This window comes from Cheilinus undulatus, linkage group 20 (assembly GCF_018320785.1).
Source record: "Cheilinus undulatus linkage group 20, ASM1832078v1, whole genome shotgun sequence".
NCBI lineage: Eukaryota > Metazoa > Chordata > Actinopteri > Labriformes > Labridae > Cheilinus > Cheilinus undulatus.
The window spans coordinates 20,409,567-20,975,268 of record NC_054884.1 but is presented as its reverse complement, the minus strand read 5'-3'; the positions used below and the strand labels follow the sequence as shown (position 1 = coordinate 20,975,268).

At 38.5% G+C, this 565,702-nt stretch overlaps 8 protein-coding genes across 20 annotated transcripts; 5 read left to right on the top strand and 3 right to left on the bottom strand.

Moving 5' to 3' along the window:
- Window positions 1–73,158: 73,158 nt before the first annotated feature.
- On the top strand, window positions 73,159–88,212 carry cep55l (centrosomal protein 55 like). Of its 2 annotated transcripts, none has more exons than XM_041815478.1 (12): window positions 73,159–73,241; window positions 74,129–74,350; window positions 74,447–74,554; window positions 75,330–75,485; window positions 83,981–84,034; window positions 84,450–84,606; window positions 85,340–85,476; window positions 85,810–86,003; window positions 86,090–86,213; window positions 87,076–87,147; window positions 87,555–87,680; window positions 87,907–88,212. In XM_041815478.1, the coding sequence occupies exons 2-12, from the start codon at window positions 74,162–74,164 to the stop codon at window positions 88,108–88,110; spliced, it is 1,521 nt and encodes a 506-aa protein (XP_041671412.1). In that variant the 5' UTR covers window positions 73,159–73,241; window positions 74,129–74,161; the 3' UTR covers window positions 88,111–88,212. The 2 variants fall into 2 exon arrangements, with proteins under 2 accessions (XP_041671412.1, XP_041671411.1); XM_041815477.1 differs by having other exon boundaries at window positions 85,331–85,476.
- A 5,928-nt stretch (window positions 88,213–94,140) lies between these two features.
- On the bottom strand, window positions 94,141–97,060 carry rbp4 (retinol binding protein 4, plasma). 2 transcript variants are annotated; one of them, XM_041815480.1, is made up of 6 exons: window positions 96,926–97,060; window positions 96,578–96,680; window positions 96,077–96,213; window positions 95,874–95,980; window positions 94,977–95,189; window positions 94,141–94,821 (listed from the first exon to the last, which is right to left on the bottom strand). In XM_041815480.1, the coding sequence occupies exons 2-6, from the start codon at window positions 96,677–96,679 to the stop codon at window positions 94,796–94,798; spliced, it is 585 nt and encodes a 194-aa protein (XP_041671414.1). In that variant the 5' UTR covers window position 96,680; window positions 96,926–97,060; the 3' UTR covers window positions 94,141–94,795. The 2 variants fall into 2 exon arrangements, with proteins under 2 accessions (XP_041671414.1, XP_041671413.1); XM_041815479.1 differs by lacking the exon at window positions 96,926–97,060 and having other exon boundaries at window positions 96,578–96,688.
- A 6,105-nt stretch (window positions 97,061–103,165) lies between these two features.
- Window positions 103,166–116,960, top strand: pde6c (phosphodiesterase 6C, cGMP-specific, cone, alpha prime). The gene is made up of 22 exons (XM_041815476.1): window positions 103,166–103,636; window positions 104,564–104,716; window positions 105,570–105,659; window positions 105,853–105,993; window positions 106,106–106,180; window positions 106,298–106,362; window positions 106,554–106,620; window positions 108,149–108,196; window positions 108,365–108,514; window positions 108,758–108,901; window positions 109,245–109,310; window positions 109,451–109,606; window positions 112,469–112,576; window positions 112,837–112,946; window positions 113,031–113,118; window positions 113,217–113,317; window positions 113,520–113,627; window positions 113,747–113,810; window positions 115,642–115,716; window positions 115,813–115,896; window positions 116,639–116,792; window positions 116,880–116,960. The coding sequence occupies exons 1-22, from the start codon at window positions 103,166–103,168 to the stop codon at window positions 116,918–116,920; spliced, it is 2,559 nt and encodes an 852-aa protein (XP_041671410.1). The 3' UTR covers window positions 116,921–116,960.
- Window positions 116,961–123,113: 6,153 nt separating this feature from the next.
- Window positions 123,114–155,993, bottom strand: fra10ac1 (FRA10A associated CGG repeat 1). 2 transcript variants are annotated; one of them, XM_041814931.1, is made up of 14 exons: window positions 155,906–155,993; window positions 155,120–155,199; window positions 154,535–154,627; window positions 153,505–153,550; window positions 153,260–153,336; window positions 151,596–151,679; window positions 151,339–151,423; window positions 147,086–147,131; window positions 130,891–131,004; window positions 127,536–127,578; window positions 126,832–126,974; window positions 126,600–126,650; window positions 124,086–124,170; window positions 123,114–123,281 (listed from the first exon to the last, which is right to left on the bottom strand). In XM_041814931.1, the coding sequence occupies exons 1-14, from the start codon at window positions 155,921–155,923 to the stop codon at window positions 123,239–123,241; spliced, it is 1,008 nt and encodes a 335-aa protein (XP_041670865.1). In that variant the 5' UTR covers window positions 155,924–155,993; the 3' UTR covers window positions 123,114–123,238. The 2 variants fall into 2 exon arrangements, with proteins under 2 accessions (XP_041670865.1, XP_041670866.1); XM_041814932.1 differs by lacking the exon at window positions 130,891–131,004.
- A 1,266-nt stretch (window positions 155,994–157,259) lies between these two features.
- On the top strand, window positions 157,260–175,855 carry lgi1b (leucine-rich, glioma inactivated 1b). Its single transcript, XM_041815933.1, has 10 exons — window positions 157,260–157,638; window positions 157,773–157,844; window positions 161,682–161,753; window positions 162,383–162,454; window positions 167,717–167,788; window positions 168,515–168,684; window positions 168,777–168,941; window positions 170,302–170,522; window positions 171,266–171,512; window positions 174,938–175,855. The coding sequence occupies exons 1-10, from the start codon at window positions 157,454–157,456 to the stop codon at window positions 175,285–175,287; spliced, it is 1,626 nt and encodes a 541-aa protein (XP_041671867.1). The 5' UTR covers window positions 157,260–157,453; the 3' UTR covers window positions 175,288–175,855.
- A 3,143-nt stretch (window positions 175,856–178,998) lies between these two features.
- slc35g1 (solute carrier family 35 member G1) lies at window positions 178,999–191,893 on the top strand. 2 transcript variants are annotated; one of them, XM_041815485.1, is made up of 6 exons: window positions 178,999–179,559; window positions 182,140–182,320; window positions 184,110–184,244; window positions 184,570–184,766; window positions 186,783–187,214; window positions 189,660–191,893. In XM_041815485.1, the coding sequence occupies exons 1-5, from the start codon at window positions 179,250–179,252 to the stop codon at window positions 187,193–187,195; spliced, it is 1,236 nt and encodes a 411-aa protein (XP_041671419.1). In that variant the 5' UTR covers window positions 178,999–179,249; the 3' UTR covers window positions 187,196–187,214; window positions 189,660–191,893. The 2 variants fall into 2 exon arrangements, with proteins under 2 accessions (XP_041671419.1, XP_041671418.1); XM_041815484.1 differs by having other exon boundaries at window positions 179,000–179,559; window positions 186,783–191,893.
- Window positions 191,894–198,018: 6,125 nt separating this feature from the next.
- plce1 (phospholipase C, epsilon 1) lies at window positions 198,019–314,867 on the top strand. 9 transcript variants are annotated; one of them, XM_041815051.1, is made up of 46 exons: window positions 198,019–198,051; window positions 216,113–216,461; window positions 218,355–218,992; window positions 221,926–222,339; window positions 222,422–222,631; window positions 256,437–256,609; window positions 258,531–258,673; window positions 274,591–274,745; window positions 275,026–275,193; window positions 281,349–281,494; window positions 281,594–281,741; window positions 281,818–281,928; window positions 282,013–282,122; window positions 282,242–282,358; window positions 284,631–284,672; window positions 284,994–285,122; window positions 285,198–285,334; window positions 286,485–286,591; window positions 286,679–286,803; window positions 286,894–287,038; window positions 288,129–288,293; window positions 288,639–288,753; window positions 288,926–289,088; window positions 289,194–289,316; window positions 290,669–290,805; window positions 290,919–291,157; window positions 291,335–291,396; window positions 291,477–291,642; window positions 291,745–291,852; window positions 292,831–292,947; window positions 293,749–293,907; window positions 294,233–294,368; window positions 294,658–294,699; window positions 300,744–300,862; window positions 301,246–301,363; window positions 302,243–302,380; window positions 303,396–303,686; window positions 303,841–304,004; window positions 305,250–305,511; window positions 305,607–305,725; window positions 306,061–306,189; window positions 306,306–306,503; window positions 307,427–307,630; window positions 307,720–307,932; window positions 308,564–308,678; window positions 310,159–314,867. In XM_041815051.1, exons 3-46 carry the CDS (start codon window positions 218,390–218,392, stop codon window positions 310,365–310,367), a joined length of 7,194 nt encoding a protein of 2,397 aa, XP_041670985.1. In that variant the 5' UTR covers window positions 198,019–198,051; window positions 216,113–216,461; window positions 218,355–218,389; the 3' UTR covers window positions 310,368–314,867. The 9 variants fall into 9 exon arrangements, with proteins under 9 accessions (XP_041670985.1, XP_041670991.1, XP_041670988.1 ...); XM_041815057.1 differs by having other exon boundaries at window positions 198,020–198,051; window positions 308,564–308,775; window positions 310,159–310,292; XM_041815052.1 differs by lacking the exon at window positions 198,019–198,051 and adding an exon at window positions 199,096–199,213.
- A 3,109-nt stretch (window positions 314,868–317,976) lies between these two features.
- Window positions 317,977–564,715, bottom strand: LOC121528360 (protocadherin-15-like). Its single transcript, XM_041815789.1, has 39 exons — window positions 564,583–564,715; window positions 538,277–538,291; window positions 537,616–537,681; window positions 523,571–523,731; window positions 521,729–521,884; window positions 517,195–517,314; window positions 514,940–515,050; window positions 512,296–512,466; window positions 502,759–502,867; window positions 500,100–500,212; window positions 495,931–496,137; window positions 492,277–492,411; window positions 487,386–487,535; window positions 487,180–487,271; window positions 483,882–483,983; window positions 468,047–468,179; window positions 465,440–465,519; window positions 462,201–462,294; window positions 448,199–448,327; window positions 435,507–435,626; window positions 435,081–435,266; window positions 432,187–432,423; window positions 428,339–428,455; window positions 423,897–424,037; window positions 420,727–420,839; window positions 390,438–390,547; window positions 387,952–388,092; window positions 382,293–382,420; window positions 375,891–376,121; window positions 375,380–375,468; window positions 368,939–369,115; window positions 368,171–368,389; window positions 363,854–363,862; window positions 360,694–360,804; window positions 337,351–337,372; window positions 336,793–336,831; window positions 336,494–336,567; window positions 327,883–328,012; window positions 317,977–319,008 (listed from the first exon to the last, which is right to left on the bottom strand). Exons 1-39 carry the CDS (start codon window positions 564,713–564,715, stop codon window positions 318,232–318,234), a joined length of 5,448 nt encoding a protein of 1,815 aa, XP_041671723.1. The 3' UTR covers window positions 317,977–318,231.
- Window positions 564,716–565,702: the final 987 nt, after the last annotated feature.

Sequence of the window (565,702 nt, the reverse complement as noted above, 5' to 3'; positions counted from 1 at the left end):
AAGTTTGGACACCGCTAATGTAGGTAAAACATGACCAAAAAAGAAAAACAATCCAAAATGGACCAAATATTTTTTTTCTTTAGGTAAACTCTCATTACTTATTGAAATAAACATAAAAATGCAGTTTTCCCTGATATCAGTTGGTCAACATATGTCCATTTAGAGTCTCCAAGTGGATGTTTTGAAATCTACCTGAACATTTCTATCAAACAAACATTGCTAAACTGTCATTCATGGTTGGTTTCACATCAGGTTACAAGTAGGTCTTTCTCTGATAAGTAAAAACTTAAAAGGGAGGATGTGAAGGGCTCCATGCCAGTGTTCACCTTGGGCCCCAGAATTGCTAAATCCACCATTGTCTAAGAGCTGGTTCTTTTTGTGAACCATGTGAGCCAGCTCCTGTTTACAAGGCTGCCCAAAAGCAAGGAAAAGAAGATGGTTTCTAGGGCCCAGTCTTGCTGTGGGGCCATGGAGAATAATTGTTTATCCTAAATTCAAGCAATGATGAACAAATCACTGTTGTGGGCCAAAACTTCATATCTACATTTTTCATGATTTTAAATTTTCATGGCATGTAGGCATGTAGGGTGCTAAAGTAGAGATGGGGGGGGATCAGCCAAGGTCAAGCTCGATTGCATCCCTTTTATCTGGGCCTTTTCACCCATGGAAATATGCCCTGAGGCTACTGGCAGTTTTCAGGCCATTGGGACATCCTAGGCATGACCTGGGGCCTGTGGCAATCCAACTAACCACTTGGATTGCGCCCTAAGCCATGCTTGCTAGCCACATCCACCCCTTACTGCATCCTCAAGTTGTGTTCTTTGTTATTTTTTCAACAGATTATTTTCCCATGCCCCTAGTAGTATGCAAGGACAACCAGAGCATGACCAGGGTTGTGTCAATCCTCCTTCCCACCTGATGGTTTCCTCAGACAGCTTACTTGCCACATCTAGCTTTACTGCAACTTTAATTTTTGGTCAAGAAATGCCTAAAGGTTCTGCACAGTACTGTATATCATTGTGTCACACTGAGGTAGCTAATGGTCAGACTGCCTTGAATGGTTAAGATATTATGGCTATTGATGAAATCTGAGGAAGAATAGACTGAGTGATTTTGTGGCTAATAAGGGACAGCATGCTGGCGAGAGTGGACGAGTCATATCCCCCTTCCTCCAAGGCTTTTCCATGACGTTTTAAAGGCAGTTTTTAAGTTCCAGGGTAGATGCACCTCAGCTTAAACCTTTGGTTTTGTTAATCTTTAAAGCAACAAAAATTCGCACTTTACTCATGGTTGCTTCAGTAAATGTTGCCTGTTCATGACATAAACCTGTTTTCTTAAAGTTGATTGAGGCTTTTTTTACAGGTGATAACTTCTGCAGAGGTCAATTGAATCAAACTGCTGGACAGTGTAAAGCATTTCTAAAACCTGTATATAAGTTGTAATGGAAAAAAAGAAAGGAAGAAGAAAAGAACTTGCAGGACTTCAAATGATTGAGCTATTTAGGGCATTTAGCCCAAATGATAATCTGTTAAACTCTGAAAACTGATGGAAGCCAGACCAAGAAGGTGAATGTTTGCTAAAGGCAGGCAGTAGTGCTGTGGATCCAGCACGCAGGTTTATATTATAAAATCATGTCTGGGGAGGGCCCCTGCTGGGACCAGTCATTTTTTTGAGTGCTGATTACCTTTACCTATTACCCATTTTTGTGATTGTCTTAAAGACATTTAAAAAGGGCTAAATGGAGGAGAGCTGTGTGGGAGCCAGATGGCTGGTTCTTATCACTTAGCTTTGCCAAATAACCTGGATCTCTTAAAAGAGGCACAATTCCCATCACTCCTGGATGAACAGAAATAAAGCAATGCTTTTTGTTTACTAGTGGAACACTGCAGATCATGTAAACAGAATGCTCCTTAATGCAAGCCAGTGCATCAAGCCACTGAATACCAAACTGTTTTCAGTACTCAACATCCACACAAAGCACTACCAGATGCCTAAAACAGAGATAGATTCATGATAATGTACCGTCTAAATGGGGTAAGAATACCAATTATGATATTAATACATTTCTGTCTCAAAAATATATGTAGCCATTTTCAACATTCAGGTATTTTCCTAACTAGTCATCAGCCCCAACGGTTGTTATGGAAAGCATGTCATCAACAACATACCTGTCAATGCCTGTTTAGTGGCTCACAGATCATGGTGCTGGCAGTGATTTAAAATCTTTTCTGTTTGGATGGTCTGGTTCCTCCTTGGTCTGACAAGCTAATGTGAGCTGCACCTGGGTCACCAGTGTTTGCAGCATGAGACTCTCTGGCAGATAGTTAAACAGAGGCATTTTGTTTGGCCAGGTTCTAGATGAGATCAGAATTACTATTCTTGGCAGTGGACAAATTTCCCTTCCTCTGCACAGACAGCAACTATCACTATTATTGTCTCACCTTGTGGGGGCAGAAAAGACATCAGGATTTCAAAGGCATGTGTCTGGGAGTACTACTCTCCCAGGGTGCTACTGTTCTGACGTTAGCATCTCCTCCTGCTAAATTACATGTCAGAAAACCTCAATCTTATGACATAGTTAGCTAATGTCACCTAAAGTAAGGAGTAGCTTTTATTTTTAAAAGGAACAGCATTCTTGAAATTGGAAAATAACTAGATACAATACTGTTTATTGCAAATAGTAGTGTTTTTATAGTAACATGTAAGTAAAATGTATCTAGGACATTCTATTACGAGGGATGGATGTCGGCACTTACTCTCCCTCCCAACAATCTGTGCTCTACTGCCACATTGTCAGCACAATGGCTGTCAACAGTCCATACCAATTTGAAGCAGCACAGACAAACTGATTTGTAGTCATTTGTTACAGTATGATAGCAAACAACTACAGTGCAGGGCTAGCAGAGGTTTGTATGAGTCAGAGTGACATAAATTGCAGAAGTTTCATGTTAGAAATCCTTGTCTTCCCTGCAACTATGGCTGACACTGCAGGCCTGACAAGCTGCTAGTTTAACCTAAGATCAATTTGTTATAGCCACATGTAGACCTCATAATAAAAACAACGCATAATAAGCAGGCAAAAATCCTGTTTGTAGAAATATGTTAAAAAGGTTTAACACTAGGCAAAGGCAGGTAATTTCCCGAAGTCTCATGATCCAAGGGGCCACATGATATATTTTTGAAATGTCAAAATCAGGTTCGATTTTGGAGTCTGTTGGAGCCCATACAACCAGAGTTTGTCATTATTTTGTCATAAATACAAAAAAGTTCACATTAATATTATTTCCAAATATAAGTTTAAGTATGAAGCAAAGTGAAAACCAGAAAAGCAAAAACTTAGCTGCATGATGACAGTAAGTGCTATTGGATGGGGCCCTATTTGGGAGGTTTCCTACTGTCATTGCAAATTTTGAGGCAACAGTAAGAGGGTATGAGCCTCCACGTACAATCATAGGGTGTGCATCCAATATGAGGTGTATGCCTAAAATGACAGTGAGGATGATTAGATGGACCCCCTTAGGGAGGTTTCCTGCTGTCACTGCACATTTTGCACATTTTCAGGCAACAGTAAGAGGGCAGGACCCACTACATAGATTCATAGTAGTGCATCAAATATGGAATAAATAAATAAAAAATTACAGTGAGTGTTACCAGAGGGGGTCCCCTTTGGGAGGTTTCTTACTGTCATTGCAAATTTTGCACTTATTTCAGTTGAAAAGCACTTTCAACAATTAAGGTGTGTATATGGAATGTAAATAAGAGGCCAAGAGTGACTAAAATGGATCAAAATAGATTTGGATTTTCAAAAGAAGTCCTTCAGGGGGGACCTCTGGCCTCAGCAGCAGGGCCAAAGCCCCTCAAAACCCCCTAAATGTTTTCATATCAAGCAAATAGTAGTCAGGTAGACCCCTATAAACATACTGAAACAATGGGTTTGTGGATTATCGTATGCTAAGATGGCATGCAATGAATAAAATTGCATTTGCTATGATTACTTTTAGCTAAATTGAGAAGAGCCTCATATTGGTCTTGAACTGGAGTCTCCAAATTACTAAAACTGCCCCTGCCAACAAGTCATCCTGTGATTTGCTAGGTTCTTTGATGTCACTCAGCAGTGGAGAACTCTTCTGCATAGAGAAAAGCTACCAAAAATGGCCATGTTTTAGCTGTTTAATGACTATGCCAAGCATTCAAAATGCAAAAATATTGTTGCCTGAAAGTAGTGATCCATCCAGGCCAAAAAGGATAAAAATCTCACAGAGAAACAACAGTAGGCACGGATTTAAAAGCCTCCATCTTATGCCTGGTCAAGTGGTGTCACAGAATGCTCATATGGTCTGTTCCCACAAAGCTGTCTCATGTGGATCTGTACAGTTTTGCTATAGTTTAGCACATTTAACCCTGATCTTACCTGTGTTTCCTCAGCTGATGTCCGTCCAGCCTTGCTAGCTGTGGCAGGAAATCCATCTCTCCTAGGAGTTCCAGATCGTTTGGCTCCCAAATGGCTCTTTATTTGGTTACAGTTTGGCTTTTTTAATGTGGATTGTATACCAACAACAATCAGAGGAAAGAAAAGTTGCACTCCAACAAGAACTAGCCATAATGTTGACATTAAAAAGACACTTTTATAGCAAAGGCTTGTTCATGAATGGCACATCAACACCTGATCGCTCAACCCACAAGCTTTGTTCAGTTGATAGTACATCACTGTTTCAATTAAAGCAAGTTTGTGACAAAATTTGTCATTTTCTATATTGGGCTCTAAAGGGGCTCAGCTAGCTCAGTACTAGACTCCTCTAGACTCTTGTCTCCCTTCATCTGGATAGACAACTGTAGTGGCTAGGAGGCCTGCAGGACAGAGTAATTTGTGATTTTGATCGTCTCCTTACCAGGTCAATTGGTGTGGCTGTAAACTTTTTGTAAAGTGTAGGGATTGCAATTAATTTATGAAGAAACTCTCACTTCCTGCCCCCCGTTTGGCATTCACACGTCATCAGGTTGGCATGACAGCAAACAACCTATGATGTCCGTCTTGTATCCTTTCTTCTTTTTAGTTTCACTGACTCACTATCTAAGGTCACGTTTGCATAGCAGCAATGTCCACGCTGTTTTGTGTGCCTAAAAACAGAAAGTAAATGCGTCATTATCAGGCAATACAGGAATCCCCGAAAAACAGAAGCAACATAAATTCTGTAGCTCTGCTATTGCTGCTCTTTCTCTGTTGATATTTTCTTCTGATAAATTATTTGTAGTTTAATGTCACTTGGAGTTCAGTGTCCATCTACGCTAATGTTCATGCATTAGCCAATTTTTTCTGTTTGTAAGTTGTGGCTCTGCAGATGGAAACATACTTAAGCATCATTGCAAAGCCACAATGCCAACGCCTGGCCTGGCATGCATATAGCATTTTAAGCCATTTTGTGAATCCATGTGTACAACGCGAAAAGCAAAAATCTGCCCAGTTTTCAGTGGGTGGTTGTTGTGTAAATGTGGCCTGTGACTTTTTCCATATATCTCTCTGCCAGGCAGAAAAAAACATGGCCACTCATAGCACATCCAAACAGGGTTACAGTGGAAAAGTGTCTTTTGGTGTGATGCTGGTATTGTGCGGGCCTAGTTGCAAAATCTGGTCTGAGTAAAGGGGAAAAACTGGAATCGGAACAACTGCAGTCTTAATTACACAGAATTCAAATCAAACAGAGCATGTGCGCCAAGGTCAAGACAGAGTTTGCCTTTATCTCTATGGCAACAGACACCTGTGGTATGCACTCCTTCCTTTTCATTGTGGATTTAATCAGGCACCTGTTTGGCCATCCCCCAAACCTCAATCCTCCAAACAGCCGCATTAATTAAGTACAGCTCATTATTTTTGTTTCAGAAACAGGAGGGAGATCCTCAGGTGTTTGTGTGTGTGATGCTGAGGGTCCTCTGAAATTAACGAGGCCAAAGACAGCAAGGAAAGAAAGATGTGAGCATGCGCCCCTGAAATTACCTTTAAAGAGTGGTCTCTTCACACATCCCAGTATGAAGGAGGAAAACGAGCACAAGATAATTGTTGTGTCTTTAAAGAGCTCTAAGACTGTGTATGCAATAAAGAAAGGTATTTTAGGCAGAACTTGTTATTTCCCATGATGCACTTTATTCTGCATCCACAGGCTATGGGCACAAAGCAGATCAACTTTGCTGTTTGAATTACAACAATGGCCATGAAGTTTGTGGATGGAAATAAGGCGCGTCGGCATACATGCCCAGTACAATTCTTTATTTAAGCCTCATTTCTGTCAAATTCTGTTCGTCTGAGTTTCCCTCCCTCTTAGTTTCACAGAGTCTCCTGGCAAGGTAAGTTGTTCAGGACTTGCAAATGGGTATTACAAAGATTTCTTCCCTACCGTGCAGCAGAATAAAAGTATCTTTGAGTCTGTAAGAGGGTTTTTGTAAAGATTAAAATTAACTTCATTGATCCCCGAGGGGAAATTGAGCAAAGACGGCTGCAAGGAGAAGATAAAGTAGCATGAACGCAGAATAAATAAATACATACAGTGACTGGTGACGAGACAGAACACAGCACTTTCACTGAATTTCTCTCTGAATATAGGGTGGGTTTTAACTAACAGAAGAGGGCAAAATCAGTGTAAACATAGCACTGATTCTGTAAAGACAGCCACTGAATATTGAAACTTTAATATCAGGTTGATGAGTATAAAAATGATTTAGATAATAAAAATGATTATCAGGTAAAAATCTAATGTTGATTGGCACACCATCAAGTAATTATGACAATAAAAAGTAATTCCCCCCTTAACCTAACAGCTGGTTGTGCCACCCTTGGCAGCAACAAGTGCAAGCATGTGGGCTAACTGGCAAGGAGTCTTCTGCATCACTGTGGAGGGATTTTGGCCCACTCTTCTTTGCAGAATTGTTTAAATCCAACCAAATAAGATGTTTTTTCCAGCAGGAATGGCCTGTTTAAGGTCTATGACTTTGACAAGGACTTTGACAAGGCCACTCCAAAACCTTCATTTCACTTTTTTTTTGGCCATTCAGAGGTGGACTTGGTGTGTTTTAGATCATTGTCCTGCTACAGAACCCAAGTGTGCTTGATCTTAAGGTCCCAAACCGGTCAGACATTCTACTGTTGGATTGTTTTTAATCCTTGATCTATTGCCCCTCTGAGCACACCTTAGTGACAATTTTTTTTATTGATGTGTTTTTATTTTTATTTAAAAGTGCTTGTGTGACAATGTACAAGTGTCAGTCCCACAAGTCATTGTGCTGAGGTGTCTCTTCAGTTAAAGGGACAAAGCTGTTTGTTGCTGAAAAAGCTGTTTTAAATGCGCCTGTATATTACAGCTTGTGCTTCTGGCAGACAGGAGCCACACACAAAGCATTTTGGGAGCCCGATGCTGCATGATGCCCGAACATGTAGGCATTTTTAAAAATGTTTTCTGTCTCAAAATATGAAATTTATCCTTAAAAAATGAAACATTGGTACATACTGTAAAGTAGGTGCATTAATAGAGTTAAGTTGTTTTCGTCATTAAAAAGAAAAACATAGTAGGCATCGTTATAAATATCTGATGTCCAAAGCCAGGCTCTCTCGGGCTTTTTTAGTATTCAGAATTCAAGGGTTTGTCAGTAACCACAAGGGATCCAGGTCCTGAAGCAGGAAAACCTGCCCCAGACCATCACAATACCACCAAGATATTTGGCTATTGTTAATAATGTTTGGGTTTTTTTTGTGTGTGTGTTCTTTAATATAAAACGCTGTGTTAGTTTTGCACCAGACGTAACAAGATGCACACCTTCCAAAATGTTCAACTTTTGTCCCATTAGGAGTGTTCAGCAGTGGTTTAAGTCCTGGAACTCTCTCATGGATGCTATTTTTCCCAGTCTCTTTCATATTACTAAATCATGAACACTAACCTTAACTCACTCACGTCAGGCCTGCAGGGACGCAGATGGCCTAGTGGTTTAAGGCAGGGGCTCTAAACGTTGGAGTCGGGACCCCATTGAGGGTCGCGAGATACTGAGAGGGGATGCCTTAAAAAAAACTAAGAACATTTTTGAAATACACTCTTGCCATTTTACACCAATTTTGCCTAATTTAACCCATTTTTAATCACTTTTTCCCACAATTTTGCCAATTTTAACACATTTTTGTAATTCAGTCAAAACCCATTTTTTGTCCACTTTAAAACCCGTCCATTACTTTTTTCTGCCTGTTTTGGCCACATCTAAATCAAATCTTGCAACTCTCTGCCTACTTTTTGCTCTGTTGACACATTATTGCCACTATTAACCCCTTTAATCACTTTTTAAGCCACATTTCACAATTTGATTTGCCCATTTTTTACCACTTAATATGTGCCTTTTTGCCACTTTAACCCATTTTTGCCATTTTTTTTTTTTGCGACTTTTATGTATTTCTTGGCATTTCCAACCCATTTCTGCTACTGTTAAAATCTAATTTCACCACCTTTCCCACCATTCTTTTGCTATAATTAACCCATTTTAGCTGTTTTCAACATATTTAAATAGGGCTAGTTACTACACAAATAAATTAAAATTTGTTTCATTGATAAGAGTGGCCATTATTCAGGTTAAATATAAAATACCATAGCTTAACTTTTCAGTGGACCATGATTTTGCAGGCTCCTAGTTTGGCTGAGCCCCAGGAAGCTCTCCCATTTGTCCCCCCTAATGGGCGGCCTTGTCTGTGCATGACTATTCTTGAAGGTCTATGGCTGTGTTCAGCCACCTTCAGGTGCAGTGGGGGTCCCCGGTCACTGGCACCTCGATTTTGGGGGTCACGGGCTGAGAAGGTTGAGAACACCTGGTTTAAGGCATGGCCCATGTACGCGGTCGGCCCAGGTTCAAATCCGGCCTGTGGCACTTTCCTGCATGTCTCTTTCCAGCTTTCTCATCTCTGTTTCCGATTTTATCCTCTGTACTGCCTTATCAATAAAAGTATAAAAAGTCAAAAAATAATTCTTAAAACAAAACTAATAGTTCATTCCTGCAGGCCTTGGGTGTTGTTTTTTGGTTCTTTTGTGACCTCCTGTCGTGGATGTGCTCTTGTAGTAATTTTGGTTGGCTGGCCAGTCCTGGGAAGGTTCAGCACTGTTCCAAGTTTTCTCCATTTGTGGATAATGGTTCTCACAATGGCTCAATGGAGTCCCAAACCCTTAGAGATGGCTTTGTGACCATATCCAGGCTGATACACAGAAAATTTACCTGAGTAAATTTCACTCAAATTGAGTAAAATTTTACTCTGAAAAATATAACATTTGGTCCCAGTCTATTTGGAGTAAAATTCACTCTGCTTACAGAGTCATGTTTTCAGAGTTGTTTTTACCCTGTAGAGTTGTTTTTATTTAACTCTGATGTTTTTTTTTACTCCACAATGAACAAAATAAAAACATCTCTACAGCAATTTTACTCAATACACAGTGAGTCAGACCTTAGTTTACTCATTTTAGAGCTGTTTTTTCTCAATACAGTGTTTCATTTAGTCCTTTCAGAACTGTTTTTCATTCCTTATAGAAATGTTTCTACTCATTACAGAACATTTTCTGCTCCATATAGAATTGGGTAATGGTTATGTAGTGCTGTATCTTACTCTAAACAGACTGATCTTCCTCTTTGTAAAGAGCAACATTCTCCTCTTAATAGATAATTCTGCCTTTCCACCTATAAATGGCGTAACAGCAAAAGAAGTGACACTGAGAGACAGAGACATTGCAAAAAAAGAGGACAAATGGAGTTAGACAAGGCAAAAAAAACTCACTTAAAAATCACTAGATTATCGAAGGTTGAAGAGGAGTTACCTTACTAGAAGCTGCAGTACAAAGGTGTTGAAAGGTTCATCATCAGGTGAGGAGATCTTTATTGCCAAGGATTATCTGCAGCTGGGACAGCTAACGAGCTGCAGCTGTGACCGTCCATGAGTGATGGCACCTGAGTTGAAACTTAAGTGGGTTAAAAGTTTTACTCCAGCAGAATTTACTCTGCCTTTTTACTCCAACTCTTGTGGTGGCTGGTAATAAATATACTCAATAAAGAGTCAATTTTACTATTTTTGAGTAAAATGCTTTCTACTCAAGAAAAATTACTCCCCAAATCTTCCTGTGTAGATGTCACTGGCTGTGTCTGAAACCACACACTCATTCCTTACTCCCTATCCACTATATACCAAGCAGCACACAGTGAACTATATGGTGGACTCAAATGCAAAACACAAAAATGATTTCGGACACTACTCAAGCCACGAGCAATGGCGTCATCGCCGTCTCACAATTAAAACGTTTATCAACAACAGCTCATAGATTTCCATAAAAATGGCTGAGGATCGAAATTAATGGTAGAATTTCACTGAAAACAGATACTAAAAAATGATATATTTTCCCCCAAAAATAAAAATATTTAATAGATAAAAAAGCTTGTGTCTTCAGTGGCAAAATAGTGTACATTTCTGTGTGTAATGTAACTTATTTTTGCTTAAAGATGATTGTCTCATGTCTTGTAATCCTCAGAGCTACTCCGTTTTAAATCCTTAACATTTTCTTACAGATTTGGTTAAAATCTGTGTTTTTTTATTTGTGGATAATGGCTCTCACCAAGGTTCGATGGAGTCCCAGAGCCTTAGAAATGGCTGTGTGACCCTTTCCAGACTCACAAAGTCAAAGACTTTGTTTCTCATCTGTCCTTGAAATCATCTTTAAAGGGACACAAACTTTTCCACATAGGGCCAAGTAGGTTTGGATGGCATTTTTCCCTTAATAATTGAAATAATCATCTTACATGTTACAGTAATTGCATCCTTAATCAGTGATTTCTAAGAATGCTGCTCTAAATCAAAACGCTCCGACAATGATCACCTGTAATTCCCCACATGATTACAGAGCAGTTCAGCCAGACTCAGCTCATTGTTTAGCTGCCCGGCCAACACTGTCCTCATTGTTTCTGCCACAGCAGGCAGCTGTTTCCAGTGAAAAAGCTCTAAAAACGCACTGTACACTTCACGCCGAGCACTAAAAGGCAGACAGGCACAGTAAGGGACTAGCTGGTGAACACAGAAAAGCATTTAGTAACTTATGAGCCAGAGATATCCCTGAGGAGTTGAGGAGGAATGAAAACAGCTGAAATTAGAGTGAATATTGCTCTCACATTAGTCAGACAGAAAGAGATAAGAATATTGCTCAGTAGCTGCTAACTATTTAAAGCTAACAATTATAGTAATACAAATTAAAAAGGGATTTCTTGAATATGCATGCAAAATTTGTTCTCACTGCCCCCTAGTGGTTAAGAAAACTGTAGTAGTAGCAGGTTTAACTCCTCTAAATTGATTTTAAATGTGAAAACACCCTGATGACCTTCATCCTAAACTGCACTGTTTTGCAGTTAGGTTTGAAGGTTGACACTGTGATACAGCCCTGCCAGAGGAGTCTCTTCATAGCATGGCACTAATGAGAAGCTATGTGGATTTGAAAGGAAAGGGATCAGTCTTTGATCACAGCCCGCGCTAAATGCTGGAAACACCGTTTGAAGCATCGCTCCAAAGAGTCCTTCTCTGTCTGTTTGCTGACTGGATTCTTCAGCTAAAAAAACAGAGACAAGAAAACAAAAAGAGATTCACCTGAAAGTATACTGACTCACTGAACTTACTGTAATAATGACAAAAGAGGAGCAGTCTCAATGAGCTTCAGCCAAGGTTCGGTCAATAAGAAACATGGCTTTGATGTCACATCGTTTCGGCTAATTATTGGCCTTCAAAAGGGATTAGAAATGTCTGAAAGACGACATTTCTTCAAGAACATTAGAGGATTTAGGCTTTTATGTCTGTGTCATGGTAGAAATAAAGGCTTAAAGTCAGCATTGTGGGTCCAGTTTTTGAGGAGAATGCACACAAGCAAGGACAACACTGATGATTAAACAATAAGTGCTCTCATTACCTGAAATGAGCCAGGTTTATTGAAGGGAGTGGGGGGGACTCACAGACGGAGCTTAATCCTCACTTGTGTCGCTCCTTTTTTGTTTCCCAGGATTGTCACACAAGCAAACTCACACGCTCTGGTCTCCCTCACTCGGGGTGAGCGAAATGCTAATGTGCCAGAGGTGCAGAAGGGACAGTGAGGTTCCCAACCAGATGGTACGTAGATTATGAGGACAGCAGGTCGGTCTGTGTAATGCAGCGCGACCAGTGTGGATGTACGCTAACATCTCCCTGCAGCCCCTCTCAACATGAGAAGAGCAATAAGATCATATTTAACAGAATCAAGTTAAACTGAGTTCAAGCAGGATCTCATATTCATTATATCTATACACTCAGTGAAGGAAGTGATGCATATGGAAAGAAAGAGACACTTTTATGCTTTTATGAGTCTTAGAAAAATCTGAGAAAATAGCCCATGACTTACACCTTGTTTCCACATACATATGGTTATGGGAATAAGTCAACAGGAAGTCCATTCATCTCTATGGGAATTTCCATGCCTGCAAAACCCTCTGTAATATTTTCGCCAGGAACGTGTCACGAGTATGTTGAAAAAATGTAACTTTTGCAGTAGATTTCGGAGAGACTGTACGGCATTGCGATAGTTGACCAAGCTGCTAGCAAGGCAACAGGCTATGATGAGTCATATTTATCTGCTTGATATGAAATACTGTCAGATTAACCACTTTGTTATGAAATATATCAGGATTTATCAGTCAATATGAAGTGTTGAAATATCATTTTGGTATTGTCAGATGTATTTAAACATTTAAGTGAACAGTTACAAGGGATGATTTGACTAAAAAATAAATAAAAAGAGGTTAATGAACATACAAACAAACTTTGTAAAAGCTAAATAAGTTAGCTTGGCTTAGCTTGTTTGGCCAGTCATACATCTATAAATGAAATATATGCTGTTTCCTGGAAAGGTTAACTTCTTTAAATATTTGTTGTTATTCAATATAAGCCCTGTTTTATCACAGTAGTTTCCCAAATACATCTCCTAAAAATAGACAATATGTCTCCCCAGTGGCTACAGGTTTAGCTTTTAATCCATCCGTAAAAAAAAAAAAAAAAGCTCAGTTTCTTTCGTTGAACAGTCAGCTTTAAACTACATTACAGTAGGCTAAATAGCATAACACTTTGCTAGCTAATATAGCTCAAAATTTTGATTTCATTCTGTGTTAACGAGGTAAATGTACATTAATCAGGCAATTTGGCTATGTTGCCAGGAGGTTGTTGAATACCATGTTTTAGCACTTACAGTGTGGCCCAAATCGCATACTCCTGTGCTAAATGCTTAACATTTTGAGTAAATAAGTGTGGAAAGTGTCCTCAAAAAAAGAATACTTAAATGCAGTGTACAACTTTCAATCTCAAAACAATCCAAAAATTGAGTGTAGAACGAAAGACACTTCACACCCTCAATGAGCGCCATATTTGGGACGTAGCACTGTTACTAACGTCAGCATCCACTAGCTTGCTAACTTATTATTAGCAATCGCAGCAGATTTCAATCAAGAATAAAGGCATTTGAGGCAAAATAAGTCCATTTTCTTCAAGTGAAAAATGATAGCATTTAATGTAAGATACATTAATCCACTAATGAGTGAAAATAACCATCAAATTATGATTAGAATTGCATAATGTCTATTTATTTACTGTCAGAAAGGAAGAAGAAAACAGAGCCAGTTAAGCTGTTGTTACTTCCTGTTAGAAAAACAGCAGTGTACAATTTTAGAGGAACCCTTGTAAGTGTTCTGTACCTCATTTAAGGGTAGTGTGTACTAACAGTAGGATGTGATTTAAGACACACTGTTAGTTATTTTGAACGACAATTACATTGGAGACGTTGACCAGTTAATAGTCAATGTAGCCTTTGCCTAATGAACAGTTATGGTGAGCATCTTTGTAAACAAGGTTCATTTGATATTGTACCATGTACGGTAGACTTGCTAATTATTTTGGCTACCCAACATCTGTGTAAACATCACATTTTTGACATTGTATCGTGCACTGTAATTCAGCCTAACTGTATTATAGGAACTTCTTAAATGTAAAGTTGAGTAAAAAAAAAAAAAAAAAAAAAAACTTTTAGGTAATGACAGCTAAGTCCCAACAGTTTCTGTAAGCACTTGTCACCTCCACAGACATTTCTGTTAGGTAGTCAGTGTAACATTTGCCTAGCTAGCATTTATAAGTATTTATCTTGAATATCTGTGCTAGCGAGAGGGGTCTGGATGCATACCATACTTCTCTCATGACCACACTCAGACCATATATCTAAGATGCCATCTCTGACAGAATGGAAATTAATGCTAAAACTTTCAAAATAAAATCAGAGAACTTTTGTTCAGGGTTAGGGTAAGGATACCAAAAGTTAAAAGTTAAAACCTGACCAGTAAAACATTTAGGTATCTAACATGGCTAAAGTTACGGTGAAAAAGCAGCTATATGAGCTATGTAGCTATAATATCTACATAGTCACGTTAGCTTAAGCTATGTTGCTAAAGCTAACTTAGCTATGTTGGCTTGCAAAGTAATTTTGGTTACGTAGCTAGCGGAGCTATGTTAGCTTTAGCTAAAGCATACAGTATTCACAACAGTTGTTGTGAAGTTATAATTTAGCCAGTTTCTCACTAGGGCCTGTGTGCACAGCTGGGGTTTGTTTGTTTTGATTTTGTTTTTGTTTTTTTTCATTTTAATCATTTCGTTTTAATCATTTTGTTTTGTTTTTGTGCAAGTGGGGTGCACATATTTTCCATTCAAAATCAATTAAGACCAACCTTAAAAGCAGTCAGTGGTCCTGAGCTGAGGGAAAATCACTCCGACTCCTCTTTAAAAGGGTGAAGTTTCCATGTCTGCTGCTACTGTTAATGCTGGGAAAGGATCTATTTACATTGTCTTTTCTTGTTATTGTTGATATATCCTTGATAAAAAGGGTATTTTAAGCACCCAGAACTATTTAAAAACAATGATATGGATAATTCTGAAGAAGCAAAAGCAAAAAATGTCTCTCATTTATTGAGCAAGATGTGCTGATGTCCAAGAATGGTAGATTGTGCAACTCACTCAGAGGCACACACATGTGCCTTAAAAATGAGAAAAGGGAGCCACTCTTTCAGTGCATTCATTTGCTTCTTCCAGACTGTGATTTATGTAAATTCTGCTTGGATGAGAAATTTTATTTTGTTTTTCCATCCTTACCCAAGATCTTTCTTGTTTTGAACAAAAATAGGAAGTTTCACCAACTACCTGCTATGCAGTCCAATGTGGAAGGAGAGGCAGGATGAGAATGCAAAGGCCTGTTGGCTACTCTCATATTGAATATGAAAATAAAAACAATGCTTTTAGTGTTGCAAAGGCTCCTGCATAATCATATTTGTTTTCCAATACTGTGGCATCTGATCGGCCCACACTTTGCTCCCAACTAACATCAGTCAGGCAGAATAGAGGACAGCCATGAAAACTAGTCATATTTGATCTCCAGAAACTAAGTTCTGCAGACAAAGTGTAGCCATTACTTCCCTCAGTCTCATAAGACTCACTTTGCATTCAGTGTGAAATGTTTACAGTTGGAGAAGAGGTTCAGATATCCATGCCCATTCAGGATAACTTCGTTATATTTGTACTTCATATTTTGGAAAAAAAACTTGGGGAATACATTTTTATTTTTTGCTTTATGAATATCCTCCAACTAATTAGACAGGCTTCAGCTGTGCCCTGGGTTTGCTTTCCTCCTAATTAGAAGAAAAAGCAAAAAAAAAAAAAAAAAAAAAAAAGCACCCAGCAAAGTCAGAGAGCTTTTTGGGATGTCATTGGTCGAATTGTCTCCATGCAGCACCAATGAAGCATGGAAAGGTTTCACTTTTTAAAAACTTTCTCAGGTTCTTTTATTCTTTTATTCTAATGAATGTAAAGTGCACTTACTCTTCTGTTGCAGGGTGTGAAATTTTGGCAACACCAAAACATTATTTCATAACTCCATTGGCATCAGAATAGTAAAGAAGGGGATTGGGACAGTGTCTGGTCCTTCAAGTTTTTGACAGATGACCCAGTCCATTAGGGTTGGCAACTTTTCTGTGCCAAATAATAGACAAAATCGAGCATTTAGCATTAGTTCAGGCAGGTCACGGAGTCAAGCACAGCCATATCATTGAGATTAGCTGATCACATGCAAGCCTTCATCAGCTGATGGCCAGCTGATTCACTCTTAGCCTGCTATTGGCTAATTGCACTCATGTTGCCTTATTTAAACTGCTCTTGGTACGCTCTCTGCTCCTTCTGCAAGCTATTTTTTGCAACCCTCCTCCACCCCAGCTCCTCCTTTATTCTACATCAAATGGAAAGACAGAGGGATTCCAGAACAGCAATAACAGCAAATTCTCAACTGCTAATAAAGAGAAATATGTATAACTGCAAATCAGGTGTCTTTCATGACATAGAGGTCCTGACTGAAACAGTGTTTGAGGTTTAGTACCACAGCTGTGCAGGTTTTGACATAGAATACAAGGGAGAAACGTGTATATTTGTGTAGCTGCTTTAATGTGTAAAAGACCCCTAAACAGAAAAAAAGTGTCACATTCTATCTTTTTGACAACTTTTTTGGTATTTCTTCACATTAATTTAGTGACAACATTCTATTATTATGAAATTATTTTCTATGTTGGACCCCCCTGTATAGTCCCCTCAATGACCCCTCACAGCCCCTGGACTCCACTTTGAGAACCCCCTCTATCAAGCCACATTTCACACATGTTTGAAGTTTGATCTGATCAGCACTGCTACATCAGCATCTGTTGTGGTATGGTGTACATAAATGCTGCTTTATTTGCCACAGTTGTGTCATTTTCTGGTGTTGCTGATGTCACAGAAATACTGATATTGCAGGTCGCCAGTGACCAACTTATCCCATATTTAATTTGCTTCCCATACTTTTTTATACCTGCAAAATCATTCGATATCCATTTCTTTATTAACATTTATGCACAAAACAAACAAAACCACCAATAAAGGAAACTTAATTCTGTAAGATTCTGTAAGATTTGCAGCTAGGTTTGTGATTGGATGACAGGTGTCACTTGATGGCTGTGATCAGTGCATGACTGGCTACAGGCTGTGTCAAGTTATCTAATCAAGGGCCAGCGAAGTGTCATCTAGTCATAGGGCTACAGAGAAGTAACGTCAGTTAACAGGACAAATGGTATCCCAGCTTAAAATATAGCACATCCCAACTAATACAGGACAGTTGGTAATTGGCTTTGTGGCTGTGAAATATATATTTATACGTTTTTTGGGTTTTTTTTTTTAAGTGGTTATTGGTTATAAGAGAGGTGGCCAAGACCCGATGGTCACTGTGATTGAGTACCAGAGATCCTGTGTGGAGATTGGGCAAAGTTCCAGAAAGACAACCATCACTGCATCCCTCCACTGACCTGGGCTTATAGCACAGTGGCTAGACAGAAGCATCTCCTCAGTGCAAAATACATGAAAGCTTACTTGGAGTTTCCACAAAAGGACCTGGAGGACTCTCAGACTGAGAAACATGATTCTCCGGTCTGATGAAAGTAAGATTGAACTGTTTGGCCTCAATTCTAAACATTATATCTGGAGGAAACAGCTGCCAAACACCATCCCAACAGTGAAGCATGGTGGTAGCAGCATCATGCTGCAGGGGTGTTTTTCAGCAGCAGGGACTGGAAGACTGGTCAAGGGAAAGCGGAATGGAGCGAAGTACAGAGATATCCTAAGTTTTGAAAAATCTTTCATGCAGTGCTGAACATCTCAGACGAGGCTGAAGGGTCACCTTCCAATGTGACAATGACTCTAAGCACACAGCAAAGACAACACAGGAGTGGCTTGCAGACAACTCTGTGAATGTCTGTGGATTGCAAAAAGGATAGCAGAAAACCCCCCAATCCAGGTGAGAAAAGTTTGTTGCACCATATTCAAAAAGACCTGAGGCTGTAACTGCTGCCAAAGGTGCTTCAAGTAGGTACACAGTAGAGGCTCTGAGTACTTGTGTCAATGGAATATTTCAGTTTTACATTTTCAATAAATTTGCCAAGATATCTAAATTCTGTTTTCACTTAGTCATTATGGGCTACTGAGCGTAGTACCCCATAATTACCAAGGGTATAGAACAAATAGAGATCTATTTGCTGTATTTAGCTAACATTAAAATCGTTTTGCTGATCAAAGTGTTCTAAATGCTGATTAATGATGAAGAATTTCTGCACATTTATTAGAAAACAGGAAAAAGGGTTGCTGTTTGAAAGACTGAATGCCTGATTACATAATGTTATGATCCATATAGGTTCTGTCTTCCTCTTATTATGGAAACATTGTCTGGTTTTATCCCATAAATATGTCATGATTACCGGACTTCACAGTATTTAGTTAGAGCACCTCCAGCAATGATTACAGCAGGGTATGACGTGATACACTTTGAACATCTAGATTTGGGGATTTACTACCAGTCCCTTCCTTCACAGCTCCATCAGACTGGACAAAGCTTGAGGACAGTCATTTCAAGTCCCTCTGGATATGCGACATAAGGTTCACAGCCTGGTCACTCGGGGACACAGAGTAGTTCTAGGAAAAGTCCTGGTTATTCCAAACTTTCTTCATTTCATAACTATGGAGGACACTTCAGTGCAGCAGTAGCCTTCCCCTGATCTGTGCCTCGACACATTTCTGTCTCTGATCCCTGCAGGGAGTTGTTTGACCTCTTGGCTTGGTTTTGCCCTGATTTGCATTATGAGCTGGGACCTTTTTCAGACTGTCAGAGGTCCTTTTTTAAATCATGTCCTGTCATTCTAATTCCTTTTTAGTGAATGATCAAGAAAAGTTGAAGGGCACAGAGCCAAAAAGTGTCAAATGAAAAAATAGGTTGTCACTTTTACATTTTTACTTTTTAATAATTTTGCAAGGCAGCATGGTTGTGCAGTGGTTAGTGCAACTCAAAGCAAGAAGGTGTGAATCCTTGTTGGACAGGGTCTCTCTGTGTAGATATGCATGTTCTTTCTGTGCATGTATGACCTCTCTGGGTGCTCTGGCTTTCCCCACAGTCCAAAAACATGCTAGTTCAGTCAAATGGTAGGCTAACTCTAAATTGTCCACAGGCAGGACCACCCACAGAGTTGGCTAGGCCCTTGAGAGACCCAGGGAATAGGCCCTCAGTTGTGATGTATTGATTAAGTCATTTAATGTGTGTTGGATCATCAGCATTAGTGCTAATGTCCTGGCTGACAGTTACTTCATTTTGGAGCTGAAAAATGTGTCAAGCTATAATTGTATTCTGATGTTCAAACTGTTTATTCCTTCCACTTTCAAATCCCTCTCCATCACTTTTCTTGCCAATTTTCCACATTTGTTTTAATAGTGAGCCCATTTTTGCCTCTTCTAACCTTTTTCACTAATTTAGCCTGCTTTTAACCCCCCTTTAACCCATTTTAGCCACTTTTAACTGCTTTTCACCATTTAATCACCCATTTTTGCCACTTTAACCCCTATTGGCAACATTCACCCATTTTTGCCGGTTTTCAACTTCTTTTCACCATTTTTACTGCCCATTTTGTCCATTTTAACCCTTTTTTTCTGTCACTTTTAATCACTTTGCACCACTTACTCCTGTCATTTTTTGCCACCTTTAATCCATTTTGACCACTTTTTAACTGCTTTTCACCATTTTTACCACCCATTTTTTTGCCACTTTGAACACATTTTTGACACTCTTTCACCACTCATTTCTGTTTATTTTAGCTACTTTTAACCCATTTTGCCTTCATTCTGCAGTTATCTAACTGTTTGTCCTTTTAAAGTTATTCCAATTCCTTTTTTCTTGAGTGGTTAATATTCAGGTTTAAAATACAGTTATCATAGACGAACTTTAAAATGGACCATGATTTTTCTGACCTTAATGGGCCCCATTTTTTTGACTGGGCCCCTGACAGCTTTCCTGATTATCCCGCCTTATGGACGGCCTTGCCCACAAGTGTTTGTGTGAGTGTGCCTGGTTGTATGTACATTACACCTTGACCAACAGCATGGCAAACTGTCCAGGGTGTCCCCATCCCCTTGCCCAGTCACAGCAAGAATTAGCTCCAGCCCCCCTGTGGACAAGCAGCAGTTAGTAATTTCTCAGAAAATTTTTAAATCCTGTTTGCAATCTGTGTTTTCGTAAGTGTTATATTTTTGAAGACATCTTAAAACCATAGATACAAACTAACCCAATATTTTCAAGAATGGAGAGAGTAGAGGATAGAAATACCCTTCACATCTGTCTCACCAAAGGAAGGCAGGATTCTGGAGAATCACATGATCCTGATATTCTACAGCTGTTAGGATTATGTCATGAGTTCATGCTTGAAAGTAACTAGTTATATTTAGGGTTAGAACAGAAATCAGTGGTTTATCAATGGAGTTGTGCAACAGTACTTAACAAAGACTTCTATCCGGTCCTTCTCGCTGCAGTGTAGCTCAGACATTGTGGGTTGAAATCAATAAACAACTGTTTATTAATAACAAAGCGTGTAAATTGCTCAAAGTGTTTGCATGTTTAGCAGCGGTGTAGAAGAGTATACTGTTTGTATGACTAACATGTATCTTTAGGTTATCTTCTCTAGAGAAGTCTAAGATATGCACCCTATACTTATTAAGCATTTCTGGCGGTAGCAGAAGAAGACATACTTTATTGTCCATAGAGACTAGGAATACATTAGCATGCACAAACAAGATTCTGTGGACATGCACTAATAAATAGTTGTCAGAGTGTGGGGCTGAACAGGAAGGCAGCACAACAGTTGGGAGTATTTCAGCAGTGCTCAGAAAGTGAAACTAGCACTTCTCTTGCAACCAGACGTGCTTACATACGCCTGTCTGTACCAGGACTTGAACTGACAAAGCTACTACTAGCTTCCTACTGGCCTGGTTGGTTTACTGGTGTATCAAAAGTTTAATGAAATAAAGAAATAACAGCATTGTTGTTTTCCACTGTTTTTCTGAACCTGCATTGCAAAAAAACTTTGCACTCTGGGCTGTGAATTGAAGTGTACTTTGATCATTCATCAGAGCGAGAGAGGAGCTATAGGTCAATATACTGTATGCAGTTAGGTTTGACATCACACTGGATAAACGGTAGACTCAGACATGTGAACACGGAAGAGCCATTTAAATTTATTAGAAGCAGTGATTCTCAACTGCTCCAGACTGAGGACCCAACCTTCATGAAAAATTAGGGCCCCAATTGTTTTTTTAATTTTTCCAGCCAATCAGAATTATTTAATGATTAACAGAACCTTAGACCTGTTTAGAGCACTCCATGGACTTCTGGAAATATTACTTTATCAAAACACCATTGTGACCAACTTGAAACAGCTTTTGCGGCTCACTTTTGGTCCCAACCCATTAGTTTAAAAAATATTGAAAGCAGCAGTAGGAATTCAATTTGGTGGCCACCAAAGGTATGAGTGCAACTACACCGTTGGGTGGACAGTGTGCAATTTTCAGGCAGTTCAGACACAAATTTTGAGTCACATGACTCACTTGTAAGTTGACCTGACTTTCACCATGATCACGCACCATTTGATGTGCAGTGTACAGGGAGACACAGTTTATGACCACAGTCCATCCAGCTGCTGCTGTCTGGTCAGATGGATCTCTGGCATGTTTGATATTTTGGCTGTGCAACTGCACATAGAATCCCCAACTTGGGGGCATTTTTCCTTTGTGTATTGTCAAGCAGCACCTGGAATCACCATGACAAAAGCAGAAATTCCTTTCTGATTCCACCCACCAACAATAATAAAGGAAATAATGCAGCAGGTCTACCTACTGACCTTCAGCTGACATCAAATATTTATTATTTAGCTGCTGGTTGTGTTTGCTGTCAGTACTTTTTATGTGCGTGTGTGTGTAAGAGAGATGGCGAGAGAGGTTTTGTCACAATTGCCGGCTCGGCACTTTGCCGCATCAACCCTGGCCTTGTACTGCTCTGGCCTCCTGATGGCCTTCGTCCAGGCCCGTGCCAGGCCCATGCCCCATCTCTCCAGGAATCTTCCCAGCTGACTCCTCCATGACAAACCTGGGCACCCAATATGTAATAAGCTGAATCAGGCCCAGGTAAGCGTTTGAGTTGCCTGTAAAAGCACAGCTGCTGTTTCCTTCCCAGCCAGCAGACTCCCAACCATCCCTGCTCTCCTGAGTCACATCAGCATTAGACACAGGGTCTCGCCAATGATTTCCAAAAATGTGCCAAAGAGAAGTTATCACAAAGGAGTCCAGCCGGTGACTCTGGCCATCAGTCAACATTCAGGCCAAGATTCTAGTCAGAATTCTATTCAAAGACCAGATACTGGGAACACCACACTGTCTTGATCAGGTAATTCATCGCCCCATGTGCGAGTCCAAGTCGGTTGATCTCAGCCTTGCAGAGACTCTCAGTCAGCAGATTTATGGATTATGCTGCCTAGAACAGTAAACTGCTCTACAACTTCCAACCTCTAACACTTCACAGACACAGATTTGACGGCAACATCCAAGGCATCCCAAAATGCCTGGATCTTTATTTTGGCCCAGGAGATGTGCATTCCCAATGCTTCAGCCTCCTCACTCAACCCCTACAAGGACATCTACAATCTCTGCATCGTTAGCAAAGTCCAAATCAATGATCCGGACATCACCACATGACACTCTACACCTCGCTGCCCCTGGTACCCGCCCCATTATCCACTCAATACAGGTAGGTAAGAGCGTAGGGACTAGGACGCACCCCTGCTTCACTCAAACTCCAAGAACAGAGGGCAGACTGGTTTTGTTGATGTATGTTGGATGTGTCTAGTCAACATGCATCAACAAAACCTGTCTAATATTCACTTTTTTTGTTGTTTTTTACCATACGCTGTGTGAATTAGTGCCATAAAGCCATTAGCACGTCCCATGAGAAAACCAGTCTGCTTCAAAAAACTACATAAAGCTGAAACCAGGCAACAGGGGCACTGTGAGGAAATTTTCTAGACACCATATTCTATTCTAAGGGGGAAAAGATACACTTTATTGCTTTAAATCACTGAAATGATTTGTTTTCTACAGGGCTACCTCCCTGAGGCTCACAGCTGAAAAACGCTGTATGCAAAGAAGTAAAGCATGTACCTTTAAAAGAATCAAAGAGAGGTTCACAATGTTCGGCTGTGTCTGAATCATTAACTAGTGCATGCAGTACTGCTGTGAATGATCCGGAAAGAAGCTCATAATCTAATCAATTCTCATCTTATTTCTTGTTTATCTTGAGGCTAACTTTGCTAAGCTCCAAGGACTCATTTGGTTATACATAAAAATGAGATGTACTGCACTGTAGTGTTACTTTTCAGAAAAGTGAAGGGGGAAAAAGAATGAAAGAACACCAGATTCAGTGTCAATGTAACATAAAACAAACACTGCCCCTCTCCATCACCACTGTGAATGTTAACATGTAAAGGGTCAAAAACATTTGACCTGTGCAGTGAGATAACAATGGTCTCCTTCTTGTCTGGTCCATTGTGTGTTATCTAAATTTAATAGTATGCAGTTACATGTCATCTTTGACCCAACAGGCCAAAACACACAAAATAATGAGGACCAGATGCCGAGCAGGGATTACAGTCAAAGGGCTCTGTTTGGCACCCAGTAATAATTGTGCTGCAGTCTGCTGGTTGTCCAAACAGGTGAATATGGGTCAAAGGTTTCGACATCTCTAACAGTCACGTAATGACACAGCAATGTAGACAGAGGAATAGAAAGACGGACGGTTGAAAGACTGAAAGATGGTGAAATAAATAAGCCGGTGCTGCCATTACAGAGAGGATGGGTAGATAACGAGACAAATCTCTCCTGGGTGAGCAGAACTGAGTCATGATTTTCATGTTTTAGCTTCTGAACACCTTAGGCTTTTCTAACATAAGGCCTCAATGCAAAAGAGCACGGATCTTAGCTATGACATGGGATATTTCTAGACTGTTCAGTTGATAGTTTGCTTGGATTTAGAGCTTAGATCAGAACCAAAAACTACCCTTTCCATGTTCTTTCCATTAACTATATCCATGGCCCTGAGCCTGGTTTAAATTCAACACTTTTTAAAGTTGGCTGATATAATTAAAGTGTAAACTACTCTTCTGAGTTGTTTTAATGACAGAAATCTGTTCAGACTGCGCCTAAAGAGTGCAGTACAGAAGCATATATCACAAGCATGGTTGATTAATTGTTTGAGATAAACAGAGCAGAGCGGATGAGGAGCAGACATGCAGACATCAATGTGCTCTGAACGCCCAGAGCTTTCTGGAGAGCCTCATTATGTTAACAGATGGCTACAGTCTGCACTGCTCTCCCCTCACTTCATTGTTAAACGGAGTTGCATTAAAACAGATGATCAATTGAAATGTTTTCTTCTTTTTACTCCACCTGTGTGAGCATCACGAGCTCTCCTTCACTAAAGGTATGGTGGGTGTTAATGTAACACAGAGTCTGCTCGGACATGCATCATTTCTGACTACCGTTTCTGGGGTTCAGAAAGAAATGTGGGGAAAGGGGGCTGGAGTACTGTTTATTAGACTGACAGCAGAGGGGAGGAAAATGAGTGCCCACTTGAGGTCCTGGGTGATGAGGGTCCCCATGAGGTGGACACTGGGGAGTCACAGTGCGTTATGGGGGCAGGGGACATCAGTCTCCTTCCTGAAATCTACAACCATCTGTCTTTAGAGCGTTGAGTTCTAGGTTGTTCTGACTGCACCAGGTCCCCAAATGGTCTACCTCCCACCTGTAGGCAGACTCTAGATGAGTCTGATGAGGATCATGTCATCTGTGAACTGGAGGTGCAGCTACAGGGAGAAGAGTCTGAGATACGTTTCTTCAGCTTCACCTGCTGCTGCCTTTCAGACAGGAAGTCTGTGATCCACCTGCATGTGGAATCAGGCAAATTCAGCTAGTGGAGCTTGTCCTGTAGCAGAGCCTGGATTATCGTGTTGAAAGCAGAGCTGAAATCCACAAACAGGGGTCTTGGCGTAGGAACCTGCTAAGTCCAGATGCTTGAGGATGAAGTGGAGAGCTAGATTGACATGCAGGTGAACTGCAAAGGATCCAGGAGAGAGTCCGTGACAGATTTAAGGTGTGCCAGCACAAGACACTCAAGGGGCTTTATCACAGCAGAGGTTGAGGAGATGGGTCTGTAGTCATTAAGTTGAGTTGTCCTGGATTTTTTGGTGACAGAGATAATGGTGGAAGCCATGAAATAGGCCAGATGTGTCTGTAATTGTCTGTAAATACTGGGGACAATTCATCAGTAAAGTGCTTCAGGATGGAGGGAGAGGGAGAGTCTGATCTGGTTGCTTTGTGGGGGTTTTGTCCCCTGAAGACCTTGTTGACGTCCCTCTCCAGAATGGAGAGTGGTGCTGCTAAGGTTTGAGTAGAGGAGTTGATCCTTTTGTAGGCCCCTGAAGGAATGTATAGCAAAAGTCTTAAAACAGTGAGAAATGAGCCACTGTATAATTAACAACAGGTTTCTACACTGGTTTAAATTGTAGCTAAAATGCAAAACACTTTCAGAGTCCTATTATGGCAGTGTCATCATATTAAGCTTATTTCCCATTTCAAGAAAATTTTTATTTTGAAATGCCCCCTTGTGTTTTTGTGCCCCAATCCTATAAAAACCTCTGCACGGCCCTGTTCAGAGAGATGACGCATATGCTTCTGCGTGTGAGATAAAAGCTCCATCTTGTGGCATTTACAGGGTGGGGCAATAAAGGACAAGACTCCTTTGCCATCATTAGAACAACTTAAAAGGCATCTACCATAAAGAAAATAATCCACTCAACCACCCAGACTACGGAGCTGGATTTAACACATGCTTGCTATTTGAAAACACACCACGTTTTTCTGTGTGTTGAAGCAAAGAAACTGAAATCCTTCAAGACCCCCTGAAAAAGCTTCAATCACAGAAGAGTCCTCTAAAGTCTGCTGAACTGCTGACAAGCAGACACGTTCTTATAAGGATTCCCTACAACACATAAACCCTGAGGGAGAGAGGGGTTATCATTGCCAGGGCATCCACAGGTCACAGGCCCCACAATCCTCCGGGGCTCCAAAGTCACCACTGAAGACAGATCGTAGTCCTGACCTCTGAGTGTGTTTTTGTTTCGGCCATAATAAGGATGTTCCCTATGCATGCACTGTCAAGATGACCACTCTGGTATTCTGTTGCATTCAGAGAAGAATCGAAAGAGAGGGGAGGAATAGCATGTGCTCTTCTTTTATTAGATTGTTTGAGGCTTCAGTTCTGACTATTTTAGTGGGACTGCACTATGACGGTGAATAGAATAGTGTTCTAGGGTCGTTCCGTCTTTACTGAAATCTACTAGTTTTTACAGATAAAGGAGACTTGTAACAGTAATCACAATTAAGGAAACTACAGTAATGTTTTCCATTAAAATCATAAGAATGATAATTTGACAGTGAGATTAGATGAGAAAAAAGGAAAGTACTTAATAGGCCTTTTGAGTTAAGTGATGTTGAAGCTGCTCCTGTTCTGAGTGCATTCAGTTTCCCGAGAGGCCCAGCACTTTTCAAAGTGAGATTTCACAAAACAAAGTTGTTTTCTGTCATTAGGAGGACATCACTTTACTTTATGCACTGGGGATTTAGCCAAATGTTATTTACTATACAGTCATCTGCTCCAATGCAAAATCTTAACCTAAACAAGTCAATTCAAAATGATCAAAGTAAGGTTATCTTAAGATATATTAAGACAAGTTAAGATAAATGCTGCATCTCAAGACATGGAACATGCTAGCTGATCAGGAGGCTTAAACAGCTGATTGTGTCTGCGTAAATATGAATGGTACCATACACAATGAAAAACAGTTAGGTGTAACCTCAGGAAAATATTGATATCATACCCAACACTCATAAACGATCAGTCTTATATAAACTTAAGTGACCCCACGATGGATGTTAAACGCGTCTCTTACTGACAAACAGATTCCCTTCTCGTCATCATCTAAACATTGGAAACAACTCCCTGTTAAAGGAAGTACTTAAATGCATCTTTTGATTTTACGATCTTAAACACTTATCCGTTACATAAAACAAATCAAATATTAAACTCTGTAGTGATTCATTCTTTTATATTGGTTTTATTTCATGAGTGCTCAGTATTTCACTGTAAATATTCATCAGTCTGTTATCCTCTCCTTTTCTCCTCTGTTATTAAGTGTCACTGAAGTCCACTGTGCTGTAGCATCCAATCAGGAAGTGGTCCAATAAGGGGGCGTGTCTTTCAGTAAAAAAAGTTCTGGGAAGCCTGCTCTCATGTGTCTCTGTTCATTGGTCCTTATCCCTCAGCCCTCAATCCTCTGACCAGATAACTACTACTACTACTATTACTACTACTTCCAGTCCGATCGAAGACCGAGGACTGAGTAAATAAATGACATGGGATATCACAGAACAGAAACACACTCTAAAACTTTCAAAACAGAATTGGATTAAACTTCTGTTTAGGGAAATGTGAGGGTTAAGACAATGGTTAGGATACCAAAAGTTAAAACCTGACCTGATAAACCTAATAGCAAATTGTTTAATAAAGCCGATTAAACACTCTACGTGCAGGAAAAAGCTCATCCACCATGAAAGTAGTCTACCACAGAAACAAAGCTTATAGCTCCATTAGCTGCGTAATCCACAGGCCATAGATAAAATAGCTACAGAGCTAATGTAGCTACAGCTATGCTAACAAAGCAGCTACATATCTACTTTGTCTGCTTAGCAAAGTTAGCTTAAGCTATGTTGCTTAAGCTCACTTTGCTAGAGCTAACTTAGCTATAGATAACGTAGCAACGTAACTAACCTAGCTATAATAGCTAAAGCGAAGATCCCAAATAGCTATGTAGGTACATTATCTATGTAGCTAATTAGCTTTAGCTATGTTTGCTTAAGCTCATGTTGCTAAAGCTTATTTAGCTGCATTGCTTATGTAGTAGTGTTATTTACGTAGCTAGTGTAGCTATGTTAGCTTAGCTAAAGCAAATGCCGCTAAACTGAGCTACCGTTTGTGGCTACCTCTAAAGTGGGTCTACACATAATTTAATCTGACCTCTTCCTCCATTGTATTTATGAAATGTTGCTTAGTTTGTAATGTCAGCAATTAAGTTATTTCATGAATGTAACTGTCAGACTTTATGTCTAAAGATGATTTTATTATTGCTTTTTATTCTAAAGCTGGAAATACGTACCGGCAAATTACAGCACTTCCTTTCTGAAATACACAGTCTCAGATGAATAATCTGAGAGTGGCTGTCAGAAATGTAACATCTGCAGCTAGACTCCTGTAAATCAAGAGTCATTGGGAACCGAAAGATCAGCTCTTGAGCTGAGCCACTCAGAACACCATGAGCAAGGCTGGATGTCAACATAAATAAAGCCATAATTTTGTATTCTAGTTAAAAACTGCAGATCACATTGTTTGATGGGGCAGTCTTTAAAGCGTGCCGGTATATGTTACCTCTACACAACCAATCCAATCTTATGAAGGCATCCCAGACCACCTCTGTATGCAGTCTGAGCTGTTAGATATCAAACTGTTCTCAGTATGCATTGAGGTGCCTCCACACAAAGCATTATGAAATTCCTCTTGCTGTCAGAATGCCTAAATTGATATAATGTCCTGTTAGAGCTTGTGCCTATCGCCTCCTGATTGCATCATCTGCTGACCAGACTACAGTCTTCCTCAAGCCACCAGTAACAGATGTGTAACAAGACCTAAAAGGGATTTCATTTTGATAATGCAAAAGTATACAGTAGCATAACAAGCTATACCTTAATACAGCCATAATCCTTTTAAATATTCTTTCCTTTTGACAGCCATGCCAATGCAGAATCTGCAACCAAGTTTGAGACGTTTGTACTTCAGGTTTTGGGCCAACTTTGAATTTGTTAAGTAAACTGAACTAAAAAGGTCTTGATTAAAATTGAAGCTATAACCATATGGTGAGGCCTAAACTTTAATTTGAACACCGAACAAACTTGATGGTTTAATCAGCTTCTCTTGTATTATTCAATTGTTAAAATGTTTCCACAAAAAAAGCAAAAATCATATTTTTTTTGGAACAGAGTTATTTTGGGCAACATATACAGTAGATATGATAGAGGGAAGAAGCAGTGAGTGTATCAGCTAAGTTTCAGCACAGTGATGATTCCTGCAGGGGTTCCATTATTCTGGCTGCAGACCATAATCAGTTTGATATCAAATGTATCTTCAAATAGGATTTTGCCTTTGCAGCATTATAAAATGACTGCATTGACTTCAACCGTGATGACCAGGATTTCCAGCACTTCTTAGAAAAATATGGACTCAACTGAATTGGTTTTATGTGGCTGGGTGGTCGATTAGACTCATGACATTTCAAGTAGGTCAGACAAAGGTCTAGAGAGGGCTAAGAGGGCATCATGTTGTTACCACCATGTGGAACTTGAAAAGGCAAAGTGAGTGCAAGAACATGTTTCTGCAACCCCTCAGCTCAGTGGAGAGGCCTGAGCTGCAAGGCCAAGCCCAAGAGAGCTGAGAGGAAAGATCATGCAGGATGAGATTGTAAAAAGGTTTAAGAACTATTGAAGGGTCAGGATTCGTATTACTGTAGGTCAACACAGGGGGAAAGAGCTTAATAGCCACTTTTCAACTCCTTTTATGAGTTTTATGAGTGTGTGTCAACATAACAGTCCCTCTGCCTCTCTCATAACGTAGTGGTGAAAGAACTCCAAGAGATGAGCTTCACACTCGACCCCGCTGAGGTAGATGTGGCCAAAATTGTTCCCTTAAAGCAGGTTATATTTGTGGAGATGGAAGCTAGGACCACTCCAAGAGGAGATAAATATAAGTCCCCACATTCAGGGATGTTATTTTCCTTCATTCTCATCGCTTAGGTAAAGGTGTCCTTAACATCACTCAAATCAGTTAGAAAAAAAAAGATTGGCATCTAGGAGTATTTTAAGGCATATTCATTAATCCCTAGCTAACTTTAGAAAACATTAGCATTATTCTACTTTCTCGCTTAACTTAACATTAGCCTGGAATTACATATTTCTATTTCATCAAACTACATCAAATGGTGACATTACATTTAGTTACTTCCTTACTTACTTTTAACTGGCTAAGTGCTAAGATTGCTAACACATCTATTCTACATCTGCCAACAGAATCAGACAGACTACTTTGTTGTGAAGCAAGGAAGCACTGAGCAACTTCCTAGCTAGCTGAAAGCTGCAAATGCTGACCCTTGCTGCCTGACTGATTGATCGTATCAGAAAAAGGCATTAATATATTTGACGTTAGATTTTATTTCAAGCTGTCCATCAATCCATGTTCTATAAATGTTTACCAACTCAAAAGACGGATGTGATTTGTTAGCAAAAAACCAAGGTAATATTAATGTTAGCTATGAAAACAGCTTTTATCTTAATTGTATAACAAGAAATAATGTGAAAAGTTTTAGGGGCTGCAGTGGGTGTCGGTGTCATTGCCGAAACAAAGGAGTATCTTTGTTGTTTAAAGACATATTTTGGTATTTTTTAGTTACCTAAAATCATGTTTTTGGTTTGTTGTCTTACGGCAACATTCTGCAGTTAGACCAGTTTTGTTTCAGCAGGCATACTGAAGCAGAGGCTCTCAACTCTGGTCCAGAAGACACCCCACTATGCATTTTCAGATGCCCGCCTTCTTTGAGACACCTGATTCAAAGGAGCAACTTATTTTACAGCACCTACTGTTCAAAATCCAGTTGATCAAATAAATCAGGTAAAGGGCAGGGAGTAAGTGTCCTAAGGTCCAGGAGTGAGAGGAAATAAGTTTCAGTTTTCAGAGCATTGTTGATGATTGGTAACATAATTATGACTATTATTGAATTGGAGATTAGTCAGTCAAGTGACGTCTCTGATATGTTTGAGTTAGTTATGGTTGTATGCGTGTATGTGTACATGATGTTGTTTTTAGGCCGTTGTTTTGGAGGCTGTAGATGACATATTGGGACTCAGTATATTTCCCCGGCCTTTATAGACAGTACTTGGCTTCCTTGGTTCTACACCAAATACTGTTGCCAGAAGCACTGGGACTGAAACACATTCAACTAACACAACATCCAAACACACAGAACCATTTCCAGTCGAAGTGAAGTATACAAACATGCATGCAGATGCACAAAGACAGACTAGGATAGTTGGGTTATCTAGGCTTTTTCTACTTGTAAAAGAGGCAATACAGGGTTAGATAAGGTCAGAATCCTTTTTTTTTTGTTTGTTTGTTTTTTGTTTTGTTTTTTGTTTTTTTTGTTTCCATCATGTACTTTGTTTTTTTAAAGGGCAGGGTTTAACCATGAAAATCATGCAAGAAAAAAAAAAAAACAGTCAACCAAAATGAAAACAAGACAAACAAACAAAACGAAGGGGACGTACAAACCAAAACAACAACAACAGCAAGAGCAACATTTAAGGGGGTAAAAAGAGATCGGACCTCAAAATCTGATGTCATATTAGAGTTCCAGCCAAGAATTATTGACATAGTTCATTGGTACGGAGACTATATAAATTTACATCTCTATAGACATGCTTTTATCTGCATTGTGTACACATATTTACATACATATATATATAAACATTCTCACATAGGTATACATACCCACATATATACATACAGATATATACACATACCCCCCCCACACACACACACACACACATACAGTGCTTAACAAATTTATTAGACCATCTGTCATATTTGTCTCAGAGACCATCCAGCATCATGAAGTGCTTTAATGCGGACTCTTTCATTTTCAGTGAGCTCTCCACGTTTTACCATTTTGAACAGGAATGAGGAATTTCAAACTGAATTCACCTTTTTATACCCAAATTTGAGCCGGCTCACTGGGCTTCTCTGAGAAGTCAGAAATGAATCAAGCATAATGTTCAACCACTAAAACTCATTTTTCTATTTAGGAATGCAAGTAAATAACTATAATTTCACATATTATTCAAGAAATAATAATGTGCTTTACTATTTTTCCACTTTCTTTGTAAATCAGTAAATTTGAAAATTCATGGAAAACAATAATAATTATATTTTAGCATTAAAAATATCATTTGGGTTAAAGAGCTTGTACATATTGGTGTATTAACCATTGCAGAAACATAAAAAATGATTTTGGTAATTACCAGTGCTGTTAATTTAGGGCAGCTGTGGCATAAACATTACTTTGGGTGGTGGTCTAATAAATTTGTTAAGCACTGTATATATATATATATATATATATATATATATATATATATATATATATATATATATACAAATAAATATGCACATGCACATGCACAAACACACACGTGCACAGGTATACATATACACATATATCCATATCACTGTAAATCCATCCATTAATTTCCATCTGCTCGTAAAAGCATCTTCCATGTTCCTTTTTCTGTGGGTTTCTTTCTCCTTGTATTTTACAACTTGAATCATATTTTTCCACGTTATCAAGTCAGGGAGATTTGTTCTCTTCCAGTTTTTTGTAACTTGCTTCAGTGCAGTGATTCTAAGTCCTTTGAATAAGAACAGTTCATCCTTCTTGAGACCAGTTGGAGGTTTTCCTAGTATAATGTGCTCTGCTGTAATTGTTTTTTCTTCTGCTATATTTTTTTGCTTCTTTTTCTTTTGCTACTTCTGCTGTCTCTCATAGTTTTACTCCTACTTAATGCAGTTCTTCCATTTTGTTTCCCATGGAAGTATTAAAGTGTTTGACTTTCATGCCATTTTCAGCCATTACTTGTTCTTTTTCAGCTATTTTCAGTATTTTCCACTGCATTCCAGCTCTCAGCATTCCCATGCTTTTTCTGCAAAAAAACATTTATTTCCTATTTATCGTTATTCTGTCATTGTGAATCAATCAGAGATTATCTTTGAGTTGAGCTGCATGGTCTTTTTAGCCTCCATATGTCTATTTAATACCCCAAATTTGTATAATAGTCAAAAATCTTGCAATGAACTTGCACATTATTCATGAGATCAGACTGTCCACAGAAAGTTTTTCCCCCACATTATCACAAACTTTGCTTAATAACAGACAAATTGAACCAGATGAAAAGTCTCCTATAAATCAGTAATTAGAAACAGTGTTGTGTGTTTTATTTCATCTAAAGTGATGATGCAGCAGTAAACGTACCCTAGATTCACAGATTTATGTTCTGGTTGAAGCAAACTCACATGAGACCTACTAGTGTCTTTGAAGAAGTTTAGCTACTGGCTCTGACTTTGGGATAAATAAATAACACTGGAAAGAGAAACTGTTTAACATATTCCCTTTAGAATGAGTTTCTGCTTTACTGAGTCAGGCTAACATTTCTAAAGCCTGTTTAATCATTTCGGAGACAATTTACAAGTGAAACTTTCAAACAAACTAAACTGAAATATTTAAATCACAATGGTACATCCTTGAATGACATCCTATAGGGCACTGCATCAGATCCTTGAAAATAGTAAGTAGATTAGAATATGCCGTAGGATTTGATCTAAATACAAAATAACATTTTTGTGTCCTATGGCAGCGACAGAGAGCGACAAATATCACACTGACATAAGTATTCAAACAATTTACTCAGTACTTAGCAGAGGTGTCAAGAAAGGAAGTACAAATATTTCGTTACTTTACTTAAGTAGAAATTTTGGGTATCTATACTTTACTGGAGTAATTATTTTTAAGCCGACTTTTTACTTCTACTCCTTACATTTTCACGCAATTCTGTTATTTCTACTCCTTACATTTTAAAATAGCCTCGTTACTCCTATTTCTTTTCAGCTGGTTTTCATTCCGGCTTGTCATCATTCAAAAAACCACACACACAAAAAACCTATCCAGATAAATCACGCCATCCGGATAGAGTGAATTTGATTGTGGTTGGATGAGAAGTATATACATAATACTATTCCAACACCCTATTGGTTTGTACGCGATCCACCCGCGCACACAAATCACGTCACACTCCAGCAAGGAAATAGCAGACATATGTAGCCTAGTACGAAGATGTCCGTGGCAGAGACTCGAGAACTCGAGCGAAATGTCCCAACCAAGCACCAGCGAGGAGGTTGGTAGCCAGGAAGACCAATACTTATAGGTAACTAGTCATCATATCTTCTGCTCCAGGAAACACACGTTTATGCTCAGTAGTACATATATATGGTTCTTGAATGTATTTGCATTGTGCTAAAATGCGTTCATTTTCAATGGGCATAAATGCAGCTAAAACAGATGCATCCCAATTTTTTTCAACATTAACATTTTAATATAACATTATAGTCATTATGGCCTTTAAAAATGTTTTCTGGGGGAGGTAGGGTAATGCACCATAGGCCCCTGTGGCGCGGCCTAAGTTTTTGTCATCAATGGCATTTTTCCCCCCTTACATTACTTTTACTTTTATACTTTAAGTATTTTTGAAACCAGTACTTTTACACTTTTACTTGAGTAAAAAGCTTGAGTTAATACTTCAACTTCTGCAGAAGTCTTTTTAAATCCTAGTATCTGTACTTCTACCTGAGCAATGGATGTGAATACTTTTGACACCTCTGGTACTTAGCTGAAGCACCTTTGTCAGCAATTACAGCCTCGAGTTTTACTGAATGTTATGCAACAAACTTTGCACATCTGACTTGGGAGATTTTCTGCCATTCTTTTTTGCAAATCTTCTCAAGCTCAGTCAGGTTGGAGGGGGACCATCAGTGGACAGCTATTTTTATGGTTTCTCCAGAGATCTTCAATATTCCCAAAGTTGTCCCTAAACCACTCCTGTGTTTTCTTGGCTGTGTTCTTAGGCTCACTGTCACGTTGAAAGGTGAAGCTTCGTCCCAGTCTGAAGTTCTGAGTGCTGCAGAACAGGTTTTCATTGAGGTTATTGCTGTAATTTCCTCTATTTAGCTTTCCCTCAACCCTGACCAGTCTCCCAGTCCTTGCTGCTGAAAAAGCACCCCCACAGCATGATGCTGCCACAACCATGCTTCACTGTTGGAATGGTATTAGGCAGATGATGAGCAGTGCCTGGTTTCTTATGGATATAAAACTTAGAATTGAGGCCAAACAGTTTAATCTTGGTTTTATCAGACCAGAGAATTGTGTTTCTCACAGTCTGAGGGTCCTTCCGTTTTTTTGTTTGTTTGTTTGTTTTGGGTTTTTTTGCAAACTCCAAGTGGGCTTTCATGTGTTTTGCACTGATGAGAGGCTCCTGTCTGGCCACTCTGCCATAAAGCCCAGATCAGTGAAGCGATACAGTGATTGTTATCCTTCAAGAACTCTGTCCCATCTCCACATGGGATCTCTGGAGCTCAATCAGATTAGCCATTGGGTTCTTTGTCACCTCTCTTACAAAGGCCCTTGCCCAATTTGCCAATCACACAAAAACCCATTCCTTCTTCTTGCATATACACAGCAGTCGTTTATACTCTTGACAAACCAAGTTATATTCACAATTAGATGGGGAGTCATCATGGCTAAAGTACCAATTTCAAGTATTCTGCCCAACACTACCGGTGCCCTGGCATCATATTAACTGTAGGGGTTGTTGACAAACATGAAAGCAAGCAGCATGTGTCTTACTTGTCAGAGGAAACTCAATTTCTGTCCTGCAGTGACACAGATGAGAAAGGAATCAAAGCATGTGTGCTCTGCAAAATAAGTGCCGGCACTCTTTTTCATTTAGGTAGCATGGTTAATCCTGATTTAGGCAGAACCCTTAGTTATGTGAGCTAAAAGCTAACCCTGGTCTGTGATTTACAGCTTGTGAGCTCTGCTGTGCCTGATTGCATGCAGTATTTACCCAGTGCAAGCAACATCCATCACTGCACCTTTTGGTCTCTAATGTCAAACTTTTGAAATGTATAATAAAAAATGACTGGCTATCTGATTTCAAAAGATGTCAGTCTAAATTGAAATACAAGGTGATTTCTTTGCATAGTGAAAAAACAGATGAGCAAAAGTTCAAAATTGTTTAATTTACATTTTCCATTCCAGAAAGAAAAGGAATACAAAGGAAACACAAATGAATGTATGAATGTCAATATATTTGACGTTCCTGCCTTTTTACTGGTACATCCAATAAATATATATTCAAAACCATGAATCAAAGACCAAAAGATACATTACAAAAGAGAACATCCTACAAGAGAGGCTACAGGGAGTATTGGCTAAGTCCTCCCAGGCTGATAGAGAAGGAAAACAAAAAAAAAAAAAAAAAGGGAAAAAAATGAATGATAATTGTTAGTGCTTTCAGCAAGTTCATCAGTTTCAATAAGTCCACCACAGCATGGAACATTGGGGAAAATAAAAATGAAAAATAAATTAATTTATTAAGGAATAGGGAAATCTTTGTTAGAAGTAAGAGTGAAAATCTGGACTTCTACTGTATTTACCTATCCAAGTATATCCTGTACACAGCTATTCTAAAAAGCAGGAAATGCCAGAGATCTGTCTGCAGAGCAACACTTTGATTATAAACAGAATAAATTAGACTATATTCATCAGAGAGCCTATAGGTAAATGTAATTAATTTTGGGTTGACTGCACCATTTCTAATAAAGATTGGAGAAATAAATAAACAATAAGTGCATAAATAAATACAGGAACCCTTTCACTGTGGACAGAAAAATAGTAATAAATGTATGATCTACACTGACATTAAAGGGAAGGAAATGTACATTTAAACATTTGTCATTGAGTCAACATAGTTGTTCATAAGTTTGTTTTCAATCAGGACAGGTTAGTTGACAGGTGAGCTGATCAGATTTCATGTGTTATCAGTCAAAGTATAAATACAGTTAGACATTTGCTCTAAACCTAATAAAGTTTCAAAAGTTTGAAGCCGGGATCTCTGATTGATGTTATCAGTAATTTTCCAGTTCATGGCAATAATTATTTTAGCGCTCATAAACCCAACAGATACAATCTTTTTCTTAAAATTAGGCCAGCTTTTATCATCCATGTAGTTCACAATACATAACTTAGGGTCTAAAGGGATAACTCCCAATTTTTTCACACTGGGAATTTGCTATGTATGAAACGTTTTGTAATTAGGATTTTTAACTTTTAAGTTCTGGTATCCTAACCCTTAAATTAACCCTTACCCTAACCTTAACCAGACCATCTTGATTTATTTGGCAAATTTTTATATTTGGTAAAAAATGAAACCCATATTTCCTGCATGTGGTCTGATGTTTGAGAACAGAGGCCCATGCAGCAGTGACACCTGATTTATTTGGGCTGTAGTTTCTTTAACACTGTCAAATGGAGGCTGTCACTGATGGCAATGAAAAAGACAATGATAGGCATCCCAAAAGACAACACAAACTTAATATTGGTTTTGAGATAGGTCATGGTTTTGCATTTAAATCTGCCCTTTGCTTAAACCCATTTACCAGCCTTATGCCTAACAGAAGGCTCTGGCAGTATTTAAACTTTAAACTCTCTTCCTGGATTTAAAAGGTACTAAAAAAGTAAAGACAAATGAAGATCATTTAGAGGTAAAGCTCACAGCATGGCTAGCGATGCACAGTCTCTATTTAGGCTGAAGCCCCTTTTCTGTGTCAGGTGTTGAAATGCCCTTGTCACATTAAGTGGCAGATCTCCGGACACTTAACATTCCTCCCCACCCCCTCGGCAGATGCAGTGTTTTATAATGACATTGTCTGCTTCCTGCCAAGTCAGCTGGGGGGCTTATTTGAGGAAAGTCACCTGTGGAAGGACGGTAAAAAGAAGGAAATGACTTGAAGGGCAGCATGGGAACTGCTGGGCTCTAGTGTGAGTGCTACAGTGTGCCACACACACTTAGGCTGACTACACAATAGATGGCTGTTAAATGCTAACCAAGTGTAGAAACATGGGAGACCACAGACATAAGGACAGTTTGAAGTGATTTTTAAGAAATCAGGCCAAAAATCCTCTGGTGTGTAGCCAGCTATAACGGTTAAAATTTAGAACTGTGTTATGCTAACAGTGTGTTTTCCTTATGTTAGCTCAGTGTTCTTTTAATAGCCGAGCTCTCAGGAATTAATTCATTGCATGATTGAATGGTTTATGAAGACGTCTAAAGGGAAATGTAAAACTCTTTTCATCTCAGATATAAAAGGCAAAACTGTTCAGATGGGAAGATACCTAACTAGAAAATTGGCAAGCAAGACAGCGGATCAGGGCTGTATGGCGTATGAGTGTGTGGTTGCATGCATATAAAACCTACTTGACTATTCAGGTGTGCTTTGCTTGCTTAAACTCCGGTCAGCTTTATCTTCAGTACGGATGAGTCTTTTCCCCCCAGGCACTCGTTTCACCTCTTTCTGTCATTTCTTTTTCTCTTTAATTTCCCCTTGCTGGTCATTTTTCACAGAGAATTTTCTATAGGATTGGTCAATGCCTGCCAAGGTAGGGCAGAAAAACCATACAGGACAGATGACAAGATGAGAGAGAAGCTGGTGGGGAGAGTGATATATAAAGAAGAGCTGAACGTCCATCTGCATTGGAGAGAGCTGAGTTGGATTTTCTCACGTCATTGTCTCTGCTGATACCCACTGTTAAGAAGTGCACTGAGAGTGTTTTAGTGCATACATTTGTGTAAATGTGCTCAAAATACAGGCAATAAAACTGAGATTGCCTTGTGTGTATACTGAAAGAATTACACACCTCTATCACACATTGTTTTAACACAATGATGGTAATGTTGAAATAATTTACTGTTATTTTGATAGTTTACTCAATAAGTTTTACTCTGCTCTGAGCCATTGATTTATTTTCATTTTTTAAGGAGAAACACATTAAAAAGGAGTTTCATCTGAACCATGTCAATGTGTATAAACAGGACTACTTAATATGGTAGTACTTTTTTTTTCAGTGGGCCCTTACTATCTAGTAATTTATCAAAAATCTGGTGTAATTACCCAGTAATAAGTTTGCAGTTTCCCAAGTAATTATGTGGGATTAGGTGATGTTTTACCATAACCGTCATAATAATGTGGCTATTTTCTGGTACTTGGATGGTATTTTACCTGATAATTTCTTAAAATGAGATGACTATTTTCTTTATAAATTGGTTGATAATTCCCAGGTGTTTCTTTTTTACTCCACTATATTAAAGTGAGTTCTTCCTGATTAATTTTCAAGTAATTTTTAGGGTCAGGGTTTAGGATTCGGGGTTAAGGTTAGGGCTAGGATTAATGGGTTAATGTAGGGTTAACTAAAGTGAGTCCTTGCTGAATAATTTTCAACTAATTTTAAGGATTAGGGGTTAGGATTTGGGATTAGGGGCTAGGATTAAGGGGTTTATGTAGGGTTAATTAAAGTGAGTCCTTCCTGAATAATTTTCCAGTAAATTTGGAGGTTGGGGTAAAGGTTCAGGGTTAGGATTAGGGGTTAAGGGTAGGGTATGTTTAGGGGGTTAGGATGTAGGGTTAGGGATAAGTATTAGGAGGTTATGGTTAAGGGGTTAGGGTAGGGTTAATTAAAGTCTTTCCTGAATAATTTTCAGGTAATTTTTAGGGTAACAGTTAGTGGTTAGGATTTGGGTTTAGGGTTATGGGCTAGGATTAAGGGGTTATGGTACGGTTAATCAACGTGACTCATCCAAAATAAATTTCAAGTAAATTTAGAGTTAGGGTTTTTGTCACACTTTGGCACACTTCACAGAATAATATAAGGGATTTATGGGGCCTGCATGTCCCAAACCTTGGACTCTCAGATTAGTCCATTTACCATTTACTTAATATGTCCAGGAAACCATTCACACATCCAAACCAATGTGGACAGTTGTGTCCCAGACAATCAGTGTATACGGCTGTTCACCTTGCATTAACATCCATCTTGTCTTATCTGATAAGAAGTGGACAATACTGAGGTACAGGGTTTACACTTTGCCTTAACAATGCATCTCTATGGACTACTTGAGATCAGAGCTCGCTTCCCTGCTTTACATACCAATAAGCATGTTGTGGTTAAATGACTGAATGCATGCACCGAGCACTAAGGCTATCCTCTTGTTGTCAGATCAGCTAGGAGGGATGTTAATTCAAGGTGTTATGAGGGCCACAGACTTCTTTAATCTAATCATGTTTCTTCCCTTCACCACCATCTCCCACACACACACCTGTACCTCTGTTCTTTATGAGACAGCTTGCCTGCCTCAGCCCTCTTTCTGTTTGCAGTCTAACCTCGACTTCAGCATGTCTGTGAATGAATCCACAGAAGGAAATAGTTTGAAACAACCAACAATGTGTACATTTTCGAAAATTACAATCCATATACTCCTAACAACAGGCATCTTACAAAGATTTCTTAGTGCAGCTGCAACTGCGAAAAGTTAATATGCATAGCATTAGCAAAAAATCATGATGCACTGTCATTAGATTTCTGCAGTGGCACATTATATGCCTTGCCTGCCGTCTTCTTGATGTCTATTGTTTTATTTTGTGTTTATCAAGCCTTTAATCCCATTTAGACCTAAGGCTGTATAAAAGAGGCAAAAAGTATTGCTCTGGATCACCAATAAAACATGGATATTTATAGTTTTAGAGTAGCTAAATAGGTCAGCCTTGTTTAGTTAAAGTTGATGGTATGTTCCCAGTAACTCACCTGTATTAGAAAATACCATGAGTTTGTTTTTTTTATCAAGACCAAGTTAGGCAGAGACTTGACACTAAAAGCAGTTTAGAAACCAAAATGCCCACTAAACTGATGAACGACAAACATAAGGGTGTCATCTGCATAAAAATAAAATGAGGCATCTGACAGGTTATCACACTGTTGAAATAAATGGAGAACAAAATAGGCCCTAAGACTGAACCTTGAGGCACACCTTAGGGACCCCTAGAAAAGAAGAGTTGGATCCAGCCATCTGAACACATTGCCTGTCAGATAGTTGGGAAACCATGATGCTGCTTAGTATGACTTGCCAACGCGATGAAGCACATTCATCAGTAAACTGTGGCCTTGGATAAATCAATAAAAAGAGCTAACATTTAGGTATTGTAAATGTCTAATCTTGTGATGAGTGACTTGTCAACTTCAAGCAAAATGGGTCATCAAACATCAGTAAAGTCGACTAGTCAACCAGTTGACTAGTCTATGCAGCCCCTATTTTCTAATAATATCACTTAAAGAAGAATGTCCAGAGAGAACAAAAGCCTAAGAAACGTCTTTTGGAAAGGTGGCATCCCTCACAGAACCACACATGAAGTCACTGAGCTCTTCAGGGCAACCCATTTTGTATTACAAATGTTTGCAAATGGAGACTTTGTGGCTAGGTGCTTGATTTTATACACCTGTGATGACAGGTCTGATTAAAATACCTATGTTTAATATTTAACAGGTATGGCCAAAAACTCTTGTTCATATGATGCACCTCTGTATGTCTGTGTTTCTGTACACCCGTGTGTGTGCTTGCCTTCTTGTGTCTTTGAGATCCACCACAGATTGTGCACCTAATTATCAATCTGGGATGGTGTTAATTTCTCAGATGGATGAAATATTTTTAAGAAGCCCTCTAAAATTGTGGCATACATTTTCACTGAGTTTATAAGCTGCTTCTAACAGGTGTGTAATCAGTAACTTATGATATCAAAGTGAGATTAAGCTGTGTTAAGTTTTTAAGGCATACATTTTATGTGATTTTATTCCCATAATTATTTAATTAACAAAATGTAACATGCTAGATTGGCATCCCTAATTTAAGTCAACGTTGAAATTGTATGAGCATGAAATAAAAGGCTGCTGTTTTTATTTTTCTGTTCTAGCTTGTCTTACTTTATATAGCTATGGAATAAATGGTGTGATAGAGTGGTGCATCGTCTGCATATCGATGAATGCTAAATCTATATTCTAACACAGGGAGACTATACACAAAGATGAATAAACTAGAAAAGTTATTATTTGGGAGAGACTGGGGAAACTTTTTATAAAGCATTTCTTATAATACATCCAAGATGTTTTTATTTATTGGCGGGGGAATTCGCATTTTATTTTGTTAGATGACTTTCAGAAATGTTAACTGTATACTTTAATTTCAATTCACATTCTTCTTTTATGTGTGTGTGTGTTTTGGGGGGTAGATCACTATCTCACCTAACTTTTCAGGTTAAAACATTAAATTTTCAGCAAAAACTTTGATATATCACTCTGCTGACACTGCATTACTCACAATAATTCACATTTAGGACTATTACAAAGAGCACAGAGATTCTTATGATCCTTTACTGCTTTATACTCAATAATTATTCACTTTGCAATGTAATGATGGCAATGTCCTTTCTTTCTGCATTGGCTGAAATAAGACTTAAAGAAGACATATTTTAAGACAAGTTTATATCGTTCTCAGAGGTCCCTAAAACATGCCTGTGAAGTTTATTGCTGAAAAAACACTCCAGTATAGGATTTTTGCATGTCTAAAACCCCCTCCATTTCAGCCCTTCTCAGAAAGAGACGTTTTTATGTCTGTGGCTTTAAATGGAAATTAGCTGTCTGACTCCGCCCCTGACCACACCCCTCTCAGGAAATGGTTGCAGCACTCCTGATGTTACAGACACTTTTATCCAAAGTTTAGGACCTGATTGGGATTCAAACCATCAATCTCCCAGACTGTAGTCAGCAGGGTAACCCACTGAGCTATCCAGCATCTCAGCTGGTAGCTGAGAGGATCAGTAGAGGAGGGCAGAACTTTCTTTCAAGTGGGGGAGGGTCAACCAAACCTGGGGGTGGGTCCTTACTCCCCATGTGAGGTCACCTGGTGTAAAGTCTGAGAACGGCTTGTTTCAGCACACATTTTCTGAAAGGTGGAGAAAGAGAAGGGGACAGGGGATGGATTTTTCTGGTACTTGAGGGGATTGTGGACATGTCAGGGGCACATATTTGTGTTAGAAAAGCCTGGAAAAAGTGATTTTTGCATATCATGTCCCCTTTAAATAAGAAAGTCTAGCAAAGTTTCTGGATCAGATTAAGACCATCAATCTTAGATCTCAGATTTTTGTATCCACAACAGAAATGCCCACAGCAACTCAGCGGCGTTAATCTTTCTGATGATCCTTTCCATCCTGACGGGGTTCAGAGAAGACAAATAGCAATTTAAAGTCCCGCTGATGAAGAATATGCGGCTGGTGACGTGTGACAGAGGTAGACCTTGCCAGAAGGAGTGTCAATGACAAAAAGAAGAGAAAAAGTCTCCCTGCTCAGGATTTAGTAGTGCCTTTTACTGGATCAGAGATAACACTGGCACTTTGTGTAGCGAGGCAAAATTTAACAGCATGTTCTGTGGGAGAATGTAAAGCTCTCAAGAGCTGCTCTGCCAAGTAATGACTCCTCAACCAGTCTGTTCACCTTTTCAGGGTTTCAAAATGTTTCCTTCAGCTGCTGAATGTGTCAGACATTTCTCATAAAGGGGGATGAGTGTTGTGCAGAGTATAATTAGACATGTAACCCACAGGAGACTCTCAATGCTTCTTGAGTCACTCTCTGCACAACCCAGCAGAACACCTCAGGAAGAGGATTGAGCAGTTCAAACATAATCTGTTGCAATAAAACAAGAGTTTAGATCAAAATGCTTGAACACTATGATAGTATGACTCCTCTTTCTCATCAAGGATACTCAGTTGTGTAATCACTGAGACTGTACCAATCTTTGCCTCCGGACTTAACTGGTAGAAAATGTCATATTAGTATGAAGAAAGCTTTTAATATTATATTAGACTGGGAGTTATTCAGACAAAAACACTAGTGATAGACTACTACTTAATCTGACATTCTCAAATACAACTTAAGTATGGAGTTGGCCCTTTTTTGCAGCTATAACAGCCTCCCCTTGTCTTTTTTGTGAGGAATTTGTACCCATTCATTCTGTAGAGCATTTATGAGGTCAGGTATTGATGTTGGATGGGAAGACCTGGCTTGCAATCTCTGTTCCAGTTCATCACAAAGGTGCAAAGTGGGGTGGAGGTCAGGGTACTGTGCAGGCCAGTCAAGTTCTTCCACACCAAACTAATCAAACCATGTCTTTATAGTCCTTGTTTTGTGGGGCACAGTCATGTTGGAATAGAAAAAAAGCCACCCCCAAACTGTTGGAAAAATGTCTTAGTATGCTGACTGGGCTAAGATTGCCCTTCACTGGAGACAAGGGGCCTAGCCCAAACTCTGAAAAACAGCCCCATACTATTATCCCACACCTCACACCATCAGCTTCTACAACACTCTCCTCTGCACTATTAACATGAGGCTGTGGTAAAATGTCAAGAAAATGAGCCCAGTTAGCCTAGCTATGCTTGTATGCAAACATTGGATCACTGGGCAGAGAATTGCTAAAAAGCGAACTGGAATGCCACTTGTCACTACATAGGGAATATGCGGTTGAATAGTTGGGCAGGGTGACTGATCCATGGCTGAGGAAATGTTTGACTATGCACAGACTCAGTGAGCACATACCCACAATCAGAGGTGTCAAAAGTCAAAAGTAACTATAGTGCATTACCCTACCTTCCCAAAAAACATTTTTCTAAAGGCTATGATGACTATAATGTTATATTAAAATGTTAATGTTGAAAAATTTGGGATTCAACTGTTTCAGCTGCATTTATGCCCATTGAAAATGAACACATTTTAGTACAATGCAAATACATTCAAGAAGTGCTTTGGCAATGACAACTGATGTTTTCCGTGCCAATAAAGCCTGTTGAATTAACTTGAGTTTAATTGAATTATTGAATTGAATTTTTGAATTGAAACAGGATGGATGTGGGGAATTGTATAATATCACTCTGGTAAATCATGATGCAAAGATAGGGAGCAAATGCTTTCCAGTTAGTAGGCGTCTGGGTGCACATTGTTGACATCAGGTCAGGGCATCAAACTGCATGACTGTTGTCTTTCAGCTGAATGCATCTGTATCAAGCAGCTGTTGAAAACAGAGAGCACAAGCTTTTTGCTTAATTTTTCATAGAAATGGTCATCCAAGATATCCAAGAGATTTGTATTTCATGAAAAAATCATGGAACACAAATCCAGCTAAAAGGCACCAGTTCACAGGGTCACTCGTTGAACCAAAAACACAGATATTGTTTCAACTCAACTGCCAGGCCAATAACACCCTATTTGTATTCTGGGATGTGCTGTTGTGCAGTGTTGATTATGTGTAATCATGCCATGTCAGAGTTTGCTGTCCATATTTGTTCAAACTGTACTGGCCTCTTTTTAGATTTTGTTTAGTGCATGCAAAAACAAGAAGGAAAAAAGCTTAAAGCACAGAAACCATATATCCTTAAGCCCCTGAATTTAATGGAAGATTTAAGATTAAAATCCACAACTCTGCCTCCTAAAAATCAAACATCCAGATGGAAGAATTATAACAAGCTATTAAACATTTTTGCCAGCACCACACTATACGACTTCTTCTGTCAGATTCCATGCTTATATTCTGTGCTTAAAGCATGACAAACAAACTATGTGAGCTTATGCGTGCTCATATGAAAGCGGCTGGCACACACCCAGTTGTTAATTTCTGTGAAGACCAACAGCTTTCACATTCATACTTCTCTCTGCCACAAGGTTCACCTTATGTTCAAGAAAGGCATAAATGAAGTTGACAGCAGGGATTAACAAGCATAAACATTTAATTCCAAGGCACTGAGTTTCCAAGTGCGTCAGCGTAGATTGCGTCAATAATGTTTTAAACATGTCCTGTGGACTGAGAAGTGGAGGAGGAACAGAAAGAAGAGAAAGATTGAGTAAAATTTGTTTTTGCTATTCCTTTCATGCAAAATCTTTGAAGCTGTTTGTCTGTACTGAGAACTGACAAGCCAGGGTATGTGAAAACCAGCTATTTAATTCACTACTTGAATCACAAATATCACACTAAGCACCTGCTGCACAGTTCAGCCAAGGCTTCATCAATGAATGAGTAATAGGCTGCTGCTTCACACATCTGGCCTGATGCATGTTTAATATAATATGTAAATGTCACATCACATGTTTGATTCAGTGTTTTCCATATGTTGTGGTAGATCCACCACCTAAAGAGTATATAGTGCATTCATGTATCATCTGCATCTTTAAGTTTTGCTTGTTACATAATCAGTGATGGTCAGACAACACAGAGAATCAGCATGAAACTACAGAGGGTAGTAAAAAAGACTGCAGTGATTCCAATTTATTTGATACAACTGACTATATGGCTGTGTTTTCTGGAAGGCAGATAAATGATGAAGTGCTATTATATGAATCATGGCTTTAAATGCATTTCAAAATCATTGTTGATTCTGGAGTCTGTTAGGGCCCAAAGCCAAACTCTCAGGGGTATTTATAAATAAAGACGAAACAAAAACAATCCCAGAAGTGTTATTTTAGATCCAGAGTTCACATTCATATCATTTTCAAATATTGGCAAAGTGAAAAACAGAAAAACAAAAATTTAGCAGCATGATGACTGTGAAGTACTATCAGATGTGGCCCTCTTAGGGGGGCCACATCTGATAGTACTGAACATTTTGAGGCAAAGGTGGCAGGGCAGGTGCCTCTACATGGAATCATTATAGGTGTGTATCAAAAATGAGCTATATGTCTAAAATCACTTTCAATGATAAAGACGTGTACTTTGGATATAAACTAGAGGTCAAAAGTCAGTGAAATAGCATCAGATAGAGTTTGAATGTCCAAAAAGGTCCCTGTAGCCCTTGCCCCAGTAGCAAAGTCAAAGATCCTCAAAAAGCCTCCAAATATCTTCACATCAAGCAAATGAAAGTTCAGTCATAGACATACAAAAGCAATAGTAAAATGAAAATGTATGAGTGACAGAGGAACATCTATGGTACCAATAGAGAGTTTTTTTCAGTTCCACCTGGCATAGATGCATGTTAAAAATTAGGGATGCCCCAATCTGGTTTCTTGCTGATGATCACCTGTGGGTTAGATCAGCAGATCACAGCTAAGACACCAATCCTGTTATTGGTGTTGTTACCTCCACCAAAGAGGTTATGTAATCAGCAGGGTTTGTTAGTTTGTAAGTTAGTTAGTTTGTTTGTTAGCAACATTATTCAAAAAGTTCTGGACGGATTTTCATGAAATTTTCAGGAAATGTCAGAAATGGCATAAGGAAGAACTGATTAGATTTTGGGAGTGATCCACCGTCTGGATCCAGGAATTTTTTAAAGGATTCTTCACTACTGGGAGATAGGGCTAATGGCAGAGGTCTGCGCTCTCCGAGTGCTTTTCTAGTTTTGATATATCATCTGGCCCAGGGATGATTGGTCTATTTAACTTTGTAGAGACTTCTTACAAGTGGGAGATCTGATAAAAGCAGCACAGACGGCATCCTTATTCAGGCAAAAATGCTTTTACTTACTTTGGTCACTAGAGCAGTACGAAAACCTCCCAAGGAACAATGGAACAAGTGTCCAACAGTACAATCAACTTTTTATGACACAGTGTGATGATTCATACATTATGAACACACTGAAAAACATTATAAACGCTATTAAAAGTGCAGCATGTAATATTCAGCTGACAAAAACGGATTGCTATAGTTACCACACAAAGAGATCTAGATTCTGACTATAAGGTGTGGCTAATACTTCCAAATTTTGCATGTCTTTAAATAGTCTAATCAGTGCAACCAGCCAAATAAATAAAATTACTCATTACAAATTACTCTTTTTCATGCATTTAAACGGACATGCTTAAGTACATGCAAATGGAAGTTATTGTTTTTTTTCTTAATGGTCACTTGTTTTGTTCTTTTTAAAACCATATTTATCTTGTGATTTACCTGTTTGAAATAAAAATATAAATAATAATATATATATATTTGAAATAACTCAGTTGCATAATGCAACTGATGTAATGACTTTATACTGCTCAGAAAATACTGAAATTTAACAAACCGTTTTAAATGCATAAAAGTGGAATTTTAATATGCCATAAAAAGATGCAATTAATGAAAATTAACTTTGAAAATTCCAAGATTAATCATGAACAAAGATTTTAATCAGTTGGCCGCCCTAGGATTCATATTTCACATTTGAGTATATCCTGTAGTTTTCTTCTTTCGTACCTTAAAAAATATGCTTCTAAATATTATGTTCATTCATTATAATTGCTTGTGGCTAAATTGGGAAGGGCCTCACATTGGTCTTTGCCTGGGGCCTCCACATTACTAAAACTGCCCCTGGCATTTGTTTGAAGTTTGGCAGCCCTCCAGGGCCCCCAATTGCCCTGGGGCCCCAAGCAGTTTTTTTGCCTTACTTGTTGACAAGCAGCTCTTCTGTTTAAAATGCATTTATTTCTCTAGTCCTGGTAAAGAGAGCCTTGCTAGTGAGCAGTCCAAAAGTTGAATTTTGAATGATGGACAGTTCTCATACTCTGGTTGGCATCTTGGCTGAGTGGTAGAAAGTGAGGACATAGCAGCATGCAAGGGCACACACAGGTTAGGTAAACGGATAATATCTTTGTTTTTCTTTTTGCCCCCTTGAATGTTTAACCTTTTAACTGATCTTAGAAATCAATCAGGGTCAACATAATTTATTGTGTTTTCAACAGAAGAAATCTACAAAAAAACTTGTTCATGTCAAATTAAAAACAGAGTGACTGCATAAATACTACTCCATTTAAAGTGGCTGACTGGCTGACTGGCTGACCTAATTCCACAGAGGGCCAGCCAATTGCTGCTAGTAGTGTCAAATTAGTGAAATGTGGATCACCTGAGTGCAACCAATGTGTCTCAGGTGATTGTAGTATATAGACACCTCTGTCTGGAAGGGCTAGTCATTGGTTAATCAGTTTTCCTGGCTACCATTACACCTTGAAGACAAAAGAACACTGCAAGAAACTCAGAGAAAAGGGGGTGAAGTATGATCTTATTTCTAAGAAATAACTTGTAACACCTAAATACCAGAGGACTACCACAGTAATACGAGGGTTAAAGTAAGGAGTAAGGGCAAAATGCCACGATTACGATAATCACAATTAATTATTTTTAATTAATATATTATTATAGGTAAATACTTCTTTAACAAGTTATTACTTGTTAAAATGCAGACTTATTACTAGGTAATCACAACAATATTCCTGAGATATTACTTGTCCAAGGTCCAGGTAATTAGGGCTCTTGAAAGCAAAGTGTTATCACCCTATGTTGACAGTCCACGTAACATTAGATTTAAAGCCTGATGCAACATTGAAGGACACTTGGGTCTCGTGAGAGTGTGACAAGGCATGTGTCTTTCGTGCCTTGGGAATAAGAAAAGGTTTCACATCAGAGGGCTGTGTGCTCTATAGACTTCTTGTGGAAACACTGAACATTCCTTGGGGTTTTTCTGACTTTTTCTCATACTGGTGTGCCATAAAATGACTCATTTGGTAGCTTTAGCTTTTCAACAATCACAACTACAAAATCAATAGCTAACAAAGCAGGAAATTTCAGTCCAGACATGATTGAATCAGCATTTCTGTCGTGTTTGATGACTTTCATGATGACCCGTCTTTGCTCTGCCATTTTGATGAGGTTCACAATTGATCCACAGAGAGCCCCGAAATTGCATCGACCTCATTTACATGGCAGATGTTGATAAATGGGCTCTGTATTCAATGTGCATCATCATCACCATCAATATCACACACAGAGACCTCAGTGATTGTGAAAGGAGATGTGGCAATCTCATGTGATGCTCATTCTTCGTGGTAATGATGCCGCCTGCTTAAGCTCTCTCATGACTATACGACTAAGGATCTTACAATAATCTTTCATCCTCTAAGAAGATGAAAAACTTTGCTTCACAGAGTTTCCCTCGTATAGATCCCCATTCATATGAGGCGAGATTATCTACCACAAGTTTGCAGAGGAGAACAACTGAGACAAATTGCAAAAGAAGGATGAAGGAAATAAATGGTCTCTGTTTTTTCTTAAATTTGACGGAAGATGATTCCTCTTAGACAAAGAGCAAAAGCATTGAATAAAAATGTGAAGGTGATGGAAGGCCTGATGAGTATAATTTTTCTAGCAAAGGGCTTTTTCTAAATATTTGATCTTTGGTCTTTTGTCATATTTCAAGGTATTTAACTCCAATTTGTGTCAGGGAAGAATATGATTGTCTCTGTGAGGCTACAGCAGTAAGAGCACACTTCTGAGTATTAAGGGCAAGCCAATTGTACCAATGTAAACTCTCTTTTCTGATTGCTGGCAGGACTGTTGATCACAGATGCCATTCACTTGATTTTTAGCTCTGCATTCGCTGCTTATTAGATATTCTGGACAGATGTTGAGGGGCAGTGAAAACCATCAAGTAATAGGGTGCTGATGAATTTACCGGCAGCCCTGAGCTTGGTCATTTTCAATGAAGAGTCAAGAGTTGTATTAGACAAAACAGCAAGGAAACTTGTCATATTCACTTTCATTTCAGTCTGATAATCTCCTACAGCCTGGAATTGTTTTTAGACTTTATTATTCTGTAAAATTAACATTGAAGAAAGGTCATCTTATAGTTATTTTTCATCAAAATTAAACTGTCAATGCTACGGTCAGTTCAGCCAGTCTTGCTAACCCTGTGAAGCAGATGGATTGGCCTGATTCTCTGTCTGTCATTTATCTTGTGAAGCTCCAAACTGAAATGTTTGGGCCCAGTCTGGAAATGGATTGGATCAATCAGTGTAATTTGAAGAGAATGAGGTGGTAGCTATGGGCCAAGTTTAGTTGTAGGGGAAGCTGGAAGCAATGGTTGCCACTGGTGTAGCCATTAACTCAGCTGTAGCTATGGTACAGCGGCAGTTTTACTAGAACTGAACAAGACAGACTAGCTGTAGACCGTAGATTTCAGACGGCCCTCATGCAGACTGTTACTGTGAGAGGGGCCATCTCTGTCAGAACAGAATTGTCATAATTTGACAGTACAATGTATTTCCAGTTTTAGATAAAACAGAAAAAAGACTGTATTCATAAACAAAGTCTGGCAGTTACATTCATGAAATAAACACATTGCAAACATTACAGGCTGAGCAACATTAAATAAAACAGAAAAAAGGGTCAAAGGTATACTAACTCAGGTAAATTATGGATGGACCCATTTTAGAAATACATAATGCAAACAGTGGCTTACTTTGGCTTCACTAGTTTTAGCTAAAGCTAACATAGCTACACTAGAGTTAATGAAAGAACATTAGCCAATATAGTTAGGTTAGCTCAACGCCTCATTTCCACATACTTATGGTTGTGGCGTTAAGTCCATTTATTCTTATGGGAATCTCTGTGATGTCCGACCTGCCGGTGAAACTCCTCCCCTCTGTAATATTTTTCTCTGGAATATACATCTATTACTTTGAAAACATTGAACTTTCAGAGAGACTATATGGTAGTGTGCTAGCTCACTAAGCTGTCAACCAGCTAACAGTCTACAACGACTCATATTGATCAGCTTGATCAAATATGCAGTCGCATTAACCACTTTCTATAAGATTGTTTTGGTAGTATCAGGTGTATTTAAACATTTAAGGGAACGGTTGGGAGGGGTGGTTAGATAAGAAAAAGGGTAATTTAACATATGAACTAACATTTAAATTGCTAAACAAGTTAGCTTAGTTTAGCTCCTTTGGTTATTGATATGTCCATACTACATACTATATACTATATATATATATATATATATATATATATATATATATATTAGGATATACAGACATCAGTCACATGTGTATGGGAAAAGAGGGTTAAGAAATATGTAGTTAACACAGCTACATTGCATATGTAGCTTATGTTAGCTTTGGGCTTGGTTAGTAAAGATATCCATGAGCTTTGATAGCTTTAGCTGTGTTAGCCATGTAGCTATTGTTATCTACGTAGCTTCGTTATCCATGCAGCTTTGTAGTCTACATGGCTTATGAAGCTAATGGAGCTTTGTAAGGTTTTCATGGAGGTGAGCATTTTTCCTGTAAGCACAATGATATCTCTGCTTTATTACATTCTGTAAGAGATAAGATAAACTTTTATTGATCCCCATTGGGGGAAATTTGGTCGTAACAATAGCTCAACAAGAGAGAGACTGAAATTAGCAATATTTAACAAAAGAAAGAAATAAAATGTGCAAACAATACTTGAATATTATATAACCAAATTAGAAATAATAATAACAATAACAGTAACATATTTACATGGGTACACCTTTGCTTGTGGAAGGACAAGACCAGATTATTAAAAACACACACACATGATGTGAAACAGGACTAAAAATTCCAGGTAATGTTGCACATCTGAAAATATTAACAAATTTAACATGCAGTAATGTGATTTTGCAGGTCAGGTTTTTAACTTTTAGCTTTTGGTATCCTTGCTCTCATCTAAATCCTTACCATAATCTAACTGAAGGTTAATCCAATTTTAGTTTGAAAGTTATAGCGTGTATTTCCATCTTGATGGATACAGTAAAAACCTGCAAGAGGGGGCATTTGAGAGCAACGCTCTGCAGCTGGATCTCTCTCAAACTGGACCACATTTCTTCACCAAAAGAAGAGCATAGAACCCCACCAACAGCTTTACATGGAAGAAAAGATGTATTCACTCGTCTCCAGACCTGCTCCTGCATGAGTCCGTGACAGTGACGGGTGGGGTTTAGTTGCACTGTAAGCCAGCTGTTGGTGAGCGATTAGCTCTGAACTAGCCAGAGTGTCAGTTTTATCCAAACTTGGCCACATTTCTTTATAAAAAGTTGAGCAAAGAGCCATGCTGTACATTTTTCATGGTAGAAACAATGTTTTTTGCACCTCTCCTGAGTTTTATCCACCAACTACCTCCACAGTTTGAAAGCTATAGCAGCACCTACCTGCTAAAGCTTAGCCCTTGTTACATACTGGAGGTGTTGCTCTGAAATGAACGTCTGTCCAATCACTTTCTGAGAACTGCTGTACCCAAACATTTTGTGACTCTACATATATTCCATGCAGTGGATATATGAAACAGTTTGTGTTGCAAAACCTAAAAGTGAAGCGGACTTTTTATAGAAAAATGAAAACAGAACCGTGACCATTGTTGTAAGCTGTAAGTGTATCCAGGGTATTCAGAACACTTCCCAGACTCATGTTTTGACAAGAAATTTTAGGACTTCTTGGTGATTCAGATCTGAGTCATCTCTGCTGTAACAACAAGATGCACGCAACATGAAAAGACACACAGTGATACACAAAAAAATGCACTTTCATTTATTTTCCTGCTATAGAAAATGTTAAACACTCTCAAACAGCTTACAGTCAGTTTTACTGTGCTAAACATCAGAGCAGATGATTAGCCTTATCTCAGTTAGATTTGCCCACCATGGAACAGCATGGGGAAATCAATCCTGGAATCCGCCTGAGTGAGACTTGGCAGGATTGGGTTGTTCATTAATTACATATTATAATGAGTGTCTCTGTCGAACATGATTATTACACTAGTGTGATAATGGCTGTTTAGTTTATGGGGCCACAGATGTATCCATCTCAGTCCTTCTTAATGTCACAGAGTGAAACATTTAATCAAGCTTTCGGGGTTTTTGAAAATAAGTTTTCTTTCTCCTTGAAAAACTGAAGCCGAGGGAATATCCATCAGGCCTTTAATGGATTGCAAACTCACGGTCTAAGTCACATCCTAATCTTAGCAACCCTTCCTCTTGCTTTTTTCCACGCCGGCTCGTTGGTGTGTACAGTGGGTTATAACATGCATGACTGTGGCCGGTTCTGTGGAGGGTGAAGAGCAATGATTCAATCACTAAAGCAAGAAGTGTTGGAATGAGAGCAGTGAGTTCACCAGAGTGTGTGCAAAACAAGGAGGAGAGGACACAAATGTTTCAAATGTTCCTTTTGAATCACGTCCCCCCTTGTTAAATCACGAGTTATCTGTATGGTATCACAGTTTTTGGAAAGCTGTGTTCAATTTCACAAGCCACACTCAGGCCTCTCTCCAAGTGCTGCAATCTAAAGAAATTCAAAAACAGATGAGAAACAAAGCCCCAACATTGATTGGTCAGGAAAGGGTTACAAAACCATTTCCAAGGCTTTGGGACTCAAGTGAACCAGGGTGAGAGCCATTATCCACAAATGGAGAAAACTTGCAACAATGGTAAGTGGCCGGCCTACCAAAATTATTCTAATAGTGCATCGGCAACCCATCCGGGAGGTCCCAAAAGAACCCAGAACAACATCTAAAGACCTGAAGGCCTCACTTGACCAGTGTAAAACTAACACAGGATCTCATACAAAGAACAGTCAAACATGGTGGTGGGAGTGTGATAGTCTGGGGCATGCTGTAATTGACATAACCATCAATTCTGCTCTCTACCAGTAAATCCTGAAGGAGAATGTCTGGCCATCAGTTTGTGGCCTCATGCTCAAGGCCATTTGGGTTAATCAGCAGGACAATAAAGGTCCACCCCTGGATGGCTAAATAACAAACTGAAGGTTTTGAAGTGGCCCAGTCAAAGTCTGGACTTAGTGACTTACTGATTGAGATGCTGTGACATGACCCTAAGCAGGCCATTTATTCTTAAAAACCCCTCCATTGTGGCTGAATCAAACAATTCTGCAAAGAAGACTGGGCCAAATTCCTCCACGGGGATTTGAAAGACACATTGCCAGTTATTGCAAATGCTTGCAGTTGTTACCACCAAGGATGGCACGACCAGGAGGCACTTTTTCACATAGGGGCCAGGTGGATTTGGATGTCTTTTTCCCCATTTAAAAGCTGCATTTTGAATTGACTCTGATTATTTATGTCAAATATTAAAATTTGTCTGACTAACTGAAGTATTTAAATGTCACAAAGTAAGTCAAATAGTCAATCTGTGTGTGTTACTGTAATTCAAGATGTTAAGCTTTGAACAATTTCAGTCAGACTAACCTGTTTACACGTTATCTATCTAGTTTAAGTCCAATTAACACTGTAAACCAACTTCTTAAACATGATGTTAAAGGGATAGTTTGTTATTAAAAAGAAAAAAATCATTCAAATATGATGAGAGAAAGGGATTGCTTGAACAGAGAGATGTTAGACTAAAAGGGGCCAGATTAGGTCATGATAAGAGTTATACAAGGGGCAAGACAAGAGCGGGGGAGAAAAGATCAGAACTAAGAAACTGTGTTTCTGATATTAAGTCACAAGTCTCCACTTCAACTGACTGCACACACTTCCACTAGAACTCAGACGCACACAGGAAGTTACATAAAGCCTCCTTTAAAGCCTGTAGGCCATCAAACTGACTTCTGATAGGAACAACCTGTGTCAGTAAAGGTCTGTGCACTTATGCAATGATTTGGTATGGAGGTATTTATTGAATTTGTTTGTACATAAAAAAAAAATTAAACAGTAAAACTGGATTCATTGACTGGGTGAAGGAGTATCAAAGAGCAGCTTATTATGAATGAATCAATCATTCATTTTAGCACTTAGCTACTGCTTTTTATCTTTATTCTCTCTGATTTTGTCCTCTAGACAGAGGCAATGAAACTTTTTAATGAAGTAATCTTTATAGGTGACCCTGAAGGAATTATACCAGCATCCTACTGAGTGAACTGAGAGTTTTAAAAGCCCCAAAGTTAATAGCACTACAGCAAAGAGATCTTTGGATCATAGAACAATTATGTGGAAAAAAAAGAAGAAGACAAGTGTATAGATAACAGAATGTTATGATATTTGTTGGGTTGTTTGTTCTTGGATTCAAGCCTGAGGCTAAAACAAAACAAGTGTGAGGGGTTTGACATAATAAGGCTATGCACTGCAGATTTGAGCGGTTTAGATAAGGCTACAGCTTAGCTAATTATTATTTTCATTCTGTATTTTATTCCATGACTTAGTTTCTCATACAGGTTTATGAAGATTACTGCAAAACAGATTATTTGAATTTTGAAATAAGAAAATATTAATTAACACATGTTTTCATCTAGGACCTGTACTGTCCAAGAGGCTGATCAAATAGGTTTGCGATAATCTTAGGGTGTGGCACTGTGACAAACAATGTGCTGATGGCCAGACAGATTTTGGATGCTATTTATGTCAGAAAAGGTAGAGAAGTTATCTGGTAACACAGCAACCAAATGAACTGAAATCAAAAGGTCAAAGAGATTTGAGAAGCTCCAAGCTTCATATGTCTTACTTTTCTCAGTTAAGCATGGCAGACTCGTGGATTTAAAGTTTTATAATGATTTGAAAAACTCTGTATTTTATGTTTGTTGCAACAGAGGGATATGTTATTGACTGCAAGGCCAGATTTCAGTGATGAAAAAAACATCTCTAAGTATATAAAGATAAGTTTCAGAATCATTCAAAAATGATAAACACAATATGCCTCCTGATGTTTCCAAGCTAATATGAGGTCTTAAATTACATTTCTCTCCCACATTTATATGGTATGTCTCAAGAGTAAAGTTGTGTCTGACTACACACCATGAGCTGGCATTACTTTTTAAAGGTCTTTCTTCATTATGAGAGGCAGGGTCTTTTGTTGTGACAATCTGATTGATTGGAATGAGTGTTTGAGAGTGATCTGACTGAAGAATGCAGATCTCAGAAACGCTGTCTTGCAAAATCCTTACTGTGAGACGCCGCCTCTGTCAGAATGGAAGTGGCATAATTTGCCTGTACAAAGCATTTCTAGTTTTATATATATATTATATTATATTTCAATTCAACTTTATTCACAAACAAAGTCTGGCAGTTACATTCCAAGTAAAAAATAACCAAATATAGACATTAGATTTGTGTAGGTACGCTAGCTAAGTCTGATGACGACCTGAGTAGGTGGCAACGCATCTTCTTTTTCTTTTTTTAAACTGTTTTGCGTGTAAAATAAAGGCATATTCATTACATAGAAAACCTACAGTGTGCCTTGGATTGCATTTTGAAGAACAGTTTCATTTTTCTTCTTTTTTTACTATCGATTTTGGATTAAACCCCTTTTTTTCACTCGTGCAACTACCCCTTCACCACATGAATATTAGCTATGTTTGCTTTAGCTTTAGCATTGTGAGCTTTAGTTAACAAAGCTAAAGATGAGGTAGCTATGCTGGCTTAATAGTTGATATTCCTACGTAAGCAATTTAGCTACATTTTCTTTAGCAACATTAGCTTTAGCCAGTGTAGCAAAGTGTAACTTAGCTATGTCAGCTACATAGTTAACATAACTATGTAGATTATGTAGCTAATGCTAAAGTAGTTATGAAGCTAATGTAACTACCATTAGCTACAGTGCTGTGTTAGCTTTAGCAAGCATAGCATAATCGAAAGTAGATCACATAACTTTGTTAGTTTTAGCTACATTGGTTACCTTGGCAATGTAGCTACACTTAGCCACATTGCTATGTTAGCTTTAGCAAACATAGAATAATTAGCTACATTGGCTAACTTGGCTATGTTGCTATGTTATTTAAGTAGCGTACGTAGCTAATGGCGTTATTAACTTAACGTTTTGCTTGGTTAGAGTATTTTCAGAGAACAAGCTTTTTTTCTGTAAGCAGACTGTCTACTCTGCTGAACTGAACGTTTGCAGTTAGGTTTGCAGGTCCGATTTTTTAATTTTAACTTTTAACTCTTACCTTAACCCTATCTCACATAACCATAAATTAACCTGATAGTATTTTGAAAGTTTTTGCCTGTATTTTTTACCTGATAGAGGCAGCATCTCGCAGTAGTGCAAGAGGGGGATCCTAAGAGTTGTGGTCCTTAGCCAAACCATATTGCTATCTTCTAACACAATAAACGTTATCTTAGCAATGCTAACAGAAAGCAGGGCGTTATAACCACTGCTTTGAGAGATATATATGTAGCTACAGCCTGCTTCTTTTAGGCCTTGTCCATACGGAGACGAAAATGATATAATTCTGTTTCGCTTTGAAAAAGTTTTCCGTAAACACAGTATTGTTCAGGAAATGTCCACGTAAGCATGGAACCACTGAAAATGACTGAAAACACTGTAGTAGATATGCCAAGCCTCTAGGTGGTGCTGTAACGCTGCCACAGATATGCACCAAAAGACTGCCCAAAACTTTCTCCTGGTTGCCCTTCTGGTCGTTCTCCGCTGTGGATTTAAGAACATCTGGTGTCTGCTGTTCTCTGTGGTGGTAAAGGAGCATCAGATTTTGCTGTTAAAGGTGCAGTGTGTAAAACTGAATATCAACATCTAGAAGTGGGTTCTAGATTGCATTTCTCTGCTGAAAACTGTGGCAACCAGTTGAATTTAATGTGTATCTGTAATGTGAATACAATACAATACAATAACTTTATTTATCCTGTTTTCCTCTATGTTACCATGGAAACATGTAAAAATCTAAGATGGCGGCATCCATGGAGGGGACCCTCCCTATTTATGAATTAAAGGTTTATTCTGAGTTGTTTTTTTCAAAATAGCTATTTTTTTTTCTAAATAGCTATTTAGATGACTAAACACTTATTTAGATAGACCATCTTAGAAATGTTTTGCTTTATTTTACCAAGTTTGTTCAGCTAAATGCTACTAGGTTAAATATTACACACTGCACCTTTAAAGCCATAATAAGCTCAGTAGCCTCTGCAGCACAAACACAACCCTGTAACCCGCCATTTTTGTTTTGGCATGACCCGCACATGTGGCTTAAGTGGGTTATGGGGTATGATGTATTCATTTCAAGAATGATGCGGTTGGCTGTCCACAAGGAGATGAAACGGTATGCGTTTACAGATTTGTTCAAATGGGACGCTTTCAAAAGGTAGCGTTTACGGCCTCCCAAAGAGCAGTTTCTGTGTGGATGAAATGCTGATATGACAAAATCTTTTGCGTTTACTCCTGAATTGATCCCCATGTGGACCGGGCCTTAATCAGCAAGTGAATTACTGGTTAAAACTCACCGTCAGCAACCAACATTAGTTACTGCTCTGCTGAGTTCAAGTGACACTGAGTTGCCACTCCAACAATTAGCCTGCACTTAAGCATGGCAGTGCCCTGTGCTCCCAGCTCTGTCTACCAAAGTTTCAAAGCAGGGGAGGCAAAAGTCTGGGATTAGCGACTCTTTTACGTTACTTTCATTACTCTGCCTGCCACCATGGCTGGATGGTTGGGCAAGTTCAAGTTCAGTGCAGTAACTTCATTCCAACATATCTGGTGAGTTCAGGGCAAATTTCTGATTTTTCTTTGCAGAGACTTCAAGGTAGAATTAAACCACAAGCCACTGTTTTGACTCTTTTAAAAGTTGTGTTGAAGTCACAGTCAATAGAGTCAATAAAACGTGCTCTGAAAACACATGGCCTACAATCTCTCTTTTTTCAATTTATCACATTGTGAACAAACATGGCTTTTGTCTTCTGTCTGCTCCCACTGAGGCATTCATGTCATGGTGTCACTGAGTACTTATACAAAGAACTGGCTGATATGCCTCTTCAAATTGCCAGTTAAAATCTAGAAATTCATAGAAATTAGAACAAACTATTAATGGGTTATGAAACTCACTTTGAGAGTTTGCTTTGTTTATTGTAGCTCAGCAGAAGGTTTGAACATAGTGAAATCTCTGGTTTGCATGTTTTAGTCAAAGTGAGTTGACTGTGATTGTCGTTTTTCTTAACCTTTACTATTTTGGATTTCAAAAGCATCAAACTGCCCCTGCGTATGGGACTGACAGTCATCATATGAAGGGCTGCCCTCTAAAAGTCAGCGATTGAATTCTCCAGCAAGAAGATACACAAGTCACATCACATTTTGTCAGTTGAATTTTAGATGCATCAGTGTACATGAAGCAAAGCAGGAGCAACAGCTGACTCCTCAGTGATTGTTCATCTGAGTTTTATCTGACAACAGAATGTCCACTAAAGTGTCCCTCTTTCCCAGCCAGACAGACCCACTAAGATAAACAGGAAATTAAGCAGTTCGAGATTGTTGTTATATTTAAGATAAGCTACATTATGTTGAATTTTTGCACTGGAATGTCTTCAGTAATTTAAAAATGACTACACTTAAGTTATACTCTGTGCATTTTTAGTTGAGTTCTTACATTGACTCAAACATTTCCATCAGTTTTCAAAACAAAAAAAATCTTAAATTTTCTACCAGTATATGTCTAGTTAAGGTGTCTGTCATAACCAGGAAACCCAGCATTTACAGCTTCCTGGTTAATGCTGCAAGCCACTCACAAAACTGAATCAGGAAAAAGCACCATTAACCAAGACAGTCTGCAAATCTCAGACGTTACTCTTTGCAGACCACTTTGTTAAGACAGAAAAACACTCTAAGACTTTCAAAATAAAATCAGATTAAATTTCAAGTTAGACCAGGAGGGAGTTCATCATCCCTCTCAGAGAAAGGACTTTAAATCGGCAGAGGCCGATTGTTTTGAGCTGTTAATGATTATGTTTTTTGGTGGTAAGGTGAGAGCAATGCTACCAAGAGTTATAAGTCAAAAACCAGAACTGAAAAACCTGATGACAAATGTTTAATAAAGCCGAGGAAACAGTCTAAACAGGAAGAAAGCTTAACACTCTAATGCTGTGTTAGTGTTTTCATAGAAGTTAAGCTTTCTTTCTCTAAAGCATAAGCTAATGAAGCTTCCTTAGCTACAAAGATAACGTAGCTACATAGCTAATATAGTTAAATATATAGCTAAAACAGCTAAGTTAGCTATATTATTAATGTAGGTAACTTAGCTAACACAGTTTAATATAAAGTTAAAGAAGCTATGTTAGCTACAAAGGTAACAAAACTAATGTAGCTAAAGCTAACAAAGTTTTGTTAGCTAGACTGTGCTACGTTTACCAAAGCAAGACACAGTCTAGAGGTAGGTATGTGAACGGTGGCTCACTTGAACTTTGTTAGCATTAGCTAAAACTAACAAAGCTGCATTGGCTTGCGTAATAACTTCAATGATGTAGCTTGTGAAGCTGTTAGTTTTAGCTAAAGCTAATGAAGCCATCATTCATGTGACTACCTCTTAAACAGGTTTGTATGTAATTTAATCCCGGATTAGACCTTTGACCTTTTTTTTTTTTGTTTGTTTTATTTATATAATGTTGCTTATTTTGTAAGGTTTGCAATGTGGTAATTTCATAAATGTAACTTCGAAACTTTGTTTATGAATAAAACTGAATTTAAAAAAGGAACATTTTGGCGTCTCACATTAGTGATCTGCAAGAGGGGAAATCTGAGATTTGCGGTCTGCAGCCAGACCCCTCTCCTATTAACAGCTTTTCTCCCTCATTATGTGAAATTCATAAATAAAATCAAAACCTTTGTTTAGTTCAATGAAAGCATCCTATGGAGTGCTTTTTGTTGAACAGAGTCCTCAATTCAAAACAAGCACACAGGAGAGGATGGTCGAGCTAAGCAGCGCTGGTATCTTCTCATCACCTTTTGTTATTGTTTTGATTGAGAGCCCCCTGACAACACAATTACATCGATGTTTGATTCCTTTACTGTCCATTGTCGTGGTCACATAGCTTGTTGAGGTCTCATCCAAACAAAACCAAACAGGCTTTTCCATTACACTCTTAAAGATTACTCCAAGACCACTTTAGAACAGAATTCTGTATTTTTATGACTTTTTTGATGGAAAACATCAGTAGAGGCCGCAAGCTGTGCCTGATTTTTAAAGTTTAAAATCAGGAACAGAATTATTCGCATTGATCTGTTGCTCTTGTAGAGGCTAATAGTGAGGGCTTAATTGGGTATAGGGGTTTCTTCACTGAGTCCTAATTCTTTCTGTAGAGCACAAGTATCTTGTTTTTCCCTCAAAAAACTCTGACTAAGAAAAAAGAAAAAAAATTGTCAATAAGTGCTGTGAGTGTAGCTGGCTAGTCTGCAGAGGCAAAAGCTTTTAAATATCCTCCTGAAACCCTGCACGTACGCATGAGGACATTACATCTTAGTTTTCTTACGACAAAGTAATAATTTCTGCTATTTTTGAGATAACTGTCCACAATGTCCTCTGGGGTTTAAGTAATTTCAATAAAATGTTTGGATAATTTGCTATGAAATTTTGGGGGATTTTCATGGATATTAAGGAGATTTGTCTGGATATTTTGTGGAATTGTCTTGGACATTTTCATGTATCCTCTAAGAAATTTCAGGGGATATGTTAGTATGTTTTTCAATTTAAGTCTTAAAGGATATTCGCTTTGACATTTTCTTGGCATTTTCATGGATATTTGGGAAATGTATTTGTAAATTTGGGGGAATTTGAGCAATGGGATGTTCTTTGAAAATGTCAAAGACTGTCATGGAAATTTCAAGGAATTTTGAGGTAATTTTCCTGAAATTTTGAGAAAATTGCTTGGAAATTCTCAAAAATTTTCATGGAAATTTTGGGGGTTAGGTTTTTATATTTTGGAAAGTTTGAAGGAAATTTCCTTTGAGCTTTTAATGGCATTTTCAAAGAAATTTGTCCTTTGAAAATTTAAAATATTATCATGGAATTTTCAGGGAATTTGTTTGGATGTTTGGTAATTCTGATATTTTCATGAAATTTGGGGGAATTTTCATGACATTTCAGGGAATTTACTTGGGCATTTTGGGATTTGCTAGGAAATTTTCAAGTACCTTCATGAAAATTTTGGAGATGTTCTCATATTTTGGAAAGTTTCAATTAAGGTTTTCAAGGAAATCTGACAATTTCTTGGCATTTTCATTGAAATCTGGGGAATGCATTTGTAAATTTTAGGAAATTTGGGACAGGGGATGTCCTTTAAAAGTTTCAAAGACTGCCATGAAAATTTCAGGGAAATTGTTTGGATGTTGTGGGGAATTTTCATGGGTATTTTGGGGAATTTGTTTGGGTTTTTGGGGAAATTGCTTGAAAAATTGTTGAGTTTGGAGTGGCACCAATGAAAAGAAAAAGGAATGAATTATCATCACCATTGTAGCCTGTTCATATGAATAACATGGAATATGAACAAGCACATGCAACATATTGAGTTATTTATCCTCAACTCACTCACCATACATTTAAATGTGGAGGCTGAATGTAGTATAAGGACACAGGAGAGTGTACAAATGGACATGTTTTCCTGCTGCAGCACAATTTAATTAGTGTCATCTAATCTCAGCTAATCAAGGTGCTTCAGCTGATTCATTACTGCTCTCTGAGGGCCACAGAACCTCTTGTCTAGCTATATATTTTGAGCTGTGCCAGAGAAGTATAGTGCTAACATGAGACAGGACACAAGTGTACCTCTGGCAGGTCAGCGACCAAGCTCCAGGCGGTATGGAGCACAGCCAGGCAGTGATGCAGGGCAGCATGGGGTCTGTGAAGAGTGGTGGCTATGCTGGTACTCTGCTGATGATGCAGACACGGCTCACCAGGGGGCTGATCTGTGGGCCGAGCTCCTCCCCGGCACTGGTGAGAAAAACCCCTGAGTCTGGCAGCTCCCTAATCAACAGAAGTGCGTGAAAAGAAAAAGGACATTTATTCCGTCAGGATAAATTTTACACTCTACAGATTTCATCCCTAATTTCAGTCAGTGACATGCTACTTGTCATCTTGTTGTCTCTCTGCAGTCTTTAATTAGCTTGCTGGACAAAACCTAGTGGGAAGAGATTGTTCCATCTTTAGCATATGCAAACAGGCTCTGGAGCTTTGGTGCTCTGTATCGGGGAGCCCTCTTCGTGACTCCATCAGTGCTGCTCTCTGGGGAATGGAGTCGAAGATATTTTGCTTTGATGGTGCAGAGAATGAAATGCATCCAGGCTGCCCTTTACCCAAGCAGGCCATCAATAAGGCAGAGAGAAGAGAGGGCCTTATGCTGACCCGTGACGCTGTTCATCAGATGGAAATTACTGCTGCAATGGCCAGTTATATTTCTTATTTTGTTATATTTTCTTAAAGCAATTTATATAAGACTCATGTAAACTGGATTATAAAAGCTCAGTCAAAAGAACAGAGTTTTTGATTTAGACCTAAAATATTTCAGGTAGTGATTAATAATGTCATATTTCAATAAATTATATTTTATGTTTTCAAGTGGAAGCATTGGGGACTCACTGACTAATCCCTTCTTAGGGTTATTCTTAAATTTGTTCTTAAAAAAGCTCCTACTATGTCAGATTCATGACACATTGTTAAACTGCTGAATTGTTCATAACTTTACTCTTAAATTGATGTGTGTTATGAACTCATAAGATGCTTTTTTTTCTTATTAGCATAAAAAATTTGCCTTTTACGCCCATTTTAGGGCATGAGACTGCAGGGCTGTGTGCAAACACAGACGACAAGTGTGAGAAGAGAAGATGAAAGATGTCAGAATGTCCCAATCAAAATATACCATGAAAAGCACCATTCTGGCTCAGTTGGTGGGTCAGGTGCCCACGTGCTAATGCTGTACCGGTCCCGCGGCTGGTTCCCAGTCCCGGCACATATTTTGTCTCTCTCTCCATGTTCCCTGACTCTCTGCAGCTGTCCTATTAAATAGAGACAAAAAGCCCCCAAAATAATCTAAATGAAAATAAATGTAACTATTCCATAGACAGAATCCCCATACTGGACTCCAAGAAAAAAGATACTTAGTTCTAGTGTGGATGCAGTGCTTGAAAAACTGAGTGCCAGCCAAGGTCAAGGTCATGGCATCTTTTTGTCTGTGCATTTTCAACCCTGCAAATGCAGTTGGAGACCAGCAGTGGTTTTCAGGTCTTTGGGACATCCACAGCATGACCAGGGGCTGTTGGCAATCCTACAACCCACCTGGACTGTACCCTAGGCCATGCTTACTCGCCACATCCACCATTTACTCCACCCAAAATGTGTGGACTTTGTTATTTTTTCAAAAGATTATTTTCCCACGCCCTGTTAGTACACCAGGATATCCAAACCACAACTGGGGTTGTGTCAATCCTCCATCCTGCCCAGTGGTGCCTTAAGGCAGCTTACTCGCCACATCTTCGCCTTACTTCAGACCCAAACACGCCAACAAGTTCTGCACAAGACTGTATATAATAATGTAAAAGTACTAAATTAATAAAAAGATAAAAAAGTCAGCATGCTTTATGTTATTGTGTCTTCCTTTATTAGCATATTTGAGCATTGATAAAATTACAGTTACTCATTTTATCATGTCATACTAGCACTGAGAGCGCTCTGGAGTGATGTTAGATTTTTTTGTCTTGTCAAAGAAAAATGTAAGATAAGAAAACTTTGCTGATTTTCAGAATCCTTGTAACTGTGTAAGTGGGTTTTAAGAATAAATTTCTTCTTAAGAATAATTGCTGAAGGAGGCCCATAGAGTGGAAGTAGAAGTGGACACTATGGCATCACCCATAAAGTCGAGTATTCCTTGAAGATCTTCAGTACAACAATTTGGCTGTCTACCACTTGTCTTATTACATGTACATGGGTACACTTGAAGTCCTTTTTGGTTAGGAAGGTTCCCGAATAAGTAACAGTGTAGACATATTTAAGTTTCAGCCATGATAAGAGCTGTTCAGATTCTCTTAGGTTACTGTGGATACCTCCATTTCTTGTGTCAGCCTTACTCATAGTGAAGCACCTGTCTATGAAAACCTTATGTTGTGGATTTAGGCAGCTATCCTCACTGAATTCAGCCATAAAAGGAAAAAAAGCAAGAGGATCTGCATCAGCTTCACTGCTGAAATCAAGAGAGACTGCATCAACTTACATTAAAATCTGTTTGGAGAACAAAAATGAGAGTCAATTTCATTTGATCACATCTGATTTCACCCTTCCACTGCTGTGTCAGGACTGCCAGGGACAATTAATAAAAAGGACACTGATGTAAGTACAGTCTGATGTGTGAATTGTTGAATATTTTCAGCTTAAACCAGGTTCTACAGCTGTCAAGATGCAGCAAACTCTGTTACAGCATGCATTCCTGATTTTTAAATTTTAACCATGCATGACAGGCAATGCCTTTATTGTCAAGTTTTTAAATTGTCAAGTATCCTGTTATTTTGGAATAATAAAACTTATTTACTTAGGACAGTAAGGTAATTGCTGATGAACATAAAACATTAAGGATTAAATGCAAGCACGGCAATTCGTAGATTTGGTAGAGGAAGGATGATGGTCTGTTTTCATCCTTGGATGTTATCAGAAGCCGTTTGTAACATAGAAACAGATCTGATAACCAACAGCGCCTATAAAATAGTACTGTATTCACCCCAATGAACCTGTTTATTGATCATATGTCAGTTATAGTGAACAAAATTTGGCTTTTTAACAAAAAAATTAAAACAAACTTGTTGATGGTAAAGTGAAAACAGTTTTTTTCACAAAGTAATGTCAGTTAAATAAAAATATGTAAGGTAAAACAAGTGACTGCAAAAAATATTCACCCCCTTAAAGTGACTGACCTAATTCAACAGCGGTCCATCCAATTGCTGCTAGTAGTCTCACAGTTAGGGAAATGTGGATCACCTGAGTGCAGTGAACGTGTCTCAAGTGATTGTAGTATAAAGACACCTGTGTCTGGAAGGTCCAGTCACTGATTAATTAGTATTCCTGGCTACCATTACACCATGAAGACAAAAGAACACTCCAAGCAACTCAGAGAAGAGGTTATTGAAAGTATAAGTCAGGCATGGATACAAACACATTTCCAAGGTCCTGAACATCCCCCAGAGTTCAGTTAAATCTGTCATCAAGACATGGAAGAAATACAGCGCATGTGTATTTGCCTGGATCAGGCCGCCCTCACAAACTGAGAGAACTTGCAAGAAGGAGACTAATGAGAGAGGCCACCAAGACCAGCAAGACAATGACCTAAAGTGTAAAGCAAAAGCTAGACAGAAATGGTTTAAAAACAAAAGGGTGAATGTTCTGGAGTGACTTAGTCAAATCCAAGACCTCAGTCCAATAGTGAATATGTGGTTGGACTTGAAAAGGGCTCTTCACGCCTGATCCCAGCAACCTGACAGAGCTTGAGCAGTCGTAGAGAAGAATGGAGTAAAATTACAGTCGATGTGCAAGCCAGATTGAGACCTATCCACACAAACTCAGTGTTATGGTTACAGCTGAAGGTGCATCTACTAAATACTGACTTGAAGGGGTGAATATTAATGCAGTTATTTCAAATTACATATTTTGATATAACTAACATTACTATGTAGAAGTCTGTTTTCACTTTGACATTAAAGAGTTTTTCAGTCTATTTATATTGACCCTAAATTGAATTACAAAGTCAACAGAAGGGTAAACCTCCAAGGGGTTGAATACTTTTTCTGCTTTTGCAGTTTTCATATTCATTGTGGTTTTTATGAGCATTACTCCAGTACAACTATTTCACAGTTTTGAACTCTTTTTCACTCTAAAGGCATAGACAGGAACAATCTACCAGCAGTTTTCATCTGAGGCACATCAAATGCTGTCTGCCTCTCTTACAGATTGAAAGAATTTGTTCCTCTGCTGAAGGTTTTGAGGCAAGGTCAGAACAAGAACTCAAAAACAAGTTTCCAACAAGGTGTAACTTTGGTACAATAGATTCATCGAGCTTACATCAGAGCCTCAGAGACACAAAGACAATACATAATGCAGCCAGTAAGAATGTCAGGTCGAAATCATTCATGTCTATTGTTTAGATTTTGTTTTCACATCACATAATACTCATGTACTTACCACAAAGTGAGGTAGATATTTCCCGCAACATCCATTCAAGCAGAAAATGCAAAGCTGTTAAGCGTCATCAGGTTTGCAGATATTCTATCAACATAAAGGAATTCAGGTGTAGCACTGAAGCCTGGCATTGGGATGTGAATACAGTACATAACCTGTGCTGCAAAGGGAGTTATTAACATTCTGAGATGACCCTGTGACTGAATGTCATCGATGTGGGAAAAACAAAGCAACACCTAAAAATCTCAGCAGAGAGAGTGCACTAAAAGAAGACCAATGCCACCTGTAGAGAACCACTTTTCCTGGAAAGAATCGCACCTTTTCCAGAAACAATATTTCTAAAAGTGAAATGTCCATACAAGTTTGCTGTGTTTAAAGAGGTAGATCATAACCTTTACTTCATATTCAGAAGTCTGCTTAATGATATAGGTAATGTGCAATACCTGTTAATATGGATCGGTATGTGTTCCTCTGTTACTCCATGTTTATTTTATAAACCGTAAAACAGAGAAAGCTTTATTATGCAGCCTTGGAGCATTAAATAAATCTTCTAACAGGGGCAAAAATGTATCAGATTTTATCAGGTGATGAAATTGTTTCGTGTTCTATCCTATCTTTTTGGTGTGTTTTCGATAGCCTTGTATTATACTGTATCATAATGAATCACATGTAATCACTGGTGTCTTACAGGGCTGTCAGCAATTATGCAGTAAAAGCGATGAGTAAAGGTCCAGAATTAATGCACTAATTTTTTAAATTGCATGTTTTTAGACCCCTTTAACACACTGTGGTAAACCCATTGCAGCATCTCCCTGCAGCCACACTGATGTAGAATAAGCACTCCACTGCGTCATTATGTCTCACTGACTTGCTCTCATTTAGTTAAAGTCTAGTTTCAGTCAACTCAAGTCAAGTTTTCATCATTAAAAAACATCCTTACACTTCAGTAAAAGCATTTATTGTCTTAATGCAAATTCAACAGAGAAGGTTCCTGACTGTGTGGGCTCTTTGTCTTCATTTGAGGGATAAAAAAGTGGGTAGAATCAGAAATTGTTAGGTGAGAGAGGGAAGTGGGTGACATCCAGGAAAAGAGACAGAATTGAACCCAGGCTGCAAAAGCCTCTGTGTAAGAGACACTTGAACACACCTTGTAGGTAGGGCTGCAGGGGTTAGGGTTATCGATTCTTTTTGTAATCGAGTACTCTATCAATTATTCTGGTGATTAATCAAATACTTTAATAAGAACTATTGCATTTTTTTAATCACTCACTTTGGCTTTTCAAGAGAAGTAGTACAAGACAAACGAGAAAAGAAGCTGGGTCCTTTAAATGAACTACTTCTTTATTTAAAACTGGTATTAATAGATTCTCTAAAGAAAATGTTTTTTAGAGTGCGATGAAGTTCTGATGAAAGTTCGCATTTCTTAAAGTTACAAGGAAAGGAATCGAAATAATGACATTAGATCATGCAATATTTGGGGTTTAAGGGATCCTCTCCCAAGAAATTTTGGGTGCCAACACTTTATTTCTTCTGTTGCAGTTTATTTCTATGCTCCAATTTGTCACTAAAGTAAAGGGACACTTAATCATGTTAACATCCTCTACTTTATGCATAATTGTAATATTTCACATTATAGCAAGAATAAAGCTCCATCATTCACACAGTGGTCTTATGATGTCTGAAAGGTGAATCTTTAGATTACAGAAATATGGTCTATTTTTCAAAGGTTGTTCACTTTTAATTTTTGCACATTTTTTGTTTGTGAGGTCATCCACCCTAAAAATCTGACCTTTTAAGACCATCCACTGACATGGAGAACACATTTAAAGGGATAAAGCTGCTTCTATGACCTGCTGAATCCTGACTGTATGATGATGAACTTTAACCTATTTAGTCTCAGTCACTGCCTGTAGCAACAGCGTGTTTCTATTTTATTGGTGTCAATTCACTATCAATATAAGTCATATCAAATCATTCGGGATGCTGAAACTTTTTGAAAAATACGCTGCAATCAAGACGTTGGTGCGCTGAATTTTAAATCATAATTAAATGTACAATGTGCACACGAGAGAGGGAGAGGGGGAGAGGGAGAGAAAGAGGGGGAAAGCGCCAAAACAGGACTTTAATCGTGAAGCCTGACTGTCTTCCGTGAAACCGTTGGGTCAGTCAGAGAAGTTTATGAAATGCTCTGAAGTCTGCAGACACAAAGTGAGCGCTGTCTCACAGTAGCCAGTCATGCAGGCGAGATCAACTCGGAGATCTGCGCTGGTTCACTGGTGCAGGCATAGTGCCATATTTGCCATAAAGCCACGGCTAGTGGATGCATAAAAACGCAGGATACGTGCCTGTAAACATCGATGCATCAACTTTTCTTCCCTTGTAATTTTCACGCCTCTTATCATGCATGTTACATTATAGTAACAGCGAAAACTAGAAAAGCACTCAGAGAGGCAGACCTTCGCCATTAGCCCTATCTCCCAATAGTGAAGAATCCTTTAAAACCATTCCTGGATCCAGACGGTGATCCAGATCACTCCCAAAATCTAATTCTCTGATTACTCCATCCCCAGTGGGGTGGAGACATGGTGAGGCAAAGCATTGGCTTTGCTACATGTGGAAGTCATGGCAGAGGGTGAATATTCTTCTATTCCTCCCAGCATTGTGAGTATTCTCGCTACCATTCACTGTCTTTCTTTGTGTTACGCTCCGACTTGTCTCCTCAACCGGGCGTGCATCCTTTAAATTCTATAAACTCCGAAACTTTGAAAAAGCTACTGACGTCCGCCATCTCCTTGTGTAAAGTGGTAACAGCGCAGACCTCCGCCATTAGCCCCATCTCCCAATAGTACAGAATTCTTTAAAAAAAATTCCTGGATCCAGATGGTGATCAAACCTGACACGCCAGATGGATTTGTTTCACACATCCATCTGGGAAAGCTTCAATAGGAAATGTTTGGAAAAAGGCAGAGGCTTTGAAAAAAGCTCCAAGTGTGATTGGATGAACGTTCTGTCTGTTACATCTTTACGGCCAGTCAGGGCAACAAAACATGTGATGTAGCCACTATTGAGATGCCCGTGCACAGCTACCGAGGAATAACGCAAAACATGGCGACTACAGACATGTAGGTACTCGACTTTTGTTGTTTTTGAAAAGGAAACAATGCGGTTCTTTGTTCTTCTTTAAATGTCGTCAAGTTCTGATAAAACTGGCGCTTTAGCAGCATCCACGCTAAGCTCTTCTGCCATAATTGCACCTGCTCTTGCTGCTGCTTGTTTACGTCACGACTGCCCTGCCTGAAAGCACTGCCCCTTGATGTTGATTGGTCCTGTCACTTTCTAACAGGGACCAAACGGTTCAGATGGGAGCTTTGCAAGATGGATTCACCAGTGAGAGTTCTTCCTTTACGCCATTTCTCACATTTCCTAAAAATTTCAGGAAAATCCGTCCATGACTTTTTGAGTTATATTGCTAACAAACAAACAAACAAACCCACCTGATCACATATGGATATGAATGATTTAAGCGAAGCCTCAAGGCAGATAATTTGCCTCTAGGAAATTTTTGATTCGAATCACCTGAAAAATTTGAGGAATCGTTTCAGCCATACTTGTAGGCTACCAGCACCCCAGACCCCTCACTGACTTTACATTAGATATGTAAAGGGTCAATTCAGCAGGTAAATAAAGTGGTATGAAATGGACTGCTGGAGAACTTAACATAATGAGAAATAGATACTGGGGGACAAAAATGAATGACAATTTGGACTATCTAATATTCTAATTATCGTGTGCCTTCTTTGTCTCACTGCCTCTGTTTGCACTGATGAAAACAGAAGCTGAAACATTGAGCTTCCATTTATCATCATGCTATGACAGGGTTGAGGGGCTACTTCATTTTAAATGTAAATATTGTAGTGTAAACATGTCATCTCTGCTGTTGAAAAAAACATGATAGACTACCCTATTAGAGGATTAAATATCATACCAACAGCTGCAATGACTTGCTAGGCACACATGTAATTACTATGCTGCGTGTCAAACATGGAGGAAAAAAAAAATAATGAGAACATCAAGGTCAGATTAATTTGGCAGGGTAATGGTCATTGGTTTCTCAATTGTAAGAAATTAACTCCCATGCTCCAACTCCAAATCTGTATTCAGCATTATTCAAATGCAAGCCCAGCATGGCTCATGCAAAGTGTTTTCACCCTAAAATTCATCATAATTAGCCCGAGTTATCCAGCTATTATCTCTCCCTAGAAAAAAAAAAAATCATACCACATGCACATGGTTCTTTCTCTAGTCTATACCAACAGTGAGCCTCTTTACCTCTGTATTTATAACACCAACACACCTAGAGGAAAACCTTTGATTTATGTCTGCAGCACACATACAGTGTCTAAAGCACATAGATACACCAAGTCGAAGTTGGAAAATCTAAAAACAGAGTTGGAAATATGAAGTCTCAATGCAGTCCTCTGACCTAGAAAATCATCCAAACCTGCTTTTATTTTGAAAGAAAACAAGAAATGTCCAAGATTATGATGTGAACTTAACCAATGAAAAATAACTTCTTATGGATTGTAAAGCACAATAAGGGAACAGTTAAAAAAGGAAATGATTGATAATGCAGATGACATTTAACATGTCGAGCCACTGAGCTGTCTATGAGGGGTATGTTTGTTTGTTTTACTGTAATGAGAGATTTCAGTGGTGAAATGGAGCAGTTGTGCACTTATGTTATATTACAGCGGCTGCAGTGGCTTAACCAAAAAGAGCAAGAAAATTTTTGATTAATCGTGAATAAATAGAGTAAATGCTCTAATCAGGGAGATTAAATAATCACAATTACTGCATTAATGCTAACAGCCCTAATTCTAACATACCATCTCTATATATTTTAGCATCAAAAACATTTGAGCCTTGTTTTTACAGTGTAGACAAGGAACTGGTAACTTTGGTCACTGAGTGCAACGTTCTTTTTATTCTCACTGGGCTGAATTGAGTGAAGAGGAGGGCCGCTTGAGGCCCCCGGGCCGCCAGTTGCCCACCACTGAACAGACTGACTGACAGGCTGCAGCTCAGCTACACTCTCATGTATCTTATGATAATAACTTTACATGTTTACTATCATAAGATACATGCAGGAAATATAAAAGCACCAAATTATTTGTATTTGTTTATGTCCTTACTTACTCACTCACGTGATATATCGTGAAGGTTAAAGAAAGAGGTCCACGCACATGTCAAACCAGTTTGGAAGGGCATGCAAAACATACTTTCAGTGTCTGCTTTTTTCACTTCAGCGGACAGACCGGTATCCGGATAAGAAGTAGTAGTTGAGGACCAACAGAAGTTGTAAAAAGTAACGTCCTAGACTTTCAAGCTTAAGAAATACTCTATGGTGGCATATATGGTAGCATTTTCATTACCTCCTAAGTGAACGTTGAAAATAACATTTTTTTATGCAATGCACCGCCCAACGCGTTTGTCCATCAGCCATTCCGAAATCCAAATCACACATACCCCCGCCACACATTACGGAAATGACGTCAACGCGCTATAATTCAAACTTGAGGAAACGAAAGCGTCGGGTAGGAGAACGGACTTGTTGCCACAACTGCACCGGTTTCCGAAGATAGTTTGAGTCGTTCTTGGTTGTAAGTGACAAATATTTTGATTTTATGTGTTTCAGAAAACTTGATTTTTCTTGTACTGTTTAATAATATAGTTTGAAGTGACGTTTCGTTAGTTAATCAACAGTTATCAAATGAGGACAGGTGCAAGGATGCATTTTTAACGTTTCACATCCGTCAGTCTTTACTGTTTATAAATTGCTTCTCACAGAAAACATTGAATTTATTAAACATGTCTTTTGAATGAATATGACTTTGAAGTAGTTGACTTGTGCTGTGAGGGTTAATGTGCTTATTGTTCAATAAATTAACAATGGCTTCCGGTATCTATAAAACCTTTAGAGTAGTTTTAAATGTGCCAATTTAAAGATGGTTTGCGTGCCTATCTTTGTATTTAACTTTTAAGGTTGCTCAGTGCTGAACATTTTGAACTTATCCCCAGAGGTGGAAAAAGTAGCAGACTATTGCAGAACAAATCAACAGCTGTTTTGGGAAGAAATAAGGAATCATTCTCTGGCTGTGTGCATGTACTGACCGTCATGTGTTGTGAAAACCAAACGAGTGGTCGTTTTTATGTTGGCAGAAAGCTTAGAGCTTCTTGTTGTGGCTTTTAGTTTTGTTTTTTACTCAGTGCTCCATGCTTTGTAAAGTTTAATTAAGTAGAATACTTAAATTAAATACTTAAGTAAAAGTAGTGACTTGAAAAACTACTCAGAAAAAAGTACAAGCACACAGAAAAGCTACTCAGTTACAGTAATTTGAGTAAACCCCAGCATAAGTTTGACTATTTTTAACAATGCAAGTCAGATTAAACATAATTAAAATCAGTAACTACTCGGTATTGCCAACATTTTCCATTTAAAGCATTTTATTTATTGGTTTTATTTATATGTTTCTCCCTACTTTCTAAGGTCACTTCTTCAACACCTACAAAAAAAGCAGCCATGACATCTAAAGGTGCTAAAGAAACCTTTGTCACCAAGTTGGGTTTCAGATCGGGCGGATCGTCCTCCAAAGCTGAGGCAGAGCTGGACAAGGTCAGGAAGGAGAACACTCACCTCAGGAGGAAGATCGATGAAATGGCAAAACGACATGTCAAACCACCTGACTCAGACAAAAGCAAGCTACTGGAGGTAAAGGATTGCATTTCATGTAGGTTTCCTGCATGTCTCACTGTCTTTTGATGGTTTCTTCTATTGTTTGTTTGTATTTCATGGATGTTTTTCCAGAGGATTCTTTCCCTCGAGACACTTCGAGAGAGAAACAATCAGCAGCTGCTTGTCAAAGAACAGGAACTAGAAACTCTCAGACAGCAGCTAACAGCTAGAGGAGGAGAGGTATGTGCACATGGCCCATTTCTTGAGAAACATTTTGTTAAAGGTCCAATTTAAAGAGGTCTGATATAGATAAATTTATCTTCCATCACAGCAGCCTGATGTAGAGTAACATAATACACTTAAAGACAGAGTTGTCTTTTGCTAATAGTCAATATTTGCACTTTCGTTTCACTGGTGGCATATGTATTGCTTGCAGAAGACAACTGTCAGGAAGAAATAAAACGCACTTGAGTTCTGAGCTGCCATAAAAACAGTGGGGGTGAAATGGCTTCTGTCCCATTTTGACAGCATCTTCACTAAGTGACGTTTAGACAGCCAGCAAGAACTGCATACTAACACATGGTGTGTGTGCAGTTGTTCAGTTTATATTTATAAACCTATCTATCTTTCTCTGTAGTGGGTCTGCGCATGCATTAGCACTCATGCCCTTTTGCTGCGACACTGCTGGAGAAATTGATGCTATCTGTCTGACGTTATCGTCTCTCATTCTGCTGAAATCTCAACTATTGTTGCTGAAGTTGTTTCTAATCTTAGGCAGTCAGAATGGCATCAGGCTGAAACTTGGAATAGCATAGTGGTAAATAAACATCAGTTATTTGACTTTGCAAATATCCATTGTGATTTAATCCCACTTGTTTCCTACTTTTAAACTTCCTTTAACAGAAGAGCTACACTAAATCTGCTCAGAAGGCAGAGTTAGACTCTCAGTTACTCCTTAGAGAAGTCAACATGTCCTCAGGTTACCCTGTTTATTCTATATTGTTGTGTATTTTAGGTGGTAGCATCACTGCAGGCCCAGCTGGAGCAGCGAAGGAAGGAGGCAGAGCAGAGAGATATGTTGTTCCAGAACTTGTCACAAGAGACAGAGAACCTGAAAAACCAGCTGGTCACTTTTTCTACCAGGTGCCAAACTCTGGAAGCACAGGTGGTGGTAAGTACCAATTTATAGCCTCAATTAATGCATATTTAAAAAATTTGCAAAGACCTTGTCTCCTCTTTTTAAAGAGTAATTATCTTACTGAATAAATGATATAGTAAAAAAAGCGCATTTATACTGACCTCTCTGCATTTCCGATCACTAGACCTATTATATTAATACTTTATTAGGTGATGAGCAACAAAAATGGGAAGATTTTGGGAGGGAAAGGTAAGGCAGGCCTGTTTAAAGAGCACCACTCATTCACAATTCAATCATAGGAAAATATAGGAGACATGTATCATATTAATGGCAGTGAATGACATAAAGTAGATGTTTATTAGATTCTTTGATTTATGGAAGCTATTTCGCAAAGTCACTTACTGAAAAAAAGGAGGATGAATATCCCTCCATCCATCTATATCTATCTACTAGTGTATATCTGTTCTGCCTATCCCTTCAGGGTTGTGGGGGGGTGGATCTAATTCTAGCTGGTCTTAGGCAAGAGGCGGGATATACATAGTGCTGACACACAGAGACAAGCAAGCAATTGCTCTCACATTCAGATCTATTGGCAATGTAGAGTCACCAATTAGCCTGACAAGTATGTCTTTTGACTGTGGGAGGAAGCTGGTGAGAATTCATACCTGCACAGGACGGACACGCAAACTACAAGCAGAAAGGCTCTGTCCCATCCAGCGTTTTGTCTCGCAGCCATGGCACCTGGATACAGAGATGCAGATCATGGGTAGTAGAGAGTATCTGAAGTAACTGAAGTGACGTTAGAGCAGTGGTTCCCAACCATTTTTTTTCTTAGGGTCCTTCCTACTTGCAACCAAGAAATGCTAAGCCCACCCAGGACCCACTTGGAAAATTTAATCAATTTTAACTCTTTTCTTTGTTAAAAAATCCCAACATTATAGGCCTACTAAATTGATTGGTTCTTGCCAAAAGATCTGTGAATAAACTATCCATTATTACAACAGCGGATTAAGGCCACTCTAAAATATAAAAAAAATGTAAGGAATCAGCTCAGGAAAAAAAAACTCAAAATTTTTAAGTCACTCTAGACTCTGATAAAGATACAGCGCACATCGAAACATTACTTCTCTGCACTGGATTGTATGCAAAAAGTCACTCAAGTTTCTTCTTTGGATTTCCCTGTGAGAAAGAGTCCACTGAAACATCTTGCGTACTTGAAATTTTTGAGTATATAATGGTAAAATTTACAACTTGTAAAGCTTGGAAATTTCTCTTTTTCTGGTAAATTTCCCCACTTTTTAAATTCAAAATCCTGAGTCTGGTTTCATACATTAGTCCTGAGAAATATTCTTGTTTGTTTCCCCACCCCATAGTGAAGTTAGACTACATCATTCAAAACATCTGCAGCCAGATGTGTCTGTCTCCAAGTTATTTTAACGTACTCTTAAAGTGTCCAATGAGATAGCTCATTAAGTTTTGGGTCTTTGAGAGAGAGGAAGCAGCAAATTTAAATACCTCTTGTGACACTTGGGACAAATGGTAAGAAAAAATCATGTGATCAGACAAGTTCCAGTGTTCTTTGGACTGGTGTATGAAGATGAAAGACTGAGAATAGCTTTAAAGATAAGAATATTCTAGTGTTTTAGTCTATGTGAAGACAAAGAAGACCATCCAACACATGCGTACAACAAACGGCATTGAATGAGAGCTCTGAAATAAGTGAAAGTAGCATTAACACTGACAATATGAGATCAGTGGCAGGCTCAGTGGCTTTGATTAAGCATTTGACAAGAGCATGACTTTGTTTTGTCCACGTTTTTTACAAGTTTCAGGTCATACACTATTTGTTGAACAGAAGCAAGTAGCAACAGGGAGAAAGCTTGGTCTGGGGTGGGGGCTGAGCAGTACATTACACTGTCATCAGCATAAAAGTGAAAATAAGCTTTAAACATGTTTCGATTGATATTTATATAAAGGATGAACAGGAGTGGCCCCAGGATTGACCCCTGATTGACCTCAGAAAATTTAAAAAAAAGCACAGTCAGCTAAGGAGTTCACATTAAATGTGCAGGCAGTTTCTGAGTGTGAAAAACAATGTTTGAGACCCTATACAATTATGTCAAAATTATGCCCTATATGCACGGGATAGCTAAGTGTTACCTAGGGACTGCTGGCAATTAGCAATAATCACGTAGTTAATCCTGTGCAAATAGACCATGTCTGTAATTTCAGAGTAAAAATTCCAGGGCAAATCACCACCATATTTAAGCTCACACAGAGGTTCACATGTAATTCTAATGTTTGAATCAGCATCTCTATCATAGGGTGGTACTTCATAAATTATCAGAGGTCCACAGGTAATACTAGTCCTGAGTGAATAGTACTTTTGTATAATATTTGCCCCTGGTTGGGTTTTTCATTAGTCTTAGCTCCTACTTATGTTGTTAGCCTATATATCAAGTTTATTCCAACAGTGAAATGTGATTTTCCACAGGATATGTTTTATTCTGAGTAGTGCTGTGCAATTACAAGAATTGTAATTTCGTCTATAGTGCAATCTGAGCAATCCAATAAACACAAGGCAATTGTCTGAGTTTATCATCTTAAATAAGACAATTATTTAATATAATCTCTTAGCGATTTCTCTCCCGGCATGTTGACAGTTTTTCAATTGATTGAGGTTTGAGTTAATTACCATGATTTCACACCATTTTGATACAGTCAGGGGATGCTATCAGCAATCAGCTAGCCTTTAATTACCAAAGTTGACGTGAGTTAAGTGAGAAAAAAAAAAAGCCTTTTTGTGTGTAGTTCTGATTAAGAAAGAACATGTTGCAAACGGGTACCATGTATAAAAAAAGGACAAAGAAAATTAGAAACTCTAAGTGATGCCTGTATCCACCCTTTTTTATTTGTTTATGCATTATACTCATTCAGTGTTTCCCTTCTATTAGGGGGCGCCCCCTGCCCCTTTGAACGTCGAGTCAATTTTATTTAATTGTATTTTCTATATTGTGCCAGATCACAACAGAAGTCATTTAAGGACATCTTTCCTACAGAGCAGGTCTATACCTGGTCCCTTTATTACACAAACTAAATAGCCTAATGCTATTTATCTTGTTTACATAAATGTATTTAATTTCTGAGACCTGGTTTTCTGTTCGTTCTCTCTGATTCCATGACCAGAGCTGAGCAAATCCACACGCTCACAGACTAGAGAGCCCCACCCCCTCCACCCCGTGTCAGAGCTGGGGTCTAATATGTGCTGGGATGCTTTGACTCAGTATCATGAGAGAGAGTTCTCCAATGCAACTGATTTATCCTCTAAAGTTGTGTATGAACCAATGCCCTGCTTGTTTTATGTCTGAGATAGTTAAATGAGCGCTAGATTTCGGCACGAGATTGCAGCAATTGCCAACAATTTATTAAATTCTCTCAAGTCTGGCACTTGTAATACAGGAAAATCCTGCAAATCCCCCAAATATCACCCTGCAAACAGACAAACCAGTTGAAAACATGGTTAAAATCAGCAACAGTAAGGCTGATTTCCGCACCAACTCCCTCTTAATCTTTTCACCACAGCAAGCAGAAATACGCCCTCACAGGTGTGTGGGGGCAGGTGTGCCGTGAATATCAGAGAGGATCAGACAGACTGACCCGCCCATCCGCGGGTCACCTGACGGTCATTTTAAAATTCAATCATCAGGGATCAATAAACTGGTGGACGATCTCTTTTGTCTTTTTGTTCCTCGCGTGCATATCTCTCATGGTGCCTGATGCTATTGGCAGTATTTGTGATCGTTATTTACGCTCATAAATAAACCTTGTCTACATGCAGAATACTACAGAAACTCTTCAACCTTTATAAACGTAGGAGCGTTGACAAAAGATCACAAAGGCATAGAGACAAGAGGAGGAGAGGAGACATGCAGTGTGGGTGGAAAATAATAGCGAAGAGAGAGAAAATGAGTAGATAAAGTCAGTGGAGGACAATCAATCATAATAAAGACAACATTTACAAAGACACATAATCTTACCTATTATATTCTACAACAAACGGTTTCCTAAATATTTTTTTGGTTATTTATTCATTAAATCTTTCAGATGTCAGACTCATTTGTATGTGGGGAGGCTTTTTTGACAGCATAGGTCAACTTTATACTTAATATTGGTTCTGATACAGTCCTAAAGTTACTCCTGATGTGGAAGAATGGCCAAAAAGTTCATTTTCAACCTTGTCGTTCATATATGCATGAATGAATAATGATAGATAGATAGGCACATAGACAGACAGATAGACAGACAACTGGAATTTAAAGAATCACATAAATACCATGATTCCTTTAAGTGTTTGTGCCCCCCACCACCACCACCACCACCCCACACAAAAAGAAACCAAACCGTAAACCCTGTCATTATTGTTCTTGCAGTATTGAACAATGATAGATTTTTTGTTTTTTACATCATGCAGGCCTTTTCCTAAGGCTCGAATGTGGCCTGAAAGCAAACCTGTTTGGAAATTCACCTGCAGCTACTCTTCTGTCCATTGGGTGGCATTGTGGGACCTCTGATTGCATTCCTAAGCAGCTGATGTAACTTTCCCCTCTAAAGCAGGCTCGCTAATGTGCTCTATTGAAAGACATGTAATGCATGGTTAGAAGTGAAGCATAGCCAGTGTAATAAAACACATCACAAGAAAACATCAGTAACTCTACTTTGTAAAAAGATAGAATGATGGCTTTTTAGTTACACTTTGTCTTTTGGCTTACATCATTATATATCATTAAAATCATAAGTGCTAGAGCCTGTAGTAATCCATAGTTCTCCACAATTGTCGGCTCTCATTCAGTATCAAAAGGCAGCACTGATTCTCAGTCAGAGCTTTGATGCTTTCAGCACAGCAGGCCTGCACTTCACTCTGAGAGAGAGCAGTCATCAGGATTCTCCTTGGCTTCGAAATCACTAAAAAAAAAAACATCAGGAGTTCAGATAGCTGAAGACTCGGATAACATACTTAGATCACACACATATCTCTGTGGCCACAGTGAGATCAGTTCAAAGAATTTCAAACATAATTTTAAGAATAGATAGAAAAATTTCACCAAATATTCCTGCTGTTAACTCTCTCTCACTATCTTTTAGTGAAATGTCTCCCGATGAGAAACTTTCTCATGCAGAATTGTTAGTACACAGTCAGATCTAATCTCTATAGATGCTTCAAATAAAATAGAATGCGTTTGTTCTTTTGTCTTTGCCAGAGATGTCACTCTTTTAATTATTTTATTGCCAAGAGTCATCAGAAAGCACCAAAACGATTTCTGCTTAACACAGGTGTGTATGCCTGGATGAGTCTGGGGGCATCTCCAGGTATAGATGTACCCCGTCAAATCTTACTGGTCAGGATTTTCTCTCAACTAACAGTCAAATGTCTTTTAATTCCATTAACCCATACTCTCATTGGCAACATGAGAGAAAAAACAATTGATCAATGTGTCAATGATGGCGTCGTCCTTAACTTCCTTAAAAGGGGACTTTTTGAGCCTTAGGGAAACAAAAGAGGTTTAAAGGCCTGCTGAGATGCCGCTGCTCCCCAGTCGCCCTGCAAAGTGGGGGAGTATACCTTAAATATTACCATGCACACATTAAGAAGATTCATTAAAAGTAAGAGTTATTTTCAGAAATGCATTAAGAGCAAGTTAATAGGTTTATATTAATACCAAGAGAGGCTATGAGTCATCATTTGTTTGGGAAAAAGGCAAATTAATGTGAAATAAGACATTAAACGCCCACATGCAGCTGTAATCGAGGGATCTTTGTTTCCGAAGCAGGTTTTCAACAATGACATTGGCAGTCCATTTTGGGGAATGAATCCACCAAAAAAACGCTGGCAAACTCCTGTACACGTCTACATTTTTTTGACATTGTTTTTGTGCACTTAAGTCGGTGTGCAAGAGTTTGCCAGCATTTTTGATATGTAAAGTTTATTTATCTTAATTTACATATTATTTTAACATCATCTTCATGCTCTGTATTGAAACTACAGATGCACCAAAAGTGGGTTGCAGAGCCCTTATCTGTGGGTCCCAAATGTGTTCCTCCAAGCAAAATTTTTACCAAAACATCCATGAGACTATATTAAATCATGCTTGTTTTGTCCTGTCTCTTGATTCATTGCATGTTTTGTACTGCAGGAAGTCATAACTACACTGTTTTTCCATTTGATAAATCCAGTTGTTTGAAAAGTGTAAGAAATTTTGGTGGATCCTGAGGCTCTACCAATCGAGCACCACTGATGTAGCTGATGCCGATACAGACGTATTTTTTAAAATCTTTTTTGGAGTTAGTCTCCTAGTGTACCAACTTTTTCTCTCATGTTTGACCATGAAAACACATCACAGTTTGTCTTACTGGTCTCTTCTTCTACCTCTTTTTGTTCAGAAGCTAAATATACCAGATACCAGTTTAAAATTGATCGGACACATCAGATCAACATTGGTAACTAATATCTGTTCAGTCTAGTGCTGCACAATTTGGTGAAAACTCGTGCACTGTGTGCAGTGGCCTGGTTCCCCTGGCGTAGCACTGGCCCAGCAGTGTGCTCTCTAAAGTTAAAGTGTTTAAGTGCACTGCTGGCTCTAATGTGATCCACGGTACCGTTGGTTTTAAAAAAACGTGCTAATTCTTCTTTCTGTGTGTAGATCAGTGATGAGAAACGTTAACGTTTAGACTATCGTTAACCACAGGTGCTGCGTGCTGCAGAAGCAAAGTCGAGCATAATTATCCCATCAACAGATTTTTAAAAAGTCTGAACTTTTCTTAACCCCTTTTCTGGGAAATGTAGATAAAGTTTATCAATATTTTTAAGTTATTTAAAGCTCTAAAGTAGTCTGTAACTTCTAAGCTTCCTATAAAGTAAACTCACGGCGACAGAGCTGCACAACGCAGATATGAATAATTAAGGCCGATCTTGATCTGTTTTGAAGCACACTGGGCCTTGCGGTAGTACCGAATACCCCGGTAAAATATGGGGCAGGTGTGACGGTGTTAAAAAGTAGATACCGCCCAAGCCTAATTACCATAATAGTAATCACAACTATTCAGTCACAAAAGATTAACAAAAAAAACAACACTTGTATAAAATTTAATCACATATTTATTTTCAGATTAACTTTAGTTAATAGCCAATTAGAAAAGATCCGTCTTAAACAGCATTTTAAAGGCATCCGTAGAAGCTGCAGAGTGTATTTGCATAGGAATAAAATTCTGAAGTTCAAGACAAACTCAAAAGCCTGATCACTGAGACACAAGGGACAGCGGGTAGATCCTGATCAGAGGGCCTGGGGGTCTATTGGTGATGAATGGTTGGCTCTGTTCAGGTGTCTTATCATGTAGGGCTTTAAAAACAAAAACATGGATTTTAAAAGGTATTCTGATTTTTGTTCAGAGAAATTGCTTAGGATGCCTATTTTTGAAGGAAAAAGGAATTTATACTGTTAGAATTTTCTGGTATCATATGGAATCATGAGAACTCAGTCACAACAAAGCTAAGTTAACTTCTTTGAATTGAAATAGTTTCAGCTTGGATTTAAATACCTCCCAAACATAAATGTAAAAGGAGTTTTGCCAGGAATGCCTAAATAACATTTGAGAATTTAATACTTGAAAAAACTGTAGTCCTGTGATATTCATGTCTTTTATCAGTCTATGTAAACGTTCCTAGAATGCTTGCCCACCTCTTCGCTTAGGTCCTTTTCAAATTACTAGAAATAATCCGACCAGCAGACCCTGACCTTAGCACACTCTTCCTTCCCCTCAGACATGGCTTCACAAAAGCCATTAACAGGCTTAGCTTATGGGATGTGTGTTAAAATCCATGTGGAAAAAGTTGACGAGCTTGTCTGGTAGTGTTTGAGCTCTTAGAGATTTAACGCAGAGATGACCAGTGAGATTCTTAGTGTTGTGACAGGACTGCGACAGGTTTGTTCCTGCTCAGACGTTAGAGGGGATCAGACGTAAAGACCTTTGGGGTCAAGGGGGCAGTTATGAGATGACTGGCTGTCTTCTAGGGATGGGATCAAGGGAATGTTACCAGGGCTAGTGCAAGCAGACTGAAGAGGTGGTCCCTTGATTGAACGCTGAAGTGATTTTTGGCTGTGTTGTTGAAAAATTAGGAAGATTTAACACTCAAACCAGAATGCTGAGTGTTTTTTTTTGAGCCTTTGTCAAGCCTACTTTTAAATGTCAGTTGAGATTTTGCCCAGAGAACTGATGTCTGACACGAAACTGGTAACAGATATCAAAAAGCATCACAAACCTCAAAAGAAATAAAAGTCTGTCATATTCTTCTACAATTACCAGAATGTGTCCTGGATTGATGCCAAATAATCCTGACTCGTGTTGACTTCAGTCCCCTTAACCTTTTTCCACTTTAATTATATTTAAAGTCACCTGACAATATCACGTTTCACATTGAAATGAAGTGTTACCACCACTACTTTTTAATTCATAAATGTGTTTCTTTTCCACAGAATGGACAGGCGCCTCCTGCAGACCTGGCTCTGGTGCAAGATCAGCTAAAAGATGTGAGTCTTGTCAGTGATTAACTGTTAAATTTAGTGCATTTTGCAACAACTGGGTTTACTTTCATGTCATCAGAAAAAGTATTTCTATCAAGCTTTGCATTCAGCATTTCATTCAATTACACTCCTTTCAAGGCAAGATGGATCAATCTGTGAAGTTCACCGATCGATCAGTCAGTATTTCAAAACACTCACTCCTAATGCAATATCAAAAGGCGCTGTCAAGAATAGAGACACAGGGTATTAATGTGTGGGGATAGAACAAAGTATTTCGATCATTTAGTATGATTGAAATAGTATTTTTGCTTTCTCTCAGTTTTGATGAGAAATACCACTTCACCAAGCATCTGTTCCCAACAAGTTTATTTTCCAAGTGACCACAGTTTGTTTGATTTAAAGTTGTGCGTCCCACCTCCAGGCTCTGGAGAAGAACCAGCAGTGGCTGGTGTACGACCAGCAGAGAGAGGCCTATGTTCAGTCCGTCCTCGCTCGCACTAAGGAGCTGGAGCAGCAGCTGGCCCAGGCGACGCAGCAGCTACAAACCAAGCAGGAAGCCACTTCAGATGGAGGGAAAGGTAGCAAGAATCAAACAAGATGTATCTGACATTATGCAGTAGTATGCCTGGAGCTCAAAATGCTCCTAAATTCCATATAATTCATTTTGTATACTCATCCATACAGGAAGCGTGAGTAGGGAAAACCTTAGAGATGGTTGGCAATAAGTGGGGAAAGGATACAAAAATTGAATTACAGTGCCTTTGAAAAGTACTTACCTTTTGTTGATTTTATAAATTATTAATTGTCAATATATTTTGGCTTTTTGGGCAAAAAATTTACCAAAAAGGTCAACGTCATGATGAAAACAGATTTCTACAAAGTAATGCAAATTGAATAAAATATTTATATAAATGTTTCTTAGAAGACTTATTTTACCACTTTTTATCATAGAGATGAAGTTTATAGGTGGGTGTTGGTTATGCAGTCACTTATTTTACATTACATATTTTTAATTTAAGTGACATTACTTTGTGTAATTCTGTTTTCATTTTGACATTAAAGAGAGTTTTTTGTCAAAACTAGCCAAATTATATTGACTATGATTGATTTATAAAATCAATAAAAGGGTAAAACATCCCAAGGAGATGAATACTTTTTCTAGGCACTGTATTAATAATTTAACCAGAAAGAAACAATGGCAGCATCGATGCCTGTTTTGCTTTAATATCTCAGTGGCAAACTTTCTAAATGAGACAAGGATTAGATTTGCCTTTCTTTTACAACTAGCATTTCCTGCATCAGCTCTTTTAGACTCCACAGGTCCAGATAAGGACGCTCAACTGAAGAGCCAGTATGACCAGTTGCTCCTGAATGTACAGAAGGACCTGGACAGCCAAAAAAATTTGGCCACCAAAACCCAACAGGAGCTTGATTTACAGAAGAAACAGGTAAATAAGTTATACATTGAATTTAATTACGTTATCTGCTCAGTCCATGTACTCTCTTTTCAGAGTGAAGTATTTCAGTTTTGCTCTGTTAGACCTGCAACTCATTTTTTGTAGCTTTTTTTCTGCTCATACCCTAGATAAACTTTGCAGTTTCTCTGTTGAAAAATGAAATGCATTTATATTTATTCCACTCAAAAGTTTGCTATAGGACTGAATCAGCTTGCAGCTACTTTTCCTTGGACTCGGGTGTCTTTTATAATTAATTTGATGAACTCTAGGGGGAATGAACGGACTGAAGTAAACACAAAATTTGCACTTTCTCTGACCCTGTAGACGTTGAACGCTCAGGCGGAGCTGCAGTCCCAGAAGGACCAGGTCACCAGGCTCCAGGAGGAGACATGCAGGCTGCAGAGGAAGTATGAGGACAAGTGCAGCGAGCTGTCATCCTTTATGAGGAAATACAATGAGAAGAGCAAAGAACTGGAGGAAGCCAAGATGCAGCTGCAGGCTGAGCGGCTAAGCAACAGGTATGAAGAAAGTGGGATCTAAATGGTACATAGGTAAAAAGGATTATAATGAATATTTTTGTTGGTTGCAAAAACACTGTGCTCAGACATGAAGTATGTGAGGAGAGGAAGGCATCGTCTGATCGAGCAGACAGAATGAAAGCTGAGCTGGAGTGTATGGACATCAGACTGGAGGAGGAGAGGAAGAGATCTGCTGAACTTCTGCAGCAGGTAACACCCAAAAGTCAATGTCATGTTACTTTTCACTACTTTGGACTAGTATCTGTTTAACATAAAACTTCAAAAGAAAACCCATCCTGGTATGAGGCCCTAGACATATTACTCACCCAATCTTTGAGCATGTTTTGAAAATAGAGGCAGGTTTTAGTTGGAAACATCTATGCTGAAATAGTCTGCAGATCAAAGATTTTAAAAAAGTTATACACACAAAATCCTCATTTTTCTAAATCTAAAAACAGATTTTAGATAGGAATTACTTTTTCACATAAGGCCAGATAGGGTTTGCATTTTGATGTTCTTGTGTTTCAAATACATGGGCCAGACGTGGCCATCGAACAAGCCGGGTGGATCTGACACCGTGTAGTTCCTAGAGCACCTCCTCTTTTTGCATTTTTTCCCCCATTAATAACTAAAATCATCATTTAGAAAAAAATATAAATACGAGCTCATTTTTTATTTTTGTGCCTTTAATATATTAATAATCAAATTTATGTTTATGCACGGGAATTTTTCATACAAATGTGAATTCAGCAAAAAAAAAAGGCGTGGGGTGAGCAAAAGATAATTGAACACCCACTGGCAGTGGAAAACCCTGAAATCATCTGTGCATATCTCATCTATAAATGTCTTTAGTCACAAGAATTTACACCTTTTTTTTTTTTTTTTTTTTTTTTTTTTACCAGATAAAAACCGAGTGAGATCGTTATCTCTTTTACAAGGATCTCTTTTTATCTTGTTTTCTTCTATATACATAATGTAGGACTGCAGTCGAAATGAAAGAAAACTTTAACATCATTTTGAGTTGAAAAGGATTTGAAAGGAAGTTTCTCTTAATGGTCCCTTTTCTCCTTAGGTCAATATGTTGCAAAAGTCTCTTTTGAGCCAAAATGAAGAACAAAGGAGGTTTGCAGCTCTGGAGCAACAGGTAAACAAAAAAGGAAGAAAATGGTCAACTGATTCTTACACATACACAGAAGTATGGGGGGAAATCTCCATCCTTTGGGGACAGTGGAAAGAAAACACGTATTTTACATATACATATACATGTGCACAATTGCTCAACCCAGTGATGAGTGAACGGTTTTCCTGACAGCTATAATGAGAAAACAATGAAGATTTTTTAAAGTTATTTTTTGAAGTTATTTTTGTTTTTCATAACCAGTGAAACAGTATACTGGAAATAGCCAACTATCACATTTTTATTTTGGAGGTATGACAGGATATGTATTATTTCTCAATAGTCTTGAAATCCATACTGTTCTCACTTGTGCAATCTAAGTGTAACGAATTCTTGGCTCTCCCCTGCTCATATATTTCTCCCTCCCTCCTAAGATCCAGCTTTCTGCCAAGGACTTCGAGAATGAAAAGATTGATCGTCAGAGCATGCAGCACCAGTTACATAAGGTTTTGAAGGAGCTCCGCAAGGCCCGAGATCAGATTGCCAAACTGGAGTCTGCTGTAAGTGTTGCTGCTGATCATAACCACATGTTCATTATGAAGTCTTTCAGAAGCACAGCTTGTTCAGTCAGGCACACAATGCTTGGTTGCTTTTCCAGAGAAGCTTGCTAGGTTATAAAAACTCGATCTTTTTTTTAACTCTTTGAAGCACTATCCCTTACTTTTTTGTTTGTTTGTTTTTATTTGCCACTAAAAGAAAAATGCTAAGAAAACTCTGTGTTTTCAGAAGCAGACAAACACCCGTTTTTCAGAGCCCAGCTCTTATAACGACCTGGAGTTTGAGCGTCTGACCCTTGACGGGCCGACATCTCCCTCTAAAATCACAAGCCTCCTGGATGAGAGTTTCCTGGAGTGCCCCAAGTGTCGGGCCCACTATCCCACCAGTCGCCACAGGGAGCTGCTGGCACACATCGACTTCTGCTTAGCCTGAGTCCAGATGTTTGTTCACTGCCTCAGTGATTGGGCCTCTTCTCAATCAAGAAGGTCAGCAAGATAGCTAAGCAAAGAAAATAAAAGATTTATGATACATGCATTTTTAAATGTCTGCAGACCTCTACATTTTAAATTAAAGGGAGGAAAAGATGACTCTTTGGTATATGGGTACTGTAAGATCTAGTCTTTGACTATGGGCAAAAAGCAGAGATGCTCAGATTGTGAAGATCAGGGCTGATAAGGTTTAAAAAGACAAATTAGCGGATTGCTGGTTCAAATCTTGATGTATTTTTCAGTGCTATTTTTCAATTTTGTATGTTTTTCAAATTAGATGAGATGGATTCTTTTTTGCAGTCCTTCCTCTTGACATGTCACTGAAACACGTCTTACAAACTGCCACTGCTCTTTCTCAAGCCTTTTTCTGACTGGGTGTGTGTCAACTGCGTAATGTCTGCATCACGGCCAGATTTTCACTTGATGTGCATGTTTAAAAGTCAGGGCTTTTAAACTGTCTCTGTTAACACTTCGCCTCACATGCCGAGAATCGAGAGCATAGTGGGCCTGCCTATTTTTAGTGTGTCCCTCTGCCAAAATGCACGGGAAAATAATAGAGATCTGCATTTATGCTTTAAAAGCAGATATAGATAGAATATGTTCAATGTTTTTCTTGATGATTCTGCTGAATGCTGAAAGCCAAAACATGAGGCTTTCATTTTCCACTAGGGCGGGGAAATTGATTGAATTTTAGAATTTGAATTGCAATATGTCCTGCTGTGATTTTCAAACAGCAGGTGTAATATTTCTTTAACTTGAAATGTGTTTGAAAATACTAGTTTTTGAAGCAGAGATTTTGTTTTCATGATACTCTGCACATCATGCAAACATTCAAGTGTTATTTTTTTTCTAGAATGTATGCTAAAAATGCTTCTTTCCTTGTGGTTTAGCCTTAGTTTAATCTACCAAATATTGTGTTGGTTATTAGAGATGTTTCAATATAATTTTTTCCTTCCTGATTCTAATACCAGTCGTTGATATCAGCCGAAACAGAGTACCAATACAATACTGGTGTAAACTTTCTGAATCAACTGCGCTGTGGAAAACTGGCACATTGTTTTAGCCCTTAAGTTGTTTCTACTGATAGTTATTGTAAGTTTTACTCCATTACCTCTATCCATGCTGTCTCCATAATGATGTATTTAGGCATGTGTGGTTTGACAAAGCATGACACGATGACAGAACAGCCTGCCTGACAGCCCTGAATCAACTTCATACATCATAAGAATCATCAGGCAAAATAACCTCTTAATTTTGTTAAGACGTAAAATCTGAAACATAGGTCGCACCAGATGCAGTCTGTTTTTGGTCTCCCAGAGATGAAAAAAAAGGTTTTAATGGTCTTTTTGTGTGTAGGATTTATTTTCTTCTGTTTTTTTTTTTTTTTTTTTTTTTTTTTTAAGTTCAATCCATTTTTGCCATGTAGAGTTCACAAGCATGCAAGCTATGGGGCTGCCTACCTCACCTGGTCACTTGTCTTTAAATGATGAGTCTTTTCAGTCAAACAAGCGCTCCACAAGTTTTTTTTCTGTTGTCAATTATATGCAGGATTATGACCCAATGAAGAAGAAAAGCCTGTTCTGTATTGCTACATGTCCCTGCATGCTTTGAGCTGCGATACACAATGAATAGAGGCAGTTTTAGCGTTAGGTTGCGCTTGTGCTAATGACAGTGTTCTAGCGTTTTACACTGTTGCATTAGTGTCACTGGTAAATATACTACAGCCCACGTAATAACAGCTATTAAAAGTGTGTCTCAAACACCGTGTTTGGCGATATTTGTAATACACTGATCCACATAAAGCTAATCAAAGATTAAAACTCATAAGAAAAACGTCTCAGTGTGCAGTGCCCTGACAAAATTTATTGCATAACGGATGTTTGAAGGCAATTCTCTTGTCTTCTCCAGCTGGTGTAGCCTATTTTTTGATAATACACTGGTGATATTTAAATATAATTTATATAAAAGAGGGATGAAGGGAAACCCTTATATGCTGCATATTTTATGTCTGAATCTGCTTAATGCTGACTTAGTATGACAGTTTAAAAAATACTCCAGTGCATAGATTACCTGCAGGCCAAAGATTGATCTTATTCATTTAATTCAAACTTTTTTGGAGGCTTCTGGGACTTTCTGGCATCATTTTGTGGCAGTTTTTAATGTTTTCGTTTAATGAAGCTCTTATTGAAATGTGTTTGATGAACTTATTTATTCTGGGTTACTTGTGAGTTAGTAATGACTTCTTAAAGAATAAAGGCTTTTATTTTCTTGTAAGTGTAAGCAGTGATGATTACTATCAAACATTTTGCATTTATGATTGCTTTTTGTGTCAAGGGAGTTATTTTTTAAAATAATTTAGCGGCCAATAATGTTTAACACTTCCAACAATCGTGTGTCACACAATCAAGGTGACTGAATATGGACAGAGCCTTTTTTGGTCTATAGAGAGAAGGTAAATTTTTAGGCAGCAACATTCATTTGCTATTGAACAAAGTGTAGCAGTGTTTGTCTGCCTGGTGTGCCGCTAACTGCTGCCACTGGAACTCTGTCAAACGTAGCCTTCATTTATCCAGACCTTTTACATTTTACAGCAGGGAGTTAATTGGGCACACTGTGACAGGTCGCCTGTGTATTTTTCCCCTTTTGTAAGTGAAGCTCACTGCCGTCCACACCTTGACTTTTCAAGCCTGCAGCTCTGTGAGGCTGGAATAAGATTGCATGAGTTAATTCCTTGTGCTAAACTATTTAAGGCAGGGGATTAGTGAAGGTGCCTTTATTCCTGCAGTCTCTGTAATGTGACTAGATAGACTTAAGACAGACGGACACTGCTACCCTGGCGTATTTGACAGAGTTGTTGTCTTTTAACCCATCAAGTTTGTACAGTTATCTGGAATTCAAAATAATCATGTGCTCCAAAGTTGTTTTGCCATGCATTGTACTGTATAAAAATGTGCAATAAAGATAAGGATCTCCCTCCAATGCAACAGTTTTTTGTGTATTTCTGTTTTTGTCTAACTGCGATCAGATTTTGCTTAGTTACTTTTTTACTTCCAAGGTAATGTATATTTGGGCTTTTAGTGTAGACATGTATTGCCCACGTTGAGGAAGGCATTCTTTGTACACAGGGTGTGAAGACATCACACCTCAGGCTACTGGACCCCAATGAGTATTTTTCATTGCATACTGGGCAGTGACAGCTGACAGAGGTCTATAATGTTGAGCTTAGCGTGTCTCATCTTTGTGTTTCGCTCTGAACTGTACTTAAAGTGACCTGATAAGGCATCATCATTGTTTAATTCCCTGTATAATTGATTTGAAGCTTAATCTACATAGTGGGAATGTACTTGTGAAGAAAATGTTTTATCTGATCTTTCTAATCCTTTTTGACACGCTAGAGTCAGTGGTGCTAAAAGATCAAACAAAAGCCATACCATTAGCTCTATAAGAGGCAGAGTGAGTGCTGTTGTACTGACAGTTTTCACAGCTCTAAACCTATGCCTGTGACAACTGTTGATATTCAGAACAACATGACCTCGAGTTTGAGATTGAGAGAAGCTTAACTGAATGCACATGAACGTTAGAATCCTTACTCATTCCTGTATTTTTACAAAGTCAACTGAACTGCTTCACATGCCAACCTGCACATTGGTTTATCTTCATTGTAAAGCTGTCTGGGGCAGGATTCACAACTACCAGGTCTTAGTACACTCTTCTGAGGCCTGGACGCCAACTGGACTCCTTTGTAACAACTTCTATTCCGCACATTTTTGGGTATCATTGGCAAGACCCTGGGGGGAATGACAGGAATGGGAAGGGTCAGCTGCCTAATACAGGAATGGCAGCTGCACTTTCACAGGCACCTGGCATGCTTTCCCAGGCCTGATCCAGCTCACCACATTTTGGGTTCCCAGGACCCAGTGGGCTGGTCCAGATGGCTGTGTGTCGTTGAGTGGGCAGTTGGGAGGGATGAGATGGAGATGGGGCATGGACCTGGCACAGGTCTGGAGAATGGCCATCGGGAGCCAGAGTGGTACAGGACCAAGGCTAGCATGGCAAAGTGCCGAACCGGCACATGCTCCCATACTTGTAACAATCTGCAGACTAGTTTTAACTGCAAGTCTTTGTTAACCTTTATTCTTTCAGATCCTTGGTGAAAGGTCTTGAATCCAAGCTTCCTGTATGTTACTGTTTAAACTGATCCTTTTTATCTTTCATTTGCACTGTGAGTTTGAGTGTTTTGTTCTTGCAAATGTGTTTTGAAGCCATTCTTAGTCAGTCTTGCATGCAAAAGAGATCTCTGATCTCAAAAGATTACCTGGCTAAATAAAAGGTTCCATCAAAACAACAACTTTTATCAACTTAAATGTAACTGGACACATGCTTAGCAATGTATTTTTTTTTTTACATTTTATAGCTTCTTTGCATAGTGTCCAATTATCAATGTTTCAATTTATTTTTAGACCAGCTGATTAGCAATCCATTGAAAAGCTATTAAGTCATACAGTAACCTTGCAAAGTAGACTGATTTGCCAGCTTTCATGCCTGTCATAAGGCAAATCCAACTTGCAAAGCTACAATCTACAACACTTGTTGCAAACAATACGGTTCTGACCAATCAGCGTCATTTGAGGAGAACGAGGTGGGGCTTAGTTGTACTGAAAGCAGGTAGCAATGGCTGCGGCTAGTGAAGTGATTAGCTTGTATATAGCTAGAGTATCGTGGCAGTCTTATTTTTAAAAAAAAATTAAACACTGAAATGCTGTTTTTGCCCTGCCGACCTGTTTTGCCACGAGTTCATGACCGTTATGGCTGGGGTCTACTGGTGTATACAATGGCTTTCGTCAAAGTAGCTATTAGCTTAGATGTAGCTGCAGTATTAAAACAAGAGTGAAGAGCGTCACTGAAAGCCTGTCTGGTCAGAGTAGATGTTTTTGCCAACTTCTGGCTTTGGCATGAAATTCATTCACCAAGCAGCTCTGCAATTCACATTTTACGGCAGCATTAGCCTGTAGAGCTCAGGGTAGGAGCTGCGCATGCCTGCTACCTCCTTTTGTCTTGTCTGGTTGGCCTGTAATAAATGTGACTGAACATTTGTCCAATTACTTTCTGAGAAAGGTTTTAAAAGTCCTGCCCTTCCCAAATGCTTTCAATGTGAACTTTCTCTCATATACAAAGCCATGTGATGGACAAATGAAACAGTCTATCTGGGGAGTCAGGTCATTTCCTTGTAAGCTAAAAGAAATGGGTTCTATCCTGAAACCACTGAAGTTAGAGTCTGTTATGTGATTCTGAGGTATGACGTTGATTAATAGAGACAAACACCGTCAGCTATAAATCAAAACTAGTTTGTCATTTAAACTCTCTAGAAACCAAAAATGTCACTTCATGGTTCTGTCAGGGGAGAAGTTAAAGAGAACAAAGACCAAAAGATACATCATCTGGGAAACATCTAAGATATGTGAGGATATCTTTTAAGGAAAGTAAAAACAAATGAGCGTCCTGTCCTCCAGATTTTCTCAGAAGTTGTTGGGATTTATACCCTAGAACCATGAAATACTGGCATGTTTTGTAGCAATCCATCCAACAGCTGTTAAGGCAATCTAGGGGGAAAGGGGTGGGTACTGGGTGGGTTTTATATTTTGTGTGACATCTGGTAAAAGGAGGGGCCCCACTTATGAAACCAGGCTGTTTGTGTGGGGAGGGGCCAAGTTCACATGGCCCCTTCTTTACTGCAATTTTGAGGTATTTAAACCCACTCAAGATGTCTTTAAATTGAGCCATTATAATGTACATATACATTTAATCAGTGTAATAAAATTCTCAGAAACTTGCCTTGCTAAAGTGTATGTTGCTCTATGATAGGAATATTATTTCATATATTTATATTGACTGAATTCGAAGGTAAACCACATGCCTTCCTTATTTGTAATCCTGGAAGATAGATTTATATGACAATCTTAATTAATCAAGCCAACACGGGTGAATGTTTTATTTCAAAAATTGATCACAAAGTATACATCATACAACCATCAAACAAACAAACTACAATGCATATGTAGCATATGACTTATATGCTATATAGGTATGTATTAAGTTTATTAACATCTGCTTTATTCTGCACAAAACAGTCGTTCAGTGTAAAAGCAAAGCCAGTGATTTGTGAACCTGGTTTATTTAGTAAACATTTTGTTTATTCTCCAGAGCTGCAGTTTTGCTGAATATTCAGCTTCACTTCAAACATTTTTTTATTTGTCACATTGTTAGGTAAGCTGCAAAAATTCTGTCATCTGATATGTCTTGTTTTACACTTCTCTGAAGTTTCTATAGAAAACTTGCACTCGTGACGGATGTTAACATACAACTAAAAAATTCAAAGGCACAGAACCCCCTTTCCTTAGGTGGAAAGACTAAATGAAGAGTCAAAAATTCAGGAGAAAAAGTCATCTTTCCTGTCTGTTTGCGGGGTATTTGACAGTTTATATTTTTCCGTTTTTTAATTGTCTTTCAAGAACAAGTGGCTTCTTTCTCCTTTCACAGGAAAGAGGATCTGGTGGGATTCAGTCCAAGACTAGCAGGGGAGCACCCAGAGGTGGGCACTTCAAAAAGGAAGATTTCTGAGTGTGAACAGATCAGCTGTCGTTTTGCTCGCAGAAGCCTGAAAAAGGAAAACAAACAGAAAAAAAAACATTTTAAAAAATAAATTAAAAGCTTTTATAGTAGTGTTACTTGATCATAAGACAAAAGTCTGACAAAAGACATGATTTAATAACACTGTAAGTTACTGCTTAGTTCAACAATCACTTCACACACCGGTGTGATCAACTCGTCTGTATTTGCCATATAAGCAGATGTCCTTCTTCTTCTGGGTGACCACAGCCACATCCTCTGGCCTCAGACCACCCGGGTAACGTGAGAATATGAAGGAATAGCTGTCCAGACAAGTGCCATCAGAGTCTACTTGTCTGCATGAGTAGTGGACAGCGTAGTTATCGTAGTCAGTGTCGATCACCCAATGTTCATCATCTTGGGAGAAAAGAGAGGGGGTTTAGATTTTAGTCTCATCTTCCTCCTGAATTTGTGATTATAACGTAAAAGTATTTACTCTCTAGATTGTTTGATCTTTCTTTGGACTCATTTGTAGACAAGAGCAAAAGACTGATACAGATAACCCACTGATTGGTGTTTGAAATCTCATACTTTTCAGGAGATGTGATAGCATCTAATGCTTTTATTATTTCCTGCATGTAGGCTTAAGTGCTTTGTCCAGTATTCATACCAACACAATACTGAAATGACTAGTGAAAGCTATCATACTTATAGGAATTATAGATAAAACTAAAGCTAAAGTGCAGACAAGGTCAGTACTGGTATGAAAATAATAAATAAATAAATAAATAAATAATCACGTCATTTCTTCAATCACAGCCAAACTTCAACTTCTTTCTAACAGTACTGATTAATAAATAACCCAACTCATGTTAAGCCAGGGACATTTCTCCTCCCCTTCCTGGACTGGTTAGCATTTTGTTTCATTAATTCTCAAAGGTCAGGTCATAGAGATACCCGTGCTGCAGTTGATGATTAAAATAAACCAGAAGTTATCTAAAAGTCAACAATCTGTTTTGCAGCATGATGAGGACATGCCAAAGCTTCTTGGAAAGGCAAAATATTAAGGTGAGTTTCCATCATACAGATAGCATTACTTACTTCCAGTCTGCAGGTAGCTTGAAGCCCCCCAGTATTGCATCTGGAACTTGGCAGAGTCAGAGGTTTCGGTAAAGGTGGCAAGCATATCGGCACACGTTTCCCAGTTGCTTAAGGTCAAAAAGACAGTGAGAGTGCACTGGTTGAGTCAGATGCAAAAATTAATGAAAGGTGTGGAAAGTTGCGCTTATCACAGCAGAACTCACTTGAGGATGATGACTCTGCCCTTTGCAGTGGCAGTGATTTTGCCTTCTTCGTCAATATTAAATTGAGCCACAATGTTGTCAAGCAAGAATAAACCCTCTGGGTCTTTCTTTCCAACAGCATACCATGTCCCTACATACTGCAAAAAATAGAAATCTATGTTTAAATCCACTACACATTTCAATGGCTATCCTTAACTCAAAATCAAATAATGCTCTACTAATTAATACTCTTAAAAGAATAAAACATGCATGAAGGGAAAATGTCTGGAGCACATGGTAAAATTAGCAATTTTGATATGGAAAAACATTTAATCTTCCCCAATGCTTTCACCATATTCCAATTGCTGAGTTAACTGTGTGCATTATCCGTCCCTTTTCTGAAATGCACTGTGCTACACATGTTAATCAACTGGAGCTCCAACTCCCCTTCTTTATTTGAAATACTTAAAATAGATAGAAAATGATGATAAACTCAATAGATTTCACATGATTTGAACTCACCCTTGTCCGGTCAAAGTTCTGCATGACCTGGATGTTGGCTACCTGGCAGTCCTGTGCCCAGGACAAAGCCAGAAGACAGAGAGCAACAGCGAAATGCAGCATTCTGTTCATAGAAAGCAGAAAAACAGAAATAAATGGAGCAGTTGGAAGTTTTTAGGATAATATTCATTCAGTCTAGGTTAAATGTGGCTAAAATCTGCACAAACGTGGTGCTAAAATTGTTATAAACAATCCACTTACATACAAAACACTTGAAATAGAATATGCCTAGTTATTAGAAAGAAATGTAAGAAGTAGAACAATTTCTTTTGCAACAACGATTCCTTTAAAGTTGAAATAAGTACATACCTGGTAACCAAAATACAGGCTCACAGAGATCCTCTGGTGTTCTTTAAGGTAGCAGCCTTATATACCGTGAGTCTGCATTGCATAATGACTTCTAGGGAGCAGACCCTCCCCTGCTCTCCCCACAGTTTTGCTTGCTTTCCATTGGACAAACATTTACATAACTCCAGGCCTCATTCCTGTTGAATTGTGTGGTCTGCACATGGCCCACCATCCCTCCATATCCACCCAAAAAATGTGCTTTTACAACAGGACAGCTTAAGCATTTTCAATCTTGTGAAAGCAACCTCCAGCAGAGCCCAGACATACATATGTGTGATGAATGTGTGGACGCAAATGCACATATTTAGAGGAATACCCACCTCTGTCAGAGATGCTGATTTCAGCAGAAATTACAGCTTTGTTGAGGGTTGTTTTCTGTGTGCTTTGATTTAACACAGGAATGATATAAACCTGTGTGAAATGTGTCTGTGTGGGTGTTTTATTGTATAAGCAAATTTGATTGGTTGAATTCATTTTCAGCCTTTTTTCTTTTTAATTTAGCGGAAATACCCCTTCTATTACATCAGCTGTTGACTTAACTTTGTGGTCAATGGAGCTCTTTGTAACTCAGGACTGTTTGTATAAAAGGTAGAGAGTGCTTAAGTTCACTCACAACAAGAAGTGATCAATATGAGAAAGAGATAATCACATCTTCAATCTAAATGCTGAGTCATCAGTGATGAGTAGATCAATGAAATCCATTCAAGCGTCTTTGCTTTTAGAGCAGTTTTTTACATGCTGGGTCTTTCAAAGATCTATTTCAGTTTTTCTGTGAGACTGCTCATAAAACTCGAGGATTTTAAGAATGATTTTTGTTTCAAATAAGTCTAAAAATAGCTCACTACTAATGCATAGAACAAAAGTATGTAAACTAAGTACTGCTCTAAGCTCATACAGACAAGGTTTTTATTCTTCAAAGGGCAATCCCATTCAAACACCACCAAACTCTCTCACAAAGGTCTGTTTCCAATAACTTGAATGTACACTGTCCAAATATTGTAAATGTTGTTTTGCAATTCGATCATGTAACCAGTCCTCAGAGGGGCTCGGTTGAATAAAAACAGCACAGTTCAGCCAAACATCTGCAGCTTGCATAACCACAGCCCCGGCCGATCAAAAACAACCCAATCGCTCATTTTTCAGCAGAAATAATGGTTACTGAAATCTGGCCAGAGGCCGCACAACATTTTGTAATAATGGGGATTGGACAAGGGGGTATGTACATTACACTGCCAGGGTTTTGTGTGCACAACATTTTGGCTGGTAGTGTAAAAGTGGGAAAAACAGGAGTGAGTTATTTTGTTTTGATAGAGAGGGAAATGTAGGTTTCTCAAAATCCATATCAAAGCAAAATTTCTGCTGCAGGCTGGGTTTGGGTTCTGAAGGACTGAAACATTATAGAAAGTAGTGTTTAAGGTTGAAGTTAAAATAAAACAGATTGTACTTTCATTCGGTGTTGCTTGACAATGGCATTCCTTTCTACTGCTGTTCAGCATGAACCAGTTGAGCTAAGCTGTTTCTTTGTGGATGTTAGAGAGGCAAAATATTGATTTTTTTTTGCCAATATCTGATATACAGATATTCCCAAACCCACTTTAATAATAACAATAAAACATTATTATGAAACATACATTTTATTTATAGGTGCCTTTCAAAACACCCAAGGACACCGTACAAAACAGATAAAACAAACAGTGAAAAACAAGTTAAAAAGATGTAACAGTTAAAAAGAGGGGAGATCTGCAGAGTGACAGTCAGGGCTGATATTGATACCACTAAATTCACACAGTGCCTATTAACAGTTTTCACTCTTTCATTGATTTTATAAATCAGTCATGGTCAAAGTGAAAACAGATTTCTACAAAGTAATGCCAATTAAATTTTAAAAAGTGTCATTCGAAATAACATAAATATTCAAAGTGACTATCCTAATTCAAAAAGGGGACCAGCCAATTGGTGCTAGTAGTCTCACAATTAGTGAAATATGGATCACCTGTGAATGTGTCTCAAGTGACTGTAGCATAAAGACAGCTGTGTCTGGAAGGTCCAGTCCCTGCATAATCAGTATTCCTGGCTATCATTACACCACAAAGAAAAAAGAAGACCCAGAGCAACTCAGAGAAAAAGTTACTGAAAAGTAAGTCAGGGGATGGATACAATATAATTCCAAGGCACTGAACAGTTTTAGAAGTTCAGCTGAATCCATGTTCAAGACATGGAAGGAATATATGGCATACATGTAAATCTGTATAGATCAGGCCATCCTCACAAACTGAGTGACTGCACAAGAAGGAGACTAGCGAGAGAGGTCACCAAAACACCTATGACTTCTCTGAAGGAGTTACAAGCTTCAGCAGCAGACTGGAGGGACTCTGCATCCAACTGTTGCCTGGGTTCTTCATCAGTCAAAGCTGAGGAGAGGAGGTAAGTTGACAATCTGGTAGTTGTTATGTGGGTGGGTCATTCATACATTCATATTTTTAAGTTACTTAGTTTTCCTGTGACAATGAAGATATTGCAGTCATGTACACAAGATTTTGACGTATTTATCTTATTTTACTGAATAAACAAAGCTGGGTTTCCAAAGATAATGAATATGATAAATCATATTAATTCTATCTCAGGAAAATGAAGTATAGATAAAACAAATGCATACCCTTCAGTGACTATGTGCTTTTCAAACATGTTTTTTTTTCCCTGCTGTTTCTTTGTTTAATCGTGTTCTGTTTCATCTAAGGTCCAAACTGGAACATTCTACATGAAATACATTTGTGTGGTTGAATTTTCATTTTCTAATTTGGGTTGCAGTTTATCATAACGAGGTAGGGAAAGGTCCTGGTGCCTGACCAGTTGGAAAGTTCCTGTATTGCCAAGTAATTTTAAGTCTCTGTAACTGGATATGATGGTCAATCATATCAATTGCAGCACTAAGATCCACTAAGTCTGAATAAGGCTCAGAGGGAACCAGTTCATTACAACATAGTTTGTAATGACTAGGGTTGTCAAATGATTATCAGAATTTATGTTATTTACTGAGATAAATCTGCTTTTCGTTTAAAATTTGACAATTTTACAGTTGAAATACATTTTGTTTCATTTGGACTTTCGGTGCTGTCTTCAGTAAGGTATCAACCCATCATAAGTCTGACCGATTATTGAGGCTGATATCCAGCATTTTTCCAATTATTGGTATCAGCTTTTTATTTTACCAACTACAAATAAATCAACTGATTAAAAAGTTTGCTGCTTTAACTCTGCTGGGGCTTGCATCTCCTTTCCTATGGCATTGATATCCGCAGTCCCCCTAAAGTCTCGCCCTTAACATTATATGATTGGCTAGATGTCCTGTGAGTAATAGCCATCTTTCTCTTTAGTAATAATAAAGTTATCCAGTTTCTGAATAACAGGTTTGCACCCTATCATCATCTATTTGTGTTGTAAATGTAACACTGAAATTATCAACATGTTTGGCTCATTTTTAATGTAAATGTATACTGGTTCAAAATATCTTTATCAGTGTCATGAACTACTAATAATCCCTATCAGCCCTGTAAAATCAATACTGGTCGACCCTTAGCCTTTACCTAAGGATAACTGACTTTCTGTTTGGATAGAGACCTGCTTTTAATTTGAATGAAAATGAGGGACTTTGGATAGAGTTTATGACATTAACTCAACTAGGGAAAAAGGAACATGCAATAAATTACAAAGTGGGGTGGAAAAAGTACATGTCTGGTTGAAATTCACTTAAGAAAAAGAACTAGCCTATAAATCTATTCAAGTTAAAGTAAAAGTTACACATTTAAAGTTTACTTGAAGTACTGTAGCTGCTGTAGAGTTGTACAGAGGAATATAATCTTTATTTACTGGCAATAACAACATGAGAACATAGATCCCCAAACAGGTCTTTAAGGTAAATTCACATCTCTATAATAAAGTAAAAAACACAGCAGCTGTTTTGGGATGTGATGTGGAATCAGTCCCTCACAGTTTGGAATGCACGATAATACATTTTTGCTTATATCTTATACAGTATGTCCATATTTAGAAATTAATGTTAACCTTTACCATTATCATTATTTAAATTAAGTTTAAACTAACTCTGGCCCTTAAAACACACAGTTTAAGTTTGAGGTTGTAAAAAAGACAAATTTCAGTACTTAAAATATACTTAAAGTGTAAGGAATGATGATGAATTAAAAAAAAAAAAAGATTCAGTTGATGTACAGTCATGGGCGAAAGTATTGGCACCCCTGGAATTTTTCCAGAAAATACACCATTTCTCCCAGAAATTGTTGCAATTACAAATGTTTTTGGTATACACATGTTTATTTCCTTTATGTGCATTGGAACAACACAAAAAAGAGAAGAAAAAAACAAAATTCACATAATTTTACACAAAACTCAAAAAATGGGCCGAACAAAATTGTTGGCACCCTTTTAAAACTGTGGGTAAATCTTTTTTTTTTCCCAAGCATGTGATGCTCATTTAAACTCACCTCTGGCAGTAACAGGTGCTGGCAATTTTGAAATCACACCTAAAGCCAGTAAGAATGTATAAAAGTTGACTCAACCTTTGTGTTGTGTAGGTCTGACTCTCACCTAAAAACTCAAATCTTATTTGGTCGCTGATATAGACAGATTTTTGTAGCCAAAATATCGGGTGTAAATATCAGTGGAAATTTTCGTATCTGCAGATACCAATAATTTACTTTTTGAAGGTAATACCTGTCGACACCAATATCATGCTGATAATACTGTGCATCCTACTTGCTGTGTACTACTGTGTTTTCAACAGAGGTGGGAAAAGTACACGATTACAGCACTCAAGTAAAACTACAGTTACTCTGGTTAAAATATACTTAAGTAAAAGTAAAAGTGCTGATTTCAAAATGTACTCATAAAGTACTAGTACACAAAAAAGCTACCCAATTACAGTAATTTGAGTAAATTTAGCTACTTTGTATTAGAAATTAATAGGAATATAAGGCAACAGTAAAAAATAATGCACTTATTTTGCTTTACTGCATTGCTATTAATGCATGTCTGCTGACAGCCCTAGTAATTACAGCTTAAAATAACATTCTGAATATTTTTCAAGGAATTTATTGAAGAACAGGTTCCAGAAAATTACTTTATTTTCAATCACCTCACCCTGTTTCATTTAAAAAATGAAGGAACAGGCTCTAGCTCAATAATTTTTTCCGTCCTTTCTGTCTTCGTTTCCTCTGGCACAACATACAGCCTGTGTTCCCAACTGTGTAACGGGCTACTTTAATATATTTCCGCAACACCCACACATACTTTTTGTAGCTCCCCCTTGATCAACTCGCCTTATCTCCACAGCAAAAAATAGTGGGGAACTCCTTGCCTCGCCAGCCTGCCAGCAGCTAGCCAGACAGTGCAGTTAATAGTGTAGTTAATAATAGCCAGCCATCTTTGTTTAGGGCCTTGTTCTCAGACATCCAAGTCTCACTAATTGGACAATATCCAATTCTGGGACTGATACCTCCATGAACATGGTGATTTAAATAGGACTCCTGGGTAGGCAGTTGTGAACAGTCACTGCTAATTTCTGTCACTGTTTGGCTACTTTTGTCCTCCATAGCTAAAGGAGCAATAGGAGTAAAAGTGAAGCAGGGTTGGTCACAAGGTGGTTATTTATGGCAAGGGCAGTTGACATTATGTTTAATGTTGGTTCAACTTGTTTAATTAATAAGCTAAGGGTTGTTTAAGTGCCTCCAAAGTGTTGAGTGCAGGGATGGATAAGGGGGCTTTTGAAAACCTACCTGCACCAAAGTGATAAAGCCTCTGGTATACTGGCGTTTAACCTAGCAGTCTCACTCCTGCGTCCTCCCTCAGATAGGGAGGATTGCCCGATATAAAATGATCAGCGTTGGGATTTGTGGGTTAAGGACGCTTAGAGCTGGGGGTTTAATGTCATGACGTCACATTAATTAGCGGCCACTTTGATCCTTTCAGCCTCTAAGCCGCACTCTGTCCTATTCGGTCTGCCGGTGGACACGGGACCTGTCAGTGAATCCCTCAGGGACCGTGGAGGAGAATGCAAGTCCATTCAAACGGATGCTACTGAAACGCCGAAACCTGTAGGCCAAAACAGCCCCCTCTACCTTTTTACCTCCTCTACAGGAGATGCTTTTGTGAAAAAAAGGACGGGAATACACACTTTTTGAGCTCAATATGGCAGACAAGGATAGCGTGGAGAAATACCTGGAGAACAACCCGCAGTTCGCCAAAGAATACTTTGATAAGAAGTTGCGTGCTGAAGCCCTGTCCGCCGCCTTTTCTGCTCCTCTCGACGTCAAAGACACTGCCTCCTTCAAGGATGTTAACTCTGTGCAAGAGGCCGCCATCATCTTCGAGCTGGTCCAGGAGCTGCAAAAACAGGGTGCTGAGATGGAGAAGTCCCTACACAAAGTGTTGCAGAGGGTCGCCATGATTTTACAGGCCGACAGGGTCAGCTTTTACCTGTGCAGGTCGAGAAATGGAACACCTGAGCTTGCAACTTGCCTCTTTGACGTGACTCCGACGTCTAAATACGAGACAAACCTGGTCAACCCGCAGGGGGAAATTGTGTTCCCTTTTGATATGGGTATCGTCGGGCACACAGCACAGTCCAAAAAGCCACAAAATGTTCCCGACGTCTCAGCGGTGAGAAGTCATTAAACTGTCCTCGCGCTCTGCAGTGCGCGCGCTTTCTAGAAAGTGTTGTTAGCTAAACTATTGTGAAGATGTTAGCTTGTTTCTGTGTTTAAAAAAAAGTCAAATTCCCTTCTGTAAGCTTGAAGGATAGTCATAAAACCGTAAGGGTTTATTTTAATAACCTTAAAGGTTTTTAGGTGAAGCATCAGGCTATTTAACTTTTAAATTGCACTAGCCTGTTTGAGTTATTTGTGGCACCAGACCTGAAAATTTGGGACTAAACAATAAATAGCCAAAATGTACAGTTGTGTCATATTTAACTTTGGTCTGACTACATACTTAAGTTTTTGCCATTATTGTTTTGCCCTTGAAAATCAGTCAAGGTCATATCTGCAGAAGACATTATAGTAATTTAAAGGCCATATAGTCAGACCTTGACATGAAAAATAGAGGTACAAACAATACTGCTTTAAAATTAAATTTACAACCTTATACGCCCTTAGCTTTAATGTTGGTGCAAGCATGTCAGAAAATTTGTGAAAACTCATATTTTATAAATGCTAAAGAACTTTTGCATTTGCCAGTGCACCACGTCTACAAGACATTACAGCTGGTGGTTTCAAAAAGGGGAAATGTTGATATTCTTAGATAATTAATGTGTTTTCTAATGGCTAAATGTAGCAAAGCTGCAAAAGATTAGAATGGTAAAGAATGTTTTACTCTCCAAACAACAAATACAAGTTGTTGTTTTTTTTATATAGAAGTCAGATCTAGCAAAGCAACTGCTACGTAAAGGCGTATAAATTTCAATCTGACAGGCAGGTCAGAAAAACAATATTGACCCGCAAAGTATAAATTGACTAATGTAAATCTATGAATTGTATGTCAGTGGTGTGAGTTTAAAACAAAACTGACTATCTTTGTCTCTTGATGCAGAATAAAAAGTTCTGCGACTTTGTGGACAAACAGACTGGATACAAGACGAAATGCATGCTCACTTTCCCTCTGGTGGCTGACAAAGAGTGCATAGGCGTTGTGATGGCACTAAACAAGATAGGAGCTCCTGCATTCACTGCAGAGGATGAGGCAGTAAGGATGCATACTCTAACATGCACATTCACACTCATCAGTAATGATCACTTTGTGGGATAAACATGCCATGTGATAAACTGCAGCTTTTTGATCTTTATGCTGTTGTTTCTGTGATTCGTCAGTAAGACATTACAGCACAGACACCTCATGTTTATTGGCTTCATTAAAAAGCTGGTGCACAAATATTGCAGATCTGCTGCTAACTATAGATTATTGCTGTAATTACATCTCACCAGTAGGGTGCAACACATCCATTATGTCAGCTGGAGCCAGTAGGGCCTGTCTGACTTGATGTGTTTGTGTTTCAGCATTCAACTTGAAAAAGCATAATGACTTCACTCATAATATGTTAACTGTGTAGCCTATATTTTGTGTGTCTTGTAATTCACAAGTCACTGTATTCTTAGTTTAAACAGTAATTTACATGTACTTTGAAGGGGGGGATTGTAATAAGATCTTGTCTTCTGATTTGAACCCTTTAAGCCTTTTGTCTTCACAAATTGTTTTTGTTTGGTGAAAATCCTGCTTCTCAAAGATCTGAAGCATCATTAAAACTGTTAGATGAAATAGGGTAAAAGCATGACGGAGAGTTTGATACTTTCCATGAGGTGTAAATCCATGCAAAACATCTAAGAAATCCATGCAAAAGTTAGCATAATAAGGACCCTAAAGCTGCATTTAATTTTTTTATGCAAGCGTGAGAGAATACATGGCCATGTCATACACTTCCTGCTGTTTTACATATATCTTTCATGCCTGAAACGAAGCAGAATTGTATTGCACTCATTTTCAACAGTCTTAAATCAGCTTTCGTGTATTGATGAAACCTCTTATCTGCTTTGGTCCTTAGCTCTTCCACAAGTACATGAACTTTGCTCAAGTCATCACCCTGCAGCATTACACAGCCTACATGTTCAATGTGGAGTCCAGAAGGAGTCAGGTAAACTCAGCTGCTGCTATTAAATACAAGAGTGCTCTAATCATTCCTTGTCATCCATGGGGGATTCTGCATCATTAGGCACTAATGAATAACTTGTCCCCTGGCTTGAACCTCGCATTCATTCCAAAGCACAGAAGAGAGATCATATAAAATGTAACTCTCCTTATATATGTTGCCGTTCTCTTTCATGTAGGTGCTTCTTTGGTCAGCCAGTAAAGTATTTGAGGAGTTAACAGATATTGAAAGACAGTTCCACAAAGCGCTCTACACTGTAAGAACTTATCTACAATGTGACCGATACTCAGTGGGTCTACTGGACATGACTAAAGAGAAGGTGGGTGTGGAAGAAAAGATTTGACTTAACAGAAAGATTCAATAGAAAGCATTCATGTTACAGGCTTAATGGCTTAAAAAAACCCTCCTGTTGTCTGTGTTTCCCCCTGCAGGAATTCTATGATGAATGGCCCGTGAAACTTGGAGATGTGGAACCTTATAAAGGACCAAAAACACCAGACGGCAGGGTAACAGGCCCATTTTTCCTCCTTTATTCAGATTTCATCATGTGCAATGCTTCTTCAACTTCCTAGCCCTTTAAAGGCGATCAATAATTTCTAAAAGGACTTCTGTTTTCCCTATAGGAAGTTAACTTTTACAAGATTATTGACTACCTTCTGGAAGGAAAAGAAGAAATTAAAGTCATACCGTGAGTATTTTTAGTTACATGATACAACTACACTCAAAAACACAACATACAACAAACAATCTTCACTTACATTAGGAAATGATTAATACAGATCAAAATTTAATAAAATGAAAAGCAGATAAATTGTAGCATCTGACCATCATCATGGTTAAACCTGCTTTCTTGTTTACCTCCTCTTCTTCTTTTTTCAGGGGTCCACCAGCAGACCACTGGGCTCTAGTTAGTGGACTTCCCACCTATGTTGCAGAGAATGGCTTTGTAAGTGTCTTACAGCTGCTCCAGAGCAATTTATCATCACAGTGTCTATAATGATAAAGAAAATAGAGGGTAATTGACTTGTGGAGATAAAGGCCAAAGGGACAGTGGGTCCTAAAAAAAAAAAAATCTTGTCTTTATCCTTTATTTTAGCAGGGAGAATCCACTGAGACTGAGGTCTCTTTTCCAGGGGTGCCATGTAGTGATAAAAGTAAAAACATGAACAAATAAAAAGTCAGGAAAGCTTACATACATACTCACAATCATACTTACAAACCTATGTCTTATTCAATGTTATATACATTAAAACAGTCTCAATTTTCTTCCTTAGATAGTTCAGACATTAATTCTTTGAAAACACTGTGAGATACAAGAGAATGCAGCTTCTCTAAAGCAGTCTTAGCTCATTCAGTTCTAAACCCTGGTGTTTTTAAAGTAGATCCAGTTTTGAGATCTGGTGTTATGACTTCAGTATTCACAGACAGGAGAATATCCAAGTCAGGAGGGAGTATACAGAGTAAACAGAATACTGTGTTGTTTCCTATGCTGACCCAAAGAGGGCCAGCCAACAGGGCAATGTAAGTCACTATGATGGATACAAAATCTAACACTGGTGATGAATGGCTTTAAAACAGAAGAAGTTGCATCTGTGTGAAGAGTGCCTCCACGGTCTAAAACCGGTAAAATTATTGCCTGGACAATCTAAGGCACAACTTATTTCTGTATGGAAAACCAACCTGGGGCCTTATTTTCCAAGCTAAATTTGATATGTGAGACCTTTTTTATGAGGGGTTCAACATCAGTTTGAGTATTAAATTGCATCATCTGCATGAAGATGTATTTTGTAATTTCCAGTTTGTCCTGCAATTTTATTTATATAGAGAGTAAAAAGAAGTAGCCCAATGATGGAACCCTGGGGTGCTCCTTTGCCAACTTCTAGAAAGGTCGACATAACATTAGCCACTACTGTTGCTTGCATTCCATTTGATATACTGTATAATTGTGGAACCAGTTGCATGCAGTCTCAACAAATCAAAATTAAAGCAGTGGTATATAGAGGGAATAATGTATTAGAAGGAGTATACGTAGGAAGTTGGTGTAGTTTGAAGTGAAAATCAGTCTTTAGCTGTGAGACAGCTTGATTGTTGAGGATGCAGTAGAGTATAAAATTGAATTATCTGTGTAAAGATAGATTTTAAAATTTCAAGTTTGTCCTGCAATGTTATTTTTATATAAAGTGAAAAGAAGTAGCCCAAGGATGGAACCCTGGGGTACACCTTTGTTAACCTCTACAAAAGGGTGACTTAACATGATCAGTTTTACAACATTAATGGAGGAATTAGGTGAAGTTTTGTGTCACTGTATGGTGGTTATTACAGATAAATATTTTGATGAACTAATTTCAGTGAGGCAACAATGGCAAAAAACAATCAAGGGTATTTACATTTGGGATAGAGTGAATTGCAAAGATTGATTTGAAATAACTAGATAAATTCTGTCAAGTTAACTTTTTTAATGTGATTTTCTGCAGATTTGCAACATGATGAATGTGGCTTCAGATGATTACTTCACCTTCCAGGTAATAAAACTTTTACTGCACACAACAGCAGATTTCCCATACACAAATCCATGCTAAAGTATTAAGCACTGAAGCCATTACTGAAAAATATGCAGATTTAAAAATCTGATAGTTGTCAGGTTTGAACTGTTTGCAAACTGATTGCATGATTTAAATCTTTTTTTCCAGAAAGAGGCAGTGGATGAGACAGGTTTCATCCTCAAAAATGTTTTGTCGCTGCCCATCGTCAACAAGAAGGAAGAAATTGTGGGTGTCGCCACTTTCTTTAACAGGAAAGATGGCAAACCATTTGATGAGCATGACGAGCAGATCACTGAGGTAGGTGCCATGCATGTTGTCATTTCTTTTCCTGTCACCCTGACATATTTGCCTCTGATTGGACACACATTCATGCTGCAGTTTGCCCCATAAAGAACTAGATTTGAGCTGATTTTGGAGTATGCAAATGGGTAAATTTTCAAGATAGAGAAGAATATATCTGAAAGCTTGATGAATGAGGATATTCTATGTTGAAACAGCTTTCTTTTCCTGCCTTTTTTATGCCATCATCGTGCAAACCAGGCCCTGACACAGTTCTTGGGGTGGTCGGTGTTAAACTGTGACACCTATGACAGGCTGAACCGCATGGAATACAGGAAAGATATCGCCCAGGAGATGCTCATGTACCAGACCAGATGCACCCCTGAGGAACTGCAGTCCATCCTGGTGTGTATCAGGTTTGCTTTACGGCACATTTTCTCTACAGAGGCCTATTTTTTCCATCTTTGATCTTTAGGCCTTTGATAAGCAAGAAATAAAAGTGGTCAAAGGTTAATGCACCGTGAATAGCTTTTTGAGCTGCCGTCCTCTTATGACAGCCATTACATGACTAATGAATGATCTGGTGGATCACTTATCCACTTTGGCAGCTTACATCTGAGACGATGACACAACAACTTAACACTTCTATCACCAGTTTAAAATGATTGAAAACATAGCATTGTGGTATTAATTTGCTGTAACTGCATGTAAATGCCTTTCTGAATATTTTTTCCTATTTCATAACCAGAACACCAAAGAGAAGTTTGATGCTGAGCCTGAAGACTGTGACCAGAAAGAAATGTACAAACTGTTGGTAAGTTTAAGGCTTCTTTGCTTTTGAGTCAAGCTTTCAAAATAATTATTGATAATATTTTTCTTCAATTTTTTGGACATCTGAATGTTTAGTATATTAACACTCTTGTCTGAAATGCAATTTGTTTGTTCTGTTCTCAGAAAGCAACATGCCCACCAGCGGATAATGTCAATGGCGAGAGCCTTTACTTGTTCTCCTTCAGTGACTTCCCTGTCACAGAGTTTGACCTCATCAAAGCTGGCATCCGCATGTTCTTTGAGCTTGGAGTCGTTGAAAAGTTTAAAGTTCCAGCAGAGGCAAGTTTTCTTACAGTGGTGTGAAAAAGTGTTTGCCCCCTTTCTGATTCCTGAGTTTTTTGCATATTTATCACACTTACATGTTTCAGATCATCAAACCAATTTTTATATTTCACTAAGACAACCCAAGTAAATGGAAAATGCAGTGTTTGAAAGATTATTAAATTTTTTAAGGGGGCAAAAAATCCAAACCTCTCTGGCCCTGTGTGAAAAAGTAATTGCCCCCCTTGTTAAACCATGAGTTAACTGTGATTAACCACAGTTTTTGGAAAGCTGAGTTCAATTTCACTGGCCACACCCAGGCCTGATTACCGCCAGATTTGTTGAATCAAAAAATCACTTAAATAGAAACTGTCAGACAAAATGAAGTAGGCTGCAAGATCTCAAAAAGAAACACATCATGCCACTAGCCAAAGAAATTCAAGAACAAATGAAAAAACAAAGTGATTGGAATCTGTCAGTCTGGAAAAGGTTACAAAGCCATTTCCAAGGCTTTGGGACTCCAGCAAACCACAGTCAGAGCCATTATCCACAAATGGAGAAAACAAGGAACGTGGTGAACCACACAAAAGAACCTAGAACGACATCCGAAGACCTGTAGGCCCCACTGGCCTCAGCTAAGGTCAGTGTTCATGACTCAACCATAAGAAAGACACTGGGCAAAAATGGCACCCATGGGAGAGTTCCAAGGCCAAAACCACTGCTGACCAAAAAGAGCACAAAGGCTCATCTCACATTTTCCAAGAAACATCTTGATGATCCCAAGACTTTTGGAGAAATATTCTGTGGACTGACGAGACAAAAGTTTAACTTTTTGGAAGGTTTGAGTCCCGTTACATCGGGCGTAAAAATAACACAGCATTTGATAAAAAGAACATCATGCCAGCAGTCAAACATGGTGGTGTCAGTGTGATGGTCTGGGGCTGCTTTGCTGCTTCAGGACTTGGACCACTTGCTGTGATTGATGGAACAATGAATTCTGCTGTCTACCAGAAAATCCTGAAGGCAAACGTCCGGCCATCAGTATGTGCCCTCAAGCTCAAGCGCTCTTGGGTTATGCAGCAGGACAACGACCCGAAATACACCTGCAAGTCCACCTCTCAATGGCTCAAGAAAAACTAAATTAAGGTTTTGGAGTGGCCCAGTCAGGGTCCGGACTTAAATCCAGCTGAGATGCTGTGGTGTGACCTTAAATGGCAGTTCATGCTGGAAAACCCTCCAATATGGCTGAGTTAAAGCAATTCTGTGAAGAAGAGTGGGTCAGAATTCCTCCACAGTGATGAAAAACACTCATCACCTGTTATTGCAAACGCTTGATTTCAGTTATTGCTGCCAAGGGTGGCACAAAAAGTTATTAGGTTCAGCGGGCAGTTACTTTTCACACAGGGCCAGATAGGTTTGGATTTTTTGCCCCCTTAAAAAATTTAATAATCTTTCAAACACTGCATTTTCCATTTACTTGGGTTGTCTTTGTGAAATATAAAAATTGGTTTGATGATCCGAAACATTTAAGTGTGATAAATATGCAAAAAAACTCAGGAATTAGAAAGGGGGCAAATACTTTTTCACACCACTGTATTTTTCAGCAACTAAGTGCATGTTCTTAACCATTTGTCCTGCAAACAATTACATTTTTTTTATTACATTTATTCTGCCATCAGTAGATTAATTGAAAGAGGTTTAAATGCAAACATAATGCATACTAAAATACACTGCCTGGCCAAAAAAAAAGATGCCACCAAAAAAAGGACACACATTCTAATATATCGTTGGACCGCCTTTAGCTTTGATTACAGCACGCATTCACTGTGGCATTGTTTTGATAAGCTTCTGAAATGTCACAAGATTTATTTCCATCCAGTGTTGCATTAATTTTTCACCAAGATCTTGTATTGATGATGGGAGAGTCTGACCACTGCACAAAGCCTTCTCCAGCACATCCCAAAGATTCTCAATGGGGTTAAGGTCTGGACTCTGTGGTGGCCAATCCATGTGTGAAAATGATGTCTCATGCTCCCTGAACCACTCTTTCACAATTTGAGCCCGATGAACCCTGGCATTGTCATCTTGGAATATGCCTGTGCCATTAGGGAAGAAAAAATCCATTGATGGAATAACCTGGTCATTCATTATATTCAGGTAGTCAGCTGACCTCATTCTTTGGGCACATAATGTTGCTGAACCTAGACCTGACCAACTGCAGCAACCCCAGATCATAGCACTGCCCCCACAGGCTTGTACAGTAGGCACTAGGCATGATAGGTGCATCACTTCACCTGCCTCTCTTCTTACCCTGATGTGCCCATCACTCTGGAACAGGGTAAATCTGAACTCATCAGACCACATGACCTTCTTCCATTCCTCCAGAGTCCAATCTTTATGCTCCCTAGCAAACTTAAGCCTTTATTGCATGCCAATGATTTGACCCTTCTTAAACAGACTAAAATCTTTTCCACGACCACAGGATGTGTCTTTCAACGTGGTTGTTTAAGAAATGAGAAGTTACTCATTGCATCAGCTGGGGTTAAATAACTTGTTGCCAGCTGAAAGATAATCGCCCATGCAGTAATTATCCAATAGGAGGCTCGTACCTATTTGCTTAGTTAAATCCAGGTGGCGACTTTTTGAATGTAAACACCAGAAACAACAAGGCTGAATGTACACACAGTAGTGCCAAAAATAGACTCAAATCCCAGGAAAACCCAGCGGCAGATGTGAAAGTGAAGTGAGCTTCTGTGGGCTAAATTGCTTTTACAACTTCTAGATAAATATCATGCTCATTGAAAAGCCTCTGAATTACTCATATTCATCCTGATTAACTCCTCTCTCTTGTGTTGCCTTTGCCCTCTCCCCCCCTCTCAGACACTGACCAGATGGATGTACACAGTGAGGAAGGGTTACCGTGCCATCACCTACCACAACTGGAGGCATGGCTTCAATGTGGGCCACACAATGTTCTGCCTGCTGCAGGTAAAGCGTGCACAACTGTGCAAACCCCAACACAGCAGCTTACAGAGGATCGTCTTTTAATTTGTTCCAAACTCGTAATTGCACCACCTCAGGCAAAATCTAGTCCACATTGAGTATTACAAAGCAATTAAAGCATGATTATTGATGTTTCTTGATTGAATGGGTCTGTTAACTGGCAGAACAAATTCTGTGTTTTTTATTGATGTCACAGCCTTTCCCAACTGCTCTAACTTAGTCTTATTTGCCTCTTCTACCCACAGACAGGAAGGCTAAGGAAGTACTACTCTGATCTAGATGCCTTCGCCATGGTGTCTGCTGCTTTCTGTCACGATATCGACCACAGAGGGACCAACAATCTCTACCAGACAAAGTAAGTGGAGACATTTTATTATGCAAGCAGAGTAAGCCACCCATGTGTGTATTTATCATTTACATCTTTGTCTCTTTTGTTTAGGAGTGCGCATCCTCTGGCTAAACTTCATGGCACATCAATCATGGAGAGGCACCATTTGGAATACAGCAAGACGCTCATGGCTGAGGAGGTTTGACAGCCACTTTTTTGGGGGAAAAAAATAGTTTTAAAGGTTAAAACTGTAGAAAATGCATGCACATTTTGACCACTATAATCTGTCTTTTGCAGAGCCTGAACATTTTCTGCAACCTGCAAAAGCGCCAGTTTGAGACCGTCCAGCATCTGTTTGATGTCTGCATCATTGCCACTGATCTGGCCCTTTACTTCAAGTAGGTTTACTGACAAACTAACTCAGACTGCTAGCAGCTAACAATCTACACATGGAGACATAAAACAATTTAAATTATGTGGTTGACTGGATCTAGTGTCGCTCCAAAGAGTTTTAGTCTGCATAAGTCCATTTTTAGGCAGGTTTTATGGTGTACACCTCTGACTGATTGTGTGCTGTCTCATCCCTTTTTTCATGTGCAGAAAGAGAACCATGTTCCAGAATATTGTGAATGCCACAGAGCCAATGACTGATGAAAAAGAGGCCACTGCTTACATTTCTAACAACCCTATTAGGAAGGAAATTGTCATGCACGTATCCAATTCAAATAAATATTGAAATATTTGGGAGTAGTCTTTACACAGAAGAATTCTCAGAGGTAGTGTGTTGTTTTCTTCCTCTGACTTTCTGTCTGCCCCTACAACTCCAGGGCCATGATGATGACAGGTTGTGACTTGTCTGCTATCACCAAACCCTGGGAGGTTCAGAGCAAGGTGGGTGGCCTTTACAACTGCTCATAAGAGTCAGTTCAGAGAGGCTCAAAGGAAGTAAATTAGACAGTCTTTTCACACATTAGTTCTCACATTCAACCTTGAATATAAAAACAAAAAATGCAGAGTAGTTTCTTGTTAATTTGTTTTCCCATCCAAAAAATTATAAGAAAATGGCTGCAAATAATGCTCATCATTAAGCTAAATGCTTGTATTCATTTAATCCAGAGAATACACAGATAATTTCACATTAGTCTTTTCAAGACTCTCAATATATTCTAGGACTCCATTGCATCTTTAATTTCTAAACCGTTACATTGTTGACACATTTTGTGCAGATTGTAAGATGAAAATGTGACAACATAGTCAAGGAAATGCAGATTGTGTTTGTAATTGTAGTATGAAAATAAAGCTTTCTTTGAGGCACAGTGTTAACATTAACAGACTCTGTGCTAATATTACACAAGGCAAAAGCTACTTTTTATTTTCAATATCCTGTAAAATGTTAACAAGTGTCAGCCCCAGCTTCAGCTCCAACACCTGCCCCTCCAACCACTTCTCAGAAAAGTTGCATTTATCTATTATTTACATGCGCGTGTCACTCAATCACATGATTAGCTTGGTTGCTAGGGACACGGCAGAGCTTTAACCCTCAAGCCCCCTTTTTTAAAAAAAAACACACTTTTCCCTTTAAGGCTCTTAACTCCAATCCTCATCATGTATAGCAAATGTGAATTAATTTTCATAATTTAACCCTCTTAATGCCAGTTTATTTACACAGTGCCACCTTTTTTTAACAAAAAATATATGTTTTTTATTTGATGAATGCAGATTTTAGTAGTCTGTAGTCAGTAAAATATAAAGGGGAAAAAATCAAGATAAAATAAGCTGTATAAATATTAAAGCAGTAAAAATAATAAATATGGCAAGTCTAAGCAAGTCTGTAAAAATAAGTTTTAAGAAGTGATTTAAAAGATGTCACTGATTCTGCACGCATCATCTCCTCAGGTAGGCTGTTCCAAAGTCGAGAGGTCCTGATCGAAAACATTAGGTCACCTTTGGTTTTTAGCCTTGACTTTGGAAAGACCAGGAGGCCTCCGCCTGAAGATCCAAGGCTGTGGTCTGGTTCATAGGGGGTTAATAATTCTGATATATAGCTTGGATCCAGGCCCTTATGTGCTTTAAAAGTAATACATAAAATCTTCAAATCAATTCTAAAACTAACAGGAAGCCAGTGTAGGGATGCTAAAATTGGGGTGATGTGATGCTGTCTGTTAAAACCAGTGAGAAGCCTGGCTTGGACAAGTTGGAGGCGAGAGAGGGATTTGCAAAAGTTGCATAATAACCCACCTCTTATTCATAAAAAATCATGACATGACTTTTAAAACAGGCTTGATGTGCTGCAGGTCCCTGAAGCAGGAGACAAAACTGAGGCTTCTGTCTCACACATCATTGCCTGCTTTCTTTCCCCAGTTTCTGACTGTCCGATCTATAATAAAGGGCCTTTTAAAAAAAGTGGAAGAAGAACAGGAAACTTCTAGGAACAGCAAAATATGTTAAAGAAATACATAGACTACTAAAATGTTTGGAGAATATTAAAAGGGAGTTGCATCTTTCATACCTTGGGAAGATTATTGGGAGGAAGGGCTGTTGATTTTTTGAGTTTAGGCCTTAAATGACAAAAAATTTTAAAAAAGTAATGAAGGCTGGGTCTGAAAAATGAAGACAAGAAAATAATTGCTTTAAAAAGACATTTTCAGCTATTAAATGCTTGCTTAAGCTCTTTCTTTTACTAATTCAACTTTATCTCTACTGCTTCTTTGCACCCATCCAGGTAGCTCTGATGGTCGCAGCTGAATTCTGGGAACAGGGAGACTTGGAGAGAAATGTGCTGGACCAACAGCCAATTGTAAGTCTTTTGTACATTTTCTTCCCTTTGAATTTTTGTTACCTTTATTGGATTTTTTTTCATCCAAACGTGTCGTCTGTGTCTTTCCTTTCTCAGCCAATGATGGACAGGAACTGTGCTGAACAGCTACCTAAGATGCAGTGCGGTTTCATTGACTTTGTGTGCTCATTTGTATATAAGGTAATACATCTTTTCTGTTTACCCCTATAAGTGTATTAAAAGAGAAACTTTGATATATGAAAGAGAAGGGATGTTTAAAAGATAATAAATACACATATGAAACTGCTAAGAATGTAAAGACTACACTGTAGGGGGTCTTTAATGGAGCTCTTGTTTGATTTTCAGTTCAAGCAAAGCAACATAAAATGATACTTTGTCCAAGAGTTGTTTTGATTCAGTTCATTAAAATCAGTTTTTATGCATTTATGGTAGAGGCTGTATAAACCGAGTCATTAACCTTACTCTTCATCTTCTGTTTAAAGCCTGGCTTTTGTCTACAAGGCATTAACATTTATTTCCTTTTCCATTTTCAGTGTGGTCAAAAAATTGTAATTATTGGTGCATTTATTTTTTCATGAGACTGTGGTCAAAAGGTGCAGAGCTGAACTAGCACAAAACAGCATGCATCTCCTAATTAAATATAATGCACCCTAAAACAACAATAATTGAAATGATTAAACATACATTTTCTTTATAAGCTTCTGTGTTGAGATCAGGATATATGGAGATAAACCTATTGAACCCAGCCAACCCCACCAGGAATGTCAGTTATATGTTTGTCAGGATGGAATTTGGACAGGAAAGCACACATCCATAACTTTAAACATGTGTTGTTCGTCCCAGGGGGGCGTCTGGTCTAAGAGGAATGTGAGATTAGCAATAGTAAAACTGTCAAAAACATAACTTTTCCTGTGTTTATCAGGAGTTCTCAAGGTTCCACAAAGAAATCCAGCCCATGTTTGACGGTCTGAACAACAACCGGGCACATTGGAATGAGCTGGCTGAGGTGTACAATGCAAAGATGAAGGCCATTGAGGACGAGAAGAAGAAACTAGAAGAAGAGGAAGCAAGGAAATGTAAATGAGAATGGGATGTCTGTATTACACAAGATGAGTGTTGAGAACTATCCCACATTAATGCTTTTTTTGTTTCTGTTTTTGCAGCTGGTGATGGTGGGAAGTCAAAGACCTGTACCATCTGCTAAGTTCCCGCGGTGCTTGGATCTGGACTAATGCGGTTGGGTTAGGACTAAGCTAGGCTACACTAGCCTAATCTTGTCTGACATCTAGTCTAGTTGGAGCATCGCTCTTCAAGTTTGGTCCGGTCTGATCTACACCAGCGTAGTTCTCTCTCTGGTTAGGTACTGTTGGCTCTGGTGCAGACCAGCGTGGCTTCGGTGTGGTCTGGAACAGTCTGGCCTAAACTTTAGTCTAGTGTAGTCAGGTCTGGTCTGCGGGCTGGCCAAACTGTTATCCAAGGAGGGAAGGGTCTGAAACATCACCATGAAGAAGTAACCATGGGACTCTGACTACAAGAGAAGCTGTTTGAAACTCCTTCCATCTTCTGCATCTATGTGAACATTTGAAAATCATTATATACGTGGATGACATTTATCTCCCTTTATGATAGCAATAATGTAAACATTTCTGACATGTATGGTCTGAAACTATAAGCTGTTACCAAATGCTCCAAGCCAAGCTGAAGTACAGATACAAACTCTTTAGTTGCACTTAGCTGCTGCTTTTTGGCAGTGGCAGATCATGTATGGAGATTGAGAAAGGACAAAAAGGACAAGACTTTATACTCTGGGATCTGGGTTGAAAAAATGCATCTGGTTTCAGTTTACATAATGTAAAAACAAAAATCTGTTGATAGTGTTCAACAAAGCCTGGATTAGGGTGGTTATTACCAATAAGGGCTTATGTTCTCAAAAAGCGCTGATGAGCTGTGCAAGGTTGTATTTATTTTAATATGCAATTCATCTAAATAAGCATCTTTTTTGTTTCTTTTGGAATTTTCTACTTGAATTGTCTTCATGGATGGAGAGTTTGAGTGGATCTTTGAGGGAGGGTGTTGTGATTCTGCGAGGAAATGCAAAATATGTCCAAAATATGTGGGCAGTTACTAAAATGGTAAATAATGTATAATTAACACCAGTGTGTAGCGCACAATTACAATACCATTTTGATTCAAAAAAGGTCTTTAAGTGTGCATGGTTTCACTTGTATATAGTTTGTAACCTAGGAAATATATAGTTCAAATTGTATAAGAAGTGAAGAAAAAAACCATTTGAATGATGTATAATTCAAGCAACCTTTGCTTCTTGTAAGGAGGCAAGAGTCAGTTAAACAGGGTATAGTAGATCTACCTCTCCTGTAAGAAGCTTTGATAGGATTTGATTTGATTGCTAGCCAACGTTTGACATTTACACAGCTTTACTCTTTAAATACCCTTCTTACAGAGGAGGTACAGCAGGCTACCAAAGCCTTACATGTACTTTGAAATGACTTTGTTTTAAATATGGTCATGCATTTATAGCATCATGCTGGTAAAAGCCAAAGTCCTCTGCTGTTTTTCTTGAACTCCCTGAGAATCTCCCTACATGCAAACCCAAACTGAACTTGATTTGGTCAGGCATGTGAGTAAAGAGCAAGCCCCCAGTGAACTTTATGAAACACTTTTAGCAGTATCTTGTCCTGGGTGCTAAGACGAGCTGTGGCTCTCTGCTTCCTGTTACACAATGTTATCTCCTCTAATCAACGGAGCATCAATCAAAGGCACTTAATCCTATCAGAATGGCTTTGGGACTACCTGGAAACTCCTTTTCTGCTGCCTGGGGGGGGGGGGGGCAAGGAGCTGTTGTGATTGCTGGAGCCAAAACTGCAAAAACATTTACTGAAGCAACCCCTGAGTGATACAGTTTAAATGATTTAAAACATCTTCTTGGGAACATTATTTCATGGACTGTTCCAAAAGTTCTGTCAGTGATGAAAAAGACCCCTTGCTTTCCTTCAAGGATCCTTTTTGAGATAAAAAAAAAAAAAATTACACTGTGTACTTTCTATCTATCCCATCATTTGTCTTTCAAACACTAGAAAATCATTTGATGTATGAAATGACCTCTACTGTATGTGTCATGATATGTAATATGTGTAAGCAAATAAATGAATTTATCGAGGTGCAATATTAATGAGAATCACCTTTCCTCAATATAGAAGCAAAATCCTTATAAAATGGATACTTCTCCTTTTATTCATACTTGATTCATTTGCATGAAGGTTAGACACAGAGTGAACTTAAGAAACCTTAAGCTTAGCTGCGACAGTGCTCGTTCTTAGTCATATATCGTGCAGGGATCTTATAGGCTCCAAAGCTGGATGAGCCTCTTGGGAAAGAGGATCAGTGGATTGTTTCTGATCCCTGCCCTGATACTGTGTCTGGCTATATTGTTCAACCTCCTGTGTCTTGCAAATTGCAGATTCTGCATGCTGAACATTGCAGATTGCATGCTGTTTTGCTATCATTTTACATGTCTTAAGGTGCAGCATTACACTGATTGTCTCTTTAAAAGGAGAACAATTCTGCAGCTGCACATTTTGCACTCTGTACCTTACGGCAGGATTCTGCTGAGGCCTCCCCCAACAAAATGGATATAGAACAAGCCCTATCATCTATCATTTTGTGGGACACATCATCTCTTCAAACCTTGCATCAACATGACCTTTCAGCCCCTCAACAATCAGGGGTCAGCAGGAAAAACCTGCACACTTTAGTCTGCCTCCACAGGGCACCGCCCCAGGGCATACGGCTGGATAAACATAATGGCTCTCTACTCTTAAACATGTTTTCCATTTGGGGAAAAGAATTAGACTTATCAATTCTACACATCTCTATCTGGCAAGGGAAAGAAACATAAGGATTGTTTAAGTGGGGGATTTTTCATGTCTTAAAAATGCAGCAAGAGAAGCTCAAATTATTTTGAAGTTATGTCTTTACATTTAAAAATGATTCCCAGGGCCTTTGTGAGGGCTGACAACGTACCCAGCCATGAAGACAAGAATTTCTAACCATGAAAACAGATTTTAACAACAAAATCGATAAATTATAAATGCCTTATGGAGTATAAGTACAGCTAGGGGGCCAAATCATGTCCCATTGTCACTTAGAAACAATAAACTGATATAACTCAGTGTACCATTAACTCTAATTCACCACCTGTTAGCTGACTTTTCCATCAGTCACAGTAAATGCTGCCTCCTGAGAAAGCTGGGAAGAAAGTTCAAGTGACTAAATGGAGCAGTAAGAGGTAAAGTAATTGTCTTTATTTAAGCCAAGGGCTATAATCTCTCGGCAACCTCACGCAGTTAGCTTGTCCAAGGGTTGAAGTTAAGGCACCAGCAGGAGGGAAATCTTAGCTAATCTTGGTTCACTGTTTCAGAGCTGAGAACAAGACTTGTGTATTGTTACAGGGTACTGCTAAAATGTGTTTCTGTGCACCCACAGAATCAGTAATCTGAAGTAGAGATTTGTGTGAGAACATTTAAGATATTCTTACATATTAAAGGTTAATAGGTTAGTACCTTGGAAAAATTCTAAGTAGACATTCATTTTAAGAAAGTATGATAGAGGTCTACAGGCATGGTGTTGTGAACCATAGCATTTCAAGCTAATGTGAATCATAAAATAGTTTTATGTACCAAGGTCTGATGTGGAAATTAATTTTAGGAAAGACAGACGAGGAGTCTAAAGGTTTGCTTAAGTATTCATCTATATAAAGAAAAACAGCGGAGAAATTTCTATAAATTAAAGCAGAAAGGGTCTATAGATGCATGCTGATGCATATGATAGCACCTCAAGCTAATGCTAGTATCAGAGGTTAGTATTTATGTGCCAAAATCTTAAAATAGATGTTCATTTTAGGAAGGATAAAGTTGACATATTTGTACATATTAAAGCAAAACTAGCTGTTAATAGCTTCTGTGAACAAGAGCACTTCAACCTATTGCTAGTATCCAAGCGGCAAACTCCAGTCCTGAAAAATTAAGCCAGTGCAGAAGTGCAAAAAATTGCAATACAGCGAGTGTCCACTTGAGGCTGGCTGCAGAACACCGGAAGTCCTGTCTGGACATCAGTTAAAAAGCCGGTTTTTACACTAGAAATAAACTGGTTTACAGCCTGGTTCAAAAAACCAAACATGTCTCATTAGCCAACATCTTCATGTGCTCTCACTGTATGGGGGATGAATTTCTTGTACTACAATGGTTTTGATTATTTTTAGGAAAAACCTCACTGCTCACTGATTGGCGCGTCTCATTTGACTGACAGCTTAGTGGGCGGGCCATTAAGGTGATCCACAGTTCCGTTGATTTCAATAAGGAAGCCGCCGCAGATTGGCTTCAAGAGCTGTTTGAGTAAGCAGACAGCTGACCTCACATAGAGTTTGTCCAATTCTTTCTACAGTCTATGCTAGTATCATAGGTTGGTGTTATCATACTTAAGTCTGAAGTAGCCATTAATTTTACGAAAGCAGAACTGGAAGTCTACAGGTATGCTATTTCTGAACTATAGCATTTCAACCTAATGCTTATCACAGGATAGTTTTAACGTACCAAAGTCTTAAGTGGAGATTTATTTGAGGAAAGTCAGACGAGGGGTCTACATGTATGCTACATGAACCATAGCATTTTAAGCTAATGCTAATCATAGGCTAATCAACAGGTATTAACATACTAAATTTTAAGTATATATTTTTTAAAGGAAGGATAATGTTATGATATTCTTGCACATTAGAGCAGGCCTTGGGGTCTATCTATAGACATGCTAATGTGCCAGTAGCACCGAAAGCTATTGTTAGTATCATAGATTAGTATTAATTCATTTTTTGGTAGATATTCTTTTAAAGAAAAAATAAAGCTAAGATTTTTTAAATAATTATCATTGTTATATTTTAATTTCACATGCTTATACGAATAGCACCTTAAGCTTATGCTTGTACCAGAGGTTGGTATTTACGTGCCAAAATCCTAAAATAAACATCAATTTAAGGAAAGATAAACATCATATTTTTACATATTTAAGCAGAATTAGGGGTCAGTAGGTGTGCCAATGTGAACAATAGCACTTCGAGGTAATGCAAGTATCACTAGGTAAGTATTACTGTACTAAACTTTGCAGCAGAGATTAATTTTGAGAAAGCATAGAGGTCTACAGGTTTGCTGCCACGAACCATTGCATCAAGCTAATGCTAGGATAGTAGTAGCATACCAAGGTCTGAAGTAGAGATTAATTATAGGAAAACCAGACGAGAAGTCAACAGGTATGCTAATGTGCCATTGTTTAGTATTAACATATAAAACTTTAAAGTAGATAATCATTTGAGGAAAAATAGAGTGCTGAAACTTTTACATATTAAAGCAGAAGGGGTCCATTGACACATGCTAATTTGAACCTAGCACCTCAAGCTAATGCTAGTGTGGAGGATTGTATCAATGTACCATAATCTGAAATGGATTTTCTTTTAGGAGAGATACAGTTAAGATTTCCTTGCATAGGCTATAGAAGCAGGAAGGGTCTATGGGCTAGTATGATTGTAGTTCAAGTTAATGCGAACACCTACCAAAATATGAAGTAGAGATCCATTTTAGAAAAGATAAAGTGGGTCTAGGGGGACTGGGGGTCTGCAGGTATGCCAATATGAATGATGGCATTTTAAGAAAATGTTAGTTATAGGTTAGCTAATGTCAAAATGATATTAGGGTCAATGTAAAAATACTTAAAGATTTGTTTTTCAATGAAGTTGTTAAATTAAAAGAAGCACTTAAGAAAAAGCATATAGAGAGAATGTGAAGATAACTTAAAGAAGCACTGACTGCATGACTGAACAGTCAATTGGCATTTCTGTTTCATGGCATAGGTGAATTTTGTTGTACACATATACTGAGAGTTTTTCTTTTCAATTTTTTTGGTATCTCAGTGGTGACAGTAATTTTACAGAAGTATCCTTGTGGATGATAATGTAATAGTATTAGGTAGAAGGGTCTCTTTGTCTATCGATAACTATAACTGAAAGGGAAGCGACATACAGTATACTGGTCAGACTGGCACAATATTGTATAAGAGGGACCCTTGAGGAAATCCAGTGTTTAATTTTCTCAAGGGTACATTTAACACAGATGTTAAACTCGTTGATGGCATTTTTTTTTATTTATGAAAACAGTATGTTTTTTTTTTTTTACATACTGGTCAACCTCTATAAAGAAAACTTAAAATTAAGTACATTGTTGCTAGCTAACATTCATGAATAATAAAAGTAATATGCAAAAAAGTTGTCCATCTTTTAATGTGTTGAAATTAAAATAAGGATGCTGATAAATCTGTAAATCAAAGACTCTGACAGGTACAAGGTAAACATTAGGTTTATTTCTGTAAGACACATGAATCATACAGTCAAACACAACAGCGTTTAATGTCAGACAGGCGCAGACGGCAGTGTATTCACAGCAGGCAGCTGACACCCTCGAAGTCAAAGAAACATGTCTTCAAAGTAGTCGTCAAACTCCTCTTCCCTAGACAGATGAAACAGACAAAATGATGATATGTCACACACGCTGCTGACACAGACTGTTAAATATTTTGTATGAGTGGCCTCTGACAAGCTCTTGCTATGTTTGCTTTTTAAAAGTTTGATATACTTTTATTCAAGTTCGTTTTGCCTATACAAAGTGATGTGTTTGTAAAGACAAATAAAACAAGGAATCAAAACAGGCAATTTTAACAAAGGCAAACATGGTGCATAAACATATTATGTACCCAACGTGAGTGTGTATTTCTCTTACTCCGTTTTGGTTCTGTTGCTCCGGCTGGCTGCCCCATACTGTGCTGAAGCACAACTATCACCTATACCTAGTCCCCCACTGGCCTGCACTTATACTACTCCGAGCCCAGCCAGGCCTATGCAAGGATACCTTTCCCTGTCCTAATATGACTCACCAGGTACCATGCTTCAGTGTTGTATGAAGCACTCACACTTGTCCAAAAATTGCTTGGAACTGTATGGACTGCCTAGTGTGAGTGTGCCCTTAAATCAACGTGCTTGTGGTTGTTTAGAACTGCCCCTTCCTGTTTACTTTTCAGTGCTCTATTTTAAAGTCAACGTCACAATATCAGGTGATGCGTGACAAGTGCAAGTTAAACCTTTAGTAACTTCCTGAAAGTTGAGAACAGCTTTGTGCAGGATATCTAAGTGGTCTACATATCATGCTATATAGGGGTCTGTAACTTGTGAGGACTAAGTGTTAAGGGCTGTCTCTGATGGTTTTAGAGCAGCTTACTGGGTTTGGTTTAATATGAACGTTAGCTGTTAAGCTCACCTTGACTTTTCCTCCACTGCAGGGGCAGGTCCGCGCCAGTGGTCGGCTCCTGATTGGTCTCCTCGCTCATCTCCAGCTTCAGAGTCTATTAAGGAAAGTTCAGAAAGCTGTCAGTCATGCTTTAAGCAAAGAAAACCAGGTCAACCAAGTAACCTTTGCTCATCAGTTTCAAGGTCAGGATGCCTGATGGTGATGGTGAAGTGGCATTTATTGCTTAGAAATTTGCTTATAATCTGATGTACTACACTTCAAGTCCAATGAATATCTTTGCACGGTCAAACTGTTCTGTGGACTGCAGAAAGACATGGCAGCTAAATGTTCTGTGGCAGGGAGTTTACCAGGGATATGGTTATAACTTCAACAAACATTAAAAAAAAATACCCAAGCTACCTTTTACGTTAGAAACTTGGCCAGCAATCACCTTTGAAAATAAAGCATCAGGGGGCGACTGAGGTAGGGTCAACTCAGCTTTATACAATATATGAAAAAAATAAAGGAGAAGAAACTTTTAAAAGGTGGGGAGGGGGGATTAAGACAAAGGGTGGACATGTTCGGAAGAATTATAATAGTAAACAGGAACCTTAATGCAAGGAATTATTTTTTATCATTATTATAACTTTTTTCTTTTCCCTTTTGCACCTTTGCTTTATTCCATTTTTTTCTCTTAATCTTTCTTTATCATTTTTTAAACATTTTTTATTTTTTTTATTTCCTCCACTTACACTATTCCTCTCCATATATACAACGTACATATATATCCATATATACAGAATTTTTTACAGTGTCTTTCTTCCTGTCTTTAATGTATTTATACAACTTAATCCCGACTAAAATTGACAACGCATACCCTCACCATTCCATTATGTTCTCCCAAAACAAATAAATGCGCCTTACACATACACACACACACACACACACATATATATATATATATATATATATATATATATATATATATATATATATATATTCACACACACAGCACACAAACACAAAAAAGCCGCCTTTCAGCACAGATCTGGGGAAGGCTATGAAAAAGTTCTGTGCTGAAGGTTCCCAAGACCACAGTGGCATTCATAATCATCAAATGGAAGAAGTTTGGCACAGCCAGGACTCTTCCAGGTGCTGGTTGTCAAACTGAGCAATTGAGGGAGAAGGGCCTTGGCATGAGAGGCGACCTAGAATCTGAAGGTCACTCTGACTGAGCTCAAGAGATCCTGTGTGGAGATGGGACAAAGTTCCAGAAGGACAACCATCACTGCAGCCCTCCATGGATCTGGACCTGACCTGGACAGAAGCTTCTCCACAGTACAAAACACATGGAAGCCCGCTCGGAATTAACAAAAAAAAAAAAAAAAAAAAAAAAACACTTGAAAGCCAGTGTGCACAATATACCTTTAGACATTACACAGAGACTGGCCATCTCCAGGTGCTACCCAGTCGACCAATCACAGGGCTCATGGCTGCGTCATTCTGGCCTTTACTTACATTTTTGAAGAGGTGCATATCGACTCTGTGTGTAGGTCTCTGAATATTGTTCAGAGCTATGCTGACCAATAGGGAATGCTACAGATGCACAAGTAAAAATATGGCTCAGACATTTTTTACATATTTTGCCATACAGATATCCTGGGATCCCACATACCAATGAGCCCAGGAGTTTTTGGTTCATGTAGGATTATTTAGTTTGTGCTAATTTGGTTTACAGCAAGTCATTGGTATCTGTATAAAGAGCAATACAGTATCATGTAAGATAGGCCAATTATTACTCCCTTATCTGGAGTAGTCACTGTAGTCTACTTTTATATAATCTAGCCAGTGCCAAATCTCAATTTACAAAATAAAAGCTTAATAACCTGCTCTGGATGTTGCCCTGATTTACAGCTCTCCCCGTTGTTGGGGAGACGCCATGCCTACATAATTTTAAGGTTCCTGATTGTTCCTAGATGTAAAAATGAAATATCACATGGTTGTTTGGTATTCTTAAGTTTAATTAAGTAAAGCTTTCAACTGCTTTTAGTCTAAATCAATACAGACAAAAAGATTGGGCGTGTTTGTGAATGGCCCAGTGCAAGCTGAACTCAGTGACATAACCTCTGGACAGAGAGGGCTTGTTTTTGTCAACTGCTCCCCCCAACCATCCATCTATGGAGACCCTGGAATAGAAGGTCAAAGACGCCTTCTTTTCATGCTGCTCACAGCGAAGAGTAGAAGGACAAGAAAAAAGAAAAATGTCAAGAGAAACGGGGTGAAAGACAGTTGAGAAGAAGCAGACCTGCTGTCCATCTATCACTATTAACTACAGGGCTTAAAAGATGGTTTTTCAGAGAGGACTGTCAGAGGGTCTTCACTCCAGAATTTAGGAGGAGTGTTACGCCCTGGAGGCCTGGAGGCCTGGGGGAGTAGATCATAAACTCTCCAATGTATTTGGATTTTTTTTTAAAATTTTTTTTAAATGAGGGAGGGGCGACTGTTCCAGGGTGTGTGTGTGTTTGAGGGAGTTATGAACGCTACCTTTGTCCGAGTTCTGTGACTTCTCTGAGCTGCTGGAAGAGGAGGAGCGATCTGTAGAGAACAGGGAGAGGGATATAAAATAAAACGTGTTTACATCACGAGAGAGTTGTCACAAAAAAAAAGTTAAGAGAAGAAAAACAGGAATGATATAAATTCCCTGAACAAAACAAAGCTGCAGCAGCCTCTGTCTATCTGATTAAGATCGTTGCCCTTACTAATGGGGGATTTTTACCTCGGTGCCTTTTGTGTTTGTCTTTATGTTTGTGCTTCTTTGAGTGTGAAGACGCTCGCTTCCTCTTCTTCTTCTTCTTCTTTGGTGGCTCCGTGTTCTCAGATAACCTTTTAGTCTTCGTTTTTGCTTTTACCTCCTTCCTCCTGCAAACAGAACCACACTTCTAAGAATCTACATTCATGCTATAAAGCAGCCAATTATAGCAGCCAGTTACAGCACTAGTTTGGAAACAATGTAAAATCCTTGAGGACCAAATGCACTTTTAAAGTTATGTGAATAAATCTTGACTAGAGCTTTACATAGGCAAAGATTTTCTTTACATTCTGTCAGAATGAAACTCCCAAATGGGCTTTTAATATTGTAACTCACTGTAAAATGTATCTGTATTTGTAGAGCCTAACTCTGCAGATAAGTTGTCTTTATCTCTCAGATGGATATCAAGCTCAAGCTTCATTATCACATTCAAAACTTTTTCAAAAGTGCTAAATAGTCACAACACTAAAACACGTTAGAGAGAAAGTAGGCAGACATCTGGAGAGACAATTTGAATTACAAACATGCTGCAACATAATGTGTACCAATTTTCCAAGGTGGCCTTCCCTTTATCTTTAGGACAACTACAGTTTCTAACACAAAAAATACCCACAATGGGTTTAAAGACTGACATTAATTATGAGCATGTGTTGAAAAGTTTGGTTGCTTACTTGTGGTGGTAGTTGAGTTTTAAAGAGCATTCAGGGCACACTCCTAGTGGGGAAAAAAACAAGCAGAGTTCTGTCAGAGATCAGCAGGATAATTGGGGGGGGTTACTATGATTTATGCATACTGGTAAAAGTGTTTAAAAGACAGTTTCAAAAAACATTTTATTAGTTTATCTATCCCTGTTGAAGGTACAGTGTGTAAAATGAGGAAAATTAGTGGCATCCAACAGTCAGATTACAGACTGCAACGCTTGCTGCTCAACCCTGCATTTGGTAAAGTAATGGTGGCCTTTAAGGACAAAAAGTATATGTTCTTCATGATGATGGATTCAAGCAGGTCTCTCCAGAGAATTTGCTGGACCAGTGAAAAACCTAGAGTGAGGGCCCTCTAAGTTGTATTTTATTAATAATGTCAATGCATGTGTTTTTGATCAGTAGCATTAGCTCTAGCATTTTGATGAGGTCTGATGTTTAAATTATTTATTCATGCTGTGTTTAGTTGCTTTTCTGTTTCCAACCATCTTTGCCACTGAAACCCCATTTTTGTCACTTTTGACCTATTTCTGCCTCTATTTTTGCTACTTTAAACCCATTTTTGCAGCTTTTTTCCTTTTTGTCACTGCTAACAAATTTTGCCACTTTTTTTGCTACTTTTAACCAATTTTTGCCATTCTTTGTCCTTTTTTGCCACCTTTAGCAAATTTTCAATGCCTTTCTACCTTAATTTCACCCTTTTATTACACTTCTATCCAAGTTTTGCAGCTTTTCATCCTTTTTTGGCACTTTTTTACAGCCTTTGACCCATTTTGCTGCAAATTTTGACGCTTTTTGTTACTTTTAACCAAATTTAGCTGCTTTTCCCTTTACTGTAACTTTTTGCCACTTTTAACCATTTTTTATGCTTTTCACCCTTTTTTTTTGCCTTTTTTCCTACTTTTAACCATTTTTTTGCCACTGAAAACCCATTTTTGTCAATATTAACCATTTTCTGCACCTTTTTTTTCTTACTTTGAACCCATTTTTGCTGCTTTTTTTCCTTTATGTTTTTTACTACTTTTAACAGATTTTTGCCATTCCCTGTCCTTTTTTGCCAACTTCAGCAAATTTTCAGTGCCTTTCTACATTTCTTGCCCCTTTTTATACACTTCTGACTAATTTCTGCAGCTTTTCACACTTTTTTGCCACTTCTTTGCAACCTTTGACCCATTTGGCCGCTTTTAACAAATTTGCCACTTTTTGCTATTTTTGTGGTCCCTACAGTGTCATTTTTTGCCACTTTCAGCAATTTTTTTTATGCTTTTCACCCTTTTTTTTTTTTACTTTTTGAGCCTATTTTACCACTTTTAACCAATTTTTGCCACTTTTCAGCCTTTTTGCCATTTCTTTGCTACTTTAGACCAAAGGTGGGAATCTTTAGGCACCTCACAATTCGATTACGGTTCATAGGGCTGCGATTTGATTCTTAATCGATTATTGATGCATTTTGATGCACTTTTTTAAATTTCAGTTTTTCTCGCTGTGTCAAACATGATAAAAACTTTACATTTGGGTTTAGAAAAAAAGAGATAAATTAAATGTCCGCTATCCTCTTATGGAACATGTGTGTAAACTAGAAATTTACAAAAGCACTGAACCAAAGGTAGCAGCATCCTTTCCTTGTAACATATCTGAAATTACAGACATAAAAATGTCCTTTTTCGCAGATGAACAACTGGTAATCTAAATCTTGCTGTTGCACACTCCGTGTTAGAGTTCCACCGTTTTGTTGCAGCTATAAAATATTTAAATGATTATCGATTATTGGACATTTATAAATTGATTCAGAATCTTCCACTTCCACATCACGATGCATTTAAGAATCGATTTTTTTCTCCCACCTCTACTTTAGACCCATTTTGCCACCTTATTTCCTCTTTCAACCCATTTTTGCAGCTTTTTTCCAGTTCAGCTTTGTCAGACATACTACTTAATACTTAACATACTTTTACCTTTATTACTGGCTAAATATTTGATTCCTTGATGTTGTTGTGCTGCTTTTCTCTGCCCATTTCTCCTTATTCAAAGCCCTTTATCCCATTGTTTTCAAGCCCAACACAGTTTCAGCAGATAAGTTTCAGCATGAATGTTGTTCTGCTCAAGGTTTTTCCTTTCCACTGTAACTTATTTGTAACTAAGTGCTGTGCTCATGTTGGATTAAAGATGGGCTTGTAAATAATATAAAGAGTATGTCTATCAGAGTCATCAGCTACATTTGTAGAGGGCCAGCCAGTTCTTTGTCAAACAATGTAGTGGGCTGAACTTTCAAACTTAAATAGAATAAATATTGTTGATGTTCTATGGTTTCTATGTGAAACAATAAAACTACGTGTTAAAGGAAATAACGAGTTTGTCCTCATTCTTAAGCAAAGCAGGATAAGGCCAAGATCTCAGTTATAAAAGGGGTGCCTAAAATTCCTCCACAGCGCCCAGGGTGGCAGAACCAGTCATTATGTTTAGAGGGCAATTACTTTATCGCATGGGGCCAGGTAGGTTTGGACGGCTTTTATCCGTTAACAGATAAAATCCTCATTTAAAAACTGCATTTTGTATTTATTCAGGTTATCTTTGTCTAATATTAAAAGTTATTTGTGAATCTGAAACATATAAACAGACAAATATGCAACAAATCAGCAATCAGGGATAGGATTTAGAGTTCTTTATTTTTTCCTTCTCACATTTGACTGAATTTAATAGTCTTCTGGAGGCCTTGGGCTGTCAGCTGATGATCAGTGGTTCTGACTTTCTCTTTTTGTCTGTTTTGTCCTAAGATAGCATGTTTGAGTTGGCACTACACAAATAAAGATTAATTCATTGATTGATTGAATTTTTGCCATTAACGTTGACACTGTGAAGATTTAAAACCGTTAAAAGAAATAAAAAATGTTCAGGTGTTTTCAGAATTCATATATTATTTACTAAGAATTTGTTTAAATATCATGTCCATCTATAAATTGCTCCAATATACCTCACTGAGTCAAACCTGAATATGGTTTTCTCACTGTCAAAGCATCATTTAGAACCCAGAACAACTAAGTAAAGATTAACTTTTGTGTTGAAGTGACCTGTTGCTCTAGCTCGTTAAAAGGGCCTGTCATTTCCTGCTTGGCTGAGTCCATTATGACTGGAGGGTCCTCCAATTACCATAATTATTGTAACCGGATTGTCTGCAGTATGATACCTGAAGGAGGATTATATTTATTATGAGCCTGGTCTTAGAGGGAATCCCCACAGGGCCAAAGCCACACATATGCAAGCATGATCCCACACATTAACACACACTTTTATCACAGAATCATTATAAATTATAAAGAGTATTTACTGAGTTTGACTAATGCGTTTCTCTTCTCGCCGTGTTCCACGTAAGCAAAATTCACCTCCCAGCTTTTCAAGCCTTCCTGCTGCTCACAACGTTTATTTCCACACTGGAACTGACCTAAAGGACCAGAAGACAATAGATAAAATTTGTTTTATTTTTTGTTTGTGATTAATTAGGATTTAACAAGCCACAAAGCCTTGACAGTGGATGGACACATATTTTCAGTGTGTTAAAGAATGACAAAAAATAAGCCATGTAGACTAGAACTGTTATAAAGGAAAATGTATATCAGGATAAAGAAATACAGTCTTAAAGTCTCTAAATAGTTCAGATTGTGTCAGACAACCTCTCCTCACCCCCTTCCTTCTGTCTATTCCACACCCCTTTCTCCTTATCCCCCTGCCCCTTCTCATATCCCTTTCTGCAGCTCGCCTCATCCCCTCAGGCTTCCCTCCAGCCGCTGCACAGCCTGCCTATTATCCCCAGAGGAGCTTAGGATGGCATTGATCTAGTCTCCAAGGTTCCTCCAGATTGTAGCAGGGGGAGCGTGTGCGTCAGAGCAGTCCATTCTTGGCACACAGGCGAAAACTGCTCCTTACTCTGAAGGAAAGTGATGTCTGCCCTCACCTGCTCAAGAATGAGACGCTGTAAACATTCAGGTGAGGTGATGCTGGTTGTCATTGCTTTGGGCCACTTGGGCTGTGGGGCAATTTATCCTCACGTGCTATATCAGATTAGCGAGCTGTGACGTAAGCTAAAAAGACACTTCTGGCTCCTTTCCAAGGGATAGGCTACAACAGGGGTGTACAAACTATGACCAGGGGGCCAATTGGGGCCCATGGTCTATTTTAAGTCTGCAAATTCTAAAACATAAAATGAAATATTGCCCTCATTAGAACATGAAGCTTGAATATGTTGTATTTCATACATTTGACACAAGGCGGTACTGCTTTGTTAACTCTGCAAATAAACATTTTGACAAGAAGAATTCAATGACATGTTTTTCCTTGACAGCAACATAAGTGGTAAACATACTGACAACCAAACTAGTAAATATATCTAAATTCATAACCCCTTGATAAATAAAAATAGAAGGAATAAGGCAACCAGCAGCAGCATAAACTACACTCATCTGCCCAGCTGTAAGCTCTGTCCAGAGGTACAATTTACAAGCATGCCATTCAACCACCAACACCCCTTTAAAGATATTTAATACTCTTTAATCTTTAATACTCTAAAGCAGTGGTTCTCAACGTTGGGGTCAGGACCCCCTTGGGGGTTGTGAGACACTGAGAGGGGGTCACCAGTTGCATTAAAAAAATAGAGAATATTTCTTAAATGATATCAAACTGTAAATTTTAGCCATTTTAATGAAAGTATAAGCATGAAATGAGTTAAATATAAAATAAAAACATTTTATCAGTAGCTTTGGTGCTAGAATCCTAAATAACTGTTCCCTCATTTGGGAGCTGAAAAGCATGTCAAACTGTTATGGGGTTTTAATACTGAAAATATCTATTTGTGCCTATTTTTAACCACTTTCCCTTCACAATTTTGCCACTATCAGTGACAACTTTCATCAATTTTTGCACAATTTGGACCGTTTTTTTTGCCACTTTTTACCCACTTTGCCACTCTATACCGTTTTTACCTGATTTTAACCAGTTTTCATCACTTTCCCCCCCACCACTTTGAACATATTGTTTTCCCCCCTTTGTCAATTTTTGCCTATTATTGCTTCTGTTGACCCATTATTAGCACTATCAGCCCCTTTTTACCACTTTTGATGCCCATTTTTTCAAATTTTAACCACATTTCACTATTAGTGATGCCCATTTTTGCCAGTTTATCCAATTTCTGCCAATTTTTGCCTATGTTTCTGCCTCTACCCATTTTGGCCAGTTCCAACCACTTTTTTCCACTTTTAAACCCCATTTAATCAAAATTGCCACCTGTTTTTACCACTTTAAACCCATTATAGCCATTCTTTTCTCTTTTTTGCCACTACCAACCCATTTCCATTACTTTTAAAATCCCATCTCCCCACTTTTTTCACCAATTCTTGCCATTTTTTACCCATTTTAGCACCTTTTAACCCACTTTAATTCTGTTTTTAAGAAAATGGGTTTACATTTTTAAGAATAAGATACTAAGGCACAAATGAATAACAAAAAGATATTTGGGATTTTTGTTGCTTTGGTAAAAGTGGTTATTATTCAGGATAAATATATGGATATCACGGCTTAACTTAAACATGGGCCCCAAGTTTGAATGGGTCCCAGAAAGCTCCCCCTCATGAGCAGCCTTGTCTGCACATGACTATTCTTGAATGTTCATGGCTGTGAACCTATAGGCACAGTGGGGGTCCTCGGTCTCTTGTCCCTTTATTTTGGGGGTTGCAGGCTGAAAAGGTTGAAAACCTCTGCTCTAAAGGAGAATTGTATCAAGGTGGCCCTGACATCCGTTTATTTTTCTTCATGTTGCCCTCAGTGGCAAAAGTTTGGGACACTATGGGGTACAATATGGTTATATTTTTTTAGAATGGCTTGATATTACTTCACAGAAGAAGAGATCTAAGGATTGTCAATTAGCCAGTGCAGCTCGGAGGCCCATTCATTGCTGATGTGTGCTTGATATATTCTTGGTCATTTCTGTTAGGGGTGCACAATATTATTGGCATGATATTGGGATTGGAAGATATTACCTTAAAATATTAAATATATTATTGTTAGATAGGAACATTTTTGTTGATGTTTACAGCCAATATATTGGCCGTACATTTTGGCAGTATAAATTAGGGATGCGTGCGGTTAGCCAGCTAAATGGCTAAATTTGATCATCGAATTAGCCGGCGCAAGATTCATGAGTTGGTTTAACTACGAATCTTTCGTTTTTTTATAAACACAGGCCTGAAATTGGTGCAATAGGATTAATATAAAACAGAAAATAAATTAAAATTGCCAAAAAAAAACTTAAAAAGAGTAAATACAAATACAAATGATTATTAAATATAAAAACAGCACACAAATCTTTGTCATAATAAAAGGGTTACAAGGTTAAATACAAACAGCAACATCTTTCTTGAAGCCTCACTCAAAATATTGTAATTAAATTAAAAGTTTCCACAAACACTGCTACCTTTATTCCTACTGTTTAAAGCTCAAAATAGTTCTATTAAGTAGAACTGTGAAGCAAGCTGTGCCTTTAAATCTGTGATGACTCATACTTGTCTGACACCGTGTGGGTGTAACTTTGGACAGGGTCATCCTATCAACTCTTTGCCAACACTATGCCATGTGGACAGACAGGTGCCAGGAGGCCTGAGACACTCCTGTCTCTTCTTTACCATCATCGGTGACGTCAATTACAACCGCGCTGGAAGTCTTCCATGACATCCTACTCTCTCTGTTACACAAACACACACATATCAAACATTCAAACACATCTTCCTTTTGTACAAACTCCAGCTTTTATCTGCTAAGAGGGGAGGTAAAAGCCTGTGCCTTTTGTCTAAACAAAACTGAGCGCCCTTGAACAAAGTACTGAATCCCCTTGCCGCTTCATAGAGGCGGTTCAGTGTTGAATATAAAAGAATTTGATACACTCCAAGGTTAAACAAGATAAGTCTGAATGAGTTTTACCCTCCAGCTACAGTAATCTGTTTCTTACCAACTTTTTTGACATAAATGTCAAAAACTAGAAGTAATCAAGGCTGGGAAACAATTCTTCATTTTTCTAATAGTTTCCACTCTATTCACAAAAAAGAAAGCTTATAAACACGATGTTATTCACTTTTGGAATGATCAAAGGGCAGCTTTTCAATATGGTGCCACTAAGAGCATCCCCTCTTACAGGCTTTACACAAAAGCTCCTGTGTGGGTTTTCTGTTAAAACCCTTGGAATAAAAAAAGAGGATCAGCATGGTTTCTTGGTAAGTGGGTATCCTCACACATCATGTGAGCCTCACATACGCCGTGAAAAGAACTAGTGTCAGGTTGACTGAATAAACCCATTAAGAGAGGGAACTCCTGTCCTCCTACGTCAATGGCCACTAATGCCACCAGCCAGTGGCCTGAGATCAGGATGGATACACCACAGGACAGATGGCTGCCTGATTAACATTCACTGGATGACGTCGCAGGCAGTGACAGACTGAGCCAATGCCTTTTCACTTTTTAGTCACTCTGGGATGGCCAGTGAAAATGCACAGAGGATGACCTCAACTTGGCTTGTCTTGGACTGAATAACAATCTAATTTGGAATCAAAGTTAAATAAGCAATCTGTAATTTTACTATGTCAAAATTTTCTATTGATCCATTTTAAGTTCAATAGACCTTTTAAGACTTTAGACCAGAGGTCACCAACCTTTTCCAACTAAAGATGTACGATGAGGCTAAGAGAGTAGATCTACTTGTACAAATTCACAGAGGAAAAAGAAGAAGTGATATTTGCTTTTTGATCAATATTATTTAATTTTCCCACATTTAAATTATTGTTGACCATCTTCAGTCTATCAGTGAGAAAAGGGAATGAATTAATCACATCATTTTAACAGTCAAGGGCCCTCAAACTAAAAACTAAAGGAGCGACTGAAACTCAGAGTTGGACTTCATGAGCATCAGAGGTTAAAGATCTACTTGTTATGTCTCAAAGATCAACCAGAAGATCATGACCTAAAGGTTGGTGACCCCTTCTTTAGATGATCAGTTTGGAAATATTTGGATATTGGATGGCAGATTGATACCTCCAGAGGCAGTGCTTGTCAGCTTTGGGCCCCAGGCCAGTAGGGGTGCAATGTGCAAAGTTTGAAATGACAGTAGGAAACTTCCCTGATGGGGCCCCATCTGACAACAATCGTACATTGTGATGCTAAGTTTTTGTTGCCCTGTGTTTTATTCACTATGCTTTGTATTATAGTGTGAAAATAATACTAATGTAAACCTTGCAAATTCAAAAAAAAAAAAAACACTTTTTGTTGGTGTCTCATATTCCAATATTCATATTTGTATCATATTTCTCGGCAGGTCACGCATGGTCACATTGTAGTTCTTGTGCCGAGAGCATGTGCTATAAAGAAAACGGTTTTGTACAAGGCTTTCATCCAGTGGAATAAGTTGCCATGTTCTTCGAAAAGGTGGACCAGTAAAATGTGCTTTAAAAATGATCGCAAAAAAAAAAAAATGTATTCATAGAAATGAATATGATCTCTAAAAGCAAGAAATTCTCCACTGAAAATAATGCTTCTGTTAATTCTATGGTTTTAATGTCACAGTCATTCTCATTAATTATGTGTTTAGATGGAAAAAGTACTGCCTCTGTGACATTCTTGCAGAGGAATGTATCAAATTTTGTTTCACTTTTTCCTCTATTTTCTTGAATCTACTGTAGTTGGTGGTGTTTGGGGAAGGATTGGTGTAGGGTGCTGGGTGAGTTGTGGGATTTTGCTTGTGGGTGTAGAATTGTATGGGGACTAAAATGAATATCTCCTTGTGTAATGGTGGTTAATTTGGGACCCCAGGAACACTAGTTGCTACTCTAGTAAAATATAGGGATCCTTTTACATAAACTTGAAATAATACAAACAAAGGCTTGTACTTATCTAAATCTTAATACTAACACTTAGCAAGTTTATGTATTTTTGTCTTTCATGTTTAATCCCTGTACATTGAGAGGAAAGTAAGGAGAGTCAAATTCAGCTCTCTAGGCAATTACAACAAATAGTGCTGCACACAATTCCCTTCAAAACCATATACTGACCTTGGTACACTTGTTTTTAAGTACAATAGATGATACTTTGACTGTTGGACATCCCTTAACGCCAAACTAATCCCTTTATCACTGATTCAGGGACCTGTTTTCATAGCAAAACTACTCAAATTTGGACAAGAATTAAGTGCAGTTAATTTGAAAACTGACCACAGAGTAACTTAGTCTGCCAAACTGTAAACCACAGCAGTGGCTCAAAATGTGCAAAGTTTGCAATGACAGTAAGAAAACCTGCCTGATTAGGCCCCATCTAGCAAAAACAGCTTGTGGCGCATGCAAAGTTTTTGTTGCCCTATTTTTTCTGTGCTTTAAATTTTGTAAATTAGATTGTGATCCTTGTAAATTTTAATAATATACATAGCAGACTCTAGAATCACTCCTGGATACTACTCTTAAGTCCGTAAACACAGCTCTACTAGCTTAGCTTAGCATTAAGGCTTGGGCCCAAAGGAAACTATGAGACTTGTCAATAGGTGACAAAATCTATCAAACAACTGAGGGTTTGGACAATTTCATGACAACTTTCAGCAACTTTTTATGTCAAGGTCTATGGGCAATCACAAGACATAGTTCTGTACACAATTCCCCTCAAAACCATAAACTGACCTTGGTACACGTAAGCATTAAATGTGATACTTTAACTGTTGTACATCCCAAAACGCCAAACTATTCCTTCCATATCAAAGATTCTGGGGCCTGTTTCCTTAGCAAAAATACACAAATTTGGACAAGAATTAAATGCAATGAACTTTAAATCTGACCAGAAAGTGCAGATCAGACTGAACATTCAATCTGTAGCATTCATGTGGAGTAGTTATTGAGCTTGTGAATTCAGAGTTGACTGAAAAACAGCAACGGCACACTCCACCCCCCACCCCTCAACAGGGTCGATCACCTTTAATAAATTCTCAGTCTGTGGGAAACACTCACTGCCCCCCAGGTAGATTTTTCAAATACTGGGAGTCTACCTGGCCTTCAAAAGGCTGTTTCTTTTTCCAAACACGCTCTCCCTCCTCATACCCTGATTCAGATTTAGCCTTTTACGTCTGTCTTTCATATTGACAAGCAGTCCCAGGAAGCTGACCTGAAGTTCAATGCTGTATTTTGCAACTCTGATTTACTGCACAGCATCCTGTTAACTTAGTAGACCAAAGAGCAGTACATACCACTGAGAGTTGTTTATCCATTTGGTATTCAAAAACCCATACTGAATCTATCTCTCCCTCAGCAAACTATTGAGGAATAATTTAACTTCTTGATTTCAATGTTTAACGTGTTCAAAAACAAAGATACACACATTAAAGATAACAAAAGCAACTCTGGGTGGCCGGCAGGCTAATGAGCTATCACTTCTAAACAGTTAGCAATTAGTGTTCAGCAGATTATTTATTCTGTGTTGCACAACGGAGCCCAGCAGGATATCTTTACAGACTACAAATCTAGTCTATGTTTGAACCAAAGCAAAGCCAAAGCCGTAGTAGCTATAGCAAACAGAAGACTTATCTTTAAATTATTGTCACCCTAGGGTTGTAACAACACCAGAATTTTGAACTCCATTATAATACTGGTAAAGATCAAACAAAATAGATATCTGTTTTGATACAACAGCATAATTAAAAACAATTTGAAAAAGTGAAGATGTGCTACAACAGTCAAAAATAAGCTATAGAAACACAGTTTCGGATAATTTCCTATTTTTATACCTAATAATGGAAGCACACTTTTTTTTTGAAGTTGCCTCACACTAACAGTGTGAGTTAAACAAAGATGGAAGTGGTGGGTCACAACTGAGTCCTTCACTGTAGGACGGAGTGTTGCAGCAGGAATGTTAAACCCATATTTTCCCCCAAACACAGGCGAGTTACATAAGGCAAGACCACACTCCATTTACTTTGACAGGAGGCCCACCAAAAATAAGCCTAGCCTCAGCTACCTTTGTCCTTTAACCTCCCTCCTGACAGCGAGACTAAAGCTTTAATTTATGCCAGAAGGGAAACCCAGAAAAAAAAAGTTGGAACAAAGTGCCTGCATGTCTCAACATCCCACATGTCTGTCTACTCCAGCATGCAGAGATGCTTAAGACACATTTTAACATCCAGTACTCTTCATCACAGAGAAATGCTCTTGCTTCAAAAACATGCTTCAAAGTATATTGAAATTTTACTGACCTTATGTGTTTCTTTGTAATTTAAGCACTGGACCCTGGGCCATAACTAAGAGTTATTATACGCTTTACTCCACTTAATGGTGTTGTTGAGAAGTGTTTTTATGAGTGAGTCCCAAACAGCAACCTTCAGTGTAGGAAAATTAAACCAACATCGGATTGCAAAAAACTGCAGTTCCTCTAGAGTCCACTTGAGGCTTGCTCAAAAACTCCAAAAGTCCCATTAACACCTATTCTAAGATGCCCAGCTGAAGTAAGCATGTTTACAGCCTGGTTTAAAAAACAAATTTGGTCTGAATAGCTAATTATTATCATTATTATTATTATATATTTTTTTTAGTTTACCAGTCATCCTTATTTTATTATACCAAGACTAAGAGTAATCCATAATGATGGCTGAGTTGCAATACCAATTCTTTACTTTTTTAAGCTTTTCCACTGCTCAAAAGTTAGTGTCACTCATAAAGGGAGAGAAAAAATATTTTAGGCAAGCAATAAAAGGTCAAAGCAGGGTTGAATTAACAGGATTAAGTATAGTTTTATTTGATTCTTCTTTTTACATTTAATTTTTTATCCAACCAGTGGCCATTTTTATGTGGCTTCCTGCTCTGTTGGGAGGTTCAAATGCTAATGTCATCTTCTTATTTTCACGTTGTACAGTTTTAAATGTAGGTAATCTTAAAAAAAAAAAAGATTTCTTAGCATTAAAAAGACAATTAACATTTAAAGCAGGCAACATAATAGTCTGCATTTTAAGATATAACAACAAATGTAAGTAGTATTTGCTCTGATTTTACAACAAGTAGCACTAAGGATGTTCCAAGTGACTATTTCCTTATTCAGCTTAACGTGCATTTAAATTGCATTAAAATGAGTCTAAATTGGAGAAAATGCTCAGAAAAAAAGTCAAATTCCTCACAGGATTGTCGTGTCAGTGGGTACATGACATGAGCCCTGCTGAGTATACTGACTCAAGTGTGGCTAAAGTTCCACCAGCCTTCGTTCTTCTTTACAGATAAATATCGTGCTTAAAGTGGTTACTCATCACTTCCGTTGAGCAGTTACAGCAAGTGTGACATACACACAACTTTATTTCAATTTTCTAATAAGAAAAGAGGTCATACCTCGCTGTTCATACAACATGCTAACTACTAAACTTCTCATGTTAATGTCTGCAAAGTGCCAGGGAAAGCTCTGACAGAAAGGCAGTGGCCATTAACTGAAACTACAGTGGCTACTAGTGGTGTGAGGCTTTATTACAGCCTTGAAAGAGCATTTGGCTGGGATTTCAGGCCCATGTTTATAAAAAAAAGAAACAAAACAAAACAGATTATTTTAGCCAATTTGTAAATCGTGCACCAGCTTATTTGATGTCCAAATTTATCCAGCTAATCATGCACATCCCTTGTTAGCCCCACCACTGCTTAGCTAAACATCTTAGGGAACCATCCTTTGTTTAAGGGTGGTTTATGGGCAACAATGTTTAATAATGTTACATAAGGGATGGCTCCTCCTCCCTTTTCTTAGCTTTTCATTATCATTTCAGCAGTAAGTGTGTCAATAAATTGTCCAAATTCCCTACAATTTAAGGACCTACAACTTGTAGCTTATCTATGACTGTATTAAATAAAACTAAACCAGCCAACTTTGAGATCTGTTTATGGTTTTCTTTAGTTAAAAATGGGGCCTATGAGCTGTAGATATATGTAAATACTGGTTTATACTGTGATGTTAAATCCATGTCATAGCCATGCTGTACTGAGCTACACCACCCTAAGCACCACATAATTGTGCACTGGTATGACCGCATAGCTCTGCAATATTCTGCCTACTCTACTTGATTGTGTACAGAAAATCATGGCAACTGAAACTAGATGTATTATGTTGGAGTTAAGTTGGATAACTACTGAGCAGTAGTTACAGCAAAAGAGAAAAAGAGATGATGTTGGAGGAGATGGAATGTACAGCTGTTGAATTAGTTGTGGCAGATGACAGGAATGTGGATAAGGAAATGTACTCTTGATAATTGTCGGAAGTTGGCAAGTAGATTAATTGGTTGGTTGTATGCAACCTTAATGCATAGTCTTATGTGTAGGGTTCTGAGCTACAGTGGTGCATAAGCTTTAGGTATGTCGGGTGCAAAGGTCATCAAAGGGCCCCTTGTGCCACAACCCAGGGCTGGAGGGGAATCAGAGTCAAGCTCGACACATTAACACACGTGTGTCACTCGGCAGCCAAGGTCAAGCCTGACGGCATCTCTTTTGTCTGGGCCTTTCCGCCTGTGGTAAAATGCCTCGAGATCACTGCTGGTTTTCAGGCCCTTGCAACATCTGTAGCAGGGGCTCATGGCAACCTTACTACCTGCCCTAGGCCATGATAACTTGCCACATCCACCCCTTACTCTGTCCTATAAGTATGGATTTTATTTTTTCAACAGATTATTTTCCCATGCCCCTGGTAATATGCAAAGACAGCCAGTGCACAACCTGGGTCGTCTCAATCCTCCCTAACGCCCGATGGTACCCTCAGGTGGGCTTGCTCACCATTAAACGCCTTACTTCAGTTTTGACCCAAACATGCTTGAAAGTTCTGTACCACACTGTACGTGAACTTATAAAATATGTTATGGCATTTGATGCAGAAGTATAAATTAGGCTTGAAATGTAGGTCTTGTTCTTGGGTAAATAATGCAAAAATGTGATTTCATTCATGTCTTCTCCACTTTTAAAGCAGCAAAATTTCAGCCTTAAATATGAGAGGGAAGAGACACTAAAGGAGTGCCTTTTGTTCCATCCTATGTCAAAGCGATGCCTTCAAAAATGAAGGTCAGTGTCTTCTAAAGCGACCTGATTGGTTGACAACTAGTCAGCATTGCCTAACAGCAGCATGACCTGAAGTGCCCAGATAGTAGGAGATGATAAGGGCACCTCTCCCCAAAATGGATTCCGGACTGGAGTGTGGTACCCTTCAAGAACAGAGACGAACAGTTTTACATGAAAATGTTTCAGTGATGTTTAAATAATTAATACGGAGAAGTTGTCATCTTAAACACCTGGCCTAAATGTAGTCCAAGTTCAATTTAACAAGAGACATGTTTTCTTTGTTCATTTTTTTGCATCCTTAAACAACACTTTTCATTAGCCTTCAAATCAAGTAAAACTTAAGTCATAATGAGCCAAAGACAAACACTCTTCCACCTTTAACTTGCCACACAAACACTCCAAACTTTCAATTTGCCCCAGCGTTTCCTCGACCTCTCCGTGAGGACGCTGGAATTAGATGAGTATTGATTTTACCATCCCACGCTCTTAATAGTGCTTAAGAAGTATGTCTCTTGCTAATGTACACAAATCACAGGCGCGACAGTCCGAGTGAAGTGCTTCTGACCTAATCTAATCCACTTCCTGTGAGGTTTTGCTACAAGGGGTGAACTGTCACAGACCAGGATTACAGAGTCTTAATCTGGAACAATATATTGGCTTAGTCAGCTTTCTCAGACATACTGTGTATATTTGTGAGGCTGCATTGATGTAAACATGTGTGTGCGAGACGGTTTTATGTGTCCATGTGGGACAAAACATATCAATGAGTTGTTAGGGGAGGTGTCACTCTCAGTGACAAGGATAATGACCTCCCAGGTAAACCTATAAATATCTGTCAGTGTCGCATGAAGACAGAGAGAGGAGGTGTTTTGCTAACCCTGAACAATGAAAAGACCCTGATCACAGAGTCGTGGCTAGACTGTCAGAGAGGGCTCCATCACAAGTGCAAAGATAGACAGAAAAACAAAAACAAATGTTAAGCACTAAGAAAAATCTATGTCAATAAACAGATCAGTTGTGAGCTGAACAGTACAACATATTCACAAGTAAACAAGAGGATTTAAAGGGTCAAAAATATTCAAGACTCTTGATCCCAGTCTTAGAACATTAGTTCCCAGCCTGGGGTCTGGGGACCCTAAGGGATGACCAAAGATTTCCAGCTTTGTCTGCTCTGACACTGTCAAAATAATATACACTCCCCTCCAAAAGTATTGGAACGGTGGGCCCAATGCATTTATTTTCGCTGTAGACTGAAAACATCAACTTTTTGTTTGACACAAAAAGACAATTACATTTCAACTTTTATTTCCAGGTGTTTACATCTGGATCTGATACACAACTTAAGAGATAGCTTTATCTGTAATGGAACAACACATTTTTAGGTGAGCAAAAGTATTGGAAAAGATAGATTCAAAATATATTAAAGTGAGTAAACCTTAATATTTAGTTGGAAATCCTTTTCTTGCAATACCTGCACGAAGCCTGTGACCCACTGACATCACCAAATTTTTCCTTTCTTCTTTTGTGATGCTTTTCTGGGCTTTCACCACAGCCTCTTTCAGTTGTTTGCTTTGGGGGTTTACTCCCTTCAGTCTCCTATTTAGCAGCTAAAATGCATGTTCTATAGGATTTAAGTCTGGAGAATGACTTGGCCAGTCTAAAATGTCCCACTTCTTGCCCCTGATGAACTGCTTTGTTGATTTGCCAGTGTGTTTTGGGTCATTATCTTGCTGCATGATGAAGGATCTCCCAATCATTTTGGTTGCATCTTTCTTTAAATTAGCAGACTTCTGAGTTTATTTTGCTGCTGCCATCATGTGTTACATCTTCACTGAAGATTGACAAGCCCGTCCCAGTAGAAGCCACACAACCCCAAGCCATGGCATCACCTGCACTGTGTTTCACAGATGAGCTTGTATGTTTGGGATCATGAGAAGACCCTTTCTTTCTCCAAACTTTAGCCTTTCCATCACTTTGGTAAAGGTTAGTTTCTGTCTTATCAGTCCATACAATTTTGTCGCAGAATTTTTTAGGCTCATCTCTGTACTTTTTGGCAAATTCCAGCCTGGCCTTCCTGTTCTTGCTAATGAGTGGTTAGCATTGTCTGGTGTAGCCTCTGTACTTGCTGCTGATGTCACTAACAGTTGTTTTAGGGTATTTCTTTACAGCTCTTGTCCACCATCAACTGATGCTGTTTTCCTTGGTTTATCCGTTTGACCTCTGTTTTTTAGTACACCAGTGGTTTCTATGTTCTTCAGGACGGTCCAAAGGTTGTACTGGCGGTCGCCAATGTTTGTGAAATTACTCTGATTTTCCATCTTCTCTCAGCTTCAGAATTTCTTGTTTTTCACCCATAGAAAGATCTCTGGTTGTCATATTGGTTACACCTCTAACTATATGCAGTCTGCACAGGCAAAACACAAATCTGAAACTGAGTGTAGACATTCAGTACTATTTATTGTGTGAATAATCAATGTCATTGGACACACCTGGGCAACAAAACACACCTGTCAGTCACATTTTAAATTACTTTTGCTCACATGAAAAATGGGTGAGTTCAAACAAAAGGTACTGTCTTCTAAGTGGTGTAGCAGATCCAGATGTAAATACCTGGAAATAAAAGCTGAAATGTTGATCTATTGTCTCATGTTCATCTTTTCATGTCAAACTGAAATGTTTTCAGTCTACAGCAAAATTAAAGGAATTAGCCTCACTGTTCCAATACTTTTGGAGGGGGCTGTACATATTAATATGGAGATAGATAGATACTGTGTATGGCATGTGGCAAGACTACTAAAATGGTTTATACCAACACATTTTAGGAGCCTTAGAAGACAATAGGTCAAATAAAAGTGAGAGAAAGTTGTGTTCTAATGTGGATTGACACGTGTTAGGACCTCAGGATTTGATCTACTAGTGTGCAGATTGTCTTAATCACTGTTGCCATCTAGTGGGGAAATATGTGAACTGTTTTGAGTAATATGGGCAGAAGACACCTTAACTTTGCACCATTTCTATTATACCTCTAGAGGATAGACATTTTATTTGTCAAATTAAATTACTATGAAACTTAGTATGAAAACAAAATTTTACCTTCAGCATCAGACTGACACCTCAGCTGTGAGAGGGAGCATTACTGCGGTCTTTCATACCAATTGAGGATGCATGATATTGGATTTTTGCTGATATTCACAAATTTATTTCAGCCCATATCAATATCAAAACCAATATTTTATATGTAGTTCAGACCTAAAACATAAGTCCATAAAACACATTTTAAAGTTTGAGGAATGAAGCTAAACAAAGAAAAACATTAGCTTATGTAGGTCAGACAAATTGATTTGTACATACAGCTGATATTTACAGTCAATATAGGCTGATATTTGCAGCAAGTAGGTTGTCTGTAATCACGTCATCCCAAATTCCTGACCAAGGTCAGGAAGTGGGGGACAGCCTAATGGAATGAATGGAAACGGGGGGAAGTTAGTACTTTAAAGCTTGAAATGGACCTGTACACTGCATTTCTTATCTGAAAATTTCTACATACATTGAGTACAATCCCCACACTTGACTAAAAGTGTTTTTTTCCACAATTTAACCAATTTACCTGGCAAGGGGGCGATCAACATCTCAATTTACTCTGTCCTGCAGACCACCAGATGAAGGGAGACAAGAGTCAAGAGAAGTCTTGTACTGAGCTAAGTGGTTAGCTGAACCCCTTTAACATCATAAAGTCCTCATTTTGTCACAAACATGCTTTTAATTGAAACGGCGATAAACTATTAACCCAACAAACCTTGTTGGGCAAGCGACCGAGAAATGATGTGCTGCTCACGAATGAGCCTGTTCTACCAAACAACTCTTTTATGTTAGCCACAGTAGCTAGCACCTGTTTGAGTTCCAGTTTCCTTTCCTCCCTCCTTTGACATCATTTAATCCACCTTTACAAAGCCAAACTGGTACCAAATAAAGAGCTGTTTGGGAGCCAAACAACCAGCTGTACTGAGCTGAGACAAATGATCTGGATCTCTTAAAAGAGGTCGATTTCCTGTAACGAGTGAAAATGGACAGACATCGGCTTAAGAATCACAGGCGAGATCAGAGTTAAATGTGTTAAACCAGGCAAAACTGTATTGAACCAAACTGAACCGCTTTGTGGAAACAGAACCTAAAACATCATTGTGTCACTGCCTGCTGCCATTTCACCGAAGGTTTTTGCAAATATTTTATTTTTGCCTGAATTTTTCACTACTTTCAGGACACTAACCCGCAATTTCCACATAGGACGACTGCGCTGCGCACCGAAGGCGAGCGGCCTCGCCCACTGGAAGCAACTGGAATTGCGAATTCATCCAGTAATAGTATGTCAGCAGCGGACTATTTTACCTTTGGGGCTTTATTAATCATCCTTTCTGTATATGTCCATGATATTATTGCTTCCGCCATTGGGTGAGTACATAAGGAAGTTAAAAGGTTAATGTTTGCTTAAAGAATCTGTGGTTTTATGCAAAATTCTTTGGCTAAATATCCCCAAAAGTTAACTTTTCCTCATTAATAGTGCCGTTGTAGCTCTGTGACCCACTGACCTCTCGGTGACCCTTTGCTCTCACTGCAGGATGAGACGTAATGTTGATATAGTGATGATTTACGATCGGGAGTCCGTGCATTGTGTTGTATTTTGAAAGAACCAGATATTCTACGCTTGTGACTCCCTCTTCTGGAGCTTTCTGATCGATGGATATTGACGCAGTTTGGCAGCAGCCGACGCTGAAAACAGACCTGCAGCGTATCTCGAAGCGAAGCGGAAAGAAATGTCGGTCCAGGCACACGCCGCTGCTGGTCTGGAGCACCAGCTGCCGAAATGCTCTGATAGACAAGGGCGGGAGGGATGAGCTCCGCAGTATGATTTACCGGCGTTTCGCGGCACGTTCACTGTATGTGGAAATTGTAGGTAAGTATCTTAAGAATATGGAATGCTTTAATGTTTGCACTTTGAATGGTTGGCATAGTCGTGAACATCATAATGAACTTTATAGGCTAATATCTGACACCACTGGTATCATGCTGATAATATCATACATCCCTATTACCAACAGCATTTTGACTGTCCCAAAGCAGCTTTATCTTGTAATAACAGAACCACCCTGTAACCCTCGTCTATCCTTTACTATAATGACAGTAAATCAACTTTTTTATTAAACATGCTAACTGTCTAGTTTGTATGTCACTTTCCCCCTTATGAACACAAACCTAAACCTGCAGAAAATCAGTCATTAACATGGATTTCATCAAACTAAACATCGTTTTATCATATAAATGTTTCTAAACTGAATTTCGGTATGCAAGATCATTTCTGCATGTGTTATGATGAGCAGAATGTACTAAAACCACAAAAATACAGAAACATTTTACTTAAATCCAAGTTTAAGTTGGTAAAAACCTTACCTTTGCCGTTGATGACTTCGTTCTCTGTGCGCCATCGAAATCCAAACTATTGGGCACATTAAAAAGGGCAAAGTATCTGTGAATCATTTCAAATAAAAGTGACAGACACACTGTATGCATTACTGAGTTTCTCTGAAATTAATGCTCCGTATCATCACTCAGTATCTGCTCGGTCTTTGAACATTCATTAGCATCGAAAAGAATTTATTTCAGCTGAAGAATTCTGCGTGTCACTGTTTCACTGCTGCCAATGTTAAAACATTTTGCAGCTATGAAGCATTTGTTCATGTGAATATTAATATTTCTACCATGTCCCTTTGTGAATGGGTCTTTTTCATTCAAATGCTCACTTTACTGTTGTGCAATCTTGTGTGAATGTGTACAGGACCTCAGACAGTTGAAATGAAGTGCCGATGAGCAGTGATTGGAATGCAGTCGTTAGTATTCTGCCTGTGTTGTTTCACAGTTCTCACAGCACTCGCTCTGTCTGTGCAGGCATCTGCACACTGTCACACCTCATTTACCCAACACAGCTGATCAAAATTTGACTAAACTAGTGGGAATGATGCAACTCAGTGCTGCATTTGCAGACATCAACAACTATAAATAATTGTTGAGGAAATATGTTTTTTGTAGGGTGTTTTGCAGCCAGCTAGACTGACAGTTCAAGAGCTAGATTATAGATCAACAGAATTTTAATTATAACTACAGGGCCTCTGATAAGGATTGTTTATTTTAATATGGGCGTCATCTGCCGGTCAGCTCGACAACAGTCTGAGATTTTAGTCGACTTTGAAAATATTGCAGCACGGCATCATTACACATAGCAGTGCAGCTATAGAGCCAGTGCCCTTGGGTTTCACATATTGTCTGTTTTAAAGCCTGGCTTCAAACCAAAGCAGCCCATGGCCTCTAGAGGCTGAGCACAGTGCCAAAACACATCAAACCCCAACATTTATCTAAAGTGGAGCAGTACTAGTGGAGATAAGTGTCTGACTTATGAAATATTAACCTTTACTCATTGAACTTCCACTGGGACAATTAGTTTTAGTGGAAAAATAGATCACAATGTCTCCGACAGCTGTGGTGTCCATAAACACTGAATTATTCTCTTTTTATACAATTTTAAGTGCACAGTATGTAAATCCCCCACCAGGGGGCTCTCAATCAAAACAATAATAAATAATGACAAGTAGAGACACTGCTAAGCTCTGCCCTCCTCTGCTGCTGCTTACTTTTGTTCTGAATTGACAAGTCTGTTCAGTAACAGTGTCAGTTTCACCAACTAAAGGTACAAACAATATTTATCAACTGCCTTTTTTATGAGGAATTCAAGACTTAGACTAAATAAAAAATAGATCTTGATAATAAAAACTCTGACAAAAGTATGTTTAGTTTTTGCCAAGGATACTTAATCTAGACTAACGGTGTAGCACTGAATTGTCGGACATTCAAAACCCCTTGTAGTGCTTTAATATCTCTTTACATTTATATTAATTTAACGATATAATGAGTAACGTTTTAACTAAAAGTAAAGACAAAAATGTAAGGACTTTTGACGGACAAAAATGTTTTATTATTCATCGTCTAAAACCAGGCTTAAGCTTCAAGAGTGAAAATGACTAAAATGTGACAAAAACTAAAATGCATTTTAATCTAAAGACTAATAATAAGAAGATAAAATTTTAAAAAATGTCAAAATTAGCAATGTTTAATACAATCTATGAAGTTAACAGCAAACAACCATTTTTGCTTCATTGACAAATTTCACATTATGAGGGAGAAAAGCTGTAAGAAGATGCTTTCTTTTTTTTGCCCTGTGAGCCACTTGCAAAGCATTCATGGTTAACTTGTAGCATTAACCAGGAAGACGCTGTAAAGGTCTCCTTGAGAGGGCAAAAATGTATTAAAAAATGTTCACTTTTTCTACTGATTCATGTATTGAGGGTTGGTGTTATTTATATTTGTTTCTAAAACTTGTGGGGGCTTTTATTTTGAAGGCAGCTTTACCTGAGTGAGACAGGATATGAAGAGACAACCTTGTGCACGGAGTCTAGGTGTCCTGTCTTAAACATGTTTGCACTAGCTGACCTAGCGGTTAGCTTAGCTGTTAGCATTTATTTCTTTGGCCTAGCCTGGCATCTTGTTTCAAAGGCCTTTAAGGTTGGCCTTTGTGTTAGATTTTTCTGTATACGCATGCATACGTTTTATAACTTGACACGCCAAAAGGATGTGTTTCACACATCCATCTGGGACACCTTCAATACTAAGCGTTTGGGAAAGGGCAGAGGATTTGAAAAAGCCAGGAGTGTGACTGGATGAATGTTCTGTCTGTCACATCTTTACAGGCCAATCAGAGCAACAAAACGTGACGAAGCCGCGACCGAGGTGCATGTGTGCAGCTACCAAGGAATAACGCTAACCATGGCAACTATACAGATGTCAGAATACAACTTTTGTCGATTTTGAAAAGACAACAATTATGTTGTTCTTTGTTTTGTTTTGTTTCATTTTCTTTTGTTTTTTAAGATTTATTTTTGGGCGTTTATTAGATAGTGGAGTACAGTGGATAGACTCGGAAACAGGAGAGTGGGGTGAGACATGCAGTAAAGGGCCACAGGTCAGATTCGAACCCGGGGCCTGTCACTTTCTAATCGGGCCCAAACAGTTCAGATGGGAGCTTTGCAAGATGGATTCGCCAGTGAGAAACAAGGAAACCGTCGTATCCATCTGCTTTGCAAGGTTATACTTTTTAGCCGTAGGCCTCTAAGGATTGAGGGGGTCTACCAGAGCCGAGCTAGACATGTATCAACACAAGTGTCGCTTGGTAGCCAAGGTCAAGCTCAATGGCATCTCTTTTGTCTGGGTCTTTTCACTCCTGGTGATACGCCCATAGACAACCGGTGGTTTTCGGGTCCTTGGGACATCTACTGCATGTCAGGGGCTTGTGGAAACCTTGTACTACCTAGGCAGTAACCTAGGCCATACTTACTGCCACATCTACGCCTTACTTTAGCCTTGACTTTTGGCTCAAACATACCTAACCGTTCTGCACTGCATTGTATGTTTTAGATTGTATTTTTTTGTGTATATTTTGATTACTGTGTGTTTTTGCTGTTGTTTTTAACAAATAATTGTGTCAAATGTATATTCTGTAAATCTTGTAAATATCTTTCATTTTGCTCGTGTGGGTTATGTTTTCGTGATTATTCAGTTTTGTAAGTTCTGTTTTTCTGTTCATTCTCTCATAGCTCTTATGGTGTCTTTGTAACAATCTTGAGTCTTGAAAGAAAAATAAACCAACAGTTTGAAGAGTGACCCATTGCTCAAGCTACAGTCCCTTTTAACAGCTTTTCTCTCACATTATGTGAAATTCATCAATGAAACCAAAATGTTGGTTTACTGTTTAGTAAATACACCTCATGGAGTTAAGTTTTAACTAAATAGAACACTCAGTTCAAAACTAGAAAATAAGCAATGGACCTAGGCAGAGCTAAGCAGCATATATCTACTTGACTAGGAAGTGTCTAGTGGTGCCATGATTTTAGTGTGCTCACAAGTAGGGTCAGAGCACCTTGGCGACATGACGAAGTAGCAACAATTGTGTTTAAAAAATGAAGCCAATGTGCAAGTGCAAAAAACTGCAGCTCTTCAAGTGTCCACTTGGCTGGCTACATAAGCCAAAGTCACATACTCACTATGTGATGAAATGCCCATCTTTGAAGCAGAAATAAAAAATTAACAGCCCAGTTCAAAAAAGATTTGAACATGATGCGAGTATTTCTTAGAACTTGTCCACTTTGTCTTTAAGAAGAATACGAGTTATGCATAAATAATTATGGGCATGGCTGATATGACTGCAAGCCAGCACAATGTAGCTGTTTAGGAGGCTGAAGAGTGGCTTCAGCTTCACCGCTGTCTATTTCTTGGTTGATCTAAAGTTAGTCTGTGTACTTAACAATTATGGCTACCACAGATTGAGATTCACAGATTCAGTAACCAAATAGTTGATGCCACTCAGGCTTTGTCCAACATTCACTACAGTCTACAGACAGACTACACAGCCTATGGCAGAGAAGAATCATCCTAAGCTGACCTTTTACTTCAGCATTTAACCAGTGTTACAGCATCAAACTAATGAGCTGCCTTATTGAAAACAGTTATCACCAAGTGGCATGAGGCCCTTGCCATTGTACACACTGTCAGACATTTGCTTAACGCCTACTGCTGCTCTTCACTGACATTCATCCCACCTTGTTTTCCTTGTATCTGCTGAGATCAGCGATGCAGTACTCCTTAAACAGCTTGTCATAATACTTCTTGGCAAGTTCTTTTTCCCTGGAATGAAATGAAGCCAAAGTGTGAGGCAGAGGAAAGTACAAACAAATCTGAAACAAGCAGATTTGTGTCACCAGGCACAGACTACTTGTGGATTCAGAGTTCAGAGCCCATATTTTTTGTGCAAACATTTTAAGAGGAGAATAGAATGAGTAGCTGACAGTGTGATCACCATGTCATGTCATCCTCATCCTCGTCCCTCCAGAGGAAGCGATGATTCTCACGCAGCACATCCATATCTGTCTTGTCACTGGCTCTGAGGGACAGAAAACATCAGTAAAGAAAAATCCCAAAAGCAAAGTAAAGAACAGGGTTTTTTCTCTCATTTTTAATTCAAATTAAAGAATTTTAAGACTCAAAGAAAGAACATTTTAGAATATAGCTTTTCCATCGATTATCATCAGTGCTTTTCAGGTGTCTTGTGGGACTCAACTTCATTGATTCCTGTTCCCAAAATATCAAATGTTTTTTGGCTTGTTTTACAAGAAGTCTCATAGTTTTTAGATTGCCTTAGCCTTGCTAATTTTTTTGTTTGTTTATGGTTGGTAAATGCGAAGGTTCCCAAGAGTACAGTGACAATAATTCTTAAATGGAAAGAGTGGCACAACCAGGACTCTTCCTAAAGCTAGTCACCTGGCCAACCGAGTAATGGGGGAAGGAGGGCCTTAGTTAAGAGAGGGGACCAAGAACTTGATGGTCATTCTGACTGGGCTCCAGAGATCCTGTGTGGACATGGGACAAAGTTCCACTGATCTGGGCTTCATGGCAAAGGTCACAGAGGCCTCTCATCATTACAAAACACATTAAAGCCCACTTGGACTTTGCAATGAAGCACCTAAAGGACTCTCAGACTGAGAAACAAGAATTTCTGGTCTAATGAACCAAGATTAAATAGTTTGGCCTCAGTTTTAAAAATTGTGTCTTGAGGAAACCAGGCAACACTCATCACCTGCCCAATACCATCCCATCAGTAAAGCATGGTGGTGGCAGCATCAAGCTGAGGTGGTGTTTTTCAGCAGCAGGTGCTAGAAGACCGGTTAGGGTTGAGAGAGAGCTGAAAGGAGCACAGTACAGAGATATTCTCACTGAAAACAACCATGGCACTCAGGACCTCAGACTGGGCCAATTGTTCATGTTCCAACATGAAATTGAAGCACATTGATCTCTGGTCCAGAGATGTTCAAGTCCACTGACGGTCCCCATCAAACCTGACTGAGCTTGAGAGGATTTGCTAAGATAAGTGGCAGAAAATCCCCAAATCCAGGTGTGAAAAGCTTGTTGCATCATTTTCAAGAAGACTCCATGCTGTAATTGTCCTATAATAACCCTAACCCTAAGGACCCATGGGAACTCTGTATGATAAGAATGACAACTAGAATAACTTGTGTTTTTTTAAATATAATTTGATAAAAATTATGTATATACTCTGCTCGACGCCGCAGGGGTTAGCGCTGTTGCCTTACAGCGAGAAAGTCAGAAATGCGGAGTTTGCATGTTCTCTCCGTGCATGCGTGGATTCTCTCTGGGTACTCCTCCCACCACTAAAGACATGCTCATTAGGTTAACTGGGACTCTAAATTGGCCATAGGTTTGAGTGTGAGCATGCCTGGTTGTCTGTCTCTATGTGTCAGCCATGCGATTGACTGGGGACCAGTCAAGGGTGTACCCCGCCTCTCGCCCAATGACAGCTGGGATAGACTCCAGTCCCCCTGCGACCCCGAATGGGATAAGCGGTATAGAAAATGGGTGGTAGTGTATATACAATGATCTTATGTGGATCAAAAATTCTGGCAAATTTTAGCTTTGTCACATTTGAGGGTGTAACACGATACTTACCCCGAGCGTCTGAAGTCAGCCATCTGTCCTCCATAATAAAGAATGTAGTCAGCAACAAATTTCTTATGACGCTCAAACTGCAAACATCTGCTGAGGACTTTTTTTTCTTTAATGTTGACAAAAAAAGTTCCTTCACTGCTTAGTTTTAATACCATTAAACTTGATCATATTTTCCATATCGATAGCAGTATTAATCTACAGCCATCTGCCATTATGCACCAGTCAAAGTAAATTGAAAAGGATACAGCATTCATTGATATCAGGTGGGCTCTTCTGTTCCTTGCTTCCTCTCTGAAATGTAGAAAACAAAGGAGGATGGTTATCTGGACACATTGGCCATAATCTGATGAATAAACAAGCCTCTTGGAACAGTGGCCAATTCTTTGGGGCTTCCCATGCAGTCAGGGGTTACAAACAGTGATTTCAGGCTTCTTTTCTGTGTGTTGCATTAGTTTATAGTCTTATTAGTAACTTCAGAAACCAGAGCTTCAGAGCTAACTAGTTGTTGGCTGCACGTGCAGGCAGATATCAGTTTCAAGATGTTATTAAAGCTAAAAAGTTTGATCAATACCAAATGTTTTTAGGGTTAATCTAAAGATTATAACGTGCAGAGGATAACATACCAGCTTTTTTGCTCTCTACAATGACTGTTTTTTTGATTATCCATACTTAAGGAGTGCACTGTGTGTAAGATAACTAGCTGGGTAAAAAGCAAAGCACTCATACAGCTGTGGTTGCATATTGAACAATGTACCACATAGGGAACAAAGAACAGTCAAGCCATTTAATTTCTGTTTGAGCATTCTACTCAAGCTAAATTTCTCCAAAACCTTTAACAAATGGTGCATAAAACATGAACAATGGCATGACAGGGGACCATCCTAGCACAAAGAATCACTTTCTCATTTGGTGTTATTGGAAGTATAATGTCATGCCACAAATCATCTCAGCAAGGTAATACTTGAAAATTGGAACATATTATTAAATTCTGGGTTATTAGGACATCCTGAACAATAACTAAAGTGAGATATCCCTATTTTTGATAGTGTCATACATCATAGGCACAAATGTTGCTGATTAAATTTCATGTGATTGAATGATTTCATTTTGCTATTGCCTGCAGTTCTCATATATTGTTGGATAAGACATTAACTACGACATGAACAGGTAAAATGCATGGGTCTAAAAAGAATATGGTGAGTACTAAGCTCTGTCATGATTATCATGAAAAAAGTAAACTTAATGACTCTGCTATTTCAAAGCACCCAACAGTACCTGTCCAGTTCATTGGAGTGGAAACTTCGATGAGCCGCCTGTGAGTGTCGACCTTTCTGGAAAGGCTTCTGTAAGATTTCCTCCTCACGTTTCCTGTTAAAGGCATGAATGAATACAGAGAGTTTGATAAAGCAAAAAAAAATCTTGAGGCAATTGACTCCAGACTATAGCAAAACAGATAATTTAGTAACTCATTCTTAGTCTTTTAATACTAGTTTTTAATGATTGATGAGGGTGGTTTTAAACTGGTTTAGCTTCAGGACACACCACCACCTCCTTAATGAGGAATCACGACCAAAACTTAAAATTTTCAATCATGATCAAAATGGGGGTATTTAGACTTGAGATGGAACAATTTATGTGACTGAAGGAAGAGATTGAAACATTTCCGTCAAGATAAAGCAAATCATTGCCTTTCTTCTACATATTTTTTTCCAAGTACACATCTGCGGCCCACTTGAAATGGTTTTGTGATCCACTTTTAGGTTCCAACCCACCAGTTAAGAGCCAAGGCTTTAGTGTAGTGCACAATTTTGAAGTGAATATAAAGTATAATAACAAGCATGTAATTGTGTTATATTTCACCTTTTAAGTCCTCTCTCTGAGGGCTCTCCCTGCCCTTCATCATCACTGAAATCAGAGTCATAGCCGCCCCCTCCATGCACCTGAGGAAACACAGAATCCATTGGTGAGATCACATACTTAAGAAAGGCATAGCTAGCATAAACTTACGATATAGTTTGTGAAAAACAGAAACCCATTCTAGTTTACACAGACGTCTCGAAAATAATCATATCCATTTTGAACATGTCAGATTACGGGTGTAACGGTTCAATCGGTGACTGTGTTGAATGATTTCAATTTATTGCGTCCGAGATTGCCGTAGTTACAGTTGCAGTCCTCAAGTTTTTGTTGTTGCTTTGTCTTGCATTATCATGTCTAAGGATAGTCAGTAGATATGCACGTAGTGAAAACAGAACAAAAACTCGCAGAAACGTCTCCGTTTCCAACAGCTGCTGATACGACGACAACCACACTCATTTAGCTGGCAGTTAAGACAAAACACGAGTGATAATCACTCACGTTATTCTTTAAAACCTGATACTTTAAAACCTCACGACAAACCAAGTCACACCATGTCGGGGACAACAAAGAAGAACTACTGCAGGGTTTAATTCTTAAAATTTTAGATAAAATGTCATACAGTTTAGCAGTATCAACAACAGTAAACAGTTGCGTACGTATACTGTACATGCATACTTTCTGCTCGTAATGCTTCGCATTAATGCTAGCTCAAAATATATACCGCTAAATTTCTTCCCAGTTCTTTGTATATTTAAAGATACTTTAGGGCTTAAAGACGACGGATACCTTTACAAGATTATCCATGAGTTTCCACACGTAAATTTCTTGCAATGTTTACAAAATGAAATTACGTCGCGGGAAGATGACGCAACGCAGGAAGGCGCGTGATAATGACGTTTAGCCTACTTTGAAGTATTCGGCCGAAAAAAATGTGAATAACTTCATTCTTCTAAAAGAAATAGTGGTACAGGATTTAAATAAGGTGCAAAATCGTTAATCTGAACGACTACTTTATTTTGGTGTGGTTTATACTGAATGATTTGAATGACTAAATGACTTCTCTTCTTTGAGTTGCATGTATTTCTATTTTTATTACATGTTCTTTTCATATTTTTGTGACTGCATTTTATAAAGTTCACCACCAGTCTCAGGGCGTTCATTTTGGGATAAATGATCACTTTTACATCGATTTGGCAGATTGACATTTTCAGGATCCATTTTCCTAAATTGCAGTGTAAGGGTTATTCCTGTGAACTACAAAACAAAGAGAGTATTGTACCATTTGATGTGATTTCTGGACAATTTCCTCGGGTTATAAGGGAAGGCAGCCAGGGGGGAAAGTTCACGACAGTCTGGGAACAGACTATGCAGTGTTTCGCGACTTTTCCACGACCCGTGAAGTCAACAAAGGCGTAAATGTGGGAATTGGAAAAGACCGGAAGTGGGAGTCAAAAGCAGTGAAGAGTATGCTTTGCATCCTGTGTTAAAAAAGGACGAATTATTTACGAAATACATTGCTGTTTTCTATCATGAATATGGCATCGTTTTTGTAGCTAGCCTATCGTAACGCCTGTCTGCTAATTAGAACAATAAATAGCCTATTTTAACTTAATGGCAATTTTTTTTTGTATTTTGAAAGATATTGAGTCTTACTTTCCTTTTCCCACTTTTTTAATGTCCTTGAATTAATGTGTCATATTTAATTTAACCACACACTTTAAAGCAGTCTTCTGTTCACACTTAATGCCATTATTATGCCTAAGCAGGGTAGAAAAGCCTCTGAATGAGTGAGGCAGGTGCAGTATTTGCACACAGCCTCATGAATAGCCGCTTCCCATTAAGCATGCACGGCTCTGAAGCGCGCATAAATAATAGCTGGCAGTGCAGCTAAAAAAGCGCACCTTAGGGCCTCCCCCCCTCCCCTCTCTCTCCTCCAGCTCTCTCTTTCTTCTCTTTTCTGTCTCTCTCACGGGAATTCACGCTGCTTTTGTTGTGTTTTCTTTCAGGATTAAGAGTACAAGACTCACTATGAAATTGAACTATTTTGTCTTTTTCCAGCTCTGATTGTAGTTAATTTTTTCTTCATAAATAAATCTGAGACTATTTTGTGTTCATGTCCCGCATTTGTAATCCTGCGCCTTGCAGAACGAATCCGCTGGACCCGTGCCGTCCTATTGAGACGCAAGAGGCATAGACACTAGCCTGCATCTGAGCACAACAACACCAGCTACCATCATCACAACAGGACACTAGTACATCTAGGATACTGCCGGAGGATTTGGCCGAGAAGTTGCATGTGCAGGAGTGTTGGTGTACTCAAGCGGGACAGAAGGAATGGGATACCCGGGCAGAGGATGGACGCTCCTGGTGTGGGTCGCTGCTGTCAGCCTGGTACTAGCAGACGGAAGGAGGGTGAGACAGCCCAGATGCCCCGTTGGATGTACCTGCACCAAAGATAACGCCCTGTGTGAGAACGTCCGATCTGTACCTCATACTTTCCCCCCAGACGTCGTTTCACTGTAAGTATTGATGCACCACATCAGACTTTTATTGTGAAATTTATAATGGTGTGTTGCTAGAGGAAGCTTTAAGAAATGCTCATGTCCCAATTTGGTCTCATATTTATTATTTAACATTTTCTGCATCTATTCAGATCTTTTGTCAAATCTGGGTTTAATGAAATCACAGGAGGAAGCTTTGTTCACACACCTGCCCTGCAACTACTGTGAGTATCTATCTATCTTTTTATCTAGCTATCTACCTAGCTATTTAGAATTGCACTCAATATTTCACAATGTTTAAACAATGAGGCAGCGTCTCCCCCACCCTCCAGACGACTTCTTTATCTCCAGTCTGATATGCAGATTTAAAGGGGGGATTCTCTGTAATGGTGTCAGGATTATGCAATACACCACATGGCCACAGCAAATATAACAGCAGGAGCTGTGGAGGGAGAGGCTGTGTGTGCATGTGCAGGCGAGACATACTGTAGAAAGCCTGGGGTAAATATTGAACATGCTCTGTTTGACCAAAGCATCCAGAAATCCTGATTAAAACCAAGACTACAAGGATTACGTAAGACATCCATTATTGCACATCTTTGTAGGACTGGAGATGATGTAGAAATGTCTTATAAACAGTGAAGTCACTATTAATAGCATTCTCCAATCACACTTTGTTTCAGTACAAAATGTTTTCCTGGCATCAGTTTTTCCATGTACTCAGTTGGCATTAAATCGGTGTGAATGTGCATGAAGGCTTATGTGCAGACGGACGCTGAATATAAGCGGTAAAGTGGGTAAAGTGAATGAATAGCTTCAACCTTCCTCTTGTATTATTTACTGCAAAGGTGACCTGGAGTATCTTAACCCCAATTAGAGTACATAGTAATCAATGGAGCTTCTCTGTGGCTAACAGAGAGGGGTGTGCAAGGCCAGTGTTGCATGATTGCTTCAGCTAAAAAAGACTGGAAGATTTTCAGCACTTCAACATATTGAAATTAAGACCCTTTAAATGGGACGTCTTTAACAGAGGCTTTAAGAGGACATCCACGCATGCATTTCATCTTGCTGTCTTCCCCAGAACTTTTGTTGTTTTCTTGAGACTTCTTTATCTTTTTTTAGCTCTGACTAAAACAGGGGTTTCCTGGAATAAGTTGTAAATTTCAGTCATTCTCTTAAAATGTTGAGAAATGAACTCGGTAACGCTGGATAACAAGTGTTGTTACACTGTACTGATAAGAAAAATGTTGTCATCCGCCTAACCATTACACTGACAGGGACTGTAATGACATATACATATGAGGTAGGCCCTCAAGTTGCAGCTAAAACATCTTCCACTCTTCTTGGAAGGCCTTCCACAAGGTTTTGGAGTGTTTATGTGGAAATTTATGCCCATTCATTCTGTAGAGCATTTATGAGGTCAGGCACTGATGCTAGACAAGAAGCCTGACACGCAATCTCTGTTCTAGTTCATCCCAAAGGTCTTGATGGAGCTGAGGTCAAGGCTCTGTGCAGGAAGTCAAGCTCTTCCCTACCGAACTCATCAAACCATGTCTGTATTGCCCTTGTCTGTGCACTTGGGCACAGTTACGTTGGAATAGAAAAGGGTCTTCAAAGTTAAAATCATAGTATTGTCCAAAATGTCTTGGTATGCTGAAGCAATAAGATTGCCCTTCACTGAAGATTTATGCACCATACACCTCAGCAGCTGTTGGCATCACTCAGCAACTTTACCTGGTCTTCTGCTGTGTGGCTGAGTTATTGTTGTTCCTAAACGCTTCCACTTTCTTATATCACATACAGTTGACTGTAGAATATCCAGCCAGGATAAATTACACAAACCATTTTATTGCAAAAGTGGCATCCACCACATTGTCACGCTTGAAGTCACTGAGCTCTTCAGAACGGCCAATTTGTATCACAAATGTTTGCAAACGTAGACTGCATGGCTAGGTGCTTGATTTTATACTCCTGTGGCAATCAGTCTGATTGAAACACCTGAATTCAGTAATTAACAGGTGTGCCAATATACTTTTGTTCACATAGTGTTCAAGATAATATCCTAAATAAGTTAAGATCTTAAGAAAACAGCCAGCGATTATTCAGAGTAAAGAGAAATGCATAGATGTATCTGCCTTAAGGGCTTCAGTGGTTTTTGAATGAAATGATAGATCTTTTAGCTTCAGTGCCGGAGGCATTATGTTTTTGGCTTTTCCTTCTCTCCATCTGTTTATCCTCTGTCCACCCAGGCTAGTGAATGCAAAGTCTTACTAATAATAATGAGTTTTCTTCAAAATTTGCACAAATGTCCACTCTGACTCAAGGATGAACTCATTTGATTTTGAGAGTCATATATCAAAGGTCAAAGTAGTTTGAACTCATGCTCATCTCTTACTTGAGAACCCAATATCTCAAAATAAGTTTGATGGATTTAATATTCAAACTTCGCACACAGGGGCATAGCCTAGGGGGGGAAAGGGTACTGATTACCCGGGCCCACAGTAGGGGGGCGCCCCTGAGGAGCCTGCTATTAAAAGCTTGTTTTTTTTAATCAATTTTTTCTTAGTAATTAGTGTCATTATTAAACCAAAAGCAACAAAATGGGTCAACAGACTAAAATTTGTATCAAATAGAGTAACTAAATTCAGGGGGCCTCAACTCTTCCCTAAAAAATGTCCAAATGGTATAGCCCAGCGCTGCGAAAAAATGCAAGCAAATTCAATTTAACCATAGTAAAAATATTGCTCATAAATGGGGAAATTATGCTTTAAAAATACATCAACATGCATGTATATTTGTAAAAAATGATGCAACATTTGTTGCTTGGCTAGCCAACCTGCTATCTTTAGAAGACTGACTGATTTTCTTCAGAGTGTGCGCTACTGTCAACTCTGAAGCGATAGTGAAAAGATTCGATTTTGTAGGCTGTAGGTTAATAGTCACAGGGCAGTGGGCCCTTACATTTGAATGCAATACATCTAGATTGATTGGATGGATTTCCTTCAGACTTTGCAAGAATGTCAACTCTGATACAAGAAAGAACTACCTAAATTCTAGAGGTTAAAGGTCCAGGCCACTGGGTGTCATGTTTATTTATTGCTTGTGAAACCAATATCCCAAGAAGGCTTATGGATTTTGTTCAAATTTTGAACAAATATCCACTCAGACATGATGATGAAAAGATTAGATCTAGGGCCATAGGTCAAAGGCCCACTGACTTGATGTGCATTCCTTGAATGCATCTTCTCAAGAATACTCAGGTGGACTTTGTTAAAACTGCACAAACCCCTTGGCCCTTTTTCTTCACCCACCACCATCTTTTCACCATAATACAATTGTTAACCTTTTGGAGCCATGTAACTGACTGCTAGGCAGTTGTTCTACTCTAAATGGCAATATGAAAACCCACATATGATAAGTGGCTCAAAGTAAAACTGTACAAGTTACAATCATAGGATTTTTAACTACAGATACAGTTCACAGTGAAAATCGTGGACATCATTATGACTGCACTGGTTTCAAGGGTGACTCAGAAACGTGGGATGAGGCATCCGTTTCTCTCTTTCATTCAATTCATAGAAAACATGTAGGAGTGATCTGCCATGTCTCTGATTCATTTCATTCATTCTGGAGCCACACACTGTGGGTAGAATGAGTCTGTTGTGTGTAAGTAACTCTCACACTATCATTCAATCTTACTTTCCTCTGTTAAAGGCATACTAATGTTGAATCAGAAACAGCAATACTGTAGTAATCCTTGTGTGTGTGGGGGCAGGGGTATATAGAGTGTAAGCACGAGGATAGAAGGAAGAAATCTGCAAATAATATGTCCAATAAATACAAAAAAATCTAGAGAAATAAAAAAGAATATACAAATGTAGCAGGTTTTACAATTTGTCCACACCAAACTCATCAAACTGTGAAATTATAGCCCTTGCTTTGTGCACTGGGACATAGCTGTGTTGGAATAAATCATATGAAACAACAACAAGGGAATTGCCATTAAATTCCTTGAATAGTATCTTGAAATAAAAATGGTGTTTGCTGTTTTTTCTTCACAGATTGTTCACTGCAAATTCCTTTGACCTGATAGATGAGGATGCATTCCTGGGTTTACCTCATTTGGAATATTTGTGAGTAATTTTTCTGAAAATTATACACACTTGCTATAAAGACTGTACTGGTGAAGTTAAGGGTCATAAAATGCAGAGCAAGTAGCATATTTTCTGTTATGTGCTTACAGGACGGAATGTTAAGCAATAAAGTAATCAACATCAATCTAAATCATTATTTTACTGCCACAACAAGTAAAAAGGTCTTATGATATTTACTGTCTTAGTTTTCAAGTATCTTTGCATTGTTACACTAAAAGTAGAGCAGATTTAGCATGCAAGCTGATCTTTTAAAGCCACTCTCACATTTCAACCACACGTGTTTACTGTTATGTTGCCTGATTAGGGAGGACGACCTGCATTTTTATGATTCTTAGTTGTTCATAAAGTATCCTGGCCTCATGTAACACAAAGTTTAACAGAATTCAAAAAAGCAGCATGAGCAGAAGCATAATTAGCCAAAATAACAAGAAGCACATGTTAGATTACAGGGCCTTTTTAGTCTTTTTCTCAAAGTGTTATTTGGGCTATTGAGGCATCCCATAAACATCTCTCAAACCTGGGAATTTCTGCAGAAGTTTATCACTGCTGGTGTCAAATGCATCTTACAGTCATATGTAATTGTCAACAATTTATCTTTTAATTTGCAGATTTATTGAAAACAACAGAATTGCATCAATATCTCCATTTGCTTTCCGGGGCTTGAAAGCACTCATACATCTGTAAGTAAAATATCTTCCTTATTTTATTCTTTAAAAATGTCAACAGTTTTTTATTTTTACCCTTTATCATTAACTTCGTGCACAGATGCTTCCACATTTCTGTTTTTCTCCATGGCAGAAGTAATAAAGTGTAAGAATTCAGACTGTATTAACATAAAGTGGTGCATCAATTCCATTTCTCCTCTCTGTGCCACTCTGTCACGGTGTGAAATGCAGCGGTAGGCAAAGTGCTCCCTGTTGTGGTGATGAACAAGGTTACTGTCTGAAGCTGTCAGCTGGATCAGGATGCTGAAGGGCAGATCAGGATGTTACTTTGCCTTTTAGAACCATCTGGGCATATTTTTGACAAAATGAAGTACACTCAATTATGCCTTTACAGCCATAAAGCTTTATTTTGCTTAAGGCTTCAATGAGGAACTTTTAGAAACTCTCCTGGCTGATTTTATCCTGCAAGTCAAATTAAGTAAAACTTTTATTTTATTGCATATCTTATACACAGGGCAACACAATGTGCTCCGTCTTTCTTTGCATTGCACCAATTCATGATGAATGTTTACACAAAATAACAAAACCATTACAAATTACAGACACATTACAAAAAGAGCAGTTCTCAATCATATTCTTTGCTTTACTATTTACAAAAAATTAAATATTAATTCATTGTGGATGCATTGTATCATTGGTATTATATAACACTTTAACAGCTTCAAAAGTTCATTATTATATAGGCAGATATGAACATTTCTGTCCATATTTACATCTACTTCATTGTCTGTACACAATGAGAGAATATACAAATGTGCCATATGCTTCATATCTAGGGATATCACTGGTTAAGTTTGTGTCATAATTTTTGATCTACCCAAAGGTACTTATTGTATTTCAAAATAAAAGCATGTCGGAATCCAACTAGTAAGTCAATTTACCTTAGTTTAAGACAGAACAAAAATCCAAAATAGTGATTTACTACAGAAATTCTGAGAATATTGGCGATTTTGAATTATTTGACCACCTTATTTATATCATAAGGCAGCATTTATCAGAAGGGTCAGGTTGTAGACCAGAGATCTCAGATGCCCTCTCTTGCAGACCTTTGATGTGATGGTGCCTCTGTCAGAATGGAAGTGATGTAATTTGCTGGTACAACGTTTCAGGTGTTCAAAAAAATATACATAACTTTATTCACAAATACCAACATTTCTAACATTATAGACTGGTCATCTGACCTTTTTTTCTGTTTTAATTCAGGAATGTTGACCAGTCTATAATGTGAGCAACAGCAAAAAAGGTCAGATGTCTAATTAATCAGGAATTAAATTATGTATGGACCTGTTTTTAAAGTAGTTATGCCACTGGAGGCTTGCTTTAGCTTCACTAGCTTCAGCTTAAGCAAATAAAGCCTCACTAGCTACATAGTTCATGTTACTATGTAAGACAGTGGCCTGCAGCCAGAATGTTTTGGAATTTCTGAATGCACAATAATGTGTTATCTCTTCTTCATATAGTAAATCCGTGTAAAAAAATATTCAGAGTTGGAGCCCCTCTCCGGTCCTCAGAATTGAGCGTATATCTCTTTGTGTTGTAGAAAATGAAAAAGAAAAAGTGCTGTTTTGGAAGTGTGCTTATATAGTCTGACATTAACCCTGCGGCATCATTTTCAAGCCAATCTTCAAGCTCTTGATAATATTTGCCTCTGTGGTTCATTTTGTGGCATCAGCATTGGTTTGGGTATGTTTCATAACTAGTAAAAAACTAATCACAGGAGCTTTCATCAGTACTGCTAAGCCCCAGTTGTGTTGAGTAATGTTATACAGTACTTCAGAAGTTTGTAAGGTCTATAAATACTGAAGTTTTACATGTATTTTGTGTTTATGAATTTTAGCTTTGATTCGTCTTACACATTAAAATATTTGGCTGCTTCCACATTAAGAAAGCAGCCATGTAGACATGTTTTCACATTGAGCCGCTGAGCTTGCCAAAACTAAAGATAGGCAAGAACGTGAGTGACCCTTAGGTCAAAACTAAATATAACTGTTCTGTAACCTTAGATCAAGTGACCCACACTCTGTCCCCTAGTCTCTGACAGGTCGTTCTTAGCACATTAGGAGTTTGTGCAGTGCTGTGCATTACAATAATTGTATGCATTAGTTTATCATCATTCACTTTGAGGAAATGTCATATTTTTATTGTTTTTATGGAACCGTTTCCACAGCAGAAACTGATAATATAAGCACCAACGAGTTTCTACAGAGGTAATTTTCTATCTGACTGTTTTCTGGCCATTCACTGCAGAGATGCACCTCCACTGTGTTAAGAGTTATAATGGCAGACTTGTAAGTAGACCAAGCCAAAGTGAGTGTTCTGACTCACATATAAAGTATAAAGTGCTATTTCTACTTCCCAAGAAAACTTGCAAATAGAACCCTACAATAAAATCTATTATTAAAAGCATATTTTGAATGTACCATATACAGTAAATGTATTATTTAAAGGCATAAACTTTGATCATGTAATCATGTCTACTCTGCTCCATCCACATCATGATTGGAGAGTTCAGTCATGCACAAAGTCAAAGAAAAACTGCCTCTCTCTCCCGAGAAGACTGACTCTCTAATAAATAATGCAGCATTCAAGTTGTGCTGATATTTTTTCATTCACATCACCTTCTAGTTTGGAGTTCAGTCTCTTATCACGCTACATAATAAGGCCTGCTTTAAACTTGCTGCCAGTGAATCATTCATTACTGTAAGTTCAGTCACTTCTTACGTCATTCTTTTAATTTGAGTAGTTCTTATTTTTATCTCATATTTCTTTTTAAATAGTTTGCAAACAACATGTTTTTGCTCCACGAATGAATCTTAATTTCAGTGAATAGCAAAACCCAATTTCAGAAAAGTTGGTATGTAAAATATAAATCAAAAACAGGAAACTAAATCCCACTGGGGTGCCCATGGAGGTGAGGAAAATCATGGTCTGATGTAAGGTTAATCTGTGATAACCATATTTTATTTCTAACCTGAAGAATAACAACCCATATGAAATTTTTTTTTTCAGTAGTGCTATACAGCCTTTTCAAAATGTAATTCCCTTTTCTTTAAACAGAATTACATTTTTTGACAATGTTTACAATGTGAACAGGCTAACAAAAATAACTTTTAAAGGAACCCTCCATGATCAGACAAGTTTATTTTGTTGGATATATATTTCTACCTCTCATATGTATATTGTACTAAAAAAAACTCACTAGATATCCTAGATATCTGCATTTTGAGTAAATTTGAGCTTGTAAACTTTCCCTGCAACATTTTGAATGACATGGAAACAGAAAGCTTCTTAAAGAGTAGAAGTCTGGGGAACAACTTTATTAAACAGACACATTTTAGCCCGTGGTCTTCATCTGATTCAACCAAGAAACAGATTTCAAGCTTATTCTACCAATGTGTACATATATGCTACAACAAAGTAAATATGGCTCTTCATTTATAATTTTACTGTCTAGTTTGACCAATAAATGCTTGTGGTGCAGGGAAAAAATAGAAGATACCTCAAATCTTAAATTCTCCATGCATTACACATGCTGCGTTTCTGAGATGCAGCCCTAACACTGGCTGCCAGTCTGAAACAGCGGTTACTGTATAGGAATGGCGAGGAGCGCTGCGGCTCAGTGCGTCGCAGTGTCAGAGCAGACCAAAACATGGCGACCTCCTGGTGAGTTTATAAACTCAAATTACTCAAAATGCAGATATCTAGTGAGTTTTTTAGTTCAATATACATATAAGAGATACAAATTTATCTAACAAGATGAACTTGTCTGAGGGTTCCTTTTAAGGTAAAATTTTTAAATATTTGAGACAGATACAAAAAAAGGTGAAATTGGAAAAATAGGTTAAAGGTGGCCAAAACTGTGGTTACAGTGGTAAAAATGGCCTAAGGATAGCAAACAACGGTCAAAAATGGGCAAGAAGATGGTGAAAAGCAGTTAAAATATGGCAACAATGGGTTGTAGAGGGAAAAATAGCACAAAGTTGCAAAATAAGCAAATACAGTCGTTGAAAGGAATTAACAACTAGCACAAATAGGTTAACGTGTCAAAAATGGGCGACAAGTTGTGACAAAATTGGTTAAAAGAGGCAAAAATGGGTCAAACATGGAAAAAAGGGGGCAGATACAGTGTTGGGAGGGGATATAAAGTATCACAAACAAGTTATTTGAACAGCAGGACCTAATAAAAGCTTGACACACTTTTCAGCTCCAAATTAAGGTAGCTGTTAGCCAGGATGCTGCCACCAATGATCCAACACACATGCATTGATATCATTAATAAATCACAATTGGGGTAGGCCATATCTTTGGCCTACCCCAACTGTAAGCAATTATAATATACATCTTTTTGGATGTATATTTATAATGCATCATACATTTTCTATGGAAGCCAGATCCCATGCCTGCACTATTTTTGCTATGAAGCCATTCTGTTGTGTATTGTCATTGTGGCTTGGCATTGTCTTGCTGAAATAAGTAGGGATGTCCCCAAAAAAGATGCCCCTTGGATGGAAGCATATTGTTCTACAAACTCTGTATGTTCCTCTCAATATTAATGGTTCCTTCACAGATGTGCAAGTCACCCATCCTGTGGACACTAATACACTGCCAAACCATCACATATGCTGCTTTCAAAGATGAACGTGAAATATACTGTATTTATGCAGTTGTTATGAAACAATCTGTCTGGCTGTCAAGTTAAAGCCTTCAGGAGTGCTCCCTTTACACAACGCATAGTACTATTACCTGTAACAAATGTACCTGCTTACCTGTGGAATATTTCAGGTGTTGTTGAGCATAATTTTATAGATATTTTGTCATTTTCTGTGTGTTGCGCTTTGAATTTCTTTATGATGGAGTGGTACTCTTTGGATAAAATTATTTTGACTTTCCTGAAGATCTATATCACAGTTTTGGATAAAATTGACTCTTTCCTGTTATTTCCTATATCTAATTCAATTTGTTTAATTTTACAATAAAGCTAAATCTCTTCCAAACACTTTATAATCAAGACATAGTGACTAATTTAAATGTGGTTGTTTGTCATAGTTTTGCTGTGAGACTTTGTTTAATCTCTTCCTTCAGACGTCAAACTAGCAAACAGAACAATTGAAAAGTGGGCGTAATGACCAAACAGTGTACTGACTCAATGTCAATTATGTGTAGAGAGACAGTGTAATTCAATTAGTGTGTGTATGTTTTCCTCTCTTTGCTGATTAGGAGTCTGGCTTACAACAACCTTGAGACACTGCCCAAAGATGTCTTCAAGGGCATGGATGCTTTGACCAAAGTGTGAGTACAGTCTGTCTTAAGCTTTGGTGAGAGACAGAACATCTACATTCATTTGGTTCACTAGTTTCATCACTGATTGATTCTTACAGACATATATGTGGATTTATGTCATTTAAGCCACATTTAAGGAAGAAACTGTGTTTTAAAATAGAAAAAAACACTCATCAAATTCTCCATATTTATTGAAAGTATCATCACATTTTGGTATTCAGAGACATTGAGCAGGGAGCAGTTTCTCTTAATTTTTTTAAACTGTAGGATTACATCTAAATTTTAGAAGGGCATGGTGCTGAAGAGGAAGGACAAAGGACAACAGATTGAGGAGGGAAATGGGGTAAAAGGAAGAAAAGATCAATATCCAAAACTGTTCAAGAAGCTGTCTCCTGTGGTGAATGAGGGGAAAATGATTTTGAGAATGTCTGAGTATGAAAGAGAAAATAGATACATCCAGGCTTTCTCTAGACAGCAACAATCAGCCAGAATTATGCAGGCTAGAGTTTGTGAGTGTGGATTCTGTACACACAACCAAGGTCGATTGCAATTCAGACTGAGAGTAGGCGACGAGCACAGACTACTTAGAAGACAGGACACTTGTTGTTGTGGCTTTGCTGGCTGTGACCCAAACTGCTACTAAAGAAAAACAGAGACAGAGAGGAAACCAGAGGGAAAAAAACATCATTTTTCTGTGTAAATATTTACTAAATTATGTCTTAATTATGCTCGCAGGGATCTACGAGGCAATAATCTAATATGCGACTGCAAGCTGAAGTGGTTGGTGGAGTGGATGCATCACACTAATGCCACCTTGGACCAGATTTACTGCAGCGGCCCACCCATCCACCAAGGGAAGAAACTAAACGACCTGCAGCCACAGTCTTTTGATTGCCTCGCATCAGGTATCCTCTCATACCATCAACTCTCATAACTTTTCCATCTCATGTTTCCCATCATGTCCTCATCATATTGACTTTGATGTCAACCTTTTTAGAGTTTGCTTCCTACCAGTCCCTGAAGTTTGAGTCAATTTCGGTGGAGGCCTTCACCTTTGGTAAAGATCAGTACATTGTGTTTGCCCAACCGTTTGCTGGAACGTGCAGCTTCCTGGAATGGGATCATGTTGAGATGACCTTTAGGACCTATGACACCGTTGAAAGTGAGTTCATAAAAAAGTAAACAACAGTTTGTAGGGGACCTTTGTAAATATTTTTCTGCTGAAATACCAATCAGAATTGTTTACAGGGGGAATAAATATGCCAATCAGAATTATTTACAGGGGGAAATAATGTGTCAGTTGATTGTATTGTATTAATATGGTAAGCTGCTCTTTGGGGAATACAAAAAGAAAAGTGCTAAACTAAATCACTTAAGTTTTAACACCTAAAAAAGCAGCCTGCACACATTCTTTAACAATAAGAAAGACTCTCATTATCTTATTCAATACTTAAACTGACTCCCTCAATCAAGTTCTAGATTGGTTAAAAGCCATAGGGTTTGTGTTATTCATAGTGAGAGCTGTCTTAAAACTATAAGTGACTTGATTTGGTAGATGTTGCACTTTGTTGGAGGCATGCACTAAGTTGAAGGCATAGTACTGTCCAAAAAGTCTTGATATACTGAAACACTAAAGGAGACAAATTGTGCAAAAATCACTTCTTCAGGCTTTTCTAACAAAAATATGTGCCCCTGGCCTGTCCACAATACCCTCAAATACCAGAACCCTCCCGCCCATTCTCGACCTTTCAGAAAATGTGTGCTTAAACAAGCTGTTCTCAGATTTTCCCCTCATGATGTCATGTGGGGAGTTAGCACCGCCCCCAGGTTTGGTTGGCCCTCCCTGCTTGGAAGAAAGTTCCGCCCTCCTCTCCTGAGCCTCCTCACAGATGCCAGCTGAGAGAAGGATCGGGAGAGCCACATCCATTTCCTGAGAGAGGCAGAGTCAGACAGCTCAGTAACATTTAAAGCCACAGACACAGAAACAGTTTGTTTTGTGCATGGCTGAAACAGAGGGGTTTTTAGACATGTAAAAATCCTATACTATAGTGTTTTTCAGCAACAAACTCAAATGGGTCCCCTTTAACACTGGCCTTCACTGAGATAAGGAGCCTGTAGCCCCAACCCTGTAAAACAGCCCCATAAGAGACAAGCACAAACACAGAACTGAGAACAACAAACATAGAGTGTAGGGGGATCTGACTTTACTTTTAATAATTTAGAAAGTCATCACTCACAAATACTTTGGCGGTAATTTATATTCACTTTTTTCATGTTAAAATGGCACATATTACATTTTAAAGTCTGTTTGGTGGCACATAGCAGTTTTCTGTAACTTACAAATAACTTGACTTGGAAAAAGGGCATCCAAGTATACAACAATGTCATCTGCATAGAGATGCAGTTTTATAGTTTTCAATACCTTTCTAATACTGTGTTTTAAAATAAAAATTATTTTAAATGATTTTTCATGCCGTATTTATATATTCTATTGTGTTGATGTCTACTCTTCTCTCATTTAGGCACCTCCACTGTGGTGTGTAAACCCATGGTAATCGATAACCACCTCTTTGTTATTGTGGCTCAGCTTTTTGGTGGCTCACACATTTACAAACGAGACATCTCCGCCAATAAGTTCATCAAGATCCAGGACATTGACATCCTGAAGATTCGAAAACCCAACGACATTGAGACATTCATTATTGACGGAGAGTCTTTCTTTGTGATTGCGGACAGCTCAAAGGTTAGTGGCTCTTGCTTTCCCTATATTTGAAAGTCCTGAATCAATCAGACCACAAAGCAACATTTTAATATAACTCATTAAGAGGAGTGTTAGTGACATGCTGCATATAATTTTATTTAAATTGGCTGTTGAATACAAAGCTATGCCAATGCTTATAGCATGACCGAGTCTCTCCTTTTCCACCAAAGCAGATTGACTTTTTTAAGTTGCTTTTTTGTCTTCTATTTTATCAGTTTTTTTTCTGAAGGGTTAAAACAATGTGAACAATGAACAGCTTGCAGCCCTAACATTTTTGCCCTTTAATGTGATTGCTCCAGCATTTTTCTGTGTTTAAAACACTTGCATATGCACTGCAACAGACAAAACGGGAGTCAACAGCTCGATTCATTATCTTTCAAGGGGCAGCCCTACTGATCACATTATACTGTGCATGTGTTTCTGTTATTGTAGCCAGACTGTATGCACTCTGCTCCTCTAAACTACTCTTCCCACAGTGTCAGCATTTTCTTCCCTCTGGTGTCCTTCTCTGCAGCATGTCAGTTTACAGCTGCTGATTACCCTGGCACTGCCAAATGTTCACATATGCTCTCACATATGCTCATGGAAACTCAGGCAAACAGACCCTCTCATATGCTAAAATTTTTAACTCACTGATCTTTCATGACTTTTTTGCCTGATTACATTGATTGTCTTTAAAATCAAGCATGTTTCAGGGAGACATCATGTGCATTCTTCTCTCATAGGCTGGCTCCACAACGGTGTACAAATGGAACGGCAATGGTTTCTACTCCCACCAATCCCTTCACCCATGGTACCGGGACACAGATGTAGAATATTTGGAGATCTCAAACAAACCCCACCTGATCCTGTCCAGCAGTTCCCAGAGACCTGTGGTCTACCAGTGGAACAGGAGCCAGAAACAGTTTGATCGCAGGACAGACATACCTGACATGGAAGATGTCTTCTCCGTCAAACACTTCCGGGTCAAAGGTGAGAGCTGCAACTGTAGTCCCATTTTAGCTGTGTTCTACTTCAGAGGGTCACATACTTTTAAAGCAGTGGTTCCCAGCCTTTTTCTTGGAGCCTCCTTCTACTTGTGTAATAAAAAGGACCCCCCCAAAAATGACACATTGCTGTTAAAGATAATATCAGCTTTATTTGACAGTGTTAAATCCCAATAGAAAAGGCCAACACAATCCAAGAGTACCTGGATGCAGCCGAGGACCTCCACTTCACACCAGAAGTCAGAAAATCACCGTGATATCTCATCTTCTAATACCAGAAGTCAGTTGAACTGAACGTCTTCTTCGTTGTTTTCTCCGTGTGTCATCGCCATATTAATATAGGCAAGTCTGCCACATAAGGAAATATAAATAGATGAAAAATTTGCGAGTTTTCGGCTTAACAAGCAAAGTGATAACATTACATTTTCTTTAATGAATCGATTTATGATTCAAATTCATGTATCACTGTACACAGACATGATATGCGACAGGAGATTTACTGGCCAGCCAGACACTGACATCGCCAACATGTTGCCAGAGGCAAGTCACTACATCATTCAACACAGTAGACAAGGACTGTACACTTTTTAGGAATAAAATGCTTAAATAATGAGATTACATGGATTTCAATGAATCATTTATAATAAATGATTCATATTAGAATAATAGCTGACAATGAAACATAGAAGCAGAATCTGCTTTCTTGTATTTTCTCAGTTAAATAAAAAAAAAGATGTACTCCATGATTTAAAATAAAGTAATTTTATATTTAATACAGTTTCATATATGTATAAATATTTTTTATTTTGAAATTATATCTTTGTATAAATATATATATATATGTGTGTGTGTGTGTGTATAGTCATCTAATCATTTGAGCTTTTTATTCTGAAAACATGCACAATCCTTGTTTACTGTATTGAATGACATAGCAGACTTTTCTCTGGCAACATGGTGGTGGCATCGGTGTCCGGCCAGCCAGCCAATCTCCCATCACATATCATGTCTGTACAAAGTGATATTTGAAACACGGTGACACACGGAGAAAACAACGAAGAAGATGTTCCATTTAAGTGACTTCCGGTATTAGAAGGCGAGATATGGCAGTGCTCGTCTGACTTCGGTTATGAAGTGGAGGTCCTCTGCTGCATCCAGGTCCCTCTCACACAATCTGTTCCTACCAATAGACCTTTATATCAACCCTCCATTCAGTGTGTTATATTAGTTTTAGGTAATATGTGCAATATTATTTTGACAACCAAAGCAAAGAATGCTCCCTTGGATTTTAATGGGTAATTTCAAGCAGTCTGGTTCAGTTTGGTGCAGCACAGTATTTGCATTTTATGCAGGATAAACGGGTATTCATCTTCCTAATCCTGATGAAATCTTCAAATTTCTCTGTCAACTTTCCACTTTATACTCTTTAAAAGTGCATTTTTATTACTAGAGAATGTAAAGACCTTTTCCCCACATGTTTTGCACCAATCACGACATAGCAGACTAAGATTGACAAAGATTGACAACATGAGAGCCCCAGTGGGGCTTTTCCACTACGGCTTGTGGCCGCGCCGAGCCAAACCAAGCCATGCTGATTTGCACTTCCATCACCAGTTTAGCCGCGCTGAGCCGCACTCAAAGCAGGCCAGCCCCACCTTCAAGAGCACCGCGCTGACGTCGAAGCGCTTTGCAGGATCCGATATGCTGGGGGGATTTACCCCTTTCAGCTACTGCTCTTTAGAAACCCACAAATCAATAATAAGGAGATTGTTCTTTAACTTAAATGCAGGAAAATCCTCTCCTTTTCGAGATAAGTGTGAATTATTGTTTGTTTACTGATTGGGGATAGAGAGAGGGAGAGAGAAAAGGGGTAGAGAGAGAATGTGATAAGAGCAGCTTGCAGTGTTTTTGGTCTACAATTTGAATTTTGCTTTAACACCATGTAAAATCACTCAGACCAGACAGTGTTGAGATCAAGGAGGGCTCAAAACACGGCATCATCAGCTCTAGACGCACCCTCAAATGGGTAGCCTGGTTGTGGTGGAAAAGGAAATCCCCTGCTGCGCTGGGCTGCCATGCCGTGTCAAACCGAGCTGCGCCATGTAATAGAGAAGCCCCACAGGGAAGTGGTACTAGTATAGCTAAATATTTCAACTGCCCCCTTGTGGCTGGCTTCAGTATAGGGGATGGGGAATGGTCTCACAATGAATGACTAAAAATTACTTACATTTTGAAAGAAAATAGATAGATAGTCGTTTATTGTCATTGCATTGTAAAAACACGAAATTACGTTTGGCCGTCTCCTCTATAGCAGCAAACACAGTTGTCCAAACGGTGGTTAGAAATCCACAGCCTCACGTAGTCCATCCTGCTGGCGAGGTAGTGGGCACTCAGGAGAAAGATGCTCAGTACAACAGGTTTGTGTAGGGCCACTCTTAGCCTAGCCTGCAGCCCGGCTTGTTTGCCCCTGCTTCCGCCCTCTCGCACAATGTCGTCTCTTCCTCCTCCCCACTGGCTGTAGGTGTCGTGCTGCTCCGCATCCTTCTCCTTTCAGTCTCTGAGTCTCCGCCGGGAAAGATGTAAACTCCATGGGCACGCTGTCAGTTCTGGTGTAAGTGTAGGGCGTTGTTTTGCTGCTAGTGATGGAGCGCCGGGCTGCTGCGTTCGTATGCGCTACCCCATGCTATCTCAGTAGCTAGCATTCAGTAGTCTCCTGTTGATCAGGCAGTGTTCAGTTGCAGTTACTGGAAGCTGTTGTTGTTAGCTTTAAGCTAGCCAGGAGTTGTAGTTGAAAATATAATTAAAATTGAAAATAGAAATACTAATACAATAGTATATTAGTTAGCCCACATTTTTATTTCAAGAAAGGATGCAACTGTTCGGAAAAAGAGCCTTTGAACTGGGACACAACTTAATTACTAAATCACTGTATCAATGTTGAAAAGTTTATCTTGGGAGCACCATATGGCACTGTAAGCCATTATTCATTGTTTAATGCTATGATTAATAACGTCTGGGGTGGTGCTGTTTGCTTAACAGAGGACTTTAATCCAGTGCCAACATTTGTTTAATTGAACCAAAATAATTTAAGACCCCCCCTCTTTAAACTTGCAGTAAATTTATGACACTTAAACTCCCAGTTCCTCTGCCTTTCACAGGCATTTATTTTACAGGTGGTAGGAGTAAATATCATACTACCAGACAACCTCCACATACTGTATTTCACAGCCGTAAAACACCTAAGAGTTTTTTCTTACTATAGAAACAGCTTGTCTTTTAGGGAGTCTTTTAGAGCAATTCATATCAAGAAATGAATTAATCTGGAATTACGTAAACTGTTTCCTTGCTTTTATTTCAGAGCCAGATTGAGTTACTGAAATTGAAAGCTAAGCAGTCTTCTGAATCTTTTCAAAGGTGAGCTGTTTATATGCCTGACAAGATTCATCGGGGACTCCAAGGTGATGCGCTGGGACGGCGCCATGTTCAAAGAGGTCCAGACATTTCCTTCCCGTGGCTCCATGGTGTTCCAGCCCGTCTCTATCGGCAACTGGCAGTACGCCATCTTGGGCAGCGATTACTCACTGACTCAGGTCTACCAATGGGACACCAAGAGGAGCCAGTTTGTCCCATCTCAGGAGCTGAATATCCAGGCACCTCGGGCATTTTCTCTGGTTTCCATTGATGACCGGGTGTTCCTGCTTGCATCCAGCTTCAAGGGAAAGACTCAGATATACGAGCACCTCATGATTGATTTAAGTAATTAAACCCACCAGCAGTTCTGGATAAATGATGTGCACTAACACTCAAATGTTTTTTTTTTTTTTTGGTATTTTGATCTAAACTTCATATTTACACCAGAAAACCACCAGCAATAAATTCAATTCATTCAGTTAAGTTTATAAAACTATAAATCCAAAAAGAATGCTTCCAGCAAAGGTTTGAGATATTATTAATTCATAATCGTAAGATTAAGTGGTTGGAATTCTTACATTGATTACAATAACAATGATTATTCTGGCTGGTCCTTCTCTTTCCCATGTCATTTAATACAGTGCCTATACTCTTCACCCCCTTGGATGTTTGACCCTTTTATTGATTTTATAAATCAATCATGGACATTATAATTTGGCTTTTTTTGGAAAATAGAGCAAACTCCTTTTTAATGTCAAAGTGAAAACAGATTTCTAAAAAAGTCATATCAATCAGATAGAAATATGTTAGGCAAAATAAGTGACTTTATAAATGTTTACCCCTTCAAGTCAGTATTTAGTACATGCAATCACAGCACTGAGTCTGTGTGGATAAGTTGCACATCTGGACACTACAATTATACTTCATTCTTCCTTGCAAAACTGCTCATGCTCTGTCAGGCTGCATGGCTATTGGACGTGAACAGCCCTTTTCAAGTCCAGCCACCAATTCTCTGTTGGATTGAGGTCTGGGTTTTCACTCCAGAACATTCACCTTGTTGTCTTTAAATCACTTCTCTGTAGCTTTCGCTGTATGCTTCGTGTCATTGTCGTGCTAGAAAATAAATCCTCTCCCAAGCCGTAGTTCTCTTGTAAACTGAGTTAAGATTTTCCTCCAGGATTTTCTTATAGTTTACCGCATTCTTTTTTTCCCCTCTACTTTTACAAGCCTTCCAAGGATGCCTGTCAAGAAGCAGCCCCCACAGCATGATGCTGCCACCACCATGCTTCACCGTGGGGATGTGCAGTGGTTTCTGCCAAACATAGTATATGGTCTGATGGCCAAATTTTGGTCTTATCAGACCAAAGAACTTTCTTCCTCTTAACCATGGAGTCTCCCACATTATTTTTTGCAAATTTTAGAGAGATTTAATGACTTTTCTTCAACAGTGACTTTTTCTGTACTACTCTCTCACTAGTCTCCTTTTACGGTCACTCAGTTTGTGAGGCCGGCCTGATCTAGAGATTTACACATGTGCCATATTCCTCCCATTTCTTTATGATGAATTTAATAAACACCGGGGAATATTCAGTGCCTTGGAATTTTTCTGTTGCAATCCCCTGACTTACACTTTTCAGTAACACCTCCTTTAAGTTGCTTGGCGTGTTCTTTTGTCTTCATGGTGTAATGGTAGCCAGGAATACTGATTGACCAGTGACTGAAGCTTCCAGACACAGGTGTCTTTATACTACAATCACTTGTGACACATTCACTGCACTCTGGTGATCCCTATATCACTATATGTGAGACTACTAGCACCAGCTTGCTGGATCTCTTTTAAATTAGGTGAATGACTTTAAAGGGGTGAATATTCATGCACACTTATTTTACCAAATATATTTTTGTTTAACTGATATTACTTTTTAGAAATTTGTTTTCATTTTGACATTATGGACAAATTATATTGTCCATGATTCATTTATAAAATCAATAAAAGGGTAAAACATCCAAGGGGGTGAATACTTTTTATAGGCACTGTATATATCCAACACAGTCTCCAATGCCAATGTCTATCAGCCTGGTGCCATTTCATTTTGATTTCTTAAGGTTATGTAATACTGTATACTCTATTTTTGAACCTATTTCCACTTAAATTGCGATGTGACCATCTCAAAGGAAGTACAAGCTATTAAATCCCTGTTATTCTCCCTACAGGGGTACTTGCACTTATTGGGCATACTGTCTATGTCTCTGCAAGTCACCTAAATACAGTGCTTTAATTTTTGTAGAAAACAATAGAGTCTGGTAGTGCTAGTGGTAGAAACAAGCAATAATGTGAAAATAGTTATTTTCTCAAGGTATTTCTAGATAGACCCAGGGAAACTGTTTTTAACTGACATCGTGTTTGGTTTGACAAGCACTTCATGAAACTGACTTAAGAGTAAAATGTTATGACAAGAGATGCATGAGTGTGAGGTTGAGGAGGTTGTGTAAAAGCTATTGGAATACCAATTTAGGACTATTTAGATTGACATCACCTATTTATTATACTGTCTATAAAAGAACTTCAGCATTAATGCAGAAAGTGTTTGACCCAGGCATCAAATAATGCACAAACTATAACAGTTTAAACCGTGGAAAAGATGGACCACCGCACTGAGGTGTTTTAAATTAAACCGGAATTAAATTTAAGAGATGACACAACAGTGACAGTGCTGTAAGGGGTAGTTTACTATGAGAGACAGGACCACTTCCTGAGAATTACGATCTTTCTTAAAGGGCGCTTTGGCTGCAGTTCAACCTGCGTTCAAGTCTGAAGTGATTACTTTCACCTTAAAAAGGTTGAGCTGATATATAAATTCAAGAAAAAAAGCACTGTGAGTGATAGAGAAACAACTTCCCCATCCTTTTGACTCTATGGCTGTCAGTTAAGCAAGATTGCATGTATGCCACAGACTCCACCAGTGTTGAATCCTGATGAATGACCAGCTAGAAGCGTCCCACTGTGTCACCTCGCCCTCCCTCTTTCACTGCACTCTTGCCCCTTTTCTCCCTCATTGACAAAACCATTGTTGTCTTTACTACGCAACTAAAATGCCAGCCACTGTGCAGCACCTAGTACCTGTGCTTTCACATGCACTCCCCTTATTCAGACACAAAGGAAACTGAACTCTAATAACAATTGACACCTTCACTGACAACAGTTGCCAAATATGATGTTTACGTTTTTATGATACTATGTAAAGTAATTTATATATCGCTTTTGTATGTAGAGGGGACCACATTTAGTGTTTTATTTTTTTTGTAGACATAGAATTTGGTGTAGATACAGCAAAAAATGCAACAAATAGTGACCACTTGTTTGAGTGCTTTGTGATTTGCGTCTTTAGGAAATTAGTGTAGGCTTACTTGTGTCAGTCTAACATAACTGGGTATGATAGAGGTTTTAAGCTGTTCCTTTGTCATTTTGGTTAATGTACTTTATGTACAGTAGTAATAAAATACTAAAATGCAACATCTGACTTAGTTCTGTTGAATGCTGATTAAAGCTTTTATTGATTTCTGGAGTAAATTTAGGTGTGTATTAGTGACTGTATTTATATTCAGTTTTTACTGCTATTGGTGCTTTTTTGCTTTGTAAAGTTTTCTTTCTGAATGGATATTAAAGGAAAGTCTCAAATTTACATTAAAGTGAACTGAGCCTTTCAGAATATTGTGAAGAGTCGACTTATGTAGTCAAAGAAAGGGTTTTAATTTCATTAAGAAATAGCAAATAAATTCATATAAACTCTGTCAGTGAGGTTCATAACAGTATTGCAACAAAATCATACAGAAAATTTCTCTTAAGATATTGTTGCTAACTAATTATTTCAACGTCGTCATAATGACTCAGGAAACAAGTAATGTATTTAGCTCAGTAACCCGGAGCCTCATTGTCCTAAGTTAAGCACTACGTCATAATTTGACATAGTGCTTTCTACGCACATAAATACGACCTATGGATTTTCCTGTACGCCATGTGGACTACATATGTATTTAATAAAGAAATGTGCCGGCATTAAAGTGAGTTTTGGTTGGTTCTAATCTCCACGTCCTCTCTCTACAATGGGCGTAAACATAGGGTCATGTTTTAGTTGTTCAGCAGTTAGTTCGGGTTCAGTTCTGCCCCCCTGTGGGTAAAGTTACCACCGCATGGGAGTTTGTATCCTGCCACCAAGGTTAGACATTAACCTTGTCTTTTCTCAGTCACTCAGGGCACCAAAGGCGGACGGTACTCTGTCCAAGGCATGCTGCCGCTCCGCCGTTACATCTTACTATGGGCGACTGTAACAACTGTACACACGAGCGGGCTTTAACCGTAGAGGACGACATTACTGTAGTGTTTCACAAAGTTGACAGCCATGGCGACGACCACGAAGAGAGTGGCGATGATGAAGGGACAGCAGAGAGGATTCACCTGCGTAGTAACTGTCGCGGTAACGATGATGATGCTCAGGAGAAGGAAGAAGAGGGGGGAAGCGAAACTTCACAGGAAGGCGGCGAGGAGAAGAAGAAGAAAACGCTATGCCCACCGACGTTTTGCATCAGGGGCAAGCCTGCATCCAGAGAACAGAACGCACGTGAAGGTAAAGGAGCGCACGCACTTATTTACACAAAATAACGTTTAAACTGTGGACAAAGTGTTGCCATTTCAACATTAATGTTGAGTATTCCATACGTTTCCCATGAGTAAATAGATAGTAAGAGAGCAGCCAGAGAAGCACGGACTTCCAGCGTAGCCTTCACATTATCTAACCGTGAAACGTCATTTATCAGTGGACCGGTCACGTGTTTGCTACTAGCCTATTGACAATTTTATAGTTCAAGGAAACAACAGTTAAATGCAGTTTACATTTAAGGTTGGTTGAATGGCGTACTCTTTTGCGATGTAAAAATAGATATCTGATTATTTCTGAGTATAGGCTACGATTGGAAACACTTAACAAAATGCTTGATAAACATTTTAACCTTAAATTCTTTGCTTAATAATCTTTGGGTTGCTAAGTGTGAAGCCAGCAAAGATAAAATGCTGTAAGCCAGCTTAACATTTGCATCATGCCTAAAGAGGATGGATGACTGTGCACTTTTCACTCACAGCACCAGGCCACCCAAGTTCTTTTTGATTTTTCTTTTTTTTCTTTCTTTTTTTTTTTTTTTTGCAAACCACACTCCAAAATAAGAGCTTGCTAAAGTTATATCAAAATGCTGCTGCACTTTATTACTTGTTTTTGCTCATTTGCTGTACAGTTGATTTCAACAACTAGCTGCCCTCAACAACAAAGGGCCTCTTATCTTTTCCTTCTACTTGAAGGAAAACAAATACATTTGCAGCAAATGAGGAATGCACCTGATGACCCAGGGTGTCCGCTTCCCTTAATACCTTTTTTACCTGAGGAAAACACCTTACTGATAGATCATATTAAAGGCTGACAACAGCAGTGGGGTAGCAATGCTGATTTTTTTTCCTTTCATCTCTTTCATATATTCAAGCATTAAAACCCTCAAAATAGTTTATTTTTTTTAATACCAATTGATTATTGTTGTTGACAGACATCCTAAAGTATGGTGGCCTGGAAGTGCAATAAAGAAATACAATGTCTGAAGGAATTTTACAAATCTTGAATGAAATTTACATTAACCAAAATATTTTTACATTTCATTAAACAAATTTACATCAGTAAAGCACTTTCACAAAAGTAAAGAATAGCATTTTACAACATAAACTTCCATAAAGTCTGAAACCCAAATCTTGACACAAAATTACACATTCTGATACCAGATGAGAAAGTCTGAAACACTTTTACAAAAGTGGAAACAAATTAACTAAGTCTGATTCAGAGTAACAAAGTATTTAAACTGCCAGAAAACTTGAAACAAATTTTTAAAGTCCAATACAAAATGAGAAAGTTTGAAACACTTTTACAGAACTTGACACAAATTTACAAAGTCCGATACAGCATGAAAAATATGAAACACATTTTTAGAAACTTGAAACCAATTTACACAGTCTGAAACAAAATGAGAAAGTCTGAAACACTTTTACAAAATTTGAAACAAATCTACAAAGTCTGATACAAAATGTTAAAGTCTGAAACACTATAACAAAACTTGAAACCAATTTACACAGTCTGAAAACAAATGAGAAAGTCTGAAACACTTTACAAAATTTGAAACTTAATTCACTTTCTGCATTTGGTACAGAGATATTGTTAAGATACTGTTTGTAAATTTCCTTTAAAAGTTGTAAAAGTATTCTACATCTTGTAAATTTGTCTCCACTCATGTAAAAGTGTTTCATGTTTTATTTGTTTTGTAAAATGTAAATTAAAAAAAAAGTATTTTTGTAAAATTTTAGATTTGCTTTATTGAATAAAAAATGTTTTTTAAGTGTTTCATTCTTTTTTTTTCTGACTGTTTGTACTTTTTTTTCGTAAAATCTATCTTTGTCCTGTCATTGGTAAAAGTGTTTGCAAATGTAAATTGTTTCTATGAAATGTAGAAGTGTTTTGACCGATATAAATTTGTTTCAAGCTTTGTGTTTCAGACTTTGTAATTTTGTATTGCACTTCCAGGCCACTGTAATAAAGTGATGTCATCATCACAGAATCCTTCTCTTGAGTCATAATGGTATTTTATTTAACAAAATGTTGGCATTACTAGGACACTTAAATTACACTGTACTTTGATCCTGTCTCTTTCTCTTACAGGTAAAGATAGAATAAATAAACACCATGTAGAACTAAATCCTCTCCAATAGAGAACTTAAAGGTTAGGTTAGGCCGTTGGCTTGGTGCAAGGTGAGGAAAATACCTACCATATAATGAAGGAAGGGCTAAATAGACGTCACATTGTGGACTAATACAAAGAGACGCCTGTGTGACTTCAGGTAGAAATCTAATCTTCACAAGCATATCAGTTTATTACTCCACAGTCAGGGTTTGCAAACAATACGCTGCTGTCTCTTGCAGATCTTTTGTCCATGTGTTTTTCAATACAATATCTTACTCAGCCACATGGAGTTCAATAACACACTCAGCTCAACCGTATCATGCTATAGTTACTGTATCAACATAAGCACAGAAGAAAAAAATCAGCATGTTAAGAAATGACTCTCCTTCTCCATCCCTGACAGTTGACTCTTTCCTCCTGTGCTTTCTTTTCCATAGGCCCAGAGAAACAAAAGAGATGTCCAGGTATTGGTTTGTTTTACGCTTTCCTGTCCACAGTTTTCTTCTCCATCATTGCCCTGTTGGTGAAAACCATCCAGGGTGTCCACGCCATAGAGATCAGTGCCATACGCTGCTTTTTCCAGATGCTCTTTACTATACCGTTGCTCATCTACAACAAGTAAGCATCATGGAGACACTCAGACTGTTTCACAATTTTGTTGAAAACTTAAATCCAAGGTTCAAGATTTACTCTCTGCATGCTAATATTTTGGGTTTCATTGGGTTAACCTGCAAAACTCAGCTAGCTAGCTTGTCTGGATTATTTCATTTGCTATAATTTTGGCTTACCCTAGAGTCACTGTTCAAACAAGTTTAAGCTGTCAAAATACTGAACAAGGCATTTATTATACCATTCATTTTTGCTATGGGAAAACAAACTGTGTTTTTATTCTTGGGAAACTCAATTCTCTAAGGCTGCCTTTCTTAATGATGTTATATTATTTGGTATACACAGGATATTAGTACTCTAGCTTTCAACCATCTGATTAACCATTTTCAAGCAGAACACCAAAATATACATTCAACTTTATAAGACCACAAGGACACTAATTAGACCTAAATGCATGTTTTGAGGATGAAGTCAAGCATTACAAAGCAATGTTCCTCTTTTCAACTCTTAAAGAGCCAACACTGGGAAAAACTTTATATAGGCAAGATATAATAAGGCTCAAAGTTGCATCCAGTTGATACAGTAAGGCAAGGCAAGGCAAGTTTATTTGTATAGCACATTTCAGCAACAAGGCAATTCAAAGTGCTTCACACAGGACATTAAAATACAATGACAAAGGAGAAAAAGAAACACAATGAAAGCAAGATAAGGTCAAACAAATGTGATTGGAGAAAATGGGCCTTTTAGTACATACACAAAGTTTTTATTGTCATAACTAAACTAACATGGCCACACTGACAAGTTGCTAGAAAGTTATCTTATTCATCCAGAATACTGTGCTAGAAGAAGGGCTAACCTACTGTTTGTAAATTACATTATCGGCTAATGTTATGAGCAATAAGCACCATTAATATGGAGTGTAGCTTTTAAGGCTAGCTGGCTAACCTTTTGTTAGCTAAAATAAACTTACCTGTCAAAGTGGACAACTTTCTATTTGGCTAATGTATCAAAATGAAGTCAGCTTATTCATCTAGAATTCAGAGCCTGCTGCTTGCTAATTTACATCACAAATTATTAATGTGTAGCTTTTACGATGTGAGTGCTAACGTTTGCAGTCTAAATGCTCTTTTTGGTTGCTAAATGCTATTGGTTGGCTAGCTTGCCAGAATGCTTTAACTTATTATTAGCTTGCATTTTGCTTTAAGATAGCAATAAATGGCTTAACATATCATCATGCCTGTAGCTTGGCTAGCTGGCTAACCTTTGCTTGCAGTGTATTCTTTGTTAGCCAGTGGTGCTGACTGCAGTTCACTTTTCTCATTAGTTGAAGTTTCACACATTACCTCTTATATTTTTTTACTCTCATTTATTCTGCCAGCTTGTTTTGATTATGTTGAAACATAGGGTTTTTTTTTCTTTGTTTGAGGAAACTTAAAAATCATTATTATCCCAAAAGCAAATTAAACTTAATTTCAAAAGACTGCCCCCGTTCTTCTATTCATTTGTATGCCTATTTATCCATACAACCTTTACATCCCTCCTTTTTGACATCTATTCATCACCACCTCTCTTTCCAGCCCCAGACTCAATCCCATCCATCCATCACTGTCATCTTCCTGTGACCTAGATCTACCCATCTGTCTTTCCAACCATCTGATCATTTGTCTTCTTTTAGCTCACTCTTTGCTGCCAAACATTTCAGCAAAATTTTGTGTGTAACTTCCTCTGTCACCAGCTCCTATCATCCATCCATCCTGTCATTCATTCATCCATCATCCTCATGTCTCCTTTCCTCCAGGACAGGTTTCCTTGGTCCTAAGGAAAAACGTAAATATCTGGTGTTTCGGGGCTTCGTCGGTTCAAATGCCATGATCTTGCTCTTCTATGCTGTTCAGCAGATGCCGCTTGCAGATGCCACAGTTATTATGTTCAGGTGAGAATCTGTAAGAATTTAATGGATGTGGATTAGCAGAGATTATGGTCTTTAATGTCTTAATTCTATATGGTTCACCATTTTTGTTAATCTTCCTTTTTAATCTACTAATTATCTGTTTGTCCCATATCCTGGCAATAATTAATTAAAAATTTGTTGGTAGTGATTTTAATAGAGCAAGAAAGCAAATATGAGACAAGTCTGTTGACATAAAATCCAACATTTCTCCAAAGTTTGCCCTTTCATTCCCTCCTTTTTAAATACCTAACTACAAAAATCCATATTTCTTTTCACGCAAAAAAAATCTTCCTTTGATGTTTTTCAGTAATCCAGTCTTTACCTCCCTCCTGGCTTGGATCTTCCTAAAGGAACGTTGTACAATCTGGGACTGTGTCTTCACTGTTTTTACGCTCACTGGAGTCATCCTCATCGCTCGACCACCATTCATCTTTGGCGAGGATTTACATGGTATTGAAGGAAACTACACCAACCATCTCAAGGGGACCATTGCTGCTTTTGCAGGTGAAATGTCTATTTGGCTGTAAAATTAGAAAGCAGTTGGGGTTCAAAGTCAGTGATGAAGTGCCCCCAGAAGTGGATATACTCTTCATTTACGCCCCACATTTTCGCAACAAATCCAGCAAAGCATAAACAGCCTGCCTTTTTACATTGTAAGATATCGAAGTATGACCTCCTCTAATCTGCTTCTGATTGGCTTACCCTATTGTCCTTACCCAACAAAACAGTGTAGGTAATAACTAGCCAATTAACAAGTACTTATCAATTAGAGGCTGAGTGAGGCAGGTCATGACTTTGCCATCCAAGGACAAAATGCAGCTACTACTGAATGGTGTACATCAGAGAGGATTTAGAAGTGGGTACTCATGGAGACTAAAAAATAATTGGGTATACTCTGTATAACTTTGTTTTCCCTGCCCCTGTATACCCATGTAAAGCAATTAAAATTTTGTTGTCTTGTTCACAAGTTTAAGACATGTAGGGTGCTTCATAACTTGCCTGATGTGCCACAACAGGGAGAGGGGGGCATGGCTGGGAAGAGACAAGCTTGGCACATATGCTTACTCTCCACAGCCACCCCTTACTTCGCCCTAAAGGTGTGGACTTTCTTATTTAAACAGATTATTTTGCCATGCCCCTTGTAGTATGCATGGACATCCAGATAACGGCAGGGGTTGTGTTAATTCTCTCTTCTGCCGATGATGCCCCCAGGCAGGCTTACTTGACACATCTACGCCTTACTGCAGCCTCATTTTTTGGCCAAAACATGCCTTAAAGTTCCACACAGTACTGTATTTTAAGTTTTTATTGAGCTGCTGTTGTATTGAATGTGCCAAAACTACACCCACTCACAGGAAAGTGCCTTTCTTAACCTTAAATAAAGACCAAACCTGATAATAGAGGGTTGATCTGGCTTTTATATTGGACCTGTCTGACCTTGCAAATTTTTCTTACAACAGATTTTCAGCAATTTTTCCCAACAGAAGAAGTATGTTTACATACCTATTTCTGATTTTGCCTTACATAGACTTAAAGCCATACAGAAGGAAGTATAAAGTTGGTGATTCTTCATTTTCTTTTGTGAAAAGCAAGGTAGACTTGTTTTGCCAAGGTGTTGGTACTTGGTACTTCTAATGTTGTCGATCACTCCAAACACAATCTCAAACACCATATGTCACTCCATCAAGTTTTTCTTTTTATTGTTGTTTTTTTTTTTTTTTTTTTTTTTTGGTGAATAGAATATTTAAACAGAATTTTTTAAATTAGCCACAAAGTAGTGATCTTACACTGGCTTCTTTACAGCAATGCTTTTATCCAAATTTTTGTTGGAGAAAAAAAATGAATTTAAATGCTGTCTCTGGAGTTGTAAGAGCTTCTTCATGATCCACTGTGAGCAGATCCTTTGACTCAAGGATTAACAGATTGTATTTTTACTGTCAAAGGTTAAGGTCACTCTGACCTCCTCTCATTGGTTCCTGTTCTTTTGTGCTACATCTCTGCAACACATTTAACCCAGCAAATACAGCAAGATTCTCAATGGAAAGGTCTTGTGAAACTCATTTACATTGGAGATACCTTCAGTTTGACAAAAATACAAATGTATTATTTTGTTTAACTCAAAGGTGTTTCTACATGCAAATTGTAGTGCTCCCAAGGGTCTGGAAATTAGTCCTAAATGATGACTGACTGATGAAAGGGTAGTTTTGATTTGTTGCTTCTTCTACAGTGCAGTTTTACTGCTGACAATACAAGGTCTAATTCAGTCTGACTCAGATAGGAGGTTTGATGCTGCCTCTTCACTATGGAGATAATACTTTAACATCAGGGTAGGAAAGTTTAAAAATGCAAGACGAATTAAGGAGTGATTTACATGTTTTTATGAAGGGGATTTTCCTTAGAAATAGAATAGAAATCAACTGTTTAAAGTTATCAGGATTTGAAGTGAATTGTGTGTTTCTTATTTATCCATTCATTTAAAATTTTCTGTTTTTATTCTTTCTCTTTTTTCTTCTATGAAAGGGGCTATTGGAGCTGCTATGACATACGTTGTCCTTCGCAAGATTGGGAAGAGCGTTCATTACTACCTCTCCGTCTGGTACTACGCTGTCATTGGTTTCCTTGAGTGCATCATCACCGTATCCGTCCTTGGGGAGTGGAAGCTCCCGTCCTGTGGCCGCGATCGCTGGATGCTGATGCTGATTGCTGTCCTGGGCATTGCTGGACAGACCTTCCTCACAAAGGCCCTGCAGATCGAGAAAGCTGGACCAGTCGCCCTGATGAGGACTTTCGATGTGGTGCTGTCGTTCATCTTCCAGTTTATCTTCTTTAACCGTGTACCTACCTGGTGGAGCCTGGGTGGGGCGCTGTGCGTTGTGGCGAGCACAAGTGGAGTAGCACTTAGGAAGTGGTACAGCAGCTCTCGAAAGAGCTGAAAAGGAGAAGAAACATTAAGTACTTTTAGAATTAGTATTTATATTTTTCCTTATCATATGTTCTTGATTTCTTCTGTGTTTTACACGTTATTTACAAGCAAAACTGTGAGGAGGTTAAAATTTTTTTGGAAGAAAAAACATGGGTAGATAATGTCTGGTAGAGGTTATTAGTGAGGCTTTAAATGCGAAATTGAATATTTTTCATTTTTACAAGTTGATTCCAATGAATGAGCATGGATATTTAATTATCATGCTTTAATTTATTGTTAAAATGGACACATCTGCGATAGATATAAGAGAAAAGAAACATTTCCTGCTCTCTGGAGCCATGTAGCTAAATAACTGCCTATTCAACAGAGATTTACCATCACCTCTTTCACAAAAAACACACCTTTGCAGCAAAAAATGGGGCTGACTGTTATATTTAACAAAAAGTAGTAGTTTGAAATATATATTCAGTCACATCTTCCTTGTGCTTTAACCTAGAATTACCAAAGAAGGTTTACTGCAACAGGACCAAGCATACTGTGTCATTCTTCAAAACTGCCAATGCATGTGTGATTTTATAGCTGTAAGTCTGAGGTTCAATTTAAAGAGTACCAGTGACATACTGCAGTGACAATTCATAGCTTTCATCTGACGTTCCACAGTCATGGAACTGCTCCCTGGAGGCAAGAAAGGCTTTCCACAGATGTACGCTGCAAGAAGTTGACAGTCTCAGTGCCATGTACATATTTTAGCCAGTTTAGTTTATTAATTTTTCTAAAACTCCAGTATTTTTTAACTAGATGAAGAGACAAACACAGGTTATACTTCAACATCAGAGAAAGAAAACCCAGAAAGGGGCAGAAGTTTTAAGCGCTTTTATTCCTTTGGGGAACAATGTAGCAATACCAAACAGACCTCCTGATCCTGTCATTAAGTAATGTATTAATCGGATTAAAATCTGACTTACGTTAAACATAACATCCCCAAAAGACACCTGACAGTCATCCTTATTTTAAAAAAGTGACATGAACTAGCTACTACTAACCAATTAGCACTCATCTATGCTTAAAAATGTCATGCCCTTCACTTCCCAAACAGCAGTGCTGTTGACCCAAATACATCATGAATTCATAAAGCTGTGCATTAGAGATGCATTGAATTTTTGCATGTTTTCAGATACACTATACGGACAAAACTATTTGGCCCAAAATGTTAATTATTCAAATCAGGTGTTGCTTCAGATGTATAAGATTAATCACCAAGGCGTGCAGTCTGCATTTGCAAACATTTGTGTTGTTCTGAGGAGCTCGCTGACTTCAAGTGTGGTCCTGTGATGGATGCCGCCTTTGCAATAAGACAGTTTCTGAAATTTCATCCCTGCTGGATATTCCACAGTCCACTGTAAGGGATATTATTAGAAAGTGGAAGCATTTAGGAACAACAGCAACTTAGCCTCACAGAAGACTTCACAGAAATCTCAGAGCAGGGTCAACGACTGCTTAGGCACATGGTACATAAGTCGCCAACGCTCTGCTGATTCCATAGCTGGAGAGTTCTGAACTTCCACTGTCATTAATGTAATTACAAAAACTGTGCAGTGGGAGCTGCATGGAATGGGAATGCCAGTATATACACCTCACTCAAATGTTGAGGGCTTACAATGGGCTTCCTTGAGTGTGTTGCATCTTAGGAAACAACTTACACCGCTGATACCAGTATCATGCCAGTAATATCGTGCATCCCTACCGTCCATGCTGTTGTAGAATCCTGTAAGAGAGGGATTTTCCTCCCCTGTAGATAGGCTGGTATGTAAACCAACTCAGCCTGGAACTTTTCTGATCTAGCGGTTTAGATAGTGCTATAAGGGTCCAGTGTTACTAAAACTCACAGTTTAAATTAATACCTCAGTTTATCTGCATTTGTCAGGCAATGTAAACATGATTTGTTTTGAGGAGATGGAGAATTAACATATATGGTTCATAGCTCCACACAGCTGTCATTAATAGCTGCTACCATCCTAAGCTCTTTTTGCCCTCCAGGCCTCTGCACCTGTCATGTGGTTGAAAGCTATGAATACGATCCACAATGTTTTTCTTGCAAAAATCACTGCAGGTCAGCAAAAGTAAACTTTAAGCTGAATATACAGTTTATAAAAGGAAGTTTTACTTGAAAATGCTGTAGGATTCTCTCAGGGATCTCTCGCCTTACTGCTCAAGAAGCAGAAATATGAATTAACATGTCCAATCCAAGCATACTAACCCTTAAAGACTTTTCATTTGCAATGGTAATTTAATTTTGATATTTCTTTTACCACCACCCCCCCTTTTAAAATCAAATACAGTATAATAAGCTTATTTCCATTATTGTCCAACCATAGTTGATCATTTCTCAAGAATGTTGTTCATGTGCCTTATGGAGATAATTTCATCTTTAGCTTCCTGTAGTTCTCAGTAACCAGCATCTCGTTCTTTTGCAGATCTCAGGGATGATGCTAAATATGAATATGAAGTAGGTTGACCCTGAAAAAGAACCCAAAGGAACGATTCTTGATGATTCATGTGAGACAGATGAGGTCCTATGAGTTTTCTCTGGGGAGCCTAAGACGTGACCTGTATCTCCTGCGAAGGCCACACCGATGTTTTCATTGCCTCAGGAGGAGTCAGCTCTTTCATGTTGACTCCCGGCAGCTTGGAGCTAACGCATCTTATAAGTGATCTCGACAGGCTAAAAATACCATGCTCCAAGGGGGGTGTTGTTTGCACTTTGTCTTTGCTGGAGGGGAGAAAAAGTGTCAGTGAGCTGCCACTATAATTCAACAAATGAAGCTATCATGAAAAAAATAAGCTGCACACTTCAGGGAGTGAAAGATGATAGTTCCCTGGATTAATGCAAGCACCTAAGGAGGAAATAAGAGACGTGCAGCCTCATCATAATGGTGCAGGTTTTGCAAAATGAACCCTAAAGCTTTCAGATGAGTAGCAGTGAACCTGTCAAACTTTGTAAGCTAACTTGAAGGCTGGCATTAATGTTCAACAACAGAGTAGCACTGAATTTGTGTTAGTCTCAGTCACTCTACACAGACATATATGACATTTTTGATCATTGCCTCAAAATGATAAAGTGTCAGTGTGCCTTACTGCCTGATTTGCAGAGATTTTGGCAGTATAGATAGCAAAAACAAAAACGTGAGAACTAAATTAGTCTTAAAATATCAGGTTTTGTATGGAAGCCAAGAGTGGTTATGCTTGATTATATCAGTATTTTCTCAAGAAAACACACTTTGTTTATTAACAAGATGAATTATAAGAGGCAAAAGCTGTTCCTCATATTATGAATGTGTTTCTTTAGGACTGTGAAAAGGTTGCAATTTTTAATTGCAATTAATCTCAGGATTTCTGTAGTTAATCATGATTAATGGCATCAGTTTTATCACATTTTAAAATACAATTTCTTTTGCAACCCAAACCGTTTTTGTGGCTTTTTGGCTTTTTCTACTCTCTTAACCTAAAGAAAATTGACTTCCTGTTTTGATACAGACCTGCTTTTTTTATGGATCGTGCAGAAATACAGAGGGCAGATGACTTTGTGAGTCAAATTATTTAATGATGCATATTTTTCCCAGAATGCCTTTGGGCATTAGACACTTTTCCACCATGAGTGAAGTTGCCCACTGAGTTACAAATAACCTGCCTGTAGTTCAAAGTACACCTTGCAGTTTGGTAGTCATTCAACATAGCTTACTGTGGATGGTATGTCTGTTGAAAATTAGAATATGTGAAAGATAATAGATAAAATAAGGTGGATTGGAAACATGGAGTCATATTCAAAAACTTTGTTGCCACCAATTTAAAACTTTACCATTATCAGTTACTAAAAATAATTTGAGTATTTTCAACTTGCTCGGTTTTACAGTGTGGTAAAATTGCTTTCTTAAGATTCTACTGTTGATAAATGATTAAAAACATGGCCACTCTTGGCTCCTTTTTAAAAATATATACATATTTTTCTTAGACAAAAGACATTGGATCTTGTGCTAAAAGCAATATCGTGTTCTACCCTTTAGGCATTAAAAGGCTTCCTTGTGTACCACTCTACACAGCTTCAATGTTTGGAAAGAAGATCTGTATGTGTTACTATTTGTGGAAATACCCTTTTTTCAAAATATATGGGTTTCCAGCACAGCAGCCTGCTTGTTCAGTTTTTTTTTTATTTATTTATTTTTTTTGTCTTGTAGGACTCATACTGTATTTTAAGCATTTTGCTCGATATTTCCTGCTGTCAAGTCGCATGAAGTCACATTGCAAGTGTTGCAGAAATGTTTAGTCCAGTGCAACGTAATTTTAGAAAAGAGAAAGGCAGTTACGACTCCTAAACTGCAACCTCAAATACCCTGCTGATTCAACCCTTCTGTCCTTGACACACTGCTGTTTTTGTTTTGATCCATCTGTTAATAACTGTGTCAGCATGCATCCATCCTCAGACCCCTCCAACACTAGCTTTTCTTTTGATTTAGTGAACTCAAACCTTTAGTTTGCACATTATTGTATTTTTTGTGATTATAGGGTTTTATGTGACACTTTTTGCCAGTGATGTAAACTCTGTCTGTATTATATTTTCACATTTTTCTATCTTTATGAAAGAAAATCCAGAATATTTGAAGTCCTGTCTGTTATATGTTGTATGATACTTTATAAAAGCGATGGTCATTTCCATGCTGGTAAAAATGCTCTTTTTTTGCAGTTGTTTGAAATTCATCTTAACTGTGCAAAAATTATGCAAAATCACATTTGTTTTACTTAGGCTTGCATTGATTTGTATTATTACTTAATCATGTAAACAAATGGTTCCAAAAATTGTGATCATAGGTTATGTTTTACAACAAACCACACTACACTGTTTATTTAAAATGAGTATGGCAGAGGATAAGTGCCACTAGGAAACAAAAAACTGTAGAGTTAACATTTTTTCCCCAATTTAGGTTGTTTTCACATTTGGCACGGTTGATTCGTACCATGCCTGAGCACAATTTTTTTTGTATCCATCCCCTGACATACTTTTCAATAACCTTTTCTTTAAGTTGCTTGGAGTGTTCTTTTGTCTTCATGGTGTAAGCCAGGAATACTGATTAACCAGTGACTAGACCCTCCAGACACAGGTGTCTTTATACTGCAATCACTTGACTCAGGTGATCCCAATTTCACCAATTGTGAGACTACTAGCATCAGCTGGCTGGACCTCTGTTGAATCAGGTCAGTCATTTTAAAGGGGGTGAATGTTTATGCAATCACTTATATCTTATTACTTACTTTTAAATACAAAATGAAAAAGATATATCTGTGGCCATTACCGTCTTTCTTAGATTCAAGATGTTATCTACCACAATCCCTGATTTACTACTGAGTGCAGAAGTAATAAAAGGCCCAATAACTTTTTGAAGCCAGTGTTCATAATAAAGAAACATATTTATTTTACATCTTTGGAGGCTTATCTTAAGTTGTAATTGGTTGATTTGCTTTGACATTCATTTTTACTTCTCAGAATTGTATTTTAGTTGACTTGAGTGCTGCTAGCGTAAGCACGATGTGACATATTTCCATCAGATGGTGAACCTTTCTATCAGGACCTCTCAGCCTTAACAGACCTAATTAAGCTGTTTCTAGGATTTAAACTATGCTTACATAGTATTTATTTTACTATTTCTGTCATGTATTACAACAGTATATATTCTTGAAGATGTTTATATTTCTGCATACTTTTTGAATTATATTTGGTATATTATGATTTGATAATAAATTCTGAATGAATTTATAACTCTTTTGTAAGTGGTGTTTCTTTAACCCAGTGGTTCTTAAATGGTGGGTCACAGAGCTGTTCAAGTTGGTCGTGTCCATGTCCGAAAGTCTGAGATTCTATGGAAGCCTGAAGAGGACACATAAAAATGTTGTTTTCTCAAGATCTAGACTTATTTATCTCAATATCTTAGGATAACGAAGCATGGCTATGATGATTTTCTCATTTTCATGATTTAAAGTCATAATGTACATGTTTTCATGGGAAGCAGAGCAAGTTAAATGTCCTCTCAGGGAATCTATAATAAACATAATTGTCTTGTCTCTTTGTTCAGTCATACAGTACTGTGAAAAACTTAGTTGTGTTAAGGCCAAAAATTTAGGCTGAAATAAGGAATATAAGGACAAGTAAGCCCCCCCTGAGGGCACCATCAGAAGGACTGACACGACCCTGGTCGTGCTCTTTATGTCCTTGTATACTACCAGTGGCATGGGAAAATAATCTGGTACAAAAATAACAAAGTCCACACCTTTAGGGCAGAGAAGAGGTGTATGTGACCCTGTCTGCTCTGATGTTGTCAAAATAGATGCACATATATATTCTTTTAAACCCATATTTAGAAAAAACATGTTTTAGAGCAACCTAAAAAATGATCATTAGAATTCATTATTTTTATCAAAAAAGTCGAAATTTTTAAGGGGGAATTTTTTTTTTTTTTTTACATAATCTCACAAGAAATCAAACTCAGAATTTCAGAGCTTAAAAAGTTTTAAATTTTCAAGAAAATAAATGAAGTTTACAATTTTAAGATGTCTTAAATTTTGACACTTGAAACTCAAAAACTTCAAGTTTTTAAAATTGGAAATTTACAGCAGCATAAGTCAAATGAAACTTCAAGAAACCAAACTGAAAACAGTGGCTGGATTTTCAACTTTATAATCTCAAAAATGTTACATTTGGTATACATACATTTTCAACTTTTAAAGAGAAAAAAATAGTTTTTTTCTCTTTATTTAAAAACTTTTGATACTTGAGAATTAAGAGGGTTTTTTTTTGAAAATTAACTGATCCTCTTTAATATTTTTTTCAAGAGTGGCTCTTATACAAGAAGCAATAATGGACAGTTTAAACATTAATCTTTAGCCAAGAACAAGTTTATGTAGTTCTATTATGTTGGGATTTTTTGAAATGAAAACAATTTAAATTGATGTTTAATTTTTCCAAGTTGGTCATTGGGGGGCCTTAGCTTTTATCAGATATGAGTAGGGGAGCCCTAAGGAAAAAAGGTCGTAAACCACTGGCTTAGGATTCCCAAGCCCTTACTTGTGCTGTGGATGTTCTAATGGCTGGAAAACTGTCAGAAGTCTACAGGCCTGGACAAAATAAACTCAGTTGAGCTTGAATTTGGCTGCCAAGCAACATGTGTGTCAACATGTGTCGAACTTGACTCTGACCAACCCCCCATCCTGTGTTGTGCCATGTGTCGATGGCACATCAGGCCTCGTGATATATCTTTATGCACATTACTGTAAGTTTTGCTACATTTTCCTTAAATAAATTTGATTGGTTGGAAATTTTTTGGCAGAACTTAAGCAATTTAATTGGGCACCATATCTCATTAATGTGGAGAGCCCTGAGGCTAAACCAGCCGAAAACCACTGACTCTTACAGTTGTAATCATACTGCATATTTCTGCTGTCAGTATTTTAGATAAATCTTGGCAGAATCATAATTTCAGTCTGACATGGCTGAAACTCGTGGAACAAATGCAGACTGTGTACCATAATTGTGTTTCCTTCCTTAATTGTCCCAGAGCCCACGATTTCACTCATGACTCAATAGGTGACAATTGTACAAACTAGTCTCCATGTGCATTGAAACACTGAGTCAGGTAGCTGCTAACAGCAGTGCTCAGAATAGTACCTAGCTAAATAGGACTGTAACCATTGTGTGTGCACACATGTATACAGGTCATATCCTCTTTTGTTTATGTCCCCTTTGTTTTTAAACAACACAGTATGAGAGGCATTGTACAGCCATGCGGCTGCAGAGCATTGTGTGGTGATATAACCCATATCTTGCAAAACAAAAGGCCTGCACCTTCCATGGAGGGCTGACTGCAGGCAGATAAACTTTACTCTGGGTCGGAGCACGGCTGCTTGGTAATTCTTCAGCTCAGCTCTGAGTTAAGTCAAGTGTGAAAAGCTGAATGAGAACAGAGAGACTCTTTGTTACAGAGATGAACTTAGTGTTAGGATAGCTTGTACATAAATGGACCACTTAGAGTCCTAATTGTTTTCTTCTGATGTTGAGATTGACTTTCAATTAATAATTTTCTAAATTAATCATAGTAATAAAGTTTAAATTATACAAAAAAACAAATAATTAATATAGCAGTAGCATTAACAGTTCATCTGCTGCTTTCATTTGCTTTATCACTCTGGCATTAAACGTCAGACATAAAGTTGAATAGGATGGCTGTGGCTCGATGCACCTGTAATAAGTCTATACTGACAGCAGAGGGCAGTACATACAAAAACAAACACTCCCTCTCATATGTTCTGATCAGTAGCTTCACCTGCTGTAGTTTTAATGCTCTAATTATTTTTGGTTAAATGATTTTGCTATTATTCTTTACACATGTCCAAAGAAATGTATAAAACAAAGCAAGAGAAATACACAATAAAATAAAAAAAAGTGTTTATATATAAAGCAGGGATACAAATAAAGAGAACCCGGTGGACGATTGAAGCACTCTGAAAGTGTGTAGTATTTAATCTAGTGCAAAATAAGCAACAAATCAATAAATAAATTCCTGTCATTGCTGCTTGGTCTAGTCACTGATAACACACTTAAGTCAGACAAATCACTGAGTATGACTCATTGAAGAAGGTGTGACCGGAATTGAAACAAGGAATTCAGCACTTCTGCTGTGCTCTTTAAATTTGCTGTGTATCAGTTACAAAAGGAGAAAACTGTTTTTTTTTTTTTTTTACCATTTTACACCTGTATTGATGAGGAAGTACGGCTGAGCTATATTGACACCTTCCTTGGTGTGATATCTGTGATTTTTCAACCTCTTTGTGTCCTCTCTTTGACGTCAATGCATGCAGGTGTCACTTTTAGCCAGATGGGAGCAATGGAGGAGCGTAAATGGTCTGGAGCCTCAATGAAAGCAGACCTGACTGGCACATTTGTTCAGATTATAGGATTATTTATTCTTCTTTTTAAACATTAGTGGACAAATCCATTAATTCTGATGTTAACTGCATGCTTAAAAGACAATATAAGATTTTTATTCATGAGTCTTATCTAAGGTAAAACTTGAATGTACAGGTGTATAAATTAGAATATCCTATGCAATTTCATTTCCCCCCATGATTTAATTCAAAAAGTTAAACTTCCATAATTTTTTAATTGATCACATATAAAGAGAAATATATCAAGATTTTTTTGTTTTTATCTTGATGATTACGGCTTACAGCTCATGGAAATCAAATATCCACTATTAAATAAATAATGAATAATAAAATATTGTATAATAGTCAAATTTGCAAAGGGTTTCCTGAGCCCTTAGTCCCCCAAGACTCCTGGCCTCACTATTGTCCAGAGTACAATTAATGACACCCTTTAAAGGAGGGTAAGCCACAGAAGGGCATTGCTGATAAGGCAGGCTGTTCTCAGTGGCTGTATTAAAGCATTTTCATTGATTGTTGACTGGAAGGGAAACGTGTGGTAAGAAAAGGTGCACAAGCAACAGGGATGAGCTCAACCTTTAGAGGATTTTCAAACAAAGCAGATTCAAGAACTTGGGCTTGGTATAGGAAAAAAAGAGGGAGATGAGAGACACCATACCCAACAATAGAGATGAGGTGAATGCTGCTATCAAAGCAACCTGGGCTTCATAACATTCAAGCAGTGTCACAGGCTGTTTAGCTCCTGGCCAAGTTGTATTGATGCAACAATACATACAAAAGAAGCCCTGAACAAGAGCTGAGTGCAGCTTTATTAGAGCAACATGTCTTCAGGGTCATGATCAGACATGGCATATAAATACATTTTGGAAATGTTATGCTTCCAACAATGTTGCAACAGTTTGGGGATGTCCCTTTTCTATTCCAACATGACTGTTCCCCAGTGCAAAATGCAAGGACTATAAAGACATGGTTTGATGAGTTCAGTGTGGAAGAACACTCTTTCTTTCTTTTTAAGGATCCCCATTAGCCCTAGTGCAAAAATTGACTATTCTTCCAAGGGTCCACTTGACTGGCATGCACAGAGCCCTGACCTAAACCCCATTTAGCACCTTTTAGATGAACTGAAGGGTTGTCTTCTTGTCCAGATCAGTGCCTGACCTCTTAAATGCTTTACAGATTGAATGACCACAAATTCCCACAAAAAAAAAACCCCTCCAAAATCTTGTGGTAAGGCTTAAAGAACAGTACAAAAGGAGGGCAACTCCATATAAAGTAGTTTGGATACAATGTCATGACAGTCCCTGTTGGTCCAGTTTTCAGGGTGTTACTCAAAGTTTACCTTATAATGGGTCACAGTCACAATTGTAATAGTAATTCTGTCTTTGCATGGGCCTCAGAGTTTCTGCAGACAGCCCTGCAGATCACTTCCTCCATACTGAGTCATAATTTCCTTTGTAAAACTCTCACGTTACCTCACCTTAGCATGTTTTCAAATGTAAAAGTTGTTTAATTAAGAGTTTGTGTTTAAACATGGTTTATAATGCAGGAAAAGACACCATCCCTGCCTTTTATCAGTGAGCTGGGGATTCCCAAAGTTTTTTTTTCGCGCTTCTTGGTGGAGAGGAGTTGGAGGAATACACGGGTTGCACATTCCTCACGGATGGCATCAGACTTCCCATCAGAGGAGCGGGAGGGAATTGGAAAATCTATCCCTCATTTTCCAAGCTGAAATAAATGCAGTTATAGGCTGTGAAATGGAAACGAACCTCTCTTACAGGCACGTGCTTTTGCTGTCCTGGCAGGGGGCGGGGCAGAGGTGCATTCAGGAGCGGAGTAATTGCAAAAGTGAAATTTTGCAGTGGCCCAGTGAAGTCCCAACATGTAAGTATGGCATGAGGTGCTTCTCGCCTGGATAAAACTTTACAAGTTTCTTTTTAAGTAGTTCCATAATTAGACATGATCATGTTACATGGCTACCCAGTTAAAATTAATGGGGGCCCACAACTCGGCTAATTAAGTTAGGTAACATGAACTCTCATTTTGAGTTACGGGGAAAAACAATGCATGGGACTAGCTTCATATGGTGGAGCAACTATGGTGCAAAATTATAGCCAGACATTCCAATGTGGTGACACACAAAGGCACCACACTCATTGTCCCCTGTCCACAGTTCAGCTACTGAGAGAAAACGAGATGCTGCATTCAGGCACTGTTGAATTTATTGCAGTGAGGGTTGACACATGATTAAAACTCACATGGAAGGGGAACAAAACACAACAATGCCACTGCATTTTCAACATGAACCTATCACCTGAGCAAGTGTGACTTCTTTAAATAGCATCATGTCTAAAAGGAGCATGATGGACACACTTTTTTCACCTGGCATATCAGCCTTGTTACCTCTGTCCGATCAAATTTCCTCCTCAGAATCTGCTCGTAGAGGGGGGAAGAAATTACGTAAAAAATACATTATACCAAAGAACGGTTGCATTAATAATAGTGTGGTAACTAGACTTACCCCTGCATTTCCTCGTTCTCGTCCAATGACTTAAAAGCGATGTCTTCAAAACAGATAACTGTAGCACTCAGTTTACTATTCTATAACATCATATTCCTTTGTGATTGAGTTTACCATGCAGTTGCCTTCATGCTACTTGACAAATTCCTGGGATTTTCCCAGATATCAGACAGACTATGCAAACTTTCTTTTTATATGTCCACACAACATTTCTGTCGAGTATTCTGCCGCATTGTTTGCAAGCAAGTAGCCAAGGTGCGTGCTTCAAAGTTTAAAAGTAGCAAGTGCCAATCTAACCGGTCCCAAGAAGTATGGCTTGTGAATGATTTTGATTGCGAAGTACATTATTCCGAGGAGCAAGTGAATGCACCACCGGTTTCCCACCGCGGCACGAGCTGCTGCTGCATCAACTGTCTCCCTGTCCGCGAGCGCTGCTGCAGAGCGAGACAGTCAACAGAAACTTTTGTGGAGATATCATTGTGCGGTGTTTTAATGAGTGCTTACGTTGCTTCACATCACTAATGGGTAAGTTCTTCTTAAAAGTCGTCACTGAATTTTAACGTAAGTAAAAGTTTGGGCGGCTTGTTCCTAAGCAGCGTAGCATGCGGTGTCTGGGTCGGTTTGTTTGTAAAGTTAACGCACTTTGCCAAAGGTTAGCTAACTGCTGTCGAAACCCCAAAGTCCAAATAAAACAGCCATACAGTTGCGTCATTGCTACTTGTGTTTGCATAATATTAGAAAGAAATGTTGGCCAAAAAGTTGGTAAGCTTGACTCACCTCGGCTGGCAAACTGAAACCCATTTATGAAAACCCTCAACAGTAAAACGAGGTACTACTCGTTTCTTGCGGGGGTTTGTGGGTATCTTTGCTTGAAAAAGTCCGGAAAAAAAGTCAGTAATTGTTTTCTCACGCCTGCTTCGCCTTGCACTGTTGCACATGAGACTAAAATCACTATTAAAGTTGTTATTGCATGGTGACAATGAGATAAAATCAACCAAAATGATGTAGTTTTCTTCTGCGTAGGTTAGGGTTAGGGTAGTAAGCAACTTATTCTCCCATTTACTATGATATCGCATGTGCACGCGCGCCTGTTAGTGTTAAAGGGTGACAGGTCATGTCATTGTTTACATAAGCGGAGTCCCTTAGGCAGCCCCCTGAGACCTTGTTACTTTTAGCTCTTTTGCACATATTCCTCAGCTCCAAATGCATATAAAATGAAACTGCATGTTAAATGAAACACATCGGATCAGAATCAGTAACAGAAGTGTAGGATTTGTTTGTTTACACATTGGAACATTGGCTAATGGATAGACCCTGTACAGCAAAGATGCACTACAAATTTATAGAGAAAAAGACAGTTAAGAGTCAAACCCATTTGAAACAATTATTTTTAAAAGATAATTTCAGTGTTGCTGCTCTTTTTTGTCTTTGCTGGTGGAGAGAAGGTGTGGTGGTGTTTTTAGTTATAACAGACAGGGATGGGAGACTGGTTGGACTTGTTGTTTTCAACCTTATTGTTTATATTTCAATCACAGGACCGCAGTTTTTTCAGCTGTGACACAACTCCACATTTTCTCTTGATTACATAAGAGTTTTTTTATTTTTTCAGAGAGTGTTGATTTGCAGCCACATTCAACCATTCACCTTTAAATCAAAACAATTCAATCTTAATGGCCGTACAAGAGGTTCTCACTTAGCATGTCATCTGGATACTTGGGGTCGGTTAAGCTTTGTTTTCATTTTCAAAAGTTACCTCCATTTTCTGAGCTTATTTTACATTTTTTTTCAGCTGTTCTATAGCAAGCTTACTGGCAAGACTGTGATAGAACTACTGTGTTTTCTGTCTGGGCAGCATGTGTTTGCATCCTCTTCCTTCTGTGCAAGCACTCTCTCCACAACATACTTGTAAGCCAGCTCTGCGCTAGGGTGTTTGGACTTATGTCTGATGTATTTGTGACCATCAATGATTAAAGACTTTTTTTTCCATTTTTCTTTGATTTTTTGCACCAAAAACTGGGTCAAAGGCTGCATGTAAGTCCTTGAATTAACAACTGTTCACGATGTTGAATGGGGAGCTGCAATATTGTCACTAATAGTGTATCCTTAATTCACAAAATTCAAGAAAACTTCCTGTGTGAATGCAAAAATCAGATTTTCACCTCTACTTTTAAACTTTTCGTACCAGCCCCAGAGCAAAAATTCTGTGTGAAGTTGGTGTTTGCTGATGCGAGAACACAGTGAAATATACTGAAGTGAGCAGATGGACGTTTTTTTGTCACGATTGCAACCGGTGAGATCTTACAGTGCCCCCTAACTGCAGCCAATGCAAGCAAACATAAGCAACAGAATCAGCTTGATTGAATTGATTCCTGTCGGTCAACCGAGGGGTTTGGGGAGGTGAAGATTGCATTGGATGTGTGACACGTCCAAATAGGTTACCACCCATAGTCTGGGTTAGGGAAGAGCAGAACCTTTCATAAAGATCTCAGAGGGTTATTGGATGAAAGTTATGTCTGTGACATTCATAACAGGCCAAGTAGAGCAATGAAAACATGATTTAGTCAGTTAGCACAGTTGCAGTGGAGACAGTTGGCGAAACAAATGTGGTTGGTTGAAAAATTTAAATGAAGAGAAAGTTATTTCAATGTTGCAAGCTAAAAATGAGGCCCTAAATTGCTTGGAATGATCAAATTTGCCCTGGGAAGAATAGGACAGTGGAGAGATAGGGAAGGCAGAGAGCTTGGAGTCACATATGGTAAAGGAACCACCAGGGAGATTTGAATCCAGACTGCCTACTGCCCCAGCAGCCTCTGTAAATGGGGCATACGGACTACCAGCGCACCAAGCTAGCATTTTATGTTTATAAATAAAAATCAGCTGGAGAAGGGCAAGGCTTGTTCTCAGTGATAAAAGCCTCCAGTGTGGTTCTACACAGAAATATGCTCCAGTTCTGATTTAAAGAAACTGCTGCTATAGCTACACCCCAGCTAAATGCTACACCAGTCGCCATTGTTTACTGGCTTGCAGTACAGCTCTTTCTCTTAAAATGATGCTGATTGGTCATTCTCATTCTCAAACTGGGCATGTTTCAGATTAGTGTTTGCAGTGACATTTATCACTGATGCAAATGCATAAACAGACATGAACTGCTGTCCGTTTTTCTATCATATCCTGTACTTATGTGAGATTTTAGGGGCAGTCTATTGTTAAATGTTCCATACATTTTCAGGTGTGCATATTTGAATAAGGCATTGTAAGTATTTACTTAGAAACAGGCCAGAATATTGGGGGGAACTTTGGTGTGCAAAAACTTGTTAAATGTTGCATCTACCATAAGACATGCAGTTGTAAGAAACAGCTATATTTTAGTATATTGGCTCTAACTCACAGTTTATTATTTGTTTATCGCTGTTCTGCATGTTTTAAATGAGCTATGGTGTCCTTGCTCTTCACTCCATCCTCCTCCACTTTATAAGAAAACCTTGCAGGCTGAATCAAATTGAACAACAGGTACTTATCATATCATGTGAATCTGTTGGTAAAGTTAAATATCTTCTGAGTCTAAAAGCATTTTGGTGTGTAGAAAATGTTTTTGTGTCCCAGCCAGTCATTTGAATGCATGCATCATTTGTTCTTATCCCTTTTCCTTCAGCACTTCTCACAGTCATAAGCTAACGGTATCCATGTGCATTTCATGGAAAAATAGAGAAGCAGTTAGTGCACGTTCTCATCCAGATATAAACCAGAACACATGAGATTTCTGGCTGCATTGTTAGAACCAGATTTTCCCTTTGCTCTGAGTTGTCTCAGATATAGACCTATGACTTTGTCTGGGCTTTGACAGAGAACTGGTTGCTTAGGAGGCTTAACAGAATAAACATTTTACAGGAATATGGTATGTCCTGTGATTGTCTTATGCTTTACCTTCCTCTCAATAATTCATTATGCTATTGCAAAAAAAAAAAAAAAAACAAAAAAAAAAAAACGCTGATCATGCATTCAGTTGGTTTGATGCTTCAAGCATGTTGTTTGTTTCATGAAAACCCCTCCAGTGATGACTAAAGAGTCGGCGCTCTTTTCATTTTGTCCCTCTGTTTTGGCACAGTCCCCTCTTTGACTCATCTTTTTCTAGCCTTGTTCATCAGCGCTTGCACGCAGACATACACACACCACACTCACCATTCACACACTAATCCACCATGAAAACACAGTCACCCATTCTTGAGTCAGCCCCTCTCCCTCCATAAAGCTCACACAAACAGACTGTATGCACACTCTCACATATACAGCCTCTCTCGCTCTCTTTCTTTGCTGTTTCCATTGGAGTTTCTCTCGGCCCTGCCCTCTAATCAAAGCCATATGTTCTCCAAGTCCCTTGCATGAAAAGTCTGTTCTGTTTGGACTGTTGCAGTGTAGCCAGGCTTTAACTGGAAGGAGGAGTCTGTCTGTGAAAGTGAAAGGTAACCTGTGAGGGATTGTTGTTTCATCCAGAGAAGCTTCTTTCTTGTACAGTCAGTATCATCTTCACTGTGATAACAGAAATTGAATCCATGCTATTACTTCAGTCCTTGTGTGACTGCTCAATTTTTTGTCCTTGGTTTAATAAATCTTCACAAATCAAGGATATTTCAGTCCTCACCTTCTCTTTATATCACAGAGCTACAGAAACTCCCTTTTGTTGGCTTTTCGAATGAATCAATTTTAGTCTGTCTTATTTCAAAACCGTGAACAAGGACACCACATTGGCTCAAGCTTATTAACCTAACAAACTCTGCCAGTGTGGCCTCATTATGTGATGATGACTAATCTAAACATAACCAGCACTCTTATTATGAGGGGACCCACCACAAAGCACCATCTGACTCATTAATGGATCCCAGCCTGAAACTGTCAGTAATGCTCCCTTCAAAGAAGAATAATGCTGCTTTAAATTCACCTGATATGGGAGAGACTACCATGTGCATCTGGAGAAAATTGTGAGAATTTTTATCCAGATAGACGGACATTTCTGAGCCATCTGACCTGGGATTCTTATCCAAATATACACCCACTGAATCTGGATAAAAACAGCTCTTTGAATTTTCTCAAACTTGTGTTAGTTTGGGGTTCAAGGCACTTTTCAGATCATGACTCCCTAACTAGTTTTTCAGATAAATCCTGAGGGCCAAATTTTTCAGGAAGATCATGGTGAAGGCTGAAAGGCTGAGTTGAAATAAAACTTACTGGAGATGTTATTGTTGCTACCATTAAGTCCAATGAGTAGTATAGGCAGTAGCATAGTAATTCAAAACTCTCTAAGCCTGTTTTTAGGCCCTGCAAGAAAATTCGAAACAAAATCATGAACAAGGTGTAGGTGTGAGGTGGTCAAATAGGTAAAGTTGGCATTTTGTCACAATTGCATTATGGTACTCTTTTATAAAATTATGAAAAATTTAATTCAGGCCTGGGCAATAAATCAGTTTTATCAAATTTTTTCCCTTGAACGTTGTCTTCTGCTCCCCTCTTCGTTTTTGTCTGTGGAAAAACTTCTGAAATGCCTCTCCAGAATGAGAAACATTTGGATTGTTTGTGCGCCAGCTTGCTTTTTGTCCACTCTTCAACATATTGAAGCGTTTTTAAAATTTTTTATCCACAAAAGTTTGCCTTCAGTGACTGATGTACTTGTTTTCAGTACCTATTTTTCTCTGTACTTCTTGCGTACACGTTAAAGAATTAAGTATGAAAGAAAATCAATAAAAATATCAGGTTTGGTATGAAAAACCTGAGATTTTATTTTCTAGGTCAGGCCTTCCAAAAGTGGTCCCCAGAAGTACTGTAGGTGGTAGAGGTTGACTGGTTATTAGCCTCCCCAATTATTGAGGCAGATATTTGGCATTTGGCATATTATCAGTATTGGCATTAATATTACTGATAATCAATAAAATTAACTAATAAAAAAACACTACTTTTGTTCCACTTCATCTTCCCCTCTGGCCTTGTTTTCACTCTCCACAGTCTCACCAAATGTCAAATACAGCACTTCTGATTGGCTAGATGTCACATCACATGAGTACTAGCCAATGAACACTTACGTCTGTGTGTCACTGACACAGTGAGCATATGGCATAATGTTTTCTTGCTGCTAATGTTGCTCTGTGCCATTTCTTGTGCTGACAGCACTTGGGCCAAGTAGTTTATTTTCTTCATGTTTTTGATCATGCAGTTTTGTTTTTGCCATGTTGGGTATATTTGATGTAAAAATAAATGCATTTTAGTTGTTATCGGCCTCATGAATTACTGGTAATCAGATTGGTGTCCGCCCTGATAACCAATATTGTTCAACCCCTAGTAGGTGGGCCGCAAGAGGTCATTTAGAATAAATAAAAAATCACAGATAATTAAAAAAATAACAAAACACAGCTGGAAGTTTTAACTCATGCCACCTTTTCTGTTATTTGGCTTGATTTATACAAGTGGTGTCACGATTTAAATGGAGTTGGATTAACCTCTGACTCTTCATCAAACAATCTACTGTACTGCTTGCTTTTCAATTTAAAAACTTGTGTCTTCAGAGACATTGACACTACTTGGGAAGAGTTTGCTGGGCCACAAAGTACATTAACAAAGATGAATATAAGAACATTGAAGTGACTTTGCACATGCCTTAATAAAACAAAATAAATGAGAGTGGCTCATTAATTGTACTTTGTGATCCACAAACTCCTCCTGAGAAATGTTAATGTACCTGGAAGCAAAGTAATTGCTTTGAAATGATCAGAAACAAACAAACAAACAAAAAAAAAAAAGAGACAAATGAAAGGTAAGTGTGTCATGAGTGTCATGTTGATGTTGCACAAGGATTTTGGTGGGCCCCAGAAGATTTTTAGCTCAAATTGGGCCACAGCATACGGAAATTTGTTGAAGGCTGATCTGGGTCATATCATCCAGCCCCAGTTTAATCTTGGGTAAAATAATGACAAGGGTCTCTGCGGGTCAGATAATTGGCACTGGGTGGCTAGACCTGGCCCACGGGCCTCAAAATCAGGGGTGACTGATTCAGATAGTTCTTCTCAGGAAGTCAAAAATGAACAGACACCATACTTTTTATCTAGTGTACTTGTAAGTTTGTTTTGATTTCTGGTTGTCATGTCTATCCACAAAAATAAACTCAGCACTCTTATATTCCTTAACAAGAACGGGTTTTATTTACATCAGTTTTGATTAAATAAGAGTAAACAGGGCAGTGACTCATTAAATGGATTGTGCTGAAAACAGTTACCATTCACTTTATTGATCTGGGCTTAGTCTAATTTTCCCCTGGCCAGATTAAATCACTGCTGTCCCCCTCCAAATAAACCAAAAAGGCAAAAAACAAATTAAAGATTTATCTTACACACTTAATGTTTGAAATGAAAACACTAACTAGTGCTCCATTTTATTCATTCATTTCCTACTTCAATTTTCCCAGGCCCATAAAGATTTTTTTTGCTTCCCACTGATGTAGACGCAGGTCTTTTTGTCTAGATCTTTGCACTGCACAGCAAAATTCATCACTTTCTTTTCAACTGTGAACAGTCAGAGGAATGTGGCTCTATTGTAGTCATATGATGCTTCTTTTCGTCGCTGCCCCTCTGTGTTAAGGGGGGGGGGGGTGCTCCTTTGCATGAGGAGGGTGTCTGTATGCTGCAGCTTTAAACAAAGTGTGCAGGATTTACTGCTGCTGGTGGCTGTATTATTCTGTTTGGAAACTTTTTGGCACTTTCCTTATACTATTAATAGTCTGCATCATTGTGACTATGGAGATAACTGGATTGAAATCTGTGTTTTCACTTTCTTTGCAGTTGGATGAAAGTTGGAGCATCTTTCTGTTGTAGCATGCCTTTTTTCCTCAACACAGCAGGGATGGGGATTCCTCCTCTCCAACCTGCTTATTTTGCTGCTGGAATGCCAAAAGCCAATGCTGAACATGGTGTGAAGTATTTAGTGGAATATTTTGAGGCTCAGGAGGATAAGTGGCAACTTAGTCTGAACCTAGCTCTCATTTTTACACTTTCTCCACTGACTGTAAAGTGTCAAAGTAAGCTTTAAAATATTTGTGAATTTGAGGTGCAAAGTCTTTGAAAGTAATTCACGCTTCTGCTGTCTGCCTTGCTGATTGTCCTCTCTGGGCGCCATGTGAGGTTGGACATAATCACATACCAGGCTGTGAGTCATCGTTTGGGATGAGTTGTGAAATAATCCCCCCATGAATGAACATTAGAAAAAGGCTTTTATGGGAGAACGGAGGCTCCCTGTTGAGAAGCTAAGTGATCATTTAGGACAATGGCTGAAAAACTGCTCGATTCCTGGGACAAAAACTCATTAACACAAATTGTCAATCATTTTAATGAGAGAAAAAGGTTTGCACAGTAGGAGAATTAGTGTTAAAATCCATCATATTTTAAGTAGTGATTGTGTCAACTTTAAATTCAATAGTGGTCCACTTTAGACCTCTTAGAGACATTTTCTTCCAAGTATCTGTGACTGAAATTTTAGCTTTTTCCTTACTGCACATCCATTGAAATGTACTTACATAATCTCATATAGGCTAATTCCTGCTTTGGTCTGTGGTACCATTTAAATTCTCTGTCCTGTAAGGTTTTAGCCAGAATTCGTGGCCAAGGTTATAAAGTGCCTTTATTCTACTGTTTGATTGTGTGAATTTACCTTTAGCCTACTTAACTAAAGATGCCATTCAAAACCTAGTAAGACTTAGCCCATGTTGGTCTGAGCAGATCTCTCTCTATGCTGCATTGAAACACTGTGACATCCCAGATGTGTTGAAGCAAAACGAGTATTACACAGACTAACTGAGGGGTGTTCCTTCAAAACAGCTTTAAAAATGATGTACTGCAGTTTGGAAAAGACCAGAAGATAAATGAGGGAACAACTGCCACACAGTCACACTGAGAAAAACAACAACTATACAGCCCTGTTGTCAAGCATCTGATTCTGATTAAAGTTTCTCCAGTATTGTCAGAAGCGCTGCTGAGATCATCCTCTTTTGCTTTCATCAACATGTGTTCCATGTTATTGAAGCACCAGCGATGTTGGATCTTATGGAAAAAGTACCCACCCACCCATGAAATCGAAGTGGGCTGACAACTCTCTGTGCTTGTTTCATCAGAGTTTGAAATCAGTTGTTCTGTGCTTTTCTCACTAATCTGTAAAATTCAGTTAATACAGTTTGCCTTGAGAAGACGTTCTTGGATCAGTGGTTCCCAACTTTTCATCCTCAGAGCACATCCCCTGCTTGTATCTAAGAAAACCTGCAAATAAAAGATACATTGCTGTCAGAAGTCAACACTGATTTCACTTGTTTCACTGATACTAACCTAAGGAATTTGGTCTACACATGTTTTTCTCATGAAAGGAATCTTGTAGTGTGTTATGATTTGAACTGATATGTGCAGATCTAATTTTGACAACCTCAGAGCAGACAACGCCTCACCTAGAGATTTTTGGTGGTCTCCCAGGGGGGTCCAGGACCCCAGGTTGGGAATAAATGTCTAATATCATGTCCTAACTAAGGATGATCCTAAGCGTCTGTTTCTGTATTCGGCTAAACGCTAATTTAAATTTGGTTTAACCGACTAGTCTAAAGAGGAGAAAATCCTTAGAAAACAGACACATTTCTCACAGGGTCATAGTGTCAGCGGGTGTGACGTTAGCCTGATATACTCTCTACAGCAAGATTAACATTACAAGCTAGTGCCGCCAGCCTTCATTCCTCTTTGCAGATTAACATCGGGCTTTGAGATGTGGCCTCTTTTCACTTTGGGTGGAAGTTACACGTGAGTTCAACCCTCGACAGCCTACACTTTTTTTCCATTTCCTACTTTCAAAAACGTTGATACTGTGCTGGTCCTACTACACGCTAACTGCTAAGCCACTACTGAGCTTCTAATGTTAACATCCATGAAGTGCCAGACAGGAAGGCAGTGGCCATTAACTGAAGTTACAATGGTCTCTAGTGGCTGGAGGTTCATTACTGTTTAAAGGAGCATTATAGACCGGGATTTCAAGCCTGTGTTTATAAGAATGATGGGTAATACGTTTAACCGACTGGTGAATCCCGCGCCGGCTAATTTGATAAACGAATTTAACCGTTTTAGCGATTAACCACACGCATCCCTAGTCCTAACTACACATGACTCATGCAATCAGCCTGATTACAGTGATAACTTTTGTTGTGTCCTGACAGCATGCCATTGATGCTGTGTGATGTGGTGCAACAATCTTGCCCCATCAACACATTCCTATTTTTCTCTCTGTTGCTCGAAATAGATGAGAACCAAGGAAAGAGGTAGATGACAAGGCATCAGGAACAGGACAGGAACACTGTATCTTGACTTTCTTTCACTTTTCATTCCCAATGGAGCTTTTTTACTTGTTTTACAAAGCAGAGCTGTGTGTTGATGATATCTGTGTTTGAAATGTTGTGCTCTGACTTCTGTAAACTCAGAAGCGAAAGTATTCACCTCAATGGCTTGTCAATACAAAGTGTCACACTTCCATTTGTCTGCATTCAGAATAAAAGCAGTAGATGTCATACTATTTGCAAGGGGAAACTGAAATTCACAGATTAGAGAATTAAATATTTAATAGATACAGTGAGAACAACAAGCGACAATGCTGCACGATGTCTGATGACTGCATGCTGTTAGGACATAATGAAGGCTTATAGATTATACTCAAACAATGTCTATAGCTTACCTGAGATTTTTTGAGGGATGCTGTGAGGGGAATTTTGTTAGCTTTGGACAAAAACAGATTCTCTCTTAATCTTGTCTTAATGTTGAGATAAATAGCTGCTGACTTCAGCTTTATGATAATATTTCTTATGTAACAAACATTGATGCTTTTTCCCAAGGTGTTGGATAATTGCTTTAATGTTGAGAGAAAATTCATGATCCAACAAAGGGAAGCGCTATGCATTTGATATAATCTGATAATGTAATACATATTATACAGGGGTTACAGTTTCATCTACAATATATGGATACTGAAAACAGTATGCATTATATTGCGCCCTAAAGGCACAACATGTTGATTTCCTTTTTTTACTGAAAGGTCTAACTTGATTATAAATTGATTGAACATACATATTACTTTTTTGTTGAATCAATTTCCCTCAAATATATCCATCAGCTTAAGAAAAATCTTTACTTTTTATTGTTGTAACAGTTCATGCCTTGTCATGGCAGACACTATAACAGAAAATATGTGTTTATCTCTGCCCTGGAATCTCTGGATGTAACATCAAAAACTTTTACGCAGGCAAACAGGAACTTTTACTTAAAGTTGCAGTTTTGTTGCTATATCTCATTTACGTTTTGCACTGCTTTCTGTGAAGGACCATGCTGCAACCGAGCTGCTCCTGTAGCCCTTAACTCCACCCCCCATTCCTCAACCCTTTGACCCCAGTGTGGCCCCATTAGACATTTCCAAGCCAGCTCATTGCAACCCACTTCCACTTCCTGTGTTCTTGTAATTTTGAAGTAAGGAGTCTTGTCATTAAAACTTCATATAGGTATATATAATCAGTGAAACAGTGGTTTTGTTAGATTGATGGATTTTACATATGACGAAGAAAAGCTGCTAAAAATGGCCTTATTGTTTGTTTTGAGCTATCCCAAACTGCTTTGCAAGTTGTTTCATAGGCTTGTATTGTAAATATTTTACTTAAGTTTTGTTGTTAAATGCTATTCGTGTGTGCTTTCTTACAGCTGCTAAAGTTTATATTGTCCAAGCTCTATGCTTAACACAAAAAATGAACGCAACTAGGGCCCCTTATCTTTAAACTTTTAGTTAAAATTGGAGAACAGGGAGAATCCAAATACTTAGGCTAGATGAAATTTACTCTATTTTTTAATGTCTTTTTTATTTTAGGCAGAGGCAAGTAACAAATACTTTTCTTTATGTGTCACTGGAGTCTTGTATTAAGTTTTACAACTATCAGTCAGATGAGGTGAAACATATACTTATAAATATGCACAAACTTCAAACCTACATTGTGATTGGCTGCTGAGTCTGCAGACTGACTGTGGAGGGCTCATCCCTCATGTCAGACAGACTCTCTCTCCCTCTCCCTCTAACTCACACAGACAGACACACGCAAACACTTTATTTCACTTTTCCTGTCTAACTCTGTTGTCACGAGGATAATGACGAAACCTTCCAAAACTTTTTAAAAGGAATATTACCTACAATCCTGTAAGTATTTCCTCAACATTATTTGTCATTTTATACCTCTCAGAGAATCTGTAGCAGAAGGAGCTTGGTATAATGAGTGCTATGCTTTCGACAATATTGTGGATATAATACAACAAGTGAAGTAGAAGTGATTAAGGGTTTTCTTGGTCAGTGCACTTGTCACACTGTGTGACCTGGTTTCCCCGTCTCTGGGTGTGTAAGCACATGTGTGTGTTTGTGTGGATGTGTTTGTGTCTGTCTGTGTTTTTTAGCCCAAGGCTGAGATTTAGCTCGGACAAGCCGTTTGCTTTCCCCTGCCAGGGTCACAGTTCAGCCGATAACAAGACTTACTTTGAACTGTGTTTGGGTAGAGGGGCTACCAGCTAGAAAAATTCAACTTTCTTTGTGAAATGGAGCAGATTTCTAGTATACATAAATCTTACTTTGCAAAATTGATCATGAAGAAACTCTGTGTTGTTGTGGTCCTTATAAGCCTTAATTAGTATCATTATAGTATTTTCTTTTGTAAATAATGAGAATAACATGCATTAATTTTGATTAAATGAAAACATCATCTGTGTTGTGGCATATTAATGTCAATCTTCAAGTCCACATGCTTCTATTTCAAGTAACCAATGTGTTGAAATGCTACCCTGTTGCTAAATGTAGACTGTTTTTGAACTGGCTTGATAGTTGCGTGCCAGTGTCATGCCTGTAGGCACATTGCCTCAGGATTTAAAGATAATGTAAGGATCAAAAACATTAAACTAGCAACACCCTCCAGACCCATAATTGTGCAGCTTCATTCCCTGACATGTCATATGTCAGCTTTTTATCTTGAATAACACCAGCTGGCATGACATAAGCAAACAGGCACACAAGAAGAAATTAAGATTTTAATGATGCTTGTGCGTGATTTTGTTGCATTAAACTTCAGTTTGTGATTGCTCCCACAAAATTAAGTAGTTGCTTTGACTTGCCCACATGTTTATCTTGTATTACAACGTCATACATACCAGACTTGATTCATGATTCCTGGCAGTTAAGAATAAAAACATGTACAACACAAGTTCATAGAAAGGTTTGTATTGTATTTATTCAGCTTCACAGTCTATTTAAATTATAAGCACAAAAGTAAAACATTCCTCTTTGTGACTAACATTTTAGGACAATGTGTCAGTGTCACTATTACCGTTTTGCATGGTCTTTCTAACATCTGGTTGGACCTGTTAGATAGCTGTGACACATGCAGGTGAGGTTTTCCTGTTAAAGGTTGTGGTGGACTCTAACAACAGTGATAAACGGAGCACTCAAAAAATTCAGACAGGATTGATGATAAAGGCATCAGTTTCTGAGATCTGCCTTGATTTTATCCTGTCGATACTTTGGTACAAACATTCAAAATGAAAATGTGAGATGTTAAAACTATTTCATTAGCATGCCAGTTGCCTAGAGGCGCACTTTGTCAGTCAGCACTGAGCTCTAGGGCCTAGACAAGCTGTTTTCATGTGTTAGACTTTCAGTTTGAATTATACTGTACAACATGTGACACATCCAAATCCATTGTTTGAATGTGTGAATTTTACACATTCAAACAAACAAATATCTTGTTCTTGTCTTGTTGTTTTGGCTTTTCAAGATATGTGTCAGGACATATGCTAGTATCATCTTTACTGATATCTTACGGGGTAAACAGGTGCTTTGTGTACTTTTTTACGTGGGAGAGGTCACTGGGTTATTTAAAGTAAATATTGTACAAATCCCATAACCACCAGACCGGTTATCTCTGATTTCTCAAAGGGAGCCCTGCATATTAAGATGTAATGACCTAATTAGGTTAATCTTAGGTCTTTAATTGAACTGTATGGTGAGTAGGTGGTTAGTGTTGTTGCCTTCAGCAGGAAGGTCTGTGTATGGTTCGAATACCAGTCTTTCTGTTTAAAGTTTGCATGTTATCCCTGTGCATGCATGGGTTCTCTCTGACTTTCTAAAGTCCAAAAACCTACACATTAGGTTAATTGAAATTGCTATATTGTGAGTGTGACTAGTTGTTTATCTCTATATGTCAGTCCTGTGATTGACTGGTGACTAAACCCTGCCAGACCCCAGACCCCCATTTTACTCTCATTTACTCTTGAGAAAACTGAACTTACATTTTGTCAAAGTTTTTATATCAAAGATCTATTTTTTTTCTACACTCAGAAATTTCATTGCTGCTATTAGTTTCTGGGAAATTTTGAATTCTGGCAGATCTCTTGTTTAATTCCTTCCCAACTGTCTCAGCAGCACATGTAAAACAGTAGGGATGTCTTGTGATTTATAAAGGTCTTTTTAAAACTTTCCTCAGTTGGCTCAGAGTTTCATTTTTAGAAGTGTGGATCAAATTCTGGCATTGAAAGGAGAAAAAGTCAAGCAGAGACATTTTTCAAAGGCATGTTTTTAGCATTGATTTTTTTGTCTTAAAAGACTACAGCTTTAATGCAGAGGGCACCAACCATTTTTTAACTTGCCTGCAGCTGTTGGAGATTGATCAGAAGCAAATCTGTGCTTATCTCTGTAGGTGGCAATCACTGTGTTGGAAAGGAGAGATTCCCCAGTGCGACTGAGAGCAGCTTAGATATTGGGACCTGTTTACAAGTCCAAATCCTGACCTGTACCATCAAATTTGTTTTGACAGTGTTGTTACAAATCACAGGGCAAGGAAAAGAAGTAGGGTAGGAGTTGTGGCACTTTCAACGGACCATCATATTCAGTCATTTTTCTACTTTATTTACTTCAGAAGTTTAGATCACAACCTCATGTGGACATTTATTTTTGGAGGAAAAGATTTAATCAGATCCATGGTTAGACCTTGGTGACATGGCCCAAGATTTATATCACAGTCTATTTTTGCCTTTTTTGGTAAAAGTATTATATTACAGTGTTGCAAAATTTAGAGATAAAACATTTAGGTGCATGTTCAGATGCTACAACCCTGCTTCTTCCCCTAAATGAAACCTGTGATGGCATTCTCAACCCATGTTTGTGAGTAAGAACACAGAAAATGTTTTTCTAAATCTATCATTGATCACTTCTTTGTAACTGCACATGTAGTTTAAGTTTCATTTCTTTCCATCTGAGGTGTGCTGAGCTGCTACTAACAACACCACATTTCCTGGCATTCACAATAAAAGTAATAAAGAAAAATAACAACTGTGGACTGTAAATATGAAAAACTTGTCTGAAATAGCTTTCTTATCATTGTTTTAACTTCGCTTAGCTGAGATACCTGTGTTTTAATGGGCAAATTTACAGCTGCTTCTCTGACCTCATTTAAGACCACAGCTTGCGTCTTTGAATCATAATAGACTTAGAACAAGCAAGTCATGAGTTAGAATGCACCTTTAAGCAGTTATATTACAAATAGCTGCAGTGATGGACTCAAGATGAACAGTCAATCCATGACAGCCCACAACTTGTGTTAAAGCCCCAGACAGGCCAACAGATACGCTTTGCAAAATGAGTGCACTCGCTGTGTGTTGCTACTATTACACACATCAAACCTAGAGAGGGAAGAACACACATTCTGCATCGCTGCTGTGCTTCCTGTTGATGGCACTGACACAAACGGGGGACGTTTGGCTGGCTACCTGTTTGAGCAAAACATGCTGATGACTGGATCCATGACTGGAGCTGTTGTCAGTCACATACCATGCTGTCATGCTATTTCTGTTTACAGACCACCATGGCTGGTATACCATCATGGCATTGATTATGCCTTGTTTGTAAACAACAACACAACGAATAATGACGGTATATTGATACCAGTTTACCGCTCACCACTATCTGTGGTCAAGCATCTTTCCTCCATCACTCTTGGCATGTGTCGTAATAGTTTAGGGACAGGACTGTATGCAACCCAATATCCTTGTTCTATGTGAAAACCACATAATACAGAAAACATTTCAAATTAGCCTACTTGTTATGAGTTAACAGGAGTTGCATAAGATGTAGCTGTCACTGTGAATAAAGCACTTATGTGATCTCTTTATCTGAAGTGTCTCTCTATGAATGAAGCACAGAGCCTTGAAAAAGTCTGCAGACATTAGACACTGTCATACATCAAACTGAGCCATTACCATCTCTTTATCACCCCCTTCCCCCCTCTCACATGCACTAAATGTGAAGCTGGTCCTCCCTCTGAGCGTCTGTCTTGCATTCTTGCTGTTACCCACACATTTTGGCAGGAAATTAAGGACTGTGGCTGCTCTAATTATAAGGGTTTCAGGCAGTAGCTTGGATTTATCCACCACTGCACTAGCCACCATGATAATATCGAAACCACACAATTAGTATGCCCGCATGTTGTGGGTGAATGTGACTTTTGTGGATGTTTTCCATGCAAGCAGGGTGCCTTATAGTTGATTCCCAGCTTGGATTTATGTGCCAACCCATGGTGAAGGTCATACTGGTAACTTGTAACTTTTTTGCAGAATCTGAAATGATGAAAGAAATGATGAAAATCTATCAGAACAAAGGAGTTATCATTATTGTAAACAAAGCTGTGATTACAGAGGTAGATGCTTACTTACTTTGTCATTGACTGGTAAAATTTAGCTCAGAATTAATCACCAGTCCTACGCAGGTTGTTTCAGTTACTTTAAATTACAAGTTTAAAATTTAAGAGTATGTAGTAAATACCAGATCTGGTTATAACGTCATGTTGCAGGTTGTTATTAACTGGTAATCTGATATTCTTATTACTTCTCTGTACTTGTCTCAATGAAACATTTGATGTTATAAGACAAAACATCACAAAATGCTTAAAAATGACCTCTTAAATGTCATATTCAAGCTTGCTCACTAACTGACCAAATGTAGAGAGGATAACTCCCTATTTTGAGGCCAGTCAGAGATTTTAATTGTGATGTTGTAATCTAAAATGGATTTTTGCCGCTTCCCTTCATTTTCTCTTCCCGTAAAAATTCAGTATTTGTTGTTTCAGTTGTGTTCGTCACAATGGCTCACACTCTGTATGGTGATGCCTTTGAATAGTTTAAGATAAGAGAGCAGATGTGTGGAAAGAGGAGGGCACAGAAGGACAGAAAAGAAAAAAATGAATCTTTTAAATCCACTTAAATGTGCTTTATGTGTCTTTCAGTTTTTACATTTTTCTAAGTACTGAACTTGGCAGTGGTCTCACCCTACCTTCTTTGTTTTTGTCTCTTTAAGGGTCTGCATGTGGATAACTATACAACATATGAAGCCAGGACCAACCAGAGCTGTAGCACACTGACATGCACAAGGTCTTGTAAGCTTTGACTGTGAACCGTGCTATCAAGGAAATTCCTCAGTCCTCCAGGGTCACCTCCGTGGGTTCTCTATCTGGCGGTTTATACAGCTGCACAAGCTTCTGTTTCCACAACACACACAAAAAAACACACGGAGCAGACTGTGCTTGGGAGCTTAAGTCATTATTTGCCACAGCTCAGGCTGAAAACCATGACTGCACAGTGAATGTGAGGAAGACGCTCCTTCTGTTGGGAAGCATGACCTGAAGTAGATCCCTCTCATTGTCAAAGTAAGTATTTCAAACTGTTCTGAAGTATCAAAAATGATGCTGATGATTTATTATTGATAGCTGAACTGTCTGGTATTATACAGCTCCAATTCCAGAAAAGTTGGGATGGTGTGTAAAATATAAATAAAAACAGAATGCAAGGAATTTCAAATCTCATAAACATGTATTTTTATTGACAATGAAACATTAACAACCAGTTTCTGGAGTTCTGGGAGAGGAGTGTTGCCCATTCTACTCTATATGAGACTCTAGCTGCTTAACAGTCCTAGGGCTTCTTTGCTGGAGATTCGCATTTTATGATGCACCAAATGTTTTCTATTGGTGAAAGGTTTTGACTACAGGCAGGCAAGTTCAGCATCTGGACTCTTTTACTGCAAAGCCGTACTGTTGTGATGAATTTGGTATGTGGAAATATGCAAGGCCCTAGCTGAAAGAGATGTTCTCTGGATGGGAGCTTACAATATGTTACTCTCAAACATCTACATACTTTTCACTATTGATAGTTTCTTTCCAGATGTGTAAGCTACCAATGCCATAGGCACCAATACAACCCTATACCATCAGAGGTGCAGGCTTTGAGCTGTGTGCTTATAACAAATCGAATGGTCCCTCTCCTTCTTTGTACGCAGGACATGGCATCTGTGGTTTCAAAAAAATAATTTCAAATTTTGTTTCATCTGACCACAGAACAGTTTTCCATTTTGCCTCGGTCCATTTGGCCTTGAGACAGTGGTGTTTCTGCATGATGTTCACATATTGCTTCTTCTTTGCATGATACAGCTTTAACTTGCGTTTGTTGATGGCAGGGCAAACTGTGTTGACAAAAAGTGATTTCCGGAAGGGTTTCTAGGATCATGCAGTGATTTTCAGAACAGAATCATGTCTGTTTTAATGCAGTGCCCCCTGAGGCCCGAAAATGATGAGCATCCATTATTGACTTTCGGCCTTGTCCCTGGCACTCAGAGATTTTTCCAGATTCTCTGAATCTTTTGATGATACTATGGTGGGAGATTTAAAGTCTTTCAATTTTACGTCGAGGAACATTTTTCTGAAATTGATCCACAATTTTTAGATTGAGCTTTTTGCCAATTGGTGAACTTCTGCCTATCTTTACTTCCAATTGACTGCTGCTCTAAAATGCTCCTTTTATACTCAGTCCTGTTGCTGCAAATGAACTTAATTAGCTGCGAAAACACTTAACCTTTTCAGCCTTTTATTGCCTCATCACTAATTTTTTCTAGATTTGTTGCCGCCATCAAATTCAAAATGAGCTAATATTTTACATAAAAAGGTAAAATATCTCAGTTTTGACATCTGATACATTGTTTATGTTCTATATGTTGTTTATGTTCCATTGTAAATAGAATATGGGTTTATGGGATTTGCAAACGATTGCATTTTGTCTTTATTTGAATTTTAAACAGTGCCCCAACTTATTTGGAAGTCAGGTTGTTGAAGTCAATTGATATGTCAGTCAATGACAAGGCTAAGTGACAGAGAAATCTGCTTCACCCGGATGAAAAATAGTAAATTCTAGTTTTAAAATGCCAGAACAAGGGGTGAAGGAACACTTCTTCCAGGAATCGTTTAAAGCCATCTAGGTCAGCTGAGTCATTAACATTACAATGCTGTCAAATGAAAAAATATGTTCATTTTGAAGTCTGCAAATTGCATTTCCTTTGCAAATTTCATTTCCTCTTCCTGCTGTTTGGAGCCACTAATAGAGATGGAAGATGTTGCTTCCTACAGTTGGGAGGAGAGTGTTTCAGGGAAATGTTTGTAATATTCTTGGATCAGATATAGATTAATAATCAAAGGAGACAATTTCTTATGTTCTAAATGCCTTCATATCCCTTGTTATGTATTAAAAATGTTTTATTTTTAAATCTAAAGGAAAACAAAGGATAAAGGCACTCCAGGAAGACGTGATGGCTACTGAGGAAAATCAGACACAGGCTGGGGCTGCTGTTTTGGCTCAGCAGACTTTACCTCCATCCACCACAAGCAGACCCAGCAAAGAGGCTAGGAACACAAAGGACAACCTAGATGGACGCAGATACTCCGACCAATCATGGAATTTCAAACACCGGAGCAGCCCATCCTTACTCTTACATAGGAAGTTGTCATGTGACAGTGGGAAAGACACAATTTCAGATGAGGAGTACAAGTTTCTGGATTATGGCTCAAAACTTTTAAGTAAAGGGGGCAAACTTAACCCAGAGCAGCCAGCTGGCAACAAAACTGAAGGAATTTCTAACACAGACATTTCGATACGTAGTAATGGTTTGGAGGGATCTTTGGGCCAGCTGGAGAACTCTGTAGAGGGCGTGGATGCAGATAGAAACAGAACTGGCAGCACCCACTGCTCCTGCAACATGTCAAATCTAAAGAGGAGTCCAAATGTATATTGTTGCTCCAGTTCAAGTCCCAGCTCCAGCCCTGTCCACAGTCCTCATGTCAGCCCAAATCAGCAAAGGCGGCGACACATCCGCCGCAGCAGCATGCCTGTGTCTATGTTGACTTTCCACAAGGTAAAAACAAGCTGCTCAAACAAGGCTGTTAATGTGCTTTCTGTGCCCTCATTGTTTCTCTTTGTTTTTTAGCTTAAGATGAGAAGAACAACAGAAAGCTAACACTGTAAATTAGATGCTTTTGACCATAACACTCAGTCAAGCTTCTTCACAAGTAAACATTTTTACAATAAAATCAGTAGTTCATCTGTTGTCTTAGCTTTATGATACACTCAAATGTTTCAGATCATCAAACCAATTTTTATATTTCACAAAGACAACCCAAGTAAATACAAAATGCAGTGTCTGAATGATTATTTGATTTTTTACAGGGGTAAAAAAAATCCAAACATTTAAAACAACACATTTAAGTGTGATAATTATGCAAAAAAAACATCAGGAGTCAGAAAGGGTGCAAATATTTTTCATGGCACTGTATGCCATGTTTTTGGCTATCTAGAAATAGTGCTATTATCATTTACCTGGAAATAAAAATGTAGTATGTATTACAGAGGCACTATTGGAACGAGATTCTGAATTAATTCAAAATATCCAAAATAGCTTTTCCTAAATGCTCCTTATTTCAACCCAAATACTTTTTTGACAGCTGAAGTTTGAGCACAGAAATCCCACTGGTGGTATTTTTTCTGTGCACCATCTCCACCTTTCCTTGTACAAAGATACATCAGGAGGTGTGAGTCTTGTTAGCTGCGCTTTAAGCTTTAGCAGCACTAGCTCTCTGCATCTGTAATGTTTACATGGCTATATCTAATATGCTGATGTACTCTCTATAATGCCTATGGAGCAGTGAGACACACCTCATCCAGTTTCACTGGTGAAGAATGTGAAGATGACCGGGGATTCCACAATCTCTGAGTAAGAGGATGCCTGACCTGACATGTTTACTATCTGTGCAAAACAAAAGTAATGTAACGAGGAACAAGTCAAAAGCCTGAATTCACATCATACACCACCACCTGGAGTTTAGATAAGCAGAACAACAGCAGACGACTGCTGTCCAACACAGACAATAAAAATAACAGGATCTACTGTCTAATTCATGTCAAAGTCTAGTGTTACAGTTGAATGAGTGGCTGTATTAACTGTTGACTTCATGTTGAATGTGTCTTTGGTTGTCTTGATTACAGCTACACTGTATTGCAAAAGTATTTGCTCACCTACCTGCCTTGACTTGCGTATGAACTTAAGTGACATCCTATTCTTAATCCATAGGGTTTAATATGAGGTCGGTCCACGCTTTGCAGCTATAACAGCTTCAACTCTTCTGGGAAGGCTTTCCACAAGGTTTAGGAGTGTGTTTATGGGAATTTTTGACCATTCTTCCAGAAGCGCATTTGTGAGGTCACACACTGATGTTGGATGAGAAGGCCTGGCTCTCAGTCGCCACTCTAATTCATCCCAAAGGTGTTCTATTGGGTTGAGGTCAGGACTCTGTGCAGGCCAGCCAAGTTTATCCACACCAAACTCTCTCCTCCTGAAAAACAAGCCCACACCATAATCCCCCCTCCACCAAACTTTACATTTGGCACAATGCAGTCAGACAAGTACCGTTCTCCGTGAATACTTTTGGCAATATAGTGTATCAAAAACTTAAAGAGCCCTTTTGTTGAGTTTTTCATTAAATCCACATCCTTGGTACATATATTAGACATAATGAGAAATGTCCAGTTTTTAACATATGTTTTAAATAAGATAACCACAGACATATTCAGCAGAAAGTCAACAGTTAACATGGTCACTGGTTAAACTATAACACCTGCTCTCTTACAGCATCTTCAGCAGTGAAAGCTTCAGATTTATTATCATTTTTATCTGACAAGTTTCTAATAAATACTTTTCTTGCTTGAGCACATTATGTGGAAGTTTTGGACTGAAATGTCTGTATCAATTTAAAAAGAGACCATTCCTATATTATCTATCTTGTCTTTTAATTGACATCTTATTTTAAGTATTTCCTAAAGTTTTGAAAGACAGAGAAATTCTTGATTTTATAATTTTACCAGGACATGTCCTGTCAAGGTAGCTGCAATACGTTGCGACTTCAATCGTCCAAACTTCCCCCCGTTACATGTTAACACACCATACTTGACATTTCCAGCGAGGACCAGCACTGCTCTGCGCAGCCCACCTCTGCAGCCTCCTACTCAGTACTTCTTCTAGTTGTGAAATGAGGACTCTGTTCAATAAAAATGGTGCATCATAAGGTGTATTTCTTAAATAGAAAACCAACATTTTGTTGTCATCATGCCAGAGCGCATGAACATCCCTGTAGCCCTGCACACATGAGCATTCTGGAGCAGCTTTTAGCATGAATGTGGAAGTGCACTTTTAAGTGCTCTTCTCCCTTATAAGAAATTTATAATTGAAAACAAAATGTCACTTTTCTGTTTAGGAAATACTTCTGAAGTGCCATTTTTGCTGAAAAGAGTCATCAGTTCAAACAAGAAGTAAGCAGCGGTTATAGGCAAAGTTGGGCAGTGTTAGTCTGTGATTGTCATATTGTGGAATTGTTTTGATTGAGAGCCCCCTGGTGCGTTTAATGCCAAATAATAATTTACAGCTCCTTGGTGCACAGCAGACAGGCTGTGACTCCTGACTGTTATAGTGACTCTTAAACCACTGGAGAACCTGTCCTTCACTGTGCCCTGCATACATTCTTCTATTCCCTTTCTGATGGACACACAGGAGAGACTCATCTTCCCAAACTAACCAGACTGTGTCACATACCTTATTCATTAAGGAAAGGGGGAGTCTCTAAGGTAAACTGACAAATAGATGCACTGATACAACTTAAGAAAATAATTTTTCACCTGTTTATGCAACTAACTGACCAGGACAGGCTAAACCTGGTTAATGCAGACAAACATGTAATTAATTATTATTAGGAGCAGCTCTAGAGTACTGTATTTATATTTTCTGTTTTCTCCCTCTAGACGTCATCCTGCTATTCTTCTCAGTGCAGCACATGCAGTGAACCGAACTCTTTGGTATCATCTCCCTGCAGTTCCCCTCTTTCCACTCACCGTCAGCGTCCCCAAAATGGACACCTCAAACGGTGCCATCTCAATGATGGCTACTCGAGTTTAGAAAGGCTCAACAGAAGGCCCAGAGTTAATAAATGCTCTATGGAGAAACTTTTCTTACGACGTGCATCGCTAGAAACGATGACAGCCACCACGAGGAACAATGAGCGGTTTTCCTCAGAGGTGATGAGAACCTGCAGTGAGGGCAGTAGCAGCAGTGATGACGAGGATAGTGACAGCCTTTTGGGTGACCCAGAGTTTGATAGGAACCGCAAAGAGCGTTCCACCGTCTTGGTTAGGCGTTTCTTCAAGAATAATCAAAAGGTATTTACATGCAACATCCTCTCTCTGTCCTTTTTTCAGTAAAAAAAATAGACTTCAACAATGATTTCCTTTTTTTCTGAAGGTGACTAAGTCGGTGTGCACAGGAACAAGAGCAATTATGAAGACGCTGCCATCAGGTCGCATCTCAGAGGAGGTCTGGGAGTTAGTCGTCTACCACAGGATACAGCAACCTAACAAGACAAACTTATCAGTAATCTTGATGTGCAGTGTGAGAGAAGAAATCAGAGTCTGCAGGGGGATGCTACGTTGTGTTGGAGATAAACCACAACAGGTAAGATGATTAACGTATTTTCATCCTGTGTTAAAGTTAGATATAGTGCAGTTTACTTCCTCATGATGTGGAAATAGGAGGTAAGAGTCATCCTACTGACAGAGCATTAACAGAATACGAAACACCAGTGGCCACTAGCATTAGCTCCAAGCCGAGTGCTAATTCAGCAGACGTTTTAAAGCTGCAGAGATGCCATGGGGACTCGAGTCTGCAAACTGGACTCCAGTCACACTTATGTTGTCCACTTACACTTACGTTGGACAGATCAGTGACTTGAGACTTGACTTGGACTAGAGGCTAACTTGATTAGGCTGGTGTTTGCTGAATATTTTCAGAAGGTAGATTAATAATCATTTGTTTTAAACAGGTCATCTTGGAGATGTAGTGCTAATATGCACACATACATCTGTTTATCATCATCATCCCAATCCAGGTTTTTTTTTTGCTCAGGTTTTGATTTAAGAGTTTAGGATATTCCTTTCAGTGGGAGCTTTTCAGTCTTTATGGTTTTCACTGACTTACATCACAGATGCTTTGCCTCAGGCTGTAGTGAGCTTATTCTTTACATGCTTAGAAAATGACACAGAGTTTCCACTCATGATAAAGTGTAGGGTTTATATATGGTTTCCCTTTTAATCTTTTTCTTTTCCACTAGAAAAAGTACAATATTCAGTAGCTCCAGTGGCACAAGAGTATTTATGGCTTGAGTTGTTCTTATTTCAACAGAGAAATATTATTCTTGGCAGGGGCTGTCTTGTGTTTTGCTAGAAATGTGATGCATATTTTGCATGCAAGATGAATAATTTGTTCAAGGAATATGTTAATAGACGAACACACACTGGTTCTTTGTTCGGAGTGGGCTCCTGCTGTGGAAAAAAGATTTATTCTCTGTGAGTGCACAGACTGACGGACTGGATGATTGAGCCTTCTGTGTGTGAGTGTGTGTGTAAATGGACCGAGCAGAGTTGGCATCTGCATTAAAGTTACAGCCATGGAAATTGGAGAGAGAATAAATGAGCAGACAGAGTGAGAAAGTCAGAGAGAGACCGAGCAAGATAGAAACACAGAGCTTTTCTGTGCTGTTATCAAGTTTCCAAGCAAGCGAGAGAGAGAGAGGGTGTTTTTACAAACCTCTCACAGGAGCTACTCAACTTGAGCTACGTCTGCAACAACAACCTTTTAACCAGGAGCATTTTGTCAGGCTTTTCAGTTTTGGAGAGTGCAAACATGAAGAGAGTCTGTAAAGGTTTCAACCACTCACATCACCATCAGGATGCTCTAAAGTTGTTTTTTGCTATCTTATCCCACCATTTCCTGTAGAAACTCAAAACACATGGAGACAGAAAAACAGAAATCCATGCAAACTTTTACCACCAGTGAAGTAAACAAGGAGCAGTTTTATCTTTTTAAACCTTATATTTGAGAACTCCTTGTTTGATAGATGTGCACTTGTTTTTTTTTTTTATTTTGTTCCATTCATCATGCCCCACCATATTTATAAATTTTCCACTGATTTGTTCGTGAGTTATAGTTTATTACGATTAGAAATCAAAATCCACCCCTAATGAAATACACCAAAGGTTTACCTTCAACACAAACATAGTACATTGAGAAATTGAGGTGTTTGAGAAGGTGAAGCCAAAGCCATGTTTATTATGCCTACCCTTTTTTCCTTAAAGACCCTGTAAAGTGAAATCCAAAGTTTTTGTCTTAACACTCTAGAAATGTTGGAATATGGTTGCTGTAAACATGTGAAAACTCTGAGATCTACATGTGACTGAATTCTGGATTTAGGCCATTTCATCTCTTTCCTGGCTTGGTTTCATGTGGGTGTGGTTTCAGCTCATTCAACAGACACGCCCACACCATCCTGGAGCAGATTTTACTGCCTCATTTTTCATGATTTGAAGCTTAATTTTATAAACTTGGAGATGCTTTTTGTGACTGAAATTTGACCCGGGGGTTCATAACACAGTGATCTATCATACAACAAACCTAAATACAGATTTATTTTTACTTTACAGGATCTTTAACTTCTTGGTTTGAACTACATCATAACAATTCAGAACAAAAAACTTTTAGACATATTTAAAACAATCAATAAATAGAAATAATACAGTTCCATAACAATAATCCAAGCAAGCTTAACAAGGAGTTTCAGAATTTTCATAATTCTTCTTCATCATACCTGATCTTAATATTTTTTTAGCTTGTTTTTTTTTAAATGAGGAAAGTGAACTACACTTTTTTATTTGTTTTTATAGCTATTCCACTATTCCACCCCTCTAACAGACGCACATGTCAAAAAAAAAACACTTAATCCCCTCGGTTCATGCTGACTATCCATGATTTTAAATGGCCTCTAAATACTGATGCAGAGTAAAGGCTTTTGCACGTTAAGGCTGACACTAATAAACTACGCGAAAATGCACATAATTCTGAGGCAAATTTTGTCTGCACCTTTATGCACAGGTAGGAGGTCAGTGTGGTTTTATTCTATTGTATTATTCTCTGCACCGCTCCCTCTGATTGGTGATCTGTGTTATTTCTGAGGTAAGAGAAGATTGTTTTTTTGTTTTTTTATTTTTCTTTTTTTTTTTGTTAAATGTAGTATTGATCTAAAGTACCATTTGGTTTACAGCGCCAGCTGTGTACATAGTGCATTCAGTTCACAGGGACATGTGTAGGGTTTCCCGCTGCGTAATATCACATCAAAGACAAATAACTCAGCACTGGCTACAGACAAATGTTCACATGACAAAACATTATGAAGTCTCGTGGAGAGGAGGACGTCTTTGCTCTCTGTCTGCCTTAAAACTCTTCTACCATCAGCAATGAGAAGTGTTTTGATTGGTCAGATATGTGCTTGTGGAAACGTTGGAATAATTGATCATGGTTTGAAAAGATATTAGCCACAATTTTACATGGCCAAATTACTTTGCCAGTGTGAACGCTTGAATAAGCTGCTATATGTAGAAATAAAAAAAAAAAAAATGCAAATAATTACCAGGTAATAGCGTCTCTGGTGTGCAAGTGCCTTAAATTGTTGATATCTTCATACATTATCCGGGTCATTTCCTATTCAACCAAATCATTCAATTATTGGACATTTAAATTAACAATGTGTTAGTTGGTGCAAGGAAGTTTGATCGACTTAGAATTCCTAAAGCTCTTTTCTGTAACTTAAAATTAGGATGAGTGTTGGCTAACAAAGGAAAATTAATGAATTAATCCTGTTGATTAACCTGTTCATTGATTTGTCAATTACCAAACCTTATTAACTTTGTTTTTGTTAAATTCAGTGCTAACTTATTAATGCCAAAACAATTTTTTAATATGTTTAATTCATCTTCTGCAGTACTCAGAAGCTGTTCTAGGTCTTTACTAGTGCAGTTAAGAGTTGATTCATCAGCATATAAAACATATTTTAGTATAGAAACTTTACAGATATCATTGATATACAGATATACAGAATTCATTAATGTGCTACAATGAGTAGTGTCAAAGAGTTTTTTAGGTCTATTAATTTTCCATCAACTAATCATCTAAAGTTCAATTCAAGTAAAATCTGCCCAAGATTTTAAAGAATAGGATTTTAGTAGCACGTTTCACTGTGTATATTTTCGTGTTACGATTCTATGAAAGTATTCTGAAATGTTTATAGCTGTACTGTAAATATGTCTGTATAATTTGCATGGATTTCTATCTTTTATAGGTTCTTGCATAACCACAAAAGCCCTGTCCAAACTTTCTGACCAATGGAGTTAGAGCACAGAAACACACACACTGGTACTCCTGCATGCTGCCGCTGCTGCAGTGTGGTTTTCTGACTTCGCCAAAGCGTTTTTATGAGTCCTTTGTGGTCGTAGAAATACAGGCAGAGTTAAGTCCAAGCAGAGCCGCTTTAATAATGAGTCTATTGAAAAATGTGGGGGTTGCCAGCAGTTTCCTTGTCAAAACACCATTTGAGCTGCTCCTGTGAGGGGTCACCAGAGAAACTCAGAGAAACACTGCGCAACAGTGAATTAGTCGAGCTGAAGAAGTTGTCAACAGAGTCATAAAAATGTATGAAAAGTGGCGGTATGAGCACATAGGATGCACACAGTGAAGATATAAGAAACATCCAGATGTTTACATGCATGTTTTATTCACATATAATCAGTAGAACATGTTTGTGCTACTACACAGTAACATGATTGGTGTTTTTAAGGACACAAAACAGAATTGAAACAAACTTTAAAAATCAAAACATTCTCCTGTTTCTCCTTTCTTTCTTCTAAATGCTCATACTTTTCAGTACACAGACCCCCTGTATGTGACATGTTTGCCTGACTCTGCAGTAATCTCGCTGAGGAGTTTCTGGAAGTATCCCGTAGCCCAGCATGTTTATTGGTACAACTAATGAAGTGAGCCAAAGAACACAGGATTATGTGAGGAGGTGGCAGAGAGAGCGAGAGAGGGGAGGGCAACATATGAGAAGAGAAAGAGAGAAAATGAGATTTTAACCATGGAAAAAGAAGAAAATCTGCCATGAAAAAATTGGAAACAAGGTGGTGAAGGGAGTCAGACATGGGCCATTTGAAAGAGAATGGGGAGAGAGAAAACCCAAAGATGCCATGAACTGAACCTTTTATGTACATTTTTATAGAAGGTTTTAATGGAAAATCAAAAAAGTGCAACGTTCAAGAGAGTGCATTGTTAAGTTTCTCTCCCTTTTCCCCTTTTGCCTGAAAATGTTCTTTCTTTCTCTATCTGGGGCTCTATTTGGGCGCTGTAGTGAAGTTTTGAAGTTATCTTGATACTTAATCAGTTGGCAAAATGCTTCAGTTGTGCCTCAGCCTCTTTGTTTGCACCTAAATAGTATTGTAGCCATCAAAAAGCTGACTTTAGCAGTGAAATGAACTATCTGCATTCCAGCTCAGATTTGTTTGTTAATTTCTCCTATACAGTGACCTATCTGTAGTGGTTTTTAGACTGTTGTACCACTAACTTTGAGGGAAGTTTAACAGATAAAACAAGGAAGTGTTTCATTACTTTGTGCAGGTTTAACAGCGATGGCCTCACACACACACACCTGGCACTGGGATCAAGTAGTCTCGAAAACCTGAAGCTTTTTATTGTTTTGCTTTGTGAAGGCTAGCAATTAAAGCCTCGCTGAGGCCTTTGATTTAACTCAAATTGGTGTCAGGCTGAGTGGTAAGTGACCATGCACACAGACACACCGACACTCAGTGTAGCACAGACAGGCAGATGCATTGCATCAACTGTTAAATGCTTTTTTTTTTTTACCAGTTCAGACTGGGTGGGAGGGGAGCTGATGATACATTTTTATCCTCCCACTACCAGAGATCCAAACTAGTCTTCAGGGATGGGAATACATCCTTCTCTCTGGGGATTTCTGAGCTTTCCTGTTTCTTTTTGTGTGTCTTCTCAAAACTGGACTAAAAGCCAGAAATTTGATTGTTAAAATAGAGGAATATTTGTGCAAGGGGAATAAATTTTATCATGCCTCCCACTGAAATGCTCCTTGGGACTTAGATTTAAACAGGCTCCTCACCCTGGGGCAGCCTTCCCTGTCCTATTTTGTAACAGCTCTCCAGAGACTTTTCTCTGCCTTTCTATTTTCTCTTTTGTGAAGTAGTTGAGTTTTGGTTGAGGAGGGTATTAGGCCCATTTGGTGGGCTGTGTAGTATCAGCACTGCTTCATCGTTGTTTTTGCCTTGATAACATAAAGATGTGCTTCTTATCTGAGCTCTTATGTATCATTTCTAAAACTTGCCTGTATTTTTCAGCTGTTTTTTTTTCTTTGCAGCCTGCAAACGCAGCTTGTCTCCCACTGTTTAACAGCCACATCCAAAGAAGAAAACACACAACATGCTGGATTGTCACCATTGTTGTCTAAAATTTAGATTAAATCACAATATGGCCAGCTGCAATTTTCACATCACAGAAGTTGCATCATTTCCTTCACCAGAAATTTGTGTTGAAATAGTTTAATACAATTTTTTGCGGCACAGATGTTATGCTTTGGCCATTATGCAAACTCTCAATGTCATTTTTTTTAGAATAGTGTGGAAAATACCTTCATTCTTTATTTTTGTAGATGTTTTTCTTATGCAAAATGTGAATGACATAAAATGATCATTCCCTTCAATACAGCAATTCATATCTCACTTGCAGTTTGAATCAAATTAATTGGTGAAAATGCAGCTTAGCCAAAGCTTGCATGTACTGAGCCTTAGTCTGTTGAATGTGGCAGTTCTGTTTGTGCTGGGATGGCCCTGTGGTAGAGTATGTGAGATAAAGAGGTTGTGCATGGTGATGTGGTGGGCACTAAGAGCTAGCATGGAGGTGGGTGGCTCCATACAAGGGAGAGCTTTCAGGGACCCAGCCCCACTGGGAGGTCAGCAAAATCATGATCCAATGTAAAGTTAAGCTGTGATAACCATATTGATACCTGATCAAAGAAAAAAAGGATTGTGTTTATTTTTGCTGTAAATGTAGTCTTTTCCAAAATGTAAACTCCTTTTCTTGAAACAGCATTCCTTTTTTGAGGGAATGTTCACAATGTTGATGGGCAAACTGAACTAAACCATGAGGAAAGTAACATCAGACTGCATAGCTAAGCCATGGTGTGCTTAAACTTCAGGATTCTGGGAAATGAAAGGGAAGAAACTCAAATGGAAAATAATAAGATAGTTGTGAAGAGAGGCAAAAAGGGACAAAATGGATTAGAAGTGGTGGGAAGCGGCAAAGATTATCCAGAAGTGGCAAAAAAGGGTAAAAAGCTGCAAAGATAAATTAAAAGTGTCTTAAAGTGACAAACATTGCTAAATAGTGGTAAAAGTGCTAAAAGGGGGAAAAAGTGGCGAAAATTGACAAAAAAGTGGCAAAAAGTGTATAAAGTAGCACAAATTATTAAAAGTTGGCAACAATTTAGGAAGAAATGGGCCAAAAGAGGCAACAAGAAGTGGAAAAATGGACGGAAAAATGTAAGAGGGTTTAATCAAAAGTAGCGTGAATAATTCATTTCAACATCAGAACCGAAAAAAGTTTGACACACTTTTCAACTCCAAAATGAGATAACAGTTAGCCCAGTTCCAACTACTGATCCAACACACATGCATTGAAATCATCAATATACCACAACTGTGGAGAACCCATAGTCTGGGTTTTTCAGGGGCCCAGCCAGTTCTGTGGGCCTGTCTGGTTGTCATTGCCTGCCTTTTTTGCATAAACGGAATCTGGGTCAGTTTAAGGGGGTAATGGTGTTTAGATTGCTTGTCAGCTAAGGGCTATGTGTTATGTGATCAGTAGAAGCTAAGGGGTTTCTTCACTCAACACTCATCTTTTTATGAAGATACAAATAGATTTATTTCAAATTAAGCTCAGTTGTTTATCAAAGGCGCATCTTTACAAAAGAGGAGCCTTTATCAGACTGGTATGTTCTTACAGGGGAGCATGATCAGGCTAGTCGCTGTAAAGCGTTGAAGTCTTTGTTTGTAATAGTGCTCTTTATGAACATGCCAGTTCAATGAAGGCTTTCAACTTTTTTGTACAAACAAGTGCATTGGTTTCTTTGTAAATTTTTCTGGATTTGTTCAGGCCTTTCACAAAAGACCATTGTCTTTTCTGCTAGTTTCAGCAAGCTCTCAAATCCCTTGTATTTTCAGTTGTTTATCATTTGTATCTTGGAGAGTTTAATGCCCATGTATGCTCAAGCCAATAAAAAATGCTTTGACTGCCTTCCCTAGGGTAGTCAGTCTTTAATTTTTTGGCCCCATGGCTTAACGGGATGAGTCAGTTGGATAGTGGAAGACAATAGTGCTTTATGCAATTTGACCTTGTGAAAGGAAGTCCTCACCACTTGTTCACATGTAAAAGTCAAAAATGACTTTGTCATGGCTTTGACATAGGAGCTGGTTGATTGACTTGATCACTCAACATCTCATTCATACTATTTTATCTTTAAGACACATTTAAATGAGTGTTATTGGGTTTAATTTCCATGCTAGGTTTTCTCTCATCCATCTCAGAAGTTGACAAGCAGTTACTTTTCATGGCTGTTGAATCTCCATGGCTCTTGTGTGTATTTCTTAAGTAGGTTAAGCTCCTTTTCTAAAGTTGGTTGCATTTGGTTAAATGACTTAAAAAAAAGGAAAACTATGCACGGATCAGTACAAAACTGAATCTTTTTGCAAAGACAACTCTTTAAGATTGTTTTATACATAAACTTTTGTCTACCTTTGGTACCATGGATGCCTGTAAACTCCTTTTTTGGGCGTATTTAGCTAATGCTTACCCTATCAGATTAAAAAAATATATATAACTTCCCGGGAAAATATAGTTTCCATGTCTTTGCTGCTACACTGCTGTGTCTTTTGATGGTTCAGGTTTGGCAGTAAAATTTTTATGTTCAGCAAACATAGGCTGGGCTAACCCAGGCAGTAATATTAAAATGCAGCCTGTAAACTTTTGTTAAACTCATCCCTGTTTCTGTCATTGGATGCTATTTCCCAGCTAACTGTTTGCTAAGTCAATATCCATGTCAGTAAAAAAGGGTCAATATATTTTAGGACCGGTTATTTTTGAGTTAAGGTAATAACTTGTGCAAACACAGCCAAATCGCAGTGTCCAATTAGTTTAAAGTGGAGCTCAACAACTATCTGGTTCCATGCTGGAAGTCGTCATGCCTTTCCAGGTAATTGCTTCGGTCAATAAAGTAGTTTGTAAGTGTATAAAGGAAGTGGATGCAGAACAATTAGCTACTACCTTTTTGTGCAGTAAAAAAAAACAGTTTGGAAGAGGAAGGAAAGGAAAAAACAGATCTTGGTAAAAGTTGGCAGGGAAACAGGCTTTACATGTAATGAACGTCTTTTTCAAATGAACTGAAGTTAGGAACATTGTTGCCTACTTTGGCAGATGTCCTAAGACCTGCCTGTAATCAGAAAAGCTTTTGAATGAACATCATTAATCGTGATTCCACGTTTCAACATAATAAATCAACTTTTAATTGCATCACTGACTGTAGTAGTTCAGGATGTACCAGTCTTTTATGAAGTATGTGCTCCTGGAGATGTTTTTGGTGACTAAACAAATACAGTGCATGCTGATCATATCAAACATTTTATCTGAACAGGTAACATCCTGAAAGGAAGTGGCCTTAAGTTTTAAAAATTAAGGCTTGACAGTGTGATGCAAGTTTGAATCCTTAGGTTTGAAAATATATGATGTGATTCTGATGTGAAGCTTTCATCTTGCAGATTGGGTTTTCAAAGAAAATGTTTTTCTAAATAAAAAAAATGTTTTTGGGGTTCTTGTGCCTTTATTTAGAGAGGAGAACAGTGGAATGGTACAGAAATGGGAATGGGAGAATGTGGGAGAGACATGCAGAAAAGTGACAACAGGTCTTGAGCCTGTATACATGTGCCGCAACCAACTAGGCCAGGGCTATTCAATTTGTAACGGGGGGGCTACTTCCTGAAGAAACATCGATAAGAAGGGCCTGAGAGAAACTGCATGATGCTGAGAACAAGTATAACCCCTGTCCTAATTTTTTTGGAAAAGTCATTACACCTTTAACTTAATAACTGGTTGTTCCACCTTTGGTGACTGCAACTGCAAGCAAGCATTTGTGAGTCTTTCACATCGCTGTGGAGGAATTTTGGCCCACTCTTCTTTGTAGAATTGTTTTAATGCAGCCACATTGGAGGGTTTCTCAGCATGTTTTGGCTTCTGGTTGCATGCTCTTGCACTGCAAAATCTTTCTGGGTTGACACTTTGATAGTGCGTTAATTTGAGGCAACATTATTTTGTGCCCATTTTACCAAATATTCGCTCAATTACAGGGAGAAACTGTACCCAGCTGTTACGCTGTATAGCCTAACTTCCTGGCCAGTACAACCAACAAGTCCTGCGTTAAAGGAGCAATGCTCAGAACTAGAATAGAGAAGGAGGTTTAGGAAATATCTGGGATACTGTAAGTCCCCTGTAAAAAAAATTATTATATTGGAATGGTCACTTTTTAAATTAATATAGATTTTTAGGGGCAGAAATTCTCCATACTGGATCTTTAAGGGGCCACTAAAAATGACTTTGGAGGTCTGATCTGGCCTCAGGGCCCCCAATTGAATAGCCTGGAACTAGGCTATCTGTGCTGCATAAAGGAAAACTTTTACAGACCTGGAGACATCACTGTCTTTCTCCTCTGCTCTCTATCTGTTCTAATAGACATTAACGTAAAGGCATGCATCTTTAAGAGATGCAAACAGGACTTAATAAAATATATTTGCAGACTGGGAAATTAAACAGTGAAGCTAGAGGCTGTGACAGAAGTCGGATTGGAGAGAGGCACGTAGCAGGATAGTCACAAAATATTGAATCTTCCTTCATATTTATGCAGAGGTGTTGTGTTTCTTACTTCTTAGAAAGAAAAAGTAGGATATATAATCCCCTCTCTATATCACTCAGCAGGGCACTGGCACTTGCTCTCATTTGATCGCCCATTGCTGTGTGCTGTCTCTCTCTCTCTCCCCTCACAGCATCTTTGATATGAACTATAAATGTGTATTTGTTTTTTTTCTTCAACACTTTGGTACTTTTAGTACCACAGGCATTTAAAGCATGTGGTAGTGAAAAAGTATTAAATCATCAAAAAAAAATTACAGCCTTTAAACAAAATAGTAGTAAAAGTTTAAGAAATGCATTTTTTTTTTTCACACAAAAAAATTATCTTGTAATGATTCATTGGGGGAACAGAATTATTCCAATTGTCATGATACCAGAATTTAAACCTGGTTATGATAAATTAAATCACAAATCATATTGATAGATGTTTTATTACGTTGGCAATAGGATTAGAAATCTTTGGCACACAATACTGGGAATTTTCTTGGTCTCATTATGAAAAAAATATTAATCTTTGACACACTGTTTCAATTGCACAAATACTTTGACAACATTTCACGCATTTGTACAATCGAGACACTGTATAGTAGGGATATACTGTATTATTGGCATGATGTTCAAATGACAGATACTAGCTTAAAATATACATTTTTGTATAAGGAGATTTGAAATTTTCTGCTGATATTTTCAAACAATATATCTGCTGTAGATGTTTGCTTATATTAAAGGCCAGATCAGAGTTGTTGTTTTTTTTTTTTGCACATTGCTAAACTTTAAAGTTTGAAGTCTGAACTTCATTTAAATGTCAACAGATTTGAGAGGGGTCTGGCTGCAGACCATGCACACTGACGGCCCCTCTTGCAGACTGTTTGAGATGCTGTCTCGTGTCAGATCAGAAATACATGCTACAACTTAAGAAATAAGATCAGATCACACTTCTGTTTAGGGTCATGGTAAGGATTAGTATACCAAAAGACAAAAATTAAAAATCTGACCTTCAAAAACTGATTATGAAACATTTAATGTAAGAAGAGTCAACCGTCTGCTTACAGAAAAAAAGCTCTGCCTCCATGAAAACGTTCTAGTACCATAAAGAAGTGATGTGTGTGTGAACATAAGCTACATTAGCTATGTAACTATGTAGATCTTGTAGCTTCATATCTAACATAGCTATGTAGCTAACATGGCTAAAGGTAAGCTTATAAAGCAGCTACATAGATACTTAGCTAACATAGCTATGTAGCTACATTAGCCATGTAGATATGTTAGCTTTAGCTATGTTTGCAAAAGCTCATGTTGCTAAAGCTTACATTTTCTCTGTTTTAAAAATCTATGACTCTTCTGTTTTGACACAGACAGCATCTTGGTTGGACAGTCTGTGAGAGTGGCTGTCAACAATGAATGCTCTGTGGCTCGACTGTCTCGACATATTTTCAATCAGCAAAAATTCAATATTGTGCATCCCTGGTGTGTCGGATTTTATCCCAAGCACCTGTTTATTACAGTTTTTGAAGTTTCAGTACCTGTTAATAGTTATGTTCATTATAATAATGGAAATTATGTCTTAAAAGGAAACATTGTATGAATCATCATAAAAATAATTGAAGAAAGGAATATTTGACCATCTGATGTTGATTTGAAGGTAAGTTAGTTCAAGATTTAATGAATGGGCTAATAAACTCCTTTCTTCCAAACCACCCACATACAGAACCACAGTCCCCCTCCGTTTATGTCACACACTTTTAACCTTGTGTCTCTCTCTCCTGTGTTTTCTCCCCGTGTGTTGTGCCACTACAAAGGAATGTGCCGAGCAGGCCGCTCCACCAACCCAGCTGGGTGTTGCAGCTTAGCCAGAGATTAGTCAGTGTGTTTGCATGTGTGTGTGCTGAACACACTCTTGTTTTGTCAGATGTGTGCTAACTCAGAACAGGTCCGGGACAGTAAATGTTTAGCATGCCTTTGAAAGGAGTTCTCAATGATGGTATCATGAACAATAGAGTTGTTTTAATGTTGTGCAGACTTTATTCATCACTGTTGGTAAATCTGCATGAATCTGCTGCATGGGAGAACATGTGACTGACCGCTGCGCCGTATTGGTTGAAACACATTACATCTGTTTGTTTTTCGTGTGGTGACAGAAGGGTGTCAAAACTGCATGTGGGTGAGTTTTCACCTCATGGTTGATGTGTGTTTGGGTTGGTGTGTGTGTGTTGGCTGAAGGCTCTCTCGCATTGCTGTGATTGAGGGAAAATTTCACTCCTCCAAAAACTGGGAAAAATGTCCCCACAGAGATGGGGTTGTTGAACTTCAGGTCAGGATGGACACACACACAGTGTAGGAATTTGACCTGATATGCAAGACACACTCCTGTTCAATGTTACGAATACTCTTATTAAGCTGCATCCTGTGAGCTTTATTCCACATGTGCAATTATGATTTCTCATTAGGATAACATGTACAGTAAAGAAATGCAAACCAGCTGGAACTTCCTATCATGCTGACTAACTCCTTAACCTTATAATCTTTTGACCTCCCAGTTTCATCACCCGCATGTGACATTTCCTCCCTGATCACTTACAGCACTATGACTACACAGATGTCATGCACATCTGCACTTCTTCAGTGATGTAAATTAATTTAAAATGACTTTAGTCTCAAAGATATTCCATAGCACCACTCACACTCAAAAAAAGCAGAAATGAAGCAACAATCCCCCTTAAACTGGATTATAAAAGAACACAAAGCAGTTATGGGTTGTGCTATAATTGTTGGATTCGAAGAATAACACAATTGCTGTAAAAAATAGACCAGCACCTCCCCTTCCTAACACTTTGACTCATAGTGTGAGGTCAAACAGAGGGGCTTTAGCCAAAATTAAACCCTGAAGCGCACAGGGTGCTTTGTAATGGTTTTCTGTTTTTCTGTATCAGCCCTGAAATGCATCCTTTCAGCATTTCTGACAAAGAGAAGGAAGTCTTAAAATAATAATCTTGAATCAACATGAGTCCAGCTTATAAGGCTTGGTGGATTAAAGAGAAAAATCAGGTTTCAATATTGTTTCTTATTTTTTCTGTCTGGACTCCTGATTGATTTAACCCAAAGAGGCAAGAGTTTCTACTTACTGTCATTTAGATCTGACTGAGAAACAACAAAAATACTTGTCTGCCTTGCCTTCTTGATATAATTAAGGTTATCCTTACATTAAAGGGCTGGTGAGAACTTATTAGTGAGGCATGAAAAGTTATGCTTTAGTGCCATCTAGTGGGGAAGATTATATTTTTCCCTGCAGATTAAGTTAGATATCAGATCATTTTTGGGAACACCTGAGCTGTGATTTTGAAATTAAGTGTTGATATATGGCCTGAAACTGGACTTCTTTTAGATGTTTTTAGTTTGTGAATGTATAAGAGCCCATTGAAAAGGAAAATAAGGTAACAGTGAAAAAACAGAATGCTGGATAAGACGACATGCAGATTAGGGCTGGGTATTTCTTATAGCCTAACGGCATGAGACATTCTGAGATACACATTGATTTGGGATAGTAAACATATTTTAATAATGTGACGGAGAATTCACTACAGTAACTTGTCTTTACTTTAGAGGATAAAAGAAAAGGTATAGCTTTAAGTAGCTTACACTTTAAAATCACTTAAATTCAGTTCCTCCAAGAAAATTAAAATTGTCCATTTATAATCACTGAGTTATAAATAAGTGCAAATACAGAAATATTAAACGTTGAAAATGTGAAATAGCCCTCTCGGTTGTCTCTTTTGCTGTTGTTTTTTCATACTTTTAATATATTTTCTGATTTCACTGTACTGTAAACCTACTTGCACTTGTAAAAATGTCAATTTGCTTCTGCATAATACAGCACTGCAGTTTCTTTAATGAACTGATGAGTGAAAATGAAACTGCATCACTCACACTCCTTACACAGCTGTCTGAAGACTTTGTTATAAGCAATGCTGTACAGCTCAAGTCTTTATATATAAAACAAAGTGTTTATAAGATCCCCTAATCCTGTTTAGATGTTGAGGGAAATTTTTACTGCAGTGTCATTCTATGCTATTTGGTTTGGCACAAACTAGCCCAGTAAGTAGAGCTGTTGTGACCAGCTGTTAATGACCTTGTTTTGTGTGTTGCTGAAGATTGGTGTTGCTGCAGTGTTTTACCACGTTTGCTGCACAGCTTATATGACTCGTGTCCAATTCCTTACTTTTTGGTGTTAGAGAAACACAAAGTAATCCAGTATCTTCACTTATAGCCATCTGGCAGTAAATAAACTATGATCCATGTTACTGGCGTGACCATTACTTGCAACCTGTTTTGGAATGAGGATGCATGCGCTGCATCATGTAGTTTAGCGTCTTCTGACATCTGCTGGCTTGAGTATTGGATATTGTAAAACTGCCGCCACAGCTTTTACGGCCATATGGATTCTGCAAAATCTGTTTCAGCAAGGCTTTAGTGATAAACTAAACTAAAGGAAGCTTGAGATACCTGAAACTATTTCAGTCAGGAGAGACTTAACACGAGTTTAACGATGATAGAGCTTACAAGTTTGGAAGTTATCTGGAAATGTAAAATTTCTTTGGGAAATACACTCCATTATGATGTCTTCATGTACTAGCAGGGGTAGTGAGGCCATCAGCCAGATAAGATAGCCAGATAGGATGGAGTCTAGACACTGGTTGTAAGAGAGGTTGTGGCAGAATGGAATTGGCTTAGACTTGAGTGAGTGGATGCACATGCCAGCTGTTGACCAGAGCAGGGAAAAAAAGCAGAAGTTGTATCTCTGAACAACAACATACTGGCATCATCGGGATTAAATTTGTTAATATAGACATATCGGCTATCTGCAAAAATCCAATATTGTGCACCACTAATATTATCATTCCTTCTTAAAATCAAAGAATCAAAGAACACATCTTACAACAGTCTGGCCTGTTGACATTTAAATCTCTGATCTAATCACTTGTTAGAACTTTTTTAACGGTTGTTTTTTTTTCCTTTTTGTAATGTGAGTCAGTATTTGAAAAAGTTCTGTACAGATAAAATGTATAATTGTTACTAACGGTCTAAATGCTGAGATGGTAAGTTTATGAAAAGGTATTAGATTAAAACCAAAAACTAAAAGAAGCTGGTAGAGTGTTCAATGCTTGTATTCTTAACCACCAGAGGGCAGTAGTCTTTCACTCTTATTCAAAGGCATTTGGTCTTTTCAGCCATTACACTTGTATTTGTAATACACAAATTTATGTCCTATTTCAAGCGCTCTGCATTACTGAGTCACTGAAGTTGTTAGATAAAGAAGTTTTCTGATGCAAAGCTTGTATTGTCACAGCAAGACAGCTCCAAATCATACTGAATCTTTATCTTAATTAATATTGATCAGGGACTTTGTGCCCTCTGAAGGCAATTATTGTAATAAATGCATTATAATGGACGACTGTGACCCCCCCGGTTGCTGGCTCAGGACGCCCCCCTCATTAGTCGAGTATTGATCAAAGAAATGCAAATCACAGGCTGAGCATGGGCCAGCTGTTTGCTTTGTTCTGAAAAGGGCTTTGATGTTAGCTGTGCACGAACAAATTATTTTTCTCCTCCTGATTAGACAGATTCAAAAGAGCATACTGTTTTCATTACAGCCTGTGACTGTTGTGATTAGGTGTGTTTATGTGTTTGGGAGCACTGCAGTCACTGATTAGAGGAGACATTGGCAAGGCCTTTAAGTTTAAGTCTTAATAGTTTCTAAAATTCTGCTAATTAAATGCGTAATATCATAAATCATTGTCATATTTTTGCTCATTATAACCAATACCTGTCTCCTCTGGTGAAGATACACGTAAATGTTGCATGATTGTCCTTTACCCGCAGAGTTTGTTACATTAAAATCTTGCACTGTCATCTCTTATTAAACAGCAAGTCTTTGGGTGTAACACTGTACAACATGGCTTTAACAGCCAAGCCTTATTCAGTGGTCTTTAACCAGAGGTTGGCATAGAAACAGCAACCAGAGCAAAGCTATTAACAAGGATCAAGTGGCAATATCTCAGTCTCTGTTGGTTTAATGGCCCCACAGCTTCAGATTCACCTTTACGCATGGAGAGCCAAGCTGGAACATGGTTATTGCTTTTTAATTATGACACCTTAAAGGTGGTAATTAGACCTGATCAGACCCAGAAGGGGTCAACATGGAGGCTCATTTTCCCTGCGGTCCCAATTACAACAATAGCTTCATTTTACATACAAGAATCAACTGTAAGAAGTTAAAATGATCACAAACATGCAAAAAATAAATAAATATAGCTCCCATTTCACCTGGTATCTCATCCATAAATTGCACTTTGTAAGATTGATGAAAAATATTAAGTTCACATTCAGTTTACCCATTCTTTTTCCATTTCTCATCTTGCATTTGATGTACATTATGATGTGCATTTGAGCTACAGTACATAGCAGTAATATATTGTCACTAAAGCTCCACAATGTTGGAAACAGCTGACATTGTGATATCTTGTCATTGTACCATTTTTGTAATGACTAGGGAAAAATAAAACCAGGTAATTGATTACATTTTAAAATGTGCTGTAAGCACACAACAATTTAAGGGTACATATTTGCTTTAACATACTTTTTTCTTCTTTTAAGCTGTTGTATGTGCAACATGTCCCTCCTAAAGCCAAGATAAATCTGAAAAGTAGATATTATTTACCTCTAAATGAGTACTGATAATCTGAGATAGCTCACAGCTAGTTTTAATTTAATCTGAAAGCATGGCCCCTATAAATGAGCCTCTGTCAAACAGGGAAAAGGAGCAAATTACTGAATAAAAATAATTGCCTTCTACAAAAAATACTTCTTCTTAATCACTGCATTACATCCAGACCTCTCTGATATGTTTATTTTGAATACTCATTTTGTGACAATGATGCCACTGGGATTTATTTTCCTATTTGTTGATTCCACTTTCAGTGGCATTGGCTAATCAATCAATGACCAATAAAAGTCTCTCCCTAGCATCCTGTTTACACAGGAAACTATTTTTAAGTGTCATGTGCTTTGCTGCATAAGATTCATAAATTGTTCAACTTATTATGATGCTTGGACTAAAGGAAATGTTGATAGATTTTGTGAAGTTGCAACTGAAACTCGAGGTTCATATGTACCGTAGCTTTTTATTGAGCTTTGGTTGCATGCTCGTTTGTCACGTTTGTTGACATCAGAGCTCAGTTGGTTTTGGTCTCATTAAAATAGATCATTAAAGTTAATTTCCTAGTTTGGAAATAAGGGCTTGACGTTTGACTTGGCTGCTTTCTCCTTAGTTTTTAGTGCCCCATACTCTTAATGCAAAGTTTTCATTCCAGTGCAACCAAAGTTTGACACTTAATTGTTTGTTATATGACTCTTGTGTGAAGCTCAGAAAATTATCTGTATTCGAATATGGTGCTATTCATATTTAATGGAAGAACAAGGGACTGGAGAAATTCTTGGAACTTCTAGTCTTAAATCATAGGAACAGGCACTTGGACTTATACTGGCATGTTCTCGAAGAATAGCATGATTAAAAAACTAAGGATGATTATTGACATCTGGTACACATCCAATACCTACTGAACTGAATTACAACACAGATATCAATACTTTCTTTCGATACCCCGCAACCCAAAATGAAAGGCAATGCATTTATATGGAAATTATGTGATTTATGTCTTAAGTTACACAGATTTCCTTTTCTTGTCCCATAATTGACTGGCATCTTATAAAGCTATTTCTGTGAATCATTCATGATACCCAAGCAGCTTTTTACCTCTCAAAATTATTGATTCAGACATCCCTTAGGTACCAGCACCATATGAAAAGTCAAAATTTAGCGCCAGTTTCAGAAAAAGCCCAAACAGTACCCAACCCTTTTGGAAATATAGACTTTGGTGCCTTTTGGTGTCCAGCCTTCTTCATGAAGCTACAGAGGAGGTATGTAGTGAAACAACTTACACACAGTGTAAGAGTGCAGCAGATGCAGATAACCAGTAATCAGAGGCAGGTGGTCTGAATCAGTGTTCACTTTTACCATTACTTACACTTCAGTCAGTCAGTCAGAGCAGCCTTCCAAGGGGTAAAGTGATGATAATAGGTACCAATGATAGGCACTTTTCAAGACAAAGAACACATTGTGCATTAAATGGAATTACTGCATTTACCATAACCTAGATTTAATATTTTTTCTGCTATTATTTTTTATTATAAATTGTAAATTGCTTTGACAATAAAACCAATTGATTTCCATGCCAGTAAAGCTATTTTAGATATTTTGAATTTAATACAGTCATGTGTGTAAGATTTAGGCATATAGGACTCTAAGGATTCAACATGGGGCCCAATGTGCCACAACCTGGGGTTAGGAAGGCTGCTGGAGTAAAGCTCGACACATGTTACTCTTATGTCACAGGGCATCCAAGGTCATGCTCGATGGCATCTTTTTTGTCCTGGTCACACTGGTTAATACGTCCAGAGACTGCTGGCAGTTTTCAGGCCCTTGGAAGATCCACAGCATGACCAGGGGCTTGTGGCAACCCTTCTACTTGTACCCCTGGCTGTGCTTACTTGCCACTACCACCTCTTACTCAACCGTAAAGGTGTGAAATTTGATGTCAACAGGCTGTTTTCCCATGCCCCTGGTAATATGCAAAGGCATCCAGAGCATGACTGGGGTTGTGTCAGTCCTCCTCGCTACATCTCTGCCTCACTTCAGCCTGAGTTTTTGGCCCAAACATGCCTAATAGTCCTGCAGTAGTACTGTAGATGGATAGATGGATAGATGGATAGATACTCCAGCATTTGGACAGCCCATCATCACAAAAACACACATAATTCCAACATAAGTATTAGCACCCTTAACTGATGTTGAATGAAGCATTAAAACCATTCATTTTAGTAGCATTGAGATAATATATTTTAATTTATATATACCACATAACAAAGCCCTGAAATGCAAGTTGTGCAGAAAAAAAGTGCAATGGAGTGTGCACTTTTTAATCTGTAAGTAAGATTAAAAAAAAGGATTAAAAAGCAAAGCTATAGTAAATAAACAAACATGTTGTAAGTGATCATTAGGGACCCATCATGGTATAAACTGTTCAAGACAGTGAGTTCTGAAACAACTTTGCTTAGCAGTTTGTAATTTCAGTTTCATTTTCTCCTTGAAGCACTCTGAGGGGAGCTGCACAATTTAATGAGGACAATGGGGAAAAGGATTTACACCATTTCCAAACTTCAGAAAGGGAGCTCAAGTTATCTTCGACTTACATAATATAGCTGCCTTTCTTGACGAAAATGACCCTTTATTATGTTAAAAAAAAAAAAAAAACTCCTGACTTTGATTTTCTCTCAGTATCAGTTGTCTTCTGTGGGGATTTAGGTCACTTTTTGATCATACTATTGGACTGATTTTATAAGTGGGTCCATTTTCAGGTTCTGTGTAATTCTCCTAATGAAAACACAGAGGCCTTATTTGAGTTGTGTCAGACTTTGTTTAGACAGGTTCCTAGAGGAGGATCGATTGAAATCTTGTATACCAGTGTCTATGTCGCTGTGTGTTTAAATTGTGCTCACTGATAATATCTTATGTTGAGGTTGTAACGGGCTGGTTGCCTCATAACCAAATAAGGGGGTACCCTCTGATTCTTCTCTCTCTTTCTTTCATCTTTTCCTTTCCTTCTTCTTCCTCTCTATCTCGCATGCTCGCTCTAATGATGTAAATCTCTCACTCCCTCTCTCTCTCTCTCCTCCTCTCTTTCCCCTGAGTCTCCTCTCTCACTTTTCTAAGTGTACACAGACTGTGAGGGACTGGACCTTGGTGCTTTTTCTTCCTTTCTCTTCCATAAATCAGCCTTTTCTATGCTAGAGTAAGTAAACTGTTTACTACGAGTTCTTCTTTGCTTAAGAGAGAGATTTCAAGCATCTTTTCATTCATTGTGGCATGTTGCTGACAGGAATTACTCATTAAGACTTACATTTTAGCCTGGTCAGAGTTGAAGGGGCTGTTTGTGCTGTAAATGATTGTGCTTTCAAAGATGTGTTCAGCAGCTTCATAATGTTTCTGGTATGAAAAGGGGACTTAAGTTGAGCAGAAAAGCCTAAAGGATGGAGAGTAAAAATGACATATGATAAGATTTATTTTCAGCTAGATTGGGAGAAAAGTCCAGGAGTCGTTTGTAGTTAAAAATCCGATCCAATTTGAGTAGAAACAGCATTATTTTAAAAGTAAAAACATCCATCAGACTTATCTCTGCCTGACTGTTGTGTGTGCTAGGAGAGCGTACTGTAGTATGACATCATGAGAACTGTAAGTGGGGGAGTGTGGCGGTGCAGAGGGGTCCCACTGGGTGTTTGAGTAATGGGTTTCAGGTTGTTTTGGCCCTCAAGATGACCCGTCTCTGTTTCCTTTGCAACTTTTGTTTTCTGTTAAACGTCCTGTGCTATCAACATATGTTTCTACATCTTTATATCATTAATTTCAAGCTGTTTCTCCACATATGACTAAACTTGCTCTTTTCCTTTAACCACAAATAAAGTCAGTAGTCTCTGTTTCTAACCACTTATTTCATTTGATTTCTCCATAGCCTTCGCTTGGATAAATGGGGTTGAATTCATGCAACAGCTTCTGAAATATTAGCCTGATTGTGCCTACCATATCTGTGATTAACATGCAGTATTATGGACAGATTTTCCTGCACATAAAAGTGCATAAAGAGAATGATGCAAACAGAATTGGTGCTGTTTGCTTATGTTGAGTCTGATTCTCTTTTAAAACCAAAATCAGATTCGTGTTACTCATCTATTCAAGCTGCATTTTTTTTCCTTATCTTCTAAATTGTTGTGCAGCTGCTGAGCAACAAGCATTCATAACTGATTAGCAAAGCAGCAAGCATATGGTCATTGCAATAAAGATAAATGTGCAGTACTACTGTAATGTAACCCTCATAAAAACCTGTTATCTATACAGTAATACAGCTGATCTTTTCTGAAGTGTTTTCATTAAGCGCAGTTTCTTATCTGCTGAAATAGCTGCATCTTTATATTGTTACCAAGCACAGCTTGCCGTTCCCTTGCTACTCTCTAATCACTTAGCTAAATTAGATCAATTAACCCTTTCTTGTAGATGACTCCTTAATGTTGGCCTTTTTTTGCCTTTTCTCAGACATACCATAATAACGATAATAACCAGCTCATGTTGACTAAAATGTCCTTATATTTTGCTAATAAATGGCATGTTTTCCACTGCTCTCTACTCAGTGTTACACATGCACACATAAAGTTCACACAACAGTGCCCTAAGCCTGTTAAAGGTGTGAGGCCGAGCACTGGAGGTGGGCCCAGCTCTCGGATCTTCTGTGAAACAGCTCCTTGTGAAATTCAACAGGGGATTATGATTCAAGTCACCCTTGGCCTCGCTCTCCATTTCCTCTGTTGTACTCCCCTGAGTTTTTCTTTGTTTACCTTCTTTTTAGTTTTTTCCTTCAACACTGTCCTTCTTCTCTAATTTGACCTTCCCAGTTTATTTTTCTTCTTTCATTTTTCAGTTCTGAACTTCTCCTCCCGTTTTGAACCTTTTTCATACCTTGTCGATCTCTTTTATTACAGTTTCCTGTCACTTATCCTGAATACTGCTCTTCTCCCTCCCTTTCACATTCATTCCTCTCCGCTCTTCATCTTTGTTACCGGCAATTTGACAATATTCATTTTTTTTAAAGACCCAGAACTAGAAAGTAATAGGTTTATATGTATGCTTATAAACAGGCCACCGTGTTTTTAATACTTTCTCACAACCACAATTCCAACAAAGTTGGGCCATTGTGTGAAATTTTGGAAAAACATCTTATTGGCCCATTATAGAACATAAACAACCTATCAGATGTTGAAACAAAGACATTGGAAGTCATGCTGTTGTGATGGATGCGGTATGTGGCTTACATTGTCTTGATGAAATATGCAAGGTCTTCCCTGAAAGAGATGTCTGGATAGGAGCATATGTTGCTCTCAAATCTGTACATACTTTTCAGCATTGATAGTGCCTTTCCAGATGCGTAAGCTGCCCACGCCATAGACACTAATGCAACCCTTTAACAGAGGTGCAGCCTTTTGAACTGTACGCTGATAACAAGCTGGATGGTCCCTCTCCTCTTTAGTCTGCAGGATACAGCATTCGTGGTTTCCAAAAAGAATTTCAGGTTTTGATTCAGGTGACCACAGAACGGTTTTCCATTTTGCCTCAGTCCGTTTTAAATGTGCTTTGGCCTGGAGGAGATGATGTTGTTTCTGGATCATGTTCACATATGGCTTCTTCTTTGCATGATACAGCTTTAACTCGCATTGCTGGATGGCTCGGCAAAATGTGATGACAGAAAATGATTCCTGAAAGTGTTCCTGAGCACATGTAGTGATTTCCAGCTCAGAATCGTGCCTGTTTTTAACGCTGTGCTGCCTGAGGGCTTGAAGGCCATGAGCAGCCGATACTGATCTTGTGCACGGGGCTTTCTCCAGATTCTTTGAAATATTTGATGATTTTATGTACTATAGATGGTTGGATGTTTGCAGTCTTAACAATTTCACATTGAGAAATATTTCTCTGTAATCGATCCACAGTTTTTAGACACAGTCTTTCACAGATTGGTAAACCTCTGCTCATCTTTTCTTCTGATACTCTGCCTCTTTAAGATGCTTCTTTTATACTCAGTCATATTACTGACCTGTTGACAGTTAACCTAATTAGTTGCAAAATGCTCCTTCAGCTGCTTTTTGTTAGTACCACTTACTTTTCCAGCCTTTTGATGACTCATCCCTACTTTTTGACAGGTGTTGCTGCCATCAAGTTCAAAATGAGCTAATGTTTTCATGGAATGCTAAAATGTCACAGTTTTAACATCTGCTAAATTGCTTATTTCCTACAAATTTTACAAATTGCAATGGTGGCACTATTGTAAACTCTAAAGCCTTTCAGAAGACATTTTTGCAAACCTTACAAGCACCACATCATAAAAAAATGATTACAGCCCTTTACATGATTATGTAATTGCACTTTGATGAACCATGAAGAACCTCTTTTTTAAATTAAAACCAAGTCTCTTCTTCACTAAAATGCACCTGTCCCTTTTGTAATTACAGTTTTTTTCTTTAAGAACGTCTGTTTTCACCATAAACATACTTTTAGTTATAAAGAAATGAATGCAGTTTTCTTTGGTTTGTAAGTACAGTACATGCAGAATGTATTTTTAACAGTAAGAGCTTCATGCGCCTTTATGAGAATTATGAACAGGACTGCAGCAACCTGCCAACAGTGAGCAATGCAGAGTGCTAAACAGAAATGTGACCCTCTTTTTATCCCGCTTTTACTTTATAATTAAGATTATTAACCCTAAAGTAAACAGCAGGTTTAACAGGATGGAGGTTCAAATGCCCTCATTCTTTTTTCCAAGATGCATGGCTGATCCATTGGCAATAAATATTAGCAGAAATGTTCATATCTGCGGATAACAATTTAAGCATTTAAGCTGATACATATATCATGCTGATGATATCATGCATCACTATTAAACACAGCTATTTCAGGTAATGACATGAGCAAATGGCACTGATTTCACACACACACACACACAAAAACTTCTTGAAGTTTCAGAAAACCCACACACTTACAATACCCACAAAACATGTAACCTGCTGTGTTACATGATTTCAGAAATGTCAGCATCATAATCCTCTGGGCCTGATCTAAGACATGAATCACACAAGAGGGATTTTCTTTCCAGCCTGGGACTTTTAAACTGCAAACCCAGCTGAGTTTGTGTGTGATGTATTGGATTTGGTTCTGTTTGCTTGTTTGCCTTCACGTATCCATTGGAGAGGATCTTTTATTATCAGTGTAACTGTCGATGCACTGCAAACACCTCTTGTCTTAAGTTTAATCCTTTTCATGTGACAGTGCTGAATGTACCACAAAGACAGAGTTATGTGACTAAGAACATTTACTGAAAACAAGTATTTATTTATCAAAAGTGGACTAGAAATTTGTTTTATTAAATTCTCTTAAAAATAAGGTCATGCATGGCTAAAAGGTTTGCTTGTAGTAACTTTTCAAGTGCATGCAACTTTGATGGAGATCACTTTGAGTCTCTTCAGTGACATAATATTCAATATTGCTTGTTTCAAAGTGTCGTTTGATAGCCTTAATTTCATCTGTATTATGTTCTTAATAAACCCAAGTGTCTGTGTGTATTTCATTCAATAGTATGTGCTCTTAAGTGCATACCAAACAGACTCTCAGACTTCAGGCTCCTCTAGTCTAAGCATCCCTGACCCATCCAAAGAGTGATTACTAAGCTAGACGTGCATGGACCACCTACACAGACATGTAAGCAACACTAAAGTCATGCTTTTGTTAAAATTTACATACAAACTAGAGCTTTTGATAAAAACCTGCAGCCTGCATACAAACAAGAACATAATTTTAGTCCTACTTTGTATAACTACACACAAGTCTTTAATGAATGAGGAGCGTGTGAGCGATAATGAGCTGAGCAGTGAGACAATCCAGACTGCAGGAAAGCAAACATTACCTTGTGGAGACAGAAACAGCAGAAAATGTCAGAGCAGAGCAGTTCAGAGATTGTCTTTTTATGTGATGTTAGCCAGGTTTTGGAGTCATCCAGATGGCAGACAGCTTGCATATTTAAAGAAGCACAAACAGACAATAGTGGTTTCAAGATGCATTTGTAGCAATGCTTTAGGCCCTGAAGTGGGATGTCTGGTTCATTCAGCATGTTTGGGTGTTTGGTTTTCTCTCTCCAGGCTGGGTTGGGTTAGAGTCTTTGGGTGCTTCTGAGATAAAGCTGCAGCTGCTCTCAGTTTAAACGTGCTTGTTGTGTTTGGTGTACAAAGTGCACGTTTTCTCTCTTTCTCCCAGAAGGATTTGTAAGGTTTTTGAGCTCAACTTTAACACACAGTACACCAGGCATTAAGGGTTTTAGGAATATGGGGCTTTCTCAGAGCAAATTCTTTCAGTGATTTGCTGAAGTTCAAGAATGGGCTAAGTCTTGAATATGTGCAGCTGAGGTTTATTGAGTTCATTTTGCTTTGCCATGATGACTTTTCCTTGGAAATAGACTGTAAAGTATTGTACGGTTTGCATGACAAGAGGAAAGTTATCTATTACACGGTAGGGTTGGGCTGTGTTGAAGTTATTTGTTAAGTTTTTTTCAAAAGAATATTGAAAATAAGTTTTTATTGGGATTTTCTGTGTAATAATACCCACAGCCATTGGCACAATATCTTGTAATTTGAAAGAGCATACTGCACCTTAAAAGTGTAGTTTTCTTGTGCATGTATTTTGGTATCTAGAATGTCTTCCTACCATGATGTGAAATCAGCCAACCCAGTCTTTTGTTTGTGGTCCTTATGCATCTGAAAACACCAAATCTGGCAGTCTGTTTAGATATCGGTGCCTACTGCGGCATTCCGTTGTTTCAGTTTACTAATACCTGCCTCTCAGTATCCATCCACGGCCATTTAAAGGCACAGCTGTACTGATGTGAGTAACCCCCACTTGGACATTGTCCATACTGTCCTCCTCTTGATAATCTAACCCATAATTGCATTTTTACTTATGATTCGCTTGCTTTAAGCCCATAATGATTCAAAGAAGCTGATTTCGTTTCTTTAAAAGAGGTCAGAGAAGCAGTAAACACTGTAGTTCCATACACTCACCAGCTCTACTTCTAAAGTTAAGTTAAATTAATGATGAACTTGCTTTTTTTGGACAAGCTCCTCAAAATAAAAGACTGTAGTAATAATTTTGTTCAATTGCTTTTAATTTGAATGCCCACATCAGGAAATTGGGTGTTGTAAGGAGCTGCTTCAAACCTCCCAGCCATAGACTGTAGAAAGAATTGGACAAACCCTGTGTGACGTCAGCCATCTGCTTACAATAGGCAGACTCAAACTGCTCTTTAAGCCAATCTGCAGAGGCTTCCATATCGAAATCGCGGTCTTAATCGAACTTTGGATCAACCTAACGGCCCCCCCACTAAGCTCGACTTCCTGTCAGCTAACTAGCTAGCAATCTGGTTGACAGAAACATAGCTGCTGCCTGTCGAGCTATCTGTCAGTCAAATGAGACGCGGGGAAGAGAGAGACTGGGAGCCGAACCTGCACTGCAGGCTAAAACCTCCATAGGGCAGCTGTTGTACTGTCTGAGCAAAACTGGTGCCTGTATGCATCAAACTTGATGTAGATTTATTTCCACGTGTTAGTAAATTGGATATATTTCAACAGGGATGTTTTCATTGAAGCAAACACTTAAATGCCCAGTCTTGCTAAGTAAAGGCTCTTTCATATCATAACTGAATGTTTTAGGAGCAATATGGGGATGTAAGTCAAAAGTGAACCTGCTCAGTAAATCAAGGGTTAAGTCTGACGTCTCTGCGTTGACCTCAGCTCTGAAAGCACAGACCAGAATAACAGAGTTCTTTTAACAGTGACCCCCGGGTGACCTCGGCTAACCTCGACCCTCCATGATGCTGCTAAAAGTAGAAATGAGCAGAAATGATGTGTTTGAGTCCTTGAATGTCTCTGCATGGGAGAGACTGTTGTGGGTGGCGGTGATTTGTCAAATCCCATGTGAGTATGTGGTGTTTATTTGCGTTAAGTCTTTACCGTGTAAATCTTTTTGTGTGTTGCCAGTTGGAAGGAGACTGTGCTGTAAAGACACAAACAGCATTTCACAGACAGCTGTTCTACACTGTGCCGAGAGATGTCGGCCTTTAAGCTGAGGAGAATATTCCCCGTAATTGAACAGAAGAGAGTCTATGAATGATAGACAGGGAGTGTGTTGGTGTCAGAGTGGGAATATGTGTTTCTGTGTCTGTGTGTGTGGGCCACAGACATCAAAGTAGAGAGGTCGAGGAGTTTGGAGGTTGGATTTCCGGGAACCAGCTTCAGCTTCTCTAGTGTCCTGCAAACATACTGTATGTGTCTGGTGTGAGATGCATTACAGCATGAGTCAGAGTGTGTTTGCATGTCTGGATTTTAGTATGTGTGTGTTTGTGCGTGTGCATTCCAGCTCAAAGTTCAGTAGATCTGCACCGAATGCCCTGCTATGCTACTTGCTAATCCCTTCCTAGAATGGCTGTTGCCAGGCAGAGAAATTATCCAGCGGGTGCTAATGGGACTTATTAGAAACTCATCCGTAACTGTTGATGACATGCACTGATTGGCAATGATATTTAAGTCATAGCTTACATACACATACAGTTTTCGTGTTTATCCTTGTACCCCTTTTACTCTGAAAGAAAAAGGAAAACTCTTTTAAACTAGCTATGGACCATAATTTTGATTCTTTGAATTGTCAGTAATATATCCAAAAACAACAACTGGCTATAGCACACCTGTAAGCTGTTTGCTGTCTGCCACTGAAAAAGAGAAAAAAAGAAGAAAGCAGTAATGTCTGATGAGACTTGTAAGGTGCTAAGAAACCAACCTCTTTAAAATGAAGAAACAATCTGTTTTACTGAGCAGATTATGAAAGTGATCTCTAAAAAAATCTGTTTAACCTTGTATTGTCAAGAAAAATTGGTCTTGATGTGTTGTCTTGTAAATGGTTAAAAAAAGATTTGACATATTTAAGCTACAATACAGCCTGTTTTGGGTATTTGGGACACTTTCTATATAAATGAAACTGTGTTTAAGCCATTGAAGTGCACTTTGCCTTATCACCAGACAGTGATAGATTTTGTTTTCACTGTGACTTGCTCTGTTGACTGCCCTTCATCATCAAGAAAGGAAGCGACACAGTATTCTGTTCATATATACAGAGTATTCATTGGTAAACACCAACCATAGCTGACTGCTCTTCTGTCTACAAGCATCTCAAGCTGTAAACCCAGATGTCAATACTTTAAAAACACCAAGGTTGAGGACAGAATGGGGTGAGCAGGGCCTGAATTTGGCTGTGGGATTGTGGGAATCGCACACAAAATATTAAATTCCCACAGGTTTCGCTCTCATAACGCGGGAAAATCTGCAATAATATTATTTGACACTCATATTGCAAACATTTGCATGGTTTAGGAAATGACAACAGGTGAGAGACGTAAGTCTAGATCATTACAGCACCGCCTTGCTTTTTCTCCCTCTCCTTCAACACATTTGTACAGGTGTGAGCTGAGGTGACTCTTCAACATAACCTCCACGTCCATGGCACACTGGTGCTGGGCCCCTCCAAGTAGGCCGTTACTACCAACAGTAGGTCACAAAGTAAGCAAAGTGGATCAATTTGTGAACCAAAGGAAGTGGCATAAAGCGTAATGATTTGTAGAGTTTTATATGTCATAAAATACATGTCAGGGCCTTGCTTTGGCATCTGTGTATTGTTGGGAGAAATTTAAAAAGAGAAAAACAAAGCATTCTGCTGTTTGTAAAAGTCATCCTACAGTGCTGTGAAATATGGATGCTCTGGTACATTTCTCCTTAGAGATCTGTCTTTGTGCAGTATTTTTAAGGGCAGTGTGCTTTACTCTGCTTATAATGTTAGCAGCACAGCCAACTTCATGATCTAATAGTCTTGAAATCTTCTGTGCAAAACTGTTCTCAACTTTTTGGAAGTCTAAAACGGTAAGATAAACTAAAAGGCTTGTTTAAGATACTATGACGGGAATTTTTAATGTCTTCTTTGAACAGTTGTGTGAATGCAGCATAAAGGGAGACCATTTGCAGCTGTGGAAACTGTAGAATGTTTAGGCATTGACTGATCATATTAAGGTAATATGCTGTTGTTCCATAACTATTAGGTGCACATTCACAAATAAAGCTTGTAAGGAGAATGCATGAGTCATACATGTGAATCAGCAAAATAGTTGAACAATAAACCTCTGTTTTGCCTCTCTCCCAACCCCGATGGGGAGTCTTTGGCTGTTCGTCAAAAATGCTCCCTTACGTTTACCAACTACCTGCTAGCTCATGCTCAGCAAGTAAGAGTTTTAAGAGTGTTACCACAGAAAAAAGTCTGCCAGGCAAGACATGAGTCTTAAAAACATAAAGTGACCAAATCAACCACAAAAGTATTAAAACACATCTCACGTCCATGTAAAGGAATTTGGACGGAGGAGACTTTCTTTTGGAAGTTCCAGTAACTTTTTGGGAATTAGAGTTGATTAGGGCAGCTGCCTCTGGCGTTATAATTTACCTCCACTTGGCTTAAGCCATTAGCATTTCCTGCACACACACTGAATGTAACATGAGACACAAAGCTGTGTAAGTGGCACTTAAGTTTAACAGCTAATTTGGATCTGTGGCTGAAAGACCTCAATAGTATTTCAGTGAACTATCAGAAGCAACCCATGCCAAGTAGATGAGCTGGACTTAAATAATTGCCTCCGCTGTTCTGCAGTCATCTTTTTTTGTTTGAATAAAGCGGAATCATTGTCAATTGAAGGTGATTCTTTTATTTTTATTCCCTAGCAGCAGTACATTTCCACTCCGTCCTTTATGGGTTGTCTTGGGACATTTGTGAAACCTGAGACTCAGAGGTAACCAAGCCTTAGAGACAAATTTGCTCCTCTTACATTAACCCTCCGAAAATTCTCCTTCTTGTCTTGGTTAAGGTATAACCATTATTTTCTGGCTTCACTTTACTGTGCTGTGTTTTTGTGGTTGTAAAGAGAGTCAGTCTGAAGCTCATATGTTTACCTGAAATGTGAAGATGAGTTTGTTTGTTTGTGCTCATGTGTGTGAAGACAGCTGCTCCGTGTCCATCAAAAGCAGGCCCACATTCCTGGCTCTGAAGTCACTGTCAGACACTTACACACACACATATACACACACAGCTTTTTCTAACACATCGTTACCCAGCTCTTTCACACTTTTCATCAGGGTGTTGAAGAATTCTCTATAGTCTGTTAAGAGTTTTCGTCCTTTTCAAAACACTGCATAAAGTTAAATAAATGCAGCCCATTGGTCTTTAAGCAGTCACTGACTATTTATGTTGTCTAGCTCACCTAAAAAACAGACATTGCATTAATGTAGAAGTGGTTCTCTACTGGTGGGTTAGGACCCAAAAGTGTGTCACAAAGCCCTTTTCAGTGGGTCCTGGATGTGTGTCTGGGAAAATAAATTGCACCAAATTGTATGAGACGCTATAAAACATGCATGTTTTATCCTGTTTCATTGTTTTGTTACACTTTGTACTGTCTTAGGCACTGTTGCCAACTCCCCAGTAAGGAAAGTAGCTATTGCCTGTCCTAAAAGTCGCCAGAAGTCGCTCAAAGACGCCATTGTCTAATTTGCATAATTGGCCATATATGGCCGATATGCATTTAATTGTCATGGACCCTGTAGAAGAGAGGAATAACGTCATGAGAGAGACAAAAAGGTGAGATAAAAACACCCTAAATATATTAAGAACTATAAATGGACTTTCTTTCAAATTTTATTTTTTTTTATTTGATTGTTATTCTATTTTTTTTTAATACGTTTAGTTCTCTTAAGTTTGGCTTAGTTTTAAACCTCATGGTCCACTAAAGAGCCTACAATAAGTCACAAGTAACAACATTTATATATATATAAACTACATTAACAATTCAAATGGAACAAAAAGAGATGATTGAAAAAACTGTAAAGGTGGCTTCACGGCGCGGTTAACTTGCAGTCTGGACGTGGAGGGGTGAACATCTCCTGCTCTGACTGCAGCTGAGAGGGACTGTTGCACAAGGATGGGCTGTCTGTGAGAGCTTTGGGATGGTGAGGGCCATTGAGAGGAGCAAGAACAATATGTTCTTTCACGTTACAGTCTCCTAAAGTCTCCAGTAACACCAGAAATATATAGCGATATATAGCGACAAGGTTGCTAAGTTGGCAAGACTGGTCTCAGGCCCAAGTTCAAATTTTTTTTTTTTTTTCAAAACACATCTGACTGACCAAAAAGATCTCAGAAATTCGGTTGTAATTCTCTATGAGGAGTTGATGGTGGGTCCCATGACTTAAAGGTACAGTGTGTAAAATTGGGACTATCAACATCTAACAGTCAATTCTGGAGTGTGATGCTCATTTCTCTGGTGATAGCTGTGGAAACCAGTGAAGTTTAAAAATCAATACATGCTTAACTGTTATTTGGTTCCTTCTATGGTGCCATAGAAACAGGCAAAATGCAAAAATCCAAGATGGCAGCGTCCTTGGAGGGGACCCTCCCTATGTATGAATAAAAGGCTTATTCTGAGTTAATTTAAAACATAAATTTAAAAAATGTGTTATCAGATGTCAACACTTATTTAGATCAATCTACTTATAAATGTTATCTTTCATTTTAACCAAGCTTGTTTTGCTAAATGCTAATAGGCTAAATATTACACACTGCACCTTTAACCAGTTGAGAAACACTGCTTTAGACGGCACAGAAATGCTGTGACTGAAAGGCCTTCATACAAACACAGACAACTGTTATAAATATCCAAGTCTCACTGATAACTTGCAAGTAAAATGTACAGTATGTCTTTTAACTAGTAACTCATGAGACGACATGACACAGTACAGTATGATAGGATACAATACGACTCAAAGACCCTTAAATTTTTGGCTTTCAGTCTGTTCAATTGCAGGTGTGAAGGTGGCAAGTGATGCGTTTTCTGAATTGCTGTATCATCTTAAACAAGTGAAAACAAAATATTGAATGTAAAAGTTTGTGGCAAAGTGCCAAGATCGGTTTAGAATGGATATGAGCATTTATAACGGACATCTGTGGCATTTGTTTTGGTGAATTTGTGTGAAATATAGTGTTAAAAATAACCCCAAAAATTAGGAACAGTCATAAGTAGGAGCTAATTTTGGGGTGTGATACAATGGGATGTGATATAATACAATGAAATATAATACAATACAAGGCAGTACAGTTCAATAAGAAAGGTATAACCTTTTATGTAAGTGCAGCAAAAGGTAAGGAATTGATGGGATGTTTGACACAGTCAAAGGCACCTTATCTTACTGTAATTTTTTGTAATTTTTTAGGCACAGAAACCCAGCAAGTGTAGCCCAATTCATGTCTGTGCAGTCGACATGACCAGTCTTTGAACGCTAATGTAAAAAAATGGGTCTTTTACCAGAAATATGAGTCAGTGAATGTTCTAGATAAGGAAGGGGGGAAAGCAGAGGCACTATTTGTCTCAATTCATTTAATCACTGTAGATTATCTCACATAAAGTCGTCCCAAGTGTCAGCTTTGGGTTACAAATTTGTAACTGAAATGCAGGTCAATGCAATTTGAATATTTGTGTGTTTGCTTTTCATTGCTTCACCCTCTTTTCTGCTTAACTCTCTGAACGTGCAGCCTGGTATGTCTCCTCTCCCTCGGGATGGGCTCACATCTGACAACAGTGAGGCCTACACCCCGTGCAGGAAACCCATCCCACTGAGACAACTAGCTAGGCATGGGCTATGTGTGTTTACTCCATGTGACTACTAGCCAACTCTTACTACAAGCAAGTTTTTTGTGGTGAAAAAGTGCAGTGGTTCATGTATTTTTAAAACAAAAACTTGATACACAAACTTCTGAATTGATGGCTTATAATTATTTCCTTCCTGGCACTGTGATGGACAAATGCTCAATGTTTTATTACCCTTTGTCAACAGTATTGATTTTGTCCTATTTTGCAAAATTCAGCTCAGCATAAAAGCATTAGTGCCCACTTGCAGTGCTGCAAAAGGTTTCCGTAATGGCTTTTCTCTGAAAATCATGCCAGAAAACTCACAAATCAAGTTCAACCAAGGACACAGAATGAGCCAATTACTTTTAAGAAGTATTTCCTTTCATATCACACATTTGGTTTCTGAGAAGAGTGTGACAGAAAGAGGAGGAGGGTTTTCAAGGTCAAAATGTTCATCTTGTCAGTGATGCTTCTTCTTTTCTCTGTTTCCCTTTTTTTCCTCTCTTTCCATAAAACCTACATCTCTTCACTTTATTCTTTTTTGATCCCTTTGCCACCTTCCTTCCTGTCTGTTAAGTGCCTCGTTGGTGGCTCTCTATATCAATTCTCTTTTCACATCTTAAATTGTGGTCCGTCTGAAGGAGATTGCTTCCGATAATAACCACAGCAGAGGAGTCGATGACAATGAACCCTAATTCAAATGTTATATAACAGTATGAAAGGTTGAAAACGCCAATGGATGAAGACTTTTTCCAGAAGCTTTATGTCAGTTACTGTGTTAATAAATGCCAGTAGGATAACAAAACATGGCCGGATTTAGTCCTTCTATACTGCAGTATCTGCATTCAATCAGACTTTCTAAATGAAAGGGAAGCTTTGAAGTCTGCAAAAGTTTACTATCATTCTGCAAGTAAGTGATTTTTTGTCCTCAACAGGTTACTCACCATGTGCAGCACAGAGAGGAATCAAACCTGATTCATCCAGCCAAAAAGCTCCTACTGTCTCATTCTGGATGTGTGGGTGTCCACATTAGCAGCATCAGCCCAGACAGATTGGATTTGAACCTCTGCTTAAGCACCCGGGACTGTCGTTCTTCTCATTCACCAAGGTTTGTAGCCTTGCCAAAGGTCTTTCATGCTTGATATAACACCAAGCATTTTGTTCTGTCAGTTTGAAAAGTGTTTCTTAATAATATTTAGAAAGCTATGAAAGGAAAGGTGATTAAAAAATCAGCACCTGTATTAAAATGGTAGATTGGATTAGAGTAGACTATCTCTTTAAATAAAACTATTAATGCAACAAGGATAAAAACAATGCACATTTTGTTGAAAATATATGGGTCCTGGCCAGAAAGCAAAAATTTATTAAATTAGGGCTCTTTTCTTTATCCTGCCCATTCTTGCTAGTTTTTTAACAATCTATGTTAAATATTCAGAATAACAGACAGTGTTTAATTGAAGGCAATATTGATATGTTCAGCACCACCTTGATGAAGTTTCCTTTCTGAATGATAGAAGCTCTAAGAAAACATCCACATCCTTGTCATAAAGCTGCCAAATATGGATGAAAAAAGCAGCTGGGAGTCTCGGACTAGTTTAACTACTAGATATGGCTTAGTAATAGCAATGTCATCATATTTTCAGACCTTATTTACACATCATTTATTTAAAGTCACACAGAGCTGAAATTGTTTCCTGATCACTGGAAAGTTTGTGTCATAAAAACTGCAGCACACTTCCATCAGCTCTCACAGGCAGTAGACAAATCTATACTGTATTCATGCTGTGCTGTTACCACCCTCATCATTAGATGCTTAATGCAGTAAGGCCAATTTGCATGGAAAGGGGTGTTTTTTGTCTAAATAACTGCATAATGGCTCAGCGTCTCTGCACGCTGGTGCATATGTGTGGTGATAGGCCAACAAAACAATAAGGAAAGCAATAAAAAAATCACATGGCCCATGTGCCATGTAAAGCTGGCTATGTGGAGACAGACCTGTACTCACACATGTTCATGCAGCCCCCACTACAGCTAACAACAACTGTGATTTCTCAGTGAATGATTCTACCAAAAACTTGTGATTTATCTCCTGCATTATCTTGTTTAATATGAGCATGGAGAGATGCCTTAAAGAGAGCTTACTTTAACTGGGGATGGTGGAGCAGGTGAATCATCACATCCAAATGTTTCCTTGTGGGCACGTTTCAGTGAAGTCTCGTTGTTGCTCTGTCACTTGCTCTTACAAGCTTGTAGCACATCTCGGGTGTGACGTCATTCCCAGCTCCAACATCTGACTCCTGAGGTTAATGAAATGCAGCAGAAGTCCCCAAATGATGACTCAGGGATTTTATAGAAAATGTGTACATATTAAGGATTTTTTAATGGTTCCAGTTTCGAACCATTACACCGCAGAAGTCTTCTGAGAGGTATCAAGGACAATTGGAGCAATGGTGTGGCTTGGAAATTGATACAGATGGACAGACACATAAACACTCTGCCAGTTATAGTAGTAAGATGATGTTGGGTTTAGACAATCAGGACAACACTGTCAACTCTTAAAACTGTACTAACACTTTATTTAACATATTTATTTATTTATTTAAAGACAAAATCTAACATTTAAGAACTCCAAATTCTTAAAAAGATAAAAGCTGAAGTTCAGACATTTTATGTTTAAGCAAGTTTAGTATCGGCCACATGACAAGAGAGTTCCCCCTCTGATTACTTCACATATTGCATGTATGCTCAAGTTTCCTAACCTCAGACTTCATGCAAATACACATGTAAACTACATGTAAACACTCTTCCTGGCTTTAAATGTTCAGAGCAGATTCATTGTTGTTGCATTTCTCTTCACCAAGTGCTCTTTTGTTTAGTCCTTTACTTTTGCACAGGTAGAGAAATCATCAATCTCTCTAGTAACTCTGATAAAGTTATTTGTCATCAGATTCTCAATAAGATTTTGATCATGTGTCACTATTATAAGCCATGCTTACTGGTTGTTGTTCCTTTACATTGTAAATCTCCAGGCTTTATCGTGCGTGTGACCAGAGGACATCCGTGTGTTCGCTTCTGACAGGAGCTCTGCTGGAGGCCACGACTGCTCTCGGTGCCCGCTCCACTCTACCTTACCCTATGCCCCAAGGCCCCAACGGCCACGCCGTGCTGAAAGGTTGGTGTCACTCTGAAGTGTTGGTGCGTTATGTTGGTCTGAAGCTTTGAGTATGTTGTTGACCTTGTATCAACCTGTTCTGATATATTATTGTAACTATTGTGAAATTTCATCAACAGTTGTATCAAAATGAATGCAAGACAGTTGAGAATCAACCCTTACCAGCTACATATGCTCTTCTGCCCAGTACAAAGGAGAATTACATTTACTTGTGAGGAAAAAGGAGCTTTAGGCAGACAGCCTGTCTCTGTTTGATTCTGAGAAGAAAAGGTTCTCACTATTCCCCTGTGATTTACTGCTTCACTGTCCTTTTTGGCTCTCTGCTCTTTTCCCACATGGTTGCTTATCCACAGCGGTTTTGGATCGGCAGGAGCACGTCTGTATTTGATCTCAGTGGTTGGCCTTTCCTTTTACTTTTTTTTGTTTCTGCTGCTGTCCTTAAACCATCTCTTCATTTTCTGTCTTTCTTTCTCTACTCCATCATCCTTTTTATTCACAATGCACAAGTGTAAGACAGGTTTACTTGAAAGTTTGAATTTATTTGGGTGTTTCTACATATCTAGCATACACATTTTTGCATTCCTTTATGCTGTTTTTATAGAACTACATGTTTGTCTTTCCCTACCGAGGAAAGCTTTAAAGGCTCATTGTGAAACAATTTTTTTCTGATAAGTCACGAAACTAGAAAAGAAGTGTCACCTATCTCTCTCTTTCACTATCTCTATGACTTCATTATCTAGCCAGTCGCTCAGCTGGTTACTGTCTGTCCACCTTTCTCCACAATGATGTTACGTATGACTTCAATGTAAGTCAATCCTGACATTCATTTCCACAGGCAGTGAGCCAGGGAACAGGCTGTCTCTGGCGAGATCAAGGAGACACCGCACACACTCTCATATTCACATTCATATGCATACAAACAAACATATATTATTTATTCCTTTCACGGTCATGCTCTGTTATTTATGGTTTGGAAACTAACTTATAAGAGGCAGAAAAAGTCAGTCAAAGCACAGCACATATCTTTAACATGACACCTTGCTCTGTCCTAATGGGTGTTGCAGGAAACTGAATAGAGCCAGACACGCGCTCACATAGCAGCTCAGAAGTCTTGGCAGGACTTTGGTTTCATAGTCACACAAGCACACACTCAAACAAACTCAAAAGAGACTGCCTGTCTAACTCTCTTCTGTCTCTCTAACCTAGTGCCAGAACTGCCCAGACATTGTGCAAGAGCTTTAATAACTGAGACCCAGACCCAAATCATGTTGTTGGTGTTTGAAGGAATGCTCTGTTTCTCATTTGCTGTCTACTTCTACCACTTGTATTGCACAGAAAGCAGCCCACCAGTTTGCACTTGATTGATATGGCATTAAGGGTATCATAAGGTGGCATGTCTTGTTTTGAGCGTCTTGCTTCTCTAAAAAATGCAAAAAAGCATCACTGGATTCAGGAGAAACACAAAGAGTGGCACACAAATGAAATGTTACAAAAACGACTAGTGGTGCCAGTAAACTGATATCAATACTGTCACTGGTAATTTTTTTTTGCCACTAAATGAATTTTTGCAACACTGTCATCATTATTTTAAATGCATCCATTGTGCTGTACTGCACACACAAGGCATAACAGATGCCACCATTAGCATAGCAGAGTGATATGTGACAAACAGCAGGTCATTCACAGTCTAGAGCAGCCAGGTAACAAACCAAGCATCACCTGTTTGTGCCAGTATGATTGTGTAGCACAGCAACAAGGTAATTTTTCCTCTCCAGGTTTGATGTTTTTAATAACAGCAGCATGAAGAAATGAGTGTGCTCTCTTTGCAAAGCAACCCCGTTGACCTGTCTGAGGCTTTAACACAAGCTGTGAGCTTCGATGGACTGACTTGGTTCGTCACAGCCCCAGGGCTGCGCCAAGTCGTTATGTAATGGCTCAAACAACTGCTAGTCCATCCATCCACCTTCTGATTATGTTGGGTTCGTGGTGGCAGCAGGCAAAGTAACCCAGATGTCCCTCTCCCCAGCAACTTTTTCCAGTTCCTCCTGAGGAAATTTGAGGTGTTCCCAGACCTGTTAGGATATATATATATATATATATATATATATATATATATATATATATATATATATATATATATATATATATATATAATCCCTCCAGCAAGTTCTGGGTCTACAACAGGGTCTCCTCCCAGTTGGACATGCTTGGGAGCAAGGTTATAATAGTTTTGGATTTTTCATTAGTTTCTATTTTTATTTCATTTTCACTTCCTGTGTTCATTTTCAGTTTAGTTTTAATTAGTTCTTACTGCTGGTTTGTTAGTTTAGTTTTTATTTTGCAAAAATCCTTGGTTTTAGTTTAGTTTCTATTAGTTTTAGGGTTAGTTTTAATTTGTTATGGATAGATGTCGGTGCTGAGTGAACATCATACATTTTTTAAAACATACTAAAACAGGCTACTCTTCCCTTACCATTTTATTTACTTAATGATGATACTTGAATACAACTTCAGACATAAAAACTTCGACGGTGTGAAATTGTAACCAATCAGATCAGGCAATTTTATACTCCCCAGACCTGGGTGTCAGTATGGTTGTGTCAAAGACTAAAACTGAGGATATTTTGTGTCCATTTTTATTTTGTTTTATTTAGTTTTGTAAGCTCACTACACAGTTTTAGTTAGTTTTCCTTTTTTTGTTAGAGCTTAGTTTTTATTTATTTTCAGTTAACTAAAATGATTTTTGAATTATAGTTTTAGTTATTTAGATAGATAGCCATAACAACCTTGCCTGGGAGACCTTTAAAGTGAAGCGAACTGGAGGCATCCTGTCCTAAACACTTCACCTGGCTCTTTTCAATGCTACAGAGTAGTGGCTCTACTTTGAGATCCTGCGCCTGCAAAACTGCTGATGCTGCACCAATCTACCTGTCAATCTCTTGGTCCATCCTATCCTCACTCGTGAACAAGACCTCCACATACTCTAACTCCTTCTCTAGGAGCAAAGACTCACTTCCCACCCAGAGGGAGCAATACATCGTTTTCTGGCAGAGGACCATGACCTCAGACTTGAGGTGATTATTCTTATACCAGCCGCTTTACACTCAGATCTTACATATCAGTTGTACTGGCAGAAATGTTTATATCTGGTGATGTGATATTAATTTATTAGGCTAATATCTGCTGATGTCAGAAATCCTATTGCTAGTATTTTGCATTCTTGTTTGTGTAGTTTTTGCTCTTTTACCATTTTAGGTACGCCTCCTCTCTTTAGTGTTCCTACATGATAATCAGCCTTTAGTCTGTCAGGCATTAGTATGGAGCCTTTTCTCAACCTTGCTCTCTCCAGCTGGCTTACTTAATAAGATAGATTAAAAGTCTGTCAGCTCTCTTTAAAAGGTAAAAAATATAAAGCTCCTGTTTGTTTGGCACAGCACTTGCACTGAGAGAATAAAGAGATTAATCATGGGGTTACATGAAAGTTTTAAGTTGTGGATTTGACACAAGACACTTGATTTAATACCAAGATGAAGCTTCCGATATACTGTTTGAACCCCTGATTAAATCTGAACTAAGTAAAGCGCATAAGTGCGACTTGTCTTTCATTCATTGCTTGATGACCAATTTTAATGGTCATTTCCACATCTATTCCAAAATAAAGTATGTTCCTCTGGCAGGGTTAGGCCATGCACAATGTAGGCTCAATTTGATCTGAAAGCAGTATATAGGATCTGCACCACTGACTTGCAACCGAAATTTATAAGTCACTGAAAGCAGGTTTCATTCACATGGGCCCAAACTGACAAATTTCTCAACATATTTTGATTGCATGTTACACCAGCAGTGATGCACAGCAGTGCTCCTTCCTCTGTTGATTAACACTGATGACAACTCGGGGACAGTGTGCTATTATGTTTTGTGTCCTGTTATCATTAAAGGACATGCATGCAGCTCTCTACAACAGTTGCCATTTGGAAAGTCTGTTGTTACACAACCTACACAACGGTGACATATTTGTGTCATATTTGATTCCTAATCAAACTGTTTTGTTTGTAGTTTAAAACTTTGTTACATTAAGTTGAGATAGATTAGCGTTCAACATCAGTTGTAGTAAAAGAAGGCGTTACATTTGACAAAAACTTTTTTTTCCCGTAATTATCTCTGTTTCTTTGTTTCTCTTTGTTAACACAGTGCTGAAGTTTGTCTTACTGTTAATCTCCTTTCTTAATACGCTATTGATTTAAGATTGTGCTAGAAAATCTGGGTTGGAACTTCAACTTAGCAAACGTGATCACTGCCTCTGGCCCAAATGCTTTTTAGGATTAACGGGATAAACACCAAGCCAACCTCAGTGTATTCTTAGCGTTTTGATGAGAGTGTTGAGAGGAAGAATGTTTAAGACCCTTTCCTTGTGCCACATCCACCATAGTGATCTAAAGTTTTTTTTTTTCTGGTTCCTCTAAAGCATGTCAGTGACTTAGCAGTCATTGGGTTTATGGTAGCAGGACAGGATTAACATTAGAGCTGATAAATCAAACATAACAGGTTCAGTTGGCACGTGTCTGGGTATGACAGGTTTATGTTATGAGGGTAAACTGACACCTATGAAGACAAATACTGGTCTTGGAAAAAATGTAATCCTAGTATGACTGAGTAAAGGTCAAAAGTGTGTTTGTGTGGTGCTTCACTAAAAAATGGCAGAGATATCTGTGACCGAAAGGAAAAATTAATGCCAAATTTGTTATTTTAACAAAGCACACTTTTTAAAGAACATATCCTTTACAGATTATTTTTAAATCAGTTGCAAAGCGCAGCGTTTATTCAGAGCTTTTATACCAAAAAATCCACAGTGCTTAACCCATGATAACATGACTCTATCAATTTCTAGTGATGAAAAATCTAGCAATGTTGCTATTAGTCCTCTAATTTGACATTGAAAGTAAAACATGACTTCCTGTTAGCCTGTGGCTAATCACAATGCTCGAATTTCTTCTTCTGTTGTTTTCTTGATAGTAGTGACCAATCAGGGCCAGCTAGCGATCAACAAGAGACAAGATAGTTATCTTGCCAGTTTGGAAAGGAAATTGAAAATAGTCCTCTGTAGCCCAAATAATGAAAAGATCTTCTAAAATGGCATTCATGCACAGTTTATGCACTGTAATACCACATGAGCATAAAACGTGAACAAGGCCAGTAAAAACTTAATGCAGGTGTGAAAAGTCTTGTTCATTGTTGATCTAGTTGTTATTTCTGATGAGTTCTTTGAGATTCAATTTCTGATTCATTCTTTTACTTGGTCTTTCTGGTAGTATAACTTTTGTTGCATACATCTGATGTCCTTTTATCATACACATTCTGATAGTCCAGGTTGTCCCGAAAAATAGGTGTCTATAACTTGATTGTGTTTAAAAGGGTTGCGATTCTAAAGGCATTTTTGCATTAAAAATACAAGTGGACCATAAATAGCAATACTAGCTTGGGGTTCCAAGGGTTAATAGTACTTTAGAAGTCCCGCTGTGACTTATGAACAAACCTTGCAGTTGACTGACATGGAAACCATATATATATACATATATATACACACATATATATATATATATATATATATATATATATATATATGAATCTCCACCATGTTTCACTGTGGGTGCAACGCATCTAGCATCAAAACGTTCTCCAGCTTTTCTGCGGACATGAACACGACGATACTGACCGAAGAGTTCAAACTTGGACTCGTCCGTCCAGAGTACCTTCTTCTTCCAGACATCAACAGTCCAGTGTTTGTGCTCCCTGGTAAATCTGAGGCGTTTCTGGATGTTTGCAGGCCTCAATAATGGCTTCTTAGCAGCTCTTCTCCCCTTTAAGCCTTGTTCCGTCAGTTGTCTGCTTATGGTCATTCTGGAGACTTTCTCAAACTCTGATCTAGAAACATTCATCTCTGCCTGAAGCAGTGCTCTTCCTTCTGTCTCTAGTACTTCAAATCTTGAGGTGTCTGACATCTGCTTCAGTTAACTTTGGTTTCCTGCCTCTTCCTTGGCACATTTTGTAAGTACCAGTCTGGGCAATTGACTCCAAAGCATACTTGACAATACTGTGAGAACACTTTATGTCTTTCCCCGTTTGTCTTAGAGACCATCCAGCATCATCAAGTGCTTTAATGCGGACTCTTTCATTTTCAGTGAGCTCTCCATGTTTTACCATTTTGAAGAGGAATGAGGAATTTCAAACTCAATTCACCTTTTTATACCCAAATTTGAGCCTGAGAAGTCAGAAATGAATCAAGCAGAACATTCAACCACTAAAACTAATTTTTCTGTTCAGGAATGCAAGTAAATAACTACAATTTGACATATTAATCAAGAAATAATAATGTGCTTTACTATTTTTTTCAGTTTTTTTGTAAATCAGTGAATTTGAAAATTCATGGATAACAATAATAATTATATTTTAGCATTAAAAATATCATTTTGTCTAAAGAGCTTCTACATATTGGTGTATTTACCATTGCAGAAACATAAAAATGATTTTGGTAATTACCAGTACTGTTAATTTAGGGCAGCTGTGGCATAAACCTTACTTTGGGTGGTGGTCTAATAAATTTGTTAAGCACTGTATATAAAATTATTTATTAGAAAAGTGTGGTCCCATCTAGACTGGGATGTTGGACATTTTAAGGCCTGGACAATTAATAAAACAAACCAAGCACATTAGTTGTTAGTGATCAGATGATTATAAATTGCAGTCCTGAGGAAGCCACATTTTATTTTCATGTTTATTCATGCCTTTAGTTGTTTGCAATTTGCTGTTTTCATTTAGGTATTCACTTAAAGGTTGGATCTGACAATTTGGAAAGACAACGCAATTTAAACATGATGAGGTGTTGGGGGAATATCACGATTTATAAAAAAGAGAAACCAACAGGCGTGCAACACATGAGATAATTTTGATTAACTGAGGCTAAAGAGTTGTGGAGTCTCTCTCATTTTTCACACAGTGTTATCTCGTTTTTGTGTCCTCCTATCTGTTTGCTCCTTTCACTGCCAAAGCATACATGGTTTAAGTCATTTAAGTACAAAGAAAAAGCTTGGAGCACTGTGATTTAACCAATGTGAACAATAAATGGGAGAGCTTTAAGTGCTTTCCTGAGCCTGTTTCCTTTGTAACACAATTGTCAGTACTTCTGAAACGGAAGTCAGCACTTCAGTAATAAGCCGCATCCTTCTAGCTTTGAATTTGTTTTCATTTCTTTTTTTCTTTGTCCTTTCAGTTGTCATTGTACATCGTGTGGCTCCCAGTTTTTATGACCCATTGACATATGACAAATGTAATGGAGAAATGTGCTAGAGAGGATTTCAAGAGCACGTTAACATAACATAACTATCAGTGCTGCAGATACTCCTTTTTTTTTGACAAATCTAAAATATTCCATAATACACATATAATGTTGATGCATTAGCTCTGGTGATATCAAAGATAATATTTTGATTGAGATAGCAGCTGAACAGCATCGCTGGCTGTTGCTGTGACAAGTAACAGCATGAGTTCAAATTAGGTTAGATCAACTGTAACACTTCCTATAACAAACACTGTTCATACACTGTCACCAGTTTATTTCAATTTAAGGGAACATCACAATGTTATGAAAAATTTATTTTAAAATATGTCTTTATGTATGGCCCAAGATCTGAAACGATGAAGTGAAACATGATTATTTATGCTGCAACACTTCTGCATGGATGCAACACAAGGTGAGTCATCATCCATTTTAAACTTTAAAACTTTAAACTTTCTTTTTACTGTCCTTTAATTGTTTGTCTTGTTGTTTTGTCTCAAACTGAAGGACTTTCTAGGGTTAGGCATTTTCATTGTTCATTACCTTGTGAATGAGTAATCAATCAGTCGGCTTTTGTTGACATCTTTTCCACTAGGGCTGGGCAATTAATCACAAACTAGATTAAACCGCAATATGGCCTGCTGCAATTTTCAAATCCCAGAAGTTGCAGTATATCTTTAACTTGAAATGTGTCAAAATACCAGTTTAATAAATCAATTTTTTGCAGTGGCAGAGATTTTATGCACATTATACAAACATTCTAGTGTCAGTTTTTTATAATGGTTTACAAAAATCCTCCTTTTGTGTTTTATTTATGTTTTTCTTAATCAAAATGAGCGACATAAATATGATAATGCCCTTAAACAAAGCAAATGACATTACATTTGCAACACAAGCAAAAATAGTTAGCTCATTCTAAGCCTAGCGTTACTTCACGAACGTCATACCCCAGCTGCGATCAGCTGGTAGCCAGCCTCATCTCCCCCACCTCAGCCACCTCCTTTATATCTTAAAGCTTGTTGCACCCCCATATTCAGATTAACACTACTATGGATTAATTGCTACGGAAATATCTTAATTGTTTTCAGTACATATAGTCTTATTTATGGAATTATTTATTGCTTGAATGTGTTGAAAAGTACATAAGCTTAACCCAAGAATAACTGCATATTAAATCTCAATATTTGGGAAAAAATCAGATTATTTTTGCAAATCATTCAACCCTATTTTCCACTCATGCAGCTGTTATTGCCACATCTCTTCCAAAGTCATGGCTGAAAGCAGTAGATGCAGATTCAGCTGCTACGTGTGCCAACAGAAATCAGCTGCACATACGCTTAAAGATATGTCAATTATGCATGGGTTTACGTAGGTGAATTGTCTGCAGCCATGTGCTTCTTAGAATACGCGGTTCATTCTATTGATTAATGCCTCAAGCAAATATAAAAGTACATTCTTCTGTAATTAATCTTTTTTGTATCTTGATAGAGTAAATCAACAATTCAGCTTAGCAGTGCAGCAGTTCTGTTCACCTCATTGAAGGTGCTAAGATTTGCATTGAAAAAGTATTATATCAACACTCCTGTGGCCTTATTAGCTGGTTAAGATACCGGTATTTGGATAATGGTAGATCTGATATCAACCAATCAGTGTCCAAAGAAAATTTTAAATGAACGTCTAATGTTAATCATGTCAGGCATAATGGAAATATGAGTTTTTCAGACAATAAGGATAAATACAAATGGCTAAGAATTGTATCGTATCAGTATCATATCAGTATCATATGCTTATCGTATTGTATTTAAGTATTCTACCGTATCGCACTGTACTGTATTGTCGTATCGTCTTGTACAGTATAATTTTAGATAGGATTGTATTGTTGTATTGTACCATATCATAGTATCCTATTGTATTGTATTATATCAACGCGTACTGATTTGGATTGAATCGCATCATATATTTCACTGTTGTATCATAAGATATTGTGTTGTGTTGTATTGCATTGTAGTATTGTATCATATCCTATTGAATTGTATCGTTTTATAATAAACTGTAATGAATCTTATTGTAAACTAAAAAAACACAAAAAATGAGATTACACAAATGTTTAACGCGAAAAGTTATTTTATCAAATTACGTAATTCACAATATGTCTAAATCAGGGGGTCTGTGTTAAAGACTGGATGACAGAGAGACAGTTTGTGAAGTGGGTAATATGGCTTGTGGTCTAACTCTACCACGTCTGTGAACTATGTATGGTCAGTGAGGGGCGGGCAGGAGAGAGAAAGAGAGAGCGAGAGGGAGGAATAGTGAGTGTAGCCAAAAGGGAGAGAGTGGGAATTGTTTGCCAAAGGGAGAGGGAGAGAAGAACCAGGTGAGGGAGAAAAAGCAGCAGGCTGGGATACAGTACAGTGGAGGTGGAGAGAGCTGAAGTCGGAGAAGTGCAGAGAGAGAGGGAGAGAGAGAGAGAAAGAGCAGCTGCACTAGAGACAGGACTTGAAGAGCTCAAATGTGGACAAGTGTACCTCGGTCACTGAGCTGTCAGTGGGGAAACAGAGCGGCTGGCTGTGTCTAGCAACCATGAAGCACTCTCACAGAATGGACTACAAGCTGATCAGTGAGTAGAAGAAAGTGAGTTACAGTGTGGCTGCTGGTTCTGGGTGAAAATGTGGCTTTAAAACTGTTAAATGTTTTTTGCTTACTTAGATGTGCTTCTGATATATATTCATTGTATAAAGCTGTATTCTCTCTGGTGTGGCCAGCACTTAAAAAGGTTAAGCATACCAGAAATCCAAGGTACTTAGTTCATTACAAGTATTATTGATTATAGATAATCAGATGTGATTGCAAGTGTTGACGTTTTTACACATTTAGTAGGGTTAGTTTTAAAAATGTTTTATTGTGTTATGAATTGTTATAGTTACCTGGTTGAAGGATTGTGACTCTGTTTATATTTTTGGAATATGTGACTTGTTCATATTAACATTTGTGTTTTTGCGATGTGCAAAATGCATCACTGTTTCAGTGTTTCTTCTAAATGTCTTTTGCGTTGGAATTAAACTTTAGGATGCATCATATTTCCTCTTTAATTTGATTTTTAACTCTCCGCTATAATAGCAAGGTCCAAAAGAAATTACCCTGAATCATTTCATATCATTTTTTATGGTTTGACATGGCTTGTTTGGCATGGTATGGTATGGTAATTATGGTATTGTATATCTTACTGTATCATATTGTATCGTACTGTACTTTATCATATCATATTAATTTGTATTCTGTCATATCATGGTATCATATTGTACCAAATCTTCTGGTATCATGGGCTTATATTGCATCATATGGTATCGTATCGTACGGTTTCTTATCGTTTAGTATAATGCCCTAAAGTAGCTGCCACCTAAGACTGTTCTTTATTTTTAATTTAAGAAAATCATACTATATTTCACACTAATTAAACAAAACAAATGTCACACATATTCTATATTCAAAATGACTGACCGTTATAACATTATAATATTACCTTCAATATTTTGTTCGTACTTGTGTAACATGATACAGCACTTCAGAAAATGCATCACTTGTGCCCCCGTCATACCCGCAATCCAACAGACTGACAGCCAAGAATTTCAGGGTCTCTAGGTGACTTCACATTGAATTGACCCCAACAATGAATGTCACATATGGTTGTGTGTATGTTTAGGCTCATAGGGTGCAGAAATGTCTTGTACAGTTCAAAACAAAAGCATCAAAATGACCAGTGAGGTCCATCTGATTTGTATCAAGTCATTGTGAAGTTAGGCATAGAGACGTAAAGGTCTCATTTTATTATCTGCTGATTGAATGGTCCTCATTCACACTGTAGTCTGACCTGACACAGCTCACGCAGATCACATCTTGCACAATATGCTTTTCCAAATCTCCAGTTTTACTTTAGCTTTGCTCAACTATTTTGCCACAGTTATGATTAATGCAGTCTTTGAATGTATTACCTGTAGCCTTTTGCTTGATAGGTCTGAGGTTCTTATCTTTATCCTAGAAAGATCAGAGGAACCTAAATGTTCTATTTACATCTGCATGTGCTTCTGTGTGTGGTGCATCTGATCTGGGAGGGAGGCTTCTTATTATTGTTTGCTTATTTTTGCTGCCTCATGTGTTAGTTTGTTTATTACTTGTGTATTTGTTTTTCAGTGTGTGCCAATATGCAGCACTTGACATTTTTATTATTATCTGAATGCTTTATGCGGTGTATTTCCTGAGTACTTTTGGCACATTTATTAGAGTAGATGGAAATTTGGACACTGCAGGAGTTTACTAGCAACTTCTAATCACTAAAAACAAGGAAGTTCTGAATATTTGGTGCCTTGGACTTGTCTTATTGTTGCTGTGATACTGAAACAGGTATAAAGATGGTTTAACCCTTCATTGAAATAGAAAATTCACACAGAAGAAGGTATTTATGGGTTCAAAAGGCTGATTTGTCAACAGTCCTTTGACTCGGGCTGTTTGTGCTGCACCTGTTTGAGTGCCCTACATACACGAGTTGTCATCAGCTCTAAACGTGCTTCTGAGAACAGTATACTGTAGGTGTGCACTTGGCAAGGGAAGAAGGACAAAAGTGGTTTGTGTTCAAGGTTCCTCTCCTTCAGTATACATACATAAAAATTTTCCAGTCACAAGTGTCTATAAGGCGCTGGCAGCCAGACAGGAATTAGTGGACTTAGAATTATTGTGTCTTACTTTGTGACACTTGTTGAGCAGGATCTGACTCCTTGGAGTGTGGATTTTGATATGTTGTGTTCTGTTAATATTGACTTTTTATTCAACCTACTGTGTGATGATGGATTAAGTGGAGGTGAAAGTCTAAGTAAACTTACTGCTGATGTCATCAGAGGCGCAGTTGATGCAACAGAAAACCACAAAAAAGACTCAGATGGCGACAACAGGCGTCACTTCAACTCAAATATAAAGCTACACATAAATGTGGTTGCAATTTTTCCAGCTTCTGATCACTTCATTTTTTTTAATTTGTGTACAGCATCTGGGGATGAATTTTGTGTGAAATTTTAAAATCTAATGTATTCCTACAGAGGCATATAAAGGCCACTTTAGAACATTAAAAAATAAAATGGATCTGTTCATTTTTGAGGATAAACTAGATTATTTTTTGTTCATTAACTCTTAAATTTCAGATGCCAAACTCTAAATTTTTGAGTTTCAAAAGCCATAAATGTTGACTTTATAAAATTAAAATGTCAAGTTAATAATGTCATAAATTTATGACGTTATAAAGCCGTAAATTTATGACAAACAGTACTTGAAACACTGGTCCGAAACATAGTATGTCATTAGGATGTCACCTCATGGGACTTAAAAGTTCTGTTGTGTTAAATCTGATCTGTGACACCACCTGTAGTAGTCTTGTGATGGTGTCATCAAACACCTTAATTTTTGGTGGATTATAAAATAACCTATAAAGGTTAATATTTTGTTATCATTATAATAAAATGTTTTAAAATATTTGCATCATCAGTTGATAATTTATTGTTACTGATAATTATTGGATCCCCAACTCCTACTATTTAAAGAAGAAGAGAAGTGGTTTACTTTTTGAAACAGGAAAGAATAAATGACCATTCTGTCATGGTGAATATTAAGGTTTTGCAATAAAATTAGGTAAGCATGGCCAAAAATTTTGGCTGTACCATGTTGTGCCATGGGCTCCATGCTTGGCCCCAAAAAACCTTCCCTCAACTTATGAGTGGGCACTGTGCTCACTCCTTAAAGTATAACTTGATTAGGCTCTCAAGCCTTGTACTTGTGAGGACAAACAGCTTAATTTGGTATAATTTTACTTCATGATGTAGGTTACTTTTGACTTTATAACATTAAAAGCATTTGTACTTTTTGTATCGTTGAAAATGTCGTCTTTTTCTTGTAAGTTTACAACTCAGTTGACTAAATTTATACCTCATAAAAAACTTTATGATCTCAAAAATGTAGATTTTTCTCTTGAAAATGAAAAGACTCTCTCTCTCTCTCTCTCTCTCTCTCTCTCTCTCTCTCTCTCTCTCTCTCTCTCTCTCTATATATATATATATATATATATATTTTGTTTTATTTTTTACACCGTGGCTCTTTAGTGCTTGTTAAATAATTCTGATTATATTGTAAAATGTTTTGTGGAAATGCATCCCAAGTAGAGACAGAAAAATAAGTGGTTTGCTTTTGATCAGACATCACATTTGACACGCCACAAGGCTGTTAAATTTTTCCAAGACACACAAATACATTAACATATGCAGTAACATACACCTGCCTTTCCTGCCTTTGCTATTTTTTAAAGCAGATTTATCACAAGGGTTAAAAAGGATGTTCAGTCAATCTACTTCCTCCATCAGCGCATTCAGAAACCCACACGTCAGGATAAACATTAGCACACACTCAGACAGATGCTCCCAATTCCAGTGTATTTGAATTCTGTGAGCATTTCAGATGAGTAAACCTCTGCATTCAAATCACAAGGGCTTCATGGTTAATTAGCCCAGGCTCAGGTTGTCTCGCTCTCACAGCCAAATTGCTGCGCTCTCTAGATTACTCATCAGTGTGTCTTACACTGGTGTTTTTCTGATCTGTAACGGGTCAGCAGGCTTCATCTCAAGGGTCCAAACAGCTTTTATTAGACACACTTATCACAGTGACCCAAGATCTCTGTCCCAGTGTTTATTTATCACAGCCCTCTGTTGTTGTTACCGATTATTGTGGATATTATGTGAAGCTCTGGAGGAATATATTTATGGTATCAGGAGTAACAGAAGATACAAAGACTGACATTTTATACATCAATTTCAATCTGAATCCTATCGCTTTGACATAAAACAGAACATTTGTGTTTAATAAATTCTTTAGAGCCTCTTGAGAGCTTTTTTGTCTCTGCCTTGACTGCCGTTTTTTTTTACAGTTTAAAGGATGAATAAATGAATGAATGAGGCGTCTACGGCATCATGAATTTCATATCACTCATTTGAGGGAGGTCTCTATTTCCACTTCAGAAGGCTCAAATAAGGGAAAGATCTAAACCACAAAATTTCCATTTGTTCTACTTATCCATTTCTTCTTTATCTTATCTCTTTCCTCCTCTTCCTTCAGGTCTCTAATTTTGTTTCACCGTCTTGCTTGTGTGAAAAATTCCTCTTTATCTCGTCTTTGTATGTACTGCTTAATTTTTAACGCCAGGTTTCCATGTTTAATACCGTGTAATCTTTCCAGTATTCTTTTAGTCTGTCTGACATGCTCTCATCTGTCTATTGAGAACAGTCTTTTATAACACATATGCACACACTCACGCAGAGTTCATTATAGGAGCTGTGAGACCGGATCCACAAATCAAACTGTGCAAATAAGCAATTTTTTTTTCTGCAGGACAGTTACTGCTGTTGCCTTGGATACCTGTTGAACATCTCAAGGGTTACCAAGGACAACCTTTTAGTGTGTTTCTGCATATGTGTATGAATACTCTTTTGTGTGTCTGTGGGAGTCAGGCTAGGTAGATTTCAATGACTGTGACAGTTTACAAAAACCAGAAAGGGCCTGTCTAATTCCTGGCATTCAATCAGGTTAATATACATCTCCTTTCCTTCATGGTTTTGTAAACGTTGTATAACTAACCCGCTCTAAACTGGCTCCTGCTGCAGATAAATGCTGACAAAAAGAGGCTGAAGCAGAAATGTGTAAAACTACCTTATTAATTGCTCCCTTCTGTCTGAATAAATGTTGTATAGCCTCTTAAGTGCTGTGTAATGGCCTGTGTAAAACCAGCAAATTCAGAGCTGAAACCTCTCCATAAAAGACCCTGCCTCTGAGAAAGGGCCTTCTTGGGAAGCCCACACCTTCGAAAGGTAAATAAAAATAGGTTCTGTACATTTCTGCGGTCAAAGTAAAGATAAAGTCACTCAGAGAATCCCTGAAATTTTCTTGGAGATGTTCCTCCAGTGGAAACAGGCCTAAGAGTTTTTGTGGCATCCATCCCAGTGATGTGCACTCTGCCTACCTGGCAGCTCCAGCACCAGGACAGAAACTGTCCATTAGTCCTTTGTGATCAGAAATGAGGACAGGTTTGTTTGTGTGTAAGCAGTTTGACTAATTGACCTGACTGAAATCCAAACACAGGAGCTGGCAGGTGATCAATGCTGTTTACTTGCAGAGGCTGAAGTGTGCATACTGCTCTTGGCTGCTGGTCGAAAGGAGAGGAAGGCAAGCTAGTGGTATGCAGGGATTGATGGTTCAGAAGACTGGAGACATTTAGGTTAATCCTGAAAAAGAGACACACATTTCTTTGAGGCTTTTATGAGGAAAGTGAAACAGAGTGGATTAATGTCTCTTATTTAATCCATCCTCTCTTTGATTTCTATTCACCTTTTTCAACTTGTATGTGCAACAGTACTTTCTGCTGTCCTTGTGAACTTTGAAGACAACTCAGCTGGCCTTTTCTCATACAGCTCTCCTACAATGACAGCTATGTTAATATGTTGGAAAGTTGGATCAGCTCAGAATTCATGATCTCTTCCCTTATTATCTGTCCATCCAGAGCGCCAGCTGGCTAACAGTATGAGCAGTAGCAGCTCTCTTCCTCCCAGCGTCAGTGGGATCAGTAAGGAGCTGGCAGATGTGCGACACCTTGTGCAGTTCCCAGAGGAGATTGCCTGTATACTCACCGAGCAAGAACAGCAGCTCTACAAACGGGTAGGGCAAACAGTTACACAAATAAAGACACACAATAAAGTCTTGTGAATACGTATTTATTTTTCAAAAGTAGATGAATATCAAACTAGTGTGCTGTTAATTTGGTGAAATTTTGAGTTTTTTTCAAGCAAAAATGGATCCAAGCATGCTTACAAGTTAATTTAAGTGGATAAATTATGACTGTTTAGAGATGTAAAACATGAGAATAGAAAAATATATCTGAAGCACACAGAAGTGATCATTTACTTGTCTGCTCTTCTCATACTGTCTCTGTTGGCAGGTCTTTCCTTTGGACTACCTCTGTTTCCTCACCCGAGACCTTGGCAGTCCCGAGTGTCAAGCCAGGCGTCACCCAAGCCTAAAGGCTTCAGTGTCTGTGCCCACCATGCCTACCCAGAATGCTCAGCGAAGTAATGCTGTGGAGGACCTGGTATCACGATTTAACGAGGTGAGGATGCTGCTGATATAAGATCTAGGATTGCCATGGCTTTTTAAAACCCTTTTATTTATCTTTTTCTCTGTGTCACATATAAAACATGTACTAATGAAAGAAGATAATCCATATCATTCACTGTCAAGTGCTGTGTATTTAGTAAAGGAAAACAAATAAAAATTGTAGATTCCCAAAGACTGAGGGAAAACCTAAGAAACTCTGGAAAAAATATTTGCTACAAAAGACTTCTCTGCTCAACCAGTTGTTTAAGCTTTACTTTAAATCTAACATCCTTATGTTTGACCAAATGTCTGCTGTGATCTCTCTGAAGTTATACATCCTACTTTATTATGATGTGCTGTGATTTATAATTTCATCCTTACAAAGTCAGCCTATATCTCACCAGCTGAGTTTTAACAGCATGATTTAGTCAGGATGAGATCACTTGAGCAGCGCTGATACCAATCAGAAAACTATGTTGAGTGGTTTTATGGGATGACTCCTGATTGCCCTGAACAGCTTTTTTAAAAGACACTGTAAAACCTTGGTTTTGATGTTGAAAGACAGCACTAAACTAGTGGGAACATACTGATTAAAAAAAACAGTGCCGCTCCTGATTGGATGACTGTTTTGACTGCCCTAAATGAGATCATCAGAAAGAGTAAAAAAAAGCGATTTGACATAAATGTGAGAGGTTGGAATTCCAAGCAGAGCAGTAATTGTGTTTTCCTCCAGCTGGATTTGCCATTTTTGCTTTTTCTGTCTGAGTCATACCTCCCTATCATGTCCTGGCTGAAACACAGACATGGTGGTGTAAGTTGGCTGAAGTTTCTCTCCTGGGCCTGGTGTCTCTCTTTGTGAGTGACTTTGAGAATAAACAATCACAACTCTGAAATGATCTCAAAGAGAAAGTGAGAGGGGTTTGAGAATAATGCAGAATCATGATGTCATCCATAAGTCACATGCCTTTCTCATCAGCTGGTTTTCATTTAAGCCAGTGAGACACAAGAGAGACACTAAATAGTTTCTCAAATGTACATTGTAGCCATATACGGGCACAATGGAGCGAGAGTTTAATGACATAGATAAAGCCAACAAGTGGCTTCTCTTGTCAGCTCTAGATGAAAGAGATGAGATACAGCTGGGGTTTTCTGTGGATCAGGTTTCTTGACTTTTCCTCTGATTGTGTAGTGATGTTTTGTCAGTTACTTGCAAAAGAAATGGTTTGTATCAGGGATGGACAACTTAGGCTGCCATCAGGGCCGGGTTGTTATGAATGAAAGGGAACTCTTTCTCAGACAATTATGAATTGGCTCATACTGATACTTTAATGAAAGGAAAAAGTATGAAACTTTATATATAGCACATTTGCATACATGTATGTAAGTGTAAAAATGCATATTGGTATGTTTTTTTTGTTTATTGGGGATGGGGATTATGTATGGCCTTGAAGGTGAAGAACAAAGTCTTAAAGTCAGTGTGGCAATTGACCGGGTGCCAGTGGAGCTGCTGAAGAACAGGAATGATGCTTTTACCGAAATTTTGGATTAATTGAAGTTTGTGAGAGGAGTTACAATAATCAATCCGGGATGTGACCAGATAGACAACTAAAATAGCAGAAGAGTTGGGAATGAGAGACTGACGAAGGCGATAAATGCTGCGTTGATGTATGTTGTGTAAGCTGCTTTGTTCTACATATCAAAGCACTTTGCAAACACTTGTTTTAAAAGAGCTTTACAAATAAAGTTATTATTGTCATTGCATACATACAGACATAATACATGCATCAGTAATTACATATTAATCAAGGAACATGATAAAAACATCTCTATTTTTTATGTTGTAAGCATTTATGCATGTTGTCTTACTCACCAGATGAACTATTGGCAGGTGGCTTCTATTTTTATTATTTTTATGGCTTAAAAGAAATTGTGATTTAATTATTGTATCATACCAGTAAGGACAATTTTACAAGACTAGCTGCCAAAATGTGTCAATATTAGCAATTGGTCAACAGATAATAACATGGGCCATGGTTTGTTTAAAATATATTTTGGTTAAAGTTGATTTGTCAGGAAATAGATTTGAATAATTTATTTTTGACAAAATGTTCTTTCAATAATAATAGATAAATCAACAAGTCATTTAGGACATAGAACTGGTCAGTTAAAGAGATCTTCTTAATTATATACCCTGCCTAAAACTGATAGTACTTAGCATCTGCTTAACCAGTTGATTTGAGAAATACCTATTTCAATGAGTAAGTATAACTGCTGGTTATGCTAAATGATTATGTATTGGATTGGGGTTTTGAAGAGAGCATACTCTGCTCGATTTGTATGCAGTTTTGTAAGGTGTATGTGTAAGAGATTTATTAGAAAGGGATGAATATGTCATTAATCTAATGTTGGAGGTGCTCTGGTTAACATTTGATAACACTGCCTTTGATAAGATCAATAAATTTGCCTTGATGGCTTGATTTCTTTGCATTTGACAAGCAGCAATTTGGTTATTTAAATCAAAATTACCCAAAAGCATTTGATGCTTTTGACCCTGTTCATTTTTATGCCATGTATGGAAGTGAAGGATTATGCAGTTCAGAAAGATAGCATGGAAAGAAAATATTTTTAGGAAAGGGAAGAAGGAGCGGTTTGGGTCTCTTTGTGTCTGTCTGGAGTGTTTAGCTTTGACAGGACGAGTACAGTGTGTGCTTATGTTGCGAGTTTGTAATAGTTCTCTGTCAACCTTGGTTATGTAATTCATGTATCAAGGAGAAAGTGACCCTCATAGTTGGACTAATAACACAGCACAGATGGAGACAGACAGACGGACAGACACACAAACATCAAAGGGGGATCAGACTATCATTAATAACACATATGCTATTTTTAAAGACTCGATCCTGTCCTTGTCTCTTAATTTCCTTATTTAACTCTTATGTACCATTACACTCCCTATGTTTATAGCATGCCTTCATATCCTGTCTATTATCTGTCTTACACAACACTAAGTACACACTTTTAGGATCTGGAATATCAGAAGAGATGCCAACTCTGCATTGCCTTGATCTGTGGCGATTCAGAAAGCCCCTCTGCAGACCATGAGCGTGGTTCGGATGGTGAGTGTAACTCAACCCAGCTGCTGAGTACAAGTGACTGATAGCGGATTTTCACGCTGGGCATGCACATCCTGGCACACAGAGAGCAGAGGAGGATCAGATAAGAGACTGTAGGTTAGCAGGGTTGTGTCAGTATGCTGTGTACAGTAGATTGTTCTAGAAACTGCTCCAGGACTGATGTTCTGTATCTGACACCCCTTATCTGATCTGTCTGAATAGAGCCACAGGTTAGAAAACAATCTTTGCCTGTAATTAATTAAATCACCTAATTAAGGAAAGATGACTGTGTAATTAGAGGGAAAACTGCAATAAAAAGATAAGGCTGACCAGTATGATTTCACAACACAGTGTTTGGAGAACAAAGGAGGCATATTAAGAAATAAAAAGATAAGGTTGTTGAGTACTCTAAATTAAGTTTCTATTGCCATTATATGCTGAAGTCACAAGCAGGTATGATGATATTTTACATATTGTTACTGAGTTGGATGTATTTAAATCAAGGAGAGGTTACTTGGTTGGTTGGTCGCTCTTCTAGGTAGTTTAACAACAATGTGATGATTGTACAACAACTGAAACAAAAAAAAACTTAAGCAAAACTAAAGAAAACAATAGAAACTATAGAAAATCTAAAGCAAACATGGTTCTCAAGCTGGTATGTCATCATTTTTTAGTTCAGAAAAGCTTAGTCCATATCATACTGTCAGATGCTACATCAGAGATGTTAAAATTCACATTTTTTAGTGTAAATAGAGGGCTTCATTTCCTTATTAGCAAATTAAGCTGACCTTTAAAAACAGTTTTAAAACCAGACCAAAAAGGTCCACTTAATAGCCATTCTTGAACTTTCAGTTAGATGAAATAAGCACTATTAGATGATGGCGAAGCAACACATTTGGTGCTGTGAAAACAGTAATAGGGATGCACAGTGTATCATGCACTGATACCATATTTGTCAGACCAAGTACAAGTACTGACATTTGGGTATTCTCAGCCATACTGAGTACAAATACTAATACTGAATCATACCTTTACAGTTCTTAAATTATTTTTGAAAGTTTGTTTTATATTCATTACATCAGTGGTTCCCTGCCTTTTTCTCATTGAGCCCCTCCTCCACATATCTATGAAGAGCTGCATCCCCCCAGTACCCACATGGAAAAAAAAACGATGTATTGCTGTCAAAAATACACATAAATTTGAATCGCTGGAAAAGTCTCTTTAGTTCAAGCGAATAGAGACATTATATTATTGAGAAAAATTTAGAGGAGACATTTGAAGATGGATTACATTTTCAGAGTAACCTTCCCCACCCTGAGCCCCTTTCATGCTTGTGCTTCCATCATGCAGGAATGCATACAATGGTTTGCTTTCCTTTGCTCATATTAGATAGGGAGAAAACCTGACTCTCCAAAAAGCTGCTTGTCATGATTCCAGACTCACTTATGGTAATAGAGTCATGGTTTGTTGAGTCTAACAAATAAAAATGCTATGTTATATCAAAGATTGTTGAGAATGTTTATGAGGTAAGATGTAGTTTTCACAACCCTTATCTAAGGGGTCTGTATATACTGTGTTCACTTGTATATACAGTATGTGCCTGAGGTTGATATGTGAGTATCTATGTCCTCATACCTTGTGTAGGTATGTAAGGGTCCGTAATCTGTACATGGGGAAGGGGTTTGGTTGCATGTGTTATGTATGATTATGTAGTGTGCTTGCCTGGATGACATAAGGCAAAGAAGTCACACTTTACAAGAGTTTTATCAGGCTGTGTTGGAAGAGAAACAACCTGAAACAATGCCCTATACTTTACATTTGTGTGTTTCTGTGGCTTAATTTAGTCCCAGAAGTGGTCTTACAGATCCTTACATAACCCGGTAACAGATCTCTAGGCTAGGGGGATGTTTTTACTGCCTGCAAGGGGGTTGGGGAGGTTCAATGTGTGCGTGTGCTTGTGAATCCATTTGCAAGGCCCCAAAACAAGAGCAAAAGTGGCAGCTCCATTTACATTAGATTTTTTTCTGTGTTGGTTTTTGTGTCAGTCGCAGAGAATGTGAAAGGAAGCTGACCCTGATACATATCTTTCTGTCTTTTGAGAGAACTTGAGGGCAGTCCGCTTAAAGACGGAGTGCAGCCGATGGATATCTGATCTCATTCTTTCTTCAGTGTGTGCGTGTGTGCGTGGCCAGCTGGCAAGTCCCAGAGCATACATCACCACTTTAGAAACAGAATGCCATACCAGAATTCAAAAGCATGCCATGAGCACAAGTAAGACCACACACAACACAGTTTCAGCTGACCATCGCTTGGCTGTGGACCTTGTCTCCTGTTCACTCAGGTTTAACACTCCAAGCCTTGTTGTAATATATGTATACACTTATGTGTCATCCCATGAGTCAGTGTATCAAGTCAGCCTTTATATGGGTTGTCCATTCAGAAAATCTCTCTGTTACAAGGTTGCTCTGAAGCCAATCTTAGCACACTACAACCATATTACAATCTCAATCAGTCAGTCTTTATTTGTTTATGAAACACATAAAGAAGAGCAGTTACACATAAACTGATATGAGTTGTAGCTAAAATGCACCCTTTAATTTTGGTTCTTTTATTCACATCTTTAACTCAAAATTGAACAGTGTCATTACATATTTTGTCTTATCCTGATAACCTTGCATCTAATGGTTTGGTCAGATTCCATGTCTATCATCAGGAGGGTCCATCTTGCAAAGCTTCAAGCTGCTCTTAGAGAATGACCAGAAAAATCTCTGTCATTGGGGGAGAAAGAGGCATCGGGCACAGGCTTGGTTTAGTTGAAGCGACTGCAAGCCTGCAAACTATATTGGCCAGTGAAGAGATCTGTGTCGATGCAGCTATGCATGGTAGCAACTTTGTCAGAACTGGACAACATCTCTAAATTGAAAGAAGAGAAAAGAGCTTTACGTAAACTTTTTCCTGATAGTAGTGAATCCTGTACTGACATGCAATGGCTGCCTTTCAAGCTAGCATTACGTAGTTTCATTTTAAAAGTTTGGGTATAATTCTGTATCCACAGGTGAGTTCGTGGGTTACGTGGCTCATCTTGACAGCAGGGTCCATGGAGGAGAAGAGGGAGGTTTTCTCTTACCTGGTCCATGTCGCCAAATGCTGTTGGAACATGGGAAACTACAACGGTGTCATGGAGTTCCTGGCTGGACTAAGGTATAAAGGCTCACAGACAGTAACTCGCCCACAAACTGTGTTCAAACAAGTGTCGACAATAAATTACTTTGAACTAAAACTTGTAATTTCTTGTCCAAGGTCCCGTAAGGTGCTGAAGATGTGGCAGTTCATGGATCAGTCTGACATTGAGACAATGAGGAGCCTGAAAGATGCCATGGCTCAGCATGAGTCTTCTGCTGAGTACAAGAAGGTGGTGACCAGAGCACTCAATATCCCAGGATGCAAGGTGGGATGCTTTGTAAGACTCAAATAAAGTAATGAAATTGAAATGGAAGCCAGAATCTGATGTTTTCTGTCTCAAGGTGGTGCCATTCTGTGGGGTTTTTCTCAAGGAGCTCAGTGACGCATTGGATGGAACTGCAAGCATCATCAGCCTCAAACCACCTCCAGATAACACAGAGGACTCATTAGAGGTACAGTTACCAGCCATGAGCGAACATTAAAACATCCTAGAGGCCGAACACAATCCATAAAACCAGGATTTTATCTCTCTCCAGTTTGTTTCTGACTACAGCGGCCAACACAACTTCATGTCACGCTCTGGTTCTGATGGTCTACACATCCCAGAGAAGGAGGCTACAGTCAGCAACATCCTCCAGATTATCAGGTAGGAGTTTACAACTCAAAGAGGCAATGCTTGCTCACACAACAAAAACACTGATGTTCTGTTTTTGTGTAATTTATGTCCAAAAAACTTTCTTGCATGTCCATCTTGATGTTCCTTAGATCATGTAATCGCAGTCTGGAGGCAGAGGATCCTGATGATGCATCCACCAGCCCCTCCTCTTCAGGCCCCTCCCTGTCATCCAGAAACAACTCCTTTAGGGACCGCTGCCGCAATCAGTCAGTACCATTTGTCCCTTTTCTTTTCTTTTACACGTATACTTCCCAGCATTTGATCTTTTTAGAAAAGACTGTCTTGTTTACAGAATCTGAAAATGCAGAGTGTTTTCTGTCACAGTGTCATGACCCTTCAAACTGATGGATGATCTCTGAGTGTGGTGGAGGTTGCACAAGTTATGAGCAAGCATATGAGACAAACAGGACAGTATCAGATGGCACACAGCATGTGAGCCTAGTCATCAAGATCTAGGGACATGGTGCATCTTTTTGCATACTGCTTCTTTTTGTTTCCTTGTTTGTTTTTGGTTCTTCTTTGTCTTATTCTGGCTTTAATTTCAGTTTGCATCTCTGGTCAGAGTAGAAACTGAATCCTTAGTTAACAACATTATTCAAGTATGACATGCAAAAAAAAAAAAGTTGCTGGATTTTTCTTTCAGAGGAGCCAAATTTTACCTATATTCTTGGAATTAGATTTACACTTATTGTTTTTTGCCTTTACATCTTGACATGAAAGGTTTGTCTTGACTTGTGAATGTGACTTATATTAACCCGTTTGGACTGGATGCTACATTTGTATGTACAGGGGATTCAGAAAGTGTCCAGACCCCGTTCATCAATTTTTCAGTTTTGTTATGTTACAGTCTGGTGCTACGGTACAGAAATATTTGTATTCTCATTAATCTACACTCAGTAACCCTTAATGGTGAAGTGAAAACAGAGTTTTTGATTTTTTTGTATATAAACAGAGGTTAATAACAGAGTAACAGAGGTTCTTTGCTCTGGGAAACCTTCAGTGCAACAAAACTTTTTTTGTAGCCTATGTTGTTATTTTTAGACACAACTAAAAAACTATGACTTGATTCGATATACAAGCTGAAAGGCAAAGGGATAAAACTATTTTGGTTTTAGTATCCATAGCCCTTAAATGCAAAAGTTAATGGATAAAAAGAAATAAAAGTTTTTAAGAAAATCCTCAGGTTTTGAGAGATTGTTTTCAAATGCTATCAGTGTGGTCTTATGTGGCCAAGGACTAAATGGGTTGAGTGATGATGTGTTTCTGACTAGGAATTACACAAATACACCTGCTAAGAATTGGGTTTTTGCAGTATGGTGCTCAACAACTCATTTAATCCATGTTCAAATTTTTTTTTTACAAAATACAGATTTTAAAAGCAACCATTTTTTTTCAAACCTTTTATGTGTTGATAAGAAGATGGAGGTGCACTGCCTATTGTAGCACTAATAACCTTCTGACCAAAAGCCTTTTGCCCAAAAATAATTATTTTTAAAATGTATTTTTTATTATATTTTCTATAGTCAATATCTGGCAAACAAGATAAACATAATATGTCTCTCTTTAATATCAGAATTTATTCTGAATTTTAATTTGGGCTAGCCCCTTCTATGAAATGAAGTTACCCCATTTCATTTCTATTTTTTAAGAAACATTAAACATTTAGTTGAAAGTCATTTGCGTACATGCAACCACTTCATTCTGTTTTGCCCAAAAAAGGGACTAAAATGTGCCAAATTACATCTATTTCAGAAAGTGATTTTTGAAACAGGTGTTTAACTTTTCTTAGAAATATCTAGTCCAGACAGTGTATGGTTTACATGGTTATATTGTGATGAAAGTTGTCGTTCTTTCTCTTTCTCCACGGATACTGTTCTGTGTCAGTTCAGTGTTCAGTCACAGCGCTGTTGTCTTTCATAAACACCAGCATCAAGATAATGGCTTTGTGCAGGAACACATTTTGTAGATTGTTATTGTGATGAGGTGATGTTAACGTAAACCCCAGTGTCACAGAGAAAAAAGATAACAGGTTAGCTTCCTGTCAGAGCAGGAAGGAACAGAGCTCTGGTACTTTTCAGACACACTGCTGGCAGCTAACCTGGACAGGAACATACAGAAAACTTAATTTATTTCAAGCTCAGCCTGTGGTGTTTGTATTAAGGAAACCTGGATGATCCTTTCTGTGGTTCTAGACAATTTTCTCAGACTCAAAGTTATTTTTCCATGTTAAACTCAGGATAACATCTCTTTTTTACTTTGGTGAAGGATATGGTGTTCATTTGTCTGCACAGGAATGCAGATAAATATTATTTTTCTTACTCAAAGAGGTTTAGGAATTCTTTTCTGTGTTCCTGATCTTTCCCCCTGGCATCATCTTTTTGCTATTTATCTTCATCCTTCTGAGAACTTGAGTAAAAAACCTCTCTGTCCTCTCTTTGTTCATCTCAGGCTTTTTCCCCCTTTCTCTTTCCATTGTAGCTCCTATTCATTTAGGACAGCGGCAGAATCAAACCAAGACCTGTAAGTGGTTGGAGAAGTCTTGGGGGTTTGAACATTGATGTCTAATGTCATCAGGCTGTTTCAATAAAAGCTTGTTTAGTATCAAAGAATGTGCAATGACAAATGCATGAAGCGCTTTTGCTTGTTCATCCTGTTTACCTCAAAACAGAGTACATGGAACCACATGCATTTCTAAAGTAACTGCTTAACTTAATTGCTTCCATTGTTTGAATTAATAAAATAAACCCATCCATTTAAAGGCCCCAGTTCAAATCAGTTGACACTAGAATTTAAGATTCAAATAATTAAATTACTTTTTGTTGGTTTTCTTTCGATGTTTAGATTCATGGTGGGGGACCTGTCAGATTCAGAGGGGGACTTGTCGTCTGAATCGCTGGTGAAGGAGGTGGAGTTTCAGGGAACCGAGGAGACACACAGAGCATTCAGCCATGGCACAGAGCTCATTCCTTGGTAGAAAACACACGGATGTTAACACACTTAGGAAGCTTGGCAGACAGTATCACTCAGTGTATTGTTATTTCCCAGGTACGTGTTGTCACTTCAGCCAGACGTTCACCAGTTTCTGCTGCAGGGGGCCACAGTCATCCACTATGACCAGGACAGCCATCTCACAGCTCGCTGCCTGCTGCGACTGCAACCAGACAACACAACACTCACCTGGGGTAAATAATCATGGACAGGGTCATGGAGTCTTTGTAATCTAGAAAAATATAGCAAATTTGGCGCTCCAACACGTCTCCTGGAATTGCCCCGCCCCCTATTTCTACAATGATATCAAATCAAAAGTAGTTTATCTAAAATGTTAGCCCTGGATGTTTAAAAGAAGCAGACTGTGGCTTTGTCTCTCTCAAAGCAGCAACAGTTCAATCTATCCTGTCTGTTAGCATTGTGATGCTAAAGTTTAGTTTAGTATCCAATTATAGACATGTTCTATTCCTTCCAAGTTTGTCACAATAAAAGTCTTCAATATTATTCATCGTTAAAGACTAATATTTTGTAGAGCAACATTAAGAAATTGGGTGTTTTTAGCAGCATCAAAAAATCAAAGACATCTAATAAATAAGAGAGGAACATAACTTCACAGACCTCAGAAAATGAGGCATTAGGAATTCCTGAGGTGTTAAATACAGCATTAGAAAATCAGACAAACTCTTTAGCTCTAATCTGCCTGTCACGACATAAACATTGTAACATAACAGCATAACAGAGAGACAAGTCCTCCATTCCAGTTGTAGCATTTCTTAAAATACCAGAGGATCATGTTTCTTGTGACTGGGCATGACTTTGGGGCATTCAACAGACACACCCACAATATCTAAGAGCAAATATTACTGCCTCATTTTTCATGATTTTGAAGCTTAATTTTCTAAACCTATAGATGTCATGACTCAAATTTGGCCTGGTAATTCCTAACACAGTGGACTGTCGTACAAAAAAACCTAAAACACTGTTTTTTATATCAGTTTACAGGGACTTTAAAGATTAACATAACTGATTTTGTCAAGATGTATGAAGTTAATCTATAAGAACTGCTAAAATGATTGGCTTTGTTATTGGTACATTTCAAGATGTGTAGACCTCCTGGACAAGGTCCATTTCCTCCCTCATTATAAGTCTTTAAACAATGAAAACCAGGCAGCCATATTATGGAAAGAAAATATATCCTGTGTGATTTTAATGTTTTAAACATGCTTTAAATGTGTTTATACAGAGCAGGTAGGTGCCATGTCTTGCGCACACAGCTGTAAAAGTTCCATTTCCTTTGTCTTTACTGAAGTTCACACTTGTTGTTTATGTCTTGATTTACTGCAGGTAAACCTCAGAGTGGAGGGGCTTCCCTCTCAGAGCCACCTGTGGGATTAGGACAGCCTGTCATGGCAGGACTGACAGAAGGCCTTCTGGACCTGGGAGTAGTAAAGGTTTGTTGAAGAAAAAAGCAGCATTGATGGCCATATGTGAGACTGCATTTCTAATATTTTTAACACAGTATTTCCTCATATGCACAGGCAGTGTTCCTGGGTCATCAGGGAGTGGATGTTCATGCAGTATGTCTGCAGAATAAACTGAGTCAGATGACGGTGGAGGAGAATGGTCTCAGCCTCCTCTACGGCCTCAGCACCACTGACAACAGGTTTGTGCCGCAATTTTCAACATAATAATATCAGTCAATGATTTTGTTGTTACTAAATATTTCAGTTTACCTCGAAATGTCTTACTTTAGACTGCTGCACTTTGTGGCCCCTCACCACACGGCACAAACGCTCCATAAGGGCCTGTCAGAGCTGGTGAATGCAACCAGGAAATTAAAGAAGTTTCCTGACCAGAGGCTGCAGTGGCTGAGGAGGCAGTATGTCAGCTTGTATCAGGTGATTTTTTAATATGTTTGATGAAACTTTTTCTGTATTTGTTGCTTATTTCTGCCATGATTATTTTTTTTAATCCCTTAAAAACCTGAGGGTCCACCGTGCGGCTGGCAGATTTTTTTTAAACTATTCAGTTATTTACAAAATGACTGTTCATAAGCATACCACATGTTATAAATCACCAGAAAGCTGTGATTCTCAGGATTCTGACCATGTTAACATTCCAGGATAAAACCACCACAGCAACCACACTAATGCATTTGTCAGAATGCAGACAATAATAAAAGTGACACAACTTTGTCATTAAAAGCTCTCCATCACTCTCCTGACCATAATATTCCATCAAAACAGTCCTGCTACAACAGAAAGAGTCCCTACAATCCACATCTAGTCAAATTTTTTGTCCAAAAACATAATTACATCCATAAAGATTCATGGACTGGTTTGATATAATTTCAAATTTTGAATATCCCTTTGTTTTGCTCAATAATCCACTGTATTTGATGTAATAATTATTTTGTTAGCAAAGCTACTAAGAAAAATGTCTGTCAACCTCAAACTTTTTTGGGAGTCTCTGGTTTGAAAACACCTGGTCTTTATCGTAGAAAAACAGGTTTAAAATCCTCCTGTTGTGCTCTATTGCTATCAGGTTTGAACCGGAACTAGCGAACTACTCAATTCCAGTAGCAGCTACAGTGAGTCATAACAATTTGGGGAGTAACTTCAGAGTGTTACCTTTCTAAAAACATCTTGTTTGTGCTACTCCAAATTGTTCAAACACAGCATTCAGTTTAATTTTGGTATTCCTGGATATGCGTTTTTGGCTAATTTTACCTTGAATTCTAAGAAGTTAAAAGAATATGTGCCTTCAATTTCCCCATCACTCTTTCTGTATGAAAACAAGTGAAATAAAGCAAGCGCCTCTCAATCTTGCCTATTTAATTGTAATTGAAATACAGCCTCATGTTTTCAAATAACATTAGGAAAAGGAATAAGGAGATCTGAAATTACACCAGAATTAGTTTGATGTCCTAATTTATGCTGTAAAAAAATGCTGATTTCAAGACTTTGTCTGCATGTTTGCCTTTGTCAGGAGGACAGCAGGTACGAGGGCCCTACTCTGGCCCACGCCATCGAGCTGTTTGGCGGGCGCAGGTGGAACATGAGTACGAGTGGAGTGGAGAAACCTGCAGCCCAGAAAAACAGTCCACTGAGTATCAATGACAAAGTCAAGAAGAAGAAGAAGGTCCTTGTCAGGGTCAGTACATTTAAAAGTTATTTTCATATTCATGAGTGGGCTGTTAACAGAACATTTAAAAAGAACAATAAGAGAGACACTCCAGCTTAAGTTCTTCTGCCAAGTTGCTGATTTTTCTGGATCATGTACTGGGGCTTAGCAATAGACTTGATTTAAACCTCTAAACCACTTACATGAATTATTAAGAACCACTAGAACTTCTTCATCTCTGTTTTTTTCTCCATTCACATAAATTACGTGTTAATTCCGGTTGAAAATATTTAATTTTTTTTTTTTTTTTTACCATTCAACCAACAATGACGTTATTTCTTGTACCAAAAAGAAGATGTGATTGTGACCCAACAGGGAGACAGTGGGGACGCCACAGACGATGAGATGGTTTCAAGGAAAACACGGAGCTGTAAAGAGGGACTGTACCGAAACGGACCAGAGTCTGACAGTATCGACCAAGATGAGCCAGGTGATGTTTTTCTTATCTTTTAATCAAAACTAAGCATCAAAACTTGTAAATCTTTGCCAAGTGAAGTATCAACTCAGTAGCAATCCTCAGAAAACATTTAGTCCTCCACAGCTTTTCTCACTGTGTTTCTGCAGCTTTTTATTATTCACCATTGTTGACTTTGCCTCTGTAGATGACAGCTTCCCTGGACCTTTCTCCCTCTCATCAAATAAAAGCCCTGGATTGCTGGCATCCTCTTCCTCCTCTTCATCGTCCTCCAGCATGGCTGGGTCCAACCAGTCTAACCGCCCCCAATCCTCTCCGATCCTCTCAGGAAATTCAAAGTCACAGCCGGGGTAAGTTCTGCAGTATAATAAATATTTTAGGTGTCTTCTTTTATTATTCAGGATGAGTTTTTTTTCTCTTTTTGGTTTTGTTTTATTTTGTGTTCTTTCTTGGAGGGCTTGGAACAGCAGGTCATGGCATGGTCGGGGTAAAGGCTGCTTCAAGGGTTTCCAGAACCTCATGATTTCAGACAGCACAATGAGCTTCATCGAGTTTGTCGAACTCTTCAAGTCATTCAGGTATCAAGCTGAATTTATTTCTGTAGATCCTATATTTATTTGTGTTCTGACTGTTTTTGTTTTAAAGGAAAACCTGCTCAAAGATTTTAGCTAGACGGACCAAATTTTTAAAAATTGCTAAATATTCTCTTTTATATTCATTCTACGCCTCCATCAGACACATTTTTCTTTGTGTATCTAAAAGTCTGTCATTTCAGAACATTTCTGAAGCATTGATGTATGCACTGTTTATTATGAATGTTTGTTGGGATCTAACTCGAGTTGAGTTCTTTTCCATCCCTGCCATAAACAGTCTGATAAACTTAATAACAAATGTTTCCTCTCTGTATTTATTCAGGTCCTATTTCCAAGAAGTCTTTTCCTAAAAACTTTTAGCATTTGTACCATTTTTAACCTTTAAGTGAACAGGGGCTATGGGGACTTAAAAATGATGTAGTATTGTCATACCAGTCTTTCTGCATTTCTTAGACTACAGTGCATCATCTCATGAGCTACCATACAGGTTACCTTTAATATTCATAGCAGTGTAACTAAAAGCTTCCTTAAATTGAGCTACAGTACTTCAGCATATCAGTGTCGTAAGTATCTTAATTTCCTGCAGATGATACCAGACATGGTGTAATGTTTGTCATCTGATTGAAATTTTCTCTATGAATGTATTTTGGGTTTAGAAATATAGACGATTCAGAAAGTGCTTCAAATTAGGTGAATTGTAGGGTTGTCATGATAGACAAAAAATTTGAAGTTAGATGCTATACAAGTAAAAATCCAACTAAATCAATACCTGTTTCTATACCACAGCAACAAAAATTAAGTATCAGGAACTCTATTTTGGGTAACTTATTGTTTGAAATACCAAAAATGTATTTTAAAAAATACTAGGTACTGTTTAAATTACACAGATACACTGGAAACAGCTAGGTACTTAAACTGTCGCTAGTGTATTTAATAAATTTAGGCAACGAGCAGGAGTTTGCATCCAATTTTTAAGGACTTACTCCACCTGACTTACATACTTAATAGAAGTGGATTTTAAAAGCTTTGGTTCTTTTGAAATTATTAACTAATAAAATAACAAAGAATGTTTCTATTTAAAATACATGGTATTGGAAAGCACCAAAGCATCAAAAAGTTTGACAACCTTAACATATTGTTATAAAGTTATACAAGTCAAAACAAGATAATCTTGATTTAGTCATGAACCAATTCAATTTAAAATGTGTTTTTGCTTGACAGAGCCTTTTTATATCTATATCTGTGATCTTAATTGAATTGCGCCTCTAAAATGAATTCTTGTCCATCTCAGAGGCTAAAATAACTCTGAATTCTTCACTGTGTTGTTTCCTTCACAGCATACGCAGCAGGAAGGACCTGAAGGAGCTCTTTGACACCTTTGCTGTCCCATGCAATCGTTCAGGCCCAGAGTCTGCTCCTCTCTACACAAACCTCAGCATAGATGACAAAGACACAGGGCTGCAGCCAGACCTTGGTAAGAGCAGACGTCTACATTTTCATTAATATGCAATTGAAAATGTACAAAAGACAGCAATGATCCTTTTAATCAATTCTCTACCTCCGTCTGACTCTTTCACTCCTTTGCAGATTTATTAACTCGCAATGGTTCAGATCTTGGCCTTTTTATCCGGACGAGGCAGCAGATGTCAGACAACCAGAAGCAGATCTCCGACGCTATTGCAGCAGCTAGCATTGTGACCAATGGGACAGGGGTGGAAAACTCTTCCTTAGGCGTGCTGGGATTGGCAATCCCTCAACTAAATGACTTTCTAGTCAACTGTCAGAGGGAGCACCTAAGTTATGATGAGATTCTCAGCATTATACAGGTAGGAGAGAAGAAAGAAAGTGTGCACTAATGCAAGACAGGATAAGAAGCATTAAATGTCATGAACTGGATAAGGGATGAAAAAGAACATTTTTAAGTTCAATGAGGATAAGGAATAAATAAACCTGATGCATTTGGAAGGAAAGGGACTATAAGACTTTTTGCGTTTGTCTTGCAGAAATTTGAGCCTTCAGCAAGCATGAGACAAATGGGTTGGATGTCATTTGAAGGCTTTGCCAGGTAAGAATATTAGGATATTTCAAATATTACTGTTACTCAGTCCATGTTTTGTCATCTAACCTTATGTCTCTGCATGTCAGGTTCCTGATGGATAAGGAGAACTTTGCTTCTCGTATTGAGGAGTCACAAATGAACACAGAGGAGCTGCAGTACCCTCTGTCCTACTACTACATTGAATCTTCTCATAACACCTATCTGACAGGACACCAGCTCAAAGGAGAGTCCTCTGTAGAGCTTTACAGTCAGGTGAATGAGCTGCTTAACATTAAGACTTCTGTGAGTGGGCTGATTTTTATTGTTTCTGAGGTAATTTTGTCCCACATTCCCCATTTGTCTTCTGATGATCAGGTGCTGCTGCAAGGCTGCAGGAGTGTTGAGTTGGACTGTTGGGATGGAGACGATGGCATGCCAGTTATTTATCATGGACACACTCTGACCACTAAGATTCCCTTTAAGGTTAGAAATGAATTAAACAGATATCGACATCACCTAAGTTAAGGAAATTACCCTTTCATTGATTTTATAAATCAATCACGGTTAATATAATTTCGCTTTTTTTTTACAAAAAAATGACAAAAACCCCTGTAATGTAGAAGTGAAAACATATTTCTACAAAGGAATGTCAATTAAAGACAAAATGTAATGTAAAATAAGTGACTGCATAAATTTTCACCCACTTTAAAGTGACTGACGTAATTCAACAGCCAAGGTCCAGCCAAATTGTGCTCCTTATCTCACAATTAGTGAAATGGGGATCATCTGAGTGTAGTAAATGTTTCTCAAAGGGTTTTAGTATCAAGACACCTGATTCTGGAAGGACCAGTTACTGGTTAATCAGTATTCCTGGCTACCATTGCACCATGAAGGCAAAAGAACACTCCAAACAACTCAGAGAAAAGGTTATTGAAAGGTATAAGTCAGGTGATGATACAAAAAGCAGTTCCAAGGAACATCCCCCAGAGTTCAGTTATATCCGTCATCAATAAATTGAAGGAATATGGCACATGTGTAAATCTGCCTAGGTCAGACCCTCCTCACCAATGGAGAGACAATATATGATAGGGACTAATGAGAGAAGTCACCAAGACATGAGACATCTATGACTACTCCGAAGGAGTGACAAGCTTCAGCAACTGAGATGGGGGAGACTCACAGCTTCCAACTTTCTGTATCCATGCTGGACTTTGTGGACTTGAAATTGATTCCAAGATGAAGGCATATTATCCAACAGTTAACCAGTCAAATAACTGAAGCAAATACATGATTATGTTCATAAGCTGGATACTTTAAGGGCCAAAAAGGGCCATACCAGAACTGTTCCGTGTAACCAGACCCCTTTAAACATTTCTACATGTCAGTTCCAGTAAAATGTAGTAATTCTATTTGACTTGAAGTGCCGTCTCAAATCATTTAATCTCCTCTATGATCATCCAGGACGTGGTGGAAGCTGTGAACCGCTCTGCATTTGTCAACTCTGACATGCCAGTCATACTATCCATCGAGAACCACTGCTCTCTGCCACAGCAGCGCAAAATGGCCGAGATCTTTAAGGTATGACATGCTTTGTTTGAAAATTAGACTTAGATACAAATATGCCTTTTATTATCCACATCCTTTTTCTTGTATGTTTTCAATGTATGTCCCTGATGCTGACAGTATTAGACACACAGAGTTTGCTGTCATTTATGCACGTAAAACCCCTTCCATAGTGTTACCTTTTCAGCATTATAAGGTGGCCCCAAAATAGGAACATTTCCTTGGAGGACTGAACAGTAGAATATTTCTCTTTTTAAGCAATGTGTTGCTTCAAACTCAGGGAATTACATGCACCTACACTGTGGAGTAGAACCAACCTCCTCCAGGTGGAAATGTTTTCCATACGAATGCTTGTTGCAGGGTAGAACTCCACTTTCTTAGGTTCCTCTGCTGCTGTGAACATTTGAACCATCAGGTTCCATCCAGATGCCTGCTTTTCTAATCTTTAGGTTACAAGTTTCCCTTTCTTCTTCATTCTTAAAATATAAACTCAAAGGCTGCACATATCTGGGCAGCACAGACACATCATGGAATATCATCTTGCTTTTATGTAACAGAGATTCCCAGCATCCTCTCCTCCCTGGAGACTGACTTCTTCTGAGTAGCTTGATAAAGGAAAGTCTTTCATGTTCAAACATTTCGGTGCCTCCAGCCAGCTTATTTCACTGCAGGCTTGTTTATTTGAAATGTTATTTTGTGTTGATAAAAGCACTTTGATTCTCCACTCCTCCTTTCACTTGACACTCCACGCACATTGTCAGACATGGTTTATTGATGTCTGAATCATGTTTGGATACTTGTCTTTTGATTTTTCAGATGGTGTTTGGCGATCGTCTCGTGACACGCTTCCTCTTTGAAAGTGACTTCAGCGATGACCCTCACCTGCCGTCGCCGCTGCAGCTGCGAGGGAGGATCCTCCTCAAGAACAAGAAGCTCAAAGCTCACCAGGCGCCCGTGGACATCCTCAAACAGAAGGTCAGAGCCAAAGAGAGCATTTTGTCTGCACCTATATAACAATATATTATTTATATTTTCACATACATACTCATTTAAATGGCCTTTTAGGCAGCATTAGTTCATGCAATATTTAGCACTTCGCTCTCACATATAAATAAAGGATGCTAATGTGCTCAGAAGTAAACACCATTTTCACAGTTTATCTATCGAACAGGAAGTGCTTCTGTATAAGCTACAGATTATGTGCTGATAAGTGATTGTATAGATACAGAGCATTCATCATCTGCTGATGTGTCCTCTTAGTGATGATGATTTATACAATTGCATTTTAACCCTTTAACAGGCTCACCAACTGGCCCACATGCAGGCCCAGGCCAGCAATGGGTCACCAGGGGTTACATCACCCAGCAACCACACTAACGAGGAAGAAGAGGAGGAAGAAGACGAGTACGACTATGACTATGAGTCTCTATCAGATGGTAGGGAAAGCTGCTTTCTTGTTGTGATTATCAGTAGATTCTTAGTAGCTCAAACACAATCACTCCAAAGAATAGAACTAACAGAAAATAAAGTATGCACAAGAGTAGATTATTAAGTGAAAACACCTTAAAATTCTTGGGAGATTCTTATTATTTTAACCCCTGAATCAGTCTCTTTATTAAACTTTATTCTTTCACACTGTTTTTCAACACTTGAGTCTCTCTTTACTTTGTCTCTCTTTTCTCACTCCTTTTCTTTCCTGTGTTTTCCTGCCTTTTTCTCACTTAGCTGATGTCCTCACAGCCTCTACTACCTCATATGGCCTTGAAGGTAAATACCTGGCTGTAAAGCTTCTCTCTATGTGCCAGTGTTTCCATCTTGTTTTGTTTCACAGTGGTGAAGCAACGTATATTTAAACTGTGTCTTAAGCATTTCTCAATACTGGTATACATTTTTTTGATTAAAACAATGATTCCTTTTGTAAATATTAATGGTAAGGTTGTCTACCACAACAGAATAAATACAGAGGAAACACTGATATATAGACATAGACTAGTGATCTATGTTGCTGCTGAAGATTGACACCATGTGTGCCTGCAAACTGCAACAGCTGCTAGTTTCTGCTTGTATGGCATCTGTTTTTTTTTGTCTGTTTAACAGTGATAATAATAATGGCTTTCTATATACAGCACATTTTTAGAGAAAATTTAAAAAGGGAAATAAAACAGATAAGATATATGATGTATTATATTCAAGGTAAACAATTAAAACCAAAATGCCTCAACAGCTAGAGATAAAAACAGGCAGTTGCTGAAAGAAAACATAAGATCAGGATAAAAGTGCTATAAGATGATATAAATAATAATAGCAATCCATTGTACATGAAAAGCAGAAATTTAAACTTACAGCTTTTCCGTGTCCATTTTAATATTTGCCAAGTATGATACATAGTGCAGTCAAAATTTTGATTTATTTTGATTAATTAATTACAGGGGTAAACAAATGCAGCAAAAAATGTATTCTGAATAATCCCAGGGAGGAATGTTTTCTGACTAAACTGCCACTGTAGCTACATCTGAGATAACCACTTCACTGGCAGTAGCTATTGTTTACCAGCTTGCATTACAACATCGGGGCCAGCCAGGAAAATGAAGAAACATAGTTTCTGCCTGATAAAGCTTTCAGTGTGGTTCTGAACTGTTCTTAAAAAATGCTGCACTATTCTAATAAAGCCTACTGCTATAGCTACATCCAAGCTAATAGTTTCACCAGCAGCCATTGTTTATGGGCTTGCAGTACGCCTAAACCATGCCTGTAGCCACTGCCTGGTTTTCCTCATATGACAGTAACTCAGCTGTTGGTTGTCAGACCAGGCATAAAAACTTTAGATTGGAGCTATTCAAAATGGATCTGTGTGATGACAGACATGGAACCCATTGACTTTACAGTTATTAGGAATATGCATACAGGAGTGCAGATGGCCTAGTGGTTAGGTCGCGCCCAATATACGTGGGTGGCCCGGGTTCAAGCCTAGCACATTATTCTAAGTTGCTTACAAAGAGGGTTTTACGTTGAATGTTTTTTATGCTTTTCATTTCTTTTACCTTCCATATGTATTTTTACACCATGTAAGCAAAAAGACTTGGGTGTGTTATCTTGGTGATTTTTTATTGTAGTCATTAAGAAGGCTTGTGGTGTGTTTGTCTGTTGTTCCTGTTTTGTTTTATTTGCTACTCTTTTCAGAGTTTGTTTGTTCTGCTTAAGATCCAAGCTTCAGTTTGTCAGATGTCCATCCAGAAAGTTTATTTGGAAATCCATGAATGCCATAAAAGTTTAGATGTGTTGTTAAAACATTTTATTCATTTTAGTCAGTGTTTTGATAGTAAGTCGTCTGCCTCCCTCTCCAACAAACATATCACCTCCTCCCTTTCTCTTCCCCCCCTACTGTATTTGTCGGTGACCTCGCCAGTGGCTGGGCAGGCTCATCAGGGAAACAAAACAAAGCCATCTGGTTTCTCAGGCCCTACGCTGCCCCCACACTAAACAACAGACCAGGGGAAACTACCCTGTCCCAGTCCCAGACCCAGAACTACTCCCGTCCAAATACCCCTGCCCCCTGCATGTCCCTGACACGAACTTTGGCTCATGTTACTTTTGTAAAAATTACTCTGATCTAAACCCCATAGAGTGGTGCCATCATAACACATATGTTCTTTTAGTGAAGAAGACATCTTAAAAAACTCTATCTACCTTTACTCCACTTTCTTGTCTCTAACAAAAGCTGGCCTGGTGAACACCAACCTTTTAGCACCAAAACACTAGGTTGCCACCATGTCTTATGTAGCATTAGCATCCTTTGGCCTCAATCTGGTCCAGTTAAGTCCTCCTACTACCATCAAGGTCAAATCTCTTTGCAGGAAAGAGATTCCTAACGTCAGTAGTTAAACAAGTTTTCTGTGAGAAAAAGTTTCTGCATTTTCTAGCTGATGTGTTTCTTTGCATATTTTGCTACGATGAATGTGTGTGTAGGAGTAAAATGGAAAAGGGAAAAACTCCCTTATGTTCCTCCCATTTACAGTAAATGAATGTTATTCTGAAGGGGTCCTTGTTCCAGTTTTCTTATGAGAAATACTTTTGAGACCTGCAAACAGTTGTATATATAGATAAATACTCTCTTTTATTTTTTGCTGCTCTTGCACTCACATGAAGTTGTGTTAAGCTTCAAATCTCAGGATAAATCTACATATTTATCTAATCTTCAAAAGGCACTATATCCATTCACTAGTCTATGTATTTTACCAGAAATAGCAAATAAATTAAGGATTGGATACTTAGACTTTGAGAAGCTCTGTATTGGGGGGACTAAGGAAGAATTGTGTAGACAAAACTAATGGGCAAACACCCTGGTTGATCACTGAAACTAACTCAGAAGTACCATAAATCTTCACTCAGTGGTCTGAGTTCAGTGAGGTAGATGTAAAACCCAGCACCTCTCCTGTCAACATTTGTTTTGAAAAGTAAGATTCCCAGATGTTAAATTTACTGCATTTAAATATAAGTCATCCTGGGAATTTAACATACAGTATTTCAACTGTCACACTGACTCTAATGTGTAACTCTTATTTATGCAGCCTGCTCTCCTAACAGACACTAATATTGTGGATGGGTGATGGCATGCAGGAATTATATTCCTATTTGTTATGAAATATGTTCTCTAGGCAATATAAATCCTGCAAGAGAGGTAAGTGCTGGGGCATTCCCATAGACTGCATAAAACATGGAGGCTGTATTCTTGATGTCACACATTGCTTACTGAAGGGGAGTTTTAAAGCCCAGTTTTGGTGGTCACCTTATTGAAAATTCTGTCTCGGTCTAGCTTTCAGTCAGTCTTGCATTTGGCAAAAAGTTGGCCTTAGGCCTGGCATGCTTGCTATTAACCTCATGGATGTGGGTGCATCATAGTGCCATGTGTCCCTTGACTTGTTGGCTGTGCAACATGGACACAACATGCAGTATACCCAAGTTCAGTAGAGTCAGTGTGGAGGTGGAGGAGGTGTGACAGTCAGCACAGCAGCAGAGACAAAAACAAGTGAACGTTTTAATGGAAATTGATAAACCATGTCCACAGTTCTCTGCATGCATTCAGTGTGTTATTGACCCTGCACTGAGACAAACATGTCTGTCAAACCATCTGGAGAAGTTTGTTTTAGAAATTGATGCTTAAACCTGAAAATTAATGAAAATAACATTGGCATTACAGTTCACAAGATGGAGGCTTTCAGCCGAATGTGTCTATGGCTTTTTTAATTTGTTTAATTTTTCATTTAATGCATATCTGACGGGGATATTTTGACATAGTAAAAAGAAATTTAAACAAACCTTTCATCAGCTGCTGTATGAACAACATCTATAAACACAGTCGGCTGAAAATAACCAGTTAACACAGACGCTAATTAAACCAAAATACAAAATGAGTGCAGACAGGGCAAACAGTATGTTCTAATACTGGTTATCAGTCACCTGATCTGATCTGTTGTTACTGCTGATCAATGATAGGGCTGTCTCTGTCAAAGGTGAGGCCCCAACTAGACTCTGATATGAGGCCCCATACCCCCCACCACCATCCTCACCCTAATATACCCACTCAGCATTACAACAGTTGAAAAATAGAGAATAAATACAATGTCTTTTCACTTTGTAGTTAGCCTGATATAGTTAGATATCAAAGAAGCATCTCTGAGCTACATCATCAGGGATAACAAACCAAATACTACCACAGACCGGTGTCTTTCAGTAAAATTTTATCTGAAAAAAGTCACAAAAATTATATATTTTTTTAACAATCATATTCTTTTGGCAATCATGAAGATAAAATTTTCAATATCCATCTACTTTTTATCTTTAAAAATGATTAGCACTTTGGGTGCATTATTTTCATCATAACATTAATCCCAATTTATTAGCTGTCTGTTTAATTGGTCCCACATCACACATACCCATACACTCCTCTCTTTTCCTGGCACACTGTAGCTTATCCATTCTGCCTCTTTCTCTCCCTCACTGTGTTTCTACTTTAGTGTCATCAGTAGTCTATCTTTTTTTAAATCGCCTTGAAATAGAAGTCATCATTATTTGCTTTTACCCACAATCTGGTTTTAGAACACCTGTTCTACAAAGGAAGTTCGATGTTGATTAATTCATGATGAGAATCAGTGAAGGAACTTTATGGAGTTTTATCATAAATTCACAGACTAAACAATGGCAGAAGTTGACGTTAAACATGAGAGGTTGCTCGGTTGATTTACTATAGGAGAAACTTGGTTAGAGCCTTTCTTTGTAGCAAATGTGTCTGTCAGTCAGCAGGAGAGGAAGAGAAAGAGGCAGAGAGAGTGGACTGGGCACTTTTTTGTTGACCACGTATCTTGAGGGTTGATTACTAATGTGTGATGCCCAGGTATAGTTATGTTAGGCCAATGCTGATGTGCAGAAAGAGCAATAAAGAGAAAAAAATAGGGCCTACGCGCTGTGCATGGTCTGCGTATAGAGAGCTGCAGGCCTAGTTAATGATGTTTATTTTGTTGGTCTTGAGCCCAGAATTATCACCGTATCCACTGTGTCCATAACCTTGCAAAGCAGATGGATACGCCCATTTCCTTGTTTTTCACTGGCGAATCCATCTTGCAAAGCTCCCGTCTGAGCCGTTTGGGCCTGGTTAGAAAGTGACAGGACCAATTAGCGACAAGGGGCATTACTTTCAGGCACGGTGGAGTCGTGACATAAACAAGCAGTCCCATGAGGGGGTACAATCATGGCGGAAGAGCTTAGCGTGAACACTGCTAAAGCGTAAGTTTTATCAGAACTTGACAACAATTCTTCGTTAAAAGAAGAACAAAGAACAGCAGTGAGTTGTTGTCTTTTCAAAAACAAGAAAAGTCGAGTACTTACATGTCTCTAGTCGCCATGTTTTGCTGATTCCCTGTAGCTGCGCACGCGTAGCTCAACAGCTGCTTCGTCACAAGTTTTGTTGCTCTTATAGGCCCGTAGAGATGTGACAGACAGAACGTTCATCCAATCACACTCCGAGTTTTTTTCAAAGCCTCTGCCTTTTCTCAAACGTTTCCTATTGAAGCTTTCCCAGATGGATGTGTGAAACAAATCCATCTGGCGTGTCAGGTTACTGTGTCCATGTTTGTAGTTTACATCCCACTCAGTATGTAGCTGTATACAGCCTGAGTTCTCTTTTGTGCCCTCTAGTGGTGTCCTCTAACAACACGCATCACACTTAGGCAAGTATATATTGACAAGAATGATCATGATGCAGCTGCATGCACGCACAAGATGAATCAGAATCTTCTGCCTTAAGCAAACTGATGAGCAACAACTTGCATGCTTTGCAGTATGATCATCCATATTCATATGTTTTATTCATCATTGAATTAAGATGGATTACAAGAAAAAAAAACAACCTTGGAACAGTGTGTCAATAAGACATGATGTACCAGGCTATAAACAAGTCTATTAATGCAGTGTTTTGATATGGGCTGTATGTTTATGTGCCTTCTTGGTCTTTCTGCACCAGTCTCAGACAGACATTCACTGAATTGCAGTTTTTTTCACCTCAACATTGGCCTCATTTTCAATACCAGAGGTTGCAGCTGCCTTTCCTGTTTGATTGTCAGGTATTACAGCCTATCTCAGGCAATACATTTCAGTGCGAAAATGACAGTAGTTCATCCAACATCCCCCTGTTGGCTCAGTTTTTTATTTTTATTAAAACCGTGACACTGCATAATGAACAGTAGTCTGTAACTGGCTCTAAATCATGCCAACTTGGTTTGAGCAGCACTCCTGTAATTCATCATATTTCCTAACAGATAACATTCTGGATGACAAGCCAGAGGGGAAGAGCTCAGCGGACAAAGAGGAGCAACCTGTAGATGAAGTACCGAAGAGGATGAAAAAGTCAGACTGCACTACACAAAGCAAAGGAAAGGTGTGGAACTACACTGTTAAACTCATTTTAATTCACCCACAGCTCACCCCAGTTAATGGTAATGTACTTATCTAAATCACAATGAGTAATTACAAGAAAAAGTCAGCCTCTTAGCCAATAGCCTATTGGTAGTCAGGCTGTTTGGATTCAGTCCAGCACCTCCTAAGTCAATTACTCTTCTTTTACTATGCTATATTTCTGGAAGTTCACAAATTTAAGAATTTGTTGAATCAAAATACTGATTTACCAGTGAGGTACATAAGAGATTTGAATGGCAGTGTGTTATGAAGGTTAAGTATATGTTGCTAAATCAATAGTGCTTCCTTTTCTCTTATAGTAAAGAGTAACCATGTTTTCCTTGTCCTCGGTCTCCTCATCTTCAGGTGTTTGACATGGAGCTTGGAGAGGAGTTTTACCTTCCTCAGAACAAGAAGGAGAGCCGTCAGATCGCCCAGGAGCTGTCCGACCTCGTCATCTACTGCCAGGCAGTGAAATTCCCCGGTAGAGTGTATTTTATATTTCAGTGTTTCTCCTTGATCCTCCCCTTTTCCATTCATTCTGATTTATTCGGTCCAAATATTTCTTCCACCCCTGTTTTACTCCATTCTTACTCGACTGACTCATATCCACTCCCATGTAATATTTCAGAGGTCAAACTATGTGTGTTTCGTCTTAAGTATTTCATTGAAGGACATTTAATATCCCTCTGTTACACTTCATTCCTCTCCCACACAGGACACCCACTAAGTTGAGGATTCTGTTTTCCCCCATGGGAAAGCGGAATAGTCCCAAAACAGTCCCTCTTTGCTCTCTGTACCCCCATAAAACTTCTTCTAAAACCTCTTTACCATCGTTCCTTTCAGCCATTTATCTCAGTTATTTCTGCATATCCCTTCAATATCAACCTTCCATCTCATCTTCAGTGTTTTTCTCTTCTTTTTTTTGCTTGACTTTTTCCCTCACAAACCTGCCCGTATTTCCACTGTGATTTTGTGTTTACTGTTTCTACAGGGAGCAGACGGGTCACTGCTGCCTGCCATCTTATCTAGATTTAGAAAACATGCTACTTAAAAAAACTAGATATTATAATAGTTATAAATAAAAAGGTTTACCCTCCTGAAAATGCATGGAGCGTTTATAAATCATTGAAGAGGAGACATTGATTTGACGTATACAAATGATCTCAGAGTGGTGTCTGGCAGGGGAAAGGCCAACTTCCTCATTATGACAGAAAATGACAGCATTTAGAGAAAATGACTTCTGGATTTTGAGTAACAAATTGAGAGAGATACTGATGTCATGAGTATGCTGTCTCCAGTCTGTCTGTACTGGGTTATTGACCATTTTCCTGGTCTGTCTTATTTGTGTGTGGGAACACAGGCCTGTCCACACTGTCTCCGGCTGGCTCTGGCAGAGGGAAGGACCGTGGAAAGAGCAGGAAGTCCATATTTGGCACTGCTCCTGCTCGCTGCAGCACAACAGGCGAGGTCATTACCCAGAACCGCACCCCTGGGAAAGGTAATTTGTTTTTATGTACTACTATTTTGTGTTTTATCAATGATATCTGAAGAAGTTTTGATATGAATTAAAACAAGTGGAAAGAATCATGTTCAAAAAAGTTTTAAAACACCAAATTACTGGACTATACAGTAAAAGTAATGTTTTAAAGGTAGGTTTAAAGATAAAGATGTTTCAAAAGTTTATCACAAAGGTTAAACCCAGTTTTTGGTAAAGTTTGCAAATTCATGACCACATTTTTTCCCAATTTTTGACAAAATTTTGGTAATATTTCAAGAAAGGAGAGAAAATATTTAATGAATGTTCAGGGAATTGTTCATGAAAAATTCTGGCCTCATTAGCTCTAAAAACAATTCTCACCGAAGCTTTTAACAATTTTGATAAAAGTGCTGATGCATTTTCACAGATGTTTAAAAAAAATTCAAACTTATCTCCCTGTTAATGTGTGACCATGATTTTTCAGTAGATTAAAAACTAATATAATTTTTAAAGGTTTTTGTTGATTTTCCGACACGAGAGGAATCCAGTTAGAGCTCCGCCTAGCCAAACCAAGCCATGGTGATTTGCTTTCCATCACCTGTTTGGCCGAACCAAGCCGCACTAAACGAGCCAGCCCCATCTTCAAGGGCTCAAAACATCGGTCATTAGCTCTAGGCACATAAATAGATTATATTTTTATGTCTGTTTGTTTTGTGCTTCTGCAGCTCAAGGGATTGAAATTAGTTGACAGTTCAAGGAAAAACTCTAAATTACGTATTTTATTGTGAAAATGGATAGGTATATATGTAGATGCATGTCCTTTAGGGCTTTCGTCCAGCGTTTTGAGTTCAGGACTTAACCATCAATATTGACCTGAATTTTTGCTGATATGTACTAAGACCTAAATTTAGGATATTGCTAGGATAAAAACATTGCTATCCCTGATTGGTGCCAAGAGTCTATGTAGCCGTTTACATGTAGGACCATGATGCTGGAAGTTTCAGGGTTTCTCAATGTCTCTCTCTCGTCCCCCTAGGTGGCGCTGAGCGGTTGAGCTGGGAGGAGCAGCAGACGTCTCCCATCCTCAACCCTCCGACTTCACTCAGTGCCATCATTCGCACACCCAAATGCTACCACATCTCCTCTGTCAACGAGAACGCCGCCAAGCGCCTGTGCCGGCGGTACTCGCAGAAGCTGATCCAGCACACAGTGTGCCAGCTGCTCAGGACTTACCCAGCAGCCACCAGGATCGACTCCACGAACCCAAACCCACTGCTCTTCTGGCTGCATGGCATTCAGCTGGTGGCGCTCAACTACCAGACTGATGGTGAGGACAGCAACTTTATAGTTTTTAGATTTAAAAGTTGTGTCACAAGAAAAATGTTTTTTTTTTTTTTTGTTAAAGTGAACGAGTAAAAAATGTCAGTTGGGTAAGAAGCTGACATAAATGTATAATAAATGGATTTATCCTTCTTTCCTAGACTTGCCCATGCAGTTGAATACAGCTCTGTTTGAAGCTAATGGCGGCTGTGGCTACGTCCTGAAGCCGCCAGTGCTGTGGGACCGCAGCTGTCCGCTCTACCAGCAGTTCTGTCCCATGGAGAGAGATGTGGAAAAAATGAGCCCAGCAATCTACTCTCTAACTGTGAGTATGAGATGACAAATGGAGCAGGACAGCTCAATCAGGAGGTCTACCTCAATCTAAATAATTTGATCCCTGCACTTTGATTACAGCCCCTTTTGATCCCCAAGTTTACTTAACGAATCCAGAAATAAAAAAGTCATGGTGTGTGCAAAGTGTGGGTATTTACTGCCTTTAAAAATGCTCACTTTTTGCCCCCCTTTTTACAAATAAATTGCAAATGTAGAATTCCAAAGAGGAGGCTTAAATATTTATTTGTAATTTAATTATTTCCAAAACAATAATGTCCCTTAATCAACTGTGTTAACCAGTTTCTTTCACGGCTGTTCTTCCTTTGCTTAGAATAAAATATAGTAAACTGTATAATAAACATGTATTAACAATAGAATAACATATTTTTTCACTGACATTATTTAACATGACAGTGATTATGCAGTGATTTAAATCTTATGGGTTAAGATTGCCCAGACGTCATGGCTCAGGTCTGTTAAGTTGTGTCTGGACAGGTTTATTGTGACATGATTTGTGTTTGCTTGCATTATTTGAAGGCCACCCAGTTAATTCTTTACAGCAGTGAAGGAGAGCAGAGCCTCTAAAAGATCGGCCTCTTATATGTCCACGCTGTCTGGAAATCAACCCTCTGTCTCTTCTGATTATGTGTTTGTTGTATTTAATTAGTTTTGGTTGTTTCAAAGGTCTGTATTTCTACGTGTGTGTTAACTCTTTTTATTTGCATCTTTAATGCAAAAATGATCAGCAGTTACATCCTTGAAGTAGAAGTATAATTGTGTAAAAAGTTTGTCGTTTTTTCTTCTCCTGCTGGTATAGAAAGTCAACGTTTTGTTGACATCAAGTCATATTTTTTTATAAAGGTCTATTATGAAGGTCTATTTAAGCAGATTAAACCTGATATATGTGAGAATTAAATCTGATATATGTGAGAAGAGATGCAAAAAGGCATTTTATCAATTTGTAATGTTGATAGCGTCACTAGCTTTAAACTACATTCATGATCATTTAGGAGATTCAGATGTTCTTCTTCGAAGGTCTTAGAGGCAACATAAAAACAGATCAGGTAGAGGCAGCAGTATAAACAGACTGGTGATCTCACAGTCATAAAAGCTGTTTGTGCATGTGTGTGTCTGTGTGAGAGAAATACAGTCTTTGTTTGCAGGTCAGAGTGACCTAACTGACTGATATTTTGTTTCTCTAGCCTGCTTCATTGTACCTACATCTTTATCCTCTCAGGTTGTCTCTGGTCAGAACGTCTGTCCTGGTAACAGCGCGGGCAGCCCTTGTCTGGAGGTGGACGTTTTGGGCATGCCCATCGACAGCTGCCACTTCCGCACCAAACCGATCCACCGAAATACTCTCAACCCCATGTGGAATGAGCACTTCACATTCAGCGTGCACTTTGAGGACATGTGCTTCCTGCGCTTCGCTGTAGTTGAGAACAACAGTTCCCAGACTACGGCTCAGAGGACTCTGCCTCTGAAGGCTCTCAAACAGGGTATGAGTTTATCAGGTGTAACCTGAAGCAGTAGTGTGTTTTTATTTGATCTTCATTATTTTGAAGTAAGACATATTTTCTTTTGTGCCTTTCAGGTTACAGACATGTCCAGCTGAGGACACAACATAATGAAGCTCTAGAAGTGTCGAGTCTGTTTATTTACAGCCGCAGAACAGAGGAAGGGCCTACAGGCGGTGTGACTCCCGCATCATTGGTAAAAGTTTCAACACCTGAAACGCCATTGCCATGGATTTTGATGAATATTTTATTATTGAATGAAAAAGCAAACATAGAAACAAATGCATTAATGTTTTTGAGGGCCATGTCAGTCATGAGCCCTGGGCAGTCCTTACTTTTCTTACCTGTAAAGCAACCCTTGATGTAATTTAAGCTTTTTTGTTTTGTTTTGTAACAGCTTAAGTGCTAATTAATGACTGCTAATGAAGAAATATTTTTAGTTGAAATCGTGTGTTTCTTTTGACATAGAAGAACTAAGGTAGGATAATAGTGTAGCTATTCTTATCACTTTTACTGCTGCTCTCTTCACAGTTGTTCAGCTCAGAGGAGAAACGTGCATCACAGCAGCACAGAGTGACAGTGTACGGAGCACCGGGTCCTGAGCCATTCACCGTCTTCACTGTCACTGAACAGACAACAGCCAAACAGCTGCTGGACACGGTCTGTGCTGCAGAAATAAAATCTATGAAGCTTAAATGTTGTCACTGCAGCATGAACATTCACAGAGAGGTCTGTCTAACTCTTTCATTAATGGTGTCTATTAAATCCCCTCACAGGTCTTTACGTTGGCAGGGAACCCATCAGAGTACTTCCTGTGTGAGGAGAGGATACCTCTGTTGAAGGAGCGGAGTGAGGTGAAGCGCTCTGCTCAGCAGCGTCCTCTGGCACCTGAAGAGGAGGTGGTCAGACTGGTGTCCGGCTGGAATACTGAGGAGGGATATGTGGGGAGAATCTGCCTCAAAACCAGAGAGGAGGTACACATAGGGAGCACCTGATTCAAGTATTTTCATGGGGTTTTATGGGACATAATTGGAGAGTTTCATGGGATCTTTGGAGGGATTTGCTAGGATTATTTTTATTTTTTTGCATTTTCATGGGAATTTTGAAAATTTGGATAATTTTGGATGTATTTGTATATTTTGGGGAATTTGTTGATGCATTTGCTTTGAAATTCTGGGAAATTTGCTTAAACAGTTTCTAGAATTTTTAGATGGACTTCTTGACTTTTTTTATTGGAATGTTAAGGCATTGTGATAAAATTTCACCGAAACGTTTGGGGAATATTTGGAGAAATTTTATGGGATACATTAGAAATATGTTTTAAGAATTTTTGCAGAAATTTTTGGTAATCTGTGTGGATTTTGGAAATGAAAATTTCCAAGAAATTCAGAACTGTTTTAGAGGGGATTTTGTTCATGCTTGGCCTAAACAAGTCCCTGTGGTCCATCATGAAGATAACGAAAATGATTGCACCATCCCCCTCTCAATGACTAACCTAATGTCTTTGACTGAATACCCCCAACAACTAACCAACTGGCCGACACATGGCCAAAATGCTGAAAAATGTTACAAGACCTTCATTTTCGTGAAAACTAATTCCTGTTCAAAGACAAGGCTGAGGTTTTAAACTCATCAGGTTCTACTTATCCAAAATAAGCGGAAGAACTTAAAAATGCAATTCCAAACCAAAGTTCAGGTCTCAGGAAAGTCTGCTAGAAGCATGTGCACAGTTTAGTGAAACCAATCAAGGGGTCTGTGGCTCCCCCTTGTGGCTATAAAATGTACATTTCAAAACATTAACTAATCAAAAATGAGTGACTGATGGTTTTTAACATTCTCTTCTCACTAGAGCCAGTTGGGTCATCAGCATATTTTTTACTATTTTTCTCTGTTTTAGTTTTTACAGAGCTTAAATGAGAAGAACACGGTTCTTGAGGGGGAGGAGGAGGTGACAGTTGGAGGCAGAGAAGGAGCAGGAGGAGGTGGAGGAGGCGCAGATGATGATATGTTCTTCGTCCAGGTCCATGAAGTTTCACCAGAACAGCCTCACACTGTGATCAAGGCGCCACGCTACAGCACAGCTCAGGACATCATACAACAGGTGAGAAGGCTCAAAAAGCACGTCTGTGACTTTTCCAGATGTTCACCCAGACTTACAGCTCATTTCTCTTACACTTTCCATCTTTACAGACTTTGTCAAAGGCAAAGTATTCCTGCAGCATACTTTCTAATCCCAACCCAAGTGACTACGCTCTGATGGAGGAAGTGACTAAAGATGCTGGATCTAAGAAGTCGTCAGGCACCAAACCCCTGCAGCGTCTGCTGCTGGACTACGAGTGCGTCTATCAAGCTCAGAGCCGCTGGAAGGGAGCGGGGAGGTTCATTCTTAAACTCAAAGAGCAGGTAGCACCAAACATGGAGATGGGAGTGCGATGCTAGAGACTTTTAACCTTTTAATTTATTTATTTATTATTTTTGTGCTATACAACTCTGTCCTGTGTGTGTTTCACTGTTTGTCCTTTGTCATTTCCTGTTGTCATTATACTTTTTATTGTATTTTCTGCACCACTAACACCTTAAACCAGAAAGCTGTACTATGTATGTGCAAGAAATGTGATTAATTCTTTGTTTATCAAGCTCATTGTGTTCATGTTGTGCACTTTAATTCCTGCATGATGAATTGTGGGTGCTTTAATCCTGCTCTTAGTGTTTGTGACTGTACAAAATATACATGCAAATATCATTCTGCTCATCTTGTTCTTATGTTTTCAATTTTTTATGTTGATATATTGTGTTTATCATGATACATTTTGCTTATTTCACCATATTTTTCCTGGCATGTCTGTAAATAAGAGTTTTAATCATCTGCCTTGTTGAATAAAGGTCAAAAGGTTGAATTTGACTTTTTCAATCTTTAGGAGACAGACTTAAGAAAAATACTAACAACAATGAAGTGCTTAATATTTGGTCTATCTATATAATAGATGTTTTTCTTGACGTATTTCATTAACAAGAATCTACTTTGTGCTCCCAGGTGGTGCGAGAGGACAAAAGAAAGGTCATGTCCTTTGCCAGCGAGCTGAAGAAGCTGACGAGTCGCAGCCGCAGCATGACGACCGGCGTCAGCGGAGTGGATGGTCCGGCGCAGAGTAAGGATGAAAGAGCTGCATGCTGTGTGGCTCTGACTGAGCTCCAGGAGTGAGGCTCACACTCTGCCTGCTGTCTGTGCATGGAAAGACAACAGAGGTACCGTATGTTGTCTCTAACAGCTAACTCCACAAAAACAGCAGAGACCTCTCCAGGTGCCGCACATAGTACATCTAAAACAGCTACATGTGTTCAGTGTGATGTTTTTTTACACTTAATTATTCCAGCAGGTTATGTATAGAAGTGATTTGGACTCTGAAGTGTTTGAGTGTGATGTTTTAAACTAGAAAAAATTGGGATTGTGGTTGTATTTGGGGTGTTTTCGATGTCCTGTTAATGCATGGAACTCTGTTTGCCGCTCACAATTGTCACTGAGATGTTTTTTGTTTTGAGTCTGTTGTGAGGTTCATGTTATCTACACTGTCATCATTATGGTATTATACAGTGCCTATAAAAAGTATTTACCCCTCGGATGGTTTATTGATTTTATTTACAAATGTGCCATTTTCTTTCCATTTCTTGATGATGGAACTCCAGGTGATGTTCAGTGCCTTGGAAATGTTTTTGTATCCATCCCCTGACTCATACTTTTCAAAAATCTTTTCTTTGAGTTGCTTGCAGTGTTCTTTTGTCTATATGGTGTAATGGTAGCCAGGAATACTGATTAACCAGTGACTGGACTTTTCAGACACAGGCATTTTTATATTACAGTCACTGGAGACTCATTCACTGCACTCAGGTGATCCCATTTCACTAATTGTGGAACGACTAGCACCAATTTGCCGGACCTCTGTTGAATCAGGTCACAATCAGTCACTTAAAAGGGGGTAAATATTTATGCAGTCACGGATTTTACATTACATATTTTTGTTTATTGCCACTACTCTGTGGAAATCTACTTTCACTTTGACATTAAAGAGCTTTTTTGTAGTTTTATTTCAGAAAAGCCAAATTATAATGACCATGATTGATTTTTAAAATCAATAAAAGTGTAAAACATCCAAAGGGTGAATACTTCTTATAGGCACTGTATGAACTGCAGTCCCTCAGTAACATACCCTGATTTAACTCTTAATTTAAATGCTGTTTGGTCTTTCTTGTAATGTTTTGTAACTGCGTTCTGTTTTTCTTTTTGTTTGACATTGGCCTCTAGGAGATTCAACAAAGTGAGACAAAATGTATCAGAGCCAAAAAAATAATTAAGTGAAATAAATGACTATTCAGCCACATTTTTAAGATATATGTTTGGGTTTTCAGAAACAAGGATGAGAGAGTGGGGGGTGAGACATGCAGGAAAGAGGCCACAGGCCAGACTGGATTGTGGGCCAACCTCGTTCATGGGTGTAACCTAACCACTAGGCCATCTGCACCCCATATTTAGCCTCAATTGATCTGTTTTCGTTAACACGTTTTCATACTGATAAGTGTTGTTTTTTAATGTCTGAGTATGTTTCTCTTCTTAACATCCTCTTGTTTCTGCAGGGTGTCTGTCTGCAGCTGTGGGTCTGAAGGCATGGGTGGCAGAGAGCAGGGCTGGGTCAGGAAAGTTGCTACAGGCTGCCTCCTCTTCCTCCTCATCCTGCGCTTCCTCCTTTAGAGGTCACCTCCAACCTGTCCATCTGCCCACCTCTTCTCTGACCCCTGCTGCCTGGAAGCTCCACCTTCTCAGGAACTGGAAGATCCACAAATGAAACCCAAAGAGGAAGAGCAGCTCAGGTTGACTACTTCTAAACCATGGAGGATTCTCCTTTTCCTAAAGGTGACCAGCAATGGTCTAAGGCTGAGTCCAGCCCCTAAGCTCGGGCCAGCGTCTGCATTTCTTGAGTTATCTTGATTGGAGGTCCCACTGGGTGTCACCTTAGAGTGGTGATGTTGTGGGTGTGTAGCTCTGGAGCCTTTGGTTGTAGTCTGTAAGTGCAGAGGAAGCTGCTGTGCTGTGTTGTGATCGGGGACAGAAATCAACCTCTCCGTAGTAGACAGGAGAGATATGTCAGAAAGAAAGATTGATTGTAAAATTGAAAAGATTTGCTATTAGTTGTGCTAGTACTTTCATTTTCAACATTACAAAAAATAAGAGGGCTTCAAAAAAGCAAATTCTTAAAACCTGATTCAAAAGATTCAATAGCCTGTGTCTGACTAAAGGCCTGTTTCTGTTCAAAATATTTTTAAAACACTCCAAACCCTTTTACCCCTTGTATTTGACAAGTGAAGCATAGCAGACAGAGGCAGATGTGCTTGTAGAAATGAAAAGATAGATGTAGGAGAGTGTTGGCTGAAGAGTATTTGTCTCTCTTCATCAGGGAGGGGCTCGTACAGCTGAGAGTGTTTGAAGGAAGCTGACAAGCTGGCTTGTTTGATTCTTTCCTGGCTGTTTCCAGTTTTACAGTACTGTAGCATTTAAAGGCAGTGCAGATGGGCAGGGCTCACGGAGAGGCGACAATATTTAGATAAACTACACTACCCCATCTGCCCTAGAGGTTACAAAACATGAGCAGCATTTAGAGGCAGTGTAAATGCACAATTGTCACTGTGTGCAGTAACACTCACTTTCTCACACTGCCCTTATTTTCCTGTAAGTTGTAGCTGTAACTCTGAAGACCATCTGCTGCTTCTTTCACAAAGGATTTTAGTTCCTTAATGACAAGATAATGACAACAACAGACATCCTATTTAGAAAACAACTGTAATACTGTTTAAAAAAATAAAGTAGAAAATTATTTATTTTCAGTTATTGGTGATGAGGGTTGTTACATTTAAAGCTGCAACCCTAATCTAAAAGCTTATGATTATTAAAAATCACAATAATCATAATGTTCAAGTATATGTGGAGAGTTACTCCAAACACTTTTTTAACAAATTAAGTGTAAAATCTCTAAAAAAAAAAAAAAAAAAAAAAAAAAAGAAAATAAATTGTCCATTTAGATAACAGCTTAGAAAGGACATTACATTCCATGTTTTGTTCCTAAAGTTTGAGATTTTAAACTAATATCCTCAGTTTTTCTTTTAATTGTGTAGAAATGTGACGAAGGAAGCAAAAAGATCTTTTGAAACGATGCAGCTGAGTCTTCTCCAAACAGCATTTTGCACATTTTTTCTCCTTGCTGTCTTTGTCAGTGTTTGTTTTTCCTTTCTGCTCAACAACTGACAGAGATGTAGTCCTGATGAGACGGTTTATTGTGATTATTTTGTTATTACTTTAATCTCAGCCCTTTTATAGATTAGGCATTAAGGAAATCACAAGATAAATGTCTATTTTTTTCTATTTCTTCTTCTTCACAGATTGAACCCGTGTGTCGTCTAAACCCAAATTTAAAAAAAAAAATCCCCTTAGAAAAACATTTAAAGCAAATGATTTGCATTTCACCTTTATATCTATATATTCATTCTTCTGAATTTGAACTGCAGTACCTTTATTGATCACCAGTATTGATTATTATCAATCATGGTGGACTTTTCTTTATTTATAAATGCTGCTTTTCCCAAATGTATCCAAAACTTGATTTATCTGGGGACAATTTCCCCTTTTTTTCTTTTTATATGAAACATTTCCCTGCTTTTAAACCTTTGGCAAGAATTTTTTGGATACTCGTTTTTTTTATATTTTTACATTTTGTTTGGCATTTCATTTATTTAAACCTAGATCTTCCTGTCGGTGTAGTTTTGCTGGTTCTGAAAGGTCCTACAAGATTTCTGGATTGACAAAAAAAATCTTTGTGCCAGCTAATTATGAGGAAAAATGTATAAACCATGACATAGATTTTAACAGAATATTTCTCCACAGCTGTCCCAGTGCACCTACTTTTAAAGAGACAGTTTCATTTGTGTTTGACTTAAAGGACATTAGTTTAGTTTTAGTCAAAGTGTTAAAGAGTGAGTTACTCCTATTTTAACTTTGAACAAGATGTTTTGTTTCTCAAGCATCTCAAGCTCAAGTGAACACCTAATTCTTTAAGTATAGACACAAACTGTAACGTCCCATAAGATGATACATTTAGGTACACCTGTTGAACTGCCTATTATATCTATCAGTCATGACAGTAATCAGAGCATATAGGCCTGTTGACATGCTCAGGATGATCCACTGAAGTTTAAAATTATTGTCAGAATGACAGAGAAAGATGACTTAAGTGACAGTAAGTGTGCTGTGACTGTTCTTGGTCTGGCAGTTTTTTATGTTGTTTACACCATATTCTCTCCTTACCCTTTAAATGCGCAGCAGAAATCAAGAATCATCAGATCAGACGATGTTTTATCAATCTTTATTGACTAGTTTTGCTGAGGTTTTGTGAAAAGTAGCCTCCTGTTTTTATCTGACACCGGTTTGCTGTGGCCCATCTACTTCAAGTTTTGACATTCTGTTTTAGGGCTAGACGATGTATCATTTAACAAATGTGATGGTGATGTGCACGTGTTTAATAGTCATTTTATGTGACATGCTATGTTAGTCATGTGACCTGATGAATCTCTGGCTGCTGCCTCTGTGTTGTTGGATGAAAACCAAAACTGTAAGCTTCGTCATTTTTGTGACTAATCTGAACTGAAACCTGCCTGAAATCACCATCAGCAGGTAGCGAACTGAGCACTGTGCAGGCTGAGCCTGTCTCAGGCTACATGTGTCGGTGCTGCTGTCACAGATACACCCACAGGATGCTCAAGGCAGAACTAACCCAGACTGTGGGAGTGTGTGAGTTAGTGTATTCCTGCTTTCAGCAGCATCTTGTCCTGGTGCTTGTCATCAGTGGTTCTGTAATGGTCACTCCCTGCGTGCACTGTGGTAGCTCTACACTTTGAGCTTTTGTTTAATCATATTTTACAGTGATTGGGCTTGTCTGGCCAGCTAAACGTAATTTCAGATATTGTTGCCATGGTTGATGGCACTAAGGTAACACATGAACAAATGCAATCTAAATTCTGAAAAGGACTTAAATACCCAAAGAAGAAAAACACACAAAAAAAATATAATGTTTTGGTAAAAATGTAATGAATGTATTTCTGGTTTATTTTAAAGTCTGTTCAAAGATGCTCCTCTATAAACTCCTCTTTATCGGCTTTAGATGTAGTTTGTAAAATACTCAGACCAGCCCATCTGGCAATAAATAACATAGTACATAAAAATCCACTATTCTTCCTCATTCTGATGCTGAATCTGAGCACCAGCAGGTCATCTTGACCATGCCTACATACTTGGCTGATGCCATCTGATTAGATATCTATTAATGAGCAGTTGAACTGGTGTACCTAAGGAAGTGGCCAGTGAGTTTAATTTGACTTTCTTTTGGCAATTATTTCCCCAGTGCTGAGTGATGGTGTTTGAGTTTTAGTGCAATAGGAATTTTCCAAGTTAAAATACATTTTGAATATAAAATTGATTTTTATTAAACAAATCTTGGCTTGTGGTAATAGGACGCTTTTTTGAGTTCATGGCATTGAAGTTCGATCAGATCGTGATCCATGAAACCATGACTCAGAAGTCACTGTAACTGTTTCATACTCTTCAGCTTTTGATGTTTGAATGAAAGGAGGAAAGAAACATTTTATTTACAATTACTTCCACCATCTCTGCTGATGGACCAGTGTGAGACAGAAAGGGATGTTTTCTGTTTAATTGTAAATCTGTAATCATCAGCATCCTTCGGGCAGAGCTGTGTTCCTGTTTCCTTACTTTCTAACCTTTAGACCTCATTTCTGAATGTAACATTTCTAAATGTGTTGAACCTGAGACGAATGTTTGTGTGGATATTATTTATTTAAATGTGAAGCCCTGGTTGGCTATTTTCTTGATTAATATTTGTGTAATTTCCTGTAAGTAGTTTTAGCATTTGTTTTTTATTTATTTCAATATTTGAGACGATGAACTCTGCTGCCCTTTCTTTCTCCTGTCTTTACTGTAAAATATTTAGTGTTGTATTAGTCCTTCTGGCTCTTACACAGCAGCAGCTTTTATGTTTCTTCTGTTAGTTTTCATAAATATGGACAAACTGAGACTTTCAAACTTCATGGAAAGGTGTCTGTTGTATTCATTATATCCACTGAATATGACATACTGTATTTGTTGTTTCCATAAGATGTGCAGTATACCCTTTAACATCCACTATCTCTGTCACCATGTGGCTGTCAAGTGAACATTTGTCTATTTACTTGAATTTTTATATGGATTAGAATTGGTGGATTTGTCGAATATTATCACAATAAAAAACTATGAATAAATATTTAACTAAATTTAAAGTCTGTATACTTTCATTTTTTTGTTGCATATTCAGTGACTCCTTTCTTTCCTGTTGTATTTGATGGTTTTAAATTTTTGTTGAAAATTCTGAAAGAGTTTATTTTTTTACTTTTAAATTTCCTTTAACTCATAGGTAGTTTTGCTGACCTGCCACTCACTACTAAGTAGTCATGTAAAATGAGTTGGCTGTTATTGCGTATTGAAGCCATGGGATCTTCCTTTGGGTTCCTCCACAATAACAGCCCGCTCTCCAAACATTATTCCACTTATTCCATCAATTTTCTATACTGTCGCAGGATCCAACTTATTGCACAGCAATTTTCTGAGCGAGTGAAGAACAGCTGAGGAACAAAGTCTTGATTATCCCCAAGATGTATGGGAGAATATTCTGTGGACTGATGAGAAAAAATGAACTTTTTGAAAGGGTGTGCTTACATCTGATGTAAAACTAACAGCATTTTATAAAAAGAACATCACACCAACAGTCAAACATGGTGGTGGCATGATGGTCTGCCTCACGACCTGGATGCTGACTGGCACTGCAACTCAGCATGAGATAGGTGGAAAAATACAGATGAATCCAGTTGTAGTCACACAATCTTTGCCATTCTAAAAGCAGAATATAATATTGAATAGCACTAATTTTTCCTTCAGCCTCTTTAAACTTGGCAAAAACAGTTTGTTTCTTTTCTCTTGTTTTCTTTTTATATAAAGATTCCATAACATAGCAGTTGGTAGGATTGGAATTTACTGTAAAAGTCATAATCATTTTTGAAGGATGTTAAAAGCATACTGTATGGTTACAGCTACAGATAGATATCTTTAACTGCATACAATATTTATGACCTGATGAATTTATACTAAAGTGTTCACACCTTTAAGCCCCCCCCCCCCCCGATCTGCTTATGATTAAAGTTCAAAAAGAGTCACCAGTTAACAAAGTCAGGTTATAATTACAGTTTTGTCTAATTTTGAGTGAATGCAGCATATTCCTTCCTGCAAAATGATAGGTTATCAATAGGCTGGAATCCAATTAGCTGCTTCAGTTTCATGGCCTTGGTTTTGTGCTTGCTTCATTGCAGAATTCTTTTTGAATCAAATGATTTGTGCTCATGTCAGGGATTGAATACTCAGTTAATTCTGTCTTCTCCTCTGTGACATAATCAGCTCGTTTACTAGAATCAATAAGAGCGGCTCAGGCGTGCCCTTACTTCCAGAAACTGTTGGAAACATTACCCCCCTGTACAGTCCAGTAATTCTTGGTAATAAGGAGCACTCAGTTTTAAATATCACCCCCGGTACAGTACCCTCTGTTGAGCTCCTCAATGTAAAATTATGCAGTCATCAAATTAAATGTGCGTTTTAAAACCTGCTAATCCTACAGCTTAATGGTCCGGCTTCTTTTACACTTCAAATAAAACAAATCACTGTAATGTGGCGCACAATTAAAAGTTCTCCCAACCTTAATCACAATGAACTTTTGGTGAGGGGGAAGGAGCAGTGAAGTGAAGTGGTAATTGGATCTCTCAGGGATCCTGAAGGAGGAGAGACATTGAAACAAGTTCCCTCATCTACACTGGAAAAAGAAAGTGATTTTGTCATTTGAAGCCAAAGAAGAGAGAAAGTGGAAAACGTATTGATAGTGAGTTAAAGTGAGTACATCAGGCTCTTTTTATCTGCATTTCTTTTTGGGGCTTAAGTCCATTTAAAGTGTAACTTTAAACACGTTTTTTCTTACCAACAGGTTTTATTTGATCAAATTTTGCACACAGCAATTGACAAGAAAAGGTGTTGCACCACAAATTAATAGAAAAGTTACTGAGTTGTAAATAATCTTATGCATCTTCATGTAATGCGCATTAAACCACTTTCCTTAAATTTATCACCTGAGCCAGAAAAAGTCAGCCATCAGACCCTCAGACATTCATCCCACCTTTGTCAGCTCATGGATGCCAAAAAGAGAAAACACCCACACCAAGTTAGCCAAACGCCACCTTTTTAATGGATGAAATAGTCCTTTATTTGGATAAAGTTTGCCAAGCAACTTGACAAAGATAAAAAGGCAAGTTTGAACAATACAAGACATCATGTGTCAATGCAGAGTGTCAGGCAAATTCAGCACGAGTCCCACCACAAGCTGTAACGCCAAATTGTAACGAGAACGTTTCCGTACAGAGACACCAGTCACTTAAAGGGTCAGTTCAGACTTTTTCCTCGAGTTTTCTTTATCTTAGTAAAATAGAAATATAACAAGTCCTCTCATTTTAGGTCCAGTTTTCTGAAGGCGATTCAGCTCTGAGATAAGTTGAGGAGGGAAGTTCTTATGGGGACCATACTGACAACTTATCTAATAGAAGGCCAAATTATCTTGTGGATTTTGTTTAATAACAATGTTAACGAATAGTTTTGGGATTTTTGAAAATCTTTTGGAATAATAGAATATGCTTATTCAAAATTTAGCTTGGTATTAACCAGGCAGCACATCCCCATGTCACATAGTGGCCATTTTTCTGTCATCACACTCAAGGTCAAAAGCTAAATTGCTCCGCATGTAACTGCAACCTGATAGTAAGCTGATTTAACAAAGGGTACCTGAAAATCATTATCACAATTTAGCTACACTGCAACAATAGCTAATGTTAGCATTTAACCACAGCAGTGTAGATTGAAGGAAAATTTGTATGAATTTGTCAGTAAAGAGTCCTACAAAAATAAGGGACTCATCTTCCTGGTAGCCCTTGCAACACTCCACACTGAAGTGTGAAAAGGACACATTCTATTCTCTGATAGGAGGAGGCCTTAGGAGAAACTGGAGGGGGTCTAACATGAAAAGCTCTCATAACCCCCTCCTTATGCTGTGTTCTCCCAGCTTGACTCGAAAGTTTGGCACAGTCAGCAATCAATCGAGTTAAGAGTTTTCTTCCTTACTTAAGAAGCTTAAGTTTTTATTTTTACACTTTGAATGATTGGCATAGCATTACTCAGCTCAAACCAAAGCCTTTTTGGTAGAGTTTCTCTCTGCAGAAATCAATTCTTGCCTTTCACTTCATGACTTACTGCTGCATAATGTCATCTGTAAAGAACCTGTAGTTGCTGATCATTTGAAATGTGGCAAAATCATGATTTTCAGGTTCCCCACATTTATCTGACTTAAACAGCAATTTAAAACCTTCAGAGCATTCAAGCTTCTACCCTGAGTGTGACATGAGAGGAAAAAGGCAACTGTTTGAATCTTTTTTGAGTAATTTGGAAACTAATAAAGAGAAATGGTGTTTGAACGTGTTGATGATCTTGGCAAAAAGAAGTGAGCACAGTTGAGTGAGGATGAGTCAGAGCTTGGTCATGGGTATGTGAAGGCTGTTCCATGGACCCATCCATAACTCCTCCTCATCAGACTGTGTTCTGTCGCTCGGGCACTCCAGCGGCTCCCTCATGACCAGTCCGTTGTCTTCGTCTTCATCATTACTGCCGTCTACCCTCGACTCTCTCTCTCCTTCTTTCAGCTCGTCTCTCTCTGCTGAGCTCTGTGGCTGCTCCGTGACGCCCTGTGCCGCTTTCAGCAGGTTTGATTTGGACGCCAAACTTTCAGCTCCAGTGTTGCTGGTGGTGGATGACCCCAAAGAAACGCTTGATTGTCGAGTGTTAAACGTGTTCAGCGTTTTAGTGTTGTCAGTCTTTGAGAAAGAGCAAGTGGCAGGAGTGGAGGCCAGCGTTCCTGGGCCTTTGAAGGTACTCAGTGTTTTGCACCCGCTCTCCACTACCGTTCTGGGGGTGTTCAGTGGCACTCTCTCCTCCAGAGTGGCGGCCATTTTCTCCAGTTTTTTAAAGTGCTTGGCCAGCCGCGAGCTGAAGACAGGGGAGGTGAGTTTGAAGTTGTTGTTCATGTTAGTATGCGTGTGTTGGGGGCCAGTGGCGTTTACTGAACGGCGGGTGCGGATAATGGAGCCGTTCTGGGCCACATAGATGCTTCCGTTGACATTGGCATGGCTATTCAGCGTGGAGGAAACACGGCTGCGTTGGGTGTCTGGCATGCTTTCCTCACCGGTAGAGCTGGTCTCATATTCTCGATCCACCACCAGCTTGATCCGACGCTTTTTATTTCCATGCTAGAAAAGAAGGGAGAATATATCGTCAAATTCTCACTGGTAGTCTTTAATTTTCTTTTTTCAAGTAATATTTTGCTTTTTTTTCATCTTTTGAATTTTTTTGCTGTATTTTTTTTTTTGTAAAATACAGTGCTTAACAATTTATTAGACCACCTGTCATATTTGTCTCAAAGACCATCCAGCATCATGAAGTGCTTTAATACAGACTTTTTCATTTTCAGCGAGCTCTCTACATTTTACCGTTTTGAACAGGAATGAGGGATTTCAAACTGAATTCACCCAAATTTGAGCCGGCTCACTGAGCTTCTCAGAGAAGTCAGAAATTAATCAAGCATAACATCCAACCACTAAAACTAATTTTTCTGTTCAGGAATGCAAGTAAATAACTATAATTTGACATATTAATCAAGAAATAATAATGTGCTTTACCATTTTTTCAGTTTTTCTGTAAATCAGTAAATTTGAAAATTCATGGATAACAGTAATAATTATGTTTTAGCATTAAAAATATCATTTTGGTGAAAGAGCTTCTACATGTTGTGTATTAACTATTGCAGAAACATAAAAAATGATTTTGGTAATTACCAATGCTGTTAATTTAGGGCAGCTGCATAAACCTTACTTTGGCAAGGGATAAGGTGGTCTAATAAATGTGTTAAGCACTGTACATCTAATAGAGAATCACTTTATTCATCAAGGCTGAAGAGCAACTTTAATTGTCTTTAGTCCTGTATTTGTAGATTATATAAGCTCTAAGCAGACATGCATCCATATATTTGTATCATTCTTTTTTTCCTTTGAGTACTTTTTGTCTTCATGAGAATTCAACTTATTTATGATGATTTCTCAAGATAAGAATGCTGGTTTTTCCCATGATGAGTTAAATACTTAAGAGCTTAAGAAACTGCCAAAAATAAGTGACTGCATAAATATTCACCCGCTTTAAAGTGACTGGCCTAATTTAACAGAGGTCCAGCCATCTGGTGCTAGTAGTACTGAGTGATTGCAGTATAAAGACACCTGTGTGTGGACAGTCCAGTTAATCAGTATTCCTGACTACCATTACACCATGGCGACAAAAGAACACTCCAAGCAACTCAGGGACAGGGTTGTCGAAAAGTTTAAGTTAGGTGATGGATACAGAAAAAAATCCCCTGGAGTTCATGAAGAAATGGAGGGAACATGGCACAAATGTAAATCTGCCTAGATCAGGCCGTCCTCACAAATTGAGTGACCTTGCAAGAAGGACACTAATGAGAGGCCACCAAGACACCGATGACTACTCTGATGGAGTTATGAGCTTCAGCAGCAGAGACTGGATAGACTCTGCATACAGTAACAGTTGCCCAGGTTCTTCACCACTCAAAGCTTTCTGGGAGTGTTTTAAAGAGAAAGCCACTGCTAAAGAAATCTCTGATTAAATCTCAACTAGAGTTTGCCAAAAGGCATATGAGAGAATCTATGGTCAAGTGGGAGATGAGACCAAAATGGTGCTTCTTGGCTATTAGACAAGACGTCTGGCAGACACCAAGCACTGCACATCCCCACAAACACACCATTCCCACTGCGGAGGACGGTGGTGGCAGCATCATGCTGTGGGGATGCTTCTCAGCAGCTGGCCCTGGAAAGCTTGTAAAAACAAAGGGGAAAATGAAAGCGGCAAAATATAGGAAAACCCTGGAAGAGAATCTTATTCAGTCTGCAAGAGAACTACGGCTTGGGAGAAGATTTAATTTCATTGTTCAAGGAGAATGGCTGAGTAAAAGCCCAGTTCTCAATCCAATGGAGAATTTGTGACTGGACTTGAAAAGGGATGTTCATGCTGATCCCTGTGCAACCTGACAGAGCTTGAGCAGTTTTGTAAAGAAGAACGAAGTAAGATCGCAGTGTCCAGATGTACAGGCCTGACTGAAACACAGACCCAGTGCTATGATTGCAGCCAAAGGAACATCTACTAAATACTGTCTTGAAGGGGTGAATACTTATGCAGTAAATTAGTTTACACAACATATTTTTATTAAATTGACATTACTTTGTAGAAATCTGTTTTCACTTTGACATCAAAGAAGTTTTTTTTTGTATTTATTTTTTGCCAGAAAAGCCAAATGATATTGACCATGATTGATTTATAAAATCAATGAAAGAGTAAACATCCAAGGGGGTGAATAATTTTTATAGGCACTGTAACTGAAAAAGCATGCCTGAGTTTCATTTTTATTCTTTTATAAACTTCCCTGAAAATAATGCTGTTCAGTGTTCTGGTATTACAGGGTCTTCAAACTGAATCAGAGTTAGGATTTTAACCACCAGAGGTCAGCAGAGCTTAATGTGAAGGCTCCATAAAATTTGATGTAATTTGTGACCATTTTCAACTCTCTTTTTACAGTAGTCTAGAGAGAATTTTTTATCCAAGAAAATACAGCAAACAAAAGTGGCACTCACACTGCAAAACAATCACTGATAAAGAAAAAGATTGAAAATAAAAGCTGGAGTATTACACGGTCCAACAGTCAGCCTTTTCACTTCCCCTTGATAGTTTAAATACATAACAAGTTTAATTTATTTTACAAGATAAGCTCCTTCTGTACAGGAGGAATGGACTGATACAAAGAGTTAAAGACAGGGGGAGAAAGTCTCTTGTGTAATACAAAGGTCAGAGTATTAAGGTCTTTGAGCAGCAGAAAAACAGCACCTGGAAGAAGAAAAGAGGTAGAAGATGGTTGGAAACGGGTAAAAGACAAATCAGAGAGAGCGTTTAGACTCATTTTGATGGAAATTAAAGTAAAAGATCCACTCAGGTCATCACTGCACACCCAGTCTAGGCATTTTTCTCCCTGATCTTACTTGATGGCAAAGAATTCAATCTTGTGGCGTCATCTGCATCTCAATCATGACTCTCATTCTCCAAATCTTCCTCTTCTTCATCCTCTTTGCCTCTCTCCTCCTCTGTGTCCTCCATGATTGGTGACAAGTCATCCGAGGTTCCCATTAAACCTGAGCTGGGGTCTGATTGGCTGTGGCTGGTGGCTCGTCTGCTTGACGTAGACTTACGTGAACCGCCGCTTTCTGTTTCTTCTTCATCTTCTTCTGATTCTTCCTCGCTTTCTTCTTCTATTGTTTCATGTGACGAGTGTCTGGAAGCCTGGGGCCTGGGATATCTTTTACTTTTAGAGTCTCTGCTGCTGTTTCTGTGTCTGTCTTTGCTGTTTGAGGAGTGTCTGCTTGTGCTTTCTGTCTTTAACTTGGCACTACTTTTTCTTCTTTCACTACTAATACTGCTGCTACTCTCAGAACTAATGCGACTCTTTGAGCGTTTTCTGCTCCAGTCTTTACTCTTCTCCTCTCTCTCTAACCCCGACTCCCCACTTCCACTCTCTGATTCTTCATCTGAGCCGGGAGTTCCCTCTTCCCCCTCTGTTCCTGACTCTGTTTTTTCGTTTTCTGTATCTGATTCTGTTTTGTCTTGCTTGGCTGAAACAGACGAGGTTGGGCTGCTTGTGTCAGAGGCACTAAATTCTGATGGGGACTCTTTGCTGCCACTGCCTGTCTCTGAATCACTGTCATGAACTCGGTTTTTCCTCCACCACACCTCAGGGTAAGTATTCTCCCCTCCTAATTGCCTCTCCCATGCCTCGCCTTCCTCCCTGGACACGGATGCAGAAACGCTCATATCTCCTACTGAGCCGTACATCTTTCTGCTGTTGTCCCCTCCTCCCCTCCCTCGGCTTCTTTCACCACTCCACTGTTCATCTCCCACCCTGAAGGGTCCCTGGAGCCTTCTGGCGAGGGAGATAAGACCAAGAGCCTCGTTCAGCTTTTGTTTCGCCGGTGGTGGTTTGCTGGCTTCCACTGACGTTTGGAAATAATTCCCATCGATGACAAGGCCGCCATCCAGGCTGGAAAAGTAGCCACTGGATGACCAGCCAGGGAGCATGAGGCCATCTCCTCCACCATTTCTCATCCCATTGTTTGTCACAGCACCTCTGTTGTTTCTGCTCCATGTTTCTCCATCTCTTCCTCCTGCTTTGTTCTCTCTTTTCTTTACCTCCCCTCTCTCAAATCCAACTCTTTCCCCATTTCTTTCCTCCAATCTTCTTCCACTGTCTCCCTCCTCCACTGGTCGAACTCTAGCTTTGTTCCATGGCGGGTGGACAGCGGGCGCTTGTCCTGATGTTTTACTCCCAGAGGAGAGCGTTGTGCTCGCCCTCATCATGGACTTCAGCTTAGACACTGCACTGGAGCTCTTAAGTTTTGAGTCCAGGTTTTTAGTATCTTCTGATGGTTGTTCACTCCTTCGGGTCTGTCTTAAGGGTCCAGGAGGACGAGGCTGGAGTTTGGCAGGGTGTGGGCCTAATTTACCTCCTTGCAACTTTTTCCTGACCTGTTAGCGTGATGATATCAATCCAAAATAAAAAAACAGACCATAAAAAAGAGACATAAAAACTATAAAAAACTCAAATAAAACACATCGTAGTTATTCACTGAGGGGCTGCTAAGAACTAATTTCAGGATGAGGGTTCAACTAAAGATAAATGAAATTATCATGTCATATCATCACATGAGCAAGAGAAAACTCAAGCCAAAGAGTACGACTTAAAGGTGTAGTATCTGACACTAGCTTGCTCATTAAATACAAAATTAGGTGATGACTTTCAACAAAAGAGTGAATGTGAACTTCTTCTGGGTTTGTTGTTTTTAGCTCTGCTTTCACATTAGCCTGTTTATGTTTTGCTAAGATGCTATGCATGTTTAACACATGCTTTATTATGCATGCAAACTCCTCCTTTAGAAACTTCAAGTACTGCCACCCCCAAGACAGACCACCCACTCAAAGATGCTGTAAGTAGTAGCAAAATGGTAGGATTTTGTCACAAGACTGCAATTCAAGGTAAACTCCCAAACCAAAGAAAATACTCTGTGTGGTCTAAAATAATTTAAATCAATATTTTGGTTGCATATCAGGATAAGATCAGTCTTACAAATGCCTGTGCTTAGCCGTGCTCCTTCTGCGTTAGAATGTTTTCATGGAGGATGAGCTTGTTTCCTGTTGGCATACTGTTGACTTGGCTTTATTATTAAACATTTTAATCAGGTTTTGCAGGTCAGATTTTTACCTTTTATTACCCTAAGTGTTACCTTAACCCTTACCCTAACCCTTAATGGAAGTTTAATCTGATTTAATTTAGAAAATTTAGCATGTTTTTCTGTTCTGAAATATATGGCGACTTAGAGGTATGGTTTGCAGCCATTCTTTTTTGGGGTTGTAGGGGAGAAGACAAAGCAGTGTGCTGAGAGACAGTGGAGGTTTGGAAGCCTAAGATTTAAAATAGTAGTTCTCAACCTCGGGGTCAGGACCCCGTTGGGGGTCGTGAGACACTGAGAGGGGGTCTCTAGATTCCCTTTTTCCCTTATTATTTGTTTTAATCACACTGTTGCCACTACACCAATTTTGCCAAATTTTACCCACATTTCATCATTTTTAATCACCAATTTTAACACAGTTTTACAATTCAACACCTATTTTTTTCAACTTTAAACTCTTTCCACCACTTTTTTTTTAATGCCTGTTTTAGTCACTTCTAAACCAATTCTTTCATGCTTCACTTGAAGCGAAAATTTATTTAAGTCAACAATTTTAGGTGTATTTGGAAGCATACATAGGACAACAAAATGAACTTAACATATATGTCAGTGGATTTGTCCTGTGAGCTGAGTCCCCTTGAGCGCGTTCACAGTAAAACTCGTAAAGACCACATTTTTCATCAAAATGTCGTAAGACACTGCAAAGAGGCATTCCTGAGTATGAAAAGTCACCTGTAAACTGGGTCATGTTTTAATCTGTAATACTGATGTTTACTCGTGATGTTTACCCACCAAATACTTCTGTTGCAAATGCGACGTTGAAATGATCTGCAGTGATAAAAATAATATTTAAATTTTCTTAACTTTCTGTGTACAAAATGTGCACTACACCGGTAATTTTGTGGACAAGACTACTTACAGTATCCAGTGGGTGACATGCCCCTTTTGCTGTCTAGATGAGGTAGTACTTGATGGATCAGACTTTGAAAGATCTATAAGATGGAGACTGTTTATGTGGGTCTACCAGAGGGAAAAAAGGTTTATACAGTTTCCTTGTGTCACAGTTTCCAAGGTGCAGTTTCTATGCAGCAGTGTTGCCCTTTCAGGACCATTAGATTTCTCTCAGTGGAGTTTGCACTCATGCTAACATTACAATACTTTAACTCTCAGCCTGCAGTGATAGTTAATGTGTTCAGATCCACAGGCCAGGAGTTGAGACCACCTCTGCAGACATTTTAGTCACAGCAGCTCTTCACAAGGTTACACAATGTTTCTTTAAAGTATAGGAACATGGCCTAATGAGAGAGAAAAGCAGCTCAAAAGTAGAGCTGTCAACACGGTTTGTCACTTTATGTCTATAAATGAGCATTTCCATCTGCAATGAAGCAGCATTATCACAATAAATAGGGGCATATTTTTAGTTATGCCACGTTGCATCGGATGTTGGCAGTGGCACTTGTGTTAATGATAGTGTTTTATACTGGTTCATTGGTCACAATTTTATATGGGAAACAGCGAGCTTTTACAGTGAAAAAACGGATGATATGTTGGATTTTATGGGAGACAATGACATGCATGACGAGAAATCCAGCTACACTTTCCAGCTGTTGTTAAGACTCAAACTGGCTTTAAACAACCTGGAACAGCAGCATTTATTTTAACTTTTATTTCTACTTCAAAGAGGTAAATGATGCAACACACACTTTTTCGAGTCATCCAGCAGGAATGCACACTTGCAAGTTTTTAACATGTCACTGCAGAGACACACCAGATGACACTGGACTTTACTTTGGTGGGCTGTTCTTTTCCAATTAAATGGGGGCTAAAGTCAGCATGAAAGCAGCTTTACACAGCTTTATGCACAGATTAAACAAATGAGGTGTTAAATGTTGATTTTTGTGCTTTAGAAGTAATGGTGGGTGGATTTTTGTTACCACTGGAAAGAACCCAGTTAGCTGTTTCTTCCTTTGTTCACTCTCTATGCTGCTGGCTCAAGCTTTAATACACTGTGTACTGTGAAGTTAGGTTAATGGCATTGATCCCCCCAAAACACTCTCAAAACACAATAAGTTTTCATCAAGTGAGAAATAAAGTACTTTGGAAGGGTTTAAAACTTCAAAAAAATGTCAGTGTGGTTTCAATTGGTTAAACAGAGAAAGTAAACTAAAGATTATCAATCAATAAAAAACTTTTTTTGCACTTTTCCCTCTGAGTTGAACTCTAAAGGAGTAGTTTTACCATTTCTCTCAGTTAGAAAACTTGAGTAATACCTATGAAAGTCACTGTGATGAACAGTTTCTCCTCTTTTCATGCCATGACTGTTAGGCTTCACACTAAATGATTTTTAAAATCGTTACCCAAATTTTAAACACGGGAGAGTTTCAACAGATTTTTAACATTGTAATATTCAGAGCATACACATTAGATGATTCAGTCCCATCAAGACCACACCCTCACAGAAACTAGTACGCAGAAAAAGATGAAAAACAAAAATGGAGGATAATCATTGACCTCACAGCTGTGATGCAGCCACCACACACACAGTATGAAATGGCTCTTTCTCCTCTTTTTTCCAGAAAACGTAGCCACTTTTTGACCACTGTTACTTGTTGCTTGTTACTGTTGCTACTTTTGACCAATTTTTTCCACTTTAAACAAATTTTTGCTACATTAAACCACTTTTTGCCTATTTTAAACCATTTTTGCACTTTTTGGTTCCTACCACCTCTTTTTATGTGTACATTTTTGGATCTTTATAATACCTTTTTTCCTCTTGTAACCAATTTTTTTCTCATTTTCACTCATTTTGCCACTTAAACCAATCTTTCACACTTTTGAGCTATTTTTGCCTCCTTTGACCCAAGTTTTTGCTACTTTCAACCCTTTTTGCTACTTTTTTTTTTTTTTACCCTTTTACCACTTTCTCCAGCCCATGTTTTCTTCTGTTTGACTTTTTTGACACTTTAAACCTGTTTAAACCCAATGTTATGGCACTTTCAACCCATGCTATTCATTTTTTGACCCCTTTCACCACTTTACCTCTTTTAAACCCAATATTTTTGTCTCTTAACACCTATACTGCACATTTTTTTTGTTTTTATTGCCCCCGGTTGCCTCTTTTAACCCATTTTTGTAACTGTTTGACCCCTTTAACCACCCTTTCCTGCTCATTTTGCCTCTTTAAAACCTTTTTGCCATTTTAAACCAATTTTTCCTTTTTTTCATCTATTTTTGCCTCTTTTAATCATTTGACACCTTCAACCCATTCTTGGCACTTCTCGGCCCCTTTCACCACTTTTCCTGCCCACTTTTTTTTTTAGCTATTTTTGCTACTTTTTGCAATTATTTAATGATATTTCCCTTAAAGTTGTCTCAGTTTTTCAGCTTTATTTTCTGGAATCCCAACTATTGTAACGTTATGTATTAGCTATGAAGTCTGACCTTACCATCCAAATGATTTTCTGTACCCATCCACACTGTTGACACTACCAAAAGGTAATAATGTCTTAAGAAAAGATGTTTACATTATGAAAAATGTTATATTTGTACTACAGCACAAATAAATTAATAAAAACTCATTGTTTGTTGCTTTGCTGAGAGTGGTTATTATTCAGGTAAAAAAATACATGGATAACATGGTAGAATTTTTCAATGGCCTGTGATTTTGTTGACCTGGGCCCCCATTTCTGGCCCAGAATCAGTCTGTTGAAAGCATATAGTGTGTAGCCAGCATTAGCACTCGCCTGTGCTTCTGAATATCTAACATTTTTTTCATAAGTTTTGTGTGTTTACCTCTCCGTCAGACTCCTGTGGACTGTAGTAATAGCTGCCATCGTCATCAACAACAACTTCTCCATATTCATCGTAAAGGCCGGAGGGGGAGATCAACTTCCTTCGACTGCCATACTGAGGAAGGTCATACCTGGATAGAGACAGATTAAAATCAGCTGAAAAGAAGCAGAGAAGGTGTAAAAAAAACCCTCTCACTTTCACTGCTATGAGGATTGTTTCTCTCACAGGAAATAAACCAGTATTCTTTTTTTTGAAGGTGAAGTAGAAGTTGTAAAAGGAGGCTGTGGTTTTGCACAACTTGAACCAATCAAAAGTGAAAACAGGCCCTGCACAAACACAACTGTTGCACTTTCCTTAGGCGAATCCACAGACACTTGAAGTAGTCACACATAGTTCAACACAGCGGCTCTTGCCAAAGATAAGAAGTGTCTAATGACTTGACTAAGCAAAGCTGCCTTAATCACAAAAGACGCATTTTGTTGCCAGGAGACACTTTGTAAGCAGAAAGCACTGCAATCGATTTCCGTCTCTTTTGTCTCTCTTTGTTGCTGGTTGCCGAGAGTGCTGCCTGGCTCTACCAGCCAAAGAAAAAAAGAAAAAATGTGTTCTGTATCACCGCTTGGGCTCTGTGCCCTGCAGCAAGCCAGTCAGAGAGCCAGTGGGTCAAAAACACATCTTTTCAATGCTTTCCTGCAAACAATATATCCCTGTGTGATTAAAGTAACAAATCTGCTGGAAGTCCTCTGGCTGTGTTATACACAAAAAGATGCCCTGGGTAATTTCTCTGCATACAACCGGAGGGAGAAGTTGCCCCCTTATTACATTAAGTAGCCAGGTAATAAACAAATGGAAGGGGCGAGGGCAAGAGTGAAAAGATGGGAGTAAAAGAAGAGGGCAAAAAAAGCAAAAGTGCACACCTTGCAGGGTCAAGGCAGAAGTTAGTCATAAATGTCACACTGTTATAATCCTCAGAGCACGGCCTCTGCAACCTGATGTAATGAGTCTTAACCTTCCACTAAAACCTGCTTATGGGATTTCACAGTCATTAACCCTGAACACTCAAACTCAAGTGCACCACATCAAATTGTTTAAAGGCTACAGTAACTCTCTGTCTACCCCCCAAGTCATTTTCCTCCCCTTCTTCATCCATCACTCTTCTCCCCTCTATCTTTCTCAGTCTGCTCCATGTCTCCACTAGGGGGCAGTAATAACCTGAGAATCAGTTCATGTAGTGCAAAACCTCTAGTATTACCTGGCATTACATTCAAGACATGATGTGATTTTTTTATCCATTCATCTTCTTTGTAGCTCTGGCTGATTATCCAGACTCCACTGGATTGGGTTTACTTGCTGAGTTGTTTTCAAGCCTGTTTCCAAATGATTTTTTAATGATCAGCCCCAACATGTGTGATCAAATTATTAGCAAAGGAAAACATACAAATGACAAACACTAATGGCTCTGTATTTTGAAATCATTTTTTAAGGAAATAAGCCTTTCTAATCTAATGCCCTGATTTCTGATGGTCTGAATAAGATCCTTTTTATTGAAGTCTTTCTCTTCAATTCAGTGACTTCATTTATGCCCAGTGTTTCATATCTGGAATAAGTTTGCATGTTAGCCTGAAGTCATGTGCAATATGTATGAAGATATATAGTTCCTCGAATGAAAGGCATGTTACAGAAACCATTCTAAGTTTGTGGGTTAATATTTTTAAAATGGACCCTTGAGGCTATTAAAATATGACCTGGATAGCCAAGGTGTCACGAGACACCAAAGGGGGGCACAGGATGATTTCCAAAGTAACAAAGAGAAATTTAATATGATTTACAGTTGCAAATTTTGCCCATTATTGTTAAGGTGTTGATAAATTAGTTAATGTAAATAAAAACATTCTATGCTTATGCCAAATCACTCTTTTTTACAGCCCTAAAGGTGCGGATTTTGTTATTTTTGGCTGACTGCTGAGGTTAGCCCTACATATGGCTCTGTTGATATACTGACTGACTGACTGATGCTAATTTATAAGCCCAAGAATAGAGTTGCGTTTGCTTGGACTGAATGCTTTCACTAATGGCTGCCTCCACTTTGTTAACTAGAGCCATACATACAGATTTGTGCTATGGGCGGGTTTAGGGGGACTGAAAGCCCTCTAATGGCTGCCTCCACTGCTCTAATGGGGCTTTTCCTTTACATGGCACAGCTCAGCTTGACTCGGCATGGCAGCCAAGCGCAGCAGGGGCTTTGCTTTTCCACCACAGCTGAGCTACCCATTTGAGGGCACGCTTAGAGCTGATGACGCAGTGTTCTGAGCCCTCCTCGATCTCTCTACTGTGGCTGATCTGAATGACTTTACATCCTGTTAAAGCAAAACATTAAACTGTAGACTGACAGCGCTGCAAGCTGCTCTTTTTACCTTCTCTCCCTCCCTCTCTCTCTGTACACGATCAGTAAACAAACAATAATTCAAATTTATCATCAAAGGAGAGGATTTTCTTGCATATCAATTAAAGAACAGTCTCCTTATTATTGATTTGCAGGTCTCTAAAGAGCATAAAATTAACACAATCATATTTTGTGGATTGGGCAGTGAGAACGGCATGCTTTACTAGCGGCAGTTAATGAACTGAAGACAGACTCAGCCATGTGTGAAATGTTTCAAACATCTCCAGCATTTTATTTTTTAAAAGTCAGGAATTGTCTATAAGAAGGGGACAGGGTCAAAGTTATTAGTAGGTGCAGAAAAAGGTGAGTTCCTGGATCTGCGCCTGGTCCTTCCTGATCTCACTCATAAGTGTGAGAAGCTGTGCACAACTATCTGATCGTAGTACGAGCACAAAAATCTCAAATTTTGGTCTTGTGTCATAAATATTTAATTCATACAGTGAATGCTGATACTGCTGTCACAGAGTTATGGACAGCTGGAGCAGTGGCAGGAAGAAATGTATCTCCCTTGTTTCCCCGTGGAGTAAAAAAATTGATCATGGAGGGGTTATCAGTAGCAGAGGGGGTAAATCCCCCCAGCAAATTAGACCCCGCGAAGTGCTTCGACATCACGCGGCTTGGCGGGGCTCAGCGCAGCTAAACTGGTGATGGAAATGCAAATCAGCATGACTTGGTTTGGCTCGGCACGGCCAAAAGCATAGTGGAAAAGCCCCATAAATACTCAGATATGGCTTAGCCTCTGTTTAACCAGAACTGGGCCACATTTCTGTATGACAAAGAATAAAACAACCCTATGAGCTTTTCATGTTGGGAAAGATGTTTTTACTCCTCTGCTGACCTGCTTTGGCATGACTATGTGATAGTTGAGGGGGAAAAGGTAACTTCTTGTGTTGGCTGGTGGCTGAACATTAGCTCAGCGTTAGCCAGACCAACACATTTCTTCATCACAGTTAGTACTGAGAGCAACACGGAAAGCTTTCTGCAACAGAAAACGATGTTGTCACTCTTCTGCGCCCCCCCCCCCCCCCCATGACTATGTGATAGTTATGGGAAAAGGTTAGTTGTTGCAAACAGCCAATGAGTTGTTGTGTCCCAGCTAATGACTCTAGCAGGCCTGTCATTAGCTGGGACTGAGCTGCAACAGTGCTTCTGTCTGAACCACACATCGGGTCTTATCCAAACAAGTGCAGGGAGCAACTATGAAAGCCTACTGTGACAGAAAAAAATGTTCTTGCTCTACTCCTGGTCTGTTTCGGCATGGCTTTCTGATCATGGCGGTGGGCTTGTCCGTATTGTCCGCCATTAGCTGTTAGCTTGGACATCGCTGTAAGACAGCTGCAGTTTACTCCGACCTGGACCGCTGTTCTTGTTAATTTCAGAGCACAGAGCCATACCAACAGCTTGTCTTGTGCAGAGAATACATTTTGTGATTTGAGACACGTGCACGATCTTCAGTTTTCAATTATTCCATCATGGGCTCCTGTTCCCCTGTCACTCTTTCTCCTATCATCCCTTTCTCTTTGACCATTCGTGCGTCTTTTACGCAGCAGTGTCGACTGCTCTCCTCTCATCCTCGTCTGCTTTCATGCTGCATAACAATGACACACTAATGCTATGCTCACACACACACCTACACCGAAACTCACACTAACATGTTGGTAGTGTAGACTTCATGCTTCTATCTGTTGAGGGCAAAAGTTTTAGAATACAAGAGGATAAACAGCAGAACATTCTTCTCTTAAAGCTCCTCTCTGACCATGGAGGATCAGTGCATCAGGGCTGTGTGTCTGCGCTCCTGTGTGTTTCAACAGATTATTTTACCATGCCCCTGGTAAGGACATCCAGAGCACTACCAGCGTTGTGTCGTTCCTCCATCCCGCACAATGGTGCCCTCAGGTGGGCTTACTTGCAACATCTACACCTTACTTCAGCCTCAATTTTTGTCCCAAACATGCCTAAACAGTATTATATGTCTAATTGAAACCAGCCTGGAACCAGCTGAACATGCAGATTTTTTGTTTTTGTTCTCACCTTTGTCCTACAGCACAAAAATCCACCTTCATGGCACTGTCCCTGCCAGATCTCACTCTTCTTGTGTATTTTTCATGTGGGTACCCTAACTCGGCACCTATCAGCTCCATGACAGTCACACAGCTCATCGCCCACGCCAAAACCAATTTTGGAGCGCAAGATTTAATCCCTTATTCCTCTGTTGCGTTTTTCACCCTTGACTAGAAGGCAAAGTGAATTTGGCTTGTTTTGCAGTTTTTTTTTCCTGTCAGCATCAAAACATCAGACCTGTGCAACAAATGGTTGAAGTTATTTTCTGCATCTGTAGAAATCCAATCAGAACGGTGCCAAAGGCTGATGGCTACACTCCCAAGACGTGGAGACGATCCTATTTTTGATTTCTCTGTGTATGAGATGAAAGGAAAGGTTAGGAGGTAATGATTCGTCCTTCTGAATCAATTTCTACAGACGCAAATGCTGGACCCTCTGTTGTCTGTTTGTGGAAACAGACAGAATAGGAACTCTGACATTTCAGTGCTTCCTATGAGGTGGTTTTACTATTTGCCAACATAGTTTCTAGACCCCCCCCCCCCCCCGGCATCCTTCATTTTACAACTGCAACAAATAAAGTGATTACATCTGAGTCCTAGCGGGTCACAAAGTCTGGTTTCCTGCTCTTGTGTACGTACGAGTCAGACATGAATTTGTGGATGTTGCTCTAAGCCAACAGCATCTGGCCCATTGTCTGCTTCCACGGCTGGCTGCCTGATTAGCTGCTACAGTATTGCAATGCAAGGCAGACAGAATTAGCTGTGTGTGTGTGTGTGTGTGTGTGTGTGTGTGTGTGTGAAAGAAATGTGTATGAAAGAGCGAGCGTATGAAGGAGTGAATGAATGCCACGAGAGAATTTATGTATGTGTGTGTCTGCTGCTGCTGCTGCTGTGCATTTATGTGTGAGCGTGGGTGGGCGTATAAAATCAAGTTCCCGGGAGTCTGCAGCTAAAATTATAAAAATTACACAATGTATCACAGATGGCAGGCTGGAAGCAGAAAAAACACACACACACTTGGGAAAGATGCAATAAGTCTTCAGCCGTCTTGCTCATGGACGTTTTGATCCAATGCGTCTGTATGTGTGCTCAATATATTGCCAATCCTTCACAGTTTTTCTTGTTTTATGACGCCAGTCATTCAAGGATTACACTTACATACAGTACACAAACATAAACACTAGGGACAAAATCCCAGTCAGATCCTTCTCACTCTTTGACTACCTGTCATTCAGTCACATATACACCATACAATGGTGGGAAGGCAGGTCAGCACTGTCAACACTGAAAAGCAGCCACCCTACTGTGTGAGTGACATGACCAGATTGATTTCAAAGACACTACTATGTGGCTGACATGATTCTCAGCTGGATGTAGGGAGCTCTACACTTGTGTAGGAGGAACATGTTTCAACATGGGTGTGTGGAATCCTTTCAGTCAATGCAGGAAGTGGAAGGTCAGGTATAACTCACAGAGGCAATAACACCAGTATCCACCCATAATATTTCCTAATGTTTGTCAATACTGGTTAACAGGGGTGTGACAAGATCTTACAAGATCAAAATGTCACGAGATTTCTCGTCAAGATGAAAACCATCTTGTGAGGTCATTATTGTGCAGACACCAGGAGCAGCAGCTCTTGATTCAGCTATTATAAAGTACTTTCAAAATAATCTTAATGCTTTTCTTATGGATGTAATTGTAGTTACGAGTGCATAGTGTAGTAAGATAAAGATGTGGTAGACTGTTAAAATGAAAGGTTTGCTTTGAAGAGCATTTAAAAGTACAGTTTGAGTCAGAGTTAGACAAACTGTGTGTAAGCATTGATAGCCTATTCAGTACAAGAGGAGTTAGTGTAAACATTTCTGAATAGACCTGAATGCTTTGCAATTTGACTTTCAGCTGATAAAGGACATATTTTCCACTCATGTATTTTTTTCCAAAATTAAAAAAAAGTGTAAAACCTCATCTCGTGAGATAAGAGTCTCATCACACCCCTATAGTTAATGATACAAAAACTATGTTAAATTATTGATGAGTAAAACCAACAGTGAACACTTAAAACTCTTTGAAAAACAGTTCATTCATAAGTACGGTGGTTTACATGTATGGAAAGAAATTTGTGTCAGAAAGATCAAAACAAAACTTCCTCGGTTTCAAACAAAAATCTACATCTGAGAACCAAAAAAACCTTTGATTAATCAAAAGTCAAATTTAAATTTTGAACAAATAATTTGTCTTTACATTTTGAACATCATACAGTGCTGTATTGGTATTGTACTAAAGCCTATTTGACCCCCTCCCCTGTCCCCCCTTTGGCCCGCACTCACTCTGCTCAACGCATCAAGGCCTGAGCATGGATACGTCACGTGCCGACACCATCACATGGCTCATTCACTGATGAATTTATGTTGATGACTCAGCATACATAAGTAAAAGCAACAGATATGATCTTACACCAGGGCTACTTCAGCTGACCTGGGATCAGTAGGCTACGTTAACTATACAGAGCCCAGTGAGGAGAGAGTGAGAGAGAGAGAGTGAGAGAGAGAGAGAGAGAGAGAGAGAGAGAGAGAGAGAGAGAGGCTCATAGTGGAGGGTTATCCCTCACTACAGCATACAGTCTGGAGCCTGATCAGAGTTCCAAGCTTTCTGCTGAATGAAACCCTGACTTTTGAGCTCGTATGAGGCCTTACAGTTGTTCTTCTGCATGTCCGTGTACTATCTGAATCCCCCTGGCATACTTTTATGCACCATGAACTGTGCCAACTCTGTGTAATTTTTATGCCTTTCAATGCTGCACCAAGAAAGCTCTCATGTCAAAGGACAGGGCAGGATTAAATGTTCAGTTAAAAGATTTTTTTTTACCATGACGAGAGCAATTTTAACAATCTGATGAGAGCTGGAGGAGAAATCACTACAAGATTAATAAACAGTGTTCCGTTCAAACGTCAGCGATCAAGATCACAATTTCACTTCTTGATGACATGAAATAGAATCATAGGTAAACAAACAAACAAGGGAAGAAGCTTTATTTCACAAACCAAAAAAACCTCTCACAGTCATTACAGCCTGACTTTGCTAGAAACTGGTCAGAAATATGGACTAGGATCCTTTGGAACGAGGTTGCAGAGGAGCTGTGAAAAGTTAAATTCTTCAGCTCTGATAAAATCTTTTTAACTTGTTGAAATTCAATGAGACAAAATATATAGTTTGCCTTCTGACTCTCTAGAAAATCCTGCCATCTCTATCAACCTCTCTCTGTGGGACAGTGTGTCTGTTGAGCATGCATCTGCCGCCTGGTGTTGTGCGTGCTGAATCGGGTCTTTTTGTTGTTAATTCATGCTAGGGCTCCTTCATTTGCATTTGTACCATGCCTAGGCCCACCATGACTCTTTCTTGTCCAGTCCACTCTTGTAAATGAGATTTTTGATCTCGATGAGGTTTTCCTGGTTAAATAAAATTAAATAAGTAAATAAATGTCTTTCTGTGCTGGGGCCGTGAAGCGTTCTACGCCCAAGCACAGAACAATTGCACTCACACTGGTCAAATGAACTGGACTTTAGGCTCAAACATGCCCAGGCACGGTGCGGATGGCCTAGTGGGAGATCGCCCTTACAGTTCCAGTTCTTCTTTTTCTTTCATTGATCAGAATTTTGCTCTTGCTCCTTGGTTTTGTATTAGTGCCTTCTGATCCTTTGTTTGCACTCCTTGAGTTTTTACTTGCATATCCCTATTGGCCAACAAGCTTTTGAGAGACGGCTCAGCCACTCCAGATGCTCTGGAAGTTGTTGTTCAGTTCTCAACTGGAAAATTTAAGAAAGAAACCAGGAAACACTATTGTTTTTATTGTCAGTTTGACTGAATCCTTTATGCTTCTTTAAATGAAGCTCAGTGTTAGTTATCATTGGAAATTTCTGGAGTGTTGCTAGAAACTTGTTATGTTTTCTCTGATTAATGAGCAAATTGATCAAACTATTAATTATCAAGAATAGTTGGAGTAAAATGGAGATGAATTAACTCATGTTAAGATTGCACATGAGCAAATTTGCAGATTCAAAACACAATAAAGGATATGTAAACTTCCCAGACAGAGGGACACACCTACCCATGATCATAGTTGTAATAATCTTGAGTGTAGTAGTCCTGGCCGGGGTCGATGCCAGACTCCATTGATAACTCCTGTGAAAGTCAGAGACATTATTAGCAGCTTTCCACATGTAGACTATGAACGAAAACAAAAATAAGCATGCACAGTAAACCTATACAAACTCATCCCTCTGAAAAACAAAGAAAACCTGTCAAAGTAGAAGTACTCTGTCATCAATACACTTGAACAGAGACATTCATGAGGAGTGAAGACGTTATTGAAAAAGAGAGAGAGAGACAGAGATAGAAAGAAAGTACCTCAGGTCTGAGCAGAGAAGGTCGGAGAAGTTGTTGTGTCTGTCAGAGGAAAAACAAAAGAGCAAGTGACAAGACAAATGGAGGAAGTTGTTATAGAAAGTCAGCACCAAAATAGTTCACAACTATCTTGGGAAAATATCATCAATATTTATCATACAGAAGATTCTGTTTGCAATAATTTCCACTGGGTCTCAATCCCATTGAGATGGAAGAAGTATGACTCTTCTTTGCAACTCTGTTAACTGTATGGTTTGCATGCTGCATTTCCATGCATTGGGGGATTGCTTCACTGTCTCTATGCACTGTATTTTAGATTTAAATATCACAAAAAAAGCTCTGGAGGATTTGACGTCATAAATTTGTCTCATGGAAATACGGAGGCAGTTGTTAATAGAATTGCAAAAGGCAATGCAGAGATTTCATGCTCCCATGTCTTGATTACATCAAAGAGAAAGAACTGAAAGAGCAGAAACAATAAAGGACATGTGAGGGAAAATAGAATGAATGAATTTGGCACACTGGAGTGAGGACATGCAGTGCACAGGACGAGATACCTACCTCATGTTGTCCGTATCCTCGCCTGGAAGATCAGAGAAAGAAACAGAGAGAACACTAAGTAAGTTGGCCGAGAAAACCTGACGTTCAACATCATCCTCCTGATGTAGCTGTGTCTCTAATGAATGTCAGCACTTTCCTGTGTATTTATTATTACTGCAGATGAAATGGGATGTTTAACCAAGATGAAAGTGGCCGCTGGAAGTATATTTAATTTGACAGAATTTAACCCATTTTGTGGGAGGACAGCAAGAAAATGAAATTTGTATGAGTGCATGTGCTAGACAGTGTATTTTGAGGAAAAAGAAGGGTTATATAAGAAAATGGGAGCCTGACAGAGCTACAAGAGACACTCCATTTTACCATTCCTACACCACCAGTTACTCTAATTTTGTTGCAAATTTCTAATAACAGCTTTTATATAGAAACAGTCCCGAAAAAAACTTTTCACCCCCTCGGATGTATTACCCAATCAATCATGGTCAATATAACTTGGCTTTTCTGACAAAAAATAAAAAAAAATACTCTTTAATGTCAAAGTGAAAACACATTTCTACCAAGTATGTCAATAAAATAAAAATATGTAAGTAAGATACGTGACCGCATATTTACCCCCATTAAACTGACTGACCTAATTCAACAGAGGTCCAGCCAAATGATGCTAGTAATCTCACAGTTAGTGACATGGGGACCACCTGAGTGCAGTGAATGTGTCTCAAGTGATCATAGTTTAAAGACACCTGTGTCTGGAAGGTCCAGCCACTGGTTAATCAGTATTCCTGGCTACAGTTTCACCATGAAGACAAAAGAACACTCGAGCAACTCAGAAAATGTTGTTGAAAAGTTTGATTCATGGAATGGATACAAAAAAAATTCCAAGGCACCTAACATCTCTCGGAGTTCAGATAAACCATCATCAAGAAATAGAAGGAAAATGGCACATGTGTAAATCTGCCTAGATCAGGCCATCAACAACTGTTGCCTGGGATCTTCACCAGTCAAAGCTTTATGGGAGAATGGCAAAGAGAAAGCCACTGCTGTAGAAGAAAACTCATTAAATCTCAACTAGATTTTGCCAAAAGCCATGTGGGAAACTCCATGGTCAAGTTGAAGAAAATTCTTTAGTCTTATGTGACCGAAATAGTGCTTTCTGGTCATCGGACAAGCACTGCACATCACCAAAAGCACACCAGCCCCACTGTGAAGCACAGTGGTGGCAGCATCATGCTGTGGGGATGCTTCTCAACAACCAACCCTGGAAGGCTTGTAAAGGTAGAGGGTAAAATGAATGTGGCAAAACACATTAAAATCCTGGGGTCTACAAGAAAACTACGTCTTGGGAAAAGATTTATTTTCCAGAAAGACAATGACCCAAAGCATACAGCGAAAGCTTACTCAGTCAGAGAGACTGTGACTGGACTTGAAAAGGGCTGTTGTTGCTTGAAACTTGTGCAACCTGACAGAGCTTGAACAGTTTTGAAAAAAGGAATGAAGTAAAATTTCAGTGTACAGAGGCGCAAGCCACTCAGAAATCGTGCTGTGATTGCAGCCAAAGGTGCATCTACTAAATACTGACTTATTTATGCAGTCACTTTTTACATGACATGTCGTTTTACATGACATATTATGATCTGATTGACACTGCTTTGTAGAAACTGGTTTTCACTTAGATATTGAAAAGTTATATTGATCACAATTGATTTATAAAATAAATAAAAAGGCAAAACAATAATAGACCAGCGTTTAAATAACTGCACACTGTGAAAAAAAGACATACACCAGACTAAAAAACTGTGTTTAAAAACACATTATTTAGCAAAAATAAATTATTATTCTTGTAAATATTACAATGAACAATCTTCAACATGAGTCAGCAACTTGAAGAATTCATTTTGACCACATTATTGAACAGTTGATGAGTAGGTCAGCAGCAGGAAGTTATAAAACCTTTTGTTGAAGAGAGTCCCTGCTGACTCTAATCAACCATCTGTGCTTTCTTAGCAGGGGTCTAATAATTGTCTTCTTCAATTTAGTCTGATTGGTTACTTCCATTGACGCAGAGACTCACTTTTCCATGTTGGGTGCATAAAAGTCCCTCTTTTAATTTGAAACATCCTTGGAGAATTCAATGATTTTTTAATAAACTGAAGGAGAAAGAAAGATGAAAATGTGAAGAAATTCTTTCAAAAGATGAATATGTTAAAATCACATTCCTGCAATAAGTAGAGGGATGGTTTTCAGTCTGATACATTATGATGAATAAGAGGTTATGTACAAGTTGATTTTATCAAATATCATAAGAGCAAGTTATTAAACGACAGAAAATCCATGCAAGTGTCACATATCCAAGTCCAATGCCAGGCGTCAGATGTAGTAGTGGAAAGCACAGCAAAAGTGGACTATGAAGCAGTGGACATGTTTTCAGTGGAGTGACGGATCCCACTTCTCTGTTTGGTAGTCAGATGGGTGAGTTTGGTTTTGGTGGATGCTGGGAGGGAGAACCTGCCTGACCTCATTATGCCAACTGGGAAGTTTAGTGGAGGAGGCATAATGGTATGTGGGCTGTTTTTCAGGGTTTGGTCTGGGCCCCTTATCTCCAGTGAAGGGCAATCTTAATGCTTCATGCATACCAAGAAATTTCAGACAATGCTATGCTTCCAACTTTGAGGCAACAGTTTGGGGAAGGCCCTTTTCTTTTCCAACATGACTGTGCCCCATTGCATGAAGCATTGGCTAGAAAGACGAGTTTGATGAGTTCTATGTGGAAGAACTTGACTGGCCCGCACAAAGCTCTGACCGCAACCTCATCAGACACCTTAGAAACCAACTGGAATGGAGACTTCAAGCCAGGACTTCTGTAATATCAGTGCACGCATTCATTAAGGCTCTACAGAATGAATGGGTGCAAATTCCCTAAGAAACACTGTGCAAACTTCTGCAATAGTAGTTTTAAATTGCTTCTCACCACAAGTTTTGTTATAAGAGGCATCCAGTGGTTAGCAGCTAGCCACCATTTCCTCGTAGATGCTCATATTGCTTCTGCTTTTATGCTAAGCTGCACCAATTACTCACTGGCAGTGTAAAGCTCCTTATTTGCATTACAGAAGCACCAAACTTATCTAACTCTCATCAAGGAAGGCAGGATTTTTTTTCCTAAGTGCAGAAAAAACCCCTTTTAGATCCAACCCTCCATACTGATATTAATACGCCAAGTGAGAACAATTTGTTTTCACTGCATATCAGATTGTGTCCACCCAGCGGGGGAGTCGATGATTGCATGAACAAATGAGCTCGATGTGGTGTTTATAGTACTGTGAAATGAAGACTTACTGTTTTGAGAAAACAAAGAGAGACAAAGGGAGAAGCAAGAACTGAAAGAGACGGGGTAAGACACCAAAAAATGTCAAAACATGAAGGAAGAACAAAGCACGGTGTGGGAAAGACTTGTAGTGGAAAACTCTCCATCCATGTGGCTTGACAGTTTCCAGCAGGACATGAAAACAAGGTAGTAAGCTGACCAAATGAGACATGTGCTGAGTTTTAGTGGATACATCATGTTCTCCTTTGTGTTACTGGAGTGCAAGCAGACACATGTTTTGAACCGCATTAGCATTTCACTAAATGCTATAACTGGGTTTCTGAAGCACATAAAAACAGACTTTAAGGCAACATGACTGTCTTTCATTCAGCGGAGCAAACAGTAGTGTAAAAAGGACGGGTATGTGTTATAAGGTTAATAGAAAGGAGAAATAGACACCCTGATGACAAGGTCGATCCTGGTTTGGTATAGGGGTGAAAGAAACAGAGAATAAAAATGAGGGTACACTCTAGATTAGAGCTGCCAGCAGAGTGAGCCATTGTGTGCTGATGAATCTGTGAGGAATAAGTCTGTCTCTGCATCCTTGTTGCTTTGACAAACACATTATTTGGCGTCTTCTTCTTCTTCTGCACAAAAACTCAAATTCACACACTCCCACAAAAACACACACTTCTGACATGATAGAGTCTTGTGCTTTGTGTTCTCTCCTCCTTGTTCGCAGAGTGTAAGAGGAACAGAGAGACGGGGAAGGAAATATTATTAGCCCTTAAAGGACAGGCTGAGAATATAACACACTCTCTTCTCTGTTTTCTTTCAACATTTTGTCTCCCCCTCCTCTCTACTGTAGCTCCCTCTCGCTTTGCTCTCATTTGTAACTTCCTTTTCTCCCTTTTTGTCTCCAACTTGTTTCACTTTCTCTGCCGATTTCAGCCTAACTCCATATCCTCTTCCTCTTTTATTTGTTTTTGGTACATTCTGTCACTGTGGTGGCAAAACGTAGAAAATATCTTCAAATACGACAACATCGCATCACATTTCCAGAATAAAACTGTTTGAGGGGAGGTAAAGGATGGGTGAGAAAGAGCCCGTTTATGTTAATAACATGGAGAGATAACAGGGCCATGCAGACAGATATGTGTACATCTATACATCATATATATATCTGATATATGCATATATACCAGCATTCATATTTATATAGCACCTATGACATCTAACAGGACATGTGGCATTTCTAAGGCTTCAATTCTTGGTTTAAAGCTCCTGTGGGATATCATAAACTGTTGTGAAACTGACTGAATTTTACACCATTATCTCTGTATACCTTAAAAAAAAGCAAACAAGATCATGGGTAAACAGAAAAAATATTTCTACTCCAGTATTTTTAATGCCTGAAACCACTACAGCAGGGTAGGTGTCAGACAAGGGTTCACACATCCTTCCTCAAATTTTCGTGGAAAATTTTCTTAATGGCTGGTACATATGACTGTTAATATAGTAATAAAGTAAAAACAACACCATACAAGACAAAATAAGCAAAAACATACACTGTCCACAGAAGGTGCGCCAGTTGTCATTAAAAATTGAAAATTCCGCAAAGGAGCTTTAAACCACTTTGAGCAGATTTACACCTCATTGCAAACAAATAAACAAATAAACAAAAACACGTGCCTGCATTTATCTTAAAACATGCGTGATTACTTTTCAACAAAATAATAAAAAACATTTAAAAAAACGAGCTTATAACCAAAAATTTATATCAATTCTATCATAGTCCGTGTCTAACATAAAAGCCAAGCTTTGAAGCTTGCATATTTCAAATAAGCACTAAACACAAAGTCCATATGGGCTGTTAACTTCATCAGTGAATAGTTAATACATTGACACAAATTTGCAAGAAAGTCAACTTCATGGCAGACATAATAGCATGTAAGGGAGCTGTGTATTTCTAAGCAAAAGCAAATGAAATTGTTTTTTCAAATCTTTCCAACATGGACAAGTCATTATCAGTTTCCTGTAACAGCCATGCAACAAGTGTCAATAACAAGCCAACGGTTTAGCCATTAAACTGTGACTGGTAAACTGAAAAGTCAAGAGGAAACTGAGCTCAGTCTAATAGTTTGCACTAATTCCTCAACACAGTTCTGCTACAGTATAACAGTATCTAAAATCTGGTCTTAAAACTTTGAAGACTTGAATCATTAACCTTTTCTTCAATTCAAAATAATCAAAGTAATGAACTTAAAATATTTCAAGTTAATTGTCAGGCTCAAACAGCAAGATGCAAAAAAACCTCAAAAATAAGATGCTCAAGTGCAACATACACAAGGTCACACTTGTTGGTAAAATTATTTGTCTTAAGTCCACAATTTGCCATAGCATTTTAAAATATTCTGAGGTATCCCATGTCTAATTTTCTGCTTCAACAGCCACACTTTCCATAGTCTTCATTGTACCAAGGATCAAACCTTTGACTTGCAAATTAAACAACCACCATGTCTTGTAGCTGCGTTTCTCTGTTCAGTTTCAATTAAACACAGCCAAGCTTTGCTGAATGATTTAAACAAAACAGTATGTCAAAAGAAGTCTGTTCTCTGTGCAAGAGCATACAGAAAACTGAAAGAGAATCTGTCTGAAGCAATGAAGATACACAGAGCGGGTTATGGGTGTGTGTGATGACACGCAGCACACTGAGGTTGAAAGCTAATCTTGACATAAAATATTTCCAACGCAGTCAACTGAAACAGCAGCTCAGCCTGCAACCTGTTTTTTAACGTAGCTGAGTGTGTGCTTACGTGTAAATGTTCTTATTGTTGTTTATGCACTTATTCAACTGTGTATAGTCTATATGTATGATTTTCTGGGGGGACATTAAGAATATAGATTGAGTTTTTTTTTTTTTTTAAATATCTAAGCTTAATATAATGGCTTTATGATGCTAAACTGTTGTGGAGGAACACATCACTGAACATTTACAATAGTGAATCAGCAACCATGTATTTCAAGGGAAAATGAAAGGATGCTAAGGTTTTATTTCATATTCAAGATCTATGTATTATACTATTGTGTGGAAGGGAGACTGAAATGTTTTTTTTAATTTACTCATTCTTAGTCAGTAATCAAAAAGAAAATGGGTCGAGAAAATCTCACTGATATCTCAAGGTGTTACATTTGAGAACTCATACTGTTTCAGACAGCTATTAGCATTTAACTTCCTGGCTAACACTCGATTTCCTGTGTCACATGATAAGATAGGAATGGAGTATATATCAAAAACATATTTACTAAGCTAACCGTAATGTCAGATTGCTGTTAGCTTGGAATTTACATCTCTTGTAAGTATACTGTTCAGTACGTGGAATAATTGGACCCATCTGCTAGTTGGGGAAATGGTTTAATGCTAATGTTAGTTGTGTTGATTAAGCTTATCTTGAATCAAAAAATGTATAATTCATGTGCCTGAAAGTAATGTTAGCTATATGAGAAATGGTTGAATAAACATAGCTATATCTACTAAGCTAATATGAAACAAATATTAACTCTTTTAATGGCGAACTGTATGCTCGCTAGCTATTAAAGGTGGTTGCTAGGAATGGTGAGAGGGATCTGGCTGCAGACCATACATTTCTAAGCCACTTTCACAAATGTTTCCATTTTTTGTTCATAATTTAACTTTATTCATGAAAAAGTCTAGCAGTTACATTCAGGAAATAACCACATTGTAAACATTACATACTAAGACACATTTCATAAATAAACCAAAGAAAAGGGTCAGACATCTATTTCGACATTAAACTGATCTTGAGAGCTTTTTAAGTAGTAGTTACACATACGGTGGCTCCATTTATCTCTAGCTGGGTTTCCATTACACAGCGAAATAAAAACTGGTAATGGAAACACTTGAATTTCGTCAAAACCCTAAAATATTGCTAAAAAGTTTTCACGCTTTCATGAGGAGGTTTTTCAGGCATTTTGATAGAGAAATATATCACAAAAGTGAAACAGAAACACTTTTTCCGCATTTACAAGTCATGGGACGTGACGTACGGTGTCACATGACCAGTCACTCCGAGACAACATGGCGCAGTCCGTGTGGACAGAAGAAGAGACGAGACTTTTCTTATCATCATACTTCTACCCTTATGCGTAGCTTTTGCCATACATACGGACTTTACCTCTGAACTATCATCCGTCGCCTTCGTCTTTTGTTCAAAATTATCGAGGCAACCGCCGTAGATGTAACCAAAACCGTACCAACATGCAACAGGTTTTGAGTGTTAACCTTCCCTGCAGCTGATTCACGTGAGATGAGATTTTACGAGAATTGCAAAGCCTATGCCCAAAACTCCCTTCAATGGAAACGCATGCAAAGCGCAATTGTAATTAATCGAAATTTAAGAAATGTCGCTTTTATTTTTAGAAAAACTGTAATGGAAACCCAGTGATTATTAGCTTTCACTAAAGCTAATATAGCTATGCAAGTTAAGTAATTAATGTTACTACATAAGCCAATGTAGCTAAGTTAGCTTTAGCAATGTGAGCTTTAGTAAATGTAGCTGAAGCTAACATAGCTATGCAGATAACATACCTATGTTTCTTACATAGCTGCTTTGTCAGTGTAGCTTTAGCTGTGTTAGCTCCATTATCTTTAGTGAAGTTAGCTTTAGCAATGTAAGCTTTAGTAAATGTAGCTGAAGCTCACTTAGCTACACAGAGTACATTGATATGCAGCTTATGCAGCTTTTGTGAGCTTAGCTCTGTTAGCTAGGTAGCTCTGTTATCTACATTGCTTACACAGCTAATGGAGCTATGTACACTGTGCTGGCTGCGTAAGAAATTTTCATGGAAGACCAGCTTCTTTTCGAACCAGACTGGTTTCTCATCTTCATCAAATATTTAGTTATCAGGTTTTGTGGGTTTTTGACTGTTAACTTATGGTGTCCTAACCCACCTGAACCCTTAATGGAAGCTTTATCCAATTTCTTTTCTGAGACATGGGGTTTCTCAGATGAATGACCATGAAAGTGGCCATCAGAAATGAATGTGCTGCAGCCAGACTGTCTTATTATTTACCTCATACTGTAATCTCGCAATAATTTTAGCTTGGTATAATTAAGAATGGTCCCAGGCATCCATTTCCCTATACGACAAAATGCCCATTCAAATCATGTTTAACCGACTAGTCAAAAGAGGAAAAAACACTTAGAAAACAGTCAGATAAATCACAGTATAACAGTGTAGAGCATGGCTAACATTAGCAGCTAGCTCTGCCAGCCTTTGTACCTCTTGGCAGATTAATATGCTTTGATATGTGGCTTCTTTTCACTTTGGTTGTGTATACATGAGTATAACACTTGACAGCCTACATACAAATTTATTTCCATTTTTTTAGTTAAAAAAAAAACGGTCATACCATGCTGTTCCCACGAAATGCTAACCACTAAGCTTCTCCTTATTTCTTGTCCAGCGAGGTGCTGGGAATCTGACAGTGAGGCAACAGCCATCAGATGCAGTTACAGCTGATACTAGTAGTGGGAGGCTTTATCACAGTTTCAACAGAGCATTTGACCAACATTTCAGGCCCTTGTTTATACAAAAATGATAGGTACTTAGTAGTTTATCCATTGCACCAGCTAATTTTACATACATGAATGTAAGAATTTAACCATGTGTATCCTGAGTATATAAGAACATTGAAGTTAGCTGTCTTTAGCTAATCTTGGAAAATCAAACAGACCAAAACCCCAAAACAAATGTATTTTTTATTGCTAACTGTGATTTAGCTCATGATCTTTCCCAGTGACACCGGGAAACTCCCATGTGAAGGCCCGTCATCACAAACTAATGGTAACATTAGCATGTTGAATGATAACACCCACCACTGTGTCTAATGGATTAGCATGCAGTTGGTTGTATCACTGGGATATATTGCCTCAAGTTTCTTCACATTTCCACAAACCATTTTATTTAATGTTGCTGTTCATTTGTGATGCAGAGATGATAACATATTGCCATATTCTATATTTCTACAGATTGAAAACATTTACATAAAACAGCACATTTTACAACCATTTGAGCTTCCTACTATGAGCCTGATGTCAGAGGAATACTAACAATGTGTAAATGTGATAAATTACAAAGGCCATTAAAGCACAGACTCCACTGAGAAAAGATCCATCAATGTACATGTGATCATTTAGTATCAAACATCTTAAGGTTAGTCATCAGCTTCTGACCGTCAAGGTTTATATATATTGTGATTAGATCCACCTTTATGTGACTGTTATAGACTTGCAGATCTTGTGAGGCATCTCAGTTGTTCCGGGGTAGCTGTGAAGTCTGCAGAGATCTGTATTTTACAAGCCATGAAAGATAGCACCCCTTGTAAAAATCTCCCAAAACAGTAGAAAAGTTGACTCTCTTGCCTAAAGTAAAGGCTGTTTCATGTGCTTTTGTGTTGAACTGGGGGAAAGCTTACTAGAGGAAAGAGTCTGAACTCATAAAAGTGACGTATGTTTTGCTAGAGCCTTAGTGTGAGTTTATGATAAGGTTTGGCCTGGAAATAAGAACATTTATATCAAAACATGTAGCAAGCCCCAAAGTGCCACCTAAACTACAGTATTACTACTTTCTTGAGCCTTTTCTGATAATTCAATGATGTTGTAAAGCATTGCAACCAGTGAAAAGGGATTATGCAAATACATCTGATGAATCTACAGAGACAGCTGTGCTAGTTTGCATACCTTATAGTAAATGACTCTTTATAAACAAACTAATGATGTCTAGTGTATACCAATGCTCCTCCAAACCTCCTCAAATGTGCAGAAACACCTTCACCAAGAAGTTTTCCTCTGACCTGATGTGTCTATGTAACCTTCATAGCACACACATACAGTCTCATATTTGATGGGAGTGCAACAATATATTTCCTCATTAATATGCATCAAACGTAGAAGGCTGTGCATATGACTCCCTCTGCACACTTTTCATCAAGAGAAAACAACAGTAACAATTCCATCATTGTCAGTCAGGAGATGCTCCTCTTTGCATATATGCCCACAGCAGTGCCGTTTCATTTCTGCACCTCCCTGAGGCTTTCTAGGGGTCAAAGAAGTGCAGCTATGATGCAGGACAAATGTGCATGATTTTGGTTTCTATTTTAGTTACTGCTTCTTCAATGATGTGACACATCATGGGTAAATATTGAATTCTAACAAGGATAAGTTACTGCATTTGTTCTATATGTGTGAAGGTGGAGTTATAGCTTGCAGGGAAGGCTAATTTATGCAAAAACAGATCTGCAGGATTTAAATAGGACAACAATAATTACTTATGTGCTTTATCAACAAGAGCAGTGTTTCCTTGGAGCCGCCTGTACATGTATCTAAGAAAGGCTGAGCATTTGGTCCATATCAATGAGTGAACATGCAGGACAAAACAGATGCATGAAGCTCAATCTAAATGGTTTAGCTCAAGATATAAAATTGGATTACAGATTTTTAGGGCGCTTTCACATTAGGCCCAGTTGTTTCCAACCGCGCCGTGGCACAATTCCTCCCCCTCCCCCTTCCCCACGAGCTTGCTTTCACACTAGCAACATTGAACTGTGCCAGGGCACACTTGCGTATTTACTCAGTCTGAAACAGCAGGTGGCGGTATGCATGTAGCTTGTTTACAACCCTGTAAGGAGGAGAAAAATAAAGAAGCTACCATGGCAACCACTGGGGTCATGACATGAGCGAAGATTATTTTTGTTTTGAGCCGGGAAAGAGTCCATCCTGCAGCCATGGATGATTTAAAATCACTTTTTATGCTGCCAGCAACTTCACTCTTCGTATCTGCACACCTACGTGCAGCTCAGAGGATTAAATGGGCTGCACAGATACAGCGGTTTTTCAGGTGACAGGAGACTTTTATTGCCTTTGCATCTCCTCTCACTGACTCAAACTTGTGTTCATCTGTAAGGTGAGTCACAACAGACCGTTCATTGGCTGGATTCTGATGATTTCCGCCCTTTATTGAGGAAAAATGTCAACAAACTGCCGCGCTGTTGAAAGAAATTTAGTATTTACGATGATGCCATAAAGCTTATACGGCGCTCTGTCTCGTATCGGAGCGCGGTTGCATTCACATCTCATCTGAACCATGCCAGAGTCCACATGAATTGCACCCGAGACCACCTCCCCAAGTGGGCCCGGTGCCCAGGCACAGTCCGTTTGCATTCACACTACCCAAACGACCCTGACTTTGGGCTCAAGTGCACTCGAAGACGGGACCAGGCCCCTAGTGTGAAAGCCACCTTAAACAATGGTTTGACTCCAAGTTAGCACCACATACAGTACTTTATTGAGAAAAAAATGCATTTAATCTCACTTTAATATCAGTTATTTTTTAAGTATTCCAACATTGACATAAAAGAAAGTAATATTTAAACAATTTCGAAGAGTTTAGCACATATTTTGAATTAAAATTGTTGTCTAAATTACAGTTTAAAATGTCTTTTTTACTACATCTTTGCATTTACCTACGTTTTTCTCTTTGAATAAAGAAATATTCACAAGCCTGATCAAAATAAAAGACAATGAACACTTCAAATATACAGAAAACATGGGTCCAGAGGAAAAAGAAAAAACACAGTGAATGAAATAAACAAATGAAAATGCAGTTGATGAAAAACAGAGAAATGAAGCCTGTGTGCGAACCTGAAAAGAAACCTAAGAATCATTATGGCGAACAGCAGAAAAAAAAACTTACCTATAATGACCTACCAATGACAGTGTTTAATAAAAAGCTTAAAAGACACAAATGGACTAAAACACCCATTAAAAAAATGTAAAAATTTGTGCACGAAAAAAAAAATCTGACTACAATCAGCAATTACAGAGTAAGAGAGAAAACAGGCTAGTTGTAGCAGAGGAACACCACAGCAAAGCTGTTCATGCTTGGAAAAAACACAGGAATTTATGCCTGGCCAAATCCAGCCAATATTCACTCTTCCTCTGTTCCATGTTTTCTTTTCACACCCTGTTTGGAGTATGTGCGTGTGTAAAATCCACCAGAGAGTGTAATTAGCTACTTACAACAGCATGTGGGCCCATCAACAATCATGTGTCTTTGATTATTATTTGCTGTTGACAAGATTTCAATGACTTGGCGTGGATAAAAACCGTTAATGATAGTCAAACAGAAAGTTAACAAGGAGAAATTTTGCCATTTCTAATTTTACTGCTCCCATCTGCAGCTTTTTAAGCCAATTTTCCTAAGCCGTAATTAAAAACAAGTCCTATAAAAAGCTGGTTGTATGGCAGAAAAAGAATTAGCCCCTTAAATCATTAGTTGAGCATTGAAGCAGGCTCTGAATTCCTTCAAGGTTCCCTCAAATGAGAGCACAATTAAAAAACAAAAGAAAATACTTAACCTCTAAGGCTGGAGTAAGACTACAAGAGAATTAAAAATAAACACCCTACAAGATATGACAACGTTGGTCACTACGGGGTATTATTAAAGGCTTACCATCCTACCTAATAAACAGATTTAGACCTAAAAAAATCCTTTTTGGACACAGCTAATTCATCCCTCAGCCATCCGTACCTTGCAACTCCTTTCCTGTTTCACCTGCCAGTCTCTGAGGGACAAAGAATGGTAGACAAGTGCTTATAAAAATCTAAAAAACAAGATTCTGTGATCAATTTTCCATGACAATATGCACCTCAAAGTTGATTTGGATATTTGTTTATCTTTTTAAAGGTGAATGTGTTGCATTGCCATCCAGTTTTAACGGGATATTTCAGTACTTTTTCAGTAGGCTTTTATAAGGTCCATGGTAATAATAGTGGCATGTTCCTACAGTGATTTAGGACAGCGTTATCCCTTCAAACAGGACATGATTGGAGAAGCTAGCTATACAGCAAAGCAGACTGCTATAGTTTACTAATCTAATTTAGCTAGTTTATGGTAAAAATAATGGGCCAAGAACAAAGCTGGCTTTATTGTGAGCTATATCAACATTTTTGGAAGCTTTTTATTTTTCACCCTGAAAGCCCCTGAGTTTAATACTGTTTTGCAATGCAAGTTTCTGCAGCAACTGCACACTCTTCTGCCTTTGGATATTTGAACAGCTGTTTGGATCTGCTGGCTTCTTCAGAGGAAACAAGAAGTAACTAGTCTAAAACAACATTAAAATAAACAATTTTTAACAAAAAGACAATGACACGTGGATACAAGGGGATCCTTGTATGATACTCTACTGTTGTCAGGAATGGGACTTAGTTACACCACTTCCTCAAGACATTTATGATCAAGGATAGTGTCTCACAGATGCCTGCAGCCTGCATCATTCCCCTTGCCTTAATGAGCGCCAGTGTTTTTACTTACCTTCTTCAACTTTCTGAGGATAAATTGGAGAAAGCAACCCAGGTCAGAAGAGCTGAATGGAAATTTGCCATCCAAGTAAATTTATGGCTGCCACTTTATTTTTGTAATGGCTAGTAACTAGACAAGCTACAGTTTGTATGATATGATTACTTTGTAAAAACATTGTCCCAACTGTTGAAGTAGAAAACTAAGTTTAAATAACCAGTTTAAGATTAGTTACTTGATGTTTCCTCTGACAAAGTCAAATATCTAGATATGCGGGGGTTGAGGAGCGTGTAGGCGGTGGCCAAAGCTTGCATTACAAAATAGTGCCAAACAGACTTTCTGGGTGAAAAGTAAAACACTTCAAAGTGTTCATTATAGCAGCCAATTGAGCCAGCATTCTTTTTTGATCTGATTTTACCTTAAACTTGGTAAATTAAGCAGAGAAACTATACCCATGTGATGTATTACTCAGTTTCACAAATACCAAAATATCCCTTCATACAAGTGTGGATGTACATATGTCTGAGGAGGTGTTACAAGTAAAGACATAATTTCTTCAGTAAAAATTTGTAGTTTGACTGTACATTTTTGTTTTCTCTTAACAGCGGTATGCTGATCAATGTTAGCTTAAGTGTTAGGCTGTAACTGTTTCCCTTATTTCCTGTTCCCACACATTGGCTATCTTAGGCCCTGTTTACATGTTTTCTTGTGAAAACACAACATTTTTGTTGCATTTTGGTTGTCTACATGAGAATAGTGTTATGGGTGCCTGGAAATGGAACAATTTAGAAATGAGATCCAGAGTGAAAAGTTTTCAAAACACCCCCATCTCTGCCATGTAGACAGGCAAAATTCAACTTTTTGAAAATGCACATGGACACTATAGTTGCAGTTAATTGCCAACACAAGTAGGGTTTTCGCCATGAACCGGTGGGTAGGCTAATGTTTGTGTCCTCACCATCTTTGATGTTTACACTGTAGTACTCACGCTCCAAGGAAGGAATGGTCTCTATGCATGCTTGTGTTTAGGTTTATTGCAAAATCCCAGAACCAACTTTTGACCTGGCATGCAGTTAGGGATTGTTTTCAAAATGTCACCATCTGCAAAAGGAACTATTTGAAAATGAAGATGGAAAACAAAGCGTTGTATAAACAGGGCCTTACTGCTCCAAAGTACTATCTTAAAATCACTTGTTTAAAAATGTTTATGAGGCTTTGGATGGCCTTAGATCAGATCTGCTGATATAACTGAATACTAGCAAATAATCAGGAGAACTGGTACCAGCCAAAGATCCAGATCTCAACTGTACTGATCCTGGAGGCAAACCAGGGTTGAAATGGTATTCCTGTAGTCTTAGTCCAGCCTTTAACTAATACTTAAGTTATCTTCTATTATATACACTCTTTGCCATCTCTCGTCCTGTAACAGTTGAAGAAAAAATCAGTAGAATACTAAAAAACATACAACCAATTCTATGTATTTCCGGCCATTCTTGCACATTCACCCTCTCCCATTGTTCTGTTTTTTTAACAGTGCCATTGTTTTGAGAAGAGAGACATCGCTCTCTTACTTCTTATGAGGCCTTGTTTCTTTGCATGTATAGAAAACAAAAGTCATGCTGTAAGAGTACAGCCACAGCACGGTAAGAATCACCAAATCATCAGTGCATCCCACTGAGCTATTTTAAGCATCAGTCCCTTGACAGCTTCATGGCAACCATGCAATATTGTCAAGAAATTTCCCCCTGTGTGCTCTTCATTTCATAAAGGCAAAGGCTAAAGCATTGTAGACTGAGAGGGGAATCGTTTCTCAAGCTCTTCCACGAGGGAGTTCATTTTTGGGTTGGGTTGAATCTGTTGGATTGGAGGATCGTCACCTTCTCCTGCTCCTTCTTTACCTCCCTCTCCGCTCTCCCCTGCCCCTCCTGATGTGGCATCCAAAGAGTCAAGAGAATCGAGAGAATCCATAGAAGCGTGGCACTTTATTACCTTTTTCAGTGGGATCTGCTTCTGGTCAATCTGGCTGAACATGTTGGCCACTGACTTCTCAATGTCAGCAATGTTTTGGATGTTTTTAAGGATTCCTTTCAGCTCTCTTTTAGGAGGTTCAGGCTCTATGGGGAGGGGTGGTGGGGTTGGTCGGAGGGACACGGGCCGCAAGGCTGGTGCCTCTGAAAGTGAGGGGAGGACAAAGGTGGATGGACGAAGGAGTGATGGTGATAGAGGAGGGGGCAGAGGTGGAGGTGGAGGTGGGGGAGGCATTTGCTGGGGAGGTGGGGGAGGAGTCCGTTCTGTGTGGTTGGAATGAGGTGGAGGGTGAGGAGGAGGGGAGGATGGGTGACGTGGAAGAGGAGATGGAGTTTGGAGAGGTACAGAAGGAGAAGTTTGGCGTGGACGAGGAGAAGGAGGAGGAAGTGGAGCAGGGGAGGAAGGGTGGCGTGGTGGAGGAGTTGGAGTTGGTGGTGGAGCAGGGGATGAAGGTCGGTGTGGTGTGGGAGGTGGAGGAGCAGATGTTGTAGGTGGAGGTGGAGGAGCAGATGTGGTAGGTGGAGGTGGAGGAGCAGATGTGGTAGGCGGAGGTGGAGGAGCAGATGTGGTAGGCGGAGGTGGTGGTGGGGATGGAGGTGGTGGAGGTGGAGGAGGGGTTGATGGTGGATCAGGGATGATCTCCACGTTAACCTGAAGTCTGTCATCCATACTCTGGTTTCCTGTCAGATTTGCCCCGAATCGCCGCAGAACAGGAGGAGTTGGCTTGTGACTGGGTGGAGGTGTACCTCCATCACTTTGGGTGACGATGATACTTGGGGGACCCTCTTTGATATGAACAGTTGGGACATTGTGGGTGGCGGTGAGCTTGTGGTACAGTGGAGAATCAGGGAAAACTGAAAGTAATATATCAGGTGACAAAGATCCTCTTGAGTCTCGGTTTTGCCTTTGTCTCATTTCTTGTAGTGCCTGCTGCTCAAACTGTCTGGCTTGTTCTTTGACTGTCAGCTTTGGTTCTAGACTTGGACTTCCAAGTAAGTCAGAATCCAGACCTCGGTCAAATCCCGAGTCAAGACCAGCATCTTTACTCTCCTTGAATTCGGCTTTTAGAAGCTCAAGCTCCCACTGTACAGGATCCATGACCACTTGCCGCCTCAAAGCGTCGTACATCTCTCTTCGATGAAGTCTTGATGGGAGAGTCCAACTGTGCCCACCCCCGGATCCCCACCCACTGTCGCTGCCACTGTACCCACCAAACCCCACATCCCCAGCAGGGGAGCTGAGTCTCAACCAGGCATCACGAAGACCTTTCCTGGATGGAGAGAAATTCCCAAGAAGATCTCGTCTCCTCTGGCTTCTCCCGAGAGTGTCCGGGCTACTCAATGTCCCATCTTCGTGGTAGATGGGATTTTTGATTGTCAGGGGGTTTTCGTCAGAGAGGAAAGTGATGCTTGACTCAGACTTGGGCAGGTTGTGGAGCACGCCTCCATTAGCAATGCACTGGCGATGAGCTGCGATCGCTCGTGTGGCGAAATCTGAGATCAGGCGTTGGCGATCCGTTTCATCCATACTGCCACCCCTCCCACCACCGCCATGGTTTGCCCGGCTAGAGCGTGAATGGTAGAAAAGAAAAGGAAGAAAAAGATGGAATGAAGGGAGAAATAATTAAACAAATACAGATGAAATATGAAAGAGAGAAGGGTAGAGTCAATTTCAAAGATGTGATCAAAACTAAATGAAATGGAGGAGGCATAGGGACTTGATTATTTTTTTATGAAAGAGCAGTAAAGCACAGAGAGGTTGAGAAAAATGTTTAAAAAAGTGGAGTAACAAGAAAAGGATGCATAAAAAATAGAATAAAAGGTGAATGAAACTACTGTAAGGCAGCAGTTTGGTAAATGAAATTAAAAGAGATTTAACATTAGGGGTAAAATGAGGAGAAGAATAGGAGAAAATGGCTGAATTTCAAAGGAAGCAAGAGTATTTTATTTTGGTGCTGTTTCACCACAGGGGCAAGAGACTGAGCCTGAAAAATTTCTTCAAACACAAAGGGAAAAAATGCAAATAGACTTTACGTACGCCAAAAGTGATGTACTACAAAGGCGCTAGTGAATCATGACTATAAACAATGCCTGATCTGTTGGGGCAAAGAAAGACAACTTGTGTGATGGAGCCCTGAAAGTATGCAGATTTTCTCTCAACAAAGGACTGATTATATCCTCACTGGCTGAAGGAGCATTAATATGTGAAATCTCTTGTGTAGTACATAACTTTGTTGAAATTCTGCAGACTCCCAACACCCTATGCTACCCTGCTGCCTGCATCAACACTGAGGCAACCAACGCAACGTAGCCAGACTTCTATTCTACAACCTATAAGCCAGAAGCACAACACAACAATCTGGTCTAATGTACCCTGCACATCAAACAAGACTCACAAACACAAGACTACAGCTGCAGAACTGTTGCAGCATAATGTCAAACTGGCCACAGAAGTGAGGCAACTTTTAACATCCTACTCACTTTGGTCTGTCAGTCATGGGCGAAGGCGAACAGATGGGAATAAGAGATGTACAGATGAATGCAGTTGGCACAAGAACAGGAAAAGAATAGTGATGACATAAAGAAGGATTTAAAAATAGTCAAAGTTTTAAAAAGAAAGAAAAGAACAGGTTGAACACAGTATAAAGAGAAAAACAGAGAAGATGGTTAGAGGAACACTATGTCCTAAGGCTGAGCAAAAAAATCTAGTATCATCAATTATCCAGGACTTTAGTCACACAAGCGTTTATCAAAGTGCTTGCTAAATCAACACGATCCTCTGTTATTGACAATAAGGCATCCACATTCAATTCAGCAATATTTATGGTTATATTTTCTATATTTTTATGGGCAAAAAAATAATTTGCATCTTATAAAGTCTTAACCCACTTGCCATACATTTTAAGAGAGGAGAAGCACTATACAAAACTGCAGTTTCTTTGTCTGGTGATTAGTTTTATAGTGGAATCACACTTTTCAACCAATTTACCAAGTTGTTCTTAGTTGAGGAAAATTTTCCAAGCTTTCAAGTCATATATGTAGACTTGAAAGTGGTTCTCAGGCAGCTATTTCCCTATTTTGCTAAATGCCCATTTAAAGTGTATTAAACTGACTAGTCTAAAGTGGAGAGAATGCTCAGAAAACAGTCAAATTCAACAAAGAGTCATTGTGTCAGTCAGTATAGGGCATAGCGGATTTGATTATTAGCCATATCACCAGAAGTATCTGAATAAGACTTACTGTGGGCAGAGGTGGATATGACACGATCTTGTGTCTTCTACAAGAGCATATACCATCGTTTCACAGCTTGGTAGCTTGTGGTACATGGATTGGTTGGGACATTATGGCTACTAGTCAAATCTGCTATGGAGAAAATAAATGCCATTTTACTTACAGACCTACAGTGTGGATCTCTATTATGGTGCTAAGAAAACTTAGCATTATTATCCAAATATGTCAAGAGACTAGGCAAATGTAATTAAAAGGAAAAAAGGGGGAAATCAGTCAACTGAGCAGTCTGATAATGGGCCTTAATTATGAATGAACAAACCTTTGAAACTATGCCAGATTTTATGCTCATTTGGGATTATTTAGTTCCTATAAGACTGCAGTTAAACAGAAGATACACAGACGCTCAGAAGTAATTCATTAGAAATCACAAACTGCTTCCTGGTACACGCACACACACCTTCCCCACCACAATTAAACATGCTCTGCAGCTATCAATAGAATTAATTATCGCCTGAGGTGGTCTTTATAAATTACAAGCTGCATTTATTTCAATTATCTCATATCCAAGTTCATTTCCGTACACATTTCTCACGATGGTTTGGGCTGGTTAGACTTTCTAACACACACCCAGACACACATTTTGGAGCCCTTACTGTCATTTAGAGATAGTGTCTACCATCTTGCATATGAATTGCGCTCATGTTAATGGGAGTGTGGAGGCATATCAAGGACAGACAGAAAACTGGTGATGCATGTAATGCTGATAAGAGTTCCTCTCAACTTCTTGTTAACGCTCCAGTAAGGAATCACAAATGAAGTATCCCAGGATTGCCCTGAGTGTGGGAGTGTCTATGAGTGTGTGAGGTTGTTCAAGTTTAAGATGTAAGTTAACACAGTGTTTCTCAGTCCACTGTTACCCTCTTCTTCAAACAAACTAATGAGTTTCAAATTGAAGATAACTTTGAGGAGCATTTAAAGGAAATGAACAAAAATATGAGGTATAAAAGTGCATAGACTAAATTTCACAATGATAAAACAACTTTTTATTGTCCCTCAGCCCCTGATGGGGCTGAGCTGCAGGAAAGAATAAATACAAAGTTATTTCTGTACAAACATCAGAAAGCTTATTTCTGTAGCATACATTTACCAGCCAGGGTTTATGTCTTTATGATAAGCACCAATAGAAAAATCAAAGACCTTGCTTGCAAAGGGAGCTTGTAGGGAAGGTTTTCCACAGACATTTAAAGAAGTCAGCTGGTGGGAAAAGTCACCAGAAAGAGGGGTCTGACAGAAAATGTAAAATTCAAACTTATTTCTTCAGTATTGTATGTTATTGTATCACACCCAGGTAGCTTGGTACGTCTACCTTGAATGGTTATGACAGCATGGCTCATAATTAAATCTAGAAAGCAGTATAGACTAAATGATGTTGAGGCTGATAAAGAACAGCAGGAAGTAGGGAGTTTCCGTGTCTTATCCCTCTCCCTCCCAGGTAGAGGCCCCTCAGCTGAAACTCTGGGGTCTAGTTGCTCTTTGAATAACAGTCAGACACAAATGATAAGTGATTTCTCCACAATAAGAAGATTAGTTTTATGTTGAAGTTGATACATTGTTGAAATAAATCTATAATGTACAGAAAAAGAGGGTCGCAACTTTAAGTCAAACTATTTTATTAAATCAACAATGAGAAAAAAAATAGCCAGCTGTAATTAAGTGAGTAGTTGGCTGTTTGGCTAACAGCTGGCGCTTAGGAAAACTTCGTAAAGGGGTGATAAGGGCATGCTGGGTGGTGGAGAGACATGGATAATGAATGGATAACCATTTAAACTTCAAATTTCCATATATGCTACAAAAATGAATGATGGGCTTTGACTTAAACTTTGGGGCAAAAACTAAACAGCTCATGTTGCTATCTTTTCTCAAGCTAGCTAGATAATAGATAATAGCTTCTCATTTCTTATTTTGACTGAAACAACCGATCAATAAAATCCTCTAAGAACACTTGAGAGGCTACACTTGATGTGAAAAATTGTTCTGTGTTCACATCACTGACCTTCATTTTATCTTTTCTGTAGTGAGGACATTAGTATGCATTACAACTTGGAAAATGACAAGAAAGGAACCAAACACCGCTAAACTTTGTGAAGATAAAATTGAAGGGTTTATCTTCAACTGTTAATGCATTCAAAATCAAAGCTCAGTTTGATGTGGGGCTCTTAAGGCCCTGTTTGATTAATCTAGATTGTGCCGCTGCTGGGCAATGTCAGTTTTATTTCAGCCTCAAATATGAGAAACAAAGGCAAAGAAACGTCTTTAGACTATAAAGAACTTTGAAGATGAGTTCATGTTGTTTTGAGGCTTTTTAAGAGACATTTTTACTCAAATACTAAATCTTTGCAAGAGATTTTCAGGAGAAAATTAGTAAAGTTTGACAAAGTCTACTTCAGTGAGATGCATCAAAAAGTTTTATTCCAGAGAATGGCTACTGATCATCTGTGTTTGTTTCATTGAGAAAATAAAAATGGAAATCTTGATGTTTTACTTCAAAACAGAGTTAGTTAAATATGATTTACATCAAACTTTCATTAAAAATTAGTGCAGCATGATCACTGTTTAAAAGGAAAGTCTTCAAAGGCTGTTTTGTGTGGTTCAGCGCTCTTATCAATCTCACATGAAACTGGCTTAAGACTTTGCAGAATGAGTTAAAAAGCTGGTCTGTGTTTGTAAGCTTGTTAATAAGTACGTCGGTGTTGTGAATATGAAAATAGTGAGTACATTTACACGCACACTAACTAATCTGATCTTTATCTGACCTCTGAGTTACCTGATGACTCCAGGAGTAATGTTAACAGCATAACATGCTTTACCAGATAAAGGGCCTTTATCTCATATGGAAAAATGGGATAAATAACCTGGTATTTGTCCTAATAATCTGTTTACCGTTAAGTTTGGTTTCTGTTGTTCTATTACATCTGTGCATGAGTAAAGTACACAAGTGGGAATTGAGGAAGAAGAAGTACATATAGTAAGAAACAACAAGAGTGTTGGGAATGAGCCTTTTGTAGTGTTGGTTGAATGAATTTTAAGCTAAGTGCCTAAAGTATATGAATGTTCTTCATTTCCTAGACGACTCAAAAATGGCAAATATTTTAGACAGTTTCTACAGAAATAGACTTAATTATTCTTAGTTACTACAATGATGTGGTCATTTACAGATACAAATTTTCGATGAGAGAACATAAGTGTTTCATTTCTTCATTAAAGTAGTCCTTTAACCTTTAGTTACATGGTCAACTAGAAAAACTCGGAGAGTGCTAACCTCCGCCAATCAGCCCTATCTCCCAATAGTAAAGAATCCTGTAAAAAAATTCCTGGATCCGGGCAGTGATGCAGATCACTCCCAAAATCTAATCAGTTCTTCCTTATGCCATTTCTGACATTCCCTGAAAATGTCATCAAAATCTGACCCTAACTTTTTGAGTTATGTTGCTAACAAACTAACAAACAAACCCTCACAATCACATAACCTCCTTGGCGGAGGTAAATATGGTGCATAATGTTAAATGGAACCAACATTTTTTGTGTGTTTTTTGGCATTTTGGTCTTTTGTCAAACAATTTCAAGCTGTCATTCTTGTTCTTGTCCTTGTACTGTTGTGCTCTTGATTTCAGTTTGATAATGCATTCTGAAATGTTGAGAAAAGTCTATTGAACATTTCTGAAAATTGCAATTTCTACAAGTATCCAAAAATGTCATCAATTGATCATAATACACTCATAAAAAATATCATCAAAAGAATATTTCTGACTGAAGATTCCAAACAATATCCATGAAAACCTGAAAATGGCATCAAAAGAATTAACGAGAAATTGCAAACATCTGAGAGAATCTAATGAAAAATTATTCACACAAAATTCTTTCAAATATCAATGAAAATTTCCTGAAGATTCAGCAAAAATCATGTGGCATTCTCATTTTCTGATAAAGATTAGAAAAAGCAGAAATTCTAACTGTGTGTATTTGGATATTTGAACTCTAGGCGAAATCTTCAAAGCTTCATATCCCATAGTTTAACACCTGTCTGTTGACCCTTATCTTTCCTGAAGAAAAAGCAGAAAACCTCTTTTTTTCCATTTGCACTCACTGTATTTGAATGCCAAGAATCTTTCATGATGTCCCTATCTTTTTTTACTCTTTGTTAGTTTCTGCCAACACCGTCTCATTTGGAATGCATGAAAAAGGGCATAGTCAACAGATTGTATTATAGTGATGTAGAGAGACGCCATGTCATGGATGTCACTGCGTATAAAAGACAACCACAAAATGCTGAAGTTTACAAGCCACACGATCGTGACATAACTCTGTTGCTTTGGCTCATCAATAAAAACACCACTTTCACACTTCACTTACATGGCATTGTCTCCCAGCTCCTCGTACAGGTTGTTGGCAGTGCCTCCCCCAGGTTTACCCGTTGGCAGGGCCATCTGGATGCGGGCAGTTTTGGCACACTCGGCCTGGCGTCTGGACACAACAGAGAGGATACACGTAGTTTGTCATCTGAAGTTTGAGCAATGCTGGAGGATTTACAGCTTCTCTGGTATCAGACTTTCAACAGACAAACACTTTAACCTGTTTTTTTCATCATTAAACTCTCGAGGTTTTATCTATAGTATAATACACATACTTCTGACATGCATTTTTATACAGATGATGTGTTTGTACCAGCATTATAAAATAAAGGCACTCTTAAGAAGATTTCATTGAAAGTATTAAAAAGTGTGTATTCATAAGCACAAATATGTTGATTCATGCTGATTTGTCCTTCAATCTACCATTTCTTTCAGACTAAGATATCAACAATTTAATGATTAACTATGTGGTTTTTTCATAGAGAGCCAAGCCTCTCAGTGAAAAACATCCTCTGACTTTGATAATGCCTTAATCGCCTCAGTTCCAGCACAAAGACTCTAAATCTTTTGGTGAAAAATCTCATCCTTTATTAGCTGAATTGACCCTAATAGTTGACTTTTTATTAATTTATTCTTTTTTAATAACTACACAGTTCCAGCACCTTAATCATCTGGTTGACTTAAATTTAATTCCCTTACTCAATGTCTAAGAATATCTTTAGACTCTTCGATATTCCAGTTCGACAAAGTTGTACCTTAGGTTTATTCCTAATTTCAATAATAAAAACAGTAAAGTGAACACATATTGCATTTATTGACTGAAAAACAGTTCACAGTTTGTATGCTTTCTTTAACTTTGTTAAAAGTTTATCTTGTCACGCCCTGAAAGGACACATCCTTAAACCTAATTGTACCCCCTTTTTCTGTGATAAGTATTTTCAGGTTGTTTTATTCCAGATCTCAGCTATTTATCCACTTGTCTCAAAGTGACATGCTGATTTTCTTGTGGTAACTTGTTTATTTCTGAAGATAATGAAAAAAAAAAACAACCATGATAAAGGTATTACAGGAAAAAACAGCATTGCTTTCCCAAGATAACAGATAAATTAGTCTATAAGTCTAAAAAATACCTTAACAAAACGCTACAAGACTTAAATCATTATTTAAAAGTTTAGTCACCTCTCCCATCATGCATTTTCTTTGTCTGGACAAAACATTTGACTTCCTTGCCAGCCAAATTTGACCCAGTCTGGTTTGACTGTTTTAAAGCATAAAATATCACCATAAAATGTTCCAAGTTCAACTTCATTTCACCTCATTCATACAAGCTTTATACTTTGTCTTTAAAAGCTGAGGTCAAAATGCCTAATTCACACCTTATTGATTAATTTTAGGTTTAAAAAAACAGTTTTTTTTAGAATATTTCGACAGTAGTTATGATCAGAAGAGCATCTATTGATGGATTGGTGTTTATTGATTATCACAGGCTGGTACATGTCAAAGTTTAGTTGTACAAATGTTTAAAATCTTAAGTTTTTTAATAGTAACATTATCACATAGTTGTCAAAATTGACCCCGTCTGGTATGCCTCTTTATAAATCATGTACTGTATATAATATATTACCCAAGTCTGTCTTTGAGCACTTATTCACTTTGCTTTTAACGCATTTTTAAAATTTACAGTCAATATGATGCAAGAAAAAGGTCATAACTCCCTGAAAGTACTGATCATGAATGGTATTTGTAAAGGCAGACATTTGATTCATTATATTTTTAGGTAATTACCATGCCTGTAAAAAGTATTCACCCCCTTGGATGTTTTACAGTTTAACTGATTTTATAAATCAATCATGGATATAACTAAGTGACCATGCAATAAGGAGACAGTGAGAGGCCTCCATGAGACAACAACTGTTGCCCAGGTTCTTCACCACTCAAAGCTTTATGGGAGAGTGGCAAAAATAAAGCCAATTTTGGAGTAAATTTAGATTAAATTTTGACTACATTTCACCAAAAGGCATGGGGGAGACTCCATGGTCAAGGGGAAGAAAGTTATTTGGTCTGGTGAGACCAAAATGGTACCAGCAAAATCCCAATTGCATGAGGGTGTTTAATTAATCAAAAATACAAGATTTAGTCAGTAAACTGATGTTTTTTTTTGTAGGGGGTCTCAAAAGTCATGTAATATCACGTAAAATTGTCATTATTCAAGGATATTCCTATCCAGTCCATCTAATCATGATAACATTGCCTTCAAGGTTCTAAGAGTTTAGGACCCCTTTTATTCTATGAAATTAAATCTGGAAACTTTGATATAAAAAATCCTGGAGTTATTTATTTCTCTTTCAGAGAGATTGCTCATTTAAGATCTTTTGTCTGTAAAGCAGATTTAAAAAGGCAAAGCCATGCCTTCGTATCATTCAGACTTGACTATTGTAATTCCTTTTCACCTCTCTGAACAGTTTCAATTGATCCAAACGCTGCTGTAAGATTGTTGACTATGTCTAGCAGGTCTACTCATATGCCAGTCTCTTTTTCTCGACACTGGCTTCCAATGAAATTATGAATATATTTTAAGATCCTTGTTTTTATATATAAAGGTATCAGACACCTGAGTGTATCTCTGACCTTTTCCAGCCTTACAGTCCCCTGTCAATCCCTCAGGTCATCTGACCAGGGTCTATTTGCTGTACCTTGAAAACTAAAGGCTGCTTTAAGACATATTTTCAAAGTGTTGTTGACCATATTTATTTTGTTGTTTTCCTGTCTTCTTTTTTATCATCTTTTGTCACTTTATTGTTGTTAGTATTGTTATGTTAATATTTCATGAAGCTCTTTCTGACCTTGCTCTATGAAACACCAAATAAACTTTACTAACTCACTCACTTCCTCTGACCTCTTCATGAACTCACACTCTCACCCACACGCCCACACCAACACAGATGGACGGGCGCTAATAAAAGCATCACTTTCTGACATTTACTGATTCCATGCTCTTCAGAAGTCATTTGTTTGATTGTGCACTGTCCTTTCATTTTCACTGCCCGTCCTGACCTCATCTATTTCATGGTACAATGAAAGTCAGTAGATAATCAGAATGAGAGGTGTTTATGAAAACCACAGCATTAATATTTCAGCACTGGAATAAAAAAAGTACTTACTCTTTGAATCTGTTGCAGCAGGAGGGAGGCAGGGAAAGAGAGAAAAAGATGAGTGATTATTTAATGAATACATCACAGTATCTCTGTTCTAGGAAGGATTACATTTAAATGAACAAGCAAGCTGATCAATTGGTCTTCATTACAGTCAGTTAGCAACAGAGGATAGTGATTATCAAGCCAATGATCATCACTCTGTTTCCCTTTCTTTAGATCGCCTCCCCACTCTTGTCCTTTGTCAGTTATTCATCTCTTTTTCTCAGTGGGATGAGTAGCTCTCTCCAAAATCACTGATCCACTTTAAATGTGTGTGTGCTTGTTTGTGTGTTTTAGGAGACGGATAAAATTAATGGCGTTTCACAGTGGTTAGCTAAACAAACTATTACAATTGGCACAGGGGAACAGGCTGCCATGTTGAATCGTTGGGGGAATTGACTGGCCCAGGTGATAAAATGATGAATAGCGCTAAAGGACGTCCTGTGGGAACAACTGCCAGTTTTGTCTATTTATTTTTCTGACTATTGGGATTCTCTCCACAGAAATTCACGAGTTCTCTAAATGGCTTGTTATCTTTTTTTAGCCCTCCTATTTAAAGTCAAATGGTGCTTTATTCGACCAGCATGTTTCGAGGACTTCAGCCGCGGCAAATTGATGTGAAAGTAGTTGGTTTCACTTCAAGCACAGTCTTGTTGTTGGCTGGACTGACAAGCACAGAAATCACACAAAAAAGCCCATTTTAAAGAACATTGCTTTGTAAGTTATGATTCTTTGATGGGCTTTATAATGACATGTAATGGATGAAATAGGAGCCTATGAAGTCTAAACAATAATACACCAGCCTGTGTGCTCAGAGGGGGCGCTGACTTCTTAGGTCTTACTGGTTTCATTATTTTCTGACTGCCTAATTCTTTCAGTGAGCTTCAGATCCCTGCCTCTGTTAAAACATTAGAGAACATTAAAAACTAAAAACATTTATATGTTATACATTAAAATTTATACCAGAAGACTGTATTTTTAGAACAGTGGTTCCAAACCTCTTTTCCTTGGAGCACCTCTTTCTTATTGAGTGATTTCAACTGTAATCTGGTTCAGCAAAACCAAACTAAGGTCTATTTCCTAAGTTAGTGCGGTTTGTTTGGCCTGGTTGAACAGCTTTCACTTAAAGACCCTGTTAAGTGAAAATAGATTCATATTTAGGTTTGTTGTATGATAGGTCACTGTGTTATGAACCCCCAAATCAAATTTCAGTGAAATAAAACTTCTCTAAGTGTATAAAATCAAGCTTCAAAATCCTGAAAAATGAGGCAGTAAAATCTGCTCCAGGATGATGAGGGTGTGTCTGTTGAATGAGCTGAAGCCACACCCACTCAGGAAGATACGGTCCTCTCAGATTAAAAAAAAAAAAATGTTACAATCTGAATGTTGTCCTATGATCAGAGTGCAGCTGCCTGGCTCTGTGCCAGAGAGAGTCAAATCTCTGTTTTTATGCTTTAAATGATCCATAGACCACTGTGGCTCATAGATTTGGCAGATTTACCTCACAAAGAACCGAAAAACAGCATTTAACTGACTGTTAACTTTCAATAAAGGCTGTGACATCAGCTAACAACAGACTGTACTGAGATGAACTGCTCTGTCGTAGTGTTGTTGTATTGTAATGTACTGTTAGAGGGGCGGGGTCATTCCCCACTGTGGGCTCGTGACATCATGAGCCCACATATTTGACCCGCCCACATTAAACCAAGCCAGGAAAGAGATGAAAAACTTTCTAATGGTCTAAATCCAGAATTCAGTCACATTTAGATCTCAGTGTTTTCACATGTTTACAGCAACCATATTCAAACATATCTTGTGTGTTAAGACAAAAACTTTGGATTTTACTTTACTGGGTCTTTAAAATCAAGATCAGACCAAACTACCATACTAAGACAGCTTAAAAAGTGGGGTTTTTCACTTTATTCTGCTTCTGCTTTGATTTTAATTTCATTCATAGTGAGGGTAGAATTTAACAGCATTATTGTCACATGATGAAAATCACATTATGCAAGAAGCAGTTCAGACCAAGTTCGCACCAACATGTAGGGTATGCACCTCCACATGACACAAGCTTTGTTCAATCCTTCGAAAAAATGCTTCTTTTATCAATTACAACAACAACAAAAAAGTACTATGAGCAGTTGTGTTGCAAGGACGCTGGAAGTGATGCATATTTGTTTACAGCTTCACAAAGGATCAATTTAAGTTTTGTCTTTTTTTCCCTCTCTCTTTGTGTGCAATGGCGTACATATGCTCGCTTTTCCTCTCTCTCTCTCGAAAGCGATTAAAAAAAATAACAGTCAATAACGATCATCAGACAAGATCTGATCATGTGAAGTAATGTTCCATGGGCTTTAAATAAGACCAAGTTTAACCATAAATATTGATTTACCTACAGTTTGTTGTTTGATCACACTAGACTGAGGCCAAGTTTGTATTAATATCAGGGATTTTTTGTCTGAAAGGATGATAAAACATCTTCACAAATATCGAATAAGACCTTTTGAGGAAGCTGGACACGTGCACAAAGAAGCTAAGCCCTGTCCTGTTGTGATATGAGATTTTAGTTAATCTCTTTAACACTGATTTATCCCCAGAAAAAAAGTATTAAAGCTTTTTGAATTATTCATACACTTTGATTGCATTAAAACAGGAAGTGCCCCGTACAATTGGACTTGGGGTGAAACCTTGGAATACCAGACTGCATGTCTGTCATCAGGCAAATCCAACTTGCAAAGCTCTAATTAGCAATGCTTGTACAGTACCCAAAATGGATCAGACCAGTCAGCGTCAGGTGAGTGGTGGAAGTTTTAGAAGAAATGCACTACATTTCTCTATTTAAAAAAACAACAACACTGAAATCTTTTCATGACGGAAAAGGTGCTCTTGCTGTTCTGACGACCTGTTTCAGGTTGAGCTTGTAATCTTTAGATGGGGAGTTTTAGTGTAAGTTGGTATAAACAATGGTTGTTGGTGGAGGGATTAGCTTGGGTGTAGCCACAGCAGCAGTTTTATCAGAGTTGTTGTTTCATGACTAAACATATGCTGGCCTGCAGCATGCGTTAGCAATCGTTACAGGTGGTGTTTAGTTGTACTGTAAAACAGTGTACACAAGGGCTGCCAGTAGGGTAGTGATTAGCTCTGATTAGATGTAGAAAAACAGCAGTTTAATTTGACCTTGACCACATTTCTTTGTCAAAACAAGAGCAAAAAGCCACACTGAAAGCTTATCTAAACAGGGATGATGCCTTGCAAATTTCCTGATAGGCTTCGGCATGAATTTCAGCCACTGACAAGTTATGTCGTTCAAACATTACTAGCCTGTACAGCTCAGGTTAGCACTGGAGCTGTGCATGTCTACTGCCTCATTTGGTCTTGACACTGTGATTGGCCCATCTTGAATGTAATAGACAGAACATTCATCCAATAACTTGAGAAGTACTGCCCTTCCCAAATGTTTGTATGGGAGGTTTTCTAGATGAATATGAAATATATCCATGCAATGGATATATGAAACACTCTATCTCTATGTTGGGTTAAGGCAGTGCTGCTGCTGGAAACAGCCACACACTCTTGTTATGTGCACATTAAACTGCTACGTTTTCCAAGAATGTTAATTGAAGTGATGCTATAGCTATTCTTAAATACCCCAGGAAATGGTAATACCATTTCACTGCTCCCTTTTTTCAATGAGAACATGTCTTACAGTCATAAAGCTGTTGTCTACATGACAAATATTACAAAGGTAAAGAACTTCCAGCATTTCCTGCTCATGGAATTTACCTGGCATCACTCCAACATATATTCACTGTCAGATTATTTATTATTATTGATACATTTTTGAAGAAATTACAAGATTCTGATACCAGTTTACAAATGCACACCCTCCTCTAGGCCTGGCTCCTCACTGTGACACTGATTGTTTTCAGATCTCTCCTGTCAACCTGTGCTGTTGTTCACTAAGTGCAACTGATTGCAAATGATGAAATTATGTTGGTTTAAGTTGTTTTGATATTTGATGTAATTCACATTAAGTCCCAATCTGACAAGATTTGGCTGCTGGATAATCAGACTGAGGTAAAAAAGTGCTGAAAACTGAACAGATTTATGGGTTTGTTTTAAGAAAATAAATAAAGAAGGTAACAATCACATAATATATATATATATATATATATATATATATATATATATATATATTTTTTTTTAATTCAATCCTCATTTACCTTTTTTATGTGACATTTTTATTCAAAAGCTTTAAAAAGAAGACACATAATTTGTACTTACTGTCTGTAGGTGATAATAACAATCAGTATGGCGGGGACACAGCAGATAATGATTATAACTGCCAGAGCCAACAGTGCGCCCTCTGTGTAGCCTACAGACTGCACTGCTTTCTTCACACTGGTCACCACTTCCGGGGTTCGGATCTCCAGGATGCGTCCACCAGGAGGGAGGAGGGGCTGGAACTCCTTATTGATGTCCAAGAGTTTACCATCAAGAAACCTTGGGATTGAAAACAAAATCATGAAGTGTACTTACAGTGTATTTGGCTATAAAATTACCCATAAAGCCTCTGCTTTCCACTGCAAATGATGCCAAAATCAAAAGGTTGTTGATGTGTGGTAGTGAAGGAGAAGATTCTCTGCCAGCTAGAAGTCAAAGAGTTATAAACTCTAATACTGGTCATCAGGTCAGTGAGTATAACTCTACAAGAATACAAACACACGCCCACACTGCTGTGCTGTTTCACTTGGACATCTTTTTAGTGGTTCTTTATTTTTCTACCTTAAAGTAGCTCACTGTCAAAGTGAAGAATGACAAAATGGAGTAAGAACTTCTCCTCCCCCTGTGCATAATCTGACAGAAAGCTTCAGAAAAGTACTTAAAAACTTCTGTGAATGGCAGTATTCCAGAAAACTAACTTATGCTGATAAATACAGAAAATAATTAATTTCAAAGCAACTTCAGTTTGGTCCCTGTCCTATTTTTTGATGTAAAGCTTCTGGAGGGTTGCCATTTTATTTTTCATGGATTTGTTGGCAAAGTTCTTACTTGTGGAGCTCCTGCCTGGATACAGCTCTGTTTGTCAGCGGGTCGATGGCATAAATCATGAGGTCTGACTTGGCGTAATCTTCCTGCTCCATTCCATCACCGTGGCGGTGCGGGCCAATGGTTTCCACCACAACCTTTGCACCTGGTATTTGTTCCTGGACGTAGCGTTCCAAAATGCTGAGGATGTAAAAGAAAAGACAAAAAAGTTATTTTAAATGCATGCATTTTCTTCCATCACTTCAGACTCAGACTCATGCTGTGCAACATTGATTTCTCTCCACAGAGACATGGGCTTACAACAGGAACAGTCCCACTGTGAAGTGTGAGTATGCCAGTGTGTTTGTGTGAGTGCATAAACAAAAGGACAGAGAGTATGGCAGAAAATACACTTATTGTGTTCAAAAGAAACTGTGACTTTGTGGTTATTATGTTCATTACTGAAATATAACACACACAATGGAAAATGCAGTTTCAGCTTGAGTGTAAACATAGTTATGTTTTTTGGGGGGAGATAATACAACATTACAACTACATTCCAGATAATTCCTGAAACAAGCTGACCTGCATCAGACAGTGGAGTTTCTGAAATTTAAAAACATCCAGGCTCAGATTAACAAGATCAGAATTTTCAGTGCTTTAACAGGAACTTTATACCACATTCTTTGTCCACTGAAATCCACACTTATGTATGGATTTGTACAGCTGCTTTTAAATGCACAATAGCATATTTTGCTGCAAGAGCACTCTCAATCAAAACAATGACAAAGGATGTTGAGTAGAGTCACACTGATTCTTAATTCACCATGAAACTTATGGTGGTTCAGTTTTTAGTAAATACACTTCATGGAGTGCAGTTTTTATTGAAAAAAGACCACAATTCAAAACATGGGCATGGGTTAGGTAAGGGTTAGGACACTGGTTCCCGACCTGGGGTACAGGGCCCCCCCAGGGGGGCGCCAAAGATCTTAGGGGGGGAGCAAGGCTTTGTCTGCTCTGAGGCTGCCAAAATTAGATTTGCAAATAAAGCTGTTATTAAGTAGTTGGTCTTTTGATAAGAAAAGCATGCATAGGCCTTTTTTAGTTTTTTTAGCAGTGAAAAAATTACATTTTGTGTTGATTTTTGATGGAAATGTGTCACTTTTTCTTCACTCTTGGGTCCTGGGGGGCTCCGCTTATAAGAACATGTAGGTGGGGCTCCAAAGAAAAAGAAAAATGGAGGATAAAAAGGATACCAAAAGTTAAAAGTAAAAAAACCCGACCTTCAAAACTGAATAACAAAACATCTAACAAAGCTGAGTGAACAATCTGCTTACAAAAAAAGCTCATCCACCATGAATTGTAGCTTATGTAGCTAACACAGCAATAAGCTGCATAAACTAAGTAGTTAACTACTTATACAACTAATGTAGCTAAAGCTACTGCTCACAAAGCTCATGTATACCTACGTGAACAAAGCTGCGATGCTATGAAGCTAATGTTTGCTATTGTGGCAGAAACTTCTAAAAAACAAGAAAATTAAGACACCCACAACAATCAGCAAGAGAAACACACTGGGTTTTATTTACACCTGCAGGTGGACACACCAACCATGCCCTTAAAACAGCCATGGCTGAATGTGCAAAATCTGTTGGTCCAAGCATCTTAATGTACACTTATGATGTTACAAAACAGGTCATATTTTTCAGCCTCTTATCCTTCAGGTAGCTAATTGTAAGGCTCTAATACTCCAGTCCAAGTGTCCTGTTTTGCTCCAGGACAGGTCATGTCTGAACATAGATGCTTCCAAGACAAAGAGCAGATGTTTAAGGTGAAGACACAGTCACACATAGCTCTGCATGCCCCTCAGGACAATATAGACATTTATGTCAAGCAAATAAAGCTATGTTTGCTAAGGCTTACATTGCTAAAGCTAACATAGCTACATTGTCTTATGTAGTGACGTTAACTACTGTATGTAGCCAGTGAAGCTATGCTGTAGCAATGTTTGCTAAGACTTAGATTGCTAAAGCAAATCTAGCTACATCTTAAACCAAGATACCCATGCACAGCCCAGGTTGTCAGGTGCCCGTTGGTAGCAGGACCAAAGTAACAAAGAGAATTTCAGTGTGATGCAGATTATTTCTCTTTGCTGATGTAGCTATATTGGCTTACATAGTGAAGTTAACTATGTAGCCAGTGAAACTACGCTAGTTTGAGCTAAAGCTAACAAAATTAAAATGAGTCAACTATGACCTTTTTCTCTCTTTTATGTCATGTTTGCAATATGGTTATTTCAGAAAATTTGTTTATGGATAAAGTTGATTTTGAAAAAAAAAAAGTAAAACTGGAAATATGTTGTACAAGAAACTATGTGTGCTATATTAACAGTCTGCAAGAGGGGACATCTGAGATCTATGGTCTGCAACCAGACTGTCTTGAAAAGTTTGAGAAAACTCTGTTTTGTAACCTTGTCTTAATCCAGCCCTTTTTTACTAAGTTATCCTGATTTTACATAAAGTTTAGAACAACGCAAACTAAAGGTTTTAATTTGGATTGAAAAACAAGATTTGATTACTTTCCTTTATCTCATGTTTTAACAGTGGCCATTTTTCAACAAAGAAATGATTTGACCAGTCTTATAACTTTAATGTTTATATTGCTGATGAAGAAATGGGCGGTGTGTCTCTGAAAAGCCTGTATGCATAAAAAGAAAAAAATATTTATTGCAAATGTAAAGACAGACAATAAGCCTCAATTATTATGATTAATTTTATTACCTGAAAAGTTACCTCAGTCTGCTCTGTAACTTTGGTCTAGCTGTGGTGGTCTCATCCCTGTCACAGTCCCACTGTGAGTTCTAGCTCAACAAACTTCTCAGGGCTGCGTACTTTCTGGGACATTTTATTGTAATAAACTCTCTTCTTAAGTACAGCTCTATTTTAGCAGCTCTGGTTGATTTCCCCGAGGTAGCAATTACAGCTTCCCTCTCTTATGAAGCTAAATCAATACAGAGGAACCTCTGTTGGGTTAAACTTTAGAATATAAAATCTGCATCAAATAACGGTTTCAACTTTATGTCAGCTCTAGATGATTGTCAACTTGTAAGAAAACTGTAACAATTACTAACTTCTCAAGCTCACAGTGGCAGCTCTTTATTGATAAGTTGTGTCTTTTTTCATTCATGTTCAATAACATGGTAACATTATAAAATCAGTGGGCTATTGCTTGAACATTATCACTGCGCTGTAAGTTTTGTTTAAACACAGTGTCAGTGCTTCAACACTGCTCCATTACCATTCACAGAGTAGATGCTGCATGCTGGACCAACGCTCTCTGCTGCTGAAAACAAACAAGGGAAGAACAAAAGGCAAAGAGTAGATAATCCCTGTTAGACAGTATCTGTCCATGTGGGATGCTCTAAAAGTGGAGCAAACACTCACAGAGAGGCAAAAGTCAAATCACAGGTCAAAACTAGACCTTGGTTGGGGATTGTGGACTTTACAAAAAAAAAAATCAAGGAGCAGAAATCTAGTGGCACAGGCTTCACAAGTGTGGAGAAGTGCAAGAAGACATGCTAAATCTGGGTCAGGCATACAACCCTGAGTGCAACTCTCAGAGCAAGCAGGGCTGCATGAGTCAGAGGGCAAAGCTCTCAGCGTGAAAGCATGACTAAATATGAACACCAATAAGTCATGCCTTTCAAGTCAAAGACCATACTCTTTGATGATAGCTAAGTCAAAAGCCTCATATATGTATTCAACCATGAATCTGGACATCTTAATTTATTTTCTCAGTTTGATTCATGAGTCTGTTGTGCCAAATTGCATGGACCTTCTTCATCTCTGCAGAGCAGACTATGTCTTCAGGCACAGAGTAGATGCAAATTATCAACTAGTTTTTTTTTTTTCTTTTAACATTTACTTAACCAGATTTTTCCACTGAGATTGGAGATCTCTCTTGCAAAAATCAACACCATTCAAACTTGGATAGTTCACAATCAATCTTCATAAACATGAGCAAGAACAGTTGACACAGAAAATTTGGATTCAAGAGTTATCACTAAGGATTTAAAAATATTCAGGGTCACTAGGTCTTGCAGATTTTATGCAGAATTTCTCAAGCAAAAGGTGCAGAAAACCCATGTTGTAATGCAACAGGTTTTAATAAATTGCACAAAATGAAGTTACTCATGAAGTTACTCACTACTTGAGTAGTCTTTTAATAAGGTACCCATTTACTATTACTCAAGTACTTATTTTTATGAGTACTTTTATTTCTGCTTGAGTAATTATTATTGTTAAGTAACAGTACTTTTACTTGAATACTGTAACTGTGTACTCTACCCACCACTGGACTTAATCACATTTTGTCTGATGAAAAGGCACCACAGAGGACACTATCATGTTTTGCCCAGTGGAAGGGTACCTTGTAAGGTTTTTCAACTCAGAGGTCACCCTAGAGGACACTTTGTCACACTTTGTCCAGTGAGAGGGCACCCTGGGTGTACTTCTTCATGCTTTATGTACCATAGGGGCATCCTTCAAGAGATCATTCAGCTGTGTTTTTTCAACTTAAGTTAGGAGACAGACTAACAGCACGTCCTGAAAGCCCAGTAGCTGTAGGAAGTGCTAATAAGATGCTAAGATCAACAATGAAAAAAATCTTGGGGAAAAGAAACAGACAACATTGCTCACCCTCAAAAGCTTCAAGAATCACACTAACAACTTCCATGATAGCAGAAGTGCTACTCTGTCTTTTTTCTTAATCCTGAGTGAAAAGCAGACAGTATGGAGTTGTACTACCACTACTATTCTTTTACTTGATCACTAACCAAGGTTTCAAGCACTTTAGAGAACACAGAAACCGTTTCCCAAAGTCAAGAAAAGGATCTTGGAACAGCAGCTTTTGAGGGATACTACGTCATCAACTGCCCTCTGAGGACTGTTGAGGATCCTCAAATTCTTGTAAAGGACTGAGTTCCTCAAAGAGAGAATTTTCAAGGAAGCACATACTCTATGTATCCTCTGGTCAGGGGAATTACCCACAATCCAGTGCTCAGTGATTTCCTTCTCTCTCCCTCAAAAAAAAAAAAAAAAAGAAAAAAGAAAAGAAAAGTTGCGCAATGTCAGGAAGAGGCCAGGTCCTTGACCACTGTAAATATATTATCATCATAATCTTATGTTATCAACATAAAGCTGGACAGTTCAAAGCAGCACCATAGTATATGATTATATTACATGATTATATCATATTGTATGTTAAATATGACTATATTGTTATATAAAATATGATTATATGATATGATAGTGTATTAGACGGTACTGGGTAAAAGTTATACAACGCTGTTGTCAGTAACATCTCAATTTTGATTTCTGCTGCTGCCAGGTATATGGGGGCGGTCATTCCACATACCAATACTCCACACATTCACATAATCACACACTTGTTAGCTTGTTTCAAATTTGTGTTTAACAGTTGCTGGGTAGAAATTTTGCTTAGTCTCTGTAGGACGCAACTCGAAAAGAAACCCTCCTAATGAGAAATGATACTGGACTTTGAGAAGGATGTCGAGAGTTCATAGATCCTTCTGAAACTGTAAAGGACAGTAAGATATCCTCTCTTCACATTAAAACTGCCAATGGGTAAAATTTACCCAAGGCTGTTCTTTAATTGTATCTTACTTGATGTGTATACAGTTTTAAAGACTGTCGGTCTATGACTTTTCCTAAAAGTTTGTTAAATAGCACCTGGTGTCAAAAAAAAAATGCCTAAACCAAATTTTTTTTCATGGATATTTATATCTAGAACCACCATGCAGGTCAAACTTACCCCATAAGAAAGCCTTGATTTTCCCACTGTTTTATTTCACACCAGCAAGAAATAGATACCACAATGGAAATACCTTCTCTCTATTGCAGCAATGCCTAATCAGAAGTTCATAGATCAACCTTCAACATGGATATGACAGGGAATAAAAGACACTTACCAATGTTAAATGTCAAAAGGTAATCTCAGTGCTTTTAATGAAGAAGAATTCTGTGATGAGGAAGTTTCGCAATCAGTCCAAAGACGATTTTCTAGGTGGCGGATCATCCTCCAACAGTGATCTAGTTTGCTATCTGTGGTTAATTAGCTGTTCAATGTCAGTGGTTAACTAACAGTCCTCGATCAGTGCTATTTATGAAAATCAAGGCACTTTAATGACAGGTAAATTTGACCTATTGGCTGCTTTAGGTATGTAGAGATCCACAGCAGTTCTAGTATTAAACGGAGGAATTACAAAGACAAATTTCCAATCATCAGGGATTTATTGATCTTTGAAGGTAATCTTATACAGATATAAAGCTGCATTGATTACCGCTATTTTGAAATCAGTTTTTTTTAATACAATATCACTTTCTTATCTTACATTTGGGCCAATATAGTATGAATTTGATTAAGAACATATAAATTGTTTATTACCTGAGCAGCTTATCTTTATTTTTCTCCACGTAAGTTGGCGGCACATTCGATACGACCACTTGCATGTCCAGCTGGTTCACAACTGACACCTTTACAGCAGAAAAAGGGAACAAAACCATTAATATGCAGCTAAAACAGCAGTTTCAGCTGTCACGTTTCCTAAAGCTTATCAGTAAACACACACACTCCCCTCCAAAAGTATTGTAACGGTGAGGCCAATTTCTTTATTTTTGCTGCTGACTGAAAACATTTGGGTTGTTCCAATACTTTGGGAGGGAGTGTAGATGGCACCACTGTTTATGATTGAAAAAGAAGAGATAACATCCCCAACCTAATTTGCTTGATGCTTATAACTAATACAATTTATTTCCTCTTCTGTACATACCTTGAGGATACACTGGAAGCCACATCCTTCCTGCAGGAAGAGCTGTTTAATTTGTTTTACAGATAACGTAGGACAAAATAAACCCCCTTAGTAAACCTGTCATGTCAGAAACCTGAATATACACACCACTATATCAGCCTTGCTGCTGTGTCCTTGACCGTAGTTGTCTGTGGCAACCACCTCGAATTTAAAATACGACCTCCTCATGTTGCGGTACATGATCGCAGTCTTCACCACGCCGCTGTACGGCTCGATGACGAAGCCATCTTTACTGTCTTTGGTGTCTCTCCCAGCGGGAGGGGGGATGATGAGGCGGTACATCATGGAGCTGTAGTTCCCCGTGTCTCTGTCCAGGGCCTGTGAAATGAGAAAAACAAGAATTACCACAGTGTTATTATAATAATCATCATCATTATGACTGTGGAGCAATATCAGCAGCTTAATCACCATTATAATGGAATTCTATTATCATTATCATCCATGCAAACAACATAGTGATCCAGCCATGGCTGCAATTATCTTAATCAATTCTTGTCTGTGATTATAACCATGATTAGAATCAATTAATCACAGGTGTTTCAGGAGCTGATCAATGCACAGCACTGCCATTTTTATTGATTAGTTTAGGATTGATCTCCTGTTTGTTGTCAATTTGGCACACAGATGAAGTTGTTTTTCTTGGTTGTTTCACACTAGCAGGGGTTAAAGAGGTGATTTGAGAAAATGTCCCCCTCATTCACATGTTTATGCAAACCTCACATTCACATCCACATGCTCTCAAACGGGCACCAATTTATTCCAAAGTCTTTAAAAGAAGGCCAATGCTAAAGATTAATCTCTCCCACTCCCACAACATCCATGCAAAGCTATGATGGCAAGAAACAAGACAATACTTATTTTATCTTTTGACCAGGGAAAAAGGGGAAAAAGAAAAGAGGATATAAGGCAGGAAGAAAGAGGTGCATGTATAGAAAGAAGGAAGAAAGTGTGCAAAGATCTTTTTTGTGTATGTTTTCTTCCTGCAGGGGGAAGACTAGGGCTGAACAATTTGGGAAAATAATCTAATTGCATTTTTCTTTTTACTCAAAATTGATTTAATATGCGATTATTTCTTAAGTTCCTCATCTCATGTATTTTTACAACAAAAGCAAACAATAATTAATTCTAAACTATAACCAACACAATGTTGGATTAAACTAAGGCTGAACAAATTTGAAACAATATCTAATTTTGATGATTTTTGACCCATTTAGCAAATTGGACATGAACTGTTGTATTAGAGGGAATGATAATTTTCTCATATTTAACAAGAAAAACATACAAAAATGAAAGAAAATAGGATTTCTTTTGGTACACACCTTCAAAAAATATGCAACTAGAATGATTTCATGATATGAAATACATAACGCCTCTGCTGCAAAAAGTTTTAAACTGGTATTTTAACACAAATTTCAGGTAAAAGAAATATTGCACCCTCTGAGATTTGAAAATTGCAGCAGGTCATATTGCCATTTAATCTAATATGTGATTAATTGCCCAGCCCAAGAGAAGATGGCATACATTAAGCCCTGCAGTGCTGTCAAAAATCTGTGTCAAGTACAAAGGCATTAGTGTATCACAGATCAACTTATATAAGAGAGTTTATTCTGAACAGAAAAAGTGGTAAAAGTAAGAGTGCTCAAACCTACTGAGAGGAGTTTTTAACTGGTGATGAAACAGTTTCAGTTGTGAGGGTTTCTTTCAAAATTCTAACAAAATTTCAACAAAGTTCAGTGAACGAAAATACAAATTTATGTGTGTGTCCATCCTCTAGGGTTATTCAAGTGTCAAGAGTAAACAGGTCAGGAAGTAAGTGGTGCTGATCATGAAAAAACACAGGAGAAGAAGAGGGCTCAATGCTACATTAAGTCAGTGTTGATAGATTAAAAAAACTCTTGATATTGTGGACATCACCTTGGAAGAGTAAGATAGAACACTAAGGGAAGGACTTAGGAGAAGCCTGACAACTGCTTCTGGGTTATAGATTGCGATATAAAGGACAAGGGAGCACTTGTGAGCACTTTACATGAAAACTGTAAATATTCTAATTATTGTTACAATAAAATCTAAAGATGATAGTAATGCAACTCATGGGTGCTAACTGCCAAAAAATTCCACACAGGAAGAAGATAAAATGATGGGTTTGGCCCCCCTTTGCAGCTGTAACAGCCTCCACTCTTCTTGGAAGGCTTTCTGTTTTTGTGGGGATTTGTGCCTTTTCATTCTGCACCACACAAATAAATGGTGAACCGGCCTTTCCCAGTCGTGATTCATTGATGATATCAATCTATGTGTGCTGGATCAGTGGCATCACCACTAACCACATTTTAACCCCTTTTCACTACTGTTTCAGGTCAATTTTGCCACTTTGTTACCCCTTCTTCCCTACTTCAACTTGCCATTTTTGCCACTTTTGTGCCATTTTTGCCTATTGTAACTTCTTTCACCACTGTTTCTGCTCAATTTGGCTATTTTTTCTACTTTTACCAATTTTCTCAACTATGTACTCATTTGTTCTACTCTCTAACCTGTTTTTACTATTTTATCTGGTCATTTAACCAATTTTTCCCCATTCCCACCAGTTTCTGCCAACTTCCCCCTTTTATGACCAATTTTGACCATTTTCCTCCCAATTTTGCAATTTTGTAACCCATTATTGCCCCTTTTATTCCATTATTACTAGTTTTCCCTATTTTGCCACTTTTCACCAATATTTGCTGCTTTTTGCACTTCTGTAACACAATTTTGCCACTTTTGTCCCATTGTTAATGCTTCCCCCCCACTTCTGTAACTCTTCAACTTTGTTTGCCACCTCTTTCACGCCAGATTTAATCAATTTCTGTCACTTTTAACTCATTTTTGTCCATTTCAGCCCATGTTGTTTTGCCACATTTAACCAAATTTGGCCACTTTTTAACATTTTTCACCATTTCCACCAATTCTTGCTTGTTTGTTGCATTTTCATAACCCATTTTTGCCATCCTTAAGCCACCTTTAACCAATTAATTGCTTTTCTAAACCTCTTTTAAAAAATTTCCCCCAAATTTGGACACATATATGCTAGTTATAACCCAGTTTGTGGTCTTGTTCACGAGTGAGGGAAGAATGGAGCAGGAGATCGACAGGCGGATTGGTGCGGCGTCAGCAAAGATGCGGTCTCTGCATTCGCTGTCATGGTGAAGAAAGAGCTGAGTCGAAAGGCGAAGCTCTCGATTTACCGGTCGATCTAAGTTCCCACCCTCACCTGTGGTCATAAGCAGTGGGTAATGACCAAGAGAACAAGATTGCGGATACAGGCAGCTGCAATTAGTTTCCTCTGCACGGTGTCTGGGCTCTCCCTTAGAGATAGGGTGAGAAGCTCGGCCACCCGGGAGAGACTCGGAGTAGAGCCGCTGCTCCTCCGCGTTGAGAGGAGCCAGATGAGGTGGCTCGGGCATCTGGTCCGGCTGCCTCCTGGACGCCTCCCTGGTGAGGTGTTCCGGGCGAGTCCCACTGGGAGGAGGCCTGGGGAAGACCCAGGACCCAGGAGACTATGTTGCTCAGCTGGCCTGGGAACGCCTCGGGATCCCCTGGGAAGAGCTGGACGAAGTGGCCGGAGAGAGGGAAGTCTGGGCTTCCCTGCTTAGGCTGCTGCCCCCGCGACCCGATCCCGGATAAGCGGAAGAAGATGGATGAATGGAACCCAGTTTGTCAGTTGCCAAATTTTGCAATTTTTCTGCTTATTTATCCCAAAAAGTTTTCTTAGTTCCTTCTCCTTTTCTGGCATCCTTACATTTTGGCACCTCCGCATACCTCTATGGGTCAGCAATTTGGCTGGATCCCAGAAAGCTCTCCTCTTTATTATGGGCAGCCTTGCCCTTAATACAGCAACAAGAGCTTTTAAAGCTCCTCAGACTTTCTTCTTTGCTGCTTTCGGTAAGGAATAAGCAATGTTGGATCCATAATAAGAGCACTTGGTACTTTACACAAGAATGGTTGTAGCAGTGGTAGCTTTCAGCTGTTGCTTGATTCTTTTGTTGCTGTTATGTTTAGTCATGTCATCAAAGTCATGAAGTTCTCAAAAAATCTTTGCTATCTGGATTATTTTCTGTCATCTCATCATGCCTCCAGCAACAAAACTCATACCAACAAAGAGCTATTTTCAGTACAGACGCCCACAACAGGAAGAAGTCATCAAAAGAGTATTACCCACACTTCTACACATTATGCACTTGTGGTGGTTGTATTGGGAAATAAGTCAGAATTTGATTTTAAGGACAGAGAAAAACTCTGAGGATAAGTAACAGGAAGGTTTGCTGATTTGAGACTCATCTGCAGTCCGATCAATATTGGTGTTATGGCATCCCCCAAGGGACACAAAGTGTCTGACAGCTGATGGAATTAGTTAGACTTGAGAGAAACCGCCAAGAATGAGAACAGACAAGCCTCAAACTTTGTGTCATTGTTTCGTTCCAGGTTTCTTTCATCTCAGTTATTGCAAATGTGCTGCCAGCATCACTGTCTGTCTTTCTGGTCCAACCCCCCCAACACGCTTCGTATCCAGCCATTCATCCTCTCATGAATCATGCATATCTTCCCTGCCTTCTTCTGTCCGCTCGGTTTGTCTCTCAGCAGGATGCCAGTTATCTTTATCCAAGCATCAATCCCTCCCCCTTCCTTCCAACTCCTCTAGATCTATAGCCTCTCCCTGTGGTGATCCAACCTACTAGTGGGCTATTAGTCGTCCCTGTCAGGCTGCTCGAGTATTCAACGAGGTCAGACTACCTGGGAGGAGGTCATCATAAACCAGTCTGGGCAAAAAAAAAATGCAGTCTGAAAGCTGAAAATTCAAATATAAAACTCAACAGAGGATTAATAATTTGACTTTTTAGGCTAGAAAGACATCTTTTACACTTGTTACACACATTAACAACACATTATTCTAGTATGACTCTCAGTTCTCTCTGTTATTCTCTCAGCTTTCCTGCCATGCTCTCTGTGTGTGATCTAATAATACAAGAATATCCAAGAATGATCTTAAAAAAATGTATTAAAATATTAAAGCACGTACTTGTCTGCCAGAGACCCTGCCTGCGTCTATCGTGGCCCCCAGGCTCATTAAAACATATTGCTGCCTCTCAGATAGAAGAGCTCAAAGTGATAGACTGTGTGACCCATTTCTGCTCCTGAAAGGCTTTTTAGTAAAATGCTCAGGTTGTTTACACTGATAAGAAATTCTCCAGAGTTTGGTAACAATAAATAAATAAATAGACGGAAAGGAGACAAAAAGATGTATCAATTAACAGAGCTAAAGGTTGACGTCAAGGGAAAACCAGAGACTTATCTGAGTATGTCACCTATTTACTAACCAGACTGAAAGCTGGCTCTCTCAAGAAACAAATCCACAAAGACATCATGCTGATGCAAAGTAAGCTGTACAAGAGCATGTTTATTTTACAGTGAAATTTGGGATTTTCTTTTAACCACAAGTGTAACACCAGCATGAACAAGTAAGAAACAAAAACAACCCATGTTCAATCCATCTGTTTTTTCTTTCATGTCACAGCATAAGAAAAATCTGATCATACACCCAAGAACTGTGCTAGTGTTGCTAGAGCATTTGAGAGACAGGGATTGTTGAGATCTTGCCAACAACGCCAATTACTATCTTCCATTTTTGTCATTATTAAATATGTCATTATTAATATTATACATAAATATTATTATATAATAATATTAAATATAAATAAGTAAAGTGAAAAGCCATTTGAGAACTGAACGATTAACTGTCATTGCTAAGCTGAGTCAAATGATTCAGATCTCTACAAAAAGACAGATTTTCAATCACAACGAGCGAGGCTGGACAGACCCTTAATGTGGAAGCAGAAGCAAGGTCAGAGTTTACTGTGCCAAACTGTACAGCTAAATGTGTCCCTTCTTTCAGGACAAACAAGTAGCTTGAGTGTTTTTTTTTTTGTTTCTTTGATTTCATAAACAACACAAAAGTTTAGCATTTTGCTAGTGCTACCCTATGCAGAAATCACTTCCGGTCCTCAACTGGAGTCCGTAGCTGTGATGTGACGTCATCTGAAAACAACTGTTTTAGAGTGTGTCTCACCAGAAAGTACTGGTGAGACAAAGTTGACAAAGCTGACATCTGGAGTCCCACATTTTTTTTTTTTTTTATATATCAATTGGTTATTTACAGAGAAGGGTCACTGACGAGTTCAGTGGGTCTCCAAAAGTTGAACTAATCTCAACTGAGAGCACTGTGGTGTAGGGGCAAAAAATGCCAATCATGAGGACTAAAAACCCAGTACTGCATTAGTTTTGTATTGAAAATAGACATTGCTACTGTGCAAAAATGGTAAGGAGCAAAATTTAAAAAAACAACAGATGTGACAACTAAGGACTGACACTGATAAGAAGAATTTGCTGGATGAGGAATTGTACCACTTGTAATTCTTAAAATAAAGTTCAGATCTACAGTATTTCTGTTTATGTCCGTACCTGCACTTGTAAGACGGAGGTGAAAGTTTTCGCATCCTCTGCCACCCCTCCAATGTAAAGAGATCTGGTGAAGACCGGTGGATGGTCATTCTCATCCTGGATGTCAATTACCACCTTGGCTGTGTTAGCTAGGACACACAAAGAAACAAAATTCACAATTAGAACAATTTAGACTTAAGTATTTGGCAGAACAAAGGGTACAAGATGTGAGCTTCAGTGTTTGCTGATTAACAAGCTGTGTATGTCTGCTTGATAAATTGTAAGGAATTTCTGTTGCAGCTGTTTTAATCAAACATTATTTTCTGCTAAAGTAACATTACATAAAATAAAAAAAATGAGATTTCAAACAGATGAGTTTGAGGAAGCTTAAAGAAATCTGTGTTGCACTGGCACCAGTGTAATGTAAGAAACAACATCAGCTGCTGCTCAATACATTCTTTCAAACCCCATTAATGTATAACGGAGGCTAAAGTTAGTGCTGAAAAATGGTTCACTATTCAGGACACATTCTCCTTATCTGATAGGAGACTCTGCAGGGGGTCTACAGGTAAGTCACTGATAATAGACAAAATGCAAAATACCAGTGCTGATAATCGGCCTGACTGATTGTTGGTCGACCCCCATAAAATATCACACTTACAAGCAAGAGATGAAGATGAGGCCCACAGGTCTTTGGCCTACGATTATTAAAATCTTAGTAGTTCATTCTTGAGTCAACGGGGACATTTTTTCTAGTTTGAAAAAAAAAAAAAAACTTAGTTCTGTTGTAATAACTAGAATGTCCCAGACTTATAGACAGTCAGAATACATAACACTAAAAACTCAGCTATTGTTGGCATTGTAAAAAAAAATAAATAAATAAAAAAAAATCTGAATGAAAAATAAGTAATCAGGGTAGAAACAGCTGCACAGGCCTTTTAATATCCAAACAGATGTCAACTGGATGATCAGTTATTATCATTGTCTTTCAGAGCTAACTGAAGACATTCACAAGTTCTACAAAAATACTATGAGAAAAATAAGGACTCATGAATGTTTAAGGATGTTGTGAATAGAAGCCTGAAAACATCTGTGCTAAGATGGAGAGTCAAGATTTTGCATCAGTAAAAACTGTAAGACATATGCAAACACAAACCGCATAGAAAAACATCTTTCTGATGACCAAAAATAGATCAAACTTGTCATTCAGCCCAGCTTCACATTGAGTATTACACGGAATATTGTGCCAGTGAGCCTCTGTCATTCATATTCAATGATTGCAGCTTGGAATGGCTCTCGTTCAGTCTTATCTGTCTTAAAACAGGGAGTTGTGAATCACACCCACGTGAAACTGCAACACAAAACAACAACAAAACTCAGTGAAAGGCTGAGTCATGTGTCAGAAAGAAAGGACAAATCCCAGGATTGTAAATTGCTCAAGTTTTACTCCAAGACAGAGAAAAATGACACGAAAATCTCTGGCATGTGAAAAGAAAAACAGAGCAGATCTAAAGAGTCATCACTAAAATGTCTCTTTATGATTCCAGTCTCACTCAAGGTAGAAAACAGAATTTACACATTGTTAGCCTGCCATTGATTTGTTGCCTGATTAAAAAGCGGGGCTAAAAGAATGAAGGAGATTTGCTAATGACTACAAATGATTTGTAGTTTTAATCTCCACAGAACGCTTAAACTCAAATAGTGGGATGAAATGAGAGTAGTGAGTGGTAAACACAATAATTAAAGAAGAAAGAAGAGCAATGCTGAGCTGAGCAACAATTAGAGAAAAGGCAGATATGTTTTTAAAGAAAGAGAGGAGAAGAGAGAGAGAGAGGAGAAAGAAAGAAGACAGGATGGAGATGAAGGAGCAAAAGAAGTGGAAATAAAGACGATGAAGACAGAGAAGTTAAAGACATGAAGAGGAGGAAAAAGAAAGCAGGAAGATCATGATTAAGGTCTCCTCATGGACAAGGCGTCAGTCAGGTTCTAAACTTAGTCAAAGCAGAAATCAATCTTTTTTAATGACTTGATTTTAACCATAGACTCTGGAGACACTGCTATTCTGGTGCTTTTAGACTTAACTACTGCCTTTGTCACTGCCAAAATGTTATCACATTTGGAGACTTAAGACCCTGTAAAGTGAAATCCAAAATTTTTTGTGTTAACACACTAGACATGTTGGAATATGGTTGTTGTAAATATGTGAAAACACTGAGATCTACTGTACATGCACAGTAAAAACTGGAGTGTTAATTTCTCAGAGTTAGGTCGATTTAACTCCTTAAGTGTAATTTTAACTCCACCCTGAGTTAAGTCGTCTTCAGTGTTGGAGTTGTTTGACAGTGTTGATCCCATCAACACTGCAGAGAGTCAATTGATATAAGCTCCGCCTACTTTCATCTCAAAATTTGAATAATTTTCCCATGATGCCTTCAAGCAGAATGTTTATATGTGTTTTAGATGTTTTAAATTGTGTTTGGATATGTTTAGATGATGCCTTTTGTACAGTAATCATTGCTTGAAGTCCTTTGTTCATGTTTCTGGTGGATTGTTGAAGATTTTTAAGTTTTTAAACTTTCCACTATGAGTGAAATTGTTTACTGAGTAAGTTACTTCCTGCCTGTGGCTGCAAAGTGTAGTGAATGTGTAAAGCAACAAAGTCTGCATAAGTGAGCAAAGTGTAAGTGTTCATCACTTACGGTAGGTCACAATTATGTAACAGCCTGCTTGAGTAATACACTTAAGCAATTATTGATTATGTTATTAATCAATCTGCTGAAACACAATAGAAAAGAATGATCTTACTAAGGTGTTAAAAAACACCTTCATGTATTGAAAAGTAATACTTAAATGCTACAATGTATCACTATTGGAGAACTATATAAACTCAGCACAGGTGTTAAATTTAACACTGTGGGAGTTGAATTACCACTGACATAGAGTTGATTTGTTATTACTGAAGAGTAGATAACCAACACAACTGGAAGTAATTTTTACACTCTTCAGAGTTGATTAACATGTAGTGTTAAGTTCTATTAACACTGTACAGTGTTAGCCAGTGTTCATTTTTTACTCAATTTTGAGTTAATTTTACTCTGAAATTTTAACACTGTGGAAAAAGTTAATTTAACACCAATTCTGGTTAGGACCAAATACACTCGGACACAGTGGTAAATTGAACTCTTTAAGTGTTGATTTAACACTGCAAAATTTGCTGTGTGTGACTGAATTTTGGGTTTAGACCTCCTGGCTTGGTTTCATGTGGACAGGGCAAATATGTGGACTCGTGATGTCACAAGCCCGCAGAAGGGAATGGCCCTGCCCCTCTAACACTAAGATATAAAATCACAGAGCAGTTCATCTCAGTACAGTCTGCTGTTAGCTGATGTCACTACCTTTATTGAAAGTAAATAGCCAGTTAAATGCTGCTTTTTGTTCATTGTTAGGTAAATTTGCTCAATCTATCAGCTACAGTGGTTTATGGATCATTTAAAGTATCATAACAGAGATTTGAGCCAGAAAACTGACTTTGTCTCTTCTTCGAATGTCAACAAAAGGTCAAGAGGCAGGATAATGGTGTGAGTGCTTTCCTCAAGTCAGATAGTAGCCTTTTATTAATTTTAGAGGATTGTATTTCTTCTGTGTGGGCGTGGCTTCAGCTCATTCAACAGACATGCCCACACCATCCTGGAGCAGATTTTACGACCTCATTTTTCATGATTTTGAAGCTTAATTTTATAAACTTAGAGAGTTTTAATTGACTGAAATTTGATTTGGGGGTTCATAACACAGTGACCTGCCATACAACAAATCTAAATACAGATTTCTTTTCACTTTACAGGGTCTTAAAGTGGGGATTGAGGAGACTGCACTTAAGTTGTTTCAGTCCTACTTAACGGATAGAGCCTTCTCTGTTCATCTTGAGATTTTCCCCCCGTGAGACGGCCACTCTTACAAGTGGTGTCCCACAAGGCTCTGTCTTGGGCCCCATCCTATTTTTACCCATGCCGATGAAATCGGCAGGGGGTTATGTAAAGGGATCCTTATCTTTGTTTCTTTGTTTGTTTGTATGTGTACAAGATAACTCGAGAACGGAAAGTCTGATCTTCATCAAACTTTCAGGCAATATTGGGATAGTGATAGGGAAGAATCGATTAGATTTTGGTGATGATCCGCGCACCTGTTTGGTTTTTGTCGGACTTCGAAATTTTGAACACCATTGTAATCAATGGGAGTGTGAGTTCCTCAGTGGCACTGCTTAGGCTTGGGTCTGCTGCCTCAGACGGCCATTCTAGTTGTTATATATGATGATGTCCAAATCTACATTCCTCAGAAATTTAAGCACAGTGATAATCTATAGCTTTTATTTGACTGTCTTAACTTCCATATGAGGACTGCTTTTCTACAACATTGCAATAATTTCTGATATTAGAATTTTTTAGATAGTTGTCCAGAATATCCACTTAAGTTTAAGTTATTTTTAAATGTTGGAAGAGTTACCATAAAGTATAAGATTATTATAATTTGATTAGGAATTTAAACAGTACTGAATCACTTTAAGTATGTTTGGTCATTGTACTCAAATGATTTTAAAATAACTCTGGGTTTTCATTAGTTTTATTTTGGTTGGATTTTATTTCTTTTCAACATGACTCATAAAATATTTTATTATTTTAAAGGCAGGATCAAATAAACTTGTTTTCACATTTTTTTAAATTTAGGTTTTAGATGTTTTTATCAGACTAAAATGATTATAATTATTTTAGGATGCAGTTTTAAGGGATTTTAAAGGGTTTTTAAGATTACTTTTTTTTTAAATGTCATTTGATTTTAGATTTTAAGATATCTTATTTTTTTCAGACAAGAGGCACACAAAGATTACACACAAATTTTCCAGCTGAAATACCACAAAACCACCAATAAATAAATAAATACATTACAAAAATGATTAGTATATTTTTGCATTTTTCTCCACATGCAACTTACAGAGTAGTCATTGTCAAGCAGACATAAATAAGAAAACAGGAAACAAGAAAAATACTTAAAACACAGCAGGTTCAGCACACTCTGACACTGATTCAACCTGTGCACATCACTGTGGAGAAAATGTTCTCTAAAAATCAGCCACAGCTTTAAAGATAAAATCTTCAATCTCAAAAACTGTATGGCAGCTTTATTCAGCCACATTGATCATTGCAAACATTTTAATACATCAGATTTAGATTCAGGACCGTTTTAGAATCTGAACGCCAATGAGATGTAAATGTAGCAGCAGCAGGAGGAGGAGAAAAGGGAAGTATTCTGAAAGAGCAACAGACAACAAGCTGGTGTAGCCTACAGGTTTGATAGACAGCCGAGCTGAGGGGAAAAAAAGCTGCCTGAAAGGTAACAACAGCAGCAGAGGCCCGAGAGAACATGTCTACCAAGATGTACAGACAAGAGGAGAGACGGAGGGGAGTTGTACGAGGAAAAAATAGAAAAAGAACTCTAGAGAGAGCGAAAGCGACTGAAGAAAAGAAGGAGAAGCTATACAGCTCTGTAAATGATCGAAATAAGATCACACAGTGGATGATGTTAATCCTGTGAGTGTGTGGTTGAAATTTAAGAGCGATAAAACTCAAAAAACTCCAGTGATGCAATCCAGTGTCAAAATTGAGCATTCGAAAACGCAGCTACTTACTCTTAGAGGCAGCTCGCAGGTTCGAGGACACAACCCGCATGGAGTCAGCTTCTACCTTCAAAATGTAGCTGGAATTGGCCTCGTAGTCGAGAGGCTTCGCTGTAGAAATCAGTCCTGTTGTTTCATTTAGTGTGAACACTCCTAGAGAGAGAAATGACACACAAAGAGAAAGGTAGAATGAACACAGAGGGTAAAATATTGAAACATACTGAGGGTTGACAACCATATACTTCCTTTCTTTCTTGTGTAAAAAAGTTCGATATTGAGCCATCAGTTTATGCAGGTTTACAAACCAAAAAGCTGGGAAGGGAAGTGTTATCTGAAAATGAGATACTTCAGTGAGAAAAAACACTTCACAGGATACAGTTCAGAGAACTGATTTTATATGAAAAATCATGTTTCATCTCCATTATCTCAGACTAAAAGTAATTGACTTCCTGTTTGTACAGACCTGCTTTTATAGGTAGATTGAGGATTTTAACATGAATTTAACTACAGAAAAAGGAACTTGTCATGGACCGAAAAGAAAGTCAGGGGACAGTAAAAAGCTAAATTTTTAATAACACAAGGTGAAGATGACTTCTGACTGCTACACTCAGTTGTAATGGCCCTTGTTTTTAAATTTTCTATATACTTACCAGATCTCATGGAAAATTGAGATGCATCCTTTGTTTTTCCAAAGTTTAACACAAGGCAAAGAAGCCTTGGCTACACTCAAAATCAACAACATTTACTGAGTTGTTCCAGCAGTTTGCTTGCATAAAAATGCATGCCTGACTCTAAAGAATGACTATGTGAACAGGAATAGATCAACTCAACTTCATTAAATCTCTCTCCATCAGATCATAATGTGGTCGCACTGATCAGGGATCTTTAAATGCTACATCATCATTAAAACTTCAGGCTTGTTATGTATATCAAAACATCTGGCGCCACTTTTGGTTTTGTAACTTTAATAAAACAGCAAGACAGAATCATTTCAGACTAACTTCAGCAGCCACTGACAAAAATAACTAAGCCTTTTAGTGGCTATTTTAAGTGTGAACCATTGGAGACCAAAGCTCATGTATGCATTTTGTCCATTTGCATCTCTTCACTGTCTGGCTGAATCCTCCCTCCCAGAGTCGCCGGCCACTTTTCATTGCCATCATGAAAGAGTCCACTCCCAATAAAGAAAAGATGTTTCTTCATTAGATGACATGCGACTGAAAAATTGAACCATTGGCAGAACTTTATAAAGATTTGCAGCAACTGTTCCTTACATGAGTACAACTGGACCTCAACAACCCAAACAAATGGTTCAAAACCCCCAAGTTTTGCACCACCAAACCTTCAAGAGTGAATTCATCTTAATGAAACTGGGTTTGTATGATCCATCTCTAGAATAATATTTATTTATGTAATCTTCAAGTCTCATTTCTCTGTCACAGTCTGACATTACTGTGTTGACTTGTATTTATACCAGATAATGAGTGAACAACCAAACCAACATGTCTTGAAGTTTACAGATCTGGAAGATTTTATACAGCACAAATGTGGATGGGAAAATATTACTTCTAGCTATTATTCAAAAGAATTATTTATACAGTGTTAGTATTACCTGGGCAACTCTGATGATTTGTGAATTAACCCCTGATGCCAGTGTTTGGTGTGGCACATGCTCACGGGATAATCAAAATCTGTAATATACTCCAATTTACTGACATTTTTGACTGAACACATGGAGTTGCTGAATGGCTGCAGCACATAATCACAGCTTATTTCTTTTTGAGAAACTTGTACGTGGAGAACTTTTTGATAGGCTTGGAGATGAGGAAAGACAATCAGAGTATGTTTAATTTGTTAACTTACTTGTGCATTTATTTTTCTCCACTAATACTGGGCAGATATTTCTGTTGGCAAATTGGAAGAATACAAACTTCATCCAGCTCCGATATGGTATGTTTTGTGTTGAAGATGGAAAACTGTACAATTTGTAACATAATAAAATTCATCAACATCTATATAAAAAGTAGCTCTAAAATATTGCATCGATGTAGAAGCAAATAATCATCAAATATGTGCTGCTATTTCTCCCACTGATCTTAATACAGATGTCCCTTGGGTTTTAGTTTCCATGGAGAAACTTAGCAGAGTTGTAGGCTTTGTAACCGAAGCTCCTGCCATCCATGCCCCAACAATGAACCCTCGTTCAAAGTCACAAAGATCTTTTCATCTTTCCATCTTGATCCAAACCAGAATAATCTGGGCCTACTTAACATTTTATACATTGCACAGAGCTGAACTGAATGCTTTTCTATATTCTACTTTGCAGTACACCCGTCGACAGAAAACAGGTGTCTTTGATTCAGAAATGCTAATAAGCTCATAACCCTGCACATAAGTTAACAACACAAAGTAAAGCAGCCACTTTATTGGCTCTAACACTCAGGCAGTGAAGCCAACTCTCACTACTTGGCGTATAAAAAGCCCCAGAGCGCACTCACCTCCCTCGTTGCCTTCAATGATGGAGTACACCATGGTTTGATTGACAGCGGCTGCCATGATGGTTCCCACCGGGGTTCCGACGGCAGCCTCCTCGCTCACTGGTGGAAACCTGGGAACGGATCAGTCAATCAATATCAACTGATAAGAAAGATTAAATATGTATAAGTAGACTGTGGGCCCACTTCCTCTCCAGGGTTGAATGCAGTTTGGCAGGTTAAGTGCAACTGAGAATTCTATGTGTCTATAACTTTCAAAATTTTGACTCCTTCTTGCCAAGAGTTTTCTTGTACATTGACTTTATGCCAAAAGATGAAGAATATATCAGCACTGTTCACTCTAAGAGGTAAACTTCAACGTTTCAGCATGCCTCAAGGCAGCTGCCCTAAACCGCTGGGCCATGGACTGGTGCCTGTCCGTAGTTCATTTGGTACCAGGCCGCACAGAAACAATAAATAACTTTTTTCTCCACTTGAATTTACTATCAGAGCCTGAAAGGTCTTTCATTTTGAAAATGACCACATTCTCTTCTGTTTTCTCATCTGTCTGTGCCTTTTGACCTCTTAAAACTTCGAAGGTGCTCGTCCCAGCCACATGATAACCAAAATTTAAGCCAACAAGCTAAGTAAAAAAAGTAAAAAACAAGACAGCCTATGACTACCATGAAAAAGCATTTTAAAGGCAATACCAGGGGTCATACTAAAAATACCTGATTATTGTAACAGGTGATTCTCATGTGCCCACTGATTCAGCATTAAAGCAAGTTGGGGTTTTTTCTGCACTTTGTTATCATCATCATTTTATTTTGGAGGAAATCACCCCACACATTAATGGTCGGTCCAAGAAATCTTTCATGAAACTGGTCCATGGTGCATAAGAGATTGGGGGCTGCTGTCTTAAGGAGTAAGATGAGGGACAAGAGAGATGCTGTGCATAGAGTAATGACAATAAAGCAGACTAGGCTGCGGACCAGGGGTGTGCAAGACAGCTCACTATATGCAAGGTCTTTGTGATGTTTTAGCTCATATCTGAGGTCAGTTTGACCTTGGCTTTTGACCTGCAAAATATAATAAGTTCATTCTTTGTACACACTGGATATTTGTGTAAAGTTTGAATTAAATCCCACAAAGTGTTTTTGAGATAACCCATTAAAATGCGAGGGATGAAAATGAAGCCCAGTGACTTTGACTTAAATAAAAAAAGTACCTTTTTAATATAAACAGTACTGTGCAGAATTTTCAGGTATGTTTGGGCCAAACTAAGGGCAACATCAGAAAGGAAGGAGGATTGACAGAACCCAGGTCATGCTCTGGACGCCCTTTTATTTTGCCAGGGGCATGGAAAATAATCTGTTGAAAAAATAACAAAGTCTACACCTTTAGGGTGAAGTAAGGGGTGGATGTGGTAAGTATGCATGGCCTAAGGTACCACCCAGGTGGGTAGTAGGGTTGCCATGATCCACTTGTCATGCTGTGGATGTCCCAAAGGGCCTTAAAACTACCAGCGGTCTTCTAACTTATTACCAGGGGTGAAAAACTCCCAAACAAAAGAGATGCTGTTGAGCTTAACCTTGGCTGCTGGGTGACACGCGTGTGTCGATATGTGTCTCGCCTGACTCTGGCTGCTCTTCCCCCATATCTGTCCCTGTTATGAATACTTTGTGTCCAAGAGTGCTTTCTTAGGGCTTTTTATGCATTTATTTAGAGAGATGGACAGTGGAAGTGCAGGAGTGGGTGAGAGACATGCAGGAAAGGAGCCACAGGCCCACATACACGGGGTGCAACCTAACCTCTAGGTCATCTGTGCCCCAAAAGTAGTTTTTTTTCATTGAGTCAGAGTGGACTTGTGTGCAAAGTTTGAAGGAAGAACCTCAAATATTCCTGAAATATCGCGCTCATAAGGGATGAACATAAGGCCCAATAACCTTGGGCTTTAACCCATGACCTCCAAAATCTGATCGGTTCATCACTAATTGAGAGTGGACAGTGTTGCAATGTAAAAAAAATGCTCAAGGCCTTCTTTAGATAGCAGATTGCTCAAACAGACAGAAGTACAGAGGCACCCGCTCAGTAGACAAAACATGATAAACTGCTCTCTATGGTATCCTTTGATAAAGCAGAATGGCTGCTGATTTGAGACACTGTGTTTCAACTATTAAAGGTTGTATATATTGATTGTATTGATCATGATCTGATCGATGAATGCAGTTATCCTATCGAACTACAAGTGTATGCTGTTTTCATGAAATTAAGCATGCAAGCTTTGCTTAGGGCTGTTGAATAGATTAACTTCCTATCCTCAATCAATATGTTTCAAGATTTCATCCTTGCAACTAACTCCCACATTGTAAAAGGTGTTATAAAAAGACAACAAACATGTCCAGTGAATTGTTGTATGATATACCTTGTTTAGACCAAAACTGATGAGCTGCAGATGTTGGAAACCATGTGCCAAATTACTAATCAATCACTACCTGTGCTGAATGGAACTTTTGTGAAAAGAAATGTATGATGAGAAGGGAGGTAGAAATTGGACAGTCACAGTTGTCTGCAGCTTCTGTCATTAAAAAAACCTATTCAGATGCTTTCCTTCTTTTGTGCTTTTTTGTTTCAGTCTCTTTCCGGAGAAATCCACAGTGGACAAAAGAAAAAGTGTCCTCTAGGGTGCCCTTTCAGTGGGCATTATTTGATACAGCAGCCACTAGCTAATACTAGCTCTAGCTTACAAGCTAATAAAAATCTCTTGTTTGGTTTATATATGTAATTCAAAACGACCTTGTTGGGGCCAAGTGCCTGAGAGGGCAGTAGAATATACTACACCCAATGTCTAGTCCTAAAAGAAGGTGTCCAAGGTAAAGCTGAGACCAAAGAAATAATCTTAAACTTGCAAAATTTTCCTCACAAATACAAAGAAAGTAGTTGACTAAAATGAAATGTTCCACTGATCAATTTGGGAACCTTCTGGCAAATCATGAAATCATCAAAGACTAACATTGGAGTTTGATGAGGCCCTGAACAGAAAAAATAAATGAATGAAACTTGGTATAAAACCTCCAACATCAACAGATAAATTCTAGGTTCAGTGCTGCTTTGGTGCACATTATGTAAGCCTGGTAAAGCACGTTTTTAACAGAGTATCTGATGGTCGTTATCATTGTCCTCAGCCATGCAGGCAGCCAGCTTTAACCATCCCTTTTTGAAAAAGAGCCCCAGTATCGTCTTGTTTCTGTCCACCTGCCTCTCATTGCATGTTGGGGCCAGTTTTCCCTGCTTGCTACGCTGACAGATTTTCTGAGGATCTGGCATCTCTCGCATTTCCAGCAGATTTTGCTCCATTAAATAAACCCAGTCCTGCCATTAGGCCAACCGTCACAGCTGGCTAAACATTATGACATGGGCTACCAACTGGCTAAGCTATCAAGTAATCACAATGTGATGAATGGCGCTGTTTGGGAGCGAGTTGATAGAGAGAGAGAGAGCAAGAGTGTGTGTGTTTCTAGATGTTAACTTCCAGCTCAGTCAATTACTCCTCCAACCACCTGCTCTCCTCCAAGCAAATATGTAATAAACATGAAATTTATAGAATGAATATAGAATTAAATGGAAAAACAAATGTATTGTGTTTGCCAGTGAAACCCCGGGATTTTTGAGTCACAGCAGCAGAAGAAAATCCTCTTTATATATGAGATGAAAAAACGAATATAAGCCTTTTTTACAGCAGGCATTTTCCCTTGTCATAGCTGGAGAAGCATAGGTGTTACTAATATTGTTAACAAAGCCTCTTAGTGCTGTAGTTAAGTATGACAGTGTGAGAATGAGTCACATGCACAAAACCAGGAAACGGAAGGAGCAGAAGCTAAATGGGCATCACTCATTTCATTGTTTGAGTTACCATATGTCGACCTTCTTTCACACTTGTGAAAGTGTTAGAAGAAATATTACTTGTCCTTCCAAGCTCTGTTCTGTTTGAACTCCACTCAGTATGTTTGCCTGGACTGATACCCTTACAGTTCAGTAAGACTGTTCAACTGGACTTTACCATCTTTGTTCAAGTATAAAGCCTCAGGGAAAAAAACAGTTTACTGACAGAAGTATCTGCCTCTAGTTATCATCAGACCTTCTTCAGCTGGACCCATTATGCCACATACAAAAAGAACAGAAAAACCAGTTAGCAAGCTGCAAACTGGATGTTGAACTATAAAAACATGGAAACTTTGCACTTCCCATACTACTTGACATAGACAGTGTGGAGCATGAAACGAACCCTAAAGCCAGTTTCAGTGTAGAAGGAGTATATAGATGTACCAAAATCATGTCTTACAACGAGGGGAAGACCCAGCCAAATCTCTGCCCCAGGTCAGATGTCTACGTAAGGAGTGCTGTTGATAATATTAAAAAAAACTAGAACTGCTGCCTGGTTGCTGTATTCATCATTCAGCTATCAGCTGGTCGAGTACAAGAGTTCTTTCCTTTCTTCGACACCATCCAGACAAGAGGGCTGCAGAAAGCCCACCTGTATCGTTAAGAACTGGTAAGAAGGACAAAACTTTTCTCCTGCCTCAGAAGGAAAATACTAGCCCTGCTCTCCTCCTAAAGCTGATGCCATGTGACTTAACTTGCTGGAACCGTAGAAGGAACATAAATGGACTGACCTCTGCTCACTCCTCGATCTCTTGGTCATTTGACTCCAGTCACACACTGTGATCAGAATAGAGGCTTAGATCTGGGCAGAACAAGCTGTAAGAAGAACATTCATGGAAAGCTGCATTTGGTGTCTTATTGTCTCTGCCTTGTATTATTGATTTACCTCGCTATGTCCATATTATGGCTTTATTTCTAGTCAACTATTTTAAAAACATTGGCCATTCTTCTCTCTCTCTTTTTCTCACACATTTCCCCACATTTTCCTTTGTAAATAGTCTTTTTGCTGTAGTTTAGTTAACAATAGTTATTTAAGTGTCATTGATTATGATTGATGCTGCTTTGTTAAAGAAATTCTGTTATAGATTTAAAGAGATGTTGTATGTAATTTTTTTTCATTTATACTGTAAAACTCTGCTCGTTGGAAAGTTCTGTGCTCATTCTAGCACCTTCTATTCATCTAAATACTGATATCAATTAAATAATGATGATTCTATTAGTTATATTTTAATTCTAAGACTAATTTCAGCTCCCTTTTGGTTTTTGTTCCCTGTTTTCAGGTTGGTGCCCCATTAATCATTAATCTTGATTAACAATTTGATTTATTAATATAAATGACTATTATGATAATTGTAAATATTTTAACAATAACCAAAGTTTTGAATTATAACACCAGACACATAATGCCTCCAGCCTCAACTATCACCTGTGTGAAGGCATAAAATAAAGGCATTCAGGTATATGAAAAAGAAAAAAAAAAAATATGATTTTGATTTCTATGTTGAATGATACAAAATGGAGCTGATATCCAGAGAGAGAGAGTGAAGCTTTATGAATGCAACATGTAAATGGCTGTTTATATGGTTGTTTGTATGCTGCAGTTGAAAAAAAAAATGGAAGCATCAAGTCTGCAGTTATGTTATTTTAACAAAGCTTATCAGTCAATCTGGGCTTGTTGAATAGAGGCTGTGATTACATTTAACATAAAATCATTTTTACATTTTCCTCTTGTTGATGTATTTTGCTCCACCTGGCTGTGTATCTTCCTCATTTCCCACCATCTGATTCTTTTAACATTTCCCGCTTATATTTACCCCATTCACTTCTACTTTACTGCAGCTCAACCTCCTCTCTTCTCCTTTTTTACCCTGAATATTCCCCCTCCCTGCCCCCCACGTCCTCTGTCAGCTACTTCCAGCCAACATCCCAGCAGACCTCAGCTACAATGCTTATGTACTCCGCCATCCCTCCCTTTTTACAATAGCTATTTGACAGAGGCAAAGGATCACAATGGAGAGCATGCCCACACACATCTGCACAACCACACACTCAGAAGCAAAAGCTGATACACTGGACTACTCGCACAAATTCAATACAATCATAACAACACATGCAAGCATTTGTAGACGGGTGGAGATGCATTTTCAGGCGCAAAGATGCACACAAGGATCCCTGCACGTGTTAAGTGTGCAATAGCAGAGATAAGAAGACACAAACACAAGCACTTTTATGCACACAACAACACACAGCTCATCACCAAGCCTCTGCCCCCCTCCTGCGCTCTAATCACTGCTGTCCTAACCACAGCAAGCTGGGCTGATACTGATAACAACAGAAACACACTCACAAACATAAATTTCTACTTCTATGTTTGTGAGGACATCATATTGACTTAAATCTTCTCCCTGCAGGTCTTCTCAAGCTGTAATATCATCAGATTCCTATCATTATCCCTACAAAATAAAACTCTGTGGTCATAAACATGAAATCAAAGGTTTAGCATGTGGCGATTTTGATATTTTTGAGACAGTGTGAACTCTTCTTTTCAACACAGCTTGATGAACAAAAAGTAACAGATAAGAAGCACGTCCAGGCTTTTAAGACATAAAACTTGACAGAGCTGTGTGGGCTCAGTGATTTAAAAGCATGAAAGGATGAACAGAGGTATGAGTGCAATGACAGATGTTGGTAATGATAGCCTCCTCTCCGTAAGGCTCTTAGAGCCACTCTCACTTGTTCACTCACTCATTTATTTTTTTCCATTTCGGCAGGTTTTTCGATGCATCAAGTTCAACTTATTCCTTTTGCTCATCCACCCACAGCCTTTTTTTTCCTTTATTTCTGTACTTAAATCCTGGTTCTGACACTTATTTCAAAATCTCCCCAAAATCTTTTTTTCTCTTTGTCCGCACCAGAGCAGAGTTTTGTGACTCCATGCTCTGGCAAAGCCTTCTCACAGATGCTGTTTTTATTCATGAAATGGTCATGTTTGATATTCAGCACTCTGTGTAGGTGGCCATGCCTGGAAGACAGCAAGGCAAATAGTTAAATCTTCACCAACATTAGCAATCTTTTTTATTTCCATTGGCCTATATTCTGTGATTTTATTCATCTTCTATGTTTAAATTCCTACCTGGTTGGACCACAAAAATGTGTAGCTTTTCTGTTCTCACTTTATGAGTTGATTAACCAATCATGTCTTGGCACACTGATCAGAACCAGAGATTGCTTTCTTCTTGTTTACATTGACTAATTACTTTAATGACTTTCTGCACTTTGACTTAAAAGAGACAGGAAGACTCATTGATGACTACTGCTAGCCGATGTATAAAAGGAGAGCTTAAATTTTTTAAATCAAGACAATTGCAGTCAATAATGGGTGAAGAACCAAGCAAGACAGCCTAACATAAATAAGTAAAAGTACAAATAAATAGAAGAATCTTTTTCATTTTTAATTGAGGCACAGCTGGGGAGAAAGGGTTTACCAGTTTTGGGACCATGGAATCATCTCTGCTTTTTGCAGATGATGTTGTTCTGTTGGCTTCCTCAGCTGGGGACCTTCAGCAGACACTGGGGCTGTTTGCAGCTGAGTGCGAAGCGGTTGGGGTGAGAGTCAGCACCTCCAATCCGAGGGCATGATTCTCTGCTGGAAAATGATGGACTGCTCGCTCTGGGTGGGCGTGAGTCTCTGAAGCAGTACAAGTATTTTGGGGTCTTATTTAAGAGTGAGGGTATAAGGGAGTATGAGATTGACAGGCAGATTGGTGCAGCTTCAGCAGTACTGCGAGAATTGAGCTGTGGTGAAGAGGGAGCTGAGCCGGAAGGCAAAGCTTTTGATTTACCAGTACATCTACCTCCTAACCCTCACCTATGGTCATGAGCTTTGGGCGATGGCCAAAAGAATGAGATTGTGGGTTAAGAGGCTGAAATTTTATCCAGAGGGTGGCTGGGCTCATCCTTACAGATAGGGTGAGGAAATCAGAGATCCAGAGGGAGCTAAGAGTAGAGCTGCTACTCCTTCGCATCAAATGGAGCCAATTGAGGTGGTTTAGGCATCTGATCAGGATGCCTCCTGGGCACCTCCCTTTGGAGGTCTTCTAGGCACATCTGGCTGGGAGGAGACCTCAGGGAAGACCAAGAATGCGCCAGAGGGATTATATATCCTGTTTGGTTATGGAATGCCTTGGAACACCCCAGAAGGAGTTGTAAAGTGTTGCCGGGGAGAGAGATGTCTGGGTCGACTTGCTCAGCCTGCTACCACTGCAGCCCAACCCCAGATTAGCTGAAGACGATAGATGGATTGATGAATATTCTATCTTAAATTGTGGGCTTGTAAATGCATTGTAAAGGTGGAAACTCATATAAATACAATTGAATTGGACTTAATATTTGAAAGGAGCAAGTCTGATAGGATGCCTCCTGGTTGCCTCCCTCGAGATCTTCCAGGCACATCCAACTGAGAGGAGACCCTGGGACAGACGCAGAACTCGATGGAGGGATTATATATCCTATCCGGCATGGGAGTGCCTTGGAATTCCCTTTGGAAAGAGCTGGAAAACACTGCTGGAGATGTCTGGGCTGACTTACTATGCCTCTTACCTGACCTTGGACAAGCAGAGGAAGATGAAAGGATGGAATTGCGAATGAGAAACTTATCTGACTGTCATTTTCAATGGTACAATATCCAGTGTTTGATTTTTTCCTTACTAAAATAATTTAGTCCCACATACTATAGTCTGTAATCCAATAATACTACTGTGTTCTTTTAATTAGAAGGATTAACAGGCAGTCACTGCAGCCTCGTCTTAAATTACAACATATTTTCCTGTACATCTGTCCCTGTATCCTCTTGCTCTCTTCTCCTTGGCCTTTCCAGGGGGTTGAGTTGAGAGTGTAGGATTTTCATTAGCCCACTGTGGAGTGAGACATCTTAACAGCCTACAGTAACAACCTTTTAAAGGCTGTCTGGACTTCTGCGGGTTACTTCTTCTCAAGCTGTGTCCACTTATGGGATTCAATTTTCAGAGCACATCTGTAAAATTTCCAGAGCTTGTGGAGACATGCTGGTTGAAATCCAAACTGATAAGGCAAGTTTAGGGATTTTACAAAACATTTGAATGAGATTTTTAAATTATTGCTGAAAACAAATTTAGTGAAGTTAGGAACACTTAAAAGGTTTTGTAATTGAGCCAGTATTGGTTATTTTAAACTCAGCTACAAGATGTGTAGCTAATCAATTTTTTGTTTCTTATTTTTGCTCAGCACACTCTGAATAATCAAAATTCATTTTCTGCACCCTCTGGCACTCTCTCTAATCCCACATCTCTCTCTCTCTCTCTTTTACCTCCCTCCATTCTGCAGTTCACACCACGACCTCTCAGTATTTGTCGCTCTTTCTTTCTGTCAATCACTATCTGGTCTTTACGGCTCTCTCTGTATCTCCCAAAACGATTCTGTCTTTTCCGTGTTCTGTCGACAAGTGTCTCTCAGCAGCAAGTGTCTTTCTTCTCTCCTCATGGCCCTCTTCTCACCTTTTTGCCTGACAGTCTTGTCGTAATTGTCAACTGACAGTCAAACGGCTCGGTATCTCTGAAGCAGCCTGAAGATGAGAGGAGCACCGTTGAAGTACTAATACATAAAACATATGTGAGACAGAGCAGGGGGAGATAAGGGACTGGCATTACATACAAGGGCTGTTGACAAAAGGAGGCTATCAAAAGGATGACAATGTAGAGACAAGTAAACATGAAACAAGAGTGTGAAAGAGATGAAACAATGAACATATTAGTGTAGATTTGTTTGAGAGAAAAATAAGTGATTCAGGGGAGTCAAAGAGCTGAAAATAAAAGGGCTTGTTTATTCTACCATAAAAATGTGTACAAGTATGCAGACCACACTCTCTTTGTTCAGTTTTGCTGTGTTGCAGCCCGATCCTAAAGATAATTTAAATTCATTTTTGAATCTACAATTTTGATACAAATGTATAAAAAAAACCCCACTGAAATATTATATGGGCATAAGTAAGAACAATGCGATGGTCACTCTGACTGAGATCCAGAGATCCTGTGTGGAGATGGGACTAAGTTCCAGAGGAACAACCACTGCAGCCCTCCACCAATCCAGGCTTTAAGGCAGAGTGACTAGACGGAAGCCTCTCCTCAGTGCAATTCTGAACGGAGGACACCCGGCTCATCACCTGCCCAACCATCACAACAATGAAGCATGCTGGTGGCAGCATTGTGCTGTGGGGGTGTTTTACAGCAACAAGGACTGAGAGACTGGTCAGGATTGTTTCTTTATAGAGCTTAAATGGATCAACTAAACCTGAGTGAAGCCTCAGTTTGACCTATTTACAGTAAAAATGAGACTCACCAGAAACAGGTGAACAGGGGCCACATAAGAGAATGCAGTTGACCAAGAAATTAGTGTGTTCATTTTACAGACAGAAAGACCTGGGTCCTGGGATGACGTACACCCCAATCTTGGAATCCTTCAGCAATCATTGTCCATCATTGTCTTATTGACAATACTCATGCTTTATGACACATAAGCACCAGGAATTTTTATTTCAAGGAACTTCTCTCCAAGGAACTAAATGATGGTCCCATGCCAGATAGACTGGTTCATATATCCAATGCAGGGGATATGTTTCATATCCATCTGGGCAACTACCCATAGTCTGAGTTATTAAAGGCAAGACCTTGCAGGTAAACTTTGGGATGATCGGATGATACTCTGTTTGTCACATTAATTATAGGCCATCAGAGCAACTTGTTACATTAGATAGTGGGGAAACACAGCCCTACATAATGGTAGTTCCACAGGCAGCCATTATTGCTGTCCACTATCAGTGGAGCCAGTTGGTGAATCAAACTCTTGCTGGGAGAAAAGCAAAAACATCTCATCCACCATGACAAGCTTTCAGTGCAGTTCTTTACAATTCTTTTAAGACTTGGTCCAGTTCAGATAAAACCATTGCTATAGCTGCAACAGAGCTAACCTTTTTACTGATCACCACTGTTCACTGGTTTGCAGTACAGCTAGTTTCAATTAGATTTCCTTAAACACCTTTTCATTAATATTTATAATTCTAACCTTGTTAAATGTTTGTGTAAGTGTGCAGTCATCCAGGTCATAGTTATCGAAAGCTGATCAAAATGGGGCAACTGGACTTAAAGATGTTTCATCGGCCCTCTTAAAGGTTTTTTCAGCTCTGAGGCTAGATGGGGCCAAAGAGAAATGTTGTTGAGAGAATTAAAGTATTGACCTATACCAATCAAAAATGTTCAGCATGGCAGCCCAACCCCCCATAGTTTCTGGGCTTTAGAAAATCCCATCTTCTGAGCAGGGACTTTTCAAGGGGGAGATTTTCTAACCCAGAACTAAATTTTAACCTTGGTTCATGTGGTTGTAGAGCACAAAGTTCCTCAAACGTTTCTTAGTCCCTGGAAAAGACCTTATGCCTCTGGGAATGGATGCAAATTCCTCCTTTTATGTGCTCACATCTGCAATGTGAATGCCTTCATTTCTTGGTCCATAAAATCCCCAGAGGGGGGGCTGTTCACCTGTTGAGTCTATATGCAACAGCAGAATATGTTCCACAGTGGCTTCATCCTGGCTCACTTCAGCAGTATGAGCCAGGAAAAGAGAAAGATTTTCTTCTTTTTTATTAGCAATCAAGCTTAATTTAAAGTGTAAGTGAACCCCCAGCTCAGTGCTAACTCCGTCCACCACCGTACTTCAAAAAATGCACAGAAAGTGAGCGGTTTGGTGCTGAGAGGAGGGAGGGGAAAAGGACAGGGTTTTCCAGATGAAGCTGGTGTGACAGTGACGTCCCCTTGTCAGAGAGAGACAAGGACAGAGTCCCACAGCACTGTGGCCTCATAGCGATCTTTAGAGGTGGAGGATTTTTCGCCTCCAGAGTCCCCTGAAGCAGGCTATAGTGTGGTGGTGGACCGTGGTGGTTCTGAGCACTACCTGTTCGGTCCATTGGCCCCAGCAGCAGCGTTACTATTGCCAGAGCTCTCAGAGCCGAAGCTGTGTAGGTGCAGGAGAAGATGGGAGTGGTCTCTGAATGGGAAAGTCAGTTAGAGATGGTAACATTCTACCTTTTATATAGAGATTGTGATGTAGAAACCTACCCATGGTAAGATTCTATGTCACATAAGCCAGAAAAGATTTTCAGAAAAGATTTTCAGAAAAGATTTTTCAAAGCAGATGTCTGTTTGAGCTAATTAAAAGCCGTAAAATCCAGATTTTAATCAGTTTGGTGCAAATTTCAGCTATAACACCAACACTGATGTGTTTTATCAAAGTTCAGTCAGATACCTCAGTGTACAAATGAAAAAAAAAAGTTAGAGTTTTCACTACTTCTTTTTGCAATCAAGTCTGCAATAAATCATCTTTAGAATACTTTAATGGGGATGACATGATATTGTGTATTTAGTTCGTCCTATCATTTGCCATCCACATGGAGTGTTTCTCATACCCCAAAGCCTGATGTTATGTAACTGGTCAATCCAGCTTCATCTACTGATGTACAAACAGAAACACAAGATTCAAAGCAGGACAGACAACTTCAACAATGAAAATGAATCTTTTTTATTTTTACAGGAAAAAAAGTAAGATTTTTAGGATTTTTTTTTTTTATCAAACCCTTTAGCTCCAGGCTGCAGCAATGACTTCATCTTTAAGTGAAATAGTTTCCTTTTTTTTTCCAGACTGCTGTCACCATAGTGATGTGCACCCGACCAAGTGTAGGTGGAAACACACCAGACTGATCAGATTGGAGTGATTACTCTACCAAAACTGAATACTGAAGACTTTTAAAAGAACACTAAGCATTCTGACACAAACTCAAACAGATAAAATCACTCTGCAGACAGGACGGTCTTAATGCATGATCCTGATGTTAGGATTTATTAGTCTGATCTACAAGAAAGAAGCTTATGATACAAAAGACAGACTGCAGTGTCTTAAAAATGTCATATTCATCCACCGCTGTAAGCTACTGTGGATCACTTTGCATTCAGAATTTTTTGATGAAACATGTGGGCAGTGTAAGTGTGCCTAAAATTTTACATAATTGTGTCTCTGGGGTGATGTGTGAGACTTTAGGAGATAGTAATCATTCAATTTATTATTTTCAGTGATTAAAAATCTAATGTATCTGTCCCTTTAAAACGGCCAATAAATCTCCTTGTTCTGTCTCTTTATTACCCCTTGTTCCATGTCTGTGAGGGAAAAACTACATATACAGACAGTGTTCAAACAGAAAGTCTCACACATCCATCCGTCCGTCTGTCTGACCAACATATGTCAATCCATACTTCCAATCAATCTGGTGGATAGAGGCCAGTTTAAGGCATCCATCCATCCACCCATCCATCCATCCGTCCGTCCGTCCGTCCGTCCGTCCGTCCTCTGTCCAATGTAGTAGATTTAGGCCATTTTTCCAGATCCCTTTATCAATCAATCCATCCCTCCATCCATCTAATCTAGAGGATTAGGCCCTTTTTTCAGATCCCTCCATCCATCAATCAATCCATTTATCCATCCATCCATTTACCATCCATCCACCCATCCATCCATCCATCCATCATAAGCGTCTGTTTGATTTTAAGTGTCACATGGCCATCCAGTCAAAGCAGATGACCGTACACCAAGGTATCCTGTTGTTCTTAGATTTTTTGCCTGTTCTGACACTTTTTTAGCCTGTTTGCCAAAAAACGCAAAGGACATTATAATGATTGATTAATGTTTTGCTGCTCTGGATAGCAAAAAAAACCCACCCTCTAAGTAAAGTGTTATGAGGAAACTAATGATTTGATAAAGAAAACTGATTCATTCATTCATTGATTCATAAAGTTGATCCTTCTTGACTTACATCACATTACTTCATCTTAAAAGATTTTTAAACACGCACAAACTGAGACTCCATGGAGTGTACACTGGCCAGTGTATCAACTAAGAAGTCTGGATACTATGAACCATCAAAAGATATCTGACCTAAGAATCCAGAATCTATAGCTCTGTTCAGACAGTGAGCGTCAAAGGTCTCCTGATTTGTTGATGTTGATAGTAGTAAACAGCATTTATAGCCAGTTTTAACATGAAACTGGACAGCTGAAGGACTTTTTGGGTGGCTTAGAAACATCTTAAACATTAACAGACTGACAAAGTGTTCTTCAGCTTGTATGAGCAGACAGTAAAAAAGAAGCTGACAGCCTGCTGCACCTTTGTTCCATGTATTGGCTGGTGACCAGTCATGTCTTTCATGCTTCCAGACTTTTTCCTGCATTGCGTAAAGGATCAGGAAGTAGTAATAGGGTTACCGAAGCAAAATCAAGGTGTGTTTATAGATAAAGTATGTGAATGCACAGATGTCTATCTACTTGACTGACTGTAAGAGTGTTATCCATCAAGTTGGCTGTATATTTACACTGTCAGCCTTCCTTTCTGTGTATCTCCATGTCCATCTGCGTCTCAGTGCATCTCTACTTGCGTCTTTACCTGCTTGTTTGCTTCAATCTGTCAGCCTGTCAGCTCATCTGCCACTTTAAAGACTTTTCAGTCTGTATGTTGATCTGTCTCTCCGTGTGCGTCTGCCATTCTACCTGTCGATCAACTTCAGCGTGTTTTTGAAATGGGTGATACCAGCAGCACAGCTCCCCTTAAAACTTTTATTGAAGGTTTCCCTGTGTCAGCTTTTCACACTTTTACTTTCTCTAGCTGAAACTTGCTCCCCCGTCTATGAGTCGCCTTGCTCCACTATCCCCTCCTAACATCTTTCTCTTTTTGTCCCTTCCTTTCTCTACCTCTCTCTGCTCGATACCTCACCCCTCTTTTTCTAGCTACTCTACCAGCTGCGAGCAATCTTATAAATAACAACACCATGGTTGTTTGCCATTCGTTGTCAAAGTCTTAACATTGCCAGGAGCGCTCTCTGTGCATTTGCCTGCTTGTGTGCATCAACAAAACAAGGTAACCTTCAACTGAATCGGTTAGAAACATCCCGGATTTATAGAGCCACAGATTGGACGTGCTTGTTTTTGACATACATTGGGGAGGATGTGTTTACCTCAAAGTGAAAATGTCTGAGGGCCTCAGGGAGTTTCGTTTTGGCAGAGATGAAGTTTAATTTGACAGAAGAGAGTTTACTGCGCATGAAATTGGGTGTTGCCTTTACAGACAGACAGCAAGATTGGAAGAAAGTAACAAAAAGGGCCATATTTTTATGGGTTCATGCAAGTTGTGAGGGAGAACACTTGTCAAGAGTATCAATAAGGCAGAACAGTATCAGAAAGTCTGAACAACATAGTACGTCTGCCTACAAAGGATGGTGAAAATTGATACAAAAAGTATTCACCACTTTGGATGTACTTACCAACAATAATGTTCAATATCATTTGGCTTTTTTGACCAAAAAAAGACAAAAAATACCACTTTAATGCCAAAATGAACACAGATTTCTTCAGTTATGTCAAATAAACAAAAGTATTTAAGCTTAAACAACTGACTGCATAAATATTCACCCCTTTTAAGTGCCTGACCTAATTCAACAGAGGTCCAGCTAATTGGTGCTGCTAGTCTCACAATTAGTAAAACGGGGATCACCTGAGGGCAGTGAATGTGTCTCAAGTGATTGCAGTATATACAAAACTTTGTCTGGAAGGTTCAGTCACTCACTGGTTAATCAGTATTCCTGGCTACCATTACACCATGAAGATAAAAGAACACTCCAAGCCACTCAGAGAAAAAGTTATTGAAAAGTAAGTCAAGGGATGGATACAGAACATTTCCAAGGCACTGAACATCCCTCAGAGTTCAGTTAAAGCCATCATCAAGAAATGGAAGGATATGACACATGTAAATCTGCCTAGATCAGACGGTCCTCACAAACTGAATGACCAGGCAAGAAGGAGAGAGGCCACCAAGACACCTATGACTACTCTGAAGGAGTTACAAGCTTCAGCTGAGATGGTAGAGACTCTGCATACAAAAACTGTTGCTCTGGTTTCTTACCAACCAAAGCTTTATAGGAGATTTGCAAAAAAAGAGAGAACCACTGTTAAAAAAACTCTTTAAATCTCAACTAGAATTTGCCAAAAAGCATGTGGGAGACTCGATTGTCAAGCTGAAGAAATGTCTTTGGTCTTATGAGCACAAAATAGTGCTTTTCAACCATCAGACTAGACGTTATGTTTGATGGAACTAAACACTGCACATCACCACAAATGCACCATCCCCACTGTGAAGCACAGTGGTTACAGCATCATGCAACGGGGATGCTTCTTGGCAGCCAGTCTTGTAAAGATAGAGGGCAGATGTGCAAGCCTGATTGAGACCTATCCTTCATTGTCATAGCATAGACAGGAAAAGCCCACTATACAGGTGAAACATTAAACTAATCCCCCCTGCTGCTTAAGAGTTCGGTAAGGATAGGGGACACTGCAACTGCCAAACTGGTGATGAGAAGCAGTACTGGACTGTGAAAACCTGTTTTACCCCCATTTAGCCCCAACCTTGTGTGACAGCCCATCACCCTGCCTCTATGAATTTGATTGGTTTAGTTTACTAGCTCAGCAGCCAATAGGCAGACTCAGGAAGGACATCAGGGAATTTAGCAGTGAACTATGCACAACTGAATTAATTAGGCCTTATCTTGTTTAAATAGAGTCCCTCATACTCATCCATGCATTGCAATCATAACTGATCTGACTTACATAATTAGGGTTATTTTAACTGTAATTTGTAATAAATTAACTTCCTTTAAAGCATGTTTCATGTGTGTCCTTTCTGTGTTGCTTATTCTGAGCCAGTGTAAGTCCCAGATGAGCCCCTATTTGTCTCTAACTGTCTGAAAGTAAACAACCAAAAAGGGGGTCTTGTCACTTACTTTGAGCCTATTTGAGACAGTGCATGCACTCTGAGCCAGTGCATGTCCCTGATGAGCCCCCATTTGTCTCAAACTGGCTCAAAGGTCCAATTTTTAAGTCTCTCAACTTCTCTGAAGCCATACACTGATGTCTGACGACTGATGAAAAGGTTGTGATTCTGATTTATAGTCATCTAAACTGCATACCACAAATACAAAACCAACGTGCAAAAGGATTCCAACAAAAAATGAGGAAGAGACGCTAGTGCTGAAACAGATCATCATGAGAAGAGAAATTAAAGATGAGAAGAGGAAGATTTGTTTCACTTAAGACTGTACTATTGTTGGGTCTATATTTGGAAAAATGAACCAATGCTTTTCTTTCATGGATGAATTTCATACAGTCATGGACGAAAGTATTGGCACCCCTGGAATTTTTCCAGAAAATACACTATTTCTCCAAGTTGCAATTACAAATGTTTTTGGTATACACATGTTTATTTCCTTTATGTGAATTGAAACAACACAAAAATCAGAAGTAAAAAGACAAAGCTGACATAATTTTACACAAAACTCAAAAAATGGGCCAGACAAAATTATTGTCACCCTTTTAAAACTGTGGGTAAATCTTTTTTTTTTCAAGCATGTGATGCTCATTTAAACTCACCTGTGGCAGTAACAGGTGCTGGCAATCTAGAAATCACACCTGAAGCAAGTTAGAATGTCTGAAAGTTGACTCAACCTTTGTGTTGTGTGCCTGTGTGTGTCACACCAAGCATGGAGAAGAGAAAGAAGAGCCCAGAATTGTCTGAGGATTTAAGAAGCAAAATTGTGTAAAAATATGAACAATCTCAAGGTTACAAGACCATCTCCAGGGATCCTGATATTCCTTTGTCCACTGTACATAATGTAATCAAGAAGTTAATAACCCATGGAGCTGTGGCTAATCTCCCTGGACGTGGAGAGGAGAAAAAAACTGACAAAAGAATGCAATGCAACGCAGTCAACTTCCACAAAATTTCAGGCTGTCCTGCAGACTCAGGGTGCAAAAGTGTCAGCTCGGACCATACGTCATAATCTGAATGAGATGAAGCGCTATGGCAGGAGACTGAGGAGAACCCCACTGCTGACAAAAAGCCAGACTGGAGCTTGCAACCTGAGATCCCATTGAACACCTATGAAAAGATCTCAAAACTGCTGTTGCAAGAAGCACCCTTCAAATCTGAGAGATTTGGAGCAGGTTGCAAAAGAAGAGTGGTCCGAAATTCCAGTTGAGAGGTGTAAGAAGCTCGTTGATGGTTATAGGAAAAAAATTGGTTTCAGTTATTTTTTTCCAAGGATGTGCAACCAAATATTAATTTGAGGGTGCCAACAATTTTGTCTGGCCCATTTTTGAGTTTTGTGTAAAATTATGTCAATTTTGTCTTTTTTCTTTGGATTTTTTGTGTTGCTCCAATGCACATAAAGGCAATAAACAGATGTATACCAAAAACATTTGTAATTGCAAAAATTTCTGGGAGAAATGGGGTATTTTCTGGAAAAAAATCCAGGGGTGCCAATACTTTCGTCCATGGCTGTATAATGAGGGAGAAAAGTTATTAAAAGTGGCCTTCCTCATTAACACTGCGAATGATCCCAGAATGCTTTGCGAGTATACCTGTCATTATTGGTTGTTTGGGCAGAGAGTCCCCTGGTGGCAGCATTTACATACTGTGTGTTTACCACTGAATCCCACAGCTGAAAGAAACATGGCTGTAATGTTTATCTGTATCCTCTTATAATAAAGACTGAACCCAGAAGTCTTTCAATTTGGCTCATGCCTGACAAATCTGATGTTGACTATTAAAGAAAAATTGGCCCTGCTCTGGGTCTGAAATTGTCCATCTGGCTGATGCAGATAAAAACTGTGACCTCCCGCCTGGCTGCCTGTGATTCCTCGACAGAGCGTGAACTGTGTGTCACTGCACAGAAACAGATGGAGACAACCAAATTTATCTGAATCTCTCTTACTGCTGCTGAGTTTTATCTCTATCTCTGTAATGATGCAAGACAAAGCAACATATTACCATCTTTGATCACTCAATTTCTGGAATAAAAACAAAGCTTTGATGTTAAGAAGTCTTTTGGCTCTTAAGTCTCTCCCTACTTTCTAATTAGATTCATTAACAAAGTACAGGCTAAGAGGCATTTGACAGCATGGGGGAGCCCACGCATGCATTCACATACATACATTCACATAAAAACACACACAGCAGACACATAGATACATACACAGGCAGGGAAAGAGGTGGGACGGTTTTGTAGATTTCAATAATTTTTGAAAAAGCAATATTTTGTTTCTGTTCACTTAACCTCATGCTGATAACAGCCTCTGGGTGCTGATAACTATTCATGTGTGTGTGATACTGGCTGCATACTAATTCTGCAGGTGCAAGTCTGGTTCTACAGTGAAGGAATCAGAGGAGGACGGATATTCCGCTCCAAACACAGACGCTACAAAGATTTAACCAAGTTCCTCTTATCAGCGTTAGCTGTTTTACTGGATTACAGAACCCCAGAGTGAAAATGCATAAACAGCAAGTTGCGCTGCAGAACCATGCTTCAGTGCTGTTCGGTTTCAGTGCACTGTAAGCATTTTTGTACATGCTAAGTGTGAAATGCATGTTTTGCTGTATCTAATCATATTCAACTTTAAGGGATTCTGAGCACAGCAACCTTGTTTTATCACAACAAACATGAGGAGAGGCTACTTGGCATTTTTACTCATTCTAAATATAGCGTACACGGCAAAAACTAGAGCACTGAGTCTCAGTGTTAATCAAGTCAAAGTAGATTTTAACTTAAAGTGTAAATGTATCTCCATCCTGAGTTAAATGGTCTTCAGTATTGAAGTTTTTGACAGTGTTGATCCATCAGGGTTGGTCCAAATCTGTAGAGATTGGCTTGATCTAAGCTACACCTACTGCCAGTTCAAATCTGGGGGGATATGTGGGAGGAGTTTTCCCAGCATGCCCTTGGACATGATTAAACCTTTTTAGACTTATTTGCATGTCTTTAGATGTTGACCATTTACAGCGATCAGTGTTTCTGTTGGATTATTGTTGTTTTTTAATGGTAAAATACTTTTGCACTATGAGTGAAGTTATTGAGTGAGTTAGTGATTTCCCACCTGTAGCACAGGATGTACTAAAGTTAAAGGTGTTGTGCTGGGGTTGTCTTTGATCTGCCTTTGTCACTTTGCTTGATATTTTTCAGAGAACACTGTACTTAGCCACAGGTTTTCAACTTAAGGTGCCAACCCTAAATAAGTATGACAAATGCATTGTTATGTTGCAATTAGGGATTTATGATGTTACGCCAATATTTTCTAATCAATTCTAGCAGATACAGATGTTTAAATGTAGTTCAGACCTAAAACGTAAGTCCTTAAAACATGCAATTTAAAGTGTGAGCATGAACAAATTAAGAACTATCATTCCTTTATGTGTGTTTTAAGGTTAGATTACTAATTTACCTGTTAAAGACTCTTATCCATCTGTCTCTGTTTCTCACTGCCTCGATAAACCATATTTAAAGTTCCCCATAAACATATAGTAGGGGAAAGGGATAGAATAAGGGAAAGAGTGAGAGGGGGACAGGAAATAATGATGGAAAAATGAAAAACCGAAGGTTGTGTATGAGTATCAATTCACGAGTCTACTTTGAGTCTGGAGTCTTTTGAGCGCAAGTCCAAGTCAAGTCTCAAGTCACTGATGTGTGCGACTTGTGTGCGACTCTGGTCCAAGTCGCGGACTCGAGTCCCCATCTCTGTTTTGGAAATCTGTAATACTGTTGACTTATCATTGCCTTTAATTTTAATTGATTGGGCTTTTCAATCAATCAATCAATCAATCAATCAATCAATCTATATATGCGCACCAAGGAAACGCTAGCTTAAAGTTCAGAATGAGGAAACACTGGAGTTTAGGGTAAAATCTTAAAACAAAGTGACGGTAGGCAGTCCTAAAAATTAAAATATGAAATAAAACCTAAAAGAAATTTTACTTAAAAGCCAGAGTAAAAAGGTAGGTCTTGAGTTTGCTTTTAAAAACATACATCCGTCACAATGGTTTTACAATGAAACACTTGATTTAACTTAATGAAGCCCTTTAGAATTTTAAAATGCTTTGCATATGACCAAAAATTTACACCAAACAAACAAGACAATAGGTGCAGGAGCTTGCACATATTATTTTCTTTTAATCCAGAGTCCAATTAGAGGAGTATGATCTTCAAAATCAAGACCTTCTAAGATACTCACAAATAACACTGTCAGTTTTGTTCACTAGCTTATATTGTTTCCTTTTTATGAATGTTTTTGGAGTGTCGTGAAGTAGAGTTCTTTTGACTCTCAGAAATTCTCCGTAGCGTGATTCCATGTCCCCCCTTACTGTGCCTGCTTAAGGATAATTGCCAGTTCCCTTTTTCTGTACACATGAAAAGGATTTGGCCTTCTTGGTCTAACTGCAGCAAAGAAAATTCTGGTAATATGGTGGAAACCGCCATAATGCTGTCATTTAACAATTTATGTCTGCCCATCCTGTAATTGAACTTCTATATCTGAATATGTCACTGCTGTTATAAAAAGCACAAAACTTTAGCATTTTGATAGCACTTCTCTGTGCAGAAATTACTTCCTGCCCCCACCTGAAGTTGTTCACTTTGATGTGGCGTCATCTGCAAACAACTGATATGTGTGCCATCATATCATAATATCCATAGTCTGGTTAAAGATGGATTTCATTTCTAGCCTTTATCTCCCAGACTTACATAGAAATCTTGATGCGATCATGATGAAAAATGTTTCTGGTCATGATAACTGTGAAATACATGATAATTGTGACACAAAACTTTTGTGCATTGGTTCTGAATAGAACAATAGCTTATGCTATTCGGTTCAGAATTCTAAGGGCTGATTCCTTTGTTGTTTGATGTCTTAAACAATAAAAAGATAAATTGGAATAAAAGGAAACACTGGCATCAAAACGTTAAAAGTACTGGTATTTCATGTAAGAAATTCCAAATCCTTCTGAAGGAAACTTGAGTGTAAAACAAGGACTAAAAGTCCTACACTGCCCCCAAACATGGGTGTCAAGTATCAAAAACAGACTTTTGGTTGAAAGAGATGAGTTCAAGCTCTGCTGTTTCATTTGAAATGCAGTTTGTTGTAGAACTGAGCCCAAACAACAAAGTTTGTCTCTTTCATCTGCTAATATTCAGAGTTATCCTTAGGATCAGACTGGAGGACAAACACACCAACATCAGCATTCTGGCAGAAGCAAACATGGGATGCATCACCACTACAATGGCAGCACCAGTGGCATGGCCATCACACAACAACCTAAACAGACCCTGTACTCCCATCAGACGCAAGGTCAGCAGGCAAAAGAAACACTTCAAGGAGTTCAAGGAAACCCACATCACTTCAAGCAAGAGGGAAAACATTACACTTGAAAGACACTCTTGGAAAACATCTGTACAGGGCAGTGCTGCACATCATAAAAAAGATGTCCGCCGCCAGCCCACAGATAGAAAGTGGCAACAACACAAGAAGAGACAAACAACCAATACCACACTCCCCTGCCCACACTGCACCAAGTATGTGGATCACTGATCAGCCTCTGTAGTTGTCTGGAGGCCTACAGGTAGGCGGCCTATCACAGTCATACATGCCTCGAGTGACTAAGGATCATGAGTCAGAACACTAGGCCAAAGTAAAGCATAGAAGCTATGTTGAAGATCTAATACCCATTTAAAAGCCCGGGTATATGAAATGGCAGTATTTAATCTTAATGCAATTACTCCACTTGCTTTGGAAATAATAATTCTCAATATATGGATATACAGTATATTATCATTTGCTGCATTTTTCATTTATAATGAGGCCAAATAAAAGCTACTATGTTCAGCTAGTTTTCTAGTTATTTAATAGTGAATTCTCAATAGTTACTTGAAATGTAGGTAGAAATTGACACCTTTGCAGTCTTTGTTTTCTCTGTGACGCTTTAAAGGTAACATATCAAACCCCTTTCCCACCTTTTACCACAGTCCCATGCTGTCTTAATGAAACATTTGTGCTGTGCCTTGGTCAAATATTGTGAGACTCAGTGACATTGTTTGATTTTAGTATTGTTGCCAGGGACTACTTAGCAGTGCAGGTGTTAGCACTGCTGCCTCACAACAAGGAGGTTCCTTGTTCAAATCCTAATCAGATGAGGCCCTTCTGTGTTGAGTTTGCACATTCTCCCCATGTATGTGTGGATTCTCGCAAGGTGCTTTGGCTTCATCCCACAGACTAAACCCATGCTCATTTGGTTAACTGGTGACTCTGAACTATGTCAGCCCTGTGATTGACTGGCAACCAGTCCAGAGTGTGCCCTTCTTGCAATATGACAGCTGGGACTGACTTCAACCCTCCACGCTCCAAGTCTTCTTGGTTGCAAACCACAGATCTCAGGTCTCAGACACCTTTCCCTCCCTTGCAGACCACTACTGTGAGACGCCTCCACTTTCAGAACAGAAATACAGACTAAAACTTTCAAGGTAAAATCAGATTATACTTCCAGTTATTGCTGGGGTAAGGGTTAAAGTAATGGTTAGGATACCAAAAGTTCAAACTCAAAAAGCTGACCTGCAAGTCCAAATTACAATATGTTGAATGAAGCCAAGTAAAAAGTCTGCTTACAGAAATAAACTTTGTCTTTAATGAAAACACTCTAATGCAGCTAACGTAACAAAGCTACATTAGCTTGATTAGCTTATGTTACATCTGCTAAAGCTCGTATAGGTACATTACCTATGTAGCTAAAGTAACTAATGCAGCTACATTAATTTGTTTGCTAAGTAGCTATGTTACCTTTATTTGGGGGGTGTGATGGTCTGTCTGCTCTGAGGTTGTCAAAATTAGAGTCATTCATGATCTAAAATCATAATAAAACACATGTATGGGTCAGACAAAAGTCTTTTGCTAATAACACATGAAATGATGAAAACAATTCAAATGGATGTGTATTTTTGACAACAAAAAGTCACATTTTTTGTGTGTGTGCCATGCGAAGCCACAGCTCTTCTTAGATTTGTGAAGGGGGAGCTCAGTGAAAAAAAGGCAGGGAGCCACTGGCTTAATATCACGTTACTAACGTTAACACCTCTACACTGATTTATGGAGTAATGTCTACTACCAAGCCAGCAGGCTTCTGGACGTTTTTCTGTTTTATTTATGAAATGTTCAGTCCATAATGTACACAATGTGTTTATTCCATGAATGCAACTGCTAAACTTCATTTTTAAATAAAGTTGAAACAATGATAATAAAAACTTCTGAAACATTGTACTGGCAAATTACATCCCTTCTGCTCTGAAGGAGGCGAAGTCTCACAGCAGTCATCTGCAAGACAGGGTGTCTGAGATCTGTGGTCTGCCAGAGAAAAATCACTTCTAGCTGCAGGACGAGGAAGTTTCATGGATGAAGACGGGCTCATCCAATCAGAGACATTACTGTTACTGCCTAGACTAGTATTGTATTGCTGTTGTTGACCAAGATTAGAAATAAACCATTTTTTTTCTTAAAACAAAGTCCATAACACATGAACTTGTGTCTTCCACATGACCATCTATCATTGTTTCATACTATAGCTATTAATCAAATCTAAATAGCAGCACAGGCCAAATGATGCTGTAGCTGATAAGGGACAGCAGGAAGAATGGAGTGGGCGTGGCTTATCCCCCTCCCTTCCAGCCCTCTCCAGGACACTCTGAAGGCCTTTTTAAAAAAATTCCTGGGTAGATACACCTCAGCTGAAACTCTAGGGCTGAGTTGCACTTAAATAAACTTTAAAGGACAAAAATAGCGATCAGCAATAATGTAACAAGATCCCTTGTTTCTTGTTGTATAAATATGGGAATAAACATTATTAATGCAGCTTTGCCCATTGCTAGAACGGTCTCGGTTAAAACCATGCAAAAATAATTGAAGTGCATTAGTAAGCTCTTAAAACCACACTGGTTGGATGGTAAGCTTTTATTCAATAAAGGCTGGGATAATTAATTCAAAGCTGGTACACTACTCTTACTGAATACTACATGGAATTACAAGAACAAAGCACACAATCTCCCTTACTCACACACCGAAATACAGGCGTGGAAATAAAATAAACAAGAGAAATACAGACACACATGCAAATACACAGTGCACAAACATAAAAATGTGCACCTGCATGCATTAATGCGAGCTGAATGTTTATTAACAAATAATACAAAAAGAAATATAAAGTGCATTCTCACACACAGCCAGGCACACGTACCTTTAGCTTGGAGGTATGTTACATATTCATAAACGCTGTGTTATATGGCTGGCTGACATATCGCTTTCTCTCTATTGCCTCTAACACTTTTCCTAAAATAGAGAGAGGCTCCGTATGAAAGACAAACATTGACATCTTCATATTTTGTGTTATAATATGCCTGTATTTGGCACTGAAGTCCAATTACTCTCAAACAAGCTCATTAGCTTGGAGCTTATGGTGCCTGGGTGTGTGAATATGAAAGCAGCTAAAACATTTGCACTGATTTACATAAACACTTCTTCAGCATCCACGGTGCCATCTTTGATAAATTTCATGTTAAAAACCAGAGTCATCACAGAGGAAGATGGGGAGTTTTTGATTTGCATCACAGCAAATGCAATCTGCAAAGACAACTTGAGAAATCTTCAATATCTGATGAAGGTAGGCCAATGAAAAAAAGACACTAAAAAGGAAATATAACTTTTTAAAAAAGGGGAAAAAAAGCATGAAACAAACCTATTGCTCCCACTCAACAAGCAATCAGTCACAAAAAGCTCACTCAGATCGACTCAAGGTTGTTTGGGCGTAAAAACAGTCATTTTGAAACATTTTGAAAACAGGATACTCAAAAGAATATTTCTGCAATTTTCATTCATTGTCTGATCTTTTTTGATAATTTTCCAGTCAAACATCGTAACAAAAAGAGCAAATGGAAGGAAGCAGACACATCTATCTAAAGGAAGGAAAAAAAACACACAGAAGGGGTGGCACGCAAGAGTATGGCCAGAAATTATAAGCTCAAATACAATCTTATCATGACAGAGACAAAAACAAAAGAATAATTTTAACATGAAAGGTGTGATAAGACAGACAAAACGACTTATCTAGACAGAGAAACAGCAGAGATGTAATAGCTGTAGATGATCAGCCAATTTCACATCTGACCCCGCTCATCCGTTCTCCACCCAGCCAATCAAAGCAAAGACAACCTGTGGTGACCCAATGACCTCATAAAACAAACATCTACTGCAGGAGTTATAATGATGTCTTGAGAAGAGAGCGTGCAGAGGCGAGAGTGTCATTTATTCATGTTGGTCCAGTTTATAGTGTGTAAAAGAGAGCTTTGTGGGATTGTAAAAACATGAGGAGTGTTCACAAAGACATCACATAAATCTTTCATTTTTATTATATTACAGTCTAAGACAGATACATCTGCTAGATAATGGAGGAATAAAAGTGTTCAATCTTCTAATAATATGATGTTTTAAACCTTTAAAAGACATCATGCATGTTCAGTTTGTTACTGTATGTTTTCTTGACATGATTTTATGTTTCAGATGTTCTGTTAAGAGGTGGGCACAGTTAACCAAAAATTTTGCTCTGTTTAATGCACAGTAAATTCTGCTCACTATTGAAACAAAATAAATTTGTCAAAAAAGACCAGCAGTGCTCTGTTCATCCACTTTTTCAGGTTCAGGTTACTTCATTTGTACCTGTAGGTAGATTTGTTTTGCAGCCAGTGAGATTTTTTTACATCTATTATGACACACGTCACAGCACATGTTCCTGTCTTTCCTGTGCCTACGGGGAGCGCCTGAGACAGGGAAGGAATCAGCAAAAGACCCAGAGCAGAGCAGGCATCAGTGGCAACAGAATTACACTGAGAAAGTCAGAGGGAGAATAAAGGAGGAGCTGGGGTGGAGGAGGGTTGTAAAAAGCAGTTTGCAAAAGGAGCAGCCTGTTGTAGCCAGGCTAGAGCAGTTTGAATATAACAGTATGAGTGTGACTAGCCAGTAGCATGCCTAGGATGAATGAGGGCTAGCATGAGATTATCTTATCTCATTTATATGGCCACACTTGGTTGAAATAACACAATACACTCAATTTAACATTCGCTTTAACCAGTATTCTCAAAAACATTAGACTTTTGAAAAGTTAAAAGATTCCAGTTCTTAAGAGGCCATGATGACTTAAAAAATTCAAAATTACGAGCGTCTTAACTGATGTTCACCACTCACTTCACTCTAGCACTGCTTCAGAAGTACCTAACTTTGTGTAGGTCAAACAGTATTTCACAATAAAAACCCCGCTGAGAGGGACATTTTGCCAGTTTATTTAATAAGATCTAAAAGCACAAACGGTCATGTAAGAGCAAAATTTGTGTGCTTCATTTGAAGGTTAAAGAAACAGACTGTGGCCACAACAGATTCATGTTCATAGTTGAAATAGATTCTGCAATTCAAGTCAGAGGCACACCGGCGCCACAAAGTAGAGAGAAGTATGACAGCTTTTGCAGAATTTCTTTCTCTCCTCTCCATGGCTGGCCTTATATATACATGATACAATTGAATTAAAGTGATAAAAAAGATTTTTACAGAAACCAGATTAATGTGAAGGTGAAGGTTCAGATAATATTTCAAATTACATCCATGTTGAAAAATGAATAAAACAATTATGCTGATGTACAGATTAACAAATGTGTGTCAAACATAAATGTTCTCTTCTGCAATCTAATTCAGACTCAGCATCTTCTGAATCTAATCTGAGAAAACGGGTATAAGTCAAAAGTCTTTTCTATGTTTATGTATGTTTATGTCTATATTTTCAGTGGTTAATAGTAAAATATGGTGGGTTAATATTTAAATGCCTTCGCTCGATTCCATCTGTGCAAAATTCAACAAAATTGATTCTGCTATTTGGATGGTGAAGTTCTTTCTCCATATTTTAATTACATCAACTAATACTATCCATGAATGTGCAATATGAAAAAGGAATTGCTCCATTTAAATCAAAAGGCAAAACTAAGTGCCATATGGAATGTCAAATGCTTTTTTTCTTTTCTGATTAAATATTTTCACAGGTTGCTATAGTGATACATTTTCATAGACTCAAGTTTCATGGTAATCACTCACTCTGACCACTCAAAGCACTTTTAACACCAGGGGTCACATTTAACTATTTACACCTATTCACTCCACATTTACACACAGATGGCAAAGGCTGTCATGTAGATCAGTCTGAATTTTATCATCAGTATTAAATAAAACAATTCATATGCATCCATACACATTCCCATGCCGCTGATGAAGCAGTGGACAAAAATCAGGGTTAAGTGTCCTGTCCAAAAACACATTGACATGTGACTGAGCTGGGGATTGAACCCCTGACCTTCAGATTGCAACTGAGCCGCAGCATTTTACTGTTATTTTGGGCATGATTTCCCCTTCCAACCACAGCCAGTAAGGCCCAAGCAAACATAGCTTTGTTTGATTTAGCTTTAGCTACATTATATTACATTCATTGCATTCATGGATCTTTGCTGATGTAGTTAATGTAGCGCTGTTAGCTTTAGATTTAGCCATGTTAGCTACATTGATACATTAGCTATCAAGGTGCATTAGCTATGTAGCTTCATTGGCTTAATCCTTAGCTATATTAGCTGTGCTAAAGTGTTTTCAAGCTTTTATCCTGTAACTACACTGTTACGCTGCTTTATTTAAAGTTTTGTAATCAGGTTTTGCAGTCCAGCTTTTTGATTCTCACTTTTGTAGCATAATCCTCACCTTAGTCCTTACTCTAACCAAAACCAGAAGTTTAATCCCATTTTATTTTGAAAGTTTTAGCATGTATTTCAACCCTGACGGATACAGCGTCTCACGGTAGTGGTCCCGTGCCTACAGCCAGGATATCTTGCAATTATCTGATGGTTGTCAAAATAATCTTGCAAAATTTTCCTGTGGTGTGTGGCTTGTTCAGAGTGATTCTCCTCCTCCCTGATCTGCTTAGAAGATGATCTTGGATTTGAAATCATAAATATATAACATTTTCAGTATTATCAATCAGGAACCGCGTAGTGTTGGGGGAAACACAGTGGACAGCTAAGCGTGCACTCTATGGATTTCAGGTGGAACGGAAGGATGGCCATTCAGAAAAGAAAGCTGACTGAAGGTGGAGGCACAGCAAACATGGTGATGATAGTAAACACGAAGCATCAAGTTAGATGGATACTAGGAATAAAGGACCTACTTGGTGATTTGTGACAACAACATGAATGTTTAGACTTGTGCTGTAAAATGAAACCATAATCAAACTGAAAAGGAGAGGACCAAAATTGCAATGACTACGAAGGTAGCAGGTAGCTCACACTTTTAAGTGAACACTTTCAACTTGTCACCCTAAAGTCATGTTTACTGCATGAGATTTTGAGTTTTGAGAGCTGAGACTCTGGTTGTTGGTGAATGAATCTATTAGTGTCATCTAGTTAGACACCACGCAGACACCACACACCATAAAAGTCCAGATTTTACCATCTTTCAGTGTGTGTCAAGTTAAGACACTAAGTTCTTGTGTGGGGATGCATGCCATCACCCCCTAACTTAATATAGTTTTTTAAACACATGTATTTATTGTTATTGATTTCCTTCTGACAGAAGGAAGGAATTATTTGCAAGACAAAACTGCTGCATATGATGCTCATACCGAAGGCAGGACAAGCCTTTTCCCTTCACAAGCTCCACAGTATATTAATTTTATGACATAGCTGTAACTCAGATTCACAGATGGTTAATATAGCTACATTTCACTGCACTAAACTGGCAAAAGCAAACACAAAAAGTTTATTCAGACTACTTAAAATTCAGCAGTTGTATTTTAAATTTTCTCCTTCAGGCTGCAAAAATTCAGAGATAAAGTTGTGATTATTGGGTGTTTTATCATACGGTATACACTCATTAGCATGCTTGTTTTTGTGTAAAGCTACTTCCTTAGATAACATTTCTTTATTTTTAGAGAGAGCTGCTAAATTCAAATGGGGAATTTGCATGCATTTGGATTTTTGCAAAATGGAGTAATCTGTAAGAGCAGAGCTGCCATTTCCCCGCACATAAAATAAAAGGTTGAATAAGATAAAGAACACTTAGAGGCATGTGTAAGAAGGTCAAAAATCTTTACACTGACAAGCTTTTCATGGTCCAACAGTTGCACAACCTACATCTGATGAATCCACAAGTGAACCCATCTCTGGTTCATGTGTACATATGATGCTGTAAATGTTATCTCCAGTAACAGCTGGTGTTTCCACAACAACCGGGAATGGAATTTTCTCAATGCCAGTACCAACAGTACTGTAAATCCATGAGTGTGTGACAAGTTTGTTTGTGTGTATGCCTACCTGTATTCCTCCTGAGTGAAGACGGGAATGATAGACGGCTGCAGGACTGTGATCTCTACCAAAGTTGTATTTTCCTTCACAGGCTCTCCATCATCGTAGGCCACCACCACCAGCTGTCAATCAAACACATCCACACATGCACATGTAAAAATAGAGGCACAACATGGAGGAAATACATGCATAGTGGTTATGTATATTCTTGTGAATGCAAAGACACCAGCTTGATGGAGTCTGCAGAAAGTCAAATTAATTGAAGCAGACTGTGCATAACAGGCTAATAATAACTTGAATAAATGTTTAAATCTGTGTCCCCTGCTTTCTAAAAGCATATTATATCCACTGGAAAAGAAGAGGAATGTGTGTATACCCCAGAAGTCTGATTATTTTTCAGCTTAGCCTTTTTTCTTCATTTAATTGGAGGGTAACCACTGTTAACTAGACCCAAAGGATTCTTAATGAGGGGAAAACTTCAAAATTACGCCCCTGAAATATTGTGCCTCTGCTCTTGTATTTAGCCAGAAAATAGATAAATATTGCATGACACTTTTTAACATTAATACAGTGTTTCACAACTTAAAGGGGCACTTATACAGTGCGGTGAAAAAGTATTTCTGCTCTTTTTTTGGCATATTTGTTACACTTTAATGTTTCAGATCATCAAACAAATTTTGATATTAGCAAAGATTTTGTATTTAAGCAATTCAGAGGTGGACTTGCTGGTTTGTTTTGGATCACTGTCCTGCTGCATAACCCAAGTGCACTTGACCTTTGAGGTCATGAACTGACAGCAGAATTCAGGGTTCCATCCATTCTGTCGTCCACATCCTGAAGCAGTAAAGCAGCCCCAGACCATCACACTACCACCACCATGTTTGACTGTTGGTATGATCTTTTTATGAAATGCAGTGTTAGTTTTATATCAGTTGCAACAGGAAGTTCAACTTTTGTCTCGTCAGTCCACAGAATCTTTTCCAAAAGTCTTGGCGATCGTCAAGATGTTTTTGGCAAATGTGAGATGAGGCTTTGTGTTCTTTTGGTCAGTGGTGGTTTTGGCCTTGGAACCCTCCCATTGTTGCCTTTTCTGTCCAGTGTTGACCTTAACTGAGTCAAGTGAGACCTGCAGATCTTTAGATGTTCTGCTTTCTTTTGTGACCTTCTGGATAAGTCGTTGATGCACTATTGGACTTACTTTTGGTGGGCCGGCCAATCCTGGGAAGGTTCAACACTGTTTCAAGTTTTCTCCATTTGTGGATAATGGCTCTCACTTTGAGTAGCTGGAGTCCTAAAGCCTTGGAAATGGTTTTGTAGCCCTTTCCAGACCGATTGATGTCAATGACTTTTTTTTTATCAACTGTTCTTGACTTTTCTTTGGTCACAGGTTTGTTGCTTTTTGAGATCTTTCAGCCTACTTCACTTTATAGAACTATTTAAGTCATTTCTTGATCCAACAGGTCTGGTAGTAATAAGGCCTGGGTGTTGTATGTGAAATTGAACTCAGCTTTCCAAAAAATGTGGTTAATCACAGTTAATTCATGATTTAACAGCAGGGGGGACAATTACTTTTTCTCATAGGGCCAGGCAGGTTTGATGGCTCTTTTCCCTTAATATATGAAATAATAATTTAAAAACTACACTTTGTTTTTGCTCAGGTCTTTGTCTAGCATCAAAATAAAATTGATGATCTTAAACATTTCAGTGTGAGAAACATGCAAAAAATTAAGATATTAGGAAGGGAGGAATACCTTTTCACAGCACTGTAAATGCATAGATACTGTATACGTCTTAAGTTTGTCCTAAAATTCAATGGTTAAATGCTTTGTTCAGTTACACAGTGCCTTTTTAACAGCACCAAAGGTTTGGTAGCATGGTTTCTTGTTCCTATTTTTGACACCTTCTGCCTCATGCTCAAAAAAAAAAAAGTTTATTTTCCCAAAAATACCTCAAGCTACCACGCCTTTGATGCAACCAAATTAGGCAGACGTGTGCTTCTTGAGACTGTCTACCTGTGTCCGTCCTTGTAAAAAATGAGACCTCAGACAGTGTTTATCTCAGTCAGAATCCAAAATGTACAAAGCGTTGGACTGATTTTTTTTTGTTTGAGTTATTGGGAGCAAATGAGGTAGAATTAATCCCCTGAGAGATGTCTTCAGAGGATGCTGAATCCTTGTTGTGTTAATTAGAGCCCCAAGAAAAGATGAAATTAGCAAAGCCCAAAGTCCCGCCGAGGAGTGGAGCTGAGAAAAGACAGTTTTGAAACCAATAAAGTACTGTGCTATGGGGATTTATTAGTGTTTTCTGCAAAAGATACCACACAAAGACATCTTTATTTACACAAATGAAACAAATAGGCAACTAAAGTCTGACAGTTATGAGCCAATAAATTCTTAAAGACTTCATTTATGCGTTATCAAAAACCCTGACAACTTCGATCTAAAAGCACAGCATTATAATGACAAGTATGATAAGTCTCTAATGATTTCTCTGTTGAATTACAGCTTCAGTGCCAATATTTGCAGTAGAATAAATTATTTTGATGGATTGATGCTTTAAACTGTACTTACAGTGGGATACAAAGGGGTTTACTGCCACATGGATAAGCTTTGTTTCCATCAGGAAAATATTTGAGAGCTATTTCAGTCAGTTTGACAAAAACATGCAAAATAATGAAAATACTAATTCACATGTGCAAAATTTCTTCAGCCCAACTAACTACTGATTCCATCTTTAATGTTTATATGGACAACGCAATTATGATGTGTTTAACCAGAATAAAAACATTGTGTATACAAATTATGAATTTGATACCTGTCACATATTTCAAAAAAGTATGGACAGGAGCATGCTCAAAATAAGATGTAAGATAGACTCACTGTAGATAAATTTGTCTTGGACACAGTTACAAAAGCATAAACAGAGATCATACAAAACACATGACTTTACAACCTGTAACAGCTACTTTATGTTGGTTTTTGGCCTTGCAGAGATTTCTCCAGAGTCTCTGAATCTTCTGATGATATTAGGGACTGTGGAAGGCAGAGTCCTCACTTTCAAAAAGTCTTGTTCTTACCTGCTATGCTCATCTTGTAACTCTTTTAGAGTCAAAGCCCAAATTTGGAGAAACCTTGTGATAAAATGCATACACTATAGATTGCTGATGAGTGTGTACTTACGCTGAACTTCAGGTTGGGCTCCTCGTTGAGGTTCACTCTGGTAACCACATTCCCTGTCTTCTCTTCTACGTCAAATATACTGGCAGAGTACGGATAAGCCTCCTGGTCCACTCTGTATCGCACTAAGCCTGCTGGAGTGCTCTGTGAGGAGAACAACAACATTTAGTATTACAGATTTAGACTCATCTGGCATTAGCATGAAATATCTCTCAGAAGCCTTCTTAAATGCTAACACTGACAACTCTTTAGCACAGTAGCTCTTAAAAAGGCATTATGTATATATATTTATGACTGTTATAAATGCCTCGAGATTTAGAATTGAAACTAATTAGTTTGGGCCTAAATGTCACACTGGGTGTCCTTGTCCAAGAACATATGATGGGGGTAAAAATCTGCCATTTGGGATGAATTAGGACTCAGACTTGACAGTTTAATGATCACTTATCAACCCTTAAAGTACATAATGGGTAGCCATCAGTTTTCCAAGACTAATATGACTCTTAATGTTGGAAAAATAAAAATATATATTTAGTATACTGTAAAAGTACCCTGTTGTTTTACAGAGCATCTGATTGAAGGGAAATCTGCTCTTACCTCTGTCTTTGTTGAATAAGAGCTGTAAAGTGTGTTGAACTACTGTTGGGTTCTGATGTTCACCTTACTTATTCATCTCACTTTAAAACCCTCATCACTGCTTCTGCCCATTTTGCTTTTTTTCCTAGTTTTAACCTATCTTTTCAGCCTTTTGCATATTTTTGCCTCTCTGACCCACTGTTGCCATTATTAACTGTTTTTACCACTTTTTGCAACTTTCAACCCATTTTTGCACTTTTTAACCACTTTTCACCATTTCACCCACCCATTTGGCCATTCTCAGCCCTTTTTTGCTGTTGCTATTTAGCCTCTTTTAACCCATTTTTGTCATCTTTTAACCTCATTTCACCATTTTGCCTTACTCAGCCGATGTTTGTCACTGGTATCCTTTTTTTTCCTTTTTAGCCCATTTTTGTGTCAGGATGGGGAAGTGGGACACAATTGCGGACCCGGGTTTCTTAAAGTTATCCCAGAAGGATAACCACTAAAATCGCAAGCGATATTTGGGAAAGGGAAGGGAGAGAACCCAAATTGGTAGCAACCAGAACTAAGAATCTCCCCAACTAAATAAATACTGAGAAAAGAGAACAAAACCACCGCTGCCTAGCAGCTGACTAGAAACAAAGCTCTAAGGGGAAAGAAAAGCCTCCTCCAATGAAACACTAAGGTCACCAGACTAGTGTAAAATTAAAGGGGTGGAGCCTATCCCAGCTGTCACTGGGCGAGAGGCAGGGTACACCCTGGACTGGTCGCCAGTCAATCGCAGGGCTGACATATACAGATAGACAGGAACGTTTATTATTTAGGTTAAATATAAAATACTGTTATCACAAATAAACTTGACAATGGACCATGATTTGGCTGGGCCCAGGAAAAGTTTACCCTTTAAGACCCCTTATGGTGGCCATATTGCTAGAAAATAGAGGAAGTATTGGCATGATTCGGTAACATTCATCTGTTTTTCTGTTTAATGTGCAGTTCTGTGCCATGCACATATACAGCGCCAACTAAAAGTGGGTCTGTGTCAGTGTAAATTGGCATTGATATAATTATTGACTCTATTTAGTCTGTTCAATGGGATTGGTGCTGCTTGATTGGATCAAACATGACTTCCTCCCTTTGAAATCTCATCTCACAGAGGTCTGCTCCTTCAGCTTCAGTTCTGTGTGCTATCAATAAATCTTTGGAAACTCTGCAGGCTTGACTTTCACAACATGGATGCCGCCTCAGTAAGGTCACCCACTGGTTTGTAAAGAGGCCATACAACATAAATGACTGACACCAACTAATTTCAGGTAATTCCGCAGCAGTCACAGAGGTGGAAACAAATTAATAGCTTGGTTGCTAAAATCACGACAATCCAGCTAGTCAAGCTGGCCATCAGGGCAGCATATTCCAAATGATGAAAAGAGAAAGGATAAAGCTGACACTTAAAGGTCAGACTGAGGATTTGTGAAGCTAAGTGGAGTCTACCCGATCCTATCCTATGAATCAAATCTGCTGCTCCCCTTGGTGTTACTATTTATTCATTACTCTTAGTGAGAATTTGACTTAAAGGAAAATTTGGGGATTTTTGAAGTTGTGTTGTATGAGGTACTTGCTTATAGTAGTGGCACTAGCCTCCAGTGATTTCTGTGAATGTTGCTCCTGTTGTTATAAAGAGCTCAGAGAGATCCGTGGCATAATGGCTATGGATGGGAACGTTTTATCTGCGAAGTTTAACCAGTTGTACATACACCTGTACGCTGTGTTGAAAATGTACAAAGAAGTAATTCTCCCCAAAAAACCCTCTGTGTCAGGCACTAATTTATATGATGCAGCTTTCGGCATTTTGTCTCCTTCCGCCTCCGCACACTTATCCTCTGATCAGCTGTGTGGGTCTGTGGGCTTCTACAGGAACAATAACACCAACACCAAGCTAAAACAAAGATAATATGGGCGATTTCGACTCTAGTGATGATAATGTGCCATTTACTGTGGATACGAGAGGATATTTGTATGAACTTATACAGACTGAGAGTCAGCAGGCTGAAAGAGAGAGAAGAGAAACTTAATTTAAAAGTTTAAAGCAGGAGAGACCGTGCATGGGTTCACATTTTCCACACCTACACTACCAGGTAAGTCGAAGTCGCTCATATTATCTTACACAATGACTCCACTGTGCCTGAAAGTACTGCCTCTTACTCCTGATTGGTCCTTTCACTGTCTTACAGGCTCAATCTGTTCAGATGGAAGCTTTGCAAGATGGATTCGCCAGTGAGAAACACGGAAACGGGCGAATCCTTCTGCTTTGCAAGTTTAAAAACTTATTATTCCTCCCAAAATTTTCAAATTTCCACAGAATTTACAAAAAAATCCCCTAAAATTCTGTGGAATATTTCCAAACAAATTTCCCCAAACATCCAAACAAATTTCCCCAAATCTCACTGAAAATGTCAGAAAATCTCAAAGAACATCTTCCCCCCAAAAATTAAAATCAAATTCCCAAATGCTTTAAAATGAATGCCCAAAATTCTCATCAAGGTACATAAAAAATCAGAGCAATTCCTTCTAAAACTTCAAAGCAAACACTAAAAATATGCAAAAATGTCCCCAATAAACCCTAATAAATCTCTTGAAAATATGAAAAGTAAATTCCCTCCACATTCCAGGGAAATATTTAAACTTCTGAAAATGTGGTGACAGGTGTAAATTACAGAGTTTCAAGCCCTTGCACCTTCTACTTTGAGTGTAAACAAAGAGCTCATCTTCCTTTTTGGAGACCATTATAGCGACACCATTCAGAATTCAAGTAGTGCAAAACATCAGTTTATATTTCTTTACACATGGTAAACTTCTATACCTGTTCCATTTAATCATTTCTCTTCATAGGACTGAGATTTTGCAGCAGCTCTGCATTTACTTCAGAACTGTCTGTTCAAGCGTAAGCTGCCCTAACAAAACAGCTTGTAGTGAGTCAGCAAAACTCTGCTGTGACAAATTCTTATGAAGATTTGTACTTAAGAGGTAAATCTGGGGTCTAAAGGGGATAAGCGACACTTAAGCACCACAACATACCAAATATGAAACATACTGTAAATCTAGGCCTGTTAAGGTGGTATTTAGTGCCTTGTGTGAGCACCGAGAGCCTTTAAACCAGAGACGGGGCATTATAATGAAACTTCTTGACCCAGGAGAGACGATGTGGATGCTTAAACCTCAAGACTGAATCATTTCAGCTGATGTAGGAAGACAGCAGGAACATGAGTCAGAAAAAGATAGGGCTTTTTAAAGGTTTTATGGGAAAACGCCAGAAGTGTAGATGATTTCACAGCAAAAAAAAAAACGTCATGGCTTCTTAAGCAATGATCTCTAGCACATTTTTAAAGATAAATATTTATGTTATGATTCACTATAGAGAGAATTGAAGATCTGTCAGTTGGTTACTCTTTTAATTAATTAATTTGGGTTATTTTCACACAGCTTTCCATCAGATCTGCATCAAACAAAAGTCTTTATGACTCAGTAAATCCAAAAACAAGAATCCGACTGCACTGAGATCCCAGTATGAGGATTTTATTACCTTTAAAACCCAAGGTTAACAGTGCCAAACTATCTAAAAGCTCACAAGAGATCTTTAAAGTGGGCTAACCTTCATTTTACAACGATAAGAGCAAACAAACCAACATCACAAGGATGTTTGGAGTTAAAAGCCCAATTGAGGGATCACAAAGTGCTACAGCAGAATGAAAAACAGCACGCAATAAAAGGAGACAAGCATCATTAGCCTGCATCGTTGCCACGCACAACTTGGGGAAAGAGAGTATGAGAAGCAGTTTGATTGAGTATCAGCAGCAGGAAATGCTCACCGCAGGGTCAGAATCATTGGCCATCACTGTGGTGACGATGGTTCCCTTGACAGCATTGGGGGCAACTGCACCTCGGTACACAGACTGACTGAATACAGGGTAGAAGTCATTCATGTCCTGGAAAGAGAGACACACAAAAACAGGATTTACAGTGTAAGCACAAACAAATAAAACATGTCAATATCTTGTGCTGTATTCCTGCATACCAAATATTCATAAAATCTCACTTCAGTCTCATTTTGGAGTAAAGCTGGCTTCATAAGAACACCACCTTAAACACCTTAATCCTAAACCAGTGCTAAAGCTAATGCAAACATGGGAGTTTCAGCCTAGAAATATCTATATTTAACTGAGAGAAGAATAAATGGATGGTCACAGAATGGACAGACTCAGGTTTGTCACTGCACGGCTTCCGGGAAACACTAGAAACATTAAAAAGAAGGACACCAGAAAAAGGACTAATAGTGTTTTGATTGTTCTGTGTTTTGGCTAAATAATGGATTTTAAAACTGGTCTCACAGCTGTCACACTGAGAAACAGCAGGGGATAAAAGGTAAACAAAGGTTACATGAAAGGAAATGAAATCATCAGCTTATCACTAAGCTGACACGCCAGAAAGACTTTCATTTATCCACTGCATGGACATATTTCCGATTCATCTGGGAAACCTTACATATAAAGTGTTTGGGAAGGCAAGGACTTAAAAAAAAAAAAAAAAAAAACTAGTCAGGGGCTGCCGTAGTTTATGAACAGAGGAGCTTGGGCCAGAAGCTTTCAGTGTGGCTCTTTGCTCTTCTTTAGATAAAGAAATGTGGTGCAGGTCTGATGAAACTGCTGCTATACTGTAGCTACATTCCAGCTAAAATCTACACAGGTAGCAGCCTTTGCTTTTGGCTTAAAGTACAACAAAACCTCGCCCCTAGCAACCGGCCTCATTCTCCTCAAATAACACTGATTGGTCAGGTTCATTTTTAGACCTTGCACAAATGTTTCAGACAGTAGCGTTGCAAGATGGATTTACCTGATGACGGGCATGGAATCTAGCCAGGAGACGATGTAGGCTTTTCATAAATGTGGGAAAAACATGCAAACAAAAAATACATGCCTCTGCATCCCAGTGTAGAAGATACAAATAGATCAGATGTAGTAAAAACTTGCTTTGTAGCCCATCAGCATCGCTGTCATTGTTGATGAATCTCTGCCCATCTTTACTTCTGCCTCACTGCAATGCTCCTTTTATACCCAATCATCTTACTGACCTGTCGCCAATTAGCCTAATTAGTTTAATGAAATTAAGTCGGTCGGGGGCCTAAACTGGGATTGGCTCTGAACAGCTTCTGAGGAGTTAAAGGCTCAGTATGATTCTTTAAACCTAACACAGTTAATTTAATCACCAACAAGGTCTGCAAAAATCAACACTGATTTATTTAGTTTTGACAAATATGCCTCGTAAATATGTGTCCTCTGTAGTTTTTCCAAATGATCTCAGCGATCATTATGTGGTAGCTGTTGATCGAGACACGAGGATACTGAAGAGTATGCCTCGTTATATTGAAAAAACCATCTGAAAAAGTTTGTAGAGCAAGCTTTTTTTACATGAACTGAATAACTTTAGCTGGGACAGAATCACACCCTTTTGGGTCACAATGAGTCATTTAATTTTCTAATAAATATTTTAGAAATTTGAGATCAAATATATCCATTTAGTCATATTCTGAGAGGTTTTAGTTGGTAAAACATGGTCAAAAAAAACAAAACAAAAACAAAAGAGTCAATTTTGTTGTAAATTGTCATTTGTTTTTGAAGTAAACATTCAAACGTAGTATTACATAGCTCTGATGTCATTTAGTTATCAGATGAATTAAGAGTGTACAAATGGACATTTTGAAATCTGCCTGCACATTTTTATACAAAAAACATTGCTTTTCAGTCATTTTAAGTTGATTTCACATCAAGTTACGAGTTGAACTTTCTTTGATAACAAATTAAAAAGGAGGAAGACAATAGATGTGGAATTTCCCATGCCAGTGTTCGCCTAGGGCTCCAAAATTGCTTAATCTACCACTGATTTAGTCCTTGATCAGCCTAGTGAGATTCAGCTTGTTCTAAATACAGATGAATTAAGCTCATGTTCTTTGCATTTCCAAAAACAGTGAAAGAATATTGTCTGAGAAAATTAAAAACTGAGTGGGCATCTTCTTTAAAATATTTAGTGTCTTTACTTGACAACAGCTCGCCTTTCAAGTAGCTCATTCAGTATGTAGCTAAAAACATACTTGTTTTTTTTCTATAGAAACAGGTTCTGTTTCTCCTCCTGTGTCAAAAAGAGACTAGATGAGTCTTCTTTTTTTTACCTGTTCCTAAATGTGGTGATGTTTTATAAATGAATGCCTCTGCTCAGATTCGCTGGATAGTGTGTACCATGGAGCTGAGAATGATCAAAAACTGTAGATTTCTCACTCACCATTGTACTCTATATTCTTTTTCTTTAATACATGTCGTCTTGGACATTAGTATGTCTTGATTAACAAAGCCATTCTTGGAAAATTCCCGATGATCTTTCCTCTTTTTTAACCCTGAAGGACTTGTTGAACTTTGTGCAGTTTGTTGTTCCCAGAGTCCTAACTGAGTAAGGAAAGAAGGCGTTTATGTTTTCTGGCACCTTTTGCTTGGAACAATCAGCAGCATGGATTTAAACTGCTAAACTTGGTGACTCTGAATGTTTTGAAATCCTGAGTGAAAACTCTTGAATCCAAACTTTCCGAATGTGGCTATCGATGACTTATTCTTGTTTTATCATTAAATGTGTTCTGTATGTGTTCAGGTGTATCGGTTGTTTGCTGCCATAGTTGTTCAGGTCTCGCTTGGAAAGAGTCTCTGATCTCAGTGGGAATAAACTGGTTAAATAAAGTTAAAAAAAAAATAAAAGGAAATAGTTGCAAAATGCTCCTCCTGCAGTTTTTTCCATTAGCACTTACTTTTCCAGCCTTTCGTTGCCCTTTCCATACTTTTTTGTGATACACTGTAGCCATCAAATTCAAAATGAGCTAATATTTTCATGAAATGATAAAATTTCTCAGTTTCAACATTTGACATGTTGTTTATGTTCTATTGTCCATTAGCCCAAACTGGTGAGGGGATCAGTGTTTAACTCACATAACTCTTAATTCTTCTTAATACTGACAGCTTTAAATGATTTCTAGGCCAGTCCCTCTAGAATATGATTCATAGCCAGGTATTTTGGTATCTTTTCAGCTCGTGATTCTTTGTGACTAGTTCCTCTGCTGTCATTGACATGTCTGAATGCTTCTGTTGAATATATTTGCCTGTTTTTGTTATTGTCTGTAGGCCGTGGGATGAATAAAGTTGTTCGAACTGAATTGAAGTGTAGTGCTGGAAACTAGGAGTTAACCCTGAAGTTAGCCTTCATAACTGAAGATTCTGCTTTGTATTAAAGACCTCAGGTGATGGAAAAGTTAGTAATTCTAACCAAGAACTCCAAGTTTGCTTAAACAAATCATACAAGGTCTTTCAACAATGAACAATAGTCTTAAGCATCTCAATGTGAACTTTTTACGTACAAAGATAGTCACTTTATAAACATTCAATAAAGCGAAAAAGTATTTTTGCATAAACGTGTAGAGAAACCTTGGTCAAACTTTTACAACTTCTTACTTCATCACAACTGCTTCAGACTGGATAAATGAAACCATGAAGCCTTTTAGACGGGATAAAACATTTCTATTTGAAAATTCTGCCCTTTTTACTGAAGATAAGGAATGAAGCAGCGACCTCACTTATCCTTCTGTCCTCAGTCTTCACCATCATGTAAACACCCACACACTCACCATGATCCTGACAGTAACAGAGGCAAGACCAGGAGGCATGGATCCCTCAATGTCTGTGGCCTCCACTGTGAAAGTGTACGTGGGCTCCGACTCAGACAGAGCCTCGTAGTCCAGGACTTGTCGAACTGACAGCTCTCCAGTCACAGGGTCGATACGGAAAAGCTGAAAGATCTCCTGGTCCAAACCTTCACTTCTGATGCGATATGTGAGGTTGGAGCCAAGGTCAGCGTCTATCGCCTGCAGAGGAAGGAGGAGAAAATAATATAACAGCCTCTTGATTTAATGGCAGGTTACATTTTTCATACTGGCTGGAAGGATATAATGAAAAAAACACCTACTTGTGCTGGAGTTTGCAACACTCCTGGCATTTTTATTATGTCTGAGCTAGGCTGGTATGTCTGAAATCCCTGTGGTGGTAACAAAAATGGTCCAACTAGTGGCCTGTCCCTTATTTTCTTTTTTTGTTCATTTATTTTTGTTTGTTGCTGCTATCATCATCATCCCCACCTCAATTTGGCCATTAAACATAGTCAGAAAAAAAGTCTTAAATTTTATGACGTTTGTAGTGCAGACCAGAATAAAAATAAAAGGATATTTAGGGATTTCAAATCAGAAAAAGATTAGGAACTCTTAAAAAAAAATTATATGATTAGTCTCATTAAGAGACTCATTTGCCCAACTCATAATTTAAAGAACATTAATTGGATTGAAACCAAAATCATAAAGGCAGATTAAGTTGTTAAAAACTTTGTCATTTCTTACAAATTTAAGTCATAGAATCTGTTTAAAACTCTGGATTATCAAGACACTGAAGAAAATAGATAAACTAAATGTTCCAGTTTGGTTTGTATAATACTGACAGGACACATTTTAATAAGGATTTGGACTGATTAATGCACTAATTGTGATGGGAATAAGGTCAAAAATACAATGCATGCTGTTTTGTGTATTCATCTGGGAAACGTCCCATACAAAGCCTATAAGAAGGGCAGGACTCTTTGAAAAATGTAATTCATTTCAGGCCAATCAGAGCCACAAGACAAAATGAGGCAGTAGTTATGTAGCTCCGTTAGTAACCCGAGCTCAACAGTCAGGGTCTGCTGCAGTTTATTAACAGTGGAGCTTCTTGGTGGATATAACTCATGCATGAAATCCAAAAACAGTTTCTCTGCCAAGAGAAGCTTTCAGTACAGTTCTTTGCTCTGGTTTTAACAAAGAAATATGGTCCAGTTCTGATAAAACTGCCACTACACAAAATCTACATCCTAACAAATCGCTACACTGGCAGCGGCCATTATTAATACTGGCTTACATTACAACTAAACAATGCCTATAACTATGACAAACTTAAGCCAAAGCTACGGTGGCCCTGAGAGCTCAAAGCACTGCAACTTCAGAAAACACATGCAAAAAGACAAAACACAAGCAAATTAAGAAAACATCTTCATCAATTTGACAAAACATGTGCAGCATTTAGAAAAAAGCAAAGACAACAACACAACACATTAGAAAAACGCGCTGCAAAGACCACAACACAACACACTGGAAAAATGTGCTGCAAAGACCACAACACAACACATTAGAAAAATGCACTGCAAATAGACCGCAACACAACGGAAATGTTTCCAGATGACACTTAAAAGTGATGCAAACGTCCAGACACGCTTGTTGATGTTATTGACGTGGATTTTGAGTCACAGTGGCGTTGGAAAATGAGATACAAAGTACGTGTTTTTTATTCATTTTAACATTTTTATCGCATGATTCAGATATCGGCCTATTGCAGTGATCTGCTGTTTAAGTAACATTAGCCTTTTGCTTGTAATTAGCCTGCCAATTCTCATAACCTAATGAAATAATACACATGGTTAATTCACTGTGAAACCATAGTCTGACTTTATTAGTCATGTTGATACAAACAGAGGTGTCATAAAAGTATGTATCAAATAGGATACAATAGGCTTTAAGGGACTAATAGAAATTAACTTAAAAAACACATTTAAATTGACTATAGGGCTGAACATTCAAACATGAAAACCTTTCAAACAGACATCACAAAAGAAATTATGGCCAATAGATAACACTTTAGAATAATATAGTTCTATTGTTTAAGAACTCCATGAGAAGAAAAATAAAACCAAGAATTAAAATTGTGTTTGGAGCTACAACTGAAGTAGTTATCAATTTATTATTTAAAAGCTGGGAAAATGTGTGATTAAAAAGTAATAGCAGTTAAAAACATGCTGAAAACCTTAATAATATAACTTGCATACAGTCAATAATTCTTATTGATCCTAATGGGGTAGTTGGTTGGGAGCAGCTTGTTCCCAATAGTACAGAAAACTAAGCTGCACTCAGAGAACAAAAACAGTATACTGAAGAGATAAATACAGGAATAATCTAAATTTCATTTTAGGAAATTATTTAAACGATTGGTCTTGAAAAAGGGACACAAATTAGGTTTAAAAAAATGACTGTTCAAAACTATAGGAGCTTAAAGTAATCTGACAGCAAGGGTTTTAGGAGGGATTCCAATAATGTAGGTGTCGTGTTGTTAACTGATCTGAATGCAGTTTGAGGCAACATTTTCAACATCCCCTCAGATTGGCTTTAAAAGCCTCATTCAGTAACCAAATTACTGACATCATTCAGGCTTCACTTTATTTTCTACTCTCTGTGGTCAACACGATAAATTCACTTAAAAATGTTTTCAGAAGAGGACAAAATATTAACATCTGTCTAGAGGATGAAAATGATTGTCAGAAACATCTTAAACATATTGTAGTGTACTGTTAGTTAGTCTAACATTCCAGACAGGTTTGCACCTAAAAATATAAATCATTACAAACTTTTATATTACGTTAGCTAAATAATCCATGCATCCACTTGCTCACCTTTAACTGTAAGATGACTGTGTTCTCCGGCGTGTTCTCAGGTAGGACAATGTTATAAGTTTGTTGGGTGAATGTTGGGCTGTTATCATCGACATCCAGGACAGTCACTAACAGAGTCAACCTGGAGCGCCGAGGGTCCACAGCACCATCCCAGGCTTCAACGATCAGAAAGTAGTGAGCTTTGGCCTGATGATGGAGAATCATGGTTAAATACCATCATTAAAGCTATGAAAAAATAACAACACTGTTATCTTTATTTCTATAGCTATCTTTAATCTGTTCAGTCATTACATTTATGTGAAAGGTGGGAAGGGTTAATCACACCCCTAACCCAGTCAACTTAACGGACACTGTAATATGTGATAGATACTTCTAAACGGTCCTAAATATCTTATCTATTCTAAACTGAACATCATTTTCTGTCACCTCTCTGTCCAGCGGAACTGCAGTTCTTATTGCTCCAGTGGCGTTGATGGAAAACAGTTTCTGATGGTTGACGAGCCGATAATGGACCTGACCACTTGCTCCCAGATCTGGGTCAATAGCCTGAACAAAGACACACAGAAAAAGCACATTAACACAGGCATGCAGGAGCCTGATGGTTGTTTTCTCCCTTTCTTCTTCTGTTCCCTATGGCCTAAAAGAGAGAAAGTACACATCTGTACAGCATACAGGATGTACGACTGGTATCACTGTCGGCATTTGTATCTACACAATAGGGATAGAAGTATTTGGCCACATTGTTATTTTAAGTTGGAAAAATGGCAAAACAATAATCTTCTCAGTCTTATCGTTTACAAATCATTGAATGTGAATGAATGAATGTGTCTGATTGAGGAAAGAGATCCAACAGAATGACTCAGACAAGATTAATCAATGAGTTTCTCTCAAGGCGCTTTTGTCAAACTGGTACACATCAACCGTTAAGCTGTATGAACGCCAAACTTCTGACCTTGCTCCTCCAACCAAAATCTATTCAACACACATTTTTCTCTTTCAGACTTCAGCTAAGAGAGGTCAAAGAGTCAGACAAAACTGATTTGATGGATGACTCAGTACTTTTCCTCTCTTTTCCTTCACAACTTAAATCCTTTCTTACTTCTATCCGCATGTTTTTGTTCCCGTCTGTAGGTTTCAAACTTTTTCAGGTGGAGCTCTGACAGAGTGACAAAGACACACGTCAATGATCTCTCTCAGCTTCTCATAATTCCTTCAGCCATGGCACTCCATTTCCCGCCTTATTCCAGTGGGCCTGGACAAAAAAACGTATTCTCCAGTGGCAATTGTTAGACTTTCCCAGAGTTAATGAGACAATTTTCACTTGGAAAAAGTAGCACATGGTGCCCTCTTTCTGTTGTTGCACTTCTTTCAACTCTACAACTTTCTGCACTCGGCCTCTGACTCCATCCCTTCATCGTCGCAGAGACTAATAACGTATGGTGTGTGAGAAGGTATCAAATTGGTAGTTGATGTGGCTTTCACCTCGTATGACTGTGCATCTCATCCAATCAGCACTCAGACAGTATTAAAATAGATAGACCAAAGAGTAGGAGAGCAGAACAGCAGAAATATTAACATGGTGTATAAGTGTGTATCAATGTGGGAAATAACAATTTTGTATGTTGCTTTTGCCTTGAAATGTCCCATAAAGAACATTATTTCATTATTTTCTAATGTTTATTTATGAAATGTATATTTTATACACATTCATAAGATTCTGATTTGCAGACATGATGTTTAAACATTTTCTCTTGGAGTAGAATATTGTCATAGAGATTATTTGACTTGAAAAAGAAGGAAAAGTGATTATCACTTTGATAAAGTCTACTTAAAATTGAGTAAGAGCATGAAAAGAATTATAGTTTGGAGGGAAAGTTTAGCAATTCTGTAGTTTTTTGCAGGGTAAATAAGATTATCCTCCAGGATTTTCCTATATGTTGCCAGCTGCCGAGAGGCATCCCCACAGCATGATGCGGCCACCACCGTGCTTTATAGTGGGAATGGTGTTTTTGTTGTGATGTGCAGTGTTCGGCGTCTTGTCTGAATGCCAAAAAGCAACATTTGGATCTCATTAGACCTAAGAACTTTCTTCTCCTTGACCACAGATTCTCCCATGTGCCTTTTGGTGAACTCTTGTTGAGATTTAAGATGAGTTTTCATAAACAGTGGCTTTCTCTTTGCCAATCTCCCATAAAGCTTTGACTGGTGATGAACCCAGGCAACCATTGTTGTAGGCAGAGTTTCTCCCATCTCAGCTGCTGAAGCTTGTAACTCTTTCAGTAGTCATGGTGTCTTGGTGGCCTCTCTCACTAGTCTCCTTCATAACCCTTTAAAACCTACGGGAGCACCAGCGTTCCCATTTGCATATCTGTTTTTAACCGCAGGGAGAATTGTAACCAAATAAGACAGAGCAATAATTCTTTATGCATATAAAACCGGGGGAGTAACACTAACATATCCCATATTCAGTGTGTTCCAGAGTACTGTTTCCATCTAGAAATATCCTTCTTTCTTTAGCAGAAATCTAGTACAAAGCACACACATTAAAACAATATTATGTAATATGATCCAGGCTATAATCGTGTTGTTTTCTTGCAGGTCAAGAGTCACACTTGTTATTGCATCAACATGGTCTTCTGCAAACATGTTGGCTCAAAAGTATTCTGCACACTACTGTAAATAGTTTATTTTTTACAAAGATGCTTTTTGCAAATTGAGCACAATTTCATTTAATTTTTGTTTTTTCCACCCTTTATATATATGAGTGTATTTTATAAATAAAGTTTTGAACATACTCAATATAACTTTTTTGTGGTTTGAAATTATCTTGTGCAATTTTTTTGCAATCGCAGTTTTGAGGGATGCAGCTATGACATCTCTGTATTTAGGAAAATGTGTAAAAAAATGCTTTTCATTTTTTTAAAATGAAATGTAAAAAAAGTAAAGATATGCTCTGGCAGACTTGTTCTATGGTAGGTCATAAAGGGTTAAATTGTCCCTCAGTTTATGAATATGACCTGATCTAGGCAGACGGCATGTGCCAAAGTATTTCCATTTCTCGATGATGGATTTAACTGAACTCTTGAGACAAATTCTCTACACTCAGGTGATCCCATTTAACTAATTGAGAGACTACAAATTGGCTGGACCTCTGCTAAATTAGGTCAGTCACTTTTAAATGGGTAAATATAATTTGATTTGAAAGAAACAAAGTTTAAATTATCAAACATCTTGAGATAGATAGAGTATCCGGGTACATGCCAATACATGAAACTTCAATAACTTCTTCTTAACAACCCATAACATGTTGGTGGAACATGGATTAAGCAATGCTTGCCAATGGACAGAAAACATCCTTTTTTCAAAATAAAGAAATCAATGAAGTATGATGATAAAATTATAAATTATAATCTGTGTAAACCACAACAAATCCCTCACTAATTTCTGAAGTTTTGAAGCCCAGCAAACACTGAAAAATGGGGCCCAAAAATAATTTCATCCTAATGATCTTTTCATAACTACTGAGCACCACTCTAACCAACAAGTGTGACCTGTTTACACCATATTCATGTTAAAAAAATGCCTTGTATACTTTGGATTAGCCCCTTTTAATGGTGCTCTACCACCACAAAATGCACAGTTAAAACTTCACAATTCATTTCATATATTTCTGTGAAAGTATGATGTGCTTATACACATGCCTGTTGCTAGCTCTAGCTAAATGAAGCTTATGCGTAAGTTCAAGCAGGAAGACTAATTTCGTTTCCTCAGTGTCATTCATAAACTGTCATTCATCTTTTCCTCTGCAATACAGCTGATCTCCTGCTCTCGTGGTCAGCTGATTGTGGGCGGTGTCTCACTTAAGTCTAAGCCAATCCTATGCTACTACTGCTTCTCTCTCAACCAACCACCTAGCCCCTGTCATATTTTAAAACCCATTCTCTCTCCTCCACAGTCGATTTCGTTTCAGTGTGCTGCAGCGACCCTCCTCAGCACTACCCGATCAAGGAATTCCCAGTTCACAGACTCACTTCTCAGAAGAAAGCTCACCTCCTCAGAGATCTTCCACCACCACCACTGTTTAGACTCCACCTGAGGGTATCCTCACTACTCCCTCAAATGATCTATTCATCATGATGGGGTCTAATTCGCCAAAGACATTTCAAAATCCAAAACTTGTAAAATAAATAATTTTCTAACACTTTCTACTCTCTCCTGATTGAACGAATAAAGCAAAGCTCTGTTCTGCTAACAGCTGAAGACTGATTGATGAGGGATGACAAGACATCAGTGGTTGTATTTGCTTAATACAAGCACACATCCACACATTTCTTTCCTTTTAACAGGGACAGGAAAAAGCATGACTGGTTTTCAACACAGGAATACAAGGAATATGTATAAATGTACCAAAAAAGAACAAAAACAGAAAGGGGTCTGCAGAAAAATAGAATGTTAAAAACGCCTCCACTTTTTAATGCATCCACTTTTTAATATTTCCTTTGAGGCATATATTCCTTTAATTAAACGTGAACTTTTCTGAAGCTCAGAGTGTTTGTCAGAGACATTTTTAAAACCTGACCTTTTAAAGTTGTATTATCATTCACAAAGCCCCTCTCTTTCCTGGAGAGAACAATGTATAAAAAGGCAGAGATATAATAAAATGACTCAGAGAAGAATTGTCAATGCTGTTTCTTGCCAGCTTCTCTCAGGTTGCTTTTGTTAAAGTGTTGCACTTCGAATTTTCACTATTTTGAGCTCTTAACTCTGGAAATTGTTTGACATAAGTAATCTAATTGATGCCCAATATGAATCAATGCTTTAATGTTTAAAGTTTAAAACATTCTAACAATGACAGTATTTCACTCCTGACACTTAAATGATAGTCTAAATACGCCATAATGCCTTATCAAGTTATTTAGCCTAAAGCACAAAAAGCAGCAGAGCTAAATGAATGCAAGTCTTACAGCTATTTCTTATTTAAAGTTGTATTAAAAATTGAACATTCTGACCTGAGGATACTGCTAGATGTACAACTAAATTTAATCTAATAAAGGTTTCTGTTTGAGGCACTGTGACAATGATTTGTCTTTAAAATCAAAACAAAGCAGTCATGAATGTTGCTAGGTAAGCAGGCTACCTGCCTTTGGACTACTGATGAAATAGCTACTGTGCTAAGTCTCACATAATTACACTGACACTAGTTGACAAACCTTGCAAAGCTGATGGACCGGCCAGATTCCATGTCTGCCATGTCATATGTCTTGTCACTCAGATTGGCCTTTAATTAATGAAATAGACAGAACTATGTACCACATTTCGTTTTTTACGATATGTTGAAAAAGTCTGACGTGTCAGTTTAGCTGGTTGCTGATATTATGATCTATTTGCACTATTCCAACTCAATTACCTAATTAATAGTGCAAGTGAACAACAAAAGAGGAAAACAACTCTCTAATTTTGAATCAAATCCTTCAGCTGAAGTTCAGCCAAACCTTAGGAGGAAAACAAAGAAATGAAACCAGTTTGTGCTCCCAAAACCCAATGGATAAAAAGAGCAAGTATTCAGATGGAGAGGATGGTGGCCCAGATTCAACACAGAGGAAAAAAAATCATCTAAATTGTAGGCAATGGAGAGTGAAATGTTTCAAAATGATCAAACTGAAGTACTAGATCACAGAAATGGAGTAACAAGACCACATTAATCTAATTCATTAAAAAAAAAATCCTGCACATAAAGCAGTTTCACAAATCCAATTCCAATGTGACCATTAGTTAAACGCTACAGTAAAAGTACACTGAGTGAAAATTTTGCAGTCTCTGTGTTATAAAATGTATGTAGGTTGACATTTAATGTCCTGTTGTCTTTATGTAACTGAATATCATAAACTAGAATTTAAATAGCAGTGTCAAAACTGTCAGTTTTATGTATTTATCAAACCGCCATGACTCAGTTCATAGTATCCATTATCCATTTCATTCGCAGTGTTGTGTCACTTCTGGCTGTTGCAGTGACCCATTTTTCCCCTGTTCATCCAATTTTGGTTCATTAAAGTTTCATCTTATCTCTCACAGTCACTTTTAGGATTAATAGAAATGAGGCTGTGTTTTGCCAGTGTTATGCAGACTGTGGAGAAGAATGAAGTCCTCTCGATGTGATTTGCATTCAGTGATACATCGATGTCTGGGTGTACAACTATAATAAATTTAATGGAGCATCCACACTTTCAGTGATTATCATGTTTTTTTTTTTTGTTTTTTTTTTTTTGAGAAGTGAGCAAGACAGAATGAATCATGGACAATGTAATAACACAGGGAGGGGGTGATGTAGAACAGAAGAAGCTGATGAGATATGTGCATTCATGTGTTTGAATGTCTGCTGTAACATTCATGTAAAGTTGTGATAGATCCAAAGGACCGTCTCTCTTTGAACAAATGTTCTGAGGCAGATTGAATGGGTCCAATGACAGTGTTGGATCTAAAGCTAATGCCAGGCCAAAATGAGCAGTCTGAGGAAAAGGGTTTTAGCAAGGGAGGTGACAAAGAACCCAATGGTCAGTCTGACTGAGCTTCAGACATCCTGTGTTGAGATGAGACAAAGTTCCAGAAGGACAACCATCACTGCAGCCCTCTACTGATCTTTATGGTAGAGTATCTAGGTAGAAGCCTCTCCTCAGTGCAAAATAAATGAAAGCCCACTTGGAGTTTGCAAAAATGGTAAAATTTGTTAACCTTTTTTTGGCTCTGTTAGCCTTTAATTAATTTTAATTCTTGAATTAATTTTAAACCTTTAATTCTTTCAGGTGAAAATCATTAAATCTGAAAATTAAGTGAAACTTTTGCCGCTGTTATACCCACAAACACCAGCGTCAACTCCATCCATCCATCCATCCATCCATCCATCCATCCATCTTCTTCTGCTTATCCAGGGTCAGGTTGTGGTGGCAGCAGGTGAAGCAAGTCACCCGAGACATCCCTCTCCCCTGCAACACTTTCCAGTTCCTCCTGAGGGATTCCAGGGCGCTCTCAGGCCAGATGGGATATATAATCCCTCCAGCGAGTTCTGGGTCTGCCTCAGGGTCTCCTCCCAGTACGATGTGCCCAGAAGACCTCCAAAGGAAGGCGCCCAGGAGGCATCCTGATGAGATGCCTGAACCACCTCAACTGGCTCCTTTTAACATGAAGGAGCAGCGGCTGTACTCAGGGATCCTTCTGGATGTCAGAACTCCTTACCCTATCTCTAAGGCTGAGCCCGGCCACCCTTCGAAGGAATCTCATTTTGATTGCTTGTATCCGTGATCTCATTCTTTCGATCACAATCAACACTCCTCTGAGTGTTGATACTCCTCCGACCTTATTGTGGTGGAGGGGCTTGTGTGGCCCAGTGAACCTGGGAACTATGTTGTTGGGGCTAACGTACCTGGTAGGGTCTCCCAAGGCAAACTGGTCCCCGGGGAGGGTCCATACAAAGAGTAATTAAAATAGCCACCTCACCTTCCCCGGAATAGGAACACCGTGGTGCCCCCTGGAGCCATTTAATTGACTCTGTATTAATTGACAGAGCTACAAGATTACAATTTAATATTTGATAAAAGCAGCTTAATCATTTATATCAACAATAATATGAAATATTTTCTACTTCACACTGTTGAGAAAAGAATTTTAAGCCAACTCAAATGTGAATTAACTCTATCCAAAGGTTAGTGATCATACATGTGACACCATGCCAAGCAACATTTTGTTTTACACTTAAAAGGACGTAGTGTTTGTAGCTTTCCATACCAACCTCCAAAAGGTTTGACTGGGTTCTTCACCAGTCAACACTTTATGGGAGAGTGGCAAAGAGAAAGCCAGTCAACTCAAATCTTGACAAGAGTTCACCAAAAGACATGTGGGAGACTCCATGGTCCAGTGGAAGAGGGGTTTTTGGTCTGATGAGACCAACATGGTGCTTTTGCCATCAGACAGGACACTATGTTTGGCTGACACCAAACACTATACATCACAACAAATACGCTATCCCCACTGTGAAGCACAGTGGTGGCAGCATCATGCTGTGGGGATGCTTCTTGGTATCTTGTAAAGATAGAGGGTAAAATGAATGCGGCCAACTACAGGAAAATCCTGGAGGACAATCTTCTTCGGTGTGCAAGAGAACTACTTGGTTGCACTAGTATTGGATCAGGTTGAAAAATTAAGCATTAAAATGCTTCATCCAGCAAATTTTTCAATACAGTCTATAAAACATGCCACAAAACCTACAGTAAAGTTGCCATAGAATCTCGTCAGACACTGGATGGCATAGTTAGCATTAAGCAAAGTAAAGCAGCATGTTTTAATCCTCCTGATGAGAAACACATTGATGTGTGCAGTTCCTGGAGTCAGGTACAGTCTTTTTTCTTTCCTTCTATCCTCCTCTTCTATTCTCTCTTTGTTTTGTGTCATCCCTCCTTCACAGTCTTTCTCACAGTTCTCTCAGCATAATTACGCTGCCAGACAGTTAAAAGCCAAAAACACAATAGGATTAATGTCTCAGCAGCGTAACGTCTGCTGCTTTTCAACACATGCAGACAAAAAAAAAAAAAAAAAAAAATCAGCTTAAGGCCTAAAATATATACACAATCGCTGCAATCACTAGCTCTGCCTTTCCTGTTCTAGTGCTCATACCTCTTTTCTTACAACCCCACCCTTTATTCCCTTTTCTCCTTTCATCACTTTCTCACCTCCGACTCTAATTTCATTCCAGGATACAGAGAGAGAAGAACCTGCAAGTGAGACTAAATTACTGACAGCCTTTTTACTCCTGTCTCTAAGCACATTTCTTTAGCAGCACCAATAAACCATAGAGGTAGGTGTTGCAACAGTGTGGGAGTCTTTTCTCAGATAGTTGCACATACAGACAAACATCAAACTTATTCTCACTTTGACATTGTTTCTGGGTGGGTCTGTGTTTGGGTGCTTTTTTTTCTTCTTTAAACCATGTTTCTGCATCAGGTATGTGTCACTCCAGCTGAGCTATTTAAGAGAAACTGATCGAGCACGACTGAGTATAATGTTTACATATTAAACAAAAAAAGGGGAGAAATGGCAAGGACTGCACACTTTATTTTCAATCATTTTTGTGTGTTGAATGTTGTGCTTTTTGTGTAAATGGTCCGTTAATGGAAGTTTTACTGAGTTTAAACACTGAGCAAGTGTCTTTCTGAAGTGGTATCCCTCTATCATCATCTTTAAGGGAATCAATGTGAAAGGATTTACTATAAAAGACAACAAAATGCACAATAAGCTGTAAACAAAGTGTGGCCATTAATGGTACATGAGGAGAGAGTGACTATCACACTGTAGAAACAGGCAATCATTGCAACGTGCAATTTTTTACTCCTGCTGTCAGCTGCAGCAGGTGATTTCACTGATTCATGCTGCTGTACAGCTGAAGGTTTAAAACCAGCTCAATCATCTGCTGTTGTGTTTGATGCAAACTAATAAAGTGGTGCTTTGGCAGGGAGGGAGCTTGTTAAAAGATGTTCGATTTTTGTAACTCAGGATGTGCATTCTAATCATCTTTTAAAGCAAACATAGACAGACAGAGCTGGCTTTAAGATAACACTACATGCTTGTTATTACCTCTGCCAAGGAGGTTATGTGATTGGGAGGGTTTGTTAGTTTTTTGTTAGCAACATAACTCAAAAACTTATGGATGGATTTTGATGAAATTTTCAGGAAATGTCAGAAATGGCATAAGGAAGAACTGATTAGATTTTGGGAGTGATCCTGATCACCATCTGGATCCACAAATTTTTTACAGGATTCGTTACTATTGGGAGATAGGGCTAATGGTGGAGGTCTGCGCTCTCCGAGTGCTTTTCAAGTTAACAGTGTGTTTGTTCAGATTTTTAAGCATTTTCTTCTCTTTAAAATAGGAACCATTTGTTATGAAATTCACATGATGAACACAGCCGTGCCATCCTTCTCTCCTCTCCCAAGCGTCCTCCTCCCATTTCTCTCTGCCACTCGTGCATGTCTCTATTCCTTTCACAACCACCAGCACACCAAGGTCAGACCCATTTATTCTTGTGGAAAGCTACAGGTAGAGGCCCTGGTTTGGAATAAGGCCTGGAGCCGTGCCTTGCATGGCCTGCAGAGGGATCACACCGTCTGTTTTGGTTTGGAGAGAATCCAAGGGTCCTTGAAAAGGGAGGGAGATCAGGATTGGAATATATTCAAGTGCCCTCTCTGAAGATTAGAATAGTGTTTTTGCGTGTTGAATTTGGAGCGTGGCCAAAGGTATGAGAGAGAGTTTAAAGTTGGAAAGCTCTGAATTAAATGCCCTTTTTTTGATTAAGGTTGGGTTTATGAGTTTGGAAAACTGCCCATTCAGACAAATTGGAAGAAATATTGAACTGTTAAGTCTGGAACCTGTTAAAGGTAGAGCTTGTTGAAAACTCATGACATACATTTAGAAGTGCCATGTTTTTATCGCAGGAGTAGTGCCAGTGTTCAACCTTAGGACTATGATTAACAGTTAGAAACTAGCAAATGCCAGACAACTCAAAGACACCGTGACACTGCTGTGTCACAGGCTATGAATTAAGCTGAAGCAAGCAAGCAGGCCGGAGGTGCATGTTTCAAAATCAGAACTTAAAGTGTCAGATTTACCTATGACTCCTGTCACAGGAATACATGAGTAAGTTCAGAGGTCTGGAAAAAGCCCAGGAATTCTTGTGTAGTGGAAGTGCTGGTGAGTATACAAAAGCGCACTCATCCCAGAGGGAGACTTTGACACTATCCTGAATTATTATCTCTATCATTATAATCATTCTTAGTTTAAGGCTGAGATTTATTATTTTCTTCAATAAACAGCTACATTCTAAGGATTATGAACTTTTAAAATCACTGTAAGCAAGAATTTTTGTCAAATTCTGTCCTTATAACAAGAGAAAATTCTTACCATAAATTTGTTAAAACTTTGAAAAACTACAACACAGCTACTTTACCACAGCAACACAAGATTATTATTATTAATTTTTTTTTTTACTTTCTTTTTTTTACGGAGATTTTTATAAACTTTCACCAAATAGTTTTGGGAAATTTTATTTCACAATTATGGAAAGATGTGAGATTTCTTTGGAAATTTTCGGGGAACTTCTCAGGAACTAACAGAAACATTCATAAAAAAAAAAATTAAAAGCTTTTGCTGAACTTTTTTTGAAGGTGTTGAAAGAAATGTTCTGACACATTCTACAGAAAATGTTTTGGTTGTCTTGTGAAATATAAGTTAACTTTTGTCAGAAGTAGTTCCGTAAATTTGCTAAATTGAGCATATAGTATTTGTTCAGACAGGCCACAGAATCAATTTGCTACCATATATTGAGATCATCAGCTGATCTCAAGGAAGCCCTCATCAACTGACAGCCAGCAGCCAGACAATTGGCTGATCGCACTCATGCTCCCTCATTTAAAAGCGCTAGCCTGGGTATGCTTTGCTGCTACCTCTACAAGCTGCAGTTTTTGCAACCCTCCTCCACCCCAGCTCCTCCTTTATTCTACTTCTGACTTAATCAATGTCATTCTGGTGTCATTGATGCCTGGTCTGCTCTGGGTTTGTGCTGCCTCTCTCCCTGGCTCAGGCTTTCCTTGCAGGCACAGCAAAGGTAGGAACATGTGCTGTTCCTGCTTGATACATTCCATCTGTGCCTGTGTAAGGGCAGGGGGATCCAAGGGCAGCCACACCACCAAATGTATAATATCATATAATAAAATATGTGCAAATTAATAACTTTTAATTAAGAAAACAATTCATAATCACAGTTCATGTGTGTGTGTGTGTGTCTTAATAAAATGGTTCTGAACAAAATTCAAAGGGGGGTGGGGGTGGAGGGGCGCTAAAGGGGGGTATAGACTTAACTTGACTTATGGATTTTTTTTTTTTGGTTTCCAAAAATACATTTCTTAAATTCTTAGTTGAACAGAAAAGGAGAAAAAACGCAGGAAAATTTCCACAATTCTTTTTCTCTTCCACAGCCAGTTTTTTCAGTGTGGCACTGCAACCCTCCTCCACCTCAGCCACCTCCATTCAGTTCATTAGCATCCAGTCCAGTTCCTAAGGGGTCTTCTGCTAATCTCATTATGCATATCTCATCATCATCCTCTTCCAAACCACCTCATTGGTGTCCCGGTCTAGCTTCTCAGAAGTCTACTCTTATCTGATCCTGCATCCCTTATCAACACCACCGCCAGTGTGTAGACTCCATAGTGGGGCATACGATTCCTGCCTTTGGCCTAACTACCCCTTCAAGCACATTAAGTCATCATGTCATCATCGTGGAGTGTATGAATCCCAAGTTTTATTTAAAAGCATCATACCCCACTAGCCAACTTCAATGTTCAAAATGCTCACACATAGACCTCTGAAAACTCCATCTACCAGAATGCACACACAATCCTCTGAGTATAATAAACTGGAGTCCTAATTACAAAACTAGCAAGGTTTTAAGAGCAATGCTTAGGGATCGTTGGTCCCCATTGTGAAAGATTATAAAAGCAGAATTTAATTAGAGTCTTTGTATGTCTTTGTGTGCTTTGTGTGTGGCACAAGACTAAGAAATGTTGATGAGGCTAAAAGGAGCCTTTATATTTTGAGTAATTACTGTCTATTTCTCAAGGTGTTCACCTTGGTGTCAGCATGTAAGAATAAAGACTTATAGTGAGACACAAGCTTCAGCACAATGAAAGAAAGAGTTGTTTCAAACCAGCAAACAGAACAGGAAGAAAATCAACTGAATTATTTTATCTGTGACTAAAAGACCGAGAACGTCAGGAGAGCATGAACAATGACAGATGTGCAGTGAGAAATTATTAATGGGGTGAGATTAATTGTAATCTTTCCTAAGTTTGCTCATGATTCATCAAAAGAATGAGGGATTAGTGCAAAGAAAAGCACACAGAGTTGCACAGCATTCCTTAAAATGAACATGTTGTGTTAGTACACAATAACATAGAACATGAATGCATTAGGTATTTTTCTCAGCATATGCATATAAAGGTATATGCATTAAGAGGACAGCATAAGAGTGTGTTTGCAGCCCCTCTCTGGATGTGTTTCACTGTGTGCATCTTCCTACCTTGACTTGTCCAACATAGGCGTGATCCTGCTCCTCGATGACAGTGAGGTTCACCGGCAGTGAAGAATCAAACAGGGGGTCATTGTCATTCACATCTGTCACCACAACGTTCACCGTCACAGTCGAGGTCTGCACACACAGAAAGTTCTGTTAACGTTCAGGTCCTAAAACTTTAGAAGATACTTATTTTGCCTCTTTGACAAGCATTAGAAAGTTCCATTAAACTCTCTTCTTTTCGTCTTGATCCTTGCTCTCATCTCACAAAATAAAAAAGTTTTTCTTTATTGCTAATTAGCTACAAGCTGTCCAGGGTGTCCTTCAACTTTGGCTTAACGTTCTCTTCCTAAAATAGATTATAAAACACTTAACTATTCACCCACTTCACATCTTTATGCAATTAAAGAAAGACTTGACAATCACCACAGAGTTGCCTATAAATGAAACACTCTGAGTCTAGAGGGAGACGATGTGGACCAATTCTGCATATATCACATATGAAATCATATTAAGTTTCTAGAGTCCACTCAAACATACAGTACTGTGCAAAAATTTGGGATATGTTTGGGCCAAAAATTGAGGCTGAAGTAAGGTGTACATGTGGCGCATAAGCTGCCAGAGGGCACCATTGGGTGGGAAGGAAGATTGACAACCCCAGCTGTGCTCTGAATGTCTTTGCATATTACCATATTTGGAAAAGTAGTCTATTTCCAGCAGTTAAAGGCCCAGACAAAAGCAATTCCACCAGGCTTGATCCTGGGTTGTGGCACATGAGGCCCTGTGACGAATCCTTAGCATCCTACATGTCTAAAATTTATTCCTTTTGGTGCCATAATAAAAGGAATGCAGTCAATGCTTAAAATCATAATCATAAAATCCACAATTACAATGCACAATTAGAAAAACGTAGTAAAACGATTCTAAACGTAGTAAAACGATTCTAAAAGTGCTAAAACCATGTCAAATCTGCCTAATGAAATAGTAAAACACATAACAACAACCCACAAAGTACATTTTACTTTCACATTCTGCCATCATTATTGCACAGATGTAGCTATAGTATATCAACAGTTTTATCAGGACTGGGCCAAAATTCCTCATCAAAACAAGAGCAAAGAGCCACACTGAAAGCTCCTCTTGGCAGGAAAGATGTTTTTGCACTATTCCGACTGGCCTTGGCATGAGTTATATCCACTAACAAGCTCCACGGTTCATAAACCATGGAAGCCTGTCAAGCTCAGGTTACTACTAGAGCTGTGCATGTCTACTGCGTCATTTGTCTTGTTGCTCTTATTGGCCCATAATGAACCTGACAGACGAAAAATTCATTTGATTACCTTCCAAGAATTTTTTTAAAAGTCTTGCCCTTCCCAAACGCTTTCTATGGGTTTCCAAGATGAATGTGAAATATATCCCATATCTTTATAACAGTCTATATGAAACAGTCTATCTGGCATGCTAAGTGAGGCTTCTGCATAAAAACTGCACTTCCCACTTTGAAAAATGGAGATTTGCAAGCCTGTCAAACTTGAAAAACCGGACCAATCATTATTGGTTCCTCCCTTATTCCATTCATAGCCTTGCAGCAGTGCGCCAAATTTAATTACTTTTAACACTGGAGGTACATGTAGGATATCTGAAATGACACATTTAAGATGTAATGATCACTTCATGAGTTCTCCTTCTTTTTCATGATGGGAAAGTAATTTATCATTAGGCATAGACAGCACAAAGAAAGTAGAAAAAAAAGTGGGACATTAGTCTGCCATTAGGCAAATGCTGGTATTTTTGAGCAGTATCAGGTGAATTTGCTAAACCTACCAACCACTGGGGCAGGTAAATCAAAGGAACATAACAGAGTGACTTTGTGATGGTAAATAAACTGAGTGCTGGTTTTCCGTTTGTTCCTACTGAGCAGACCTACACATTCACTGACCAAAGAGCCTCTGTCCAGGGTCAAAGCTGCTGTCAAATGTTTTAAGTCGGCTGTGTGCTTGGATGGACTGACGAAATATCGCATAAGTAGTGCTGCAGCCGGTTAATCTACTAAAGGTGCCTTTGAATCAATGTTTTGTTTGTCTTAATTCCAAGATGGTTAAGCAAGGCCTGAATTCTGACATAAAATTGCAGGAATTGTGCACAAAGAATCTAGTTCTTTACTATACAATAAGAGTTAAAAAAAAAAATGGCAGATAAAAAAGTGCCTGGTAGATTTTTGAATCCACCAGACATAGTGGCAGGTAGGCAATAAAGTTAATTTCCAACCCTGCAACCCAAGCACATGACTTAAAACTTTTAACTGTGAATGGGAAACATATTGCTTGTGTCTATATTAATGAGAATTTCGTTGTTGTAATCTGACATAGACATCTGTTGGACACCTACTATATACATTAATGTGTCATCTGCATAGAGTGTTATCTTACATGTGTTGCATCCTATACAAATGGTATTGTACAAGTAGTTAAATAGATATTTAAATTGTTATATGTCAAAAAAGTGTCAGGCTTCCACTCATATTCACCCAGAACCAGAAGTTGACATGGAGTGTTTCAATCATACTGATTCTTGTATCCCTGAAACATTTAGAACCCTCCAAAAATAGGGCTATGCAACACAATGAAATGCTATTTCGGCATCAGGGAATGCCAGGCTACAGGCAAACTGGAAGCAAGGTGTCCCTTGATAAAGCTTGTTTGATCTGGGATAATTATTTTGCCAACTACTGACAGAAGTCTACAGGCTAAGACTTTGAAACATACCCAGAGGTTTACTGGAATTGAATGTGATCTGAGTTGTTTTGGTCCTTATGAAAACCTTATGTTTAATGGCATAATTTAGGATTTTAGCAATTCTGCTAGGATAATATTTTGAAATTCACAATAGAGTTGCACTAGATTTTCAAAAGCATTTGGAATTTAGGGTCGGGTGTTGTTTAGGTTCTTTCTGATACCATTGCTGAATTAATACTTCTTATACAGTGCCTCAACAGTGCCTGAATCGATACTTTTAAGTGGAATAGGTGTGTGTGTGTGTTGAAAATCAGCAGGAGAATAAAAAGCTGTCTGGGTATTTTACCAGTCAAACACCGGTTAAGAAAAGTTTCCTCACTCAGGACTGCAAGCCTTGTGGCGACAAAAATTGAAGCATTCTTTTTGCTAACACATTGACTGACTTCCCAAGGATACCCAACATAAAACAATCCCTTTTCTAGACAATCACAGTCCTTAAGGAGCAAATAGCTCACAGTGCATGACAATGTTATAAGTTGATGGCTAAGAGATGAGTGCTCAGTTTGAAGGAAAAACAATGTTTTCTTGTTTGGCATACTGTTGATAGAGCTGGCACTTCCATGACTACAGAGAGCCCAGTATAAAATTGGTAAAGCGTTTGAAATTAAAGACTGAGTGGAGTTCACCACAACAGCAGCTCTTGGAGAGCTTCCAGGACAGCTTAGGACTGTGTCTGCCACAGAAGGGCAGACTGTGTCATCCTCTTGGATATTTTACCCTTTTATTGATTTCATACATCAATCATAGTCAATATAATTTGGATGTTGTTGACAAAATCTTTTTTTAACCTCTTTGATGCCAAGAGGAAACAAGTTTAGAAATATATAAGGCAAAAATAAGTGACTGCATAAATATTCACCCCTTTTAAAGTGACTGACCTAATTTAACAACAGTCCAGTCAATTGATGCTAGTTAGTGAAAGAAAAGACACCTGTGCCTGGAAGGTCCAGTCACTGGATAATCAGTATTCCTGGCTACCATTACACCATGAAGACAGAAGAATATGCCAAGCAACTCAGAGAAAAAGGTTATTGAAAAGTATTCTCATTAAATCAAAACTAGAGGTCACCAAAAGTGGGAGACTCCATGGCAAAGTGAAAGAAAGTTCTTTGGCCTGATGAGACCAACTGCTGACACCAAACACGGCACATTACCACAAACGCACCATCCCCACAGTAAAGCATGGTGGCAGCATCATGCTGTGGGGACGCTTCTTGGCAGCTGGCCCTGGAAGGCTTGTAAAGGCAGAGGGTAAAATTAATACGGGAAAATTCTGGAGAACCATCTTATTCAGTCTGCAAGAGAACTACGCCTTGGGAGAAGATTTATTTTGCAGCCAATGACCTGAATTATACCGGAAAGCTACACAGAAATAGTTTAAAGACAACCAAACTCTGTGCCCCCTGGCAGAGCTTGAGCTGTATTGCAAAGAATGAAATAAAATTGCAGTGTCTAGATATAAAAGCCTGATATAGAACTATTCAACCTGACTTGAAGGGGGTGAATATTTATGCAGTCACTTATTTAACATTAAGCAGTTTTATTCAGATGGCCTTACTTTGTAGAAATCTGATTTCACTTTGACATCTAAGAGTATATTTTTGTCATTTTTATTCACACTGAAAGAAAAATTCATCTGCTTCATTTTTTGTTAAAAAAGCCAAATCTTATTGACCTGATTTCTAAAATCATTCAAAGGGTAAAACATCCAAGTGGGTGAATACTTTATGCCATGTCTTTAACATTCAAAATGTTACAAATACCTTAATTTTTAACTCTGCAAAGCACCTTAAATTGCTTTAGAGTCTATTGATATCCTATTGAATTTAACTCCAATCAAAAATCCTTGCTGAATGAGATGGGGAAATACATGAGCTTGTAACTTAAACCACTAAGGCAGGTTTGTAAAATACAGTGCAGATTGGTTAAAACTCCATCTGTACAGTATTTTATTCTCACAGTTACAAAACCACCAGCAAAAGCACAAAAATATTACCAACTAGTGTCAGAGAAGCAGAAAGGAGACAATCTTGTGGGAGGTCACCAATTTCTTGCTTTGACTTTCATGAAAACAGAAGAGACAGAGAGAGAGAAAGAGAGATAGAGCAAGAGAGAGAACGATGGAAGATTTGACTTTCAAAAAAGGCAACTGGGGGGAGATGGAAAATGAGGATGAGCTAACCGATTCTTACCACTGGGATGAAAAGAGAGAAAGCAGTGCGTGGGGTCTGTGTGTGTGTGTGTGTGTGTTTAGGTGTGTGGGTGTGTGTGTGTGTGGGAGAATGACAATCACAGAGGTGACAACAGGCTATTGAGGTTGGCAGAGCCTACGATGATGCAAGTAATTTGAGGTTGAGAGCTCACAGTTGACAAAACAGTTTATCCGAATGCCAATATATGTAAAGCAGAATGAGCTGTGATATAATAAAAAGGGAAGCTGTGGGAAATGCTGGCAAACACACACTCCAGCAGACACAATAAGCGAGACAGGGATGAAGTGAGCTCCATTTTTTTTTTTTGCATCAGGCAGCTATAAAGGCATCATTTTTCAATAACAGCTCACCTAAGAGTTTATTATCTCTCTGAAACTATAGCCACCTGCCAAAGTTTAACACCCACCCTCTTAGGTTTAAAGTTTCAGCTTTATACATGTCACGGAACCCACTATAAAAAAATCACTCAATCCACTATTATTGTGCATGTTACAGTCATTAAATACAGCTTCCATGGATGGTAAAAGGTTAAGAAGCCATTGTTGTGGATGAAGGTAAAATGCGTCACTTTCTGCAGGTATTCCAATCCTGTCTTAACTATTGCTCAGCAGCCACATGCAGAGAGGAATCCGCTGATGTCTGCCAGCTCAAAACAACTATCACAAACCTAAACACCACTGCTTTTCTTGCTCTATGTCGTTGAAAGTAAAAGATGTGACTGGCTGTGTTTCACATTTCTCTCATTGCTTTCTTATCCTGTGTAAAGCCCATGCAGCGACATCCAGACATAACTTAGTCCTTTGTGCCAAACACCTACATCCTAGTACAAAAACATCAGACACAGCGGTAATCCACGTTGCTGTATGAGGTGACATGTTCATTGTAACGGTATAAATAGCCTTGTTCCGAATCACTCTCACATTCACTGTCCTGCTGCTGGCAGTGGAGCACCAAATATGGAGAGCAGTATGAGTTTAGACAGAACTCTGAAGCCATAACTGTTTTATTCACAATCAAAAGCTCTTTCATCAGCTGTTTGGCTGCCAGCTCATTAGTACCACTTTCACATATTCATGCAGGTGTACAGCGCAACACCCCAAAAAGCCCCACTTTACTGCCACAGCTTCTTCTACCCCTTCAGCCCCCATTGACTAGTCTCCTTAGTTCTGTCAAGTGATGAACAGCGGTACTCTACTTTGCCGACTCAGGGGCCACATTTCTTCGGGGGTTAAGTAGATTGATTTGACTTTCAGTGAACCATTTCTGCTGATTACAGTTCTCTTTTAAACCTTATTGGGGACTTTTTTAGTCAAGTAGGACTTAAGAGAGCCACATGTGGCTCAGGATTAACAAATGGGCATTGCCAATTAAGAAATATGTTAAATGGAAAAGTCAGTTCTGTCTCAAAAACCCTCCACATTTGACCGAATTTAAAAAGCGATAACTTTCCCTGAAATCACACAGACTGTTTAAGGCTAAAATGGACTGCTCGAGATGGCATATTTTATTTGTAAAGTCACTGTCATTTATGTTAGGTAGGCTAATTCTTTTATGTTACTTTTATATGTTAGGAAAAAAAAACTCTCAGATGTAATCATCCTGTAACCCTGATATCAGCACGTATTTCTGACATCCTCTATAGTGTAGATGTCCTATAGTTCCTTGGTTCCCAACCTGGGGTCCGGGACCCCTTTTGGGGTGGGGGCAGAGATTTCGGGGTGGGGGGGTGGGTCCGTCTACTTTGAGGTTGTTAAAATTAGGGCCATTCAAACTAACTAAAATCATTATGAAACACGTGAATGGTTCATACAAACGGTTGGCAACCATTGCTGCATAACTGCAGTTAACATCTGTTAATATGAGACCCATCAGTGTACTTACTGTCACCATCTGACCATTCACCTGCCTCCATTTTACAAATCAGTTGCAGATCAAATACAGTGCATTCAGAAAGTATTCAGACAGGTCAATGTATTTTCTGGCAGTTCCATTTCCTGTTTGAAATGAGCCTTAGAAATCCGGTGAAACTCTTATTCTGTTTAATCTTTTTGACAGACAATAAGAAAAAAAAAGTGTTGTTTTCCAGTTTATGGATACATACCTTAAGCAGTTCAGTCTTATTAGGACTCAATTGTGACATGAGGGCTTTAATTTTGAAGTGTTCACCTCACCTTTCCCATTTGTTGACAAACTTTCCTTTTCCTCGAGTATTTCATTAAAACTAAATAATGGAATTGAAAAAAAAGACCTATTCTTTGAAATAGTTTTTCCTATTTTCCAGCTTTGTGATAAAACGGAAAAAAAAAATTAAAAATTAAAAAAAAAAAAAAAAAATTTGAAACGGGGCACCGTTTATTCATTTTCCCATTTTCTGTCAAAAACATAAAGTTTGAATAACAACAGTTTCGACAGATTTCTGAGACTCATTTCAAACAGAAAATGGAACTAACTGCCAGACAAAACACTGACTCAGATCCCCTCACTTTGTTATGTTGAAGTCTGATGCTGCAGTTGATAAATATTAATTTACACCCAGTGCCCCACAATGACAAAGTTAAAACAGAATGTTTGTGCAAAGTCAGTACAAATAAAAAACTGAAACATTACAGTGACCTAAGTATTCAGAGCCTTTGCAAAAACACTCGGTTGTAGATTTGTCAATTTGTCACAGCTGACATTGCATATCTCAGCAAAAATCAAGCCATGAGGTCAAGGGAACTGCCAGCGGAGCTCAGAGACAGGATTGTTTCAAAGCACAAATCTGGAGAAGGCCACAAAAAGCTTTAGTTGCACTGAAGGTTCCCGTGAGAACAGCTACCACCATAATTCTCAATTGGAAGAGGCTTAGTGAAACCAGGGCTCTTCTAAGTATTGGAGACAGGGGGAGAAGGGTCTTAGTAAGTGAGGTGACCAAAATCCTGATGGTCACTCTGACTGAGCTCCAGAGATCCTGTGTGGAATGTGGACAAAGTTCAAGAAGGACAACCATCATTGCAGCCCTCCATTGATCTTGTCTTTATGGTAGGATGGTTGGACAGAAACCTCTCCTGAGTGCAAAAAACAGTATCTTTCTCATGAAGGTTTTTGCAAACACAAAGCCTTACACCACCCAGTTTTTGTTTTTACATCATTGTCCGTGGAAGTTCAGAACTCTTCAGCTATGAAATCCACAGAGCGTTGGCGGCTTTTAGATACCATGTGCCTTAGCAGTCTTGATTTCTATGATTCTGCATTATCTTCTGCTTTGTGGCCAAGCTGCTGTTGTTCCATGTCTAATAATATCACTTACAGTTGACCCTGGAATATCCAGCAGGGTCGAAATTTCATGAACCGTCTCGTTGCAAAGAAGGTATTCATCACAGTATGACCCAGAATGACGCAGCATGAGCCATTCAGTATCACACGTTCCCAAATGGAGACTGCAAGGCTAAGTGCTTGATTTTATACCCCTGTGGCAACAAGTCTGATTGAAACACCTGAATACAAGGATTAACAGGTGTTGCCAAATACTTTTGTCCATAAAGTGCATGTTTTTTCTGCAGTGATGTGATAAAATTATGCAACACTTACCATAACTCAGCAGCGTTATCACTCTTGGGATGTTCCTGTCTAAATAATTTCACATCCCATACTCTAAACCAGTGGTTCTCAACCTTTTCAGCCTTTGACCCCCAAAATTAAGGTGCCAGAGACTGGGGGCCCCCACTGTACCTGAAGGTGGTTGAACAGCCAGGAACATTCAAGAATACAGTAATCATGTGCAGACAAGGCTGTCCATAAGGAAGGATAAAGGGGGAGGTTTCTGGGACCCAGCCAAACTGGGGGCCCATGGAGGTCAGCATAATCATAGTCCATTGTGAAGTTAAGCCGTGAATACCATATTTTATATTTGGCCTGAATAATAACCACTCTTATCAAAGAAACAAATATCTTTATTTATTCATTTAGCCTTCTTTAGATGAAAAAAAACTTTTGTTAAAAACATAATTTAAATGGGTTTGAAATTACTAAAATTGCTTAATAATGGCAAAAAATGTGAAAAAATTGTGAAATTTGATTTTTTAAAGTACATAAATTCGTTGAAAGTGGCAAAAAATAGTTACAAGTGCCAAAAAAATAACCAAAAATGAGTTACAATGGCAAAAATGGGCACAAAAAGTTGTAAAAGGGGTTAATAAAGTGTCTGAAATGGCTTCAAAGTGCAAAAAATTGGTGGAATGGGATGAAAAATTGATACAAACTGAAAATTCGGTTAACTGTTGTTAAAATGAGCAAAAAATGGGTGTAAAAAGGGGTTGATAGAGGCAATAATGGGCAACAATAGGCAGATAGTGGCAAAAATTGGTTTAGAAGTGGCATAAATAGGTTTAGAAGTGGCAAACACAGGCAGAAAAAAGTGAGGGAGAAGGTTTGAAATAGACAAAAATGGGTTTTAAATGACAAAAATGTGCTAATACTGGAAAAATTGGTGTTAAAAAGTGATGAAAAGGGTTAAGATTTGGTAAAATTGGTGTAAAGTGGTAACGGTGTTATCTAAAATAATGTTAGTTTTTTTTAAGGCATTTGGTGACCCCCCATCACTGCTCACAAACCACTCCTCTAAACTACTGCTGTAATCAGCCTCTTTATTTCATCACTTTCTTAGGTCATATGTGTCATCACTCACTTTTAAAAAATTCTTTCATCAATAAACTTTTCTAAAGTTGATGAAGGCTAAAAAAGCTGAATGCAAAAGGGTTTTTCCAATCCCAACTGCCTTCCACACATGTATTTCAGTGAATCATGTTGCAGCTCATATGTCATGTCCAAAAGCGTGCAGATGTTGCATCCAGACTTAAAAGCGGAGGCACACCAGCGATTCATCCAGACTTTAAAGTATACATGAAAACGTTCCATCTGGTTGCAACAGTTTAACCAAAGCATAGTACAGACTATTTATTAAAACCACAGGGCACTCAACAAGTTAAAAAAAGGATGAAGAAAGGGTATGATTTGTCACCTTTAAGATATGTCTAAAGAAGAAATTAATGGGTGTCAACTTGAGTGCTACAACCTATAAAGATGTTAGAAAGCATTGTAAAAATAGTTTGCCTCGTATTTAATGTGTGACCATAAAAAGGCACAAAGAATATCTGGTAAGAAGTCATTTGTCATAAAGGAAACAGCACCAAATTTTCGTTTGTTATTTTGGGACTGACTGTGCCACTATTGAGTACCATACAGCCCATCTGACAACAGCAAGTTGTACTGCACCAAAGTTTAACCGGAGTCCTACAATCCAGCGCTCCAACATCAGAGATGGTTTACTGCACAGGCTGGTAGGGTCCTCAATGTTTGGCAGTATGATGGATTCACCGGCCAAATAGCCAATTAGGCACTTTGTAGTCTGACACTTTCACAACGGGACATTTAATAATGGAGGACAGGAGCGTGTTCGTGTGCATGTGTGGACGCATATGAAGACAACCCAAGGCCTTCAGAATGATACTGATTAATGGTCCTGTGGGAGGCAACTAAACCCCCATCCTCGCCTCTTCTTGTTCTTTTTCTTTCTTATGTTGTCTTACCTTTTTGTCTCTTTGTGTAGCTCATACCACTCCTCTCATACACCTTCCCTCTCTTTCTCTTTCTAGTCTTTTTTCCCTCTTGTACACAATATAATGGAGTGTCAAGCAGACAAATGTGCAAACTACTTTTAGCCATTTTCCGGTTTAAAGACCTCGGGGGCACTAAGATAATACGCTAATTGTCAAGGTCCACAGAGCAACTGAGTAACTATGTGTGTGCAGGTCTCTGAGTGTCTTTGTGTCAAGCTCCTTTATAGAGTTGTGTATGAACACACAGTACAGTTGTTAAGGTTATAAAAGGCCCACAAATACCTCTCTCATGTCTCTTCCTTCCTCTTTCTCTCTCCAGCTTCCTCCCACTTGTTTTCTCCCTTCACAATGTGTGTGTGTGGGTGTGTTAGAGAAGGTCAAGGTATTTAAATCAGCATTTTCTCCTCTCACAGGGACCTTGAACTCTTCCTTTTGTTTTAATTGACATGAGCAGAGTGGGGGGGCAGGGAAGCAAAGGAGTCACATTCTTCTTAACACTAAACTAATAGATGGATGATGAAGAAGGGAAGAGGAGATGAGGAAAATGAGGAGAGGGCAGGGAGACGTCGGTCCGCTGTTTTCATTTGCCTTTCATGTGAAGATCTGACTTTTTAAAAAGGACAGAAAAAGAACACAAACAGAGAGAGATTGGGGAAGTGATTCTGGTGACCTGAGATCAATTAAGTGAGTGAGAAAGGGCACGCATGCTGTCATCTTTGCAAAACAGCTTTTGTAATCTAGGGAAAAAGTTTCTGTGTGACAAGAAAATGCATCACTAGGATCACTTCAAGGTTGTTTAAGTGCTCCAACTGCATGCAATGAGAAAAACAGTTTAAAACAATTGTTCTCTTTCTCATCTATGAAATCAAACTTGATAGAAAAGTTTTCCAAGAGAGTTCTATCAAGGTTTTTGATGCTAAATGAAGAGTTCTAACTGATGTTAAAAGCATCATTGATAAAACAGACAAATAAAGTTTGTAAAAGTTTGACTCAAGCAGTTTTCCTACAAAAAGAACAATTTTTTTTAAAAAGGCAATTAAAGACAAAATATGTTTAGTTCTTCAATCTTTGACACAAGCATGCTGACGGACATGTCCTTTATGATTTGTCTCAGGTACTGTGAATTACATTATTGACGAGCTTCTTTACTGATTAAGTTAGACATTTTTTTGTCTAACATATTCATAATCTACCTTTTTAACTTGGGGGCAGCAGGGACACTGAGTTATGTACTTACGCAGGAGTAGCATCAAGTTTCTATAATATAGCTCCAGCAATTAGAAATACTTTAACCTTTACAATTAACTTCCTGAGACCCAAACTTTTAAGTATGCATTTTTCATTTATCATAGTTATTTTGGATAAGTAGGACCTGATAAGTATAACAACTAAACATTGTATTTTAACAACAAGTAGTTCAGTCAGGAACATTCTCATCATACATGTAACCATTTAATTGCAAAATGGATATGTTTTACTATTTCAAAAGACGCTCTCTTAATCAGTAAAGCAGCATGCTTTGACTTTTCAGGGAGTGCAAAGCTAGAAACCCCCATATGGATGGATACATTAATGACAATGTGTACTGAACACAGAAGAATTAGTCAAAGGCAATTAATACATACTAGCATAAATCTCAATATGAGGTTGCAACAAGCTGTATGCTATAAAGGAGGAGGCTGGGGTGGAGGAGGTTAAGCTTTGCCAGCAGAGTGGTGCATCAGAATTAAGGCAAGTAGTGATTAGTCAGAAGTATGCCCTAATTAAATATACAGCTGTCTTGAGAGAAAGAGGTGCCATTGGCTGGGGGAGGTGGGAGGCAACATTAGGATCAGCTGGCTGTCATCTGATCATGGCTGGGCATATGACTACTGTGTCCTGCATGAACTAACACTAGACTTCATTTTTCAAAAGAAAAGGATGTCCTCCTATGAAGACAGAAGGTCTATTTTTCCATACAACAAAGAAAAGACACCATTGTGCTTCACAATGTGGCTAATTTGACCAAACTGAATTTAAATACGTTTAAATGGCAAGCTTTTACACACTGGTGTGCAGAACACAATGAGGATCCGATATATTGTGGTACAGGGATTTTCTGTGTTTCCAAGAGATTCTCTCGGAAAAAGGTGTGTCCCCTCCTTCACTAAAGGTCTTCTTGGCTGGAAATTCTGCCTGCCAGATGGATATCAAGGTAAAATCTATGGGGTGCCATTCCTTGGCATCTCTGTTTATAAAGGACACTCGCCATCTGCACCCACCTGTTAGACGTAAGTTTCCCAGGCTCAGGGTGAACTGTCCTTACCTTAAGCCTGTGGCGGAGCCTAAGAACTCATCTCAATGATGAGGTGTGGGGAGAGCAGGGAGCACAAGAAACAGAAATGCTCTGTATGCTCCTGTGTCATGGCCATCATTATTGGCCATGGACCTCTCACACTGAGAGCAACGTTTCATCTTGATTGGTCAAAGCTTTAAACAATGATGATTTTACATCTTGAGTTCTGTACAGATATCAAATTGGAATACATGAACAAAGTGAGTAAAGGGTAGCCTATTTTAATATAATGTTGGCTGTATTACCTTTTTGCACCTTTGGGTCTGGACGCTGACAAATATCTCATACTACTGAAAAGACAAAAACTAACACTGAATCTAATACAAACTAAAGTAAAATCGAGCATTTTCACACAAAAATTAAACCAAACTAACAAACAAGAAATTAAATCATATGGAAAATTATAATTGAAAACAAAAATACAAATACAAACTAGAGAAAAATCAACCGTGATGACTTTTATGTACACTGTTTAGTACCGCCATACTAGCTCAATGCTGACTTTACCCCTTGACCGGATTTACCCAATTTAGCAACCAACATCACTGCTGGATGTGGTGGTGAATGTTGCACCTCTAATGGACTGTGATGTCAAAGAGGAAGAAGAACACAAGTGCAAGTAAAACATAAAAGTTACTTTCTGATGACAACACTTGTATTATATGATCAGATTGGAGCGACAAAACAAGAAAAGCACTCAGTGTATTTTTGCTCTTTTAGATAAAAAATGTTGAGCCTCCTGGTAAAACTGCTGCTACTGCTGCACCCACACTTTCCTTCTTTCTTTCTATTCTCCATTGTTTACTTGCCTGCAGTTACTTCAGCTAAATCACACCCATAGCTACTGCCTCTTTTTCTTCTCAAATGAAACTAATCGTTGCAGTCATTCTCTGCCCTGGAACAAACATCTCAGCTTGACTCTTTGCAGGATGGATCCACCTGATGACACACATGGAATCTGGCCAATCCATCAGCATTGCAAGGTTTATAACTGACCCAAAGAGAGCTCCTTGCAGAAGTGTTAATTACCACCAGCAAAGTTTTTTATTCTGTGAGTTATTTTCTTACCCCCTCTGGATGTCCGTCTGAAGCTGTGACCACCAGTGTATAATAATCCAGAGTCTCCCTGTCCAGAGACTTGTTTAGAATCAAATACCCTGAACTGCAAAAAGAAAGAAGAGAAAGTTGTGTCAACCTCTTGAAATGAGCTCAAAATAAACTAAAAAAGACAAAAATGGAGAGCATCACAGCCAAAACATTAGCAATGCATTGTTTTAAAAAAGAAGAATACTGTGATTTCATTTAAACTTTCTAGTGAAGTCATTCAACATTAACCATGATAATCAATAGTTTTCTGTTAAATTAAGCCATTTATTAGTAATTTCTTTGCTAACTCTGCTACCATAGGTACAATTTTAACTGGGAATCTGTATTCCTCTTTAAATACACCACTTTGGAGATGCATTTCAACAGTTGGCAAGCTCTTCTACCCACATCATAAAACCTTCAGCACCCAGAAGTGTATTTTTACTCTGATTATGGGCACTTTGATGTAACAGATGATGCCTAACACCCATCGCCTCCCCCACAGTGACATTAAGAGGTGCCCTCTCGGGTGCTGTCGCTACAATGGCTGAGACAGTGATGCGTCATTAAAACTCCTATAGGCAGCTTTCCACAAAAATGAGAGGTAAATTTAAAGCAGATCAAAACAGCTACAACTCGATCCTTTAGCTTTAAAACTTCAAGAAATATTGAATACAGATTCAATAAAATCTGACTCACATGAAGATTAAAAAAGGTGAATTTCTAGAGACTACTGGGTTTATTTGTACACAATTTGAAAGCCAAATGTGCAGGGGAACAAGAAAAAAGGAAAATTAGCAACCAGTGTATTGATTTAGCTTTATAAATAAACAAAAGTGGAATCAGTCGCTTTGTATAATATATTTATAAAATACCACATTCAAGTAATTTCTTGAATAAAAATCTGCAAATAAAATATTCAATCAGATGCACAGGGGTCAAACAAGTCATGTTTAAGGGCAAATTTCAACATAACTAAAAAAAATAAAAATAAAAGGGTAAATTACCCTGAAAGATCAGCAGCTTCAGCTGTCCAAGACTTCTGACTAATCAAAACCAACAGAAATCTTTGATGCTGGCCCAGATTGATACGATTCGACTCATTTTCAAAGTGAGGATTTACATAATGATTGAAGTATTTCTCATTTGGGCTCCTTACACGATTGAAAAACACCATCTGACATGGGTGTGTGTTGATGACCAACTTAATGTGTGCAGTACAGATGTTAAGTGGTCCACAGAGGAAAAGATGTGAAGCTTTCTCTTTTTTTACTAAAAGATGCTTCATGTATATTTATGGAGGATTTGTGAAGAGCAACCTCCTTCCATGCACATGTTTACAGACTTGAGCATGCACATACAAACACACTCTAAAACAATCTCATTTACTCCAGAAATCTGTCATAATACTTTAATACGCCTGCGCTGAAAACAAACATCTGACGTGTGTAAAGAACCTTCATTAAATCCTATTGTTGATAAAGATTATTTGAATCTATTATAATTTACTGTTATAACGATGGAGGAATATTCATCTTAGAGGTCATCTCTTGCATCTTGAGCTAATATTTTTCCATTTAGACTTATAGAAAAATATTCTGAATCTGTTGGACAATATAGTTTGTACCATTATTGCATTTCACTGGGAAAAAGGATAAGACATAATACCTTATCTCATGTACTCTATGTGTAATTTCTAAGTATTTCAATAAGCCTAACTCTGCACAAATTATCTGCATGTTACATAACTCTATTATATTAAAAAAAAGGAGGGTATTCTCACTGATTCCTTAAAACCACAGGGACAAGAATTCTAAATCTATAAGAAAAACCAGAAGGTCATTTTGACTGTTAGACTACAAACTCTTGATTCAAAAATAGCCCAGAACGAACAGAAATGCACTTAATGAGTTAGGACAGGGGTGTCCAAACTATGGCCTGGGGGCCAAATGTGGCCCGCAGTCCATTTTTGATTGGCCCTCAGCAAATTCTTGACAGTAGATCAAATATGGCCCACATTTGAACATTAACATTTTGCTTGACGGTATTGAACTGCATAGTTTCAGCACAAGGCAGTGCTACAATGTTAATTCCGTAAACAAACATTTTGACAAAAATGTACTTGTGTATTTTTTAAGACTAAATTGCGACAACACTGTAAATAGTGAACATATTTGCAACCAAAATAATAACAATATCTTTATTTATAACTTCCTAATGGATTACAGCGACAAAGAGCAGAGCCAGTAACATTTCAGGGGCGGAGCCAGTGGTAGCCAGGGCTGAACAGAGCCCTCTGAAATCTGATTGGCCATTGTCTAGTTGCCTTGTCAACAATGAACTAGCCATTTAGGCCTACTCAGTAACTTTGCATATCTTAACCTACATCATATTGGTTTTAAATATCCTCAAGGTGAGGAATATGAAAGTGAACCCACCGTCCTTATATATTTGTGTATGTGGCCCTCAGTGGAAAAAATATGGACACCCCTGGGTTAGGATATCTTAGAAATAAATAAATAAATAAATAATGGCTGCCATGGTCTTTCTGGCGTTAATGGAGAAAACACAGCTTACTCACTGACCATTTTTCCAGAAAACTGTCAAATTCTGCTAAAATTCCTGAATATAAATATAATTTGCTCTTTGAATTTCTTTGCAAAGACTCCATTTACCTTTCATTCACTCTACTATTAAACCTTAATGTGTGTCAACCTTGCTTAATGTTTCCTTCCTACTCACACATTTCCTCACTCATTTTCCCTTCCATCCCTGCCCATATCTTTTGCCAACACTTTATTCTCTCTCTTCACCGATTCTCTGCCTCGTCTTCATAATTCTGCCCCTTCTCGAACAGACGTTCATGATACTATCCTTTGTTTCTCTCTCCTCCCTCTAGAAATGTAGATAGGATCTTTCCCCGGCATAAGAAATGTATTTTTAATGAGCAATAAATGAATAAATACAACAAAGGCTCCCGGAGTCACTGAGTGTGTGCTAAATGTGTGCAAACAGGAGAGAGTGTGGGTGTTTATGTGAAGCCCTCATCAGACCCTGGATGAAATAATTTCAACTTCTTTCAACCACAACCACACAGTCAGAAAAAACACATTTTTAACAGATTTTTCACACATATAAGAGACCTGCCTTCAACAAGCTCCACAGTTATCATCAAGCACTATACAGTATAATAAGAGCCGTGTGTATGTGAGCACACTTGCCTCTGCTGGAGTGCAAAATGCCCACTTGGGTCTCCGCTGTGTATTTTGTAGATGATGGGGTCCCTCTCTCGATCCACTGCCTGAAAGTTTTAAAAAAGAGACAGATGTAAAAAGTTATTCAATCAAAAATGCATAAATATGTTTTTTAAACTGTGATTTACAACTGGGGGTTCTTTGTACCCTGGAATTGTCTGGAATAACGTAACAAGGATGAATATATAGTTCATATAGCAGTGGAAATGTACCCTTGTTTTTAATAAAGGTTAAATAGCTAAAAGAAATAGATAATTGATTAAATTTAGGACACAAAATAATGAAATCTGTATTTGCTGGATTATTTCTTTGTTGTAATAATGTTTTCTTGCAATAAATCCTATACCACTGTGAAGCCTGTTTATTTCCCTTTTAAATGGTGCCATACTTCTAGCTTATTCTGCTGTTGCTATTGACTTTTGTTTTGAGCTTCTGGTACCCCCAGGCACTGACAATCAGGTGCCTTATTAACACCTGATTGTCAGCACCTGTAGACATGGGCTCGGCTACAGTGGTCAGTAGGTGTCTGCTCTAAGAATCGGCATGCCATATTTAACTAATGTGGATAGGGCCCATGCAATAGGGCAACTTCAAGCTGGTGTTTCACAAAACTAAGTTGCAACACTATTTGGAGTGAGCCCTAGTATCATCTCCAAACCAAATACCAAGTTCCATATAACGGGGAATGTCAGAGACAGGCCGCCAAGTGGGCGTCCAAAGAAGACAACACCCCAAGAAGACAATTTCCTCACCCTGTCAGCACTTAAGAACCATAGGCTGTCTTCTGAAGATTTGCAGTCAAGGTTTACAGGATGATATGGCTGACAACTCTCTGTCCAGACAGTGTTCAGCGGGGAGTCCAGATTCTGCCTACTGCAGTGGGATCATAGGGTCAAAGTGTGTTAAAGACGAAGAGAACATTATGGTGATTGCTGCACTGATAGAGTAACATCTCTTGGTGGAGACAGTGTGATGGTATTGGGCAGCATTTCCCTCTCTGTCATCACTGGAGGCAATCTCAATGCAAAGAGATATTGAGATGAGATTCTGCAAACAGTGTCAATTCCACATCTCCACAGTCCTGGAACAAACTCTGTCCTTCAGGATGACAATACTCACCCCCACAGAGTGAGGTTTATCAGAGACTACCTCCAGAATTCGAGAGTGGAGCAGATGCAAGCAGTCCTGACCTCAACTCCATTAAACACTTGTGGGATCAGCTTGGGTGGGCTGGTCATGCCAGTGGCCAACACAACCGCACTGGCTGACTTGTGACAAAGCCTGGTTGAAGAATGGGATGCAATCCTACAGTGGCGTGTGACCAGGCTGGTGACCAGCATAAGGAAGAGGTGCCAGGCTGTTGTGGCTGTGTATGGCTCTTCCACATGCTACTGAGGCTCATGTTTGTTAAATGAAACATTATTATTATTATCCCACAAATGCATGTTCCTTACAAATGTGGCACCATTTCAAGGGAAATAAAGACCTTCCAATGGTATAAGATTTTTTCCTAGAAGAATGCTGTTACAACAAAAAGATGATCTTCTCAACACAAATGTCCATACTTTTTGTAGTGTTTATATATCTGATCTTTTGAGATGTGTATGAAATATGGTCAGGGCTGCAAAAAAAACAGTCCTCTCTTCTAGTGTCCTTCCGAAATTTCTGCCAAAATCTTACATTGGAGTGAATGACAAAGTCAGTGATTCTTCTTTGAAAGTTTGGCTGTCCACCAGCAAAATGTTGGATTATTTTGCTTTGGCAAGTGGTTGAACAAAAGCAGCACGAGTCCATCTGTATTCCTCTGCCTTTTTCATGTTTGTGGAGTTAGATTTGTTGTTTCAGTCTGATTGTTGGTGAAGGTTACCAGGATACTCTCTGTCACACTGGTAGGTCTTGAATTCTAATGAAATAAACTCCAAATGGCTTAAAGAGCAAAAAATTGAATCAACCTTGAAAGGTTGTTGTGGAAAAAATGCTACATATTGAAATTACTGAATATGTCAGAAATATTTTAAAGATGAATGAATGGAGTTTCCAAGTGACTGCATGAATAAGGTTTAAGGGTTCGAATGAAGTTGAAAAAGTGTGAGGGAGTGACCTTTTTAGTATTCCATCCACATATTGAATTGTTCCAACTTTTTTATGAAAATACTGATTTTCTCAGAAAGTTTAAATGATATTTATGTGAAAAGATACTCTGCTATTTTCCTAACTGATCTGAACATTTTTATGTATGAATGTCTGAGTTGGTTGAATTTTGTAGAGGAAGCAAGCAAGTGGGTAGAATAATAATTTTTTAGCACATGACAACTTAGGTTGTGAATTCCTAGCAACATTCACAGCAATAAGAGGTTGAAGCAGTTGACTTAGGCAAATTAACAAATCAAAGAATGATGGTAGCCTTAATCATGTTGACTTGAAAGATGAACCAAGTGGAGAAGAAGTTGGGTTAAAGTATAAGAAAACAATTCCTAAAAGACAATTCGAAGAAATGCTAAAAAAAAATGTAGTTCAACAGATGGCTGCAGCCTGGCTTTGTTTGTATGTTTCTAAGAGAGACTGTGCAGGTACCTGCAGATTAAGCAGCGTAGCTCCCGTCCTCATAGCCTCACTGATCTCCAGGCTGTATTGTTGCCGGGGAAATCTGGGAGGGCTCTGGTTGTTTGGGGGCAAAACTTCAATATAAACCGTGGTAATTGATGACCTAAAGAGAGAAGAATAAAAGATAAAAGAGAATTGGGGTAAGTCAGATAGGACAGCACACAGAGAAACAGCCTGAAACAGAGAAGCAGATAAAGGAAGAATAGTAGCAGAGAAATGTTGGAGAGGGATGAGAGGAGAAAAGAGGGGAGTGAGCTGGAGGGCAGCACAAGAGGATGGCGGGTAACAAAGCAGAGTCAGGCAGGGCGAATGGTCTATTATTTAAGTTAAGAGTGGTCGGCCTGTGTTTGTTTCTTTGCACTTCATGCTGTGTTTAACTAATCGATAAGAGCGTGGAGTCAACAGTGAGAGAGCGCTGACGTCTTCTGCGGGGCTTAAGGTTTCTATTGTGCAGTTTGACAAACTTATCCTGCTGTTTTAGTGATTTATTTATGTGAAGGCTGGAGCAGATTTACAGAGAGAAAATCTTTTATTTTCTGTTCTTTTATCTCTAGAAAAATGTGTCTGTAAAGAGTGACACCATCTTGTCAGAGCAGTATAACATTATCATTTAATACAAGGATATATTTTCAATCATGCAGTCTGGACCCTTTTCTTCTTAACCATTACTTAAAGAAGAGTCCCAGTGACACATGATCTTTAATATCATATTTGATTTATTACTAATTAAAGGCTTTAAACACATACTCAGGTATCATTACAATGACTAATTATATGGCTGCGTTAAGAACTTGATCTAATGGAGCCTTCAGAGATACAGTATGTTATCAAACAAATGCTTCCAATCACAGACCACTGTTTGGGATTTGGCTCTAATATCAGACTCTAGAGGACTAACACTTATTAATTTGACATACCGTGAATAATTGAAAGGTTATGAAATTATGGCTGGTAATCAAACCTGAAAAGCATTATAAACTGAATGATGTTGTGGCTGATGAGGGACAGTTGGATGGGAGTAGTGGGCATATCTCTCAGCACTGTCAATGACATTTTATGGGCCTATTTTTATTACAGTTTAAACTTTGGAGTTTAGTTACTCTTTCAGCTCTGTTTCCACCAAGCCTTCTGGCTCAGCTTTGTTGCACTTGCGTCTCCGCTGTGAAAGTTGGAAAAGGTCCTTAAAGAACTGATGCTACTTTTTTTATATCCTTCTGTTGGGGTGCCAAGCCTACCTATCAGACCCTTAATGGTGGAAATAAACTCACTGCAGCTTGTTGATAGGTCAAAGAAGTCTTCACTTCCTGTGTGATACTGGTAATAATAGAAAAGCAAATACACCTGTCATGTCTCAGGAACAGCTGTCCTGGTTTCAGTCCCACATCTTAAACAGAAAAAAAGTTTGTCACCATCTCCCTTAGCCCCAGTAAACCAAGGCGTACCAAGGTTCTGTCCTTGGACCACTTCTCTTTCTCTCATAATTGGCAACCACGGCCTAAGTTTTCATTTCCTATGCCGATGGCACACAGCTTTATCTACACATCACACCACACATCTACTCGACCCCTTCCCTACTCAGTGGTTACCCGTCTACAAGAAATCAAAACCTGGAAGTCAACCAAGAAACTCAAAGTTGGAGATCTCATGCTTCATGTGGATGGTAGTCCATCCACCCATCCTTTGAGGTGCGAAACCTGGATATCATCCTGAACGCCACCCTGTCCTTCAAGTCCCACATTAAATCCATGACCCAAACTGTCAATCTCAGACTTTGGTTGAAACCCTAATCCATGTGTTCATCACTTGCAACAAAGCCCTGGACAGGCTCTTTGAGTGTCTACTCAGTTCAAGATGACAAGTCACAAGATATAGAAATGTGTACTTTGTGAACCAGTTAGTACTTTTATTTGAACGACAGAAGCTGGCTCCTGATTGGGTCCCATTTTGCCGTTGTTTAATAGACAGAAAAAAGCCTTAATAGAACAAGATAAAGGGCAGGTTAGGAGATGAAAGAGCTGGAACTCACTGCAAGCAAGATAAAGGTTTACAGTTTGGCAAAAGTTGAAGCAACAGTCTTAATATGTGCTAATACATTTTGGAGAAAAAACACAGTTACATATAGTTTCTTATTTCAGGGTGATAACTCCAAAAGTAATTAAGTTTTTCTTTTGAAAGTATAGTATGTAACATTGTAAATAAAGTTTTAAATTTAATACTATTTCATTTCTCTTTTCATAAACAGCTCTGGCTATATAGATATATTTTAAGCAACACATATTACAAACCAACCCGTCACATTAAAGACAGATGATTGAGGGGGCTGCGTAAACAGCTTCTGTCGATGTTTCTTTCAGAAAATATCGACTGGCAAATTGAAGATAACAATGTACTTACTGCAAATAGAGCTAAGACCAACAGAAAACAAAGTGGTGCACTTCTTCACTAAACATGTAATGATGAGGTTTTAAATTTTAATCATGAGCTATTCTTTAGCTGAAAAGAACAAAATGTGAGGGTGAGGATGTCAATGATGAATTCCTTCAAAAGAAGATCCACTTAAAGGGAACATCACTGTCTTCTTTTGTTTGGAACAAGTTGTTTTGGACACCATATTGATTGAAGAAAATGAATCACTCTGAGGTCACATTAATGGTTTAAAAGCTCTTTATCAGAGAATAAACAAATAATTTTCTTAAATGTAAAAAAGGACCACAATTCTCCCATAATATGCTTCTTCTCAAGGTCTTACTCAGGGAGCTTTAATAATATTCAGGTGCAAGCACACCTTTAATTTTCCTGCTCAGAGCAGTTTTCATAAGCTATCTGTACCTCAGAGCAGAAAAAGAAGAGTACAGTGAAGGTGGGGTTTTTCCATATGAATATGATCATCTATGAGAAGGGAGAGTTTATTGTGACTCTAGCCTCACAACACACATTAGAAATGTCACTGTTCAAAACAAAGATTCCTTAAAATGGTACAAACAAAGAAAAAAGAGAACAACACTTGGATCATTGTTGAGCAGCACAAGACTAAACTGGTGCCTAGAGATGCTGATTGGTCTACAGCACATTTAGGAAAGCATATACAGAGTGACAAAACCCCAGACTATTTTATCTTTAAGATAAAAACCTGTGTATAGGAGTAGTTATCACTGCACTGTTACTGATCAGTAAAATCCAAATCTTGACATTTGAGTGCAAAGTATATAAGTGACATTGTTGGAATTTGTTTTGGTGCACTGTAATGCCCATTGAAGGTCTCAGTGCAAATGTGCTGTTGTAATATACTGGATTTTAGAGAGGAGTCTGGCAGACTCTACATTTCTAAAGGCCACTCTCACAGACTGTTTATTGATGATGTACAGTGCTTAACAAATTTATTAGACTACCCTAACCCTAACCAAAGTAAGGTTTATGCCACTTCTGCCCTAAATTAACAGCATTGGTAAATACCAAAGTCATTTTTTATGTTTCTGCAATAGTAAATATACCACTAAGTAAAAGCTCTTTAACCCAAATGATATTTTTAAAGGTTTATTTTTGGGCATTTTGTGCCTTTATGTGATAGAGGAGAGGACAGTGGATGGGGTCGGAGGCGGGGGGGGGGGGGGGGGCGGTGGAGGGCTTCAGGCTGGATTTGGGCCCGGGCCGCCCGCGTACATGGGGCACGCGCCTTATCCATTCTGCCACCTGCGCCCCCCAAATGATATATTTCATGCTTAAATATAATTTCTCGTTATCCATGGATTTTCAAATTTACTGATTTACAAAAAACTGAAAAAAACAGTAAAGCACATTATTATTTCTTGATTAATATGTCAAATTATAGTTATTTACTTGCATTCCTGAACAGAAAAATTAGTTTTAGTGGTTGAATGTTATGCTTGATTAATTTCTGACTTCTCAGAGAAGCCCAGTGAGCCAGCTCAAATTTGGGTGAATTCAGTTTGAAATTCCTCATTCCTTTTCAAAACGGTAAAATGTGGAGAGCTTACTGAAAATGAAAGAGTCCGCATTAAAGCACTTCATGATGCTGGATGGTCTCTGAGACAAATATGACAGGTGGTCTCATAAATTTGTTAAGCACTGTACATCAGAAAAGACGTGTCATTATTTATCAATATAACATATTTTTAGTTTAAGAAATTTTTTTTGAAATTCAAATTCATTTATAAACAATGTCTGGCAGTTATATTCCTGTAATAACTACATTGCAAACATTACAGACTAAGAAACAATAATAAGAGGTCTAATCCAGGACTACACCAACCATGTTGGAATGTTTTCACTGAGGATTAGCTTTTCCCTGTAAGCAGACTGTTTACCCGGCCTTATTAAATGTTATGTAATTATGTTTTGTAGGTCAAGTTTTTTTTACTTTAAACTTTTGGTATCCAAACCATTATTTTAATCCTCAAAGCCAGCTCAGACACCATGAGTTAAGCCAGATTTTAGCTCAACTGCAACATTGGAGCTCATTGTCAAATCTTGGACCCAATCTTGGGCATCGAAAATGACAAATAGTCTTGTAGTATCACAAAATAAACAATGTATCCAAGACACCCCATGACCACGACTCCATAAGATTAGCATGTCATAAATTTTCTTACATTGTTGTCTAGTTTGACTGGTGGTGTTTGCAAACTGTATGTGGAGTATGTTAAATACTTAGCCTCATCTGTCACGGTGTTCTTCCATCATTTAGACTCAGTCACTGTATCAAACAATACTAGGACGGGCTAACTGGCTTCTTTTTTGCTGGGGGCTGATGTGTGAACTTCCTGTGAAGCAATGCACACTTCTTTTTAGAAAACTGCAGCCTGCTGCTGAAGTTAAATGGTGCTGAAAGCAGGTGATCAGGGCACTCTGTGAAAATGGTATACATACCAAGCTCCAAGCTTGAAAGTCATTGTTCTTTTAGATCCACTGTGAAACTACATTATCAAGGTGGAACCATTACATATTTGTGCTTTAAATTTTAATATATAGTGTTGGAAATATACTTAGCAACTGCTATCAACGGGTTGAGTCTTGGCTACAGCAACTGAATTTTTCTATCTGGTGGCTTGTGGCACATGTGTTGCCAGCGTTTCATTATCTCAAACTTCAGCAGTAGCAGCCGATAGATAAAATTCATGGAAATTTTTCATTTATGAGCACATTTACCATTGTTTCACTCTCAGGTAAGTCATGGTTAGTCTACCTTTAGTGGTCTAGACTTTATGGCTAATAATCAAATCCGAAAGGGCTACACTGACTGAATGATGTTGAAAATTGAAACTGAAAATCCAAGGTAGATGCATCTCAGCTAATGGTCTAGGGTTCATTTGCTCTTAAAATATTCACATTTTTAAAACAGCATCAACCACCATCAAATAACAATTTTATACAGAGGAAGTGTCCTTTATGGAAACTTTGCCTCATGTTTCCTGAAAGTTGTCTAAATCCCACAAAATCCTAAACTTTAAAGATCATTTGGGAAAAATGTTCCCATTTGGCTATGAAAGAGCTGCAGCTCAGATTTCCCTAGAAGACATTAGGAGACTGGCAAAACACACATGTTGTCATGGCAGTGTTACAAAGAGGGCTTTTGGGATGACAGCAGATGCTCACACTGAGAATGTTCCCTTTAGGACTTTTTGAGAGTTCCCTAGATAACAATCAGGGAATGTCTACTAACAGAACTCCTTTCACTACAAAGGACGTTTCTCTTTGGTGTCCTGTTGATCACATTAATACCAATTAGCTTAAAGGAAATGTGGAGGGCAATTGTTTGGCAAGAAAAAAATTAAAACAGTGTGGCCCTATAGGCGTCTGCTATGACGCTGAAGGTTCTGAAAACATAATGGGAGTATAGCGTAAGAACCCAGAGGGAACATTCTATAGTGATCTTAAAGTTCACTGAAAGTTTTAAGAAACTGATTTTTGACTGAAACGTTCTTGGAGCCCAGCAAGCTGTCCTTGAAGCCAGTGGAAATATGAGAACATTCTGATAATGTGCAATTTGTGTTCATACTAATTCTATCCCTAAACTAATTTAAACATAAAGGTATGAATAAGAAACAATGTCACCCCCAACCCGAGGCTGGTTCTCTCTCAATAGCAAAGTCACTGGAAATAAACAGATAATGAGATTTAAATTATTACCCATTCAAAAACCCAAACAATATGGAGGACTTGGTGCCCCAACTTTCTTCTCTACTGGATTAAGGTCTCGGCTTTGGCTTGGTCACTTTAGAACATTCACTTTGATGTCTTTAAACCATTTCTGTGTAGCTTTCGCTGTATGCTTCAGGTCATTGTCTTGGTGGAAAATAAATCTTCTCCAAAGCAGTAGTTCTCTTGGAGACTGCATAAGATTGTCCTCCAGGATTTTCCTACTTTTGCCGCCTTAATTTTACGCTCAACCTTTACAAGTCTTCTAGGGCTGGCTTCCGGGAAGCATCCCCTCCTCATGATGCTGCCACTGCCATGCTTCACAGTGTAGATGGTGTCTTGTGGTGATGTGCAGTATTTGGTGTCTGCCAAACATAGTGTATATTCTACTGGCCAAAAGCCACCATGTTGATGGGAGAAAGAACTTTCTCCCACTTGACAATAGAGTCTCCCACATACTTTTTGGTGAGCTCTAGTCAAGATTTTAAGTTTTCTGCAACAGTGGCTTTCTCTTTGCCACCCTCCCATAAAGCTTTGACTGGTGAAGAACCTGGGCAACAGTTGCTGTCTGCAGAGTCTCCACTATATCAGCTGCTGAAGCTTGTAACTTCTTCAGAGTGGTGATAGGTGTTTTGGTGGCCTCTCTCAACGGCTTCAATATTGATCCTGATCTAGGCAGATTACACATGTACCATATTCCATCCATTTCTTGATGATGGATTTAACTGACAATGGGGGATGTTCAGGGCCTGGAAAATGCTTTTGTTTTCATCCCCAGACTTATACTTTTCAATAACCTTTTATGTGAGTTGCATGGAGTGTTCTTTTGTCTTCATAATGTAATGGTAGCCAGAAATCCTGATTAACCAGTGACTGGACCTTTCAGACACAGGTGTCTTTATACTACAGTCACTTGAGACACATTCACTGCACTCGGGTGATCCCTATTTCAATGATCATGAGAAAACTAGCACCGGTTGGCTGGACTTCTGTTGAATTTGGTCACTCACTTTAAAAGGGAGATACATATTTATGTAACCACTAATTTTGCATTACATATTTGTATGTATGAAGCCAAATTATATTGACCATGATTGATTTATAAAATCAATTAAAGGGTAAGACATCCAAGGGGGTTAACACTTTTATATGCATGTAGATATCTACTATTGAATTTCTAAAGTGTTGAAGAAAAAACAAATTATTCTCATACTGCTTCATTGACATACATACGTAATCATGAGTTCTTATAAGTTACCTATCATTGATGTTTCCCGTTTTCCCTCTCATGATACAAGTGATGTAAAGTGTTCCTAACCCTGAATGCAAAATAAGACTCAGCAAGGTTTTAGTGTGTTTTCCTACTTGGTGAGATCGCCTAGATCCAATGGGGAGAGAAGGGAGAGATTAACTCCTCTCAAACTGGATCACTGACTGAAAAAGCCACAGAACCTCAGGTCTAAACAATAGCCCACAAAATCTGTTTATGCTTTCAACAATAAAAGAATAAATAGATAAAGGCTGGAAGAACGTGAGCCGCCAGTCAGAGTGAAAGCCAGTGTTTCAGAGAAAAGATTCAGATGGCATTATTGATGAAACCCGATTGAGGGTATGGAGATTATTCGGTTGTGGTTTCTACTGCAGCGTGGTCTATTTCTCTTCCTTTTTCATCCTAAAACTCTCTGCTTACCAATGAATGCAATACTTCTTTTTTATTAAAAACAAATGCAGAATATAGACATTAAAAACACTCACCTCCAACTAAAATTCCACACCAAAACCATGTAAAAAGTTGTATAAAACATTAAGATGCTTAGCTGTGAACTGAGCCTCTTGCACGTCTCATCCTCTGAACATCTGAGTCCTCAATCCGCCCTTCTGCACACAAAAACACCCTCCTCTGCTCCATTCATTCAGAGTTATTTGGTAGTCCAGCAACTCATTATTGGCTAAAATGAGTGTTTAGGTGAATTGCTATTTCCCTGAGTGCAATTTACCAGCTTGTTTATTCTACTCTGGACTCTCAGCATCAAATTGCTCCACTTGTCATTGCGAAAGACTTCTAAGAGTATATTAAACAATATAGAGCAGAGTTCCAGTTGTCCATCTCTCGAGTGCTTGACTATTTCTATTTTAATACAAATATTACCACTGCGGTGTTACATGGACCTTTGTAACCAAAAGAACATTTTTTGCTTCAAATCTATTCTTTCTCAGCTCATGCATGTAAGCACACTGATGTGTGCTGTGCTGTGTTCACTGTCAGAACTGTTTTGAGTGCAGTGCACAGCAGCACCGTCGTTGAATTGACCCAATAGAGACACTGCCGGGAGGCTGCAGCAGCTGCCTGCGTGCTGCTTTTTAAATTTGGTTTTTGGCCCACGACTGAGGCTCATTTGAATATACTTGATATGTTTGATGCTACTGCATTTTACCAGAGGCATTGATGTTTAATTATGTAGCTCGGACTCAAGTTGGATTCAAGTGACTGGTATCGAAAACTTCCCATACAAATTTATACTAACTAAAACTCTGACTTAACTTTGACGGCGTTTAGTTACTGTAACTAGGTAGACCAAGAGGGAGGTAGCTTGAACTGTAATGGCTATTTAATTAGTAGAAGTAGCATTAATACAACTGCTTCTAACTTTCCATCACTTGTACTAGTCTGGTGGCATTTTGCATTACATTTCACTAACAATGTTTACAGAGTTGCAACTTCAAGCCATGGTGAAACAACCAGTACCTTGCAATAATCACGATCTATCAAGTCACAAAGGTAAGGAAATCAGTCTGCTTCCAGGAAAAAAGCCATCTTTCATGAAAACAAAATAGCTTACATAACTCCCTTAGCTGAATAAGCTATGTAGATAATGGAGCTACATTGCTAATTGAGCTACACTGCTAACACAGTTAAAACTGAAACATAGGCTTAAGCTGCATAGCTAAACTAGCTTAAGCTGTCTTTTATAAAGCTAATTCAGCTATGGATTACATAGCCAATGGCGCTACCTAGCAAACGCAGCTGAAGCTACACTCACTACGTAGGGACTTTATCTATGTAGCTATGTTAGCTTTAGCTATGTTTACTACAGCTCACATTGCTAAGATAACTGAGCTACATTGGCGTATTTAGTAACGCTAATTACCTAGCGAGGGTAGGTATGTTAGCTTTAGCTTAGGCTAACAAAGCTAAAGCAATCCACTTTTTGTGTAACTACTTCTACAAGGAGTATATACATAATTTAGTCCTGATTAGACCTCTGAGCTTTTTCTCAGTTTTACTATCAGTTGTTTCTTAGTCTGTCATTTTGCAATGTGGTCATTTCATGAATGTGACGGCTAGACTTGGTTTATGAATACAATTGAATTTAAACTAAAACTAAAACTGGAAATATGTGCACTGGCAAATGATGGCAGTTCCTTTCTGAGATAAACTGTATATCTCAGATGGAAAGTCTGCGAGAGTGGCCCTCAGAAATGTATGGCCTGCAGCCAGACCTCTCTTGAAATAGAGGACCAACTTGTCAAAAATCGCTTCATCTATGGATGGAGAAGTAGCTAACGACTAGACACTTTTAGCTTGTTTACTCCACAGTCATGCCTGACTCACAAGAATTCTTGTTTTTAGTGTGGAGAATCTGGTTGTCGGTGAATTAATTTGTTTGTTTCCCCAAAGAATTCTGGAAAAAATTACGCCCTTTAGCATTAGCTGCTAGCGACTGAAATTATCAAAAATTAATTTAAAAAATGGAGAAAAAGACATTCAGTATTAGATTTGCTGGTATAGATTTAATCCTCAAAGTCCCTGAAAAGTCATTTAAGTTCCAGGCTTGCTAGAAAAGCCTCTGTAAGGAATCAAAGACATGGACAGTGTTATTGGAACTGCACAACAGCTAGCTTCAAGAGGAAAAAAGTAAGAGGCTATGTTCTATGGTTCAAAACTTTTAATAACCTGTCATTTCTTGGAACATCATGCTGAGAGGGATCTATAAGGTTCAAATCCCTTTCACAGGACAGGGCATTTCTGTATAAAGTTTGCATATTCCGTTACGTGTTGCTTCTCCTCAGGTACTCAGCTTCGTCCCGCAGTCTATAGACATCCTCATTAGAGTGATTAGTGACTGTAAACTCCCCGTAGGTGTGAGTGTGAGCGTGCCTGGTTGTTTGACTCTATATAACTGATTGGTGACCAGTTCAGGTGGACCCTGCCTCTTACCAAATGACATCTGGGATGAGCTCAACCTCCTGATGACCCCAAACAGGTTCAGTGGAGAAGTTCATTAAGGGATGGATGAACTGAAATGAGTTACGTTTGCAGAGTTATTGATCAGAATGACCTTGTTCTATTCACAACCCTTTTTGCACTCCCTTAAGAAAACAGTATAAAATTCTGCCTTCATCTCAGTCTCTATTTAGATATCTATCTTTCATCTGAGCCTTTCTCATCTGTTCTCTCTGTTGATGCCCTCCTTTTTCTTACCCTACACTCTTATAAAAAGTATAAATGAGACCCCGAGCACAGAGTGTTTGCTGTATTTTGAGCTGCATCTATCTAGGCCATGAAAAGGCTCTTCTTATTAGAATGAAAAATGTATAAGAAAGATTTTTCAACAGTTCAAGCCTCCAAACACAGAGAGTGTCGCTCAAATCTTGTTAGAGAAAAAGGCAGACACATCTCACTCTGGGTCTTGACCCATAGTGGTAATAAATTAGGTAGCAAAGACATAGATATTGATTTGTTATGCAGGTTATGCTTCCAGCAAAGATAAACAAGGGGTCTAGGGAAATTTGGGGACAATCTGCGAGCCAATCACTGGAACCACCTCAATCTGGAGTGGTTCACATTCTGTATTGATTTGGCAGCTAGAGAGCTAGGGACAAGCACAAGGAGGGAGAGGATTGTTATGATGACTGACAAATATAGAAGGAATGAGAAACCTATTGCAGTTTAAACATTTATGGACAAACATATAAAACAACATTTTTTTTCTACAAATAAATTATCTTCTTTGTTAAAGTGGATTTATTCCTTAGCAGGAGATTGATTGTAGGCTGATCCTGGCAGACGTTAATAAATTAGACTTGCCTTAAATGAACCTAACTGTGTTTGGTGTGCTGAAGCAGTATTGCAGCTCCTTGTTTCTTTACCACAGCTCTTAGCTCTGTAGTGCTGCATTATACCGCATATGTGAGGGAAAATTATAGCCAGTGTGTGAAAGAGAAAACGTGTTTGGCCAATAAGTTTTCAGAGCTATTGGCGATTGCCTTGTAGAAGAGAGAGAATTTGAACAAATATATAAAGCTGATCACAATGTACCAAGGGCACTGGCATGGTAAGTCGTTCCACTATTTGATCAGAGAAACTTTTTGAAAAGGAGTGAAGGTAGATAGTATACCTATATCTATACCAAACCATACCATACCATACCATTCCATTCCAAACCGTATCATACTATGCCATTCCATAAATAACCATACCATACCGTTTCATTCCATACCATACCATACCATACCATTCTATAACATACCATTCCATATAAGACCAAACCATACCATACCATACCATATCAGACCATTCCATACCATACCATACCATTCCATACCATACCATTCCATACATACCATACCATTCCATTCCATACCATACCCTTCCATACCATATCAGACCATTCCATTCCATACCATACCATACCATACCATACCATACCATTCCATATCAGACCATTCCATTCCATTCAATACCATACCATACCATTCCAAACCGTATTATACTATGCCATTCCAAAAATAACCATACCATACCATTCCATACCATACCATACCATACCATAAGATTCTATAACATACCATTCCATATAAGACCATACCATACCATTCCATACCATACCATATCAGACCATTCCATTCCATTCAATACCATACCATACCATTCCAAACCGTATTATACTATGCCATTCCATAAATAACCATACCATACCGTTTCATACCATACCATACCATTCCATACCATACCATACCATACCATAAGATTCTATAACATACCATTCCATATTAGACCATACCATACCATTCCATACCATACCATATCAGACCATTCCATACCATACCATACCATATCATACCATTCCATACCATACCATACCATATCATACCATTCCATACCATACCATTCCATACCATATCATACCATACCATACCGTTCCATACCATTCCATACCATATCAGACCATTCCATTCAATTCAATTCAATACCATACCATACCATTCCATACCATACCATACCACACCATTCCATATCAGACCGTTCCGTTCCATTCCATACCATACCATACCATACCATTCTATAACATACCATTCCATATAAGACCAAACCATACCATACCATACCATACCATATCAGACCATTCCATACCATACCATACCATACCATACCATTCCATATCAGACCATTCCATTCCATTCCATACTATACCATACCATTCCATATCATACCATACCATACCATACCATACCATTCCATATCAGACCATTCCATTCCATTCAATACCATACCATAACATTCCAAACCGTATTATACTATGCCATTCCATAAATAACCATACCATACCGTTTCATACCATACCATACCATTCCATACCATACCATACCATACCATAAGATTCTATAACATACCATTCCATATAAGACCATACCATACCATTCCATACCATACCATATCAGACCATTCCATTCCATTCAATACCATACCATACCATTCCAAACCGTATTATACTATGCCATTCCATAAATAACCATACCATACCGTTTCATACCATACCATACCATTCCATACCATACCATACCATACCATAAGATTCTATAACATACCATTCCATATTAGACCATACCATACCATTCCATACCATACCATATCAGACCATTCCATACCATACCATACCATATCATACCATTCCATACCATACCATACCATATCATACCATTCCATACCATACCATTCCATACCATATCATACCATACCATACCGTTCCATACCATTCCATACCATTCCATACCATATCAGACCATTCCATTCAATTCAATTCAATACCATACCATACCATTCCATACCATACCATACCACACCATTCCATATCAGACCGTTCCGTTCCATTCCATACCATACCATACCATACCATACCATACCATTCTATAACATACCATTCCATATAAGACCAAACCATACCATACCATACCATACCATATCAGACCATTCCATACCATACCATACCATACCATTCCATATCAGACCATTCCATTCCATTCCATACTATACCATACCATTCCATATCATACCATACCATTCCATACCATTCCATATCAGACCATTCCATTTGTTTCAATACCATACCATACCATACCATTCCATATCAGACCATTCCATTCCATACCATATCATACCATACCATTCCATATCACACCATTCCATTCCATTCCATACCATAGCATTTTATACGATATCATACCATACCATACCAAAGATATTCCTTTGTCAGTCTCACAGTGGGAAATCAACATGGATTTACCCCAGTCTATAACTGTACCAGATGTACAAAGGCAGGAATTTAGGGTGGTTATTTTTGGGACAGCAGAAAGTAGATGGGAAATATGGAAAGAGAAGAGAGTGGCATGGACCAAATGGTCAGACAGTTGAATGAGCAACCAGTCCACCAAGGTCTTTGGTTCAATTCAATATTATAATCTACTAGGGGTGGAGGAAAAAATTGATACAGCATAGTATCACAGTATTTTGTCTGGTGATATATCGTATCGTCTCATCCACCAAGTATTGATTTTTTTCAAAGCCACTGCTAATATGAACTGAAGTCTAAGATAATGAAAAAATAAAATCAATTTTTTGTCCAGTGAGATCGACAGAGGTGATGGTCATTAAGCAGAATAAAGTTAGTACAACAAACATGGCAGCACCAGGGGAAGGATATTAGGAATGCAAGAAGGGCATGAATGAGATGGACATGACACATGAGGTTTGCAAGAAGCGCTACATGAAAATAAAATACTGCAAAAATATGACATGAGGGCAAGACTAATGCTAAATCAGCTAAACAGTTGAGAAAATGGTATAGATCGCAATATATGGTATCACAATATTCACTGTATTGCAAAATGTTTAAAAGCGCAATAATATCGAATCGTGGCCGAAATATCATGATAATATTGAATCATGGGGCCACTAGTGATTCCCACCGCTATAATCTACCAAAACATGTAATAATGTAACATGTAATAAAATGTGTATTATTCCTGGTATTAATTCTTTATCACTATCCACATTTTCAATGTTTTTTCGGCTGAGAGCTGCTGATAATATACAAGACAAAAATGAAAAACAAGACATTCTTGGACCAACATGTACTGTTCAGGTGTGCAGGGCGGCCATCACCAAAAATTCAGCATGGAGATTAAAATTCCTCACATATCCTGTTGTTTTCTTAAATCAAATATTTATTCAGGGGGAATGATTGATTACAATATACATGAAGTTTGTTGGTTTACTTAATTTTCAGCTGAAAATCTCTGGCTGAAACTTTCCTGTGTTTGTGTCTAAGTTTTGCTTTTATTCTCTGCCACTCCTTTGAAAGGCATTGACTTAGGTTGTTTGTCCTTTCTACAAAGACACTGCAGAGCTAATTTATCCCTTTGTTGAGATATTGGAAAGGGCAAATTGTAAAGAAAGACACCCAAGTGTGTCTTGAGTATCAGCAAACCACAGGCTGTTGGTGAGGCAGGGGCCATGGCTCAGACTGTATTGTTTTGGTTTCATTGTTGGCACTTGCTCATGTTTTTTCCCTGAGTTTCCTTATGGCATTTCTGTATTCGCTGTGGCTGAGTGGTTCGATGGCTGTGTTTGCTTTTATTCTCAGATATCACAATATAATGCTTGAACTAAAGTTTCATATTTTCCTCGCTCCCTGTCAGACTGGTGCTACCTGATCAATACACAGAGTTTACCACACATTAAGAGCGGCTGCTTTTTGATGAAAAAAGAAACAAGTTGTGGGATACTTTGTGAGTTGGGAAAGTTGTCTCTGCATTGATTTAATCTATGGAGAGATAGGCTGGCTGGAAATAGGAAACAGGAGGCAGCAGAGAACAAAAAAATGTCATCTCATCACATCAGTCCTTATCTTTAAAAGTACGACAGACAAAATTTAGCTTCCTTTACCCTCAGTGGCATTTAGTCCAGATTCTAAGAGTGCCTAAATTTGCTTAAAGAGCAGCCAGTCTAGCTTCATTTCCCTCTCTTATTGAAGGTAAGTAGTAGGGAAGCACAATTTCACCACTTTTCATTATGTTTCAGTTTTCCTTTTTTCCCAGTTGTGCAGTATGCCATCCTCTCTTAAAGCCATTTCCTGCCATTTTAAAGTACATAGGTAAGATCGTTCTGAAAATTTAAGTGTTTCCTGAGGAAAAAAAAAGTGAAAATGTTGGAAGATAGAAAGGATAGAGAAACAGAAAAAAGGCAGTGAGTGCCTTCAAGTGTCTTAAAATGGGAGTGAAAGCTCAGGAAATCTCATGACCTTTTAAGCCTCTGCTTCAGGCAGACAAAGAAAGAGACTGATGAAGCAGGAAGAAGAAAAGCCCTCACCTTCGATGAGGCACCTGTCCATTGTCTACAGCCTCCACAGTCAAAGCATAGCTCCGTCCAACTGTGAGCTCCACACCCGGGGCCACGGTGATGATCCCAGTGCTGTGAAGACAGTTCAAACAGTATGAATGAGCACTTTAAGTCAATTATACCATAATAAAGGTGCTGAGTATGGCATGGTAAATTCTGTTAATTGCTGAGATCACCACAGAACTGATTGAGCCCTTAAAGCGCCTATAGAAAATATTCACCCCCCTGGGATGTTTTACCCTTTTATTGATGTTATTAATTAACCATGATTAGTACAATCTGGCTTTTTTTTTCTACAAAAAAAAAATAACTTTAACGTCAGAGTGAAAACAGATTTCTACAAAGTAATTTCAATTAAATAAAAATATGTAAAATAAAAAAGTGACTGCATTCATATCCTTCTCCTATAAGTCAGTATTGTAATTAAATCAACAATAATAATTTACAGATTTTTATGATCTGCCACAAAACTTTTCATTGGTAACCATCTTATTGACAATCATTCTACATCCTCTAGCATGGGTTGTGCCCAAAACATCTATTCAGCAAAGTATCCTAGTATTAGTTTCCAGGATAAACTATCAATTTTCTAATACCGCAAATTGATACTTTGATTGAATTAAACATGTCCTTTCATCAGAACAACCTCCACATCTATAGATGTGGCTGTGTCCTAGGCTGGCTCCAAGAAACTAAAGCTTCACTGAGCTTGTGAGAGAACAAAGATGGATGATTGACATACTGTGTGGTCCTTGCCCTTTTGGTACTGATGCCATAAATCTATAAATCCATATAACTGAGGCATTTTAGTGTCGTTTGTAACTGTAATTCTGGTCTCCTGTCCTATACCCACATAAAGTAGCAGAACTCAGACTTTTGGCGCAGACGAGTCACTTGAATAAGTCAAAGGTATAGATTTACATCTTGTGACAACGTACCTAATGGCTTTAATGCCACGAGAAAGTGTAAGCTACAGAACTTAGCCAAAATATGGCATGCCACAAATTACCAACATTTTTCAGACTTTGCTTCAAGGCGGATGAATGTAGGAAAAGAGAGCTTTGGATCATGTTTGGAAAGCCTGTGAAGCGTCAATAAGCATGAAAGCTACAGTTCTCCATCAGTGTCCCCACAGCATGTTCTCAGGATATGTTAATGTCCACAGTTCAGTATGCCCCTAAAAACAGAAAGGGGTCTTTGAAGGCCTAATATGCTACATTTAAAACATGAACAAAGCCGAAATCAAATATATCTACTGAGTAAATATGTCATGTGTAACAATGCTCTATGAAAGAGTTGAAATCATCTTCTCTCTGGGTTTGTTGTTCTCAGCTCTGTGTTCACACAGGCAGGACAGCAGTTTAAGCATCACACATGGACTAACATACTGTATGGACAAGATTATTCAGCCACCTATCCATTTCACCAAAAGGAACTGCAATGAGATTGTTTTCAAACATATGTACTTTAATATGGAGTTTGTCCCCCTTTTGCAGTAAGAACAGCCTCCACTCTTTTTGGATGGCCATTCATTCTGTAGAGCATTTATGAGGTCAGGCACTTATGTTAGACAAGAATGCCTGGCTCAAAATCTCTGTTCCACTCAGAGGTCAGCGCTCTGTGCTGCCAATCAGGACCTTCCACACCACACTCATTAAACTGTGCCTTTATAGTCCTTGCTTTGTGCACTGGGGCACAGTCATGTGGGGATAGAAAAGAGCCATCCCCAAACTGTTGCCAGAAAGTTGGAAGCATAGCATTGTCCAGAGTATTTTGGAATGCTGAAGCTAAAAGATTGCCCTTCACTGGAGACAAGGGGCCTAGCCCAAACCCAGAAAAAACAGCCCCTTACCATTGCCCCTTCTCCACCAAACCTCACAATTGGCACAGTGCAGTCAGACAGGTAACATTCTCCTAGCCTCTGCTAAACCCAGACTTGCTTATCTGATTCCCAAACAGAGAAGCATAATTTGCTACAGCAGGGTCATAACAAAAATAATAAAGATAATAGTTTGGTCGAGCAAACTTAGCTATGTTAGCCACATATGTTACCTAAAAAGCATATGTAGCTATGTTAGCATTAGCCACATTTGCTAAAGTTTACGTAAAGCTAAAGCTAATGTAGCAATATTAACTACATAGCTAGCAAGGCTACTTTGGCTGTAGCTAAAGCTAGTGAAGCTAAAGGCTGGCTCAGACTACACGAATTCAGCCAGATTTAAGCCCGACTGCGACGTCGCAGCTCGTTGTCAAAACTCAGGCCCGATTTTGAGAGTCGGGAATGACTAATGGTCTTGTAGTGTTACATAATTAACGATGCGTTTAAGACTCCTTACGATTCCTCACGACCACGATTCAACAAGACTAGCATGTCAGAATTTTTTGTACATCATCGTCTAGTTTGACACCCTGACCTGACGTCAACGACGTCCTGCGGTATAACAACAAGAGAACATTTACTCATTATCTTTGCATCATCATTTACAAGATTTACCACTTTTATCCCCTTTTATTTCCTAAAACTATGTGAATTTTGTTTTTTTTTCACGTTATCACATGCATACTTTAAGTTCTATCTGAAGGAGAGCCAGTCCATATTGTCCTCCTCTTGATACATCCATACTTATTATCCATAATCCAATCCATCATTGCTACTTATTTTCCTTTTTCGAGCAAAAGACCGCTACAATCACACGGAGCGCTCCTGTTATAGAGTGATTGACACTCTTTGGCCTGCCCCCCAACAACCTGTGAACTCGCACTCAGTCGCAGAGACGGTGGTGGCATCAGCATACGCTGAGCGGTCTGGATCACTCTTGTAGTGTGGCCAGGCTGTCGGCCAAGACGGGACAAGATTTTGGTCAAATAGTCTGACACGGTGCTGTCGTGAACGACCAAAAAATCGCGTAGTCTGAACCGGCCTTGAAGCAACCCACTGTCGGCAAAACTACATCTAAAAAGGGATTTATAGACCTCTGGTCTTTTTTCCTATCTTATTTATGAAATGTTTCTTGGTCTATAATGTTTACTGTAGTTATCGGAAATATCTGCCAGATTTGTTTATTAATAAAGTTGAAATAAGAAAAATATATATGTTCTGAAAAGAGAAATATGTTGTAGTGGTCTGCAAGAGGTGGCATCTGAGAGCTGTAGTCTGCAGGCAGATCCCACTCAACGTTTTGGTAATGGTTCAATAGTGAACAGAGTTAACTGTGGCCACCTCTGCACTACATTCATAATGATGTCTCAAAGCAAATGATGCATTTACCTTGATCCAATGAGAAAATCTCCCTGGTCACCTGCTAGAATCCGATAGGTGACCTGACCATTGGGACCGTCATCAGCATCAACAGCTGAGAGCTGGGAAGACACAAAAAACACACAATAAATACATATACAACGAAACATACCATTAAAGATTTGCTGCTACAGTTTATAATCCATACAGTTAATAGTGTTAGTGACAGAGTGTACCTGTATCACAGTTTCTCCTGCCATCATATCTGTAAACAGGTTGACATTATAGGAGACATTTGCGAAAGTCGGAGTGTTGTCATTGGCATCCATCACTGTTATCGTCACGGTAACTGGGATACTCTGCTGGACGCCGTCTGATGCTAAAAGCTGGTGAGACAAAAATGCAGAAAGAGAGCATAAAAAAGTGTATTTTTTTGTTTGTGACAAGAAATAAAATGTTCCTCCTTGTAAGAAATTTTACCGTCAGTGTAGCTGCAGAAAAAAGAAAAAAAAAAGAAAAAAAAAACTACATTTAGAGAATCCTGAGGTGGGAGGATCGTGTGCTCAGTGTTTCTTTGACACCTTGATAGCATCTGTTTGTTTCCTTGTTTGTTTTGAGGCCGAGTTTTCTGTGCTTTTTCAATATCAAACCCTGTTCTCTTTGGTTTATTTATATGTTTTTGTGGGAGCAATTGAAAATATTGTAAGTCTCTGGCTCTCCCTTGTGTGAACATTTTGAACTTTGTTTTTTGATGCTATGTGACCTTCATAAATATGAAGGTAAAGGACAATAAAACAAACAAGATGCCCTATTTAAATGTATGTCAAATTACATTATTCCCTGACACAATTTCTTTTCAAATTACTTTAAGACAAAGTCATTTCTGAGAGGAATTGTCTAAGAAAATCAAAATGTTGATCTGAGAGCACCATCTTGAAACTGTGACTTGGGCTTATTTTATTCGTTGCATTTTCTAGGGAAGATGACGATGCATAAATTATTGACCGCACGCATAAAAATGAAACTATGCTTCAGTTATATTCATATATAACTTATCTCTATGGATATCAAACAATACCGTGCCCCATATGGAGCCCTGTGGGACAATTTTTGAACATTTAAATAAACAAGACAATTTTCCTGTTGGGACAAGAGAAGTAAATTGGTTAAAAAGAGCATGACAAAGAGGCTGAGACACTCTGGAGTAAAAAAAACTCAGCGTAAAGCTAGTAGGAACCTGGAAGATTTTATCATTATGTATGACACAAGATATGGCCTGATGTGAGATAATTTGAAGTAATCTAGGAGAACAAGCTGGAAAAAACAATTTCAGGTGATCTTAACCCTCATGAGCGATTTTTAACTATTTTGGGCTCTAATTTCGTGCAGTGGTAATTTCATCCGCCACACCACCGTGCGCAGCCAATTTGGCAATTTAGTAGACAGGGCTGCGCCGAGATGGGTGTGGCGGCGCACCAGGGGGAGGTGTCGACAGATTCAGCATGGCGCAATGACAATTTCGTGCCAAAACACTGCGCGGAAGTTGCGCTGAAAGCCCGCCAGCTCCAACCTGGTCTATTCTAGGCGCAGGCGAAGCGTGCCCGGTGTAGTGGTAATTTGGCTGTCAGGCACGCAGTGCGCACACATCACCAAAACCTCACATGCAGGCTTTCAGAGTGTCAGGCACATTTCAATGCAATAAACAATCACAGCAACCACTATTTAATGTAACCGTCTGAACCAGCATATACATTTGTATCTATATAAACTGTCCCGCCACATCTGATGTCAGATCAAAGATGTTTGTCACGCGTAATTGAAACTCAACCTGATGGCAGCTGGGAGTGATAAAAACTAGCGAGTTCACATCTCTCAGCCAACCACAAACAGCCACGGCATCTGATATGGAGTATATATTCGTCTTCTCTCATCTCATGAAATTCAAAAGAAAAGAAAAAAGAGAGAGAAGCTCGCTGAATAAATGTAAGTCAGTTAATGTCTTGAGGATTTACCTGTGATTGCCCATATTTCTTTGTTTTAATCTTTATTCTTAACGTGATCTAAAAAGATGGAGTACATTATTGCAAGGAGGATGAGGAGGAGATACCGGGAGAGAATATATCACCAAAGGTTCTCCTATTTGGCGATGACAGAGCAGGAATGCAGGTGGATCACAAGCATGATGCCTGGATTAGCCTGCTGCTGTGTTTAATGTAATTGTCACTTCATTTTGTAATCCTATTCATGACACAGGAACAGATTACATCTGTCCCGCGAGGTGGTCCACACGGTGACGTGCATCGTGGCCTCTGATGCACAGCCCGGTGGCCACTGTGTGCCTTCTCCTTACATCATTGAACCGTTTTTTACATCGGGCAGCGGTTCTCAGAATATCTGGGCAAACTTGACTGACAATATTAGTAACTTCCTCCCAGGCAGTTTTAGCATCATCAGCCCTGGAGGTCTGTTAGCATTACCATATATTCTGGTACTGCGAGCTTGGACCTCCCGGACCAGCACATCAGTTTCCTCCTGGGAGAAGTTTGGCCGCCTGGAGCTGCTGCTGCTGTCTTCATCCATGGTGGTGGCGAGGTGAAATTGGCACTGCGCCTTGCCCGCAGCGCATTTAAAGGCAAGGAGAGGCGTTCATTTGATTGGTGAAGATTACACTCAGCTGTGTTAAACCCACTCACGCCTTCTCTCCTCCTTCTTTGCCACTTGCGCCGGCGGGAGGGACGGAGGCATAGGTGCGCCGCGCCGGACTGCGCCGTGCACGAAAATTGCAAAATGCCCTAGACACACCCCATTGGCGCGGTGTGGGCGCGGCGCACCTGCCCTGCGCCGCGCCTGCGCCTGGTCTACGAAAATAGAGCCCTTTGTCTCGCCGGGACTTATTGTTTTAAAAAGCATCAAAAACATCAACCCTATGGTGAACACTCAAGCTCTAAACATCCTTTTAGTAAGGACAGTCTGAGATTTAAGAAAATGTGTGCTGTAGTAGGGTCATTTGGTTAAAAAAATGTAATGAGACTATAAAGACAAAGGGGAAAAAAAACAGAAATTATAACTTCAAACTTTTTATTTGTGGTACACAGTAAACAATAATGACTAATGCTTTGCTTTGCACAAATTTGTTTTCCCATTTCTTTTGTAGCAAAAAATGAAAAAAAAAAAAAATCATTCTGTGACCAAAAGGCTTCAAAATATTCATGTAAACAAACAAACAAACAAACAAACAAACAAACAAACCAAAAAAAAAAAACAGTCCTTGTGCTTTTGTATTGGCTTCATTTGAGCCATAACTAGACTAGTTTTGACAAAGTATGACACAACAGAACAGCCTGCCATGCCCGGTCACAATGCATTGTGGGATACAAAACAGACAATACGGAGGATAGCATTAGCTGCTAGCAGCAGAAACTATAAAAAACAAATTTAAAATTTCCCAGGCTTGCTAGAAAAGCATCTGTAAGAGCTACAGATCACAGATAGCGTCATCAGAGCAGCAAAATGGATAGCTTCCAGAAGATAAAGAAAGTGGCTACAATTTATGAGTTCAAAAGTCATTTAACTCTTTGGAATCTGTGTCTCTTCAACATAGTCTGTCTCAGAGGGTTAAGGCCCTAAGATGGCACAGCATATACAGACACCTTTCTTTATTCTTTTTAATTTTTTCAGAATTAAAAGAATGGTCAGGCCAACGCTAGTATTTCATGTAAATATACCTTTATATCCTAACTCCTTTACCCTCCCCCATTGTCTGATTTTTTTTACATCTACTTCTTTGCACTGTTTTGTTTGTGACTTTTAGAGCTAAGGAACTGTTTTAACTTAACCAAGTCCTACTTGACTTTGTGCTACTCTTATTTCATCATGTGTTTGCTCATAGCTTATTACTTATTGAACAGACCTGAGAGCACTTTTAGTGTGTCAATAAAACCTTTACCATAAAGCTCATTAGAGTATTTTCTAAGTAAGTGGAGCATTTCCTTCCAGCAGTATTATTCGTCATTATTTGCTCCAGTCAGTAAACAACACCTGTGTTTTCTTGCCTTTTACACTCACATAGAAAAAGGAAACAAACATCACAGCCTTGACAATGACTAACAGACATCATCAACAGAAGCTTCTTCACTGATACCAATCTTCTCCACAGGCTCATCTGCCAAGAGGCTGATTGAGTCCTTTAAATGAAAACCATCCTCCGTGTCTCGCTCTCTCTCTCTCTCGCTCTACTTCTGAAATTTAATTTCTTCTGCAAAGCTTTCATGATGATTACTGTACACCTCTGCCTCTAAATCAATACTCCGGACCTTCTGCTGCTTCCCTATTTAACTTCCAAATAGATGCATGCATACAAAAGGATGCATAGGCTCATATAATACGCTGCACTCCCACACAACCGCACACGCAGGCAGAGGAAGCAGGTTGAACTTGACAGATAACTGACTGCTGTATGAATGCTGCAGATCAATAGGTAGATACACTGTGCTTGGCAACTGGCGGCCCGTCTGCAGCTCATCAATAAAGATGCTGCTGAATTTGATTGCACTGAAGGAAGAGAGAAATGAGGGTTTGGAGAAAGTGGGACAACAAAAGAAGAGGGGAATAAAAGAGGGAAGAGTGGACAAGAGGGAGGCTGCAACAGAGAGCACAAGAGAGGCAGACAGAAAGAGAGAACTGATAGAAAGAGACAAAGAAAGAAAAGTTAAAGTTTTGTTATGGCCTTTAGACTTGTGCATCAGAACTGGCTTGACTTTACAGTGGATTTTAGATTTTTTGCTTGGAGTTTTCTTTTGATTTCATGGTGTAATAGTAGCCAGGAACACTGATTAACCAGGGACTGGACCATCCAGACATAGGTGTCTTTATGCTACAATCACTTGAGACACATTTACTTCACCCAGGTGATCCCCTTTCACAAAGGGTAGGGTAGGATTGGGTGAAATAATGTATTCTTCTTTTAATTTTGTTTGTGTGTAAATCACTTTGTTCTACATTGTTTTGTGCTATACAAATGAAGATTGACTGATTTTTTGCTGCTAGGGCAATTGATTACTCAAACCCGTGCCATTAAAGTTTTAGATTAAAACAGTTTTAATGAAATCCCAAAGCATTTGAGTTTACCGTGAATGTATACGAGTCCTGTGTTTCTCTGTCCAGTGGCTGCAGCAGTGTCAGATATCTTTTGATTCCAGTGGGAGACACAGAGAAAAGATGAGAGTAGCTGTCCAAGGATAACTGGAGCTGCGGATCTCTGGTCTATAGGAGAGGAAAGAAGATGTTTAGAAAAACAGAGAAAGTATTACAAAAGTGATGTTTTTAATGTTTGAGCTTTATTCTCCAAGGAGAGTTTCTATATACATGTGTAAACATGCATTATTACATATGTAGTCCCACGATGGTTAAAATACATAGGTTGGAGGCATCACCATCTGTGCAAATGCGAGGAATAAACTAATATTTACAAACAGCCTATAAGTAAAATAGCTGATTTAAGGTCTGTCTTTCTTTCTCAAGACATAACTGTATTTGAATTCCTAAAAATTAAAGGAATACTGGTGTAAATAAGTAGAAAACAAATGCTCCCACATGCAACGCAGCTGGGAGAGAGTGCTTAGACAGGAAACAGTGAATGAAAACCTCCTCCTCTCTGATTTTCATGTCATAAAAATACTCCCAAGAGGGCTGTTTGTGTGTATTTTTGTGTTTGTGTGCGCATGATACTCAGTCATAGAGGCGCAATCCTCATGCAAGCCCTCCCCTGACATTACCCACACCGTCATCTCCTTGCTGTGTGTGCTTGTGCGTGTTTGTGTTGTATATGTATTATGCGAGTGTGAGCTCTCATGCAGATAGGGCTGGCTCAGCAGGGTGGGGGGGGGGCTGATATTGTCGATGTAGCCGGTCTGTATATTGAGTCATAAATAAGCAAACACACACAAACACAGCCGTATGCACACACATAAATAAAAGTGATGGATGCCACATAAAAGCAATTAGGACTTATCATCATTGTTGGTACTTAATGCGGCAGGAAAGACAAGGTTAGCAATATTCAAAATAACCCTACATATATCAAGTGCCACAAACAAACACAGAGTCTCAGGCCCACACTGAGGCACACACTTTATCCGAACTAAGCTGATTCCTTGCTGTGGGGGTCTTTTGGAAAGCAATGAACCAAAGCTTGTTTTTGTCAAAAAGCCCATGCTACATCTTAAACAAAGTAAGCTCTCAGGAATGCATGGGCGATTACAATGTTGCAGCACTGTAAATTCTAACATTATCACTGAGAGGCAATTTAAGAGGTAAATGGTTTTACTATTCAGATTTACAGGGAATAAGAAAGGGCACTTCACACACTGCAAGCAAGGCACAAAGTAGAGATTCAGGACAACACCAAGCGGGGCTGAAATGGAAACTACAATGGCTTAATCCTTCTTTTTGTTTAATTTTGATCATCACAACGCTGCTAGCCATGCTGAGATATTGATTAAATTATGTTTGAAATAAGTAATTGGTTTACTTTCTTCAATTAACATACCTTAGACCTGTGTTTTACACTGCATTGGGTTAAGAAAATGTCAAGTCATTCTTGCCGTATAGAAATGAACAGCAGAATCAAAGCACAGATGATTGTTAGGCTTTCTGAAATCACAAAACAAACAGGGATTGATAAACCTGTTTTGTTTTCTGCTGGAAATGTAAACATGCTAAGCTAGCATGTAACTTGTGTGTTTACAAAATATTTCCTTTTTCTCACTTAACCAATCATTAACTCATAGTAAACCAGTTGCTTACAGTTAATACAATCTGAGCATGACTTATGTTAAATAATGCATAAGCAGGTGACACCAAATACAATCTAAGATGGTTTTATATCAGCTCAAGCAACTACATAGCTACAGCCAGTAAACTTAAGCTAGGCTTCTTTGTTTGTTGGTGTTACTAGTGAGCTCTAATCAATTCTTAGTTTGGCTTAGGTATGCAATCTAATTGAACTTGTTAGCTACAGCTCATAACATTTGAAATGTGTGTATTAGCTGAAGTTAGTTGAGGTAACTAGCTAGCTAATCTTAGTTTGGCTTATGTAAGCAAATATAACTTCCTAAACTAAAGCTACTAATGATTTGTTAGGTTTGTGCATTAATTGAAATTAGTTTTATGTAACTAGCAAACTAATTCTTCATTTGACTTATCTCAGCAAAATGAACTTGCTAGCTACAGTCAGTAAAATAAAAGACTTGTAAGTTAGATGAAGTTAGTTGAAGTAACTAGCTTTCTAATTTTTTGTTTGTCTTAGGTGGGCAAAATGAACTTGCTAGCTACAGCAAATAAACTTTAGCTAGGCTAATGCATTAGTTAAAGTTAGCTTGAAGTAAATATCTAGCTAATTCTTAGTTTGGCTTATGCAAGAGAAATAAACTTATTAGCTACAGCCAATGATTTTAGCTAGGCTTGAGTGTTAGCTGAAGTCAGTTTGAATATAGTCATGCTAATCTGTAGTTTGTCTAATGTTAGCTAAACTGACATGTTAGCTACAACCTATTAATGTAGCATATATTTGTCCATGTGACGAGCAACATCAATGTTAGCTTAGTTTGGTAAATGTTTGCTATATTTAGTGGTCAGCTAACCTTAAAATCCAGATTTGGCTCATGCAAGCTGAAGTTGCTTGCTAGCCATAGCTAATAAATTTTAGTTAGGCTTGTGTATCAGGTGAAGTTGGTTGAAGTAACTAGCAAACTTATTCTGTGTTTGGCTTAGATTAGCTAGATTAATTTGCTAGCTACAGCAAATTAAATTAAAGGCTTGAGTGATATTCTAACCAACTCTTTTGACTTTTGTAAGCTAAGGTTTCTTAATAGCTACAGCCAATAAACTTAAGTTAGGCTAGAAATAACTGGCTTGCTAATTCTTAGTTTGGCTTATGTTAGCTAAACTTATGTTCTAGCTACACCCAATAAATACAGCTTGGCTAATGTTCAGCTGGCAAGCATCAATAATACCTTAGTTTGGTATTCCATGTTTACCTATGAAGTAGTTAGCTAAACTTAATATCACAATCCTACAAGCTGAATTTACTTGCCACCTACTGATCACATTGTACCTGGGCTTTTGTTTGTTCAAGCAACGAGCTTGCTATGGCTAATCAAATTAGCTTTCCTAATGTTTGCTCAATTAACTAGTGAGCTAACATTAATAAATGCATAGCTTGACTTATGATAGCAAAAATAACTACTTAGCCAGCACTAATAAAGCATAAGCTTGGCACATAAGTTAAATTTACTGGCTAGCTAACACCACTGAAATTGAAGCAGCTCTTCTATCCCCTAATTTAGTTTTAGAGAAAAACCTAAAGGAACAGAGATAAAGAAGAGAGGAAAAACTCAACAGATACATACAGCTGTCTCATTGGATGTCAGCTTTAGAGGAAGTAGATTAAACAAACATGTTAAGTGATTCATCAGGTATGTTAATATAATGCTAAAATACAATGTCTTGTGTGGAATCATTGCTTTAAAAATGATTTTCCATGAATGATAAAATAATGTTTTATATAAATGCCAAGAAAATGTCCTTGTTTAACACAGAGAACACTATTCACAAAAAGTGAAAACTCATAACTCAAAACCTTCTCAGGACCTTCTACATTGTTCCCCCTTTAGATGAAGTTTTCAGATTGTAAAATGCTTAAATCTGAATAGCCAGAACATGAATACTGATAATCCTATAATGACATTTCTCAACAAAAGCCCTGCATGTATTACCCCTTACCTCCTCCACATCATTATCGAGCGCCACAACGGTCAGTGGTGCAGACAGGCCAGTACTGGTCGCCACGGTCGTTCCTACTGGTGATGCCTCGCTAACGTAGCCATGGTAACTGGTCTCCAGGAAGTAGGGTGCCTGATTGTTTTCATCCAGGACTTCAATTTGGAGGTTTGCAAAAGCTGGCAGAGGGTGGCCGTTGTCCTGCTCTGCCTGTAAGAGAGAGAGACAGAGAGTTATTGTTCATTTTGGCTGGCTGCTGTACTTGAGCCATTACTCCTGCAGCTGAAGTGCCATTTAATGAAAATATGTGCCTAGATGGCAGACAATAGAGTTCTGATAAATGCCAAACTACCAGTGAAGACCAGTTCTGCATCTGGGCTGGAAATAAAAAAAATAAACAAAGCTTTTTTTTCTGCTTTTTCCAAGCTGAATATAAATGAAATACCATTACTTGTGAGTCACTTACAAGTTTGTTTCATGGATTTGTCTCTTTTTGAGACAATTTTTCCACTTGCAAAAGTTTCAAGGAAAATTCTGTCAATCAAGAGTTTCTCTTTGCTCTTTGCCTGCAGGGAAGATAATCATAACCATGCAAAGTTTCAATGAAAATTACCTCTAAAGAACCATTTTGCCTAATTTAAATCTCTAGAGGAGGACCTTTGTTTTCAATCTTTAAGTACCTGCATGTCCTAACCCCACCCAGGTGAGAGTTACCGAATATTTAACTGAAAGTTTTTCTGAGAACTTGGTTGTCATCCAACTCATTAAATCCCATCAAGAGGTGTGTCCTTGTCTTTGAAAGAGAGAGTTTGACGTTTATCTTGAAGATCTGCTGGTACTTCTATTTCATATTTCACTGAGCTGCTCAGAATGAAGTTGAACTTTTGTTTGATGAAGGACATCAAAGTAAATGAGAATTTAATTGAAGAATCTACAACTGCCAACATGCCCTTGCTAATCTATTTAAGATGTAATATAGTGACCAAACCCACTGGAAAGCAAGTGCCAACAAATTCTGCTGTTGTATTCATCTGTTATAAATGTGCATGTTTTTATATTAAGTTAGTCTAACTCTTCATATTATGCATATTAATATTCTAGTGCATTAGCACCATTAAAAGTGTGTTGCATATGTAGACCTTTGACAAGTGACATTACACAATCCATCCCATCTGGTACCTGGCTGGACAGCCATAAAGGAACACTATGTAGTGTTCCTTTTTGCTTGGATGCTAGAAATAAAAAAAAATAAAAAATAAAAAATCTCCTGTTCAAAAATTCCTTACAGTAATCTTTGTAGAGCCCATTTTTGTAGATATAAAGTTTAGATGCCTTGAATTGTCAGTATCAGATGCCTGTAAATCATTGTATAAAGTGTAAGGCCAGAGATATACCAGCTCTTTCATCTTATGGTCATCTATGTGTCCAGCTACGTCAAAAGCCTTCTTGCAAATATATTTGCCTATGTGTTAGACGTTTTATTGGAGGATGCTTCTAGAAGACACATGCAAGAGCTCACACCATATACACCTACATAACGTTTAGGATGTAAATGATGAATATGGTAATAATTCTGAGCTAAAATTATTACTCTGCAAACAGACATAATGCTCCCTGTGTTTTGGTTTGATTTTAGACCATGTTAACAGGTTACCTTTTTTTAAAGTGTAACGCCAAACTTTTCATAATTTTCACATGTTAAAATGTAAACTTCTTAAACTTTCTTTAACCGTCCCAACTTGTTCTGGAGACATGTTTTTTCTGCAACACACTGTAAAGAAAACTATGGACTTGATTCATCAATTTGTCTTTAAAGCTTTCAGCTGTTGTTGTCTCTGCTGCTGTCTTGACCCTCCCCTGCCTCCACTGCCCTTACTTAATGCGTATGGTGCATCTCGCTTGTGTTAGTTTTTGAATAGGTGCACAGCTGACATGTCAAACTGGCACTGGGGATACGCCTGCATATGTGAAAAAAGTGAGGGGATCTGAATACTTTCTGAATGCACCACATATCCTTGGCTTAAACAAAGCAGATGGTTGCACAATACACTGTTGAGCATTCACAGGGTGCTCCTCAGGCCAATGATCATCACCATTATGTTATATTAACCTGACATCAATGACAAAAGATATCAAATGTATTTTTTTTAAATCCAGGATTTTTTATTAATTAAATTATGGTTAAAAATAAATACAAAGACAATGATATTAAAACCTGAAAACAAAAACTTTGCACTTTGACTAGAGTGAGAGCTGTCTGATGGGGCCCCCTTAGGGAGGTTTCCTACTGTCGTTGCAAACTTTGCACATTTTTTAGCAACTGCCTTTGCCAAACGTGTATACTGCATCTTGGCATCATTGTTTTTTTGAGGTGGTGCACAGCTGATATGTCATACGACACTGGGGATGTTCCTCATAAGCAACACCCCATTTGTAACAGAAGCACTGACTGGGCTTATGCTAGTACACACCAGTGTTAGAATTTAATAATGGGCCCCTGTTTGCTCGGTTGAATTAGATGTTAAAATTAAAAGCACTTGCAAATGTCTCTTGGTGAAGTGGGATGAACTTATTCTAACATTTTAATGAATAACAAAAGAAGTTTTGGAGAGGCATCAAGGCTTTTGTATGCTTTGAGATAGCTGCCTGTGTATTAGAAGAATACCTTTTTTACTCTGGTCTTCACAAGTTTCTCGATGAGTGCTGTCAAGGTGAATTGCTTGATTAGACCGAGTCACTGACACTTGTGTTAAATGAATTTATACTATTATGATCATTTAAACTAAAATGACTTGCCTAATGCCAAAACAGGCACACCTGCCATCCTCTGTAGCGAGTGACATCATGATAGTCATGTGTCTGCATAAGGTCTAATGAATCATCACAGAAAAAACACTTAACATGTTATATCATAAAGATTCTTGTGGAAGTGTTTCCCTCCAAGGAATTATTTTATATTTGTGCAATCTTTTTAAATCATGCATACCAGAGATGATGGTTAATATATTTTAGACTAATTTCTGTCCCCTGCATTTCTATCATCCTCTTCTCCTTTCAGAAAGGTTTTGATATGTATTCACTTCTGTACTAAATGGTTTCCTTTCACATTTTATCATATGAAGGAAACAGGGTTTTAGGGATCAGAGGAGCTGAATCTGGAGGAGGTGCAATTTCATTTAGAGCATAATTGAGACAAAAGCACCTTCACACACTGTAGGACTGTCCTAATGCTTTCTAATTACAGGCATTTAACGTGTTCAGGATGGAGTGCTTTTTATTGATCCAAACCAGGAGGCACATTACAAATAAGGTAAGAGGAAACATTAAATCCTCATTAAAACAGATCTGCAGTTCACTGTCAAACATTCACAAGGTGCTCCTGATGCCAAGGGTCACCACCATTGTATAAAATAATCTAACACACACACACACACACACCCACACCCACACACACACCCACACCCACGCACAAAAATCTAAACGCGTTTTTTTTGTTGTTGAAAAAAGTCACAGTAATATAATGTTTAAAAATACATATGAAGACTATTAAATAAAAACCTTGTCAACAAAAACTTTGCACCATGTTGAGACTGAGTTTTTAGGCAGATGGGGCTCCCTTAGGGAGGTTTCCTGCAGTCACTGCAAAATTTGCACATTTTCGGCAACTGCTGTGGTTTAAAGGTGACATATTTTACCCTTTTAAGACAACTTTATATTGGTCTCAGAGGTCCCCAAAACATGCCTGTGTCTGTTGCTTAAAAAACACTCCAATATTAGATTTTTGCATGACAAAAACCCTCTCTGTTTCAGCCTTGCTCAGAATTAGCTTTTTCTGTGGCTTTAAATGTTACTGTGCTGTCTGACCCCACCCCTCTCAGGAAATCAATGTGGCTCACATGACGCCCCACATGATATCATGAGGGGAAAAATCAGAGAATGGCTTGTTTCAGCACACATTTTCCGAAAGGTGGAGAAAGGGGGTTGGGGTAGAAAGGGGGTAGATTTTTCTGGTACTTTCAGGGGATTGTGGACAGGCCAGGGGCACGTATTTTTGTTAGAAAAGCCTGAAAAAAGTGAATTTTGCATAATATCTTCCCTTCAAAACAAGCTGAAGAGCTGGTTTACCTGCCTTGCCTGTAAACAAGCAGCACCTCACCTCACCAGCTTCTCACCTTGATAACCAGATCAAATCTGCGGTAGCGCTCTCTATCGATGGGCTTCAGTAGCAGGAGCTCAGCGGTGGTTCTGTTCAGGCTGAAATATTCTAAGTAGGACTCTGGTTTGCCTGAGAGAAACAAGAGCAATGAGAGAGAGAAGGAGAGAAGACATAAACTGTAAAAGCAGAGCAAAAACAAAATATAAGAAAAGTGGGGTACTTGGTGTGTGTGCGTGTTTGGGAGAAGGAATCAGTAATTGGTTTAAGAATCGATACGTTTGTCTACTGGGAGTCTGAGGGAAATATAAAAGAGACTGGGAGGGGGGAGGGGAGAGAGAACAGGAGCCATGGCTAATGGTCCTAGTTTTCTCATCACTGCTCTCCACAGGTGGCGGGATACAAACACAGACTCACAAACATACAGTATGGTGCTTTAGAATGCTGTATTGATCAGCTGGGAAATCAAGTTCAGCGATGGAGGTGCATGAGTTTGAAGCAGCAGGATTTCCCCCTTCATGCAGTTGCAAATGGCTTTTCTTAATGTATGTCCCGAGCACTGCTGCATTAACTTCTAATATTAAATCAGTTTATTTTTTAAAAGTCGAGGTTCTTCCAGAGTAATTTTGAACACTTTTATGTTCAGCCTGTAAAAAGTCCATTCAAAACTACAACTACAAAGCAAAATGTTGGATGCATGTCTCTAAAAGGCTTCCATGGTCTTCAGTAGCTTCATCCCTGGTGTAAATCTGCCAGATAAACACTTTAACATACAGTATCCATGGTATAGAATATATTCTATATCTATTGTGGCAACAGTCCACTGTTAGTGTTAGGGAAGGGCAGAACCTTCTAGAAAAACACTTGGGGGATGACTGGACAAACATTCTGTCTGGCACATTTGAGCCGATCAAAGCAATGAAACATATTGCAGGCATGTAGTAGTAAGCCTGACAAGCCACTGCCACATCAATGCAAGATTTTTCAGTATCAGTGGAGCCAGTTGGCAAATTAAATTCTTGCTGAGAAAGGTCAGTAGAAGAGCCAAAACATATTTCCATCAAGAAAACTTTTCATTGCTTTTCTCTTGCTCTTCTTTTAATAAAAACATTTGAATAAAAACAGAATCAAAATCAGCTTTATTGGTGATGTATGCTTTTGCAACGAGGAATTTGACTCTGGTTTACTTTTGCTCCCAATGTACAGGAATTCAGCGTTAATATAAAAAATAGATACAACTGAAAAAGAAAACAATATATAGACACAGTCTTGTAAGGTATTTAAGTCCATGTGCATTGATGGTATGGCTGCAAGATTTGCAAAGGGTGCAAGAATCCTGACTAGACAAAATCAGAGGTATGAAATATGATAAGTGCAAATGTCCAAACTGCTGCTATAGCAGCATCCAATCTAATCTATTCCCTGGCCGCCATTGATTGAAAAAACAAGTAACAACAGAGGTTTGCAGAACTCACAGACAGTGTCTGTACTTCACAACTATTTCTGCAGGCCAAGAGCTCAAATGCTGAGTTATACTGCAGCTAGCAGAGGTAGAAACCCTCAATGTCACAAACAGTAAGTGCTAAAAGAGCTGCACAGCTGCACTGAAACTACATACTGTGGACTGTGCTAACTGCAGTAGATGTCATCACACAAGAAGACAGTTTAAAGACAGTTTAAACTAGAAATGCACTCGGACAGCACATACCGCCGCCATTAGCCCTAGCTCACAATAGTACAGAATCCTTTAAAAATGTCCTGGATCCAGACGGTGATCTGGATCAGTCCCAAAATCTAATCAGTTCTTCCTTATGCCATTTCTGACATTTCCTGAAAATTTCATCAAAATCTGTCCATAACTTTTTGAGTTATGTTGCTAACAAAGGAACAAACTAACAAACTAACTAACTAACAAACTAACTAACAAACCCTGCCGATCACATAACCTCCTTGGCGGAGGTAACCAGTGGGACCTGTACTCTGGTTTTTATGGTATTTTTTCTGTATCTATTATGTGAAGCTATTTTTCTGCATGTATGTTTAAATGTGCAGTAAGTTTATATGAGTTCACAATTAATCATCAAAGGTTCAAAGACCACAACAACAAATCCTGCTCAACTGCTATTTATTTTCATCTCAAAATCACTACGGATTTTTACCCCCTCTTTGTGACACTTTCTCCCATAATCCTCCTACTCAGACAGATTAGTTTCACAGCAGGATGCTGGGAAATGTAATCAAGTCATGTCAGTAAATTTTTACCGACTATGCAGATCCTCTTGAGTAAAGGTTTTTGTGACTCTGCATTTTACATTTCAAACAGTAATCAAGAGGTGCTGAAGCGACGCTGTAGTGTAGAGTTATAAATCACTTTCAACTTATGGTGCTTATGATGCATTAAAGGGCTGACAATTCCAGCTCTGAAAGTCTGGAAAAAATCTTTCTCTCAGTAAACTGGCTGTTGGGATCCTGCTACTGATGTCTGCATAAGTACTTTTATTCTTTTGGCTCCATCCTGCACATAAACACTGGGATGCCTTCATTAAAACCTTGTAATCTTAAACTACATCCTAAGTGCACAGGTCTGATGCAGAATTTCTCTTCATTAAGCTTTATGTTGACACATGTGCTTATATCAGTGTGAAATATATTGCATTGCACTTAAAGCACCAACCTACCAATCAGGATGGAGTAGAGAATCCCCGGCCTGTCAGATGGAGGTTGTATGTTTCTATCCTGGTCCACAGCTTGAATGGGAGGAGTCACATTGACGGGATTCACTTTATTCTAAAAAAGAAAAAAGAAATGCACTAAAAAAAACATAAAACAACACCAGTCATGCACAAAATTGACAAATGTATTTCTTGTACTTTTATTTGAGTATGAAAAACAACAAGAGAGAATAAAACAACCAAACTTATGGAGCATTTTCTAAATTTTACCAACAGCACTAGCATTTAGGTTTGAAATATTTTTCAATGAGTGAGCAAGGAAAATTAGCGACAAAAACTGCATTAATAAGGGAACAATTTGAAACAAAAGCTTAACAAATGACGAGGAACAGTAGAAAATTAATTGCGTGGTGGTCCCATTCAGTTTATTCGGAGACATTAAAAATGCGTTCTCCCATCTGTTTTATTCATAAGCTTTATATATAAGCTCTGAGCATGCCAGCAAACAAGTTCAAGTCAAAAGAAGATTGCTGAATACATAAAAATCAAGTATTGGGGGAAAATGCAGTAGTGAATGGCCACATATAGAAAACAAATATGTTTGTTAGAAAATAATCAATATAACGAGCAACAATTAGGACCTTTTAATAGTTAGGTGCATCTCCAAGTAAGATGTGTGTCTGCACTGCATCGCATGCCTGCACACCCAGGCTATAACATTGAGTTATTATAGAGCAATATGCTGAGGTGTCTGCAATGCCAGAGCTCCCAATGGGAGAGACATTACAAGCCTATAGGATAACATCTACAATCACTAAAGCTGTAAAATGTCAAACCAAGAACACAGATAAGACCGTTCATATTCCCAAATTGGATCAGCACACATCTACACACATATATGCAATGTACACAACTGTACACCCCTTCACCTGCTACCTTAACACAGCACCTGTCAAGTAGCACTCAAAATCTATGCTGCATTGTAGAGCTATATCTCGTCGGCCTGTCACGGTGAGAGCAGAGGACGGAGATACAGGCGGAGAGGCAAGTGGAGCAAAGGAGGGCGTAAACATATGTGAGGAAATGTAGGGTCGACAAAGAGCTCAGAGGTGTAAACACAACAGAGAAGACAAATATTCAAAAGAAGACAGCAAGGTTACAGAGAACAATAAAATAATACAGTGATAGTTGTTAAAATGACAACCACCTTGCATGCTGCCTCAATGGATAGAAGTATGGACACTGAACAATAAATATAATAAAAGAGACTGACTGTGATAAAGAGCAGAAGTGATAGATGGAGTCTGTTGTTGCTGTTGTTCCTAAATGCTTCCACTTTCTAATAATGATCTAATAATCACTAGTGTTTAATGAATCTTCTCAGTACCACACTTAAAGTTACTGAGCTTTCAGAATGACCCATTTGTATCACAAATGTTTGCATATGAAGACTGCATGGCTCAGCGCTCGATTATTCATCAGTGGCAATAGATCTGATTGAAACACCTGAATTTAGTAATTAAATGCACAACAAAGAACATTTTCTTGTGAAAATGTCTCATCCTTGATGCTTTGGGGGGTTTATTTCACAGAGAGAGTTGCTAAACTTGAATACTGCAAAGTGCAAGTATTTTCATATTAAATAAGGATTATTGAACGATGAGTCATTGTAAACAGAAGAAGCACTTAGAAGCCTCCAAGTCATAGTATCAGACCACACTGGAGTAGCAGTTCAGCATTTAAAGAAGAATAAAGGTCAAAATCATAAAGTTTATTTCTTTGCATGCTTTTGATTCCCAGACAGCACACTGTTATGAATTGCTTCAAACTGATAAAAACAGATTTTAAACAGGTTTGGATTGCAAAACAGTGTGATTTTAAACATGAGTGGGTGACTCTTATTGAAATGTGATTCTAGCTGGGTTTCTATTACAGTTTTTTGCAAAATAAAAGCAATATTTCTTCAATTTCAACTAAGTACAATTAAGCTTTGAATGTGTTTCCATTGAAGGCAGTTGAAGGCAATTCACATAAAATCTCATCTCGCCTGAATCCGCTGCAAGGGAGATGGAGGCTTTAAACCTGTTGTGTGTGGGTACGGTCATGCTTACATCTACAGCAGTTGCCTATATGATTTTGAACAAAACACAAAGGCAACGGATGATAGTTCAGAGGCCGTATGTACAACAAAGTCCGTGTACAAGGGTGTAGATATGATGTTAAGAAAAGTCTCGTCTCCTCCTTTGTCCACACATGCCATGTTGTCACACTGGTCATGTGACACCGTACGTGACTTGTAAATGTGGAACAAGTGTTTCCATTATACTTTTGTGATATATTTCTGTATTGAAACTTCTGAAAAACCTCCTTGTGTGAGCCTTAAAACCTTTTAACTTTATATGTGTTTGTTTTTTTTTTTTAATTCAGATGTTTCCTTTACCAGTTTTTGATCACGCTATCTAGATTTTGTGCATTTCTCAGGGTAATGGAAATGCAGCTATTGCTGACATGCCAGTCTTGATGAATGGTGATCCTGGGGTGTCCCTTTTTTGTTTTTGAGATTATTTTGGGGGGAATTTGGGGAGAAGAGTGAAGGATGACATGCACCAAACAGATCATGAATTGATCCTTCAACCAGTGTATTGTAGCCTCTGTACAGTGTCAGTAAAAAGTATGCACCCCTTTGATGTTTTACCCTTTTATTGATTTTATAAATCAATCATGGTCAATACATTTTAGCTCTTTTATCAAAAAAAAAAAAAAAAGCATCTTCAAATATCAAAGGTAAAACAGATTGTGAAGACAGAAGTAATGTCTTTTTAATAACCTTTTCTCTGAGTAGCTTGGGGTGTTCTTTTGTCTTCATGATGTAACAGTAGCCAGTGACTAGCCCTATACTAACTTGAGACACATTCACTTTCCTCGGGTGATCCCTATTTCACTAATTAAACCTTTACTGAATAAGGTCAGTCGCTTTAAAGAGGTGAATATTTCTACAATCACTTACTTTATATTACATATTTTTGTTTAATTAACATTACTTCATAGAAGTCTGTTTTCACTTTGACATTGCAGAAGGGTTTTTTTTTTTAGTTTTTTTTTTTTTTCTCTCAAATTATATTACGTTACATCTCAGTTATATATGTTACACCTCAAGAGTGTTCATAATTTTTACGTTTCATATTCTGGCCTAACTTCAGGGTCAAAATATGGCTGTATTCATGCAGTCTGCTTAAGCTTTGATGCATTGATCTCAGACACTTCAAACTTTTTTCAGAAAGACTTACTTAAACTTTGAATGACCTGATCAATCACTCCATAAAGAGTCTGTCCTCTTTCCTTTACACTACCACTTTAAACTTCTAAAGAAATAGCATAGAAAAGTCTCCTCTGCACTCTCACCTAGTGAGATGCTCAACCTTTCTTGCACTCATACTCCTCTGCCTCTCTCAGGAAGCACTAGAAGCACAGTAATTCACTTTAAGTAGAGCCTGGCTTTTAAACCTGCTTCTGACTGTGTAGTATACACTGCAGAAACACAGCACTCTTACAGTCTAAGATAGGCTTTTATATTAAGCATGGGGTCAGAACTTTAGCTTCTATTGGAAGCCTTGGAAACACCAGTTGTACCGTAACAATGGTCAAATGTTATTACAGTTATTTACATCTCTGTTAGCTGCATCTCAATGAGCTCTACCAGGGACTGTGAAAAAGAAATGCTGATGCTTGTGCAAAAATATGTGAAAGGCCCATCAAAATATCTAAAAGCCAAAGGTTACTGTATGTTTGGATATATTCGAACCCAAAGCTACTTTATTTGCTAACACTGAATATTAAAAAAAAATCCCATTTATATTGATTATAAGGCCTTTCCCAGGATTTCAAAACAGTTCAAAAATACAGAAAAGAAAAACATATCCAGGACATGGTTTCATAATGAAGTTGGTTCTGAATAAGTGGCATTCCTAAAGTGGTCAAGGACCATCTAACAGCAAAACAACTTTTGGCAACAGCCCTTTACAAGTCATAATGACAACCTAGTTTTGTTTATGCTTCAAAATCAATGCTAAAATTGAGATATGAAAATCTGTTCTGCCTTTATACTTGTTCACATTTCATATATTTCAAAAACTGTCGTTGAAAAGACATAATACACTCTAGGTCATGCTGTTATACTGAATATGAGAACAACGCCACAATCTTTGACCTTTTCTCTTCATTAAACACCTCTTAAATTTCTGCTTATTCTGATTGCATAAACATTCACCCCCCTTCAAGTCAGTATTCAGTAGATGCACCTTTGGCTGCAATCACAGCACTGAGTCTGTGTGGACAGGTCTCAGTTAGACTTAATCATCTAGACAGTGCAGTTTTACTTCACTCCTCTTTGCAAAACAGCTCAAGTTCTGTCAGGTTGTATTGGGATCAGGCATGAAACACCCTTTCAAGTCCAACCACAAGTTCTCTGTTGGACTGAGGTCTGGTCTTTGACTCAGCCTCTCCAGAACATTCACCTTGTTGTCTTTAAACCACTTTTGTGTAGCTTTCGTTGTACGTTTTGGGTCACTGTCTTGCTGGAAAATAAATCTTCTTCCAAGCCGTAGTTCTCTTGCAGACTGATTAAGTCTGCCCTCTAAGAATTTCCTTTATTCTGCCGCATTCATTTTACCATCCACTTTTACAAGCCCACCAAGGCCGGCTGCTGAGAAGCATCCCCACAGCATGATGCTGTCCGCACTGTGCTTCACAGTGGGGATGGTGTGTTTGTGGTGATGTGCAGTGTTTTGTGTCCACCAAACATAGTCTGGTGGCTTTCTCTTTAAGACTCTCTCATTAAGCTTTGACTGGTGAAAAACCTGGGCAACAGTTGCTGTATACAGAGTCTCTCCAATCTCAGCTGCTGAAGCTTGTAACTCCTTCAGTGTAGTCAGTGGTGTCTTGCCTCTCTCACTCCTCCTTTCTTCTACTTCTCAACAACCTTTTTCTCTGAGTTGCTTGGAGTGTTCTTTTGTCTTCATGGTGTAATGGTAGCCAGGAATACTCACTCATTAATCAGTGACTTGACCTTATATATACCAAATGTTAACATGGTGTCATAATCTTTGGCTCTTTGTAAGTGGCTTTATGCCTACTATCAACTCAAAGCTGATCAACAAGTGTTTCATTTTTTAGTTTTCATACTTCAGTATAAGAGAAAACCAAACTTTAGTTAATTTAAGACAGCGAGCTTCGGTCAAGCTTGAAAAACCCCAACTGACAATGATACAGACTCAAAGTCAGAAATCCACTGCAGGAAAAAAAACCCACAATGGTCAAGAAGTTTAAAAGCCTCTTTCTCGCTTGGCTCCTGAGGCTTACTGTCAGGAAACATACAGGTAGGCAGAATCAGGCAAGCAAACTCTGCAGAATCAGCAGGAAGGATAGCAGCAACAAGTACGACAGCAGACGTGGATGAGTCAGACACAACAGAAAACCACCTGGCAAATGTGTATATAGGGAAGGCTTTTTTTAATATGTATATGCTAGGGAATTAATGAGCAAATGAGCAGCAGCTGTGCAGGCAGGTGGCTGATCCTGAGAGCAGAGAGGGGGAGGGAAAAAATCTCGCAGGGCATCCAGTGGTCAGGTGAGGCTTTATGTCAACCGCTGAGCTCTGCAGGTAGGCGTGTGCTTCTGGGCGCAACAGAGAAACGGAACACACCACATAAAAAATAACATATTTTATCAATGCGGTACTCTGCATTGCTGCAAAGTTACCCTTCAGGTAGAGAGCAGCCACAACAGAAAGTTACTGATTCTTAGATAACCCTTTTTCTCCAACTTTTTTCCAATTAAATGCCGGCCTGATGTAATAAAATGTTGGTTTGTTGACTGTTCTGAGTAGCATATGCAACATTTTTGAAGTGTATACGAACGTGGTCTGACAGCTAACTCCTCAGCATAAATGACCAGCATCTTTGTGTGTATCTGTACGTGTGGGAAACACACAACCACAGAAGAGTTCTGTAGGCTGTGAGGCGCAAGGGTTGTCATGTCTTATCAGTCTGATTGGGACTCAAACTATTACAGTGCCTTGACTTTCCTCTGCATTCACTCCTCTCCTTACTTCACCTCCTCATCTTTCTTTTAAAACCCAACATTAGCACGTTCTTTTAGTCCGTCTGTCTGTCTTTCTGGGGATCTTCTTGTCCTCTGGCCTTCTCTCTTCCCTCAGATGACAGTATGATGAGGACAAATGTGAACCCTGAGTGTAAAGTATGCTCACTGTGTTGGGGTTCCATTAGAACAGAAAGTATCAGAGGACTCATGTTGGATTAATCAATCAAAGTGGGCCTCCAGGAGACAGCTGCTTTGAAAAACAGTGGAAAAGCTTGTGCTGTTGGCATGACAGACTTCTATTTTAATGACCTGTAAAAGTCTGGTGTTATCTAATTAAAAAATTAAAAACAACTTCAGTGGTTCTCTTTATTTGTTCAATGGGCTTTGCTTTTGCATTAATTGTCAATAAGGACACCACTTTTTAAGGCTATGCTCCAAGAAATGTAGGCACATTAATAATCCATCAGTTTAGTTTAATAGCACCAGAACGTAAAGAAACTTGCAAAAGAAAGGCAGAAATTAATGTTGCAGAGATTTCCTGAAATGTGTGGCGAATGTGAGATAAGCTTTTACCTGAGGGCTTTGCAGGGCAACTTTACAAATGCAAAACTGCTGTTAATTTTTCATATTCCAAGGGTTGGCAGTCGCCGAAGGCAATCCAAAAAACCTAAGGGTGCTATGACCAATTGCAAAATTATTTGACATAGCCGGAAGCTGCCAGGATAAGGTAGGTAGTTTCAAAGGCAACAGAACATACATTATATTGCCAAAAGTATTCACTCACCCATCCAAATAATTGAAATCAGGTGTTCCAATCACTTCCATGGCCACAGGTGTATAAAATCAAGCATAGGCATGCAGACTGTTTCTACAAACATTTGTGAAAGAATGGGTCACTCTCAGGAGCTCAGTGAATTCCAGCGTGGTACTGTGATAGGATGCCACCTGTGCAACAAGTCCAGTGGTGAAATTTCCTCACTCCTAAATATTCCACAGTCAGCTGTTAGTGGTATTATAACAAAGTGGAAGCAATTGGGAACGACAGCAACTCAGTCACTAAGTGGTAGGCCACGTAAAGTGACAGAGTGGGGTCAGTGGATGCTGAGGCGCACATTGCGCAGAGGTCCCCAACTTTCTGCAGAGTCAATCGCTACAGACCTCTTGAAGAATGGTCAAGAATTCCCATAAACATGCTCCTAAACCTTGTGGAAAGCTTTCCCAGAAGAGTTGAAGCTGTTCTAGCCGTAAAAGGTGGACCGACGTCATATTAAACCCTATGGATTATGAATGGGATGTCACTGAAGGGACTCGGGATGCACCTCAGGTCACTCAAGAGGAGAAAATGCAAGCATGTGCAAAGTAATAAAATTAGCCTTTGCCTTAGGCTGGTATTTTGACGTGTCATTGTAGGAGAAGCATGGGTGCATCAAATAACACTAACGAGCCCTCTGTTAACAATGGCCAGATGAGCTAGCATGTGCAGCTGATTGGCTCAGCAAAAAGAAACACTCCCTGTGATGCAGTCATCATTAATCTCAGCTACACTTGAGCTTTTCCTGCTGTGACATGGTAAAATGTCTGCTGTGAAAAGTCATCAGGTCTCTTAACATCTGCCTGTATCAACTCCTGTGGGAGATCTAATCACAGGCTCAATGACGGAGAGGAAAACTCCAATAAAATGGAAAGCAAAGCAGTTTCTTATCAGACTCATTACTTGGAGGGTAAAAATCTTCATGTTTGATATAACAATCATTTACACACCTACAGGTTGTTGCAACTCTGTCAGTGTTTTTGCAGTTTAACTTTCCTCTTCCTCTGCCTTTTGAGCTTTCTTTTGTCACTCTCTCTTCTCCTTTACACCCACCTCTCCATCGTAAACCCTGTCCCTGTCTGCACGCACTTGCTCCTTCTCAAAACCACAAGGTGTAAAGTTGATTTACTCCAGTTGTTCCTTGCCCCTGTCTCTCTTGGCTCTGGGAGAAATTGTGTGTGCATCTCTAGGAGTTGTATAGGTGAGAAGATAGAGAGAAGTGTGCAGAAAAAGTGGATCACCTGTTACAAAGATATCAGCATAAGAAAAGAGATAAAATACAAAATGTCCAGTGAGGCCGTACTGGACTGATGCTGTGTGTGCATGTGTAGGTGGATGAAGTGGGTGTTGAGGCATGAGCGCGCAGCCAGCTTGTCATGATCAAGAGGATGTGTGAGCCTGTGTGTCTGTGTGTGGTAAGGGATGAATGCTCTGCTGACTTGTCAGAGTTGAGGATTTTGCCTGCAGCAACTTTGTCTCATTTACAAAGTGGTATTGTAAGTCGCTCTGGATAACAGCATCAGCTAAATGCTTGGGATACAAATGCAAAATGATAGATACAGCTGTGTAAGCAGAAATACACACCTGAGTGCAGTGAAGACTCACTTTAAATAACGCTTGTTCATACACAAGAGATTTAAAGATGATGTGTCAGAAATATCAATCGACCAGAAACACTTTCTGAGGGTCTTTAGAAAATGATTTCTTTGAGATTTCAGGGCAAAACTCATAGATAGAAAGTGAAATAAGTAATGGTGAAACATGATGCATGACAGCCACAGATTACAAATATGACTAGTATGAACTTTCTTTAAGGGGGTATGATATGGATTGTTGCTGATTTCACATTTGCCCATATGCAGATAAATACAAATTAATCTTAGCTGAGATGGATATGAATACTGATATTTAAATGTAATTCAGACCTAAAGGGCACAAACTTCTGTCATTAAAACACATAAAAGTTTAAGAAATAAGGATGAAAAAAGAAGACTTCTATTTTAAATCACTACAGGCCAAAATTTCTGACCTTACAATTTCTTCTCATGCAAATATCTGTTCTTCTGTTCAAGAAAATGCAAATTTCTTCTTAATTCTTTACATTTTTTTCCCCACTAGATTTCACAAATAGAAAAGTGTTACATTTCTAAGTCCTAATAATTTGGCCTTTGATCTGCTGTGAGATTGCAACGCCAACACAAGTTCTAAATGTTAAATGAAAAGACTAAATGTTTCAGATAAATACACACACCATAAGGCTGACAGATACGTTACACTATGGTAAAATAAACAAGAAACCCAGTCAAATGAGGGCAACTCTGAAGCAGACCATCAGTAATTGTTAGAAAGTTGGATCCTAACCCATTGTATCAAGCTTTGTACCCTACACATTTTAAAAACTAGCTTTTGTCATTAAAATGAGTGGTTACATGGAAGCAGCATCAGTTCCTCATGATTTTGGAACAGTGAAAATTGAACTTTAATTAACCTTAAAATGTAATACTGTAATAATTTAACACTGGTGACAAATATTACGCCACTAATTCACGCAATTAAACACAAACCCCACTCTCTGCCCCCACATGCTAATAAAAATACAGCACATTGTGCTTACTATTGGTGCACACACTCACCGGCTCAGTCAGCTCCAGTACATTCGCCTTATACGTGATTGGACTGCAGTCACGTGTGTTTCCAACGAGCGTACACGGCAGAAACATGGGACCCAAGTCATCTCCATCCAGAACGTCCACAGTCAGAGTGGTGGTGGCCGTTCGCCGCTCACTTGGGTAAGGGGCTCGGTCCTTGACACAGACAGAGGGATTTTATTTAACTTTCTGATAACAGTGCAACTTTTATCTAAATATTTGCATAACTTTATCTTCTTGCCCCAAATAAAAAGTGACCACAACATAGTTGTGCTGAATATTTTTCCATAAATCAAATCACAACGCAGCAGGGAGCTCATGATGCCTTCAAAGGCTGGTGTCTACTTTACTTCCCATTTCTGTGCAATCTCCATGTCTATTTATACCTCATCAAGAGGAGATAAACAGTATATCTTGTTCAGCACAGCACTTTTATCAAAGTACACAACTGTTTTATGCTTTGAACAGCAATTCTGTCAAATAAAATTATGAGAGAGGCTAACCCAATTTCCAACATTCTGGTTTTCCTAATTCGACTTAAGAAATAAGCATACCTGAATTAGCAACATAGTAAGGATGACTGTCCCATAGTTTTTTCTTATTTACATGGGTGCTGATATGCATTAAAACATCACTGGATGTTTTCACAATGTGTATCACTCCACCTAAGCAAAATGTTCTGAATACAGTGAGCAAACATTACAGCAGACAATTTGCTCTGTTGCTGCCAGTATCAGTGATTCATTAGACAGTCTAGTTTAACTCCCTGCTTGATCATTTAAAATGCACATATAAATACATAAAATCAAATGATAAGTAGCTGCTGTTTTCATAACTATAGGAATAGGGCTGACACCCTCTGGGCAATCAAGTAGTGAGAGAGAGACTGAGAATGCTTGTAGTTATAAACAAGGCAGAGCAGAGAAATAAGACGTTACTGATTGTTCACAGTAGTTACACTATAATGAACCAAAAAACACATCAACAACTCCACATACATGCACACGAAGATGGATGACTTTCTTCAGCTGAATTTAATTCAATTCATTTTAACCATTCTGTCTCGCCTGGACTTGTTTTTTCTATCTCAAAAGCTTGTAAAACATCAGCCCTGTGGTGCAGAGTCAAGCTTTAAACATCCCAAGAATATGTGTGCTGCACACTTGGATTAAAAAAAAAACAAAACAAAACAAACAAACAAACAAAAAAACAACAAAAAAACAACAAAAAACAAAACAAAACAAACAAACAAACAAACAAACAAAAAAAAAAACAACAAAGTTATGGGACTATACTGACGAAAGAAAAAACTAAACAGATTTTTATGTGTGACATACAGTGCACAAAACTGACTTTGCCTTTTTTTCACAAACTTGCTTTCCCATTATTGGAGACAAAAAAGGGAAGAAATAATCATTCTTTGAAAAAAAAATATTCACAATGTTCAAATTTGTACCTAAAAAAGTTGTTTGAATTGGCTGAATTTGTGACATTATTCAAAGCAGTTCCTTTCTGCAATGACACAGAGGGCCACATCACAGACTCTCGGTCTCCCTCCCCATTATTAGCTATTCAGACCAGTTTGGCAAACCATGCCACAACAATGTAACAGCCTGCCAGGCACACTCTGTGGTGGCCTGTATTAAGCTAGCAGCAGAAACAATCAAAAAATTGATTAAAATGGGTTTAAAGAAGTTCAAAATCAGATTTACAGGTGTACTGGGATGTAAAGCGCAACAGACAGGTACAGTTGCTCCATATACTTTAGTGAGTTTTAGGGAAAAATGGGCCAAAAATCAATGTTGGCTCAACTGTACATTATCAAAAATGTTTGAAGCATTTAATTTTTCACCCAGAAAGCCTCTTTGTTTGGCACTATCTTGCAATACAATCTTTATCAAATTAGATAATTGTAATTCATCATGCATTATTCAGTTGATCAAATAAGATCTTAAGAAAGGAGTAGGAGTTCAGCAGGCCAATTTGATCTCTGCTTCATTTAATCTCACAACACTAAATTGTTCTTTTCAACATGGCTTTTTGTCTGGTTGTACATGGTCTCTAAATCTGCCGGAATTGATATTCAGCAAGTTCAGTGCCTCTAACAATGCTCTCAATATTGTATTCAGATGAACTGTGAGTAAATTAGACTTTTAGGCAGTCATAAACACATTAATCTTTCAGTGTGCTGTTGACTTTTCAGTGCTTTCAGGGTAAATGGGATTTGACACATTTGAATTTTCCCAGTTGAGAGCTTGAGTTTTTGTTTCAGCATTTCCTGTTGCAACAAACCTTAATGGTACAATTTGTTTGCTTAACACAAGTTTCTGCCATTTATTGGTTCAAATCATTTAGTGTGTTGTGTGTGAGTGAAATCAGCTATATTATAAATAAAACAGAGTGCCATGAAATAAAAAGAGAAAAATCTACTGCATTAACAAAGCCATTAAGGTTAATGAATAAAGCACTTATTGGCCTCTAAAGCCTCACTGAAAAGGGCAGAAACAGTCCAAGGCTTTGTAACATTAATGTATGAAATAACACTCTCAGCTGCACTCACACCAGCTCTTAAAGACCATACTGGTCATTAAAAGACACAAAAACATAAAACAGTGAAACAATTACTTACATTTGCTTGTATGATGACAAGATAGCGTGTTATCTCCTCATAGTTGAGTCTTTCTCGCAGAACTACAGAGCCAAACAGTGTCAGGGGGATGTCAAAGGTTCTGTTTGTTGTCTGTAACACACACACACACACACACACACAGATACGACACAAACATAAACACAGCAAGTCAGTTTCTAGATCAACAGACAACAAATTATGTGCTGGTGGAAAGGTTATAAAAGTAGCAACTTTATGAGCATGGTGGTAGAAATCACAGAATTCCTCCAGTAGTCTGCCAAACATCTTATAATGAGCACTGAGTTTGACAGATAAAACTTGTACATTTCAATGAACTGTTTTCTATTGAAACAAGTTAGATTTAAAGTCATGAAAGTATAAAGTTAAAAGGATCAGCAAAAACTGCATTATTGAGTTTTTCAAATTAAAACTTAAGATAATTATTGACTTTATTTGATCAAACATTTTAACAACATCACTTCGTTTGCCTTTATCTTATTTCAAAATTTCATTTTCGTAGGACCGCCCTTAAACGATATTTTTCCATGCCACCTTTTGTTATCAGTTTATTGTTCTGTCATCCATCTAACCATCCATCCAGCCATCCATCCATCCATCCATGTTTGTTTAATGCCAATACATAAGAAATACTGTTCCAAGACACTATTTTATAAGAGAGCAGGTCTTGACTGTACTCTTCGGCTGTTTTTGAAAGACAGCTGCTGTAAAACAGAGTATGCAGTATAAACTGCATACCATGTTTCACAGTAGTCTGTTGTGTGACTACCAGATGTATGCTGAGCCGGTTTCCTGAAAACAGAGGAAAACAACAGCAGTGCCCCGATCCCTCCTCTAAGCACACTGCAAAGCAAATCGCTCCCTCACCATTAAATCAGAGCAGTTCCACTGCCCATGCTCTGGTACTGCTCCGGCATGTAGAAGCGCAGATATGCAACAGGTCTATTCGAAGCCACTGTGGCTACTGCCAAAGACAATGCATGGACTCCTGATGGTTAATCATCTCTACATCAACATTATGTCTATGGAAAAGTTGACTTTTAAGTTAGAAAATTACCAAATATTACAGGAAACCGCATGATCTCTGTAGAAAACATAACACCCTTTAACTACCTTGTGTACTTGATCATGGCAGAAGCAATAAAGTCATAAATAATATTGAAAGGAACAGCAAATTAACCACAAAAAGGGAAAATAATTCACTTGTAGTTCCCCTGTGATCAGCATTTGATAAACTATTCCCGCATGAACTCATAGTGATCTTTTCTGCCCTCGTCTTGAGCTGTTCAGGACCTTGCTGTGTTGAGCAGTGCTCTAGACATGCTTCCAGTGTGTGAGGTTGCTCACCTTGGGGAAAAGCAAAGCCGTGGTGTTCTGTTGCACAACACAGCTGTTGTATTAGGAAAATACAGGTACAATACAGTATCTGATAATGTTTTTGAATAAGGGATCTATTTGGATTTTTATGATTTTCAAGCAGATGAACATTTGGGTGTGAGGTGTTTAAGACCTTTGTAAAAAGAAACAAAAAAAATCATCTTAATGTTAAGCACATCACTGCACACTCAATTAAGGATGCACAATATTGGATTTTTGCTAATGCCTGAAACAGTGCATGTTTACAAATAAGTTTTAGCCAGTCTGGATACAGATACCAACATTTCAATTTAAAGGTAGACCCAAATTCATTCTTAAAAACACAATATAAAGGTAACACATTTCAGTCTTTAATACACTTTAAGGGAATGATGATATACAAGGTAAAATACTTGACTTGATGTAGGTGTGTAGGTCCAGCCTAAAACTCCACTAACTTATTTGTGCGTACTGCCAATATTCATGTCTGATTTTGGTTCATTATTATTCCTAAAATATCAGTTGGAAATATAGTCTTAAATTGTTATATCTAATGTTACAGATAATTCACTTTTTTTTTTTTTATAGCTAACATCTGCTGTAACAGATATCATGCTGATGATATTGTACACCGCTAAACAGTAAATATGTTTGGCTAAAGGTGCACCGGTCAGCTAAACACGTAGGGCTATGTGGTATCCTCTAAAACATTCAACTTCCAAACCTATATATGCTTCATTATTTTTCTTAATATCCAGGGGTAATATCTTAGATGAGAAAGCTATCTTCAGTAAACTGATCACTGAGGTGCAAAGGTTACAAAAAGAAAGTATCACTTGGTCAAATCACTCTTCAGGTCAGCAGATGGACTGAAAACCTACCGGGTCTTTGGGGTTGTACTGGATGGTGTACTCTATCTGTCCATTGGGACCGTCATCGATGTCCTTTGCCCCGTTGTTCCCCCAGAAACCAGAGAAGATAGTGGTTCCTACCGGAGTCAGCTGAACACGAGAAACAAAGGATGTCAGTATTTTCCTCTATAAGCTCACATTACATGATGTCTAACACATAACTGCTTTTATTCTTTGTTCTGCTGACATCAAACAGCACATATCCTGTACTATCCTTGTCCTGACTTCTTTAGGAGTATCATGCATAACATCTTTTGATTGTATGAGGCAGAAACATTAAAAATCTCTTCACATGAGTCAGGCCATAAGGGAGCTTGATACCCCACTGTCTCAACAAAAACAAACAGAAAATGACTTGCAGTTTTATGTTTATTATGCTCAAATGGGGCTTGAGAAGAAAGATCAGCTTGCAGCTGTTTGTGATTTCATTTGGTCTGAAAATAAAAATACAGGCAGCATGGTTGATCTAACTTATTGTCTGTTAGTCTGTGTCTCCCTCTCTATTACTGCTGGTAATGTTTGCTACACCTCATTGCTCTCATCAAATTGACAATTTAGATAAAAGTGAGACACTTAGAGATAGAAAACCAGGTATGGTAAAGAATGAACCGTCTCACAAAAAGTGTTCTTACCCTTGATTTGTTAAATAAGATGAGAAAATTGAAAAAAAAAAAAAAACTGGACTGAGGCACTTACTTCTTGAAATGTTGATTCCAAAATAGATTTCACTTATGAACAAAAAGATGTATCATAAGACTTTGAATAATGGTTGAACATTTTTGCAGTCCAACTTGAGGTTAACTTCATTGCCAAAAGATTGGGAAGAGACTCAGGGGTTATTATTTATCATTATGAGTTTTTATTACCTGTGCCACATCATAAGGATACCTGTGGTTTACCTCCAATCAGAGAGAAGAGCTTGTCCTTTTCACACCTCAGTGTGAAATGCTGCAAGGGCTACTGGAGAGATGAGGCCCTTGGGCTTTCTGCTTCTTTGTTTGAAATGCCCCTCCAAACTATAATGTTGCTAGGCCCGAGTTTTTGTTTTCCACATGGCCGCGCCCAAGAGGGTCAAGCTAACACAAGGAGCTATCAACCCCCACACAATTCACAATGATGTTTGCCAGCTGCTTGTTAACCACATTTATTTCAGGTTAAGCAAATCAGCTTGTATATTAGATGCTATTGTAGCTATAAGCTAGTTGACACAACACTCGCTGCCAATTGTTTTACTGCTGACCATTGTAGTTGGTTCAGTGTAAGCCAACCATGGCTTCACCAGGTGCAAATAGCTAGTATAATCTGATTTATGTTATAGCAGCCAAAAGTTACATTTGACAACACTAACCACTTCATTTTCAAAAGCAACTAAGTAAGCTAGTTCAAATCCCAAAAGTATCTTATCTAACATTCTTTGATTTTATGTCTTCATAGCTAACAGTAAACATACACAGTAATTCTGTTCAGTAATGTCATGGATTAGCTAGTTTAAAGCTAACCAGTTTAACAGTTATAGTGTACAGTTACACATTAGGTGACACGCCTGCCCACAGAATTGTCTGGGCTCCTGACAAACCCAGGAAATAAGCCCTCTCCAGTTGTGGTTAATTAATAGTATCCTTATATGTGTGCTAAATCAGCAACACTGGTGCTAGCATGCGTCATGGCTAGCAGCTACTTCATTTTGGAGCTGAAAAGTGTTTCAAGCTATTATGGGGCTCTGATGTTGAAATTATTTATTTGTGACACTTTTTAACCCTTTAACTTCTTTTTCTGCCTTTGTTCGCCACCTTTATTTGTCAGTTTTCATGAATTTTAAGCACTTTCGGTCAATTTTTCCCTCTTCTTATACATTCATGTCACATTTAAATACTCTTTCATCCCCCTTCCATTTTTCCTAATTCAAACACAATTTAACCACTATTAAAAACACTTTTCTCTACTTTTTTCTACTCATTTTGACCACTTTTGACCCATTTTGCCACTCTCTGCCTATTTTGCTACCATTAACCAATTTTACCTAATTTTAACAATTTTTCTGCCTTTAAATCAAATTTCACTACATTTTCTGACCATTTTTGCAAATTTTAAGCAACTTTGACACTTTTTAAACCCTTTCCACCATTTTTCTGCCTGTTTTTGCTGCTGTTATCCAATCTTAGTAACTTTCTGGTTATTGTTAACTCTGATTAACCACTTTTGGACACTACCAACACATTTGACCCCTTTTTACTCAGATTTTTGCCAATTTTAACTGCATTTCACTATTTTTTATTTGCCCATTTTGTGACATTGTAAAGCTGTTTTTGTCACTTTTAACCCATTTTGCCAATATTATCTAATTTTAGTTGAGTTTCAAGAAAAGAGGTTTACATTTTGAAGAGGGGTGTATACTACAACAATAAATGAATTAAATATTTGTTGCTTTGATAAGAATGGTTAATATTCTGGTTGAAAAAGGTAATTATGGTTATCACAGCTTAACTTTACAATGGACCATAATTTTGGAGACTTCTGTGGGCCCCCCCAGTTTTGCTGGTCCACAGAAAATCTCCACTTTATCCCCCCTTACAGGTGGCCTGATCAGGACATAATTCTTAGTCATAAATGACAAAATGTGTTAATGCTTGCTAATCTGTTACATGACTGTAAAACTAGCATGCCTTAAATTGTGAAAGCTTTGAAACTATCCAAAAAAAAAAAAAAAAAAAGGCTTAAAAAGAGCTTAGAATATCCCCGAGGAGTAGAGTGTTTAAGTGTTGGAAAGCTATCAAAGTAAGCCAACCAGCATGCAAAAAGATCTAACAAAAATGAGGGTGTTGTTCTTAAGTATTGCTTAATTTTGATTTTCATTTATGCTTCAAATTACACATAATCTTAATGCACATATGCCACAAGAAAACTTAATTTTGTGCAGGAAAAAGAAAGTTGAATATTTAGATATGCATGATTTTTGGGAGAAAAAAGCAACAACATTGCCAAGCACTTCTTTTTTACTGATCATATGTCAAAACAGGAGTGTAATCACCAGACAGCACAAGAAATATTGGAATTAAGTTTAATTTAGCTGCCATGCTGATGATTTGTTACATCATTTCCCTCAACAGGGTTATCTCTGCCTCCTACTGAGCCAACAATGGTCCTCAGAGCATCTATCGCTGCCACTACACCACTTTTGGAAACAGCACGAATGGAACTGGGGAACTCATGCCAGCTAATGAAATCAGCCACAAGGATCACCTTGAACCCCAAAACTTTTATTGTGAAGTCATAAATTGTGTCCTAGACGCTGTTATAAACAGCTCTTTGCTCAATTTATCCGTCTGCCTCACAGTGCTGCACTCAATAATCGTTGCAATAGGCAAATAAAAGGTTGTTTGATTTAGACAAAGCCAGAGACGGACATGAAATTTACTGCATTAGATGGCTGGAGTTCTGTAGAGGAGTAAATTACACAAGAGGTGTCTGGGCCAGATAGTCAGCCACCTCCGAATAAATAATGATTGTCACCACATTTACCTTTGCCAGGCACAAGAGCATATTTAAGCATTTTCTACAATTCATCTTCTAAATTGTTCGGCTGTCGTCAAAGGTAGTGGAGGGTTTTATTTCAAGAGTGATGAGAAACCTGAAAGCTCAAAGGGGTGGCAAAGGAGGCAGAAATATATAGTGAGTGGCAAAGGAAAGGTGGCAAGGCTGAGAAAAGGTGACATCATGAAGAGCTGGGAGTGGTGAGAGTGGGGACAGGGAGGGCAGCTGGAAAAACAGAGAAGAAGAAAGGCCTGGAGAGAGCGAGAGAGAGGTTGAGAAGACAGATTGAGTTGGACAGGCTGTGGAGGACTGCATAATGAGATATTCTACAGGGTCTGCCTGGGTCTTTGCTGGCAGCCGGCTACATGTATCCTTGTCCAGTTTCAGTTTGAACCTCCTCTAGTTAAATTCCTCTCCCCCTACAGACTCTGGAGGACACAGAACTCTGGGATTGGCATCTTAAAGCCTCCAAGTAACAGATTTAAATGCTTTTCTTGGCTGCCCAAAAAAATCAGCTTTTCCGTGCTCACAGCGCTCCCCTTCAGCTTTAGTTTGACAGCAAAATGGTATACACATTACTGTCTGGTAGTTTTATATAAAATACATTTCAGTATGCACCCATGCCAAGCTACAATTTTCTGTGGAGTTGATGTTGTCTTGAATGATGGCAGTGCTGGCAAAACACATGAGCCTCAGAAGAGTGAGGAAAAATCTCCACACTGCAAACTGATCTATTGTAGTCATGCTGGACTTTCTGGACTGTAGCTCTCTCTCCTCCTCATCTCTGGTGTCACAGACCCCTGAGTCCTGTACCTGTCATTATGATAGACAGCAGCATGGCAGAGTAAGTGCAATAAGTGGCCCTTGATTTAGGTGAGCGACTCAAAAAATGAGTTTTACAGATGATTTTTTTTTACCCCTGTGAGAGGAAGAGGTGCCATTGTGTGTATTTTAGAGTGTTTTTTTTTTTTACCTCACTGACAGCAACGTAGTATCTTGGCTGTTGGAAATGAGGCGCATTGTCATTGCGGTCTCGAACGACGATGCGCACTTCGTGTAAAATCACCGTGCCGACCAGCTCGTTGGTGCACTGAACCTGGACCACAATGGACTGAATGTATGATGGAGGCTGTAAAAAGAGAGAGAAACACAAAGGGATAATTGTTTGCTTGAAAGCTAAAATTATGCAGGAGTGATACATAAATAACCAGCAAATGAAACAAAATATATAAAATGGTACACTGAAGTCTGCCAGCCTCTTTTATGGTGCCTTTTCCACCAAATAAAACCATCCTGGTGTATTTTAAAAGATGAATTGTTTTCGGCTTTAAAGGAGCCTAAACTGTCTGAGTTTACATGCACTGTATAAGTATGGACAGCACAAGCACAGGGGAGAAGTGAAGCCAAAATGTTTCATCTACCATTGCTGACTCAGTGTAGTAAAGGCTGTAAACCCAGCCTCCTAAAATTAACATGCTGTCTATAAAAAGTTTTCAACCCCTTGGATGTTTTACCCTTTTACTGATTTTATAAATCAATCGTGGTCGATATAATCTTGTTTTCTTTTTTTTATTTTTTACAAATAAAGTTAACAAAACAAGTGAAAACAGATTTCTACAAAATAATGTCAATTAAATTAAATATGTAATGTAAAATAAGTGATTGGCACATTTTTAACTCCCTTTAAAGTGACTGATCTAATTTAACAGAGGTCCAGCAAATTGGTGCTAGTAGTGTCACATTAGTAAAATGGGAATCACCACAGTGCAGTGACTTTGTCTCAAGTGATTGTAGTATAAAGACACCTGTGTCTGCAAAGTCCAGTCACTGGCTAATCAGTATGAGGGAGAAAAGCTGTTAAAAGTAGCGCTCCTGGTTAGTGCTGTGAGCAATGCTTTGCTAATCACACACAGAACAAACCAGGAAGACCACTCGGCCTTTTTGCTCATTTTATGAAATTCATAAAAACAAAAATAGTGGTTTATTGTTTAAAATGCACCATGTGGAGGGTGTTTTTTTATGGAGCTGTTGAATTCAAAGCAGCACATCTCTACTTATCATCTTATGTTACTGTTTTGATTGATTGAGAAACTCCTAGGTGGAATGACCAAGTATCCTTTGTTTCCTTTGTTCAGGGAAGTGTACTTTTAGTGTGTTAGATTTGATTTGATAAAGAGTAAATGAAAAGTCATGACTGACAGCTCTGTTGACAAATGTGATTCCTGTCGTGTTTTTGACTGGATTAAAAGAGTAGAGGAGAAATGATGTGGGGAAAACCCTTATAGTCCTGGGATATGGTCCAAACTGCCAAAATAAACGTTTTTGAACATAATTTCTCATAGAAATGAATGTTAAGCTTTTTCTCCGAATTTTGTAGTTGCTTAATGATTTATATTTGATTTGTTCATACTTCAAGCAAGGTTCCCAGTGGAGTAATTAATAATAATGAATTGCCCAGTTTAAGAATATTTTCATATCTTTTGATCTTTTATTTTAAAGGTTTTTATTTTAATGTCTTATTTGATTTCAGTGCTGTAAAACTTGCTGATGCTTCAGAAAAAAACGTTGCCTTGAATTGTGAATACCAGATGGCTGTTGAGACATATTTCTCATATTATATGCAGTCTATGCTTTTTAACAACAAGAAATACTTGAAGCTGTATTTGCTTATAAAACATCTGTCTTCTGATGTAAACTGCAAAAAGTTCTCAATTCGACATGAATTGATTACCCATGGTGCCATGTATGAACTGTACTGAAATTGACAACTTCATCTCTAAAAAACAACATCAAATTAAATCTATTTTTGACCTACATCTCTGTCCAGAACCCTCCCAGTGCTGTTCAGGTAAAGTGCTTGTTTGGCCGGATCCAGGATCACCCAGTAATCATGGTTATCCCTCAGAGACAGAGAAATGGTACGATCCGGACCCTCAGCCACGCCGTTTATCTGCATGTTCTCCACTAGTAATGTCCCTGGAAACACAATACAAAGCACAACAGTTAGAAACATGCACACAGTTCAAAGCCTCTGGCAATAGATTCTGATTCAGATAACTTTCTACAAAGAATTGATCCAAGATCAAACTTTATTAGCAAAACAACAGAAAACTGAGATGGTGCAAGGGGAAAGTACTGCTTCTATTTGTGCTCTGGATGAATTGCATAGCTTGAAATTATATTTAGGTTGAAGCCAAGGTCAAGGAAAATGAAATGAAGGAGGAAGCTAACAGAGTACAGAGAGTAAGAAGGCGGTGTACCTCTCGGAAATTGAATTAAGGCAGGCCAGAGAAGGATTTTTAGTTTTTGTTTGCCTTTCCCTCACCGGTAGCTGAACTACTTTAAGACCAAGTGAAACAGTAAATAAAATCAGCATTTCATAGAAAGTGAGAAAATCCTTCAGTGAAATCTTCAGGGATGAAGAGTAAAAAAAGTTGCAATGAGTTGAGCAATCTCATCTGCATGATTTCTCACCCGAAACTCCTCAAAAAAAAAAAAATAAAAGCAAACGTTAAAATAAGCCAGATGGCATGGCTGGAATGAAACTTGATTCATTTAACTCTCAGTCAACTGTGGGCGGTGAATTGATTTGGGAATGAGAGGGAAAGAAAGACTTGGAAAGGCAGAGTCAGAGAAATATAAACCGTTGGGGTATAAATGATGTGAATGGAAACTGTCAGCTGTATACTTTTCAAAGAATGCATACCATCTTTCATTCAAACAAAGAGAGGAGGAAATGGAGCTGAGAGGGCGAGAGGTCAGCCTCACTTTAAGAAAGGAAAAACAAACAGACAAACATCTTTTTTTCAATAGAAGATCTTTGACTGTAGGGATGATTGACAGTCTCAATGAAACCAGAGATCAGTCAAAATTTCAGGAGTATTTCAATCATATGTATTATTTCCTCACTATTATAACTACTAGTCAGTTTAAAGGATGATTGTCAGCTGGATTTAAGAGACTTTTATACACCAATACAGCACTATTACTTTTAGAGTTATTCTTAAACTTACTTGAAAATATTAAAACAGAAGACATAAAATATATGAGGAGGGAAAACAAAGAGACTTTAGAGAAGCAGACAATTTAACCAGTTGACTCCATAAAGCTCTGAATCATAAGAGACCCATTATCCAGCTCAACTCACTGCATTATTTATCACACAAAAATCTATTGTCTGTGAGCAGAAAACGGCCCTTTAGCTGGTTATTGGACAATGCAAGATTCCAGCCTAAAACAAGTGTGATAGCTGTCAACAGTCACAACATGCCATTAAAAAGGATGTAGAAGAAGAAAAAGGATGCACGTGTTCAGGAGTATTTAACACCGTAAATCTGAACCTGGATATTCAAGGACAAATACAAATAACCTATTCTAGACTTTGCTAAAATAATGAAAGAAAAAAAATAATGGATATTTTTAAATGTACTTTATTACATCCTGAGTGTATTTTCAACGAAAGACCTGCTGCAAGTATTTTTCTCCACCTGCTGTCCCAGTCACAGATGCTATAGGAGTTGTATGGCTCACTACTTTTGCTGTTAGCATTAGCAGCACTAGCTCTTAGAGTCAGTAATGTTTACAATGCTGTGTCTGACATATGCACTGCCTTCACTGTCTATTCAGCGCTGAATTAATCAGCCCTTCCCTAAAGAAAAGTTTTAAGACTCACTGTGGATTCTACAATCCCAGGCAAGAAATCCTGACCTGGCGTATCTGCTTACTTTGCTACACTAAAGTAATGTAGCCTGCTTTAGGAACAGTTCATATGCCTGAATTTACATCATATTAATCAACCGGAGTGAAAATAATCAATCAATCACTTTTGACTTCAACAGATGGAAGCCTCAAGTCTTCACTACCAACATGTTAGCACACTGTGTGGTGTGTGGGTGTGTGCGTTGTGAGTGAGTGTCAGGCGTGTGTGTCACTACACTTATTTGGGGGATAATTTGACCCTTGTATGTTCAGATGGGCCTAATTTTAACAAGCATCCACTGGCCACTGTGACTAGCCCTTTGTTTAGTTTGTCACTGAACTCATATCTTTTAAGCATATATTAACATAACAGAAAATGTTCAATGTTTAATGAATCTTTTAACCTAAAGTCACCATAAAATATAATCACTTGTTAAAACACATACCTACTTTCCCACACCATCATTAACAGAGAAGTCTTTAGATTTATGATTGTTTTATTTTCTGCTGACAAGTTTCTGATATTTTATTCTTATTAAAAATTCTTGCAATTCAAGCCCTAATTACATTTTTGTTGTTACTACTGCAATTAATTGATTTTAAAGAACACAACAAATATGCTAAAAAAAGAAAGCTTTGTTTGAGCACATTTTAAGCTTTGTCCCAACTAGAGCGTAACGATTTTTGAAACATCTAATAGTGGCTATTTTAACTCATTTTGCAACTTTGGTATGAATTATTAACCTTTCAAAACAGATGGATACGTCCGTTTCCGTGTGTCTTACTGGCGAATCCATCTTGCAAAGCTCCCATCTGAACCGTTTGGGCCCGGTTAGAAAGTGACAGGACCAATCAGCGTTGAGGGGCAGTACTTTCTTAGTCATGACGTAAGCAAGCAGCAAAAAGAGGCTGGTGCAATTATGGTGGAAGACATTATCGTGGATGCTGCTAAAGCGCCAGTTTTATCAGAACTTGACATTTCTTTGTTAAAAGAAGAACAAAGAACAGCAGTGAGTTTTTTTCTTTTCAAAAACAACAAAAGTAGTGTACTGACATGTCTGCAGTTGCCATGGTTCGCGTTATGCACTTCTTTATGGAGCTTACTCCTTTGGTAGGGGTGCAGGCGCAGCGGCTATGTGGTTTTCCAGATGGATGTGTGAAACAAATCCATCCGGTGTGCCAGGTTAATGAACAATTGTATTAAAGGGAATGGTCATTTTTTATATTATTCTCTTTTTAATAACAAAAACATACAAAAATATGGAAAGTATTGTTTTTGAACAAAAAAAATGACACTTGCATGTTTTGCATGACTGTGTAGAGCAGGGCGATTCAATTACAAATTCAACTGAGCCAAATTTTAAAGTCAAGAAATGTAGCCGGGCCAGACATGTTCGGCACCCAGTAAGCAGCTGGTAATGTCGAATTTCAATCCAATACAGATCAATCTGATGCATTTTTTATTCAACGTCTCCCTTTTAAATTTTGCAACATGACAAAAGCACATCAAAAAGTGCATAAAAACACAACAGCAGAGCTAACCTGAGGGAGTAGAAATGTTTTTTTCACTTGAATGAAAATAAAATAAATTGAATAAAGATAAAATTCTGTAAATAATAATCTTGGTCACATCTTACCCAGGCATATCTTAAAGTGCATAAAAACTAAACTTGCACAGTTATAGCTACAGTTGTAAAAGATAGGCTGTTTTACATTAGGTATCTTGGGGATACTTCTGTCAGCATTGCTAGCCACACTTCAGAACAACGCAGTGCATTGCAGATAGTTGTTAGGCTATGCGTAGTGTTGCATTCATGGTCTGAAATACTGTGGGAATTTATGAAAACTTGCGAAACAGGTTGCCCAATGCATCTCTGGCAAAAGACTCCCCTGGAAGACTTCCAAGGCGGTATGACCAGGATACACCCTGACCCATGCCCTAACTATCCCAGTCAGCTCGTCTAAAAGACCCCAGTTCCCCACATCTACAAGGTTGAGCCCAGCCACCCCCCGTGTGGTGCCACTCTAACAGATGATACTAAGTCGAGAAGGCCTTGAGTTTAGTGTTTTCTTGTTTGTGTGAAGGGTGTATGCCTTAAACCTTCATATTCCCTCTCCAGGTGAACACAACAACATATACTCACACACGTTAAACTGAACAACCTCATATCTGATCTGACAAATCAAGAATTAGGTCACAGCCCTCTGTGCTGCCATGGAAACCTTGTCAAATGCCTCGTTGTGATTCGTTGACGTTAAATAAATGGGGAAATTTAATGAAATTGGTTCCTTTATATAAGAAATGGGATAGAAAATGGAATTCATTAGAGCAGATTCAGTCCTTGCTATCTCTCTCCTTTTTCCCTGCATCTATCTGCAAAATGTAGCAGAAAAAAAACAAGTAGAGGGGAAGAAGATAGAGACGGATAATGCCTACAGCCTGTGTGACTGTTTCTAATTTAATTCTTGGACCGTCTAATATAAATGGGCTTTTCTCACACTGACCTCACTTTGCAGGATGTGACTGAATACCGCACCCAGCAGGGCCTGATTAAATTGACCCGTGTGTTCAAGTGTAGGCAGAACTGTAGTAACGTGGGTGTGAGCGCAGCAGACAACATAAAGGTAAGATGAGAGGAAAGTGTCCGAGAAAAAGGAGGAAGAACAAAGGGCAATTAGAGAGCAAGAGGAATGAAAAAGATAGCCCAGAAAATTAAGGTAAGAAAGATTGGGTTGAACGAGAGGCTAAAAAAAGGGAACATTAGGAGAAAATAGAGAGAAAATGAGGATTGTGGCTGCACATTAATAGAATTTTTACAGGACATTAGCTTAAGGTAGGCGACATGGACGGGAAAGTAATCACCACATCAGCCAGCTACTTCAGCTTCTGGTTAGGAGAGGGGAGAGAGATTCAAAGCAAGGAAGTGTATCAGAATTTTTCACAGTTTCTCTAACATTTGCCCTGATATAAATCAGTCACTGAAATTCATTCATCATTTAAGGATTGGTCACATGCCATTAAAGCAACTTACTATCCATCAATTCATTATCTATGCTTCTTATGCCGTGCCTTATGGGGTTGTAGGGGACTGGAGCCAACCCCAGCTGTCACTGGGCAAAGTACACATCAAATGTCCTGCTTTACATCAGATCTGATGTTTGCAGTATTGTGTGGGAAAGGACTCTTCTAAGAGCTAAACTAAGGGGAGAAGGGGCTTAGTAAGAGAGGTGACCAAGAACCCAATGGCCACTCTGACTGAGATCCAGAGATCCGCTGTGGAGATGGGACAAAGTTCCAGATGGACAACCATCACTGCAGCAGTCCACAGATCCCCAGTGCAAAACACATGAAAGCCCACTTTGAGTTTGCAAAAAGGACTAGAAGGACTCTCAGACTGTAAGAAACAAGATTCTCTGGTCTGATGAAACCAAGATTGAAGGGTTTGGCCTCAATTTTAAACATCATGTCTAGAGGAAACAAAGCATGCTCATCATCTGCCTGATATCCCAACAGTGAAGCATGGTGGTGGCAACATCATGCTGTGGGGGTGTTTTCAGCAGCAGGTACTGGGGGACTACTCAGGGTTGAGGGAAAGCGGAGTAACAAAGCAAAGTACAGAGATATCCCCAATGAAAACCTTTTCTGCAGCAATCAGGACCTCAGACTGGGCCGAAGGTTCACCTTCCAACATGACAATGACCCAGGAGACCAAGACCAAGACTTGCCTGAGCCCAGAGTGCACCAAGACCATACAAGACCAAGACTAAGAGCATTCTCTCTTTAATTTTAGTTTTCTTTCTAATAAATTTGAGAGATAAAAACAAGATGTCTGCAACTCTTTCAATGTGCAAAAATCTTAAATCTTAACAAATCTGTTCATCTAACTCCTTGGAAAAAATAAATCCTTGTGTGTATTTAAAAGCAACTGATAAGTCCAGAATTATTTTAAGTATCTGAAAATTTGATGTTTTTCTAGATTTTTCAGGTGAATGAGGCCTAAAATAAGTGTTCAGAGGTATTTCTAACTAGAAATACGATAGACTGATGTCTGAGGTTTTGCAGGTGTAGCTATTTGTTGTTTTAGCAAGTGCTTCTCCTTATTATCACATAAATGAAGTTGAAGAATGGCAGATCAGTGCTGGTCTTGACCGATCTTGATGGACGATTCCTGGTCCAGCCAGTCCGAGAACGAGACAAGACCTAGTAAACACGCTATCATTCTGAGAGAAGACCAAGAAAATTCAAAATGTGGTCTTAAGACTGGTCTCAAGTACTGCAATACTAGTCAAGACAACACAGGAGTGGAGTCACAGGAGTCACATCCCCGACCTGAACCATATCAAACATCTCTGGAGAGACATGAAAATGGCTGTCCACCAGCAGTTGCCATCCAACCTGACTGAGCTTGAGAGGTCTGGCAAAGAAGAATGGCCCCCCAGTCCAGGTATCCAAAAAGCCTTGAGGCTGTAACTGCTGCCAGTATGACCTGTAGCAATTAAGACTTGATCCTGTCTGAGGATGACTATGCAGTATCAAATCTAATACTCAACACTGTATTTGATGTGTGAGTCCACTGTAATTACCTCTGTAAATCCTAATATGACAAATTTAATAATGTCTTGTTTTCCTGTTTGATACAAATATGTTAAATGCTCGTGAGCACACCCACCAATCACATAATATTTAATCACAATCACACCGATATTAGAAATCATGTGAAAAACAAACAAATCTTTCTGTCAACAGTGATTAGTGGAAAATGTAAAATGAATTTCGTCACCTAATTACTGATATTGTTAATGAAAAATGTGGTATAGCCCAGTCAAATTGTAAACCAGGATAAATAAGAGGATGATTAGCTTAATGTGATGCATTAAGCCATCAACAGATACAGACATGCCAGCTGGGTGCTGTAGATGTGAAGCTCAGCTCTCTTCCCTGTCTGCTGTCACTATGCTAATCTCTTTTTATGTCAGTTAGGATTACAGTGATCAGGTCTCATAATTTCAAACCCATTGAAAAGCAGACATGGCAAACACTGAGACAAGTTTCTGTTCCTGAACATTAATCTTTAGAGCGCAGATAAGAGTTTGATTTAAACACACAGATTAACACCTTCCCCCTGAAGATTTACCGGCCTTCCTCCAGGCCAACATAAGCCTTAATTTACTTGTGACCAAAGTAGGGATTAAACCCATCAATTAAAACCGATCCCTCCATGAAAAACCTCCTTTGATCTCTCTAAAAATGAACTTTATATGCACATGGACGCCCGCAGTTACACAGACTCCACAGGAGACTCCGGGATTGTGTGTTTGTCCTCTGCATAGTCTAAATAGCAGAGCCGTCAAACCAGGAGGTGCTAATTAACTAAGAAGGTCTGAAACAGTTTGAGCAAACTCTGGAAACAAAAATACACTGAATATATTACCTTTGGTGTTCAGATAAAAGGTGTCTAAAAACTCTGGCAGTCTTATTTTTGTTTAGTCAAATGATTCAAGGTGGCAGGAGAGAAGAGAGGAAAATGTTGCTATTTATCTCAAATATTCAAATTAGGTGTTCTTGGTGTCAAAAAATGTCCATCATCTGATCTTTTGTAGTCTAAGTCAGGGATTTAGTGCAAAACAACTGCTTGACATGCAACATCAAGGTCTAGATAACAGAAAAATATATACTCATTTATAGCAAGCACTGATTTGGATAGAACCCAACACCTATAGAGAAGAATCACTGTGACACAGTCTCAAATTCCCTAGATGCTCTCTAACACAAATGACTGATCTAATTCCCATCAGAGGAAAACTCTTGGATTTTTGGACAATGTGTTTTTGTATTTGAAAGCCCAGACCTCAATCAACTGGAGATTTCTTTTGGTTGGACTTGAATAGGGCTGTGCAAAAAACTAACTTAACACTTTAAAATTCTTAGTCTTCATTTCCTGGACATGACTCCAAAGTACAACATGTCATTCATCAAGAGATAAGTTTTTCTTACTTAAAGACGCTGGATTTTTCAACAAGTTTAACTTTGGTAAGAACATTGAATCACAGGCCCAATAAGCCTACGGCAAGTGTCAGGAAACCTCAACCCACTGCTAGGGGTTACGAAGCTTTCACTCTAAGTCAACTTGACTTCCTCTGACAAACAATGAAAATAATTGGAGGAGGCGTTCAGATGGTCCAGAACTTTCTAATGCAAACTGACTGAAAACTACCACTAGCTAACTTTCTGCCACTGGCTGGGCTCCTTCTGCAAAACATCATCCCTATGTACACACAAAAGTGCTCTGGATGTGCCAGAGAATGGGTATGAACATTGAATATCCAAATAGTACTTGAGTTTGCAGCGCTTTTCTTGCCATCTGACTACTCACTTTCACACCGCAGGTCACACCTACCCATTCACACCCATATTCACATACTGATGGCTATAGAGAATTAGCCATCAGTATTAGCTAATTCCATTTAAACCCATCCATACCCATTTACACACTGACAAAGCAGTAGGAGCAAAGTGGGTTAAGTGTCTTGCTCAAAGACACATGACTGTAGGAGCTGGGGATCAAACTCACAACCTTCAGACTGGGAAATGACCAGCTCTACTTAATAAGCAACTGTCGCCCCATCTTTGACTTATACACAATCAAATTCCTGAGGCTTTGATCACTCTTAAAATGACATTCATTTCTTTTAACAGCCCCTGGTTGTAATGTGGTACTACGGCCACACAGTGGGTGCAGGGCTTCCTGCTGCTGTTGAGTAGGTGCCGTCAGCTAACAAAAGAAGAGAGTGGCACACATTTGGTGTAAGGACTCTAACTTTGCTATCTTAAAGATCTTAAAGCTGATAGAAATACCCCTGGCTGTGAGAGGGGACTGGCTGTAGACCTTTCATTTCTGAAGGCCACTCTCACAGGCTGTTCATCTGTTATGTCACATCCATATGTCCCTGATACAGCACTTCCTTTTAGTGAAGAGAGTGCTGTAACTTGCCTGTTCAATGTATTTCCTGTTTTGTTTTTGTTTGTCTGTTTTTTAATTCAACATTATTCATAAACAAAATCTGGCATATATAAAACAGAGAAAAGGCCAGAGGTCTGTTCCAGGATTTAATCATTCATAGATGCATTTTAGAAGTAGTTACATGTATGGTGGCTCATTTTAGCTTCATTTGTTTTATGTTTCATTTTTGTATTATTTATTATGACGTGTGCTGCTGACCTCTTGGCCAGGTCACCCTTGTAAAAGAGATCTTGATCGCAACGGGTTTAATCTGGTTAAATAGAGGTTAAATAAATAAATAAATACAATTTAGCTAAGCTATGCTAGCTATGTAATTAACGTTACTACACATGCCAATGTAGCAAAGTCAGCTTAAGCAACGTGAGCTTTAGAAAACATAGCTAAAGCTGATGTAGCTATGTAGATAACATACCTACATAGCTCACATAGCTGCTTTGTGAGCTTAGCTTTAGCTACATAAGCCATGCTATCTATGCAATTGGTATGTAGCTTCATTATCAATAGCTAAGTTAGCTTTAGCAATGTAAGCTTTAGCAAACATAGCTAAAGCTTACTAAACTATGCCAATAACATGAACGCGTAGCTTATGTAGCTTCTTTGTGAGCTTAGCCTCAGCTCTGTTAGCTATGTGGCTCTGTTAGCTATGTAGGTTATGACCCAACAGAGCTATGTACATTTACTCTGCTGTATTAAATGTTTTGCAGTCACATTTTGCAGGTCAGGTTTTTTATGTCAAACTTTTGGTATTCTAACCATTTCCTTAGCCCTTACCCTAACGCTAAACTAAAGTTGATCCAGTTTTGTTTTGAAAGTTTTGGTATTTCCATTCTGAGATAAACGGCATCTCAGATAAACATTTGTGAAAGTGGTTGTTAAAAATGAATGGGCTGAAGCCAGACTGTCTCTCTTTTACTAAACATTAACAACACCTTTAGATAGCACTGTCAAGTAAAACGATTGTTTCTTAAGTTTAAAATAAATCAACTGAAACATCTGTTTGTCTTTTGGTGGCTATGTCCGTTATGTATTAGCAAACAACTAATGGACAATTCATTTTTTTTCTTGTCACTTCATCCAGTTTTCATCAATACTCTGTAAAATGTTTGTTCGTTCTTTCTGTGCTGTATCACGGTCTTTCATCATTTTGCATTTTTAAAGGCTAATAAAGTTCCCCCCTTTAGGATTTATGCTTAGCTGATTAAATGATAAGAATAATCCTCTTGTTAAAGAATACAGCAAAAAAGTTTTTTGTCCCCAAATTGCCAAAACAGAAAATAAGCACATTGGCTCTCTTTTCTAATGTGTAATTCTGCTTTTCTGTTTTTGAGTGCGTGCTCTGTTTTCTGTGAGGATCTCTCCTCCGGCAGGTGTCTCACCCTAACAGGATAGATGTCTGTGTTTGGCCAAGGAACGTATCCCCAGCTTGTTTGGCCTGAGCCCAATCTCCAACCTAAATCCTAAGCTCTAAGTCATCACATGCATCTTGCCTGTAGTGTTTAGTGCATACATATATGAGAGCTTGAAAAAAAGAGACAGGGTTCTTTATGGTGATATCTCACTGTGAATGGGAGGAGTACCTTTGCTCAAGTATTACATAAATAACCAAACAGGGAGTTACCAGAATGTATCACTTACAGACTGGGTCCAAAACTACCTTACCAATGGTACTGTAAACACTGACGTATGGTGGCTGGCGCTCCTGTGTGTGCATGCTCATCAGTCTATGTTTGGGTGTGAGGAAGCTCTGCATTGCTAGGATGTAGCAGAGATGCTAAAATGCAGTAAATGATCAGAATAGATTTTTAAATTAAGACCATGTCGGCACAAAATTGCCCATGATGTACTGGCTACCTGCTGAGATTTACTCCTCAATTGAACTTGCTTATAAATCTACTCTCTTGAGATCTCTTTCGTCCAGTGGTTTCTTAGATTTGGTGGAGTTTAGCTTTGGCCTTTACTCCTAATTTTTATTAATTTTGTTGTATGTAAATGTCTGCAGATACATGAACTCACAGAAAACCCAGCATTGATCAGAGAAATCCACATCAAAGCCTTACAGCTCTTGGAAATCTGACTGTTGGCCTTGGTTCCTTCTGTGATGTTAGATCTACGTGTTGTCTGTTTTGTCAATCAAGGGCACAGGAGTGCTGCTCCACCACTCTCAACAAGACAGAATTCATTTAACTGAATTAAATCTGAACTTTTTTTAATAAAGTCATAAAGAAAAATCTTAGAAACTACATAGATGTGCAAAAAATTACATTTGAACATTGCATGTTTATAGTAACTTCCTGTTCATGTGTTTCTAGAGATGAGTTTAAGCTCCTGCCCTTCTACTGGCTCCTGTGCCTTTTCACCACTTTAATTCGAGATAGGAGCTGCATTCACAGCTGTTCTCTCATTCTGCATGTCAGTGCACAGCTTACATCCAGAGGCTTTTTAAAACGACTTGGAGAAGTTGGTGAATAAAAGACGAGACGGCTTCTGCTACTTGCACCTGCAGCTTTCTTTTCTTTGTCGTATTTTTTTTTTATGCCTGCTTCTTGCTGGCTAAAAAAGCATCATCTAGGAATTATCTACTAAGTCTTTTTAATCTCAGAGTGCACAGTAGGCTGGAGTAGATCCTGAAATAATCACCTCTTTGAAAAAAATGCAGAATATGTTGTGAATCATGAATCAGCATCTATCAAAAAACAATTCTGAATAAAAATCATGACTCCTAGAATCAGAATAGGAATCCAATCTAGTTAGGAGATGCTGATGTTCAGTGCTTTAAGGCCTGTTTGGGCCAAAAATTGAGGCTGAAGTAAGGCGTGTAATGGTGAGCAAGCCTGCCTGAGTGCACCATCAGAGAGTGGGAAGCTTGACAAACCCTGGATGTGCTCTGGATGTCCCTGCATATCACAAGTGGGATGGGAAGTTAATCTCTTGCAAAAAAAAAAAAAAAAAAAGTCTACACCTTTAGCAGGGTTTTCCTGGCTTAAAATGAGGTGGTGGTGGTACCTGATCGTGGGCTCACAAGTTCATATGTAATGTGCCTTCAACTGGCTCAAACAAGTGTTTTACTAGCGGTCTATTTTAGGAGTTGTAATTACATGAATTTAAAAAAATGGCAAGTATAATTTTAAAGCATATTCATTTGAAAAGTCACAATGCGCTTTGGATAGACAGAGCTGTATGTCTCCTAGTACAGGAGAACAAGGGGATAAAATTACATTGAAAACAGTTAAATTAAAACAGCTTTCTTTTACATTTTTTCCTTTCATAATTCCTCTTAATGCGAGTATTCAGTCTACAGGTCGCAAAAACATGGTTATTTCCTTTCTCTGTGTGTCTGACCATTCTTGATTGTTTTCATTCTTGAATTAATACACTGTAGAACAGCTGATCTCCAGCTCAGTGAAGTCTCTGTTTAATATCATATCAGTGGGTTCAGATGTATTGATTATGTCACCAAATCAATCACTCCCAACAACACGCTACGGTTTTAAACCCTGTGAATAAAGGGGCTGTTGTGATAACTGAAGACTTCTCCGAGTTTTAACTCAGAAAAGCGTTTATGTTCGGGTCTGTTGTGCTGCATTTAGTGTTAGCATCTTAGCTAAACTTTAGCTACGCTGTCTAAACAGGTGAGATTTATGAGCTGCCGTAGTTCTTAATCACTTTTCTCCAAAGCGTACAGACGGGCAGACATTTCGAAAGTTGTCCTTCCTTTATATAAATTCCATGTGACTTCTTCCTGAGGCGCAGAACTGGAACTGAAGGAGGTTTAGGCATCGACCGGTGAAACACATCCATCTACCTGGCGAGCACCTAAAGCGAACAGAACTCTCGTTTAAAGGTAAAAGGTAATTGCGGGTTGTGCAGGATTACAGTTGGTAAGCCAGAGTATGGCAGAGCAGGCTATGAAAACAAGCAGCAGAGCCTAAATGAACTGATCCCTAATGTTAAAACTGGTGAGAAGACCGGTTTGTGCCGCATTATTACGGATCCAGGGCTCCACAGACCGATGCACTCGGACCGCTGATGTCAAGCTTGGTTAACCGAGCCATATCGGATCATCTTTACACCACTAGTAAATACACAATCAAATATGTTTTGGCAGGTCGGGCGGTGCTAATTTTGACACAGTGCCATCGCCACTACTGGTGGTTGCATGCAACTGCAGTTACATATGACTGAAATGACAGATCCCGACAGGAAAACGCTTGGTGGAATAGCCGATTGGAAAAACTGAGCTGTGAGCTGGTGGCGGTAAGGAATTTGGCAGTGGTGGCCGCCACCAAATTCTCTCCGCAGGAAAAACCCTGCCTTTAGGGTGGAGTATGGGGCGGATGTGGTGCCTAGTGTACTGTCCAGTTGGGTAGTAGGGTTGCCATGAGCTCCTGGTTGTGCTGTGGATTTCCCAAGGGCCAAAAACAGCTGGTGGTTTCCAGGCATCCAAGTGCCCTACATACCTAAAACTTATGCTTATGATTCCAAGCTTGCAAGTTTAAGTGCATTTGACATTGCTTCTTAGGAATATGAATATGAATAGATGTCTTAGTTAAACTACCACACTAATTCAGTAAGCCTGTTAATAGCATTTTCCATATGGCCACTGGTTAGCATCAAGCTAACAGACTTAGACGGTCCATCTGTGAGTCATTGCAGCCCTTCTGGAGAATCATGCACCAGCTGAGATGGCTTATTGTCAAGTTTCTAAACTTCATGGAGTAATAAATAATTTCTTAAGAATAGCATTTTGATTCTTCATTGTGCTGCAGTCCCACTGACAGAGGTATGACACTGTAAAACAAACTAACACACACAAAGAGAACAAAAGACACTTTCATCTCCTTTTGTTTGCATCAAAACAGCCTTAAAACTGAATGATCTAATGTGTGATACTCATGGTCAGGGATCTGACTCCAACTGTGACTCAACAACTGCCACCCTGATCAATATTAATGAGTGCAGCTTACATGCTATGCCAACCAGCATCTGCTGAAGAAGTCAGGATCATCTTACAGTGTTTGTTAAACATGCCGTAAAAGGTAATGCTTAATAAAATATTCATTTGGCACTTTTAAGGTTATAATGGTGTATTTACACTTCTTTCCAGCATAGAATTAAGGAATAAAGCAGCAGGATACTTTACCGTTTGGGCTTTCTTCATCTATGGCAACAATGGTGGCTGGGGGTCCTGATCTTGACAGTTTACATTCTGTAATGATGAATAAGAAAGAGGAGGAAACACATTACATTCAAGCATCTTACTGCTTTATATCCTTTTTGAAAGGCTTAGAGAGTAGAGGTTAATACATTCTTACGATTTAGAGGGAAAAGCTTTCCTTTAAGTAAAAATGGCTGCAGTCATATGATTGAATTGAAGAGAAAATGTGGTTAAGAGTGGAGAGTTAGGAAAGTGGCAAAAGGTATGACCATATGGAGAACAATGGAATGTTCACTTTAAGAAAAAGTTCTAAAGAGAAGTAGAGAGAGGAAGTCAAAAACTAAAAGGACATTTTTAATATCTTGTTGTGAAAGAGGGAAAGCCTAACGGATCTAATGTCACATTTATTTATCTTTTTCCTTTCTCTTCATTAAGAGGAAATAGATGGGTTGGGAAACAGCAATGTAATCATTTATTTCAAATGAAATCTAGTTGAGAAAGAGATGAGGGAAGGAAAGCGAGACATTAGTTAACAACAGCCATAACCTCCTAACCAGCCATCTCTACAGGGTTAGCAGGGGTTAATAATCCAGCACAATGACTGAGCACAGGGTTAACAGAGAAAGAAAGAGGAGAAAGGTCTTACCCTCATATTGCCAATCTGCCGTCAGAGACATCCCACCAGGAAGAGGAGAAAGAGAGGAGGAAAGGAGAAGCCAAGGCAGGATAGGAGGAAGGATAAAAAGAAGAAAAACAGACGTGAATTAACCTTTAGAGCAAATAAAGGGGAGGAAGTGTGGGCATATGGAGGCAAAGATGCATTAAGTAAAGGGGTTTGAGGCAGAAATGATTCAGTACCCTTTTTATATGTAATACTGATAGCTAGGTTCAGATATTAGCCTTTACCGAGCAAGTGTCGAAGACAAAACAATAAAGAACAAATATATGGTCCTTTTACAGCTACAGGCTTTCTGCATGAGTGTTACATGAGTGCTCTAGCTGGTTGAAGCTGAGAAATCCTCACACCTTCACAAAAAACATGCTAAGAACTTAGCAAAAAAAGCTGAGCTAATATTAGCATTAGCTTAGTTAGCAGCTGCTCCCAATACCAGTTGTTTCCCTCCAGTAAGACGCATGTTTTTAGAGTCTGCTTTCTTTGGTGATAAAAACATGCTTGTATGAAGGGGATCACAAATGTCTAGCATTCCTCTAGCTAACATTTCCAGTGTTACACTTTAGGCTAGCAGTACGCTATAAATCTACACTGGTGTAGCGGTGAGACCATCCAACAAAGGATATATAGCCAGTGATACAGACTACTTTCAAGTATGAGTGAGTAAATGATTTAGTATAGGGTGATCAGAAGTCCCTGATCTGTAGGGACAGTCCCACTTTAAAGAGACCCTGTCCCCAGATTGTGCTGTCCTCCGAAATGTCCCTGATTTTTAACATAAATTTCTTCTTGTTTAAACTTACCCCTGACAAATTCATGATTCACTGTCAAAAAAATCACAAAATACCCTTTGATTTGTCCGAAGCCTGGACACTTTTTGATAGTGCTAGACTCAGGCACTTCCTGTAAGAAGTCTAATTGTCCTTCAAAAAAAAAAAAAAAAAAAAAAAAGCCAACATGCATTTTGCCTATTAAATATTTTCATTAAAATACAGAACAATCCGATCTGCTTTGGTTCGGACCGGACCGTTTTCATCCGGTACAATCTGATTTTATAATCAAAATAACTTTTTGCTTTAACAAAAATTAGCAAAAAGGGGAAAACAAGATAAATTCATAATAATCTAAGTGCTAACATTCTGAAATTATTTTTAAGAAAGTTTTCATCACACCCAGGTGTCTTACTTTGACATTAAATTGGGAGATAAAGATAAAAATGAGTTTTTACTGGTACATGTTCGTCCTTCTGTACTTGTAACTTCCTTAGCATTATTACTCCCAATAACAGTACAAACTAAATATCAAATTTTCCCAAGAAGCACAAATAAAACAAATTTAAAGTCACAAGGAGATTTGGATAGACAGAGCTCTGTGTGTCTGCTAGTACAGGAGAACAAGGGGTTAAAATTACATTAAAAACAATTAAATTAAATTAAAGGTAAAAGGTCACTGCAGGTTACACGAGATCAGTGTTGCCAACTTGGCAACTTTATCGCTAAATCTGGTGACTTTCCAACTCCTCTCAGCAACTTTCTTTTTCAAAAGCAGCTAGCAACAAATCTAGCAACTTTTTCTGGTGTTAATGGAGAGTTTTCTGATGTTTTGGGGACTGATATGAAAGCACGTTTCACTCTGCAGTTACTGTCCTCAACAAGCAGCGGGTGCTGCCGTAAGCCCCTCCCCCATCCCAAAGCACTCAAAGGCGGTCAGGTGCACAGTAGCCTCCTGCAGCACTCCCAGCTGCAGGTCAGAGCAGAGAGGGGACCCACACCACTCCAAGTCCAGACTGCAAATGAATTGCGCCTGTGGTTTACAGAGTGAGATGTAAATGTAAATATTTCTTCACTGTCACACTAAAATAAATCGCTGGATAATCCAGTGATTTATTTTAGTGTGAACTAGACTGAATTAAATTTAAGAAAACAAACCAATAATCAGCAGAAGAAAGTTCATTTGTAGTTCCAATCATATTTAGCGTTTTTTGAAACTCACTTTTTATCTCTCCCACGTTATTCCTCTCTCTTCTACAGTGTCCATTACAATCAATTATGCAAATTAGGCGGTACCATCATTTGGTGACTTCCAGCAACTTTAAGGACAACCAATAGCTACTTTACTTATGTAGGAGTTGGCGACACTGCACGAGATTACAGACGCTGAGCCAGATCAGATTATCTTTACACCATTACAGGAAATGTTTGGTTTTCAGTAGCAATAACTCGGCATAGCTCCATGGCAGCTCTTTGATGGAAAAAACATTCTAATTAAATATAATATAAGGCAAAATAAAAATTCCTGGATCCAGATATTTTTGGGAGAAGATATAAATGCCGGTTCAGTGAACTGACATAAGAATAAGAGTTACCCATGAACCGTTTTGTAGCAGAGTTATGTTAATAACCTATTCATTTGATTATTGGAGTATATATGTTCAACAAAGACTTTGAATATCATGATTGTGTGGTTATAGGTTAAGTTGATCGTGTTTGTCTATACTTGTGACTTAGATGCAGATTAGATCACATTTGATGACCAATTAATGCAGAAAACTATGCTATGCTAACAGCGACACCATTTTGGCCTTCTGTGTGCACCATAACGAAACACAACACGTGTTTAGTGGCTGAAAATGAACCTGTGGCAGTACTGAAACAGTTTATCGTTCACCACTTGCTCACTTAGGGAGATATCCAAAGGAACTGAAAAAGAATGAGGAGCCCTACTCTGCCTCTGATTAACTTACCCTCAAATTCTTACCTGACCAACCACTGAAGACAATAAAGAGTACCAGCCAATTAGAGGCAGCGTAAGGCAGGACACGGTTTTGCCGTCATTGGGAAAAAGCAGCATACTACTGAATGATGTTTAACAGAGTTGATTTAGAGGCAGGTAAACTCTTTGTAAAAGGAAAAATAAGTGGGTATACTGAAGAAGACTCTGCACTACTTCACTGCCTCTCTTCAACAATAGTAGAAGGAAAAAACACATTGTTTTGGCACTTTCAGAAAAGAAAAACAGGTCTAAAATAGTCCATGTGCTTATCGCTCACAGCTTTTCCACCTCCGTTCACAGTCACCAACCTCTCTCATTGTATTACCATGAAGAGAAGTCATTTTGACCCAAGCTGAAGGCTTACAATGGTCCCATTCAGAAGGGAAAACATTAGCACCGACATTCAAGGATTCTCTGTCATCCACCAGTCTTTACTGAAATACATTAACACAAAAAACCTACAGTCATCATGAAATCCAACATGATTATACATCCCACAAGGCTGATAGAAAAAAAAACACACAGGAAGGGCTGAAGATGGATTTCTGCTCACCTAGAAAAAAGCTTCATGGAACGATGATTACACTTTCTCACACACTCTCTCTCTCTGTCTTCCCCTCTGTGATTAAGCGCTACAGCTGTGTGACATCATGGATTATCTCAGGATTCATCGGTATTGAGTCTCTTTTTTCTTGCCACGGGAGACAGTATTGAGTTTCCCCAAATATAGATTGAAGTGTCCTAAGGCTTTGTATTTCCTTATCTCAGAGCAGAAAATGATTGGTTTTCTGATTTACCATGCAATGTTTTCCTAGCTCATGGTTTATTTAAACTCACCCTGGAACGATACTAAACTCTTCAACCTATACTTTGTTGGCTGTTCAAGGGGTTTTATATGTACATGGCAAAACTGTCGAGTGACTTTGGCCCCATAGTACTAACAAAATCTCTTTCTATATTCATTATTCCTCTAGGACAGTAGTTCTCAACTGGTCAGGACCCACCACCTCCTCCTATTTAATTGCCACCCAATAAAAAAAAGTTACATCGGGAGAAATGTTGCATAGAAAAAAAATATTGACCAGACAGGACAAAGCAAACATGTTTAAATTACATCATTATAGAAGGACATACATATAATTGTACACCATTTTCCCAAGAAAGCATGGGAATTTGGTGATTTCTCAAGGAATGTCCTTAATATCATGGAAAACCAGCCGTATTATGCAAAGGAGCACAGATAAATTAGTAGAAATCTTGACAGAAAAACTAAAAATGTACTGATCATTATAGGAAGACCTAAAAAATACATGTATGAATTTACTTTATGTCCACTTAGGACTTTCGTACACAGACATTTTACCACATTTTTTTCCTAGCAAACATTTGCAACCCACTTATGGGTCCCAACCCACCAGTTGAGAACCACTGCTCTAAGATATACATGCACAGTTTGGCAAAGTATGACACAACCACGTAACAGCTTGCCATTGCTTGTCACAGCCATGTCACAATGCATTGTGGAATACAAAACAGACAATACGGCAGATGGCATTAGCCACTAGTAGCAGAAACTATCCAAAAATGGTTCAAAAAATGGAAGATGCTCGCTACTGGAGTTACTGGTGTGGATTTCTCTACAGACCCCATGCAGAAAGTCACCCAACTTCCAGAATTACAAGGGAAGCCTCCATAGGGCTTATGAAGGCTTGGATAGCAACACAACGGAGGGCTTCCAGTTATTTCATTTTTAATAACCCAGGCCCTTTCTTGTCATTTACAGCAACGTCGGGCTCAGTTGGTTAAGCCATTACAATAGAAATCACAGCCAGTGACAAACTAAGATGAGTCATTGCTGCATACAGCTTGTGTTAAAGCCCAGACAGGTCGACAGAGACGCTGTGCAAAATGAGCAAGTTTTACCTTGTTGCTTTGTTTTTTTACTGACACAAATGGATAGCATTTGGCTCGTTACTTGGCTAATTTTCAGTGTTAAAAAAAAAAAAAAAAACATGCTGATGACTTGACTCAGACTGAGCTGTTGTCTATCACATATCTTTCTGCCGTGCTAACAGTGACATGGGCCTCGTTTGTGCACTACAACACGTGTCGCATTCAGTAGTGGAAAGTAACTAATTTCATTTACTCACATTACTGTAATTAAGTAGTAGTTTTAGATACTTTTACTTTGTTGAGTATATTTTGAAATCAGTGCTCTTGAGTAAGTTTTACCCAGAGTAACTGCACTTTTCTAAGAGTACAATACTGTACTTTTTCCACCTCTGTTGACAACACAGTAACACTTAGAGAGAATGATTACACATCCCCATCCAAACCTCCCCACTTCTGAACCATGAGTGAAGTTATCCACTTAGTTAGAGTTCATGCCTGTGACTTAGGGGCTTCCAAAGGATACATAGTGCTTCATCAGTATAAATTGCACTGCTATGAGGTCGACTGTCTGCATTGTTCTTGCCAGAGGAGATTCACCTTACCACAGATTTTCAAGAGCCACTGCAGCGCTGTCATTTTGTAAAAAAGAAAGTGTAGTTTAACTGTATAAAGTGGACAAATATAGACACTTTTCAAGTGTTAAAAGTACCTTTATAAAAGTTTATTTAGCACTGTCATTTACTGCTTATTTTACTTTATTATAGAGGTTTGACTCTACCTGAACAACCTGGTTGGAGAACTGCTCTCTTGCTGTTATTGCCAATAAGGAAAGATCATATTTTATTGTATAGCTCCTCATTAGCTACTCAGTACTAAAAGTAAACTTTAAATAACATTCACTTTACTTGAGTAGATTTAAAGACCAGTACTTTTATTTTTACTTAAGTAAATTGTAAGCAAAGTAACTTTATTTCAACTCGAGTACAGTAGTTGCATGCTTTTTCCAACCCTGGTTGCATTTGACCCAGTGATGACAGTGTTGCAAAAATCAATTTCATTGCAGAAATGTTACTATTGATGGTACTGATACCAGTTTACCAACCACCAATAGCATGACGGCCTCTTCCTTTACAGTGTTTATAAAAAGATTTTCACAAGTGATACCTTATATGCACAGCAGTAGAGGATGGAAACATGCATGAACTTATTTTTCTTTTGCAGGAAATCTAAAAATGAATTAAATGTTGAGACAAATTCTAATAGAAACCCCACTCATTAGTGACTCACATTACTTCTACACAGCTTGAGTTGTCTTTTGTTAAAACAATGACCTCTGCCTGCAACAAAACAGTTTGAGCTGTTAAGAAAACTTAACCAGGGACACAGTTGTGTTCAGCAAGTTTAGCGAACCACCCTAGTAAAGGCTTTCTCAGAGTGCATCTCAGGTTATCAATCCAGCAAGACGCATGATCCATGGAACAATAGTCACTAGTTACATCACACTCTACAAGCTGGTGTAAATGTGTGTCTGTGTGGGTGTGTTACAGCAGATGACAGATGTGTATCCCCTGCTTGACTGCCTTTTTATCCTTCAGTGTAAGCTGATGCCCCACATCTATTACTAACCAGCCATTTGTTCTCAGTGGGGCATCTCTGTCTGTTTCACTCCCTTCACCCCCCCCAACCCACCCACTCTGCCTGCCAGTCTGCTGACAATAATGAAAAATAAATATGGTGAACACTCAGACCTCTAACTTAAATTGACAGATTAAGATAGATATTGAAATAAATGAGTGAAAACCATTTAAAAATCTGATATGCTAATAAATCCAATCACATTTTGAGGTCAATTTGAATATTCTTCCTATTTTGCATGCTGAAACTTGATTAATACAAAAGCAATTTGCGAGAAAGTCAAACCATGCAAATGAAAACAATCATGCTTGCACACGTCTTCCTAAATTGAATAATGTGTTGAAGTAATTTCCTGCCACCATGCTTAAAAGTTCAGTTGACTCCGTTGAAAATCTAAATGCGAAACCCCACACAAGGAAGGAAATGAAGGATGAAACATCGATTGCATTGAAATGCAAATAACCTGTTCCTCTTCCATAAATGTCACAGGTTTATTTCCTGACAAGAGTGCACTTGTTTTTATGAGATATGCAACAAAAGGCCCCCTATGGCATAGTTAGTGTCCTCTTGTATGCAGGCTTTTAAGAGTGTACTCATGTCTCGCCTCTAAAGTCATCGTGTGCTTTTCTTCCTCACTCTTCCTGTAAGCACTTATTCTCCTCTCGCCTCACACAAGCCTCCTCTTTAAAAGTTTCTGGGAAAAATAATCACTAAAACGACTTTGTGCATAAGCAAGCGAATAAATCTATCCAACGCCAGGTTTCTGTCAAGGTGATGAAAAGCCCCATGGAGAGGTGTATGAGGGGGAATCAGTGGTGGAGTGCTCAAGGTGCAAACCACATTTAAAAAAGACTTCAGATTTTTGAATAGACCTTGACGTTCAGACAGGATCACAGCAAGTGAATGACAAAAAGCTCGTTCCGTTTTGGATTAATCATCCACACACTGCCTCTTTATTCAAATCTAAAGTGGGCTAATCAATATCTTCTTTATTTACCATTCAGATTCTGTCCATCTAAATTTGGCAGGCTGAAAGAGCAGGTTCAGGATGCCAAGTGATGCAGGGGGAAAAAAAAAGTCCCTTTTTGACAAAGACAAGAAAAGTGACTTTGACTGACTCCCTAGAGTCCAAACAAATGCTTCTAATGTTCACAACACAGACAGCTGGCTTAGTAACAATCTCCACAGCACACACACCAGCAAACACACATGCTGCTAAGAAACCGTTTCTGTGGAACAAAACTCCACACACACATTCACGCCACTTTACACGGTTTACACCATCAACCCCATATGCCTGTCTGCACTCACACATGCTAGAGTTACCATCAAATATACATGACGAGGCTATGACTCAGTGGACAAGGGTGACTGTGTGAGTGTCTAAGTGTTTAGGCCTTAATCCATTTGATACATGGAGTGAGTCACTCCACCGAGAAGAGCTGGCCGTGCCAGCAACTATTAGAGGAATAGTGCTGTTTAATTTACACTGTGCTTCTTAGACAGATTAGACTAATGAAATATAACTTTTCATCTAAACTAAGCTAGCTGTGACCTACTACTTCATATCTGAATATAAAGAAATGTTAAACTACACAAATCAGAAGTGCTTTGGCATACTTTGAACCACCAGAAGTCTTTTATCAGACAATAACTGAACTATCATCCTCCAGGATTTTCTTAGATTTTGCTGCATTCATTTTACCCTCTACCTTTATAAGACTTAAATGGCCAGCTGCTGAGAAGCATCCCCACAACATGATGCTACCACCACCTTCCATTAGAGCAGATAGGGGCTTTTAATTTCAGTCTCAGTCTTAAAGGTACAATGTGTAAAATTTGGCATTTTAGCGACATCTAGCATTCAGATTTTAGAATGAGCCGATCTGTTACTAAAACGTCACATCACTAAGCGACGAGAGCCTGTGAAGACCAAAAAGGATCGTGAGCCGGACATCAGTTACAGCAGTGATGAGGTGAGGGTTTATTTATCATTTTTGCAACCATTTTTTTTACAGATTAAAGGTCAGTCTTCTTCTCCACCTGCCTTCCAGGTAGCTTTCAGGACCGGCGGGCATGTTCGTATTTAAAAATCGCATTTCGCTCTTTCTGTCCCCAAAACGTTGCCGTAGACAACATGGCGGTTGGTTATGTCAGCCTCCGTGAGGGCGACCCGCGGTAATGTAAATTTAAAAAGTTTTTTTCTAATTTTGTGAAAAGAAAACCAAAGCGTACTTATTTTAACATACTTTACATAGATATATAAACATTATATCCCATGTACACCGTTTCTGTTCGGCGAAATGCAGCCAAATTTTACACATTGTACCTTTAAGATTAGTCTTTGGATTAAATGCCTCAATTTTAGTCATTTCTCCCCGTCATAGATTTAGTCAAAAACATTTCTGTCTACTTTTATCCCAAGCATTTATCATCTTTATCATCCTTAATCTGGTACCAAATCATAGTAGTATATTCTATGCACTCTGCCAAACCTGGGGTCCCTGCTTTCTACACCTGAGAGGCAGAATAGAATTATATTCTGACACATAGGACACATGTACACATATACCCACAGAGGAGAGATGTAACGGATTTTAGTCTTGATTTAGTCATCTTGATGAAAACTAAACTTACTTTATGTCAGTTTCAGTCATCAAGATCCATTTGGCTAGTCTTCAGCTAGTTTCTCATGTGAAAACAGTGTCAACGAGCATTTTTATTCATAGGTTTAGTCGACAAATAAACACTGCCTCACAGTGGGGATGGTGTGTTTGTGGTGATGTTCAGTGTATATAGAAAAGTGCCAAAAAGCACCATGTTGGTCTCATCCGACCAAAAGTCTTTCTTCCACTTGACCATGGAGTCTCCAGGATCTGTAGTCGAGATTTAATATGACTTTTCTTCCACAGTGTTTTTCTCGCTGCCACTCTCCCATAAATCTTTGACTGGTGAACAACCTGAGCAATATATTCCAGATTCACCTAATACAACGTTTAAAAACATATGACAATACTTTCACACCAATTGCTTTACTTGAATTTGAATGATTCAGAATTAGAATGCTCACTTTTGGATTGCAGAGTCCCAAATGTGCAAGCACTATTGTTTCTATGCCAAAAAAGTGATTGTTTATTGAAGGTTTTTATCTATTCTTAATTAATATACTTGAAAATTATTCTAAAAAAGTTAGGGCCAGATCTACTAAAGGTTTGCGTGTATAAAAACATGTGCAAACTCATTGCACACGCAATAAAAAGTACAAACTGATTGACAAACAGTCTGCGCTAAGAGTTGCGTCTTTCAAAGGTGCAAAATAGCGCAGCTGCATCCAATTAGTACGTTCACTGCAATGAATATGCAATATGGGGCGTTTACACGCAATTGTGCTGGAAGGAGACAATGTACATGTATTATTTTAGCACATGCAAAGCGATTTATCAAAGCTGAAAGCAATTTGCTCATAGAAACAGCGTCTATATTTAACACGTCACGAAGGGAGGTGCAAACTGTTTGTGTGTGTAATTACGCACACATGGCTGCGGCTATTGTGGCGAGAAGCCAACAAGAAACGAAGATAGAAGATGCAGAGAACGCATTTTTCACCCTGTGTGAACATTTTTAGAATGAATAGGGAAACAGTCATTAAAACATATCCCCTATCCAACCTTGCCATTTTGGAGCTGTTGGAGGAAGTCGGTGCAGATTTGGAGCCAGCCACGAGGAGGAGTCACACAATACCTGCAATGACAAAACTCCTTACAAGTTTATATTTCTTTTGCATCCAGGTCATTCCAGTGTACGGTAGCTATTACAGCTGGGATCTCCCAATCCTGTTTTTCTGATGTTCTGTGTGAAGTTGTAACACTTAACTTTTCTCAAGCTAGCATTAAACACAAACAGGGGGGTGTTAAGGAAAATAGAAAACCTTTGAAAATAAAGAATATATCAAAATGCAATGAACAACAATCCTGAACAAATATAATCAATAAATCTCTCAAGAGAACTTAATGAGTTTAAAGCGCTTCCCATTTAATTAACACCTCCCCAGAACATAAGCACATGTCATGTGTAAACCTAAATGAAAAGTAGGTCACAGAAAAATTAAAGATTTTCTCTCGGTCTTTATAATTTCACAATAAACTGAAAGTCCAAATCTTAACGAAACAGCAACCTGGTCCTTAGCTAAACACTTTTAAGTGTCTTTTAAGTCTTTTTATAATGTCTGTGACGCATGTAAACGCAAAGGCAAAAGTCTATAATTTACTAGTCTCCTCTGAAAAAAAAAAAACAATAAATCCACACAGCAAAACCCCCCAAAAAACAAAAAATATGCAATTGACCACTAATTACTGGTATACCAGGTTAAAAATACAAAAAAAAGATGATCTCACCCAAATCCAAGACGCATAATCCTACAGGGAAAACTCTTTTTCTTCTCCCCAACTCCTCGAGAGCTTCTTCGCTGTAGCTCGTTCAGGTGTTTATTAGCCTCATCCATCAACTCCTCTAATTAAGTAAGGTCAAATTTCATTTTGTATGCAAAACACTCATTTAAATAGGCATGTCTCCAATACGTTTGCACCTCTTGTCATTTGTGCATTCACTCTTAGTAAATCACCCGCAAAACGCGGTCCAACCCCAAATGCAAACCTCTACATTGCGCACGCAAATCAGTACACGCAAATTGGGATCTTAGTAGATCTGGCCCTTAATGTCTGGCACTGCCTTTGAACAAAGTGTAGCAACAGTATAAAAATACCAGGGGAGCCTAAGGTTGGCCAGAAGCATATGTTGGGGGAGAAAATCAGAACGCTCATCACGTTTAATCCAAAAAGAAATTAGCAGTGTGTCTGCACGTGGCATTCAATCAGATAACGTGGATTTACTAACAGACAGTATTGGCAAGCTGAGGATGCTTTGTTCCCTACTGACAATGAAGAATGTAGTACTGCAGACATCGGTGCCATCACACTGGCCTGCTTCCACCAAAATAATTGACTTGTTTCATCTGATGAAGTTTGAGACCAGGCCTGAGAGTAATGCAATGAAGGCCCATTTCACAAGGGAGAAAAGTAGCAGGCAAACTTTTAGTTGTGTTTTTTCCAATCCCAATGGACCGAGACTGGGTTGAATGATTTTGGTATGAAACAAATATATCATTACACATTCACTGACAAGCTCTTACATTTCTTCCTTTTCAGGAGTGAGATAAAAATTAAAACCATTCTCTTATCCAATATCATGACCAAATATCCAGCAACAATTAAACCAAGAACTGACTGACAAACACAACTGTCCAGCAGTGAAAGTGGAAAAAGAAGGGCAGTTTCTGTGGTAGTGTGATTTCTCAAAATAACATTGGACAAATTACCTTGACCTTTGACCTTTCCGATCTAATCCCTGAGTCATAGAAGACAAAGGTTGAAGCAAATCCCTGAGTACGTTCTTGAGATATCACATTCACTAGCAAAGAATGGGGCCTGATGACCTTCGCTTCTGACCTTCAAAATCAAGGTTATTCTGGAACCATAGTGGACATTTGAGCAAAGTTGAAGCGAAATTCCTGAAAAGTGTTTTTGAGACGAATCATCCATTAGCAAGAGATTTACAAATAACCCTGACCTATGGCCATGGGGGGGGGGCAAAGACAACTTTTAGTGAAAAAAAAAAATCTTAATAATTGTCAAAATCTAGCAAAATGAAAAGGAAGCAAAAAAAAAAAAAAAAAAAAAAAAAAGCTGAAAGTGACAAAAATTTGCAAAAAAAGCAGCAAAAACAGATGGCTAAAAGAAGTGGCAAAAATGGACAAAATACATCCAAAATGGGTTAAAAGTGTCAAAAAATGAAGTAGCAAAGTGGGCAAAAAGTGGCAAAAATTGATTAAAGGTGGCAAAAGAAAATGTCACAAATAAAAAAATTGCAAAACGGATAAATGTTTCAGTCTGTGGCAAAAATTGGCAAAATGTGTCCAAAATGGGTTAAATGATGTAAAAAAGGGTAAAAAGCATGGCTGAATGTAGTTAAAGTTTCACAAATGGGCAAAATGAAAAAAGGTGGCAAAAACTGGTAATTGGCAAAAAAAGGCCACAAGAACATGTAAAAATAAGTGGCAAAAATGGCCCACATGTAGGAAAAATAGGGGGGGGGGGGGGGGTTAAAATGGCAAAATGCAGCAAAAAAGGGGTTAAAATGGCAAACACGAGGCAGAAATAGGTATATAAGGTGATGAAATTTGTTTAAAGTAGCAGGAATAAAAAATTACAACATCAGAACCCACAGCTTGGCACTTTTCAGCTCCACAATGATGTAACTGTTAGCCAGGACTCTAGCATCAATGCTACTGATCCAACACACATACATTAATATCTTCAACAAATCGCAACTGCGATATGCCCATTAACCAGTTTTTTTTTCAGGGGCCTGGCCAATTCTGTAGGCAGGCCTGCCTATATATCTGGAATCGTATCATTAATCCTTGATTTTTAGTGGACTTTGTGCAAAATGTAAGGAAATTTCTTAAAGTGTTCTTGAGATAAAACATTCACAAGAAAGGGATTCACATGGGGCCTGATGACCTTTGACCTTCAAAATCTAATCAGGTTATCCTTGAGTCAAAGTGGATGTTTGTGACGTTAAAAGAAGAACTGTTAGAGAATTCTTGAGACTTCATGTTTATCAGAATGACCTGGACAGAGGAACAACCTGAGAATATACCCTATTTCCTCCTGTCTTGTCTCAGAGCCAGGGCATAAAAATAAACTGGTGCAGTGCAGTAGCACAATTCAGTGACTTTCCGAATTAAATTTTCTAATATGAGTTTTTCAGCATGCCAGGTTAATACTTATTTGAGTTGAAGCTGAACTTGACTGCATTCTGCATGTTGCCATCTGTTACATTTTTGCTTGGCTACCTTGCCTGGAGTCTGGACTGTAGACGGGAAAAACCCACTGACAGTGAATTAAAAATATGCTGAGATATTATGTGAACACATAAAAAGGCAGAGAGAGGTTATCCCAAGAGACCTCTTAGTTGATCAAATTTACCTGTGAGATTTACAAGAGTGAAGAGTTTCTACTGGTGATTGAAGGCTGCAGAATTTGAAAGTAGCACACTTGGAGAGTGGTAAAGAAAGTTCTTATGATGAAACTGTCCACTGAAATGAGCAACACTGAAATGAAATGTTAAATATAACACCAGAGGATTCCACGTTTTGATATGTTGTTCATCAAGTGAAATCTGTAGAAATCCCTTAAAACAGCTGTTGAAAAAGAGAGGATGGTTTCAAATCCTAGGGGTCCAAGAGTGGGCTTGAGGGGGATGCCAACCATGTATCTTTACAGTTTCATCAGTTAGAAACCAAAAGTAAAACATTTCAATAATGTTTTGGTGATCAGTTTGAATGCACCATAAAAATAACATCTTAAAGCAGAAACTATAGGATGTAGACCCTGTTTTCAAATTCAGGCCTCACTTGAGTCCGTCCAGGTTCTGCTGACATGGATTTAAGAGAAAATTACTTTAAATATGCTTTGAACAGTGCAGCAAAAACTTCAGCAAGTATCTCTTACATGTACACATACGTATGTCTATTAAAAGTCTCCAGCCACTTAGGTTTTTACCCTTTTACTGATTGAACAATCAATCCTGGTCAATTTAATTTGGCTTTCATGACAAAAAAACTCAACTCTTTAATGTCAAAGTGAAAATAGATTTCACAACCTAATGCCAGTTAAATAACATGTAATGTAAAAAAATGACTGCATATTCATCACCTTTAAAGTGACTGGCCTAATTCAACAGAGGTCCAGCCAGTTGGTGCTACTAGTCATACAATTAGTAAAATGAGGATCATCTGAGTGCAGTGAATGTGTCTCAAGTGATTGAAGCATAAAGACACCTGTGTCTGGACGGTCCAGTCACTGGCTGATCAGTATTCCTGGCTACCATTACACCATAAAGACAAAAGACCAATCAAAGCAACTCAGAGAAAAGGTTATTGAAAAGTATAATTTAGGGGAAGGAAAAAAATCCAAGGGTCTGAACATTCCCTGGAGTTCAGTCAAATCAATCATCAAGAAATGGAAGGAATATGGCACACATGTAAATCTGCTCACAAACTGAGAGACAGCGCAAGAACGAGAAAAGTGAGAGGACCACCTATGACTAATCTGAAGGAGTTACAAGCTTCAGAAGTATGGTGGTGGCAGCATCATGTTGTGGGGATGCCTCTTGGCAGGCTGCCTGGAAGAGTGTAAAGGTAGAGGGTAAATTAAACACATCAAAATATAGAAATGGTTTAAAGAAGACCAGCTGAATGTTCTGGAGTGGCCAAGTCAAAGCTCACCTGTGTCTGGAAGGTCCAGTCACTGGTTAATCAGTTTTTTACATCTTTATCTAATTGACATTACTTTGTAGAAATCTGTTTTCATTTTGACATTAACAGGATATATTTTTTTACAACTTTCTGTTCAAAAAAGTCAAATCATATTGGCCACGATTGATTTAAAAAACTAATAAAAGGGTAAAATGTTCAAGGGAGTGAAACCTTTTAATAGGTACTGTACATAATATTCAGTTAATAGGGATTAATTGTATCACACTGACCTAATATTGAGAATAGTACACATAAAAGTGTGTCAGGGGTGTGCAGCCTAAAATAGTGTTCACAGGGTTTGTAAGTTAACTCTATCTAATTGACATTACTTTGTAGAAATCTGTTTTCATTTTGACATTAACAGGATATATTTTTTTACAACTTTCTGTTCAAAAAAGTCAAATCATATTGGCCACGATTGATTTAAAAAACTAATAAAAGGGTAAAATGTTCAAGGGAGTGAAACCTTTTAATAGGTACTGTACATAATATTCAGTTAATAGGGATTAATTGTATCACACTGACCTAATATTGAGAATAGTACACATAAAAGTGTGTCAGGGGTGTGCAGCCTAAAATAGTGTTCACAGGGTTTGTAAGTTAACTCCAAATTGAGCCTCTTTGATACAAGTTCATTAATATGCAAAGAACTCCTTTGAGATAATAAGCCGCACATTATTAAACTCTGTAAAATACTGAAACACTAAGCTGTGCTAGTAATTCTTTTCATTCATTTCCATCTGTAATCCTGGTGTCAATTTAGCAATATTGCTCACAAACCAAAAACTTTTGCCACGGTATACCTGCTGTGCGGACAGGCTTGAATTCTCAAAGCTGGCGACGCAATCTCTCAACAGAAGAGGTTTGATAGATATGGTGGTAATTGGTTGAAAACAGTAGCAGACAGGCGTTTTTCCCTCTAAAAGTTTTTGCGTGTCATGTCCTTTTAAAGCTTCCATCAGCAGGTATACCTATCTGCACCTCTCCCTGGGGTCCGATCCCTCTCAGTCCTCCCTTCTGTACCCAACCAGCCAGCCGTTCATCCATCACCCATTCATCTATCTATCCTTCCATCCATCCTCACCCTGGATCCATTCATCCATGGAGGACAGAGTGGGAATAGAGTGGACAAAAATGGAGAAGAGAGTGGAGACCATTTAGGGTGAAAGTGAAAGTAAAAGACGAGGAGGAAGAAGAAGGGAGGAGAGAGAGCGAGTGGATGGAAGGGAGGTGAAAAGAGGAGTAAAAGGAGAGGAGAGACAGTGTGACCTTGTGTTAGATTGATGTATCTCTGGAGAAAACGGATTGTAGACCTCGCTCGCACACAAAAAAGCACACCCACACAAAGAAGCACACAGGCTCAGTGCTGTAGGGATCACCACTTTGTCACTGTGCAGGCTTATCCATTATCCTGACTCCCTCCCCTCTCTCTCTCTCTCTCCGGGTCTCTCTCTTGCACTTTCTCTCTCTCTGTCTCAGTATGTCAGGTCTGCTCCTGGCCCGTGCTGGGTTGAACACAGCTGACAGCAGTAGTGGTGGTAATCAGTCGGTAGTTGTTCTGAGGATGCATGTTGGAAATACATAAACACCCCGCCAGTAACCTGAGATGCTCTTACGACACTAGTAACTGTAGAGTCCCACTCTGGTGTCTCAGACTAAAGCTGAATATTTACTCTTCTTTACTAGAGTTTATAAGGTTAGTGTGACAGTTTAAGTACTAACTTTTCATCCCTTAAAATCAGTACACACAAATGCTAGTTTCATGTCAGTGCTTTCAAGGTCCTCTATGTGGATTAAACTGCCAGTAGCTAACAGAAACAAAGTTTCAAAAAAGGTTGTGGAAAAATATATTTCTAAAGCTCTCCACCTATAATACAGGGCTTATTCTTAGGCTCTTAGTGTGGTAAATGTGTTCAACTGTGTCCTCTTCCCATAAATCACTTATTTTCCATCATTTAACCTTGCTGCTAAACAGTTCAAATCAATGTGATGTTGGTTGTCCAGATGTGTTTCAATCAGACCCATTGCCACATTTGTATAAAATCAAGCACTTAGCCATGCAGTCTCCATTTGCAAAGAAAAAAAATCTGATTCAAAATGTTTCTTTCTATAGAGCTCAGAGACTCAGTCAACTGTAAGTGATATAATTAGAAAGTGGAAGCATTTAGGAAGAAATGCAACTCAGCCAGTGGCCAGCAATGCCTGATCTCATGAATGCTCTAACTCTTGTGGAAGCCTTTCAAGAAGTATGCAGACTGTTACAGCTATAAAAGGGCCGGCAACTACATAGCGAAGTACACGTATTTGATTACAATGCCATTACAAAATGGTTTGTGTACACATCAATTAGGATTTGAAATGTTTTTGAGGATGAAGCCAAATTATGCATTAACGTCATATCTATCTATATTATCTTCTTCATTTTGTTGTATTTTATCTTTTTCCTCATTCTTATTTATCATTATCATTTTCTTTACTATTTCTATGAGAATCTGTGCAATATGGGTGTGTGTAATATGTGCAACATGTGTGGGTTGTGTAGCTGAATCTTTTTCTAATGTACAACTTTGTACATGTAGATTATTGTTGCTATAGTTCTATTGATTGATGTGTTGTCATATGGTAGCTCAGTGGTTCTCAAATGGGGGTACGTGAAGGCACTCCAGGGGGTACATGAGATTTTGAAATATATTCTGGCTATTTCAGAAAAGTAGCACCTTTCTAGGCATGTCTGGAGCAACACAATTTTGCAAGTATATTACGTACATTATAAAATCACATTCGTGCTGCGAATGGGTGTGGTGTGTTTTCTCTGTCCTCTGATAAACAGTAATATTTATTGGAGTGGAAGAAAAAAGGTTTCTCCCTCCCCGTCCTTCACTCCATGCATAATGCGGCACTTTTACGCACAGCCAGGAGGTCAGTGCCGTCTTGTTTCACCGATTCATTCACGGTGCCAGCCAAGTTTGTAAGAGGAGGGACTAACTTCTCATCCATTCTATGTCAAATATGATCAATAATAGTAATAAGTACACAGCTGAGGCTCACGGTGAGAGGAGTTAACTCCCCCACAGCGCACAGATTGGCTCACCTGTTTGTGTTCCAGACCGGTCAGAGGAGTACTGTCAGTGAGCCGGTTGATCTGGAGCATTTATAAGTCGTATTTCTGAGGTCAGAGGAGACTGTGTTGGTAAATATTTCACTGGAATAAAGTCCTGTTAGTTTGGAAACAGCTCCAGCTCTGCGAGTAGCGCATTTGCGGTAACATGGACATGTCGGGCTACCTGCTGCCTGTCTCCCTCTCTACCATGCTATGTGAGGCAAAAACACACTGACTACAGACAGCCATGAGAAGAGGACAAATACCAGGTAGTGTTGGAGAGGAGAACGTTTTTGTTCATCTGTCTGCCTTAAAAATCGGCACCACCACCATGTGTGTTTGTCGGAGCGAAACTTTGAAAAAAATCTGCAGCAACGTCGCGCTGTGAAATGATGTTGCTGGTGTGGAAGCTTGCTTTGACTTGCTACAGGTTCGAAAAGTAAATATTTTGTGTGATTAATTTGCTCGAAAAAAAATTTGTCTGGAGTGTAAGGACCTTAAGTTTATGAAGTGGAGTTTATATTTGTATGTTATTAAATCTAATCACCCTTAAACCTCCTGAGTCTCCCCCATGGCAGATTGGTTTGACCCACACTGGCACATGCATGTCTATCACTGTATTCACAATCACTCCATTCATAAAAAGGTTTATGATTTATATTTTTTTGTGAAGAAATGCTGATCTATAACTAAGTTCATGATTTCAGTTTGAGAGGAGATCTTTAATTTGATCCCAAAAAGAGCACTAAGCTGTCTTTTTAATAATTAGTTAATTATTTTACAGGTTTTTAGTTCTTTCTAGCTTTATGTTTATATTTCCAAATTGTTCCAGAGAGACCACTGCAGCTGATCAGAGTTTTGCACACTTCTGGGTTTAAATGGTTTTATGCCTTTCCACTCACTGTTTTCAATACATTAATTTGAATTCCCACATTTAGTGATGAGAAGCTTTGCCATGAATTTAGTCATGCATTTTAACATTTAAAATGTTTAAAAAAAAATATTTGTAATTTATAATTGTTTATCAGTTACAAAGTTTGATTAATCAGGCAGCTGTCACAGTACTGTTTAATGTCTTTTTTTTGGCCAAAAAGCTTTGCGCTGTTTACGGGTACTTGGCTGAAAAAATACTTCACAGGGGGTACAAGACTGAAAAAAGATTGAGAATCACTCTGGTAGCTTAATGTGTGCGAAAACTTTGAGTCCAAGACAAACTTCCTTAAGGCGATAATAAAGTGTATCATATTGTTTTATATTGCATCTTATTGTATTGCATTGCATCATATCATACCATATGGTATCATTTCCTATCTTATCTGGATCGTTTTGTATGGTATCGCATTATTGTATCCTATTGTATCACATCTTATTATATCATATTGTATTGTATCTACTTGCATTGTATCATATTGTATCCAATCATACTGTATGGTATTGTACAGTATTGCATGGTATCCTATCAATATAACATCATCCATCATAGTGTGTCGTATTGTATTGTATCCTATCATATCGTATTGTAACTGTATCATATCGTTTCATCATATGGTATCGTATTGCATCATATTTTATCATATAATCATATTGTTTCATATCATATCTGTTGTGCTCCACATTCTGTGTGTCATTTAGACACACCTAGTTGTGTAAAAATGTTCAGCACTTAAGTTCTTGTTGCTTGCCATAGGCAGATCAGTTAAGTTTCATTTTACCATTTAGAAATGGTGCTAAGATTAGCTTTGATGCTAACTAGGTCTGTATGTCTGTTAGTTAAGGTTGTTAATTTTCATAGGTTTATTGAGTTATTCTACCTTGTATATGTACATGAACAATTTGTAATGTCATTATTTCATGTTTCCCACAGTTTTACAAAAACGTTATAAGAAGAATCCATACTAAAGCCCTTAACTCCGGTTTCTTTGGTCTTTATTCTGTGGATAAGATATTCGCTATCTGCTAAGCTGTCCAGTTAAACGGGAGCAGAATAGTATCATATCGCATCGCATCATCATATTGTATCAAATCATACTGTATCGTATTGTATTCATGTTGTATCGTATCATATCGTATTGTATCTTATTGTATTGTCTCTTATCATATCATATCATATGGTATTGTATCATATCGTATCGAATCATCATATTTTATCATATTGTTTCGTATCGTATCGTAATATGGTGCCGTAATATGCCAGTTATCATTGAGTCAGAAGAATTTGTGGTAGGTTAAAAAAGATCCCTCAAAGATACTGTGCTCATAAGCAAGGGATGAACACTGGGCCCACAGATCTTAACTTTATATGCCATAATCTTATCAGATCATCCTTAAGCTGGAGTGGACATTTGTGCTAAGTTTGACAACAATCCTTTCAAGCACTCTTGAGATATTCCACTCACAAAAGGCCAGACAACCTGAAAACACAATGCCTGATTATCTTGGGCGCAGGGGCATGAAATTGTCATTTACATAACCAAAGATGTACGAGGTCTTACTTTTTAATTAAACCCATGCCCTCTTTTCCTCCTGACCTTACATTTCCTACCACCATTGTTATCATTGCTTAAAAAGTAGTTTCATCTCGAAACACCTCTTCACCTGGTGTTGACTGTAAAAAGCAGCTCTCTCATCCCTGAAATACATAAACTGATAAAGAAAAGGGCAATTTTAAGTCAAGTAGTAAAGAGAAAACAGCTGCTAAAATTGTAGGATAGAAAAATGTTTCTAAAGCCAAATAAGGGGTGAAGAAACACTAATCTAGCCAAATAGCAGTCCGCCTTGGAGAGAGTGCAGTATAACAGGGAGATGACAGGGGCTGATGGGAGGAAATGGTGAACAAAAAAGAGAAGCAGTGGAAAACAAAAGGGGTGGCTGAAGTGATGACAGATAGGAGAGATGCTCACTTCAGATGAAACATTGAACAACAAAGGAAAGCAGCGATAAATATTAAAATCACCTTGAAAACTCCAACTCAAACCACATCTACACTCTAAAAGCCTCACACATGCTGACACCGGCACAAAAATATACCATAAATCTGAAGTATCAACCCACAACACTGGCACAACAGATATTAACTGAGTAGCTTATTTGTCAGCAGAACATATATTGCCCTGCTCCATCAAACAGAAGCAAAACAGGCTGAAACAATGTCATGGAAACCTGCATCTTAATAACTTTCATAGTCTGACAGATGTTAAATATGAAAACAAAGCAGCGGTGTTATGCTCATGTTGGATTGCACTGGTTTAAAGTTTAAAAGTGAATCTTATCAAAGACAGACAAACAACCACAAAAACAAGGATTAAAAATCGTATTCAAAGCACAAATGTTTTATCAAACTATAAGTCGAACTCTCTTAGTGTTTGCTTTCACTTCTGAATTACAAATAAGAGACACAGGACTTCAGAGATCCAGAAGAGATGTGTAACTTGGTGCACTGCTGTGTTGCAATTGATGTGCAATGGTTGCATTTAGTATAAATTCAGTGGCAATGTAGCCCCAGAATGTTTCCATATCAGTCTGCGTTTTCACAATTTAAAACTACACAATATGAACATCAAAACTCCAAAAAAGACTGCTGCATTTGTTTTTAGATTTTTCTAAGCCCTTCAACACCACTGACCACTCAAATTTATTGAGCGGAAGTTTAAAGTCCATCATCTACTTCTTTAAATATTCAAAATGGTGGCCAACAAGGGTCCATACTGGGTCTGGTTTCATTTAGTTCATATACAAATAATTCATGTAGAAATGGTACTGATGCAAAGTTCCACTTCTATGCTGATGACATTGTTATATGCTTGTTGTCCTCCTTAGAAACTGCAACATAAACCACAAGCAGCATACGATGTTGTCCAGAGAACCTCTATGAATTAAGACTTGTAGTCAATGCTCGATGCCAACAAGACCAAAGTGATGAGCAACAAACTGAAGATGGTGGTCCCCTGTTTATCTTAAAAATCACATGATTGAAAATGTCCAGAATGTCCCTGGCTTTTTACTAGAAGAAAATCTGTCTTTTAGTCAACATATCAACTGTCTGACAAAGAAACCAAGGGTGAAATTGGTTTTCTTCTATCAAAACAGTTTTTCTTTTGATGCAAGCAAGGAGCTTATTCAAGCAACATCTTCATAATACAACAGAAAGGTGGCTTCATATTAAAGTACATGTATTTGAATACAATGTCATTACAGTCCCTGTTGGAGTAATGGTCAGGTGTCAAAATACTTTTGTCCATACAGTGTTTAATTGCCAAATCAGACAGGGTAGGTAGCAAAAGGCTAACAACAGAGAGGCTAGTGGAGAATGGATTCCTTTTTTGCATCAATAGAAGTATTCTTTTAAAGATTGATTTGCAAAGATTAAATTAGTGAATGGGTATGATATCAAATGATAGCCAACCTGCAGGAGGCTACATCTATAGCCTAACAATCATGTCTAATCTGTAGTGATTTCCAGTCAAGGTGCATTAAAGCCGTTGGGCCCACAATTTACCTATTTATTTATACCGCCCCTCTAAATGCAGGGCGCCCGTAACAGCTTTGAGTTTGAGCTCATTCAAGATGACATGTTGTGAGGGGCTAGCAAGAACAAATTAGCTGGGAAAGGGTCACAGCCACGCTAGCAACTGACATTTACATAGTGTCAGAATCTTTTTGCATTAAGCCTCGCAGAAAAGAGGCCATCCTGAAAAAGTTGTGGCAAACTGGGAAGCTTGGAAAAACCGAGTAAGAAAGCTATCTGGGAATATCAGGTTAAGAGGGTAAACTTTAATTGCATTGCAAGGTGTGCAATGAATTAAAGGGCAATAATGCAAAGTTACATTCTGCTCCAAGTAAAACTTTTGGTTAAATTTATAGGAAAATACAAGCTAAGCAGTTATCACAGGTTTTAAGGGGGGTTAGGCAGGTTTTTAGCTGTTAAATCTCAGCCTACATGCCTGATTTGGCACATTGTCTTCTCTGTATCAAGGCTTTAAAAATATGCCAGTACTTGTCACACTGGATACCAAATCTAAGAAAATATAGTTTCTCTCTGAACCTCAGGACCCAGGTTAATTAAAACATGCTGCTTCTCTTGTCATACAAGAGTCCAAATAGGTAAAATGAACCGAGGATCCTGGGACTGGAGCTCATTAAAACACAGTAGCAGTCATGTTTTGAGGAGGAGTAACTCCGTCTCACACCCTGAAAAACTCATCCTTATTAAAACATACTATTTTTGTAATGTGTAGAAACACCAGAATAATGGCTGTCAAACATTTGGACAAAAGTTTTACAGGTGTAATCGTATGTAGGAGGACCTGTGTGATGGGTTAAAGGACTTTTGGACTGTGCAACTGTCGAGAATAACTTAACAACACACATAAAGACAGCCTTGGTGCTAACACATGCTCCTATCCTGCCTCTGCTCAGAAGCACACAGATGCAGACTTTCACCTTTGGCTGCAGCACCCTGTCAGCTAAATGCCAACCAGATAAATCTGAAGGACTAAAAGTTAAATGGAATATTAATATTCTGGCAAATTGAGCAGAAAGTCAAGCGAGTATTATGCTGAGCTCTCCCCTTGGTGATGACTTCATTTCTGTCTTGCCTTGCTTCAGTTTGCTCACACTTCAGGGGGAAATGAATATGGCTGTTTTATTCAACTACTTGATTTTCTTGAGAAAGTAAAAAATTACAGCAGAAAAGTTCACAGATTTACAACACACCTCACTGAAAGCCTTTTGCTTCCTGGGTTGCAGGCAAAAGTCTAATCATTATTTTATTAGGCTGTGGGATTTTAAAAGTAAAAGACACATTTAAAAAGTGCAACTTAAAATTCTTAAATATTAGCAGACATCAGATATATTTTAATGAAACATACCCTCGAGCTATGACTTTTTAAAGGCGTGTAGAGTCAAACTCCCACTGGATTTTTTTGCATCTGAAACCAAGTGTCAAAGAGCTTTTTTGTGTGTAAACCCTGTTCTGTGGAGACAGCTCTGCCACCCAGGCAAGCTGAATAGAGGCAGGACGACATAATTTTTTGCTAACAGTAAGATGCCAAAGTGCTTATGTTTGGAAGATAAAATATTTTGCCAATTTAAAAAATGCTAACCAGCTTTTGTAGGTATAATATCCTGCTAACAGAAACAACACACACATGCAGATGCTCATCAGGTATGTTTTGCAAACTGTAGCATCGTTAATGGATTGCTGTTGGCAATGGCCAAGTGTTGTATAGGCCAGATGTGGACCAAATCTCACGATTCAGACTTGTCTTTAATTATAGATGCTGTTTTGTAGGTCAGATGAGGCCCAACTGTCATTAGCCAGACCTGGTAGGGCTTTGGCACATGTTGTGTGGTCAAGTGTGGTGCAAATATTATAAAAACCAAACATGGCTTGGGTTTTGGCAAGTTATGTTTGATTCAGATGTGGCCTTAATGCCGTGGGCCATTTCTGGCTTAGGTCATAGCTAGCGCTGTAGAGGCCAGATGTGGCCCAAATGCTTCAAGCTTGACCTGGCTTGGGTGTTGTGTGGGCCAGATGTTGTCCAAATGCCATTGGCCAGATGTGACTTGGGTAACAGTAAGTGATAAGTTGGACCCGACTGGGTTTACAGCAAGTATTAGTAGGGCCAGACCAGATGTTGCCTAAATGTCATCAGCCAGACCTAGATTCTGTTTCAGCAAGTGCTTAATTGAACAGATGTGGCCCAAATGTTGCAAGCAGACCTGGCTTGGGTTCACAAGTGTTGTGTGGGCAAGCTGAGGCCCAAAGTCTGTGGATAGGCTTGGACTGCTTTACAGTAAGGATGGTCTAGGCCAGATGTGGCACAGATTTTGCAAACAGACTTGGTTTGGGTTATGAAAAGTATTTCTAGATGTGGCCTAAATATCATCTGGCAGACCTAGACCTTCTTTCAGCTAGTGCTTAATTGGCTGGATGTGGCCCATATGATGCAAGCCTAAGCTTGCTTGGGTGTTGCGTGGGCCAGATGTTGCCAAAACGTCATTGCCTAGATCAGGCTTGGGTAATGGCAAGTGATGTGTGGGCCAGATGTGGGCCATGTGTCACTGGCCAGTAATGGCTTGGGTTATGGCTTATGTTGGCTGGATGTTGCCCAAATGTTGCAAGCAGACCTGGCTTGGGTTTACAAGTGTTGTGTGGGCCAGATGTAGCCCAGATTTTATAGGACAGCTTTCTTAAAGCAAGCACAGATACCAAATACACCTTTGATCCAGATCTGGGCTGAATGTTTTTGCTGTGAATGTTATAGTAAGAATTGTCTTAGGCAGATGTAGTCCAATGTGGCAAGCAGACCTGACTTGGGTTATGACAAGTAATTATTGGGCCAAATGTGGTCCAAATGTCAGAAGCCAGACCTAGCTATGGTTTTAGGAAGTGTTGCATTGGACAGATGGGGCCCAATTTTTGCAAGCTGTGCCTGACTTTTTTTTTTTTCTAAGTGTTGCATAGGGCACATTTGGTTCTAAGGTAAAACCAACTAGTATTTTATGGGGACTTTACTTCCAATTTGATTAAAACAAAAAAAAAATATATATATATATATGTGTGTGTGTGTGTGGGGGGGGGGGGGTGTGTGTGTTTTATTTAGAAAGAAAATAACGAACTTATTTTAACTTAAGGAAAAATTAACTTGCTACTCATTGAACGTTTCAAGAAGAGCTTAAGGAAGCATTAAAAAAGTGATTTGATTTGATTTCACAAGATGCATATTGCTTTTGACTTGTCTTCTGAACCATCTGGGAGATTTTTAAACTGAAATGAGACAGTCAAAAGAGCCAGCAGTGTCCTTATTTTACATCCCTGTGAGAGCAGAAAGATGCGTCACTAGTAGAAATTACTGTGATTGAAAAAGTAATGTGTTAATTTCAGATCTCAGTCACATCAGGATCAATGCAAAAAAGCTGAAATACATTTGTACTTTCATATATTTGGGATTTTGTAATATGTCAGTCCTGTTTTGAATGCCCTTTTCATATTTTATGGCCTATTTGCTTCCACAGTTTTTGTAATAAATATAATAGATTGCTGTTGGTTAGTCAAATTGGTGAAGCTTACTGAAATCTACTTCAGCAAGTATGTCTGGAGAACACAGCTGAAATGGCAACACTGGAGTGCCTGGATTATACAGAGTAAAAGAACATTTATCTTTAAGTCAGCAGAAAAGGCTATAATATGAGTGTAATTTGTTAAACTGATCACGATAAATGATTTCATCTTTAATTCACTTTCATATTGAAACAGTGAAAATATTCATGACATACAGAGGTATAAAAATAATGAAAAATGGTAGCAGAATGGATACAATTGTGGAAAATAAATAATAAAAGGTAGACTGAACAAACTACTCCACAGTCCTTCAAATGTAATTAGTTGGTCTGACTATAAAGCATGAAACACAGAGAAGAAGGTCAAAATCAAGCATGGGAAAGCAGCTGAAAAAGATGGATAAGCATGGAGGAGGCAGCACGAATCAAGACTCTCTTTACCTTCAGTGTCTTGTCCGAGGCAGGTGGATAGCAGCAGCAGATAAAGGACTCCTGTTCCCATTATACTCATCCATTTGACCCGGCCCCATGACAGTGGCCCCATTAAGTGCGTCCTAACCATCTTCACCACCATGCTTCAACAAGCATCCAGCTGTTGAGAGAAGAGGACACAGGAACACATAGATACAGGTCAGTTCTAATGGTTATTAGCTGTATAATGTATGCACCATTAAAGGATGGCATTTTTAGCAGCACTTTGGCGGAGTTTGTTGTAAGAGACCTTTAAGCACTCTGCATGCATTTGACCCATCCCTACAGAAGTGAGTTTTGGATGCAAATATGTTTCCCATACTGACATTTCACTCCATTACATCTTTAAAGTAAGAAGCTCTCCCAATGTTACATCTCTGCAGCGACTTTCATTTTGTGGCTGGACTGTCAGGGCCAGTTTCAAATCTTTTACAAGGGATTTGTTCACAGGGACTGCCACCGTGGATGAAAATATCAAACCTGGGGATGACGACTGAGAAGGAAACATTTGCTGTGATTTTAAATACAAGCAGTGGCACTAATAACTCAGTACTGGCTGCAAAAAAATATTTTAAAGTGGGAGAAAAATAAATAGCTGATCTGTCTGGTTCTAAAATTTGATTTGATTGAATTTTGACCTGCCATCTGGAGTAATAAAAACACAAGTTAATGTAAGGTGTACTTTCACAATGTAGGTGTCAGCCTAATCCCTTAAATATAAAAGTACCAATAACAAAATTACAGATGAAAATGTCTTGCTTTTCTCTTATGATTGCATTTATTTGAACAGTTTAAGGAAAATTAGAGTTTTCTAGGTGTTATCTGCCTACATGGACAGCACCGAGCAATAACAGCACACGTTCCTGCCTTCCTGTACGGACAAGGAAAGCCTGAGGCAGGGAGAGAAGCAGTAAAAAACCCAGAGACAAACAAAAGAATGGCATTGATTAAACTAGATGCAGAATAAAAGAGGGCTAGGGTGGAGGACTGTTGCAAAAAGCAGCTTGCAGAGGGAGCAGCAAAGCGTAGCCAGACTGCAGCAGTTTAAATACGGCTGCATGAGTGTGATTAGCTAATAGAATGTCTAGAA

Excerpts from the sequence above, each read along its gene's own strand:
- lgi1b (XM_041815933.1), top strand. The coding sequence starts at position 157,454 with ATGGGATACCCGGGCAGAGGATGGACGCTCCTGGTGTGGGTCGCTGCT. Across the intron at positions 157,845-161,681 it reads ACACCTGCCCTGCAACTACT|ATTGTTCACTGCAAATTCCT; the intron begins GTGAGTATCTAT and ends TTTTCTTCACAG. Across the intron at positions 161,754-162,382 it reads TTACCTCATTTGGAATATTT|ATTTATTGAAAACAACAGAA; the intron begins GTGAGTAATTTT and ends TTTAATTTGCAG.
- cep55l (XM_041815477.1), top strand. The coding sequence starts at position 74,162 with ATGACATCTAAAGGTGCTAAAGAAACCTTTGTCACCAAGTTGGGTTTC. Across the intron at positions 84,607-85,330 it reads CACTTCAGATGGAGGGAAAG|CTCTTTTAGACTCCACAGGT; the intron begins GTAGCAAGAATC and ends TTCCTGCATCAG. Across the intron at positions 86,214-87,075 it reads CTGCTGAACTTCTGCAGCAG|GTCAATATGTTGCAAAAGTC; the intron begins GTAACACCCAAA and ends TTTTCTCCTTAG.
- fra10ac1 (XM_041814931.1), bottom strand. Across the intron at positions 126,975-127,535 it reads AAACTCAACTACCACCACAA|GAGGAAGGAGGTAAAAGCAA; the intron begins GTAAGCAACCAA and ends TTCTGTTTGCAG. Across the intron at positions 124,171-126,599 it reads GTCACAGAACTCGGACAAAG|ACTCTGAAGCTGGAGATGAG; the intron begins GTAGCGTTCATA and ends TTTCCTTAATAG.
- plce1 (XM_041815051.1), top strand. The coding sequence starts at position 218,390 with ATGGCTACTGAGGAAAATCAGACACAGGCTGGGGCTGCTGTTTTGGCT. Across the intron at positions 282,123-282,241 it reads AACATCCTCCAGATTATCAG|ATCATGTAATCGCAGTCTGG; the intron begins GTAGGAGTTTAC and ends GATGTTCCTTAG. Across the intron at positions 291,853-292,830 it reads CCACTAAGATTCCCTTTAAG|GACGTGGTGGAAGCTGTGAA; the intron begins GTTAGAAATGAA and ends ATGATCATCCAG.
- pde6c (XM_041815476.1), top strand. The coding sequence starts at position 103,166 with ATGGCAGACAAGGATAGCGTGGAGAAATACCTGGAGAACAACCCGCAG. Across the intron at positions 105,660-105,852 it reads TGGAGTCCAGAAGGAGTCAG|GTGCTTCTTTGGTCAGCCAG; the intron begins GTAAACTCAGCT and ends TCTTTCATGTAG. Across the intron at positions 108,197-108,364 it reads ATGATTACTTCACCTTCCAG|AAAGAGGCAGTGGATGAGAC; the intron begins GTAATAAAACTT and ends CTTTTTTTCCAG.
- LOC121528360 (XM_041815789.1), bottom strand. The coding sequence starts at position 564,715 with ATGGTGGTGAAGATGGTTAGGACGCACTTAATGGGGCCACTGTCATGG. Across the intron at positions 502,868-512,295 it reads TACTGGAGCTGACTGAGCCG|AATAAAGTGAATCCCGTCAA; the intron begins GTGAGTGTGTGC and ends TTTCTTTTTTAG. Across the intron at positions 376,122-382,292 it reads CCTCCGTCTTACAAGTGCAG|GCCCTGGACAGAGACACGGG; the intron begins GTACGGACATAA and ends CTCATTTCACAG.
- rbp4 (XM_041815479.1), bottom strand. The coding sequence starts at position 96,688 with ATGAACAGAATGCTGCATTTCGCTGTTGCTCTCTGTCTTCTGGCTTTG. Across the intron at positions 95,190-95,873 it reads AAGCTACCTGCAGACTGGAA|ATGATGAACATTGGGTGATC; the intron begins GTAAGTAATGCT and ends TTTTCTCCCAAG. Across the intron at positions 94,822-94,976 it reads CAGACGAGTTGATCACACCG|GCTTCTGCGAGCAAAACGAC; the intron begins GTGTGTGAAGTG and ends TTCCTTTTTCAG.
- slc35g1 (XM_041815485.1), top strand. The coding sequence starts at position 179,250 with ATGGGCGACTGTAACAACTGTACACACGAGCGGGCTTTAACCGTAGAG. Across the intron at positions 179,560-182,139 it reads AGAACAGAACGCACGTGAAG|GCCCAGAGAAACAAAAGAGA; the intron begins GTAAAGGAGCGC and ends TCTTTTCCATAG. Across the intron at positions 184,245-184,569 it reads GCCACAGTTATTATGTTCAG|TAATCCAGTCTTTACCTCCC; the intron begins GTGAGAATCTGT and ends GATGTTTTTCAG.